This window comes from Phyllopteryx taeniolatus, chromosome 3, assembly GCF_024500385.1.
Source record: "Phyllopteryx taeniolatus isolate TA_2022b chromosome 3, UOR_Ptae_1.2, whole genome shotgun sequence".
Classification (NCBI taxonomy): Eukaryota; Metazoa; Chordata; class Actinopteri; order Syngnathiformes; family Syngnathidae; genus Phyllopteryx; species Phyllopteryx taeniolatus.
The window spans coordinates 19,170,662-19,659,732 of NC_084504.1; the positions used below are offsets into that span (position 1 = coordinate 19,170,662).

General features: G+C 41.2%; 13 protein-coding genes, 8 long non-coding RNA genes and 1 other non-coding gene across 62 annotated transcripts in view; 12 read left to right on the forward strand and 10 right to left on the reverse strand.

Moving 5' to 3' along the window:
* Positions 1-1,424: 1,424 nt before the first annotated feature.
* Positions 1,425-45,903, reverse strand: bmp1a (bone morphogenetic protein 1a). 2 transcript variants are annotated; one of them, XM_061767347.1, is made up of 21 exons: positions 45,658-45,903; positions 34,315-34,428; positions 33,193-33,318; positions 32,761-32,878; positions 31,296-31,427; positions 27,893-28,071; positions 27,259-27,364; positions 19,100-19,224; positions 16,338-16,453; positions 16,081-16,183; positions 14,955-15,071; positions 14,430-14,575; positions 14,142-14,337; positions 13,122-13,247; positions 10,886-11,046; positions 10,555-10,735; positions 8,108-8,233; positions 7,875-8,002; positions 7,421-7,634; positions 4,594-4,844; positions 1,425-2,581 (listed from the first exon to the last, which is right to left on the reverse strand). In XM_061767347.1, exons 1-21 carry the CDS (start codon positions 45,800-45,802, stop codon positions 2,447-2,449), a joined length of 3,045 nt encoding a protein of 1,014 aa, XP_061623331.1. In that variant the 5' UTR covers positions 45,803-45,903; the 3' UTR covers positions 1,425-2,446. The 2 variants fall into 2 exon arrangements, with proteins under 2 accessions (XP_061623331.1, XP_061623332.1); XM_061767348.1 differs by lacking the exon at positions 31,296-31,427 and having other exon boundaries at positions 45,658-45,901.
* On the forward strand, positions 14,617-43,534 carry LOC133475041 (uncharacterized). Its single transcript, XR_009787702.1, has 3 exons — positions 14,617-15,082; positions 31,339-31,455; positions 43,231-43,534. It is a non-coding gene; the product is annotated as an uncharacterized LOC133475041 (long non-coding RNA).
* Positions 45,904-49,392: 3,489 nt separating the features above from the next.
* Positions 49,393-75,980, reverse strand: kansl3 (KAT8 regulatory NSL complex subunit 3). Of its 7 annotated transcripts, none has more exons than XM_061767350.1 (22): positions 75,753-75,980; positions 73,329-73,603; positions 72,683-72,853; positions 72,510-72,600; positions 70,552-70,737; positions 70,338-70,466; positions 70,128-70,244; positions 69,950-70,048; positions 67,342-67,413; positions 67,185-67,259; positions 66,935-67,092; positions 66,789-66,852; positions 66,493-66,681; positions 65,982-66,135; positions 65,592-65,669; positions 64,126-64,299; positions 55,783-55,870; positions 55,438-55,565; positions 55,008-55,114; positions 51,754-51,958; positions 50,961-51,065; positions 49,393-49,642 (listed from the first exon to the last, which is right to left on the reverse strand). In XM_061767350.1, exons 2-22 carry the CDS (start codon positions 73,538-73,540, stop codon positions 49,536-49,538), a joined length of 2,709 nt encoding a protein of 902 aa, XP_061623334.1. In that variant the 5' UTR covers positions 73,541-73,603; positions 75,753-75,980; the 3' UTR covers positions 49,393-49,535. The 7 variants fall into 7 exon arrangements, with proteins under 7 accessions (XP_061623334.1, XP_061623333.1, XP_061623336.1 ...); XM_061767349.1 differs by having other exon boundaries at positions 75,273-75,980; XM_061767352.1 differs by having other exon boundaries at positions 49,393-49,604; positions 75,273-75,979.
* Positions 75,981-78,163: 2,183 nt separating this feature from the next.
* On the forward strand, positions 78,164-78,761 carry LOC133475044 (uncharacterized). Its single transcript, XR_009787703.1, has 2 exons — positions 78,164-78,341; positions 78,477-78,761. It is a non-coding gene; the product is annotated as an uncharacterized LOC133475044 (long non-coding RNA).
* Positions 78,762-80,308: 1,547 nt separating this feature from the next.
* On the forward strand, positions 80,309-81,282 carry LOC133475043 (beta-microseminoprotein-like). The gene is made up of 4 exons (XM_061767357.1): positions 80,309-80,466; positions 80,586-80,670; positions 80,777-80,882; positions 80,956-81,282. The coding sequence occupies exons 1-4, from the start codon at positions 80,362-80,364 to the stop codon at positions 81,083-81,085; spliced, it is 426 nt and encodes a 141-aa protein (XP_061623341.1). The 5' UTR covers positions 80,309-80,361; the 3' UTR covers positions 81,086-81,282.
* A 579-nt stretch (positions 81,283-81,861) lies between these two features.
* Positions 81,862-83,213, forward strand: LOC133475046 (uncharacterized). Its single transcript, XR_009787705.1, has 2 exons — positions 81,862-82,222; positions 82,357-83,213. It is a non-coding gene; the product is annotated as an uncharacterized LOC133475046 (long non-coding RNA).
* Positions 83,214-85,535: 2,322 nt separating this feature from the next.
* Positions 85,536-87,663, forward strand: LOC133475045 (uncharacterized). The gene is made up of 2 exons (XR_009787704.1): positions 85,536-86,675; positions 86,810-87,663. It is a non-coding gene; the product is annotated as an uncharacterized LOC133475045 (long non-coding RNA).
* Positions 87,664-100,650: 12,987 nt separating this feature from the next.
* LOC133475867 (uncharacterized) lies at positions 100,651-103,595 on the forward strand. Its single transcript, XR_009787955.1, has 4 exons — positions 100,651-100,882; positions 102,470-102,554; positions 102,663-102,767; positions 102,849-103,595. It is a non-coding gene; the product is annotated as an uncharacterized LOC133475867 (long non-coding RNA).
* A 279-nt stretch (positions 103,596-103,874) lies between these two features.
* LOC133475047 (calmodulin-regulated spectrin-associated protein 1-B-like) lies at positions 103,875-130,878 on the forward strand. The gene is made up of 18 exons (XM_061767358.1): positions 103,875-104,317; positions 105,828-105,991; positions 111,116-111,378; positions 112,662-112,823; positions 117,769-117,849; positions 120,768-120,909; positions 121,140-121,279; positions 121,372-121,468; positions 121,585-121,708; positions 122,198-122,283; positions 122,356-122,440; positions 122,593-124,876; positions 125,343-125,479; positions 125,555-125,772; positions 128,389-128,491; positions 128,572-128,684; positions 128,778-128,896; positions 129,467-130,878. The coding sequence occupies exons 2-18, from the start codon at positions 105,829-105,831 to the stop codon at positions 129,761-129,763; spliced, it is 4,614 nt and encodes a 1,537-aa protein (XP_061623342.1). The 5' UTR covers positions 103,875-104,317; position 105,828; the 3' UTR covers positions 129,764-130,878.
* Positions 130,879-132,980: 2,102 nt separating this feature from the next.
* LOC133475049 (potassium channel subfamily T member 1-like) lies at positions 132,981-213,949 on the reverse strand. Of its 19 annotated transcripts, none has more exons than XM_061767369.1 (34): positions 213,635-213,948; positions 207,337-207,385; positions 206,057-206,227; positions 169,688-169,767; positions 168,795-168,900; positions 168,554-168,613; positions 166,932-166,980; positions 166,341-166,400; positions 165,219-165,293; positions 164,961-165,044; positions 163,755-163,849; positions 162,485-162,665; positions 162,240-162,404; positions 161,023-161,159; positions 160,259-160,322; positions 159,924-160,032; positions 159,055-159,163; positions 158,109-158,258; positions 155,879-156,114; positions 155,695-155,715; positions 153,265-153,478; positions 151,486-151,591; positions 151,244-151,416; positions 149,845-149,916; positions 149,131-149,265; positions 148,750-149,047; positions 147,791-147,874; positions 147,581-147,709; positions 146,202-146,222; positions 145,790-146,090; positions 142,367-142,429; positions 142,130-142,180; positions 137,555-137,639; positions 132,981-136,559 (listed from the first exon to the last, which is right to left on the reverse strand). In XM_061767369.1, the coding sequence occupies exons 1-34, from the start codon at positions 213,699-213,701 to the stop codon at positions 136,439-136,441; spliced, it is 3,921 nt and encodes a 1,306-aa protein (XP_061623353.1). In that variant the 5' UTR covers positions 213,702-213,948; the 3' UTR covers positions 132,981-136,438. The 19 variants fall into 19 exon arrangements, with proteins under 19 accessions (XP_061623353.1, XP_061623350.1, XP_061623358.1 ...); XM_061767366.1 differs by having other exon boundaries at positions 145,790-146,222; positions 148,750-148,851; positions 148,936-149,047; positions 213,635-213,947; XM_061767374.1 differs by lacking the exon at positions 146,202-146,222 and having other exon boundaries at positions 148,750-148,851; positions 148,936-149,047; positions 213,635-213,946.
* A 13-nt stretch (positions 213,950-213,962) lies between these two features.
* si:ch73-29c22.1 (kelch-like protein 20) lies at positions 213,963-255,134 on the reverse strand. 5 transcript variants are annotated; one of them, XM_061767384.1, is made up of 9 exons: positions 254,994-255,134; positions 240,553-240,987; positions 223,599-223,753; positions 222,567-222,750; positions 219,789-219,932; positions 219,422-219,555; positions 217,513-217,724; positions 217,303-217,409; positions 213,963-216,313 (listed from the first exon to the last, which is right to left on the reverse strand). In XM_061767384.1, exons 3-9 carry the CDS (start codon positions 223,720-223,722, stop codon positions 216,256-216,258), a joined length of 963 nt encoding a protein of 320 aa, XP_061623368.1. In that variant the 5' UTR covers positions 223,723-223,753; positions 240,553-240,987; positions 254,994-255,134; the 3' UTR covers positions 213,963-216,255. The 5 variants fall into 5 exon arrangements, with proteins under 5 accessions (XP_061623368.1, XP_061623369.1, XP_061623371.1 ...); XM_061767385.1 differs by lacking the exon at positions 254,994-255,134 and having other exon boundaries at positions 240,553-241,425; XM_061767387.1 differs by lacking the exons at positions 240,553-240,987; positions 254,994-255,134 and adding an exon at positions 226,152-226,284.
* On the forward strand, positions 239,242-244,046 carry LOC133474859 (uncharacterized). Its single transcript, XM_061766954.1, has 7 exons — positions 239,242-239,246; positions 239,326-239,423; positions 239,610-239,981; positions 240,090-240,260; positions 240,877-241,070; positions 242,222-242,445; positions 243,452-244,046. The coding sequence occupies exons 1-7, from the start codon at positions 239,242-239,244 to the stop codon at positions 244,044-244,046; spliced, it is 1,659 nt and encodes a 552-aa protein (XP_061622938.1).
* On the forward strand, positions 251,506-255,204 carry LOC133475055 (uncharacterized). 2 transcript variants are annotated; one of them, XR_009787708.1, is made up of 3 exons: positions 251,506-251,700; positions 252,517-252,977; positions 255,082-255,204. It is a non-coding gene; the product is annotated as an uncharacterized LOC133475055 (long non-coding RNA). The 2 variants fall into 2 exon arrangements; XR_009787709.1 differs by lacking the exon at positions 255,082-255,204 and adding an exon at positions 253,550-254,201.
* trnag-ucc (transfer RNA glycine (anticodon UCC)) lies at positions 253,676-253,748 on the forward strand. Its single transcript has one exon. It is a non-coding gene; the product is annotated as a tRNA-Gly (tRNA).
* A 6,451-nt stretch (positions 255,205-261,655) lies between the features above and the next one.
* On the forward strand, positions 261,656-331,433 carry LOC133475048 (collagen alpha-1(XXVII) chain B-like). Of its 3 annotated transcripts, XM_061767359.1 has the most exons (62): positions 261,656-262,915; positions 264,422-264,501; positions 267,270-268,543; positions 274,334-274,387; positions 278,766-278,819; positions 280,705-280,758; positions 282,414-282,467; positions 290,554-290,598; positions 293,070-293,123; positions 295,924-295,968; positions 297,913-297,966; positions 299,506-299,550; positions 300,980-301,033; positions 302,550-302,594; positions 302,695-302,748; positions 302,841-302,885; positions 304,587-304,640; positions 304,770-304,823; positions 305,040-305,093; positions 305,206-305,259; positions 305,335-305,388; positions 305,472-305,516; positions 306,266-306,319; positions 306,463-306,507; positions 306,625-306,678; positions 307,801-307,854; positions 308,030-308,083; positions 308,962-309,015; positions 310,893-310,946; positions 311,337-311,381; positions 311,677-311,721; positions 311,799-311,852; positions 312,473-312,526; positions 312,601-312,654; positions 315,587-315,640; positions 315,719-315,772; positions 317,400-317,507; positions 317,582-317,635; positions 317,819-317,926; positions 318,012-318,065; positions 319,214-319,267; positions 320,113-320,169; positions 321,023-321,076; positions 321,185-321,238; positions 321,316-321,369; positions 321,484-321,537; positions 323,459-323,566; positions 323,638-323,745; positions 323,874-323,981; positions 324,072-324,125; positions 324,940-325,050; positions 325,171-325,233; positions 325,890-325,943; positions 326,020-326,055; positions 326,452-326,469; positions 326,575-326,610; positions 326,700-326,726; positions 326,823-326,888; positions 328,809-328,980; positions 329,063-329,172; positions 329,352-329,570; positions 330,672-331,433. In XM_061767359.1, exons 1-62 carry the CDS (start codon positions 262,800-262,802, stop codon positions 330,816-330,818), a joined length of 5,259 nt encoding a protein of 1,752 aa, XP_061623343.1. In that variant the 5' UTR covers positions 261,656-262,799; the 3' UTR covers positions 330,819-331,433. The 3 variants fall into 3 exon arrangements, with proteins under 3 accessions (XP_061623343.1, XP_061623345.1, XP_061623344.1); XM_061767361.1 differs by lacking the exon at positions 264,422-264,501; XM_061767360.1 differs by lacking the exon at positions 324,940-325,050 and having other exon boundaries at positions 261,658-262,915.
* On the reverse strand, positions 296,091-338,154 carry zgc:101858 (uncharacterized protein LOC449555 homolog). 2 transcript variants are annotated; one of them, XR_009787707.1, is made up of 15 exons: positions 338,020-338,154; positions 336,303-336,476; positions 336,050-336,228; positions 335,885-335,978; positions 334,823-334,892; positions 334,701-334,737; positions 334,556-334,619; positions 331,907-332,074; positions 312,459-312,643; positions 311,318-311,370; positions 300,955-301,031; positions 300,555-300,646; positions 299,485-299,588; positions 297,866-297,952; positions 296,091-296,538 (listed from the first exon to the last, which is right to left on the reverse strand). XR_009787707.1 is itself a non-coding variant. In XM_061767388.1 (9 exons), the coding sequence occupies exons 1-8, from the start codon at positions 338,134-338,136 to the stop codon at positions 331,916-331,918; spliced, it is 894 nt and encodes a 297-aa protein (XP_061623372.1). In that variant the 5' UTR covers positions 338,137-338,154; the 3' UTR covers positions 331,260-331,395; positions 331,907-331,915. The 2 variants fall into 2 exon arrangements, 1 of the variants encoding a protein (XP_061623372.1); XM_061767388.1 differs by lacking the exons at positions 296,091-296,538; positions 297,866-297,952; positions 299,485-299,588; ... (2 more) ...; positions 311,318-311,370; positions 312,459-312,643 and adding an exon at positions 331,260-331,395.
* A 6,139-nt stretch (positions 338,155-344,293) lies between these two features.
* LOC133475868 (3-oxoacyl-[acyl-carrier-protein] reductase FabG-like) lies at positions 344,294-354,672 on the reverse strand. 2 transcript variants are annotated; one of them, XM_061769296.1, is made up of 9 exons: positions 354,588-354,672; positions 354,183-354,320; positions 349,439-349,612; positions 349,179-349,357; positions 349,009-349,102; positions 347,720-347,789; positions 347,591-347,627; positions 347,459-347,522; positions 344,294-344,685 (listed from the first exon to the last, which is right to left on the reverse strand). In XM_061769296.1, exons 2-9 carry the CDS (start codon positions 354,210-354,212, stop codon positions 344,512-344,514), a joined length of 822 nt encoding a protein of 273 aa, XP_061625280.1. In that variant the 5' UTR covers positions 354,213-354,320; positions 354,588-354,672; the 3' UTR covers positions 344,294-344,511. The 2 variants fall into 2 exon arrangements, with proteins under 2 accessions (XP_061625280.1, XP_061625281.1); XM_061769297.1 differs by lacking the exon at positions 354,183-354,320 and having other exon boundaries at positions 344,297-344,685; positions 354,588-354,660.
* Positions 354,673-358,798: 4,126 nt separating this feature from the next.
* ppil3 (peptidylprolyl isomerase (cyclophilin)-like 3) lies at positions 358,799-382,482 on the reverse strand. 2 transcript variants are annotated; one of them, XM_061767395.1, is made up of 6 exons: positions 382,443-382,482; positions 360,559-360,633; positions 359,651-359,744; positions 359,482-359,549; positions 359,141-359,259; positions 358,799-359,054 (listed from the first exon to the last, which is right to left on the reverse strand). In XM_061767395.1, exons 1-6 carry the CDS (start codon positions 382,458-382,460, stop codon positions 358,928-358,930), a joined length of 501 nt encoding a protein of 166 aa, XP_061623379.1. In that variant the 5' UTR covers positions 382,461-382,482; the 3' UTR covers positions 358,799-358,927. The 2 variants fall into 2 exon arrangements, with proteins under 2 accessions (XP_061623379.1, XP_061623378.1); XM_061767394.1 differs by lacking the exon at positions 382,443-382,482 and adding an exon at positions 360,790-361,071.
* On the reverse strand, positions 366,034-379,736 carry lrrc8ab (leucine rich repeat containing 8 VRAC subunit Ab). Its single transcript, XM_061767389.1, has 4 exons — positions 379,596-379,736; positions 379,021-379,146; positions 370,315-372,433; positions 366,034-367,354 (listed from the first exon to the last, which is right to left on the reverse strand). The coding sequence occupies exons 3-4, from the start codon at positions 372,424-372,426 to the stop codon at positions 367,079-367,081; spliced, it is 2,388 nt and encodes a 795-aa protein (XP_061623373.1). The 5' UTR covers positions 372,427-372,433; positions 379,021-379,146; positions 379,596-379,736; the 3' UTR covers positions 366,034-367,078.
* hscb (HscB mitochondrial iron-sulfur cluster cochaperone) lies at positions 379,730-392,263 on the forward strand. 3 transcript variants are annotated; one of them, XM_061767393.1, is made up of 7 exons: positions 380,051-380,229; positions 380,545-380,641; positions 382,478-382,565; positions 383,611-383,700; positions 383,795-383,939; positions 384,508-384,555; positions 384,727-392,263. In XM_061767393.1, the coding sequence occupies exons 1-7, from the start codon at positions 380,196-380,198 to the stop codon at positions 384,819-384,821; spliced, it is 597 nt and encodes a 198-aa protein (XP_061623377.1). In that variant the 5' UTR covers positions 380,051-380,195; the 3' UTR covers positions 384,822-392,263. The 3 variants fall into 3 exon arrangements, with proteins under 3 accessions (XP_061623374.1, XP_061623376.1, XP_061623377.1); XM_061767390.1 differs by lacking the exon at positions 382,478-382,565 and having other exon boundaries at positions 379,730-380,229; XM_061767392.1 differs by lacking the exon at positions 382,478-382,565 and having other exon boundaries at positions 379,730-380,229; positions 384,508-384,554; positions 384,722-392,263.
* Positions 392,264-399,305: 7,042 nt separating this feature from the next.
* The window catches only part of LOC133475869 (uncharacterized), a 103,615-nt gene continuing 13,849 nt past the window's right edge, over positions 399,306-489,071 (reverse strand). The window contains exons 2-5 of one of the 4 annotated variants that reach the window (XR_009787956.1): positions 460,459-460,575; positions 460,197-460,376; positions 447,139-447,184; positions 446,566-447,047 (exon numbers count right to left, since the gene is read on the reverse strand). This is a non-coding gene — a long non-coding RNA (uncharacterized LOC133475869). Of the gene's footprint in view, positions 399,415-412,075; positions 412,300-446,565; positions 447,048-447,138; positions 447,185-460,196; positions 460,377-460,458; positions 460,576-489,071 lie in introns of those variants that run through there. The other 3 variants (XR_009787958.1, XR_009787959.1, XR_009787957.1) reach the window with 3 other exon arrangements.
* Positions 449,106-450,104, reverse strand: LOC133474562 (uncharacterized). The gene is made up of 3 exons (XR_009787553.1): positions 449,977-450,104; positions 449,783-449,876; positions 449,106-449,656 (listed from the first exon to the last, which is right to left on the reverse strand). It is a non-coding gene; the product is annotated as an uncharacterized LOC133474562 (long non-coding RNA).

Below are 489,071 nucleotides of genomic sequence, written 5' to 3' on the forward strand. Positions count from 1 at the left end.
AAACAACCAAGTGAAGTGGTTACATTCAAGTCTTGCCAGCAGTTTTAAAACTGTGAACTCCCCCTTTTAATGTTAATGTTCAGAAATAGGATGTTCATAACAGTTTAAATGCCTATATAGTGTAGTAATGATGACAAAATGATAAGACATTAAAATGTCTTTTTATTCATCACGGAATAAATAGTAATAATGAAGTGATTAATAAGAGCAGCAGGATGAAGAGCTGCACTCGGCAACCAAGCAGATTCATGCCAAAATATTCTAAAAAAATATACCGAAAAATTAAATAAATGAACTCCCCCCCCCCCCCCCCCCACTGTTTACTCAGTCTTCATCACACATTCCATCCATGTTAGGTTGATTGAAGACAAAATTGGCCCGAAGTGTGAGTGTGAATGTTTAATGTGCTCTGTGATTGCAGGGTGTATGTACCTCGCCTCTGTTGGCTGGGATAGGCTCCAGCTCACCTGCGCAACCCTACAAAGGACAAGCGCTATAGAAAATGGATTGATGCTATGATACCTTTTTTGGGGAGATTTTAACTAAGATTAACAAGAAGACAAAAAATATATATATTTTTTAAAAGACATATCAATGCTTTTTACCATATATGATCATATCTAATATTGATTAAATGATCAATTTTGATAAATTGTCGATGAAATTAAATAAGTGATTCAATGATAATATGGCTTGAGGTGTGTTTAGTTATCCCATGTTTTTCCTCGTTATTTATGAATGCAACAATTATTGACAGAGTTAAATGACGAGTATTAAAATGATTAGGTTTTTTTAAATATATATACTTATTTCTAATGGTTTTCATTAAATCCGCTTTTTTTTTATTTTATTATTCCTTCTTAACGTGCCATACGCATTGGCAATGTCTCTAAATTAGAATATGGTGTATAACACAAAACGTTCATTTACAGAGAGAAATATTTCATGCTATTTCTTTTTTATAATTTGGATTTTAATTGCAGCTAACAAAAACCCAAATTCACATTTTAAAAAAACTATTACATAAAATACTTTTAATATAGAAACTAGGTAGGGATCGCCCTTCTGAAGTTTTATTTATAATCCATCTATATAATGTAGGAGTTTCACTTTTTATTGAACATTTGAAATAAGTGAATTTTAATTTATTGAGATGCACCTGTAAATCTTTGCAGGTTTTGTAATAAAAATTAAATGGAGAAGAGAACAGCTTGAGCAACATAATATATTCAACAAAGACCAACAGCTATTACATTAGAAGGCAATTATAGCGCTATAGTATAGTGTTCCCCATGTACATTATTTATGTAACTGTTATGACAATAAATAAGCAGGCTCATTTGGTTGTTGAGAAATACTTCATTGGAGCAAGAAAAAAGGCATTTTTCTTTTTCTTTTTGCTGGAAAAGTGTAAAACACAGACACATAAGTCATATCTTTATTACCCCACGTCACAGGGCACACACAATGTTCAAGTATGCCCGAGGAACTAAAATGGAGCGACTGGAAAACAATTCAAAATAAAAATAAAAACAGTTTTCGAATAAGAGATAAAATGCATTTAAAAATAAGTGAACTGGCATTGCATTTCACAAAAATCCATAGAAGCTCAATGATTTTGGAACAATTCACTGTAAAGTGCTAACTGGTTCAAGCTGAGGAAAAAAAAAAAGAAAAAAAAAAAGCACGTTCCCTTTTGAAGGATCACACACCCACACGCGCATGCACACACACACTTGACACATCATGGAGGTACAGTAATGACCAACCAGAAGACCATAGACCACATTTCATTGATTAGTCCTTTAATGAGCTTCCTTATGTTCCTTTGTTAATGCTAACAGTGAGAGTGCGGCCGTCGCGTCGCTCGTTACAAATAACGCTGCTGTTGATCCCCGTGTACACTTTTTGCTCTCCCACGACATGGCCAACACCTCACGTCAAGTCCTTCGTGTGATGATGATGATGATGATGATGATGAGGGTGCGGCGTGACAAGAGCAGGAATCGATCCGGCTGATGCCTGCCTTTTCCTACGGGTCCTGAGAATCCACTGGTTTCCTTGTGCCATTTGTTAGGAGGCACCTTTTTAAAAAAAAAAAAAAAAAAAAAAACTATAGAAAAAAAAAAAAAAAAAAAAACTGAGTGAACCGGGGTGGGAGGGGGTTAAGTCAATAAACTCCCCCCCCAGCCGCCGCTGTCCGCCAAAGCCCAAGCGTAAAAAGGTAAAAACAAGGTGTACTGCAGAATGGCTTTACTCCTCACAGTCTGCGGGTGGAGCTGGAGCCCCTGGGAGCTGAGGTGCGCTTGGTGGTGGTCTTGCGGCTGATCTGTCGCGTCTGATTGCCGTGGGTGGCCGAAGGTTTCCGAGCGCTAGGCGGGAGCCTCCCCTTGGGGCCCCTCCGGGTGGCCCTTTGCCCCGCGCGGCCCCTTGCGGCCCCCGCTCGTCACTTACGCGAGTGCAGCGTGTCCTGGAACTTGGTGCTGGTGTAGCGCACGTGGAATCCTTTCTTGTTGATGGTGTCGTCCGAGCGGAACTTGATTACAATGGAATCGCCGGCGGAGTAGATCTCCTCAGGAGGCTTTGGGGGACACACAGAGAAAAACAGTGAATTTGCGGCTTCTTTGACTGCATTTCTAGTAAAAGCTAAACCATAGCTTTTGGTAATCCCTTTGACCAAATTTTGTCAATTTCATATTTTTCTGCAAATACTATTTGTCAGTTTCCACATGCTCAGTTATTTTTACTCATTAAGTAATTTGCTCAAATGCCTCCACCCCGAAAATGCATTTGTATTTTTATGGGAAAATGCGGACATTGTTCACAGTGGCGGTCGAAACGTTTCTGAGAACTGCGTGCGTTCCCACCACATATGCACCTGCCGATCTTTTGAAATGTCATGAAATCGCAAAACAGTAAAAAAAAAAAAAGAGTCCCTGTACTATTCAGTCATTCATGCTAAAGCTAATCCGCTACTCTCCAGTGTATAGTTTGCCATTATTCTAAATAATCAGAGTTCTAATTGCCACATGCTCTATATACATTTCTTTGGGGGAATAAGAAGGTCATCGCCCGAAGTCAGTTGGGATAGGCTCCAGCTCACCTGCGATCCTAATGAGGACAAGTGCCGTACAAAAATGAATGGATATCACTATAATGAGTTTTCACTCTACTTGGCACTGAACTGTGTCAGTTTATTTTGACAACGTTTTATAAAAGGAAGCTCCATTGAGGCGCAGCTCGAACCCCTCGGGTCCTGGCGGGCGTGAGCAGCCTATTACTTAACTTTGTAAATGACATCTTCTCGCTCCGCACTGGCCTCATTGTTCCGGGCACCTGGACGATTACGTCTCACTTAAGACGTGAATGCCAAAGAGATTTGTAGGTTATGACAGAATCATGGGTGACACTCCCAAACCCACAGGAGCACTTTGAACAATACTTGGAATTGTGTAATAAGGAAGTATTATTACATTAAAATGGGTTTACAGTGACACTCCCGGTACAATGTCGTTCACCTTTCGCGCCCCTGCTTTATTGGTAAATGGAGTGCGCTTATTGTATTTAAAAAAAAAAAAAGCTACTTTGTTTACTTCAATGATGTAAATTGGGAGATGCCTAACTGATTTTCATTTGTTTCTGTGACAGTGACAATAAAGCTCTATTTTATTCTATTCTATTACATCGTCCTATGAGGGCGCACTGCCAAAATAATGACAGAGCTAGAAAGCATTCGTCGCCAGCTTTAATTTGACATATGATTCAATTGGGTTTATCACAAAAATATTTTTGACCTCATCACTGGTGAACTTTAACCTTAGGTGATATTCTTAAGGTCAAGATCAATCATCACAATAAACTCAACGGGGGGAGTGGCAATCTACCACCAGGTTTGCGGACGATGTGATAAAAATTGGGGAAACCTTTTGCCTTTTTCAGTTTCGCATTTTTGACCTTGCTGTGACCTTGAACTTTCACCTAGTCACTGATGCTTTGTTATGTAAAAAGATCAGAAACCAAAGAACCTGTGTGGTGAATATCAAATGTTTTGGTGCTGAATTGTATGTGTGGGAGAGTGAAAAGTAAGTCTCAGAAAAACGTTTGATACAGTGATATAAAAAGTCTACACACCCCTGTTCAAGCGGCAGGTTTTCAGAATAACAAAAAAAAAGAAAAGAAAGAGTGAGCTAAATAATTTCAAAACCTTTACCGCCATTAAGATGACCTATAACCTTGTACAACTCAATTGAAAATAAGAAAATGAAATAGAACATCTGAACTTTATTCGGGGTAAAACAGAGGCACTTGAAAAATGGTGGCAGGTGTGTGCCGACTCTCATTTTACATGCAATTGTTTGTGACTGGTTAATTCTGAACCACACTTGTGGTACCATATTATCTCAGTTTAATTTTACTTCCCCTCGCTAAAATATTTCTTTTTTTTCCCAATTGGGTTGCACATGTTATAAGTCACAGTGGTGGAAAATGTTTTGAAATGATTTACTGTATCTTGGTGTAGTCAGATTTTTTTTTTTTTTTTATATCCACTGTGAATGAATGATGTACTGTCTAGAAAAGAGTTGTTCTCCTCACCCCTGAGCCACAGTAACGACCCAGCCGCGGAGACTTGGTGTCAGCGCCGTCAAAGAGTTCCATGTAGTCGTAGCCGCAGTCGGCCTCCTCCTCGATCTCGAAGGTCTGGAAGATGAGCTCCACGCCGTAGCCTTTCTCGGCCGAGATGACCCACTGACAGTCAGAGGCTCCGGGGTAGTTGTTGTCCCCGAATTGGGCGTGGGAGAACAGGTCCTTGGTCTTCACCTCAGCCTTCAGGCGACCGCCGCACTCTGTGCATAGAATGGTCAAGGTGAACTAACAAACAGTCAAGTAGAGAACTCAACTTTTCTGTATACAAAGAGGCCATTTTGTAGTTATATTTAAGTCTGAATCCCTGGCAAGTGTAGTACATTACAGAGATACCTTGATGTACGAGTACGATTCAGACACTCTGCCACTAGATGGTAGCAGCAAATTTCACAACATCCGGCCACTATCAGTTCATGTGGTTACCGCACTGTGACTACACTACACTAGACTTTACACCGATTGGATCGGTTTGATCGGTATCGGACGATAATTAGCATTTTATGCTGACCGGCTTTCACGTCATAATTTGCCGATCCAAAAGCTAGTTTATTTCTAGCCTTGTCACATGTCTTGTGGCGTAGTACTTTAACTATCTGATGGCCAATAAAGTTTTTTTGTAATCTTGTCGGTGAAAAAAATAAGTCGTCCCTCCGGGACTATTTTGCGGTGTGTCAGACAAACAACACGTAACTTATTTGCAGTGTGTGCACAACTGAAGTACGTCGTGGGGAATGTCCTCTAAATGCTTCAACACAACAAATATGATCGGCACCTGAAGAATGTACACAAGGGGGAGCATGCTGCATTCAAGCACCGCAGCGTGGGGAAAAACAAAAAAAAAAGGAAAAGCCAAACGGGGCACAAACTCTGGACAACACACACATAGTGAGAAAGTTAGAGTAAGCATGTCATTAACAGTATTTGTTAAAGTAATTTAATTGCAATAAAGTAATTTAATTACAGTAAGTTATCACCCATTATTTCTGTCATGTTGATTTGACCGAATGTCAGTGGCAAATCCTTGAACGCTCCCAAGAAGTCACTGATATTTAACTTTTGTCGAAAATGCTAGAGAATACTTGAAGATACTCAGTATACAGTACACAAGTTTATACAATAAATGAACGAGTCCTGTAAATAGACACATTGCTCCATCTTGTGATCGGATCGGTGACCGGTTATCGTTTTTTTAAACTTGCTGATCGTGTAAAGCTTAGAAAGCACAGGTTGTGTTTTTTTGCTTGCCCTTTCTTTTTTTATGCAAGTATTTTGCCAGATTTCTTTGTTCTAACCATGGGTCCTAAAAGTTATTGCTGAGAAGAAGAAGGGGATAATGTCCATTGACAAAGCTCAAAATCAAAAAGCGTAGTCAACTTGCCGGCGCAGTAAAAGCATAGTACTTCTACGATAAGCACTGAAGCAGATGGAATTGATAAAGGCTATAATTGTTAAATTATGTGAAAGTTATTATTATTATTATTTTTTTTTTTTAGCAATCAAGAAAAAAAAAAAGTTCATTTCTTTACATTCTATTTTATTATGTTCTAACTATGTTTTTATACAGACCAGTATTGTATAGTTCTATTTTTCTTCTAATTTTCTTAGTGTTTTTTTGGGGGTGGAACAGATTAATGGCAATTAATTCATTTCAATAGGGAATGTTGATTTGAGATATGAGTGCTTTGAGTTACAAGCATGGTCACGGAACAAATTACAGTTATTAGTCAGGATACCACAGTATTGGGAAAATGCAAAGAGTTTTTATGGTGTTGACATTACACAAGGCGGCACGGTGGTGACTGGTTAGAGTGTCTGTCTCACAGTTCTGAGGACCGGGGTTCAATCCCCGGCCCCGCCTGTGTGGAGTTTGTATGTTCTCCCTGTGCCTGCGTGGGTTTTCTCCGGGCACTCCGGTTTCCTCCCACATCCCAAAAACATGTATGGTAGGTTGATTGACAACTAAATTGCCCGTAGGTGTGACTGTGAGTGCGAATGGTTGTTTGTTTGTATGTGCCCTGCGATTGGCTGGCAACCAGTTCAGGGTGTACCCCGCCTCCTGCCCGATGACAGTTGGGATAGGCTCCAGCACGCCTGAGAAGCGGCTCAGAAAATGGATGGACGGACTTTACACAATGAAGTCATAATAAAACATTCAATGTGTAGTTTATGTGTGGACTTTCAGCTTTAATTGTAAGATGTTTTACAAATATATGTCATCTACCATGTATAATTCACATCCATTTTATGCAGAGTACCTCCATTTTCAGGAGTTGACAAGTATGTTGAGCAGTGTATTGTTTTAATGATTGAATAAAGTCCATGGACATCACCAAATTTTCTGTAATTCCTAAATGACAAATTCCACATTTGTGTGTAACTTGTTAAACTAGAAAGTGCATTTCTGGAGCAATTGTGTGTGAATGCTTAAGAGCTGACGCTGAACTGAAATGCTTTGCAATTATTAATGTCGGTAGGATGTGAAACTTGGGGGGGGGGGGGGGGGAAGCAGAAAGCTAAATAGGGGTAAACTTGCTGTACTGTTGATCAATTTGTAATTAGAATGATTTGAATGAGTTGAAAAATGGTTAATTTGAGCTTAATTTGTTCAATTTCTCCATTGATTTGAATGTTTGTCTTCTTGTGGAAAAGGTAGAATTATGTGAAAAGTGAGAACTATAGAAGAGTCAACACCTCAATCACATATCGATCATATACGTATAAAGACCAAATAATAAAAACAATCAAATTCCACGTGTGACAGGATACATATCGGTACCTGCAGAGTGGGACGCCTCAAAGCCTTTCTTCTGCACGGAGTTGTCCGAGAAAAAGCGGATGAAGAGCTTATTGCCGCTGGAGGTGATGGGCTGCGGCTTCTTGGTGCCGCAGAAGCGGCCGAGACTTTGAGCTTTGCCGTCTTTCCCGTCGTAGATCTCGATGTGGTCGTAAGCGCACTCCAGATGAGCCTCCATGTCGAGCTCATTGAAAGCCTACGACAGAGGAAGAATGATGACACAACGCAGTGACTTATTATAATATTCTGACAGGACACAATTAGGGACTGTCACATACATTTATCCATGCTTAGTCTAGAATATTTTGGCTTTGAAAACTTTTTTTCCCCCAATGCAATTATAATAGCCTTCGATTAACCACAGATTATCGCTATTCACGGTCCGGCCCGGTCCCGCTCCCCTGTAACAGAGTAAAACAGATGACGTGTAACGTACTATTTTGATGCGGTGGCCTGGCGTGGTGGTGAGCGACCAGGTGCACGCCTTCTTGCTCGGATATTTATCCGGCCAGTTGGGGCTCGTGATGGTACCGCTCACACTGGTTACTGTGTGATCACAGCCAGCTGCAAAAAATTAAAAATCAGTTAACGACCAAATGCAAGGAATATGGATCTTTGTACTGGAATTAAATCATCAGATCGAGGAGACAGACATTGTTGGCGGTATACCCTCTTTGCAGTCATGCTTGTTCTCGTGCAGCACAAAGCCGCTCCTGCACTGGCAGCTGTAGCTTCCGAAAGTGTTGACACATTCGTGCTGACAGCCACCGTTCTCCTTGGAGCACTCGTCTTTGTCTGAGGACGCACACACGGGACAATGACAACACGGGTGACGTAGAGCAGGGATAGGCAACTTAAATGATGGAGGGGGCCACAGTTTTTCGTCATTACCAGGGCGCCACATCAGACCACGCACTTCCTAACCCAGACATGTAAACACCAAAGGCATGAAAAAGGTGACCAAAAAAAAAAAACATTGTAGGGGGCGTTTGGGGGGATCCCCCTGGCCCCCGCAGAGAATCTTTTTTATTTTCAGATAAATTAAGCAATCTGGAAGACTACAGTACGATAAGGCAAAATAAACAAATTTTCTTCACACAGAAAAACATTTATTTACATCGCTCAAGTACATATTGATGTACAAATTTAAGATTAAAATTAAATTTGCCTCATTTCTTTGCCTTTTTGTTTTGGCCTCCAACTTGAGGCTGGCCTATCTCCATCTGCACCTGATGCCTGCTTCAAGCTGTGCCACATGAACAGCATCCTCCTCTTTAAGCACTCTCATTCTGGAAAAGAATTGACTAAAATCATTCTCTGTTTCACTTCATTTTTCACTATTACCAACTTCAAAGGCTAAGCCCAAATGCATCATCCAGTAAAATACTCTATTCAATACAACATTTTCCAGTTTTCATTGGCCATTTCTGAATTTGAGGTCAGTTCATTCTGTGTTGTGACATAATCCCTAACATCGCTCCGTCGCTTAATGCATTGAACATTAACATCCGTAAACTAATTAGATAATTGTAGGCCCGTTTCCTAATTAATACAAGATGTACTAGCGGATCAACTCTTGTCGCCAATGTTATGTTTGCTTCGCGGTTCCGCTGGGACCGCAACCACGGCCACAACCCGCAGCACCTCAACGCGAAAATACAAAAGACCAGTGCAACAAATACGACACAGGCTGATCTGATGAGCAAAAATGTTGCTTAAAAGAGTAGCAATAGAGGATGTCCGCTCCAGAGGTGGGTAGAGTAGCCATATATTGTACTCAAGTAAGAGTACTGTTACCTGACAATAATGTGACTCAAGTAAAAGTCAAAAGTAGTCCTCCAAAAGAATTACTTGAGTAAGAGTAAAAAGTACACAGTGAAATAATTACTCAAGTACCGAGTAAATATTAACTTCTCATTTTTTTACCCACAGCATGATTAATAAAAAAAAAAGAATTCCAAAATAAAATGTGAATGTTCAAATTCTGATATTGCTGTGCGTGTATGTGTGTGCGCACAGTCAAAACTACAACAAAACATCTGCAATTTACTGCAAGGTCTTTTCTCAAGTTATATGCGGGTTGAAAAATCCACGTTTGGGCAGACAGTACAAGACCAATACTACAATACATGAAAGCTGTTGTTTTTGTTCGTCTAAATGTAAACACGAGTAGCGCGCCATTGCCTTCATGGTAATGACGACCTTCCCAACATGGCCGCCACGGAGGCACGACAATCAGCCAGGCTGGATTATCTAGTGCTAATACCTAAATATGTGCATCTGTTTTTTTTTTGTTTTGTTTTTTTTTTAAATCGAACCAATGTACATCACAGTATCTTAATATATTTCATACTGAAATGCATGTAGAAAAAAAATGCTGTTGTATAATTCTGATTTGAGATTGCCATGAGAGCAGCCCTTGGCAGCATCAGTATACTTCTCGCCTTTAACTTTGGTTCCCAGCATGCATTGCACCATTAAATGCTGAATGTTTGCCATCATAAGGACATTAATCATTGTCATTTGTGTGTTTATGGTACCCATAGTTTGTTGAATGTGTCTTACTTAACGGTCGGGTTGCATATCGTTGCCCTTTGTTTTTTCATAAAAACCCTGACTGTAAGTTTTGTGCAATACAGTGAGCTCGTGGTCAGTTCTATTGTATACTAAACAAAGCTAGGCTAACCGTTACCTGATGTCTCACCAGAAATGTAAGATGCTAGCATGCTTTTTCTGTTAATTGCACAAGAGTCTCCTTCTCAAAGTTATCAGGGCCTCCGTCTGTCTTGTGCAACTCATTAGCACCACAAAATCAATCATGACTGACAGCATCGTTAAGCAAACTAACTACATAGTTTTGTCTTAAATTTGCTGAACATATAAACTGCTTCCAATTCTTCTTCTCTAATGGAGAAGACCTGGTGGAAGCGCTACTAAATGATGTCTGCCATCTCGTGGTGAATGGTGTTATTACATCTTAACTGATCAGGTATTGTATAGGAAACATTTTTAGGATTTTCAAAAATTAATTGAAGGGCCACTGCGTACCTGTTGCCTCTCCCTGACCCAGAGGATTGACAGATTATAGCTCCAAGGGGCTAGAATGGTGAACTCACCTGAGAAGAACTGTGCTTTAAATCCCTTTTTGGACACCGTATTGTCAGACTTGAACTCAATGCGCATGTTGTTGTACTGAGAGGTGATGGCTTCGGGTTTCTCGGTGCCACAGAACTTCCCGTGCAGCCTTGAATCTGCTGAAAGTCCACTGCGCACCTCCACGTAGTCATACTTGCAAACCTGTGCACCGATATGAAGCGAGGTAAAGTAGCCACAATGTCTTCGTCAGTGACGAGTGATTACAAATGATTACAGTAAAACGTGTGTGGGGGCAAAAGGAAAAAAGAACAAACCCACCCAATGCCGATACATAATAACCCCAGTGCTCACGTCATTGCCCTCAGTCTCGAAGACGTCAAAGAGCAGAGTGATGCGGTACTGCGTGGGGGCGACCAGCTGCCAGATGCAGTTCTTGTTGGGGGGGTACTCTCTGGGCCAACCAGGGCTGGTGATGGAGCCATTCAGTTTGGTGATAAAGCCTCCGCAGGCAGCTGCACACGACAGACAAAAATGGGATGAATTAGATACAATACATGCTGCAAAGAGGAAAACATATCCATTTAGCATTCATCTATTGACTGTACGGCCTGCCAAGGGTGGTTTTAGGAACGCTCTGGATGAATTATGTAATGTAGTATACTGCTACAACAACAGCTGCTACGCACTAAATTGGCTATTCTTAGTTAAAAGGAATGTTCAGCAACGACTTTCAAAGTAAACATTGAAAAGAGCCACGTAGCTATTTTGTGTGCAGTTTGATTGTGAGGCAGCACTTATAATGAACTAAGAGCAATGCAGTTGTTTGTTTACATTCAAACTTCATCTTGCAGTCAACGCGTGTGAAATCATGCAAACTGTGAGAGATTACAATTTCAGCACCCCGGCCGGGGCCCTCATGCTAGTCATTGGTGACTTCAATCGTGTTACTCTCTCTCATCAACGAACAACTTCAGACATTTACATTTACAAATAATTTATTATTATTATATTTATTGAGTTTCTGTTTGATCTTATGGACTACACTTTGTTACAGCTGCAGTTGTTTTTTAAAGTGCTCTGTAAATAAAGTTGAGATGATGAGTTGAGTTACAACTTCTTCCATTATCTTTTGATTAGTCCTCACAATGCCCGTAAAAGCGGCTTTTCTCGCTTTTCTGTACAAATGGCAGAAACACGTAATGGACGGACAAAGACAATCCAGCAATTTTCTGACTTCTGATGTGATATTTGAACAGAATATATAAGGCTCGGTTTACGCTGCACGGTTCAAGTGACACAATTCAAAATCTTTGCTCTCAAGGGGCACAATTTCGATGTGCATCAAGGAAGTTTAAAAAAAAAAAAAAAAACATGGAATGGGAATTAGATATCTTCAGATCGGAATCAGAATGCTTCCAAATGTGAATTAAAAATCAAATATGTATCGGATATCTGCCACATTGGATATACCCCATTAACGAGAGTTTGACGCCATCGAAATACACCAATTAGTGATGTATGAAAACCCGCCACGTCTGCAGAAACAACACAAATACATTTGAAAACAGCTGCTGTAAATCTAAAATACAGTGAAATCGTGGAACATTAAATATTGTCTAAATATGCTACACAAAGCTGTTTCCATTATTAAACAATCAAAAGATTGGTGGTGGTGGCCAGTGGAGTAATGTGGAGGTTTCCCCTCATTTAAATCAATAGGGAAGAAGTGTCAGCCCAGGCCCAACAAAAGTGTGTAACGTTCAATATTTGTATTATAGTTTACTTCCGTGTTGTCACAGACCAGTGTTAATGCTTGGGGAGTTATTTATCATTTGTTGTAAATATATATTTTTATTATTTTATTTTCTACACATATGTACGTGTTTGCACTTGAGAAGGAGCTGCTTTCCATCTCGTTGTACATGTGTAGAGTGACAATAAAAGGCATTCTAAACTATTCTGTTCATTCTATTCTATTTACGTGCCATTTGGGCATCTCCATATGTGCGTTGTTTCATGTGTTCCGTCAGCCATTTTGGATATATGTCACTTGAAATGTACATGTAAATAGTCAAAAGAAATCAGATACAGGCATTAAATAGGAATTGGGCACTTGGGCCTGCAGTGTAAATCCAGCGTAATACTTTTTTAAGCCCACTTTGATCATTTAAAACCTCTTAATCACGACATAAGACCATTAGGAGAAAACAATAAGGGTGCAATAGTATATCAAAATATACATTTTTGAATGCTGGCTTTAAGGATAATCTTTATTTTGGAACATTTCTTTAAAATCTCACACAACCTGTTGAACGCAATTTACGTGATCTGTGTGAAAGCACACATATTTGTTGCAAAATTCTGCTTTACTGGCTAAAAAAAAAAAAAATGAAAGATTTTAATATGTAAAATGTTGAACCAAACAAAGTCAAATTCTGGATCTGATGACGACTTAAACCTGGTTACATGATTCGACACGCATATTTCTGTCAAGATGAGTGTGTTCCCAGGGTGAGGCATGGTTTTGGCAGCATTGCAAAGGTGAAAATGTAATAGTTCCGTCCTAAGAAAACACCATCCAACTTACCCTCGCAGCTGCGCTTGTCAGCAGCCAGCTCATAGCCCGGGTCACAGGCACACTTGTAGCTGCCCAGCGTGTTGACACAGCGTTGCTCACAGCGACCGTTGTCCGGCTTGGAGCACTCATCCATCTCTGAAACACAAAGATATGTTAGGACCCTTTTAACTGGGCCCCCTGCTTCCATGGGGCTGTACGAGACGTCCTCCAAACAAGGCGTTTCACACAGAACCCAATGGCGCAATCAAACCAATGATGTACAGTGGAACGCCCCAAAGGTTGTACATATTCGTGTATCAAATAACATTTTCCCACTGAAATGAAATGCCAATTAGCCCCCAAAAGGCACCAATTTCGTTTTTAAGAAAGAAAAATAACATTGCATTCTATGAAAACATAATAAAAGTGAAGGTAAATAAATAAACTGTTGTTATTAAGTGTAGTTACTGTACATACTGTAGTATTCATGTGTTGGATGTGTGCCTTTAAGGGACGTGGCCTAGTGAGTGACATCAGGAGCGGGAGTCGGTTAGTCTGCGTGAGTTGTGTGTGGCCTAGAGCAGCTCCTGGCGACTGTTCTCATTTTCTATTGCTGTGTTGGACTGTCCAGTTCAATAAATGGCTGAAAGTCCGTTGGCAACTGTTTCTAGAGAAATTGCCCAAATGAGCCCAATCGCAAGCAGGTATGCAAGACAGGTGGGCAACGCTAAAGTGCCATGCTTTGTTGCCTAAGCCATCTAATGTGTGGAGAACGTGGTGTCAAACTTTGATCTTGTTCAGGATTTGTCATGAAAAGGTGCTGTGAAGGACAATTGATAGTTGTTTATTTTAGTCGTGTTCTGCTTGGACAGGAAATAAAGGTTTCACAAATGCAACGTGGAATGGATTAATCCAACTTTCAATATTTCCTATTAGAAAAAATTGCTTGGCCTTTAACGTTCCGCTGTGATTTTGAATGGTAATGACATTTTACTTCTTAGATACACATGCTGAAATTCCCTCCAGCGTTCACAACCTTTAAACTCTGACCTTTGAAGAAGTTGGCTGCAAATCCGGCTTTGTTGACGGAGCCATCTGAAACAAATTTCATCCATAGCTGGTTGGAGCTGGTTTTGATGTCATCTGGTTTGTCATAGCCACAGAAGCGGCCCAGCAAGGGGCTGTTCTCGGAGTTTCCGTCACGCACCTCCAGATAGTCGTATGCGCAACTGTCATGTCTCTCGATCTACGTAACAGAAGATTTGTTTTTGGGCCGGGGGGCTGTGGACCAAATTTTGGAGAAAGCATGCATTACGGCCTGCCAGCGTGGGGCCTTACTTCAAAGGACTGGAAGGTAAGGCCTACGTGGTAGCCCTGAGCTACAGTAACCTTCCATACACATCCTTTGTTAGGCCTGTAGTCATCAGGGTAGTTGGGGGACTGGATCTGGCCGCTGTCCTTCTTCACCTCCCCACCACAGATGGCTGCACGTGACAGGAAGAAAAGAATAAAAAGTCGCTTAATAGCAAAATGATTAACGCGTGCCTTAAGAAAATAAAAACGTGTGCATACCGATCGGCTTTTCGCAATGTGGATTAGCTGAACTGCCTCACACACACACACACTGACACGTACATAACTCTGTGACAAACACACACAAGCTTCTGCATGGCCTGGAAACAATAGAGCCGATTCTGAGGGCTGGCCAAAATCTGATTAATGCAGCATGAAGTGGCTGACACATCAGCAGTATGGGTGCCAGAAAAGGAGGATATTACTGCAGCTTTGAGGCGGATGTGTGAGTTCACTCAGCTAAGCGACATCGCGGACGCTACGGCATGGAGGTCGAGAATAAGCGCTTACCCTCGTAAACGGCAGAGAAACCTTTTCCCACCCAGTTGCTGCTGCTGCGGAACTCAATCCACAACCGACTGTCGGTGGAGATGATTGGCTCGGGCAGTTTGTCGCCACAAAATCGGCCTGGATCAAAGGTGGGGGACGCACACACAAGATTTCAAGTTTCATACATACAATTTGAGGGACATTATGAACTTTAAGGGGGGAAATGTAGGTACTTTTGCCTCAAACGTTCTCACCAAAACCACTACTAAATTAAGCACTACTATTACTAGTAGGGCGGCACGGTGGCCGACTGGTTAGAGCGTCAGCCTCACAGTTCTGAGGACCCGGGTTCAATCCCCGGTCCCGCCTGTGTGGAGTTTGCATGTTCTCCCCATGCCTGCGTGGGTTTTCTCCGGGCACTCCGGTTTCCTCCCAAAACATGCATTAATTGGAGACTCTAACTTGCCTGTAGGTGTGAATGTGAGTGCGAATGGTTGTTTGTTTGTATGTGCCCTGCAATTGGCTGGCAACCAGTTCAGGGTGTACCCCGCCTCCTGCCCGATGACAGCTGGGATAGGCTCCAGCACGCCCGCGACTCTAGTGAGGAGAAGCGGCTCAGAAAATGGATGGATGGATATTATTAATAGTGGCAGAAGTAGAAAACACAGTCATGCTGTTCCTCACTGTATCACACTGATGGAAGGCTACAACCATGAATTTATACAGTATACGACTATTACCAATGTTGATACAATGTGTGCTTTGTCACATTGCATACTTTCCATTGTCTCTCTCTCTTTCTCTCAACCAAATGAGTCCAATCAAAACCGTTCCCATTCCAGAGCCATTTTTTCCATTGCTTGTGTTGCCAAAGTGCATGCTCATGTGGGCATATGTTCACTGTATAGGAAGCTTGTTCCTAAAATTTCAGATGGAAAGTGCCTTGAGATAAATTTGGTTCTGATGTGATGCCAAATAATTGACATCATATTTAGTTGGACGAAAGTCTCGTCAAGACGCAATTATAGTTGGACTATAAAAAAAAAATAATCAACTTGTCTGTCTCATGAAAGAAAAAAGTAATGCAATCATTAATCAGTTAAAACACAGATGTTGATTAATGAAGTTATTAATGAATAGAAATTACCTTTGAGTGGTGCCTTCCTCCAATATCCATCCCTGATTTCCACATGGTCATACCAACACAGGTGACTCCTGTATAGATCCATGGAGGTGAAGTTCAGAATGATCTTTAAAAACCAAGAGAGAGGTGATTATTGACACTAAACATGAGAAAGGTCACACTGCGATAAAAGCTTGGAAGAGAGTCTGTAACTGTACATGGACAGAGACCAGCATTTGTTTTCAAGCGTCACGTGGATTTGGCATTTTCCATCTGCTCACCTTTTCTCCCGGTGTGACGGATATTCTCCAGATGCAGTGCATGTAGGCGGAGTACCCATTGGGGAAACCTGGAGAGGAAAAATTCCCGCTGCTATCCTGAAGACTGTCCCCACATCCTGTCCACAGAGACAAACACAAAAGGACCCGCTTGTTAAGGCCGGAGCTGTGACCATGTGTTTCAGCATGAAACACCTCGGGCCACGACTTCAAACTAGACAGGCAAACACCTGCGCGGGAACCACACTGCGGACATGTTTAAATTATAATACTAAAGAGCGATGAGCGGTGAGATTCATGGCTGGTGAGGCCCTGACAAGCCGATTTACAAATGTACATGCCAAACAGAGTGACATATTTGCAAATGAATTAGCAGCCTGACATAAAAAGTTATAAAGATAAAAGAGAACTGACTAAACAGAACAGACTTCATCAGGAATTACTGTAGTTTTACATACACCGTGTGAAATAAATAAAAATAATTCATGAAGTGGCATATTCAACAATGCAAGCTTTTATTGACAATTTAAGGCAATAACAACCTTCTTAATCTGCCCGGCAACACTGGGGCAAGTTGCAGCAACATCGGCGTAACACATTCCAGCAAAAGCCAGGTCTTCAAAATAAAAGCACGGCAGTGTAATACCAGTTTCACCACACTTAATTTGGCCCCATGGTGGCTTATTTAGCAGTCCACTCAAACAATGTTGTGCTTGTTTATTGGCGTGACGGATAAAATAAGCTAATATGGAGCCAAAGATTGTGTAGTGAAACTGTTATTACACTGCTGTGCTTTTATTTTGAAGGCCCGACTTTTAACAGGACGAGTTACCCCAGTGTTGCCGAGCAGACCGGTAGAGTTGTTATTGCCTTGAATTGGTAATAAAAGCTCGCATCATGGAATACGCCTTGCAGTTTGTTGAACCCTTTTTACACAACTTGCGAAATCATTTACATGAACACACGGAATGATACTCACTCAACGAGAAACAGAGGCAGACTGAGTCACATGCACGTGGCATGGCAGGCAATTAATGGTTGAGTCACGTAGTTTCTTTGTTTTTGTATGAAAACCAAGCGCATTTACAAATAATGGGACAAAATTCAGCTGGAAAAAAAAGCCATTGAAAACTGAATCATCTGAAAACCAGGACATTTAAAAACTGTTTTTCCACTGTAATTGCTTTAAATCGAAGAAAACCTGTGAGTGTTTGGTGGGCCCTGGGAATCTCGAGGCCCCAGGCAATTGCCTGTGTTTGTCTAATGGAAAGTCCGCCTTTGTGTGGCAGAGTACCGTACGCCTCACCTCACGCTTTTTTATCTGCGGTTTTATGCGATCATCAAAACTAAATTTGCAACACATACACACCAATATTAAATACACTAACTAGCCTTACTATGGAAAACTGCAGTGTATATTACAAGTGACTGAAATCATTGTTGGAGATGTGAAGAGAGACAGAAACAGCCACTTGTCAATTACAAACCTCCACAACCCAGTTAGTGACGGCTTGCAGAATCTGACGTGCGGCTCTGCCTCCCCTGCCCGCACGTCCCTGATACCAAACGATAGGTAAAATGATATGTAAATGATCGGTAAAAAGGCAACTCTTTTACATTGATGCACCCAGTCCAGATGATGAGCTCACAAAGGACTATAACAAAGTAAGATCCTCTCTAAGCATGCTATGAAAATAAACCTGGCCCTCTATAAATAACCAAGCTCCCTGGAGGATGTGATACATTATGTACGTGATGCTCTTCCTTAACTGGCAAAATGAAGTATGCAAAGACTTGATGTTAATGCAGGCAACCAGAAGGCAAAAGGGGGGAGGCTCAAGATGCATTTATTTAGGTGAAATTATAGATAGTTTTGTATCTTGTGTTGTGAGACCCCTTGATTATTGCCCTCTTGTTATTTTAACACTCTTTCACTTAGCAAGCGAAATGAAAACATCTCCCCAAGTGTTTACGTTAGTGCCTTTGTTCAATAGTGTGTAAGCAGTAAAACAAGGAACCCCTTAGCAATGAGGTGTGGGCAATAAGGCGAAACCATTAAAAAGCACTTGGGGGCGCGCATAGGGGATGACAAACATTTCCAGGAATGTGGCATGAATGGGAGATCCATGGCTGTGGAAGGTTTTTGTTGGTTTCCAGGAACACATCACTGCTGCCACATCAAACAGGAGTTTCTTCTTCGAAGACTGTCATTGAGGAAGATGATGTAGAGCAAACACAGATGTATATACATTCATCTGTATATAGGACCATTTAAGGTTAAAACCGCCAGATCGAGCCTTGACTGCAAAGTCGAACCATCTGGTGAGGCTTTGCTGTGTTTGATAGCTCAGCTATCCTGACCTGACCTATAATTAACTGCATGACATCAAATCTGCTCCTAATGGACGAACTTTCAGCTTTCAATTCTGTTTACTTCAGGCAATGTAAACAAAATGTTTCACAAAGACGGCAAGCTTATGTAACCCTCGTCGGGGTTTACTTTGTTAGCCATTGTCCTCTCATGACCAGAATCTGTCTGTGATGACTTCCTGTCGCCGGGTATGGTTTACACTCCTCTCCACTTGGGAGTCTGGGTTGTTGTAGCCAAGCAGCCGCACCACATCAATAAGTAGAAGACTGGCTATTCCCACCCAGTAGGAGATGCACTGAGAGAAAGCAGGACAACTGCAGATCTCTCACACATGTGCAAAAATAGATGAGGAAAAAAAGCCCACAGCAGACAGGATCTGCCATTTTGGTCTTACTGGAGCATTTGTAGAGTTTGCGTGCCTGTGCGATATCCCCTTTGCTAAGTCTGGTTCTCTGGCCAATGGGTGGTCGCACACCGTTCACATCGTAGCGCGGCAGGATGGTGTCCAAGAAGATGCCCCTGTGATGCAGATGGGAGATGGAAGTTAGTGCCACATGACCCCTGAGAACCCGCTCTCCCAAGAATGTAGGATTTTGAATGAAAAGTAACACACAATTGCACATGGTGGTTTATGAATGACTGAAAACATATAAAAACATACGGAAATAAGTAACAAACAGAATGTAAAGCATTAAACAGTGTGTGCATGATGATTAATTCATTGCTGCGCCTTCCGTTGTGCATAACTTGGCCACAGGGGGACAGTTTAATACAGTCATGATGACACAAACAGGTAAGAGTTTGAGAACTAGTAAGCTGCTGTAATATTCATTGCTTTTCACAGAGGTTAAACAATATATGTATGCCTGTGACTAAGTATTGTTATATTTTCTGTCTACATGTGTTGATGCCCTGTTTGTGTTCAAATATGGCTTTGAGGCTTTGTAACACTGTCACATAGATGCTATTCGTTAACTCATCTATGGCATTTCCCATTATGTGTTAGCATGAAGCTAGGTGACTTTAAGGCAAAGTTATTTGGTTGTTTTAAATACACAACGTGTAATTGACTTTGTTTTATGTTTGGTTTGACAGTACTTCAACTGGGATTGGCATTAAACTGCTTGAATAATTTATTATCTGCCAAACTGCTGCTTGTTGTGAAATAAGTTGAGTTCACTGCCAGCATACAGCACTCGTATATAAAATTTTTACTCGCAAGTCAGAGCAAAAAAATAAAAAATTAAATTAAATAGATAAATAAATAATCACGTCGTATCTTGAAAAACTCCTAAGTCGGGTGACTCTTATCCCAAGACACCAATGTATTTGCGAAAGTATTCACATTATACACAAAATAATTTCACCAGAGACTCCATAAAATCTAATGGCAGAAAGAGAAACTATTGCCAAACGTGATACACCATTTCTCTCACCTCACTCATTTGTACATGACAAAAATTCATTCCTGGCTTACACATCATAACTCATTATTGACCTGAATCAACACGCACAGCCACACCTATCATCATTAATCACACAAACGTAAAGTGGGTCAAATTGCACACTGCTGAGAGACTTTCCTCATATAAAGCCTTTTAATTGCACATGGGACCATTCTGCATATTATCCTTATTTTGGCAGGTGTGCGTGACCTCTTATAGCAGTAGAGTAGTAGACATATGTCATATATCAAAGTCTAAAATGACAGAAATCGTTACCAAAAGGTATGGTGCAGCATATTCGGTTTTACAAACGGCCAGGAGAAAACAGTGAGTCCTGAAAGACTCTTTTCACACTTCGGTCTCTCTTGACACCTTGCTAGTTTCTCATCTCCATTTTTCTTCGAGTACTGGCGAGCAGCGGCCTGGTTCCCTGGTCGTTCCCATGGTGACGTACCCATCAATGCCAGGCATGTGCAAACACTGCAGCTTGAGCTAACAGCTTAGGCTCTTCCTGCTTGCTTATCTTTCTTTGAGCCTCCACAAGCCCGTATGCTGGTTCTCTGTTAAAAACTCCACTCTAGCCAGTGTCAGAGGAGACAAAAGGCACACTGGCAGGTCTCTATTTGAGTTGGCAGTGCTCCACGGGCTGATCCGGAAAAAAAACCCATTTTGGAGTAAAGAACTCCATCTTGGGGTAAGGCGGCCCAGACAAAACCATGGCGCGGAGCCCTACTTGTTCCAAGAAGACAGCAAAACATTAAGAGGAACCATGAAATCTTCAAACAATGTTCAGAATAAAAGCCCTGGCTTCCCACGGTGATTTACTGTACAACAGAGTGCAGACACGCAAGCTAACAATGGACTAACAAATACAGACACTGGCACAGGTGAATCAGCCAATCAGTACTCAGGGAAATGTGCTTGGAATGACTCATGAAAAGCTAACAGTCTTCAAATAGAGCTTTGTGAAACATTCCTTAGCAGTGGCACCCATTCCTCTCTTGTCTTTACTGATCAACACAAATCGAGACAGAAACAGTGCTGGAGTGAAAACAGACAAAGGGAGATTATCAGCCTAACATACTTTGCCACAGAACTTTGGAGATCATGAGGTTAAATCCAAATCTTGACCCATAGTGACTGCAGGCCAATGGAGGATCAAGAATTCTGACGAAAGTCTGACCAACTTATCAATTGCAGAGGGTTTTTGTCAGGTCAACAAAAGGTCCCACAGCCCTAAAGGCCAACTGGGTGTTTTGTTACCTCTGCCAAGGAGTTTATGTTTTCATCACGGCGTGTTATTGCGACATTACACAAAAACTGTGTAAGGCCAAGAAAAACCTCACTGTTTCCAATTATGTGTAATATTTTCCTTTTAACCTTATTTTCCCCCATATTTCCTATTCTTACGCAACAGCACTTTGAAACAGTAATCCATCCATGCGTTGATCACATCTCAGCTGAATTACAGTAATGCACTTTACTTTGGAGTCGGCCAGCCCTCCCTCAAACTTCTCCAGTTGGTTCAAAATGCTCCTCCTCACCTCTTAACTGGAACACACAAGAGGGAGCCGATAATTCTGGCCTTCCTCCACTGGCTGCCTGTGCACTTTAGCGTTCATTTCAAGATTCTGCTATTTGTTTTTAAATCTCAAAATGGTCTTGCACCGCCTTACCTCAATGAGCTGCTCCAACCTTACCAACCTTTTTCTATCGCTGGTCCCAAACTACGAATGACCTTCCAGTGCACACTAGACAAGCATCGTCACTGTCAATCTTTGAAACCCACATTAAAACCCATTTTTATTTTTATTGTTTTTAAATTATGTTGTGTTCAATTGTCTTGTTTTATGTTAAATTTCTATTTGTGTACAGCACTTTGTTTCAACAATTCATTTTCAAAGTGGTCTATCAATAAAATTGTGCTAATTTCTGCTTAATATTGCCTACGTTGTAATGATAACATGACGCCTATCGAGGAGGTGTGCGTCTATGAAGTTGTTATTTACCAATTTGGATTGCTTTGAACTTGTTTGAGGTTTAGCTGTTTAATTTATTAGGTGCGCTGTGGCACAGACAGTCTAAAAGACTGGGCATGCTCCACGGCTTTACACTGTCAGTTTGCTGAATGGGAGTCGGATATTTTGGCTGTCATCTTTTGTGGAGAGTCTGGAGATGAGTGAGAGGGGGGGTCAGACAAAGACAGGACGGTTCATCGTTCACATACCAGCCAGGCTGAAAGCCAATACTGGTTTACTATTTCACTGCAACTATAAAGAATTGCAATTCAAAAGATGCAATTTAAAAAAAGGTCTAAATGAGAAGATCATTTTGTCAATGTAAATATGGACCATCATACGCACTTAATACATCTAATCAAAGCATACAAAACAGGGTTTTAGGCACAAAGAAGTCTGTCAATAGTATGCACCAAATGCTCCTCAATGCCATACTATTTTCCTATAAGTGGAGACAAGAAAAACAAATGCAACTAAAATGCATTTCACCTCCATACCAAGTGAAGCGCATTCCTGACCTATACACACGGACACATTGGCTTGCACCCAGCCGCACAGTGTGTTTAGACAAAGATTCTCTCTCTGCTTCCTGGAATCTGGTAGCTTACAAAGAGCAGAGCAGCTGATTTGAGAGGAGGCGCGTACATGCACCGGGAAGGCACTGGAGAGACATTGTGGCTCTTGGAGAACAAAAGACCGGCTAACAGCTGGTTCTCATATCAGACTGGGGTAGTGATGATCATAGTCCAGACTCACTCATTTTGTTATTTTGAGTTGCGTGTGACCAGATATCAAATTACACCCACTCTGGGTGCACAATGTCAAACCTTTTTTTTTTTGCTTTAGGTAGAAGCAGAATCGTTTGGAACGATTGTTAACCGCAGCTGCGGCCCCATTTCCTTCATTTATCTATAGAATAAAGGCTCACAGTGTTGCTTTAATGTAGAGTGGATATAAAAAGTATACACACCTCTGTTCAAGTGCTAGGCTTTTGTGGGATTAAAAAAAGGTGACCAAGAAAATTTATTTCAAAACTGTCTCCACCATCAATGTGACTTATAACCTATTAAAACGCAATTTAAAAACAAATCTTTTTGAGAGGGTAAGTAAAATTAAACAACCAAGATAATTTGGTTGCACAAGTGTACACACCCACTTATAACTTGGATGTGACTGCTCAGAATTAACCAAAAACATTGAAAGTCCTGTTAATTGGGAGTCAGCACACACCTGCCACCATTTAAAGTGCATCGGATTGACCCCAAATAAGGTTTTGCTGTTCTCGTAAACTTCTCACACTGGAGCTACATCCTGCATGCTACAGCACAGACTATAAATTATTTGAAACTCTTACAAAACAATGACATGGAAAAATGTCACTTTGTGGTGAGCTGGGCGGCACGGTGGACGACTGGTTAGAGCGTCAGCCTCACAGTTCTGAGGTGCGGGGTTCAATCCCCGTCCCCGCCTGTGTGGAGTTTGCATGTTCTCCCCGTGCCTGCGTGGGTTTTCTCCGGGCACTCCGGTTTCCTCCCACATCCCAAAAACATGCATTAATTGGAGACTCTAAATTGCCCGTAGGTGTGAATGTGAGTGCGGATGGTTGTTTGTTTGTATGTGCCCTGTGATTGGCTGGCAACCAGTTCAGGGTGTACCCCGCCTCCTGCCCGATGACAGCTGGGATAGGCTCCAGCACGCCCGCGACCCTAGTGAGGAGAAGCGGCTCAGAAAATGGATGGATGGATGGATGTGGTGAGCTGCTTTTCTGAATACAATTGATGACTAAAAAGCTAGACGGACTCATCTTCTTCCAACAGGGCTATTTTGGCTTTACAATCAGTCATCTAAATGAAGAATAACTTAAATAACAAGGCAGAAATGTTTCTACACCAACTAGTTAAGCAAGGTGCAACTACTCGACAGTCGACACTGCATTAGATACAAATGGCAATTTGATTAGATCCAGTGAGGAAGACAAGACAATTAGGATTAAAATTGTCAAAGTGGTTTTAATGGTTATGTTTGAAGTGGTGGAGAGTATTGTGTATTTTGGTTGGCTTACAGTATGTAGTTGCATGAGAGGTAAGATATTGGAAAAACCTGTCACTATGACGCATGGTGGTTCTATGTATCACAAATCTGAGATCTCATAGATTAGGGGTCGTCAGCTCAAAATTAAAAAGGTTCACATCAGTAAAACTTAAAATGGAAAAAGAGGCAATTCCATTGTATTAAAACAATAATTATTTGTGATTTTCACACTGAACTGGAAGAATGTACTTTACGTTAAATTGAGTTTGCGGTAAAAAATTTACTGTAAAAAGTGCTTTTCAACAAGCACCTCGGAATGAAAAAATAAACAGTAAATATTAAAGAAAAGGGTTTAAGGTGAACATTTTTAGTTGCTACTTTCCATCTCGATAAACAAAACCTACAAAAAATAAGACAAAAACAATCAACCAATATTAACGACTAAACAGCTTTAACCCCTTTTTTCCACTTTAGTGTTTTAAACCATGGTATCCCGTCTTCGTTTCGCCGTTTGCCTGCCTCATACGCAACCACTTGCTTCACTCGCAAAGCTGCTCTTGATTGGCTGTTGAGTTACTATGCATACATCTAAATTACTGTAGTGACTAAAATATTTTTACATAGTGAAATAAGATTATCGTGACTTCCAAAAATGCTGCACAGGTTAAATTACAAGCCTTCATGAAATTAATCTGGGTCTGTATAGAAAGGCGTTTGGACCACTGTCATAAAGAAGAAGAAGAAGAAGAATCACCTTTTATTGTCATGAACATGCATGCATGTACACGAAATTTGTTCTTTGCATTTAACCCATCACAGTGAACACATACACATGTTAGTGGAACACACTGGAGCAGGGGGCAGCTGAAGTGTTAAATTGTGGAATTGTAACTAATGTTATGAATGTTCTTACAATAATTGTATAAATCAGTGATTCTGGTGGTCGGAGTACCAGTCGTGGTACACGGGCTCCATCTGGTAGTTAAATAATCAAACTGTGCATAATGTGACAGTGACATAAATATATTTTTTAATCCTGTACAGTACATTTGTGAAGTAGAGTGTAGTTGTATTTAATTTTTAAGTAAAACACTTAAATTTAATCTTTCAGAGCTGTTTGTTTCAAAACATTATTTTAGGTAATTTTTTAATGATTTTTTAATCATAATCATCGTATGTAACTTTGGGCGCCCCCCTAAGATCGAATTCTACATTACAACAAAATAACAGCGCTTCAATATGACGTAGGCAATGTATGTTATGCCCCTTATATGTGATTCTACAACATTTTATTATTTTGAAGGACAAGCGTCATTTCCATGCTGTCATTTGCTGTGTGCCACCAACAGAGGCCAGTGCGCAAAATGAATCAGGAATTCACTAAATATAAAAAATAATATACTGACAAATACAGCAAGATGTTAGAGGCGCTGAATGGTGTAAACAGCATTGTGTCATCTCCTCTAGTTGTGGCTTGGGTGGAAATTACTTTTTTTTTTTTTTTTTAAACAATGAAGTTGTGGATTATAGTACAGCATTTCATTTTGCTATATTCAAACACAGTGTTGTTAACTGTTAGTGTTAAATGTGCATAACACAGTTGACCCCCCCATAGTTGCAATTTGGCAACCGCGGATTCACCTAGAAGCAGATTTTTTTTTAAAATGTTTTTCTTTTTTGTGGGGGGGGGGCGGCCTTTGGTTGCCAACCTTTAAAACGCTTATTGGTGTTATTAGCAGGGGTCCACTATATTTCAGTGGCTTACAATAATATTATATTACTTTTTATGACAGTAGTACTTAGAGCTAAGTATTTTTAAGGTGTTTTTTTGAGGTGGTGTAAAAAGTGTGAGAACCACTGGTCTCAAGATTCCCTATCATTTTGATGGGATAGGTAAGGGCGTTAAAAAGAACTTGAAAATGAGTCTACAGTCATAGCCTCTGAATTGTGTTACTGATTATTAAAAACACTTCAAAAAGCCTTTCACCGAATAATGAGGTAGAAGCACAACTTTTACGAGAGATTTCATGTAGCCCAGAAAGTGGTGACCAGACATTTTGCTGTGATAAAGCTGGGCCACTGTTGATACGTGGGGCTGATGCTGCTTTACGAGGTCTGCCGCCGCTAAAGCAGCAGTAAAGCGGGAGAGCCGCTTTAATTTCAACAAGCTGTGGAAAGTGACCTGCACATCCCAAATACTTAATATATAGCTACGAAAACTTGGCTTTTAGTTGAAAGGGAAATATTGTTCATCCAGATTTTTAGCTCCATAATGTGGGCACAAAATGGAAATGATGGTTGAGAAAGTTTGACTTTACTCAGAGCTCCACATGGTTTCACTGACAATAGTCATCTGGCTAGAGGACACATTTCGCTGGCTTTTGTTCAAAATGTCAAGCTCTTTACCGCTCTCATTCCAAAAACAGCCTGTACCCCATGTGGTACAATAATGACAGTGTTTTGTCACTAACACAGCAGTGCTACAACTGCCTGGGGTGCCAGACTAGGAGCCATTGCATTCTAATTGAGTGTTTTATCTTTTCAGTAAAAAGAAAAAAGAAAAAAAACATTGAATTTGTTCTTCAAATAAAGATGATGTATTACTAGTATTGGAATCTCTGTAAAGGACCAGGTGTCCAAATATTACACAAATCACATTAGTTAAGTGCTGTGATAAAATTAAATAACAAAAAGAGGAGAGGGGAACAATTTCAGAGAAGATTCCTATGCTAATTCAAAAGCACTAGGAAAATAATCTACGTGCAGGACGAGTTAGTGGGAATTTTTAAAACTTGATACCTCCAGGCTGGATATTATTTTTTTAGTGTGTGGTAAAACTGGAAACATTCAAATCTGCTTTCAATCTCAAAGATACTGCCACGTAGAACTGAGAGGATACCAACGCATTTACAGACATACTGTATACAGCCATAAAACACGATGGGCAAGAATGGAAAATAAGATGATGGGTTAAAGGATTGCTGAGGGCACAGCATGACTTGACCAAAGACTAGTTTTCATGTGAGGTGGAACAGAGTTCAACATGGTTTGGCTCATACCTGGAGAATGTATTGCGGGCGTAGTGCATGATACTGTCAAAATCGTAGACTTCTCCCAAAGAATCCACCTCCCCAGGCTCCATTTTCAAAAAGTTGTACTCCTGTCCTGTGAACGGCCAAAAGAAACAGTGTTGAACTTTGCAATGTGCACTCACTGGCCACAACATTAGGTACACCTGCCCAATGCAATAGAGCGCTCCAATACCAGTACCTTGTAGATAATCCATCCATCCATCCATCCATCCATCCATTTTCTGAGCCACTTCTCCTCACTAGGGTCGCGGGCGTGCTGGAGCCTATCCCAGCTATCAACGGGCAGGAGGCCGGGTACACCCTGAACTGGTTGCCAGCCAATCGCAGGGCTCATACAAACAAACAACATTCGCATTCACATTCACACCTACGGGCTATTTAAAGTCCCCAATTAATGCATGTTTTTGGGATGTGGGAGGCGGGACACAGGCGGGACCGGGGATTGAACCCCGCTCCTCAGAACTGTATTCATTTATCATTTGGTTAATTAGTATACTTACAGTTTGCATTGATGCAGAACTGATAGATTTAGATACATGACAATATAAAAGAAACACTACTCAGCTCATGAGTCAGTCGTTGCCAGTGTTATGATGTGTACCTGGCTGAATGTTGTCTCTGATAATGCTGACGTGTTCGTCTCGATCGGGCCGGGTGTGTTCGTGCCAAAACCCGATCACATGACCCAGCTCGTGCACTACAATGCCAAACTTGTCACAGTTCTTTCCAATTGATATAGCCTGGGGGCCTCCTCCACGGCGGCCCACGTAGGAGCAGCACCTGCCAATCAAGAGACATACACATAAAGGCAGTGTTAGCCGGATGAGAATATTGTGCCTGGACTGCACGGCTTTGCAAACTAAATTACAATTAGTGAACAAGTTCCGAGTTCCTGGATCCTCTCCTCAAACTTACAGGGGAGCCATATGAGGATAATCCACACATAGAGCAGTAACATTCATTCATTCATTGGTTTGCCATTGCAGATGTGGAGGGGACAGCGCTTCCTCTCTGCGTGACATTAAAAGGTTGTATGGAGGACGGGCACACTCATCGTGGCCCTGTGCGCCAGACGCTGCTCTCTAATTACCACAAGCCCAACAAGGCTCTCCTGAGACACGCCTTGAACTTTGCAAAGGACAGAGGGGGGCCTGCTCAATATGCGTCAGTCAGGCATTCCCACTGCTAACCGCTGCCGCCCGCGTGGATAATGCCATCCCTGTTGCCCCCAAGTTATAAATGGCTAGCAACGGTTGGCTAGGAAAAGTTCTGTCTAATGAACTAAGTCATCTTTTGTGTTTAGTGCTCTGTGCTCAATGATATACATCAGATGAGCATGTCTAACAGTCCAAATGTAGTTCTTGTGTTGTAGTGCAAAATACAGTGAGGGCTGTCACTATCAAATCTTTTTAAAATGGATTATCCTATAGATATTGTCGAATACAAGTAATTGCTGCCCTCCTCCCCAGCCCCATTTTTTTTTTTTAACAACTAACATATTCTCACTGGCTGGACTTCTACCCTCAAATTGCATATGTTGGTATTGTGTGTATGGTATAAACGCTGTACAGAATTCGAGACAACAAAATTAGCCTTCCCCTCCTTGAGCCGCCACCTCGTGGTGGAGGGATTTGTGTGACCCAATGATCAATGATGATATAGTCGGGCTCGCCTCCACACACGGCTTGGGCTCTGGTACCAGTCCTCTTGAGAGGGGTTGGTCACCCCCCCGGCTCGGCGTCTGTACGTTGGGGTTCACCCCAGTGAACGAGAGGGTAGCCTCCCTCCGCCTTCAGGTGGGGGGGATGGGTCCTGACTGCTGTTTGTGCCTATGCACCAAATAACAGTTCAGAGTACCCACCCTGTTTGGAGTCCTTGGAGGGGGTGCTGGAGAGCGTTCCCGCTGGGGACTCCATCGTTCTGCTGGGGGAGTTCAATGCTCCCGTGGGCAATGACAGTGAGACCTGGAAGTGCGTGATTGGGCGGAACGGCCCCCCTGATCAGAACCCGAGTGGTGTTCTGTTATTGGACTTCTGTGCTCACCACGGATTGTCCATAACGAACACCATGTTCAAGCATAAGGGTGTCGACACGTATACTTGGCACCAGAACACCCTAGTTCGCTGTTCGATGATCGACTTTGTGGTCGTGTCATCGGACTGGCGGCCGCATGTCTTGGACACTCAGGTGAAGAGAAGGGCGGAGCTGTCAACTGATCACCACCTGGTAGTGAGTTGGCTCTGATGGTGGGGGAAGATAACGGTCCGACCTGGCAGGCCCAAACGTATTGTGAGGGTCTGCGGGGACCGTCTGGTAGTATCCCCTGTCAGAAGGAGTTTACAACCGAGGCGGCCGACCGGAGCTGTGGCCGTAAGGTAGTCGGTGCCTGTCGTGGCGGCAATCCCCAAACTCGTTGGTGGACACCAGTGGTGAAGGATGCCGCCAAGCTGAAGAAGGAGTCCTATCTGGCCTTTTGCGCTTGCGGGACTCCTGAGGCAGCTGGCCAAGCGGAAAGCAGCTTTGGTGGTCGCTGAGGCAAAAACTCGGACGTGGGAGGAGTTCGGTGGGGCCATGGAGAACGACTTCCGGACAGCTTCGAGGAAATTCTGGCCCACCATCCAGCATCTCAGGAGAGGGAAGCAGTGCTCCATCAACACTGTGTATACTGGGGATGGGGCACTGCTGACCTTGACTTGGGACGTTGTGAGTCGGTGGAGAGAATACTTCGAAGACCTCCTCAATTCCACCAAAACGCCTTCCCATGAGATTTGCTCGGAGTTCCGAAAGGCTCTGGATGTTGTAGGGCTGTCCTGGTTGACACGCCTCTGCAACATCGCGTGGACATCGGGGACAGTGCCTCTGGATTGGCAGACTGGGGTGGTGGACCGGAGGGTGTGTTCCAACTACAGGGGTATCACACTCCTCAGCCTCCCTGGTAAGGTCTATTCAGGGGTGCTGGAGAGGAGGGTTCGTTGGGAAGTTGAATCTCAGATTCAGGAGGAGCAGTGTGGTTTTCGTCCTGGCCATGGAACAGTGGACCGGCTCTTCACCCTTGGCAGGGTCCTCGAGGATGCATGGGAGTCCGCCCAATCAGTCTACATGTGTTTTGTGGACTTGGAGAAGGCGTTCGACCGTGTCCCTCAGGGAGTCCTGTTGGGGGTGCTTCGCGAGTATGGGGTACCGAATCCCCTGATACGGGCTGTTGGGTCCCTGTACGACCGGTGTCAGAGTTTGGTCCGCATTGCCGTAAGTCGGACTCGTTTTCGGTGAGGCTTGGACTCCGCCAAGGCTCCCCTTTGTCACCGATTCTGTTCATAACTTTTAGGGACAGAATTTCTAGGCGCAGCTGAGGCATAGAGGGGGTCCGGTTTGGTGGCCCCAGTATTGCATCTCTGCTTTTTGCAGATGATGTGGTTCCGTTGGCTTCATCAGGCCATGATCTCCAACTCTCACTAGAACAGTTCAGTGTGAAGCGGCTAGAATGAGAATCAGCACCTCCAAATCTGAGACCATGGTCCTCGGTTGGAAAAGGGTGGAGTGCCCTCTCCAGGTCGGGAATGAGATCCTTCCCCAAGTGGAAGAGTTCAAATATCTTGGGGTATTGTTTACGAGTGAGGGAAGAATAGAACGGGAGCTCGACAGGCAGATCGGTGCAGCGTCTGCAGTAAGCGCCCAATGGTTCCGACCAGCGCAAAATGGTTCCGGGTGGCAAAAATATGCTTTTATTTATTTTATTTATTGACATTTTTGCATCGACCAATTTTTGTTGCTTACTTAGCCAAGTTAGTTATTTCTTTTCCCACAGCCCTAAGTGGTACCTTGACGAGTTTAATTCGTTCCGTGACCAAGTATATAAAATAGATTTTCTCCATTGAAATGAATTGAAATGCCATTAATCCGTTCCAGCCTCCCAAAAACCACTACAACTTTAGATTGAATTTTAAAACAAAATAGCACTGTCTTTTATTAAAACATAAAAGAGAAGTTTTATAAAGTGTAATTACTGGATGTAATGAAGTACTGGATTTCTGTGTTGGATGTGTTCAGTGGCGGTTTCTGATATGGACCATATGGGCAGCCGTCCAGGGCGGCATCCTGTGGGGGGGGGGGTGGCACACTGTGGATCTCCTTGCCCACTTGCGAGGGCATTACAGTAACATAAAGGTTTGGCAATTTTTTCAAACACACACACACACACACAAATAAATAAATTTAAAAAACATTTTAAAAATCAGCCTCTATCTATTATGGTAACACTCCATTCCGAATAAGTCTTGCTACCAACGTAGCAGCCGTGGCTAACGTCGGCTTGTTTACAGTGCACGTATCATGCATGAACATTAAATTTTATTTTTAAGAAACCACTGCGCCTGAGGAAAAACAACAATTCAGAGACAGAAGGTGAGACTGAAGAGTGGGCCCACTCATAGTGGACACACCCCCACGGCCTTGCGCTGTAATTTTTACCTTAGGCTTCAGAAGATTTGCTGAAACTCTCCACCTCCATAAAATACAAAAAATTCCCATAGCTTCGTTTTACAAACAACTGGGCATAAGACTAGCAAACACACACAGAGCAAAGGGACCTCAGGCAGTTGAGAGGATTCAGAAGCAATGCAGAATTAGCAACATTTCTGCCAGAGAGGTATGTTTATCACCTCTTTTTGATTTTTAATTGGTTCTATATTCAAAAAAATTAAAACCTCAAACCGATAACATTTTGTGTTATGGTAACACTCCATTGGGAATAAGTCATGCTACCAATGTAGCAGCGGTGGCAGTGTACGTATCATGCATGAAAATGAGGGACAATGGCTTTAGTCAGACTCAAGAGGTCGAGGGATTAGTGAAGTAAGGCTACATTTAAATCTTGCCAGCAGTTTTGACACAGCAAAGTTCCTTTTTAATTGCTCCTTTTTTACTCCCCACTTGCTCAAATTTTGTCTCGCAATACAAACCAAATAATATATATAATTAAATAAATAAAAAGACTAATAGATGTAACTTGAAAAACACAAAAGGTACCAATGTAGTCTTAAAATGAAAGGTCCAGTCCTATGTGCTTGTGAATGGTCTCTTAGCAACAACAAACTTCCCCGCTCGGTTTAAAAGGGAAACGCTGACTGGACACTGTGAAGGTCAATAAAATGGAGTAAACAGGGCTGAGCGGAGGCTGCGGAAGTCTCCCTGCTGGGTGTAGTGGTGTGCAACATGCATGACACAAGAGCTCAGTGACTGATGCACTGTGATGAAGAGATACAGGAAGCTTTCCTGGCCACTGAATGGGAAGTCTCTCCGAGGACTGGTAGGAATCTGAAATAACAGCTCACGCAGAGACCGGGAAGAGAGGAACAATGGTGAAAGGCTGCCGAGGAGGGAGCAAGGAAAAGCACATAGGCGTTAAATCATTAGTTGGAGCTGAAGAAGGCCGAGCAAAGCTTTGCAGAACAACGAACCCCACTGACTCACCCACATGGTCGGTAGGTGAAGACAATGTAGCTCTCCTCCTGTGTCCTCTCAATGAAGGTCACACAGGTGTGCTTCTCCCAGTGCCGCATGGCTTGGCGGAATATAGCTCGCTGACTGCCTGAATAGGACCAGACAGAGGGTGAGATCATGCGAGTTGGACACACACATTGAGAAGGGGAGGGGGGGGGGGTGTCAAAGAAAAATGCAGCATGCGTTGTCACTAAATCTTCAGATGCTTGGTCAGTTATGGTTATCTAAACTGGTTTCATCTGTTACAAAACATACCTTCTGCATACTTGGTGTTGTTTTTTCACATTACGTTTCTGACATTCCCTTTGATCAAGTTGAAATGAAATGCCATATTCAGATATAGAAACATCTGTACCACATTAAAAGCATGTGCGATTATTTTCATAAGAAGGCATAACTTACCACTAAAATTACCACTGATGACATATGGAATAACACCTTCAGGCCAAACACGCTCGGGTCTGGACGTGGCAGCCCGTTTCCTGCGGCGAGAGCCTTGTCTGTTTTGGCTATTCTGATTGCTTGATCCTGAAAAAGGAAAATTGAGATTGAAAGAGAAATTTAACAAATGAATTCACCACAAAAATTCTATCACTATGAAAGGAAAGAATGTATTGTGCATGACCTATTATAATAATACTGACAATACAAAAAGCATCTGATGTGATACCATAAAATCTAAATTTAATTGATTTGGACCACGGCATTTACATATTTTTATTCAAATGTTCTGATCTGAATCAGCACTATTTTTCCCCATCTCACATTTTACCATCCATCCATCCATCCATCCATCCATTTTCTGAGCCGCTTCTCCTCACTAGGGTCGCAGGCGTGCTGGAGCCTATCCCAGCTGTCATCGGGCAGGAGGCGGGGTACACCCTGAACTGGTTGCCAGCCAATCGCAGGGCACATAGGAACAAACAACCATTCGCACTCACAGTCATGCCTACGGGCAATTTAGAGTCTCCAATTCATGCATGTTTTTGGGATGTGGGAGGAAACCGGAGTACCCGGAGAAAACCCACGCAGGCACGGGGAGAACATGCAAACTCCACACAGGCGGGGCCGGGGATTGAACCCGGGTCCTCAGAACTGTGAGGCTGACGCTCTAACCAGTCGGCCACCGTGCCGCCTCACATTTTACCCCAGGAAAAAAATACAAAATAAAAAAAAACATTCACATGCAGGCCACAACATGAATGTGCTTGTTGGGACATGCACTACTGTAGTTTATAGAATTGGGAATCTCCCAGCTGTTGTCTAAGCACCAGTTTTCCATTCAAGAACACTATTCACCGAACAATACCCAGTAATTACTCCTGCACATGATTGTACATTTGTAATGATGTTTATGGGTTTAAAACTTCAAAACCTCCAATGACAGTTTATGTTAGGCACTGCAGTGAATCACCTGAGAAACTGATGCTGTGATGATATTTTTAATCTATCTAGAGGAATAATAGGAAATGCAATGCCAGAGCCATTGCGCTGAAATTCCATCTTGGTTTGCATTGTTTTTACCTGTGTTTGTGCGATTGACAGTCTGGACCGTTCTGGTGGCCAAATCTATTATTCTGTCTACTTTAAATGATCGTAAGTCCTCCTCATCTAGGGCTATGTCTCCCAGAAAGGCAGCTGAAAGAGACAAAAGAAAAATGGCACAGGTCAGATGACTGTTAAGTAGAAGTCCACATTTTGAAGCGCCACTCGCCTGAGGCTTTTCCTGCTGCTCAGACTGAGTTGGTTGCATGGATGGCTTGTCAACATATAAAAATAAAAAAAACTTCATTGACTCCTTACTTACCGTGACACAGAAAGAGAGACATGAATGTTTGGTTAGCAAGAAGGCCGGCTTGTCTGGGCTCCAAATTATAGGATAGAAATGTCAGCAATGTATTGGTGAGTTGGGGGAGGGGTCAGATTCAGCTTCTTGAAATGAAAATAAAGTATGAAACCTGGCTGTCCGCACAATTAATCGTGACAAGTTCAGACCGGATTTACTAGACGACTACATACTGCGTGCTTGGACAGTTAATGAGAGCCATCAAATATGATATGACACACTGACACTGCCTCCATGAAGTAATATGGGGCACCTTGATTGTATTAGCTTTTTAATGAGGCCAAGGAGAGGGGAAAAAATAACCAAACAGTCCCACTTTATGAGGAATGCGCTTTATGGGATTCCTTACTAAATGCCCCATTTCTATGCAGGAAGGGCTCAGGGTTCTCTCCACAGGGACAAGGCGCTCACTTTAACAAGCTTTTAACACCAGCACGTTTCCACAATTTATGGCCTGACTTGTATGCAGGCACCGGTGGGGGGAGGTGGCGTTTTTTGGGGGGTTTAAGCAGAGGGGGTGAGAAGCCAAAGTAGTGCCTCTGAAATCCGTTACTGAACAGGAGATAAATACGAGAGCGGAAGGCAAGAAAGATGGCATAGTACCCGCACTGCTGCTGTGAATAGAGAAGGCAGATGTGAAGCGTAGAGAAAATGACAACCCTCTGCATGTGCGTTTCCAGGCTTGTGAAGTGGACCAGAGAGCAATTAAATCGAGAACGTAATGCCAGTTATTTTTTGTGGTTGTATTTTTAACTTCAATGTGTCATCCCTGATAAAAACTATATTTACTGAGATGCAAGCCAGAACCGTCAGATCTGTAGATAAGTGTGGTTTCTCTTTTGCACAGAAAGAAAAGGGATGTAAAGCAAAAAAAAAAAAAACGGCACGCGCTTCTCTAGGGAAAACAAGAACAGCTTGAAATTTCTTGCAGGCAGTGTGAAGTCCACAGAATACAATTACTAATTAGATGAGAGTTGAAACAGACACCAGAAGACAATGACAAAATTATGTATTAAAATTTACTTGAATCCCCACTAGTACCTTTGACCAGCTATCGTGCAGTCATAGCGGGAAGAGAAAAATAATTCCTGATTGTTGGAAAGATTGACTGAGAGCTACATTTAGTTTTAGCTAATTTGGCCATCTTTGTTTCAATACTACAAGACTCGAAATTTTTTTTTTTTTTCTTTGAGGAGCGGTTTTGCTAATTAATACTTCATTTAAGGAGCAACTTTCTAATTTTGTGTTTTATGAGGCACAAAATGCGAATTATGACCCAAATAGTGATGCGAGACTAATTTGAGCCTTGATACTAATAGGGCTACTTAGGGTCTCTTTGGAAAGTCAAATCTCAAGGCGACATGGAAAGGTGCTTTCTTTTGAACTTTGGAAAAGACAGCACTGTATAAAATTATTTCGACTCCACTTTTACTAACAGACATCATTGCGTGACAGTGAGTATTGCTGTTGTAAGTCTCGATGTTGAAACTACTACTTTCCAAAAATGGACTACTTACTACTTTTCAATCCATGAGTGCTTGTCATATATATTTTAATCAGGTTGTCGCAAACAGTGAGGATAACTTAAGTAGCTATATTTATGTTGATGTGGAATTCCCTGCCCCAGTAGTGTTTCTTAAATGTGAAGGTGACATTTTATTTTTTTCAATTGTGTAAATTATTGGCTGTGAAAAAAACTATTATTTTGTCTAATATTACCATCATAAATTGCTTTGTAGCATAACGGTAACTCATTCACAATTTGTTACTTATTTTGCTTCTGTACTTTCAACCGTCCTAAGCAAAAATCAGAATCCAAAGAAGCCTAATACGGTAATACGCTAATATGGATTGTTTTTCTCACACAGAAGGCTAATGATTGAATTCGCACTAAATTGCCCATAGCTACGTGGGCCGACCTGTGGTACATATGCTTCAAGTATTTCCAGTATGTTTTTGGGAGATCGGTTTAGACTTCATTAAGACTGATATAGATGGACAATGAAGTTTTAAGGATGTCTGTTAAAAATTATGACTGATCGAGCCCTGTGTTTCCATCAAGTGATACAGCTCATTTAGCTTGGAATACTCCTTCCACCGTATTCTACTTACCATTTGTTTCATTTACTGTATTACAGCGGAACAACAACACAGAACGCAACATTCTCCATCGACCAATCAAAGACTGAATCAAAGACTGAAAACTGTTCAGACAGGATATATAGAGTGGATTACAATGGCTACACAACAATGCGCTACTTGGCGGACACCGGGTTTACAGAACACTCACTGATTTGGTCATTTTGCACCACATTGAAAATTAAATGGGTTGTCATTTACTTGTAGAACAATATCTGATGGCTTTCACAAAATTGGGACCTGTAGGAAGCAGAAAAGAAAGCCAGCGGTGGCCCAGGTGGAGGGGACAGGGGTTAGTCTTACGCGCTCCGCTGGCTTTGTGAGGATGACAATACTCTGCAGGACGAAGAGGATGCACGTGGCTGAATGACAGTGTTTGGGATGAGATGTTAATGACAGCAATAAGCAGAGGTGTACAGGCTGACGACAAGACAGGGCATGCATAGGGCAGGCTTGAATTTCAGAGGTGAGAAAGGATTCTCTCATTTGAGTTTACACAAAAAAAAAAAAACATACCACTCACAATCAGTACTTATAGTGACTGATTGCCTAATGACAACATTGACAAGGGAAAGCTACCATGGTGTTTTATCTTCATTTTTATTTGATTCTCAGAAATGAGTGCTAAAAAGAAGAAGCTGTACTTGAGCGTTTCATTCCAAATGAAAAACAGAACAAAGACAAAACAGAACAATCTGCTGGCGTTTTGTCACTGTACTGAATATAAAGCACGACTGACATCCTGTCACTGATCAATTTGCACCATGTCAGGCGAGCTGCATGCAGGCAAAGGGCAGGCGGCAAAGTCCACAAGGTTCACGTCGGGCTGTGCACTCTGCCCATGGCCGAGGACCAACTAACCACCACAGCGCCGGGGACGGGCTCCCTAATCCTTATTTAGTCTTTGTTCTCAGACAACAGTGGAAATTGAAGTGAGCAAATGAACGGCCAGGTGGCATTAGAACTCATATCCCCCAGGCGTAGCAGTCGTCCTGGAAACGCAGTTGCAGGTTTATGGAAAGACTCGCTGGAATTGTAAATTAATCCCCATGTCTCCTCACTTTAATTATCCACAGACAAATGATTTTAGGAATCTTTTGTACACCACTCTGGGCTGGGATTGAGGGCAGGCTATGGAGAAAGGTGATAAACCCATCTCGATACAAAGCCTTCTAATGATGGCAAGTGTAAACACAGAAGAGTCGTGTGTGACACTGTGGATTATAGCTCTGCACAGATGGCTTCCCAAACATTACTCATTACCTAAATGACAACAGATGTAGTTATGATACTAATAGCTATACAGATTGGCAGTATGTTGGCGGGTTATTTGGTCCTGCTCCAGTTCAGACATCAATTTTTAAGTAAAGACATTAGTACATTTATTTTCATGCTATTTAATTCAACTGAAGTAATTGATTTTGGAAAGCACCAATTTCATGTTTCTCCGTGATTTTTTCCCCCCAGTTAATCTAGACCGTCATAATCCTTCTCATCTCAGACCCCCCGCCCCCTCCCTTCAGTTTTCATCATATTCAGTCAGATTATACGACAGATCTCAATCAAATTAATCCCATTGATTCATGTAATGCCCAAGCCGCGACCTCCGCGGTGTCAAACACGCCAGGATTCCAAATAAATCCCCTTCCTTGAATACCAGGCCGTGACATCTGCCACTGAAACCTGCACAAACATCAATACTAAGCCTATACAGACACCAGTAGCAGCCTATATTTAGAAGGACTGTTAAACTGCTCCGTGCTCTTACTTGGAGTCTTTCCGCATGCAAGACCGACTGATGAAGGATGAAAAAGCCAGGCCAATATGTAAGCCAGGAATGCATCACAATACCCTGGCACCACCTTTCACAGCCTGTGTTTGGTAACAAACGCTGCATTTGAATCCCAATGGAAGCCAGCTGTGTATTGCGTTAAGGTGATTACCATTTGATGACAGTGTAAGTATCACTTTTCAGGTTCCATTCTGTGGCAACCCTCTCTGATCATTCCTTGCGAGTGGAAACAATGTCGCCCTACACACTGGAGATTTAAAGATCAAATATAAGTGTAGTGACACGCGGCATCTCAGGAGACAGCAAATCTAGTGGGGATTCAGCTTTCTAAGCATCGAAAAGATAAAATCGACTCGAGGTGTGTTTTGCGATTTCTATATTTTGTTTTTGTTTTTGTGATGCTATCACAGAATAATGAGTGATGGCAAAAAGTCTAATGATAATCATAGAGCCTGAAATGTGACTGTAATTGTCACATCTTTGCTGGATTACTGTAATTAAATTTATGTTGGCGTCAACCAGTCCTACGTCAAACATGCTGCTTTTGGCTTCTTAACTGGAACACCTAAGAGGGAGCACATAACTCAGATTCTGGTCTCCCGCCACTGGCTACCTGTGAATGCTGAAGTTATTTTTGAGATTTTTTTAAATTTGTTTTTAAATCTTTAAATGGTTTGGACTCAACTTACCTCTTTGAGCTGATCCAGCCCTACGCTCCTGCCCGGTACCTCAAGTCAGATGACCTGCTGCTTTTGTAGGTAAAGAGACCTAATCAGAAGCTCAGAGGGGATGGGATAGAGCTTTTTCTGTTGCTGGTCCCACACTTTGGAATGACCTCCTGGTGCACATTTTGACAAGCGCCTTCTCTGTCAGTTTTTAAAACTCGTCTTAAAATTGATTTGTATTCTTTGCAACCCGGCATTGTCTTAAACTTGTTTTGTTTTACATTGTGTTATGTTTAATTGCTTTATATTGTATGTTTGATTTTTGTGTACAGCACTTTTACAGCTGTTGTTGTTTTTAAAGTGCTCTATAAATAAAGATGAGCTGGGATGGATGAGTTGAGAATAATGTAAATGTGTCACTCTACTTTTAAAGCCAGCAGCTGGGATTTTCTCTGCAACTGCTCTGCTTGACATTTTCTAACAAGGCAATTTCAGCGCAAGGTGGGAGAAGGGAGCCAATTTGCTTATCTGCTCATTTGAGAAAGGTACATAAGGTATAATTAGAAAAGAAGCTCTGGCTGGAGTCTCATCTACCAAAGTCAGAGATTCAAGTAATTATCTTCGTAAAAGCCTGAAGTCTAATTCAGCCGAGATGAAGGCTGTCACCGTAACTGCAGCTTCGAGCTTAATGACTAAATTGAGCGTGACCGAGGCTGCAAAGGGCAAGCAGCAAGCGCCTACGTTCCCTTCAACATTTCACACTACATCGAGCCCATTAGCAGATTGGATTTCACAGCTCATCCCCGCCACTGATTACTGATGAATCTCAGAACCTGAGCAACCCCCTTTAATGACGTATCAGCTGCTTATTTGGGGTTTTTAATGTTGAAAAAATGCAGCACTCAAATTGAGAAGAAGATAGATTGCAGGAATTTTACATTTTTATTTGTAAAATGGTTTTAGATTAATTGATTTGACAGCTCTCTGTTCTTATCGCCTCATGGTTACCGAAAACAGCATCGCAGCACCAGTGAATAGTTTGAAAGAAAACAACAGTAAATAATGAAGAAGTTACTGTTAAGCTCCTCATTACAGTAAGATAATTATGCATCCATTGAGCCATTTAAATGACCCCCCACTTCCACCAAAACCATCCAAAGCATTTGTTGTTGCTTAGGCTCCGCACTTGGTACAAATGTGATCCAAGATTAGTTATTACTTAGCTCTGACGACAAACACATTGTTCCAACTAATGCACCGAGATCATGCCAATAGATCGGGCGCCTAATCACCTGAACCCTGCCGAGAGAAAAGTGGCAGGGGTCCTGTCGTGTAAAAAAAAATAAAAAAACACCCATCATGGGGCCTGCATTCCATGATAAAAGAAAAAGCATCTGCTTCAGTGTTGCTTAGAGGCCCCATCATGAAGTTCAGAAGACAGCACAATCACATTTTCAGAGCACCACCAAGGAATGGAGCTGTATTGTCATCTGCTTGGAAAGCTGCCTTCTTTCCACATTTGCAATTGAAGTAGCTCCAAATATATAGAGCAAGTTTTTAAAATCTTAAATCATAACAGCTTAAAAATGTTCTCTTTTTTTTTTTTTTTTTTTTTTAATTAGCAAAAAAATTACAGGCTACATTTAAGGGACGTGGTAGACTATAAGAAAAACATGCAGTTGGATGTTAAAATGTCAGTAATTACAAATGGTTACTCTAAAAAGTCTTATATTTGAATGACATATATGCCATGTTAAACAAAAGTTTGTGGTCTGTGTTTTTGAACAATATTTGACTAAAATGAAAAAAAAAATGGTATTGGTGCATTCCTAGTAAGCACATTAGAAGGTCTTGCCTTCTAATACTATACCACTTTGTACTCTGTTCACGACATGTGATAGTCAAAGTGACACAAAAGGAGCTGCTGCCTTCTCACAGGAACACCTGGTGACCTGGTGGGTTTGGGCTAGGGGGCAGTCTAATAATATCTACAGGTTTGGATACGGGCAGTATATAAAGCAGTGGATCCAGTAAAAATATTTTGATTACTGTTTACGTCTGCATGTGCGGAAAGATATATACTAGCAAGAAAGTATATTGACGCAGTGTATGATGTCATATATCTAGACATGATACAATAAAGGCTTATGGAGTCACTGAGAGGAAGTTTTTAATGGGGAACATTAAACATAGTCTGACTCAAAATAACGGATTTTATTTTTAATACACCCGAAGGGGGAAAAACGCAGCTGTTGTATTTCAAAAAGACCAAACCAGGTTGAGTGCTGACCGCAAGAGGAATGACATAAGTCACTGTTTGTCTGGCCTACACCGTCCAGCCCTGCTTTCCTTTGGCAGAAGGTGAATGACCTACAGTCAGCGCCGGCTAGTCCGAGGAGGAGGAGGAGATGAGAGCTGGGGGTTCAGAGAGTTGAGAAAACCAAATTTTATAAAAGAGGAAAAAGAGGTGGAGGGCTCCAGTTTAGCCTGTCTGCAGCCAAGATTAAAAGCACGCAGGAGCCAAAAGCATTTGTCAAAATCAACTCATAAATACTGACAAGAAGGTGTCTTCAGTGGATTAAGGGGTCACTGATGGAAAAATGTATTTCTAAATTTTTATGTTTCTGGTGCTTGAAAATGGAAATATTTGAAAACGGGCCTCAAAGTGTGAGTTCTTGAAAATGATAATATGGTGTCTGTCTAAATAAAACTGGAAATGATTGTCCCCAAAAATGGATGACATGGTATTGTGGGAATGGTCTAGTATCTTAAAATTGTGTCTATTGATGGAAGCAGTATAAGGCACACACGCTAAATGATAATAAAAAAAAAATCTTTTATCTTTTCTCACACAAGCTGTTTTACACATTTTACACATACGAATACGAGAGGAAACAAACATTTTAATCAATGAATTTACTCAATGCGCATGAGCAAATCTTAATATCAACCTGAATGCTTCAATGTGTGCAGATTTGATTTTTTAAAAAAGGAACAGATAACGCGTCAAAATAGAGATCATGGAAAAACTCGAAGCGTAAACACAATTTTGATCAGTTACCCTAAACCCTAAAAATAGACCATTCCTGTGATGGGGAAAATCTGCAAATGCATCACATTAATGTTTAGGTCGCAGGGAGAAAATGTTATGTTTATATAAAGTCCCGAACTTCACAATACAGTGGTGCATTGAGATAAGAGTTGAATTTGTTCAGTGACAACACTCGTAAAACAAATCACTCTTATCTCAAATCATCTTTTCCTATTGAAATGAATGGAAATGCAATTAATTAGTTCCAGCCCCCCCCCCCCCCCCCCAATGTTTTAATGTGTATTTTATGAGTGACAAAATAGCAGTCCATAATATTGTACTTTATAAAAACATACAGTAATCACATAATTAAATAGTATTAAAAATAAAGAGTTTTTGTCACACTTTCACACTCAATTCAAAGGCCATTGTGCTGCTCTTTCTCATGTGCCCGCTTTGGCCAGTTGGGTACAGTATAAGACAGAGGGATATACTGTACTTTTCATTGAAACGTCTCCACTCCTCTTAGATAATCAGTATGGCACTAATACTAGTCATTCTTTGCAGAGGATAAAGAATATGACTGTACAGTACTGTTATATTCTCTGTTTACATGTGTTGCTGCACAGTTTGTGTTCAATCTATTGCTTAAATGATTATATATAAAATCAGCCAAACGACAGCTCATATCTCAAAAAACTCAAGTCAAGTCACTCTTATCTCAAGGCACCACTGTATGTCAAAATAACAAAGGTGGACCACAGCTTTGTACTGGCATCACTGATAATGCTTCTCCAGCAAATCATTTAGCACATCCCTAATCGTAGCCAATGGAGTCGCATTACTTACCAGTCTTCACATACAGCACACATATGTTCACAAAAGTTATTCAAAAGTTGTTTTTGACCTGGAAGGGGTTGGTGTGCAAAGTGACATCACAGCATTTTCTACTTTTTTTTTTTTCCAGGTCGCTTTGACAAAAATATTTTTACATCATCATTGTTGTTTAAACGTAAGTCTGCTCGGTCTGCTTCATGAACCAGTGCCACCAGACACGTTCAAGTCACCACCGCCGCTGTCATGACTATCACCAAGCAGGGCATGACTGCTTCTCCTCTATTTTTCATTTTGAAAAGAAGTGGATCTAATCTCTGTCGTGTCTCAAATGTCTCCCTGGGATCCTGCCAAGTCGGACTTCCACGGGTTGGCTTCACAAAGAGATGGTGTTACTTCAGAGTTGTTGCACTACGTTTGGCCAATAAATGCCTCTTTGCATCATGTCATCTTGTCATTTAATTCTTCATGAGAGGCACACTCAAATTTTTTCTGAACATGTATTGTAGTTGACTAAAATCTAAATAACAGGGTTTGTGGGATGTCAGTTTTTTACTGGGATGCTGATTGTAAAATGCTGTAAACTAATTTGCATCATCAAGAAGAAGACAAAGTCTATTGGCTTTTTCTTTGTAGGAAAGTACAAAAATGTCTTTACTTTTATTATGAATGATTTTAACCTCTTAGGTGCGGTTTTCTCTGGCCCTATGCTTATCTGTGGGGTCAAATACAAGAATGAAAACAAATTTAAGTGCCACCTCTTGCATTTTTATTTATTTATTTTATTTATTTATTTCTTTATTTTTTTAAATGGAGGAAGCCAAGATGTCTATTTATAAACAGTCGAAGAGGAAATTGCACTCTAGCCCTAACTTGAACGCTGTGGCCTTCTTGAAGTGGAGCATGAAGGCAAGAGTGGTACTGGTCACAGGGAACTTGAATATTTTTTGGGAGATATGGAGTTATGAAGGAAACTGGACAGCTGCGGGGGGGGGGGGGGGGGGGGGGAAATACAGTCAGCGACTCTTCACTGCACACCAAGCGATTGCATGTCACAAATCTACTGAATTCAAAAACTGTGACCCTATATCAGGTTTTGAGGCTCCACATCCAATATTCTGTACAGTGTTATTTTTTCATTGTGCAAAACACAGGAAATGGGCAAGAATAAAGGAGAGATATTTTGAGAGACTATTGGCAATGATCAATTGATTCACTGACTGTACCTGTGCAGTCTGGTGACAGAGACTCTCCAAGCTTTTCCTTCTAGCCACAGGTACATATGAAATTATAAATATAGTTGAGTATTATTGTAAACCACTGTATATATTGTGTTGGTAGGGCTTGGCAGTGCCATGGTGGTTGACGGTTGGCCACTTGTGAAAAGTCGGTGCCAAACCTCACACACGACAGTTCAGTCAATTTCCGCCGTGTTGCTCGGTGACCATTAATGCTAGTCTTAATAAACCCACGCCTGTTGTTTTCTTGGACTTTGAGCTGAAAAACTTTGGGATGAGCTAAATTTAGTAACACAAGACACGTAGATGGTAAAGACAACAGGATTGTTCCACTTGAGCAGGTAAAAAACATGCAAGGAAAAAAAAGTCAGCAAGGACAACCTTACAGAGGTCAAGTGATGAGGAAATAATTCCAGCAGGTGGGTGCCATGACCATCTTCCACCTCTGAACACATTCTCATGAGGTGTCACTCAGATTACCAATTACAATAACATCCTCCCATGACACATATGCAGCATCACTGACTCCCCAGAACAGGACGTCATGTCCCGTAAATCGATATTTGTGCGCAATCAAAAAATTCAAACAGTGCTGCAATAACAGGAAGTAGCCTCTTCGCCGGCTGCAGACATCTGCAGCCAACCTTGGTTGTGTTTATACAAACCTACAATACAGCCCTTTTTCTTGGGTGTGTGGGGTTGTGGGGGACAGAGATGAACACATCAGATTGGTGGTTTGGTGAAAGTTGTGCTTTCAAGCCAGCTGCCACATCAGAAATGGTCACAGGCATAATAGGTAAGCACTTTGGGGACGTCGGAGGTCAGTGGAACAGGAATACTTTCAGCAGATGGGGGGAAAAAAAAAATCCCCCAGAGGGATTTGGCAAGACGTGGGAGTTCAGAGTGCAGGAAAAAGATTATCATGACAACTCAGATGTGTCTAAGCAGGCCCCAAAAAATTATTTGCTCACTGACACCATCCAGAAGGGGAGCACACATTGTTAAATAAAGTTTTCCCCATTATTCACAGCATGCTGGTCATAATCACATTTCGATTAGTGAAAAGTGACCCAAAATTGTAGGCGGAAACTTTTTAAACAACAGAAACTTTTTGGGGGGAGAAATGCAGTCAATCGTTTACTAAACTATGTCTCTCAACCCCAAATAAATCCACAAAATGTCCCTTGGAGCCTTTTCCCCAACTCCGTCAAGCACTGTCATCTCCGATCTCCCCCACAAACAAACACAATCGTGGCACGTCCACATAAACGAGGCCAATTTCAGCAGACATTAAAAAAAATGTAGGTGAAAATCTCACTCACCAGCTTTGCAGGGATCCTTGTAGTCGATCACATCTGATGTGGCAACGGGCTCCACGAAGTAGCTCGGGTCGATCGCTTCCAAATCGAGGGCCAGTATCACGCCGAAGCAGGGTAGGAGAAGCAAACATCTCGCCGCGAGATCCATGATTGTGGTGGGGGAGACGGCCAAATGCGAGGGATAAAGGTAAAGGAAGAGAGGGCACAGACAGACAGACGTAGAGAGAGAGAGAGGGAGAGAGAGAGATAGAGAGAGAGAGAGAGAGAGAGAGAGAGAGAGAGAGAGAGAAATGGGAGGTTTTGGGGGAAACGAGATTCCTCCGGAGGGCGGGTTTAAATCCAACCTCTCTCCGGTGTCTTCTTGAGGTGGGGGGGCGGTTTAAGTGCTTGCTGTCCTCCAGCTGGAGCTCCGGGCGAGTGCCGAGAACTGCTTGAGAAACTTTGATGCTATGTCAGCAGCTCCTCGGGGGCGGCGAAAAGAAAGCCCACCTTTATTTTTTTTTTTAAAACCTGGGTGCATTTTTTTATTGCTCTTTTATGGTCCACTGTTAATAATATTATGTAGCGAGCCACCCCCCAACCCAACAACAACAACAAAAAACAATTAACCATTGTTATAGCTAGCTTCCTTAAAATAGTCCCACTTTTAACTCGTAGCTACTTTTAGGATTTTAAAAAAAAAGCCAACATTTTAAAACGGCGAAGAAATTTAACAGCACATACAAGTAGAATTTAGGTTTTCATTTAAAGTTAATTTAAAATACATACGAGTAAATAAGGGGTGTTAGTTACTTTTACCATATTTACTAGGCGTACACGAGATTAACGAGGAACGTTGACGTGCACGTGTACACAAACGAACCCACGAACAGGCAAATAACAACAAACAGGATTTGAGGGGCAAACAAGAGTTTTTTACCGCCACCTGTCGGCAATATACAACCTCGGCAGGAAGAAAAAAAAGTACAGTCCAATATAGTCCTATACACTGTTTAAATTAACTTATTTAAGGAAGGAAGGAAACAAGGATGGCATGAAGGGAAGGAAGGAAAGGAGGGAGGGCCTTCCCCCCACTTTTAGGGTCTCTACCAGGTCATGGCTTGAAATCGTGTTTTGAAATCCTACTCCAGCCTAGATACCCACACTTGAAAACATAACTGTGTATTCAAACTGTCATTTGAAATAATAAACTAAAAACCCTAGTCCAGGCTAGAACACCTAATATGAAACCATAATCACGACTTAAAACTGTGATTTGAATCCCACTTCTATCTTTCGATCGATAGATAGATATACAACCCCAATTCCAATGAAGTTGGGACGTTGTGTTAAACATAAATAAAAAGAGAATACAATGATTTGCGAATTATGTTCAACCTATATTTAATTGAATACACTACAAATATAAGATATATGTTCAAACTGATGGACTTTATTGTTTTTAGCAAATAATCATTCACTTAGAATTTTACGGCTGCAACACGTTCCAAAAAAGCTGGGACAGGGTCATGTTTACCACTGTGTTCCATCACCTTTTCTTTTAACAACATTCAATAAACGTTTGGGAACTGAAGACACTAATTGTTGAAGCTTTGTAGGTGGAATTCCTTCCCATTCTTGCTTGATGTACAACATCAGCTGTTCAACAGTCCGGGGTCTCCGTTAACGTATTTTACACTTCATAATGCGCCACACATTTTCAATGGGAGACTGGTCTGGACTGCAGGCAGGTCAGTCTAGTACATGCACTCTTTTACTACGAAGCCACACTGTTGTAACACGTGCAGAATGGGGTTTGACATTGTCTTGCTGAAATAAGCAGGGGCGTCCATGAAAAAGACGTTGCTTGGATGGCTGCATATGTTTCTCCAAAACCTGTATGCACTTTTCAGCATTAATGGTGCCTTCTCAGATGTGTAAGTTACCCATGCCATTGGCATTAACACAGCCCCATACCATCACAGCTGCCGGAATTTGAACATTGAGGCCATAACAGTCCGGATGGTTCTTTTCCTCTTTGGCCCAGAGTACATGACCTCCACAATTTCCAAAAACAATTTGAAATGTGGACTCGTCGGACCACAGAACACTTTTCCACTTTGCATCAGTCCATCTTAGATGAGCTTGGGCCCAGAGAAGCCGGCGGCGTTTCTGGGTGTTGTTGATAAATGGCTTTTGCTTTGCATAGTACAGTTTCAAGTTGCACTTACGGATGTAGCGCCAAACTGCATTTACTGACATTGGTTTTCTAAAGTGTTCCTCAGCCCATGTGGTGACATTCTTGACACTTTGTCGGTTTTTGATGCAGTGCCGCCTAAGGGATCGAAGTTCACGGGCATTCAATGTTGGTTTTACATGCAGTGATTTCTCCAGATTCTCTGAACCTTTTGATGATATCATGGACCGTAGATGATGAAATCCCTAAATTCCTTGCAATTGTATGTTGAGGCACATTGTCCTTAAACTGTTCGACTATTTTCTCACACACTTGTTCACAAAGAGGTGAACCTCGCCCCATTTTTGCTTGTGAATGACCCAATCATGACACCCACCTGTTCCCAATTAGCCTGTTCACCTGTGGGACGTTCCAAACAGGTGTTTGATGAGCATTCCTCAACTTTCTCTGTCTTTTTTGCCACCTGTCCCAACTTTTTGGGGACGTGTTGCAGCCATAAAATTCGAAGTTAATGATTATTTGCTAAAAACGATAAAGTTGATCAGTTTGAACATTAAATATCTTGTCTTTGTAGTGTATTCAATTAAATATAGGTTGAACATGATTTGCAAATCATTGTATTGCTTTGTAAAACCACAGCACGCTCACCAATACAGTATATTGTTGTGTCGAGGCCTCTATTGACTACAACAGAAACAGAAAACAATGACGCTTTCAGTTATAGCAAGAGGAGAGGCTTCAGCAACAGCCTGCAGGTTTGCCAGCAGTGACAAACAAGGCTCGCCTTATATAAGAGGGAAGGCACACAATCTTCATCGTCTTATCTGCGTGCAGAATTTAAGACAGGATGTCTGTTCAGATGAGTAGGCTGTGTTTACGCTGCTGCTGTAAACACACCACTTGAGCATTAGATTGGGTTTTGGAAGAGCTTTAGGGGAAAACACACAGGATTGAGTATGTAGATTGCCAAGTAAAGGGGTCATTTCTTTTTTCTTTTTTTACTGACATTAAAACAAAAAAAAACAGAATGGTGTAATTACGGGACATACATTGGATTTTAAATACATACTGTATACCCACCCCTACATTAAAGCTATTTAACATATTTACAGCCTATTATGCCATGCAAGCATGAGGAGAACATGCAAACTCCGCACAGATGTGAGACAGACATGCTAACCACTACTTCACTTTGTTGCTGCCATGAGAATCCAACCATCCATCCATCCTCTGTACCGCTTATCCTCACCAGGGTCGCGGGCGTGCTGGAGCCTATCTCTGGGTGAGAGGCGGGGTACACCCTAAACTGGTCGCCAGCCAATCACAGGGCACATATAAACAAACAACCATACGCACTCACATTCCCACCTACGGGCAATTTAGAGTCGCCAATTAACATACCATGCCGGGATTTGAACACCGGTCCTCAGAACTGTGAGGCAGATGTGCTAACCAGTCGGGCACCGTGCCGCCGCCATGAGAATCATTAAGATACAAATATAATGTCACATAAAAAATGCTCTGCACTCAAGCATAGCAAAAATAATACCACACCAAATTGCTGTAGATGTAACAGGTTTTAATTGTAATCTAGATTAACATTTCAATCAGTGTAAATGTCCACTTGTACAGTCATGTTGTTCCTGGAAGCTCAAGCAAAGCTATTGTACGCTATATGCAGACGATAGCTTGTTGAAAGAACATTTCAGAAAGGGCCTCTCAAGTATGCAGGTCCCATGTGAACTGTGGGGTCACCGTAGGGAGCATCAGCAGTCTGGGCCAATGTAAACCAGAAGAAAAAAAACGTGATTACTGCAAGAAAAGAGTAAGAGAGACTGAATGAACAGAGACTTTTACTGAATGCAAAACATTAAAATATGATGCAGCAGCAGACCTTTTCATAATGACGTTCTTCCGGGTGCACTCACTTTTCTGCCACCGGGAAGTATCCTGGCGCCTATTGTTTACATTATGAAAAGGTCTATATAGTGTGAGCATTTTGGCTTTTTATAACCGTTTTTCTGAGGTTTTATTGGTATTTAGAATTGAATGCAGAGTCAAAGGTACAGCACGCAACATCCAATTTAGATGGACATGGATAAGAATTAGCGGAAGCCATTATTTCACTTATTATAATTACGTTATTTTTTCACACATCATAATTGCACAGTTAGACATTGAAAAAGGACGACAACATTAGCGCTTATCTGGATGCTGTAAAGCACACATTTTCTCTTATTGTCAGTTAAAAATAGTAACACTCACATTGTCATCTATAGAGGTCCTCATTTTGCATTTGTCTACATACGACTCATCCATGCATTTCTTGTCAATAGCACTCATCCTCATTAGGTTCTAAGGAGAGCTGGAGCCTAGCCCAGCTGAATTTGGGCAAGAGGCGGGTTAGACCCTGGACTGGTTGCCAACCGACCACAAGACACACAGACAACCATCCACACCAATGGACAATTTAGTCTTCAATAAACCTATCATGGAAAGAAGCCTGGGTAACCGGAAAAAACCCAAAGACGCACGGGTAGAACATACAACATACGGGTATCATTTAGACAGATGTAAGGCCAACAGTAGTTGACAGCTTAGGCTTCACAGTTTTTGCCTATTGACATTGGAGGAGCAGTGCTAAATTGCCACCTGGCAAGAGGTTTTCCATCCCCGACGGCAGTGGAGCGGCAGTTTGAGAAGCTTGATGGCCGACACACTGCTTCAACGAGTAGTACAATTTATGCGAATCATGGCAAGTTTCTCGAAACAGGATCTGCTCTTGACAAACTATGCAGAGGAAGATCTGCTACGACCAGCACTGCTGAAAACACTGAACTTCTAGAGCAGGCCTTCCCGCAAGCCCAGGTAAAGTCTATCTGGATGGCTGCACTGGAACTCGGCATCAATAAAAGCTTGATTCATTGGCTGCTTCAGAGAGTCATAAATCTTTACCCGTACGAACTTCAGGTTGTTTAAAGGTTTCAAGCCAAGATTATGATGCTCACAGAATAGCGGTTTAACGAGCACAGATTTTCCAATTCCAAATGTGCCTTTGCTCAATTAGGTTGGGAAACACCAATTTGTACCTTTTAAGGCATCCAATAAGAGAGACGCACCTTAGACTCACTGTTTTGATCTGGCATCATCTCACCAGCTTGGCTGAGCGATCCCGCTCTGTTCGCAGGTTGTGCTCCTCGAAGCATCACTGTTATGGCTGTGGGGGCTTTCTGCCCTAATGACGACACAAAATAAAAAATGCTCAGCACTAAATGCAATAGAAATGTCACTGTAAATCAGAATGACCTTACTGTTCCGTTCAAGTCAAAGTGGTAGCTTGACAAAAAAAAAAAAGAGAATTAAAGCAAATGGGTAGGATTTTGTTTGGGGCGGTGGTGAATACAGTTGAACTGAAGACAAAAGGGGAAAAAACAAACAATTTGCAGTATGATGACAGTTTTTATTGCAACAGGGACAGAGGTTGTCATATCAATACATGTCAGCATTTGTATTGATGGATATTACATGCAAATGACTGGAGTGTTTATAAAACAATATGGCATGATGCGGCACATGAACAAAAATAAAATGACAGCTTTAACAACAAAATCAAGTCATCCAGACACCAAAAATACCAAACCAACCTCATACAATTATTCTCTGTCATACAGCTTTACATATTTATACTATGTATGCAAAAATGGCACATAAAACAAAAGCTGCAAGGTAAAAAAAATAAAAATAAAAAAATAAATCCCCCTGACTTTTGAAACATGAATTACAACACAATTTATATTGTACACAGCTAGTCTTTCCCCAGATGCTGTCTTGCCCTCTTACACTAGCATCCTCGCTCAGCTAGTGTTGGATGAACACCGCTGCCATTCAGCGTGGCCGTCGCACTTTGGCAGTTCGAGACATACCGGTGTTCTGGTTGGTGATGTGGGCCAAGCCTGGCAAACTGCTGGCGAGCTTGGCCAGTCCGCCATTTGTGAGCAGTTGGTGGATAGTGTTGGTTTTGGCCACGCCCCCCGCGGTGACCACAGGCACTGCTCGGAGCAGAGTGCTGCTGTTGGTGGTGGTGGAGATGGCGCTCAGGACCTGACCCTGGGGCTTGCCACAGAATGCCTCGAGAAAAAGCAGACAATATTGATAAGTCTCATTGTGTTAATGTACACATACATCCACCCATCCATTTTCTGAGCCGCTTATCTTCACAAGGGTCGCGGGAGCGCTGGAGCCTATCCCAGCTATCATCAGGCAAGAGGCGGGGTACACCCTGAACTGGTTGCCAGCCAATCGCAGGGCACATATAAACAAACAACCAATCAACCTCACATTCACACCTACGGGCAATTTAGAGTCGCCAATTAACATACCATGCATGTTTTTGGGATGTGGGAGGAAACCGGAGTGCCCGGAGAAAACCCACGCAGGCACGGGGAGAACATGCAAACTCCACACAGGCGGGGACGGGGATTGAACCCCGGACCTCAGAACTGTGAGGCAGACGCTCTAAAAAGTCGACCACCGTGCTGCCTGTACACATACACATACAAGCCCCTCCAAGTGTTGGAACGACAAGGTCAATTCCTTTGTTTTTGTTGTAAAGAGATTTGGGTTTCAGAACAAATGATGAATATGAGACAAAAGTTCAGAATTCAAACAAAAGGTGCTCTGTGTTGTTTAAAACATCTAGATGTAAATGCCATGAAATAAAATCTGTAATTCTGAAATTTTGTCTCATATTCATCTCCTGATCTGAAACCCAAACGTCTTTAGTATACAACAAAAACAAAGGAATTTACCTTGCCGTTCCAATACTTTTGGAGTGGACTGTATTCAGATAGAGCCAGAGCAGTGATTCTCTAAGTGTGGGACGCAAGCTCCCTCTTGTGTTATGTATGGAGTCACAGAATTAAATGAAACTGTGCTGTGCATAATGTTGCAATGGCTTAAACCTCTTCTTTTTTTTTTTGTCCAAAAAATGCAGAGGAAACTCCACCTTGTGGTGTCCTAGCCAATACTAGCCGTAGCAACACCCCCGACTTGGAGGTGGAACTGCAGTACATTTTCAAAACTGCGCACGTGGGTTGCGCTCGAGTATAAAGGCAAACTGCGAGCGGGAAAGCGGCAGTGACGTCAGCGTGGTTGCCGCCTGCGCAAGTATAAAGAAGCCTTTACTCGATTGAGTTGGTCTGTCTGTGACGTCGCAGGGGATCATGGGAGTATCAGCGTTGTTCTTTTTCTGGCGCTATTGAGTGGGCCTCTTTGAGAAGCGAAAACGTCTCCCGTGATTAGCTGGAACGTCCTGTGAAGCTTCATTCAGAAGTATGGACGTGTTTTGGTTTCGTAGTAATCAAAAACGATCACGGAGAAAACGTGACGGACATGCAAAAAACTGTTTCCAGACCGCAGTCATCTACAAGTCAGGGAATACAAGTAATATGAGAAGCTACTAGATGAACCATCATCCGGAAAAGATTCTTGACATTAAACCAAGAAGCAAGCGAGGACAAACGTCAATTTGTGAGGCATCAGGTTTTCTTCATGACTGTACTAGAGCTTTAACTAATCTCAAGGTGTATCGGAGAATTCATTGCCAAAGGCCTGCAGCTGTTTTCAGAGGTGGACAATGAGGGATTTAAAAGGTTGGTGAACACGCTTGAGCCAAGGTACAAAATTCCATCATGTAAGTACTTCAACAAGTACTTTACTAAAAGACAAAGACCAAAACAAAAGAGAACAAGCAGGCATAGAGGGTCTCACTCACAACAGATAGTTGGACATCACAAATTACTCAGAGCTACGTAACCACTACAACACACATGACAGGTGAGTGGATAGAAATAAATATGATTAGAATACTTGAGCATTATGTATTTTGTGTTTCATGATTGGAGGAGAGTTGAGACCTTTTCACCCTACACTTAGCAGGGTGCAGCGCATTGTTGCCGAACACATTCATTGTGTATATGGCACGAGGGTGTGACGACAATGCGACGCGCGAGGTGCGCAACTTGCCGTTGCGATAAACTTTAAATATTAGATGTAGTCGTAGATGTAAACTATTACTACAGTGAACCCTTGCTACTTTGCGGTTCGACTATCGCGGATTCACGTCTTTGCGGATTTTTTTACAGTGCAATTTTGCATGCTGTATTTTACAGCGTACAAACCCGCATTGTGTCCTAATTGACTTTGCATATATTTTACAGTGCAATTCGCATGCTGTTTTTAACAGCGTACAAACCCGCATTGTATTCTGCGTCCTGATTGGCTACGGTACTGTAGACCAATTTGAATCCATCTCCTCCGTGCCATGTCTCCTGTACAGCACAGAATGCATTCGGCTTGCTAAATTTAAATTAGTGTTCGACTGCTAGCAGTGTGACTCCAAAGTGCCTCCTGTTTGCAAGTTTTCTCCCAGACATAACCAACGTCGACGAGCCGTGCTACACCAACAAGGGCACTTGCAGTCGCACCCAAAAGGAAAATGAAGGTGCTAACTATCGATGGTGGCATGTCTGTTTATAAGAATCTTCTCGCCCAGAAGAAAAAACAGAGCGGCAATAACTACCTATAACTATGTTATCTCGGAAAAAGACAGTGGAAAAGGACACTACAGCGGAGCGGCGTCAGGACGAAGAGGGACCATCAGAGGAAGCGTGAAATACGCGCGAGTCACAATTAATAATTTATGTTTCCAACCTCATACATTGTTCATTAAAATTAAATTCGTTATTTCTAAAAATTGTCCTCATTATTTGTCAGAAAATGTTTACGTTTTTATTTCTTAAACAAATGTTTGGGCCTTAAAACAGGTTTTGACCTTTGTTTCGTTATACACTAATATTAACAATAATAAGTACAACAACAAGAACAATAATAATAATAATAATAATAATGCACTTATTTTTCTTACAAATGTATGAACTTTGAGCATGTTTAAACAAGAGAGAAATGTGACAATGTTAATGGTGAGGTTTACAGCCTTAAAACACAGTATAATAATTAGAAAAAATAAAGTTTCCCACTTTGCGCATTTCACCTATCGCGGGTTATTTTTGGAACGTATGTTTTCTTATAATGTTCAAAAAAGACTTGGGCAATTACACTGTTAGGCTAACGAAATGCTCGGTGGACCTGATTAAATACAAGAGCAAGCCATATATACCTGTGTGCTTCCAGTGCAGGCTTCCACAGAGGGCAAGCTAGGTGCTTTGGTGACGATCTCCTGAAGACTGAAACTTAGGCCTTGTAGCAGACTGCTGGCGGAAGGTGCTAAACACACAAACACAATTATTACTATCCATTTTAAAACCTATCCCCGTTCCAACCCATGCGGCCCCTGTGGCTACCTCAAACTGTGTGGACACACACAACACACACCACATGTCCAAAGGGGTAAATTCAGGACAAGTGACAAACAGTGATGGTGTAAGTAGTGATCGATGACATTTGCCTAAATATTCTCTCACACAGATCAATTTCACTCCGAAATGGACAGAGGCGCTCTTTGCGGTGGTGAGGCTATAGCACCGCATGGCGGCGGCTATAGCAGCACAGTTGAGAGTACCATCAAGTGTGCGGGGCAGGGCAGATACCTTGGGCAGTAGCTGGAGCTTGCGCCTGGATTGGTGCGGACGACCCTGACACCATGCAAGGCTGCACGCTGTTGAAGGAGCTGGAGCCTGGGGACAGGGTACCAGACACCTCTGAGAGACTACCAGACCTGCAGTGACACACATAACCACCAGTCTACTCAAGAGCCACCTCAGAAAGTGCTCTGTGGTCAAAACCCTCGGTTTTCTCGGTACGGAACAGTCCCTCTGCACCAGACACACTTATTTTTTTTTGTCAGACTAGGTGGGATTTGGGCATGGGTGTGGTTAGGGGTTCAGTACTATCCCTCTTATTATGGCCATGTACAGCTGGGCAGACTAGCTTACCGCTGGCCTGTGAGAAGTCCAGAGAGCTCCATGGCTCCGGCCACAGTCTGTCCCATTGTCACTGCTAGAGGCTTTCCAGAAACACCCACTGCACAAAAAACAACATCCAATATATATATTCTGGTCGCTCGGTTGACCACATACAAAGTCCATCATTGAATCCTAACCACTAATGCGCCGCAAGAGATCATCAAAGCAACCAATTTCACTTAATTGCTCCAAAGATTATTTCAAATAATGTATCTTTGTTGAGCTTATGCCAGCGATGTCTAGTGACAGGTGAAACATTTAAATGTTAAAAGTGTTAAGAGAGATACCAACCCCTGTCATCACCTCGTGAAAATTCTGGATATTTTGAATTTGTCAGTAACATTTGCTTCTCAGCCAAAACAAACACAACCACCAGAAAAACTCAGAACAAAGCTTGTATTTTCTTTATATTTTTATTATACGGGGTGATTGAAAAGTAACTCCCTATTTTAAAATACGTATATTTTATTCATATGTTGTAATATTTTTCTCAATTAGTTTGTGTATGTTCGATGATTAAAGGCGCAAGTCTATTCTACCAAACCAATGACTTTGGAAGAACTTAAAGGGTGAATACGAGAAGTTATGTCTATCCCACAAGAGTTCCTTGTGAAATCAGTTAATACGGTTTCCAGGCGGCTTGAGAAACTGGTGGCTAATGCTGGCGCCCATTTGGAATTTAAAATAAAACTCCATGCAATACACTTTCTTCTCATGTTCATTTCTTGTAAAAATTATAGTTCAGAAAAATAGGGAGTTACTGGTATCGAATCCACCTCACTCTTCAGGCAGTTCCTTTGACCTCATGATTCTCATTTGCTCTGACATGCACTGTGAGCTGTAAGGTCTTATATAGACAGGGGTGTGACTTTCCTAATCAAGTCCAATCAGTATAGTAAAACACAGCTGGACTCCAATGAAAGTGTAGAACCATCTCAAGGATGATCAGAAGAAATGGTCAGCACCCAAGTTAAATATATGAGTGTCACAGCAAATGGTCTGAATACTTAAGGCTGTGTGATATTTCAGTTTTTCATTTTGAATAAATCTGCAAAAATTTCAACAATAAAAAAAATTTCTGTCAATATGGGGTGCTGTGTGTACATTAATGAGCAAAAAAATTAACAAATGATTTTAACAAATGGCTGCAATATAACAGAGTGAAAAATTTAAGGGGGTCTGAAAACTTTCCGTACTCACTGTAATCCAAGTGAACTTAAAATGCTGCTTTTAAAGGGTGATTTCATTTATTAAGGAAAAAAAATATTCAGTTTCCTGGCCCTGTGTGAACAAGTAATTACCCCCGTTGTGAAAATCATGAATTAATTGTGGCTAATCACAATTTTGGTTTATTTTCACTGATCACACCCAAGCCTGATTACCTCCAGACCCTTTCAATCAAGAAATCACTGAAACAGAATCCGTCCTGACAAAATCAAGTCGGACAAAAGATCTAAAAAAGCTGCAACAAAAAGACACGATCCAAAGAAATTTTAGAACAGTTGAGAAATAAAGTGATTGACATCTATCAGTCTGGAAATTACAGAGGACATTTTTAATGCTTTAGGATTCCAGCGAACCATAGGGAAAGCCATTATCCTCACATGGAGAACACATGGAACAGTGGTGAACCTTCCCAGGAGTGGCCAGCCTACAACGATTACCCCAAGAGAACAGCAATGACTCATCCAAGAGGCCACAAAGGAACTCAGGATAACTTCTAACGAACTGCAGGCCTCCCTTGCGTCAGTTAAGGTGTTCATGACAACAATAAGGAAGAGACTGGGCAAAAATGGCATCCATGGCAAATTCCAAGGCAAAAACCACTGCTAACCAAAAAAAAACAAAAAACAAAGGCTTGTCTTACTTTTGCAAAAAAAATAAAAAAATAAAAATCTGAATGATTCCCAAGACTTTTGGGACACTATTATATAGACTGACGAAATGAAATGAAATGCTTTTTGGAAGGTGTCTGTCTAGTTACATCTGGCATAATTGTAGCACAGCATTTCAGGAAAAGGATCATACCAACAGTCAAACATGGTTGTGGTTGCATGATGGTCTTGGACAACTTGGTGTGATTTAAGGAACCATGAATTTTGCTCTTTAACAGAAAATCCTGAAGGAGAATGTTCAGTCATTAGTTTGTGACGTCAAGCTGCAGCACACTTCGGTTCTGCAGCAGGATAACGATCCAAAACACACCAGGAAGTCAACTTCTGAATGGCTTAAAAAAAACGAAGGTTTTGGTGTGGTTCAGTCAAAGTCAAAACCTGAATTCGATTGAAATGCAGTGGCATGACCTTATAAAGGCCATTCATGCGTGAAGACCCTCAATTTTGACTGAATTCAAACAATTCTGCAAGGAAGAGTGTGCCAAAATATCTCTCCAGAGATGTGAAAGACTCATTGCCAGTTATAGAAAACGCCTGACTTCAGTTGTTGCTGCTAAGGCTGGCCCAAACAGTTTTAGGGGCCATTACTTTGTCACACAGGGCCACGTAACTTTGAAGTTTTTTTCGTTAATAAATTAAATCACCATTTAAAAATAACAAGATAAGTTCACTTGGGTTATATTTGTCTGATATTTAGATTTGTTTGATGATATTAAACAAAGTGGGGAAACTATAACTAAGAATTTTAGAAGGGGGACCAATACCTTTTCACGGCACTGTGTGTGTATGTGTATTATATATATATTCGTTGAATTGTTTTGAGTGACAAAATAAAACAGATTTTTTATTTCATTTTTTATTTATTCAGTATAATGTATTGGCACTAAATTGCCAAATATAAAATCATGTAGGGACAGTTTTATTTACAGAATGACATTACAATAAACATCAGGTTGTATGATTCTTTAGCAAAGCCAAAAAAAAAAAGAAAAAGTAAAATAAGATAATGTAATTTTGAGAACATTTATTATGCAGATCTCAAAAGTCAAAATCAAAACTCAGTACTCGGAACGCATAGAATTGTCAAATATGTATTCATGTACATAGTAGTTGTGATTATGTGGGTTTAAGATGTGTGTGTATATGTGTGGGCATGCATATGTATTTAAATACATATATACATGGTTACACGAGTGATCATGTAGATGCTTATTGAGGTGAATACATGTACTTATGTCTAGGGATGTAAATGTGTAGGGCTGCACGATATTGGAACAAAATGATTTTTTTTTTTAACCTGCGATATATATTGCCATGTGAAATAATACAGGATCAGTGTTAGGAAAGTTCATTTTCTACACGAACTAGTTCAAAGTTTAGTTGATCGTTCAAAAAAATGAACAAGTGCATTTCATAATTCAAAATTTTGAACTAAGTTCACTGGTCCAAAAACGAACTATTTCATTCATACTCTCTCTCTCTCTCTCTCTCTCTCTCTCTCTCTCTCTCTCTCTCTCTCTCTCTCTCTATATATATATATATAAAATGTATATTTTGCTGACAGGCTATTACCTCTCTCTCTATGCATATATATATATATAATTCATTTGCAAAGGGTCTGAATACTATGGCTCTGTGATATTTCAGTATTTCTTTTTTAATAAATCTGAAAATTTCAACAATTGCCTTTTATTTTCTGTCAATATGGGGTGCTGTGTGTACATTAATGTGGAAAAAATTAACTTACCGTATTTTCACGACCATAAGGCACACCCGTATTAAAAGGCGCAGTCTCAGTTACGGGGTCTATTTCTGTATTTAACACATACCGTATTTTCACGACCATAAGGCGCACTTAAAAGTCTTAAATTTTCTCCCAAATGGACGGGGCGCCGTATAATGCGGCACGCCTTATGTGCGCACCGAGTTCCAAAATCTGTAAATGCTGTTGTGTGACTTTAATGAGCGCTCCGCTTGACTGACTGGGAGCATTTCCTGCCGACACGCTGCTTATATAGAGGAAGGCGGACGTGACTGAGGACAGCATGCCGACGTTAAAGGGGGAAGGGTACGCGGGACAGAGGACGCTAAAGGCATGCCCCAAGTAGGTATATAGCACCGGTATGTGCATCGGTTTGGCTAAGGACCCCCGAAAATGGCACCTATGAAGAGACACGCTTATGAAGCACAGTTTAAACTGCAAGCTATCAGTTACACGGAGGAACATGGAAATCGAGCAGCCGCAACAGAATTCAAGATCAACGAATCCATGGTTCGCAAGTGGAGGAAGCAGGAAAACGAGCTGCGCCAAGTCAAGAAGACGAAGCTGAGTTTCCGCAGAAACAAGGCGAGCTGGCCCGAGTTGGAATACCAACTTGAGCAATGGATTAATGAGTAAAGAACAGCAGGGAGAATCGTCTCTACAGTCACCATTCGACTGAGTGCAATAACTCTGAGCTTGCCATCATACCGGGAGGCTTGACGAAGAAACTCCAACCACTGGACATCGGTGTAAACAGGGCGTTCAAAGTGAAGTTGCGAGCGGCATGAGAGTGATGGATGACAGATGGCGAACACAGCTTTACTAAGACTAGGAGGCAGCGCCGGGCGAGTTATGCCACAATTTGTGAATGGATTGTGGATGCTTGGGCTAACGTGTCTGCTTGCACTGTTGTTCGAGCTTTCGTAAAAGCCGGCATCATTTCTGAGGAGCCGAACAGCAACAAGACTGACTCCGAAAATGATGAGGATTGATAAAAAAATAACATGAGTACATTGTTAAATACTTCAATATAGTACAACCGAACTCAGTTTTGGTCCCGCTTCCTTTTTAAAAACATTGTTTTAGCGTGCACATGCCTGCGCCCAATAATACGGTGCGCCTTATGTATGTGTTAAATACAGAAATAAACCCCGTAACTGAGACTGCGCCTTTTAATACGGTGCACCTTATGGACGTGAAAATACGGTACATAAGGCATAAGGTATTATTGGGCGCAGGCATGGTAAAACATACGGCAGCATGCACGCACGCTAAAACAATGATTTTAAAAAGGCAGCGGAAGCAAAACTGAGTTTGGTTGTACTTTATTGAAGTATTTAACAATGTACTGGGCTCGTTGCCGGGGGGCTGTTCAGCAATGATGCCGCCGTTTTCCTGCTTCCTCCACTTGCGAACCATGGATTCGTTGATCTTGTAATCTCTCGCGGCTGTTCGATTCCCATGTTCCTCCGCGTAACTTATAACTTGCTGTTTAAACTGTGCTTCGTAAGCGTGTCTCTTCGTAGGTGCCATTTTCGGGGGTCCTAAGCCAAACCGATGTTGTTTTGCACAATGCACATACTGCCGCTATATACCTACTGGGGGGCGTGCCTTTAGCGTCCTCTATCACGCGCACCCTCTCCCCTTTAACGTCCACATGCTGTCCTCAGTCATGTCCGCCTTTCCTCTATATAAGCAGCATGTCGGCAGGAAATGCTCCCAGTCAGTCAAGCGGAGTCCTCATTATAAGGGGCCCCGTCCATTTTGGAGAAAATCTAAGACTTTTAAGTACACCTTATTGTCGTGAAAATACGGTAAATAATTTTAGCAAATGGCTGCAATATAACAAAGCGTGAAAAATTTAAGGGCATCTGAATACTTTCCGTACCCACTGTGTGTGTGTATATATATATATATATATATATATATATATATATATGTGTGTGTGTTGCTGACAGGCTATTACCCTCAAAATACTGGTATTTCATTTTCCTATTGTCGCTACACATTCAGTCCACACTAGTAGCCAGTTGCAGCTTTTTTGAGATTCTAGGGTGCTACAATTTTAAAAACATGAGGAAAAACTTGAATGGCGTTTTTAAAAATTAGGTATTAAAACAAAAGGACAAGATTTTTGTCCTTAATGTGCAAACAAAAACACGCAACACATTAAGAAAGGAACGATGGTGAAAGGACATTGATAACTTTGCATTCCTCGCAGCTCTGGCTGACTATTGAGAAAATTTACCTATTCTTATATTGGAAAACAAAATAAATTCCATATTAACACAGTGTGATTGACACAGTGTGATTGAACTGTTTCACATAAAGCATTCTGATACAAATAATTTTCCTAGTAATCCATTTTTACAATTATGTACTGTATTACAAAAGAACACATTCACTCCCATTTACACAGTATCCCTGAACGCACCTCGTGCACTAGCTGCCGCGTGTCTGCCTAGTTTCATTCTAAAGAGAGAAATAGGAAATGCAGCAGGGGTACATTGTTTCCCGCATCCACTTTCATAGTCATCATGCAAGGAGATATGTATACAACACTCTGGGCTGCTCCGTGTGTTGGTTGACGTGTGATAATTTAATGTAACATGGGTGCTAATTTTATGAGCATGTCCAAAGAAGTCACTCAGCACGTCACTTTAAATATTGTAGTTGATTCACTGTATATTGCAGTACACCAACATCGCAGCAGACCCTGCGATGTGATTATAGTGCACACGTACATCGGGATGACAATGCTAAAAAAAAATATCGTGCAGCCCTAACATACAGTATGTTGTATTATACAACAATGTGCTAAAAAAAAATGACAAAATTAAAAAATAAAACAACCAATAAAAACTCAGCACTGCTTTGTGCAAACCAATAAATAGCATTGCTGTTGTACCACATTTAATATACTAAAGATTAACATACTTATAATCTTAGAGGCACCTCCTCTCGGCTGACATATGCTATACCTTAATTCATTTCCGGTTTTGGGACTGTTCTGTGGGTGGCTGTGTATTCTCTAGACATACTCTTATTTGCTTTTCATAGCTGGTTACTCTCAGCTGTAATGAATGCGGTTCCAGCAAGACGAGTGAAAATTTTATTGTAGCACCAATCAATTATTCCGGTGTTAGCATCATGCTGGTTTAGCAGTCTTCGCCCGTTAATTACTCCTTGTCCTCCTTTCGTGATAACAATTCTTGTCAGAACTGTAGCTCATTCGCCACTATAAAAGCAATGATTAGTGACTTTTAGAGGAGTAGCGTGTTAGCCACACTAGCTAGCCAGCCGCAACCGCGGAGCTGCAACTGGTTGGTAGAGTCCAAATCTTACGTAGGCCAACCCCTTGCCGCGGTACTTAGACGCCAAGCACGTGATAGTCGTTCGCTCGCTCACTCACTCACTGGCAAACTTCAAGTTAACCGCCGCACGTCATTTCGAGAGACCAGAACATTTTGGATATCTCCGTAACATCAGAACACATGGCAACTGCTCAGAACAAAATACAGCCAAACCAGAACACTTAGGATATCTGTGTTAATACAGTTCATTCTGCTGCCAGTCATACAACAGGATAGAAGCTTTATGTTCAACTTAACAGGACCAGATTTCACACTGGCTAAGTATATTTGTGAGAAAATTGAAACAAGATCATCATTATTTCAGTATCTATACTTGTGATATTTTTGTTTGGTGGTGTGCCGTGAGACTCCGGTTACCTCCGACATCCCAAAAACATGCATGGTAGGTTATAATTGGCGACTCTAAATTTCCCGTAGGTGTGAATGTGACTGCGAATGGTTCTTTGTTTCTATGTGCCCTGCGATTGGCTGGTGACCGGTTCAGGGTGTACCCCGCCTCCCGCCCGAAGATAGCTGGGATAGGCTCCAGCAGTCTGCGACCCTAATGAGGATAAGCGGTATAGAAAATGGATAGATGGATGGAAGATACTGTATGTGCCTCGGCTAGGGCTGGGTACCTAACTTTTAAAGCACCGATTGAAATGCATCGGTAGTTCAGAGTATCAAAATATGCTGCATTTCGGTCCTTTGTGATCAAGAGCTGATGTTACCGGTGATTGGCAGTAACGTTACACGTGGTTGCAGCATCTGGCAAAAATACATACAGAGTATGCCCATACACAGGCTTCATGTGTTGTGAACTTCATATTTGCTGTAGTTGCGCGTCATTTAATCGGTAAGAAAATAAAAGGCCACAGGTCAAAATTGTAGCTCTACTTTTGCTAAAATCGATACTAATAGTGCACGCTGCAATATATGCAACAAAAAACCATTGGTGCTTTGGTTTTTCGTAAAAATCTGCAATCAGTCAGATTTTGTGACCGAAGAGGGCAATGTGGAAAAATGTCAAAGCTGGGAGGGGGGTGCAGCGGAGAAATAAAAATTGAACAAAATGAAAATTAAAAAAAAATAAAGGCGTCTACCGTAACGTGCAATGTAATTTTCTTAGTTTTGTTCAGGAACCGGTATTGGAGTGGAGGTATCGGTATTGGTGCCGGTATCGAAACTTTTTGATTGATACCCAGCCCTAGCCTCGGCTCAATAAAGGTTGGGAAACATTGATCTATGGGGAAAGTTTCTCTATTTATGGTGTCGTAAATAAAAAGATAATGTTATTTTGTACCTTCCTGTGCAGCTGGGCTGATGGTGGCCCCTGCCGACTCGCTTTGGGAAACAATTGTGACCTTGATCTTGGCCCGCTTAGAGGCTTTGCTCGGGGTGGGACTCGGGGTTAGCCGTCTCTTGCCGCGAGCCCTCAGTTCATCTCTATCCAATGCCTCCATCTGATCACTTGTCACTAAAGAACAGGACATGGTGGGTTTATGACGGGATAGCACTGTATATATTGTATGTATTAAATTTACAAAGCACTATATTGAGATTTTGGAGTAAGGCTGCTGGGGAAGGCAAGGCAGAACTGATGTATAAACCACTTGTGGCCTTTTAAGTATAATATATAATTATAATACTTACATATATTGCAGCATAATGTGGAATTATACTGTGACACTGTATACTGTTATGTTGTATTACAGTATTAGAATCACAATATACACTATATTGTCAAAAGTATTCGCTTACCTGCCTCAGATATGAATTTAAGTGATATCCCATTCTTAATCCATAGGGTTTAATATGCGATCAGTACACCCTCTGCAGTTATAACATCTTAAACTCTTCTGGAAAGGTTTTCCACAAGGTTTAAAAGTGTATTTATGACAATTTATGAACATTTTTCCAAAAGCGTATTTGAGAGGTTACATGCTGATGTTGGACGAGAAGGCCTGGCTCTCAGTCTCCGCTCTAATTCATCTAAAAGTGTTCTATAGGTTTGAGGTCAGGATTGTGCAGGCCAGTCAAGTTCATCCCCATCAAACTCTCTCATCCATGTCCTTATGAACCTTGATTTGTGCAATGATGTACATTCATGTTGGAACAGGAAGGGGCCATCGCTAAACGGTTCCTACAAAGTTGGAAATGCCCAAAATAGCTCCTGAGCTCCAGTGAAAAGAGATCTGAAATGCTTCAGCAAACAAAGAGATTTTGGACAGTTTGGGGATTACCCCTTCCTGTTCCAAAATGTCTGTGCAACAGTGCACAAAGTAAAGTCCATAAAGACATGGATGAGAGAATTTCGTATTGATGAACTTGACTGGGCAACACAGTGTCTGAATACTTACGGCTGTGTGATATTTCAGTTTTTCTTTTTTATTAAATCTGCAAAAATTTCAACAATTCCATTTTTTTCCCCCGGTCATTATGGGGTGCTGTGTGAACATTAATGAGGGGAACAAAAAAGAACTTAAATGATTTTAGCAAATGGCTGCAATATAACAGAGTGAAACATTTAAGGGGGTCTGAATACTTTCCGTACCCACTGTATATGCTAATATGCTAGTGATGAATAGAGGAATGGGGTCTATTAGAACAGAGGACAGTGAATTCCCTGACATTCCATGAATAGAGTTGATTTTCATTGACATGTTCTTGTCATTGTGGATACAGTGGGGCCCTGAGGGCAGTGGAAGCCAAGGGGGGGGGGGGGGGGGGGGGGAGAGGCCAAAGAAAGGAGGAGGGATAGCCACTTACCAAAGATACAAGGAGGAGTACCAGAAGGAAGGTTTTTCCTCACAAGCATGTTTTGTTTCATAAAAGCAGCAAACTGAGCTGTGAATGAATTGGGACAAGGAAAGGAAGGAGGCCAGAGAGGAAGGTTGTAGAAAAGGGGAGAGAGTATTTCAGTCACGTTCCATCTTGCCCCATCAAGATGTTGTGACGTGAATATTTATCTACAAACCACTTTTTCATTGCTCCTGCTTTGACAACACCATGTTTCCTCAGCCGTCAGTCATACGCATTTTTCTTTTCAGCCATTTACCACAAGTCATAGTTTATATTAAGAATGTGACTTCATGTGGGAGCAGATCCTCTGCACATGTATGAGAATGTGTTTTTTTTCACTGCGGTCTCTCTTCTAACCTTGAGCCTGCTTGTGTGAGAGCACTGTGCCAGAGCGTTGCATGTGGGTCTTCAGGAGCTGTGTAGCTGTAATTAGACTGGACTTCTGCGCAGGAGACAGCCCGATCTTGGGTTTAGGACTTGAAGTGGGACTGCTGCAGACACTGGACAAATCCTGTAGAACACAAGTAAGAGGACATTTACTGTGAGGTATTATTCATATGGTAACTATTCATCTATTTTCTATAGCCCTTGTCCTCATTTGCGTGAGCTTGAGTCAATCCCAGCTGACTTTGGGATAGAGATGGGGCATCCTCCGAGGCAGATGTGCTAACTACTAGGCCACTGCGCTGACCCATGAAGTAACACATTTTTGGAATTGTAAATGCATCTAGACAAATGGTCACTGTCTGACATGAAGCCCAAACTTCCATTATTATCTAACAGTTGAGCTTTTTTGTCCTTTTTTGAAAATCCTCTCCACAAATAACCCTTGGATGAACACTTATGCCACATGCTGTCATTACCTTACCTCTGAGCCTGATGGAGAGATAGGGAGTCTGAGTGCGGGGGAGGAAGGCCGTCCTCTCTCCACGTCAAAGGGGAGCTCTCGTCGAGGCCTCCTTTTCTTCTCAGTGTCCAGGTCCCTCGTCTCACCTGAGCCATGGCTGTGGCTCTCTGCCCGTGTGAGGACACCCGACAAGAAGTCTGCAATCTCATCCTGTGGACCAGTGAAGCAACAACAAAAGACATTTGCCATTTGGGTTTGAATGGCTCTGTAAAGCACCAAAACACAGAAAAAAATAGATTATTAGAGAATAGACCAACCTGAATGCAGCGGTCGACCATCGTCTGCGTTAGTCCATCTGATTTCATTTTTGCAGAACTGATTCTGTCAAGTATATTTATTGCACTGACTCCAATGATTGCATATGTAAATGTTTTTGGAGCACATGTCAGACACGATGACTCACCTGAGGTTATCATCCGCTCCTCCCACCACCACCATGCTGTTATCAGTCCTTAGTTTCTCTCGGAATTCCTCCATTCCTTCGACGCTGCACTGTAGAGCGTTCTGACCAACCACAAACAACACTGGGGTCTTCATGTCCAGCAGTGGGTCATCCACATCCTGTGAGTCACACAAATATCATATTAACTCTTGACTACAAGCTATAGAAAGAAAAAAAAATGAATTGTTGAATAAATGCCTTGATGGCTTACCCCTCTTGGACCGCTGACTGTAAGCAGAGGGAAGCTGAGACAAACGACGGCGGTCAGGTACACCATGAGGGATACCTGTTGAGCATTCTCTGTTAAACCAGCTGTCAAGGCCTCCATCAATACTCACAAAAGAAAAACACTAGAAATACGATCTTACATGACAAGCTATGAGAGCTCCAGCATTCCAACCAACCAAGATAATAGGTTTGTGGGGAAAGTGCCTGTGAACCTGTGAGTGACATTGAGAGGCACAGTCAACCCTCAGTAGGAACATGAGAATTCTACACCTACTTTTTTCTATGTTGGCAACACAGCAAAGTCTGATTTGCTGAGGAACTACAATTATCTGCGTAATTTACATCCAGAAACTTGAGGTGGGATGATGCACCCTGTGTACAGCTGCATCTCAATTACATTATCATAAAAGTTATTTATTTCAGACATTTTATACAGTAGTACCTTGACTTACAACTCGCAATGTTAGGAGTAAATAATAACATGTAATGGGATTACATAATTTAATTACAAATGTAATTTAAATCCATTACATTAGTCTGACTTCTGTGCTCACCATGGTCACCGAGGTGGTTAAAAAGCTCCTCTGTGGCAAGGCTCCCGTGATGTTGTAGGGCTGTCCTGGTTGACACGCCTCTGCAACATCGCGTGGACATCGGGGACAGTGCCTCTGGATTGGCAGACTGGGGTGGTGGACCCCCTTTTTAAGAAGGGGGGGCCAGAGGGTGCATGGGAGTTCGCCCAACCAGTCTCCATGTGTTTTGTGGACTTGGAGAAGGCGTTCGAACGTGTCCCTCATGGAGTCCTGTGGGGGGTGCTTCGGGAGCATGGGGTACCGAACCCCCTGATGCGGGCTGTTCGGTCCCTGTACAACCGGTGTCAGAGTTTGGTTTGCATTGCCGGCAAAAAAGTCTGACTCATCTCCGGTGAGGGCCAAGCCTGCCCTTTGTCACCGATCCTGTTCATAACTTTTATGGACAGAATTCTGAGGCGTAGAGGGGGTCCAGTTTGGTGGCATCAGTATTGCATCTTTGCTTTTTGCAGATGATGTGGTTCTGTTAGCTTCATCAGGCCGTGATCTCCAACTCTCACTGGAGCGGTTCGCAACAGAGTGTGAAGCGGCTGCGATGAGAATCAGCACCTCTAAATCTGAGACCATTGTCCTCAGACAAAAAAGGGTGGAGTGCCCTCTCCAGGTCGGGAATGAAATCCTCCCCCAAGTGGAGGAGTTCAAATATCTTGGGGTCTTGTTCACGTGTGAGTGAAGAATGGAACGGGAGATGGACAGACCGATCGGTGCAGCGTCTGCAGTGATGCGGACTTTGTATCGGTCCGTTGTGGTGAAGAAGGAGCTAAGCCGAAAGGCGAAGCTCTCTATTTACCAGTCGATCTACGTTCCTATCCTCACCTATGGTCACGAGCTGTGGGTCGTGACTGAAAGAACAAGATCCCGGATCCAAGCGGGCGAAATGAGTTTCCTCCGCAGGGTGTCCGGGCTCTCCCTTAGAGATAGGGTGAGAAGCTTGGTCATCTGGGAGGGGTTCATAGTAGAGCCGCAGCTCCTCCACATTGAGAGGAGCCAGATGAGGTGGCTCGGGCATCTTTTTAGGATGCCTCCAGGATGCCTCCCTGGTGAGGTGTTCGGGCACGTCCCACCAGGAGGAGACCCCGGGAACGACCCAGGATACGCTGGAGAAACTATGTCTTGCCTGGGAACGCCTCGGGATCCCCTCGGAAGAGCTGGAGGAAGTGGCTGTGGAGAGGTAAGTCTGGGGTTCCCTGCTAAAGCTACTGCCCCTGCGACCCGACCTCGGATAAGCAAAAGAAAATGGATGGATGGACAATACAGTGCTAAGCGGCACGGTGCTGCCTCACAGTTCTGAGGACCCGGGTTCAAATCCGGCCTGGCCTGTGTGCCGTTTGCATGTTCTCCCCATGCCTGCGTGGGTTTTCTCCAGGTTTCCTCCCACATCCCAAAAACATGTATGGTAGGTGTGAGTGTGAGTGGTTGTTTGTTTATATGTGACCTGCGACTGGCTGCAGTTCAGGGTGTACCACGCCCCTCGCGCGAAAATAGCTGGAGAGGCTCCAGCGTGCCGGCCCTAGTGAGGATAATGGTACGGAAAATGGATGGACAATACAGTGCTATTTTGTTTTATTGAAAGCCTGCAATAAAAAAAATAATTGTGGTGGTTTTTGGGTGCTGGAAGAGATTATTGGCATTTCAATTCATTTCAAAGGGGACAAATTTGTTTGATATAAAATTCATTTGATCACAGAACTAATTAAACTTGTAAGTCAAGGTATGACTGTATTATACATATTAAACAGAAAATACTTTCCAGAAGGTTAATTCCCACCTAATTTCTACATATTCTATACCAATATATATGTTACTGTTTATGTAATGTTCTAATTTCTTGAAATTAACTTTTGTTTTAGTTTTTTAATAAATGCACTGTGCATATACATAGTAGAGCTGCAAAATTACATTGACTCCCTTTTAACAAGCCAGTAGCATTTCATATGGATGTCAAATAATTTTATTTATTTTATAAAATAAATTTTATTGAATTTTTTTAATTGAGGTAAGGCAATTGAGAACAGATTTTCATTTAGAATGCTGACCTGGCTGGAGACAACAAGAGTAAAACAAAGCAACACAGAATGTTTTGAAAACTGTGTACAGTATAAGAAAAATACCATAGATGATGTAAAACAAAAAAATAGAGAAACAAAATGCCCCTTACCTCAGTAACCTTTGCACGAACAATTCCCAGCATGTGCTCCAGACACTGAGTGATGCTAATATTGGCGCCACTGCTGATGGGAGTGTGTATGGGGATGACCTGACATACAAACAACTGTATCAATACTTTTGTGAGACAACAAGAGTTGAATTGCTGAGTTAAAATGTGCATGTGACACCTTGCCCAAACAGGAGAGCTGTGACTGCCAGAATCTCATTCGACGCGATGTCGACACAGCTGGATTGGTCGGGCTTGATGGTGCTATTAGGATGAGTGGGGATCTGGGGAGCTTGCTCTGAAACATTGAATAAGCAGGGATTTTATTTTAGCTGTAATCCACTACAAGATGAAGTTTTGTAAGTTTAGTGTTTGTCGTGTTGAATCGTACTGGTTTGTTTTGAGACAGCACTCCGACAGCTGGATCCCACGGACGCTTCAGTAGCAGTGAGAGGGCCTCTGCACTTGGAGAACCCGTCTTTGCCGCCGGAAGCAACATTCTGTCGATCAGCGATGGTACCTTCCGAGACAAAAAGTAAAATAGCAAGTCATCACAAATCCCATAGATGCACAGAGAGTAGTGCCATCATCTGACATGAACCAACTTTGCTTTTGAGAGTTTGAAGAACATCCAAGTAGGTGGCAAGCATGGCGAGACTCAGCGAGTCAATCAGAGTGGTGTGTAACCACTGCGTCAGCTTGGTCTCCCAGTTCACACTGGCTAAGGCATGCCGCACCTTTCTGGCACATTTGTCCACTGCTATCCTGCGTAATATTGGTTCATTGGATGCCTATGGGAGATGGGATCGATCGAGGGAGGAAAAACACACACACACCAGTGCTCAACATAAATGAGCTTTTTAGATATTTACAATTGTTACAACAACAATTAGCAGCTTTTAATGAATTTGTTAGAAAGAAAATACATTTTGCTGTGTGAACAATCACTTGAATATACCGGACTTATTTTTTAACAAATACAATTTTAGAAAATGTGTCAAACTGACCCTATTGACCATACACAAAGGCCACAACATTGGGTACCTAAAAGATCCAGTGCTGTAAAAATGAATCACACATGAGCTGACATACAGTCTCCTCCAAAAGCATTGGAACGGCAAGGTCAATTCCTTTGTTTTTATTGTATACTGAAGACATTTAGGTTTCAGATCAAAAGATGAATATGAGACAAAAGTTCAGCTTTTATTTCATGGTATTTACATCTCGATGTGTTAAGTCAGGACAGAGCACCATTTGTTTGAAGCCACACACTTTTCAAGTGAGCAAAGGTATTGGAACAGACATTACTAAATTAACAAAGTGAATAACTTAATATTTGGTGGCATAACCCTTACTTGCAATAACTGCATCAAGCCTGCGACTCATTGACTTCAGACTGTTGCATTCTTCATTTGAAATGCTTTTCCAGGCCTTTACTGCAGCCTCTTAAGGTTCTTTTTTGTTTCTGGGGGTTTCTCCGTTCAGTCACCTACCTATTCAGGAGGTAAAATGCATGCGCTATTGGGTTAATGTCCGGTGATTGACTTGGCCAGTCTAATACCTTTACACTTTTTCCCCCTGATGAAGTCCTTTGTTGTGTTGGCAGTGTGTTTTGGGTCATTTTCTTGTTGCATAATGAAGCTTCGCCGGTTAGTTTGGATGCATTTTTCTGTAAATTGCCAGACAAAATGGTTTCCTCAGAATTCATTCTGCTGCTACCATCATGAGTTACATCATCAATAAAGACTAGTGAGCCCGTTCCAGAAGCAGCCATGCAAGATGCAAACCACTCATCAGCAAAAGAATCGGAAGTCCAGATTGGATTTTTCAAAGAAGTACAGAGATGAGCCACAAAGTTTTAGAACAAAGTTTTATGGACTGATGAGACCAAGACTAACTTCGACCAAAGTGATAAAAAGGCCAAAGTATGGAGAAAGAAATGATCCGCTTATGATCCAAAACAAAAACACACAAGCTCATGTGTGAAGCATGGTGAAGGTAATGTCATGGCTTGATCTTGTATGGCTGCTTCTGGAAGGGGCTCACTAGTCTTTATTGATTACGTAACTCATGATGGTAGCAGCAGAATGAATTCTGAAGTCTACAAAACCATTTTGTCCGGAAATTTACAGAAAACTGCATCCAAACTAATCGGGAAAAGCTTCATCATGCAATGAGACAATGACCCAAAACACACTAACAACACAACAAAAGACTTCATCAGGGAGAAAAAGTGGAAGGTTTTAGACTGGCCAAGTCAATCACCAGACCTTAACCCAATAGAGCATGCATTTTACCTCCTGAAGAGGTGACTGAAGGGACAAACCACCAGAAACCAAAAAAACAAAAAAGAAAGAACTGAAAGAGGCTGCAGTAAAGGCCTGGAAAAACATTTCAAATAAAGAATCAATATATTTCAGAAAGGATGACTCGGAATTACTTTTGCACTGGATATCACAGTATGCCACTATCTTTTATAATACAGTACAGTATGTGATTTGTGCATGTAACAAAGAGCGTTGTCTGACTTAATACAAACATACAAAAAAGAAGCAGAACTTACATGTTCATTGGCCAAGCGGGCTAATCTCTCAGCCTGAAGAGCTTTCAGGACTTTATTGAACAGTTTGGTCTGAGCGACTGACCACATAGCCCTGAAAGAACAATGATTATGTCAAAAACACAATGTGAAAGAGTATCTTTAATATGTTGACTTGCTCTATGCCGTTGGCTGACTTGTTTATATGTTCCTCCCAGTCATCAGGAGGAGGTGGACTGTCCGCAACAGTGCGAGCAAACAGGACATGCCGCTCGCATTCCTTCATCACACACTGAGCTTTGTGGTTGTCATACAGAGGAACTGGTGTGGGTGTGACTGTTTCCACATCTATTAAAGCTTCTGACTCTCTGCAATAGAAGACACAATTGATCACAGTGGAGGTTCTGTACAGCCTCTATGGATATTTTGTTAAGAACTAGGGCTGCAGTTAAATATTTTTCACTGCAAAGCCTCGTGGCAGAGATTTTGCTTGACTTTTTTTGTAATCGAATTATTTGAGCGCAGTGGGCAACTGGTGAGCACATCCGCCTGAGAATTATGAGGTCCCAGGTTCAAAACCGGCCTTCCTGTGTGAAGTTTCTATGTTCTCCCAGTGCCTGTGTGGGTTTTTCTCCGGGTAGTCCGGTTTCCTCCTCCTCCAAAAACATGCACGATAGGTTAGATGAAGACTAAATTGTCCGTAGGTGTGAATGTGAGTGCGAATGGTTGCTAGTTTATTTGTGCCGTGCGATAAGTGAGGATAAGCAGTTCAGAGAATAGATGGATGGATTATTTGAGTTATTCGATTAATCGTTCCTGCCCAATAAAAATAATCTAACTCACGGAGAAACTTCTGGTTGGCGTCGGGGGGTGACAAACAGTGTTCTTGCGGGACGCGCGCTGCTGGCGTCTGGGTGAGCATTCCAAGGTTTGGCATAGCTGTGGTCGAGACACACCAAGTCCAGCTCCCGATCGTGAGCCGACAGCTGGAAGAGCAAGGAGGTTCCCATCTTCCGTGCTGAAATCTGATACTCCTTATCCCCGCCGCGATGCATCCTACTCCTGGGCCCAAACGGACCCTGGGAAGGCCTCCAGAACCTCTTAGGCTTGACACACAGCTACGAGAGAGTGACAAAACATAAAATACTTTACACGGGGGTCCTAAGTTTATGAAGTTCCTGACATATGATGTTTTGAGGTGATGAACGCCGCACGATGAACTAGTTTTGCTCAGCCTTGTAAGAATGTCGTCATGCATCACAAGAAAGCACGCTCAGTTACTGCCAAACTAGGGCTGGGCGATTAATCAATTTTATTGATTATCGGTAAGGTTGCAAAGGGCTTAAAAATTCCCAGAAAGATTCTGGTAAATTTCCAGGGGAATTTAAGATGGGGAAAATATTTGGAAAAATATATTGGAAAATCTAATTATAGTTATTAACTGGATATTGCAAAGGTACCATGTTCATGTATAAATATAAAATGTTGTCATAAGCAGACATCCTTGCTAGCCCCTTGCCTACATACGTGCGAGGGCATTACAGTACTCCATTTTCAAGCAGCGGTGGACCATAATTTTGGGCACGAAGTCAAGATAGAAGTGTAACTGCAGAAAATCTTATTTAAATCAGGATTATGCAGAAATAGGTGAAATGATTAATCGACAACTCATCGATTATCAAATTAATCGATACTTCAAATTGTCCAAATCCTCAAAATTTCAGCCTCTCAACAGTAAATATTCTCAGATTTCTATAGTCCTCGATGAAAGCACACTATCTTTGGTTCATCACAATATGACATTTGCAAATGTCTTTTACTTTGGAAAACAATTATCAACATTTTTGCTAATTTTCTGATCTGTTACAGACCAAACCAGTAACTGAATCAAAATTTATGTTTGTGCTTTTTCTGCACTGTCAAATTTGAAATAATGTCCTGTTTTTTAATGAAGGGATGGAAATTTAAAAACGTTTGCTTATTAAGATTCATTGATTAATAATAAAAAAAATAGACAAATTAATAGATAAAATAATCGTTAGTTGCAGCACTAGGAAATATCCATCCATCCATCCTGAGCCGCTTCTCCTCACTAGGGGTCGCGGGCGTGCTGGAGCCTATCCCAGCTATCATCGGGCAGGAGGCGGGGTACACCCTGAACTGGTTGCCAGCCAATCGCAGGGCACATACAAACAAACAACCATTCGCACTCACATTCACACCTACGGGCAATTTAGGGTCTCCAATTAATGCATGTTTTTGGGATGCGGGAGGAAACCGGAGTGCCCGGAGAAAACCCACGCAGGCACGGGGAGAACATGCAAACTCCACACAGGCGGGGCCCGGGATAGAACCCCAGTCCTCAGAACTGTGAGGCTGACGCTCGAGCCAGTCGACCACCGTGCCGCCCACTAGGAAATATATTTTCCCCAAATATATTTGTGTTGCCTATTAAGAGCCAACCTTTGAGTTTGGTTTATTCCTATTAATTCCGATGGAAAGTTACCAAAGTGGACCATTTCTGGAATTTTGCAACACAATGTGGAATTATTTACCTCAATATAGGAATATTTTTTGTGGTTTCCAAAGTGCAAAGCACATCCCTGCTGGTGCAGACTGCTTCCACTAACAGCAGCACTTACTTTCACATGATCGGACGTGATATAGCTAAAGACATCCTTGACTTACACACATAAAATTGAAATTAATAATTAAAATTAATTTAACTGCATTAAAGAAAATGCATTATTGATATTGGGAAGAATTTGTAATAATTACTGTACTTACCATCATTTATCTGTGAACGTGACGCTGTTGTCTGTGCATAAATACCTTACTAAAAGGCAATACGGTACAATACTGGCTATGTATAAAACTGCTCCACACAATTGCATTCGTATAGTCTGTTTCTATGATCCAATTAATCCTCTATGGGGAACTCTCTCACGTTTGTGAGCTATGATCATCAGATATCCATCTTCAGAAGCTTTGCAGATGCTTTGTCTTCATCACTGAGCAGCACCCATGACACTAATCAATAGAACGCCATTGTAACCGAGAGGTTTAGAGAACTGCGTACGGGCTTGAATGCGCCAATGATGTATATCACAAGGCACTACTAAACCAGATAGCTGCTATATGTTGCTAAACAGCCAATATGCGCCATAAAGGGCGACTCGTTGAGGAGTAACTGACTGTTGTGGGTGGGCTGGCCTAGCATGCTAAAGTTAGCATAGCTGGCTAAGAGAACCAGTTTATGTCGCTCACCTTTGCCTCTAGCGATCCATTTAGGGTCGCAATGGTTCAAAGTCTTCTTGCGTGCCCGGTAACACAAACATGTACATATTTAGTTGTTATTAAAAGACATTACATAAACGACACTGACAATACGCGTGAGCTTGCTTTCTTTTTTGTTGTGTGGGGTGTTGCCATGAACAGCGTCAAAGTCCCCTTCAAGGCTTTGTATGAAAGCCTCGTTAGCTAAAGGGCTGATTTCCGACGGAACTGGCAACACGGTTGTTGGCGCGTTTTGGGCTACCGCAGAACAAGGACTGGATTTTACTGTGTTGGAATGGATTTTGTTCGCCAGCCCTCACCCAAATACATGTTATTTGAGCCAAGTTATTCGGAAATTAGGTAAAAATGAAAAAGTACACTAAAGATACTGGATGTAAAATAGTTTTTTTTAAAAACAACTATTTGTTCTCATTTGAATTATCTACCCATCCATTTGGAATACTGCTTTTCCAGTTCAGCATCATCAGGTGTTTAGGGCCTGTCCCAGATGACTCAGGTGAAAGGCACACTCGACCCTGAACTGGTTGCCAGTTAGTCACAGGGCACATACTGAGATGGACAACCATTCACACTAAGCAGAGCCACTGAACCCACACTGCCTGTACCGAAGTCAGGCAAATGTACCACAACACCATCAGTGACTAATTTGAATTATCCATCCATTTTCTGAGCCGCTTCTCCTCAGTAGGGTCGCGGGGGTGCTGGAGCCTATCCCAGCTATCATCGGGCAGGAGGCGGGGTACACCCTGAACTGGTTGCCAGCCAATCGCAGGGCACATACAAACAAACAACTTTTCGCACTCACAGTCACACCTACGGGCAATTTAGTTGTCAATCAACCTACCATACATGTTTTTGGGATGTGGGAGGAAACCGGAGAGCCCGGCGAAAACCCACGCAGGCACGGGGAGAACATGCAAACGCCACACAGGCGGGGCCGGGGATTGAACCCCGGACCTCAGAACCGTGAGGCACACGCTCTAACCAGTCGTCCACCGTGCGACTCATTTGAATTATATAATTCTTATTCTCTAAATGTATTATAATTTAATAAAATTTAAAAGCAATTGTTGAATGTATTCATAGAATTGTTTCTTTTACATTTGGTCCAAGACACAGGGAGGCACTGCAGGCATAAATTATAAGAAGTATATTTTAATCAAAATAATTTATTTATTTAAAATTCAATTAATTTATTGATTATAAATTTATTTATTTATTTGACATTAATTTATCTATCTATTTATTTCAAACGTATTTATTTATTTGTTTGTGTTATCATTTTTATTTATTATGTTTTATGTTTGATGTTCGACATTTATTATGTACAGGGCTTTGTTACAGTGGTGGTTTTTTTTTTTTTTTAGTTAAGTTGAGTTTTATTATTTACAATAAATCTAATATTTTATAGAAAATGTATGGAGGGATGGTAAATGTATACTGTACATAGACTTGTTTATTTTACTTTTGGTCCAAGACACAGAGGGGCCGCTGCAAGTGTGTGTTTTTTTTAGGTAGTAAATCTTATTTATTTTTTCCAGAAAAATAATATTTTATGTATTAATTTATTATTTGATGTATACCTTTATTAGTTTGTTAAATAGATATAATATCTGTTATGTTATATATAGGCGGCACGGTGGCCGACTGGTTAGAGCGTCAGCCTCACAGTTCTGAGGTGCGGGGTTCAATCCCCGTCCCCGCCTGTGTGGAGTTTGCATGTTCTCCCCGTGCCTGCGTGGGTTTTCTCCGGGCACTCCGGTTTCCTCCCACATCCCAAAAACATGCATTAATTGGAGACTCTAAATTGCCCGTAGGCATGACTGTGAGTGCGAATGGTTGTTAGTTTCTATGTGCCCTGCGATTGGCTGGCAACCAGTTCAGGGTGTAACCCGCCTCCTGCCCGATGACAGCTGGGATAGGCTCCAGCACGCCCGCGACCCTAGTGAGGAGAAGCGGCTCAGAAAATGGATGGATGGATGTTATATATACATGTATCATAAATATATATAATGCCTGGGTGGGTTTTCTCCGGGCACGCCGGTTTCCTCCCACATCCCAAAAACATGCGTGGTAGGTGTGAATGTGAGTGTGGATGGGTGTTTGTTTCTATGTGCCCTGTGATTGGCTGGCGACGGGTTCAGGGTGTACCCCGCCTCCCGCCCGGAGATAGCTGGGATAGGCTCCAGCAGCCCGCGACCCTGGTGAGGATAAGCGGTAAAGAAAATGGATGGATGGATGGATTATTTTATAAATTTGGTACCTTTCGCCCCCAGTTGCAAAATCGCATCTGTGCCCCTGCCAATATTGACAAATATCATATGGAATTAATTATGTACCAAAGGAACTTAGTTTTTTGTTTTTTTTTGTCTTGTGTTGTGTGATAATATTACTGCCAAAAATACGGTATAATGTGTGATGTTTTCTAGTATTTATTGACATAAAGAGGTTGCGATGACCTTTATCCTATTTATTTCCAAAGGTTCTTCAACTGTCCTTCACTTTAATCCTTTGAGACCCAGGCCTCTTTTCAGTTTGATAAGACTTATTGCAACAATGGTAAGTTTAAGCTGTTTTTTTTTGTTTTAATTTTTATGTAGTATACCTCACTTTGAATGGCAAAAATGCTATGTTTGCTTCTGTAAAAAAAACAAAAAAAAGAACTGATTATAAATTGTTTTCCCATGTCCTCAGAGAGCATACCTGTCTCTGGCTTTGCTGTTATGTGCAATGCTATACAGAATGTATAACAGGGTTGACCCATCTATTGAATGTGAAGATTTTTTTGCAGTTGGAAAGTGATGGAGCAATAACATCCCTCACTGACCACTTGCGAAGAAACAAAGCTACTTATTTAATACAATATAGTTGTAGTGCACTTGCAATGCAGGAGGTTAAGCTGATGGAAGAAGAAAATGTAATGTAATTAAACATTTGAGATCAAATGTGACAAATGAATAAAAAAAATCTGCAATCCCATATTGACGCTTTGTTTTTTTCCCCTATTGCATCCATCAATCCATCTATTTTCTATGCTGCTTGTTTTTATTAGGTCGTGGGTGAACTGGAGCCTATTCCCAGCTGACGTTGGGTCAGAGGAGGGCTACACCCTGGACTGGTCGCCAGCCAATCACACCATTTTTTTTATATTCCAGGAGACGTAAATCAGAACCATAATACAAACCTTCAGATCGTAGATTTATTTATGTTTAAAATTTTAAATGATGCATGAACATTGCAGTGGAACTACTGTCATTCTTGTATGATGGTTAAGAATGTTAAACTGTTATTTCAAACTGTGCAGTTAACACAACTTTTATGATTGCAACAGTTTTGGCCCTGAAACAAAATATTTCACATTACAGTACTATAGCTGCATTTTTGTCTTGGAACTTGGAAGTGTAAAATTAATTTGTGTACGTAAGTGATGTTTAATTAATTGTCTTGCTTATATTGTACTGAGCAGCCAGATCCTTTCCTGACTATATGCTATAGTAAACTATTATCCACTCTAAAATACGCATTAACAAAAATAGTCATTTAAAAAAAAACACACACACACAAACAAATAGAACCTTGCAGACATCAGGACTCAGAACTTTGTGCTTTTTCTCATCATCGGCTCCGTGCTTCAGGTATCTTTGTTTTTTGCCTAAAATGGCAACCACATCCCACAATGCCACACATCGACCATTTAGCAATGTGGATAGCAATAACCACAGTGAACGTAAACATTACTGTACACGAAAGGCTAAGACACCGCAATGATTTGCAAGCGAACCCAATGTTATTTCATCATCAGACATTCTGTTTACAGCTATTTCTATATTGCACAGTATATATTTTTAACCACACAACGATCAGAATAAGGTAAATATAATGTTCTGGGACTGGAACGGATGAAATGCATTTCCATCCATTTCAATTGGAAACATTACCTCGGTTTACAAACGTTTCAGTTTGAGAACAGGGTTATGAAACAAAATAAATTCGCAACCTGACGTTCCACTGAATATTATCTGGAGCAGTGTTTCCCAGCCTGTATTGAGCCAAAGCACATACTTTATTATACTTTAGCAAATTTTCACAGCACACCACCAAACAAACGTCATAAAAAGTCTACATCCTTAAATAATGATCAGCCCAGCTCTGGTCTGTTTAACTGAACACAAAGCTATTATTCTGTTGTATGACTGGTAACAGGTTAATAATATCTTCTGTCATCTTGTGGTGAGCATTTACTCTTCTACCTGTCACTATATGTCATTGGCATAAATAGATGAGCAAAGACATTATTTGTAGTAAAAATAAATAAATCTTAGCGACAGCTTTTCGCACAGCACACCTGATGATCTTTCACAGCACACGAATTTGCCGCAGCACAGTGGTTGGTAAACAGCGTATTAGAAGATAACATGTTAATGTTCTACTACATGATTGTTTATATTGACAAGTATTGCATGCAGAATGAATTTTGTACCAAAGGAACTTTTATTCTTTTTTGCAGTCAAGTGATATATTATTGCCAAACAGGCAAGTCCAATGTGTGATGCTTTATTGACATAACGAGCGAGTGACCATGAACACTCCCGACTTTGCCCTATTTAATTCTTCCGCTGTCCTCCACTGTAATTCTTTGGGACCCAAGCCTCTCTTTGGTCTGTTGAGACTTACTGCAACAATGGTAAGTTTAATTATTTTAAAAAAATCGAGTTATTTCTTTTACTTTTTAAAGAAATGCTATGTTTGCTTCTGAAAAATGTTAACAGATGAAATGATTTAATTTTTTCCTGTTTCCCGTAGAGAACATACTTGTGTGTGGCTTCACTGATATGTGCTGTGCTGTCACTGGCAAATGGCCATTGCTTTCTTAAGCAAGTGGAACCAGGTAAAAATAAATCTTTGTTGCTCTGTGTTCATGAAGTCATGTTTATCGTGTCTTCTGAATGAAAAAAATGCAACACGCAAAATGTTATTCTTCTTCTTTACCGTAGGTGCAACAGATTGCTTTGATGAAGCCGATAATAAACGATACCCTGTTGGATCATCTTGGAGAAACAGTGAATGCATGGATTGTACATGCAGCAGTTGTTGCGCTGCGTACGTTCAAGGATTTTTGTGTTATTGAGTGAAATATGTAGTTGTTAACTGTATGTTTACTGCTTATTTGCAGGTATGGCACTCCCACACGATTCCCTGATGATTGCGTATCCGTGTTTGACAAAGCGGCATGTAAATACAGAGTGCACAAGATAGATGACCCATCTGTTGAATGTCCAATTTTTGGTGCAGTAGGAAAGTGACAACACAACGACATTCCTCGCTGACTCCTCACAAAAAAAATATAATAATAATGCCACTTATCTACTACTAACATAGCACATAGCATAGTAGTATATTTGCAATGTATGGAGTCACACTTATGGAAGAAGAAAATGTGATGTATTTGCACATTTAAGGTCATAAGTAAAAATGAATAAATCATGGAATAATTTTTTTACTCTTTGTATTCATTTTCCATCACAAGAAGTGTAAATTCTAAACTTTCAAATATCTGCTTCATTCAAGTTTATTATTTGGTAAAATTTTACCAGAACATTTATATAATTTTTATTGTAATTGAACTATTGTCATACTTGTATGACAGGTAATAATGTTCAAATGTGTGTCTGTACAGGTAATAAATATTTTAAGACAATGCCTTGGGATACCCCCTGGAAAAGCTGGAGAAGGAAGTCTGGGCTGGATGGCAATATATGCAATACAAAACCATTATACCACCCTACAGCCACTCTGAAATAGTGAACATATTCTTTGTTTCTAGAGCCCATCAATAGAACCGTGCAGACATCTGCTCAATGTGCTTATTTAGGCAGTTAAAGTGAAAAGTGAATTTCTAATGAAATATACTTCTCACTGCAACCCCCCCCCCCCCCCCCCCAAAAAAAAAATTAAAAATAAAACTTGGCCGACTGGTTAGCACATCTGCCTCACAGTTCTGGGGACTGCGGTTCAATCCCGGCCCCGCCTGTGTGGAGTTTGCATGTTCTCCCCGTGCTGCGTGGGTTTTCGCCGGGCAGTCCGGTTTCTTCCCACATCCCCAAAACATGCGTGGTAGGTTGATTGAAGACTCTGAATTGCCCATAGGTCTGAATGTGTGTGCGAATGGTTGTTTGTTTCTATGTACCCTGCGATTGGCTGGCGACCAGTTCAGTGTGTACCCCGCCTCTCGCCTGAAGATAGCTGGGATAGGCTCCAGCAGCCTGTGACCCAAGTGAGGATAAACGGTAAAGAAAATGGATGGATGGATGTTATTTTCTGTTTACTGTTTACAGGCCCCTGATTTCACCCTATTTGGTTCCAAAGGTTCTTCCACTGTCCTTGACTATATAATCCTTTGCGAGACAAGCCTCTCTTTGATAAAACTTACTGCAACAATGGTAAGTTTAATTATTATTTTTTTTTTTATTTATTTTTTTTTTTTAGGTCAGGCTGTTTTTTATTTTCCTTTTCACAACTGAATAAGGTTCCATTTAAAATACACAAAATACAAATTATTTTCTGTTGCCCTTAGAGAACATACCTGTTTCTGGCTTTGTAGCTCTGTGCCCTGCTGCCACTGTCAAATCGCCAATATTCTGTCATGGTGCTCGAACCAGGTGAAAAATAAATATTTGTTGTTCTCTGTTCGGCGGACAAATGGTTGGAGCGTCCGCCTCACAGTTCTGAGGACCGGGGTTCAATCCCCGGCCCCGCCTGTGTGGAGTTTCATATGGAATTAATTATGTACCAAAGGAACTTCGTTTTTAGTTTTTTTTGGTGTTGTGTTGTGTGATAATATTACTGCCAAAAATACGGTATAATGTGTGATGTTTTCTAGTATTTATTGACATAAAGAGGTTGCGATGACCTTTATCCTATTTATTTCCAAAGGTTCTTCAACTGTCCTTCACTTTAATCCTTTGAGACCCAGGCCTCTTTTCAGTTTGATAAGACTTATTGCAACAATGGTAAGTTTAAGCTGTTTTTTTTTGTTTTAATTTTTATGTAGTATACCTCACTTTGAATGGCAAAAATGCTATGTTTGCTTCTGTAAAAAAAAACAAAAAAAAGAACTGATTATAAATTGTTTTCCCATGTCCTCAGAGAGCATACCTGTCTCTGGCTTTGCTGTTATGTGCAATGCTATACAGAATGTATAACAGGGTTGACCCATCTATTGAATGTGAAGATTTTTTTGCAGTTGGAAAGTGATGGAGCAATAACATCCCTCACTGACCACTTGCGAAGAAACAAAGCTACTTATTTAATACAATATAGTTGTAGTGCACTTGCAATGCAGGAGGTTAAGCTGATGGAAGAAGAAAATGTAATGTAATTAAACATTTGAGATCAAATGTGACAAATGAATAAAAAAAATCTGCAATCCCATATTGACGCTTTGTTTTTTTTCCCTATTGCATCCGTCAATCCATCTATTTTCTATGCTGCTTGTTTTTATTAGGTCGTGGGTGAACTGGAGCCTATTCCCAGCTGACGTTGGGTCAGAGGAGGGCTACACCCTGGACTGGTCGCCAGCCAATCACACCATTTTTTTTATATTCCAGGAGACGTAAATCAGAACCATAATACAAACCTTCAGATCGTAGATTTATTTATGTTTAAAATTTTAAATGATGCATGAACATTGCAGTGGAACTACTGTCATTCTTGTATGATGGTTAAGAATGTTAAACTGTTATTTCAAACTGTGCAGTTAACACAACTTTTATGATTGCAACAGTTTTGGCCCTGAAACAAAATATTTCACATTACAGTACTATAGCTGCATTTTTGTCTTGGAACTTGGAAGTGTAAAATTAATTTGTGTACGAAAGTGATGTTTAATTAATTGTCTTGCTTATATTGTACTGAGCAGCCAGATCCTTTCCTGACTATATGCTATAGTAAACTATTATCCACTCTAAAATACGCATTAACAAAAATAGTCATTTAAAAAAAAACACACACACACAAACAAATAGAACCTTGCAGACATCAGGACTCAGAACTTTGTGCTTTTTCTCATCATCGGCTCCGTGCTTCAGGTATCTTTGTTTTTTGCCTAAAATGGCAACCACATCCCACAATGCCACACATCGACCATTTAGCAATGTGGATAGCAATAACCACAGTGAACGTAAACATTACTGTACACGAAAGGCTAAGACACTGCAATGATTTGCAAGCGAACCCAATGTTATTTCATCATCAGACATTCTGTTTACAGCTATTTCTATATTGCACAGTATATATTTTTAACCACACAACGATCAGAATAAGGTAAATATAATGTTCTGGGACTGGAACGGATGAAATGCATTTCCATCCATTTCAATTGGAAACATTACCTCGGTTTACAAACGTTTCAGTTTGAGAACAGGGTTATGAAACAAAATAAATTCGCAACCTGACGTTCCACTGAATATTATCTGGAGCAGTGTTTCCCAGCCTGTATTGAGCCAAAGCACATACTTTATTATACTTTAGCAAATTTTCACAGCACACCACCAAACAAACGTCATAAAAAGTCTATATCCTTAAATAATGATCAGCCCAGCTCTGGTCTGTTTAACTGAACACAAAGCTATTATTCTGTTGTATGACTGGTAACAGGTTAATAATATCTTCTGTCATCTTGTGGTGAGCATTTACTCTTCTACCTGTCACTATATGTCATTGGCATAAATAGATGAGCAAAGACATTATTTGTAGTAAAAATAAATAAATCTTAGCGACAGCTTTTCGCACAGCACACCTGATGATCTTTCACAGCACACGAATTTGCCGCAGCACAGTGGTTGGTAAACAGCGTATTAGAAGATAACATGTTAATGTTCTACTACATGATTGTTTATATTGACAAGTATTGCATGCAGAATGAATTTTGTACCAAAGGAACTTTTATTCTTTTTTGCAGTCAAGTGATATATTATTGCCAAACAGGCAAGTCCAATGTGTGATGCTTTATTGACATAACGAGCGAGTGACCATGAACACTCCCGACTTTGCCCTATTTAATTCTTCCGCTGTCCTCCACTGTAATTCTTTGGGACCCAAGCCTCTCTTTGGTCTGTTGAGACTTACTGCAACAATGGTAAGTTTAATTATTTAAAACAAATCGAGTTATTTCTTTTACTTTTTAAAGAAATGCTATGTTTGCTTCTGAAAAATGTTAACACATGAAATGATTTAATTTTTTCCTGTTTCCCGTAGAGAACATACTTGTGTGTGGCTTCATTGATATGTGCTGTGCTGTCACTGGCAAATGGCCATTGCTTTCTTAAGCAAGTGGAACCAGGTAAAAATAAATCTTTGTTGCTCTGTGTTCATGAAGTCATGTTTATCGTGTCTTCTGAATGAAAAAAATGCAACACGCAAAATGTTATTCTTCTTCTTTACCGTAGGTGCAACAGATTGCTTTGATGAAGCCGATAATAAACGATACCCTGTTGGATCATCTTGGAGAAACAGTGAATGCATGGATTGTACATGCAGCAGTTGTTGCGCTGCGTACGTTCAAGGATTTTTGTGTTATTGAGTGAAATATGTAGTTGTTAACTGTATGTTTACTGCTTATTTGCAGGTATGGCACTCCCACACGATTCCCTGATGATTGCGTATCCGTGTTTGACAAAGCGGCATGTAAATACAGAGTGCACAAGATAGATGACCCATCTGTTGAATGTCCAATTTTTGGTGCAGTAGGAAAGTGACAACACAACGGCCTTCCTCGCTGACTCCTCACAAAAAAATAAAAATAAATAATGCCACTTATCTACTACTAACATAGCACATAGCATAGTAGTATATTTGCAATGTATGGAGTCACACTTATGGAAGAAGAAAATGTGATGTATTTGCACATTTAAGGTCATAAGTAAAAATGAATAAATCATGGAATAATTTTTTTACTCTTTGTATTCATTTTCCATCACAAGAAGTGTAAATTCTAAACTTTCAAATATCTGCTTCATTCAAGTTTATTATTTGGTAAAATTTTACCAGAACATTTATATAATTTTTATTGTAATTGAACTATTGTCATACTTGTATGACAGGTAATAATGTTCAAATGTGTGTCTGTACAGGTAATAAATATTTTAAGACAATGCCTTGGGATACCCCCTGGAAAAGCTGGAGAAGGAAGTCTGGGCTGGATGGCAATATATGCAATACAAAACCATTATACCACCCTACAGCCACTCTGAAATAGTGAACATATTCTTTGTTTCTAGAGCCCATCAATAGAACCGTGCAGACATCTGCTCAATGTGCTTATTTAGGCAGTTAAAGTGAAAAGTGAATTTCTAATGAAATATACTTCTCACTGCAACCCCCCCCCCCCCCCCCCAAAAAAAAATTAAAAATAAAACTTGGCCGACTGGTTAGCACATCTGCCTCACAGTTCTGGGGACTGCGGTTCAAATCCCGGCCCCGCCTGTGTGGAGTTTGCATGTTCTCCCCGTGCTTGCGTGGGTTTTCTCCGGGCAGTCCGGTTTCTTCCCACATCCCCAAAACATGCGTGGTAGGTTGATTGAAGACTCTGAATTGCCCATAGGTCTGAATGTGTGTGCGAATGGTTGTTTGTTTCTATGTACCCTGCGATTGGCTGGCGACCAGTTCAGTGTGTACCCCGCCTCTCGCCTGAAGATAGCTGGGATAGGCTCCAGCAGCCTGTGACCCAAGTGAGGATAAACGGTAAAGAAAATGGATGGATGGATGTTATTTTCTGTTTACTGTTTACAGGCCCCTGATTTCACCCTATTTGGTTCCAAAGGTTCTTCCACTGTCCTTGACTATATAATCCTTTGCGAGACAAGCCTCTCTTTGATAAAACTTACTGCAACAATGGTAAGTTTAATTTTTTTTTTTTTTTTAATTATTATTTTTTTTTTAGGTCAGGCTGTTTTTTATTTTCCTTTTCACAACTGAATAAGGTTCCATTTAAAATACACAAAATACAAATTATTTTCTGTTGCCCTTAGAGAACATACCTGTTTCTGGCTTTGTAGCTCTGTGCCCTGCTGCCACTGTCAAATCGCCATTCTGTCATGGTGCTCGAACCAGGTGAAAAATAAATATTTGTTGTTCTCTGTTCGGCGGACAAATGGTTGGAGCGTCCGCCTCACAGTTCTGAGGACCGGGGTTCAATCCCCGGCCCCGCCTGTGTGGAGTTTCATATGGAATTAATTATGTACCAAAGGAACTTCGTTTTTTGTTTTTTTTGGTGTTGTGTTGTGTGATAATATTACTGCCAAAAATACGGTATAATGTGTGATGTTTTCTAGTATTTATTGACATAAAGAGGTTGCGATGACCTTTATCCTATTTATTTCCAAAGGTTCTTCAACTGTCCTTCACTTTAATCCTTTGAGACCCAGGCCTCTTTTCAGTTTGATAAGACTTATTGCAACAATGGTAAGTTTAAGCTGTTTTTTTTTGTTTTAATTTTTATGTAGTATACCTCACTTTGAATGGCAAAAATGCTATGTTTGCTTCTGTAAAAAAAAACAAAAAAAAGAACTGATTATAAATTGTTTTCCCATGTCCTCAGAGAGCATACCTGTCTCTGGCTTTGCTGTTATGTGCAATGCTATACAGAATGTATAACAGGGTTGACCCATCTATTGAATGTGAAGATTTTTTTGCAGTTGGAAAGTGATGGAGCAATAACATCCCTCACTGACCACTTGCGAAGAAACAAAGCTACTTATTTAATACAATATAGTTGTAGTGCACTTGCAATGCAGGAGGTTAAGCTGATGGAAGAAGAAAATGTAATGTAATTAAACATTTGAGATCAAATGTGACAAATGAATAAAAAAAATCTGCAATCCCATATTGACGCTTTGTTTTTTTCCCCTATTGCATCCATCAATCCATCTATTTTCTATGCTGCTTGTTTTTATTAGGTCGTGGGTGAACTGGAGCCTATTCCCAGCTGACGTTGGGTCAGAGGAGGGCTACACACTGGACTGGTCGCCAGCCAATCACACCATTTTTTTTATATTACAGGAGACGTAAATCAGAACCATAATACAAACCTTCAGATCGTAGATTTATTTATGTTTAAAATTTTAAATGATGCATGAACATTGCAGTGGAACTACTGTCATTCTTGTATGATGGTTAAGAATGTTAAACTGTTATTTCAAACTGTGCAGTTAACACAACTTTTATGATTGCAACAGTTTTGGCCCTGAAACAAAATATTTCACATTACAGTACTATAGCTGCATTTTTGTCTTGGAACTTGGAAGTGTAAAATTAATTTGTGTACGTAAGTGATGTTTAATTAATTGTCTTGCTTATATTGTACTGAGCAGCCAGATCCTTTCCTGACTATATGCTATAGTAAACTATTATCCACTCTAAAATACGCATTAACAAAAATAGTCATTTAAAAAAAAACACACACACACAAACAAATAGAACCTTGCAGACATCAGGACTCAGAACTTTGTGCTTTTTCTCATCATCGGCTCCGTGCTTCAGGTATCTTTGTTTTTTGCCTAAAATGGCAACCACATCCCACAATGCCACACATCGACCATTTAGCAATGTGGATAGCAATAACCACAGTGAACGTAAACATTACTGTACACGAAAGGCTAAGACACTGCAATGATTTGCAAGCGAACCCAATGTTATTTCATCATCAGACATTCTGTTTACAGCTATTTCTATATTGCACAGTATATATTTTTAACCACACAACGATCAGAATAAGGTAAATATAATGTTCTGGGACTGGAACGGATGAAATGCATTTCCATCCATTTCAATTGGAAACATTACCTCGGTTTACAAACGTTTCAGTTTGAGAACAGGGTTATGAAACAAAATAAATTCGCAACCTGACGTTCCACTGAATATTATCTGGAGCAGTGTTTCCCAGCCTGTATTGAGCCAAAGCACATACTTTATTATACTTTAGCAAATTTTCACAGCACACCACCAAACAAACGTCATAAAAAGTCTATATCCTTAAATAATGATCAGCCCAGCTCTGGTCTGTTTAACTGAACACAAAGCTATTATTCTGTTGTATGACTGGTAACAGGTTAATAATATCTTCTGTCATCTTGTGGTGAGCATTTACTCTTCTACCTGTCACTATATGTCATTGGCATAAATAGATGAGCAAAGACATTATTTGTAGTAAAAATAAATAAATCTTAGCGACAGCTTTTCGCACAGCACACCTGATGATCTTTCACAGCACACGAATTTGCCGCAGCACAGTGGTTGGTAAACAGCGTATTAGAAGATAACATGTTAATGTTCTACTACATGATTGTTTATATTGACAAGTATTGCATGCAGAATGAATTTTGTACCAAAGGAACTTTTATTCTTTTTTGCAGTCAAGTGATATATTATTGCCAAACAGGCAAGTCCAATGTGTGATGCTTTATTGACATAACGAGCGAGTGACCATGAACACTCCCGACTTTGCCCTATTTAATTCTTCCGCTGTCCTCCACTGTAATTCTTTGGGACCCAAGCCTCTCTTTGGTCTGTTGAGACTTACTGCAACAATGGTAAGTTTAATTATTTAAAACAAATCGAGTTATTTCTTTTACTTTTTAAAGAAATGCTATGTTTGCTTCTGAAAAATGTTAACACATGAAATGATTTAATTTTTTCCTGTTTCCCGTAGAGAACATACTTGTGTGTGGCTTCACTGATATGTGCTGTGCTGTCACTGGCAAATGGCCATTGCTTTCTTAAGCAAGTGGAACCAGGTAAAAATAAATCTTTGTTGCTCTGTGTTCATGAAGTCATGTTTATCGTGTCTTCTGAATGAAAAAAATGCAACACGCAAAATGTTATTCTTCTTCTTTACCGTAGGTGCAACAGATTGCTTTGATGAAGCCGATAATAAACGATACCCTGTTGGATCATCTTGGAGAAACAGTGAATGCATGGATTGTACATGCAGCAGTTGTTGCGCTGCGTACGTTCAAGGATTTTTGTGTTATTGAGTGAAATATGTAGTTGTTAACTGTATGTTTACTGCTTATTTGCAGGTATGGCACTCCCACACGATTCCCTGATGATTGCGTATCCGTGTTTGACAAAGCGGCATGTAAATACAGAGTGCACAAGATAGATGACCCATCTGTTGAATGTCCAATTTTTGGTGCAGTAGGAAAGTGACAACACAACGGACATTCCTCGCTGACTCCTCACAAAAAAAATATAATAATAATGCCACTTATCTACTACTAACATAGCACATAGCATAGTAGTATATTTGCAATGTATGGAGTCACACTTATGGAAGAAGAAAATGTGATGTATTTGCACATTTAAGGTCATAAGTAAAAATGAATAAATCATGGAATAATTTTTTTACTCTTTGTATTCATTTTCCATCACAAGAAGTGTAAATTCTAAACTTTCAAATATCTGCTTCATTCAAGTTTATTATTTGGTAAAATTTTACCAGAACATTTATATAATTTTTATTGTAATTGAACTATTGTCATACTTGTATGACAGGTAATAATGTTCAAATGTGTGTCTGTACAGGTAATAAATATTTTAAGACAATGCCTTGGGATACCCCCTGGAAAAGCTGGAGAAGGAAGTCTGGGCTGGATGGCAATATATGCAATACAAAACCATTATACCACCCTACAGCCACTCTGAAATAGTGAACATATTCTTTGTTTCTAGAGCCCATCAATAGAACCGTGCAGACATCTGCTCAATGTGCTTATTTAGGCAGTTAAAGTGAAAAGTGAATTTCTAATGAAATATACTTCTCACTGCAACCCCCCCCCCCCCAAAAAAAAATTAAAAATAAAACTTGGCCGACTGGTTAGCACATCTGCCTCACAGTTCTGGGGACTGCGGTTCAATCCCCGGCCCCGCCTGTGTGGAGTTTGCATGTTCTCCCCGTGCCTGCGTGGGTTTTCGCCGGGCACTCCGGTTTCCTCCCACATCCCAAAAACATGCATGCTAGGTAAATTGAAGACTCTAAATTGCCCGTAGGTGTGAATGTGAGTGTGAATGGTTGTTTGTTTCTATGTGCCCTGCGATTGGCTGGCAACCAGTTCAGGGTGTACCCCGCCTCCTGCCCGATGATAGCTGGGATTGGCTCCAGCACGCCCGCGACCCTAGTGAGGAGAAGCGGCTCAGAAAATGGATGGATGGATGGATCTCTTCATGAAATAATGCTTACAGTTTCACATGCCATTATCAATGAAAAATCCTTTGCATATTCTGTAAAATGGCGGCACGGTGGCCGACTGGTTAGAGCGTCAGCCTCACAGTTCTGAGGTGCAGGGTTCAATCCCCGTCCCCGCCTGTGTGGAGTTTGCATGTTCTCCCTGTGCCTGCGTGGGTTTTCTCCGGGCACTCCGGTTTCCTCCCACATCCCAAAATCATGCATTAATTGGAGACTCTAAATTGCCTGTAGGCATGACTGTGAGTGCGAATGGTTGTTTGTTTCTATGTGCCCTGCGATTGGCTGGCAACCAGTTCAGGGTGTACCCCGCCTCCTGCCCGATGACAGCTGGGATAGGCTCCAGCATGCCCGCGACCCTAGTGAGGAGAAGCGGCTCAGAAAACGGATGGATGGATGGATATTCTGTAAAATGTTGCCATTGTTTGTACCGATGTAGGTGCAACACAATGCCTGGATGAGGTTGATAACAAATGGTATCCACTTGGATCATCTTGAAGAAACAGCGAATGCAGGGATTGTTCCTGCAGCGGTTGCTGCTCTGTGTAAGATCAAGGATCACGTTTTTTTTCGAGCGTTATTTTCTAGCGTTATGCAATTGTTGACTGTGCGTTTGTTGCTTATTTACAGGTATAGCACTCCCACAGATTTCCCTGCGTATCTGTGTTTGACAAAGCTGCATGTAAATACAGAGTGCATAAGATGGATGACCCATCTGTTGAATGTCCAGTTTTTGTTCAAGTATTGAAGTAATGAAGCAATGACATCCCTCTCGGAATCCTCGCAAAAAAAGCCATCCAATACACACGGTAGTGTATTTGCAATGCAGGGAGCGGAACGTATCGAGGATGTGAAATATATATACATTTAAGGTAAAAAGTGGAAATTAATAAAGCTGTGAGGGATGCCATCAAGCTGAAGAAGGAGTCCTATCGGGCCTTTTTGGCGTGTGGGACTCCTGAGGCAGCTGATGGGTACCGGCTGGCAGCTTTGGTGGTTGCTGAGGCAAAAACTCAGACGTGGGAGGAGTTCGGTGAGGCCATGGAGAATGATTTCCGAACGGCTTCGAGGAAATTGTGGTCCACCATCCGGCGTCTCAGGAGGGGGAAGCAGTGCACCATCAACACTGTGTATAGTGGGGATGGGGCGCTGCTGACCTCGACTCGGGACGTTGTGAGTCGGTGGGGAGAATACTTCGAAGACCTCCTCAATTCCACCGACACGCCTTCCCATGAAGAAGCAGAGTCTGGGGTCTCTGAGGCGGGCTCTCCTATCTCTGGGGTTGAGGTCACCGAGGTTGTTAAAAAGCTCCTCGGTGGCAAGGCCCTGGGGGTGGATGATATTCGCCCGCAGTTCGTAAAGGCTCTGGATTTTGTGGGGTTGTTCGGTCCCTGTACGACCAGTGTCAGAGTTTGGTCCGCATTGCCGGCAGTAAGTCAGACTCGTTTCCAGTGAGGGTTGGACTCCGCCAAGGCTGCCCTTTGTCACCGGTTCTGTTCATAACTTTTATGGACAGAATTTTTAGGTGCAGCTGAGGCGTAGAGGGGGGCCGGTTTGGTGGCCTCAGTATTGCATCTCTGCTTTTTGCAGATGATGTGCTTCTGTTGGTTTAATCAAGCCGTGATCTCCAACTCTCACTGCAGCGGTTCACAGTCGAGTGTGAAGCGGCTAGGATGAGAATCAGCACCTCCAAATCTGAGACCATGGTCCTCAGTCGGAAAAGGGTGGACTGCCCTCTCCGTGTCGGGAATGAGAGGAGCCAGATGAGGTGGCTCGGGCATCTGTTTAGGATGCCTCCCGGACGCCTCCCTGGTGAGGTGTTCCGGGAACGTCCCACCGGGAGGAGACCCCGGGGATGACCCAGGACACGCTGGAGAGACTATGTCTGTAGTGGCTGTAGGGTGGTATAATGGTTAAGAATGTTAAACTGTTATTTCAAACTGTGCAGTTAACACAACTTTTATGATTGCAACAGTTTTGGCCCTGAAACAAAATATTTCACATTACAGTACTATAGCTGCATTTTTGTCTTGGAACTTGGAAGTGTAAAATTAATTTGTGTACGTAAGTGATGTTTAATTAATTGTCTTGCTTATATTGTACTGAGCAGCCAGATCCTTTCCTGACTATATGCTATAGTAAACTATTATCCACTCTAAAATACGCATTAACAAAAATAGTCATTTAAAAAAAAACACACACACACAAACAAATAGAACCTTGCAGACATCAGGACTCAGAACTTTGTGCTTTTTCTCATCATCGGCTCCGTGCTTCAGGTATCTTTGTTTTTTGCCTAAAATGGCAACCACATCCCACAATGCCACACATCGACCATTTAGCAATGTGGATAGCAATAACCACAGTGAACGTAAACATTACTGTACACGAAAGGCTAAGACACCGCAATGATTTGCAAGCGAACCCAATGTTATTTCATCATCAGACATTCTGTTTACAGCTATTTCTATATTGCACAGTATATATTTTTAACCACACAACGATCAGAATAAGGTAAATATAATGTTCTGGGACTGGAACGGATGAAATGCATTTCCATCCATTTCAATTGGAAACATTACCTCGGTTTACAAACGTTTCAGTTTGAGAACAGGGTTATGAAACAAAATAAATTCGCAACCTGACGTTCCACTGAATATTATCTGGAGCAGTGTTTCCCAGCCTGTATTGAGCCAAAGCACATACTTTATTATACTTTAGCAAATTTTCACAGCACACCACCAAACAAACGTCATAAAAAGTCTATATCCTTAAATAATGATCAGCCCAGCTCTGGTCTGTTTAACTGAACACAAAGCTATTATTCTGTTGTATGACTGGTAACAGGTTAATAATATCTTCTGTCATCTTGTGGTGAGCATTTACTCTTCTACCTGTCACTATATGTCATTGGCATAAATAGATGAGCAAAGACATTATTTGTAGTAAAAATAAATAAATCTTAGCGACAGCTTTTCGCACAGCACACCTGATGATCTTTCACAGCACACGAATTTGCCGCAGCACAGTGGTTGGTAAACAGCGTATTAGAAGATAACATGTTAATGTTCTACTACATGATTGTTTATATTGACAAGTATTGCATGCAGAATGAATTTTGTACCAAAGGAACTTTTATTCTTTTTTGCAGTCAAGTGATATATTATTGCCAAACAGGCAAGTCCAATGTGTGATGCTTTATTGACATAACGAGCGAGTGACCATGAACACTCCCGACTTTGCCCTATTTAATTCTTCCGCTGTCCTCCACTGTAATTCTTTGGGACCCAAGCCTCTCTTTGGTCTGTTGAGACTTACTGCAACAATGGTAAGTTTAATTATTTAAAACAAATCGAGTTATTTCTTTTACTTTTTAAAGAAATGCTATGTTTGCTTCTGAAAAATGTTAACACATGAAATGATTTAATTTTTTCCTGTTTCCCGTAGAGAACATACTTGTGTGTGGCTTCACTGATATGTGCTGTGCTGTCACTGGCAAATGGCCATTGCTTTCTTAAGCAAGTGGAACCAGGTAAAAATAAATCTTTGTTGCTCTGTGTTCATGAAGTCATGTTTATCGTGTCTTCTGAATGAAAAAAATGCAACACGCAAAATGTTATTCTTCTTCTTTACCGTAGGTGCAACAGATTGCTTTGATGAAGCCGATAATAAACGATACCCTGTTGGATCATCTTGGAGAAACAGTGAATGCATGGATTGTACATGCAGCAGTTGTTGCGCTGCGTACGTTCAAGGATTTTTGTGTTATTGAGTGAAATATGTAGTTGTTAACTGTATGTTTACTGCTTATTTGCAGGTATGGCACTCCCACACGATTCCCTGATGATTGCGTATCCGTGTTTGACAAAGCGGCATGCAAATACAGAGTGCACAAGATAGATGACCCATCTGTTGAATGTCCAATTTTTGGTGCAGTAGGAAAGTGACAACACAACGACATTCCTCGCTGACTCCTCACAAAAAAAATATAATAATAATGCCACTTATCTACTACTAACATAGCACATAGCATAGTAGTATATTTGCAATGTATGGAGTCACACTTATGGAAGAAGAAAATGTGATGTATTTGCACATTTAAGGTCATAAGTAAAAATGAATAAATCATGGAATAATTTTTTTACTCTTTGTATTCATTTTCCATCACAAGAAGTGTAAATTCTAAACTTTCAAATATCTGCTTCATTCAAGTTTATTATTTGGTAAAATTTTACCAGAACATTTATATAATTTTTATTGTAATTGAACTATTGTCATACTTGTATGACAGGTAATAATGTTCAAATGTGTGTCTGTACAGGTAATAAATATTTTAAGACAATGCCTTGGGATACCCCCTGGAAAAGCTGGAGAAGGAAGTCTGGGCTGGATGGCAATATATGCAATACAAAACCATTATACCACCCTACAGCCACTCTGAAATAGTGAACATATTCTTTGTTTCTAGAGCCCATCAATAGAACCGTGCAGACATCTGCTCAATGTGCTTATTTAGGCAGTTAAAGTGAAAAGTGAATTTCTAATGAAATATACTTCTCACTGCAACCCCCCCCCCTGATTTCACCCTATTTGGTTCCAAAGGTTCTTCCACTGTCCTTGACTATATAATCCTTTGCGAGACAAGCCTCTCTTTGATAAAACTTACTGCAACAATGGTAAGTTTAATTATTATTGTTTTTTTTTTTTTTTTTTTTTTTTTTTAGGTCGGGCTGTTTTTTATTTTCCTTTTCACAACTGAATAAGGTTCCATTTAAAATACACAAAATACAAATTATTTTCTGTTGCCCTTAGAGAACATACCTGTTTCTGGCTTTGTAGCTCTGTGCCCTGCTGCCACTGTCAAATCGCCAATATTCTGTCATGGTGCTCGAACCAGGTGAAAAATAAATATTTGTTGTTCTCTGTTCGGCGGACAAATGGTTGGAGCGTCCGCCTCACAGTTCTGAGGACCGGGGTTCAATCCCCGGCCCCGCCTGTGTGGAGTTTGCATGTTCTCCCCGTGCCTGCGTGGGTTTTCGCCGGGCACTCCGGTTTCCTCCCACATCCCAAAAACATGCATGCTAGGTAAATTGAAGACTCTAAATTGCCCGTAGGTGTGAATGTGAGTGTGAATGGTTGTTTGTTTCTATGTGCCCTGCGATTGGCTGGCAACCAGTTCAGGGTGTACCCCGCCTCCTGCCCGATGATAGCTGGGATTGGCTCCAGCACGCCCGCGACCCTAGTGAGGAGAAGCGGCTCAGAAAATGGATGGATGGATGGATCTCTTCATGAAATAATGCTTACAGTTTCACATGCCATTGTCAATGAAAAATCCTTTGCATATTCTGTAAAATGGCGGCACGGTGGGCGACTGGTTAGAGCGTCAGCCTCACAGTTCTGAGGTGCGGGGTTCAATCCCCGTCCCCGCCTGTGTGGAGTTTGCATGTTCTCCCTGTGCCTGCGTGGGTTTTCTCCGGGCACTCCGGTTTCCTCCCACATCCCAAAATCATGCATTAATTGGAGACTCTAAATTGCCTGTAGGCATGACTGTGAGTGCGAATGGTTGTTAGTTTCTATGTACCCTGCGATTGGCTGGCAACCAGTTCAGGGTGTACCCCGCCTCCTGCCCGATGACAGCTGGGATAGGCTCCAGCATGCCCGCGACCCTAGTGAGGAGAAGCGGCTCAGAAAATGGATGGATGGATGGATATTCTGTAAAATGTTGCCATTGTTTGTACCGATGTAGGTGCAACACAATGCCTGGATGAGGTTGATAACAAATGGTATCCACTTGGATCATCTTGAAGAAACAGCGAATGCAGGGATTGTTCCTGCAGCGGTTGCTGCTCTGTGTAAGATCAAGGATCACGTTTTTTTTCGAGCGTTATTTTCTAGCGTTATGCAATTGTTGACTGTGCGTTTGTTGCTTATTTACAGGTATAGCACTCCCACAGATTTCCCTGCCTATCTGTGTTTGACAAAGCTGCATGTAAATACAGAGTGCATAAGATGGATGACCCATCTGTTGAATGTCCAGTTTTTGTTCAAGTATTGAAGTAATGAAGCAATGACATCCCTCTCGGAATCCTCGCAAAAAAAGCCATCCAATACACACGGTAGTGTATTTGCAATGCAGGGAGCGGAACGTATCGAGGATGTGAAATATATATACATTTAAGGTAAAAAGTGGAAATTAATAAAGCTGTGAGGGATGCCATCAAGCTGAAGAAGGAGTCCTATCGGGCCTTTTTGGCCTGTGGGACTCCTGAGGCAGCTGATGGGTACCGGCTGGCAGCTTTGGTGGTTGCTGAGGCAAAAACTCAGACGTGGGAGGAGTTCGGTGAGGCCATGGAGAATGATTTCCGAACGGCTTCGAGGAAATTGTGGTCCACCATCCGGCGTCTCAGGAGGGGGAAGCAGTGCACCATCAACACTGTGTATAGTGGGGATGGGGCGCTGCTGACCTCGACTCGGGACGTTGTGAGTCGGTGGGGAGAATACTTCGAAGACCTCCTCAATTCCACCGACACGCCTTCCCATGAAGAAGCAGAGTCTGGGGTCTCTGAGGCGGGCTCTCCTATCTCTGGGGTTGAGGTCACCGAGGTTGTTAAAAAGCTCCTCGGTGGCAAGGCCCTGGGGGTGGATGATATTCGCCCGCAGTTCGTAAAGGCTCTGGATTTTGTGGGGTTGTTCGGTCCCTGTACGACCAGTGTCAGAGTTTGGTCCGCATTGCCGGCAGTAAGTCAGACTCGTTTCCAGTGAGGGTTGGACTCCGCCAAGGCTGCCCTTTGTCACCGGTTCTGTTCATAACTTTTATGGACAGAATTTTTAGGTGCAGCTGAGGCGTAGAGGGGGGCCGGTTTGGTGGCCTCAGTATTGCATCTCTGCTTTTTGCAGATGATGTGCTTCTGTTGGTTTAATCAAGCCGTGATCTCCAACTCTCACTGCAGCGGTTCACAGTCGAGTGTGAAGCGGCTAGGATGAGAATCAGCACCTCCAAATCTGAGACCATGGTCCTCAGTCGGAAAAGGGTGGACTGCCCTCTCCGTGTCGGGAATGAGAGGAGCCAGATGAGGTGGCTCGGGCATCTGTTTAGGATGCCTCCCGGACGCCTCCCTGGTGAGGTGTTCCGGGAACGTCCCACCGGGAGGAGACCCCGGGGATGACCCAGGACACGCTGGAGAGACTATGTCTCTCGGCTGGCCTGAGAACGCCTCAGGATCCCCTCGGAAGAGCTGGAGGAAGTGGCTGGGGAGAGGGAAGTCTGGGCTTCCCTGGTGAGGCTGTTGCCCCTGCGACCTGACCTTGGATAAGCGGAGGAAAATGGATGGATAACTTATTATTTTTATTATTATTTATTAATTAGAAATTAATAGAAAATTTATTTGTGCATCTATTCTTGCTACATATCGTGATGCAATGACAAACAGAACAATTAAATAGTCTCTAGAAGGCAGAATGTACAATAAACCTTGTAAGGGATTTGAGGTTGAAAAAGGGGTGCAGGGCAGTGTCACGTCTAGACTGAAATTATGAAATAAATGTAATTAATCTGCACAAAATCAAGAAAATACCATTCGCAATGAACGAAAAGCAGCACAAATAACCTTCTTTTCAAAGTAAATTCACACAAAAAGGGAAACAAACTACAATACATCCATCCATCCATTTTCAATGCCCCCTATCCTGGTTAGGGTCGCGGGGCGCTGGAGCCTATCTCAGCTGACTTTCGGCAGTCAGTCGCAGGGCACATATAGACATACTTGGCAAGTAAAGATGATTCTGATTCTGATTTACACCGTCACTGAGTGGGAACTGAACCCACGCTTTCCGCACCAAAGTCAGGCGAGTGTACCGCTACATCATCATTGACGAAACTACAATACACTCAAGTAAAAATATTGTGCTCATTTAAGAGTACTGTGAGTAATATGACAAGTAAAAGTAAAAAGTAGTTGTCCAAATTATTACTTGAGAAAGACTAAGAAAGTGAAAAAAAACTACTAAAGTACAGATTAACCAGTGAGTAACCTCTGGTTTATTTTTCAAATCAGAGCATGAGCGTCAATCAAATTAAAAAACAACATAAAATTAAAATATTGCTGAACAATATCACTTTATCTAAAACATAATAAATAAAATCTTTATCAAATAAAATCTTTGTTAAATAACAAGTTAAGGCAAATTCAGCTCCAAGAAATGGTCTTATACTATACCGTTTCCACTTGTTAAACAGCACAGTACTGTAGGCTCACCAGGCAGACTACAAAAACAGGAACAAGGCTGCTGTTGATATAAATGCCAAATGTCAGGTTTTTGTGCTGTAAAATAATTTTGACCAAGATCAATCATTTTAAACTTTTTCCACCATTAATGTGACCTATAATTTGTAAAATGTAACTGACTTACCAATAGGACCTTGCAGAAATGTGCTATTAGTTCAAGGTTTAAATGGATTTTACTACAAGTGCTAAATGGATGAAGTGTTAATTTTATACTGTAAACCAGAAAGCCATACTGACAAGTACCACACAAAAATAATGTTGTGCCCAAGGAAGAAGTTTAGTCATATTACTGCCAAAAATCTGTGAAGGTTTCTGTTTATGTACATAAAGAGGTCACGACCACCAAGTGACCGACCCTCACTTCAGCCTATTTAACGCCAAAGGTTCTTCCACTGTTCTTCACTATAATCCTTTGTGACACTTTTTGTAACAATGGTAAGCTTAATTTGTTGTTTGTTTTTGTGATATAACTGAATGCAACATTTGCTTCTGTAAAATGTTAACTATTGACTAACATTCATGCATGTTCTGTCAAAATAAACCCGTTAAATTGTTTTCTGTTGCCCTTAGAGAACCTGCCTGTCTCTGGCATTGCTGCTATATGCAGTGCTGTCACGGGCAAATGGGTATTGTTATGTTAAGTTGCTGGATGAAGGTAAACACAATAATTTGTTTGGCTGTGTTCATGAAGTATTTTTTTCATAGTTTTCACATGCTGTATCGTGAACGAAAAAAATACTATAGAAAAATGTCATACCCATGTAGGTGCAACACACTGCATGGATGAGACTGATAATAAATGGTATGCAGTTGGATCATCTTGGAGAAACAGCAACTGCATGGATTGTACTTGCACTAGTTGCTGCTCTGCGTAAGTTGAAGGATCGTTTTCATTGCTGTAAATTATGTCGTTGTTGACTGTGTATTTACTGCTTAATTACAGGTTTAGCATTCCCAGGCAATTCCCTGGTGACTGCATATCCGTGTTTGACAAAGCGGTATGTGAATACAGAGTGCATAAGAGGGATGACCCGTCTATTGAATGTCCAATTTTTGTTGCAGTAGGAAAGTGACACAATGACATTCCTCGCAGACTCTTCACAAAAATAAATAAATAATAATTTTAAAAAAGGGATAAATAAACAAACAAACAAATAAATAAATAGCTTTCGAGTCTTTGTATTTATTTATTTATTTTACAAGAACTGCGATTGGCTGGCAACCAGTTCAGGGTGTACCCCGCCTCCTGCCCGATGATAGCTGGGATAGGCTCCAGCACGCCCGCGACCCTAGTGAGGAGAAGCGGCTCAGAAAATGGATGGATGGATGGATTTTACAAGAAGCGTAAATCAGAAACATAACATAAACACCTCTTAGATCTTAGCTTATATTTGGTAAAACTATTCTTCTTGGCCAGGAACTGACAGATACTATAAGGGCATTGTGAGGGGGCACATTGCCATGATGAAGCAGCCAGGAGTAGTCCTGCCACAACTCTCATCGCTTTTCCTGCACTGAATGAAGGAAACGCAGCAGGATCTCTTTGGAAATGTGCTGCTTGATCGTCTGGTGCTGTGGTAAGAACTCGCGGTGGACGATTTCACTCACATCGAAGACTGGGATCACAATGACTTTGACTACCTTGCTTATTTTGGCCTTGGCATCGTAGGACTCTTTCACTGAGGGCTCTAGCATTTGGTGTCGGGGGCATACTCGAAGATCCACAATCAAGCAATTTAGTCACAATCAAGCAATTCTGGTCTTATCTCATTAGTCTCATTGTTACTCATTCTGCTCATTGCTTGATGACCTGACACAGAGGCTATGTTTATAAAATACACGTGGAAAAACTTGTAAAATTAAATAAAAGAATTAGACAGAATTTGCTGGAAACCTCATGTAAAACACATACAATCTAGATTAGAAGCATTTCAGTTCTGTCCAAAGCCAAGTGCTTCCTGAATAATGAATCACGCCATATTCTTTATAATTCATTAATACTACTACATTTGAGTTAGTTCCGAGATCTGTGGAAACATGCAAAAGTTCTTTACAACTGTTGTGCATTCTTCAGAAACGGGCCATAATTGACTTCAAAACTACCCAAACAATGTCTGCTCTGTTTTATTTCAAGCTACCTTTTTTAGTTTAGTTTTGTTTAATGTTATCATTTTATTGGTTACATGTTTGAAATAGGCAGGACGGTGGAGGACTGGTCTGCCTCACAGTTCTGAGGACCCTGGTTCAAATCCGGCCTCGCCTTGAGTGGAGTTTGCATGTTCTCCCCGTGCCTGCGTGGGTTTTCTCCGGGTACTTCGGTTTCCTCCTACATCCCAAAAACATGCATTGTAGGTTAATTGACAACTCTAAAATGCCCGTAGGTGTGAATGTGAGTGCGAATGGTTGTTTGTTTATATGTGCCCTGCAATTGGCTGGTGACCAGTTCAGGGTCTACCCTGCCTCTTGCCCGAAGTTAGCTGGGATAGGCTCCAGCACGCCTGTGACTCTAGTGAGGGTAAGCGGTACAGAAAATTGATGGATGTATAGCTGTTTGGAGTAAAGACAATCAATCAATCAATAGTTTGATGGTGTTATATATATCTAGGTGATTTTACTCAAGGACAAAACTCGTTGTTCGGGTTTGAAATATACTGTATCTTTTGTGATGTGAGTCCTGGAACATTTCTGACACATCTTGTATGTTAATATTCAACTACCAGAGTGCTAGTATTGAACATACAGAATTAATTTTGCGTCAAAGGAACTTTTAGTCTTTTAATTTCCAAGTCTAGTAATATCATACTATCCAATGTGTGATACTTTTGGCTAATTGACATGAAGGGGCGGTGACCACCAGGCGAACACCTGGCACTTTGCCGTATTTACTTCAGTAGTTTTTCCACTGACATTCAATTTAATACTTTGCAACCCAACCAAGCCTCTTCTCAGTCTCATGACACTTTTTGTAACAATGGTAAGTTTAACTTTTGCATGTTTTTTTTTGTTTTTTTTGTATTTGGTTTTGGTTTCTTTTCATTTATGTGGCATAACTAACTTTGAATGGCAAAAATGGTATTTATTTATGAAATGTCCTAACAATTGAATAACTTTCACTGAGGTTCTCTAAAAATATACTAATTTTATTGTTTTCTGCTTCACCGTAGAAAACATATCTGCCTCTAGCTATGCTGATATGCGCAGTGCTGTCACTGGCAAATGGTCAATGCCATCCTAAAGTGCTGGAACCAGGTAAAGACAATACTTTCAATTTTTGCTGCTCTGTGTATTTTTTCACATGCTGTATTGTGAATGAATAAATACTTGCCATGTTGTCATCATTCTTTGTATCCATGTAAGTGCAAAATATTGTCTGGATAAGGTCGATAATAAATGGTTCCCGGTTGGATCATGTTGGAGAAACAGTGACTGCATGGATTGTACCTGCACCAGATGCTGCTATGCGTAAGTTGGAAGATCACATTTTTTCCATGCATTTTTATCTCATCCATGCAGTTGTTGATTGTGTGTTTACTCCTAATGTAGGCATGGCATTCCCCAAGAATCCCTGATGATTGCGTGTCTGTATTCAACAAACCGGCATGTAAATACATAGTGCACAAGAGGGATGACCTATCTAAAGAGTGTCCAGTTTCTGGTTTAGTTGGAAAGTGATGAAGCAATGACATCCCTCACCGACTCCACACTTTTAGTGGCTTTTCTGGTCGATTAGCACACTTTCATGAAATATATTAGACAGTCTGTTATACATCAGTAAGTGCAGTACATGTGTGATAAAACGTATACTATTGGCGATGTAATGAGGAAACACCAATGTCTCTTGTGTGAAGCCACAGACCAATCACAGCCTGGCTGAATGGATGTGTGCGTGGTCTCTTGAAGCATCATGGGAGCGATGACTCAACGTGACTCGTAGCTGCGCTTCCTATGCATTTGAACAGGAAGTATGAAAATTCAGCTATTTTAATGATGAAATCACTGAAATGATGAAATCATTGAAATTATTGGATTGAAAAATAAAATCAACGTAAAGCACGGACCATAGAACTCATATGGAACAATTTAATGTAATCATAAGGTTTTTTTTTTACTTTTCACACGCAGTGGAAAGGAAAGACCACCAGGGGGTAGTGCGGCTCTTGCCTCACTACCCTGACCGCACGTCACTGCCACAAACATGCATATTAAACATTTACAGAACAAGACAGATAATGTATATCAATATATATTTTTGTGATATTTAATTTTGTCATATTTGGTGTTGGAGTAGGCCGAAGGTAAAGGAAAGTTTTCAAGTTACATGACTCAAATATTGTGGTGTGTCTTTTATCATATGTTCTATTTGTATTTATGTACAGCAACTTCGGCTGAGCTTGTTTTAAAAGGGCTCTATAAATAAAATTCTTCTTTTCTTTATCACAAAAAAAAACAAAGTCTCAACTGACGAAATGAAAACCGGTAAACAACACGAGCACAAGCCCATGCAACTGAATGTTCATGTAATTGTGACGGATGAGCCTGTGTCCCGAGTCATTGAAGTCATCACGCATGTGCAGTAGCAAGTATGATAACACGTTTTTTTTTTGGTAGCAGAGCGCGAACGCCCAGTGTGCTGCTTGTGCTTTGCTTTGCCCCAGTCTTCAAGTTAGGTGAATACAAATTGTCTAGCATGCGGCGTTACTTACATAGGTAGATTTCCAACACCGAGAACCCATTGTTAGTGGTGTTTTACCTGGTTTGCATTTTTTTTTTAAATCGTATTTTGTTTTTAAACCACGGAGTCGTTGTCAATAAGGCCGCGAATGGGGTGTTGTTGCTGGGAGACCATTCTGACTCTCCTCCCCTGCTAGCACCATTAGCTGGGGTCTGGCTACGATGTGCGGCAGGCGGCGGAGTGTTTTCTACGCAGAGGCCCACTGGGAAGCGAGGCGGGTTCTCGGTTGATTATTTACTCCGCTTGGATCGAAGGGCGACTTGGATATACACGTTTTAAGGTAAAGCGATCTTATATTTTGATGTATGGTATACGCTACCGAGACAGCGTTCTCGTTAACTGGCCGTACATTTGCATGCCTGTTTAGCTTACTACGGTGTTAGCTAATTGCTGTATCGCGTCGGTAAACGATCCTCACCCGCGTTTCAGAATTCACCTAAAATGTAAATGCTTATAGGTGTAGTTGAATTAGTTCTGGAGCAATGCCAGTCTGCTCTTTAAGCTAGCAGTGGGCCGTTAATGGTAACACATACAGTACGTTGGGTTGAATTCACGCTACAGGTAATGGAACTTGGTTAAGGACAACTGTGGGACAAAGGTATAATCCTAAATTAGTTTTGGGCCGGTGTACCTGTTCAATAGGAAAAACTGCACTGCATCATGCCATTTCTAATGATTTGTACTGTACTCACTTACATTGTAAGTAGATTTATAAATTTAGGGACTACAACAGTGGTCCTCAAACCTTTTACACAAAGTGCAACCTAAAAGAATGCTTGGCTGTCCAATGAAGACATGAAAAGTAGATTTGATATTGTCAGCCACTGTTACATGCACAGTTAGAACATTAACACTACACTCAAATATAGGAAAATGAAAACAAATGTACTAAAATAATTATTCAATTACAATATATTGCACATAAAAGTTACATGAAAATTGTATTGAATACGTTTAAAAACAAACAGTTCTTAAAGGTTACAGTTGTTGATCGAAAGGGTAACGTTCCAACCCGAATATTTGCGTAAGTATATGTTTATATATTTTAAAGCTTTATGCATAATACCAATAGAAAATGCCTATCAGAGGTGCAGGTATTATTTTTGTCCACATTGGTCATGTGGTAAAATGATCACTTCAAAATCCTGTGATACAGTGAAAAATTCACAATATACAGCTAGATATGTATGATTTAAAAACCCGCAATACAGAGAGTAAAATGTTAAACCAAAATATGGTGAGGGACTACAGTAAATGAAAATGTATTGTACAAAAAAGTTAAATACAACTGAACTATACTTAATCAGAAATTCTTTCGCATACCACTAGCGCGAGCCCGTGTACCGATTAGTGCTACATGTATCACACTTTGAGAATCACCGCTCTACAGTATTTAAGATAACTGGAAGCTAGTAGCACCGTTATCCCGACCTGGTGAACAGAATAATCATTCACCTAGCACCAGATGACAATACCGATTTATTAATTAATTGAAGTGGCCACTGACAGTCTAGTAGTTGTCTCCTGACTTCCAGGCAGTCAGTTTGGGTTCATTTCCAGTTAACTCAGTGGTGATGTGAATATGAGTGAATGGTTGTCTGTCTCTATATGTGCCCTGCGATTGACTGGCTACCAGTCTAGAGTGTAGTCTGCCTTTTGGCCAAAGTCAGCTTTTATAAGCTCCAAGATAAGCAGTATAAAAATGGATGGCCATTCACAAACCACTTTAACTTTTGCATATATTGAAGTATGTTTGACATAATCATAATACTTGATTTTCTTTCCCAAAGGATGGATGTTGATTTGTGTGCGGGGGACAGTATGAGGAGGAAAGTGGACTTGACCGGGTCCACGGAAGGCAGTATGGATGTCATACCCTTGGAGATGTATGACTCTGCGAGAGCCAAAATAGCTGCCAACTTGCAGTGGCTATTTGCTAAAGCCTACGGCATTGGTGAGTGATTAAATTTACCTCCATGCATACTGTAATTGGCACATGGATTTTTTTGTCACTTGGCTGCATGTTTCATTAGTGAAGCATCGGTCTGTCCTCACAGGCTTAGAACTGTAGTTTAATAGAACAAAGGACTGAGATGACTTTCACAACATTTGGTAGAGGAGCGTCGGCATTAGTTTAGGAAATGAGGTATGATAGCAGTTTAGTTCATTGTGATAAATTTTTTTAATGCTGGTGTGTTGGTCTTGTACCAATGGGAACACCCTTTTCAAGACACTTGCCGTCAGCAGAATATGTTAAGCTTCAGTGGTAAAACATTGACAGCAAGAGTCCAAGGGAAAGAAGTATTCGTTGACTCAAGCCAACACTAATTCCCTCTTAAAAATTCCCTGCCTGGCTTCACATACTTGTTCGGTGGCCTGTGGAATTTCACCTCGATCGGGTTCAGGATTAAGTAACAGTAGGCCTTATGTACGAGTTAATTAAGTTGAAAATATCTATGTGCAAAATGATCTGCTCCACCATTCTGTCTGACACAAATATCACTACAGTGCAGTTACTGCCGTAACACAATTTTCTCTTACAGAGTGGCAAGGTGCCATTCTTTGCAGCCTGCACCTACATTCCAATAATAATGGAAAATAAACCTATTGTGAGAATGGGTTGTCCCACTTTTCCTGAGGTGTTGCTGTCATAACACATTCACCCATTAACCAATTTATTTTTTTACTGCTTGGCAGATTTTTCAATCAACAGCAGCCAGCGTAGCTGCAGGATTAACATCATACTGTCTAACCATTGTTCCACTCCAGTAATACGTCCCCTCTTGTCCTACTTGGTGTTTTTCTTATCACAGACACCTGGTCTGACCGATCCGATGACAAGATGGAGGAATGTGTCTATTTAAATGACCTGTTCATTTACTGGATATACTTGTGTGCTTAATTGCTCAAAAAGTTATATATTTCCAACAAATAATGTATCTTTGTTCCTCTATTCATGCCAGTGAGGCATAGTGACAGACAGAACAAATGAATGGTCTTCTATTAGATGGCAGGAAGTAAATACAGTAATTACTGTATCCACTTTTTGTGACATTTTTGTTTGTTGGTGTGCGGTGAGATTTTTCAATTGTAAAATATGTTCCTTGGCTCCATAAAAGTTGGAAATCACTGCTCTAGTCAGATCATGTATTCTAATCAGTCAGTCATTCCATGACAGAAATAATGGGTGCTAATTTACTGTAATTATGTCTTCCCTCACGACATCCATCAACCTTCTCTTTGGTCTTCCTCTAGCTCTCTTGCCTGGCAGCTCCATCGTCATCATCCTTCTACCAATATACTCACTCTCTCTCCTCTGGACGTGTCCAAACCATTGAAGTCTGCTCTCTCTAACTTTGTCTCCAAAACATCGAACCTTGGCTGTCCCTCTGATGAGCTCATTTCTAATTTTATCCAACCTGGTCACTCCGAGAGCGAACCTCAACATCTTCATTTCCGCCACCTCCAGCTCTGCTTCCTGTTTTCTCTTCAGTGCCACTGTCTCTAATCCATACATCATGGCTGGCCTCACCAGTGTTAATTTACTGTAATTAAATTGCTTTATTTTTAATTAAATTACTTCACCCACACCGAAACTTCAGAGCATGATTCGACAGAACGGCGCCATGTTTACATCCAACCGTTTGTGCTACCGCTAGCTTGCTAGGCTACATAACATTTTATTACCTGTTTGTCAGCCGTATCGTATTAAAAGTACGTGAACATACCTCAAGCAAGCCTTAAACGAACGTCCTCTCCTGTCCCGAGCACCGGTGACCACCAACACAAGTAGTTCATTGTGTGAAGTTCATTATCTTGAAATTATGTATTTTGGAGCCATCATAAACCAAGGATGAGGGAGGCAGATAGTGCCGAGTCTGTTCATTAGTACGGTACTCGTAAAAATACACAGATACTACACACACATACAACTTTACCAGCCTGACTTATACCTTTCGGTTAGGAGCCATGTCAGCCATGTGGAAATAGTTTCAGGTAAACATGGGTGATAAAACTTTTAGGTGACTGCAAATTAGGTTCTGCTCAGGTGGTCGTTCCTTGAGCTGTCCAGCAAGCGCAGAGTTTCGAAGCTTGTTGTCCTCGCCGCTGCTCGGCTCTAGCGGAGCCAACTGCGACTCCCATCTCTTGCTGCGTGGCACGTTGAGTTATGAGAGGAAGTAAGAAGTTAATAAAGTATCACTTCTGTTGTTCTGTCACAGTTTCATTTATAACTTGTGGTATTCTCAAGAACCAGTCTTATATTTCTTTTTAATCATTTTGTAGGTAATGCACAGCAGAAACATGACATCCATATTATTTCTACTTTTTATTTATTTATTTATTTTTTAACATCCACTTGCCTCTGTGTTCTTCATCTGTTATTCCCTGTATGTTCTCCTTTTACATAGTGACATAACTGAAATACTTTGTGTTAAAGGTTACATTTAAGTGACATTTGTGTCAAGACTTAGAAAACATGCAGTTGGATATTAAAGTGTCAGAGGTTGTTACTCTAACAAGTGTTATTTGAGTGAAACTTTCTTCATGAATTCTTTTTTTTAACATTAGGTTTAAAAAAAAAAAAAAAAAGTCCCTTCTTGTAGGCATACTTGGTCTAAAAAAGAAAAAAGTTACATTGGTCTAGCCCTATTCAAAAACCCCTTGTGATTGTTGAAGTTATAAAAAAAAAGCCACTTTTTAGGACTATTTGACTCATTGCTATATGCTAAACCTTCCTGTTTACATTCTTGCAAGAAAATAGGAGATGAGCGCAAACTTGGGTGGTTCGTTCTGAGGCATTATACCACGTTGACAAACTAATTCGGGCCATAGACAGCAAACTATAAGTGATTTATTTCCTCATGAGATGAGTAAAGTATCCATCTATCCATCAATTAGCTTATCTTTTTATCGTAAGCCATGGCTAATGATGCAGACAGGGATTCTGCTCAGATCCAGTGTAGTACCCCTTGAAGCTTTAGTGCTCCAGTGGGAAGTTGGTCTCAAGTGTACCTGCCGTTTTTGGTCTCCTTGGGGAACTTACGATACAAGGCTCATTTACTTTTCACCTGGTGGTTCATATGGTGTTTGTTATTATTTACATTATATGTGGTTGTTTTCTTTAGATAGCTGAGCAGCATCACATTCAGCAAAAATGCTCTCTTTTGTAGATTTTAGTGGCCTGTGATGGTGGAGGTCGTGTGGCGTACAAGAACAAACAATGTGCCACTACTATTTGAGTGTATGTGTACTCATACCGCATGCTGTATGACTGGCCCTCAGGCTCCCACAGCTGCTCCCAAGCCTGAGTGGCATACAGCCAGACATGGTGTCAGGGACAGTGTGCACCTGTCATGGTTAAAGCTTTGTTACTTGTACCCTGCTTGTGCTTCTTAATACGGTTGGCTAACTCTCATGTCGCTCATCTTGTGCCCCACCCCAACCCAGTTAGTGCTACACTTTCAGCTCAGCACCTACCTAATGGGATCAGAAAGGGGTGGGTGCAGCTGCCACACAATGTTGTCATCTGTGGAATTAAGTCAAATGTGAAGCTTTTGTTCTCGTTGACATTTGATTTATTTCAACATCAGTTCAATCAAGCCCACCTCTTGTGTGATCACTGGGAAACTATTGTCCAGATTAATCAATATTTTTATGAAATCATGTATTCCAGTCGTAGCCCTGGTTGCATAGACATGCTGAAATGACAGTTGCATTAAATCTCCATTTCACTGCATACTTGATGCATTGATAGCTTGTGAGGAGGAAGGTTCAGTGCTTCCAAGCAAAAGCGCTTTATTGATTCTCGCGGCGCATTAGCAAAGAAGTGTGATGCTCAACTTCAGCAGTATGCATTTGTCGATCATTTAATCCAAACAGATTCAGTTGTTTTTATTCCGAAGTAGAATTTGGGCTGAATGTTGTTTTTATTTATTTATTTATTTATTTATTTTAAGAGATCATAGGTCTCATGGTAATTCTGCATTCAATCTTCACTTTTTTACACCCTTCTGTATCATCCTCACTGAACCAAATTGCTTTTGGGGACCTACAGGAAGAAGCTACCTGTCTGTTTTTGTGAATTTGAGACTGCTGACGGCTGGCTTCCTTTATCCCATCCGAACAGAACACGTCGCACACACTCCACTAATGTTGCTCGAGGGGCACTCACGCTTCGTGCAAAAGCAGATTTAGTGGAACAAAGTTATTTCTCTCCCCACTTTTCTGTTGGAAAACACAATTTTGTGAGAGTTTTTCAGACTTATTTTGAGGTTCCCTATTGAGTTTACGCATTTGGTTTTGGCATACCTAAGTCCAGTGTGCTTTGTTCCACTTCCTTATATGGTTGTGATGTTGGGATTTTGGGTGACTTCACATCCACAGAAACAGAATCTCTTGTTAAGGTCATTGTGGGTTTTTATTTATTTATTATTATTTTCTTTTTAGTTTGAGTAACTCCAGTTCCTCAGATCTCTAGCAAATCTCAAACCACGTCACTTGTGTTGTAGCTTGCACTTGGAAGTGTTTGCTGGGAGTAAACTAAAGTGGGATGTGAACAAATATTACACAGAAAGTCCATAGCTTGCTGCATTCCTGTAGCTGGTTGACACAAGTTAGTCGAGTTAAGGTTGGCTTAGTGGAGAAGTATTTTTCCACTTGCACTGGTAACTGCTTTAATGTTTATTATGTTATCTAACGCCGACTGGTTAGCACATCTGCCTCACAGTTCTGAGGACCGGTGTTCAAATCCCGGCCCCGCCTGTATGGAGTTTGCATGTTCTCCCCGTGCCTGTGTGGGTTTTCTCCGGGTACTCTGGTTTCCTCCCTCATCCCAAAAACATGCGTGGTAGGTAAATTGAAAACTCTGAATTGCCCCTAGGTGTGGATGTGAGTGCAAATGGTTGTTTGTTTCGATGTGCTCTGCGATTGGCTGGCGACCAGTTCAGGGTGTACCCCACCTCTCCCCCGAGGATAGCTGGGATAGGATCCAGCACGCCCGCGACCCTAGTGAGGATAAGCGGTACAGAAAATGGATGGATGCTATCTAACATATCTGATCTAACATTGTTAATTTCAGACCATATACCTGAGGACTTAAGGGACCCCTTCTACACAGACCAGTATGACCAGGAACACATCAAACCACCAGTCATCCGGCTGCTGCTGTCCTCTGAGCTTTACTGCCGAGTCTGCGCCCTCATCCTCAAGACTGAGCAGGCCGCATCCCTCCAATCACACCACTCTGTCATTCAGTCTCTGGACAGGAAGGGCATTTATGTAGTGGAGAGCGACAACACAGCTGTCACAGAGGAGGACCTGGCTGGTATGCCCATTAAAATGGTGAGTCGGGAAAGAGCTTGTCAGAAGGCAAGAGTGTGTGAATATGTGTGTGTGTGTGTGTGTGTGTGCCATGAAAATACATTTAACCTTTATAAGAAGCAGCTGAAGATAGCTGTCTATCTGCATTGATGACACAGTCGTGTCAGTCTCTACTGCCAAAAACGTCGACTCCACCCTTTATTATTGGACAATTAAATCAAGAAGTGGATTTTCACTCTTATGAGTTAGGACTGCCATTCAAGATTGTCGTACTTTTCATGATGCACGAAAGCATATAAATAAAGTGATGTTGAGATGCAGTCAACGCCCCCAAATTCTACATCAAAAGGCAAACAGCTGTTATGAAATCTCCAGACACTTCAGCTTCGTGAGTATCTCAAGGGTTAAATTCAGTTTTGTTTGGGTGTGGCTTTTTTATTTTTTTGTGATGCCACCACAGAATATATCAGTGATGGCAAAGGAGAAAGGTGTAATCATAAACAGTATGGGAAAAGAAACTTACTGCGGCCTAGAAAATTATCTGGATGCTCAGTACTTTATCAGCAATACAGTTGAAACCAGATCTTTACATGCGTTATATTAAAAGACACGTGCACTATTCTTTTTCTCGCTGTTTGACATGAAATCAAACTAAACTTTAACTGTTTTCGATAAATCAGGATTACCCAAATTATTTCTATTTGCTAAATGCCGGAATAATGAAAGGATTTTTTTTTAGACTATTTTTGAAAATTATCTTAGCTGAACTTTAAAGTCAACTAATGTCTCCAAACTAGTGTCCTCACCCAGTGGAATTCAACACAGAACAGAATGAACATTGACCACCAGCTCAGTTGTTTTCATCGGTCTTCCTTCCTGTTTGTTACCATGGAGACTAGCTGTGCTGCTGTAGAGCAGGCCTCCTCGCTAGCCAGTTGGGGATCATGGGTCTGCTTTTCCTGCTTGTGGCATGATGTAATAATCCACATACAGCCAGACACAAAGCCCAGTGAGGGGAGGGAAAATCCTGTGCAGGACAGCACTTGTCCCATGTCTGCTTAAAAGCCCCTCCCACTTTGCTGACTTGACAAAGCAGGTTGATAGAAACCTGAAAGACACTGAGGTTCTCCTGCAGACAGTCCCTCAGTCAGTGCCATGTTAGTGCAACAGCAGACATTTATAAGCCATTTGCTTTGCTTCCGTGTGTGTGTGTGTCGCTTATTTTGTCATCCTGCCCACAACATAACACAATGCACGTGTCCAGTACCACTGATGTATCATCCGATCATCTTTTCCTCTTCCAGAGTGCCCACATACCCATGATTGATGCCCTTATGATGGCCTACACAGTGGAGATGATCAGCATTGAGAAAGTAGTAGCCTCTGTGGAGCGCTTCTCTACCTTTAATCCTTCCAAGGAGCTTCCCTTTGACTTGGAGGACGCCATGGTTTTCTGGATCAACAAGGTAGAAACAAATCTGTAAAGCACAAGAAAGAACGTTAACAGTACATGTTTAATTGTTCTGTTTTCTTTTTTCTCAAGTGACATTATAATAAAACACAAAATAAAAATACAGGAGCTCTGTTAATTTTTTCCCAAGATAGTCCCTTAACAATACTACAATTAAATAACCAAATTAACATTCAAACCATGAAAATAACCACAGGCCAAGCACTTTCTTAAGTAAACAACGGGTTCATAGCTTGTGTGGTGTGAAACCTTTTTGGCTGCACCTTCACGAAGTACTGTTCTTGTTCCCTCATTGCCTTGAAAATTTCGTGCTTAGCTCTCAAAAGCCGAAAACAGGGTGTGCCGTGAAACGAACTCCCTATCCCCAGCGGATAGCAAACATCTGTAAATCTTCTAAAAGGGGTTTGACATTGCTTATAGATGCCACAAGATGACGGCAAACCACTTCAAAAGAAGATGATCATACAGCACTAACGCCATGCATCTAGCATGTACACAATCATGAGCCCATGTTACATAAGAAACTGTATTCTGTAGTTTATTCGAGAAAAAAACAACTGCGCATGAGGCTCAGAAATAGTATTAGCTAGCATACTAGCCTAAATAACACGCTGGCACAAACTGATGTGGCATCACATGGGCAAGCAAATATGCACTTTACACAAATTATATAAATTCCTTAAATTTGCCCGTTGGCATTTACACACAGTGATAAATGGTTGGAAATACAGGTGTAATACAAATACAAAGTGTAACATCAAAGTAGACTACATGGGCTATTTGTAGCTGTGTCGGGAAAGAAGCAGAAACTTACTTTCAGTCTCACTTTTAACGGTGCAAGAGGACTGCCAAAAAACAGCACATGTCAAATGCAGACCAAAAAAACCCCCAACAATATCCATGAATTAAACCTAACACTCCAACTGTTTCTGACTGGCGCTGTTTTGTCGGTAGGGTTGGGCATCGAGAATCGAAAACAGATCGGAACCGGGTCTAATGTTCTAGTTCTTCCAGAATCGTTCAAATTTAAAAATTTCAGTTCCTAGTTTCGATGCCAAGTCCGCTGACCCCTAAGAAGAAGTGGCAAAAACCAACGAAGAACACGCACTAAGATGTGCTTGTGCCCAACGGCGGCAAACAAAAGTGTCTTAACTTTGTTAGAATTAATGACCAGTCGCCTCAATGCAACACTTGGAATAAGATTATATTGTGCTAAGGAGGCTTTCACGATGTGTAGCGTCTGACGCGCTCCCAGTCAACTTTCAGTCAATTGGGTGGGTGAAACAATAAAATGTCTACGCCGACATTGAGACAGCTAACAAGGGAAACGGTTGGTTGCACTTTTGCACTTATGGTTTTTAGCATTTATTTTAGTCTTCAAACCAACGTAAGAGCCGATGACAGGAAAAAAAAAAGCTTGAAGGTCAGAGGACAGAGATGTTAAACATTTTCTTGATAAATCTAGAACCCCTTTACAAACCACATCTGCCATTTCGAAGTGATTACATAGCAGATATACAACAGTTAAATTGATAAATATGATGCAGAATGCGCTTTCTACTTTTTGCATCTAGCGCCTTCCGGTCTTTGGCTCTATCCGGCGCTGTGACGTCACACGAGCCAAACCGCCTGTTCATTTGGCGTTGTGTGCTGTTGTTCCATGCTGTTGTTCCCGTCCTTGTGTATTTGTTGTCGTATGATTTAACGATGTCACGATGGTTTATTGTGTGGCATTTGGTTGTACAAATGGTTCAGGCAGTGGCAAGAGGTTTTTTTGGCTTTCCAAGTGATAAAGGAATACGTGACCAGTGGATAGGGAAAGTAAATCGAGGGGAAGAAACATGGTCAGCTAGGGGTGCCTAGCAAGCATTCCAAACTCTGTGCTGATCACTTCGAACCGGCGTGTTTTGAGAAAGATTGAGCAGAAAGCATTGGATACACAGGTGTAGTGAGGCAGAGGCTGAAACGAGCTGCAGTGCCAACTATTTTTCCTATGGCCATCGGGACCGCAACTGCCAGCAATAGAACGAAATCTTGCAGCCGCCACGGTGAAGTGGCGCAGACAAGAGGTGAGGGTTTCCTTGTGTATATACCTACGACTCTATTTTGGTTATTATTATGCACTGGGCAGTAGGAAAAAAAGAACCATGCAGTACTTTTCAGGACTGTTGTCTGTACTTTTGACATATATGACAAGCCAACAGACACGGCAAAGACTTTCTGTGCGGCGTGTTATAACGCTACTTGAGCGAGGGGCACACAATATATAGGAATACTCCAATATACAATACAATATACAATACCATGTCACTGAAAATGAATATTTGAATATATACACTGAAAAATATAAACACACTTTTGGTTTTGCTCCCATTTTTCATGAGCTGGACTCAAAAGATCTACAATTTTTTCAACATACACAAAAGGCCATTTACCTCAAATGTTGTTCACAAATCTGTCTAAATCTGTGTTAGTGAGCATTTCTCCTTTGTCGATAATCCATCCGACCTCACGGGTGTGGCATATCAAGATGCTGATTAGACAGCAAGATTATTGCACAGGTGTGCCTTAGTCTGGCCACAATAAAAGGCCACTCTGAAATGTGCCGTTTTGCTTTATTGTGGGGGTCTGGGGGATCAGAAAACCAGTCAATATCTGGTGTGACCACCATTTGCCTCACGCAGTGCAGCACATCTCCTTCGCATAGAGTTGATCAGGTTGTTGATTGTGGCCTGTGGAATGTTAGTCCACTCCTCTTCAATGGCTGTCCGAAGTTGCTGGATATTGTCAGGAACTGGAACACGCTGTCGTACTGTATACGGCGATCCAGAGCATCCCAAACATGCTCAATGGGTGTCCGGAGGTGTATGCTTGCTATGCAAGAACTGGGATATTTTCAGCTTCCAGGAATTGTTTATCATGCTGCAACATGAGGTGATGGTCGTGAATGAATGGCACAACTATGGCCCTCAGGATCACGGTATGTCTGTGCATTAAAAATGCCATCAATAAAATGCACCTCTGTTCGTTGCCCATAACATATGCCTGCCCATACCATGGTTTGACGATGCCAAGTTCAGTTGGGTGCTTCTGTACGTCGAAATCCTCCTTGTCTTCATATTCCAACACGTTGCTCGCCATAGAGTGTAGCGTGTTGTTTGTCAATTGCAACATCACTTCTGTTAGCCCTTGCGGTGGATAGAGTAACCACACCCCGGTGTTTTGAGCTTCGGTATGTTCGGGGAGGGCTCAATATGCGTAATAAAAAGCTTATTTTTAGCTAAACTATAGTTGAAAACTTGCTGGAAGTTACGTGCATGTATCACATAACATATAAACAATGCAAATATGAATTTTAACTGACCCCATATCATCTTTGTCATCTGACCTTTAACATTGAGCTAAACCTTTACCATAGCAACTTTCTGACAAAATTCACAAACGTTGTCTCACAGTATCACAAACACTAACCTTGTGCCTCATCGGCGGGTAAGGAAAGGAATCAACCTCTTATAGCATTTGGTTACATCCATTAAAAAAAAAAAATTAAATTTTTTTTTTTACCGGTGCCGTGTTAAGTTACTTTTTGTGCCAAAATGCTGAGTTCTGGTGCATACCCTTCAAAATAAAAGGCTACAAGCTTAAAACTGGAAGTCAGGTTAAAACCTGCACATATAAACCATTTGACATGATAAAAGAGTCCCAAATAACCATTTTAACAATGCTATATATATTTAACTTTTAGCTGAAACATGAATTAATAAATATTAAATCAATTGGGTTAGTTCCACACACATTGCCTTTTAGTTCCTAGGTTTGATATTGATACTGGTTATAAAGAACCCCGAGTCAAATCTTCATTTTAGTCTACGCTGCAGGCTGCTAAGAAAATGGATGTTCATAATTTGGACACCCTTAATTTAAACCATGCAAACTTTTTTTGACCCAGCCCCCTGAAAAGAATCAGAATCGAGAATTGTTTGGAACCGGAATCAGGACTGGAATCGCTCAAATTCAAACGATGCCCAACCCTACCTGTCGGCGTAATGCCACAATCGCAGTTAAAAATGGCACCCAGCTCGTACAACACCGGTCAGATAAGTTTTCATGATCTCTGGTTTAAGCAAAAAGACGGTCTGAAAATAGGCAAAGGCTGCCACCTCCAAGTTTTTTTTTTTTTTATAGGAAAACTTTGGTCAATGAACAACCACCTCACGCTACTGAAAAAATGAAAGTGCATGTAAAGGGATAAAAAAAACATCTTTTAAATTTGAGTGTTTTTGAAAAGCCTGCCAAATTTTAATGGATAAAAATGATCACCATGTATGTTAAATAAAAAAAATAAAGCCCGCCATCGAGCTGAATGCACTGGAGATGGGCCCTTCACCTGTCAGGTGAATACTTTCACTCTTACACTATGTGCTCAAGTGTCTGTAGTCAGCTACTGGCTGAATAATGTGTGCCGCTGTGTTTAATTAACAGTTAACTTTCCCGTGTCTCTGTTACTGTATGTGGGGACCCACACAGAACGAGGCGCTGATGTATTTGACGCCCGCCACGATCGAGGGACCGCCTTAGCTCGCTAGCTCGTTAACCTGCGGGCTAGAGAACCTAATAAACAATTCTGTTTCCCTTAGGTGTCTCTGTTGTGTGGATCGACACATGGCATGTAGCCTGGCTGTGGAGTATTGGGCGTTCCGAACGCCGGTCCATGAGCCCACTTGCGGCTAATAACTACTAGCTGCTAGTAGCAGGCCACTTTGCATATGTTTTCAGAACTTACCTTCAAACATATTTCATATATTTAGAAAAAAAACCCACAAATGGCTTTACTTTCTTGAGAGCAGGGCTCTTGTTTTTTTTAGGTATGATAAACATAATTTGGTGTACCAATACTGCCTGGGCAAAAAAATGTTAATCGCTAATTATCATGTCTGCAGGTGAACACGAAGATGAGGGATATTAGCGAAAAGGAGCACAAAGTCAAGCACCATCTTCTGGAATCGCCCAGTCACCAAAAGGTAAACGACATCTCCTAAAGAGGAGTTACTATTCATGAATCTCCTTAACTATGCTTTTGTGTTGCACTGACCCTTTTCTGTGTTTTTCCGTTTAAATTGGATGCAGCTATTACCGTTGACCTATAAATATATCTGCTCCTGTTCCCCATCTATACCTCCTTTCCCTCTCTTATCCTTGCAAACTGGATAGTCTCCCTCCAAATGGTATTGGAAGCTTGTCCCTGTAAGTTGGAAGTCAGCCCCCCTCCACCACAAACCCTCCCTCTCTCCCATGCACGCATAGTTTTGTGTTGATGTGTGCGCACACCTCACCGAGGCTTGTTCAAACTCATTCTATGCTACTCTTAGCCAAGTGGTACAAAGCTGATGAAACCTTATTTTGCTTTTTATACAAAATCAACTTTGGAACACTTTTTATGACATTTGAAGTAGTGATGCACCGTAAGGAAATTCTTGACTAAAACCGAAACTGGGGAGCCCAAAACTGAAAGCGGAAACACATTAAGATATTTGAAAACAAACTTTTCATACAAAAAAAACGCGCTTCGCTTTACATTAATTAAAATATAAAAATAAATCTAACCTGCCAATTATTAATTATAAAACTATGCAAATCATTAGTAAAATAGCATTTATGACTGCAGATTTGCCAACCTGTAGAAATTCACTTCCAGAACAATTAGTTGGAATGTCCATATTTTTAAATTTATGTCAGGAACATTACAGTGGGACAGTTATTGCAGCATGTTATGTAGTAAAATAAAAATAATTCTCCTTACTGTTCCTTTTCACAACATAATCATTACTCTATAATTGTAACTGTTAATAAATTATGGCTTCAATATTTATTTTACTGTATTTATTGCATCAACCTTGTAATAGAACCTTGTCTGCTCTTTTTGTATTTCCTGTATCCACGATTGCTGCTGCAATTATGCAAATTCCCAATTGTGGGACAAATAAAAGTTGTTTAATACTCTTAATATTTATTATATTAATGTACTTTTAAATTTATAGGCCATTTCTCTCAAGTGACGTAGCACCCGTGACATATTAATTCATTTCTGGTTTGCGGTGCCTGTGTTTATGTAGCTATCTAGTGTTATCATATATCTCAGTAGTTTCCTCTATAAACGCGTACTAATTTGCCTATTTTTTGCTCTTCAAACTTGGCTAATCGCCGCTATAACGCGGTTCGAGCTCGACCTATATGATAAGTGTACTGCAGTACACAATCACTGATTTTGGAGTAATGCTGTCACAATACCTTTGTGACTGGCTTCCCCGCCATCTGTCTCCCGTCTTATCCTCCTCCTGTCCTTTGTGATTACCATACTTGATGCGATGATTAGTGACTTATGCTGCGTTGACAACGAAAGTGATACACGCGTTCGCCTCCGTAGCTTGGCATCGTATTTAGCAACATTAGCTGTAGCTTCTAGGTAGCTGGGGCAGCGCAAATACATAGCACGCAACAAACATTCCACCGAACAGCGGAACGCAGCAAGGTTGGGCGACAATACGGACGCTGCAGTTTGGACTAGCCGGTAGCATAATTCATTCCAACATTCATTCATTCGTTCTTCTACCGTTCCGCTTATCCTTACTAGCGTCGCGGGCGTGCTGGACCCTATCCCAGCAATTTTCGGGCGAGAGGCGGGCGTTAGCAGCAAAAAACAAAATGTTATTTCGGTCGTTTTATTTTAGTGACAAAAGTCTTTTGGTCCGAAACCAAAATGACACCTTTGGGCTAATTTCGGCTGCAACAAGTCGGCTGTCAAAATTCCGGTGCAGCACTAATTTGAAGTATTTCCACTTTTTTGTTCGTTGTGCTTTAGTATTTGCTTTAGTAGAATCAGATGAAACTGGCCCATATACTTTCTTTGCAGTAAACCCCACCCTCACCCATGAACGCGCACACACACACACACACACACACACACACTGCCCTGCTTTGTAATCACCCCTCTGCTCAAAACACTTTGTTTGATCATCAGTCATCTATTTTGACACATCTCTGCTCGAGATGGGCATGCTACTTGTTCAGAATCACAGGCCTGGATTAATCTTAACATTAATTTATTCATTTAATTTAAGGTTGTGTAGCGTAGTAGGCTATGTCTTGAAGCAAAACAATATAGGCCTAATGGATTTGGATAGGTTTTAAGTCCCATTCCCTCATGGTTTGTGGTAGAGATGGAAGACAAAGAAAAATAGTAAGGGGAATTTTAAGATTATTTCCTTTAGAGCAGGTTTCATTGGGTGGTTTGTGTTTTTTTTTTTTTTTTTTTTTTTGTCCCACCACTTAGTGTATTTATTTTTGCAAAAATAACAAGTAGGCTAGAGTGGTTTGTATTTATTTTTTTCGATTGGCTTTGTGAGTGCAGTTAATACCTAATGGCAGTTAATGGCATATCAACTGTTATCTTAATAATAATATATATAATAATGATTTTCGTCTTGAAACTGTGCACTCACCTATTTTCCACCCCCCACCCCTCGATGCCCTATGCTGCTGCTTGCATCCATCACTGGCCACCCTCTCTCAAAGGCTTAAGGCTCTTTGTTGTTCACTGCTTTAACAACTCCATCTCACTCACCATCAGCAACATGCTCTCTTCAAGGTTCTCCCTCAACTGATGCCACAGGGCCGTTTTCATTTAACTGCATCCTAGAAGTCCACATCAATACAGCTAAAACCTTGGTACAGCTCTGAAAGGGAGAACCTTGGTTGGATGTTTAAACGGAAATCTTCGAGCAAAACTCACATTGAACATCCTTGAGTCAAATGTGCTTTGAATTGCTCAGATGTGCATCCCAGTGCAAAGGATTTGCACTTTGCAGCTGTAGTCATATTTCTGTTGAAAGTATTTTGATAGTATTTGTCTCTGATTATATTTTGTCCATTTTATGTTCAGGTACGGTATCGACGGGAGCATGCGTCTGGCCGCCATCTGCCTTTCTTTCCCCTGCTGGAAGATTTGATGAGAGATGTCTGTGATGGAGCTGCTTTGCTCGCGGTTGTCCACTACTACTGCCCAGACCTCATGAAGCTGGAGGGTATGGCCTTCTTACATGTATACATGAACACAAACACAAAAGCACATACAGTAGCTAAACTCAGACAAACCTACATCAGTATTCTCAGTTCCCATTAGGAATGAGTGTGTTTAAAAACAAGATTTTGTTTTGTATATTCCACACAATTGCCTTTCTCCATTAGACATAAGCTCCCAATAGACCAATCAGTTGAGTCCTTATCTGATTTGCTTTTTTCCCTGTCTGATCAGATATTTGCCTGAAGGAAGTTCCCTCCATGGCCGATAGCCTGTACAACATCCAGCTGCTCAGAGAGTTTGCTAATGAGTATCTAAATAAAAGTTTCTATCTGACAACAGAAGACATACTCTACTCACCTCTTGTGCTTAAGGTAGAATCTCTTGTTGGTTTGACATAAATACAGAAAAATATTAAACTTGAAAAAGTATAGCCACCAACAGTAAACATTACTTCTTTACACAGCACAATGTGATTGTTTTCATTGCTGAACTCTTCTGGTGGTTTGAGACTGTCAAGCCAGAATTTGTCCTGCCCAGGGATCTACAAGAGTCGAAGGATGGTACGTTTTTGTACCCAAATGATACAAGTGAAAGTTTTAGTAATAAAAAGTAACATTAACCTTGAACTTTACCCAATAAATAAAGTCCACCAATATGTCAATATGCATTCATGTAGCTCGAGCCATTGCTCAGCCAAAGAGTTCTCGTCCATCAGTGCCCATCTCCAACGCCACCAAGCGGAGCTTCCTGGCCAGTCCTGGTGTGTCGGAAAACCAGAGCGGCCCAGAAATCTGTAGCAGGTAACTTCATCATACCATATTATATAAATCTGCAACATTGACTATGTGAAGTGAATGGGGTGAGGTATCCATAGCTGGTTAAGTTTTAAGTGGATAGCATCTTTGGGTGTTTTCTTGACTGACTTGCTGAACTGACTGACTGTCACTGTGTGTTGTTTGTATTAGACATGACCATATTTCGTAACAAGAATCAGATTGGTTTAGTTCATTTTGTTGCAGTTGTCTTGTAAAAGACAAAATACAATTGAAACAAAAATGACTTTCAGTTGTATTATGTTAGACAATTGAAAGTAAAGAAATTAGCTCAGGACCTCAGGCTCCTGTGCCCTTTTTTGTTCAGGTTTTCTGCTGTTCTTTTGTCGAAACAAGGTGGATAATGCTTGCTTAGGGAATTGTTGGGCTATACTTTCTTGGGAATTAATTTTCATTGTGAAAAATGCACTGTAATATATTGCTACCTAAAATGAAAAATAATTTATATATTTTTAGTCGAGGCGGTCCATCATTCAGTCCTTCCCACCCACTCTTGCCTTTACGCCAAAGGCAACAGAAGCCTCAAGGAGATGATTGTGCAGGTAAGAGCATCATAATATAGCATTGTTAAGCACCATAATCCTCTTTGTAACATTTGCGATCATTCCTTCAAGGTCTAAGGAACCGCTCGAACTCCTTGACCCAGATGGACAGACAGGCCCGAGGTTCTGTTGTCGCTTGGCCCGACAAGAGACAGAGGTAAAGAAAAATAATAATTCAGTTGGAATTTACACATTTCTGCTGACATATAGTAGTGTACTCAGTAAATGGAATAAAAAAACTCATAAGTGGTGTATTAAACTGTCAGAAGATTTTCCGAAATGCTTCTAACAATTGACAATTTTTTCTAGGCCTGTGTCCACGCTGAGCCCCTTCATGTGCCATTCAGCTGCAGACAGTGACGCAGATGTTGCTTCCGGCGACAGTGTCAGCCTGGCCCGCTCAATAAGTAAAGACAGCCTGGCGTCCAATGTCATCAACGTAACTCCGAAACACCAGACTTCAGTTCACCAACCCACGCTAACCCAGATGCGCAGAGTCAATGGTCATGGCCTCTTGGCAAAAGTCAACCTGGATTACGAGGAAGAATCTCTGGTGGCAGTGGCCAAGACAGAGCTTGCTGCCGTCTGCAAACATGATGGGAGTCAAGCGTCTGCCGCTGTGGAACCAGAGTCAAAGTCCAAACCTGCACCCGATGGCTTTTACTTAGAACCGCTGATGCCTGCTGTGCTGAAACCAGCTAAAGAGAAGTCTGTATGCCTGAACAAGGAGGAGGAGAGTGGAGAGGCGCTCCGGTCCTCTGGAAGTGGCTTCTTACGCAGGGGAGATGGATCATCTCCTGCTGTTCATAAGAAAGCCCCCATCAGCCTGAACAAAACATTTATCTGTGCGGGTGAGGAGCCTGACTCATCAGACAAGCCTCTTCAGGCTCAGGCAGGTTTCAGACCCGTTGCCACCACCAGTGTAGACCCCTCATCAAAAGAGCCCAGTGGAGGGTTCTACCTGCATTCAGATTCCGAGGAGACAAAGCCTTGCCCAAGCTTTGATGCAGACCTTGATGACGAGGACGATGATTTGGATGAGGCTGTTACCACAAAAGAGCTAGCTTGGCCTAGGAAAAGCTTTATTGAGGATGATGAAGAGGAATCAGCTAAACTCCAGGAGGACATGAATGTCAAAGAGCACGAGGACAAAGACATTAACGGCTGCAGCGGTCGCTCCAGCCCCTGCCTTAGCGCTTACTCGCAAGCCAGCAGCATGGCCAGCGGAAGTGTGCGTATGACCTCGTTTGCTGAGCGTAAAGCCCAGCAGCAGCGCTTCGGTAGTAACCACGACCTGCGCTCCAGTGCTTCCAGCTCGCAAAGGACCACTCCAGATGGATCAGAGAGCAGTGGGCCCCTGGCCTCCTCCTGGAGGCTCAAAAGAGACCAGAGTCCCTCATCACCCTTGGGAGGTTGCAATCGTGCTGGTGATGGGAGCGGCGGTGCCAATGTTCTTGCATCCGAAATTGTACAGCTGCGCATGCAGCTAGAGGAAAAGCGCCGTGCCATCGAGCATCAGAAGAAGAAGATGGAAGTGCTGTCAGCCCGGCAGCGGCAGAAGCTGGGTAAAGCTGCCTTCCTGCATATAGTGAAGAAAGGTGGCGGCAAGGGTGCCACGTTGCCCAATCCACTTAAAGCCGACCCCTCCAAAGACGAGCTCAATGGAGAAAAAGTCACATCATCGGCTAAAGACGATATGTGTGTTGATACCCTGAGAGGCAACATTGAGCTGAAGGGACCCACCCCCTCAGGTGCCTTAGAAGCAGACAAGAAGGGAAACAATGGCAGCTTCTACCAAGAAGAAGAGTTGGACCTCAATGAGTGCAACCGGTCCATCGAGCTGCTGCATGAAGCCATTGGCAGCATCCAGCAGCAGATGATGCAACTGTCCCTTCAGCAAGAGATGATGATGAAGCAGAATGTACTCTCCCCTCCCGGTGCTACTCGTCAGGCCCTCACAACTGACAAAAACAGTGAGTCTAAAGCCGAAGCCACTTCTAACTACGTGGAGCACCACTCCACAGGCACCGCCCCCACGAGGAAACCTCCCAAACTGAGCTCAGGCCGAAGCGCCAGATCCAAACCGTCAGACCTAAAGACGAGCAAGGAGCAAAGTCGGCACGCCTCCAGGACCCTGACCCCCTCCCAGGGTGGAACAGACACACAAACGCATCCAAGGCAATCAGCTGGGGGCAGGTCCCCCAGGAACGAGCATCCCGACCCACACGGCCTCAGAAACCCTCCAGCAGGAGAAACCACAAACAAAACGGCCTCTAGCCTAGCTCAAAACACCACCTTTAGGCTTCATGACGATGCAAACGTGCGACTACCGACCAGAGTGGACCTGAATGCGGTGTCTGCTCCTGAAGTGTCTTTTGACGACTGCCTGTCCAGCACCCTGCGAGACTCACAGCTCAACTCCTCAGATTCGGGCAAAGAGAACATGCCATCGGAGGAAGCGCAGCGCAGCAAAGTTCACCTGATCGAGGTCGATATGTCAGCGCTGAAGGACCCCGAGGAGGAGGAGGCTTCTGACAGAACCGCAGATGAAGGAGATGCAGAGCAGAAGTCAGTCATGGGCTTCTTCTTCAAGGTATTGATCTACAAAAACAGGGATATTTATGAAAACATGTATTTATATCACACCAGTGTAGCCTGGGAGATGATTCAATGTCAACCGCTGCATATATTTTAATTTACATGTTTTAAGGCAGTACTAGCGATATCAACATTGACCAGAAATACCGTTTGAAAACGTTATGACGCAAAGACAACCTCATAAGAGCTAACCTTATTGGAACCTGATTGTTTTGTTCAACATCTTTTATGGTACATACAGTCACAGTATCATCAATAAAATGTTGCTTCTGTTAGGCCTATATGTAATAGGAATGGTTAGGGGTAATGGCCTGAGTGTGGAAAAGAACATTTATAAAAATAGAAAATGTGTTGATAAAATCGGGAAAAGAGAATTTCAAAATGTGTAGTTCTCATTGATTTTTGATTAGCTGTAGTTCACCCACATTGATGTGTTAATCCTGTCGCGTATTCTGTTACAGGACGAGCAGAAAGCAGAGGACGAGCTTGCCAAGAAGAGAGCGGCCTTCTTGCTGAAGCAGCAGAAGAAAGCGGAGGAGGCTCGTCTCCGCAAGCAGCAGCTTGAAGCAGAATCCGAGCACAAGCGGGACGAGGCCAGGTAAAATTCCTCAGAATTCAGAATATTTGCGTCGGCCCTTGAAACACCGGCCGATATGTGCTTGATCAACACCAGGCGGAAGGCTGAAGAGGATCGTCTGCGCAAGGAGGATGAGAAGACGCGGCGGGAGCTGATAAAGCAGGAATACCTGCGGAGGAAGCAGCAGGAGATCTTTGAGGAGCAGGGTCTCGTGAAGCCCAAGACTCCCAAACCCAAGCAGAAACACAGACCCAAGACCATCCTCAGGGAGGAGTCGTCCACCGACAACGTTTCAAAGTGCTCTTCTTCAACACGTAAGGCTGACTCATGTTTCACCTCAGTACATTCCAATGAAGGGTTTTGGTCATCTTTTCCTTCTTCTTGGTGTCTTACCAACCATCACGTGTAGACATTGACGCTACACCATATTGCGCATGTGGATGAAGATGCGCACAACCTTCCACAACATATACGAGGGGTGGGAAAACTATGCCCCGTGGGCCACAGCTGGCCCGTTATTCATTTCAATCCGCCTTGCTAAATATAGGTACAGAATCGCCCAAATCATCAAAATCATGACTACATTCATTTGACCTTGTCTTGTAATGCCCAGTGGTTCCACCAGGTGGCGGAGTAGGCACAGTGATACATTGACTTGACTTTGGCTGCTCAGTTTTTACGCTGCTAGTGCTCTGAACCCATCATCAAACATGAATGTGTCAAATAAAAGAAGTCAACAGTGAATGCCAAGTGTTTAATAGAGAATACTAATATAGTATAGTAGTTTAATACTAGAATACTACTAAATACTTTTTCACTTTTTCAAACTCATGTTTTCAAAGGCTTTATGTCTTATGTGCTAAGAAACCATTGTGCTTTTAAAGGAATACATCATCAGCCGTGACTTTTCTACCAAGCATGTTAATTATGCTAATAACCAATCAACACAGGAATGGACGGCTATGGCTCAGTGGTTCAAATCCATCTTACAGGCTCAGCAAAACACAAGCTACAATCCAAGATTCAGGCAGAAAGGTTAGTTTTTTGCTGGCATTCAAACTAGCGAAGAGCAGCAAGCCTCTTTCCCAAGGGGAGTTTCTGGAAGAATGCATGGTAGAGACCGCGAGTATCTTGTGTCCTGAGAGCAAGAACAAATTTGAAAACATTAGCTTAACACGCAGGACAGTGACTGGCCGTGTTGAGTTAATTGATGAAGACTTAGTTTACAAGCTAAACAAAAAAGTAGTCATTTATATTGTATTCCTTGGCACTGGACAAAAGTAATGACATAAAGGATACCGCTCAGCTTTTAATTTTTATTATGACTGATTAATTATTAGTTGTTATTATTATTATTATTAATGACAATTTTGAGATAACAGAGGCCATGGATTTGTATGATAGCGTGTCAGGGGGTCATCAAGAGGCACCAACTATCTTGGAGTACACTCGCCAATATTACCACAGATGGATCGCCAAATCTGACTGGAAAAAACATCGGCCTGCTAAAAAGAATCCAAGAAAGAGTGAAAGAGGGCAACCTTCAGCAGGAGGTAATTTTTCTACCCTGCATAATCCACCAGGAAGCGTTGTGTAAATTTGTACTGTAGCTTGACCATGTAGTAAAGCCAGTTGTAAAACTTTGGCATCGTCAGTTTATTAAGTTTCTCGAAGAAACTGATTCTGATCACCAGAACTTGCTTTACCACCCAAATGTCCGCTGGTTAAGTTTGGATAAAGTGTCAAGTCTCATTTTTGGCGCAACTTGAGAAAGCTGATGATTTTCCTGAGGTGAGTGACACAGATTGGCTTTGTGATTTAGCTTTTTCTGTGGACATGGTGACACACATGAATGAGCTGTTTGTGAAGCTACAAGGAGAAGACCAGTTTGTGCATGAACTGTATACAAAGATCAGAGTCTTCAAAACCAAGCTAGCTTTACTCTCAAAGCAAATACACACTGGTTATTCTGAAAGAGCCCCCTTGAGATGTGAAAAAATACAAGAAATCACTGGACGACCTGCACGGAGAATTCTGCCATCGATTCTCTGATTTTGTAAAAAATTGCAAGTCACTTCAGCTGGTGTCATGTCCCTGACACAAGACCCTGAAACAGCACCACAGGAGCTGCAGTTAGACCTGATTGACTTCCAATGTGATACTGTGTTAAAAGAGAAGTTCAACTCTCTTAAACTGGATGAGTTTTATGCTTCATTAAGCGGGGACAATTTTCTCCAAATCTGGAAGATGGCACAGAGGATGCTGATGTTATTTGGCTCTATCTATGTGTGTGAACAAACTTGTAGTGTGATGAACACCAACAAAGCATCCTACAGATCCCAGCTGAGTGATGAACACCTCAGATTTGTTCTTGAGAATTGCCACAACAAAACTAACACCATATTTTGATGCACTGGCAAAAACAAGGTGATCAACAACACTGTTCCCATTAAAAGTAAATGTAAGTATTAACACTACAATGCCTTTTTTTTTTTTTTTTAAATAAATATGAAAGCATCTGGTCCTGGCTTAACCCACCTGACAAATTTGAAAAGCCAATGTGGCCCCTGAGCCAAACATTTTGCCCTTCCCTGACCTATACTAAATCTTGCCATCTAAACCTACCTAACTGGATATTTCATTGATGACACCAAAACAATTGATCAACATTCCCTCGCCTATTGCCATTTTTGCCATGGAATTTAATAGTCCCATCAGCAAGTTGTAGCAGAGATACAGAGACTGGAAGAGTCACAGAAAGGCATACAGGTAGAAGTAGATGTACTTGGAAATTTATTTGGATCATGGATCAAATAATGGTAGTGCATTTTCTTGTTCAACTCCTAGTTAGAGACCATAAGTCGTGTAAAAATTACTGAAACCTATCCAATCACCCCAGAAGCTAAGTTTTCAGTTTTCTCTCTCATTAGCCGACAACCTGAGCACGGCTCAGTCAGGATCCAGTCTGTCGCTGGCCTCCGCTGCCACCAACGAGGCTGACAGCGTCAACTCCGGGGGCGCAGGCTCCAACCGGTAAGACGCTCACACCTTATTTACATTTGTCACATTTGTTCGCGTCGCCCAGCTGCAGTCAGTCATGTCGTGCGTTTCAGCTGCGACTCGGTGGAGTCGTTCCCCGGAAGTCGTAGCCACACTCGGGCCGCAGAAAGGGACTGGGACAACGGCTCCACCGCGTCGTCCATCGCGTCCCTGGCTGAGTACACTGGTTAGTTGATTCTATTCAGCCTCTTGCCAACTATCTTTCTCATATGTTGTGTAATAATAGCATTGAAATTCCTTCTCAAATGTCTTCCTTCAGGCCCGAAACTTTTCAAGGAGCCAAGTGCCAAATCAAACAAGCCAATCATCCACAACGCCATCTCACACTGCTGTCTGGCCGGAAAAGTCAACGAGCCGCAGAAGAATCAGATCCTTGAGGTCAGTTCACTTCCATCTCATATCAAGTGAATTCACTTTAAACCAGCTTCATTCCGTCACCAGCATGAGACCTTTATTAACTATATAATCTAGTATCACAGCTGCCGTACATGTAAAGGGTAAAGTTAACTGCAAAATCAAACTAAATGAATTACTCACACTTGTGAAGCCTTACAAACAAAGGAGGTGTTTACAAAGTGGTGTTTTCTAGGTATTGCGAGAATAAATAAGTGTACGTCTACCAGTTTAAGCCCGCTACTGTTGCAGGTCTAATAAATACATTTAAAAAAATGTACAGTATTAAAAAGAGAGAGAGAGGATGGACTTTTTTTTTTGTCTTACATTTAAAACATTCTTAACTATATAATTTACGTACTGATGAGTGCCTGGACGGTAGTTGTGACCATAGCTACCCGCGTACGAATGTGTTTATGACGTGTCTCTTTTACGTACATTTTGCTTTGACTTATTCTGTCATCGAATTAATGTAGTTTTTCGATTAATCGTTTTAGCCCTACTTGACACCTTATTGCTTCCGTCCGTCTTTGTTACCGAGCTCTCTCTCCGCAGGAGCTGGAGAGGTGCGAGTCCAATCACATGATGATCCTGTTCCGCGACGGCGGCTGTCAGTTCCGGGCGCTCTACTCTTACTTCCCGGACACGGAGGAGATCCACAAGCTGACGGGCACGGGGCCCAAGAATATCAGCAAGAAGATGATCGACAAGCTGTACAAGTACAGCTCGGACCGCAAGCAGTTCACCGTCATCCCCGCCAAGACCGTGTCGGTCAGCGTGGACGCTCTGACTATCCACAACCACCTGTGGCAGGCCAAGAGGAGCGCGGCGGCCAAGAAAAGCGCAAAATAGCAGGCGGGGTTGACTGGACCTCCCCTCGCTCACCCTCCCCTAATCATCTAGCGCCATCTTGCTTTGTTTGCCACATTTGATGCTCGCCGGCGTGCACGGTTTTGCTAGGGTCGGGTCACGGGAACAAGTCGCTTGCAGAACAAGAAAAATGCCGCCTGGATCGGCTTCTTTGCTACGTGCGACACGTTCAGGCGCGTGGCTGGTTTACACTACGTATTCACGGCGAGCTCAGCCGCAGCACTGAAGGAAGAAGGGTCACGGAGGCTTTTTGACACAATCGCTTCCGGTTTCATGGTATCACGGTGGCACTTCTGTCCCACCGGGAAGTACTTACAAAGAACTTGCTGCTTAGCCTTGTTAACAGGATCTAGGGAAATGTTTGGCCTTGAAAACATCGTGGTACTTCTTGTCCAACTGCCTTTTAAAATGCCCGCAGATTGTGTGCGTGTGTATAGCAAAGGAAAGACATGAACGGTGGTAATTTTAACTTTTATTTATCCAAGCGCCCCTTTTGTTTATCAGGGGTGTCTAATGAGGGAGATTACTGATCTTTGGTGCAGACTTTTTTTGTTATAATTATTTTGGTTGAATTTTTCTCCTGCAAAGTGGCGTGTTGTCCAGTTTGAGCTAATGTTGTGTGTTTTGTCATGACAACAGACCACCTCTGATGTGTAGAGCGTAGTTGTGTTGGCTCTCCAGCGGGCCACGCGCAGACAAAAAGGTTCACATGAACACACACACACACACGTCATGCAATGTAAACCACCGAGCGCCGCCATTAAAGAACATTCCTCCAAGGTTTTGACACACACTGCCCACGTGGTCTCGTCTATGTCTACAAGTGCTTCTTCACTCGACGGCAAACCACCACCAGCACTTTACTTTTGTACCAAGCACTAGAGAGGCGAAGAGGTCTCGTACTACTGCGAGTGTTTGTCTTCATCAAAAAGCATTGTATGGGCATCGGGTCACCATTTGAGTTACACTGGTCTCCTTTTATTTTCATCCTGCTTTTTCTATGTTTATTTTTATCCTTTTGAGCTCATGCCATCTATTTATTTTGATACAGTAGCACGCTGAAATTGAATTAAAGTCACGTTTTTATTTGTATTCTTCTCATGGCTTGCTTTGTCTGTTTGCTTTTGGCACACACACTCTTCAGCCACACTTTGGAGCAGCGGTGCGGAACCATGCAAGTCTCAAAACTATTTAGTATGGCCATCTGGCATGACTTAACCTTTTAAGTCTTGACTTAACGGTTGTACACCCTTGCTTTACTAGCACACCTTTACTTTTTTTTGGTCTTCTCCTCAGCTTCTCTCCTTCCACCAGTCAACTACAACAGCGGCTTGCCTGCCGCCTCCTGTAACCATGGTTACCAATACTCAGACAGGGCAGCTGCGTTTCTATTTCACACCTGATAACATCCACCCAGATAGTTGACCTGCATTTGATCTGCCACGAAAGGTAAGTTTAATCCCCCCCATGAGTTATTATTAAGCGTACGTCTTTGGGTTCCCTGAAAGTTGCTATATAAATCCAAGTTATTCTTAGTAGTAGCACAGTATTTCCGCAGTATCGAGGATTTGCTATCAACCAGGACTTTATTGTCCTTTACCAACTATTTCATTTCAGCATCCACATTTTCTATATACTAGTTTACATCATTACATCATAATCCAAAAGTTTACAATTAACTTTAAAGGAGACATGCATTCCCCCCACCCCACAATTACACTTTACACCCCATTGGTTGTCTTGCTGAAATTCGCCAGTTTAACAGGCTGAGCAATGGTGGAGCCTGGGCTCGAGAGGCTTCTACTTACGGAAACGTAGCCTAAAGTGTGTGAGAGCCCATAAAGAAAATAACAAAATTTCACTCGTGGAGGCAGCACTTCATACACTACACTGTGTGTATGTGGCGAAGCGGACACTTCAAACCCAAACAACTTCAGCAGTCGAACTCTAATCTATGAATCCAACAAATCTCAGTGCGGCTCTTGCTTACCTTTTAGCTCTGACAATTGCTTGAAAGGAGCTCTGGCTCTTTGTCCGTAAGTCCTGGCAGAGAAACTGCGTGGGTGTAGGTTTTTATGTAAATGATTTAAACTCAATCTGAGAACAAGATCACAAGGGTTCATCCCAACCTGACCCAGTGGGACCTTTCTGGAAACAGGGTTGCTCGACTCCCTCCTCAACTCTTGGTGTCGCTCAGGTCCACGAAGCTCAGACTGGACCAGAACCTTTGGCACTGCTCGTGTGAGGTGCAACACTTTGTTGGCCTCAATACAGGTTGGTGAAATTATTCATTGACGCTCGAAGCTGAGCATGTGACTGCTTTAATTCAGTGATGGTCATCTGATCAGAGTTAGCAAAACTGCGACTACCACTACTGCTAGTTCAACTAGAGGAGGAAACATGGCTAGCACTAACAGAATAACCCTGAATCAAAGTGTTGCTCAGAAATTGAGATCTTTGGTGTGATGTTACAGGCCTAGTTTCAGTCTTCTAAGAACTGGGGGTTCCCGGTTCTCAACAGTCCCCCGAACGGCATGCAATAACACGTTATTAACACACCTGGGAACTGTTTTAAACCATGGAAGAAAAAAAAAAAGCATAATTTTGATTAGTCTGTAGTCTGCTTTAAATTACAACCACTATTTAATCTACCACAGTGGTGCGCAAACTTTGTACACAAAGTACCACAACCAAAAAATACTTCACCATAATGTTTGACATTAAAATACATTAGCAGAGTAGTAAATATGCACAGTTTGACCATTAACACTGTGCTTGAACGTTGGAAAATACAAAAAAAACACCTAAATATGATTCAATTCAAATGTATTTCACATTGAAGTTAATTGTACCTAATGTTTAAAAGCAAAATATTTGTCAAGATTAAATGCAACTCAACTCTGTTAACAAATGCACTGCACTGGGTTAAAAAAAAAAAGGTTTAAAATACTGTAACTTTGTGCAGTGTTTGAACATTAAATTCAGTAATTCTTTCACAGAACACAGAAAGCCAGAGCTGCGATTTGAACACTGAACCTCAGAACTGTGAGGCAGACGTGTTAACCATTAGTACACCATACTACTTGTTTAGAACGTTTCTTAAAATGTGCTCCTTAAACAATGTGACACGAGAGACAACTAAAGGAATGACCAATTTGAATGGTGAATTTGTGTGTGAAATAAAAACGTCTCGATTGGACACGGCTGCATGCAGCTTTTATTTGTTGTTCACCTTCAAAGTTGACCTTCCCATTATAGGAAAAATAGTACAAAATGGATGTGGTTGAACACAAACGTGGCAGACATGACACGCAGGCTGCTGACACGTAAACAACATGCATGTTCCATTTCCATTTCAAGAAAGACTGCGTATCAAATGGCAGATTTGACATTGGCTAATGGGTACACTTATTTTGTTCTTGGCAAGCTTGTATATTAAAAAAAACAACATGCTGTTTGTTTAAAATCCCTTGAACATGCCCTTTGACAGTGGAGAAAAGTACATGTGATGTGGACCACCGTGGAATGTTTGGAGGATTTCAACTCCTCGGCTACCTCAACTTAAAAGGGCCCAATGATAAAGTTGGGCCTTTTTTAAAATACAAAAAAAAAAAAAAAAAATACAAATCAAGTGTGTTTGGTGTTCACATTTGCCTGCGATGAAAGCAAAACGTGCGAAATGTTCCCGAAGAACAACGGTACTGATGAGTTTGGAGTTTAAAGGGTCATGCCGTAAATATTCTTTTAGTGCAAAAATAGTCGTCTTTCGCCTCTCATTGTAGGGGAAACGAGCGCACATATAAAGTTATGTACACCGATGAAGGAAACAATCATATCTGAGACCTTGAGAGTGGATCATCACGATAAATAAACAAACCTTATGTCCTCAGTCAGTCATAATTCAAGTTGAATAAAGGAATTAAGAGCCTGACCGGACTAACAACACTGGTATTTTTGACAGGCAAGATTAATGCAAAGACAAGGCGGACAATTTTCTTTTAAACATTTGACATTTACAAGTCACACGAATGGCAGGCTGGATCTGCAAACGAACAAGCTACATGGGTGTTTTACCAGGGGAAATAAACAGCAATTTTGGGATTTGTGTTTAAGACTGATAAATATGTTTGACTTTTTTTTTTTTTTTTTTTTTTTTAATTATGGTGGAACCTCAAAAGCCAGAAATTTTCCTATCCCCGACTGCAGTTCAGCTCCAGTTTGAGAAGCTTTACGGCCTTCGCACTGCTCCAGCGTGTAGCGTCATTTGCGCTCTCTACTGTATGGCGAGTTTCTTGAAACAGCATCTGTTGTTTACAAACCCCGCAGCAGAAAGCGGTGCTACTATCACCACGGATTCAAACTCAAAACTCTTAGAGCAGGCGTTTGCGCAAAGCATGGGAAAGTTGTTGGTCACCATATTCTGCTTGAAGCCTGCAATCAACCTGAAGTCAGTCTATGTAAAGTTTGATCTCATCTGCTGAATGGAGCTTTTGTTGATGTCGAGCTCCAGTGCAGCCCCTCCGGATACTCTCCCTGGCTCTGCGCGAGCGCCTGCTCGAAGAGTTCAGTGTTTTCCAAAACTGATCCTGTTCAGAGAAACTTGGCATTAATAGCGTAACCTGTACTAAGAGTCACATCATAAAGCTTCTAAAACTGGCACTTTCCAATGTTTATGACTGACATGTCATGTATGATAAGAAAAAAAATGATGCCAAAAAGTTGGCCAGGCTCTGATATCCCCAAAACTGCATGACAAATGGCACATAGTGTACAAAAAAGTATTTACATTTATAAATAATGGCACAAACAGCAGATCATTTGAGGACACTTAAAAAGAAACATAATACCGTTCTCAGCAGAGCAAAAAATATGTTTAGAAACACTTAAAAAAAACACACACACACACACACGATGGCTGATAAGCGCCACTTAGTAAAAAGTCTTTCCCTCAGACGTGTGTGCATTCTGATCGCCAGCGGGGGCGCTGAGAGAGTCCCGTAAACATTTCCAGTGATTCAACGCCGCTCCCGTCGGGGGTCCGATACAGCGGGTTGTTGCCAAGGTGACCGCTCAGTCACCATTTAACCAAGTCATGGGGACAGCCCACCACCCTGCCATGATGACCACTTTTTTGACAGTCAATTGCGCCCCCTACAGAGAGGAGGTGTAAGACGCTTGTGCTCCTAAATGAAAATGTTTACTACTAAGCAATGTAATACAAGGAGTTCTAATACAAAGATTCGTAGGAACCACATGAGTGTTGCGATCTTGTGAATTAAAATGTCGGCTGCCCCACAAACACAAGGCCACAAAGTGTGCGTGTGCACTCTAAATCTATTATATAATGCTGACATTTAACTTCATGTCAGCAATATTGGGCTTTTGGGGAAAATTTTACGATAAACTGTATTAACTGTAACCTTTACAGGTGATTTGACCATCTTCAAACTTTTGTGTTGCCAGCAAAATTGCACTTTAGACATTCCGCCACTCGGCGGTGGCAGAAAAGTTCAACATCGGGCCGCCATCAGTTCGCACAGTTACCGCCAGTGACAGAAGAGAGATGTTGTTTTCTGTGCTCGCATTTTCCGTTTGTTTTGTACAGGTACTTTACCAGATGTCTTTTTTCAATACCTGGGCCCAAAGAAAAGGGAGTGCTCAGAAGAAGTGGATGAGACCCATTGAATCAAAGCTTGAAGTCATCGGAAATCGTTTAATTTGTTCAGTGACCAAGTTCATAATTTAACTCACTCTTATCTCAAATCACCTTTCTCCATTGAAATGAATGAAAATGCCATTATTTTTTTCCAGCCTCCCCAAAACACAGCAACAATAGAATGTAAATAAATTTGAACAGTTTTTTTGACTGTTTTGCTTCAATTCAATGGACATTGTGCCGCTCCTTATGGTGTGCATTCCTTGGCTACAAGGGTACAGTATAATACAGACATACCAATATACTGTACATGGAGACGGTCTCAGCACCTCAGAAAGTTGCAGCAATAGATGTTCTTCGCAGAGGATAAAGAATACATGCATGTGAGTATTGTTATCTCTGTGTCTTGCTTCACAGTTTCAGGTGGTTGCTTTAAATACAGGTAATGTAATTTTCTTTGTTTAGTTTGACAGTATACCTCAATTGGGAGTGGATTAAAAAGTTTGAAGTCTTGAAGAAGAATTGTTCACTATCTGCCAAACTGCTGCTTGTGTTGTTGTATCTCGAAAAACTCCTAACTCAGTCAGGGAACTCTTATCTCAAGGCACCACTGTATTTCAGTTACGAGCATGGTCACAGAAAAAATTGAACTCATAGGTCAAGATATCACTAGTGCATTTTAGGTTCATCCTAAAATTGAAGAAAGTCCAATATCCCTAACTTTTTGTGAGTTATTGTATGTAAGGAACATTTTATAACAGTTCCGCTGAGGTTTTACTTGTTTTTAATAATAGCACGGTGGGCCAGATTAAATGCCGTACCCATTTCCCACAAGCCCTCGGTTGCCCACCGCTGCTATCCTCCAGTGTTAGTCAGCTATGTGAGGTGTGTTATTGACGCGTGACGATGATGAGGCACTCTTCATGCATCCTCTCGCAGCGGCGGCTCAGTGGAAACGCACAGCAAACGTCAGGCTGCTTTGTGTGTGTTTGTCGGGGGGCTTATAGGTGCGTCTCATCTCTGGTTTCTGTGACAAAGTGCGTCTGGTTCCGAGTGCTCAGACTCTGAGCCACTTGGGACTCCTCGGGCATGTGCGCCAGCGGGTCAGACCGGATGATGTACCTGAAAGAAAGCAGTTTGGCATGGGTTCATAAAGCTAAATGAAGACACACTGAGCTGAGATTCAAACCCAGAACCTCTGAACTGTGAGGCAGATGTGCTAACTACTAGTCCAAAGTGCTGCGGGACAAGTGTTTATCCTGGTGAAAGTGGAACCGCTAATTTTTGGGGGAAATTCAGCCCCCAAAGACATACATTATATGATTACAAAAAGAAAAAAAAAAAACTCAAAAATCAACCATTGTGGTCGACTTCCTGAGACCTTTTGTCCTTCAAAACAATTTTTTTTCTGATCGTGACCAAATTTGAACCATGTATAGCAGACAGAAGGATGACGCGTAATTGTAAGAATTTTTAGGTTTTCCTCACTTACATGGCAGCCAAATTTGATGAGTCACCACAAAACATGCATCAATCTATAGTCTCTAATGTAGCAGTGATTCTCAAAGTATGGTACACAGGCTTCCTCTAATAGGACGCGAAAGAATTGGCAAAACTAAATGTTTGAACTTTGCTGAAATGTACAGTGGCTCTAACTTTTTTTTATCCACTACATTCAGTTATATTTAACTTTTAAGTTACATAGATTAGCATCAATAAATGAAAAAAAACCATTCAAATAAAGTGCTTACATTCAGAATAAGTCTGAAAAAAACTAACAAAATACCGATAATACTTAATGTTTTGATCATATGTGTAGAAGCAAAATCATGCATTGTAAAAATGCATTATACATAGGTAGAAGGGTTTTTCCGAATTTTGAGGGCAACTTTGGGGGGTGCGTATTATACATGGGTGCGCATTATACATGAGCAATTACGGTATTTATACTTTGTTACTTCCTACCACTGCTAATTAATAGCCAACCTGTACGTAACCTAATGTCAGAGGTTTGTTCAAGAACATCAGTGAACAAACAGCAATACCAAGTCAAAGCAAGACATCATCCTTTCACCCAAATGAAGTGTAAAAGTCAAAAGCACTTGTTGCTTTCTTACACGATGTCGTTGAGCTCCAGCATGGTGTCCGGAGGAGGGTTGATGAGGACGTAGGACAGCGTGTTCTGGTGGTCGTTCATCTCGTCTGTGAAGAGACACCCGGGAGAGATTTCAGCGTGGCTCCGGAGGGGGGCCCTTTGCCCCGGCCTTGTCCCCTCACGACAACGGTACTGCTCATTTGCAACCAGTCACACGACAGGAAAGAAATCCGCGTGCCAACATAGTGAGTTAATGCTCTGCCATTGACATCTAAGGAATATTCTCTAAGAATTGTTATACTTTACAGTATCACAAAAAAATTCAACATATTTTAAGTATTTGTTATTTATTTTAAGTACTTTTATTAATATTAGAGCAGAAAATTACAGCATGTAAGAAAATTATAGATATCATTTTCCGATGTATGTTTACAGTCGGTCAGGCCATTCGGAATTGGGAAAGACGGCCTTTTGCCTCGATTATGTAAAATTCTATGACGAATTAATTTCTATTAATTTCCTAAAGATGTATTATTCATTTTTCCAACAGGTTTATTGCATTGTATTAATTTTGTATTGGGCTTATTCTTACACAGTATGAAAATTGTGCATGTTTTTTAATTGCTTTACTGGAGTGGAAGGAGTTTTGCCATTTTGACATGTGTCAAGTGGGTTCCACGTGTCTCCATGACAACCCACCTGCGTGTGGCTCTTAACAAAGAAAAAGGGGGAGGGGATTGAGGGGCCAGGAGGGAGAAAAGGGCCAAGCGTTACTGACGGACACTGTTACGCGGATTGGAGGGGAGGGGATGGGGGAGAGGGTACCAGAGGCGCATGCGCAGCTTCAAACATGCAGATAGCATCTGTAGCCGCACATCATCACCATCATCATCATCTTTATTCCACGCTGGACCCGACTCCAGCTGGTGAGGCAGGAGGTTGCCATGCCGACAGACACTCAGACCCACGACCGACACAAACACACGCTCGCACGCACGCACATGGAGAGGACATGCTCCAGCATCCGTCAAGACTGAACCAAACGTGTAGAGCGGCTCAAACCACAAGCTAGCGGAGCAGAACGCATCTTGAGTGCAAGCGTGGAAGACGCCGTCCGTCTTGGACACGAGTGTTTCACCTTACTGAGACTGACACGCGCCACCAGCCACAACATTAGGTACATTTGTAAAATATACTGCACTGGAACTTCTACATTTGAGTCAAATAAAAAAAAGGACCCAAATTCCGACCCCAAAATCGTGTGCGTCGCTGAAAAGTGTGGGTGTCATAAAGTGACACCCACAGGTCCGATGAGTGCGACCCCCCTGGCGACAACTACTAATACAGTCATGCCTTAAAATACAGGTTTCATTTGTTCCATGACCCCGCTCTTAACTCAAAACACTTGCATCTCAAATCATCTTTCCCCACTGAATTGAATGGAAATGAAATTTATCTGTTCCAGCCTCCCCAAAAAAAAGCCAGTATTTTTTTTTGTAATGTGTTGTTTTTAAAGAAAATAGCACTCTAGAATATTTACTTTATAAAACATTTAAATAGGATATTTATTACATAGGATATTTGAAAGGAGTCTCGCTGACTCTATTTATTTGAACATACCCATTTTGTTTCACAAGCTTCGCTTTTTCGTCCACAGACACATTATAAATTATGAATATAGTTAAGTATTGATGTAAAACCCAATATTTGATGCTTTATAAACGGCAGTTATTTGGCTTGGGTCGGTGTGTCGCTTGCATGAAAAAATGGGAAAGCTTGTGTGGATTTTGATTGACTGTAAGCTGCGACGTTGCGATGGGGTGCGCCGGCGATTAAAATTTTGTATTGCGGCAAAAACAGTGACCGACTGATCGGCCACTCGTGAAGACAGTTGCCAAACTATGCACATTGCGCGACACTTTAGTCGGGTTCGGCCCTATCGCTCGGTGTGCGGCCGCCTTTAAAGAATTATAACCAGGGCTTGACAGTAACTTCTTTGGTCACCAGTTACTAGTTACTAGCTAGCTACTCAGCATTTTAACAAGCCACAACTCAATATTTATTCCCAGGGGTGCTAATCAAACTTTTTCCCAATTGAAATACATTTGTCAATGTGGGGGTGGGCGGTGCGGATTGCTGACATAAATTTTTCCCGACCAGCCCCACCCGCATTTGGCAGGTGTTAAGCCCTGTCAAGCCCTGGTTGTAACATAGCGACTGTCGATGGTATTCGTATGTTGTTTTGCATTGTCTGTTAGCATTAAGCTAGCAAAATGCAAAGTTGTGTGGTTGTTTTAAACGCACAATGTCTAACTCTCCTTGTTTTATGTTTAGTGTGACAGTAAACTTATTAATAAGTTAATAATATAATTTAAAGAGATTGAAATTGTTCAGTACCTGTCCAACTGCTGCTTGTTGTGAGGTGAGTTGAGTGTATTTTCCATATAGTGATCGAATCTTGACTTTTTACTTGCAAGTCAAACCCCCCCAAAAAAATATATGATCCGAACAACATCTCGTGTCATCTGAGCAGCAGCTCGTATCTCAGAAACTCTTTTTCTTTTCCAGTTAAAATGTGTCAACTTAATACAGGTCACTCTTGTTTTGGTTCTGAATAAGGAGATGGGATTTGGCTGTTGCTCGCTGCAGTGGCGGATCTATTCTAGTAGGATAGAGGACCACCCAAAAATCCTAAAATATTGGATTCATCACCTTTAACGGAAAGCTATGACCGCACCTTTTTCAAAATAGTCATAACATATACTGTATAATTGTTCAAAGGATTGTTTTACCCACCCTCTTGCCCGAAGTCAGCTGGGACAGGCTCCAGCTCACCTGTGACCCTAACGAGGACAAGTGCTATAGAAAATAGAAGGATGGTACATTGACTACATTGCAAGCTGTATGACGTGTAAGTGATGTATGTCTGCGGTCAGTGTGTGTGTGTGTGTGTGTGTGTGTGTGAGAGAGAGAGATCCAAGATGGGCGCCTCCATTCACAGACAATCATGCGTTCTGCTCCTGTCGAGAAGCCAAACAGACGCCCTGCGGGACTCCAGCTTTTTCTTTTCTTTTTTTTGGGATGCCACCTCACTTACGTGTGCACGATGCAGAGAAGGCCAGAGAGAGAGAGAGAGAGAGAGAAAACGAGAGAGTGACAGGAGAGCGAGAGACTGGTTGCTGATCTAACTATGAGGAGCAGTCAAGGACATGTCAGGATTAGTTATCCAACACACCACCGCTTTCACACGCACTACTGAAACATGTTTTTTTTTAGTATATTAGGAGGGCAATTCCATATTATGTGTGTGATGTGTTTCAGTGGTATTTGAGAGAGAATATCAATGTGTGTGAGTAAAAAAATAAAAATTGTGCGTGCGTGAGCAAATTTTCTTCCAGTAGTGCATGTGAGAGCATTTCAGAAGTGTGTGTCAGTGTAAAACATGTGAGTGTTTCATTAGTGTGCATGTTTTAGTAATGTGAGTGAGGAAAAAAAAAATGGGTGTGAGAGTGTTTTAGTAGTGCATCTGAACAAAATGTTTTTAAAAGTAGTATGTGTGAGAGCATTTCAGTAGTGGCTGTAAGAGCGTGTGAGTGTATATGTATTTGAGGGCTTATCAGTAGTGTGTCAGCGAAAAAGTCATTTGCATATGTGAGAACACTGTGAGACGATTTTACTGTAGTAGTGTCAGAACATTTTAGTAGTCTGTGTACTGCAAGCATTTTTTCAGTAGTGAGTGATAAGTGTTTCTGTAGTGACTGAGACTGTTTCAGTAGTGTGTTTGAGAGACAACAAACTCAGTAACAGAAGTGTTTTAGTAGTTAACGTGAGTGAAAAAAAGAATAGGAGTGTGTGTGTGAGTTTTTCAGTAAAGTGTGTCATGGCTTTTTGGTAACGTGTGTTTGTGTGTGTGTGTGTGTATGTGAGCGAAAAAATGTCCAGTAGTATGTGTGAGAGTGTATGTGAGCATAACAAAAATTCTGTAGTGCATGTGAGAGCATTTCAGTAGTGTGTGCCAGCAAAAAGATGTCAGTATTGTGTGTGAGAACATTTTACTAGTGTGTGCGTCAGTGTAAAAAAAATGTATTGTCTAGAATGTTGCAGTAGTAAGTGTGAGAGTGTTTCAGTAGCATGTCTGGTTAAAAAAAAAATATATATATTTTTTTAAATCAGTCGTGTATGAGAGCATTACAGGTTAGTGCGAGGGTGTTTTAAAAAAAAATTCAACAGTGAGTCTGAGTGAAAAACATTTTCAGTATTTGTGAGAGCGATTCAGAAGTGGATTTGAGTTTTCCAGGTGTGTCCCAGCAAAAAAAAAAAAAAAAAAAAAAAAAAAAGTCAGTACTGTGAGTGGAGAGTGTATTGGTAGTGTGTGCCAGTGGGAAAAAAAAACAAAAAAAACCTGCAGTGTGCATGTGAGCCTTTCAGCAGTGTATGAAAGCATTTTGGTGGTTCATGTGAGAGCCTTTCAGTAGTGTGACCCTGTAACCATGTCCCTGCTGGTCCCTCATTTTTAAACACTCATCCTCACTGGACACACAAACCCACACGTACACTCTCACACATGCAGTACAATAGAGTGGATGGACCCGCTAACCTGACGGCCGGGTCCCGTCTGTATACGGCTGCTCTGATATGTCCTGCAACTCTGAGCAACGGTATTCACGGTTAACTTCACCACACTGTGTGAAGGTGAAACACACACATCTCGTAGAAAGGAGGATGCTGGTGAAAGGAGGAGGCTCCTTTCGCCCACATGTCACCACTCACACACTGCACACACCAGTTGGACAAATGCGCGCGCGCACACACACAACACACACACACACATTACCTTGCAAATATCCTAGATTTACTCGATTCATGACATCGCTTGCAGTGAGATTAGAAACATCCTCTACAAGCCAAAAGGGGGGGGGGGGGGGGGGGGAGAGAAGAATCAGAGAGAAAGAGAAGGAGGAGGAGAGGAAATAGAAAGAAAAATCAGGCAGGCAGCGAATGCATTTGCACTTTGATCAAAAGAAATGTTCAAAAGGTGAGAAGATGCAAGAAAAAAATAAGTGAGAAGAAGCCATGCGTTAGTGTGCACAGAATCACTTCCAAATGAATCATCTGTCGTCGATGCTCACTCAGAAGGTCTGGAGCGTTTGGGCTTGTCCCTGGAAGCAGTGTGATTGACACAGTACACAAGATTCAGCCAGCGCAATACATCTGGACCATGTTTCTGTTTTTTCTTTTTCTTTTCTTTTCTTTTCTTTTTTCCAACCTTCTTTTTGTTTTGGAAGCATGACTTGACAACAAGTGAAAATGGATGCAGCAGAGGTCAAGTGAATAGAGAGGCGTGATGCATTCACATGTTGCAGGGTTTCTGCAGGTAACAGCAACTATGAACCATTTATTCTACATACGAGGTTAGTTCTCAAATGTGTTATTTGCGCGTCAAATTGACCCATATGAAATTTCTTACGTTAAAAAAATGGTTACGTTCACATATTTGCAATGAAATTGTTATTAATGGAGTTAATGACATGATTTCTCAGTTTCTGACACTTTTGGATAATTAAACATGCCCTGGATCAAAGTGACTATATTGACAAAAGTATTCGCTCACCTGCCTTGACTCACATATTATTTTAAGTTTATAACCTAGTAACCTACTTACCGCAAATCAGTTTAAAGACTTGTGTTAAAAATAGTTTTCATTAACATTTTATAAGATTTTGTTCAAAAAAATGTAACAATAAATAAAAATACAGACAATATTTTTATTTCATACTTATTTAATACTTAATATTTTTAGGTGTCTTGGTTACTTTAAATTAACCTGGTTAGTTTTTATTGGCTTTTATTGTAAATTATTCTGTTGATAAAAAGGTTATAATTAGTAGAATAATTTTGGTTTGCTAAAAGTTTTTTTCCCCCATTCGCGTAAATGGCAATAAATGTATGCCTCTCGAGTTCGTTATCATTTAATATGTACAGCAAATGTCAATCTTATGGCATGTAATACAGTGTTGCCTTGCTATTGGTGATGAGGACTAAGCTCTGCCGAGAAAAGTGAAAACTGTGACTAACAGATACCCACAGGATAGTGGCAAAGCACTGTTTTTTCTTTATGACTAGTTTTTGGCCTGACTAAATGAAGCTCCTCTCCTCACTTCAACCTGGATGGACCCGTGGAAACCCTGAGTAGGCATGATCTTGATGATGTGTGGCATATGACTGCATACGTTTTTTTTTTTTTTTGTAGTAAATGGTGGTTGATAGGATTGATGCGGGACTGCATGGGCTTAATGTTGATGCGTATAATGACCATCTGCGTGTTGTGTACCATGAAGACACGTGGCGGCATGTCCCAAAAGGTCATGAGGTGAGACAAATGACACAAATACAGATTGGAGTTCATTGAAAATAGACAAAAATAAGGATATTGGTTAATGCTACTGTGGGTGGAGCCAACGTTTACTCTTCACCACGTTTATTAATAATTAATTAATACGTATGTTCCTGCTTCAGTGGCTTTTTTACTTTAGGGTGTAATAGGATTTCCATAGCTCCTGATGTGACAAATCTAAATGAGATGAGTTACTCAACATACAGTAAGCAGTTTACTCTGTCAGTTTTACTGTGTATCTTAAGGAAGCAACATTTAATACTTTTTTTTTTAAAGGCAACTTCCATTAAATTTAAGACCTCTCCTTCACTAAATTTGACAGCTAGGTGCAGGTGATCTGGGCTCAGTGTTATATCACAATACGGTCGTCCCTTGCTATATCGCGTTCCACTTCGTGCAGGTTCAGTCCATCACAGATTATTTTTATTGTACAGTACAGTAAAGTTACTGAACTGCACATGTCAGGTAAAGTAAACATTGTGAGCCAATTGAAATTAGCATAGCACTGCTAGTTAGAAAGAATGGTAATCCATAACAGGTGGTATAGACAGGGGAGTATGGTAAACAGCCGCTGGTGCGCTTTCAATTTCTTTACTAAAATAAAGTCAAAATCACATTCTCATCACACCTGCCGGTAGCCTCAGCTGACACCGTCACTGTACACCACAGGGGCTAAAAACTTTAAGGCAGGAAATTGCCAGCCAATAGTAAATTCTCATATGTCCACATTCACAGTCATATTTACTATGGGGAAGAATGTGTAGACGGTGATTCCAAGGGGATATATAAAATATTACCTGCACCTCAAATGGATATACTGTATTATTTATTGATAATGAAGAGTATGCATGAAACTTAATATATAAATAAAACCATAAATTCTTGGTTGCTACTTTGCAGATTTTGTCTGCCTGCAGGGGGTGGTTTGGAACGTAACCCCCACGATAATTGAGGGATTACTGTATTTTAGGACATTTTGCAATACTGCATCCATTTTCTATAGCGGTTGTCCTTACGAGGGTTGCGGGTGGGCTTGAGCCTATCCCATCTGACTTTGGCAAGAGGCAGCATACACTCTGGACTGGTTCGCCAGCCAATGGCAGGGCACATATAGACAACCATTCACTTTCACATTCACATCTATGGGCAAATTAGATTATTCAGTGCACCTAACAAGCATTCTTTTTATTTCAGAGAAAACCCATGCAAGTATGGGGAGAACATGCAAACTCCACACAGGAAGGCCCAGATTAAAGCGCTGAACTTCAGAAATATGTGCAGAAGCGCTACCCAGTCGTCACCATCCTGGCCCTATTATTATTCTATTATCCTAATTTATTTGTGGGGAAAATAAAAATATTATATTATTTCATATTATGTTAATTTAACTAGCTTGTACAAATAAAGGCCTCTCTCTAAATGAATGCATTACCCTGACAGGCCTCTAATACTCAATTGGGTAAGTAAACATCCCAAGGACTACCGTTGATATTATATTTTTGATTATTGAGAATAATTTCAAATGAAAGCTTTCATTTTGTAAAGTCAAATATGAGACTTTTTAAGTTTTCTCTGGATTCCTATTTACAGACTCAACCTCACAATATCAATAATTTCCTTCAATTTGAGCTGTTTTGACTCCACCCTCTGAGATCAAACTCAGTTTTCTCCCGAACTAAAACTCCAATCTGGTAAGAAAATCTGTGCATTTTCCTGATTGAGAATTATGATGAAATGGTGAATAATTTAGTAGTCGGAAACAAAATCAACACCATGCAGTAAATAGTGCATGTTTGCAGAACGAACGACATTAGATCAAATAACGTGAAGTATTCCTACAGTGCAAGCGGTGGTTTCACTGACCGTATCCAACGGTGGGCAGGCCCAGGTGCTTCATGCGGTTCTTGACCAGCTCGGACAGCTCCTGGCGCTCGGAGCGGCGGTACAGGTTGAGGCGCTGCTGCGAGATGCGCTCGGCCCGGCTGGATGGCTTGTTGGTGTTCTTTCGGCTCAGGCGCCGCGCCCATTGCATGCTCTTCTTCCTCAGCAGCGGGTGCTCCGACTGCTCGCTGGCGCTGGAGTTCCGGTGCGCTGTCTTCTCCTTCCACGATTCCTTGCGGTCGCGGTGCTCCTCATCCTGCTCCACGTTGATGGACACCTGAGACTGGGATGGAAAAGAACCTCTTCGAACGCTACTATGGGATCCAGCTAATGGCCATGTTGCATTTCTTGTACACTTCGAGCAGGGTGGGACGGGCTGACAGGCCAATCTTACCTGAACGTAACTGTCCTTGCACTGAACCAAGAGGACAAACACACATCCAAACAAAAGGAAAGATGGGTGCATTCAAAGCAAAGCAAAATCATTCAAGGAAATGAAATAAAACAATACCTGTGAATAATAAATACACAACTCCCAAAAGGTTAGGGATAGGGGGCTTGAAATTTCAGCATGTACCTAAAATGCATTATAACTTTTACAAGTTAACTTAATTTAAGCGGCACGGTGAGCCACTGGTTAGAGCGTCTGCCTCACAGTTCTGGGGACGCGGGTTCAATCCCCGGCCTCGCCTGTGTGGAGTTTGCATGTTCTCCCCGTGCCTGTGTGGGTTTTCTCTGGGCACAGCGGTTTCCTCCCACATCCCAAAAACATGCATTAATTGGAGACTCTAAATTACCCGTAGGTGTGAAGGGGAGTGCGAATGATTGTTTGTTTGTATGTGCCCTGCGATTGGCTGGCAACCAGTTCAGGGTGTACCCCGCCTCCTGCCCGATGATAGCTGGAATAGGCTCCAACACGCCCGCGACCCTAGTGAGGAGAAGTGGCTCAGAAAATGGATGGATGGATGGAACTTAATTTAACTCATTGCACATGCACTAACAAAGCTGAACAGCAAAATTCACAACAGGTGTTTGATCCATGCACATTTCCAAGGGTGTCTATTTGTATTCCTTTCTGTGACTCTTCCAGTCTCTCTGTTTGTCTAAGTTAAGAGAAAATCAATTTAAATTCACCTGCAAATGTTATAATGAAGATGCCACAAGATGGCGGCAAATCACTTCAAATGAAGAGGCTCATAAAGCATCACTTCTTTTAGAATGTACACAATCATGAGCCCATGTTACATAAATGACTGTTTTCAATATTTAAATTTTTTTAACGCATACAAACCACCTACACGCGACTCATTAACAGTATTAGCTCGGATACCAGCCTAAGTAACACACTAGCACAAAGTGACTTCACATCACACATGGGGAAACAAATATGTGCACCACACAAATGGTATTAAGTAATTGAACTCCCTTTTTGACGTACATAAAATAATAAATGATTGGGAATTCAGGCAAAATGTAACAGCAAAGTTACAGGCTGTTCGTGGCTGCATCAGAAGAGAAGCAGGTGCTAAAAAAAAACACTGCGAAAATGCAAATTTGCAAATGGCGAACAGCAGTGTAGTGCATTTTAGGTTCACCTTAAAATTTCCCTAACTTTTTGTGAGCAGAGTATGTTGTATTTACTGTATTGGATTTGGCAAGCAATATTGCGTTGACTTTGTATATTTTTGGACAGAAATTAATTTTCTTTTTTGCAAGGGATGACAGCCAAAGCAAAAAAAACAGCAATCGGGTATCGTATCGTAGCCAACTTGCCTCGGATGTGGAGAACATGTGGGACTCGGTGCGGTAGATCCCGATGGGGATCTCGGCGCTGGAGGAACAGAGTTTTTGGAAGAGTCTGCCGTACGTTCTGATCCACAGGTCCTCCTCTGTGATCTTCATCTGAAGGTGTTTGGAGAGAGCAGAGTCACCGCAGGGTACCCATAAATCATCATTTTAGGAGTTTGTGGTAGTTGTACGTACAACGCACAGATACCCGGAACCCGGTGTCGTGTCCAGACCAAGAAGAAGTCTGGCGATCGCTATCATGTAGTCCTTCACAAATGACTGTCAAAGCAGAGGCAAAGGAATAGAAAATAAATATAGAAATAGTATACATAGTATATAACATTGACATAGGACGTAGGAAGCTGAACTGTCCGCCAGCCAGTTCGCCGGACAAACAAACATTCACACGTTTGACAATTTAGAGCAGGTTTGTCCAAAACCTTTATTCTAAGGGCTGCCTAAAAAAAACATAATGGGATGCAAGGACCACTTTGACATTCTTCACCTTTAATTTATTTAACATGCTTTTTTTGTCTTGAGTTTGTTGTCACATTTCTGTCGGGCCAACTATACATCCCTCGTGCACTCACTGTAGTAGTCTCGCCACGCTGCTGTCTGTTGTTGACTCATGTGCCTGAGTAGCATCTGCAACATTTGCACAATCGACGTTGTCCCAGATTACCGCACTACTAGTCACTTTAAACTGCATACATTTCTTGAAGTCTCAGCGCCCTTTGCACAATGGTCATTGCACCGGACTATTGTTCTATTAGTCATTTCAAATGCTCTAATTGCTACAGGACTCTGCATCTTTTTGCACAACTGTCAAAAAAACCACAAATATTTTGTACCGGCATTACCAGATTACCAGTGGCTGTAAATTTCAAAATAAGAGCAATTAAATAATAAAGTATTACATGTCCAGATAAAGTGCTTAACCTCAGAATAATTCTTTGAAAAAATACTTCATGTTTTGATTATATGGGTAGAAGCAAAATCATGCATTGTAAAAATGCATTATACCTAGGTAGAAGGGTTTTCCAGAATTTTGAGATCACCTTTGGGAGTGCGTATTATACATGGGTGCGCATTTTACTTGAGGAATTACGGTAACATGCAGTGGAAAAGGGGCAGGCGTTGTATTGTTGTCCCACCTGGTAAAGCAGCGTATCCAGCATGCTGATACTGAACACTCTGCCTGCTGCAAATGGCAACCGGAACATGAAGGCCAGATTGGAGCCCTTATCTCGTTCTATCTGGAAAAATAAAGGCCAAAATGAGATTATACTAAAGTGTGTCTGGATTTTTTTTGTAGTCCTGTTACTATTTGGCTTGCTCACCTTCTCCAGTTTGGACAGAGCGAGCGAGTAGCAGTCCTTGGCTCTGAACTGCATGAACCTCATATTGGATGGATGCGTGAGCTCAGTGATGATGCTGAGGCTCGGAAACAGTCTGACAACAGCGGATCACATAAATGAAGCGAGGCAGTGTGGAATAAAATTGATATATTGAACATTTCTTTCCTTTTCTGCTACCTGAACATAGTCTGGACATTGACTATGGTCTTGGCATCAGCCATGTAGTCCTCCTCGGCACTCATGGTGCTCTCCTTGTCCACAACCACCAAGTTGTCAGCGTAGATGATTCCACACTGCAGCAGATTGTCCAGGCTGGTCCATTAAAACAACAGAGAAACACATTTTCCACAGAACTTTACTATAAGAGTGAAGTCTTAACCGTATGAGAAAGAGTAATAATTTTGAAGAAAATCCGCTGTTCTTTGAATGTGACTTTTTTCCCCTCATCATTTTACAACCTTTTTTTTCAGAAAAATTACCACGCAGTTCTCGCAATATTACAAATTTATTCTTGTAATTATACAACATAAATGATTCTTGTACTATTAACCCCCCCCAGTAATATTACAATTTTATTATCCTACTATTATGACTATATTTTCATTAGTTACAGCCTTACTTTTTATGTAGCGTTTTGACTTAATTATCAATTGTATTTTAATTGTATTTTAATTTGAGATGAATAGTCTAATAAAGTCGAATTGTAAGGTGTAAAAAGTTAGCATTGCCCTATCTCACAAAGTGTGTTTGAATGTCACGGTTGAAAAAGTCAGTGATTTATGGTCATCATTAGCTAATGTGAGGATGGAGATTTTGCCTAAAAGGATGAAACACACCCTACTTTTGTCGACATCATGGTCGAATGAGTGTGACCGTGACTCCACCACATACTTATCGATGGTGCCGGCCATGAAGTAGACCATCGGGAAGCAGCAAATGGCCTCTAAGAAGTGGTTGTCTGGCCTGTGGGAAACAGGAAACATCACTGTTTAGCAAGCCGCATAGATCATGGCTCACTTCTGGAGAAGGCCAGGGAGAGATCATTATAGGAGTAACTTCCTGAAATATAGTTGGTGGGATGGGAGTAGCTCATTTGTTGGCAACCTATACATGCATTTTATTTATTACAGTGAACTTGATGGATATTCGCAGTGGATAGGATAGAACAGCAAACAATTGTTTATAATTGCCTATAGATGCCACAAAATAGTGCTAAAATACTACTTTTGACAAAATTAAGCTCCTCAATTCACTTCAACATACAGTAGTTCCTTGGGACCAAGATGCTGGCAAAGCACTAATTTTGTCTAAATGAAGATCTTCAACTCACTTAAACATTGTTCCTTGGCACTAAGATGCCGGCAAAGCCCTATCCATCCATCCATCCATTTTCTACCGCTTATCCGAGGTCGGGTCGCGGGGGCAGTAGCTTTAGCAGGGACGCCCAGACTTCCCTCTTCCCAGCCACTTCATCCAGCTCTTCCTGGGGGATCCCAAGGCGTTCCCAGGCCAGCCGAAGGATGTAGTCTCTCCAGGGTGTCCTGGGTCGTCCCCGGGGTCTCCTCCCGGTGGGACGTGCCCGGAACACCTCACCAGGGAGGCGTCCGGGAGGCATCCGAATCAGATGCCCCAGCCACCACATCTGGCTCCTCTCGATCTGGAGGAGCAGCGGCTCTACTCTGAGATCCTCCCGGATGACCGAGCTTCTCACCCTATCTTTAAGGGAGAGCCCGGACACCCTGCGGAGGAAACTCGTTTCGGCCGCTTGTATCCGGGATCTTGTTCTTTCAGTCCCACAGCTCGTGACCATAGGTGAGGGTAGGAACGTAGATTGACCGGTAAATCGAGAGCTTCGCCCTTCGGCTTAGCTCCTTCTTTACCACAATGGATCGATACAAAGTCTGCATCACTGCAGACGCTGCACCGATCCGCCTGTCGATCTCCGGTTCCATTCTTCCCTCACTCGTGAACAAGACCCCAAGATACTTGAACACAGTTCCTTGGTACTAAGATGCCGGTAAAGCCCTACTTTTGTCTAAATGAAGCTCCTCTACTCACTTCAACATAGTTCCTGGAAGCCAAGATCCTGGCTAAGCACTACTTTTGTCAAAATAAAACTTACTTGAACATAGTTCCTTGGCACCAAGATGCCACAAGATGGCAATAAAGCACTACGTTAGTCTAAATGAAGCTCCTGAACTCACTGCAACAGAGTCCCTTGGCACCAAGACGCCAGTGATCACTATTTATGAGGCGGAGTACACTTTGGACTGGTCGCCAGTCAACTTACTGGTAGTCCAGCAGAAGCACAATGGGGTTGAGCTCCTTTCGGGGTCGATAGTACGCTCGCAGGGGCACGATGAAGTTGTATAAACCGTTTCCCGCCGTCTCAGCAGACACGATAATCAGCTTATTCTTGAACCCATACGCTTTGGCGTCTTCAAAGCTGTTGTGTGTACAGCCCTGTGAGGGATCATTACAGGTAAAATCTAAATTTTAATCATATAAGTATGTGTGTGAGAAGTCACTTACCTTGTCGAGGCGCAGGCAGCAAAATGGAGCTTTTTGCGGAAGGAGGTGGCACAACGTTGGAGAGCTGCCAATATAGGGAGAGTTGGGAGGGTAGCCCTTCACAAAACTGCCAAGGAGAAGGGAAGATGATTAATGATATAATAGTATATACAGTAATCTGGAACTCAGTGAGCATTGAAAGGATGAACTCCACAAGTTTTTGCTTTTTCTTTTTTTGTGATGCTACTTCAAAAGGGAAAACAGTGATGGCAAGAGTAAATGTGAGCAATAGGGTTTATTAAATAATTATTATATACACACATTAATTTAACCAGACAGATGTACAGTTTTGCATTTTTATATTTATTATACCCCATAAAACATTTATTAATTCCATCAATATCTATAAAATGTTACTTGTTGACACCGTCCTTCCTTCTTATTATGTGTCTTCCATTGGGGAATAGTTTTGCTTTAGTTTAGTTTTTGTTTTCAGTGTTCAACTAATCTTCACACTTCTATTACTGGTAATGTTAAAATGTTACTTCAAACATTACCTGTACAGTAATAAAGATTGAGACTCAAACTAATTAATTTTTATGATTTACTGTGAGAAATATTGTTTTGAAATTCTAACAACATGGAGGTCGACCAAAAATCATAAAATGGATTGTTGTTAGTTTGAACGTTCCATTGTAATACCAACAATACAAAATTTTATACTATACAACCATTTACATAATCCATCCATCCATTTTCTGAGCCGCTTCTCCTCACTAGGGTCGCGGGCGTGCTGGAGCCTATCCCAGCTTTCATCGGGGAGGAGGCGGGGTACACCCTGAACTGGTTGCCAGCCAATCGCAGGGCACATACAAACAAACGGCCATTCGCACTCACAGTCACACCTACGGGAAATTTAGAGTCCCAAATTAATGCATTTTTTTGGGATGTGGGAGGAAACCGGAGTGCCCGGAGAAAACCCATGCAGGCACGGGGAGAACATGCAAACTCCACACAGGCGGGGCCGGGGATTGAACCCGGGTCCTCAGAACTGTGAGGCTGACGCTCTAACCAGTCGGCCACCGTGCCACTCATTTACATAATGTTCTGTAGTATTGGGAGACTTTATTTACTCCCTGATCAACACATGATGGCACTGTGGTGCTTTCAGGCATTGCATACAGAAAAACCCATGAAGATGAATAACTACCCAGCCACTAAGTAAATAAACAACCAAGGAAGCCATTTCTTATACTTAAATTCATCAATGTAATGAAGTGATGTGGTTTTACAGTCTATGTGGAACATTTAATTGGATGTATGACCAACCAAAGAGCTGAGAGCTGTTTCTAAATAATTGGCCCCGGACAAATACAAGTACTGGGTATCTAATGTTCTGGTCAGTGGCTTTGTATGATAATATTAGCTTGGGTGACCTCAGCAAGGATGAGCATGGAGAGTGGTGGTCTTTGTGTTTGCTCGGCTGATAAACGACCACTGAGAGGGAAAGTGTACCGTGTGTGGTGAGCTTGTGAACGAGCTGCATACATGATAAAAAGTGCTGACCTCCCTTTCATGCCACACGTGTTCATCATTGTCATGTCGGCACCTTTCATCATCATGACACACTGATTACACCCCGAGCTCATCTCTCTCAGCCCCCCTGACACTTGAAGAGGTGGGGGACATCAATCATTTGGAGTGTCTATTATGTTAGGGTGAGGCCTATTCGGACTGACTGGACAGATGTAGTGGGTTTGGATCACAGCAGCAGAATTTATTACCAACCGCGTCACTTACTCGGACCCGACAGAGCCCTCCTCGTCCGATTGGTTGGTCTCGTCCTCGGACTGGTCGCTAAGGAGGTCGCATGGCAGAATAGTGGAGGAGTCCGCGATCTCGAGGACGGGCGCGATGCTCGGCCTGCGGCTTCCGGCGCCGTTCTCCGTCGGTAAGGTTAGCTTGCTGGTTTCTTCGGGGGGATCCGAGTTCTGGAGGTCGATGGCTACGGTTCCTGGACACAACACACACGTCGTTCACTCCTCAGTCACATTCCAAAGTCTGCTTGACTATCTGTCAATAACATTATGAAAAGGGTACTGTAGAGCATGTAATGTTGCTTAGCATGGGGAAGTCTCAAGATATCCCGATCAAATTTTGACGACGTCATAAACCTTTTCAAAATGTCAGCAGTCACTATCTTTTATTGTGGCTGAAAATCGTCTCATTCGCTTTAGGCCCAGGTTTATTAACCTTTTCAGAAGAAAAGGAACTTTTTAAGACCCAGGTAAGTCATTTTCGTGTGCCTTTTTCTTGACACATTAAATATGTTTGAAGGTAAGTGTTGATAACGTGCAAAGACTGAAATCAATATAGTACGGAATTGATGAGATATCGATTAAAACTCACCATCTCAGCTAGCCGGATTTTTTTGGGGCAGGGCTAAAAACTAGCCCCATGACAAAAGTGTGCTGGGGTGTATACTATCTGGCAGGGGCTTCACCAGGTTTAATGGATTTTTTGTGTGTGGGACTGTTGGCTCGTAAGCCGTGAGAGGAAACACATATTTGATTGACTGCTAAAATTTTTAAGAAACGGGGTTTCCAGAGCATTCAGCGAAATAGAAGCTGAAAGAACATCTCAATTCTTGACTATTTTGAAGCCTGATTTTACATACTAATGGCATTTTTTTATTCATATTTGGCAGGCTTGTGATGTGTCAAATTCACAAGACATTTTTTTTGCAACTTAGTTGGGCCTTGCACTGAGACAATGGTGCCTTAACTTATAGTTTAATTAATTCCATGACCGTGCTCTTAACTTAAAACAATTATATCAAATCATCTTTTTCCAGTGAAATGAGTGGAAATGCGACCAGAGTTACTTCCTTCTTTGCCTTAGTAAAAAAAAAAATAAAGTAAATAAATCAGTCTATTCACAAATAACTCACACACATTTAATCCCTTTTGAACTTTGTTTGTCGACCTCAATTCTCTACTGATTTTGGAATTCTTGGAACAAACTCAGGAACAGCGAAGTAGCATGCAAACCACATTGACTTGTATTTGTCAATAAATATGCCACGGAGATATTACTAAAACCAGCCATCTGTAGAATGATGCATGATCTATGCCCATCCCATACCGTTTACCACACATCAGGTACCGTATATCAGATACACAACATCATTAATGCCGTTTGCATTACATTAATTAATTCCACTTTTTCACTGCACACGACCAGCTAGCTTTGTACATCGGAAAACAGAGAAACCCAGTGGTCGGAACGAGACGCATAAAAATGACAACAATGGAGGACAACATGGGACTGGCCAGGTACTAGTAACATAGTGGTGCCTTAACGTACAAGTTTAATTCATTCCACTCTTGTAACTCAAAACACTGATCTCAAATCATCAAACAGAAAAGCCATTAATGAGTTCTAGTGTCCCAAAAGAGACCAACAAAACATTTTAGAATGTGTTTTATTTAAATAAGGGAAATAGCAATATACAGTATTGTATTTTAATAATAGTAATAACAATCAAATAGAATTTAAAAAGTTTGTGCATGATGATAATTCAATGGGCATTGTTCTGCTCATTCTAGTGTACGTGCCTTGGCCGCCAGAAGACAGTATAATACATACTACACGACATGTACAACAGATTTGATGATGGAACACAGAAGGAGACTATAATCATATTAGTGGTTTTTCCATGTGGTTTTACCGCTAGTGTTTTAATATAGTACATTGTTGAGCAGGTATAATATATTGCGCGCACACACACACACACACACACACACACACACACACACACACTGCCTGTCCTCATCAGCTGACTTAGGGCGAGAGAAGCAGGGTACACCCAAGACTGGTCAGTGGTCACCAGTTTATCGCAGTGCACAAACAACCATTCACACTCACATTAATACCTAGGTGTAATTTAAGTCTGCAGTGAACCCAACGTGCATTTTTTTACGAAAATGGAAGCTGGAGTACCCGGAGAAAACCCACACAAGCACAAGGATAACATGCAAATTCAACACAAGAAGGCAGAGCAAAGAGTTCGACCCACAACCTCTCCTCTATGAGGGAGATGTACTAACCACTAGGACACTGTGCTACCCATGATTTGGTACCATGCAGTAAAAAAGTAGTATTGATTACATTTATGGCCTGCAAACTGTGCTATAGCAGTAGAAGGTGATGTGTCATGCACAAACTTACCATATGAAGTGGCCTGATCAACTTTTACAGGTCAAAGAAAACAAAGCACAACACAGTGAAGTCAGCCAGGAAAGTAAAAAAGCAGGTAAGGAAAACAATCATGCATGACTGAGCGAAAGCATCACCGCTTGCGGGCGCCATTCAATAACACAATTCAAGCTTCAATGTATCATGCTTGTCTCACCCATGCTGGCAATGATGCTGTGCACGGGCAGCCTGGTGGGGGCGTCGTAAAGACCAGAGACGGACAGGCTCTTGTTGTGCTTCTCCTCCTGTTTGAAGATAAAGGCAGAGTTCTCCTCCTTGGTGATGTTGATGTAGTAGCAGGTGTCGGTGGCAGCCATGATGTGGCGCGGGCCGGGGTTCAACAGGATGCTCTTGTTGTCCTCCCGCTTGACGCCGATCAGGCACACGCCATACCTCAAATGAGAGCCAAGAGAGCGAAGCTTAACCCTACACAACTGAAAACTACAATCACAATTGATTCAGGTGACGGGAGGTTTTCATGGAAAGTTTTCAAAATAATCATCAAACTTCTTCTACGCAATGCTCCGCCCATGTAACATGTGAAAATGTGTAATTTTTTCGAATGTACAGTAATCCCTCGTTTATCACGAGGATTACCTTCCAGAAAACCCCTGCAATTGACGAAATCTGCCAAGTAGCGACCGGTTATTTATTTAATCCATCCATCCATCCATTTTCTGAGTCGCTTCTCCTCACTAGGGTCGCGGGCGTGCCGGAGCCTATCCCAGCTGTCATCGGGCAGAAGGCGGGATACACCCTGAACTGGTTGCCAGCCAATCGCAGGGCACATAGAAACAAACAAACCATTCGCACTCACATTCACACCTTTAGAGTCTCCAATTAATGCATGTTTTTGGGATGTGGGAGGAAACCGGAGTGCCCGGAGAAAACCCACGCAGGCACGGGGAGAACATGCAAACTCCACACAGGCGGGGCTGGGGATTGAACCCGGGTCCTCAGAACTGTGAGGCTGACGCTCTAACCAGTGGTCCACCGTGCCGCCATTTATTTAATTATTTAGACAATTAATCCCGCGACCCTTGTGAGGATAAGTGGCTCAAAAAATGGATGGATGGATAGACAATTAATTATCCATCCATCCATCTATTTTCTGAGCCGCTTCTCCTCATTAGGGTCGCGGGCGTGCTGGAGCCTATCCCAGCTATCATCAGGCAGGAGGCGGGTTACACCCTGAACTGGTTGCCAGCCAATCGCAGGGCTCATAGTAACAAACAACCGTCCGGGATGTGGGAGGAAACTGGAGTGCCCGGAGAAAACCCACGCAGGCACGGGGAGAACATGCAAACTCCACACATGCGGGGCCGGGGATTGAACCCCGGTCCTCAGACCTGTGAGGCAGACGCTCTAACCAGTGGTCCACCATGCCGCCACAATCAATTCTTCTTCTTCTTCTCATTATTAATATATTTTTTTGTGTTTCATGCAATTCACTGTAAATATGTCATACTTTAGAGTGGTGCAGGTATTCTATTTGTCCACTTTAGGTCACCATGAACAAAATACACAAGCGAATGCCTTTAAAGAACGTGTGTGCTCTGCTTTCAACATGAACATCAACCCATGCAGACGTGCGAAAGATGGGCAATTTCCTGGCTAAAGCATTAGGCACTATCTATCACAGTGACAGTCTCAGCGTTGTAGGCAACACAAAGCATCATGGCCAGCAGATCCTGTTGCTTCCTAGAAATCTTTGCAGTGCTCTTTTTAACTATGGTTTGTAGAAAATCAAGCTAAACATTGCTCTTTACTTGCATTTGTTCATGTCCGTATTAATATAAGTGTGTGCAGTAGTGATACATCAGGCTAGGTTGGTATTTGTGACTTCATTTCATCTAGCTCTGACTGTGGCTTGTGTGTTAAACAGTGACATTCTGGTCATATTCACTGCATCACTAAACAAATTGGTGACTTACCAAATGTATGAACTGAAATTGCTCAGTACGGTTTCTTTTTCTGAAAAGTAAAAAAAAAGCCCATTTGTCCTTATGGGAGTCAATGCTGCCACATTACTATAAAGTCAAATAGCCAATAATGCTAACTATGCCAGAGATGTGTACGTGAGTCACTGCATTACACTGATCAATTAAAAAATAAATAAAATAAATAAATAAAATTCTGTGATGTACTGAATCTGCAATAATTTTACCCAAAATGGCAGTTTAAAACCAAAATGGACGACTTCCTGTTCAAGTTCAGGCATGGGTCTTTGAGACTTTTTTTTGTACACTCTGTCATGATAAAAAAAAAAAAAAAAAAAAAAAAGGTGTCTAGAGATGTATATATTTTTTTGGGGTTGTATTTTGATTGTACAATCAGAACAGCATGGTATATAGTGTACAAATTAACCCAAGAGACATTTTGCTTACTTCTTATGAGCATGGAAGGAGGCGTAAGTGAAGCTCTTTCCATCATACTCCCCGAAAAACTTGCTGTCACACAATCGGATGTGGTAGACCTCATTGCCGGAGCAGCGCCCGTACATCCTTTGCCACTGCTCTGGTGACAACTGCCCTTCCCTGCAGAAGAGTTAGCAGAAAAATAACTCAAGCGTCTCATTCACAGCTGATCGATTTGTAAACCATTTTGAAGGTAAAAGGTGAGATTAAGTGTCATCGTGAAGTCAGCACAAATTAAATGGATCTCTTTTCTGTGGACGACAGATTAGATATATATTTCAGTTTCAGCATGAAATGCAGTTTGCTTCAGAGTTTAACAGCTGTAGATTTACAGTCATAAGATGCTAATAAGAAATCGTTTCAGCAAAGACAATAACTTGAATAATGTAAGTATTCTGCTGCTGTAATGAATAGCAGTCATTGATCTCTCATGGATGTCACTGAACAGTAACAAATGTGTCTACTGAAACAATAAATCAAACACTAGCAATATGGCTCTGTTATAACATATCACACTCATCTTAATAGTCGAGGCACAATAGTCAGATTAGCTGACTCTGCACTTTGAAGCTTGTTCCAATTGTGTGATATATGTTAGAGATGGGGCAGCACGGTGAATAGTGGTTAGCACATCTGCCTCAAGGTTGAGAAATTATGGTCAGATCTTCCTATGTGGAGTTTGCATGTTCTCCCCGTGCCTGTGTGGGTTTTGCAGATTGAACAACCTGTTCGTATGTTTGACAACACTGATCTATATTGTCCATAAGTGTATGTTTGCAACAAGTCGTGGATGTATTGAACCTACTGCCCAAACCCAGCTGAGCTAAAGCTCACCCTAACCCGAATGAGGACAAGTACTATAGAACACTGATGGATGGATGGATGGATGGTGTCGGAGAGGTGTATGCGCACTCACTGTCCTCTTGAGGTGTGAACGAGGAGCGTGACTAAGGTGGACATGGCTGGACACACGCAGTTCAGTGCAAGCATGGCGTACTTGAATTCCTCTTCACATACAACATGATCTGCAAATACATACGGTGGGTAAATAATTGGCAGGCATAAAAATGGATAGCAGTCTTGGAATGCCTTGTCATTCGAACAATAACAGTGCTAAAAATGTAAGAAAATATATTCAAGTTTTCATATTTTTGCTTGAGTTTTTTTTACTTTGCTCTGGTAGCAGTCATGTTTTAAAAAATGTCTATTAAATATGGCTGCAAAATTTAGGGAATTTTCAAAGCTGGAAACTTTCCATGGGAAATAACAAGAATTTATGGGAATTGCAAAATTGAAGGTTGACTCTTAATTGGGAACTTATAAATATGGTACATTTAGGGAAAATACATTTTAGCATAATCCTCACTAAAACCATACAAGTACAGTTGAATCTATTCTATTCCTTATATGCAAAGCTGCTTTCTAGAACTCAACAATTATTGTCTTTGTTCTTCAATGAAAGAATTGATATTTTAACAAAAATTATATATATCGATGAAGCTCTACTTACAAATACATCTTTTGAAAGGTCATGGCTTTTTTTTTGTCGTGCTTTTAGTATTATTTCCCATGGACGCCTGCTTATGACAAAACTAAATGTTTATATTTATGATTGAATATTATACATTTACAAAATTCCCCCAGCTAAATTTCTTCTGGAAATTTATCAGAAACATTCTGCAAATTTAACTGAAAATTTCAACCCCTTTGTAACAGTGCTATTAATTAACTGATTGCTAAGTGATTTGTCCCAAATCGTTTGTCCAGAAAGTGTAATGCACTTACCAGCAAATTTAACATGGAATTTGTTTTCTGGTTTGAGAATCTGTACATAGAGCGGACAGTTAGGAGCAAAGTCCTTGGCAGCCCAAGCCCTCAAAATAGTCTGATGATCCTGTGGAGGATAATTTTATAGATGCACAGTTATTGAGTTAAGCAGCAACGGGTAATAAATCATACTGTAATTGCATCGACAATTGCTTTCCTTTGAGGTGCGACTGTACTCTTCACCGGCGATTTCAACACAGTTACAACATTCGAGGAAGTGCAGTCTGATATTAAAAATGCTCAATTGTGTGATGTGTTACAGCTTGAGTCTGACAAATGGTCGTGTGACTTACTGCAGCGGTTCGGTCACCCTCGTTTCTGCTGCTGAGAATGAAACACGCCTCGGCATCGTCCATTCTGAAGCAGATGAAGACAGTGTCAGAGGTGACTGTATCTGAGATGGGTGAAATCACTAAAGGCTATAAAATATGTATCACTAAAATTAGATTAAAGTGGAGCCTTGAGTTTAATTCATTCCATGACCATGCTCAAAACTCAGAACACTTGAATGTCAAATCGTATTTCTCCATTGACATATGTGGAAATGTCATTAATCTGTTCCAGTGCCCCGTAAAATACCACCAGAAAATTTTATAACATGCTTTTTTAATATGAAAAATGACATTTTGACTTATTATAATATTTGTATCTCCCAAATTCCCATTAAATTCTAAATCACCATGTTCCAAATTTCTCAGCTAAACTTGACATGGAAAATCTTTTCAAAGAAATGTACCAAAAATATTCTGCCTTTTTGTAACCAGCAAAACTAATACAGTTTTAAAAAATGACATAATGGCCATGTAGCAAACGCTAGGCTATACAGTATGGAAACAAATAACACAGGAAAAATCTTTCCTAATTTAAAAATGTTTACAAATTACTTTAGATGACAATATGTTTTGGAATTCATGATTTTATATTGTTATAAGGATGTAATATTTTGTCAATACGACAACATTCAGTATGATGGATGTGTTTCATTTGATATTCTAAAATATAAGCAAAACATGAGCTGTTGTTAAAGTGGCATGCTTATAAGAGTGCAGTCACTCACTTGGCCCTCATCAGGTCCTGGTCTTTGAGGGCGGACCCTTGAAGATAGATGACCCTCTGGGACCATAAAGGTATCTGGAGGATGCGGCGAACCTGAATGTCTATATCAGTTGGGCATAGGATCACCACATAATAATCCTGCAAGACAGAGGAAAGTGAAGACGCTGTAAAAAATAAACTATCATACTGTGTGTGGATCGTTCCAGAATTGGAGGACAATTTAGGTGTCAACATTTTAATAAAGAAATCATTTATTTGACACTTTTTAAGTTATGTTTGAGGTATTTTATTTGTCAAATCATATTTTGCTGTGGTTGGCACAACCCTTTTACAGAAACTCAGGCACCTGAAAAACATATTTTAAAACTATTGCTCAATAAATCTTTGCAAAATTAAATTAAGAAAGTTACATTTTATGTGAATACTAATTTTATTTTAGTGTTACTCTGATTACAGTAACAGGGTTGAAAATCAATGCTAATGTTAAGAGTTTTTACCCAAGAGCTTTGTTAGCTGCTATACGGCCTTGCCAAGAACAAAGTTAGCTATTTAATGAAAAACGGAAAAACCTTGATATTAGTATGTCTTTGTCTGATAATACGGATAACAGAGTTGCATTGATTTGAGTGACACACTCCATTAGGAGCTGAAAACATTGAAAAATATTCCGACTTAACCTTATGCCAACCATGGTCAGAGCAATTAGCTTGATGATGTAATTTCTGCTGAATCATGGAGCTCATTTTCTTTTCTCTTCTTCTGGACAGCTAAAAAGGTTTGAGTAAGAGGGTTGCATGTATGTTGCAAGACGACTTCAGAACCTAATTACTGCTAATTAAAAATTTCGTTTGCGATAAAACAAAATTACAAGGAAGACATCAACAAAAACACACCAAAAAAAAGTGCATCTGGTATATTTGAGACGTAAGTCAGTCATCAAAAGAGATGGACAAGAGGGGAAAAAAGCAATTTCAAGGGGTGCTTAAGAGCTATTTGGTATTTTAAATTATGTTTAGGAATCACTTTTAGTATACCTAATGTTACATTTTGTCTCTGGTCATCTATAAATTATACAACATGTACATTTTTCAATATTTTCTGCATTGATTATTTTACATTTTATAGAACGGAAAGAAACTGTCCAACTCTGGAATGACCCATGTGCAAGAAGGCAATGCGCTCTCTCTCTCGCTCTCTCTCTCTCTCTCTCAAATATACCTGTAACCTGGGGTGGGCATAGAACTCATTGAGGAAATCCATCAGCAGGTCTATCTTCAACGAGCTGACACACAAGACCACGTGCTTCTCCGTCTGTGCTCGGTGGCGACTGTAGTTCCCGCCTAATTTCTGGCTCTCCATCCACAGGTATGCAAGCTCTTCAAACTGAAACACAAAAGCGATTTGAGGCCAAAAGCCACGGAACCCCTTAATACACTTTTTGTTGTCTTTCTGCTTTTTTTTACCTGTAGCGGGAGCACCACCAGGGCCACACAGATGAGGATGACCACCAGTAGCTGCGAGGGCCAAATCTGTGGCGTCACATCTCCGTAGCCCACGGTGGAGAAGGTCACGATGCAGAAGTAAAAGGAGTCAAACAGGGTCAGGTTCTTTCCAGCTCTCTCCAGGTGCTGGATGCCACAAGCTCTGAAGACAAATGGAATAACACAAATGTATATCAGATAAAGCGTCGTACAGTATGAAGGCAGTCTTGTTTCAGTGAATAAAAACATATTTTATCCCAAATCAATGGCCACCAAAGTCATAATGATTGCGGCAACAATGCCATTTAAAATGTCACTTACCTGGTGTTACTGCCAAAAGTAGTATTTTATTATTTGTGTATTTTTATTGACACAGTATGGTAGAGATTTAATGTGTGTAAGCATGATATGGTTAAATTAGCCAGTAATGGACTTTGTGCAAACTCCATTCATTTGCAGTCTGAATGAGGAGGGGTAAAACACTACATGAAAGCTTCAAGGTAAGCAGACTTTTGTTGTATGCACAGATTAGTGCACAGATTAGTGTTAGCAAACAGCGTTAGCTTTCGATAAGCAGCACATACCTGTACATCATTGTTCAGTGGAGTTGTTGACTTGGTGGGGGAGGGGCGTATTTGCTGCTCATACACACAGTGTATTTTGGAGGTAAAACTGAATCCATGCTGTCTTGTATGGGCTGTTTTTGTTTCACACTTCTGCTTTTTAGATTTGGGGCTCTTAGTGGAGCCACATTTTAGTGAATGTGCAGAGTCAGTTTTCGATTACGTTAGTCTGGAGGGACAGTATATTCATTCCCCCAACTTTTCAACAGAAGGTGTAAAAAGTTTAAGACACAGGTGTCAAACTCAAGGCCTCATTTTATGTGGACCGTGAAAGCGAATCTTGTGCGTCAACTTTCATGATTCATATGTAATAAATGTTAAGCTATTGTAAAATCATTTTTTTGGGTTACTAAACCCCTTTTTACAGTAAGTTGGATAGTTAAATTATTATCCTTGACTTCTGATTTCAAAAGTAGTTATCCATCAATTTGTTGTGTATATCTGTAATATGATAATGCAATTAAACAATTATAATTGTTATAATACATACATAACTACATATTATACACTACTACCACTACTACTACATTATAACTGCAATGTGGCCCGTGACAAAAATGAGTATGACACACGTGGTTTAAGACATGCATACCATTGACTATGTTGTTCTTGAGTAGACGTGCACTCACCCGGTGAAAACCAGACACAGTAAAGTGCAGATGAGGATAAACACCTGGTTGAACATGGCCGAGTGTGTCCTCTGGATAGCGCGGTGGAAGTCATTCTGAGAACATGACAGAAGTTAGTGCACACCGGACATCTGGTCTGATGTATGCTTTTTTGTTGTAGTTGTTCCGTTACATGAATGATTGTTGTAAACAGTTGTTCCGTGTTAGTATGCTCCGCATGTCACCACCTGTGACGTGGCCTTGCTCTGCCGGTCTGCTTGGCGGAAGATTACGCCATCTGGTCGACTACCTCTTTGGCAGGACGCGCTTCCTCTGAGTCTCACGCGACTATCTACCTAACATCCTGGGTGGTTCTCTAGCACACATTTCTCAATGTTTCAAGCTTTTACAACACCTTGATAATCAATTCACAAAGCATTCTGCAAGAATTCTATTAAATGTGTCAAATAGATTTTTGACTAATCACAACTCAAAGAAGCTGAGGCCAAAGGAGTGCAATACTTGATTCAATCTCAACTGGGTTGCTGTCTAAAAATCAATCAATTTTTTATTTTTTTTCTAACTTTGACAATCAGAGTTTTCAACAATTCTTATCATTTGTCTTTACACTGCATTTATTCATTTGGATTCAAGATCCCCATCATTTGGCTTGATTTAACACACACTGGTAAATCTAAAATCTATACCAGGAGGCCTGGTCAAATTTGATTTGGGACAGCCTCAGTGTACATAAACTTTGCAGCACAAAAGAATGTCATTCCTAACTATTTTGATTTTTGTGTATTTTGGGTCACTTTTGCAAAAGTCATTACATTTCAGGGTGAAAGAATGACATTCGGAGTATTTATTGTTTGTTACTGTTGAATGTCAAAGTGGGTCAAATTTGACCCTACAAGTATGTAAGGTTTAATAATGAAGCTAGATGAATGTCTAACCTTCATCGAGGACATACTGTATATCAGCAAAACAGGGCTGCAGCAGTATAAACAGAGAGTTCTTTTCCAAACGCTGAGACAGATTCTTTTAAAATGCAAGACAAATGTGAACACACGTCTTGTTTCTTTCACTGATCTTTTTAATCCCTATTCCAAACGAGACTTAGCTAACCTGAACAAATGGCGTTCGCTGTGATAAGCCGACACATTTGCTGACAGCATTAGATAACAGCTGTGAGGATGTGTCTTCACGTCTCGAACAGATACTTACAATCATGTTTTCCAGCGCCCCTTTGGCTAGCCAGCAGTTAAGAAAAACGGGAACAAATATGTTTCGTAAAGGAGGCCAGAAGATCTGCAGGAAAAAGGATAGGGATATAATGAGTCAATGCTCATGCTCAACATCAGCAGACATTTGAGCCAGGTCAGCCAGTCAATCGTGGGGTGTTTTCATCCACTCATTGCGTGCAACGATTAGATAAAAAAATGATTTAGAGCAGCTAGGAAGGGGCCCACGCGAATTACTTACTGTGATAATAAATGGCACCGTGTTGATCATCTCCAATATGAAGGATATCTGGAATATCTGCTCCCAAATGTTGCCCTAGGGTAAAAATTGATGATCAGTGAATACAACTATAACTTTCATTCATACAAAAGTACAAAGAAATGCAGACTATTGTTGTTTGAACAAAAAAATAAATAAATGTAAGTTTATTATAAGGAAGAGCTTAAAAAAGTAGCACCAATTTCTATTACTGCTATTTCCCAGTGACTTTCATAATATTCATTATAGTCATCCATATACTGTACAGTGGTATACGGCTTATGAGTGACCCATAAGATATGAGCCATTCCTCGGGCGATTTCTTTGTCTTTGATTGCATGCAAAAATTCGAGTTACAAGTGCTAGAAGTTCAGAACAAGCAGAATTCTGGCAGATAGTGAACAATTCTTAAAAAAAGAGGCCAAATACTTGCTTTAAGGTGTTTATTGCCACTCCTTGTTGAAGTTTACTAATGCCAACACATAATGTAAAACACTGCAGATGGGCTAACGAAACTAGCATCGATGTTGAGGTGGCTATAGCCCTTTAAGAAACGGATATTTGAATACAAATGATACAGCAACACATATACAGACTAAAGAACAATACTCACAGGCATATATTCTTTTATCCAGTGCGAAAAACGATAAATATTACTGCACCTTAATGAGCTGTTGTGACCCTCCTCCTGGTGGCGAATGGGCCACACCAGAAGGAGCAGCACAATGCCCATTGAATTAGGATATGATATATGATTATGATATTATGATAGACATACCGTTTGATTTTTTTACATGCTATTTAATTGTTATTACTAATTTTTCTAATTAGAATGTTACAAACTATTGTGTTGAGTCCGGTTATGAAATGAATCAAACATAAGTCAAGGTACCACTATACGTATTTAAATGAGGATAGCAAGAGTGAAGATCACAAGTCATTGAATAAACTTGCAATGTACAAATCTGAATCTGAAATAATAACAATAATTATTGGTGTGCCATCTAAAACTGTTGCTGTGGTAACAGCTCTTGAGAATAACTTAAAAGGCAGACGTGAAGAAGACGCGTAAGGAAGCCGCGGACTATGACCCAGGTTCTTTACCTTGTAGCTGAGATATGTGATCAGCATGGTCTCCAGAAAACTGATTAAAGCCACTGTCACCTAAAGTGGAGCAAAAAAAAAAAAAAAAAACATGGTTGGCCATGGATGTGTAACAAAACTTGTTTCGTACTTAGGGGCGACAGTAACTGGGAATACATTTGAACGTTTGTGAATTGAAAATGTGAGTGTGTGTGAAATTCGTGCAACACAAGTAAAGCATCCAAGCAGTAAATGTATCCATCCATCTTTTATTTTTTTTTGTGCTTGTCTCCATTCGGGTCACAGGTGAGCAGGAGCCGATCCCAGCTGACTTTGGGTGAGAGGCGAGGTGCACCTTGGACTGGTTGCCAGCCAATCGCAGGGCACATATAGACAAACAAGCATTCACACTCACATTCACACCTATGGGCAATTTAGAGTCTAAAATTAACCCAACATGTAAGTTTTCGAATGTGGGAGGGAACCGGAGTACCTGGGGAGCAAGCACAGGGAGAACCCGAACCTCAAAACTCTGAGGCAGATATGTCAACCACTTGCCCCCTGTGCTGCCCATGACAAATTAGATAATAATAATAATAATAATATGCTCACCTGTATTGCCCACAATGGATCAGGTCTGGTCACCCAGAAAATCAACTTCCTTTTAAAAAGCACAAGGACATAAGTACAAGCCATATACGGCACATATTGTTGCTGACCAATGACAACCACTTTATGACAATTTGAACATAATGGGAGTCTTCGTGTTCCCCCGACACATACAGTTACGTGTGTAGCTAATCAACCAAAAAAAAAAAAAGATGTTAAAATTCTGTGTTTTCAAACAATTCTCTCCATTTGGGTCATGTCAGAACATGTAATTCTATGCGAAAGACTTTGCTCTAAAACATTTTTTCTGGCTCTTGACATAAATGATAATGTGACATATAGTACTGTACATGGTTGTCGTTGGACGGTGCAAATATCCATCCATCCATCCATTTTCTGAGCCGCTTCTCCTCACTAGGGTCGCGGGCATGCTGGAGCCTATCCCAGCTGTCATCGGGCAGGAGGCGGGGTACACCCTGAACTGGTTGCCAGCCAATTGCAGGGCACATAGAAACAAACAACCATTCGCACTCACAGTCATGCCTACGGGCAATTTAGAGTCTCCAATTAATGCATGTTTTTGGGATGTGGGAGGAAACCGGAGTGCCCGGAGAAAACCCACGCAGGCACAGGGAGAACATGCAAACTCCACACAGGTGGGGCCGGGGATTGAACAGTCTTTACAGTGGAACCTCGATAAAACGGACCCCGATATAATGGATATCGGATAAAACGGACCGTGAAGATTGAACAATGTGTCAAAAATAGTTTCCATTTGTCACTTAAAATTAGTTCCAGAATTGGCCGCTGCTGTTTACAGGTGCAGTGGTCCAATGTAAGCAGAGAATGGGACTAACATATATCTGGGTCACAGATGACTAGATCCAATTCCAAAAGACGTGCCTCCCGTGCTTACATGGTGGCCATGTTGAATGTGGGGCATTGACGTGGCAGCCATGTGATGATGGTTCTATCTATTGTCTTTTTTTGCGTAGCACTGGCAGAGAGAGAGCGGGATTGATGTGGTGTTTAAGTCTGAGGAAGACTAAACTAAGTCTTTGGAGTTTGGAACATGCTATTTTTAGTTCAGCAACAGTTTTGTTTTTTGTCAGACAGTTCACCTTCGGCAACCGATTTGGAACTAGGAACCACACTAATTCCTTGCAGCTCATGAAAGCGACTCGCCGATGATGAGTACTATACGTCAACAATGTCACCATGACTAAGCAAACCAGCGTGGTATGTTGAATTTTTAAAAAATATTTATTTATAATAACTTAGCGTTTCAGGCCACAAACAAAAACCTATAAAACAATAATTTTGTACTGTACAATAATATGGGTGCATATGGCCTCAAATAAAAAAAGTGCTTCAATGTAACGGACAATCGGCTATTCCGGAAGTATTGTATTTTATTGTATATATTAAACTGCCCCTTGGTGGCCAAGGGATGTAACCAAAACATGCAATGCCCGTTGGGTGGCTCGTTGCGGATTATTGGCATTTCTATTCATTTCTAAGTTGATTTGAAATACGAGTGATATAAGTTGTGCGCAAGGACACAGAATGATTTAAACTTCTATATCAAGGGACAGCTGTATGTTGTAGGTCAGAAGAGAACATACCAGTTGATTTCTGGTGACTCTGCTGCTGAATTTGGCCAGCTGGAGTTGCGAATGATTGCACTGTAATTTTAGGAAAAAAAACAAACAAGAAAAGCATGAATGCTTGCCTTATGGCAAATATGACTGTCAGTTCTTGTGTGCTTCATATTAAGCTGCTGTTATTACAAATGTTCCTTTTGTACAGGTAAATCCATCAGTATAAAAAAGTGATAAATGAAGTGGTGGATTAAAGGACTCTGACCATGGGTTTCCATTGGTCTCCTTGAGGTCGTCCAGGCTGACTCTCACTATGTAGAGGGCGCAGGTGAGGATCTTCAAGGAAAAGTTGAACAGCCGGATCCTCAAGCCTGTGGAATGACAAAAACCCTTGACTGTGCTCAGTATTTGTCCTGGTTTAAGCAAGCGTCAGCTGGATTTCCGGCTCTTCAGATTGGGCGCACACTGTTATTTTGTCACGAGGCATGAATAATGGAGCTCGACCCTGCTCTCGCACTCTATCACCACTAATTCCCCCCGGAAGAGTAGCTTTCCAATCCCTACAGAATAACACAAAATAAATCCAGAGCTTTCATGGTGAGGTTGTTCCAGTGATTGATGATGATTAAGCAGAACCTTGGCTGCAGTGGCTCTTGCTGACCAGATGGAGGTGCCAGCTGTGTTGCCCGACTCTTGAGGCAAGTCTGGCATCAATGTTAAAATAATTTGGTACCAACTGAGCATCGATCCCAGCAATGTGGCCCTGCAGCAAACGGTGACATTTTCATTCAATTCTGCTGCCTTTTGTCAAAGGGCTGTATTGATGGAGCAACACTGACTGGACTTAAGGACAGCAGATCCCAAGAGTTTTACAGAAGAACACCAGTGTTTCCCGCAGTGATGTTTTGATTGTCTTTGTTTGTTGTATTTCCTTGTCAGAGCAAAGTGCTGCCCTTCCTCCCAATAAAAGACCCTCAGTCTTCAATATGAGGCTTAATAAAGGCCTAATGTAATTATCAAAATCCCAAGTGAGCCTGAGATTGGATGCATCATCAGTGAGTGTGCTTTCCTACACAATGCATGCGTTTGCTCATTTGCACCGAGCCTCTTACAATTTGCTCTGTTGGATATTGGCGTTGTGGTGTCGGTTTTACTTACTTGACCTTTGATTTTTAATGAAGAAAAGTTTCAGCCTCTCCTTGAAGGTGTTTTCGTTCACGTAGAACTCCACCTGTACCCTGTGTGGGAGAAGAGTCACATCCTGGCTGAAGTGTTCACATTCACAGGCAAAGTCACATACAGTACATTAGTCTTCAAAAAGCAAAGCAATTATGCCTTTGGTTTGGTTTCGCACACAAGTCTGCTGTTTCTAAGGACACGCTTCAGGCATTATTGCATCCTGCCCTCTCCAAACAGCCTGAAAATGACACAAAGGTGGTTTCCACACCCACACCCGCACAATTTGACAGAGATGGGGCACAAGTTTGTAATCCTAACAATTAAAAATATCAGTCGAATATAGTCAACTGGTCTACAACAATTATTTAAATCTACCTCTTTTTAAAATGCCGCTCTGTTAACTATACTAACCCCAACTAGATTCTAAAATACAAACAGGGTGTCCCACAAAACTGACATAATATTAATTTAGTTGTCTCAAAAGTCTAATTATAATCAATAGATCTTAAATTCTAAGGAGGTGTGTCAAAACTAAGTTTATCTTAAGTTAGTTTTAGTTTAATGTTTTTGTTTTTAGGGTGAAGAATGACTAGCAATAACAATGAAAAGGCCTTTTCCGGGTTAGAATATGCTTGAACAGTCAAATAAGAATGTGGATGGTGCATTTTCGAGGAAATTCTAAAAGAAAATACATAAACTGGAAAGCAGATTTTTGCACACGGCTCCAAAAAATTCAAAGAGGAAGGCGTGTCACGTCACAGGTGGCGCATCATTTTCTGTATGACACTTTATGAATCTACTGTATAGCAGTTTCAATATGTTGTTGGAATTTTGCTGAATAAACACTTTTAAATATTTTTCAACATGAAGCATAATTAATTCAATTTCCCTATGACATGCAGTTACTCACAAATTCAGATTTCAAATCATTTTTTGAGGGTACACCTTGTATACATTATATCAGTGGTGTGCATTTGACTACATTTTTTAATGGACCAATCGCAAGATTAACAATCAATTAATTTAATAATATTTATATTTTAGATATTATTTTTAAAATAATTGGAGTAGCTATTTTTCAGAATTTTCTGAACTCCTGCTTCAATGGTAGTCTTAGATCGAGCAGAATAATGCTTCCGGAGGAGTTGTGTAAGAGAGTGGTAGCTCAACTCACCAAAGATGATGTCATATTGTTTTTGTTTAGAACACAAACTTTAGCTAAGAGTGAATCAACAGCCTCTTTGATGATTGCCGCCAAATTGCGCACTCCATTTTGCCTCAATTGCTTCGAGACATGTTAAATCAACACTCCCCTCCCCAAAAAAACAACAATAGTCATTTAACAATCAATTAAATGATTAGAATGCCTATCCCTGAAACATATGGGGGGGAAGGGGGTAGGGCATTTTTTAAATGTTTCTACTATATATAAAACAGCATCCAGGCATCCAGTGGTTTAAAATGCATTATTTTTACTTTGACAATCTGCTTCTCAACTCTAGATTCTGTACTTTGAATCAGACATCTGTGTTTTCAGTCATTAACAATGGAAATTAAAGGGAAGCAGATACAACACATTTGAACATCCCTGGTGGAGCAAATGATCACTTAAGCAGTGATGATGATGTCGAGGGGAGCGCCGATAAATGCAGGTTCTGTAATGCAGTGAGGCTCATTGTTGCTAATGAACACAGAGGGAGTTATTAAAGGAATACGGAGCTGACAAGATGAATAAGGGACACAAAAGGGAGGAGACATAAGAGCAGTAGGGCAATTGCCACCTCCGATATGAGTAGGAAGAAGATAAGAAATACAGCATTCCCCACGCCAATTCCCCCATCGTATCCAATTGGCTCTGTCGCCATGGATACAGCTTCCAGGGCAGGAAACGCTCACTCACGTGTCTGTGCGCTTTCAGAACAAGGAATTAACTGCGAGCTGACATGCTGAAACCCACAGGCACTCCCATCTCAGAGACTCTGTGGCACCCAAACACGCACAGCTGTGGGTAAAGCATGTATCATCTGTATGGACTTGTGCTTGATTACATGACGAAACGTCATGCAGTGATTTTGCTGTGATTCAGATGATCAATAATCTATGCGGTCCAGGTGTTCTCTACTGACAACAGCTGTCAGGTTGGACATATGCTGCAGCGATAAAGGCTGAGAGTTTATCCAGCTTTGCATACAGCAACGTTAAAGTCTATGCAGTTACACACGAGAACACACTCCAACTTTAAATCTGACTCCAAAATAAACTCGCCTCTAATAATAATTGCTGTGATGTCACGCTTTGTTTGAACTGGCTTGAACATGGCTTGTTTGTCTGCGTCTCCGTGTGGGCGGGTGAGATGAGAGTAGTAGCACAATGCCTTGGATGGGAAAAAAGTGCTTGTTGTTGTATTATGTTTCAAATGGGAAAAAAACATTGTGATCCATCCACTCTTCTAGACTGCTTTTCCTGCCCAGGATGACGGAAGGGGCTGGAGCTTACGCCAGCTAGAACTACACCTTGAACTGCTCACCAGTCGGCCATAGGACAACGAGCGGGATTTGCTATAGTGAGGTGCATGAACCACACAGTGGACCACCGCTATTCGCCGGCGATAGGGACCGGGCCTGACCGCGAACAGCGACAATTCACAAATAATTGACGTCTCTTATAATTGGATTTACATTTTTTTTTTTTTTTTTTTACCCCAATAAAACTTGAATTAGTGGGGATATAGCGCCAACTGTGTTTTCAGGGTTGGTCCCCCCCCCAAAAAAAAAGACTTAAAAAAAAATAAATAAATCAATTAAAAAAAATTGATAACAAAATTGAAAACAAATCGGGGGAAAAAAAAATCCTCGAATAGGTGAATCAGGTGCCGAAGCATAGATATGCAGGGGTCCACTGTACTACGCATGGAGCATGGGATTCATTTGTTCCCTACAGCGCTTATCCTCATTGGCATCACAGGTGAGCTGGAGCCTATCCCAGCTGACTTTGGCCAAGAGACGGGGTACACTCTGAACTGGTGACTAGCAAATCGCAGGGCACATATAGACAAACAATCATTCACACTCATATTCCCAGCTATGGACAATCCAATGACTTGAATGTGCATTTTTTTTGGAATGTAGGAAGAAGCCAGCGTGCAAATCCAGAAGCTTGTTCACCACTCGAACACCATGCTGTCGTGACCTGTTATATACAGTGCACTGCTGCATATGTTCAATTGAGCATTAGCCAATTTGCAGATTTTTTTAGGGCACCTATCTTCGGTTATTTGCTGAAAATCTCGTGTGTCGCTGTTTCTAAAGGCTACCTCACGACGAGCGATGCGACCGAACCCGACTGAACTCTCGCACAGTGTGTGGAGTTCCGCAACTGTTTTCAAGAGCGGTCGACCAGTCGGCCACTACTTTCAAAGTTAAAAATCAACCGTCTTCTTCCTTTAATTATTACTCTCTTTTAATGGTTTAATAAATGTGATAAAGTACAATACACTGTATGTGCATCATCAAAAGCCTATACAGGCTCAATGTTTAGGGAATCCATATATACATTCGCTCAATATGCGGGTGTGAGTTGCCAACTGTTATTTTTTTGGGTCCAATCAGGTTCCACCGATTTGCGCAGTGTGCGGCGGGCCTAATGTAGAGGGGAAAGCAATACAAATATTAGTTTGGTGAGCTCTTGGTGTTGCTGTTATGCTTAATTCATTGATATATTTTTTTTCTGCTGTATTTGAGATGCCCTGTTTTGTTGGTGGTCCTTGAAAGCACCTCTTGTAAAGTCAAGGGTGAAACTGATAGTATGTAGTATACTCCCCACCATTTATTCTTGTGTGTAAATGCCAAAAGGTAAGTTTAATGACTTAATATTGTTTGTTTAAAGTGCTAGTGCACATATTTTTGGGCCTAATTGTGATGGCACGTGAGTATGTGCTAGCTTTATTTTAGGCTAGTATGCTAGCTAATGGGCGGGTTGGCCGTATCGTCACCAAATGGTCACGTGGTGTCTCGGTTGACAGAAAGCCAATGGTAGTCAATAGCTGACCACGAGTTATCGGGTTATTCACGCTTATTACCGTTAATTAATAAATGGTAGTTTCGTGTTGTGTTATGTGCTGTACATACAGATTGTCAACGAAGCATTCGTAGAGCTTTTACAGCATCCCAGACACATGAAGCTCATTGAAAGCTTACATGCAGCCACATCACGTGACACAACTGGAACCATACTGACCAACCATGTTTGCTTTCGGCTTATATAGTAATGGTAAGACACTTAACGTTGTAATAACTTGTTTTGCAATATAATATTAGACTGTTCATATTTAATGACGCGGCACAAACAAACAAAAGATAAATCTTACATTAGCTGAATAACTTGCATCTCACTCTTAAATTCTTGATGTCTCCCTTACTTTTGGTGATATTTTACTTCTTAAGTAGGCCTACTATCGTATGCAAATTACAAATGAATATGAGCCTTATAATATGCAAATACACGTCACATATGCAGATGTTTCGCCGTCTGAACATTTTCCAATCAACAATTGAATGATTGACACTTACTTCTATGCGTCAAGAGAATTGTAGACTTTCATTTAATCTTTTGTGTAGGCCGAAATTAAAAAGTTGTCAATCAAATAAATCCCCTCAGTCAGGCCAGATGGATGCATTTGGGACACATATGTGCAAAACGTATTGAAGGCAAATTCTGGTTGCCGCTGTTGCATCGGCTGGCCCAAACCTGTATATTGCGATAAAAAGCCACGAAAACAAGGTTTCTTATCCCAAATTATATGGAGATGAATGGTACTTTTACCAACCAATGTTAATGCACATACGCCAGAATTACGTCACGATGACGTTTCGCAAACACTCCCATCCTATTGATGAGCCTCATGTAAAGGTGGTTTATTTGTGTTGAATAATTTAACTACCCGGTTCATGATTGTGTACATGCTAAAGCAAAGCATGGTGCTGATGATCATCTCTGTTTTAAGTGCTTTGGCACCATCTTGTGGAAGCCACATTATTATTTTGGGATGGCAACTGCAATGTTGTTACGAGATATGCTAACAGCCAACCTCGCTTCATCTATTCTTTTACAACAACTCTTTCTTCTTTTTTGTGTTTCGCAGTCTGGATGCCCTATGGCCCCATGCTGCCTCTCACAGGTCAGTCTTGGTACTATGACAGACATCCGGCTTGAGGAAAGAGAGGATTATTAGTGGAGATATTGTTATGTCTGGCGGCACGGTGGACGACTGGATTAGCACATCTGCCTCACAGTTCTGTGTGGAGTTTGCATGTTCTCCCTGTGTCTGCGTGGGTTTTCTCCGGGTACTCCAGTTTCCTCCCACATTCCAAAAACATGCATAGTAGGTTAACTGAAGACTCTAAATTGCCCGTAGATGTGAACGTGAGTGTGAATGGTTGTTTGTGTTATATGTGCTCTGCGATTGGCTGGCGACCAGTTCCGGGTGTACCCCGCCTCTCGTCCGAAGACAGGTGGGATAGGCTCCAGCACGCCCGCGACCCTAGTGAGGATAAGAGGTACAGAAAATGGATGGATGGATGGATCGTTATGTGTGTGTGGTGTGCTGCGTTGGTTATCTCAAGTACAACACACTGCAAAATGTTTCTCATCATGTGAGTGGTCTCAAGTTTTAAAATCAGTGAAGATGTTAAAAATCTGTATGTGTGTGCCCCAATTGACTCAAGACATGAATCAATCAAATTTAATGCCCGTCCCTATTCTACACTTTGATTTGCATGTCCGAATCTTGCGCAGTATTTTATGGTCATTTGTTTGTAGTTATTTTTTAGTGTTATTCTTCTATCAAAAATGCAATTAAACTATAAGTGCCTTGATCGAGGTCAATATCTCACTGTGAAGACACTTCCAGACCACCAGTGCTTGTGAGTGTATTTCTATTCCATCAGCCTGTAAAGCTAGTGGAACAAATAGTTCCTGCTGAGAACAAATCATCTTTATTACTTTTATTTATGTTGCACAAGTGCCGCCGCATAAACAGTAACTGATGAAAACTCAGCAGTGCATTATTTCCAATTAGGGCACGAAAAGAGCACCTCTTCTTCTGTTAGCAAACATTATGCTAGAGCCTGGTGTCACCGCTTACTGTATACCATGACAGTTTCCAGTGGTGTGGTGACATTTAATTTGCTTAGGTTGCCTTGTAAGGAGTATGACTGCACAGAATCAGTCTTTCTTCTTCACAGCTTGAATACAGTTTGCTGTATTTATTCTCGATAAGAAATAGGTTGGCACCATACCTCTGATGTGATAAAAAGGCTGCAGCCACACTAAAAATATACCTCACTGTCCTGAATATTCAAAAGGCTCTATTGTCTTTTTTCATATCCTCCTCCTTCATCTTATAAGAAGATATTCTGTAACTGGACTAAGTCCAGACTACTTTGAGGGAAGTACATAGGTTTGCTATAAAAAGGAACCTTATTGGCCAGCGGCCCAAAAAGATCAAGAGGAAAGTGCAAGTATCAGTCAGTTTTGATCCTCCGAGTCATCATTACCTGCTGTAAGAGAGATATACAAACATGTTACAAGCACTAATATGAACGCAGACAAAATGGTGAAGCGCCAGGAAAAACCCGCGGAGTTGTAGTTTAATACTCTTTCCAGTGGTTTCCTGATGAGTGTGCATTTCAAATTAGCTGATATAAGTTGTCAAAAGTATTTCAAGATCTATCACACCGTTTGGACTCAAATGTGCCGACGTAGCAGGAAAACTGTTTATCAATGTCACAGTTTTGAGAAGCCTATTTTATTTATAAAAGGTTGATATAGAAAACTACGGCGGCACGGTGGACGTCTGGTTAGAGCGTCAGCCTCACAGTTCTGAGGACGTGGGTTCAATCCCCGGCCCCGCCTGTGTGGAGTTTGCATGTTCTCTGTGTGCCTGCGTGGGTTTTCTCCGGGCACTCCGGTTTCCTCCCACATTCTAAAAACATGCATGAATTGGAGACTCTAAATTGCCCATAGGTGTGTGAATGTGAGTGCGAATGGTTGTTTGTTTGTATGTGCCCTGCGATTGGCTGGCAACCAGTTTGGGGTGTACCCCGCCTCCTGCCCGATGATAGCTGGGATAGGCTCCAGCATGCCCGCGACCCTAGTGAGGAGAAGCGGTTCAGAAAATGGATGGATGGATAACTTTTTGATAAACCCCAAATAAATTCAGATTTTCCAGTAGACCTTTCATGACCTTTTATTTGCATTCTAGCAGAAGCCTTTTTGTGCTAACACAGACTGCTATTTGGAAATGTTCATAATACATGCTTCACTGTAAATACTGTGTAGTGTTCTTTTGGTGATAAGCAGTACTATGTTTGTGCCAAACATACCTTTTGGAATGATGGCCAAAAGGTTCCACCTTGGTTTCATTGGACCATAACACAATTTCCCACATGTTTGGGAGAGTTCACGTGTGTTTTTGCAAAATGTAGCCGGGCTTGGACGTATTTCTTTGTAAGATCATGGTTCTGTCCTGCCACCCCGTTTCTTCTTTTAGAATACGTCTTTCACAAATGCCACACTCAAAGCCAAAATAAAAGATAAAAACACACTTACAGTATATGAACATTAAACATAGCTTGAGAGGTATACGAACATATCGTGTGATGTCTTAAATTTTTCTGAAAATTTTGATCCAATTTCGGCTTGTCAGTCATCCAGAGCATCCGACTTCAGAGGTGTCTTTGTATTAAGATGCTTCACAACCATGAGCTAGATAGTGAGCTACCTGCTGCCAATGCTCTTAGAGCAACAATTTATTGAGATAATATGATGGCAAACCTAATTGGCTACCACAGGAAATACTTGAATGTGATATCAGGTGTTTGGGGGTGCACTTCAATCCATCCATCCATTTTCTGAGCCGCTTCTCCTCACTAGGGTTGCGGGCGTGCTGGAGCCTATCCCAGCTATCATCGGGCAGGAGGCGGGGTACACCCTGAACTGGTTGCCAGCCAATCGCAGGGCACATACAAACAAACAAACAAACAAACAAACATTCGCACTCACATTCACACCTACGGGCAATTTAGAGTTGTCAATTAACCTACCATGCATGTGATGGTAGGTTACCGGAAACCGGAGTGCCCAGAGAAAACCCACGCAGGCACGGGGAGAACATGCAAACTCCACACAGGTGGGACCGGGGATTGAACCCCGGTCCTCAGAACCGTGAGGCTGACACTCTAACCAGTCGGGTCACCGTGCCGCCGGGGGTGCACTTGTTACAAGAAAATACTGACCACAGCAATGTTTAAATATTTATGAGACTTGTTCAAATTGTTTCTGAGATTCCTTTCACTAAGAAAAGCAGGTGCCAATAATGTCTCTCAGCCATTTGAAAGAAGCAGCACCGAGAGGCAAGAGATGAAGGTAAAGAGTGTATGTCAACATGCTTACAGCTCACCACTTAGTGTGTCCCCAGGGGATAAAAATCCATTTTCTAACAGTAGTAGGGTATCGTAAAAGCATGAATAGTCAGTGGGTAATGCACAACAAGGAAAAGGTCATTGGTGTGAATACAACGTAAGAGGAATCAACCACTCCCAAACACTTTATTGTAAGTATGATTGGGGAGTTGTAGCATGCAAAGTGCACACAACTATTAATCTTATCAATCGATCAATGCTGGGTCATATTGAAAACTGTGATGTGAGGATCCAATGACAGACAATTCAAAAGAAGTTGGGCATTGACACACAAGCTGCCTTTTCACCATAGTGTGGTGTGATTGAAAGAAAAGCAAATCAATGCAATTTTTCTTTCTTTTTCTCAGAGGTTTTATCGCCACAGCAACTGTTGAAAAGGTAGCTATAAATGATAGGGTCATTCTCAGCATTGTGTAGCAATATCATTGCTCAGGCATGAATCGTAAAACTGCCAAACATGGTCAAGCTGTTATGTTCGTACAACCGTTGTACTTAAATAAACAGTGCCACGTGTGCCTCTGTGATGTTTTCCCAGTCCGTCCTTTGTGCCGTAAGGCCTATGAAAACTTAATCCATGCCATGCAAGCATGATGCTGCCAGAGACTTACTGGGCATTGGTTGAGTCCATACTGTACTCCTCCTGATACCTGGATGCAGCACACATGGACACAGACAGGTACCGGTTAGGAAAGCAAGGGGAAGGCAAGGACATGATGGGACAGAGAGAAAAGGATTCCACTGCAGATCGCTTTGGCGCTTGCATCACGTATCAACAAATGCTGATGGTATGTGTACTTAAGGAGCAAAAAACACAATGCAAACCATGGGTAACCAGTGAACATGCCCTCTCTGGACATTGTCATACGGATGGCCAGGAAGAAAGTGGGAGTGCTCAACGCTGACATGCCAGGATAGAGGCCAATTTTACTGTCAAAACAGATTTGAAAGCAGAAGAAATTGATTTACCTTGAGGCCACTATGGTTAAACCCTGATCGTTTTCCAGTTAAGGCTACGCAGTTTAAAGGTTTTTGACAAGGAGTCATCACATTTACGCCTTCTAAATGGGCTAATGGAGTATCCATTAAACCCAGGAAGCAGCTAGGTCACAAGAGAGGACCTGCACATCCCATTAATCTGAAACATCTAGCCATATCAACTAGGCTGTCACTTACTCATTCCCAATGACTACATCGAATGTCCAATTGTGGCTGTTTGCGACCAACAGGTGCTTTTGGTGGCTTTTCTACAACATCAAAATGTACACAGCGCTCCTTCATTTCTTAAATGTTCAATCAATTCACTTCAGTCCCTTTCAGTTTGACATTGACAGCCTTGTGTATGTACATTTGTAACATGCACATTGATAACATTATAATTCAATTCAACTGATCTAATTAAGTAACAAAAACAAAAAAACAAAAAAAAACACTAACATTTTATAACTGATATAATTACAGTGTTCATTTCCATGCCCTTCATGAACAATAAAGCGAATAGTAGATGGTTAGACAGACTGTCAGGAATACAGTACATAGCAACAACAAGGTCTATGAGCTTACTGATGGCAATAAAGATCCTGTCTGTTTGCAAACAGCATTACCATGGCACAAGCAAAAAAAAAAAGAACAACCTCAGAAGTGATACAGTTTATCCTTACAGAAGCCTTTTTAGCAAAAACAATATACATCCATATTCATGCAATTTGCATCTCTGTGCCCTGTAGATATCGTCCCTTCGATTTGAGACATTTAGCAAAGCATACCACGCTCACCTCTGTACGGCAAATTTAAAATCCCAAGCCGGATCTGAGCTAGCAAGACAAGTGGAAAGCAGCACTTTGGAAGCATGCTTTCGACCACATTCCCTGCAAACGACTGACGGGAGGGAGGGCCTCACACATGGGCATTATCTCTGCAGCAATTTCAAGGGCAAATGGGATTTGTAGTTTCACTCACGGGAAGGATGCCACTTGTGCAAGAACATTTGAGCGGTCAATTTATTGCATATTTAAAAAGTAAGTTGGTAATCGTATTTATATACTTCCATGTAATAACATGTAATTCCTTAAGAGGCGATAGTGAGTCACTGAGTGTCTCTACTCGCTTCAGTTTAGGTTAGTCGGTTTTCCATGGGAAAATACAACAACAACAAAAAATAAACTTTGAACAAGACTAACAAAGAACATCGAAAGAAAACAAGGGTCTCTGTTTAATTCACAGTGTGTGATAGTTTTACCTGAGAGGGGGCTAAGGGCAGCACTGAATGGGACTGCTGCAGTAGAGTGGAAATTGTGGAGTAATTTTTTTTTGCCATTGTATCCTCAAACTCATGCCCAAATGACAAATCCGCTCGACCAAAATGCTCGCAACCCCATGATCGGGAACAAGAAAAGTATCTAAAGTAACATAACACCTGCTACTACATCTCCTTTTGCTAATGGAAACTGTCAATAGCGAGTAGAGTAAGTCGCCTGCAGTGGAAAAGGCGCACAAGTTTAAGCTTCAGCACAAGACTTAAAGACACAGAGGAGGCGCTGCAGGAGTGTCCCTATGTCACGTCAGGTTTTTAAAGATTATACAGAATTTTCATATTTATATTAAAAATAAATATTTTATTTATTTGAGCGGTAAAGAAAATGGATGGATGGATGGATGTTTGTTTCTTGTTATTATTGTTATTTTTATTTGCATTTAATGTTTGGTTTAATTTATGTACAGCACTTAGTTTCAGCTGCGGTTGTTTTTCAAGTGCTCTCTAAATATAGTTGAGGTGAGTTAGGAATAGATTTTTTTAAAATTTAATTTGATTGATTTCTCTTTCTTCTTGTATTATCTTGTAAAATGTTTTCATTCTGAATTGTATTCATGTATGACTGTAATTTAACAATGTGAGTCCTCTCTGTGGAAAGTGTTATACAAATAATTTTTTTTTACTTACAGGTTCTTTAGATTAACACTAACTTGCATCTCTAAATGATTTTTGAGGCTCCATTCTTAGACATCAAGTCACCCAAAGGTGGCAAATTTGGAGACAGAAGCAAATCATGAGCTTCATGCCTGACGCATTACGGCTGCCCACCAAATAGAACATTCGTTCAGCCCTTAGCGTCACTTTTAAATTCAATAACATTTCGAATTAAATCTTCTTCTTCCTATTCGAAATGGTCTGTGATTTCTAGATGAGTCAGAGGTAAAATGGAATAAAAACATTCAGCTAAAATAACCCCTCATTCTCACTTTCCTCAAGCCTCCTAAATGAATCCATGTAACATATTGATCTCAAGAGCGCAAAGTGATGCTTTTTGTTGAAACGCACTTATGCATGACAATGATTTGAGACTCACAAAGCTCACTGTCACATTTGTATTTGTAGATTAATGCTCTCATTACTTTTTTTATTAGATCATTTTAAGGCACAGTAACAATGGGATTTTTTGTTGCTGACTTTATTAATGATAAAGACAATGCTGGACACCACATAATATAATCAGAGGACCACTTAAGAACAGCTCATTAATACCCAGGGATGAGATCAAATGAAAGTGTAATTGTTCTGTGATGGGGTTGGGGGGCACAAATGATTATTAAGGCAAAAGAAAGAGGATGTATGACTTTGTAGTGCAAAAACAGTGGAATCAATAGTCAAGAAGCAATGACTATGACTTGTTTTAATAACTGTGCAAAGTGAGCGTTAAACATTTGGACGAATATAGGAACTGAACACCCAAAGTGATCTCCAATTTAAGTATATATCCTTTTTTGTACTAGCTCATTCATGATTATCAATGAAATTTCCCTCCGGATCCAAACCGTTCTAAAATACGTACACAAAAAATGTAAAATGACTCAATCAATCCATCAAAACGTGACCGCATGATGAAATGTGGTTGCCAGGGACTTGAAAACAAACCGTGCAGCAAGAAATATAAGTTGATAAATGGCAAAAGTGTTTCAAAGTGGAAGCCACGGCTGCTCTGCGGAAAGATCAGCAGATGAGAGGGAGGTGGTGCTGACTTTCTGTCAATCAACAGCTCTGCTCTGCTCTTTATCAGATTGCGTCCGTGCTGCCGGCTAACTCTTCAGTAAATCGCTCCAATCAGTTTGTGGAATACACAGACTGACCATTCAAATTCAAATCTTTTGCGAGCAGAAGATCCCAAATAGATTCTTCACAGTGAGGCAATAAGATGGGGAGGTAAATCTTTCTGTTTCGACGACATTCAGTTGTTGAAGATCCTCCAAGAGTCATGAAGCATCAACAATACCAAGCAGTAATATACTGCTCCAGCTTTTGTTTTTTTCCACGCAGAAACTATAACAGGGTAAATAAATTACCCCAAAACAAATACATTCTGCTGCTGCAAAGGATCAGTTTATTGATCTTCCTCCCATTATTTTTGCTAACACAAATCCAATGGTGACTGTTTTTCACAAGCAAAAGATCGCTGGATGCTGTCGATATCCTGCGGCAGGGCTTTCTAAGGAAAATACTGAAAGCTCAAGCTAAGGTAAAGCCTTCATTGAAAATGACGTGAACAACAGAATCGGGCAATTGAATCAACCCTACGGTAATCTCCATTAAAAATGCTTGTAACCCTACATCCTTTTCTCATATACATTTTGGAGGGTATTTTCTATAGTGCGTGTCCTTCCTAGGATTGCAGGTCACCTGAGGTCCACTAGCTTCTTATTATAGCAAAATAAGGAAATTTACAGAAAAACTGTCTTCAAATAATTGCAGCACGTTTATAAGGCAGTGATGCTCTTGTTCCTCTGGCTAGAACACAATGAAAGACGTCTGACCCACGGGTTTAACAACCGTTTTTAAACTGAAAGCTACTTCTTGGGTACTGATTAATGCAAACGGTTTAAACATACATACTTGTGAAATAACACATTTTCTCAAATTACCTTTAATTATATGATATTCATGATAATGATATCCATCTATGTGTAGACACTGATCATGATTTCTCACAATAACCATTAACAAAGATTTAACAAGGTAGGGACATAAATATCAAGATGCAACACTATTTTTATAAATCTCTGCAAGTGTTTACATTTTCAAAGATCACTTCTACAGCATACCTGGGAAATCACAATGTCCCGTCACTTTTAACCTATTTTTTAGAACAGTCACGCAGGCTCCTCGTGGCCCTTGGGGGCTACCTGGTGCCCCCAAGCTCCATGTTGGCCCTGCTCTAAGCGACAGTATGTCATCCAAAACTTACAAGTAAACAGACCTCCTACCAGCCGCTACTAAGCAAAACTTTCTGTGACTGATTTACCGCAATCACTAAAGTCACAGCACACCAAAACCACAACGTCTCTTTGACACAAAATGTCACATACATCTCTTGCATAAGCAATGCCAGTTCTGTTACAGGTTGACAATAAAGGAAGCTAAGTGAGAGACACGTTTACTCTGTTTGTCGGTCTGGCCCCTGGGACTAAAGTTGTACACCTGTGCCTTAGGGTAAACATTGGCAGATGCAACATACTGATGAAAGGGCCATAGCCAATGGTGCTTATTGTTGGTGCAAATGAACCAGGACAACTGCGATTGACTAGCAACCAGTCCAGGGTGTACCCCGCCTCTCACCCAAAGTCAGCTGGCATAGGCTCCAGCCCATCCGTGACCCTAAATAGGACAAGCGCGATAGAAAATGGATAACTCGATGGATGAAACAGAACTAAGGTATTCATAATATTAGGGTTAAGTCAGTGAATCATTGCAGCACGTATGCCTGCATATATAATGAGACAACAGCATTGAACTCAGTTCTATTAAACAGTAAATGCGATGCTGCAAATATTCCCGACTCCCCACTGCAGCACCGGGATTGTGAAGCGCTCTCTGAAACACAGCCAAACCAAAACAAAAAAACAAAACAAAAAGCACATTTGTGTTTTGTGCAGCCAAACTCTCTTTAAATAACCTGCAGTGTTTGAGTGCAAAGACGATTGCATCAAGCTATGTTGCATTTTTTTTTGGATAGCTGTCAATCAAATGGTACATGAGTGTCCTCAATCATAAACGGCATTGGTTGGCACGTCACCATAATCCCCCATGGTTTGCATTTGACACTCTATAAATGTAATTGCATTATGGGGGGGAAAGTCACTTGGAGAGTCATTGAATTGTAGTGGGGATGCAGCATCTATGGAATTATGTAACCACTGAAGTCAGCCTTTATATGGGAGCTCTTGTGATGAGAGGTGGAAAAAAAATATAATAAAAAAGAATGACAGCAGGTGCCTTTGGAATCTGTCATGAAATGGTCTCACAGGGAGGCTGTGAGGGCGTTTTAACGAGCCCATGAGCCTCCGGGCGTAACCAACACGCTACCGCACTTGCTTAAGGGGTGGACGGGGAAATACACATTTAACGGTAAATTCAATATCGATCGGCAATTGAAGTTTCGCCGCGGGATATTGACGAGAAAAGACGTAGGCATGTATGCATGTATACTGCTGCAGCTCTTCTACCTTTGGCCGACATCGCTCCCAAACGAGTCCATGCTCCTCAGAGGATTGGACGAGTGCACCCAGGTGGGCTCGGGAGTTTTCCGCACCTCGGTCTTCACGTCTGGGTCGATCTCCGAGGGCGAGGGTGTCAGCTTGGCGCCCGCCATGGTTCGCTAACGAAACGCCCCCCTCCTCTTGCAGGCACGCAGTCGGCTTCCTCGACTCGGTCAGCGCATCTTCGTCTCACTCGACCAGCACGGAGGAGGGCGAGAGGCTACCTCCCTCGACGCATCGGTGGATGTTCTTCGGAGAGAGGCTGTGATGAGCTCCGGCTCGCCTCCTGGTTGTTCTCCATTCCTGATGGAAACGAGCGCAGTCTCCCTGCGTCGTCACGATGTAACGTCAAAGCTCTCTCGGCCAACGAGTCTCTCTAAGCTTACATAACTTGGGAGTTGTTTTCACCTAAGTTTTCATATTATGATTGATGCGCAGCACACATCCAAATTAAGATGTTTAAGATCCCCACGCATAACATCCACCTACAGTAAATCCTCAATTTTACACACTCAAAGCTTGTTGTTGTGCCAGTGTAACCCGGTTAGAAAAATGGTATGGTACATCGAAAGAAAATATTGCAGTATATTCAAGTAAAGAGTTAAATAAGTTTCTAGCTTAATAAATAGAAATTAAGTTAAAGTTCAAATTAATTGAGCAGCAATGAAGTTATGGGTTTTCTTCATATAAAAAGGAGGACTATTGGTTAATGTTATTAAGGTATGCTGAATTTATTTTATTGTGTAAGAATTTATATTGAAATGTATTTTGCTTAATAATCTGTGAAAAGGAAAAAGAAATACCTTTGTTTTGTGAATTTATTGTAACCCGTGTAAATGAACGAATCACATCTGAGGTCAAAGGACAGGAAGAGACGTATGGAGAGGTGGTGGAGTGAGATCGCGAGTGAGAATGACGTTGGAGGTAATGATGGGCACGGCAGTTCTTTTGAGTGCACTGAATCATTCGAATCAATTCATTAAAAAGATTCGTTCAGTTCTTTTTCACAAAATCATTCAAAAATCATTCAAGTGCTTCCTCATTCAGTTAATGATCCATCCCTGAGGTTCACGTTCACTCAACACGTTCACCAAAGGACTATGGGTTGTTGTTGTCATGTATTATAATCTAGGAAAGGCGGGGAGATTAAAAAAAAATAACTTAATTTATCACCAACCTATCTCTCACTTTCAGCAAGCTCTCAAACACCCGGCTTTGGTTGTGAGTCGTTAACATGAGTGCACAGAGCTCAGCTAGCGAACATCCTTCCGCGTCCCCTGACGTCCAGCTAGGCTCTCGCCAGCCGGCGTAACTTTTCTGCATTCCACCGCGGTGGACAGCGTCGCTGACACCAGCCCCCGCCAGCTGGGCTTCCTGCTCACTCACCTTACTGTTATTGTCATCTGATTAGTGGAAAGTGTCTTTGAGTGTCTTGAGAAGCGCGATATGTTTATTGTATTATTATTATTATTATGAAATAAAAAGCTTTAATCATCGCATTAGAGACACAGAGGGAATGATATGTATGTATATGTATATACATTTATTATTAATTTGCATTTATTTTAAATATGTGTGCTTGTTTTCATGTGCTTGACTGACTCAAAAATTAGCCATTAGCTTGAAGCTGCTAGTGAAAGCTATCTCCGCGAGGACATCAAGACTTGCGGTTAAAATCACTCAGGAGTAAGTTCACTGCGTAGTACGGCGTTCCTTGCGCAAACGAATCACTCATCGTACTAGTGCATTGCTCCTTAGCAGGTCACAAACGAAGTTCAACGAACGAATCACTCGTGTCTAATGGATCACAAACGATAAGTTAGACGAACAAATCACCCTTCAGTTTTTCAGTTCCTCAGCACACCAGTTCACTGAACGAATCACTCAGTTCACTTAAGTACCTTCCCTAAATGAATCATCTTCAGTTCTTCAGTTCCTCAGTACACCAGTTCACTGAACGAATTAAGTCCCTCGCCCGCCTGCACGCCACTGTCTGACGCTGGCTTCTCATTGGTCATTCGCCGAAATGAGTGACAACGCTGGCGAATCGCAAATCACATGGCAGTACGTTTAATGAAGTCCCTCCGCTGCCTGCAACGCTGGCTGCTCATTGGTCATTAACCAAAGATTCAGAAGTGAGAAAGAGAACACTTCAGCAGTTCTGTTTCCGCTCCCAGCCGACTCGCTCGACTCACGACGGCGGCCAAGCTAAAGAACGAATAATTACATGATCTGATTCAGTTCAGTTTGTTCACTAAAAAGATTCTCTTTTTTGAACGCAAAGTTCGCGAACGTAACAACATGAGTTGGAAGTTTGAGAAAGAACAAAAGAAAGAGCGAGGGAAAAAGTTTTGAAGTGATTTATCTAGGTCTAAATTTTTATAGGACAAAAACCTGACATGAACAGGGATGTGTCGACTTTTTTTATATCCACTCTATAAATGTTTAATTGCCTCATCCTATTATTATACATACTGTACACAACAAATCAATAGATAACGAGTTTTGAAATCCGAAGTCAAAGGAAAGAATTTGTTCAACTATTATTCAATTCAATCAGAATCAGAATCAGAATCATCTTTATTTGCCAAGTATGTCCAAAACACACAAGGAATTTGTCTCCGGTAGTTGGAGCCGCTCTAGTACAACAGACAGTCAATTTACAGAACACTTTGGAGACATAAAGACATTGACATTAAACAATTGTGCAAAAAGATGCAGAGTCCTCTAGCACTTAGAGCAGTTCGAATGACTAATATCGCAATAGTCCGGTGCAATGACCATTGTGCAAAGGGCGCTGAGACTTCAAGGAGTGTATGCGGTTTAAAGTGACGAGTAGTGCGATAATCTGGGACAATGGTTGTGCAAATGTTACGGATACTCCTCAATCAGTGTGCAAATGGAGCAGATGCTACTTTGGCATGAGTGGCCAGTATATGCAAATAGTGCAGCATGGCGAGACAACTACAGCGAGTGGACGAGTAATACATAATTGGCCCCACAGAAATGTGACAACGAACTCAAGTCAAAAAATTGCCAGCTTGTTGTAATGGAATTATAGGTTAGCTGTTTAAGAAGTTGATTGCAAGAGGGAAGAAGCTGTTGGAACGTCTACTAGTTCTAGTTTGCATTGATCGGTAGCGCCTACCTGAGGGAAGGAGCTGGAAGAGCTGGTGACCGGGGTGGGGAGGGTCCGAGAGGATTTTGCACGCCCTTGTCTTAGTTCTGGCAGCGTGCAAGTCCTCAAGGGTGGGTAGGGGGGTACCGACAATCCTTTCAGCAGTTTTGATTGTCCGTTGCAGTCGGAGTTTGTCCTTTTTTGTAACAGCACCAAACCAGACTGTGATGGAAGAACACAGGACTGATTCGATGACCGCTGTGTAGAACTGTCTCAGCAGCTCCGGTGGCAGGCCGTGCTTTCTCAGAAGCCGCAGGAAGTACATCCTCTGCTGGGCCTTTTTGAGGACGGAGTTGATGTTGGTCGTCCACTTCAGGTCCTGGGAGATTGTAATTCCCAGGAACTTGAAGGTCTCGACGGTTGACACAAGGCAGCTGGACAACGTGAGGGGCAGCTGTGGCGAAGGATGCCTCCTGAAGTCCACGATCATCTCTACAATCTTGAGCGTGTTCAGCTCCAGGTTGTGTCGGCCGCACCACAGCTCCAGCCGCTCCGCTTCCTGTCGATATGCAGACTCGTCACCGTCCTTGATGAGGCAGATGACAGTGGTATCATCTGCAAACTTCAGGAGTTTGACAGTCGGGTTCGCTGAGGTGCAGTCGTTCGTGTAGAGAGAGAAGAGCAGCGGAGAGAGGACACAACCTTGGGGCGCCCCAGTGCTGATGCTGCGTGTGGATGAGGTGGCCTCCCCCAGCCTGACCTGCTGTGTCCTGCCCGTCAGAAAGCTGTAAATCCACTGGCAGATGGCAGGTGAGACGCTGAGCTGGAGAAGCTTGGATGAAAGGAGTTCAGGGATGATGGTGTTGAACGCTGAGCTGAAGTCCACGAACAGGATCCTCGCGTAGGTCCCTGCACTGTCGAGGTGTTCTAGGATGAAGTGCAGTCCCATGTTGACTGCATCATCCGCAGATCTGTTCGCTTGGTAGGCAAACTGCAGGGGGTCCAGCAGGGGACCTGTGACACTCTTGAGGTGGTCCAGCACGAGACGATCAAAGGACTTCATGACCACAGATGTCAAAGCGACAGGCCTGTAGTCATTCAGACCCGAGATTGCAGGTTTCTTGGGGACTGGAATGATGGTGGACCGTTTGAAACAGGATGGAACTTCGCACATTTCCAGAGATCTGTTGAAGATCTGAGTGAAGACTGGAGCGAGCTGGTCCGCGCAGACTTTGAGGCAGGATGGGGACACGTGGTCCGGGCCTGCCGCTTTGTTAATCTTTTGTTGTTTGAAGATGCGTCTCACATCCTGTTCATGGATGGTTAACGCAGAGGTCAGAAGTGTGATTGTGGTCGCGGGTGCGGCCGGGTGGGTGTGTGGTGTGAAACTGTCTTTTTCAAATCTGCAGTAGAAGGTATTCAAGTCGTTGGCTAGTGTGCTATTGTTCTCAGCTTGGGGGGATCGTCGCTTGTAATTAGTCAGCGATTGGAATGCATGCCAGACTGATTTAGAGTTGTTTGCGCTAAACTTATTTTCCAACTTTTCTGTATAGATCCTCTTTGCAATGTTAATTTCTTTAGTCAGCTGGTTTCTAGCTCGATTATACAGGGCCCTGTCCCCGCTCTGATATGCGTCCTCCTTAGCTTTGCGAAGCTGCTTAAGTTTAGCAGTGAACCACGGCTTATTGTTGTTGAATGTGCGAAATGATTTTGTTGGTACACAGACCTCTTCACAGAAACTGATATAGGATGTCACAGTGTCCGTATATTCATCTAGGCTGCCAGCTGAATTTTCAAAGACACTCCAGTCTGTGCAGTCTAAACAGCTTTGAAGTTCCATCTTGGCTTCATTTGTCCACTTTTTGACTGTTTTCACTGTAGGCTTCGCACATTTAAGTTCTTGCCTGTACGTCGGTATTAAGTGAATTAAGCAGTGATCAGACGAGCCCAGGGCTGCACGAGGCATAGCACGGTATGCGTTTTTTACCGTAGTGTAGCAGTGGTCTAAAGTATTATTTTCCCTGGTCGGACAGTCGATGTGCTGCTTGTATTTAGGGAGCTCGTGGTTGAGTTTAGCTTTGTTAAAGTCCCCAAGAATAATGAGGGGTGAGTCGGGGTGTTTATTTTCAATTTCGTTGACTTGATCGGCGAGCGTTAGCAATGCGGCGTTCGTGTTAGCTTGAGGCGTTATATAGACTCCAGCCAGTATGAATGATGCGAACTCACGTGGCGAGTAGAATGGTTTACAGTTTAAGAATAGCGACTCCAAATGCGGGCTGCAGTGTGTGCTGAGCACCGTGACGTCCGTACACGATTTTTCGTTGATATAGAGGCATATCCCGCCGCCCTTTGTTTTCCCCGATGATTCCATGTCGCGGTCCACTCGATGAATGTGGAAGTCGGGGAGCATGACGCTGCCATCGGGTACAGCGTCGCAAAGCCAGGTCTCCGTGAAGCACATGGCCGCGGAACGTCCGAAGTCTTTCCTGGTCTTTAACAGAAGATGAAGCTCGTCCATTTTGTTGGGTAGGGAGCGTACATTCGCGAGGTGGATCGACGGGAACGCCAATCTGTGTCCTCTCTTGCGGAGTTTCACCTGAATGCCGGCTCGCTTCCCTCTGTGGCGCCGCTTCCGTCTGCATGCGCCGAAAACCGCGGACGCCGCTCCGGTGAGTAACTCGGGGAAAAAACTGAGCGGATATTCTAAAGTTGGTGACAGAAAGTCCGGAGTAGACTCCTTGATGGTTAGCAGGTCTCCCCTTGTGTAAGTGAGTCGTGTAAGAGAGACATTTAGTGGCGTGATGGGGAACTGCAGATAGAGAGGCACTCAAGTGTGTCTGATTAAAAAGACACTGTTCAAAAGACATTAATGCATTCTACAGCTAATGACACAGGTGGCAGTAGAGCCTGCGTTTTTGCACTACAAAGGCAATAAGAGGAAACTGTCTTAATGAAGCACCACATAAAAAGATCCACACTGAAAATGCTTGTTAGAGTCAGTGAACAATTAATTCAGAAACAATCGCAAAATGTATCAGGGAATCTTAAGTGCAGTTTGCAGGCACTGGTGAATACACCGTGCAATGCTTGATGCAAAACGTAGAGGAAATGTTACATTGTACGATTTAACAACACACACAATGTGACACAAGTCGATGAATGAAGGGACACAAGATATTTGTGCCACTGTGCTCACATTTCAACTTGTCACACTTATTGAGGGATGGCATAGGGGCCTTGACATCATATTGTATTTACGTAAACAGGTTACACACATAGGGTTGCAAAACTGGCGTTTTCAAGTTGGAAATGTTCCACAGGAATTAACATGAATTTATGGTAATTCACTGGAATTTACAGGTATTAACCAGGAATTTACTAAATTTACAGTTGGCTCTTAATAAGAAACCTTAAAATAGTTGGGGAAAATATCCATCTGTCCATTTTCTATACCACAGCTGACTTTGGGTGAGGGTGCACCTTGGACCGGTCACTAGCCAATCACAGCGCACATATAGTCAAACAAGCATTCTCACTCAATAAAGCTAATCTACATGTTAACCATCGGGGAGTAAAATACAAACTCCAAATAGGAGCCCGGATTCAAACCCCTAACCCAGATGTGCTAACCACTTCTGCCAGGGAAAGATATATTTTAGCATAATTCTAGCTAAAACAAACAACCAGATTTTCTGGGCGGTGCTAAAACAGCCACGTGACATCACGGGACTGGGGCGTATATTTTCCCACGCAAGTTCCCTACCTCACTACATAATAAAAGTGACGTCATGTTGTTTTGCTGCGCTCAGTTGTGAGTTAGCGGTGCTTAGCTTCCATAACAAGGCCCATTTACCACTCCGGCTAGCAGTTAGCATGCTAACTGCTAGCTAACGACACCCCAAAAATGCGTCTTCGTTGGATGCCCCAATTTACAGAACAGCTCGGTGACCTTTTTTTTAAGCTCCCCAATAATAAATAAATAAATCGATCAATTGACTTTTTAAAGACACACATAGATGGCGAGGTGAAGATCAAACACCACCTGCCAACTTTGCAGTGCACATTTTATGACGGATAGTTTTGTAAATTTTCACCAGAGACAACATAGCTGCTTAGTGGTACTTTTAAGTCATTCAGCATTTACAATTGCAAATCCTTATGTGCAGTCAATACATAGTTTGGGCGAGCCACAGACTTTCTGATTGTGAAGTGAAACGGAATGATAGCCGATTAGGAAGCTCACTGAAGCTCACGCTGTTGTGGCTGCTTGTGTCAAGTGTTTGCATAATGTCTCACAATTCCATCCATCCATCCATCCATTTTCTGAGCCACTTCTCCTCACTAGGGTCGCGGGCATGGTGGAGCCTATCCCAGCCATCATCGGGCAGGAGGTGGGGTACACCCTGAACTGGTTGCCAGCCAATCGCAGGGCACATACAAACAAACAACCATTCGCACTCACATTCACACCTACGGGCAATTTAGAGTTGTCAATTAACCGACCATGCATGTTTTTGGGATGTGGGAGGAAACCCCCGCAGGCACGGGGATAACATGCAAACTCACCACGCCGGGGCCGGGGATTGAACCCCGGTCCTCAGAACTGGTCTCACAATTCATTCACTAAAAAAAATAAAAAATAGAAAAAGGAAAAGAGTTTGCAACTGCAATGTAGTTACCAAACAAGCTAGCAGTCAGTGTTAGCGTCTTCTATTTCTTCTTTTTATTTTCTGGCATTCTGGATGCCCTGTGGCACCATGCAAGTCAGTCTTGTAACTATGACAGACCTCTGGTTTGGAGGAGACTCGCAATTGACGGTGGAGATATCGGTACGTGTGTGGTGCACTTCAGCGCAGAAACTATAAGAGTATCAAGAAATTATGATTTGATTTCTTTTTCTCCGTCATGGTGGAGTCTCTCACATTTTAAGAATTGGTTAGGAATTTAGTATGTGTGTAATCCACTTAAGAGAACAAAACTATCCACTGCATTGTACACATTATTATTCAGCTAGTTTATTTAGAAGCAGCATGTCTCCCTTGATAAAGCTGGAATGGGGCAAATAACACGATCAGGGCTCCCCGCAAAGCTCCGCATTCATGCTGAAGCTACATGCACCGTGCAGCAGATGGACACTGAGAGCTGCGGTGTTGCATCTTCTGTCAAAACATATTAAGGCAGCAAGCTGGCGCTGCTTTAGGCAAGCAGCAGAAGTCTCCCCAGTGCCACTGGCTACAGCTTGCACACGACAGACAACTCCCTTCCACAGCGTGCACATGCGACTCGACTGCTGTTTCGCTATTACCCGTTCTGTTAAAAAAAAAAAGGTCCCGCTAGCCAATTATTGCTAGCCAATTAGTGGTTGCAACCTTATGTTCTCTTCTGAAATGGAAAACGCTGGAAGGAATGTTCACTATAGGTTCCTCAACCATCATCCAAAATAAATACACAATTGAGACCAGAGTTCCCAAGTGCATGTGAGTTTTCATCTGTGTCCCCCCCAAAAACTCCTGAGCTTCATGCTTGACATGCTTGCTCATACCTGGTAGAGTACATTTACTAAAAACATAAAAACAAAGAAGAACCTAAATGTGTCTTAAGTCCCTTTTACATTCCCAATTCATCCCCCTTTTTTTCGAATCACTGCTCTCTCCAAGGGCAGCACGGTGAAGTGGTGGGTCATATGTTTAAACCTTTCTGTACGCTGTTTGCATGTTCTCACCACATTTGCGTATCTATCTTATCTATCTAGTAGCTAGCTAACTAGCTTACAAGCTCGCTGGATCTTGAGTGTAAATCAAAGGCAGCTAATCACTGGACCTTCAGCTGTGCCTCTGACACTGCAATTTTTTAGGATCTCTGTGTAATTTGGCTACTTCCAAATATTAGTTGGGACAGATGAACCCAAATTAGCTGGTGTCATATTGAACCGGTTTTATAGTAGTTCAAAGCAATAGGTGCACCTCCCCTTGGGCCAGAGGAAGCAGCAGCTAGCTAGAGATAAATTAAGAGAATTTTCTTAAGGCCAACCAATATCAGTGAAAAGTTAAAAAAGTTGATTTTCATTTCCCATGGTGAGAGAAGTCTGCAGAGCAAAAGAGCTCCAGAAAAATAGTTTTATTGAGGGCAGATTTAAAAAATTATCATATGTTGAGACAGTAAGCACACATTCCACTACAGATTATAATAGTGACAGACCATAAGATGATTCCATTTGAGATAATTATCTGTCATGAGTTTCTAAATTGTTGCTTATTTTAGAAGGGTTGTTTTGAAATTTGCTTGAATTAAATGGGTTGCCTGAGATTCACTGTCGCACGGTTTTGTTTTACTTTAAAATCTAAATACATTTATGGTGTAACGGACAAAAGAAGATTTATTAATTATAGACTATTTTCCTGATTATTTTTTCTTGGCAAAACGATGATTGAAAATGTGCAGATTTTAACCAGCATTACCAAACGCACACACATGCTACAATGCAGCTTCACTCTTCAACATTAGTCTCATACCCGTTATTCCTGCGTAATCCTCCAAGTGACGCTACGCTCAAACAACACTGGAAGCCCCCCTCCCCCCATGGCCTCATTCAAATGCCTGCATCATCACAGCTGCTTATCAAAATGTAAGAAGAACCCAACACCCCCGATGCTAATTAGGCAGGCTAGACAAAGCATGGAGGCTTGAGAATGAACACAGGAGGGGTACTCTGAGCATCCATCTAATCATTGTCGCTGTAGCCTACCTTTAATTGTCTGCCCTGTTTGAGTCCTGTGTGTGTAGTCACAATAATGTTCCAGATAATTTCCAGCAATAAAAGTGCTGTAAGAGAGCTGATGGATTCAGAGTATGGCTGAGTTTAAGGAAGTTGTGTCACATACACTAATAGCTGGATGTAAGACGGGATTGATCCTTGTTGTAATGCCTCACTCTTCTCACTATATTCCGACATTTTGTGATTACACGTAGCCCCATGAAATGTGATAAAACACTGTGAAAATGTTTGGTGCTTGTACTTTGCCATGCCAATAACAATAATCAACGAGCTTGAGAGCACATCACAGACAAACAGCCTCTCTCAAGTCGAGTGGCCCCCAAGTGTCGCCCACCCACTTGGTGCCGATGCTGGTGACTAATGCCATCAGCGGTCCAAAGTGCAAACTCGGTTAAGCGGAACTGTGCATGTCCCTGAGAAAAACACTCGGCCTGTCAAACACGTCAGAAGATGATTTTGGGAAACTCTATCAACACGAGATGAGGAAATGTGTCATTTGAGTGCAGGTCCATTCTAAAGAAACCAAAGATTATTTTAACAAGTTTCTGCAGACTGGTTACAAACAGTACATGATGTTCGGCTAGCATGCTTCATTCAATGGCAAATGTGACTGATCTCTCTTGCCTTTCATTTGGTCTTGCATTTTCTGTTTTTCTCTTCGTTTTTAAAATTGTTTTTTTTTATTAGGCTATTTATGACTTCTGAAACTCGCTCAGGTGAAACCATCTAGGGGTCAATCCCCAAAGCTCATTGCTGCCATGACCAAGCAAAACCCAGAGGTATTATTTCCATTGTTTGGCTCTGTGCGACAGGTAGCTGGCATGGGTTTCACATTCTATGATTTCCTGGTATAATGAGATACTGTAAATGTTAAGGAAAATGAGAGCGAAACTGTAGATGTCAGAATCCGCTCGAGTGTGACGCAAAACACCAGAAGACAACTTGATCCGACATTAAAGTAATCCTGTGCCCACTCAGTGATGCTATAACCTTCCATAAATTGAATAAAGTGTGTTTGGCTCATTTGGACCTCATCCCACACCATACACTTGACCGGTGATGTCCTTTCGCAAGTGTACGCAGTATGGCGTGTTCTTTCGGGATACAGCAGCCAATCATAGTGCAGCGGCGCATGTCCTGGAGCCAGTAATATTGGGATAACGCGTACGCGGAAGACATGCCCGGACTTCCTCGACACTGTCAGTAACCATGTACCGGCCGCCTTAGAAAAGTGAAATATGACCTGTAAGTAATATTAATAATCAACCGAGAACAATATGGCCTTTGCAAAGAAGCGTAAGGTGGACCAGGAGAACCGTCAGTTCAAGTGGCAATGGACAGACCAGTTTTGTTTCATATTACCGGAACACGCCAATGCAAAACCGACATGTTTAATCTGCACACAGACTGTTGCTGTCTGCAAAGCTGAAAATCTAAAGTGGCACTTTAACACCACGCATGCTACAAGCTTTAATGCCAATTACCCAACAAAATCGGATCAGCGTAAAAAGAAAATAGCAAGAATGTTGACGGCATATAAGCAGTCTGTTTCTACTTTAAACAGATCTACATCAGCACAAGAGAGCGCAAAAGCCGCATCACTGCAAGTTTCATGGACCTTTACGAAAGCTAAGAAGCCATTTGCTGATGCCGAGTTCATTAAAAAGTGTGCAATTGAAATGGTAGGGGAAGTTTTAAAGTCATGATCAGAAAAAGAAGAAAGAAGCTGTGGAGCTGTTAAAGCAGGTGCCACTGTCGACTAACACAGCAACAAGAGGAGTAGAAGATTTAGCAGAGGATTGTTTTTCCTGTCTACTCACCAATTTGAAGAAAGCAGAAGCCATTTCACTTGCCATAGATACATCCTGTGACCGAAGCGATATGGAACAGCTGGCTGTGTTTGCATGATTTTTTTGATCGGAAGACATTTCGGGAAGAGCTGCTTGCTTTGTTTCCTCTACCGGGGTGCACAACCGGCGAAATAGTCTTGAACGAGTTGACGCATTTCTTCGAGAAGAATGGGTTGGATTTGACAAAAATTGTGTCAGTTGTGACGGACGGAGCTCCATCGATGGTGGGACACTTCAAGGCCTTGGTGAGCCAGCTTTTTGCCGTTAACCTGGCACTGCTGATATTTCACTGCATCATACACAAAACACTGCTCTGCGCTAAACTAAGTAGAGAAATGCGACAAGTGATGGATACTGTGACACGAATTGTTAACTTTGTTCGTGAACGCTCCAGTCTGCAACGTCATCTTTTCAGAGCATTACTGGAAGAAATGTCAGCTGAGCACAAGGATCTTTTGCTGAATAACAATGTTCGCTGGTTGAGCAAAGGTTGTGTTGGAGCGGGTGTCTGACCTGCAGGATGAGCTTGCATAATTTTTTTCTCTTCAGATGGAGGTTTTGGACATGGCAAAATCTGATTTGCTCAAAGCACAGCACAAGGATATTGGGGTGAGTGACTCTTGGATCAACATGGTTCCACAATCTCGATTCAAATACACCAGAGCTGTTGCAATGCTCTTACTCACAATGTTCCCGTCCATATATATATATATATATATATATATATATATATATATATATATATATATATATATATATGCGAGTCATCATTTTCTTCAATGAACACTATCAAAAGTCAGGACAGAAACAGACTCTCCAATACGCATGTTGGTCGCAAGTGAACTGGAGCCTAAGGGTTTTATGATGGTGACAGTTTGGACTTTTGAACCTATTTCTAAATATAAATGACTTCAATGGGAAATTTTGTTCTCAAAGACCACCCAATCTATGTTCAATCGGGCCACTGCATTAGATCGTCACTAAACAAGTGCAGCAAATGGGCTGTTTGTAGCTCCACCGGAGATAAAGATTCTCACTACATTACACTACGCAGATGCTCTCCACAGTAGCGAATGTTTCACTGCTGGGTCAACCCTTCTGGACATGACTTTTTGACTCATACGGAAGTATTAAGAGGTGATTTAGTTGCCATTCTGTCTACATCTCTTCTTTCTGTATGCCGTCTCAATGATAGTGAGAAAAAACAACAACCCGGCAAGATTGAACACGGCGAGGAAAAGATTGATGGAGCCAATTTTCCGCCTGCAGTTCTTTGTGGTTTTGTTTTGCCTCTGGATCGACAAGAGGCTCGCTGCTATTTCTGACGGTGGCTGAGACAAGCCCCCTTTCGCTGGCTGACATGCTGAGAAATAAACCCACACACTCTCCAAGGTATAATCATAGCCACACAGGTGCGCGCGTGCACACACACACACACACTAACCTGTCAAAACACACAAAATCACTTGTTCGCAGCTCACAGTCGCAGTCATTACAGTCCTAAAACATTAGAGATAATGACATCTGTGGAGGGAGACACCCCCCTACACCCCTACGTCCACAGCATAACACACATTCAATCTCTCCTCCACTTTGCAGAAGTGGATGAAACAAGGGCTTCCCAACTTGAAACACCCACAATTATGCTCAATTAACGCACTGCACTTTCACTGTAGGACTCCACTTGATTTCATATTTACAATATCCTTCATTCTCTGGCATCACAGTTCATCTCCTGGCTGCTATTTTAGCACCTATTTCATTAAGCCCCCACACTCATCACTAGATTTCCCCCCACCCCTTCCTCAGATTAGGCGACTGCTGAAAGGTTGCGTTTCGTGGGTGTGCTGGGCATCAAGCCGATGACTGTATAGACATCCGTGACAAGCTGACTTATATATATATATATATATATATATAAAGAGCAGTCTGAAACTTTTTTCATGAGTCAACCTAATGATTATGAATGAATATTTGACAAAGTGACTTAATACACGAAAAAAAAGGGAACACATAATCGTTCTATAATTAATAATAATTATTTTTAAGAACCCAGTAATTTGATTTCAAGGAATCATTTGTTTGCTTGCCTTCCCATTGCGCTTATCGGTAAAACAACAACACTTGCTTTATCTATTACGACATTTTTGTGCCTCACTCTCCAGGCATGACCAATCAACCCATGCTTCACCCAACTGTTACATGTAAAAGTGGGGGTTGGATTGATCATAAATCCATTTTAAATCTTGCCTGGAGAGTGTGGCGCGGGGATGACGTGCTAGGGCTGTGTTAGCGTTTCGAATCCTGTTACACTAAAGAGTCGGTTACAGCACTGCTAGAGAAGCATGGATTAACAACATTGAATATTACATGACATTTCAATGTACACAACAACACTGCATATTTCTTGAAAACTGGATGTGAACCCAGATATTGTATTTTTTCCACTGGATATTTGTGTTTCATTGTATTTTCATCTCTTATCCATTTAATATTTTTCCTTTATAAAGTGTGTTTTATAAATAAATGGAGAACAGATCAGAGCAAATTGCTATTCATTTCTAGACTTTACACCGATCTGATAATTAGCATTTTATGCTGATCGGCTTTAATGTCACAATTCACACAAGTCTTTTGCGGAGCCGATCAATGACGTCATTGATCGGCTCCGCAAAAGACATTTACTCCACGTCGCCGTCGTGTACAGTATATTCAAATCCAAAAGCTAGTTTATTTTTAGCCTTGACGCATGTCTTTTGACGTAGTACTATAAATATCTGACCACCAATAAAGTTATTTAAAAAAAACATGATGGCAGTGTGGGACAGACAACACGTAATGCTCGGATCAGACTACAAGACAAACTTGGTCTTTCACGATTGCACTATTTCAGACTGCAGCAATAAAATCTTGCATTCCGATACCACTGCATCCCGTTTTATACGATCACTGGGCTTCATCTTGTTAACTCAAACGCGACCGGATACACTCGTTACCATGGCGAGGACAACAATAATGGATCGCACTGTGTGTTTATAAGAACAAAATGGGGAAAAACATATGTTGGGTGGTCACCGGTGCTCGGGAGAGGATATTTGTTTAAGGCTTGCTCGAGGTATGTTCATGTACTTTTAATACGATACGGCTCGGAAGCAAGCAACAAAACGTTATGTAGCCTCGCAAGTTATCTAACCTAACATGCATGTTTTTAAAATGTGGGAGGAAGCTGGAGAAAACCTATTCAAGTGAGGGGAGAACAAGCAAAGTCCACACAGGAAGGCTGGAGTAGAGATTCAAACCCTAAACTTCACTTTGAGGTAGACATGCTAACCACCAGTCCAACGGGCTGCTCTATTCACATACTGTACGGCTATACGCATTTCTTACAAACAGCTGTCTTAGACATTTTCCTGATATCACCTTCTGCTGAACACGTAACAGAATGCATTGCATGACTAAAACTGCCTCTTAGCTGGACACTTACCTATAAAGGAATTTTAAGTAAATTATCTTTACTGCTAGTCACTGACGGTGTAGTGGTACACTCGCCAGACTTTGGTGCGGGCAGCGTGGGTTCACTTCCCACTCAGTGACGGTATGAATATGAGTGTGCATGGTTGTCCGTGTCTATATGTGCCCTGTGACTGACTGGCGACCAGTTCAGGGTGTAGTCTGCCTTTCGCCCGAAGTCAGCTGGGATATGCTCCAGCGCCCCGCAACCCTAACCAGGATAAGCGGTGTTGAAAATGGAATGCTGGATGGATCTTTACTGCTTCAGTACTTCAATCTACGGCTGTTGATTGTTACAGCCCGCTGTATGACAAATGTAAGCAAGCAGACGCTAAAGGCCATCAAGACAGCGAGGGGAGGGGTTGTGCAGCTCCCTCTGTGGGCTAATTTGTTTTCAGTCTTTTCACTCGATGAGGCTTCAGCATAGGAAATAATCAAAGCATGAGGATGAGCCAGATCAACGAATGGCATGTCCCCAAAGCCCAGTGACATCATCTGCTTCTACTTTGTAATTAGGAATTACAGGACAGCGCCAGGCTGCGCCATCAATAACGGCGTCTACCACTACTCTAACATCTTCATTTTCATCAGCATTTCACAATGTGGAATGTGCATTACACATTGCAATGTGCAGAGGGAGAGAGCGTGTGGGTGCATTACAGAATGTTATTTGTGTTTGAAACATTACACCTGCGATGTGTATGCATACACATTACTTAGGGATGGCGTTACACCGGTGCTAGGGGGTACTATAGCCCCATCAGAAAGCACCAGTTAAGCCCCTCTAGCATTTTTTAATACTATTGTTATGTATACATTTAAATTAAAATGAAACATTTTAAAAAGCTCACAAGTAGCCAAGTCTGTTCCAATCCAATTCCCGGTTGCGTGTTTGTGCTGCGCCTGTAACACCTGTGCATGAGGGGCGGGGGGAGTCTTTCATTTACTCCTGTGTAAGGTTAAGGCTAGCTAACCTACTGTCCGTTGCAGCAATGGATTGTTTTGTGATAAAGAAAAACACTTTTTTTTTTTCGAAAAATTAAAATAAAAGTGCAGGTAGAAAATAAAAAAGGAAAAGCCAGGCTCCCAGGGGGGACAGAAGAGTAAGAATTAAAAAAAAAAAAAAGAGCCAGGTCCTGAAGGAGCACCAGAGCAGTCCATCGCTGTTAGCTGCTCTACAGCTCACATTACTTTCACTTCTGACACAGATGACTGGCCCTCTGATTTAAGCCAGTCACCCATTGATGAACCAAGGCGGCCTCTTCTTTGGCGTTATCCAGCCACGAAAGTTGGACAGCAGGATCGCTACTCAATCATAGATGGTATGAGGATTACATATGGCTGGAATATTCTGTTATAAATTAACTGAAGTCATGAAAATCTATTACTTTCTCAGACCCCCCTCACCCCCTTAGCACTGGGAAAGAAATGGCTGGACTGTGAGTTTTTGAGTCGCCAGCCCCAAATCAGTACTTGATGAGAAACACTGACGACTCAATAGTATTGTATTTTCACGACCATAAGGCACACTTAAAAGTCTTAAATTTTCTCCAAAATGGATAGGGCGCCTTATAATGCGGCGCACCTTATGTCTGCACCGAGTTCCAAAATCTGTAAATGTTGTTGTGTGACCTTAATGAGCGCTCCGCTTGACTGACTGGGAGCATTTCCTGCCGACACGCTGCTTATATAGAGGAAGGCGGACGTGACTGAGGACAGCATGCGGACGTAAAGGGGGAAGGGTTGCCCGTGAAAGAGGAGCCTAAAGACACGCCCCCAGTAGGTATATAGTTCCGGTATGTGCATCGGTTTGGCTATGGACCCCCGAAAATGGCACCTACGAAGAGACATGCTTACGAAGCACAGTTTAAACTGCAAGCTATTAGTTACGCGGAGGAACATGGGAATCGAGCAGCCGCAGCCGCGAGAGAATTCAAGATCAACGAATCCATGGTTCGGAAGTGAAGGAAGCAGGAAAACAAGCTTCGCCAAGTCAAGAAGAAAAAAAAGAAAAACAAAACACGGAAACAAGGCGAGGTGGCCCGAGTTGGAAGACCAACTCGAGCAATGGATTAATGAGCAAAGAACAGCCGGGAGAAGCGTCTCTACAGTCACCATTCGACTGAGTGCAATAACTCGGAGCTTGCCATCATTCCGGGAGGCTTGACGAACCACCGGACATCCGTGTAACCAGGGCGTTCAAAGGGAAGTTGCGAAGTGGGAGTCTTGGATGACTGATGGCAAACACAGCTTTACTAAGACTAGGAGGCAGCACCGGGCGAGTTACGCCACAATTTGTGAATGGATTGTGGATGCTTGGGCTAACGTGTCTGCTTGCACTGTTGTTCGAGCTTTCGTAAAAGCCGGCATCATTTCTGAGGAGCCGCACGGCAACGAGACTGACTCCGACAATGACGAGCGGGAACCTGGCGTGTTTGATGGAGAACTTGCCCAGCTGTTCATTTTGGATACAGAAGATGAGGACTTTGATGGATTTGTGGATGAGGATTGATCAAAAAATAACGTGACTGCATTGTTAAATACTTCAATAAAGTACAACCGAACTCAGTTTTGCTCCCGCTGCCTTTTTAAAAACATTGTTTTAGCGTGCATGCATGCTGCCGTATGTTTTAAACCAGCGTATGTTTTACCATGCCTGCGCCCAATAATACGGTGCGCCTTATGCATGTGTTAAATACAGAAATAGACCCCGTAACCGAGACTGCGCCTTTTAATACGGTCCGCCTTATGGTCATGAAAATACGGTAACTATTGTGGGTTTTCAAGTCACCAGCCACAAATCAGTACTTGATGAGAAACACTGATAAGTCAAAAGTAACTATTGCTGGTTAGAAAAAGTAACTAATCTGATTAATCTCCTCAGGAGAGCAACATGCTATTTTGCTCGTTACTCAAAATGGCGGAATTTTGCATTATTACTTACATACTTACAATATATGTACAGCAAGTTGTAAACACACACAAATATTAAAGGCATTCACATTCCTAAATAGCTTTTGTATAAGAATCAGCAAGTCCTATGGCACAAATGTGGAAAAGATGCATAGAATCATAAAATGAGTCTATTGCCCTTCTCTGCTTTATTTCCGTTTGGTGAAGAACTTTATCCCAGCAGTCTGGATTAAAAAAAAGCAGTTTCATGAATAAAAGAAAACACTCCAGTCCAATACATCCTGGGACTCCTAGGGAAAATGCAGCAAATAGCGTGTTCATGTGGGGGGTAAAATATTGGACTGCTACTTTAAATGTTATGTGCAGACAAAAGAATTCCCCTTGATGTAAATCTCAGTGACAACAGTGCACAGCAAGGAGCTTCTGAAACCGACTGCGAGCGCAACCGGAACCGACAGAGCAGAGTCCAAGCAGAACGGTGAATGATGGTGACAAAGCAGAACGTCTTATTTACAGTCATGTCGCACGAGACTCGTCACCCACGTCAACTCTTGATAAGAGGCAGCGGGAATAATCTTCCCGGTCACACAGGCAATGGCCCAATAAGCTAATTGCGAAGCACAATAGTCGTCCAAACGATGGTATTGATTTATTTCTGAGATATTGCTGCAACCACAGGCAACCGGAGGCCTGAGGTGGGGAAGATAACATAGGCAATGCGCTGCATGTTGGATATAGTGATTCAATTATAAATCTCCCTGGTTGCTCTAGAAAGGTGATGCATAGTGATGCAACACTGCTACATTACCCAACCTCTCACATAATTGTGTGACAGGGCATTAAGAAAATGTGAGCTCAACATTTGCTGAGTTTCTCAGTGGCTCCGTATTCCAAATATATTGTTAACCTAATAGCATAATTGCCAAAGTCATTTTTTGAAAATTTTCAGAAAACAAGGAAAAAGAGTCCAGTTGCCTTCATTCAACCTTTGCGGAATACCATGACCTGGATGACCGAGAATTTACTCGACATTTTTTGCAGGCACGTTGGTATTTTTTATTGATATTGTGACAGTAAGTTAAAACTGACTGGCAGTTATGGTATTAGTGTAACATAATGTCATTAAAGATCAAACCAGCAAACCAAACCCAAACTCTGTCTCTTAGTGATGTTATGGGTTGTGCAGTCTTCGAGGCGTGTGTTGAGTAATGAAGGGGCGTGTCCGCGAAGCGCGTATCGAGGCTTGCTTCATTTGGGGGAGGGGCCGGAAATGATGACGTCCGAATTAATAATTAATTACTATCATTTTAGAAACAGTTACGCACACAGAATACGTTCAAACAATATTCTATTATTTCATGTCGACAATATTTTGTCAAACCTTTTATTATGTCATTCATAGTTATTTTCAGGTGCCACAACAACCACCATATTGCAATGCCTCACACATTATGTGGCCTAAGATACAGTTGTCTGTGATTATACACATGGCCAGCAGGTGGTTTCGTGTGCACATGAAGCATCAAGAAATGGACCATTACTCGAACCAATGGCCCAAGTGTTACCATGCTTCATGAATCTTCATCTCACCATCACTACTGTCTCTCCTGTCATAATATTCCCAGTGGAAAGGCCCAACCAGTGAGGAGACTAACGCATTACTCTAAAATTCCACCATTTTGAGTAACAAGCAAAGGAACACATTACTTTCCCCAGGAGAGTAATCAGACTACATCTTCTCATCAGTAATAGTTACTTTTGAGTCATCCGTGTTTCTCATCAAGTACTGATTTGTGACTGGTGACTTGAAAGCCAACAATCCAACCCTTCACAGAATTAATCTGTTCAAAAACACTGCTGATTTCTAAACAGGGGAAGAAAGGGATTGGGAGGTGATTGTTGATTCTACAATTCAGAGTGACGGTGCAGTACCATAAAAGTGCAAAGAAATGCACATTTAAACTATCGCCACACTATTTCTGTTATTTTCCTTTGTAAAAAGTGTATTTGATTGTTGTTACTTATTTATTTACACAAAGAATACAGTTTTACTGACGTGTTAAGTGCGCAATGCATTGTGGGTCATACCGAAGTGCACGGTCATGGAGGTTAAGGACTGTCTCACTGAAGGACTTACAATACTTATCTTAAATAATATTTACAATGAAAAGTGAAAGCTTTCAACTTCATTGTAGTCGGGATTGTGAGCTGGTTTGACGCGCTGCATGGCTGACGTCACGTATGTAAGTCCTTCTCCCACCCGTCAATCACCCAGAGTTATGCTAGTTGAACAGTGGCGTAATCTTGTCACCTTTTCTTGCTCATCGCATCAAAATTCCGTTGGTGGGAGCAATGGTGTGTGTGTGTGTGTGTGTGTGTGTGTGTGTGTTTGTTTGTTTACATTTAGGTACTTAGGTACTATGTTGTCATGTCAAGTCTGCACTAAGTTGCTGATTTAATGTGGCTTCAACTACACTAATATTTAAGTAGTGGATGCACAGGTTAATAGCCACCTTGTGGAAGAACATTAAATTGTTCTGTGTCTCACTATAAGTCGCTGGCATAGATAGAGGAACAAAGACATTATTTGTAGTAAATAACTTTTGGACCAATTAAGTGAAATTGGACACTTTTCTATTGCACACCTAATAATCTCTGATGGCACAATAAAGTGCAGCGGCACACTGGGAATCACTGTCCTAAATCACACACATGGAATAGGCTGCTAGGCAACAGGCTGATATACATGAACTGCATAAGATTAAAGATTCCCCCGATGCTTAAAAAGTTAAAATATTGTGATAATTAACCTCATGGTGGCTTTAGTTTTAATGCTGCTGGCAAAAGCAATGGAAAGCCTACAGTCCATTCGCTCTGCGGCAGCACTGAAATTATCCGGGAAGCTTTATTTCAGCACCACGGAGAGAGCCTCATACGCTCGGCTAGTTCTTTGCACTCCCGGGCCTCCGACAGCATCTGCTGGTCGTCCTCTCAAACCATAAAAATAATTAAATCCTTAGGAGACTCCCAAAAGCACATGCCCCTGCAGCAAGTCCACGACACGGGATAGTAAATGTATTTATGTACAAACAAACAAACACACACACACACACACACAGACACATATAGGAGCTGCAAGAACAAGCATCTCTTACGGTATAAGAGCTTTTACACTACCTGTCATCATTCTGAAATGTCTGGTCACCCAGCAGGAGGTCTCTGAAGCGGTAGCGAGGTGGAAGGGGAGGCACCTCGGTATCCACTTCAGCCATCTTAAGAGTCGATATGTCCAAAATAACTCCAGAGTTGCTGCTGTTGTTCCTCTGCAAGGTCTCGGTAGAGGGCCTGCTGGTTGACCCAAAGAGAGACTCATTAGAATGCTCATGTGCTGCAGAAAAATGTGTTTTCTTTCCACAATACAGCACGGAGATTTTTCAGGGAGAGAATGTTTCATAGTGAATGCAATAGAAAAAGAGAAATTTTATGTCAGGTACAATCTGACAATCTGGCAACAAAAAATTATGGGCGCAAAAAAACGTGATACTCAGGGAGAGGGCTATGATCATCAATCTATGATAAACAGATGATATTTTAACTGTCTGGGAGGAGAAAAAGAAAAGAAAAAAAATTAACGTGTATATGAGTCACCTAAAAAGACAAAAATATTAAGGAAAGTCATACAATTATGAAAATCAAAGTACTAAATTATCGTAATTTTTCAGAGAAGATTTTTTATTTTACTAGATTGTATATTAGGAGAAAAAAGTAAATTTGTATGAAAAAAATGTAATCTAAAATCTAGTAGAACGTTATTTCACCGCAAAAAAATTATAACGTTATTGTATATGAAATAAAGTCAGAATTTTAGGCGCATGAAGATGTCATTTACAAGAAAAAAAATCTATATATCATCCCTAGCCAGAACGTCCAGCTCAGGCCCAGACTGGCAAACATGCACAGCGAGCCTTTCGCTTAGACTAAAATCAGAATCCCTCAGCATTTGCACTCCACCGCAGATGCGCTGTCCATAAAAATAGAGCCCTAAATGTTTCAATGCTTGGAAACTCCCAGTAAGAGCTCAACAAAAAGGACAATTCGTGTCGGGAAAAAAAACAAAACATCAAAATGAAATGAATTTATTCATAATATTGCTTGAATACATTGAACATACAAACAAGGAAGAAAAAACACATGAAACGCTGGTTTCTTCTGTCATGGTTGTAAGATACCGAACAGCAAATATGGAGTCATATACAGACTCTGATGTGATGTACCAAGCCTATTTACATTTGGTACGTGTTGTTATTAAAATTAATGAAATGGACACACTGGAGATTCTAAAGATGCATGGGCACACCAGAATGCATGAATGTATGTAGTACACCTCTAGTGGTGGCCACACAGTGCGTGTTGTTTGTGGTCACATGAATGTGGATGAAGTGCTTCGGTGAAATTACCTGTCACCATGGGAAATCGATGATCGGCGTGGAGGGCTCATGGCTGCCTCTTGTGGACAAATCGCGTGCAAGAAAGAGACATGAGTTCTTTTGAGGAATAATTTACAGACGCTGTAATGCGATTCATTCATGCGTTGTCTGTCTACTTGAGTCAATCCTTGTTGATCTTATTTTACAAATGGCTTTAGATGCCCAGCTGTGTGATTGATGCATCTGGGCACCCTGTTTGGATTCCTCACTGAAGCCCCAACAGTGGGAACAATAGGTTGGGTAGTACATTTCAACCTTGCGTTATGAGTGGTCGCCACAGCACGACGTGGGCAGCTTTGAGTGGGTGTAATAGTACCCGTGGACAGGTGAAGAGGGGTGGGTCGACATTGAGAATGGAATGGGGTAGGTTGCATGCTTCCTTTAGGGGGAACACAATTACAGGATTAAGTCCTGGAAGGATACCAGTGAACTGAGCAGTGACCCTTATACTGTATGTTTTCAAAAGAAATAATAGATGAGCACAACTGGTAATAACTGCTTAATGGAAGGAGCGAGGAGTGCAGATTCAGGGCAGAAGGGAAAATGGAGCAAGGGGGAAAATACGCATGTGAAACTAGCACTGGTTTCTAGATTAATTTAAAAAAGTATAAAATATTGTTAATCAAATATAATTCATTAGAGTTCAAATGGGTATTCTTGTGTTCTGTCCAAAACCGGAAGTTGCCCATTGTGGAACTATCAATTCATCCATCCATTTTCTACAGCACTTGTCCTCATTAGTGTCACAGGTCAGGTGGAGCCTATCCCCACTTACTATCTCCATTTACACCCTGGACTGGTTAACAGTCAATTGCAAGCCATACAATGTCCAGACAAGCAGACATTTAACTTTACATTCACATGTATGGACAATATTTAAAGAATGTGGGAGGAAGACGGAGTACCCCGAGAAATTCTATTCCACGGTACTGTCCATTGGGGGACTAATAAAACCTTAATGTACTCTAGGGTTGCACAAGGAATCCATACATACTTTTCATTTATTTCATTTACATACATTTTCTTTACCACTTATCCTCACTAGGGTCACGGGCTGCTGGAACCTATCCCAGCTATCTCCGGGCAGGAGGCGGGGTACACCCTGAACCGGGCACCAGCCAATCGCAGGGCACATATAAACAAACAACCATTCACACCTACGGGCAATTTAGAGTCTTCAATCAACCTACCACGCATGTTTTGGGATGTGGGAAGAAAACGGAGTTCCCGGAGAAAACCCACGAAGGCACGGGGAGAACATGCAAACTCCACACAGGCGGGGCCGGGATTTGAACCCCGGTCCCCAGAACTGTGAGGCAGACGCGCTAACCAGGCGTCCGCCGTGCCGGATCATCTGCGATTTTTTACATTTAAAATGCGGGCACTGCTGCAGATGAAAAGTGCTTCATTTGTAGCTATGCCCACAGCCTAGTCAGTCAGCCACCAGCGGGCAAACGTATGGTGAAGGCTTTATTAAGGGCCAGCACCGGACTCAGTGGCCAACTTCAAAATTAAAGCTTAACATGCCGTTGATGTCCAATGTAGTAATACATTGCATACAGACTTGTATTTTGAAGTTGGCCCTCTTAACATGTTGGCGGAGAGGTGGCGTGTTACGGTAAGACACTTTGCGGCTGCCTTGACTTCAACATTTCAGCTGGCCTGAAAAAAAACACCAGAAGTAAATAGAGAGGGAAACCACAACCGTCAAGTTCTTTGCAGTTTGTGACCGTGCATGACTGACTAAAGGTCAAGCAGAAGAATGGAGACGTACACGTCCTTGACAATTCACTATATTGACGACGGGGAAAGGCCGAATGTCTTTTATACATAATCTGCATTTGCTTCCATTAAGTTGCCATTTGTGATTGCATTTTGTAAAAACATATTTATTCAGTTAGCCTTTAGTAAAGTAGACTTTTTTTTAGGGTACATTTATTTGTATTATCATCTATCATTTATTCTTATTTAAAGATTCCTTTTGCAATGTAAACCTTTACATATTGTTTGTTGAAAAGTAGTCCAATAAAAATAAAGGTTTTTCCCTAACGTGGAATAATTGTGATTAATCATGATTACAATATTGATCATAATAATCGTGATTACTTATTTTGCCCATAATCGTGCAGCCCTAATATACCCTATCTCCTTCTCTGGAGGGAGTTTCAGAGTCTCCAGAAGTCTCGCAAAACTACATTTATTGCTCAAAAGTTGGTAATTTGGAATACCTGCTCGCTTCGTCACACCTCAGCTCTGCTCGGTCGTCAGGGTAATGAAAGCCATACTAGAAATTTGCAAGAGACAGGACTGCTGCCCCAAGACGGTGTGATTTGAACCAAAGTGTGACAAGTGTGCTGTAATTCTTCATACTTTGTATACTTTGACCAAAGCGAGAGATTTGAACGCTCTTCACAAAACTAGTAGCAGTCTGTGTTTCAGTCATGAAAACTAGTTGAAGAACCCCACACACTGCACCATAGTTCAGTCCCGTTCGACAACGGCGCTCGGTGTGCTGCAGGCCTAAAACCGTACCGTGGCCCACCTCAATCTCTGCTGGTTAATGTGTACCATCCATCCATCCATTTTCTGAGCCGCTTCTCCTCACTAGGGTCACGGGCGTGCTGGAGCCTATCCCAGCTATCATCGGGCAGGAGGTGGGGTACACACTGAACTGGTTGCCAGCCAATCGCAGGGCACATAGAAACAAACAACCATTCGCACTCACAGTCATGCCTACGGGCAATTTAGAGTCTCCAATTAATGCATGTTTTGAGATGTGGGAGGAAACCGGAGTGCCCGGAGAAAACCCACGCAGGCACGGGGAGAACATGCAAACTCCACACAGGCGGGGCCGGGGATTGAAACCGGGTCCTCAGAACTGTGAGGCTGACGCTCTAACCAATCGGCCACCGTGCCGCCAAATGTGTACCAACCATGTATAAATTATTTTGTTTAAATGTATGCAATGTTTGTGGAATTGTTTAAATGTAGGCAATGTTTGCTGACTAGCTAAACAATAAATAAACAAAATAAACAAACGTGACATCATGGTGAATGGTCTATAAATGGGTGCACATAACAATTTCAGAGGATTTGTTGTTTGGTGCTCATTTTTACCCCTACCCACTAACCTCATGGATTAATTTAAAGACTTACACTGCAGTATGGGACTGTACAATCAGCTGATTTGGCGCAGTTCTCTGGGGCAGTGGTCTTCAATCTTTTTTTCACCATGAAACAGTTTCACGTAAAGACCCATCCATTTCCAACACCGCTTATCCTGGTTAGGGTCGCGGGGCGCTGGAGCCTATCCCAGCTGACTTCGGGCGAAAGGCAGACTACACCCTGAACTGGTCGTTTGCAAATGTCACTACTACTTGAGCCCTGTCCACCTCTCTGGTTCCTGCGCCCAAAACGCTAAATGCTTAGTACGCAAATGCGCAGTTACACACTTGAATCTGGGGACTTTCAGTGCACATGCGCACCTGCGCACCACTTATGTGCACCCCTCTCTATAAATCAATGCAATTTGACACTATAAAATTTTTTAATAAAATCACCTGGGACCCTGAGTCGAAGTTTGGAAAACCCTGATTCAGAATAATTTTTACAGTGATTTATTACTCCCACAGTTCTACCATAACTTAGCACAGAGTTCAGAATAGCATAAATTGAATAACTACATCTGGAAATACAAAACTGCCTCCTCAACTTTGTATCATTATGACAATAACACTATTAAAGAACATCTGTTAAACAAAGTAACATGTCAAAGTTCTTTCTCCATTTACCTGCCTGCGTCCCCGTCCCTAATCGCGGTCCCATCATCGTAAACTTGCTCTCCAGCGTTGCTTGCGTGGCATTGGGTCTGCCCCACCACCTTTTACATGACAAAGCCGTGCCATCCCCCCCCTAAATAAACGTTGTCGAGAATGCACGGACTCGAGGTCACGAAGGTCCGACGGAGTTTTCGTGACGTGAACGCAGCACGTCTCGGTCAAGCTAGCCGTCCGCTTGTAGCCGTCATTCGTCCGAGGTGGCTTCGAAGGTGTGTTGTGGCATCCCCAAAAAAGTAGTCCGTCTTCTTCAGCTCTGATTGGTTGACGCGCTATTTCGAAAAGATTTACAGCACACCTGACGACTTATTTGAATATCAATCCGCCAGCCCAACCCTTCACGCCGTTGCGGATTGACTCGCGTGTCCCTTAGCAACAACTTTGTTAGCTACTTGACGAACTACATTACCCCGCTTCGCCTCTTCAATTCACTCGAATTCCACCCCGTTTTGTCCCTTAACAAGCTCCCGCACCAAACGACGCCTCTTATTGTCGACTAGCTAAACACAGGCTGGCGAGAAAATGCTGTTGTCAGCCTCAGCATCTTTTCCTCTGGAGGGTACCAGATGAGGAAGAGGCGGAGGGTGGAGGGAGGAAGGCTCTCATGCCTCAACCTGGAGGCACCTACGGGCGCCACGCCATCTACCGACCGAGCAGGGAGCTAATTTTGTGGAGGGAAAGTTGTCATTAAAGGGCTATTTCGGTCAGTAAATACACTCATCACTCACTGTGTCGTGATTGTGCAAAGAAAATAAATGCAAGTCATCTCCCCTCACCTATGAGAATGCTTACAAATTAAGGGCGAAAAAAAACATGCAAAAACATCTATATCACTATAAAGTGCATGATTCGGTGTCTTCATCAGAATGACTTAGTCATCATGAAAATGTTGCAGATTCTGAGGTCTTATTTTAAGTGACCAAACATTTGTCTCTTAAAATGTGTTTCCTTAATTTTATTAAAAAAAAATTTCATTCGATGCAGGATGCATGTCCCACAAACTGCTCTGCTAACTACAGTGTGTATGTGGTTAAATGATATGAAATCACTTTTATTGTGATTTGTTCAAACTAGCAACGTGACAAGATTTCTCCCAAAAAATGACAGTCTGTCAAAATGCTTGGAATGGATATTTCAAGCTGAGTACAACGCACCAAGAATTTTGAAAATCAGTTGATAGATTCTACTGAAATTTTGTTTTTGTACGGGATAAAAAGGACCTTTTTGGGGAATGCTTTTGTGTGGTAACGGCTATAGAAAATCTGTTTAATTTTTTTTTTTTTTAAATCGCCTTCTAGTTAGAGTAAAGGAGTAGAACTTGATTATGTCTCAACTAGCTCCTCAAAATTTTCATTTTGTCTGCTCCTCAGGGAACGCCTTCTCCGCTTCGCTGACCAGTTTCAGTTCAAAATATCCACCAACAGGCTCGTACAGGCCAAAATTCCGAGGGGTTCTCCAAGTCGAAATTACCATGATTTTTCAAACTGTCACATGCCCTAGAAAGTCCACTTAAATAGCGCAAATGGAACATTATTCATAAAAAGAAGAATAGTGTGGCCCATACAATAGGTACTTCAGTAATAGTAATTTTAAAAAATGTGTTAATGTATTCGTTACAGAGGATTTTAGAGGCATTTGAAGTGTTCATCCCATGTGTTTTTTTAAAAAGAACATTCCACAAAGATGGTGGCCACTTGTCACGAAAACGAATCGTTTTGATCATATATATTCTATTTTCATAATCATATTGAACATTTTGCATTTTGTCTCTGCCACCCTGTAACCAAGCTGACATGTTTTGCTGTTCGTGTGTACATTGTCTACTTCCATCTAATTTATTACACACACAAAAGTGTGGGAGCTTGACCAATGTGCATTTCTAACAGCATAGCATCTGCTTATTACAGTAAAGATGAAGATCAATTGAAAATCTCAACTCATCTTGTGGTGTTGACTCAATAATACCACATGTGGTTAACAATGATCCTTCATACCTTCCACAATGGAACAATAGCAGACAAAAAATAAAAATTAAAAATACCATTGCCAGCATGTACTGTTTATGAGTGGTTAACTCGACTGCTTCACAGTTTTTAGGTTCAAATGTGATCTTTCCTGTGCGGAGCTTACATGTTCTCCCCAAGCTTGAGTTGGTTTCCTCCGTGTACTTCACATGCCCAAAACATACATGTTAAGTTTACTGAAAACTTTAAAATTTCCATAGGTGTGAAAGTGAGTGATTGTTTGTCAATATGTGCCCTGCAATTGACCTGCCTCTTGCCCAAAGGCTGATGGGATACGCTCCAGCTCACCAGCGACCATAATGAAGACTAGCTTTGTAGAAAAAGGATGGATGGACAAACATGCAAACTCCATCTAGGGAACTTCTAAAGACAGTAAGCACCCAGAGTAATTTCCCATTTCCTACATACCTGGAGCTGGTCTGTCCTCCACCATCTGTCTCACAATGGACCCTCTCAAGTTGAAGAAAACATTCATTCTGCACACACCAAGGAGGATTGGAGCTAGATGGCCAACATCTCCAGGAAAGCTGTTTGCGGCTCGGTGTGCGTATTCCTTTTGCTCAGCCAGCCTCACCACGTTTCAGCCCATTATCCTCGAGGGGAAAGAGCACTCGGAGCGTCATCGTTTTTAAAGCCCACACAGCCACTTATGGTGTGGCATAAAGCTGGCGCATCTCACTCACTCTCTCGCCTCACTCTGGGAGCTTGATTTCCTCCAGATTTGACCGAAACTTGATCTGTATAAGCTTTGTCTTTATTTTTCCACATGGAAAACTGTGAATTGTGTCATAAATATCATAGACAAGCACTAATGAAAGACTCACATTGCAGTATGATTGTATTACACTGTATTACAGTATAATATAATAATACACTTTCATAATATTCTGTTTCATTCAAAAACATGTTTTACTCCAAACTTTGCATGTACGGAAATTTTGTGATCATGACATGTCTTGTACACATACAAAAGATCACAAACTCCATCGGGACAGTGGTCACTTTCAATTACATCCCCTCCCCATAAGAAATAATGGGAGTAGAAATAATCTTTCCAGGGTCAAACAATCATACAACACCATACACATTTAAAAATAGGTTAACCAATGTAATATTAATACACTAAACCCTCATTTATTACTTACTCACGTTCGTGCATAAATTCTCACTCATTTAACTTTAATGTTGATTGCGAGGCAGAATAAAAGCCTTGATGCTCGATAAACTGAGCTCCAGTAAGGTACGCCGACGTTACACTGTTTTTTGTTTTATGATTTTACTGTACAGTAGTCCCTTGTTTATCATGGGGGTTACATTCCAGAACCGCCCATGAAAGACAAAAATCCGCAAAGTAACAAACATAGATCTACTTTATTATGTGTATATATTTTAACGCTTTATGCATAAGACCAATACAAAATATGCGTGTGAGGTGCAGGTACTATTATTCTCCACTTGGGGTCACCATCCTCACATTCCACACTGGAGTATCTGTGACAGGCCTGGCCTGTTGAGTGTCGTGGGAGTCAAAGAATGAGAGTTTAGAGTTGCGTGGCTGTTCACGGGCTAAAATATGTAAAATATGTGCCTTGGCTCAATAAAGGTTGGGAATTACTGGTGTAGATGAACCGCTATATATGTAAGTGTACGCCATTTCCATTTACCAATAAAGCAATTGAAAGTGCACGGATGGCTGTGTCGATCTTTGACCACCTTATTACAATTAGTTCTAACGGCTTCTAGGGCTATATTACATTATGTTTACTTAACTGTACACATGCAGTTGTGTAACCAGTTCTGCTTTGCAGTAGACACATTGCACCTGTGTGAAATGATCTCTAATGTCCCTGTCTTTTACCCATTCTTCCCTTATGGCTGTTATTGCTACGTGAGTCTGTAATAACATAGTCCGTGTGGACAAACTATCCTAGCAAAATCAGCAGAAAGTCCGTGATATAAAATTAGATATGTACAATTTAAAAAATCTGAGATATAGTGAAAAAAGTGCAAAAAGTGAACCGGAATATGGTGAGGGATGACTGTACTATGCTTTATTTTGCTGAAATCTCCACAGTGGGGCTAGTAAAGTATTAGACCAGCGATTATCAAAGTGCTACTGGGGCTCCCTGTGATGGTATGTGAAAGAATCATTGCATAAGTAAAGTCCAGTTGTCTTTAACTTTTCAGGACTGTGGACCCCCAGAATAGAGACTGCGTCCAACCGCAAACAGTGAAAATCTGTAAATAATTGAAGCCCATTATAATTGAACTGAGAAATAAAAAACAAATTCCCCCCCAAATTATTCAATAAGCTGTGATATACCACCAATAAGTGTTTTCCACAAAAAATGGGGGGTTCGGTGCCTCCATAAAAAAAATAATTTAAACAAAAAAAAATAAAATAATCTGTGAGTAGGTGAATCCTCAGGTGCCGAACCTCTAGTATGCAGGGATCCACTGTGTATATTTCGCAAAATGTGACCCTAATGAAGATAAAAGGTATAGAAGATTGATGGATGGTGTTTGTACCATTGTAAATTGAGGACCCCCTGTCCTTCCTATTAAGACAGTGGGTGTTTTTTTTTTTTGGGGGGTCACTGTTTTCTCTTCTTAACATTAGTTAACTTCTTTATAAACTCCTTCCTAAACTCTATTTCCATTATTTCCTGTTGGAAATATCGCTTGAATTTATTGTACATGAGAGGTTACACAATCAACACAACGCTTAGTAATCTCCTCTTATTGTGTATGGATGCATAGACTACCTCTAAAAGATCTATTGATGACAAAAATAGCAGTAAGGTAACCTTTCAGCCTATAATGTACTTCAATTCAATGCGTGGAGTTGTTTTGTACCAGCGGTTTACTAATGCTCATTTTTGAGTGAACTGTTCAATTATTCAGTCATTATGCTGCCAGGGCTTGAAGCTTATCACAGCATGTCCTGAAGCGTGGCACGGGCATCCATTAGCCTATCTTCTCTCTATCAGTTCTGTCCCGCCCTTGTAATAACACTACATTGTTGGGTCTCAGTAAAGCACAGCCACTCTGCCTCCTGGATGCTTGCTCTTCATACTTCCAAAGTGTCTAAAAACAGACAAGAGAAGGGAAACCGTCAGACAGCGACGCACTCAGATGCGAGATGCAGCCTCAAGGCTTATATAGAAGCCTCGAATGAATCATCAAGTTACTCTGTCTTGACACGAGTCTCTGTCCATTTTTATTTAAATGTCATTGAAAGTAGCGGCAAATTTAGCCGCATCACAGTGCAAGTATTTGATAGAGTTATCTGTCAACATTTGACATACAGTAAAAGTGTATATTTCTAACAATTTGTTCCTTTATGCCAAATTGTATGTGATGTCCTTGTATGATACAGTATCATTCATCTATTTCTGCTCCCCACCTTGCATCTCTTCTACAGAGGGCGACTCCACACAGGGGCGCAAATTTCACATAGCATTTTTAAAATGTTTTGGATGTGCGTTGCCCTCCCCCTGCAATGCTGCCACTGTGCGGCCAGCCGTACATAATACACAGCCCAGAAACCACCACTACCTGTCACAATTGACATTTTAATGCATTTACAGCCTCTGGATGGCTGTGTACTCAGTAAACCTAACAATAAGAATTACTCGAAGTGAATGTAGTTGGTTCGTTAAAGAACATACTCAATATTCACTGCTTTTCAAAAATTCAGTTTTGATTGACACCATCAGAGTGTTTTTTAATTTTATTAAACATTTTTATTTTATTGAAATGTATTTAAAATCTTTCACTTATTTATAAATATTCCAGTTTTCTATAATCATTAAAAATCACAACTTAAAATGTTTTAACTTCCCACTCATGGTTCTTTTCCAATTAGGTTTTATTTTATAACCCTCCCTCCCTTTTTAATGTTTTGTTTATTCATGTAGCGCGTCCTTGCTCTCTTCATCTTCAATGGTCCTTTTGAAATACCCTTTCCCCCCCTGAAGGTATAAAGTAATGAAAACACATCTGATCAACAACATTTTGGGCACACTAAATGGAATGAATGTGCAAGGTTGTTAATGATAAGCTTCTCCTCTTACCTCCATGTGTTGCTTTCACTATTGTAAACTTCTATTGTTTTCAAATCCGAGACTCCATCAGTGCCCCCCACAGCCAGCAAAGCACCGTTGAACACGACAAGAGACACCTGAAACAGAACCATGTAGTTTTATACACTAAGTCACCTGTTAAGCAAAATGTTACTAACATTTCAGAGGGCCCGACCTCAACTCCCACATACGTCTACTCACATTGTCCCTCTTGCTTCTCATGCGTTTGACAGGAGTCCACCTTGTGGTGTCCGGGTCGAGGCGCTCCACTGAGCACAGACTCAAACCGAGATCATCTCTGCCCCCAGCCACGTAGATGTGTCCCAGGTACACTGCGCAGCCTGCGTTCTCTCTGGGGGTCGACATGTGGGCACATATCGACCAGGTGCCGTCTTCAGGGTTGTATTTCTCCACTGTGGGACATTAACGAGTAGCAGAAGGCTCCATTTACTATTTAGTACACTGCTACACATGCATTCTACAATACAATTATCCAGCTACTGTACCTAAAGTGTCCTCATAAGCCCTATAATATAGCTTCATCTTTAAATGAGTCCAAATAATTAGTAGTATAGTGAAAAATGCAGACCTTGAACTTGACCAAAATAAGTTGTGGGAATTTCACAAGCATGCACTTCTCACAGACGGAAATAGTCAAAACGGTTGACAGCACGACATAACCGTTGTTTATCTTTGGTAAGGTCAGACTGTATTCATGTGTGTGTGTGTTTGTGTATGAGAGAGACTATGCGTGTGTGTGTGAGTGTGTGGTCATGTCCAATCGACTTAAAAGTAAGCAGATTTAAAGTACTAAATAACATTGCGGAAGTCATAATTCATGTTTTGGGCTTTTGTTGTTGATTCAACAAACCTGTGTAAATGGTGGCTGTTTTTAAAGACTAAAACAAGTGGGGAAAAAAATCCTCAAGTCATGTTTTACACGTTCCACTACTGGAGTAAGGGGTTGCTTTTGGCCTAAATTAAGAAAACAACTTAATATTTACAAGTTATGTAGGTACCGGTATTTATCCATCCATTTTCTATAGCGCTTGTCCTCATTAGTGTTGTTGGTGAGCTTGAGCCTATCCCATCTGACTTTGGGCTACATGCAGGGTACAACAACCATTCACACAGGGGCAATATGTAGAGCCCTATTTTTGTGACCAGCATAAATCCAACGTGGCAGGCAGCGCAACTGTGGGCCAGTGGCAGGTTAGACCGGTATTGGTAATTTCACCCTGGTGGATCCGAGATTGGGCGGGCTGCGCTGTTTCCAACCGACTTCATTCAACGGCAATCAAAGCGGCTCCTGTCATTCCCTTTAAATGTGACGCATCTGACAGTCTCGACGGAGACATCTCTGTATGAACGAGGAAAATGCTTAATCGCAGCGATCCGTGCGCGACTGGAGCATCGTCACTGCTCTTGGGTAGTGTGGCAACAGATAATGTGAGGGGTACCCTTATTAAATACAGAATGAGCCTTATGTGCCGGTGCCTTATGCTTGTACAAAAATCAGGACATGCCAGCATCCTGTACCATCGACGAAAAGGTACTCTAGACCTCTCGCCTGTGAAGCAGATTTTCTAATCACGACTCCACAAGTATAGAGTGGTAACTGTGAGGCTGAACGGAATATGTTCAGAGACTGTTTGTTTGAATTTCGAGCAATTTTCCCATAGGAAATAACAGCAAGGGTCAAACTGTCTCTTAATAATAAAACCTTTATTAAATGCGATGTTTTAAGTATCATATAACCTCCTTAACTCCAAAAAGGTAATTCCGAATTGTACAACTTCAGGGGAATTCGAATTCGTTGTAGGAGTAAAGAGCAATTAGGTTTGTGTTTGTTTTGTTTCCTTGCTACAGGGCTCCCTCCAATGCTGTGAAGTACTGTCTACTTTTAAGACAATAATAAATAGATATTGACAACTACAAATATGCATTTTTTAACTGAGAAAACCTTTTCCAAAATATGTCAGCGCCATTAAGTCACTGAAAAGCACTTTTTGTGCTTAATATCATGGCCGAATTTGTAGTATGAACAGTAATTCACTCGGTTTCTGTTTTGCTCATTACAATCAATTAAACCATCATAATGCCTGAGTACCTGAGTTGAGGGCCAAGACTCCATCATTGCCTCCAATCACATACAAGTGGTCACCCAACACAGCAGCCACAGTTCTGGTACGTCTTGTCAGCATGGGCGCCTGCTTGCTCCATGCATTCATCTTTGGATCGTACCTGCAGAAACCAAACAAAGAATAACAACACCTATTTAACACCTACTTTGTTAGTCATCAGCATATGTGCTTTGGTGTCTTCAACTCTGTTATATAAGATGCTTTTAAGGAACGTCAGAAAAAACATTCTGACAACAACTCCAACCACAAAGCATACAAGACAGTGTTTCAATATCATTTACCACAGTGTTCAATAATGCTTTGAGCTTTAGTATAGAAAGACTGCCGCAGTACCTCTCCACAGTATTTATGGCTGCAATACCATCGTGTCCTCCAATAGCGTACAAGTATCCGTCCATGGTCACCACGCACACTCCACTGCGGGGGCTGCTCAAGGGTGCTACATCCGTACTCCAGCTGTCTGTGTCTGGGTCGTACCTGCCACAGTGGGGGGTCCGGGTGTCAGAGTGTGCGAATGAAGGCAAAATAAAGTGCTCCATTCCAATTACTCTTCCAACAATAATGTTGTAAACAACGCGTGCGGAATTCATTATAGACGTTACAACTGACAATGGACATTATTATTTAGGCCAATTTTTTCTTGTCAGATCTCATATTTGTGCAGACACTTGTTGCCAGGCAGAATATTTAACGCACACTCAATCGCGTCCAATGAAAAAATTGCCTGATGCTACTCACACTCACTTGGCTGTTTAAATGGGAAACAAAGGGACAATGGTGCTGTGTTGAACAAGTCAAACAGGCATTATGGAAATGACTCCCAAAACGGCATAATGCAGATGACAAGACATTTAATCATACATTATAACTTTGCAACTAAAAGACTACTCTGTATAAAATATAGTATAAAATCAGAATCTGGGAGACACTACTTTCCTATGCTGAGCCCCACTTCCATGACTTCCAATTTTAGATGGAGAATCTGCAACTGAGCTATTGGTAGTGTCAAAGATCACATAGCTGACGCTTTGCTGTTTTTGCCATTCCATAGACTTGGCTCAGCTCTACTTGGCCTTGAATGGTGTGGTTTTGGGAAACAGCAGAAAACCACAACGGGCTAAATTCATTAGCCTGAACAAGACAGGACAAAAAAAAAAAAAACAATGGAGTTACAAGGAGGGTCTCATTCATGCATTTGCATATCGGCCTGTGGCTGTTGGCCACAGACTGAGGCCAGCCAAGAAACGGACCAGTGCAGCAGAGTGGAGACTATGGAGTACTGTATAATACTGCAGCGTTCAGCACTAAGACACAGCAACAGGGTAAGCTATTGATACCAAATATAAGTAGCAAAGTAAAGTACAGATTGGTGAAAATTTAATTCAAATACAAAGTATTTGTGGTCTGTTACATTATAAGGCTTACCATATGTGTCCTCAAATGTTACAATGACGCAGCAATGACAAGCCTGCTCAACCAATGAGTGACCAACAGTGATTGACAGTATGCGTGCATATGGTATCCGCTTGGCATGCTTGGCTCACCTGCTACTAGGAATAGTACCTTGAGGTACCTGAGCGATTTTGCCAATGATACAGTTTCAATAGCATGTACCGAGCTAAGTAGTGGGAAAAGGGAACTTTTGTGTAATTGATATGAGATCGATTCCTACGCACCACTTCATCTACTATCACCCTGTGACTGCTGGCAAGTTGTCCGCCCTTCGTCCCAAGTTAATTGAACTGATAGGCTCCAGAAAACGTTACACACTTGACCCTCTTCTTCATTACACTTCTACTCAATTGGTGTTTTGGGTTGTGAGAGGGACAAATACAAGCCTTTAAAATCCCACAACAACACTGTAACCAGCCTTCGGGGATTGCCTACACTCGATGGAAGGCTGGAGTGGATGTTTCCCTCCTCTGGCTCATCATTAAGGCTCATTTTGTCAAGAAGTTGCCTCTCTGTGGGGACTGGAGAGTAGCCAACTGCTTCAAGCTAGTGTGAGAGCCAAGCATATAGTGTACGTGTGTGCGTGTCCTTGCGCAAATGTCCCAAATGACTCATGTTGTCTGCAAGGCCACCAATAAAATCTGCCTTAATGCTGACCTCTGCTGTTCAGTGACATGTCCAGCAATACACGTCTGAAATTGAGGTGCATTGAACTGAACTCAACAATTAGACCCTTTTGTCTGTGGTGACGAAGGAAAACAATATGAAGAGGTAGTGATTAAGGGGTATGCTTAAAACATATGCATACTTGAAAGTCACTTTATCGATACCGTATATTCTATCCTATAAAATGTGTCTTTTGCTTCATCTACCAAGGCTCATATCAAACTAGAGATAGACAGATGTGAGAATATCAATTATTATCATAATGTACACCAAAGATATGTTTTCATCACAATTTGTATGTTTTGTATAAGTTATCAGGATTACACACAAACTACTTAAACTATTGGTTTTTTTTTTTTCTTTCAAAATTTCCCGTGAATTCTCAATAAATAAGGCATGAACTGTAACGGCAGACTATTTATATACTATTAGTCAACTTTGAGAAATGGGAACAATGGTGCAGATTCAGAAAAAGGTGTTGAGCCGTGATAGAAGGTATAATTAAATTTAAGTGAATAATGCATAGATCTTAATACAAAACTCAGCCATATGAAGGAGGTGGATAGCTACAAAATGTAGGTTATTTTATTATTGCTAACTTTTGTCATGCTTGTGCAACATGTGGATGAGACCCACCATAAACCCAAACATTAGATGTCTACATTTGAGAACAATTGAACAATTAATCAATTCTGATGGTGTGGAATTGACAGTATATTATTAATAATGAATGTCTTGAAGCAAACTTCAAATGTACCAATTGCCGCATTAAAGGTTGTTATTGTATCTTATCTTATCATTTCTGAACCAATTAAGGCGACAATTTGACGGAATTGAAAAAGGAGTTCAGAACATTCAAACAAATTCTCCCATCACATTAATAATATTATATAAGATATTTATAAATCTTAATTGACCATTAATTCTACCCAAAGTTGAAATGTATCCCTATTTATATATAAAGAGGAACGCTCCCACCACACAGCAACTCACCTCTCCACATTACTGCAACATCGGATGTTGTCTTCCCCACCCACTGTGTACATCTTGTCGTCCAGGGTGCCCACGGCCACTTTGCCCCGCTGCTTGACCATGCGAGCTGCTGTCTTCCACTCATTATACTCAGGACAGAATTGCTCGACCAGACAGGAGGGGTCGTCCTTGGTCCATCCGCCCACTGTGAAAAGAAAACCGCAAATGGTCCTTTACATTTGTCATTAAGGCTACGCCGTCCTGGCCTGACCTACCAAATATAGGAATAATTAATCTCACAAAACAAACTGGTGTGAATGAGGGTGTGTCCTTGGAGATGCGCCTGGCCAAGTGACAATTTTGAGGCAGAAAGTCAGTCTAAACTTATGCCTGCTCAGACCACGTCTAACTGCCAGCTGGTCTAATGCGATTTTGATGATTATGGATTTGGACACAGACAGACACTGAGCTCCACGGGCATACAGTATATAAATCGCCAGCGGTTATCAACAGCTCATTAAGCATACCTGCTCAAATTCCCTGCTGCCACATCATGTCAGAGAAGTTACAATGCTCCACTCATGCACAGATTGCTGCGAGTACGCATCGTCGTCCTCTTCTGCACAGAGATGTCGCCGTCAAGAATGTCACTTGCACCACATTTAAAGGGAATGAGACGAGCCGATTTGATTGGCGGCGAAGGAAGTCGGCTGTAAACACACTCACAGTGGCGCAGCCTGCTCACTATTTGATCCGCCGGGCTGCCCTCATCCACAAAATAACGAACACATCCTCTGATGCACAGCTGCACCACCCACTGCACCGGATTTACGCAATTTGCTTTGTTTTTATTAAGGTCTATGATGGCGTAGTCTGGCACAATGTGTCGCCAGGGTCTCTCATAGAGATGAAGTTGAATGTCTCCCTCAATATAGACAGCTGGCGCCATCATGGCGACATGAACACCTACTGAACGTTCTCCTATACGTCTGTGGCTGTCTGGATTCAATATTATCTTACACAAGCCGTTCCACTACGTGAGCAGACACTGACCCATAAACATCATGTCAGTGACGACATCTTTGGGGGGATGTTTGCTCTGTCGGGTGCTACTGCAGTCGGACGTCGACATGCGGCGGTGGGGGGCGGAGCTCCCTTTGTTGTCCTCAACTACCATGTGCTGAGGCTGTGAATCCTCAACGGATGCCCTGCAAAGACAAAAATAAAGATATAAATACATAAAGCACCCATATGGAGGTGCTGGACACTTCATATACAGTACCTGTACAATGCAATGAGGGCTAATGGAAGAGTTGTGTTTTATGAAGATAATAATGCTCAGTTATGGTCGCTGTACAGAGTATATATATATATATATATATATATATATATATATATATATATATATAGTTTTTAAAAACAGAGCATTATTATCTCTGCAAAGGAACAATTCATGGTATACTGTAGCTCTTGCTTTGGCTCTCATTAGATTGTGTTTATGTTGTGCCAATTCATATTTAGGGACTTGGCTTGAAGATTTAATTTTTAAAAAGAAAAGCTGTAAATTATAATTCTAGATTAAAAATCAAATAACTTTCTCAGTGCTAAGCAGGCGATAACTGTTTGCCAACCAATTAACTCCATGGGTCATTGCAGTTCGATGAAAAACTATTAACACTTTTTTTTATTTTTATCTGAAAAAAAATTTCATGTGTTTCAGATTTAAAAAAAAAAGACTATGACAGTACATGCTTTTAATTAGACAGGAACAACGAGCTGCCTGTAGAAATGCAGTGACCTCAAAATAAGAATTTGTTTTCTATTCTATTGATATACAGTAATAGCAGTTGATCACAAAGTAGAGCCCCTTACCCTTGGTTATTGCACACGCCCATGTTTTATCTCCTTAATATGTATCTTAGCGTTTCTACCTGCACCGGGGCCGCCTGTAGTCTGCCATTAAACAACCAGCCCCTCCACTTTTGTACTCTTAGCAACCTCGGTCACTTCAAGGAGAAATTTCACCCTTCCTTATAAACTGTGCCCACCCACCCCGCTTAACGATGCAACCCCCCCCGAGTGATTCACCCCCCATCACTGTATGTAGCTTGAAACCCAAGACTCCTCTGAAACATTTTATCTGTCATCTGTCACGCTGGCGAAATTGTTGACAGGCTCTCACTTTAAGATGAGACTGCATCAGTTGTTACTTTGACGCTGGCATGTGTTTAGACCTGGAGTGGGTCACATGCCCTTTGAAGGTCTTGTTTAGGTTAGGTTATACAAAGTTTCATGCGAAGGAATATCAGGAGTAGACTGAAATGAGAAGAAAACTACAAATCACAGAATTACAAGAATAGCGTTGTAATTTTATGAGAAATTGTACACACACGTAACGAAAATGGTACGACCATCAAGTATCAGCCCATCATGGCAGGTCAGTCAGTATAAGGTGAACTCACTTTATTTGTGTAGGGTAGCGAAAATATAAGAGTATTTTTATACCCCCTTTTAAAAGGTTTATACTTTTAACGACTATTGCCTTTAGAGCCCACAAGTTGGGGGCTGTTGACTAATTTTGTCTTAGTGATGCGCCTCAACTCACTTCGACATCAAGATACCACAAGGTGGCGCCAAAGCAATACTGTTATTGCTTTGGTCTGAGTGGCAAAAACAGCAAATAGGTGAGTTTTTCTGAAAATATCTTTGCATATTTGTTCTGTCCAAATAGTTTTTTCTTCCCAAGTTATGCGATGAATATCATCAGATCATGTACTGCAGACTTAGAAAGATACCCTTCACATGCAGCCCCATAGATGGAACCGATTTTTGCAGCAACACCTTGCAGCATTAGGTGGAAGAATAACGACACATGGCATTAACGCCTGCCTGCCAGATTAATTATGTCATCCGTAGATACCTACCTCCTGCATAATGCTGAATTTTGACATTTGAAGCGTTACAAAAAAATCTTACAGTGCACCGAAATGTAAAGGGTTCTTCAGTGGACCATGCTGCAACCACAAAATAATTACCCAAACTTGGAAAAAACATGCATGCACATATATTCTCACTGGTGGAGGGGACGATTGAGGAAAATTTGAACCTCACTCACAAATTTTACATTGAGGGATGCAGTTAAAGGTCTGTGATATGATGAAATAAAATAAACTAAATTCTTCCTCAGACTTCCTAGTTCTTAGAGTTGGATCTCTCCGTCAGTCATGGATGAATGACAGCAATGACAACTGAGTCACACTGAAGGCGTAAAAAAAAAAAAAAAAAAAAAAAAAGGGAAGCTTATAATGTCATTTTTATAAATTGTGCAAAATGACCTCACATCACCGATCTATTTTATTGACTCATTTTGCGAGAATACTTTATCATTTTCGTTAAAAGCATTTTCTCAACTGTTAATTTAGTCTGGGGCCAAGAGTCTGGTTACCCAAGTCCGTCCATCTGTCACCTTGGTCATGTCTCCGAAGTTCAAAATGACTCATTTCCTGGCTTATTCCATTTAAATAAATGCATAGCCTTTATCTTCAACATGCCACAGAAGCAACCAATGTGTGTAAAGTAACCAAACAACCCCCAAGTAAAACTGACCAGAATGCACCAGGCGAAGCGAAGATAGATCCCTCTGATTATCTAGCTAGAAGTGGCCGAGATTTCCCCGGAGGCCCGCTAAGATGATCCACGTTTGCCCTCCCAGAATACACACCAAAACACTTTGGCTGGCAGCTTTCATTTGGTCACTTTATGAACTTGGCAGCTTTTACGCTCCCGCCCGGAGGCATTCAGTTGTAAAAGCCGTAATTTTCATGAGGTCAAGGGGTTTATTGAAGCCTGGGAGGGTGACAAAAAAAGACTGCTGCTTCACATCAGGTGAATTTGTTTATCAACACTCACTGATGCAGAAAAATTTAAACAGTAAAATAACATATCTGTTGTCCTCCACTTAGTCAAATATCGTTTGTTTCTTACACCCAAAAATATAACTTGATCTTTTTTTAAAGAAGCAGTATACTGTACATTTAAAGCACACATGGAGATCAAGGCAAGCTGTTGATCATGCACAGGAGCTAGTGTGAAGTAGCTGATAGATATTTTACATGAACAGGTGGATGCTCCATTTTTATCCCTGCAACTGCCTCACGAAGTCATCATGGTAGATGATGCCATCTCATAATCAAGCTGACAAGCCATCTACCAACCTAAATGCTCCTGACATTGTACAATTTGGAATCTTACCCAGTTTTTGAGGAAAAACATACCTCTAAAATAGCAAATGATTTTTACCCAAGTACCAAGTTTAACGAATATTAACAAGATTACCTCTGTGTCTTTTGGTTTTTCTTTGGCTTGGGCCTTATTCAAAAGAAGACACAGACACAATTAGGGCCGTTAAGAGAAGAAGAATGTAAGAAGAGAAGAAAATAAACAAAAACTACATGAAGAAATGAGCAAAACACTACCATGCACATCACAGCGCTACCACACGTATCACAGAATTAAAGGTGAGTGTTGTTACACGGGTTAAGTTTTTTTTTTTTTACACTTGCAAGTCAATTGAAAAAGTAAAAGAAAGCAAGTTGTAACTTCAGTGGCATATGTAGTAGCACTTATTGTTATTATCTATTAATCTAAATCTACCATATCTCTACTCATTGCAAAGTTTTTTTTCCTGGTCAGCTGGTTTGATACTATTGGTCAACAATGTTTTTTTTTTGTTTTTTTGTTTTAAATTGCATTTACGTTACAATTACACTTTAAAAACGTTACATACCGGTAAGTGAGTTAACAGTTTTATGATGGCAACAGTTTAATCCTGAAAATAATGCTATTCCTTAATGTATAATATACAGTATTTGAAATTATTATAGGGTATACATCTAAATGTTCCTCCTCCTGGAACAGATTGTGTCCAAGGGTCCTCCGTAATGTGAAATCTTGTCAGGTAAACGTTAATGTAATGGTCTTTGTATTACCGATGGTGACCGTCAGTGACACATTTTATAAGTGTGACTTAAATGGCTGCCATCCATTAACGTGAAAGTTCATTCTTGGAGCGCTTGTTATGTGTTAAAAATGGAAGACCTCCCAGTAAGTCATGAATGCTGGATCTTTTTATATGTGTGTTAATGCATGAGAGGTTGTTAACATTTAGTTGGGGTGAAGGGAAAGTCCTTACGTTGGGACAAGAAAATGTTTTTAAGACTCTCTTTTGTTATATCCATCTCAAAAAGCTCAGCCCTCATCACTCCCGAGAGGAAGCAGTGATGTTGTGCCCCTTACAGTAAGGTCTTCATGTGAATGAATTTTGGAATGTCTCGCATACCAGGGAGCTGCCAGCGGGCTGGTCAGCCAATGAAACGCTAAACTTCCTACAGCTGTCTCCCGGGCATGCTCGCCACATGGATTTCATAATAAAAAAGCATGGCGCCATCGTAAGTGATCTTCAACTTTAACTTGTCATGAAGAACTTATTCCCCGGAATGTGTCAGGTGGTGGCGGACCGCAAATGCTGCTTTAGTATTTTTGGTTGCTGGGGGATTTTGGCAGGCCCGTTTTGGACGGGAGGGAACTAGGAAGACAATAAAGTTGACTTAAAGAACCCCTACATTAAAAGTTTATTAATATTAAGTTTATTGAAAATAAAATGTTGACGCTTATTCATTCAGTGAATGTATAGTGGTCTCTTGAGATATAAGTGAACCGACTTAGAATTTTATAAAAGTTCAGCAGTTTTTGCTTTGACTTACAGCAAATTGAGATATGAGTGCTGTATAGTGGCAGTCAACTCAACCCAGCTCACTTCACAACAAGCAGCAGTTTGGCTGATACTAAGCAAATATTTTTAAAAAGAGTGTTTAAGCTGTTTAATTCCACTCCTAGTTAAAGTTTATTCTCAAACTAAACAAAACAGAGAGAATTACACATTGTGTAATTTTGAAAAATGACCCAACTTTGCTATGAATAGCATCAATTTGACCATGTTGTAATACCTTAAGTAAATGGTATTTGAACACAAACGGTGCAGCAACAATATAGACAGAAAATATAACAATACTCACATGCATATATTCTTTATCCTCTGTGAAAAATGACTAATATTATTGCAGATTACCGAGTCCTTATAGCCAATTCATATCTGTGTCTGCGCGTCCGCAGGTTGCGTGTTGGTCCGTCTGACATAAATATTATCGTGAACCCCTGTGCACAACCCTGACCCCTCGGTGGTCAACCACACGCATCCAATTTTTGTGACCGCGTGAAGTGAATTTATATGAAGCGTACCGACCACGCATGCACCAGCACAATGAAAAACAATAACATCGGCGCCTGCTTCGCCTTGTGGGAAGAGATCTGCCCATATCGCCATCTTTATATTTCAAATTTTAAGAAACATAAAGATAGCCAGATGGCTCGAAAGCCCTGACATCGACTATCCCAAACATTATAAGAAACACAGGAGCTGTTTGCGCTTTTAGGCGACAGGATTTGGATTATTCATGTGCATGCACGCAGCGAGTGTGGTGGACTTGCATGTGTGGAACGCGTACCGACTTGAACCCCAAAATTTAGTATGAATGAAACCACGTTCGAAGCAAGGCGGAAAGTATGAAGTGGCCTTTACAGTAGTTGAGTGAAACGCTTCTTCCTTGTGACTGTCTTATACTGCTGCACAGTGGCCAAGTCATGCACAGCAGAAACAACAGCAATGAATTAATCATGATGCACAAACTGTTTAATTCTTTAGGTTCTGTTTAATTGTTGTGATGTCATGTTTTTATAAAGTGAAATATTATTGGGTACTTTTTTGCTTGTTAAAATTTGCATTACAAAATTGGTTGTTGTTTTTCTTGGGGGGGAGCTGCAATGGATTAGTGGCATTTCTGTTCAATTCAATTGGGAAATATTACTTGAGATAAAAGTGCTTTCAATTGTGAGTGAAGTCACAGAATGAAATACACGCGTATCTTAAGGCACCACTGCATTAGTTTTGCAAACGGTGAACTGGAAATATTCACAACACGGAATAGCAGCACATTGAAGAGGCCAGACACAGTCATTGACACTACTGAATAATTGAAAGACCTTAATGTAGAAAAAAGGACCAAAACAACAGGAAAAACAATGTTCCACAAAAAAAGATCCAAGCAATGCAATATTTTTTCTACCACTGTAAATGTGACAATGTGCACGGCTGTCTATATCACAGTGTTGCTTCATCGTGAGATCCCGTGTGCAAATCAAAGATATTAATGTAGATGGCCTTTAACAACCTTTTATGACACCCACACACCATGCACTGCACATTTGAAAGGTAAGGAAAGTGCTGATGGATACATTCTCAAATGTAAACTGTGAGAAGAATCAACACAGAAGAAGACGTGACCAATGACGAGTGGTGTCATTGTAAATCCCACAGACAACACAAACCCTTTGGGATTCATTCTAAAACTTCTCAATTCAACTATAATGTAGTTGTAATGTAGCATTGCTGGATTCTTTTCCTAGCCTTGTCATTAACACGTGTTGCTAGGCAGAATTTATAGGGCTCAGACATAACTAACCCAAAGGCCATAGCCAAAAAAGATACAGTATACCAAGCCCACATAGCATAGTGCCCCTGGATAAAGAGCCATATAGTATATAAGATATAAAAAATAATAAACAAAATATCCTTGTAATTTTGAGTCAGCTGAGATGAAGTTAGTAGTTGTGCGACTCACATTGCAAGTGAGAGCTTTTACGATTGCAAAGTTTATCAGTTTTTCAGTTTATTTTTGAAAGGGGACAATGCAATTTCATAAAACACATGAAGTACACATGGTTTAAAAAGCCAGAATTAGCCAAAAGGCTAGTTTTCATCTGTAGTCCCCTGGCCATGATGTAAAAAAGCAGTAAAATACATCTACAAGACAATATAATACAGGATACATAATCAAACTATACTATTAAGAGAGAATAAAACCATAATGTCACTTGACCGATGCTGTAGTAAACGAAAAGTGCTGCCGTTGACACAAAAAACTCAATTAAGAGTGAAGTGATATTGAGGTCAAGTTAAAGAAAAAGGAACCCAGGCACTGTAATATTGCAAGTTCTCTGCCTTCACTTGATTAATGATTTTGACAGATGATCCAGGATGAACACAAAACACATTATACCTTTTATCACTAGGCCTATGCATTATTCCCTTTTGGTATCGCATTTAATATGATTTAGTCTTAACAAATGTATTCCCCCTCCAAATAAAAGCTGAATGAAGAACCTAATGTCATACAGTTGGAGCATCTCTTAATGTAGGTCAATGTGATTAAATGACACCACAAGCCTAAAATGTCCATCCATTTTCTACATTACTTACCAGTCAGGGGCTGGAGCCTATTCCAGCTGACGTATGGAAGTCTACACCATGTATCAGTGGCCACTAAATCACAGGGTGATTGTAAAGAACGTAGAGTATTTAGTGGGGATTGGTCCCAGTGCCAATGACTCATTTGTCTTAAATGTTTTTAAACAAAAATTCTGGGAGGTATTTGGGGTACAGGATCATTACCAGTTCCATTTTGGGACAAAATAGAAGTTTTCGATTTCCCCGAGAAACCTCGCTCCAACGAGAAAGTTTTCTTGGTCTCACAAGAAAACTTTCTTGTTGGGATGAGAAATTTTCTCTTCCTACTGCTCTAGTCATTTGATGAAAGTTTACTTTCATCGTCACCTTATCTTCTTTTAGTTAGTCGATTACACTGTCATATATATTCCTTGTTTTAAGGAACGAGAGCAAGTTCTCTTCTGCTGCCATTCTCTCAGCTGACATAGACTGGAAACAAGTTGTAAATAAGCTACGGTTCCCAGGAAGCTACGGCTCCCCGAATGCAGGAAGCTACCGCTAGCAGCGCTCACAGGTAGACGTTTCTCGTCCTAATGAGTGAACAAGAAACCCCCCCCCCCCAAAAAAAAATGTTTTAAATGAAAAACCTGAAACATTTTTTTATATATATTAACAAATAGTGGGTGACATGGTGGAGAATTGTTCCCACAGCCGCCTCACAGTTTTGAGGTTGGGGATTTGAATCCGAGCTCTGGCCTTTTTGTCAGGAGTTTTCTCCAGGTACTCCGGCTACCTTCCACGCTAAACTACTTTATTTTAATGTTTTCATGAACGGTGGTATTTGGAGAGTTAAATATTTATTTAGGTACTTGGTGTAAAAAGTTTATCGGACAAGCAACCACATTGACATAGCGTTGACGTAACCATAATACAGGTAGTGACGTAAAACAACAATTTGTATATAAGTCGGAACACAGGAAAGTCTATCATTATCCTACGCTGACGCAGGAGTCAATTCATAATCACTGATCAGTACATAGTTGTGTGAAATCCGATTCTAGGCCATACATTGAAGCAATGAAATGAGGAACAATAACTGATGGCAACTGAGCGTGCCATCTCGCCCGGCGTGATGACGTAGTTTTACATTTGTAACCTCAAAATATGTATGTCTAAACTGTATTTTTCACTGTAGTGGAAAATAATTAGATTGATAAAACAAATGATGTTACAGCAGAAACATAAAGTCTTGTAGGTATTGCAAGGGTGTAAATTGTCTCGGATACATCTTTTTTTTTTTAAAAGTGCCCAATGACGTTTACAACTAATGTATTCCACCAGCAATCTGTGAAGAACTACATTAGAACTCTTCAAATTTCCACAGCCGTTTACAGGAATTTACTAAATTGAAGGTTGGCTCTTAATAGGTAACTTAAATACAGTTGTGGAAAATATTTTTGATTATAATCTTGATTTAAACAACTATATTTCATGGAAGTTAACAAAAATGTAGAGGCTAGGCTTGAGAATTGTTAGGGAAGATGTTTTTTAATTAGCCTTTTGAAAGGTACGTCACAGGCGTTATAGGAACGGAACGCCGTCGAGGACCCCCTGCACTCTTAAAAGCATTTTATGAAACTTGATATTAATATCACTGTGCAGAATAATACAAAACATTCGTCAATTACTTTATTTTTTTTGGTCCAGTAACTTACTGTATTAATAATACTATAATTATGGGTTTTCCAGATGTACAATCATGCATTGCCACAGTGGATTAGTTTCTTGGCCACCCAGAGGGAAGAAGGGTAGAGGTCGACTGTCAGCAAAATGACTATTAATGTGACAAAAATTTAATGTGACATAGTGCCACACAGGAAATACTTACTGACAAGTGCGTGTGTGTGTGTGTGTGTGTGTGTGTGTGTGTGTGTGTGAGCCAATGATTAATTACTTAAAATTGATGTGAAATGACTGTTGCTTTGTCCATCTGCCACTTTCCAGCTCTCACAAAATTTACTGTACATTAATGCTCTCATATTATGTTTTCATACTTTTGGAAATAAATTCATTTAACCATGAACTGGAAGGTAATTGACTAAAGTATGTGTGACTGGTGGTTCCATGCATGCCATCTTGGTCCAGAATTTGGGTAAAACAACAGATATAGTTTGAGGTGGACATTGGACACAATGAGTGGTATGAATGTATCCACAGTATCACTATTTTACCAATAAAGGTTTGACTGCCCTGATAAAGCTCATCAGTACAGTACGGCATTGGTGCTTGGTAGCACATTGGTGCGATGAACTGCTCGGTCTTCTTGCACCCTCTAGTGCCGGAATCAAATCCAACACTCCATTTGTGTCCATGTTACCCGGTAACTTCCTGTGTGTGTGTGTCTGTGTGTGTATACGTGTGTGTTTAATTCAAATTCTTATACTGTAATTTTGCACCAAAGTAAACATAAAATTCACACCCAAGCCTGATTATCTCCAGACCTGTTCGATCAACAAATCACTTAAATAGAACCTGTTTGACAAACTCAAGTCAGCCATAACATCTCAAAAAGCTGCAACAAAATGCTACGATCCCAAAAAATTTAAGACGAGAACAGACATAAAGTAATTGACATCTCTCAGTCTGGAAAGGGTTAAAAATATTTAGGACTCCGGTAAACCATGGTGAGGGCTATTATTCTCAAATGGAAAAAAAAAAACATGGAACAGTGGTGAACCCCCCCCCAGGAGTGACCAGCCTACAAAAATGTCCCCAAGAGCATAGCAATGAGTGACGACTCATCCAGGAGGTCACAAAGGAACCCAGGAAAGCATCTAAGGAACTGCAGGCCTCACTTGTCTTAGTTCAGGTCAGTCTGCATGATTCTACAATAAAGAAGCGAATGGGCAAAATGGCAAAAGAACATTAAGAATCATCTTACGCATCATCTTAAAAAAAAAAAAAAGATTATTATTTTTTTTTTGGAAGATTTTAGGGATCTTTTTGGAAGGTGTGTGTCTCGTTACACATGGCATAAATGTAACAAAGCATTTCAGAAAAAGAACATCATACAGTCACTGTTTGACATAACCGTCAAACATGGCAATGGTAGTGTGATTCTCTTCTGCTGCATTTCTCCTTCACAACCTGGATGACTTGCTGTGATTGAATACTGAAGGAGAATGTTCAGCTATCAGTTCATAACCTCAAGCTGAAGTGCACTTGGGTTCTGCAGTAGAACAACAATCCAAAACATACTAGCAAGGCAATTTCTGAATGGATTAAAAAAATCTAATAAAATTAAGGCTTTGCCGTGACCTAGTCAAGGTTTGGATCCATTAAAAACTCTATTCATGCTCGAAACCCCTCCATTGTTGCTGAATTAAAACAATTCTGCAAGGAAGAGTAGGCCAAAATACCTCCAGAGATGTGAAAGACTCAAGGGAAAATGGTGTCGAATAATGTTGTTCTACCAGGGGCATAAAGCTCTTGAAAACTGAGCTCCTAGGGTTATTAGGACATACAAACCCCGTCCACCACAATTGAGTGACGGCTCAAGAAAAACAATATGTATATGTGTGTATTTTAAAATACTTCTCCCTTTAAACTTCAGCTTTCCATACGCCAGGCAGTGTGTCTCATGGGAAGGAATCTACTGCGACCCCTAGTGGTACCAGTCAATGAAAAGGTAATTACAGTTATTTATTTTCCCTGAGAGCAAAAAAAATGTGTTTACTAGAGCTGAGACACATATCTGAGGTATTTTTACTGCATCTCTGTTTCCAGTATTTGAGTTAGCTTACTGGCTACATGAAGGTGGCAAATATAGAGTCAAAATATTAGAATCAGATCTCTGAATGATCATGTTATTACATACAGTATTATGACATGACAGTTCCAGTCAAAATTGACCATTATACATAAAGGCGAAATAATGTATTTATTTTATCTCATGAGACTGTCCAGAGGTGCAAGTAAAGTATACACGGGGCAACAGCACAACAGTACCAGGTGAAGGTTAAAGGTCAGGGTTGATCAAATGAGGAGGTGTCAGCTTCTCGGGTGTCACTTGGTGAAAAACGAGAGAAGCCTAAGTATCGCATCACGACGTGGGACAACCTGACAAGACAACAGGTAGGATCTCTGTCCAGTTTTTTTGCTTTTTAATGGATAACAGATTAAAGAGGTGCTGAAACTCTCTTATGGAGTGTTCTTGTGTAGTAATAAAAAAAAAAGGCTACTTGGACCTACTATCAAAAATGATGCTACTGAGTTTGATGATGAGATGTAAAGCTTAAACGTAGATCCGAATTACAAAATAATGATAGTATGTTAAGTCATGCTTGATTGCCGGCAATAAGGAAACATGTTTCACAGATTGAGCTGCCTTCATTTACTCTACCACGTCTGCTCCAAAACACATAATTACCGCTGGATCTTACCCAGTCACTGAAATGTGTAACAACACTGATACTGAGGAGAAAATGGGTTTCAGGGAATGATGGCAACCTTCATTGACTGCAAAGGAAATTATGACTTATCCCGCTTTTCCTGCCATCTATTGGCCATCTGAAGTGCACTCATGCATTCAGTTGACACTAATCTCTGTAAGATGACTCGTATTGTAGAGGCAATCAGCCAAGCAGATGACAGCGATTGGGTAACATTGTAATTCACCAGCGGGCCTCTGTTGGAAACAATGGAGGTGTGTTGGTATGTGGTGGGGTGTGGGTGGTGGGGGGTTGGGGAGAAAAAAAAAAAAAAAAAAAATCAAAGATCATATTAACCTCCTTTCCTCGGGCTACAATTCATTTTCTTCTTATTATCATGTTTGAGTGAGAGGCAGTCTCTCTCGTCATCTGAGCAACACAGACTCAAATATGAGGAGGTCACAGTTCAGTCTCAGAATTGTGTGCATGTTTATACATTAAATTGTGTCACCTCTGTCTAGTTTCAGCACAGTTTCTTCTTGCTAATCAGATATTAACCTAAATCTACATTTTTGATGGTCTACCAACAGAAGGAGTGAAGTGGAAAAAGTCTCTACAATCTACTTTTTTTTTCTGAGTAGTGACTCAATTTCGGTGACATCAATGGTGGAAAAAGTTTTGAAATGATTTATTTTGGTCTCATTTTTTGTAAATCCAAAAAATCCTGGCTTTTGAACAGATTTGTGTTAACTTTTAATATCTACTGTTTGTTGCTGGCAGAGATAGATGAACAAATCAACAAATAGATGAACAAATGGACTTGCACGCTGCCAGAACTAAGACAAGAGCGTGCAAAATCCTCTCGGACCCTCCACATCCCGGTCACCGGCTTCCGACTCCTTCCCTCCGGTAGGCGCTACCGAGCAATGCAAACTAGAACTAGCAGACATTCCAACAGCTTCTTCCCTCTTGCAATCAACTTCTTAAACAGCTAACCTACAATTCCATTACAACATGCTGGCAATTTTTTGACTTGAGTTTGTTGTCACATTTCTGTGGGGCCAATTATACATTACCCGTGCTCTCACTGTAGTAGTCTCGCCACGCTACACTATTTGCATATCTGTTGTTGACCAATACTGGCCACTCATGCTAGAGTAGCATCTGCTCCGTTTGCACACTGATTGAGGAGTATCTGCAACATTTGCACAATCAACATTGTCCCAGATTATCGCACTACTTGCTTGAAGTCTCGGCGCCCTTTGCACAATAGTCATTGCACCGGACTACTGCAATATTAGTCTTTCGAACTGCTCTAAGTGCTAGAGGACTCTGCATCTTTTTGCACAATTGTCAAAAAAAATAAAATAAAATAAAATACCGGCATTACCAGATAACTAGCAACCCTTCATTGCGCAGTGACTGTTTGTTGTCAATGTCTTTATGTGTCAAAAGTGTTCTCTGTCAATTGACTGTCTGTTGTCGTGCTAGAGCGGCTCCAACTACCGGAGACAAATTCCTTGTGTGTTTTTTGGACATACTTGGCAAATAAAGATGATCTGAAAGATACATTACTTGTGGTAAATAAACAATTTTCAGACCAATTAAGTGAAATTGGATAACATCTCATAATCTCTCATGCTAAACTAATGTACCAAGACACAGATGTTGGGGTTCGACATTTTAAAGCAATTGTCAGTGTGTGACTTTGTAACAAATTTTATAGGCCACACTAGATACCGGCGCTGACATTATCATTCATCACAGATATCATAGTTAAAGGTCTGTGTTTAGTAGCCTGTTACGGTTTCTAAATACTTCTCTCCTGAGATCCTTGAACTTATCACCTCTATGCTTGTATCAGTTGACCTGATGTAATGGAGTCGTACCAGAAGGAATCATTGAGAGGAATCAGACGAAACAGCCAAATACTCCTGCGGGATCTTTTTTCATTCCAAAGAGGAGGCAGAGTAAGTGTTTTTCACATACTGTCAGTTGTCAGCTCACCAAGAAAGAATGTTGACAGTACTTTTCAGCTGATCTCAGTTTAGTCAGGTCGAGACTTTAAAATGACACGCTCCGTTGCCAGTTTACTCAGAGCAAAAAACAGACTCCTCCTCCTGGAGAGTCCTTTCAAAGTGGAGATGTGCAAAGTAATCTTTCTAATCTTAACACCTTATTACAGTGTGGGCTATTTTAGCACTGCTCAATAGATCATATTTAAGAGTCCCGAGGGTCCATGACGATGCAATATACTTTCATTTCTAACACGAACCCTCTCAGCAAAGGATATATTTGCAGAAGTTATTTATTTTGAGTAACTGAACAAATAAACATGTTTATAGCTGGAACATCTAAAGTTGGAGATTGCAAAAATGTTGACAGTTGTTGTTCTGGGGACCGATAGCAAATATTTATCTTGATTTCAGAATTAATCAATTTGGTAACTCCTCAGTCCCAATGAGCACATTAGTCTGACAAAACCCTCATCTGTGCTGTATGGCTCTGCATGTGTACCCACAGTTGGATGATACAACAGTTCGCTCTCGCAGTGCTAACAAAGATGACATTCACCTACGAGCCATCACCAGGAAGGGCTCAAGTCTCGCGTCAACCAGAGGAAGTCTTAGTCAGTCCTGCCCTTATCTCAACCATAGAAGAAGGGGATCTTTATCTTCACTCAGCCTGCAGAAGACTGGAGGTTGCAGCAACAAACAAGTGTGTGTAGTCTTTGTAATATCCAGTGAAAACGAAGCTTCCACTGAACTAACTTCCATTGTACTTTTAGAGCTATCTCAATGCGCAGAGAGAGGCAAAGAAATCCAACGTCACCGTGACCATGATGTACCTAGGACAAGGCCACCGGTGTTCACGGGTGAGGTCGAGTCAAGATGAACTTAAAGTGCTCCAGCAAGTCAACGGAGGGGAGAACATTTGTGTCTTCAAGGGCTTGCTGACTCCAGGAGGTACCTTATGTTTGATCTGATTGGACGGAATGGATATGATTCGACGTAATGTTTATCCGATTACACTTCAAGTTCTTTATGAAACTCTTTGGAGAAAACAACATCACCTACTTGGTATTTTTAAAAGGCATATCAGTGTTTTATTGACATTGGATGGTACCTATCGACACATTGCTCGGGGTATCTTCCTGACTCATCCCAATACGCTTGTTTTCCCACATACGAGTTCAACCGCAATCTGTTCCTTGACGCTGGTCGATTTGGTTGTCTTTCAAAACATAATTTCCCAAGGTTATCAATTAGACTTGGCTAGTGGTGATCATCTCCAAGTATCATAACACTGTCTTGACTGTCTGAAGTCATTTCTGCATAGAAGACAAGTCCAGTTACTTCACCGTAAATTGTGGTAGAGTTTTCTTCTTTTTTTTCATGTGTTGCAAAAAGCCAAAGGAAAAGGCTGCAGCACACAAGCTGTTAATCATTTGGTGCTGGATGAAATTAGGTTGACCGACATGCTTATTTTTTTCAAACTCATCGTAATTGAAGACTACAAACAGCAACAGACATCAGCTTACAACACTGAACTTGTCTGTTTTCACCGATATTTTGGTCATATTGTACAAACTGTATGGTAAAATTGGGCATTCGTAACTTTCAACTTTCAGAACAGTTCCACTTCGTCTCTCAAAGACACAGAGGATTCCCCTTCAGTGCTTCCTTGTATGTTAATGGCATCAAGGTGGCTCGAATCAGCTCCTGCTGCGAGTACCGCTATGCGCCCGGCTTCCAACAAGGCAAGAAGAGTTGCTTCCGGCTGTCCTGGCTCACTGGTGGGATACCTTGTCACAGGAGGTCTGATTTCAGCACACTCCTGGCTAACAATGGCAAGTTACTGTACTGTCGTAGCGGTGACAATACATTGGGCCAACCTTTCCCTCTGCAGACATAATGCACTGTGAATGGTGTAATGGGATGCACATTGCATGACATAAGGGGCTAATGTATGAGCCACTGTGAAACTTTTTTTTTTTTTTTTTTTCCAGATGCACAAGTCTTCGAAGCAAATACAGCTCTTGCCAGCAACTGAACGACAGCACAAAGGAAAGCTTATTTCTCCCTCTAGTGCACAGCTCTGGCAATGGTACAAAGCCTGAAAAAAAACAAAAAACAAAAAAACGAGTGCTTCCATTTCTTCCTAAAGCTTATTCATCTGCTGTTCTTTTATATTAGGCCCAGTCGTTAATTTCTATTTGATAGCTAAGACAAAATGTACAGCAAAGCATGATTTTCTCTTGATGTTGTCTCAAAGTCACTAATGCTGTTGCAGTGGAATCGTGTCCATCATCCCCTCTGTTTATCCCAACGAAACTGGAGAATAAGTCAGCAGGGAGGACAGGAAGACACGTCAAGGACAAGGACGGTGGGTCCACAGACAGCGAGGAGCCCCCGGCAGCTGCTATTAAAGAGACCTCCCAAAAGAGGAGACGCAAGAGTCAAACCAATCAGAGCACGAGCAAAGACAAGACGGCTACAAGCACCAGACGGGACAGTGACATCTCCCGGCGGTTGACCTCGTCCCAAAAATATGAGGGCCAAGCTTCATCTGCCAGACAGGAGCTGGAGCACAAAGAAACAACTGGCAGTAGTGAAGCACAACAGATTCAGGAGCTTAACATCAACAAGACAGGCAACGTGCTTGGTGAGACCTAATTCGGTGAACCCTTCTTGCATCCGTATTTGCTTTCTACATTTAACTGCCTTTTGGGGGATAAGATACCTTAGAACAACAGTGGTTTTGTTTTTCAAGACTTGTTACAGGATGAGGAAGTACTGACTAAGCAGAAGCGGGAGAAACCGAAGGAGTCAAATGGGAAAAGCAGAGATGGGGATGAACAGACGGACTTCTGTGAACAATGTGTGCAGATGAGCGTGGAGCTGGAGAAGAGCCCAAGCAAGCACAATTGGTTCCAAGCAAACAGTGAGCAAGGAAACTGCAGCCAAGTGGAAAAAGCTGGAACATGACACCAGTGTGATTTACATAATAGGCAGAGAAGGTTAAAGCGTAACAAAACGCAATAGAAGCCATTGAATTACACTACCAGTCAAACGTTTGAACACATGCTCGAGCACAGTTGAATGAGAAACTGTGTCCAACACTCTGACTCTAATGTCATTTATAGATTTGAAATTAATTAGAGTGGAAGGTTAAACAATTCAATCAACATTTTGGAACATAAATCATTGACGGTGGATTGTGGTGGTACGCTCACCTGACTTTGGTGCAGGCAGCGTGGGTTCAGTTCCCACTCAGCGACGGTGTGAATGTGAGTGCAAATGGTTGTCTGTGTTGCCCTGTGACTGACTGGCGACCAGTTCAGGGTGTAGTCCACCTTTTGCCTGAAGTCAGCTAGGATAGGCTCCAGCATGCCCGCGACCCTAGTGAGGATAAACGGCTCAGGAAATGGATGGATGGATGGAACATAGTTCAAAAGTTGCACCTTTTTTTTTCTCTCAATAGATTATCGTGGAATCACTGTAGCAAGATACTCTTGGTATTGGTATCCTTAGGTCATACTTTGCATTCTTTGTGAAAGTGCTACAGAGGTGTGGGCTCCAGAAGAGACTGCCGTTGAGCCCCAAAGCGCCAAACTCAGATGTGGAGCAGAGCGAAGAGAGCGACACTGTCTTACAACCAGATGGAGAGCCTGAAAAAGATGAACAGGACAAGGGAGAAGAGGAGAAGGAAGATGAAGTAAAGCCTGTTCAAGTACAAGACCTGCAAGCTCAGGTGTGTTTACAACACATGTTACTGTCTTTTTGGCAGTCAGCCATTTGGAGACTTGTAATTAGTGGTGGAGCTGGAATTGCTAGAAGAAATGTCGTCCTGAGTCCCAATGGAATATATTTTTTGTTGTTGTTGTTTTTAATCTATCTTGAGGTTGTTTGAAACTTGCAGATTGCAACCTAAGATTGTAAACAATCCCATCCTGTTGTTGTGGAAATTAAGTTTCACAATTCTTGTTTTAACATTAAACCAAGATGAAATGTAGGTGTGTGTTCACTGATTTTCTAATTATAGGATTCTACATAAAACCCATTTTGTTTGTTTCATAAGAAATCAATGCAACTGGTATTAAAAAGGTGATCTAAACAAGTACTCAACATTTCCTGCATCAATAGGGGGCAGTATATTAACAGGGAAAGAATGACCACAAACTGCAGTCAATGCAGTCTGCAGGGCAGGTTTTAGTGTACGTTTACATGAAGAGCAAAATGACTTTGCCACTTTTTGGTTATCTAATTGTTTATTATGCATTTGGAAAGAGAATTATGTGCTGATAGGTTATTAATTTATTGGCTGGAAAATTAATGAGAAATTCCTCTCAAGATTTTGGGCCACCTGAAAACCCTCAAAAGGCAATTGCAAATGCCTTGCATAAGATATCCATCCATCCATTTTCAACACCGCTTATCCTGGTTAGGGTCACGGGACGCTGGAGCCTATCCCAGCTGACTTCGGGCGAAAGGCGGACTACACCCTGAACTGGTCGCCAGTCAGTCACAGGGCACATATAGACACAGACAACCATTCACACTCACATTCACACCGTCACTGAGTGGGAACTGAACCCACGCTGCCTGCACCAAAGTCAGGCGAGTGTACCGCTACACCATCAGTGACTTGCATAAGATAGATAATGATATTTCACCCTGCGGTAAATTGATCGGAACTAGGATTTAGATTACAGCTCTCGTCTTCCTGCATGCTCACAGGGAAGTACGCCCCGCATTGTGACATTCTTCTAGCTCACTTTTAATTCCCTCATGACCTTATGTAAGCATCAGTACCCATCATATACGCTGCTTCCAACCCAGACCAATAAAAACATGACACTGTTCACATGTCCCTGTGGCTTTCTTTTGGGTTTGTTGCCCTAGCTGGAAGCCATGATCACAGTGCTGAGCACATCGGATGAGGTGGAGCAGCTGGTTCTGAGGAACACCGACCTGACGGACGACCTGCTGCTGACTGTGGCGGGCGCCCTGAAGAGCAGCGCGTCCAAGGTCGCGCTGCTCAACCTCAACCTCAACCTCATCGGCCCATATGGCGCTCACATCCTGCTGGACGTCATGAGGGTGAAGCCTCAGGTCAAAGGTTTACAGTAAGCGCTGCCACTCCAAAGTGAAATTAAATATGAGGATGGTCTGGATCAGAAATACACCGATTGAGATGATTTTGACTGCATTTCAATTAAATAACTCAGTACCTTGACAGGACTTATGGGGATATGGACGTGCAACCAGTTATGAGCCCACCACGCTACTTTATCCAAGCCACCTTTGCAATCAAAATGCAATTGTGGGGGGGTTAATTAGATGATTTCCATGCATCCATTTTGGGGCACTTTGGTATGGTGTTGTATGGTATGGTAGTATTTATAGTCAGTCCTCAATACTGTATATGTGGAACATAAAGATGGCAGGAATTGCTTTTCCAAGAGACCTCTGTCACCCCAAAAAAACAATACAAATTCACACCTATGGATAATATAGTGTCCCTAGAATGAGGGAGGAAGTTGGAGTACCTGGAGAAAACCCACGCAAGCATGATGAGAACACAGAAACTCCACACAGGAAGGAGCTGAGATTTGAACCCCAAATCTCAGAATTGCGAGGCAGATGTGCTAATCACTAGTGCTGCCCAATTACTGTGATTTATGTGTTCCTAATGTTGCGGCTGTGTATAGATCTGTTGATCTGTCCATCAAATACATGTATATAATGACATTACCAAAATGCAAGCGGGACTCGGTTGCCCAGCAACAGGCAGGGACTCAAGGATGTCACAAACAGACTCAGTTTACTATTATAATTCAATAAGTAGTGTATTTCCTTATATAATGGCTGAGTAGGAGTGTGGGAGCTTTCTCTTTAAACTACACCATAAATGACAGCCTTACAGATGCCCTGTCTGCTCTGCACACACTGTATGTGTGGTGAAGATCCACCAGCGACATGTGGCGGAATCAGTGTTACAGCAATACCAACAGTTATTTTGGAAAAATAAGGCGTCTATTTGAAGTGCAGTAGACTAATTGGAATAAGGTGACTCCTATTACTACTCCTATCAGCTAATACTGTATGTCCTATTTATTTTCTCTCGTCTAGCTTGTTCGGAAACCGACTCCGTGACCATGGCGCATTGGCCCTCCTTAGTGGGATAGCAGAGCTGCAGGAGCAAACATCAAGAGCCGCCGCCATCCAACAGCAGCAGTTGCTCCTACAGCAGGCAGTTCCCAGCCTCACCGTTGGCTGGAGCTCTTTCAAGGTGTTTTCACTTTTAGAACTGGACATTGGGGGTAACAACCTGAGCGGGGATGGGATGAAGGTGCTGGCGTCCTACATGAGGCACCACTCACACCTGCAGTATTTAGGTCTGGCTCAGACGGGCGGCGCTGACCTGGCGGCGTGGAAAGAACTTTTTGACAGTCTCAAAAGAAACAGCTCACTAACGCAGATCATTCTAGATGAGAATAATCTGGGCGACGCTGGGGTCAGACTACTCGCAGACGTGTTGAAAGCGAACACCTATCTGCGGATGGTTGATCTGGACAGGAACAGCATCGGTGATGTGGGAGGAAACGACCTCGTAGGGGCTTTGCTTTGCAGGGGCCAGTTTCCGATGAGGCATCGGAGTCTTGCCGAGAACAACATCAGCTCTGGACTCATGAGAAGGATACAGGAAGAGGTGAAATGCAAATGAAATCAGGTGCTTGCATCCCACCAAGACTTATTTAAGGCTTTCTCGAATGGTGTCACCCTAGAGCTCAATCTCACATGATTAAGACACCACCCACCCACACATCCATCTATTATCTATATTGCAGAACATAAAAACTCCACTAACTCCAACAAAGATGCAATTCCAGATCGTATTGAAGTCAAACCAATCCAATTTATTTTTCAGAAATATGAAAAAACATCTTATTTTTTAAAAACCCTGGTGATATGAAACTTGTAGGAAATAAATAAATAAAAATAATCAATGAAAAAAATAAATAATAAAAGGCTAACATCGAATGTGCCTTCAAACTTTTTTTCAAATATATTTTTGACTAGCTGTCTGCGGCCCATCCAGAACAGATCCACAACCCTCTTTTGAGATTTGAGAATCACTGCACTAGACCATAATTTTTACTTACAGGAGAAAAAGGTGAAGGCAGGTGGCAAAAAAAAGCATCACCAGGGAGGAAACACAAAATTAGATCATGTCCATGGAGTCTAGACCTTTTGCAATTAGTTGCAACTACATTACAATTTGGGATGCACCGAATCCACTTTTTTTTTTTCCAGACAGAGTAGGAGTACAAGTACAATTAAATATTATTCAAAACACAAACTTTTACTGGACATGCTATAACTTCAAATATAAGTTCTTCTCCACACAATCAAATATTGTTCAAAAACACACCAAAAAACATTTATTGAAAATGGAATAAATTTCACTCAAATGTAACAGTTTTTATACACAAGGAGTAATCCTTTTCCATTTGCCCGGGAGGTACAGTATTTGCTGCTTTGTAGATTTGATTCTAGAGACACAAAGAAGGATGTTGCAGCAAAACTACAGTAATATACTGTAATTTCGTAGAGCAGAAAGAATATAAGCCTGTGAGAATTGTAATATCATACTTCTGGATACGTTGCTGCGCTGTTTGTGTTCGAATTTTCATTTTTCAAAGGTTTATACTGCAAAATTGATGCTACTTGTTAGCTCGTCTATAGCGTTTCACATTATATGCATTAAGCCAGCAGCTCTTTGCAAGACCAAACTGCGTGTTCGCTTAATTCTATGTGTAATTCTATGTATTTTGTCTTAGTTTTACTGTCAAATTCATCTGGGAGTGTCAATAAAAAAAACTGAGCTGTCCGGTATCTGCTAAACTGCACACCGCACGCTCCGGGAGGACAGAATTAAGACTAAAATGCATCGGTGCCGTAGTATCGAAGCGTTTATATCAGTACGAGTACAGACGTACAGTAACAGAAATGCATCCCTAATTACAATTATGTCACCACATGTTTCCACATACTTTTGAGACCCTGAAAATGTAGGTATTCTGTATTAAATGCCTGTAAAGTAATTCCTAAATGGTAAAAAAAAAAAAAAATTATCTTTCTACATTACGGCGGTGAATAAAGGCAAAGGCTTGTCACCGTCCAAATTCTTCTCTACCTAAGTGTACAGTAAGCAAACAGCCAACACTTCTGAAAGAGACATGTTCACCTTTAGAGGTCAGAATGGAAAATCGACTCATGTGACCTTCAAAACATGCACACAAAGGTTAACTCCATTTTATAACTGGATGGACCTTTGAGCAAATGTTGCCTCTTTATGTAGTCCAAAGAAGAAGTGTAGGAGTTAGTGAATGCTGCAAAGAGATCACCTTGTTTACTTCTTTCCGTCAGTGGACCCTTGTGACTCCACACTTTGAACCCTGTCATAAACTCTAGAATAATCTGCTGCTTGTGACAAAAAAAAAAAAGACCACAACCACAACCCACAGTGACTCATTCCACCCACTGCAATCACCAAAATCACAAATGACTAACCGACAACTTTTCCCCTTCCTCTCCTCAAAGTAGCCGTCATCAGATCCTTGTTATGGACAGCCAAGGCGAGCGCACTCACTTTGGCCTTCTGGTCTCTTCATGACAGTGCTTCTATTCAGAATACAAAGGGGTTATTAAAAACAAAATAAATACAAAAAGAAAGTAGGCAAAATGTCTTCATTTTGGGGGTTGTCAATTCACTGTTCTTTCAACTCTGGGAGGAGAAGAGCCATGATCAAAGCTTGTCAAGGTGCTAATTATCTCCTCGCTTCGACAGTGAGTCTGCTGAAATCAATCCTTTTAGTTTTGATCTGATGGTCCCTGAGGGTTCCCCGCTGTGGAACGCTGATAAAGAGGTTCTCCGAGGATGACAGATAAATGAAGCGGGCTTACCTGACGATAACATCTGTAGTTATCCTCATCTGGCGCATTTTGATGAACATTTAAAACTCAGCGCATCTGCTTACGTTTTGTAAAGTGCATTTTGCCATCAGCACAATGCAGCGAGGTGTTTATTGCCTTGTTGACTGTTGATCTACGATGATCCCAAGAGGTCCATTTGTGCACCACAAAGCGGTGGCTTAGCTGTAATTCGCATTCTCCTCTGATAAAACCGTCTCTGTTACATATAAATACATCAGGATCAGTGACCCCCCACCCCCATTGTCCGCCCATTAGTGTAATCTTGAGCTGGCTGGAAACAAATACCGCTCCTTTGCTTCTAGCCTGTTAGGTACAAAAAAAGAAAAACAAGGCCTTCAGTGTGGACTTCCATTTGAGAGGAATTTACAGATTTGCAGGAGAGTTTCACCTTTCAGACCTTGTAGCCTGCTGTGTTGCATCTTATTTGTTCTTTAACAGAACACTCGCATGATACCCTCGCTATAGTTGTGCACCTTTAAAAATAGCTAATTGAAAAGCCATCCATCCACATCTCACGACAGTGGTTCTCGAACGTTTTACACCAAGTACCACCTAAAAAAAAGAAAAACCTTGTCTCTCCAAGTACTATCATAATGACCAACAATACAATAAATGAAAAAATGCACAATAAAAAGTATGTTTAATATTACTCTAAGCCACTTAGCAAAGGTAATAGTTAAATACAACTGAACTGTACTTAAAAAAAATGACTATACTACATTAAAAAATCTAAAGTTTAAGCCACTGCAACAATATACACAGTTTAAATATTTAATTCAGTGATCCTTTTGCATAACACTAGAGGGCGCCCACATACCACTAGTGGAGAATCACTCTTATGACATCTTCAAGAACAAACAAATATTTGTGTTATTTTCCAACAAAGCACACCAATGCTAAATGTGTAGCAAACAGCTTTAATCATATAAGAATGATTGTTTTACTGTAACTACGTCATACTGATTAATGTTAAAATGGTAACATTGTCTGTACAGTTAGTTAATGAAGGGACATTTTGAACCTGGAACGCATTTCAATATTTCCTATGGGAAAAATTGTTTTAGAATCTAAACAATAGATTGATTGTGTTGAAGCTTTGATGTTCTACTGTATTCATTTAACAATAGAGTTTAATAATAGTTTTCTGGGGGAGGCATCATAAATTGTCCATAGGGGTGAATGTGGGTGTGAATGGTTGTTATTGTTTCTATATGTGCCCTTTGATTGGCTGGGCGACCAGTCCAGGGTACACCATGTTATTTTGCTTTGGTTTTGTTGTTGTTTTGTCTTTGTCTCGCCCCTCTTACAAACGGCTGCATTTCAAACTCCTCTGTTGCACCCAAAAACTGTTCAAGCATAAAAAGGCATACAGATCCAGCGTTCTGCATGACCATGCAGCTGAACAGCAACAACAACAAAAAAAAGCTGAGGAACATATGGTTTATTTGACCACTAAACCATCCCATGCCAAACACAACTTCAGTAGCTCTCACAGGCTTGTGTAGAGCGCTCCCTAAATTAGCACCAAAGAGAGCCGACACCGAGGATGTGAACGAAGGCCCGGTCAACATGTAACACTCACAAATAGATAATAGTGCAGTAGACCTGTTCCCACCCACATTTTGGAGCTGACGTGGTGTGTTTGAGGGAGGCCAGGTGGGAACAGCACACCTTCTCTTTGGTCCATTTGCAGGAGCATTTGTTTTGTTTACTCCAGTATGTTGTGCACCATAACCAATGAAGCCTGTTTATGCAAAATGTGAAAAAAAAGGGTGGAGATACGAATGTGTTTTGTGCTGTATAATTAGAATTATCGGGTGCTGCTTTGAAGGAAAAAAGCCTATCGGGTTAAATTTGAAGCCTTTGTTGTGAGATTTGGATCAGTAAACAGTGAAGAACGGTAGGATGGAAAAGCCTGGCGCTGCATGAAAATGTGGCTTAGTTTCCAGATGTGCGAGATGTAGCACTGCACTGGGATCTCGACAAAACAGATCCGCATTTCTTCGCCTGTGCACGAGAGCAATTTATAGATGAGGTTAGACATGATGCATTCACAAAGTTCCAAATGAGAATATTGGGGTTGCTGGTGAGCTAGAGCCTATCCCATATGACTTTGGGCGAGAGCGGGGTACACCTTGGACTGATCGCCAGCAAATATAGATATGGATATTTCTCCTACACTGCTGGACTTTCAATATAATCATTTTTATGGAACTATTTTTGGTTACTGGTTTCTTGGTCGCCAATCAATCGCAGGTTGACTTACAGTATATATGATAAGGTGAAATGTGCTACAGAAGTTTTTGAGGCAAGGGTGCTGCCATGGATTTGGGCCTCAGCATTTCAATGCCGCAAATTCATAATGGGCCATTCCACTGAATCGGTGCTATTTGCTTGTTGTAAACTTATATTTCTGTCTTTTTTTTTTTTTTTTTTTTTTTTACTTGCAATTTGATAATACATATATTGAACTACTGAAAATGTGCATTAGTCCAGCTCACACAACTTTTTTAAAATTTTCCATTTTTTAAATGTCATTGTTTTACTGTACTGAAGTGAAACTTCTCATTTCAGTAACAGGAGTGAGTTTTTGTGAGCATAGAATTAGCATTCATGCTAATAGCATGTTGACACTAAGTAAGCACATTACAGTGATCCAACAAAAAAATTGTATAAAAAAATAACATCGAAAAAATAATTTAGGGGAACAAGACAAATACGTATTTTTCCCATTGTTGCTTTTCTTTTTTTAAAGGCAGCAACATCAGACGATGTGCCCGCTTGCAAAAATATGCAAATTGGCAAAGCCCTTAGTTAGTGCAAATATGGAATTAAAAATGCAATCAAAAACATTACATAAGGTTTAGTTATTAAAGCACATTGGATATGCTGTTTAAAAAAAAAAAATAAGACCAATTCCCAAACTTTGGGATTGTAAACACGGATGTGTTGATTGCGCACCACATGGCCACATATGTGACACGCCATTGTGATGACGGTGAATGAAGACTCGAGAGTTGGCTCCGCTAACAATGGCCCCCGCTGCTGTTTGACATTTGGCAGGACGGTGAGCTTTTCAATATGGATTATTCATCAGCGGTTTGATCCCCCGCACAAATGTCAGCGCAACAATGCTTCTGACTTGGCAGAAGCTTCCGTCTCCCCGCAGCTCGGCGGGGGTGTGAGCGTTTGACAATAATAGCCTCTTTAGACTTATGCTTTCCAATTTATTAGAACGAAACATTATCGCTACTGTTTTCATAGTGAATAGAAATTAGAAGAGTAAGTCATACAGGCCCAATGCAGGAAATGTATTACACAAACAGACCAACAAAAGTTCATTTTAGTGTGCAGCTTCACGCACACTAAATTGACCGATAGATAAACACAAATGCCATTTAAAAAAATAAAAAATAAAAAATAAAAAAGACTAATTTCTTCATTGCCACCTTTCCTTTTTGGGGCCACACTATCAAGTATAACTTCCTGTAAAGTAAAGCTTAGTCTTCCAATTATTTTAGGTCATAGAATCCTTCTTCTGGCAGCACGGTGGGTGACAGGTTAGCACATCTGCCTCACAGTTCTGACGATGGGGGTTCAAATCCCGGCCCTGCCTGTGTGGAGTTTGCATGTTCTCCCCGTGCCTGCGTGGGTTTTCTCCGGGTACTCCGGTTTGCTCCCACATCCCCAAAACATGCAGGGTAAGTTGATTGAAGACTCTAAATTGCCCGGAGGTGTGAATTTGAGTGTGAATCGTTGTTTGTTTATGTGTGTCCTGCGATTGGCTGGCAACCAGTTCAGGGTGTACCCCGCCTCCTGCCCGAAAATAGCTGGGATAGGCTCCAGCATACCCATGGCCCTAGTGAGGATAAGCGGTGTAGAAAATGGATGGGATATTGTAAAAGCCTCTTGATGACCCGCTGGGATATATTCTAGCCACCGGAGTCGTGACTCAAACATTTAGTTATCTGTAGGCATAAAATCTGAATGCTGCCATGGTACAATGAAGAGCAGTGACACATTATTGCAACATACAACCACAGTAATAAACATATTGTTAAATGAATGCATCTCTTAAAACTGATCATTTTTACTGTATCTCTGTAAAGGTAGTTCTTGTAATGGATGTGCAGTTATACCTAATGGTTTGACTGGTCTGGCTGTGTTCATTCACAATAAAATATTCAACAATTTCAAATTTTTTTATAACAAATAAATGGTAATATCCATCATTCACTGGACTAACATCATATTTTCTCTTCATTTTGACATCATATCAGATCAGTACAGAGGTTTTTCAGTTCATTACTGCTAATCAGTGCTCGCTCCACGGGACTAAACTACAGTGTGTAATTAGGGACTGTTAACGAACCATTAAAAGCAATTAAAACATTTCATCTGGATGCAGCAGCCCTTTTAAGCAAAGCCGGCTATTAAACGTCATCATAGCGGAGTCCGTTTGCTGATGTTAAATTTCCTGTTGTAACATATGGAATGAGTAAACAGAGCACTGTGGGGGGGGGGGGGGCACGCGCTTATTAGAGCCAGCTGTTTTTTTTTTTTTTCAGATGAAGCTCAATGCAATCAGATGGCCTCAATTCCCCGAGACAGACAAAAGACTGTGTTTATAAGACGAGAGTTTCCATCAGCACCAGGCCAGAACACCAGAAGATTCCTCTTCTCTTAATTTGAGTGGTAGACTAAAAACAGACAGGAACTACAAAAGGCTCTCGGCAGAGTGCAGACCTCTGCCTAGGTGGAAATATTGTGGTCTGCGTATCAACACAAAAGATTCTTGGCAAAGAACAGTTTGAAACCAGTCATTGTATTCACATTGATACAAGTCTAGACAGTGTATTCGTTTAGAAAAATGATATAAAAGTGCTCTAACAACTCTCAAAGGGGGGGTTATGAAATAAGCAAACACTATCATGCATCTATTTTCTATAGTGTTTGTTCTATTTAGTGTTGACAAAGTCAACTGGGATTGTCTCCAGTTCACCCTGTCCTCTAATGAGGACAACCACCAAAAATGTTGCAGTATGTTTGGGGCAATTCCTGCTCTAGAGTAAAACAACAACACAAGCAGAATAGAAGGATACTACAATAAAAAAAAAAAAAAGAAAAAGAAAAAAGCTTTACAGCAGGAAGCCATGCTTGTGATAGTGTGCTCTAAGAAAGGAATGCTGATGAAAAAACAGGGTCAGTGCAAAAAAAACAAAAGAAAAAAAGTTCTCCTCGACAAGTAGCTCCATAAGGTTTTGTGAAGGCGCAGGTTGTGTGCTGTCTAGTGTGGTAGAATGCGAATTAGACTGTATAACCTTTGTGTTCTGGGATGGATTCCTCTAAATCACTTTTTTTATCCCAATGTACACAAAAAGGTAAGGGGTTCTTGCTAACTATTCACAAAGTTTCTTGGAAATAAGTGGTGTTCTTTTCGTATATTCCGGTAATATACTGTTGATCGGGCCTAATTTAACCTATTTCCGAACTAAGGATCAAAGTCAGCAAAGGCCTGATTATCAGATATTTCGAAAAGCTGATTCTGAGTGATTATCCAGTGCTGTGAAATGTGTTAAGAAGGATTTTTACTCCCCAAACGGTCTTGGCTCAATCGTAAATGTCCACTATTTAAAATTGTAAATCCAATTGGTCGGCCAAGCCGCGGACTCCGAGATTGTGATGTGAAACGGAACGATTACCAATTGGGAAGCGACCTGAAGGTCGTGCTGTTGCCAGACAAAAATAGAGGAGCAACTGGTTGTGATTTTTAAAACGTGTTGACCAAGACAATCACTAAAACAATAATACAAAAAAATATAATAATAATAATAATAATCTTTCTCAACTTTTTTGGTCATGTGTTGGGTGTCTCACATTTAAGATTTTCGAATCAGTTAAGATTTTCTAATGCCAACGAACCAAAATTCGATTGGATGAATGTCACCTAAAGAAAAGTTGATGTTATAAATTCTTCTTGCAACACTACAAAAAGTCTGAGAGATTTTACCATAAATTAAGTATGGCCCTCAGAGGACTTTTTATCAAAACTGTCAGAAAAAAATGTTTCTTCACCCGTGGAAGTGGCTATGATGCATGTAGTAATTGTGAGCAGGGGAACCCGCTCGTCCAGACTTCTGAAATGCATTATAACGTCTGCAGTATGCTAACAGCTGACTTCAATTACCCTGCAACAGTTTGGAGTCCAAAGAGCCACAGGACATCTCCCCACCTGTCAATTGTTATGGACAAGGAGGACAGGATGGCGCTCAGGTGTGACGTGTGAGAGACAATCAACTTGTATATCAAACAAACTTACTCATATTGGATATCTGTTAAATGTTTCTACCCTCTAGAGTTTCTGGTTACAGTCAATGGTTTTTCGCTTGGTTTAGACCAAAGATTGCCCCACGGGCCAACATGTAAAGAGATGTCAAGGACGAACCGTGATGATGCGCATGAGACCACAACCTCCCCCTACCAGTGACAGCAGGAAACATATGTTAACAACATTTCGTAACCTGCTCGTCAAACGGGGAAGAGACTGACTGTGTTGTGTATTTGAGGTCAACCCACATTTTAGTAATGAACAACTTGTCCATGTATGCAGAGCAGCTGTGAGTGCGCTTGCCAGTCGAGCGGCGGTAAAATTAACCTTGTAAGTATGTTTTTTTTACTCTGTTTACTGACACCCTTGTTTGTATTCAAGGCACGGGGGGACAATACAATGCAGTGCTTGAAAATCACATTCATTCTGAACATATGATTGTACTAGAGCACAGGTGTCAAACTCAAGGCCCGGGGCCCAAATCCGGCCCGCCACATCATTTTATGTGGCCCGCGAAAGCAAATCTGGTGCAACTTCCATGATTTTAAAATCTGCACCAAAATTTCAAGCATTTTTTTGTTACCAAACCCCTCTTTTACAGTAACTTGAACAATAGCTGAACAAACAATTATCCTTGAATTGTGATTTCAAAACTAGTTATCCATCAATTTGCTGTGTCTATGTAATAATATGAGGAAGCGATGAAACATTTAGATGGTTTCATAGTCATAATGGTCCTCTGAGAGAAACCGTAACAACAATGTGGCCCGCAATAAAAAATTACTTTGACACCCCTGCACTAGAGTGTCTCCACAAGGGGCCGCAAATCCCCGAAAGAATCATTGCATATCAGGTCATGCCATTATGCGATAGAAAACCATTTCTGGTTGACTTTTATACAGGTGGAGTGTGTTGCTGCTCCCCAGGCAAAGCTGCACTGGACGGCTACACGTTGCACATGCCAGGAAGTGCCGCTATATTTTCCATACATTTGGTTTAGCTCTCTAAGGATAACTTTTGGCTCTCAGGCATTGGTGGTATAGTGGTTAGCATAGCTACCTTCCAAGCAGTTGACCTGGGTTCGATTCCCGGGCCAATGCAAGCATTTTTGTCTGCGGAAGTAACTCATCTGCATAGAAAGACAGAATAAATTGTACTAAGTTGTCTAAGAGACTACGATCAAGGTGCTCTTGAGCAAGGCAACGAACCCTCTTTCCCCTGGATACTGGGCTCAGCATACAGTCCTTCTTTGTTCACCCCATCAGTCTCTTACACAACCCTGCTGCAGAGGAACTACTATGGAAAGTCAAGGAACAGCTTTTGGGATCTGTTTATAATATTTTGGACATTTGTAGGCGCTGTGAAATGTTTTCAAGATGAGCTGAACTGCTGAATCTTCGGTTCACAAACTTCATTCATCATGATATTCTGTTCATGAACAGAAACGAGTGCAAAAGAAAGCATTTTTTCCCATCAAACCAAGAAATACAGTACAGTATCGAAATAAATCAAGAAACACATTATTTGTTCAGCACTGCATTTTAGCTTTGTCTAGTCGTGGATAATTGCTGACACAGATCATTTGAGGTATTTACTTAACTTACTTAAAACAGAAGAATAGCTTATGGTGTATGTGTGTGTCTATATATATATATATATATATATATATATATATATATATATATATATATATATATATATATATATATATAGACACACACACGTGCCTGCGTGGGTTTTCTCCGGGCACTCCGGTTTCCTCCCACATCCCAAAAACATGCATTAATTGGAGACTCTAAATTGCCCGTAGGCATGACTGTGAGTGCGAATGGTTGTTTGTTTCGATGTGCCCTGCGATTGGCTGGCAACCAGTTCAGGGTGTACCCCGCCTCCTGCCCGATGACAGCTGGGATAGGCTCCAGCACGCCCGCGACCCTAGTGAGGAGAAGCGGCTCAGAAAATGGATGGATATATATCTTTTGTTCAACAGTAATCAATTAGACTTCCTAATACCTCAATCATTTGTAGTTTTCAGTTTCTTTACAGCCATACTGAAGGTTCGATACGTGTATGTGAATAATGTTTACGCTGTCAGAGAAAGCACAACAGAGTGTTCCGCATGGGTGATGTAACTGTTGGCAAATTGAAGTCTAGTTTATAAACCACAGTCCATCACTGTGTCCATCACTGTGTTCCACTGTACTCAGAGATTTGAGGCCACATGAAAAAATATCACTTTTGGCCCCACTGCATGAAAATACCATTTTCTGGGATCCCTGTCATTCATGGGCCACTAGAATTGACATCATTCTTCTCCCCGTTTGGTGCCATAGCATATATACATACCTCTCCTTGCGACCTCCACAAACAGAACCACAGCTGAGACAGGTACATGGGAGGGATTCTTTCATTGGTCCTCCTTCCTGGGTCATAGGAGCAGCATCGCGAGGGAAGGAGACGGGCCCTCTGTGCGAAGAGGCGGGATCCAGTTGCAGGCAGCTGAATCGGCGCTCTGTTGGGTTTCCCCTCAGACGCTGTCACGGCGGGTCAATGAGGACTTTCTCCTGCGGGGGAATTTCACAGCATACGACCGGGGCCACGCTGGACTGCAACACATCTCTGTCACTGCGGCAAGAACAGACAGTGTTCTGGAAAGAAATTTGCCATAAATAGGCAGTCCATGTGTTGACACGTCACGATGCCATTTTTGAAACGGTGGTGCAAGATGAATATTTGACAGAAGTGGACCTGATCTCAAACTAAGTGTCAACATACCCATTCATCTGTCCAATAGATCATGATTACAAATGGTGTGTCCAACTACAAGAAAACAATCTTTCAGGTGATAATATTCTATACATACTGTATAAGTGGGTTGCAATAAAAAAATGTGCATACAGTAAAAGCTCACCTGTGGTGTTTCTTGTAAATTGCACTTTTACTCTCCAGAGAGCACTGATTTCTACTACCTTAGGTCAAATAAATCAGTGATTCCCAACCACTAGTGTGCGGTGAGAGATCATCAGGTGTGCTCTAATTCTTTAATTTCCTGAGTTAGATAAAGTCCTTAAAATCCTTGTTGGGGATTATTATCATTTCGATGCTTTTGCTGTAATTGACAAGAACATGAATCAACATTTAATCCAGTTTAACAGTTCGACTGTTTTAAAACTCAAATATTAATGATGAAAAGGGTCAGTCGTGTCACTCTCCACTTCATCTCTACTGCATCCTCCTTGGTTGACACTGACAGCAGTGCGACTACAACTAGCAAGATTGTGTCTGGCTCATGTTGTTGTTGGTTACGCACATTCAGAGTCACAGTGAAAAAGGTTGAACACTTTGGTAATTTTGATAAAAACTGTTTCTTTTCCTCACACGTTCTTTTCTCTGCTCTACAGGGAAAACTGCTTAATTTTACTCACAACGAACCAACAAGTTTGTGTTGCTAATTGCTATCTTCCTGAATCAAGTCTGCACATGTGCAGTAAGAAGATGGAATAGTCCATTACACGAGAAGGAAGGGGAGCACTTGGAATGGTAGATTAAGCATTTGATGTGCTTTAAGCATGTGCATTAAAAGTAAAACAATAATGTGGAACCCATTGTAATAATGTTGTTGGACAATGTTGGTTTTGTAAGTTAATTAATAACATCCATGCCTCCTACCCATATATACTTTTCTCTTTTTTAATTTTGTGCAGATACTAAGCACCCAGCTGTCAAACTCCTGAAGTTTGCAGATGACACCACTGTCTGCATATCGACAGGGAGTGGAGCGGCTTGAGCTGTGGTGCGGCCGACACAACCTGGAGCTGAACACGCACAAGACTGTAGAGATGATCGTGGACTTCAGGAGGCATCCTTCGCCAAAGCTGCCCCTCACGCTGTCCAGCTGCCTTGTGTCAACCGTCGAGACCTTCAAGTACCTGGGAATTACAGTCTCTCAGGACCTGAAGTGGGCGATCAACATCAATTCCGTCCTCAAAAAGGCCCAACAGAGGATGTACTTCCTGCGGCTTCTGAGAAAGCACGCCCTCCCACGGGAGCTGCTGAGGCAGTTCTACACAGCGGTCATCGAATCAGTCCTGTGTTCTTCCATCACAGTCTGGTTTGGTGCTGCTACAAAAAAGGACAAACTCAGACTGCAACGGACAATCAAAACTGCTGAAAAGATTTTCGGTACCGCCCTACCCACCCTTGAGGACTTGCACGCTGCCAGGACAAATACAAGATACTTTCGGACCCTCCACATCGCGGTCACCGGCTCTTCCAGCCCCTTCCCTCAGGTAGGCGCTACCGATCAATGCAAACTAGAACTAGCAGACATCAACTTCTTAAACAGCTAACCTACAATTCCATTGCAACATGCTGCCAATTTCTTTTTGTCTTGAGTTTATTGTCACATTTCTGTCGGGCCAATTATATAACCAAAATTCCAATGAAGTTGGGATGTTATATTAAACGTAAATAAGAACAGAATACAATGATTTGCAAATCATGTTGGCCTATATTTAATTGAACACACTACATGTTCAAACTGATAAACATTTTTTTTTAGCAAATAATCATTAACTTAGAATTTTATGGCTGCAACACGTTCCAAAAAAGCTGGGACAGGGTCATGTTTACCACTGTGTTACATCACCTGTTATTTTATCAACATTCAATAAACATTTGGGAACTGAGGACACTAATTGTTGAAGCTTTGTAGGTGGAATTCTTTCCCATTCTTGCTTGATGTACAGCTTCAGCTGTTCAACAATCCGGGGTCGCCGTTGTTGTATTTAACGCTTCATACTGCGCCACACGTTTTCAATGGGAGACAGGTCTGGACTGCAGGCAGGCCAGTCTCGTACCCGCACTCTTTTACTACGAAGCCACGCTGTTGTAACACGTGCAGAATGTGGTTTGGCATTGTCTTGCTGAAATAAGCAGGGGCGTCCATGAAAAAGACAATGCTTGGATGGCAGCATATGTTTCTCCAAAACCTGTATGTACCTTTCAGCATTAATGGTGCCTTCACAGATGTGTAAGTTACCCATGCCATTGGCACTAACACAGCCCCATACCATCACAGATGCTGGCTTTTGAACTTTGCGTCCATAACAGTCCGGATGGTTCTTTTCCTCTTTGGCCCAGAGGACACGCCGTCCACAATTTCCAAAAACAATTTGAAATGTGGACTCGTCGGACCACAGAACACTTTTCCACTTTTCATCAGTCCATCTTAGATGAGCTCGGGCCCAGAGAAGCTGGCGGCGTTTCTGGGTGTTGTTGATAAATGGCTTTTGCTTTGCATAGTAGAGTTTCAAGTTGCACTTAACGGATGTAGCGCCGAACTGTATTTACTGACATTGGTTGTCTGAAGTGTTCCTGAGCCCATGTGGTGATATCCTTTACACATTGATATCGGCATTCAATGTTGGTTTTCGGCCTTGCCGCTTACATGCAGTGATTTCTCCCGATTCTCTGAACCTTTTGATGATATTATGGACCGTAGATGATGAAATCCCTAAATTCCTTGCAATTGTCCGTTGAGGAACATTCTCCTTAAACTGTTTGACTATTTTCTGACGCACTTGTTCACAAAGACGTGAACCACACCCCATCTTTTCTTGTGAATGACTGAGCAATTCAGGGAAGCTCCTTTTATACCCAATCATGGCACCCACCTGTTCCCAATTACCCTGTTCACCTGTGGAATGTTCCAAACAGGTGTTTGATGAGCATTCCTCAACTTTCTGTCTTTTTTGCCACCTGTCCCAGCTTTTTTGGAACGTGTTGTAGCCATAAAATTCTAAGTGAATGATTATTTGCTAAAAGCAATAAAGTTTGTCAGTTTGAACATTAAATATCTTGTCTTTGTAGTGTATTCAATTAAATATAGGTTGAACATGATTTGCAAATCATTGTATTCTGTTTTTATTTATGCTTATCACAATGTCCCAACTTCATTGGAATTGGGGTTGTACATTACTCGTGCACTCACTGTAGTAGTCTCGCCACGCTGCACTATTTGCATATCTGTTGTTGACCAATGCTGGCCACTCATGCCAGAGTAGCATCTGCTCCATTTGCACACTGATTGAGGAGTATCTGCAACATATGCACAATCAACATTGTCCCAGATTATCGCACTACTAGTCACTTTAAACTGCATACATTCCTTGAAGTCTCGGCGCCCTTTGCACAATGGTCATTGCACCGGACTATTGCTATATTAGTCATTCAAACTGCTCTAAGTGCTAGAGGACTGAATCTTTTTGCACAATGGTCAAAAACAAACAAAAACAAAAAACATTGTACCGGCATTACCAGATAACTAGCAACCCTCTATTGCTCAGTGACTGTTTTTTGTCAATGTCTCGATGTCTCCAAAGTGTTCTCTGTCAATTGACTGTCTGTTGTCGTCCTAGAGCGGCTCCAACTACCGGAGACAAATTCCTTGTGGTTTTTTTGGACATACTTGGCAAATAAAGATGATTCTGATTCTGATAGAAACGAGTTGTTGTGGCTCTTGGGCAGTTGAGACAGCTAAGGGGTCCTTTGAACCCAGAAAAGGGGTCCTGTAACCTTCAGTAGGCAATGTCCAGGCGCCAGTTTTTGTCATCACATGTGGCTGATGTACTGTGTGTTGCAGGTGAGTAAGAGCGCCAAAGTGAGTTTATAACTTTGCAATACTGTTGTAGACGAGTCTGTGTGTCCATGAGTCATGGTAATATAATGCAGGATTTAGGTTACGGGCACATTTGTGAACATTTTTAAGTACAAAATGTTGACACGATAATTACTAAATGAGTCCTATATATACAGTATATAGCGTCTATTTAATTATGTACAATTTGCCATTCATGTGTGCATATATTTTATTTATTCTGCATGTATTGTCCAGTTGCCACATACTTGTACAATGCTGCTCTCATTATGTTTCATCGAATTGCCTGATGTTGTAAATATGTACAAAATATTTATGGATATTTTATTCGTTGATATCATTCTTGTGTGCTGCTACTGTCCACTAAACTGTTGCATAACCCCAATTTTCCCATTATGGCACTTTAAAAAAAAGTCTATTTTGTTCTATTATATTCCACCTGTGTGGAGTTTGCATGTTCTCCCTGTGCCTGCGTGGGTTTTCTCCGGGCACTCCGGTTTCCTCCCACATCCCAAAAACATGCATGGTAGGTTGATTGAAGACTTTAAATTGCCCGTAGGTGTGAATGTGAGTGCAAATGGTTGTTTGTTTGTATGTACCCGCCTCCTGCCCGAAGATAGCTGGGATAGGCTCCAGCACTCCCGCGACCCTGGTGAGGATAAGCGGCTCGGAAAATGGATGGATGGATGGATTATATTCTACAAGTGAATTTCAATAATATGGATTCAAGGTTTTGTTTAAAATATAAACATTTCAGCTGAACATATTGGGGAAGCTGTGGTTTTGTGGTACAGGATGTAGAATGTGTGAAGGAGGTTTGTACAGAAAATACAGCCGCGGTCAACCCACTCTAAAGTTGGAAGAATTGCTCTTAACCTCAACCACTAACATCGCCCGGAAAAGCCATGACAACATATGACAGATGTAATACATAATACTGTACTGTATGTGTATTTGGCCCTTCGTCTCGCTTTGCTGACAATTACAGTGTGTACCCAGAAGACCGAACTTTGAATGAACCTTCAGTGTTAAGTCTTAATTGTCATACAAGTGTAAAAAGAAATTAGCTAAGTTGAAAATGATTTTTATTTTCTCGCGTTCTTCGTTGAACATCACTGGTTGAGGCTGGTCATTTGTTTGGAATAAGCCACAAAAAGCAGAAGAAACATTTAATGGCAAAGTTAATCCTCCAATGTTTACTGAACTGAGGCTATCCTGATGTCCCAACATCCATGACGGTATATTCATTCATTCATTTTCCATACCGCTTATCTTCCCAGCTGACTTTGGGCGAGAGGCGGGATACACCCTGAACTGGTCGCCAGCCAATCACAAGGCACATATAAACAAACAACCCTTTGCACTCACATACACACCTACGGGCAACTAACCTACCGTGCACGTTTTTGGGATGTTTGAGGAAACCGGAGCACCCGGAGAAAACCCACGAAGGCACGGGGAGAACATGCAAAGTCCTCACAGGAGAGGCCGGGATTTGAACCCGGTCCTCAGAACTGTGAGGTGGAATTGCTAACCAGTCGTCCACAGTGCCGCCTGACAGTATATTTGGAGGGGTGGGGGTCTCTTCAAGATATTTTGGAGAAAAAAAAAATCTTTTTGTAATCAATAAAGTCTTAATATTATGCAAATAAAGTTGATGTTATGTTTACGAGGTGATGTGAAGAATGATAGCAGAAGAGTCAAATAATGCAATACTGAGTATTTGGGCACATCAATATCTGCCGTTGTTAACCAGTTAATTGGAAAAAACGAATAGAATAATAGAAAATATATTACTTCATTTTCTTAACATTTCCACTTTTAAAATATGCTATTTTCTCAGAATATTTTATTTTATTCCAAAACTTTATTCCTATTACTATTTTTTATCTAAATAGGGTACAACCTTTTGTCCCGAAAACGTACTACTTCTTTGTCGAAAATAAAAATAAAATTACTACTTTAGTCTTGTAAATATATGACTTAATTGAAAATTTGACTTTTTATCTAATAAAAATAATATTTTATTCCTATTAAGATTAAGACTTTAATTTTGTAGTCTATTTTTTTACCCTTCCTTTTAAGCCTGGCCAGTAGTCCTTTCTAGAATTACGATTTCAGGATCATTTAACGTTAAAGGTTGGACTGTATCAACTTTCCTTTTTTTCCCCCAGGTTGCAATTATAAAGAACTCATAGCTGCATCCTGAAAAAAAATATCAGTTATAGAAATCGCCATTGTATGTTTTCTACAAACATCGCTGGGGCAGGCATGGCTCACGTGGTAAAGTGGTCGTCTGCTAACCCAAAGGTTATGAGTTTGATCCTGAGTCTAACCAAAGGGTCCTTGAGCAATATACTTAACCCCCAGTTGCCCCTGATGCTGTGTCATCAGTAGGTGAACGAGGAGACAGTGTTAAAGTGCTTAGAGTGCCTTGAAGGTGGAAAAGCGCTATACAAGTGAAAGCCCATTTACCATGATTGCACTGTTGTTGTATAGCAAAAACATGATCATTTTTCATTATCAGATTCCCACCTCCATTATGAACATGATCTGAGCTTTAAACTCAACTCGACTTGGGTTTATCCAAGGTCAGACCAATTAGCTTGATGTCATTTATGCTGAGTTTTGTAGCTCACATTTTTTCTTTTCCTCTTCCCCAACAGGGTCACGTGTATGTTGAGGTACACAACTTCAGTGCATAATTCCTACTATTTATAATAGTGTACTTCTTTTGTGTTGTTTTAACAATCACAAGGAAGACATCAACAAGAGCTATTTGGTGCTAAAAAATAATATTTAGGAATCACATTTACTACAGCTACATTGAAATTTTCTCCCAGGACAACTAGCTATAAATTACACAACAAGTGCATGTTTCTGTTTTGTGCATGGATTATTTGAAAATGCCCTCCAATTCTGGAATGACCCAATCCCTTAAATCTTAAAGGTCATTGGTGGGTTTATTTCATTTGAAAACTAATGTTTACCTTCACTTTAACTTGATGAAGATGTGTTACCAGAGGTCCTGTGGTGTTTTGGGTTTTTGATTCATTGCCACATTCCCTTTGTTGAGATCCTGGGAGGTCTCCAGAGACACTTAAATCTCCAATCTCCACTCACTCATGCAAGAGGAGCTCGGCCAAGCAGCCCCCGGCAGCAGTTTGAGGGGCTGCACACAGCCTGCATGAGGGAGGAGGACACACCTTCAAGTCCCTGCTGCTGCAGCTCCACAGCGCGACAGAGGGAGGCATCCCCCCCACCCCTCCCTCACTCCTCACACAAGAAACTTTCATTTTTGGGAAGTCTGCACACTCGCAACACACACAAACACGCGCAATGCCGGCGTGAACGTGATCCAAGAGTGGCGCACGGATCACGCGCGCAGGTGGAAGACCATGACAGACGGCATCGATTGCGCTCCTTTCTCTTGCAAACTTGACTAAGTTTTTTTGTTGTTGTTGTTTTTTAAATAACCACAATGGCAACCCGGGATGGAAAGAGCTCCTCTGCCTCATCCGGACAGGAGTGAAGCCCCCCCAAGAAAGAATGAAGTAACCGCTATGGAGCCGGACAATGCCCCGCACTCCGAACTCAAAGGAGCCGGGGGGTGAGTCGGCTTTTTTCTTCTTTTTATCACTTTTGCATCACATTTCTGCGTGCAAGGATTAATATAAACGTGACTTCATTCATGCACCATCACTTCTATAAACTTTAAAACCTATGCAAGCACGTGGAGCTGCACAAACTCCTCACATAAACGACAAATATGAGAAAGTTTCGTTGGAAAGTTGCAGGGCAGTTTTTATCGTCCCGTTTTGGCATCTGAACTGGGATTTTGTGTCCAAAAAATAAAAAATAAATAAAATAATAAATAAAAGCTATATGAGAGGAGGAGACAAGTCCTCCCCTCCCACGCTGTGCATCATCTTCTGTTTATTGGATGCTTAGCCCAAAAAGGAGGAGAAAAAGAAGAAGAAAAAAGCAGTGTTGCATCATATCTCTCATTGGTAGTCTACAGTACTGTACATACAGTGTGAGTGGAGTGCACACCCACTTTTCTTTTTGGTTTAACATCGAAGAGAAAGAGAGAGAGTGAGATTGAGAGAGAGAGAGAGAGTGAGAGAAAGAGAGAGAGAGAGAGAGAGAGAGAGAGAGAGAGAGAGAGTCCTGAATGGGATCTAATGGCAGTGGAGTGGTTTGACCGCTGGTTTTCAGCAGCTCTCTGGGAAAAACCACAAATGTAATAAACTTCCTGTATTACAAGCGCTGTTACCGAGCCACACACAACCACAATATCAGCTACAGGAGTGTAAAAGAAGTAAAAAAAAAAACACCGCCGTTATCACCTAGCCTGGGAAATAACTAGCATACTGTTTACTCCTATAATAATAAAAGGCGATGGAACTATTTAATAAATGTTAATTTGGAGGTTGCAGTCTGTCAATAGGAGCACACCTATTGCTCGGACTAAGCAAGATGAATGTGTTCACATTTGTCCACAATTTGATTCTTAGATCCAAACCGCAATCCAAAAATGGTGCATTTTGTAAGGCATTGTAGTGTAGTTGTTCATATACAGTAGCTGACTTTGATGCAGCTGGCACGAGATGAATTCTCACTCAGTCTGTCTTTAAGTCCGTTAGGAAACGCTTCAACCCCCTTAGACTCTCTTTCACTTAACGTTGGCATCTTTAATATTGAACCAAAAATTGGGCGGTGCAAAGCACATGGATGCCCGTGAAAACAGTATTGTCATGATCCAGGTCATTGTATTCTCAGGGCATTGAATTGATCTTCTGGTTTTCTTTGAAGAACTATGGGACAGTGCCTCTGGTGGATCTGCTCCAAGAATCAGTTCCACACCTTCAAGTGGTTTAGGTCTGATTGTCTGGGTTGGGGGTTTAAAACTACGTCAGCTCACCTTACCGTGTGGAGTTTGTGTAGTTTCTCTTCTATTATTCTGACTTATATACAGTGTATACGTGTATATATATATATATATATATACAGTATGCATACAGGTGTGAGCCATGTGCTTGAAGGTGACCAGTTTTGAATAGATAGATGAATGGATGTTTTGTCTTTAAAATGTCTTTTTTTTAATGTGCCCTAGGAGAGTCCTGATTCTTTGGACCATTCTCTGTTGCACCTGCTCTCTCACACTGGCTCAAAGTATTTCCAGCACAAAGACAAGTATGCTTTAACTTTGTTTTTGAATGGAAAGAAACATACAGACACGTGGCGGCAACACACCAGATGCTATGTCTGCAGGGGAGAATTAATATACTAGATTTACACAGATTTTCATGATATGTGCCCTGGGACTGAGTGGCGACCAGTCCAAAGTGTAATCTGCCTTTTGCCCAAACTGGGATAGACCCCCAGCTGCCCGTGACCCTGAACAGGATAAGCGATATAGATAATGTATGGATGGATTTACACAGGGAGTCACAATTTTCTGACTACTTCGATCCCAATTGGGGCTCCAGATTACTGTATAAGGAATATGTTGACATGTCGAGGGCCACAGTACACTCGTCTTCTAGAGCAGTCGTCCCAGATGAGCAGAAGCCTAACCCAGCGGATTTTGGGCGAGAGGTGGGGTACACCCTGGACTGGTCGCCAGCCAGTCACAGACAGCCCATATACTAAAATGTTTATTCGAAATTCATTGTAGTGTAAATTAAACAGGTAAGGTTAAAAAACAAAAACAAAGATAATGATAAGGGAAGAGCAATGAGACTATAACAGTTATGAAAATAACAATGGCAGAAAGAAGCGCTATGGATGATTGTTTTTAGTAAAATTGGGTTTGTACTTGATTTGTTTTGCAGGCGTTTTCAATTCTTGTTCTTCAGCAGGAGGTGGAAGATAGCCTCAGGCAGTCCCTCTCCAGTATGCAAGCAAAGCTGTGAAAGTAGATCAGGGATCATTTGATAAAAGACCAAATTTACTTGAATATTAACAATCAAAATGCATACTCAGTTGGAAATATGCAAGACTTTTCTTCTCAGTTTCTGTTATTGTATTTTTAATGTGGGATGATTCTTCTGGCCTCCTTGCTGTCTGCACACGGTGACTGTGCAGGGTTTCCTTCTCATCCTGTGTCTACATTTATTTCTCCTCTGCTCAACTCCGAATTGATTGTTAAAGCAACATCCCCCTTGCACTTTCTGTAGAGAAAACACGTGCATATTTGAGATCTTTATATAAGCTGGGAATTCCGCCACCACACGTACTTAGCGGATTAACGTACAGTATCCAAGAAGAGCTGATTGGCCCTGGATGATTTTCCGACCTCTTGAAGCGAAACACAGCGCCTTTGTTTGACAGCACCAAACCAGAGGTTGCAGCTCCATAGTGGAGACTTTCCAACTTTTTTATGTCAGACTTTTGAATAGAGTACTGATTGATGCTTCAGCATTGAAACTAAAATTGAAATTTCACTTTTTCTCATTATGATGTGAATAGTATTTATACTAATAATTGTTTAAAGTGAACGTTGAGATGTTGGAAATGAAACTACTAGAGATTCATTCAACTGGAGCCAAACACAATCTACACAGCGTGTTTCTATGTGATGAAATATGGATTTGATCAAATTCTACAAAGCTGTGGACCACTATACAGCGCCATAAAAATGGCCAAATATGTGACAACTACCTCGATCTCCCTCCCGTGAGACGCAAGCGGTACTACAACCAGAAAATTGCCTGCAGTATTTTCATGGGATTCTTGTTCTGGCTATCATCTTTATTTATCGCTACACTAATGCATCTCTTAAAATACCACAGCTGTCCTCTCTGGGGACCTGTTCAGCTATAATTTGGTCACTGATGTAACAACTACAAAGTGTGCTTGATTTGTAGCCGTGAACTGAAAATCTAATTCATTAATTTGTTTACTTATGACATTTGTGAAAAGCATGCTTTTTATCCTGACATCTTGAGAAGAAGGTCACTGCACAAATAACTGTACAGTGGAAGATTGAAGTTGAATGCCAATGAGGTCTTACAATATACAAAGGGTCCTCAGTTTACAATGGCGTTCCATTCTTACGATGGTGACGTAACCTGAATTTGTACTTCGGACGTAGGAACGCGGTGTTATCAATAACATAAGTCGATACAGTAGTCAAGCCATAATTACAGGAAATATTTGTAGGAAAAAAAGAATTTGAGGCCATAAATATAAAACAAAGAAAGGGAAAGCACAGCAACTACCATGCTAACTAAGCTTACCTTCTTGTGACGGATTGCACGTCGTTCATAACATTGAATAAAACTGATGAAAACCCTGTATGTATTAATGACATACAGTGCAGTATCTAGTGAAAGTAGCTTCTAAAAACTGCCGTCATGCATGACATCACACAGTAATGCTGCATATTGCGACTATGGAACTGGATGTCAAGTGTCTCATGCCTGAGATTAAATTAAAAAAAAAAAAAAAAAAAAGTAATACAATGAGGAATATATTACCGAAGTTAAGCAACATTATCTGCCAATAGAACAGGAAAATTTGACCTGGCAAGATTTCTTAAAAACAGGTAAAACATAGCTAGCCTCAACACCTCCCCTACATAGAAAATTATAGTATAGTTAATGTAGTTATAATACTGGCACCTACAGAATTCTGGTATTTCTTAATTTAAATGAAACTCATAACTAGTAAACAAATTGTAATATGTTATTAAGATTTTTAAGTGAAATGCTCTTCCACAAAACTGCGTGGTAAAAAGAAACATCTTGGCAGACAAAGATCAAGCATATTTTGCCTTGTTTTGAGCTATTTAATCTAGGTTAGATAGTATCCGCTGACATCCATTTGTGTTGGGGGAACTGCGCGTCTGGACAGGAAAGATGCAAATGGCTGGCCATACAGAATTATAAAGTTGTCTGAATTGAACGAAACTCAAAATGTTGCAAAATGCTGACTTCTCCCCTCTGTATCTTTTGAAGATGTAGATATTCTGCAGCAGTTGGGTCTCTCTGGGCAAAGGGCAGGCGGGTCGACATCTTGGAGCGCTCGACCCATCCCGAATGGCGTCATCCCGTTCAAGTCTGGTGTTATTCTCACCCCGAGAGCGCGCGTCCGTGTGCCTCTGCGCGCTGTCATCCCAGCTTCATACACCACTACCAATCTCTCCCTTATTCTCAGCCTGTCGGTTCACCGCATCAACAGTGCCTTTCTATTCTCGATTGTGTCCAAGAGGGGAAAAGTCCAGCTCGGTGTGCAGTTCACACTGGGCAAGGTCCTTCTTTACGTGGGCCACAGAAACTCTGTTGCATTCGACTATGATGTTTATGATGGTCAGTGGCACAGTCTGGCCTTGGAAATCCGCGGCCATCAGGTGTTCTTGCACACATTGTGCGGGAACAAAAACCTGCATGCAGATTTGCGTGCCAAAAAAGTGAATACGTTTGATCCGGAGGGCTCGTTCCTACTCGGGAATACAAACCGCAACGCGGTGCCATTTGAAGGCGCCATCTGCCAGTTCGAAATCTATCCGTCATCAGTGGCGGCTCATAACTATTGTAATTACATTAAGAAACATTGCAGAGAAGCCGACACGTATCGGCCCGTTTTTGCACCCCTGCTACCTCTAATTTCCATAGATCCAAACATGACTCACACAACTGCACTGGCATTAACTCAGTTATCCCAGGAGACCCCAAAACCTACTTCATTCTCAGCGGAGGAATCTTTTTTTGTTCCAAGTGATCATTTGCTGATTGAGAAAGGCCCATCTATGTATTGGACTCCTAAACCTACTGTTGCTGCTGCATCTGTCAGTCAAGTGGACCATCCAGTGTTGGAGAGACCAACTCAAACTGTGACCACATCTTTCTGGACAAGTGCGACACCACCAACAAGGGAGCTACCTTTGCAAACAGGTGACAACACAAAGCAAAGTGATGTCAACTCCCTTGTTGGGCATGGAATTACGGATTTACCAACCTCTACAAGACCGCCAGAGACCCGACTTCAGACCACGAGCGATTACACACGGGCATCCCACTCAAGGTCGTTCTTTCTACAGAACGAACAACTGTCCACCGTTGCACCAAAGAAACCTGAGCCCAAAGTAACCCGTGTAGAGGATGTCAAAACCATGCCAGTTATTCCTGTCACTCCTGCTGCCTTAGATGACTTCCAAACATTCAACCTGGAACCGACCCTCGTTTCGCTGTTGGCAGGACCACCTGGACTTAAGGGAGAACCAGGACCTCCGGTGAGTGTGTGGAGAATAAGACACTTCTTTCAAACCTATGTGCAAGAGTTCCTGGTCCAGTTCTGTCAGCATAGTGTTTATTTTACAAATGATTATGATTAATTAGACCATTTCACAACTCTTGGCTGCCGTATGCATGTGGGCTAATCCCTAATACGACATTCGTATGCAAGACCGAGCTGGTGGCCTCAATCCTGCTGACGTGGATATTGAACACGTCCCTAAGGTTTGAGCTTTTGTAAACCTGGAGCACTCTGTGTTGATATGTCCAAATTAGAACGTCTGCTTTCCCTGACTAACGTTTATTGTTCTTAAATGACATCTCAACTTGTCAAACCAGAGTGGAATCCCCTTTTAGCCGTGCTAGAAATAGGCACTCTTATAAACAGCCTTGGTCTATTATCTTAGTCAGTTACTGCCACTATTACTTTAACTAACTCCATGACGAAAGCACACTATCAGGAGGCAGAATTAACGAGTTAAACTGAAAAAGACCTTACATTTTGAATTAAGTCCATTTAGAGGAGGTGCAGAGAGAAATGAATCCCCTTCAACCACACTGGCAGCATTGCTCGAGGCATGCTAATTGGTGCACACTATACAAAGAGATTTTGACTTCTGTACAGAAATACCTCAACTATTATTTCAATGGGCGGCACGGTGACCAACTGGTTAGCACATCTGCCTCACAGTTCTAAGGACCCGGGATCAAATCTGGCCTCGCCTGTGTAGAGTTTGCATGTTCTCCCCGTGCCTGCGTGGGTTTTCTCCGGGTACTACGTTTTCCTTCTACATTCCAAAAACATGCACGGTAAGTTAACTGAAAACTCTAAATTGCCTGTAGGTGTGAATTTGAGTGTGAATGGTTGTTTGTTTATATGTGCCCTGCGATTCGCTGGCGACCAGTTCAGGGTGTACCCCGCCTCCTGCCCGCAGTTAGCTGGGATAGGCTCCAGCATACCCATGGCCCTAGTGAGGATAAGCGGTGTAGAAAATGGATGGGATATTATTTGAATGGTGAAATAAATGTGCGCCATTCTGGAGTCGCTTAGTCCTTCCATTTTCTATAACGCTTATAGCACCATTGCAGCTGATTTAACACAAAAGATGGAATACGTCCTGGCCTGATCACCAGTCAATCACAGTGTGATTGTACATAGTGTAGTCAGTGGGAATTCAACCCATGCATGCTGCTTGAAGGTCAGCAATGTCAATTCTATCAATGACTCTTCTCTAGCACTTTACCTTTTTAAGAAAGAACCCTTACTTCATCCCTGAGACCCAAACTTGTGAAAATGCATCATACAGGCATCATCATGTTTTGCCACAACATATACATATACACCATGTGTATCTATTACAGCAAACATGCAACATAAGACCATTTGACAGAAAAGTGTCTGTTTGCTTGATTATCAGTAAAGTAGCTTAGAGTAGGACAGCACGATGGATAGTGGTTTTAACATCTGCTTCACAGTTCTAAGGGTTGAGTTTTGAATCCCGGCCTCATCGTAATCACTAGTTATCCATGCTCCATCAATCAACCTTTTTTCATATAGAAATTTTCATACGAAGATTGTAACTCAACTGTATTTCACTATAGTCTATGTCTAATAGCTGAAAGAAATTATGACAGACAAAGTTGTTGATCAAAAATAACTGCCAGGAAACGCTATAAGACTTAATAGGGGAACTGGAGTCTGAGTAAAAGTATCTTAAAGTGAAGTAGTGATAGGTTTTAAAACCAGTGGTGACTTCGCATACAGGTAGTAAGAAATGGTCATAATGTAGTGCTGAGTTATTTACTGTGACTGATATTTATCTGGTTAGAGCGTCAGCCTCACAGTTCTGAGGACCCGGGTTCAATCCCCGGCCCCGCCTGTGTGGAGTTTGCATGTTCTCCCCGTGCCTGCGTGGGTTTTCTCCGGGCACTCTGGTTTCCTCCCACATCCCAAAAACATGCATTAATTGGAGACTCTAAATTGTCCGTAGGTGTGACTGTGAGTGCAAATGGTTGTTTGTTTCTATGTGTCCTGCGATTGACTGGCAACCAGTTCAGGGTCTACCCCGCCTCCTGCCCGATGATAGCTGGGATAGGCTCCAGCACGCCCGCGATCCGAGTGAGGAGAAGCGGCTCAGAAAATGGATGGATGGATGGATGATTTTTTATCTGTTTTATAATCATTTAGTGACCAAAAAGTAGTTGGTGTGTTTTTAGTTCTACGCCGCCATCCCAGCCCTTGATTCATGTTTAGCTAGCTTTAGCATATACGTAAAACATTGATTTAGCCTCCAGTGCTCACATTTTTGTAACTACAGACTCTATGGACATTTTTCAGTCACAGGTTTGATATTAAACAATATTACTTAGCATATTAAGTTGAATAAATATAAGTATCCTTTAATACTGACTTTCCTTTCTGCATAGCTTTGCAGTGTTAGCAGTTAGCCGCGTCAGCATGTTTCCCCTTGACGTTAATAAGATCACTGCAGTCTTGTTCGCTGTCTCTCCGCGGAACACAAAATGCTTACACACATTTTCCATTGTTGAAAAGACTGACCATGCATTAGCACATGTGACCCAACCAAAAAAAAGTTCTGAAATAAATCTTTCCTGCTGTGGTTATGAAGGAAACCGCAACTCTGTGAGCCACTCAGACAATCTCTACGAGAGCAGAAATTGCTGCCAATCACTTGGGTGGTGAAGGTCATGTTCCCGATAATTCGCATGACTGCGTAACTTGCTTATGTCTGCTTTTACATCTTTTACACAGATTTCCATGGCAACTGTACTACTTTCTTCACTAAGTCTATTAAAGACATGGTATCTATTTCACAGGTTGCAAATTAAAAAAAAGAAAATAATTTACATGCGTTTCAGCTTTTCCACAAATTCTTCAGCTTTCACCAGTCTAGCTGGAGTAGCACTGCTATGCTCCATTCATTCATTTTTTAGTTATCAATATTCTACAGTAAATAGTTGCAATCCTGTCAAGATAAGAGGAGAAATTCAAGAGTACTAAGTGAAAATAACTTGGAAAGTCACTGTTAACCAATTTTGATTTTCTAACCGTGATTACATAATCAGCACCTAGTGGTTAGTATGTCTGCCTCACAGTTTTGAAGTTGGGTTTGAATCAGTTTGCATGCTCTCCCCCCATGTTTACGTGGATTTTTTGATAGACTGGTGAAAAGTCCAGCGTGTACTCGCCTCTCGCCCAGTCAGCTAGGATAGGCATTATTTTTTTTAGAGCCTTAAAATACAAACATTTGAATACGGGGTTCAAAGTGGAAGTTTTTTAAAAACAACGCCTCCACTGCTGATTTTAATTATAATTACATTTCTTACTAAGTCTTTGCCTACAAATCACATGTATGGAGAAAAAGTGTATTTAAAATTAAAAGATGTCAAACAGATGCTATGGGTACTTTTTCCTTTACAAAGTGACATCACCACCTCATGGCCTGGCATGCTGATTACAGAATTTTCAGTCATTTTTGTCTGCTGTAGCGAAACAGCAAAAACGCAAAGAAAAAAAAAACTTTCCCTCTTTACATTTGTCATGTAAATGTATTCCAAGTTTACAGAAGAGCATGAGCCATGACTCTTAGAAGTCACAGTTTTTACATTTGCATTCGCTATTTCGTTGACACGAATCTTAGCAAGATTAAACCAATTATATGTAATTTCACCCATGACCTTGGGCCTTAATGAGTCTCACTGGAAGCCTTTACATAACTTATTCAGATGGAAAAAAATCTGAGGTGGGTAGTATTGCGCTACATTTACTCCGTTACATTTACTCAAGCCAAATTTTGGATAAATTGTACTTGTGAGAGTAGTTTGAATGAACCATACTTTTTACTTTTACTTGAGTATTTATGTGAAGAAGAATTGATACTTTTACTCCATTACAATGATCGACATGCTGCTCACTACTTTTATTTATCCATTATTATGCATGCAATCTATTTTTAGACTTCATCATCGACTTCCACATAGGGCGCTGTTGCGTCAATCCAACATGATCCCTCGTGTCATTTGTCTCCAATTTACCATCTGACGGCACAAGGTAGTCACATGACCGCACACGAACCCTTCGTGGGCCAAAGTCACTCATTTTAGGGAAAAAAATAAACACCCGCACAAGTGTTTACTTTACAGACTCTGAAAAACAACAGCTTTGTCATGGAGCTCTTACACCTCGGGTTAAGTTGTAGATGTTTCTCTCTCTCGCTCTCTTTCTCACACACACACACAGGCACACACAGACACACACACACACAGGCACACACAGACACACACACACTCTTTCAAGTGTGGTCAGCAAGCAGCTTATTCATGAAGTAATTTAAGCGAATAAAGCAAATAATGTTTCTGTAGGGCCCAATGCATGTGTTGTTGGTTTTTGGGCAGTTAAAAACTGAAATAGTGGCAAGTGTGTGGGGATTCCCATGCTTTAATATTTTTTCATTTTATTTGACGTTCGTGCTCTGATTTTTTTAATAATTATTTTTTTAATAAATAAAAAGTTGCTCACAAGTTACTCTTTACTTGAGTAGGTTTTTGACTGAATACTTTTTTACTCTTACTCAAGTAAACATTTGGGGGGCTACTTTTTACTTTTACTTGAGTCATCTTATTCTAAAGTAACAGTATTCTTACTTGAGTACAATATTTGGCTACTCTACCCACTTCTGTAAAAAGTGCAGCTGTACGCGACCTGTAAGGGCTTTGAATGACTAATAATTACAATAAGTTGATTTCAAATGGACAAACTCAAACTGTTATACCTCTATTTATTAAGAGGTTCTCTGGTAGGACAGCACGGTCGGAGAGTGGTTAGCATGTCCAATTTACAGTTCTAGGCCTCCTTCCTATTTGGACTTTGCATGTGCTTGCGTGGGTTTTCTGTGGGTATTCCGGCATTCCAAAAACATGCATTTGAGGTTAATTGAAGACTCAATCATCCATAGGTATGAATGTGAGTGTAAATGGTTGTTTGTCTGTGCTCTATGTAGCGTGTGATTGACTGGCTACCAGTGCAGGGTGTCATCAGGCTCCAAGACAGCTGGGATAGGCTCCAGCTCACTCATGACCAAATGAGGACAAGAGATATACTGTAGAAAATTAATGGATGCAACTAAACACTAAGCTGTTCTTAAATACATTCATTTCATAGCGGGTGGTTATGAAGATAATATTATTTCCATAAAATCCCTTTTCCCACATCAGCACTTTTAAACAACACAACAAATGTTTCTGCTTTTCCACTAAGTGTATTATTACATTAAGTACAAATTCCTACTACCGTATATTCTCGTGAGAACAAGCTTGATCTTGTTTTTGCTGGCACCATGGGGAAACTAACCAACACTGCTAACATCTCTAGTGAGCTCATGTACCTCAGATCCCTCATTAGTTTTGACCTTTCCGAGCCTTGCTAATCCATGTATGAAATTGTTTTAAAGCTCGGCAATGGCCTTCATTAAAGCGTGTCGCCTTGCCCGTTCTCTATGTCACAAGTGACTTTACTAGCTTGAGGAATATTGGCTTTGCAAGGGTCACTTGCACCCTTAATAAGACATTTTCTGGCCTGCCAGTATTTCACTCACCCAAGGTTTTACCGTCTGGTACGTAATAGCATTTCAATAGCTGTTAATATCTTATGTGACCTTCATTAAAAATCTGACATGAATATACACCTGTTGTTACATCATTTTACATGTGCATTTATAGACTCATAAAGATGAAATATACTGTATATAATCTGACATCATTCTTTCCAGGGCTTTCAAGGACTTCCAGGATTACCAGGAAAACCAGGGAAGCGAGGTCCATTGGTGAGTGAATTGTCCTCACTCACTTTTCCTCACTTTTTTCTCTCAAGACTCTCAAGAACCTTAGGAGTAGTAGAAGCTGATGGGTTAGCAGCCCGGGCTCTTAGCCTGGTTAGCGCACTCATTCTCAACCCGGGGGTCAGTGATAATGTGTGTTCAAGCCTTGGGTAGGACAACGCTGGATGTTGTGCTGCAAGATAAAATGAGTTTGGGAGTATTTTTGATTTATCTTTTATCCATGTAATTGTTTTTCTAAATAAAATATGTATTTTATACTGTAAATAAATTGAGAAAAGAGCTGAGAATATTGCCATTAATTTCATGTAAATGTAGGGGGAAAATACTATATCGATTAGGATATACTGTGCATCATTAACTGGATATAAAATTACTTATATCAGTTTTTAATATGTTTTCCATATCGCACAGCACTGTGCAGTAACATCTTTTGTATGATCATATCATACAATGAAATGATGAGAATATGACCAAATCGAAAAGAAATCTTACCGATATGCAATATCGATAATGGAATCGGTATCGTTAAATTCCCTAGTCAAGATCAAGGTGGTCCGGGAAGAACATAAATATTTGGCTTGGAACCCCAGAGGAGTGTTGGTACCGCAATTTATAGTCGTACTTTGAGTCACTCCAGTATGTCATCAATGGAACCACACTGGTTTCCAGGATACAAACTGGCAACTGTTTGTTCACGGCCTGCTAACTAATAAAACAATGGGCAAATGAGTAACTACATCTGATCTCATTATACCAGAAAGAAATGGTGCAATGGTCTTTTACAGAGCTGCTGTATAACCTTTGAGTCCTTCTTGTGGTATTGGATGAGGGCTGGGGGGTCGGGGGGTGTACTCCACCTGCCCATGAGACTGTGCTATGTTGGACGTCAGAGGAGCTGGCTTGTTGCAGCCCAATCCCTTTAAACAGCAAAGAAAGAAGTCTTTGTCCCCATCATATTAAAAGCATTTAAAGACCCTGGCTGGAGCTCAGCGGGTCTTTGCAGTAGCACACCAACCACTTTGAGGTTCATTCATCAGTCAGCACCGGAGACCCAAATGTAGGCCACTGACACTTGGAGTATTACTGACTGTTTTCATGAACTGGCAGAAATTTCCCCAGATACTTTGCGGGATTAGAGAGAAATAGGCAAGATTAGAATTAATTACCTTGCAGTAACACAAAAAGTCTACTCATGGGGGGAAAAAAAAAAATCATCATCAGTAACACTAAAATTACACATTTATTGGAATGGAAACTGTGTGTAATTACATTTAACACATTTGCAAACATCCATCCAACCATTTTTCTTTCTTTTAGCTCTGAGAAATCCCTTGCAATCGGACCCCTCCGAATTTTTATTGAAGATCCCTGGTTTAGCCTATCCCAACAGACTTCGGGTGAAAGGCGGACTACACCGTGCTCTGGTCGCCAGTCAATCACAGAGCACGCTTGAAAACATCAAAGTGAGCAAAACAAAACATTTTAAACTATTGTCATCCTATAGCCACTTTGTATAACTTAAATATCTTTTTTTTTAATTACTGTGAATTGCCCCGTGTACTCCGCCTCTCTCTCAAAGTCAACTGGGAACAGCTCCATATCATCTGTTACTCTAATGTGGAAACACACTATACAAAATGAATGGATGATTGCAAATTCTCATTGCAGCAGTAAAAAGCGAAATATGAACCCAAGTATGAAGGAAGGAATGTCAATATTAACAATTCATACCGTGACAAAACTATTCAACACCCTTTGCAAATTACGTTTGGAACATGTACACATTTTCAATAGATTTGCAATGAACCGATAAAACGACTTGAAAAGGCTCTTTCAATGGTGCTTGCTTGGAATAATAGCTTGTGTTGAACATTTTAAATTGTCTTGTTTTGTTAGTTCATCGCAAACTGTTTACTACTTACCATAGGGTTTCAAATGATTTTGAGTGTAGTTCTCTGCAGAAAGATAATATGCGATGATGGAAAAATATCTGTATGTTGTAAATTATACAGTATTATGCTGCCAGAAGAAAACAGTTATATATGAATTATCACCAAATTAGCAGTGTAGGTCTGTAGGAATATTTTTTTTTTCCTTTTACATGAATTAGAATCATCAGAGTAAAAGCACGGTGAAGGTGTTAGTGGGTCTGTTGTGTACTAAAAACAGTAGTCTCTCCTGTAAAAGTCATTGACACATAATATAGTAAATGTGCTTGCCTCCGTCTGAAGGTGTCAGGTGTGCGTGTGTTTGGTTACCTGTGGACATTTGTGCTTAATGTCTCTCCATTGCAAGCTCAAGTTTTAGTCATCACAAGAGGCTGCAGCAAAATCATTAATTTGTACCGCCCTTTCTTCGCTCCATATCTGACAATAATGACTTCCATACGTTTTAATCTGGAGCATAAAAACGGGGGAATTCACTGAAATGAAAATCTATGGATGAGCTTCTGTTAAGTGTCTCCATATGTCCAGCGCCTGCAAGGGGGAAGAAGGGTGGGGGTCCTTTTTTCTGAAGAGGGGGCTGGAGGGGCGGAGGTGGGGGTCCTTTTTTTCTGGAGGGCGGGCTGGAGAGGGGGTGGGGGGCAGGAGGCTCTTTGACTTCTCCCCCACAAGCTGACAAGTGAAGTCAGATAAAAAACAGAGATGTGGAAAGGATCACCCAGGTGGAATCTGATCCCTTTCTTTCACTTCCGGTGCGGAGGGCTTCACAACCTCTGGGAGTCCTGAATAAGTCAAAGAATGGGCAGAAGATACAGTGGCTTCCTGTTCAGGCGTTTGAACATATTTTAATGCTCAAGATTATGCCTTCTCAGCACTTCTTGAACACTAGGATCCCTCATGTTGCTTTACTTTTCCTAGCAGCCCCTCTTTGTACTTTGCCTTAATTTATGATCCCGTCAACGGTAACGTATATTTCCACTTCTGCCCACCTGGTCTGACTTGCTTTCGTAAAATAAATAAATAATAAATACTAAAAAAAATTATAATAAAAAAAAAAATTGGCATGGATTTGCTCAAAGAATTACAACTGAGAAGGTTTTAAATCACATGCCTACAGTTTATGGCACAAAGCAACTAGAGGAGGGGGCGATATGATGTGATGGATGAGCGGCCTTCACATCATGAGACCCCATTTACCAGTGGAAAAGTGCAGGGGAAAGGAAAATAACCCACATTACGTGCGGAGGCAGGAGACACATGTAGGAGACTCATGAGGGCTCACAGAGCACCTAAACACAGAGGGACCCAGGGGCCGTGCCCCGGACATCAGACAGCCGGTGGAAAGGAAGGAACATGTGTGCACGTGTTAATAGTCAGACTGTATATAGTGGAACTTTAAGGGCCATTTTGGGATACTGGACAATACGGATGATTTGTTGTAACCGTTTTCCCCACACGGAATAATGCAGAAGATAATAGAAACAGTCAAACTGTTGTGATCATCAAACCTGTATTAACTATACAAGTAATGTATTATGTAAAATTTGACAGTCATACAGTTGCAAAAATAAATGAACCACTGTTTTTTTAACATTCTTTTTTTTTTTGTTGCACAAAATAATAGATCGTGTGTGTGACTGTGACCTTTTATTGCTCCGTATTTTTCTCATTGTCTTTATGTCTCAAAAGTATTCTCTGTCAATTGACTGTCTCTTGTCATACTAGAGTGGCTCCAACTACCAGAGACACATTCCTTGTGTGTTTTTTGGACATACTTGGCAAAATAAAGATGATTCTGATAATAACAGTGGCCTCTCTTTTGTGCAACTTTATTAGCATATTTCCCCCCGCCCTTTTTTTTTTGTCCTGTTCGGCTGTTTGGTCAAGCAGAATGGAGGATCTGTATCCCTTTTATGCCGGAACAGTTTTACTGTGTCACAGTGGAGTTTTTAAGTTGTGGTTTCTTAGTATTATAATTTATATTTATTGAGAATCAGTCGATCAGTCGAACAGAACAAAGTTTCTAGAGGGGAGTGAGAAACAATGACAAAAGAAAAGTGTACTAATAGTAAACAAGATGAGAAAAGTAAATCATTACATACCTAGAACAATCACACATTAGATATGAGTGTTGTATGGGGCAGTAGTGCTACACCCTGTGAGGGAAGGACAGGACAAGATAGACATGGACAGGAGAAGAAGCATGCAGGACAAGGGTCATGAACCCGGCTTTACAACTGAAGTTTGGTGGGAGCAAGACGTGCAGTGTCCATAACCTCAAAACCGTGTATGTCGGGAGCATCGTAAACCTAGGACACCCTGTATACAGCGTCTTCCACTTTCCCCTCTCTGCAGAGTCCTGCTCATTTATGAATTATGACCTCTACTTGTCATTCCTAATTACATGTTTCTGGTTTCAGGGACCAATTGGCCCACACGGAAACCCGGGTCGACCCGGACCACCTGGATTGAAGGTATAGCATAGTGTTTTACATATTTTATTAAAAAAGGCCAAAGACCAAAAAGTACACAGTCATTGGTAGTACTGTAATGTGGTTCGTATGGCTGATTTTCATGCGGGCGGCTTGGGATAGATTCTTTTCAGTTGCCACGTGATTAAGTGGGAATTGACCAGTCCAGTCAGCTGGGATATACTCCAGATTCCCCATAACTCTGAACAGAAAAATCAGTGTAGGAATTGGATGGATGGTGCTTCGGGTGCTAATCAATACTATCACTTAAGGATTCTAAACACAACATTATGACCTTGTTGCCGGTGTCTATCAGCATAGATGGTTGGAGACCAGTAAGTAAACATTGACCTTATCGACCCACGCCTACTTGTAATGCGTATTTTAGAAAGACTACAAATCTTCCTGTTATTCCCCACCAAACAGCAAAACAACAACAGGAACAAGCCATTTGATGCATGTTGGGCATGGGATCCTTGAACGATCTGGAAGCTCAGTTGTCGATTCAATTAAAGTCGTTGGAAAATGTGCTAATACCAGAATTTTACAGTGGAGCAAAGCCTTTCAGCATTTACGGGATGTGAACCAAAAAGACGCCTCACAATCACTTATAGGTACTGTTTTGGTGAGAGTACGATCACACGTGTATTTTTTTACAGTACTTGTTGAGTTCACCTTTTCTTACTGAGGTCAAATCCTCAACAATGAGCAACTCTTCTCACCTCTTAAAAAGCCTCTTGTTTCCTTTCGGGTGAAGCAAGCAGTGTCAAGTGCGCCCAGACTAATTTACAATTGCTTGACATCAGCATGTGTTGCAGCTTTGATATGTTGAGAGCTGCTTGCTAAGAATAATATGTCAAGCTGATGTCACGGGGGACTTGTGTATGTTATACTTTCCTTGAATGATAGGTGTTTGTATGTCAGGTAAACCCATTAAAATACATTCATTTTCCACCGCATATTCCACCATGGTCATCAACGCTTGCCATCACGCCAGTAGAACCAAACCCGCTTACTTCCAACCGAAGAGCGTATTGTGAGTTAGTTGAGGTTTGTTTTGCATGTGTTATCTGATCTGGTTTTAATGATGATAAATTGCGACAAGACCATGTTCAGTCACTCACTACTGAGAACTGTCTGACCATTTCATTTGACATGGAGAACAAAATTGAGATAAATAACGCCTGGAGGGTACAGTTGCATTAAGCGTTTAAAAAGAAGTCACCACATTTTGCGCTGAAATCTTTGATGATCCAGTGGAAATAAAAACCACTCTATCATGTATGTATGTTGTTTCTCTTGGCTCAAGATCTGCTCCTCCAACTGTTAAGCAATAATCAGGCTGGAGAAAATTCCCACAAAGACTTTTCATGGCCAAGTCTAGGCTGACATAGAAATGCAAAGGAAGCGATACAGTGCCGGGGTCAAATTGTTCCACTTTTGATTGAACTGCTCGGGACAAAGATGCCACATGTACTCCTGAAAGAGAAGTTGACGAAATGCAATACCCCACCCCCACCCCCGCAACCAAGCCAGTGATGTCACTTTTTCCCCATGGATCTTCTACAGTAAAAATGTGCAGGCTTCTTGCTGGTGTGATTAGACATAACATGCTGACCCAGAATGCACCGAGTAGTCCCACTGCCCGAAAAGGGAAAGGAATGTTCTCCAGTCACTCCTTGACGTCTTGGTGTAAACAGAGTTCCTGGAGGGCATAAATGGCTCGCGCGCTCATGTAAATACACCAACAAGAAGGATGATCTCATTACTTGCTGATAGCGTAAATGCAAACAAAGTGTCTCTGGGCCTTGGGAGTGAGTGAGTGCTTTCCCGATGTAGAGAAATTGCAGTGTAGTGTATAAAACGACTAAATGTTTTTCTCTTGCAGGGAGAAAAGGGTGATCCTGGTCTGTCTCTTGGCCAAGCCCCACAAGGACAAAAAGTATGTACCTCCTTCGAAAGTGACTGGTCAGTTGCTGACATTAAGATACGTTGTTGTATATAGACACTTCTTGATTCACTCATTGACTCATTAACCAATCAGCATTTGGACTAGACCCCTTGGAATCATAATTTTGCATCTTACTAAGACATTTTGGACAATTGTATGCTTGCAACAGGCCCTTTTCTGTAACAAGCATGACTAAAATCAAGACATGCTTAGATGAGTTTGGTGTGGCAGAACTTTCATTAAACCCTGACCTGAACCCCATCAAACACCTTGGGGTTGAATGGACTGGACTAGTCGCCAACCAACAGCTGTGCACATACAGACAAACAAGCATTCACACTTACATTAACTTAATAACATGTTTTTGTAATGTGTGAGGAAGATGGCGTATCCGAAGAAAACCCATGCAAGTGAACACCACAGGAAGGCCAGAGACGAGATCAGTCAGCAGTTGGACTATAGATCTCTTATCGTTCATCTTTCTTAGACAGTTTAGACAATTGTATGCTTGCAACTTTGTGGGCAAGACCCTTTTATGTTCCAGCATGACCAAAAGCAAGGTCCACCAAGGCACACTTGGATGTACAGTACTTCAACCCCAACAAACACCTTTCGGATGAAAGGACAAAACTTCCCATAGACACACTTCAAAATCTCAGAGAAAGTCTTCTCAAACGAGTAGAAGCTTTTGTAAGGGGGAAGCTCCGTAAAGTTGTGCTTTAAGATTTAAGTGACCCGACTTACGGGTTTTCGAGATACGAACCGCTGTTCGGAGGATTTATTTATTTTTTGCTTTGGCTTACAGGTAAAAATCTGACATACGAGTGCTGAATGGGGGCAGTGAAATCAACTAATTTCTCAATGAGCAGCAGTTTGGCAGATAGATAGTCAACAATTCTTCTTCTGTTTCACCCCCGAGTTGACGTTTTCTGTCAAACTAAACACAAAACAAAGATAATTAGATGTTGTGTAATTAAAACAACCACATAACTATTGCCTTAGTAACGCTTAGAAAGGCGAACAAACAATGCAAAATGCCATACACAGGCTAACAAATAGGATCAGTGCCATGGTGTTATAAACCTCTCATGCAACAGATATTTGAAAACAAACCTTAGAGCAAAATGCAGACATAAAATATCAATACCCACAGGCATATATTCTTTATCCTCTGTGAAGAACGACTAATATTATTGCAGCTAATTGAGAAGCTGTGACCACCTCCATAAATATCTGGATGTTTGTATTATACTGCCCCCAGGTGGTCAAGGCGCTTACCCCAGAAGGAGCAGCACAATGTCCATTGAATTGAAGCAAAACATGTACTTTACATTGTATTTAATTGTCTTTGTAAAATATTATTGAGTGTTATTCCTCTTGTTAAAAATCCCATTACTAAACGTTTTCTTTTTTTATTCGGGTGGCTGGAACAGATTAATACCGTTTCTAGTCATTGCAATGAGGACAGATGACTTGTGATACAAGTGTTTTGTGTTATGAGGGTGATCACGGAACCAATTCAACTCGTATCAAAAGGCACCACTGTATAACTATATATTCTACCATTTTCAATTCCTGTTGGTACAGTGCTAAATACTTTTGCCTAACACAGCTTACATTGAATGTGACCCACTTTGTCCTTCTAGGGAGAACCTGGTGTCAAAGGCCCTGCTGGACCACCTGGACAACATGGGCGAGAGGTAGGATGCATCTGTTTTGTCTCACGATCTGTTTATGTTTGTACATGTAGTTAAGTCTGGCACGAAGGCATCTGTAACATGTTACAGGACCATGTGTGTGATATTGTGTGTCTTTTGAGCAGACATTTGAATATCAAGCCTTCTCCCTGCTCCTCCTCCTCCTCGTCCTCCTCCACCCCCTCCCTGCCCTGATGTGAAATCAATATTTCAAAGCCAAAAAGTGGATGTTAGGCTGTTGCTTGGAATGGAACGCAGGCATACCAGGAGCACACCTGTGTTCTGGATTCACTGTAGTTTGTACATCTGCAAGTCAGATTTGAAGCTGACGGAGTGAAGCGTTCCATTTGACTTGGTGACATTAGCGCACGCTCTCTCAAAAGAGGTTACCAGTTCAGTTTTAGTGCCGTCCTGCACGCTTTTGCTCATGTGTGTGATTCTTTACATGCTACATGTCAACCTGTCACATTGATGATGATGAGCAGTGAACCCTTCCCCTTACGACCTTGTTCTTTGCATTATAGCCTTGGCACTCTTCCCTAAACCCTGATATTCCGCTTTCTGGAATCACACAGCCCAAGCGATTTCCAACACTAACCTTTCCCACAGGTTATCCATTCATTTGTTTCCCAAATGGATAGTAAAGGAAGTTCTAAACACTGACACCTGCTTTGAGGCACTTCGTGCAATATGGGACATACTGTACATCAGAAAGCATTGAGCTATGCTACACTATCTTACTATAAGCGTTAAATTGACTGGTTGAAGATTAAAATCAACACTGTTGTGGCAATGTTCTATAATACTGCAATAATCATTGGGAAACACCAGGAGTCTTCTTTTTTTGTTGTACAGTATTACTGCAGGAAGATTATACATGGAATGCAGTATAAAAGCTACTGTCACAATAAACATGACTCCAAACATTTGAGTAGCCAGTTACATGAAACAGAAAGTACAAAAACAACATTGGGCAATAGGCGAAAGAAAAGTTGAAAGAAAAACAGCTTATTACTGTATGTGATCACATGTAGTAGTTTGTCCTGGGTCATTTCTATTGCAACATAATACAGGACTGTGTGTATTGTGTTATCATTGAGCGTCTTCAATGAACCTAACATGCATGTTTTTGGAATGTGGAAGGGGAGCCAGAGCACTCGAAGAAAACCCACAACAGCACAGGGAGAACGTAGGATGGCCGGAGCCCAGATTCAAACCCAGAACCTCAGGACTGTGATGCAGATGTGCTTTGACAAATAGCTTGAAATGCCAATAAAACTATGGTGTACTGTAAGGAGAGACAAAACCACACAAGTGCCCTTCTAAAATTGGTCAATTTCACTGTAACAACTATATAACCATCTTAATAAAAGGCTCTCTACGTATGCAGTGCCAAATCATATAAATGGGGCTCATTTAGCTAGCTAAATTACCTCTGGATCCATTGGTGGCCAACTCAAAGAAAGTAATGTTCTTAGCCTTGGGCCCCAAGAGTCCCATTTGAACCCCAGAGGCTCCAGGTTGAAATTCACCTCCAAATAAATCTATCCATCCATCCATTTTCTGAGCCGCTTCTCCTCACTAGGGTCGCGGGCGTGCTGAAGCCAATCCCAGCTATCATCTGGCAGGAGGCGGGGTACAACCTGAACTGGTTGCCAGCCAATCGCAGGGCACATACAAACAAACAACCATTCGCATTCACATTCCCACCTACGGGCAATTTAGAGTCTCCAATTCATGCATGTTTTTGGGATGTGGGAGGAAACCGGAGTGCCCGGAGAAAACCCACGCAGGCACGGGGAGAACATGCAAACTCCACACAGGCGGGGCCGGGGATTGAACCCCGGTCCTCAGAACTGTGAGGCAAACGCTCTAACCAGTCGTCCACCGTGCCGCCTCCAAATAAATCGAATTTAAAAAACATTTCACAGATGTTTTTAATAAAGATTCTTAACAACAGCAAGAAAACCATATTGTGACGCCGAATGCCAAAATTGTTGACATTCATCTGGCGGAATCCGCTTTCCAAGGAGGAACCCACCCTAAATTGACTTAGTCGTGGAGCAAGAGTATCTCCTGAGATCTACAGCAAATGGGGGAAACTATATTATTTTTGCTTTGATGTGCTATTACGTGCACAGCTTCATTCTCCTTGAGGCTAAAGATTCCTTATCAATATACTAAAAGGTCACAGCAAGGTAAGGGAGTCTGCGGGAAAAGCACACACACTCACATGGCGTTAATCAAAAAAGCGCATATCTAAAATAATGTGTTATGCAATCATTTAATGCAGACTGAAATCTCATCTCTCAGCATCTTTCCTCATGAGTCATAGAACATGTAGTCATGGGAAAACACTGATCTACTTCCTGATCATTTATGGTAATCTCTCGCTGGGCGTTGTCTGACAGTCTGGCTCAAATCCGGACACATCTGGGTTAAACCTTTTCACGCGCACTAATACTGCGACTGCAAATAGCGTATTAAAATTCACTTTTGCATCCAGTGAATTAAAGAGATGCGATCCCCTTGGCTCAGCTCAAGGCCACTCGACACTTCATTCCATCCAGCTGCACGCAACTAACTCCTTTACAAATCATCTGGGTCATATTCCTGCCCCGGGAGCCAAAAAGACAACCTTACTCAGCACTTTTTATTCAAATGTCACAAAAATTCCATCACTTGCCAGGGGTGGGGGGAAAAAGTAGTCCGGGAATCATGGACAGACTGGCCCAGTTAATGCGCACCGTGGGGAGCCAGCCAGCCAGCAGCACATATTTCATGTAACCCAAAGATTAAAAAATAATAGTAATAAATGAATTTGGTGCTCTTTAGGACAATAATTCATGGAATAGTTAAAAATCTCGAAGACCTAAAACTAAAAATATAAACAGAAATGCTTAACAGGCAATATACTGCCAATCAAGTTTACTGTTGATTAGAAAGATAGCTGGGATAGGCTCCAGCACGCCCGCGACCCTAGTGAGGATAAGCGGTGCAAAAAATGGATGGATGGCTGGATAGAAAAAGTGCCAAGTAGCAACATTAATGACAACACAGGTAGATCAAAACTACCTGTTTTTATTGAAGATGTGTAATACATTTTAAAAGTCTGGAGCGTTTCTTTAAATGCTGCTTTGTCAACATGTTCAATAGCTACCGTAATTTCTCGTGTATAATGCGCACCCATGTATAATTGGCACCCACAAAGTTGACCTAAAAATTCTGGAAAACCATTCTACCCATGTATAATGTATTTTTACAATGCATGATTTTGCTTATACCCATATGATGAAAACGAAGTATTATCTGGATTTTGTTAGTTTTTTCAAATAATTATTCTGAAGTTAAGCAATTTATATTGTAACACGTAATAATTGATTTTTATTTATTTTGAAATTCACAACCCTACTTTTATTTAGTAAATGAGAAAACACACAGTGTTACTCATATGTTTAATTACCCAGACAGAATTTGCAAGATGGGAACAATTCTTTAAAGAAAACATGAAGGGCCAGGCAAATTAAACACATTTATCGACACATTTATTTATCATCAACTGTGCAGCTTATCCTCACTAGGAACGCGGGCGTGCCAGAGCCTATTCCAGCTATCTTCGGGCGAGAGGTGGGGTACACCCTGAACTGGTCGGCAACCAGTCGCAGGGCACACATAAACAAACAAGCACTTGCACTCACATTCACACCTACGGGCAATTTAGAGTCTTCAATTAACCTACCACGCATGGTTTTGGGATGTGGGAGGAAACATTAGAACCTGGAGAAAACCCACGCAGGCACGGGGAGAACATGCAAACTTCACACAGGCTTGGGCCGGGATTTGAACCCCGGTCCTCAGAAGTGTGAGGCGGATGTGCTAACCAGTCGTCTACCGTGGCACCAGAAAAGCATCATGAAACAAAACATAACCCTAAAGAAATTAATGATGGTTCAGTCATCACTCGTATTTAAAAACACAATATTTCACAAATTCTGCCAGGGTATGTAAACTTATGAGCACAACTGTACAAATGTGCAGTCATACGTACCCCTGTCATATTGGAATGAAAGTGTTGGCTCCACCTTTTTCAGCTTTTTCATAACCTCTAGATGGTGGCATATATTGATAAAATGTGGAAGTGTTTTCCATTTCCCCTATATCTATGTATAATGTCCACTATTGACTTTTGACAATTTTTTGGGGGAAAAAATGTTCATTATACATGAAAAATTACAGTACATCTAATTACAATTAATGCTATACTGTATATAATGTGAGCATACATGCGCCATATTCACATTTGTATTTGCATTGTTGTGCAAAGGGTTCCATAATTGCAAGCTGACGGGAAACATGACATGTCCCACCATGTTTTTTTGCTCCCAGCTGAAGAAATTGGGTGGGATGGCTGTGTTTAAAATGGATCTTGTCACGTTGAGGTTTTAAGTTGAGTTGTCTTTGTTGCGACTTCATACGAATTCAATCATACATACATACAAGCTCGTTGGTGTTAGCAGGATGGCCGCGTTCATCTGGCTTGAATCTAAAATGTTTCCACATCGTCGCGGTAGCATTAGGCTTTGGAACTGATTCTATTTATTTTTCGATCAATTTTCTGTTACTGCAGCTACTGGCTTGCCATCAGAAAATTTAGCTTCGTGTACGCTAGCGCCCGCATTTAATACACGGGTGCGCACACACACACTCTTCACTACCTTTGATTGGTTTAAAGACCATGATGATACCCCTTTCAGTTTCATTTGCTTTGCCAGTGGTTCTCTTTTAGTACCACCTCAAAAAATACTTAGCTCTCTAGTACCACCATAATGGCAAACATTTAAATACAGTAAAGCACAGGGCCGCAGCCAGAAATTGTTGGGTGGGGTGGCCGTGGTTTGATTCCTAAAAGGTATATCTGTATTATTGAAAGCCACTGTCACATTATTCACAGTTTGAACATTAACAATGCGCTTCAATATAGGAAAATAAAAGTATGTACTTATTTAATGATACCAAAATGTAAAATGTATTGCAGAAATAAACTCAATACAACAAACAGTACTTGAAGAATAAGTCAAATATATTGTACTGTATTAATACGTTCAGTACAATTTAATTGTATTTCTAAAAAGTACTGTACTAGTACTTAAAGTAAAAAGAATGTACTGCGCATTAAAAGTCAAAGTCTTTATGCATAGCTACAAACACCATTCTCATACATTTGATTGTATTGCATGTTTTAAATGTTTTACATTGTATTTAAAAACACTAAAAGGAGGCGTTTGTGCAATTAGAACGAAATGTCACTGAATGCCCTCTGTCCTGCTAATAGTCAACGCTTTTCATTGAAACACATACAAACATAAGTCAACATAAACAACAAGCCTAACTCAATAACCGGCCGACTGGTTAGAGCGTCTGCCTCACAGTTGTGAGGACCGGGGTTCAATCCCCGGCCCCGCCTGTGTGGAGTTTGCATGTTCTCCCCGTGCCTGCGTGGGTTTTCTCCGGGCACTCCGGTTTCCTCCCACATCCCAAAAACATGCATGGTAGGTTAATTCACAACTCTAAATTGCCCGTAGGTGTGAATGTGAGTGCGAACGGTTGTTTGTTTGTATGTGCCCTGTGATTGGCTGGCAACCAGTTCAGAGTGTACCCTGCCTCCTGCCCGATGATAGCGGGGATAGGGTCCAGCACGCCCGCGACCCTACGGAGGAGAAGCGGCTCAGAAAATGGATGGATGGATGGATGGATGGAAAATGTTTGGACTGTACTATTTTTGATTGTTGCGATTGCTTCCATTGTGACTTAAAAGACAAAAAGAAAAAATCAATCTCTAATAAAAGTGAAGAAACAAATGGTGGTGTGCCATGTTTTAGTTAATTTTTTTGGTCTGTATGTTAGCTATTTATTACTTAATAGGCATCTAGGAAATCATACTTTTTAGTGTCTGCTTTTGCCGAACTAAATAACGGGGTAATGAATGAACCAGCAATAATCAAAGCGATAGCTCTTTCCCTTGTGTTTTTGCCCTCGGTGGAGGTAATAACAATCAGTGTATGCTAAACATTTACAGAACAGCTCAAACACAATAGAATAGAATACTTTTTACCGTCACTATACACATATACAATGAGATTTATTTCTTGTATGCATTCTAGTTTTACACTGTTTTTTTTCCCTCCTGTTTGCATTTTGCATGAAAAAGGCCATGATCCATACATAATCAAGAATTCTGTCAGTATTGTTGATAACATACAGTAAAATGCCAGGAATGTAATTGTTTTTTTTCCCTAATTTATGAATCCCAAATAAGTGTGTGTTCGTATACTGTATTGCATTACTGTATGTTATTACACTCAAATACAATGTGACTTTGTGTAACTTTGAATAGGGAAATCCCCAAAACTCCTTATGCAACATAAATGACACTAAAATTCCATCACTTGGCAGGCTGTGTAAAATGATGACCGACCGCAGTTTGCCTGACACTTTTTTGCCAATATTGTTTTTATTGTAATCTGTGGCCGACTGGCTGTCTCAGTGCCAGATAAAGCCCCTCAGTCTCTCCAGAGAATGCGAAGGTTGCCTTGGAGTCAGTCAGCCCTGTTAAGTGACACTTGATTAGAGTATTCGCAGCTCTGATTTTTCTTTCTACAGCCAGCTCTGAAGATGGTGAAGCACTGGAAAAGAAAGTCTTAAGGGTTCTTTCTTTGTGGTGAAATAACATGCTCACCATTTTTATTTGCTGAGTACGCTTTCCCTGTGAAGGGGGAAGTGCTTCACCAAGAGGGAATACATTCTTCTTGAATGGGGGGGGGGAGGGAAAACCCATGGAAAGAACTTTTTTTTGGTCTGGCTAGCAAACTGTGTTACTTGTTGTGGCCTGGTTGTGTGGTCTATATCCTCTTTGAAAGGACAAAAAAAACTCTTTTTTTTCCCCCCAAAGGCTTCTTATTCTACTTGTACTATGGTCTACTGACTAATCTTAATTGTGGTTATTTGGCTTCCTCTGAAGACTCATTCTTTCCCTGATTTTTGAGCCACTTATTTCTAACGCAAAGCACATGGGAATAAAAAAAAAAACATCACGCCAATGACTTTGAAAGTCTTGATTGTGAACTACCAATACTTTTAGAATAAAGCGTGTGACGAGTGATTAGTTACTCACTAATTGGTATGCAGCATCAGTGGGTGTCAAGGTGGTAACTAAAGCTGAGCATTATTATCACTTAATTGATAAATTAAGTGTTACGAATTAGGTTGAATGTGCCGAATTTACTGTTGATGAATGGGGTCTTGAAGCAGCTGAAGGCAAAAAATAATTAATTACTGTTGATTTACTGTAAAGAAGAGCATGAGATCAGCAACATGAAGTTGACAGACGTCCGCAATAACACCTCTGAAAACTCTAAAAACTAAAAATAAAACTCTAAAGTGTAATGTGTGAGTACAACAACAACAAAACACTTCTGATGTAGATTTAAAAAATAAATTGGACATTTGGAGTTTTGTGGATTCTTTGCATTCTCATGGCGAGTGCTGCCGCCCTTTGATGATTGGCTGCCTCCTGCCAACGCATGTACAACTTGTACTTTCAACGTGTAGTTGAATTAATTGTTTTTTTTGGGCGTGGAAATGCACCGACAGACTCCCCCCACCTCCCCACTGATGACCGCTGATCGAGATAGTCCACTTCAGTTGTGTTTGGCCGCATTGCTCTGTGTGCGGCAGGCCTGAGACAGATGGAACCAGAGGGCATTACAATTCCCCAGATAAGAGGGCACAAATACTTGACTTTGCCCGGTTGTGACAACCCTCGCTACCAGAGGCTGCTCTTCTTCAGACTTTTGGGTCATGACTGTTCTGTAACAAACCTAGAAGCCTATTGGTTTTAAAGGCTGTCCAACTCCAAAAAGGCTGACTGAACCAAGGGTCAAAGTCATATCAGTGTGTATTTTATTGTCAGTGCTCTGCTCATTTTATCAGCAAATAGCAACATTGGGAAATTCCAAAGAGCTTAGGTCACGTACTGTACATATCGTTAAATTTCTCAACAAATTCTAAATGGTTGTTTCTTGGTCAACAGGGACAAAAAGGCCATCTCGGTCCTGCTGGTCTGCCTGGTGAACCTGTGAGTATTTTATTTTTTTAAAGTAGGGAACACAAATAGGTATTTGTAACATCTTAACTGTTTTAAGAATGTGAGCAATCCCAGACGTGACAAACAAACAATCAGCAACTGTGTACTTACTTCCCTTCTGGGGCTGGATTTACCAAAGGTTTGTATGTGCTGTACAAAATTGGGGCACAAATTTGATTACGCATGCAAACAGATATGGAAGCTGGTCTACTACCGGGATCACATCTGCCAAGCGTACTAAACTGCCGTCAAGTTCATTCCGTGCATTGTGGAAGGGGTATATGCAAATGTGATTTATCAAACATAAGACGAATTGCGCTGGCTGATTTTACGCCATTGAGTCTGACGGGTAGGTGCAAACCAGCGAGCAAAGTGATGCCAGCGTAAGTGCAGGCAAAATGAGAGGTCTTTAAAGAAGACTCTACAGCAAGGGTTCCCCGTATGTCTTTTATTTATATATACAATACAAGACACAGAAGAGGATATTAACCTAGAAACATCAGCTATCAGTCGTTCAGGAATCTTGGCGCGAAAGAGAGACGCTGCTGGCAAGCGCACAAGTGGGCTAAATGCTTTGGACACCGGAGGCTATTTGCAGCACTCCCCTACTCCCAAATCTTGTGGACTCTCTCTGCTAATTAACTTCCTGTCTCATCCAGCTTCGGATGCAAATATCACATACCACACGCCTTTATATTTATTACATGCATATTACACTTTTTGCAGTTAATTTGCTAGTTCTCAAATTTCGTAACAGTATTGTGCATGAGTTAAAATCCCATTCAAGAGTACGCCAGCCATTACAAATGGAGGCAATGCTGCTTTAAAATCCATCTTTTCCTCATAAAACATGTGAATCAAATCTTATGAGTTACCAGAATGACATCATTGCCTTCCACAAACACCACTACATTCTTTAATTTGATGTCAGCATGTTTGTATAATAAATTTTAAATAGCTTAAATTTGGACTCTACTGACTATTATAACATTCCTTACTTTTATTGTAGCTTCCATAATGAACTGGGCTGATACGTTGACTACTGTTAGTTTTGGTCTCCACAAATGGATTCAATTTGTATATTCAATTAATATAATAGATTAGCATTGGGCTCTTTTTATTGTAAATCAATTATTCCGTTCTTACTGCAGTTGTGGCCATTTAATGAGAACACCTGAATTGAGTGAACAGCACAAATAGCCTGTGACGCATTCTTCATTTCAACTGCTTTATTAGGTAATCTTCTTTGGAAGTTTGCATTTAGTTTAAAAAGAGTCCCTGTGTGTGCTTTTGTTGGGATTCTTAGTGATTTATTAGAGCCCAAAAGTAATTTATGCGATATATTTGAACTTTTATTGCTCATCATGTATAATCTTGATGAATTCCAAATTATATCTCATCTTAAAGATCCAATATTGTATGTCTGCAGCACATTTGAATGTCTCTTCACATAATGTATCTGGTTCCATATCTGTGTCCCACAAAAAAAAAATAACCGATGATTTCTGACATCTTATCCTCACAAGGGTCACGGGAGTGCTGGAGCCTATCCCAGCTATTATCGGGCAGGAGGCGGGGTACAACCTGAACTGGTCCCCAGCCAATCGCAGGGCACATACAAACAAACAACCATTCACACTCACATTCACGCCTACGGGCAATTTAGAGTCTTCAATTAACCTACCACGCATGTTTTGGGAATGTGGGCGGAAACCGGAGTGCCCGGAGAAAACCCACGCAGGCACAGGGAGAACATGCAAACTCTACACAGGCGGGGCCGGGGATTGAACCCGAGTCCTCAGAACTGTGAGGCTGACGCTCTAACCAGTCGCCCACCGTGCCGCTGGGCAAACCATGCTAAGGCCAATATGTTTTGAAAATGATGTCGTCGCAAACAATCAAATAAGAATGAAGCATACATATACTACGGGAGGAAGTTTATATCATTTCCAAAGATAGAAGATGTGAAGAAGGCATCACATATCCACTAGGAAGAAAAACTAGCATGGTTATCTTTGTAAAGGCAGAATATTTGAAACAGGTCTTGTTATGTGTACCTCATGAAATATCAGGTGAGTATATCTGTTCATATTGCGATAAACAGAGTGTGTTATTTTATTTGCAGTAATCAAGAGCAAATGCCAAATTATAGTGCAGTAGCTCTCCACTGAGTGTTTAAAGTGTGATGCTGCTTGCTTGCCTCAAGCAACACTCACTCGACTAAACGCCACTTCTTTCATGATGCCATTTGCTTGTTTATCCATAACCGCTGCATTTCTTTTATTATTACAACACTTTTTCCATCCCATTACTCAGAGGAGTGCGCATCCAACATAAAAACATATGTGCATTAAATAAGATGAGACTTCCTTCCTTACTGTTTTACCTCCTTCCCGTGCCTGTTTTGGTGTTTTAGTGTTTCGCTTTTGCGCTGATCTCCGTTTCATTCCTTCTCTCCAAAGGGCCAACGGGGAGTAGACGGAAGCCCCGGGGTCAAAGGTTATCCCGGCAGGCAGGTGCAGTAAATCTAGTCTTGCAGTGTTGTTTGAGCAGTTTTTTTTGTTGTTTTTTTTAAATTTGGGGCGTGGGGGTGATTGATACCTCCCCCTTTAAAGTAGGTTGTGACTTAATGACAATGACAAAATGTGGGAACACTAATCGAAACAATACATGCAATTATCATTAAACAATATGTACTAAGGCAAAAACAATTGAAAAAAAGAAATTCTCAACAATGGAATGAAACTAACCATTGCCAATGCTTGTATGTGTCATCCTATTTTAATATGTCAAAATGACTACAGTATTGTGAAAAACAAAAAACAAAAAAGCTTGTGGTGACTTGTCTATTTTTAAAACTTGTCTTAAAACCCATTTTGGCTTTCTACTCAGCCTGAAACTCAGCACTGTTTTAGTATTTTATTGTTTTTAAAGTTACATTTAATCTATTTGTTTGAATTTGCCATATGTTTAATTGTTTTTACGTTTTATTTTTATAAAATGTATAGTACTTTGTGTGGAGCTGTGATTTTTTTTTCAAGAACTCTAGAAAAGCTGCGTTTAGTCTGGCCAAAATAATAACTGAGATATGAATAATGGAGAAAAAATGTCTTTTGTGCTTAGAATCCACATAGTAAATGCATACAATGAAAACATTTTTTGTAAACACTGAATAAAAGTGAAATGCCCAAGAAAGTAAAGTGATAAAGAAGTAGCTGAGAAGGTGTCTGTCTGATGAGGAATTTAAAAATCAATAGGTCAAAGAGTCCAGACTGATCCAAAAGTCAAAGATATGGAAGTGCGTCTCGCCTTTTAAATTTTACTTAACCTTTTGCAAAACACAGACGAATGTTTCCCCCGTCTGTATGTTTAGGATATCTTTGGGTTCATGCACGGGTCTCGCTGGTGCTGAAGAGCACTTATTATGTCAAAAGTCTGATGCCTGCGGGTGGTTGCTTACTGTGTGGTGATGGATGAGATTTTAGCACCTCCTACCACGTGCAGGCTGGGAATCGGCCACACTGCAGAATGAAGCGGCCACGTCTTCTAAAATGGCACTTGAGCTTTATCGTCGCAGTGATGCATCCACTGGGATTGAGTCTAAATACTGAACGTAAAGCCTGCTGAACGCCACCCAAAAAATTTCATCAAGCTACTTAATGTATCCCAACAGGATAGAGTGGATTTACAGTCTGCCACATCTGCGAAGTATTTTATGTGGATAATACATGTCACATGCACGTTATGTGTGTCTAAAAGTACTTGAGATCATAACGTGCCAAAGGTGTTGTGGTTCCTTCAGGTTTGACACATTTACGACAATACAGTCAGAATTTGGATCTGCGCTGGCTGCATGACCAGCAGCGATGTTTACTTCTACACTACCAAGACCAAGTTCAAATACAGTCGATTCCCCAAAGACCAGTCACGAGCACTACAGTACTAATTTTTACCCAATGTCTTTTTAGAAAACCCACACTGTGGTTGCCAATGATGAATTTTAGTACGAAGTTACTACCAAGTTCCAATAGAGTGTTCCCCCACTATATCACAGTTCATCATTCGCGTCCTCGCTATGTCACGTTTTGTTAGGGAATCGCTTTTAATCGGAATTTACAGTGGTAGTGGCAGAGGCCTACCACGAATAGCGCAAATCCACCAGTAATTGTGTTTGTAAAGGGTTTGTAATTGCTGATAGATGATGCAAGATGGCGGAAAATAAATAAATGAGGCTCTCAACTCACTTCCAGTTGTTTCCTTGGCACCAAAGGGCCATCAGATGGAAATATCGTTATTGCTTTGACCAAAGCACAAAAACGGCCAATAGGTGAGTTTGTCAACAAATGAAAGAGAATCAGTTCCAGAATAAAATCCGCAAATGGGTGAATTCAAGAATGTCATATACTGTACCCCTGTTATTTGCTGAAAATCTCATCTATTGGCTGTTTTTGTGCTCAGGCCAAACCAGCAAATGCATTTTTTTGGCCCATCTGGGGAAATATCGTTGCTGTTGTTTGGTTTAATTTGGTTAATAGTATTTTTTCATGTGTTTGAAATGTAATGTTTTTTTGTTGACAGTCCTTGAGTGTACCTCATGCACCATCCTATGTAAAACAGGATGTTTCTGCTAGTCTCTCGCTGCATGCAATAATAGCCTGTATAATCTACCTTACCATTACAGTGTGCCTTTATTCCCTAACATTTAGTATTGTGTGTAAATGCCAAAAGGTGAGGCTACTGACTTAATATGGTTTTTGTAAATTGCTACGGTGCATATTTGTTTGCCAATGTGTGATATCACCGCAGTGGTACTACTACTCAATATAGACGTTTATGTAACATGGGCTCATGATTGGGTACATGCAAGATGCATGGTGTTGGTGATTTATGGTACTTTCTCTTTTAAGCACTTTGTCAATTACAAATCACTATTGTTGGTGGGGTGTCAATTATTCACAGATATTCACTATTAAAAAGACAACTCACGCTGAAGCTGCTTTCGAAGAAACTCACACTCAGACTAACCGACGTCACATGCCACCCCATCGGCCCCGCCTCTTGACGGCACATACATGTACACAGATGCTACAATACACACAGTATTGTTTATACATTTCATACTTGCAATTAGTTTTTTGTGTTCAAATACATTTGAACATTAGACCAAACGGTGCCCCGTTTCGTCCACTTAAATATTGGATTCCTTGAGAAATTTCAGAGGATGACTGGTCGGATACATTTTGCTTGTTATTATTTTATGATCAATGTTGCTGATTGTAACTATAAATACACATTATATATATTTTTTCCATTCAGGGTTTACCTGGACCTATAGGTGATATGGGGCCAAACGGAGTCAAGGTGAGTTAAATGTCAGGATAAGATTAAGACTCCTTTTGTTTTCATATACAGTACGATGAAAAAACTTTAAAATCATCAAACAAATCTAATATCTGACAAAGATAATTCAAGTAAACATAAAATGCAGTTTTTAAATGGTGATTTTATTTATTAAGGAAAAGAAAACTATTCAAAGCTACTTAACCCTGTGTGAAAAAGTAAAGGCCCTAAACTAACTAACTGGTTAGGCCACCCTCAGCAGCAACAACTGGCAATTACTGGCAATGAGTCTTTCACATCTCTGTGGAGATATTTGGTCCCACTCTTCCTTGCAGAATTGCTGTAATTCTGCAACAACGGAGGGTTTTCGAGCATGAACGACCTTTTTAAGGTCATGCCATGCCAGAGCATTTCGATCGGCTTCAAGTCTTGACTTTGACCAGGCCACTCCAGAACCTTCATTTAGTTTTTTTGAAGCCGTTAAGAAATTTACTTGCTGGTGTGTTTTGGGTCTTTTTCCTGCTCCAGAACCGAACTGCGCTTCAGCTTGAGGTCATGGACTGAAGGCCGAACATTCTCCTTCAGTATTTTCTGGAAAAGAGCAGAATTCATGGTTCCATCAGTCACAGCAAGTCGTCCAGGTCCTGAGTGGGAAAGCAGCCCCGTCACACTACCACCATGTTTGACTGTTGGTATGATGTTCTTTTTCTGAAATGCTGGGTTACATTTATGCCAGATGTAACGAGACACACACACCTTCCAAAAAGTTTCACTTTTGTCTTGTCAGTCCATAGAATATTCTCCCCAAAGTTTTCGGTATCATTCAGATGTTTTTTGTTTGTTTGTTTGTTTTTTGCAAAAGTAAGCCGATCCTTTATGTTCTTTTTTGGTCAGCTGTGGTTTTCACCTTGTAACTCTGCCATGGATATCATTTTTGCCCAGTCTCTTCCTAATTGCCGAGTCATGAACACTGACTTTAACTGAGGCAAGGGAGATATGCAGTTCTTTAGATGTTGTTGTCCTGAGTTCCTTTGTGACCTCCTGAATGAATCGCTGCTGTGCTCCTGGGGTAATTACTGTAGACCGGCCACTCCTAGGAAGGTTCACCACTGTTCCATGTTTTCTCCATTTGAGGATAATGGTTCTCATTGTGGTTCGCTGGAATCCTAAATCTTTAGAAATGTCTTTATGACACTTTTCAGACTGATAGATGTCAATTGCTTAATTTCTCATCTGTTCTTGAATTTCTTTGAATCGTGGCTTTTTTTTTTTTTTTTTTTTTTTTTTACAGCTTCTTGAGAATTCATTTTACCAAACAGGTTTGTTCTATTTGAGTGATTTCTTTATTAAACAGGTGTGGAGGTAATCAGGCTTGGCTGTGGTCTGTGTAAATTAACCAAAAAAATGTGATTGTTTGTGATTGTTTTTGATTGATTGGGGCCATTACTTTTTCACACATGGCCAGGTGGCTTTAAATAGTTTTCCGCAATAAATAGAATCACCATTTCCAAAGAGTATTTTATGTTTACTTTGGTTATCTTTGTCTGATATTTACATTTGTGTGATGACCTTAAATATTAAAGGGTACATTGCATGGTTATAGAATTGAATCTGTGGGTTCTTTAGTGACCGGTTTTACAGCAGCAATTTACTCTTTTATGAATTTGTTGACCATGATGTTACCCCAATATCATTTAGCTGTACTCTTGAATTCTCTTGTAATGTATGTTTTTCCACCGAGCAGGTCGGGCAGAAAGTCTTCAGAGATTCTTGACGCGAGGGTATGTGCCCTTGGACTACATCGTGGAAGCCAGCACCATGCAGTCCATGGGCATATACACTGGCCTCAAGGGCTGGCTCCACTTTATCAAAGTCTAAGAATCACATCTGGTGTCTTTGCAAAGATGTTTTTCCTTACTTGTGATGTCGGTGTCTTCATCTACCTTCCTCTCCTAATCTCTTTAGGGGCACATTGGCATCCCCGGGCTCTTTGGCCTTCCCGGTCCTGATGGCGAGAGAGTGAGTGTCAGTGGTCAGCCAAGTGATTAAATTCGCACATTCACACATTTCAAATTTATTAAATTGTAGTGGCAAGGTCCAAAGGTGCAAATTAGCACAGTCCCTGTTGGCATATTGGAATTACTGTGATCTAAATGTTTTAAACCCTTTCTCAAGTTCAGTGTGTGTGTGTCCCATATTTCATAACAACCCTAAAAATGGTTTTACAGTGAAACAGTTTATGATAAAAACACAGCGCCTAGAACTATTTTTTGACATATTTGTAATTGTAAAGCTCAATTGTTCAACTGTACGTTTGCTGTTTTTTCATGTTAGGTGGACTTACAAGAACATCGTATCTAAACAATGAGATACAGTACATTGGCCAATTTTATTATGGCTTACTACGAAAGCCGGATCCCTCGTTTATGTGTTCAGTTTTTAAGGATGGTAGTAAGATAAAACGAAAACTTTACTTAAAGCTCACAATGTTATTGAGCATTAATTGCATTGAAATTGACATCATCTTAAATCAGTTTAATTTGCTTTAAAAATATTACACTTGATACCCAAGGTCGTCTGCACTTGTTTTGTCATTATGAAATACTGCCAATTGCTTCTTACTTTCATCACGTAGTCGTGGTTTGAAGTGGAAGTGCATGTACAGATTAGGACACTTGGAGATACTGTAGCTGATGTGATAAAACGTTTTCGTTTGCTGTTCACTATACTTTTAACAGTACATACGAGAATCTCATGAAGTCAAAATCATCATAAAAGTGGAGATACAGGCATCGTTATTATTTATTAATATTTTCATTATTATTACTTTAGTTATTTTTTGTTAGCCACCATATCAATGTAAAGTTAACATTTATTTTCCTATATTCCTATATTTCATTACATTAACACTGTACTTAAATATAGGAACATTTAAAAAATTACTTAATGATTCAATTAAAATGTATTGCACATTTAAATACAATTGTAAAAAAAAAAAAAGAGAAATGTAAACATACATTTCTAAATGATCAAATGCAAATGTATTGTTTTCGCTTAAAAGAAAGTTAAATACAACTGAACTGTACTGATCAAACGTACTGTACTGGATAACAAAATAGTTGAAGCCACTATAATATTCATCCATCCATCCATTATCTGAGCCGCTTCTCCTCACTAGGGTCGCGGGCGTGCTGGAGCCTATCCCAGCTGTCATCGGGCAGGAGGCGGGGTACACCCTGAACTGGTTGCCAGCCAATCGCAGGGCACATTGAAACAAACAACCATTCGCACTCACAGTCATGCCTACGGGCAATTTAGAGTCTCCAATTAATGCATGTTTTTGGTACTGTATTTAATTCAACATTTAATTCAGAGATTCTTTCATGCACCACTAGAGGGAGTCCGTGGACCACCAGTAGTAGTAATACCACACTTTAAGAATCACTGTACTAGAGCTCTAATTACATAATATTTACCATAAACAATACTTCATAAGCGGTATGTTAAACCTGCTTGATGAAATGTAATTTTGCTCACTTGTTTGTTTTTTTGCTGCAGGGAATTCCGGGCGTTCATGGGAAGAAGGGCGAGATGGGTAGGCCGGTAAAGTTTTCTCTCAACACACTTTTCATCATCCTCATCTTAATAACACAGCAATTAAAAATATCATGCAAAGACAAAAAACGTCTCATTAATAAAAAGACAATGAATATGAATGTTTTTTATTGTTTTGTTCATTGTTTTTTTTAAAGTTCAAACATGCTTTTCCTGCAATTTGAAGGCACTTAAGGAAACGAAAGACATCGTACTTGTTTTTCATTAGCATACTTTGCTAATACAAAGTGTCAGTTGTGGTTTTGGCCCTATGACGCAGTGAGCCACACATCAGGCAAAGTCTATCGGCAGTGGCGCCTGGAAGTCAGCCTTCCATCTGTGAGGGCTTACATGGAAAATGGTGATACTGCTCAAGAGCACTCGTGTCGATGTGATGGGTCCCAGCAGGGGATTCAGTCAGGTCCTACATTTTGACATGAACACGGCGGCCAAAAGTAGGCCTCATCGTAGCCTTGTCATGAGTTATTTCTCTCTCAGTGAGCTCATTTGCTTTGCGTAATGTATTTTGTTTTCTTCTCTGAGTCAGCAGAAGTGAACGGCCTGCACAGATGCGAGAGTATACAGTACATACTGTAAATGTGCCATTCTAAAACAATCAGAGGTGTTTTATGCTCAGATGTCTGCAGTTAATTGAATTAAGTTTATGACTAAGAGACTGGCTAAAGGTTCTTAGACGAATCCTCTCATTAAAAAAAAAATGTATATATATTATTTTTTTTTTTTAAAGTCTCGCCAATTTGTTAAAGACTTGCATGTGTTTCTGATCAAACCAAGACATTTATTGGCATTTCTGGAAAGAGGCAACACTTTCCACATTTCCTGTGGGCTTCATGTTGCACCAATTACTGCTTATTGCTTTATACACATCAGCCAATTGTTCCAAATCAAATGCACAAAGGAAAAAAACTAAACTAAAAAAAAAAACTGTCTTTTGGTATTTTGAAATTAATTGGACCTCAGTCATCAAACAGAACACAACAGTTTTTTCTTACCCATCATGTTCGTCTTCCATAGGCGTGTGCAGTGCTTTTCAGTATATATGACTTATGTGGGGCCTCGCGGCTGCGTCACGTTTTTGTTCTGTCTTCATAATGAAATCAGCAGGATTCCATACACCAGTCGCAATTTATAAAAAAAAAAAAGAAAGAAAAAGCCTGCAGTAAGCATTTCTTGGGTTTATGTTCCAAGCAGCTTTATTCAACCATGTGGGCAAGCCCTGGCGGTTTCTGACGCTCACAGTATTGGAATTTCCTGCCAGTCGCTCAGGAATGAGCGCATGGGGGAGCACATCTGTTGGGAACTGCTGAGATTTCTTCTTAACACTTAGCGTGCAATTGAATGAAATCGTAATAGTAAGACTGTAAAAAAGCCACTCAGTTCCCCTCTACTTACATAACTACCTTGTCCATCTGTTTAGGGATTTCCTGGCGACTTTGGAGAGAGAGGACCCCCTGGTCCCGATGGCAACCCTGTAAGTACATGATACAGTAACCTTAGACTACACGCACAGAGAGAACATGTAAATGCCACACGGATAGCCTGAGCTGATACTCAAACCCAGAATCTCTCGATTGCAAAGCAGATGTTCTAACCTACCAATATGGCAAAAAAGTAAACAAAGAAAAAAATAAATAAATTGTAATTTCATTGCATATGATGGCTCTGGAATCTTACAAAGCCAGTCTTTTACGGTGTATATTGTTCTTTTTCATCTTCTCTTGACATTCCTTTTTGATAGAGTTTATTTTTTTGCAATAGGCTTTGCAATAAAGCTACAAATAGCCAGAGAAGAAACAAAACACATGCAGAGCTTATTCTTTGATGCTCGCTGATCTGAGATCTTCTGAAGTATGCTGATAGCTGAAGTTTTGTGCGAGTTAAGAGGAATCTTGCACGACCTCAGGGGATTTCTACCTTAGAGATTCCACTGTACTTGAAAAACAGCACTGACCTTGTTTTGACATAAAGCAATAATCTTTAAAAGTTAGAAAGGACAACACTGTTGTGTTGATATAATTCCCAACAGACAGGGTTCCTGCTCAGGGCAATGAAAATGTAGGATACTAATCGGAGGAATTGTTTGTCCATTAAGACCAATGACCCCCATGAAGGCTCTATGGGTCGTCTACCTGATGCAGTGCTTTAATGTCACTTGGGTTGTGTATGTGATCTGGCTCCTATACGAGTCTTTGGTGTTCTACTAAATGGTTGATACAATTCTGGTTGAAATTTGTGTTGGTGAGATTGACCTCTTGGTTAGGCCGTCTGGTGTCCAGTGAGAAGGACCCTTGTTGACCACAGAGATGAATAAGGCATAACAACGATTTTGGAATGGAGCATCTGTGTAGGACTTGGGCTCTACTCTGGAATGGGGAGTTACTTGACTATGCAATCCAGCTAAAATGTCAAAGAGCCTTGTTAAGTGTCATGGTCAACGGGTCTGATTTTCCAACCCAAAAGACCTGGGTTGATGGCACAACTTTTTCATTCCATAAATGGTAATGGACATGGTGGATCGGACCTGGAACCAAATTCCCTACGGCCGTTCTAATGGAGTATAGATGCAACAACTCTCTCGTTGATCCAAACTTGAAGGCATTATCATGAGTTCCAGTTCCCATGATGGACTGCTATCGTCTGACCTCTGAGATTTGCCCCCGAGGCCACATTTCCGGTCTGGTGTAGGAAGTAGGTCACATTTGGCTGCCTTCATCTCCTGTCGTCCTGTGGAGAACCAGAGGAGGTGACAGGAAGCCCACGCTGGGCAGCTTGTCATCTATCCCTCTGCTGGCCGTATAGCTGGGAGAAGATGTGGCCATGGCAGGCGGCTGCCGGCTTGATAACTCGGACAACAGAAGTCTCTGTGTGTTAAGCGCCAAGTGCTCAGTCAGCGGGCTAAACTGAAACAAAAAACCTGCACAGAAATACACTGGATTAACTGACGTATCTTTGGGTCTAATTTCTTCACTCCCTTTTCTCTCTCTAAGGGTGACCTTGGAGCTCCTGGCCCACACGGAGTTCGTGGTCTTTTTGTAAGTATTGCAATTGGTCCATCAGCCAGTTTAACACTAGATATTTGGACTTTACATGCATGATTTCCTAATCTGCCTTTTGTGTGTGTTGTTCATAAAGGGTGAGATGGGTCCTGCTGGCATTATGGGTTTACCAGGACCTCCAGGACTCAAGGTAAACACTGGAACTATTTTCCATGGTGAATGATATAAAAACAGCACACTTTGGCCTGTTATTGCTTAGGCATTTGTCTTTTTGCTTCCAAGGGTGTGTCAGGAAATACCGGTGAACCAGGACTGAAAGGTGATAAGGTGATCTGCACATGTATTTCTCAGATTATTAGTCCTTAAACAGCATTAGAGTAGTCTAGTCTCCCAAACTACCATATGTACATGATGACCACCAGCTATTCAATAATTATTTACTGCCTGTATTATTTGGGTGGTGGAAGGGGTTTAGGGGGTGGCACTGGGTCCTTGTGGCCTTCTCCGGATGGCCGGTGTTCGGGGCAGCTCGGTGGGGCCAGTGGACTACCCTGGGTCCCTCGGTGTGGGACGTGTCCTGTCCACCGGGCTGCTCTTGTGTGGACTCCTGGGCCCGACCACGCCTCTCAATAGATTGGGTGGGGTCCTCAGCCTCCGCAGTGCAGGGATAGCAATTACAGGACACTTCTGTCAGTCATTGTGCATGGGAAACGGTGTCAATTCACTTGCATGTGTCCGCAGACACACACCCGTGGGGGTTAGTTGGTTGGTGTGGGGCCACTCACTTATTGCAACAAATAACTTATGAATATGCGAACTGCTTGGGTATACCCTCACTCACACTCTGGTCCTATAGACGTTTATAATTTACATAGCCACTCCCACCAAACTTCAGTTGTACAGCCGGGTTCACGACCCTTGTCCTGCGTACTTCTCCTGTCCTTGTCCTGTCCTATCTTGTCGTGTTCTTCGCTCACAGGGTGTAGCACTACTGCCCCATACAACACTCATATCTAATGTGTGATTGTTCTAGGTATATAATGATTTACTTTCCTCATCTTGTTTACAGTTAGTTCTTTGTCTTTTGTTGTCTTCTTTTCTCACTCCCCTCTAGAAACCTTGTTCTGTTCAACTCTCACTCTCAATAAATATCCATTAAAACACTAAGAAACCACAGCGGCAGCTTAAAAGGTCCACTGTGACACAGTGAAACTGTTGAGGCATAAAAGGGATATGGATCCTCCTTTCTATTTGACCTAAGAGTCGAACAGGACAGACAAAAAAAAAATAATTTAAAAAAATATATTATTTGGTGTGGTGGACACTGTATTGTATCTCCTGTGCCATAAAAATGGTTTTCGTAATAATAGTTTTCCATGCCGCAGCTAATATTTTTAATAGGTATATAATATTAAATTGAACCAGGCTTTAGCTATTTTACTTGACAATCTTTTTTAAAAGCAAAGCTGTTTGATGGATATTGCGTTTGACATTTTTGATGACTTGCGCAGACTTTTAGTACAGTATGTCACTCATATTGCTTTTCAGCCACAAAATTATAATGTGGTATATGAAGTGTAGTTGAAGCACTGTTATTGTAACTGCTTGCAACTAGTTTTACAGTGGTTATAATTTATGGTATACTGTATATATTTGGCTGTGATTAATTATGAGGGTATGCAGTGGTGAGACACTGCCCTTGATGCGGTAGTTGTGGCAAGTTGTCATCTAAGGTCACTTTGACAGATTTTGACAAACCCATCCATCCATCCATTTTCTGAGCCGCTTCTCCTCACTAGGGTCGCGGGCGTGCTGGAGCCTATCCCAGCTAACATCGGGCAGGCACTGAAGTTAAAGCATGGTTCCCATTGGATATTTTGGCAGGCTGTAAAGAAATCACGCGTGAAACCTTAGTCTTAATCAAACCCTGCACTTAGCAATTAGTTGGATTAATAATACAAAGCGTATGTTGTACTGTTATTGTTTAATTGTTGCTGTTGTGTGTGTCGTGTATATTCCGCCTCTTAGGGGGACGTTGGCTTGCCAGGAGAACCAGGAGAGGGGGGCTTCAAAGGGGACAAGGTAAATTTACAGAATGCGAACTTCACTAAGTCAATGGTTCAATCTGCCAGATCTTTTTCTTAGTCTCAAACTAGTTAGTTTGTTAGTGTTATTGGTTGACCTATGTACACTAAAGTTGTACTTTCACAGGGCATCCAGGGGTCACCTGGTACACCAGGACTGACTGGAAGTCCAGGACCACAGGTAAATCCCCCCATAATTTGGTAGTTTTGATCACCCTTATTGAACCAGCTGCCAAAAAAAAACATCATCTACAAAGTGTTTGAAGCATTGAGTGTATACTGTGCGCTTTTATTGAAATACATACTGTTTTATGAGTCAGATCCAATTGTTTTGCAGTCGATGGCACATTTGTCTTTAGCTATAAAATGTGGGTTTAGTGATCATCATACATTTCAGGGTCAACCTGGTGATAAAGGCCTCGATGGTTCAGCCAGCCCTCCTGGCCCAGAGGTAGGACATGTTCCCATCATTTTTTTAACAAAGCAACATCAACGTATCATTGAAAAAAAATCATCAATAACAATATAACAGTGTAGAAAACGCTTCATGTGGATCTTTACAGGGTTTCCCAGGTGACATCGGCCCGCCGGGTCAAAATGGGCCAGAAGGACCAAAGGTTGGGAGTCTGTAAATATAAATAAATGGTGGATAAATTGTGGTAAAAGTTGATTTTCAGTGTTGTCATTCCCAGGGGAGACAAGGCACACGAGGGTTTCCTGGTTCACAGGGAGCACCTGGACTCAATGTGAGAAACCCCTATCCTTATTCTATTGATCAAGAATAGATGATTGTGTCTTCCACTCAGTTTTGAAACTTTATTCTCAATAGGGTGATGAGGGGCCAGTCGGGCCAGCTGGGCCGGCAGGAATTGAGGTGAGTGCCGATTGGACAAAAACAATAACAATCCACTGACCCACTTTTTAAATTGCTTATCCTGTTAAGGATCTTGTAAGTCCTGATCAGGCTTGCATCGCCACAGACGGATATAGCCAGAATTGAGCTGTGTACTGACATTATCCACAAACAAGTGATACAGAACACTGTAAATTCTTCTCTCTGTGGTAATGAAATTTTCTGTCGCCCAATCAGTCGACAATAGTCTATTACAGAACTGTACTACTACTACACCTGCTAACCCCTACAAAAGCATGTCTGCGAAAGTTTGTTGGTATGAGTCACATTTTTCTGAGAGCATTTACGATGGTAGCGCTGAAAAACGCGGGCCGTACTGAACCGAACCAAACTGGACTGCGTGGTGAAAACATTATTTTTTTTTGACTGGGAAAACATGCAAACTGGACACAAAAAGATGAGATTTTAACATAGAGCCAAAATTGCTATACAAACCAACTGTGCTGTCTATATAGTTTCACCAAAACAAGGCACAGGTGATGAAGGCCAGCGTCGTAGAGATAAAATAACTTACAAATATGGACTTCGCATTTACTTGAAGCAACTACAAATGTCCAAGGCTCTGAGGTTCTTTTAGATTCAAGATATTGATTTATTTTGCCGCTCAATGGTAACCGTAACCAACCTACAACTTCACTTTAAACAGGACTTATGTTGAGTGTTTCTCATTCCGCAGCACATTCTCTGTGTCACTTTGACTTTGTGTTCAGGGTAGGCCTGGGAGGCAAGGATTCCCTGGACTTACAGGCCTGGAGGGACTCAAGGTCAGAGGGACAGAGCGTACCCTAACCTAACATTTTCTCCTGGGTTTCTTTTACAGTAATGTCTCGTGATTATAATATGTATAGATTAGATGGTAATTGTTCTTTTCCTCATCCACAAATGAGACGTACCTCCTTCTCTGTAGGGTGAGACTGGGCTAACCGGAGAGGTCGGGAATCTTGGCGAGAGGGTAAAACTGCTTTTCTCCTTGTGAATCTCAGCACGTCTCTGTTTAGTTTGCAAAGCAGTGAGATTCTTGTGAGAAACAAAAGAGGTAATACAAAGTGTTCTTTTCTTAATGCGTCAGGGTTTGCCTGGCTTCATCGGGACTGCTGGGGAGACGGGACTTGCGGGAGAAATGGTTACTACCTTTACTTATCACACATTTTGTTTGCCAATGTTAATTTTGTTCAGTTTTCTGTCCGTGATTTCCACATCATCGTTAGATTTTGAAAAGTTTCAAGTTTAACAATACAATCCCGAAAAACTATGCAGAAGCCCCAATTCAGATAGTCAAAGGTCTTAAAAAGGACAAATTTATGATTTGTGTTTTGAATTTGAGCATAACAGCGATCAGAATGAGCGGAGCCACCAACAATCATATCAAAAGTAAAATATCCAAAATATTATGGCAACATTTTCTTAACATTTCTAAACATAATATGTATTATAATATTGAGACTATATTGGGCACTCCTTGGGGTCTTGTGAGAGAATGAGATTTTTTTAAATTTGATCGACTCGGCCTTAAAAAAAAAAGGTCTTGAGTATTAAATTCCTTCCTTAAACCTGCTAACACCCTATAATTTGTAAATTTTGTGTGTGTAAAGTAATCCCCCCTCCATCGCTGGGGGAGCGATATAGTAATACCCTGTTACCCTATGCATGTTTTTATAGCATTTACAGCACTTCAAACTTTTTTTAAGGTATTTAAACACACCGTTCAAACAATAAAAATCCATTCACACATATATATTGAGAGAAGGTAAGAGAAAAAAAATGGACTAACTACTGTAATAACACTTATCCACTGGAGTTTGCATCTTCTCCCCGTGCCTGTGTGGGTTTCTTCCCACATTCCAAAACAACATGCATGGTAGGTTAATTGAAGACTCTAAATTGTCCGTAGGTGTGATTGTAAGTGTGAACGGATGTTTGTTTATACAGTATGTGCCCTGCGATTTGCTGGCGGCCAGTTCAGGCTGTACCCAGCTTCTCGCTCAAAGTCAGTGACCCTCGTGGGGATAAGCGGTTTACAGAATGGATAGATAGATTTGTGTTTTGTGGCCCTGCCAACTCTCGCTGTTCTTTCCTCTGTTGTGTGGCACGCATTCAATGCTGCCTAGCAACAAGTAACCAGGAAACTGTTACTGTATTTGCATTAACTTTTTTGGCAATGTTTTAGAATGAGTCGTGAAGTATTTGTCTGTCTATAAGGTATACAGTACTCTATATGTTGTAATTCTGACGTGCACTTCCACAGGGTGATCGTGGGAAAACAGGCACTCCTGGACCTCCAGGGGAATCGGGGCCAATGGTAAGGCGCAAGTCTGGAGACCGTCTTTTGTCCCGAGGGAACTCAGTGCTTTGTTCACTACGTGGAGCTGAAAGGGAGCGCGACAATGTTCATTCAGCTCGGCTGATGGAGCCAGTCTAATACTGATGTCCAACATGTTGTTATTGAATCACTACAGTTTTGTTTGTTCTTTCAGGGTCACACCGGAATACCTGGAGAGAGAGGACCTCCTGGGACCGAAGGAATCCCAGTAAGTCTACATAAACCCTATAAGTGCAAGGAAACGTATGAGGTGTGGCAGAAACGTTCCAGGACTGGTGTCAAAGCATCCAAACTGCAAGTTTTCCTTTTTGAAGAAACCCCACTGAGTCGAATGTGCTTAGACTTCTCCGCCATGCCTTTATATAAAGACTCCTCTGGGATCCTATGCAGCTCTGTCATCAAGGCCATCTTGATGCCGTCCAAGTCTTCAAAACATGTCACCATGATGATCCCCTTGAGCTTGGGAAAGATGGAAAAAAATAAATAAATCACACAGAGCCAGGTCGGGTGAGTCGGGAGGTTGCTCCAGCACGACTATGTTCTTCTCGTAGAGGAACTGTCAGATGCTCACAGCGCTGTGAGCAGGTGCGTCGTTATGGTGAAGCAGCCACGAGTTGTCCTGCCACAGCTGCCAACTATTCTTGCCCACTGAATGAAGCAACCGCCACAGGATCTCTTTGTAGGCATGCTGGTTGATCGTGTGATTCACAATGAAAATGAAAACTCATAGTTTGTAGTTTGGGTTTGAAAAAAATATACAGTATATTGTGACACCAGTCCTGGTCTTTTCTGACACATCGTATACTTTGTTTTTTTTATACAGCAGTATACATGGAGGATGGAAGACCAGAGACAACACTAACCATCTAAGAGCTTTAATACTTAGCCCGCAAACAAATTGATAGCTTCAAGAAGTTTTGCAGTATTTGGATGTGGTTTTTTTCATCATGGAGCAACATGTGCCACATGTTACATGTTTTTTAAGTCATGAGCTGGGTCCTATCCCAGCTGACTTTGGGCATGGGGTGCACCCTGGACTGGTAGCCAATCAATTGCAGTATTTATAGTATATATTTGTATTTTAAGGGACCTCCCGGCTTGAGGGGATCGCGTGGCATGAGAGGACCCAAAGGCGTGAAGGTAAGTAACTTAAATTTGGCTTAAAAATGAAGTAATTTCAGTTTTGTTTTTCTTTTTGCAGATAAAATGCAAATTCTCAATGATTTCAAGGATACGTTGCATTGTACATTGACATCATGTACCTGCTGAAATGTACTAATGAATCTCCTTTATGAAATTGTGTAATTGATACGTTGTAGGAAAAATATGTAGTGTGGAAAGGAGAGAAGGTTAAGAGCAATGTTCATTGACTTTGCCATAATTCAGCTGATCTAATTGAGATGCCGCACCGAGAGAAGGGTGGACTGAATAAACGATGGAACACAAGCATGCATAATGAAAGCATTTCATTTTGTAAATTAGTTTCACAAGCCTCCCTTGATATCACAAATGTAATATCTAATAACCATAATAGCTGAAAATTACATCCACTCCTTGGAAAATAGAATTAAAACACCCATCTCCTTAATACGCCACCTGATGAAAATCCTCATTAACGGTTTCAACACTGCAAGGGCTTACCAGCTATGTAAGAAGCTTCGAGAAGGGGGATTTAAACAGGCCAATGGTTATCTGTATGGGCCTCTTCTAATACTTAACTTGTAGGTGGATATGGATAATGACTTTTCCATAGTATCCTGCAACGGATTGTATTCAACTTCAGAGGTTCCAATGTACAACAATCCCCATTACGGAAATATAGATTTATACAGTATACACAGGGTGTCCCAAAAGTCACGATACACTTCTTTTTTTTTTTTTGTCTCAGGTGTCATTTGGACGGACGTGAGGCCATCAGTATTTGACAGCTTAGGCTTTGTTTTTTGTAAGTTGCCCATGGCTGGCCAACTGACATTGGAGTAGTGTTGCAAAATTGCCACCTGGCAAGAGGTTTTCTGTCCTCAGCACCAGTTTTAGAAGCTTTACGGCCATCACACTGCTCCAACATGTGGTACAATAGTTTCTTTGTTCAAGCGGAAGATTATGATGCTCAACAACCTCAAGTCGATTCAGGTGAAGCGTTATCACTCTCCAAAGCATCCGCTGAATCAAACTTTGGTGATATTAGTTCCAGTGCAGTGCTCCAGATAAGACTTTCCCTGGTTTTGCAGGAATGTCTGCTCTCAGAGTTCAGTATTATCATCAGTGTTGATAGTAGCAGGCCTTTCTTATGCGTGGTTGTCAAGAACAGATCCTGCTTCGAGATACTTGCCAGGGTTAGCGTAAATTGTACTAAGCAGTATGACGGTATAAAGCTTCTCAGAAGTGGCACTGAACTGCAGTCGGGGACAGAAATACTTCTCGCCAGGCGGTAGTTTAACAATGCTGCGCCAATGTCAATGGGCGAGCCATGTGCAAAGGAATGATACGCTTACAAAAGCCAAAGCCCAAGCTGTCAAATGCAGATGGCCTCACATCTGTCCAAATGATACCTGAAACAAAACAAAAAAAGGAAGCGTACAGTGACTTTTTGTACATCCTGTATATTTGGAAAATATTCACAGTCTTGAATTGAGTATCTCCATTGCATGCTTATAGGCGTGTATGGGCAGTGACATTTCATAACATCCTGGAACAAATTGGGTCGAACCTCTGGGTTTCCAATGTACAACAATCCCCATCATGGAAAGATGACGTTATACAGTATATTATGTATTTACAAAATAACCACATTCCTCAATTGAGTGTCCCCAATATGAGACAAATTATAATAAATAAAAATAAAAACTGTCTCCCGGGCTCAACTTAATGGGGATGTCCAAAATGAAGATAAATTGCTCTCACTCAATGACTTAATGTTTGATATCACGTCAGTCAGGGAAGGTGAAAGTCCTCATTTTCTTGACAACGCATCAGTGAAAGCATTATTTATGTTTTGTTTTTTTTCTTTTCTTGAGTGTGCGAGGGGTCCAGATGGTGTCGTGGGGGAAGACGGCGCTGCTGGACTTAAGGTGAGCACCATAAACGTTGTCAGACATTCTTAAAATGTTCTCTCATGTTAAGTCTAGTGTTTGATTATTTGCTGATGCTATTATTTTACATTTCAAACTCCATTTGGGGAGTGCAGCTCTCTAATTTGACACATCAGATCTGAGCCGCTGTGGAAAGCTTGGATAAACATCTTGTCAATAAAGACAAAGTAACTATTGCAAAAGTAATAATTAATAGCTCTTTTCATAAGTTTGTTCTGTCAGTGATTATTTTTAACATCTGAAGAACTTTATTTGAGGATGCTCTTTGTTAGATGAATACAACGCAAGTTGTTAGTTAGAGCTTGGCTGTCTGCAACGTTTTAACTGTGGGGGATTTTTGGGGAACTCACTTGAATCTATTCTTTGCAGGGCCCTGATGGTCCGCCAGGAAAGTCAGGCCTCCCTGGTGATGAGGTACATAAAAATAAAAAAAGATACATAAAAGGTGCTGTTGATACTTCTATTTTTTATGTAACTTAAAAAACAAAACGAAGCAAAACAAAACAAAAAAACAAATGGTTCCTTTTTTATGGTAGACAAGGTCATGACACACATATGGGAATTAGCTATTTTCAGACTGAATTATGCAAAATAAATATCAGCAAACTTATCATTTATTATTACAGTATACATACAACAACGACATCATACATTACATACATGACTAAAAACTGGTAACTTGGCACTTATTTGCCTCATTGTGTCGCAGGGAAAGCTTGGTGAGTCTGGTGAAGCTGGGCTGAATGGATTTCCCGTAAGCAGCCATTTTTACCTCGTTATAGTTAATAAAAGCTCTAATAATTTAGTTCATAATATGTCATCTCATCTTAGGGGGTACAAGGACACTCTGGCCCTCCAGGGGACAAAGGACTTGCTGGGGACACGGTGAGTCATATTTTCTTTTTTGTACTACATTTCACCATTACAAAGAAAGAACCCTATGGATTTGTAACACCATACTGTACAATTAGACTGAGGGTAGCTGGTCATAGTCTTTCTGTTGTCGTCATAAAATCTTTGTTAACTTTACAGACATTGTATAAGGTAAAATGAGTCCATTTTTAAGAGTCACACAATCTTCTGAATTGTTTTAAAACTGGACAAAAACCTCCTACCACTGACATAAAATTTTGAAATTACACTTTTTCCTCTGCTCTGGAAACATACTGTATAGTGTTGTGATAGAAAAACACTGAGCAGACTAATCCATTTCTTCCTACCTAAGTCTCATAGACACCACTAAGACAAATAGTGAGACATATTATACATGGAGAGGCAGCTTTACAGTAGGCCTGAGTGTGTTCCCATAGCAACAGGCTCATCTCCATTGCTTACAAAGGCTCTGGTGTATGGTTTTGAAAGCACTTCCCATTGCAGATTAATTTGGCACCTCAATCCCACACACACGTCATCTTATTCATTTTCACGCATTTATTTGCCTCCTTCGTTGTCACTTTTAGAGGTTATGAAACACTGATATTCATACCTTACCTTTGTGTCTGTAGGGAGCAGCGGGGCCTCCAGGAATGGGCGGGCCGATAGGAGAGATGGGACCCTTGGTGAGTCTGATTGCACATCTGGTTGGAGAACAACAGAGTGTTCGTGATTGAAGGTGGTCTGTGTTTCTGTACAGGGCCCACCAGGGAAAGCTGGAGATGGAGGACTGTCTGGTGAGCCTGGAGAAAAGGTACATATAGGCCACTTTACTAGATACACCTACACAGTATTAGGACATCCAAATACAAGAGCTGTATCAAGAGGAGGGCTTTATGAATATAATGATTCTCAGAGGTGTCAAAATAACAGCACGTTTATTATTTTGGTTGTAATTTGCAGTGAAAGCAGCGCAGTGTTCTAGTGGTTCGCACGTATGCCTCACAGTTCTGAGGTTCGGGGTTTGAATTTCAACCACAGCCCTCCTGTGTGGTGTTTTCTTGTTCTGCCTGAGCTCGCTTGGGTCTTCTGCAGGTCGTCCGGCTTCCACTCACATTCCAAAAACCTGTGTTAGGTTCATTGAAGACTTTAGATTGTCCATCGGTGTGTACTTGTACCGAGAGAATCAATGTTCATTCATCTATATGTCCCCCGCGATTGGCTAGCGACCAGTCCACGGAAGGGGTTGAATGACTTCAGATGTTTTTGTAGGAGACACTACGGTGATAACAGTCGATAACTGATGGCGTCATTGATATTTTTTCAGTTGTCCACTAGCTGCCAGCGCAACTGTTTGCCTTCTGCCTTCAAATCAAGTTCAATCCCCCGCCGTCCCCGGGTGCACTCACCCCACACCCCAATTCACTCATTTAATTACATCCAGAAACCTTCACAACCTTGCGGGCAGTTGAAACTTTTATAACTTTAACACCAATTTATGAAACATAACTCCAGGGTCGCTACTCGCTACCATCATTTTAAAAAGTCACAGGAGAAGGAAATGCATTCGCAATGTATTGCAGCAACCCTGCAGTTATGTTCTCTTTTTTGTTACAAGAGTTCTATAAATATTAACTGCTGTGTCTTCATATGGGCATGCATAGCACTTGTGCTTTTGTTATATTTGAGGATAGCCTTGCATATTTTGCAAGTGACCATGCTACCACTCTCATTTTAACTCAATTATTTTCACACATTTCAGCCACCACTGCGAGGACCCACCACCTGTTGTTGGCATCCGTGTTGTTAATGCTAAAACACATTATTGGAGACTTCAAGCTCTGTCATTGCGGAGTGGTCGACGCGTCGACTAGTTAGTTAAACCCCTCGTCCACAGTAGGGGTTGCAAGACTTCAGATTTTTTATTTTTTTTTTAAATTGACACTAATGTGAGGAAAGTTGAGTCGACGTGACTGAAAGCTGATGACGTCATTGTTATTTTTACTGTATAGTACAATAATTTGGATCGGCTTGATCGGTATCGGCCGAAAATGAGCATTTTATCCTCATCGGCTTTAATGTCATAATTCGCCACTCCGATCGATGACGTAATTGATCGGCTTTGCAAACGACATTTACTCCGCATCGTCTTCGTGTACAGTATATTTGAATCCAAAAGCTAGTTTATTTTTACCCTTGATGTGTGTCTTTTGACATAGTACTGTAAATACCTGACCGCCAATAAAGTTATTTAAAAAAAATAAAAAAAACACGTCGGCGGTGTGGGACATACAACACGTCTGAGACAGACAACACGTTTGACACATTTGGTCATTCACGATTGCACTATGTCAGACTACTGCAATAAAACCATCATATTCCGATACCGATTGTACAATCACTGGGCTTTAGCTTGTCAACTCAAACACGACCGGATACACTCGTTACCACATCGTGCATGTATTGTGTTGGTCAAAAAAGAACAAAATGGGGAAAAACGTGTGGTGGTGGTGGTGGTCACCGGTGCTCGGGAGGAGACGTTTTCCTAAGGATTGCTTGAGGTATGTGCACGTACTTTTAATACGATACGGCTCACAAGCAGCCAACAAAACGTTGTGTAGCCTCGCAAGCTAGTGCTGGCACTAACGGTTGTACGTAAACAAGTTTCGGCGTGTGTTAAGTAATTTAATTACAATAAAGTCATTTAATTACAGTAAGTTAGCACCCATTATTTATGTCATGTTGTAATGCTGGTTTGACCTGACTGATTAGAATACATGACCTGACAAGAGAATATTTTTGAAGATACTCAGTATACAGCACACAAGTATATACAGTAAATGAACAAGTCATTGAAATAGACACATTGCTCCATCTTGTGATCGGATCGGTGATTGGTTATCGTTTTTTTTTCCAACTCGCTGATCGGTCCCCAAAATCCTGATCGTGTAAAGCCTACTATAAAAAAATTTTTAAATCAGGAGGCAATGCTTTGCAATAATATACAGTACATTCACCAACAACGGACAACTCATACCCCAAATTTATGCAGAACATACGTATGTGTCAGAACAGACAAGCATTAATGTGGGCTGGGTGAAGTCTTGCCCGCTGTTGCTTGATGGTAAAATAAATTAATTAACCCGTCTTCCTTCTAAGCGCAACATAGCAGTGGGTTCGGCATGGTTGGCATTTGAGGTGTTTGCAAATCATCATGGCCCTCTTTGTGTGCAGTAGAATAATTCCTCACTCTCCTTCCACTTTGATAGTGAAGGCTAAAAAGTTGTTTCAAAATCCTGCTCGAGCCTGGCTTTTTTTTTAAAAAATTCCACCTTTACTAGTTCTCCCTCACTTACTAAAATTGCATATTCAGAAATAGAAGATAATTTAAATAAAGTGCAGTATGGTGACAGACTAATTTCATTTAATGCACACATCTGCTGAAAGCGGCTCTGCCTCCTCCTCAAGCCAAAACCACGTGATTAGCAACTCGTCAACCATGTTCAAAACGTCATTGTGGAGTTATAAAGTCAACAAATCGATTAGTCAACTCGTCAGTACAACCCCCAGTTATATGCTGATTTGCTGACTTGTGTCTTATTACCATATATTATTATAACAGTTCAATAATATTTATCAGTGACATGTTGCATTAGAATCCATAGCCATGTATTACAACCTATATTCAACACTAAAAGTGTAATTAAAAGTTGTTACTTTGCTGAAGGATGGCCATTCATTCGCAGGGTGACATTGGTCCACTTGGCAACATTGGAGAGCAGGGCTTGATTGGCCAGAGAGTGAGTATTGTGTACACAACTGACTGAAAATAAAAGTGTTCATAATTTAACTTGTTACATTAATAAATATTTTATAAGGGTGAGCAAGGCATCGATGGTGAAGCTGGACCAAGTGGACCTGATGGCGTTAAGGTAAAGCACAAAGGGAATAATGGAACATACAGTAACTTACATAAGATTCCTATAATGATATTCATCCTACAAGCTAACTAAACAGTTTCAGCATGGGTTCATTCAGTCCAAGAAATATGTGAATCAAGAACTAAATGAACCCAAATCCAGTTGAATCTTACAGCTTATTGTCATTAGAGCGAGACAGACTGTATGTGTGAGCTATTGGAACTGCACTGTGGCAGAAACAGACAATGAGATTCTTTTAAAAGCTATCATGGCTGGAAAGCAATACAACAACAACAAAAAAGATGGAACACTTAATAATAATAAAAGATAGCCAAATTAAACCAAGTGAAACAAACAGAATTAAGAGATATTCATTTTGGCAGGATGGTGTACACAACTTATTTTTGTCAACCAAGAAAGTTAAATAGTGTACATGAAATCCTCTGTGTAGATTTTGGACAGAAAACAGCAGCTCACCAGGGATTTGCAGCATTAGCTGATCATTGTTGGGAGGAATTAAATCAGCTCCTTTTATCACTACATTCTTCCACTCGCCGCTGAAAGACAAATGGAAAGTCGACAAGTTTCTTTTTGCAGCCATGTGTAGCTCCATCAACCCCTGCAAAAGGTATTAAAAGACTATTAAGTAGGTGTCGCACAATTAATAAAGTAACTAGAATATTCTGAATAGTGCAGACAACAAAAGTTAGAAAATAAACATGGAGGGTTGTAATTGTTGACCACATTGGGGCGAGCAGGACTTTCTGTATTCAGCAGTGTGTGCTCTGACAAGAATGAAGCATTATCCTGGATGTCAAAGAACAGCTCAAGAAGAAGACAATGTAAATCAAAAAACAAAGCATGTCAACATAACCACAAGCAATAATGGAAATAATGAAGTGTGGGACAGAGAAGATGGAAGATAACTTGACCGTTCTGGACTGACCATTCCATCGATTCGAGTCGGACAAAATAGAAAATAAATTGGTGCTGAGCTGGAGCCCAAGCTGCTCGCCATCGCCAGCCAATCGCAGGGCACATATAGACAAAGAAAAAACATTTACGCTCACATTCACACCTACTACAGACAATTTAGTCTTTAATGAACCTACCTAGCAACTATTTTTCAAAAAAGCAACTAATCTAGACTTGTGTCGAAACTAACAACCAACTTAAACTGGCTAGCGCACTAACTTGCTATTTTTGCAGAAGTTAAATACAGTTTAAAATGCAATTAAGAATTTTTTTTTTTTTTTAAGTGATTAGCTACAAACCTAGCGACTTGTGTTACAACTATGAACCAACTGACTATCTAGCTAGCAAACTAACAAATTCAGTAATTAACTAAGTAAATGGTAAATAGCTAACTAACCAACCAGCCAACCAACTTGAACTTTCACTCTACTTTATTAAATTTGAGTATATTAAAAGAAGGTAAACAATTATATCCAGGAGAATTAAAAATGAATGAAAAATAATAATAATAATAATAATGTTTATTTGCTGTTTATTGTCATTTTTGTTTGTGTTATTACATGTGTTTTCATCTCTGCTTGTTTTGACATTATCAAGTATTTTTATCCTCCTCTGTCACATAAATCTATATAATTCTTCCACTTTTACGATGATGTCTTTTCAGGGCGAGAAAGGGGATGCCGGCGTAGAGGGTGCCAAAGGAGACATGAGTGAAATCGGCCATAAAGGAGAGGAAGGACCCTGTGGGCCTCCTGGGATGTCGGGCGTGAGGGTGAGTGTGCGTGGATTCTCTTGATAAATAAAATATCTTGTTTGCGTCCACTTAAACTCTTTCTACTTTAAAAGGGTCAAGAGGGTAAACCGGGCAAAATTGGAGAAAGAGGAAAAGCAGGAGGAAAGGTTTGTTCACCCATCACTTTCCCATTCAAGTCGATTAGCTTTCCTTGTAGGAGTGATTGAGCACTTCTAAATAAAGAGGTTACTTGCTGGAGATGCTCACTGACAGTAAATTGGAGAATGCCCTTCAAGTCATTGCAGTTTACACACCCACTACATACCTGCTTATTGACTGCCTCTCGCCAGGGGACCAAAGGACACCAAGGTCACCTGGGTGAGACTGGGCCAATAGGCGAGCAGGGAGCGCCAGGATTTGTTGGACTGAAGGGAGCGAGAGGAACGATAGGCCCAGTGGTAAAACATCAGTTAGCTTCTTTCAGACTGACAGACTTAATTGGTTTTTGGTAAACGTGGCCGAAATCTGGATTTATTTCCCCAGGGTGCTCCCGGAAGAATGGGCCAGCTGGGAGACCCGGGAATACCAGGCTATGAGGTGTGGAATAATAGCGTTGGTTTTTTCCCCTTTTTTTTTTTTCCACAGAAAGCCCTTCCATTAAGACGATAAAAACAATTACCCCATGAGTGTGATTGTGTTAGATTTCTATTATTGCTGGTAACCATTGACAAAAAAAAAAAAACAATGTTCTGCTTTGTGGATGTCACAGTCTCTACACTCTCATGTAAGAATCATTCCGAGCCTACAATTTGTGACCATACAGAATTACCTTTTACCGATTAAATCATAAAGTTATTACCATACCATCAAAGCCCTTTCGACATATTAACCTGGCTTTTGGATAATCAGTGGGTATTCTTCACTTCAATTTTGATAAGGAATCCCATGTTGATGATCATGGGGGGAAAAAAAGCAAAATCTTAGTAATAGTGGTTTATAATGGGTGAAATACTTATGCAGAGTATCTGTAGATTTAAGGAATCCAATTTAAAGACAAGGCCAAAATAACAAAATGAAATATTAATATTGTTATGTTGTTAATTATGTCCAGCACATTTCAAACCTTTGAATGGCAGGTTCACAGATTAAGATTCAAGACAGAGTGCAAAATCCAATTTAAGACTTTTAAAGACTTTATTAGGATCCACGGACAAAATAGTGTGTTTATCATAAAGGATAAAGCTAAATTTAATCTGATCTAGACTGTGTACTTTATATCTAAATTAGAACCACAATTTTTTTTTTAAATTAACCCTTTATAGGGCACCTTTATAAAGATTATAACCCAAGAAAAGTACATACAAAAAATATTTAATTTATTTGAGTAACATTAGTGTTAGGGATATACCAGTGCAATATAATTGTATTTCATTAATGTAATCTTTGCTGCTTGGCTGGGAGAAACTACACGGTTGGGCAGTCCTTTGGAGAGGTGTTTGCTATCAATTGCAACTAAGTAGAACTGACCAAATATGTTTTTTTGGGGCTATATTCTCATCACATCTCCCCTGATTAGGTTTTACTTTGTTGTGTTGATGTTGGATTTGACTACAATTTCCATAGGGACCAGAGCAAATACCAGATCTGGATTATTTGTTTTCACTCACTGATTTCATGGCAATAGAGGATTAAATGGTAGTAAAGGCTAGCTTTGTCTGAGTAATAAAATGTTCTTCTTGTCGTAGGGTCACAAAGGACTGCAAGGCTCACAAGGGCCACCTGGACCAAAAGGTGAAAAGGTACATTGGGACACGATTTATTCCTCACCCATTCAAGTAACTAATTGTTGTTGGGTAAGGAAGCCATTCGAGATGATTGGTAGGAAGTAAGGCTAATTCACTTTGTACTGTTTAACCGTGCAATCAGCAGAATAACTGGACTCTTTTAGTCCACGATTGAAGGAATACAAACGGTTTCTTGGACAGGATGCAGCACAATAGAATAAACCAGATAAGATTTGTTTTATTTATACGGGTGCGGGTTTGAGCCATTTGGATGTGCATAGTTATTGTTTAAAATAATATAATAATAATATATTGTATTATTGTTTTAAATAATAGCAACGCTTGTTTACTAATCAAAATAATTTTTTTACATATGTGAACTGCAAACTAAAACATGCAGCTGATCAGATGTACGTATACATGCACCATGATATGTCACGTTCAATCTTCGCACGTGTCACTTTTCCCTGACCGCTCGCTCACCGTTCCAAATTATGCTCTTGATTTTATAATCATGTTCTTGACGTTGTTTAATCCTTTCATTTTACACATGCAGAACAGATGAGTGCTAAAATCCTTCACACAGCTCTTATTGTTCAATTAGTGTCAAAGTCCCCCACAGAGAGAGAGAGAGAGACAGAGAGAGACAGAGAGAGACAGAGAGAGAGAGAGAGAGAGAGAGAGAGAGAGACATTGACTCATCGCGGTCTATTTTAGCACTTGGAAGGATGGAACAACCCGTTCCATGAAATGGACGAAGATTACTGCATTCTTTGGAATAAACTTGCTCTTTTAAATGTTTGCCTAAGCGGTAATTCTTGATCTATTTATGTTTTGATTGTTTTCATGTTCCTTTTTAGGGCGAACAAGGGGAAGACAGCAAAGGAGAAGGCCCACCAGGTCGCCAAGGTGACAGAGTAAGTTTTAATTATTTGGTTATTTTAATTCCGATACTGGCCAAATTGGGGAAAAAAATAAAATAAAAATAAGAAAAAAGTACATTTATATTTGCTGAATGTTTATCCAAGGTTGCTAATGAGAATGAGACCTTGTGTTAAGCAATATTAATAAAAATAAAATAGCTATTTTCATTATCTTTAAACTAAAAAAAAACAACGTTTAAATGTTTTCTCAATACAATCATATCCAATGTAAATTTAGGGGTCATTATCATCTAATTTGATCAATCACAGTAAGGATATACCCCACTGAATTTCATTCATTAGAAAAATGTGTCTTTAGCATTAATCCAATCCAATCCAATGATCCTTATAGTTGATTAGAATGCATTTGTCGGCATGTATGGCGAACTAGTGGTTAACACATCGGCCTTACAGTTGTGAGGTTGGGGGTTCGAATCCGGGCTCCTGCCTTGCTGTGTGGAGTGAGCATGTTTTCCATGTTCTTGCCTTGGTTTTCTCTGCGTATTCCATCTTCATCCCACACTCCACAAACATAAAAAAAACAAGGCAGCTTGAGAAAAATAGAGAAATATTTGTTTTAAACCTGCTAAAATTGATAAATTTTTAGTGCCTTCGGTGAGCCAGGTGATAAAGTCTGGAGTGAGTTGAAAACGCCAGACAATCGCATTGTGAAAGAGGGTATGACTTTCAGACCGTGTGCACCAATGAATATTTTAGTGTCAGACCCACTGCGATATGTTGGTGGTTTGCTTGGGGAGTAGTGGAGGCCACATCTGTTTTATGTTCTCTGAGGGGGAGTTCTCTGTCCCGCTTTTTATGTTGTTTTTATCTTTTTGCTCCATGGCAGGGTCCTCCTGGTAACAGCGGTGATAGAGGAGAAGCAGGTGACCCTGGACACATTGTAAGTGAATTCAAGATGACAAAATTACCCGTGTTGCTGAACAGTTACAGAACCAAAAACCTTAAGCAAAGTTCTGCATAGTGTAATGTAGAAAATGACATTTTGCAGGGTCCAGTAGGTGTTGATGGAGGGCGAGGTCAAGCCGGTGCCCCAGGACTTCCTGTGAGTATTCCATTGGTTTGATTTAAAGCCACACAAAGTTTTGACATTTCTTTTTCAAACTGTAATGGTTATTTCAGGGAAATCCTGGGCCCAGAGGACAACAAGGGCCAAAAGGATCCAAAGGTGAACAAGTAAGGACTTAATTCAATGTACTTTAGAATAGTGTAGGCGAGGTGCTGCTGAATTCTAAACGTTTAACATATAATCACGTTTGAGTTATGCAACATTAACTCGCTGTGCTCCAGGGTCAAAAAGGAAAATCTGGGGCGAGAGGAACATCTGGGACCAAAGGACCACCGGTGAGTTTAACAAATGCTTATACTACAGTGGTATCGTGAAGTTCCACCACAATCCGTTCCATGACGCTGGTCGAACTGGAATTTGGTTGTCTCTCAAAATCTAATTTTTCTTTGAGATCAATTGTATCTCTAATATATTTGTTTCACACCTCAAACTGTCAACATTATAAAACCTTCATTAACTGTACAGACGATGATTTAAGTTAGTTGAAGTAGCCAAATATTGGTCCATTAGAAACAATAAAACACACTTTAAACACAAACTTCAATGGTGACAGGGCAGGGGTAACAAATATCACAAGTATGAAATGGACTCTATGGAGATCCAGACATTACATGGGAAAAACATGGCCACAATGTAGCTCTAACATGCCCAGGGACGGCTTTACTATTAGGCAAACACAGGCAAATGCCTGTGGCCCCCAAAAGTCTCATGAAAAACGATTAACAAAGTTTTCCTCAATTTAAATCAATTATTATTGTTTAATTCTTAATTCACACGCTTAGGAACAAATCAAAATCCTTCATCTATCATGATCGTTTCAAGTTGTCCCACTCCCTTTTCATGCAATGGACTATTTCATAGTCCATAGACAAACATAGTCACCCCACCCCTGCTCCCTTATGTAGTTTAGACCACTTTGTCCTGCTTTTGAAATTTGAAATTATTAATCAATAAATAATATAAATATCTTATTTGACAGCTAACCTCAGCCTACTAATATTTACCACGAAAGATTTAGAATGTTAATGTTTATCTTCAACTAAAAAGTTTGTATTTGAGAAAATTCTGTATAGTCCTTAAAATCATTCTTGAGGATTATCAAATAAGTGATTCCATTTAACACTTACTGTAATTGATAAGAACATTAATCAACATTTAATATCATTTACCATTTCAACTGCTTTTATATTCACATCTTGGTGATGAAAAGCTCTGCACTTTATCTCTATCTACGGCTGACACTGACAGCAATGCTACTGCTACTGCTACTGGCAAGGGCATCATTACACAGTATTACATTTTGACAAGACGAAGTTAAACACAAGTCAGTATTAAATTGTGATTGAAGATTTTTTCCTTTTAAAAGATTTGTTCTTCATATCAATTCATCATAACATTTCATCCTGGACTACAGGAAAGAGTTGTTCATTTGTTGGATATATCCAATGTTGTGTAGATAGAACAATTAATAGAATAATTTATTTCTTATGTTTAGTGAATAATGCTGAAGATAAACTTCGTCCCGAAAAATCGAATGCTAAGTCACAATTGCAATATTTGTTTAAAACAAATAAAAACTCACTAAGAGTACTTTCCCAAACAGTTCAGCCCTAGTCCTGATTGATGACTAGGTAGTTTTAATTGGGCCCACATCTTAAGGTTTATCGGCTTCCCTCCCAGTGACGAGGACTGGCTAAGTGTGGCTATAGGTTTACCCTCATAAACACACGTAATGCTATGGCTAAGTACATTCAAGTGTGGCGAGGAGATTTTTATTTGGTTTAGCCACATTGGCTAAGAGGTTTCATGACCCAGTGCCAAGCCCAAGTACGGTAGTCAAATGCACATCACCAGTCACAGAAAATCTAAATCAGAGTCCAAGCAAGCCAACAGGAATGGGGGACGAAGAGAGGAAGTACATACCCACCAAAATAAAACCAGTAACAGCGCTAGAAGTAACACGTCGGCTCAGTCATCCACACAACTACCACCGATAATATCTGACAATAATGATACTGAAACTCTTACTGCACAAAAGTACAAGTAGGTCTTGCGAGATTTGCATAAGTCCGGTGACGTCACGTATAATGTTTGATAACCACGGCTCTCTTATAGAGAATATCAAACATACTGGCTTCATGTTGTTATTCATAAGAAATAGTGGTGTTGATGTTAATATTTCTTGTTTTTGACAAGGCTCCAGAAGGCCCCCCTGGCCCACGAGGTGTAACAGGAAGGGAGGGTCTCGAGGGACTTCATGGACTGGATGGACTGCCTGGTATAGATGGAAGCAAAGGCACCAAGGTAAGGCAAACTGTTTGATCAATAGATGAATAACTTTGACTATAGTTCACCAATCATATTTTTGCATTTAGGGGGAGCAGGGAGAAGATGGAGAATCAGGCCTCATGGGGAAACCTGGGCCGCAGGGAAAAAGTGGTGAGACAGGTCTCCCTGGATCTCAAGGTTCTTTTGGACCAAAAGTAAGACTGACTTTAATATTAGCTATAAATTTAATATCTTATCGCCGGAACCATTGTGTCTATGTATCTTATTTGATGGCTTGTGCGACAAAATTGTAACCGTTTAAGTGTTTTTGTTTCTGCTTCAGGGTGAAAAAGGTTTCCCGGGACAAACCGGACCCACAGGAATGAGAGGGACCCTTGGTGGCATGGCGTTAATGGGAAACCAAGGAGTGAAGGGCTCCAAAGGGCAACCAGTAAGCGCAAATACTGTAGTTGTCATTGAACAAAAAAGCTCAGTGAAATACTGTTTGAATAATTGTACAATCCATCCTGTAATATTTCAGGGGTCCACTGGCGAACAAGGATTTCCAGGGTTTTTAGGTCTGTTTGGACCAAAGGTAGGATGCCACCAGGTCTATCCAGCTTTTTTAAAAGTCTCAAAAGTTGACATTACACTGTTGTCTTTGGATGATTTGGTAAACATTTAACCACAGTAGTTTGTTAGGAATTATAGACATGGAAAATATTTCACCATCATCAAACTTGACTTGGTAATTGTCTTAAGTAATTATAAGATCATTAACTGGGTTGTTGGTGCAACAAAAGCAAAGATTGGAAATAGCAGCGTGTCGAAACAATAAAATGAGTACCAACTCTTCTGTTGAGTACCACAACGTTTTGCTTTTTCTTTGGCTTTTTATTTAGCCACCGCCACAGATATTTACTGGTGATAAAAAAGTGGAAAAACATGATGCCGACCACAGAACCGGATATGGAACTTATTGTTAACATAGAAAAGCAGTACACGTCTTGGCTAAATTAACAATAATAACAGAAAAATAACAATATGTACTCTGAAAGGTGAGTTGCATCAAGTCATTGTTAAACGACTTACCTATTCCACCACTTGTTGTTAACAACAATAAACCTCTTTATGCTTGTATGAATGTCAATAAAATGTTACTCAAAGCTTTGCCTGCACAGTTAAGAAAGGCCTTCAGTTTACAACAGAGTTTTGTTGCATGTAACCCGAATTTGTATGCAAGTCGTAACGCGCCATAGTCTATTACTGACCTTTGCTGTCACCGTAGTAAAGTCATAATTAGAGTAAATATTTGAATGAAACACTTTCTAGGCCATGAATATAAACCAATCAAATGAAAAACAGTAAGTACGGCGGTAACAAGGCGTGTTTTCTTGTGCCACGTACAGTATTCCTACGTCACTGTCCAAAGTAGTTCATTGCGTGTCATTCGCAACCTCGAAACTTCGTATGTCGAGACTGTCGTAAACAGCAGACTCCCTTGTACAAGCAAAGAGAAGGTGAGCGCCACAGATTGTGTTCTTTGTCCTAAGAGGTTCCGCAGTGGTATCTCGTCAATTAGTTTTTTGCTTTTATTTATGATGAATAACTCAATGAATGTAAATCCTGGGTCTTTCTAGGGACCCCAAGGAGACATGGGCCCAGCGGGGATACAGGGACCAAAAGGACCAAGAGGATTGGTGGTAAGTAACAGTTCTTTGGTTCACTCAATTTTCACCATGTTGTCTTTGGGTGCACCATCAACTGTGCCCTCTAAAGTCGCAACACAATATTTTGAAGGACCGGCACACACAAAAATTATTTTTAAAAAAGATTAAAAATACAACTCGCCGCTTCACAAAGACAGGATGCTGGAAATGGAAGCAAGCAATTCAGTGCTTTTTTCGGAGGGCAATCTCTGGAAGTTTTGGTTTGATTTTGCACATATGATGCAGAGCAGGTTTGGTGCACGAGAATCACCTGTAGCGATAAACCCGTAATTTGAAGCAGGACTGCTGATATTGTCTCTTAAATGCACCTTTCTTTTTCCTGGAAGTTTGAGGCTCTTCTGTGTAATCCTTTGGACTGTTGTCTTTTCCAAAGAGGGTCCCCAAAGACGTTGGTTTCTTACTGTTTTTGCTAGCTTGTAAGGTTAATTTTTATATTAATTGTGCCACTTGACGTCTACAGAAGGAGAAGCCGGTGCACCTGATTAAAAAAAAAAAAAAAATTCTTTCATATCATATTTTTTTTAATCAGTCTATGTGCGGCCCGGTACTAAATAACCCGGCGAACTGTACTGGTCCATGGCTCTGTAGTTGCGTACCACTGCTCTAAATGACAAAAACTTGCTTTCCAGGGTATGGACGGAGCTTTGGGCCCCGTTGGCATCATCGGCCCCAGCGGCCATCCTGTATGTACCTGTATAACAAATTCTGTCTGACAGTTTTATGATCCTTGGAGTAACCCTCTGCTTTCTCTCTTGTCAGGGACTACAAGGTGACAAAGGAAGTCGGGGGGACATGGTGCGTGACAAACCTTTGACAAACCCCTTTTCTGTCTGAACTGTGAGTGCTAGATAGCATGCTTAGTGGGGAGGCTCCGCATGGATTAGTCTCTCACGCCCTTTGGCACTTTTCTATTGTGTACCACTTTTGCAATACCACAGTGACCCTTGCATTCAATGGCATTTTTTGTCTCCATACCAACCCATTTAAACGCTTTATTGATATGCTTCACATTCAAACCTAAAATGCAGCTACTGTATGTTGAGAAGGGAGTCGTAATATTACGGCGCTGGTTTGCAAATGGTGGAGCAGATGTTTATTAAAAAGGCAGCACCAAAAGTTTCCGTCTTCATCGTCATTGTATTATTCCGGAATGGTCTGCAATCAAGTGTTAATCTATTTCATCCTTAACAGGGCTTGCCAGGACCAAGGGTAAATCATAATGCATCTTCTCTCACTTTTTGTCCAAGAAATGCCTGAGTCATACATTTTTAACATAAATGTTTGAAAATCTAATGTGTTAATGGAATTTTTCAGGGATCTCCCGGTCCACGTGGACCACCGGGACCTCCAGTAAGTTCTTCTTTTTGTGTGCTTTACATAAATAACTTATTGGATGTTATGAAATTCAGTAATATGATAACATTTTTTGTTTTCCCCAGGGTCACACCAGTTCCATCCTTTCTCTTGTATGTATATTTCTTTTTAAAGTGAATTTGATTATGGTCCAAACAATGTGCAGTTATCTGATTTCTAAGTTTCTTTTTTTTATTATTATTTTTAAGAAAAACGAGGCGCTCGGTGCTTCGTTTCAAGTCACCATTGATTCTTATGCTCCACTCAGGCCAGAGGTGAGTTCTGACTAACACCAAGCCTTTTATGGAGCACTCATTGAAATAAATATTATATAGTGTTCGACATTTGAAACCCCATAAAATTTTCAGAGTACACTGTAGTTTATTTTAGTATCTTTTTCAAACATCATTACCATTACATTTATGTTATACATTTAATTTTAACAATTCCATTATACTCATTACTTTTCTTTCCTGATTGGTTGGTATGAATTACATGGTTCAACAACCTTATAGTGAAGTGTGTGTCTACCCAAATTGCAGTGGAAGTTGTACACCAAAAGGTCCTTTGAATTGACTTAATCCGAACATGCACCTCTGTTACAATTGATTAAAATGCGTTAAACTAACATACTATTTGATCATTTTCAAGGAAAAGAGGGGGAAATTATGTCAGTTTACCACATTTTATTCATGTGCAACCAAAAATTAAGTAGCCTACTTTTTTGTCAGTGTACTGTACAGGGTCACAATCTCAAACTACCTCTCTGCACAATTTGCAACAGAAGAAACACCCGAAATTTAGATAACAAGCATGACGTTAGATCAGTGATGCAGGGTGACACACTAGTGTGCCATGAGAGACTTTCGGGGTGTCTCAGAAATGATCAAAATTCACTTAATTTTGCCAAAGATTATTACTTTTGTTTTTTTTATTACAAATACTGTATATATATGTGTTCATCTCTCTATGCCAGTGACATATAGTGACAGGAAGAACTTGGTGTTCAATTAAACAGTGCCAGTTATCATTAGTTTAGTATTTAGACATTTTGTGACATTTTTGTTTGGTGGACTACCGTGAGATTTTTATTATGTAAAATGGGCTCCTTGGCTCAAATAGGTTGGGAAAAACTGATTTAGATGACAAAAACCTGTAGGCGAGCATGCTTTTCAGACAAAAAACATTTTGGGGGGTTATTCATCTGTAACTCCATCTGTCTCAGGTCTTTTAAAACCATTTGATCATCAAAGCTAGGTAACTAACAATAAATTGAAGATACAATGAAACACTAAACAGTGAGGCAAATAATTACTAATCAGACCAATAACACAATCAGAAATTGTGCAATGGAGTACATTAAGTTATTGACACATTTGCAAAGTTTTCATGTGTTTTGTCTCTGAACTATTTTTCCACAGTTATTCACGCATGCACATCATGGCTCGGATTTAATTTTGTACGCAGTTTGGATAACCACAGGGCACATGAGGTCCATTTCAACTCAACTTATCAAATATGTGACCTTCCTTGCCTTATAAAGTACTGCAAACATGATCTGGAAAGATTTGGCCGAGCTAACATTGAAATTTTGAATTTAGGAGGTGATGTTATTCTGCAATCTGGAATGAGGCAGGTGAGCCACTAGGTTTATGTTCGAACCCCCACACTTGTTTGTTTTGGAGTGTGACACCCCATCCATCCATTTTCTACACCACTTATCGTCACTAGGGTCAGGGTATGCGGGAGCCTATACCAGCTAACTGCGGGCGAGAGGCGGGGTACAACCTGAACTGGTCCCCAGCCAATCGCAGGGCACATATAAACAAACAAACATTCCCAATCACATTCACGCCTATGGACAATTTAGACTCTTCAATCAACCTATCATGCATGTTTTTGGGATGTGGGAGGAAACCGGAGTGCCCGGAGAAAACCCACGCAGGCACGGGGAGAACATGCAAACTCCACACAGGTGAGGCCAAATTTGAACCCCGGTCCTCAGAACTGTGAGGCACATGTGCTAACCAGTTGGCTACGTGCCACCGGAGTGTGACATATGGATCAATGTTCTGTTGCGTCTTTTTGTAAATGAGTGTATCAATGTCAACAAATCCATTCTGGATTTCCTAAAACATGATCTCAAACTCCACACTAAAAGAATGAACTAAAATAACGATGTCCTCTGTTCAAAGCTGAATTACCACAATGTGGACCTTCCCATGCTGGAGCAGGACACAGAGATCTTCAGGACTTTGGAGCGTCTCAGCTCTCTAATCCACAGTCTAAAGAACCCACTGGGGAAGCGCAACAATCCAGCCCGCATCTGCAGAGATCTCTACAACTGTGAGCAAAGGATGCATGATGGTAGGGTAACAAGTAGCTAGAAAGACGGTTACATTGGTGCTGAGCTTTTCTTATTAATAACATGCTGTTGCTGCTTTTCCAGGCACTTACTGGATCGACCCAAACCTGGGCTGCGATGCTGACACCATCGAGGTGACATGCAACTTCACTGCTGGAGGACAGACATGCTTGAAACCCGTCAGCATCTCCAAGGTTGTATCTGCTTGTATGCCAATGTCTGCTTGTATGCTATTGTCTGAACAAATGTCTCTACAAGTCCTTGCATAGCAAGCTTTTTCTTGCCTCAAATTGAGGCAGATGCAGAACCAACCAATGACCAGAGAACCGAGAATATTGGAAAACAATCACCGGAATGCTGACTTACCTTCCAGGTGGAGATGGGGGTTGGTCGCATCCAGATGAACTTCCTTCACCTTTTGAGCACTGAGGCTGTGCAACACATCACGGTCCATTGCCTTAACACGCCTGTGTGGGCAGCGGGACCCTCTTTTCAGCTCTATAGCCAGGCTGTGAGCTTCACGACCTGGACAGGAGAGAAGATCCGAGCAGGCGATCTTCTGGAACCACTTGTACCCAGAGACGACTGCTGGGTACGCTCACACACCACTCCTGTCCTTACGGCAACAATTGAATTCATACAAAACTCTTACTTTTCGGTTGTGTGGCTCAAACGATGCTTATTATCATGATAGCTGATAGTCAAGTGAATCTTATTTATTTATTTATTCATAAAGTGCTTCAAAATCATGAAAAATCAAACAATTCTCTGTTCGCTAACTGCACTGAAACCCCGCCCCACTCAAAATTCAATCAAATACCACTGCGATGACCTGGAAAAACCGATGCTACTTTAGCTACATCTTTCTTATGCCGACAGATAACTACATGCTTGAGGCATGAAAATATATACGCTTTAAGCCTCTTGTAGCTGGAATACATCCCACCGCGTCGTCGAAGGGCTTTTCCACGCCATGACAATGAGGTGGTCTAAAGTGGCAACGCCAGCACGAAGCTCTTGTACACACGCTAGCTATCAAATTGGGCTTATTTTCCCCCCTTTGCTCTTCCGCTTTTTCGCCATGACGTGCGTGCGATCAAGGCCGACAACGATGCACTCTGAGGCGGCCACGTCAGCGGAAGGGAAGATGCATTTTTGGGATGTAGGCACAACTACAGTAGCGAGCTCACTGCACTGTCACAATTTACTATATTTACTATATCGACCTGCGATTGGCTGGCGACCAGTTCAGGGTGTACCCCGCCTCTCGCCCGAAGATAGCTTGGATAGGCTACAGCACGCCCACTCTCCTGGTGAGGAGAGGCAGTACAGAAAATTGATTGATGAATGGATCCTATATCCACTTGCTTTGCCGAATGCGGAAGTAGGTTGCTATATACAGAAGCTATATAAAGAAGTTATTATTATTATTATTATAGTGAAAAACTGTTTAATGCTATAACTCCACAATTCACCACATAGTTCTCAGTCTTTGCACGTTTTCAGCAATTACCTTCAAACATCTATATTTCGAAACAAATCTCTGAATTCACTTTCGAGGGTCTTTAAATAATATTTTTTTTTTTCCCTGACAACATTTTTAGATCAAACTAAAAGCTTTGTAGAAATGTGAAGGTGAATGCTTTTTTTACTGGCTAGTGACAGTATCTATTTTTTGACACAATGTTCCCAGATCAAAGATGGCCGCTGGCGTCAGACCCAGTTTGTGTTTCAGACTCAGGAGCCAAATTTACTCCCCATAGTGGATGTATCCAACCTACCAACCACAGAAACAGGATCCCGTTATCACCTCGAGGTTGGACCTGTCTGCTTCTTATAGAGCTCAGTAAAGCGGAGCCCTGACCTCCTGAGTGGGATAACTTCATGGACAGTCCTAGACTGCCAGGAACCCCAATTACTCTCCAGAAACTATGCTTGGACTGCAGGGACAGAGGCGGGAACATTTCAGACTTCTGGCACTGATCCGCCTTTGGAATAAAATGACTATGTTTCCTCTCCAGTGACTTGATGCAAGCTTTGAATTGCCGAATGGAAGGAAATGATATGAACATTTCATTGTTTTGGCTTTCTCAAACTCTCTGGTTGTACAGAAATAATGAAGGTACATTTATAAATGCGATAATGTCTTATTTATAACTGTATATGTACTGTATATTGTAATATAAAGTGCAATAGCTGTTAACATATATATCATATCAGTCATGTGTCTCCAGTGCAAAGTCATTCAGATGTCTTCACACAAGCATGCGTGAAGATACTACCTCGTACAGCACCTCTGAGTGGGTGGCTGAGTTAGGTACACTCACTGGTCACAACATTAGGTACACTCTAATGAGATGACCAAAATTCTGCCTGTAGAAGCTGCTCTCAGGACGACATACCGAAGTTCAACATCACTGCAAAATACAACCACAATAATAAACATATTGTTCAAGTTGGTGTCCAACTGAATATTATCTGTGTAAAAGGGAAATGTTTCATATTGTTTGATCAGCGCATTTAATATTTGTCGAATTCCCAATAATTACATTGTTTTTCTAAATTGCTAAATCAAAATGTACATATTAAAATAAACTAATTGACATATACATTTTTATTGTATAATTGGTTAATTATACTTACATTGATTTTAAATAATACAATAAAAATGGGAATTAATTCATTTATGACCTGCAAGAGATTTTGCAGTTGTACCTAACCTGGTGTTGCAAGTGTTCTGTACTCAATGGGGAATACTACACAATATATCCACGCTCGCCACACTCTCTTCAATTCATTAAAATTTTTAAAGCTACAGTAATCATTGCTGTATTTAGTAAAATTAAATTGTACTTCTACATATGGAATAACTCAGCCATTTAAGCTTGTAAAATATATTTGAAGTACTTTATTATCTAGTAATTATACCGTAAAGGTTTATCGTGGACACATAGCATGGCGTCCACCGTCGATGGGAAGGTTGACTCCGGTAATGAAACTAGCAGCGTCCGATGCCAGGAAGGCGATGCTGTGGGCCACCTCATCCACTTCGCCCGGTCGGCCAAGCGCGTGAGTCTGCTTGCACTTTTCTAGGAACTGAAAGGATTTTTTTTTTAAATAATAAAATGACTGAACAACTCCTAGAGATTTTGTTTAACAAATGTATATAGCATTGTACATTGGTTCTCAAACCTAGTACCTCCTATTAAAAAAAGAATACTTAGCTCTCAAAGTACCACCATCATGACTGACATTAAAATACAGTACTGTAACATTATGCAGTTTGAAAAATAATGCTGTGTTTAAATATAGGAAAATAAAAAAATAAGGATAATAAGGAGTCGATTACTATGCGTTGCACATAAAAGTTAAAAATTACTGGAATAAATGCTAAAAATCAAACGGGTATTAAAGATGAAATGAAAATGTACTGAATTTAAAAGTAAAATACAATTGAACGGTACTCAGAAGAAGAAGAAGAAGAAGAATCATCTTTTATTGTCATGAACATGCATGCATGCACACGAAATTTGTGATTGACGGCACGGTGATTGACTGGTTAGCACATCTGCCTCACAGTTCTGAAGACCGGGGTTCAAATCCTGGCCCCGCCTATGTGGAGTTTGCATGTTCTCTGTGCCTATGTGGGTTTTCTCCGGGTACTCCGGTTTCCTCCCACATCCCCAAAAAAAACGTGTGGAAGGTTGATTGAAGACTCTAAATTCCCCGTAGGTGTGAATGGTTGTTTGTTTATTTGTGCCCTACGATCGGCTGACGACCAGTTCAGGGTGTACCCCGCCCAAGGATAGCTGGGATAGGCTCCAGGACGCCCGCGACCCTAGTGAGGATAGCGGTACAGAAAATGGATCGATGTACTCAGGCAGTTATTCTTTCCCGTACCACTAGAGGGCCCCCACAAGAATCACTTTCATAGTAGATTAATGGCCACTATGTCAATTTAGAATACAACGAAGCTTCCAATTTGTTCTAATTTCGAAACCCCATATTTACCATAGGTAAAAATGTAAAGTGAATTAATCCAGATTGTAGGCTAAAACTGTTGCCATCATAAATCATTGATTAACTGTCGTTTAAAAAAAATAAAAATAAATGGTCCATCCATCCATTTTCTATACTGCTTATCCTCACCAGGGTTGCAAGTCAGTTGCAGCCTAACTCAGCTGACTTCGGGTGAGAGGTCACCAGGACACCCAAGACTGACCAATCGTAGGGCATCTTAACTGCCATATTCGTGGAAGAATACATTGACCACAATATAATTAAACTAAATAAATCTGGGTGATTTTGTTGTTTAATTCGAGTATATTGCTCAGGACATTGGGGGGGGGGGATTTGTATATTTTTTCTGTTTATGCCCCAATTATGTCTGTGGAAGTTGATGTAATATAATGCTTGGGAAAACAACTTTCTGGAAAAACTGTTTCAAAGATTGTTTGGTATCAGGAGAAATAAAGCAAATCTCAGAAGGGAAAAAAGCAAGAAACAAAATTTTTTTAAATCATGTCATTTTCATTTGCCTCTTCTTCTCTCTGAGATTTCATTTTAAGGCTGTGTCGCCAAGTAAGCCCTTCTACAACTAGTAAAACTACTCACCTTGTGAAGAGAGCTGACATTGGAAGTGGCTTTTCACATTAGCATCTTTGCAGTGTACTAATTAATCATATGTATTGTATATTGTATTGAGCCAGACCCTCCAGACCCTTTTCTATGTCCCATAAGTTCCTGTTATGTTTTTTATGGCTGGTACCTTCTGGCAACACCAAAAAAAAAAAAAAAAACATACTTATGAAGTTAATTTGGGGGGGGATTCTCACTAAGTTGATGATTTTCAACAATGTATTTTTATAGTAATATATTTCTAAACTGCACAGGTTGTGCTTCGAGCAGAAGTAGTGACTGGTTTCAAGGGGAATGACAACCACACAAGATCCCATTCACTGCCAACAGAAGAATAAAATCTAGATGTGGATAAAACTTTGCTAGATTTTATGCACAAGGTAATAAAAACCTGGATTATTGAGCAAACGGTAGAGGCGGAGAATTTGGAGGAAAAAAGTGCAAGTGTGGGAGGCCCATTTGTTCATGCATTTTTGTCTAATGTAAATTTTGTACATAGTTATACTTATAAATAAATTACTTTTCTGTCAAAAGTGCTTTCTCAGTGTTGTTTTATTTTCAGATGTTTGAGATTTTCACTAAAGAAAAAAAATATTGGTGTCAAAGTCATTGTCCTGCTTGATGTGTCTGCTTCCACAAAAAGGCTGTTTTCTCAGTTTTTTTCTTCCAGAAACAGATTTGGCCGAAAGTAGCCTATATTTGACTGCTGATTAGTAAAGAACGGTATAAGCTCGAGACAAACTTTTTTTTCTGATGAAAGAAGAGAGTCTGATCTTTCATTTGATAGTTTTGGTGTTTACATCGAAATAGTACATAATATTCTGTGGGGCTTGAAAAATCCGTGAAATTGCTTGAAAATGCCTGGCAGTCTAGGGGTTCCCTGCTCAGGAAACTGCTGGCAGTGAATGAGTTAAAAGAGACATACAAGTGCCAATGTACCTTAGCATATTGCTCCTCATCCAGTCCGGCTCTCTTGTGCACGTCTGTGACGATCACGCCAGGACTGTGGAATGAAAACACAGTGGATAAAAAAATGTGTTTCCTGTGCAGCTAGAAAGAAAGAACACAAGGTCATTCAACATACCACACGGAGTTGACTCTAACTTGCTTCGACGCCAGTTCTGAAATGTAAAGCATTTCCATGATTCCTCTTTTTTTTGTGTGTGTGTGTGAATAGAGCATTGTTCGATAAAACTGCTGACTCACCCAAAGCGACACAGCGAGTGAATTGGTCAATGGCAGACTTGGACATACAATAGGCCAAAACACCAGGGAACTACAATGACAATAGACTGCAACCATTGGCCCAGATGCTTCACAACTTGAATAGTTATTTTAACGCTCGGGGGACACTTCATTAGGAACGCCAGTTCATAAGCTTTGCATTAAACAAAGTCTTTACAAAGATAATAATGCTTTTACTGACACCACCAGGTAGTTATTAATTTAACAGTATGTTTATCATTGGGCTTGTGCAGATGCAGTACAATTATATCACTGTAAACCACATTAGCTACCCTGGAACAGATTATTTCTATAACTTCCTTTGGGAAAAAAATCCAAACAAAATGGTGGTTTACCTGCATACGGAATTGTGATGTCACAAAATTTATATAACTACCCAACACCAAATTTGTCCACCCATAACCCATAACTAGGGTCAGTGAAGATCCACAGCCACTTTCAAGCCAAGGTAGGACTGCACAGTCTGAAACAAAGACTGAAGGTAAGCAGAGCTGCATTGAGTTTTGCTGGACGCACAGATTAGCATTAGCTTCTAAAAAGTAGCACTTATTTGATTGCTCAGTGAAATTGAACATGCTCGGATCTGCACAGTGATTACCAAGTGCATTAAGTACTGTATAGTGCAGTGTATATAGTGCTGCCTACACACTTTAATTGACTTCACAGGCACTCGCTTTATTTCCCACGCTGTGGGCTTGCCTTTTCAATCACGAACTGCATTCCAAGTCGTCATGGCTATGAAAGCCGTACTTGCCATTGGCCCAGAGAATTTTAGCAAGACAAAAAATACGGTGTGTAAAGTGTACAGCAATTTTTTATTCCCTTGGTTATTTTGACAAAAGTCACAGACCTGTTTTAAATTGTTCAAAAAATGCACAGTGTCCCCTTTTGATGTGATGTGTAGGTTGTTCAGGATGAACCAAGTCCAATTTTTGATGATAATACAAAATTGTCTCATTAAATTGTGTCACTAATGAAGTGGCCAGTGAGCTTGTAAAGAAGACGCTTTATGAATATCTGTACCGATCTCTGTCCATTGACGCTGGATACGTTGACGATGGAGCCTTTGGTCTCGACTAGATGGGGCACACAGAGTTGGGTCAGGTGGTACACAGATCTAGAAAGCGAGTACCAGTTAAAACAAACTCAGTGTGAACCATATGAACACGTTTCCATGACGACGCTCACCTGACATTGATGTTCATGACCCTGTCGTACGTTGCCAGGTCTGACGTCTCGATGCCACCCATGGCCAGGATGCCAGCGCTGTTCACCAGGACGTCCAGTCGGCCGAAGCGCGCAATAACTTCCTCCACCGTCCTCTTTACCGTGTCCTTGTCTGTCAGGTCGCCGGGCACAAGCAAGGGCTGCACAAAACATAAGTAGCTACTCTGAAAGACCTTAATAACAGGCATCTAGCTATAGCTGTACACATTAATACCTCAGCTCCTCCACCACACCCTTTGCACTCCTTGGCCACTTTCTTCAGACTCTCCACATCTCTGCCATTGAGAGCCAACAGAGCTCCCAGTTTAGCAAACAGGACCGACGTACCTGCACCGATACCTGAGCTGGCACCTGTGATCAGGGTCACTTTTCCCTTCAAAGAAGACACCTAAAACAGACAAGACAGTTCTAAATTACATTTTATTTCTTTCGGAGTCTCCAAAAACAGAAGCTATGCATGGTGATTCTGAAGTTATTTGGTGCATACATATAGGTTTTACTATATTGTCTAAGTAATAAATAAATGGAGAACGATTTATTTAAATCAATCTGTTGTTTATATTTTGACTTGTCTACAAGTCAAAAAAATTTTGGGAAGTGACCCTAACTCAACAACTAACCCAGAATTAGTGTAACACTTGACAGAGGCAGTCATATTGCAACAGAACTAATTTATTAACTTTCAAATATGAGTAACAAGTACTATATATTACTCTAGGGGAGGGGGGGCGTAGCTCACTTTTACCACTATGCTGCTGTATGAGAACTTTCTAGACCTGAATAATACTCGGTAACAAAACTGTGTTGGTTAGTTATTTTGTCATATTTACATTTTTATGTTATCAGAAAATAATCGTATTATATTATATCATCCTATAGCCCAGGGTTGTCACACTCAAATTCACAGTGGGCCAAAATAAAAAATTGGGACAACGTCGCGAGCCAAACTCAATATTTAATGAAAAATCACTGCGATGTGCATGTTTCCCTTCTCTACAGAAATGTAGCGTTAAACTTTATCATATGACAACAAATAAATGAAACTTCAATTTTGCTTGAACACTGAATCTGGAAAAAACAAACTTTAATATTATAAACATGCCATAAAAGACATGTGGTATGTTTGTTGTTTTGTATGTAAACTCCATCTTCTATTTATCTATCTCCATCTACCTTTCTTTTTTCATGTAAATCTTTTTTCAACGGCCAACAACAAAACAACCCAAAAAAATAAGAATGTTTTTCAATAAAAATCCAAACCTCAAACTATTAACAGTCCCTGCCAAGGAGTTAATAAAGGGCATTAAAAAAAACAATGTAATTATTTTATATTCTTTGTTGCTCTGCACACAACAAACGGGTCTGTGTTTTACTTTAGTAAACAGACAATCTGCCTCCCACCTGTCTTGGAAGTTAAGTGTTTTCCATCTTTCATTTAGCCATTTTTGGGAAGGGGAAGTGTTAATTTGCTCGAGGAGACTGGTGGCACAGTTGCTAACGACTGCAACAGAAAGGGAAGGGGCTTCGCCGGTCTAGACTGATGGGCCAACACACTAGCAAAGCATTCTTGGATTTGTAATATTAGTGGCGCATGTGCTATATATTGGCGGGCCAGCTCTAATACACATTTAATATGGTCTTGCCGGCCAAATATAATTACATCGTGGACCAAATTTGGCACCCTGGCCTGAGTTTGACATATATGCTATAGCCTATCGAATACACAATATTTTGAGTTATTACTTTCCTACTATACCATGCTGCTAAATATTTTCTGCTGAGCTGCATTTCACAGTTTTTATTTTGCAACCATGACAGTAAAATCTGTTCTATTCTATGCTCACGTGTAGCCCCCCACAAAAACAACCCATTTCGAGTAAAAACCATGCCCCTTTGATTACAACAAGGCATAGAAGCGAGGAGAAACTTACTTTATCAGCGTCGTCTGAGGCCATTTGCGTGCTTTCGTCAAACAGGTACAAACACTGACGTGACTCACTTAACTCAACAACCGGAGTCACAAACAAACACTTCCGGGTGGGGCTCATGATCGAGCTGTGATTAGTTTAGGAGGAGTTACGTAAATGATGCTCTGAAAAGTCCTTGTCATGAGCTTCAATTATTGTGCATTCCTGTTTAGTGATAATTATAAAATTATTAATAACAACGATGACTTAAATAATATTGAAATATATACAAAGGGGCATTTTTATTTGCATTATTTTATATTAGATGATAAAAAAAATTATGAATAAAAATGCACAAATAATAAGCGTTTTGGTTACTGGTAATAGTTCTTTTTAGGTTAAAGCTAAATGTGAGGCAGACATGCTAATGCTCACCACTCCTACATAATAATTTAATTTTCAATAATAAAATGTTTATTGTGTTATATAATTATTATATTAACATTGATATATAATTAATATGACAAGGAAAAAGGTTAGCTAAGAAGAAGTGGGACACTGAGGTGAAAGGAATACATTGAGATGCGACACAGGGCAAAGGTAGAGGTGGCCAAAGCCAAACAAGAGGCATATGATGACATGTATGCCAGGTTGGACACGAAAGAAGGAGAAAATGATCTATACAGGTTGGCCAGACAGAGGGATAGAGATGGGAAGGATGTGCAGCAGGTTAGGGTGATTAAGGATAGAGGTGGAAATATGTTGACTGGTGCCAGCAGTGTGCTAGCTAGTTAGAAAGAATACTTTGAGGAGTTGATGAATGAGGAAAATGAGAGAGAAGGGAGAGTAGAAGAGGCAAGTGTGGTGGACCAGGAAGTGGCAATGATTAGTAAGGGGGAAGTTAGAAAGACATTTAAAGAGGATGAAAAATGGAAAGGGAGTTGGTCCTGATGACATTCCTGTGGACGTATGGAAGCATCTAGGAGAGGTGGCTGTGGAGGTTTTGACCAGCTTGTTCAATAGAATTCTAGCGTGTGAGAAGATGCCTGAGGAATGGAGAAAAAGTGTGCTGGTGCCCATTTTTAAGAACAAGGGTGATGTGCAGAGCTGTGGGAACTATAGAGGAATAAAATTGATGAGCCACACAATGAAGTTATGGGAAAGAGTAGTGGAGGCTAGACTCAGGACAGAAGTGAGTATTTGCGAGCAACAGTATGGTTTCATGCCTAGAAAGAGTACCACAGATGCATTATTTGCCTTGAGGATGTTGATGGAAAAGTATAAAGAAGGTCAGAAGGAGCTACATTGTGTCTTTGTAGATCTAGAGAAAGCCTATGACAGAGTACCCAGAGAGGAACTGTGGTACTGCATGCGGAAGTCTGGTGTGGCAGAAAAGTATGTTAGAATAATACAGGATGTGTACGAGGGCAGCAGAACAGGGGTGAGGTGTGCTGTAGGTGTGACAGATGAATTTAAGGTGGAGGTGGGACTGCATCAGGTATCAGCCCTGAGCCCCTTCCTGTTTGCAGTGGCGATGTACAGGCTGACAGATAAAGTTAGACTGGAATCCCCGTGGACCATAATGTTTGCAGATGACATTGTGATCTGCAGTGAAAGCAGGGAGCAGGTGGAGGAACGGAGAGTGGAGGGAGGAGAGTGAGGCTACAGGGAGAAGAGATAGCAAATACTTTAAATACTTGGGGTCAACCGTCCAGAGCAATGGTGAGTGTGGTCAGGAAGTGAAGAAACGGGTACAAGCATGTTGGAACGGATGGAGGAAGGTGTCAGGTGTGTTATGTGACAGAAGAGTCTCTGCTAGGAGGAAGGGCAAAGTTTATAAAACGGTGGTGAGGCCAGCCATGATGTACGGATTAGAAACAGTGGCACTGACCAGACAACAGGAAGCAGAGCTGGAGGTGGCGGAAATGAAGATGTTGAGTTTCGCTCTCGGAGCGACCAGGTTGGATAAAATTAGAAATGAGCTCATCAGAGGGACAGCCAAGGTTCGGTGTTTTGGAGACAAAGTTAGAGAGAGCAGACTTCGATGGTTTGGACACCTCCAGAGGAGAAATAGTGAGTATATTGGTAGAAGGATGATGAGGATGGTGCTGCCAGGCAAGAGAGCTAGAGGAAGACCAAAGAGAAGGTTGATGGATGTCGTGAGGGAAGACATGAGGGCAGTTGGTGTTCGAGAGGAGGATGCAGGTGATCGGCTTACATGGAAAAGGATGACGCGCTGTGGCGACCCCTAACGGGACAAGCCAAATGGAAAATAAGTTAAAAGAAAATGTGATGTAACACAGTGGTAAACATGACCCTGTCCCAGCTTTTTATTGAATGTGTTGCAGCCATAAAATTCTAAGTTAATGACTATTTGCTAAAAACAATAAAGTTTATCAGTTTGAACATCCATCCATCCATTATCTGAGCCATTTATCCTCACAAGGGTCACGGGAGCGCTATAGCCTATCCCAGCTATCATCGGGCAAGACCCGGGGTACACCCTGAACTGGTTGCCAGCCAATCGCAGGGCACGTAGAAACAAACAACCATTCACACTCACATTCACACCTACGGGCAATTTAGAGTCTTCAATTAACCTACCATGCTTGTTTTTGGGATGTGGGAGGAAACCGGAGTGCCCGGAGAAAACCCACGCAGCCACGGGGAGAACATGGGGGGAGCTGGGTTTGAACCCCGGTCCTCAGAACTGTGAGGCAGACGCTCTAACCAGACGTCCACCGTGCCGCCCAGTTTGAACATAAAATATCTTGTCTTTGTAGTGTATTCAATTAAATATAGGTTGAACATGATTTGTAAATCATTGTATTCTGTTTTTATTTATGTTTAACACAACGTCCCAACTTCATTGGAACTAAGTCATAAAGTTTAGTCCTGTGACTGATTAGCTTGTCTGATTTCCTGTACTGTGAGGTTCCACCACCAAGTCTCCTTCTCTCCTTTCCTGCCAGAAGGTACACCAAGTACTCTCCTGCCTGCCTCTCTGATCACCTTGGCTGCAGTGGTCCAGTCTTCTGGAAGCTCCTCCTGTCCACCGAGAGCCTGTCTCACTTCTTCCCGAAAAGCTGCCCAACACTCGTCCTGTCTCAGCTTCCACCACATGGTTCTCTGCTCTGCCTTTGTCTTCCTAATCTTCCTCCCCACCACCAGAGTCATCTTACACAGCACCATCCTATGCTGTCTAGCCACACTCTCCCCTACCACAACCTTACAGTCCGTAACCTCCTTCAGATTACATCGTCTGCACAAGATGTAATGCACCCGCATGCTTCTACCTCCGCTCTTGTAGGTCTCCCGATGTTCCTGCTTCTTCTGGTCAAAAGTGTTCACGACAGCCATTTGCATCCTTTTTGCAAAGTCTACCACCATCTGTCCCTCCAAGTTCCTTCCCTGGATGCCGTACGTACCCATTACTTCTTCATCACCCCTATTTCCTTCACCAAAATGTCCATTATAATCTGCACCAATCACGACTCTCTCTCTGTCTGGGATGCTCAGAACTACTTTGTCTAGCTCCTTCCAGAATTTTGCTTTCACCTCGAGGTCACATCCTACCTGTGGGGCATAGCCACTAATCACATTAGACATAACACCCTCAATTTCAAGTTTCAGCCTCATCACTCGATCTGATACTCTTTTCACCTCCAAGACATTCTTAGCCAACTCTTCTTTTAAAATAACCCCGACTCCATTTATCTTCCCATCTACACCATGGTAAAATCATTTAAACCCTGCCCCTAAACTTCTAGCCTTACTGCCTTTGCACCTGGCCTCCTGGACACACAATTTATCAACCTTTCTCCTAATCATCATGTCGACCAACTCCCGAGATTTTCCTTTCATAGTCCCAACATTCAAAGTCCCCACATTCAGTTCTAGGCTCTGTGCGGTCCTCTTCTCTTTCTGCCGAAGAACCAGCTTTCCACGTCTTCTTCTTCTTTGACGTCGACCCACAGTAGCTGAATTACCAACGGCGCCCTGCAGGTTGACGGTGCCGCTGGCGGATGTTGTTAACCCGGGCCATGACCGATCCGGTATGGAATTCTTTGGATGAACGCTCATGCCCTTCCTGACGCAACCCTCTGCATTTATCCGGGCTTGGGACCGGCCTACAGTTTGCACAGGCTTGTGCCCCCCATAGGGCTGCATTGTCTTTGTAGTGAATTCAATTAAATATAGGTTGAACATGATTCCTCTACTCTACCTCTACTTGCAAAGCAAAAACCCTTTATCAACAACACCCAGAAACGCCGCCAGCTTCTCTGGGCCCGAGCTCATCTAAGATGGACTGATAAAAAGTGGAAACGTGTTCTGTGGTCCGACGAGTCCACATTTCAAATTGTTTTTGGAAATTGTGGACGTCGTGTCCTCCGGGCCAAAGAGGAAAAGAACTATCTGGACTGTTATGGACGCAAAGTTCAAAAGCCAGCATCTGTGATAGTATGGGGCTGTGTTAGTGCCAATGGCACTGGTAACTTACACATCTGTGAAGGTACCATTAATGCTGAAAGGTACATACAGGTTTTGGAGAAACATATGCTGCCATCCAAGCAACGTCTTTTTCATGGACGCCCCTGCTTATTTCAGCTAGACAATGGCAAACCACATTCTGCATGTGTTACAACAGCGTGGCTTCATAGTAAAAAAGTGTGGGTACTAGACTGGCCTGCCTGCAGTCCAGACCTGTCTCCCATTGAAAGTGTGTGGCGCATTATGAAGCGTAAAATACGACAACAGAGACCCCGGACTGTTGAACAGCTGAAGCTGTACATCAAGTAAGAATGGGAAAGAATTCTACCTACAAAGCTTCAACAAATTGTTTCCTCAGTTCCCAAATGTTTATTAAATGTTGTTAAAAGAAAAGGTGATGTAACACAGTGATAAACATGACCTTGTCCCAGCTGGAACGTGTTGCAGCCATAAAATTCTAAGTTAGTGATTATTTGCTAAAAAGTTTACTGCGACCCTAGTTAGGAGAAGCGGCTCAGAAAATGGATGGGTGGCTGGACAATAAAGTTTATCAGTTTGAACATTAAATATCTTGTCTTTGTAGTGTATTCAATTAAATATAGGTTGAACATGATTTGCGAATCATGGTATTCTGTTTTTATTTATGTTTAACACAACGTCCCAACTTCATTGGAATTGTAGGTAGGTAGGTAGGTAGGTAGGTAGGTAGGTAGGTAGGTAGGTAGGTAGGTAGGTAGGTAGGTAGGTAGGTAGGTAGGTAGGTAGGTAGGTAGGTAGGTAGGTAGGTAGGTAGGTAGGTAGGTAGGTAGGTAGGTAGGTAGGTAGGTAGGTAGGTAGGTAGGTAGGTAGGTAGGTAGGTAGGTAGGTAGGTAGGTAGGTAGGTAGGTAGGTAGGTAGGTAGGTAGGTAGGTAGGTAGGTAGGTAGGTAGGTAGGTAGGTAGGTAGGTAGGTAGGTAGGTAGGTAGGTAGGTAGGTAGGTAGGTAGGTAGGTAGGTAGGTAGGTAGGTAGGTAGGTAGGTAGGTAGGTAGGTAGGTAGGTAGGTAGGTAGGTAGGTAGGTAGGTAGGTAGGTAGGTAGGTAGGTAGGTAGGTAGGTAGGTAGGTAGGTAGGTAGGTAGGTAGGTAGGTAGGTAGGTAGGTAGGTAGGTAGGTAGGTAGGTAGGTAGGTAGGTAGGTAGGTAGGTAGGTAGGTAGGTAGGTAGGTAGGTAGGTAGGTAGGTAGGTAGGTAGGTAGGTAGGTAGGTAGGTAGGTAGGTAAGGTAGGTAGGTAGGTAGGTAGGTAGGTAGGTAGGTAGGTAGGTAGGTAGGTAGGTAGGTAGGTAGGTAGGTAGGTAGGTAGGTAGGTAGGTAGGTAGGTAGGTAGGTAGGTAGGTAGGTAGGTAGGTAGGTAGGTAGGTAGGTAGGTAGGTAGGTAGGTAGGTAGGTAGGTAGGTAGGTAGGTAGGTAGGTAGGTAGGTAGGTAGGTAGGTAGGTAGGTAGGTAGGTAGGTAGGTAGGTAGGTAGGTAGGTAGGTAGGTAGGTAGGTAGGTAGGTAGGTAGGTAGGTAGGTAGGTAGGTAGGTAGGTAGGTAGGTAGGTAGGTAGGTAGGTAGGTAGGTAGGTAGGTAGGTAGGTAGGTAGGTAGGTAGGTAGGTAGGTAGGTAGGTAGGTAGGTAGGTAGGTAGGTAGGTAGGTAGGTAGGTAGGTAGGTAGGTAGGTAGGTAGGTAGGTAGGTAGGTAGGTAGGTAGGTAGGTAGGTAGGTAGGTAGGTAGGTAGGTAGGTAGGTAGGTAGGTAGGTAGGTAGGTAGGTAGGTAGGTAGGTAGAAAACTTTATTCATCCCATGAGGGAAATTTGGATAGGTACACCGGTCTAATTTAACGACATCCAATACAAGAGCTTTGTTCCCAAAAATATGGCTTTACAAAGATAGTAATGATAGAAACCCTTCTTTGACAGTGTCAGACATTTTACCCGAGTCATATTGCATGTGCTTTATGATTGATCATTTGCACTGCAAAACCACAGATGCACTTTATTATATAATTATTACACAGTTAAGGTTTCTTTTGGAATCATGGCATGGTGGCCTCCGTCAATGGGGAGGTTGACTGCAGTAATGAAACTAGCGGTGTCTGATGCCAGGAAGGCGATGCTGTTGGCCACCTCATCCACTTCGCCCGGTCGGCCAAGTGCATTAGTCAGCTTGCACTGTTCAAGGACCTGATATATAAAAAAATAATAATAATAAAATTAAAATAAAACATAATATATAGCATACTACAATAAGGCGACAACTGAGCCCAGACAGTTATACCACATTTTCTAGGCCGAGTACTACCATTTGAGTGCTTGCAAAAATCAAGAACCGATAACTTGATGATGCCATTATATCTTACAATTGTGTTGAAAATGTTTCATTTTAATCAAATAATGGTCAAAAACACAAACTTTTCTTGAACATGGCATGAGTTTTAATCAAATATATAACTTTTTAGAGAAGGAAACATCACTGACATTTCAACATCTAACTCAATGTTTTTCTAATAGCCTAGCCACATATTTCACTTAAAATGTAGCCTGTAACACAATGATTCTCAAAGTATGGTACATGTACTAATGGTAGCACCCTCTAGTGTTATGCAAAAGATTCACTGCCCAAGTACAGTTCAGTTGTATTTAACATTTTTTTCAACATTTAGGTACAGTTTTTATCTAACCTATGTGCAATACATTGCAATTGAGTCATTATTTAAGTACAGTTCTTTTTTAGATTCCTTTAAGTGTTGTGTTGATGTTCAAACTGTGTATAATGCTACAGTGGTTTACACGTAATATAAAATAAACTTATTAGGATAAAAACCTCAGTTTTATTTGTTTGGAAGAACACTTAAGCCTACCTTGCTATTGTATTTTAATGTTGGTCATGATGGTGCTTCTTGAAGGGCTTACCTTAAAGTACCTCCACACAGTGGTAACAGTGCTGTAGTGTAGGAGCATTTTTACACGTACGAGTACCAATGTAGTTTATCGGAACCAATACCAGTGTTTAAATTTTTCAAGCATACTTTTCACAAACCCCCTCCTTGAGCCGTCACCTTATTGTGGTGGAGGGGTTTGTGTGTCCCAATGATCCTAGGAGCTAGCTAAGTTGTCTGGGGCTTTATGCCCCTGGCAGGGTCACCCATGGCAAACAGGTCCGAGGTGAAGGACCAGACAAAGCACGGCTCAAAGACCCCTTATGAAGAGGACAAATTATGGACTCAGGTTTCCCTTGCCCGGACGCGGGTCACCGGGGCCCCCCTCTGGAGCCAGGCCTGGAGTTGGGGCTTGAAGGAGAACACCTGGTGGCCGGGCTTGCACCCATGGGGCCTGGCCGGGCACAGCCTGAAAGGGTAACGTGGGTCCCCTCTGTCCACGCCTCTGCAACATCGCGTGGACATCGGGGACAGTGCCTCTGGATTGGCAGACTGGGGTGGTGGTCCCCCTTTTTAAGAAGGGGGACCGGAGGGTGTGTTCCAACTACAGGGGGATCACACTCCTCAGCCTCCATGGTAAGGTCTATTCAGGGGTTCTGGAGAGGAGGGTCAGTCGGGAAGTTGAATCCCAGATTCAGGAGGAGTAGTGTGGTTTTTGTCCTGGCCGTGGAACAGTGGACCAGCTCTACACCCTCGGCAGGGTCCTCGAGGGTGCATGGGAGTTCGCCCAACCAGTCTACATGTGTTTTGTGGACTTGGAGAAGGCGTTCAACCGTGTCCCTCGTGTGGTCCTGTGGGGGGTGCTTTGGGAGTATGGGGTACCGAACCCCCTGATACGGGCTGTTCGGTCCCTGTACGACCGGAGTCAGAGTTTGGTCCGCATAGCCGGCAGTAAGTCGGACTCATTTCCGTTGAGGATTGGACTCCGCCAAGGCTGCCCTTTGTCACCGATTCTGTTCATAACTTTTATGGACAGAATTTCTAGGCGCAGCCGAGGCGTAGAGGGGGTCCGGTTTGGTGGCCTCAGTATTGCTTCTCTGCTTTTTGCAGATGATGTGGTTCTGTTGGCTTCATTAAACCGTGACCTCCGACTCTCATTGGAGCAGTTCGCAGCCGAGTGTGAAGCGGCTGGGATGAGAATCAGCACCTCCAAATCTGAGACCATGGTCCTCAGTCGGAAAACGGTGGCGTGCCCTCTCCAGGTCGGGGATGAGATCCTGCCCCAAGTGGAGGAGTTCAAGTATTTTGGGATCTTGTTCACGAGTGAGGGAAGAATGGAACGGGAGATCGACAGGCAGATCGGTGCAGCGTCTGCAGTGATGCGGACTTTGTATCGATCCGTTGTGGTAAAGAAGGAGCTAAGCCGAAAGGTGAAGCTCTCGATTTACCGGTCGATCTACATTCCTACCCTCACCTATGGTCACGAGCTGTGGGTCGTGACTGAAAGAACAAGATCCCGAATACAAGCGGCCGAAATGAGTTTCCTCCGCAGGGTGTCCGGGCTCTCCCTTAGAGATAGGGTGAGACGCTCGGTCATCCGGGAGGATCTCAGAGTAGAGCCGTTGCTCCTTCACATCGAGAGGAGCCAGTTGAGGTGGCTGGGGTATCTTATTCCGATGCCTCCCGGTCGCCTCCCTGGTGAGGTGTTCCGGGCATGTCCCACCGGGAGGAGACCCCGGGGACGACCCAGGACACACTGGAGAGACGACATCCTTCGGCTGGCCTGGGAACGCCTCGGGATCCCCCCGGAAGAGATGGATGAAGTGGCTGGGGAAAGGGAAGTCTGGGCGTCCCTTCTAAAGCTACTGCCCCTGCGACCCAACCTCATATAAGCGGTAGAAGATGGATGGATGGATGGACTTCTCACAAACATTTTCATTCAACTCAAAAGTGTTTGAGTTCAGAGGTTCCTCTGGACTGTTAAAACAACTTGTTATAATTTATTATAATATGACCGTAGTTCATATGTGCTTCTAAAAGCAACATACAAGTGCAACATACTGTAAAAGTGTCTTTACCTTAGCATTCGCCTTCTCGTCCATTCCTGCTCTCTTGAACACATTCGTGGCGACTACACCAGGACTGTGGAATTAAAACACACAATGGATCAAAAAGGTGTCTTCCGCAGGCATTTGGATCATTAAGCATACCTTACAGAGTTGACTCTAACTTGTTTCGAAGCCAGTTCTGAAACGAAAGTTATATATTTTACAGTAAAATAGTTGTCTTTTTTTTCCACTTATGCATGGAGAGATTTTTAGAGTAAACTATTGACTCACCCAGAGCGACACAGCGAGTGAATTGGTCAATGACAGACTTGGACATACAATAGGCCAGGATACCAGGGACCTACAATTACAACAGACTGTAAAAAAAAAATCAAGTACAGTGCAGCATGTGCAGAAAATTGGCACCCCTTCCCTAATATTTGGTTGCACACCTTTTGGCAGCGATGACGGCCTCCAAACATTTCTTGTACCCATCTACTGTGTAAGCTTGTTGAACCTCTCAGGTTGTATTTCCTCCCACTCTTCCCTTGCAATTTGTTCAAGCTCTTGAACATTTGCAGGGTTATTTTCCCCAATGGCAGATTTTAGCTCCCCCCCAAAGATTTTCAATTGGAATAAGATGAGGACTCATTGCTGGCCATTTTAAAAGTATTTTTTTCTTTTCAACCATTCCTGTGTGCTTTTGAACGTGTGGTTTGGGTCTTTGTCTTGCTGGAGGACTCATGATCTTGGCCTCAAACCAAGCTTCCTTACACTGGGTAAGACATTTTCTCACTTTCTCTCTTGATAACTTTCTGATTTGATGATACCTGTGATACTATCAAGGCCTCCAGTAACAGATATAAGAAAGCAGCCCCACAGCATTAGGGATCCTCCACCATGCTTGAGTATTGGCAGGGTGTTCAGGCTACATTCCGCCGTCTGTAAACATACGGTGTGTGTGCATTGCCAAAAAGCTGTATTTTTGTTTCATGTTCATAAAATGTTTTTTTTTTAGTTTTTTTATCATTTGCTCTTTTGTATCAAACAAGTTCACTATAGAACAATGTCGTTTCACTTTATTAATTTTCTCCAGGACATTTTCCACATTTAGTACTTAAACTTCTTGGGTGCCAATAATAGTGAGCAGGACTGCATGTTCGTCCTCAGTTTCTTATGGTTTTCGAAAGGCACTTTAAACATGTAAGCATACGTGGTTACTGTATGTTGAAAAATATGCTATTCATATGTTTTCAAAGGCTATTTTTTAACTATACATGTTTTTGTTATTGTTCCTAACGTCTGTAAAAGTGGCTCAGGACTACTGACAATAGAGGAATGGAGGTCCCAGTGTGACAGCAGTTGAGAACCAATGTTCTAATAGACTGTATTTAACTGCTTAGTTACCATATCTGTAAGGGGGTAGGTGCATCAATTATCACAGTTTTTCTCTATTCGTGGTGGGTACGGAACAAGCCATACCTGAATAGTGGGGAATTACTACAATCGGTAATCAAATTGCCTCATAGCCCTATGAATCCTAATCCAATCTAATCATTACGTAGTGGTAATATCCGTACCGGTCTCATTCCGGTGATGCTGGAAACGTTGACGATGGAGCCTTTAGTCTTGATCAAGTGAGGCACACAGACTTGGGTCAGGTGGTACACAGATCTAGCAATAAAGTATTGATTGGATCTAACTCAAACAGTGTAACAAGCACAAAGTACACCTCCATAACGATGCCCACCTGACATTGATGTTCATGACTCTGTCGTACGTTGCCAGGTCTGACGTCTCGATGCCGCCCATGGCCAGGATACCAGCATTGTTCACCAGGACGTCCAGTCGGCCGAACCGCGCCATGACTTCTGGCACAATCCTCTTCACCGTGTCCTCGTCTGTCAGGTCACCAGGCACAAGCAAGGGCTGCAGTGTACACAAAACATAATCAATTTAACTAGGCTTAAAGACCTGAATAACAGGCATCGTAGCTGTACACATCAATACCTCAGCTCCTCCACCACACTCTTTGCACTCCTTGGCCACTTTCTGCAGATTCTCCACGTCTCTGCCATTGAGAGCCAGCACAGCTCCCAGCTTAGCAAACAGGACCGACGTACCTGCACCGATACCTGAGCTGGCACCTGTGATCAGGGTCACTTTTCCCTTCAGGGAAGACACCTGAAACAGATGTAGAACTTGGAAGCAATACATAACTTTCAAACTGCAAATTGACTTAACCGCTCCTTTAGCGCCTATTGTTCAAAAAGACTGTTACCTGTTGAAGTTTCCTGATGACAAAGTTCTCCTGTCCCTCCTGTCCAGCTGCACTCAGCACCATGGACCAGCAGTTTATTGAGTAGAGTGAACACTGGGCTGGAACTGAACAACAGCAAGACCAAGTGGGTGTTGGTGACCTTGTCCAGAATACAGAACGCGAACTGGAACTCTCTTTACCACTATTCACAGGTCACCATTTGAGACAGTGATGGAGTACAAAAGTGTGGGCTGGGGACATTCTTTGATGACCACCTGATGCTTCCCCTCCTCCATAGAGGCAATCTTGATGAAGTGCCACCATAAGATGTACAGGTACCTGCCGAAGAAGCTAAACTCCAACTCTTTAGCAACAACATCCTAGTGAAATTCTTACACACCTTCATCAAGCCTGTCATGCCATTCCCAATGATCTGTTGCTCCCCACCACACCTTGACTATGCTGTGCAGGCTGTCCCTCTCTTGCAGGTTGGTGGAATAGTACCAGCTGACCATCGACAAGGACATGAGAGGCTCGATGGGGTGAAAGAATTTCAGTATGATCTTGTTGCTGACAGATGTACCTGCTGAGGAAGCATCTCCTTTGTCTTGCTGAGCTTCAGTTCCAGCCCGGAGGAGAAAGAAACTGCTGCAGAGCAGGTCCATGGTGCCGAGTGGGGCCGGAAAGGCGGGTCAAGAGAACTGTGTTGTCACCAATTTCACCAGGTGATAGATTATTTTGAGAGTGGTGAGAGTACACAGCCCTCTGGGGAGCCTGTAAAAGTGGTACGGAGCTCTGACAGGTTGTTGTTGATCCGTATTTTCAGTGTTCTGTAAATGAGGAGGTCCACGATCCAGAGAATAACCTGGTTGTCCAGATTGACGTATACAGATTTCAAAGGACATTCATTTTGAAATGCAACATTTCTATCTTTTCCGGGGCGGAAGGCTGGGATAGTCTAGCTTCTCCCAAAGGGGCACTGGTTGTGTGTTAACTAAGAGATGATTTGTAATATCTGTATTTGTTTGAATCAGGGGCGGCACGGTGGCCGACTGGTTAGCACATCTGCCTCACTGTTCTGAGGATCGGGGTTCAAATCCCGGCACCGCCTCTTTGGAGTTTGTATGTTCTCCCCGTGCCTGTGTGAGTTTTCTCCGGGTACTCCGGTTTCCTTCCACATCCCAAAAACATGCAGGGTAGGTTAATTGAAGACTCTAAATGGCCCGTAGGTGTGAATGTGAGTGCGAATGGTTGTTTGTTTATATGTGCCCTGTGATTGGCTGGTAACCAGTTCAGGGTGTACCCCGCCTCTCGCCCGAAGATAGCTGGGATAGGCTCCAGCACGCCCGCGACCCTATGAGGATAAGCGGAACGGAAGATTAATTAATTAATTAGTTTGAATCAGGCATAATTACAGTAAAATATGATGATATCAGAGGATCTTTGTTTTGAAATGCAACATAAGATCTGCAGGAAACCTCCAGGATGGAAGCCTGGGATAGTGTTCCATCCATCCATCCATTTTCAGCTTATCCTGGTTAGGATCGCGGGACGCTGGAGCCTATCCCAGCTGACTTCGGGCGAAAGGCGGACTACACCATGAACTGGTTGCCAGTCAGTCGCAAGCCACATATAGACACGGACAACCATTCGCACTCACATTCACACCGTCACTGAGTGGGAACCCACGCTGCCTGCACCAAAGTCAGGTGAGTGTACCACTACACCATCAGTGACTGGGATAGTGTTGTTTCTCCCAAATGTGGACAGGTGCTGTGATAATTTAGGCATTCAAAAAACAAATAATAATAATTTTGTATGAGTTGTCCATCCATCCATCCATTTTCTGAGCCGCTTCTCCTCACTAGGGTCGCGGGCGTGCTGGAGCATATCCCAGCTGTCATCGGGCAGGAGGCGGGGTACACCCTGAACTGGTTACCAGGCAATCGCAGGGCACATAGGAACAAACAACCATTCACACTCACAGTCATGCCTACGGGCAATTTAGAGTCTCCAATTCATGCATGTTTTTGGGATGTGGGAGGAAACCGGAATGCCCGGAGAAAACCCACGCAGGCACGGGGAGAACATGCAAACTCCACACAGGCGGGGCCGGGGATTGAACCCGGGTCCTCAGAACTGTGAGGCTGACGCTCTAACCAGTCTTCCGCCGTGCCACTGTAAGAGTTCTAAATATAGTTAAGTATGGAGATTTAAAAAAGACTTATTTTGAAATGCGACCCAAGATCTGAATAATACTTCTTGGGTGCAGTCCTAGAATAGTTGAGTTTTTTCCCAGATGTGAAATGACTGTGTGATAATAAAGGGATTATTTTATATAATTACAACCCCAATTCCAATGAAGTTGGGATGTAAACATAAATAAAAACAGAATACAATGATTTGCAAATCATGTTCAAACCTATATTTAATTGAATACACTACAAAGACACGATATTTAATGTTCAAACTGGCAAACTTTATTGTTTTTAGCAAATAATCATTAACTTAGAATTTTATGGCTGCAACACGTTCCAAAAAAGCTGGGACAGGGTCATGTTTACCACTGTGTTACATCACCTTTTCTTTTAACTTATTTTCCTTTCGGCTTGTCCCTTTCGGGGTCGCTGCATCGTCCTCTCGAACACCAACTGCCCTCATGTCTTTCCTCACAAGATCCATCAACCGTCTCTTTGGTCTTCCTTTAGCTCTCTTGCCTGGCAGCTCCATCCTCATCATCCTTCTACCAATATACTCACTATTTCTCCTCTGGACGTGTCCAAACCATCCAAGTCTGCTCTATCTCTCTCTCTCTCTCTCTCTCTCTCTCTCTCTATCTCTCTCCGAGAGCGAACTTCATTAATTTCCGCTACCTCCAGCTCTCCTTACTGTCGTCTCTTCAGTGCCACTGTCTCTAATCCGTACATCATAGCTGGCCTCACCACTGTTTTATAAACTTTGCCCTTCATCCTAGCAGAGACTCTTCTGTCACATAATAGACTCTTGTGTCACCTTTTCTTTTAACAACATTCAATAAACATTTGGGAACTGAGGACACTAATTGTTCAAGCTTTGTAGGTAGAATTCTTTCCCATTCTTGCTTGATGTACAGCTTCAACTGTTCAATAGTCCGGGGTTTCCGTTATCATATTTTACACTTCATAATACACCACACATTTTCAATGGGAGACGGGTCTGGACTGCAGGCAGGCCAGTCTAGTACCCACACTCTTTTACTACGAAGCCACGCTGTTGTAACACATGCAAAATGTGGTTTGGCATTGTCTTGCTGAAATAAGCAGGGGCGTCCATGAAAAAGACGTTGCTTGGATGGCAGCATATGTTTCTCCAAAACCTGTATGTACCTTTCAGCATTAATGGTGCCTTCACAGATGTGTAAGTTACCAGTGCCATTGGCACTAACACAGCCCCATACCATCACAGATGCTGGCTTTTGAACTTTGCGTCCATAACAGTCCGGATGGTTCTTTTCCTCTTTGGCCCGGAGAATACGGCGTCCACAATTTCCAAAAACAATTTGAAATGTGGACTTGTCGGACCACTTTTCCACTTTGCATCAGTCCATCTTAGATGAGCTCGCGCCCAGAGAAGCCGGCGGCGTTTCTGGGTGTTGTTGATAAATGGCTTTTGCTTTGCATAGTAGAGTTTCAAGTTGCACTTACGGATGTAGCGCCGAACTGTATTTACTGACATTGGTTTTCTGAAGTGTTCCTGAGCCCCTGTGGTGATATCCTTTACACATTGATGCCAGTTTTTGAGGCAGTGCCGCCTGAGGGATCGAAGGTCACAGGCATTCAATGTGGGTTTTCAGCCTTGCCACTTACATGCAGCGATTTATCCAGAATCTCTGAACCTTTTGATGATACTATGGACCGTAGATGATGAAATCCCTAAATTCCTTGCAATTGTACGTTGAGGAACATTGTCCTTAAACTGTTCGACTATTTTCTCCCGCACTTGTTCACTAAGAGGTGAATCACGCCCCATCTTTCCATGTGAATGACTGAGCAATTCAGGGAAGCTCCTTTATACCCAATCATGGCACCCACCTGTTCCCAATTAGCCTGTTCACCTGTGGGATGTTCCAAACAGGTGTTTGATGAGCATTCCTCAATTTTCTCAGTCTTTTTTGCCACCTGTCCCAGCTTTTTTGGAACGTGTTGCAGCCATAAAATTCCAAGTTAATGATTATTTGCTAAAAACAATCAAGTTTATCAGTTTGAACATTAACTATCTTGTCTTTGTAGTGTATTCAATTAAATATAGGTTGAACATGATTTGCAAATCATTGTATTTTGTTTTTATTTATGTTTAACACAACGTCCCAACTTCATTGGAATTGGGGTTGTATTTAAAATCAAAAGCATTCATTTAAAATGGTTCATTTATTTATGCAAGGTTGCTACTTTAAAATTGCCTGTAATATATAAACACATATTGATGATTTTTGTGAATTTTATTTTTTTGCCTCACTCTAGCCAAGTAGCGGGCCAATCCCCACATGCTGCCAGATCTCGTCCGATCTTGGAAACTAAGCAGGGTCGGTCCTGGTTAGTACTTGGAGACTGCTTAGGAATACCAGGTGCTGGGGTTGGGCAGTTGGCCAATCACCTGCTCCCGTAAAAACAAACACATAAAAAAGCAAAAAAAATAAAAATAAAAATAAAAAAAATAAATAAAATTACAGACACCTTAATTGCGGCCTAAATGTACCTCATGGCATTGAGAGCTCTAACTAACTAACTAGCCACAAGTATGTGCTCAGTCTACTTCGCCCAATACACCATTAGGAAAAAACATCTGCAAAGTGGAGCTGAAGATGAGGAAAAAAAATACAAAATAAAAAAATCATGTATTGAATTCAGAGAAGAAACTTACTTTATAAGCATCACCCGAGGCCGACATTTTGGTATTTAACTTGCGTCAAATGTCCGTCTGTCAGAGTGAGTTCAGACAAATGCTGATATAAGCGCGACACACACACATGGAGACACACGCACGCGCTGGGTGGAGCCCAGTGCAAATTCAGTGTCTTGTTTTTTTTTTTTAGAAAACACAAACCTTTGCTGAAGATTGTAACAAAGTGCATGAATGACAGACATCAGCCAATGTGATAGATTACAAAAATATGTGCATAACAGCACAATCGAATGGAATGGATTATTAAGTATCTTGTTTTTTCACCAGTTTATATAATGTTATTGTGAACTCCAAAAGAACTTTCCTCTGGGGGAATTGATGAGGCTAAGTACATTTCACCTGAGGTTTCTGAAAGCTCCCAAGGAACTGGTCATACAGGTATTTTTTTTTTTATTTTTTTTTTTTTTTTTAAAAGTACTATTTGTATTTGTGAGGTACTTCAGGGTTGATTAGGGAATTTTTTTAATAAATATTGAAGTTGTTTGCTTTCTTGGAACTTGAGCCAACATTCAAACCCCGAACCTGAGCTGTGATGCAGACACGTACTAACCACTGTAAGTGGAGCGGGGAGTGAGTCAAAAAATGCAATCCCAGTGTTGCTATAAACCATAAATCTATTTATAAGCATTTGTTGGAAGTTGACCATGTGTACGCTTTGGTACACAGATTCATATATCCCCTTGTGTGTAAAAGGTGACTCCTAATAGTCGAGGAAAGTTTAAAACCTGATGTTCAGGTAGACCTTGAAGTGGGTCTGTCTGTAGCGTCGTCTGCACCTGTTACGATGACAGTTTTTATATAAACAGTATATCTATGTAAAAGACACCTTTAGGTTTGTGTGATCCATAAACAAATAAATAATACAACTCAAGACTGTCCATCTTTAAAAGTAAAATGATCCATCAGCTTGGGCTCTGGTACCAATCCTCTTGAGAGGGGTTGGACACTCTTCCACTCTGGAGTTGCCCACGGTGAGAGGTGCTGAGCAGGTGTGGGTATACTTATTCCCCCCCGGCTCGGCGCCTGTACGGTGGGGTTCACCCCGGTGGACGAGAGGGTAGCCTCCCTCCGCCTTCGGGTGGGGGGGATGGGTCCTGACTGTTGTTTGTTCCTATGCACCAAACAGCAGTTCGGAGTACCCACCCTTTTTGGCAGGCAGCTGATGGGTACTGGCTGGCCAAGCGGAATGCAGCTTTGGTGGTCGCTGAAGCAAAAACTTGAGTATGGGAGGAGTTCGGTGAGGCCATGGAGAAAGACTTCTGGATGGCTTCGAGGAAATTGTGGTCCACCATCCGGCATCTCAAGAGGAGGAAGCAGTGCACTGTCTATAGTGGGGATGGGGCGCTGCTGACCACGACTCAGGACGTTGTGAGTCGGTGGGGAGAATACTTCGAAGACCTCCTCAATTCCACCGACACGCCTTCCCATGAGGAAGCAGAGTCTGGGTTCTCTGAGGCGGGCTCTCCTATCTCTGGGGTTGAGGTCATCGAGGTGGTTAAAAAGCTCCTCGGTGGCAAGGCCCCAGGGGTGGATGAGATTCGCCCGGAGTTCCTAAAGGCTCTGGATGTTGTGGGGCTGTCCTGTTTGACACGCCTCTGCAACATCGCGTGGACATCGGGGACAGTGCCTCTGGATTGGCAGACTGGGGTGGTGGTCCCCCTTTTTAAGAAGGCGGTGTGTTCCAACTACAGGGGGATTGCACTCCTCAGCCTCCCTGGTAAGGTCTATTCAGGGGTGCTGGAGAGGAGGGTCCGTCGGGAAGTTGAATCTCAGATTCAGGAGGAGCAGTGTGGTTTTCGTCCTGGCCGTGGAACAGTGGACCAGCTCTACATGCTCGGCAGGGTCTTTGAGGGTGCATGGGAGTTCTACGTGTGTTTCGTGGACTTGGCGAAGGCGTTCGACTGTGTCTCTCGGGGAGTCCTGTGGGGGTTGCTTCGGGAGTATGGGGTACCGAACCCCCTGATACGGGCTGTTCGGTCCCTGTACGACCGGAGTCAGAGTTTGGTCCGCATATCCGGCAGTAAGTCGGACTCGTTTCCGGTGAGGGTTGGACTCTGCCAAGGCTGCCCTTTGTCAACGATTCTGTTCATAACGTTTATGGACAGAATTTCTAGGCGCAGCTGAGGCGCAGAGGGTGTCCGGTTTGGTGGACTCAGTATTGCATCTCTGCTTTTTGCAGATGATGTGTTTCTGTTGGCTTCTCAAGCCGTGATCTCCAACTCTCACTGGAGTGGTTCTCAGCCGAGTGTGAAGCGGCTGGGATGAGAATCAGCACCTCCAAATCTGAGACCGTGGTTCTCAGTTGGAAAAGGGTGACGTGGTTGGGGATGAGATCCTGCCCTAAGTGGAGGAGTTCAAGTATCTTGGGATCTTGTTCACGAGTGAGGGAAAAATGGAATCGGAGATCGACAGGCGGATCGGTGCAGCGTCTGCAGTCATGCGGACTTTGTATCGGTCCGTTGTGGTAAAGAAGGAGCTAAGCCGAAAGGCGAAGCTCTCAATTTACCGGTCGATCTATGTTACTACCCTCACCTATGGTCACGAGCTGTGGGTCGTGACCGAAAGAACAAGATCCCGGATACAAGCGGCCAAAATGAGTTTTCTCCACAGGGTGTCCGGACTCTCCCTTAGAGATAGGGTGAGAAGCTTGGTCATCCGGGAGGGGTTCATAGTAGAGCCGCTGCTCCTCCACATCGAGAGGAGCCAGATGAGGTGGCTGGGGCATCTGATTCGGATGCCTCCCGGACGCCTCCCCGGTGAGGTGTTACGGGGACGCCCCACAGGGAGGAGACCCCGGGGACAACCCAGGAGACGCTGGAGAGACTACGGCTTTCGGCTGGCCTGGGAACGCCTCGGGATCCCCCCGGAAGAGCTGGATGAAGTGGCTGGGGAGAGGGAAGTCTGGGCATCCCTGCTGAAGCTACTGCCCCCATGACCTGACCTTGGATAAGCGGTAGAATATGGATGGATGAATGGATGGATCCATCGGCCTTCCACTGAAGTTTTTGATAGGATGACATCAGATACCTGAACAAACAACTACTACAACCCCAATGAAGTTGGGACGTTGTGTTAAGAAGAAGAAGAATAATCACCTTTTATTGTCATGAACATGCATGCATGTACACACAATTTGTTCTCTGCATTTAACCCGTCACAGTGAAAACATACACGTGGGGGCAGCTGAAGCGCCTGGGGAGCATTTAGGGGTATCAGTGTCTTGCTCAAGGACACCACAGCCGTGAGTCCGGGGGATGTTGGCGGATGGTCCAGTCGGGGTCTTGAACCTCGGTCCCCCACGGTGGCAGGCGACCTACAACCTATATTTAATTAAATACACAACAAAGACAAGATATTTTTCCAATTTGCATCAGTCCATCTTAGATGAGCTCGGGCCCAGAGAAGCCGGCGGCGCTTGCATAGTAGAGTTTCAAGTTGCATTTACGGATGTAGCGCCGAACTGTATTTACTGACATTGGTTTTCTGAAGTGTTCCTGAGCCCCTGTGGTGATATCCTTTACACATTGATGCCAGTTTTTGGGCAGTGCCGCCTGAGGGATTGAAGGTCACGGGCATTCATGTTGGTTTTCAGCCTTGCCACCGCTTACATGCAGTGATTGCTCCAGATTCTCTGAACCTTTTAATGATATTATGGACCATAGATGATGAAATCCCTAAATTCCTTGCAATTGTGCGTTGAGGAGCATTGTCCTTTAACTGTTCGACTATTTTCTCACGCACTTGTTCACAAAGAGGTGAACCTCGCCCGATCTTTGCTTTTCAGGGAAGCTCCTTTTCTACCCAATCATGGCACCCACCTGTTCCCAGTTAGCCTGTTCACCTGTGGGATGTTTCAAGCAGGTGTTTGATGAGTATTCCTCAACCTTCTCAGTCGTTTTTGCCAACTGTCCCAGCTTTTTTGGAACATGTTGCAGCCATAAAATTCAAAGTGAATGATTATTTGCTAAAAAGTATATAGTTTATCAGTTTGAACATTAAATATCTTGTCGTTGTAGTGTATTCAATTAAATATAGGTTGAACATGATTTGCAAATCATTGTATTCTGTTTTTATGTTTAACACAACGTCCCAACTTCATTTGAATTGGGGTGTAAGTACAGTAACAAAGACTTCATGACTTTCTACCACAATGATGACAGAAAAACATGACCCTTTGATTACATTTTATTCAGTACAAAAAAAAATTCAAATGTACAATTTATGAATTACATAGTAATCTGGAGACTTTTCCCATATTAATACACTAACAACAGCTTTTTGGCAAAATGTGAAGCTTTCTAACCAGCAAAAGGGTTGGCGTGAATGGTTACATCCTTAATCCGAGTTTCAGTCAACGGTCGAAACGTTTTTTCATGCACGGGGAGTTTCTCCAGCTCATCCACTGCTTCCAAGCCATCGATAATCCTAGAAATGGAGCATTTTGCATAAAGATATAATATATTTCACAGCACAATTCACATTTGGACATTTGGCACCGGTACAGTACGTACTTTCCAAACACAGTATACTTCATGTCCAGATGAGGCTGTTTGGCATAGGTGAAGAAGAACTGGGAGCCATTTGTGTTTGGACCATTATTTGCCATGGAGACCACTCCTCGAACATTATGCTGAAACAAAAATGAGGATTTTATACAATACTGCTCATCACCAAAAGGACACCAATCCTACAGTGAAGCATGGTGGTGGCAGCATCACGTTTTAGGGCTGTTTTTTGTTTTAGCTGGAACTGGGGCCTTTGTCAAGGTGGAGGAAATTCTGAACAGTTCAAAATACCAGTCAGTGTAGCACAAAGTACATTTCAGTTACAAATTACATCGAGGCCCACTCACTTTTAAATGTTCGCTGAACTCATCTTCAAACTTGCGGCCCCATATGCTAGTTCCTCCTTTGCCAGTGCCTGTGGGATTTTGAATCCGATTGGACGGAAGAAACAAATCACACAAAGGTGGGTGAGAATTTTGACATTTTAAACAATCGCTTCATGTAGTCTTCTCCTACCTGTTGGGTCTCCAGTTTGCACCATGAAGCCTTTAATGTTTCGGTGGAATATACATCCTTTGTAGAAGCCGCTGGCACACAGGGCGAGGAAGTTCTGGAATCAAACAATGTACAGTAGGAGTTTAAAATAAATAAATAGAACCTACTGCAATTAACACCAACTCTAACACTCAAAAATATTGCTGCAAAATATGTCGATTTTCTATTGCACTTATCCTCACTGGCTGGAGCCTATCTAATCCCAGCTGACTTTGGACGAGAGGCTGGGCACACACTGGACTGTTCGCCAGCCAATCGGCAATCATTCGTTAGCTTCGTGAATCTAATTTGGTTTTAAATAAACGGACATTGTAATTGCTTATGCAAGTCTCATGCTGATTGCAATATGAAAAATGTTGGTGTGTTAGTGTGGTCTAACACATTGTCCTTCATGATTTAACTGAAGACCAGACTGTACAATAAGTAACATTTAGTTTCTATACAAATGTGTTCTAACCCACATACACATTCTATGGGCAATTTAGAGTCTCAGGAAAGATTTTGGAATGTGGGTGGATGTCCGTGTAGCCGGACAAAACATGCACATTTCACACAACAATCGGGAACCTGGAAGCGCCAAACTGGGAGGCAGACGGGCTACACACGCCACCATTGTGCTGCCACCACTTCAAACTTCCGTAGAACCACGCTAATACTGTCACACTACTAAATGATGTCCATTAAACCTGCTTTATATATATATATATATATATATATATACACACACACACACACAACTGTAATTTCACTGGAGCAATGTAAAAATTGCTTTTAAAAACATAACAAAAGCAGTTCAATGTCGTCGTAAAAGACGGAAGGGAAATGCGACGTGAAGAAAAATCTCGAAGTGAAAAAGATATTTTACTTACCTCGCAAGCTTTCGGTGCGCGTTCACAGAATATTTCAATTTTGATGTCCCCTAAATCTGTGTGAAGAGTAACAGCCTGTACACATACAACAGAAGAAAACATTTGACAGTCAGTTAGTGCGGCGCAATAGTTCAAAACAAACCAAAGTCGCTTGTAAACACAAATTAAGAAATATCCTCTGTGCTGTTTTGTTATTTATGGCTGCAGATACATAAATTTACAACAAATTACCATGTTAAACGTTGCGACTTGCACCAGTAAATGTGTGTCGACAAAACAGGTCCGTCTGGATATATCTACTCGTCTGATGATTTGTTCCGGGGACATTCGAGGTTACAAACCGCGCGCGGTGGAAGAGAAGCAACGCTACGTTAATGTTTTATGTTCTTTACATTCATAGCCTAAAAGTGGTTTTCGTACAAATATGTGTTGTAATTATGAAATTACTTCTGCGTTAGACTAGTGTGGGTAAGTGATAGACTACAGCGCGTTCCGACGTACGTACGTATGAACGGAACTGTCGTAAACCGAAGACCCTCTGTCGTTTACAATGTTTTATCCTGAAATCCTTTTAACGGTTTAAAATGAACTTTAACGATCGTGGTAGTAACATTTCATTTTACCATTAATTTTGGTATATATATATATATATATATATTCAAACATTCTAAGAATATACAACTCATAAAGTCTGTCCAGAGTCATAATGTTAAACGGACACACATTGTTAGGTGAAAACAAAAACTTTGAGATATTTTGTTACCCAAAAACCTTTATTTTTACCATACTAAATAATTTTTTTTATCGATGACACATGTAAACAATGTTAACTGATGAATCAATCAACATTAATTACATACTCTTAGTAATATACGCTGTTTTCGTTGTATGCTACAATCAGCAAAATGTCCATCAGCGGGTGACTCATTAAAAAACACCTTTTACTCAACGTTCAAATTTAGTTGATACATAGCAAGTACTAATAAAAATGTATTCACTAATTAAATACCTAATGTAAAGTCAATGGTAAATAAGGCAATCAACATAAAAAAAAGTTATACGTTGTAAATGGATTCCTGGGAAATATAGTTGGACAAGTTTTCTATAGTGTATATTGAAAATAAGGGAAAACCAAAAAAATGTTTGGCATACATTAAAAACCTGATAACAATGGACTACAAAAATAGAATAACATTTGAAATATATATTTTTTTTTAATTGTGTCTGTCTGTTCTGGATGCTTTGGGGTTTTTGAATTCTATAAAGATTATCATGACAACAAATGTTTTTAAACATTCATACAAAGTAACTGAACAGTGTGCAATTAGCGTACATGAGAGCGATCACAGCGCTTGAGAATTTTATTTTATTTAATTTTTTAAAATCTTACTCTGGGTTTTATGTGGAAAAAGGTCAAACCAAAATATTTGTATTTAATTGATTTTTCATTTCACACACCCATGACTCATAACTTTGTGCCATGTTGTGACCCCCACCAGCATGGCGCTTCAACACGTCCCTATTGAAGGACCCGGATTTTGATTCTTTTGTGAGGAAGGAATGGGATGAGTTTCTGAAATTCAACGACTCCCTAACCATATCCCCATCTCTGTTGTGGGAAGCCGGGAAAGCTGTTTTGAGAGGTCGAATCATATCATATTGTTCTTATAAGAAAAAACAAGAAAAAAAATTGGAAAATGGAATTGAGTAAAAAATTAAACACCTCACAGAAGAATATGCAATTAATCCAACAGATACGCTTAGAAACCAACTTCAAAAGGCAAAACATCAATTAAATGTTATCTTATCAAAAATAACAGATTTTCTACAACTGTTAAGATACACTAACTTTGAGTACAATAATAAATCTGGAAAATTCCTTGCGAACCAACTTCAGCGCAATAAAGACAAGTCATTAATTAATGCCATTCAAGATTCAAATGGCAACTGTACACAGTCACCAATAGAAATAAATGAAAATTGTAATTTTTTTTATAGCAGCTTATACGCATCTTCGAACAACCCAGACCAAAAACAAAATTAAACTTTTATTAAGGTTGAAACATCCCTCAATGAAATACACAAATTAAAGACAGCCTTGATGTTCCTTTAACCATCGCAGAATTACATAACCTATTAAAAAATATGCAATCGGGACGGGTGCCTGGCCCGGACGGAATCCCCGTTGAATTCATTAAACATTTTTGGCCAATACTAGCGCCTCTATTTTTCAGAATAGTCAAGGAGATAAAGGTAGAATTAGTAGCCATATGAAAACAGCTTTAATTAAGTTATTACTAAAGTCAGATAAAGACTTTACTCTCCCGGCTAATTATTGGCCCTTATCACTGATTAATGTAGATATCAAGATTATCTCGAAAACCCTTGCAGCGAGACTTGAAAAGGTACTCCCGTCAATAATCCACTTTGACTAGACAGGCTTCATTAAAGCTAGAAGTTCCACAAATAATGTCAGACTTCTGTTAAATTTAATAACCATGCCACAGCGTGAAAATCTAAACGCAATCATCATGTCACTTGACGCAGAGAAAGATTTCGATAAAGTTAACTGGGCTTTCCTGTTTGCAGAACTTCGCAAATTTGGCTTTGGAGATTCATTTATACATTGGATAGCAACATTATACAATTCGCCGAAAGCGAAAGTCAATACAAATAGGATTACTTCAAGTTTTACATTACAAAGAGGAACCAGACAAGGATGTCCACACTCACCAATGCTATTTGCAATATTTATCGAACCTCTTGCTACCGCTACACGTCAGAATGCTAATATGAAAAGGTATCTGCTCACAAGTGACAGAACACAAAATCAATCTATATGCTGATGATATTCTTCTTTACAGGAACCCAAGTATTCTCTTCAGGTAGTGTTCAATCTCATTAAAACATTTTCACAAATATCAGACTACTCTATTAACTGGACAAAATCAACAATACTCCCAATAACAGCAAACTCAAGGACTCCTGCAGATCAAATCCCAGATTACCCTATTCCTGTAGGAAACATTAAGTATTTAGGTATCAATATTTTGTCAAAACTCATAGAGCTAACCAATCTAAACTACACACCACTTCTGGAAAAAATCTCCTCTGATTTAAGACGCTGGAATATCTTGCCTATATCATTACTGGGAAGAATAGCTACAATAAAAATGAAAACCTTACCTCAAATAAATTATTTATTTTCAATGATTCCATTTAAATCCACATTTAAATGGTTTCCAACCTTAGAATCTGTTACAATAAATTTTTATTCAAAAAATAAAAATAGAATCAGTCTATCCACTCTTCAGAAAAGTAAACAGGAGGGACGACTAAATGCTCCCAACTTTAAACATTAGCTAACCAATTACAATACCTCACGAAATGGTTGCACCACAATGAGGACAGTGATTCTTGGCTAGAATTGGAACAAATAGACTGCAACATCAAACTGCCAAAACTCCCATTTATTTCTACTAGTCCTAAACGCTATAAATGCTTCAAGAATCCAATAATCGCATCCACCTTAACGGCTTGGTGGCAAAGTTTAGAATCTACAGGATCTCAATTAGCTCCCAGTATGTTCTCCCCAATCTAGTATAATCCAGATTTCGAAATTAATAATATACCCCTTCATTTTAGTACATGGGAACAACATGGAAGTAACCACCTACAATTATTTAACAGTGATGTTTTTAGGACATGTGATGAACTCTTCCAATAATTCCAAATAACAGGCGGAAACTTTCTTCAATAGATTAAATTAAAAGCAGCAATTAAAAAAAGAATACCAACACTCTAAGCACCCTCGAACTGCCGCAGTTTGTCAAGCAAATAGTGAAGCTTCTCCCGCAAAGTAAAAGAAATCTGAATGGCATTGGGTCCCCGTGGCCCCCACTGGGTGGCCAGTTGTCGGGGCGCCTTGGTGGGGCCGGCGGGCCGACCTGGGTCCCTCAGTGTGGGACGTGTCCCATCCACCGGGCTGCTCTCGGGTTGACCCCTGGGCCCGATCCAGTCCCTCGATTGGTCCTCAGCCTCCGCGGTGCGGGCACAGCAATTACAGGACACTTCTTTCAGTCTTTGTGCGTGTAAAACGGTGTCAATTCACTTGCATGTGTCCGCAGGCACACACCCCTGGGACTCTTTCACTGGGTGTGGGGCCACGCACTTATTGCGACAAATAACTCATGAATCTGCAAATCGCTTGTGTATCCCCTCATTTATACTCTCGTCCTGTAGACTTTTATAATTTACATAATTAATCCCCCCACACTTCAGTTGTACAGCCGGGTTCACGACCCTTGTCCTGCATGCTTCTTCTCCTGTCCTTGTCCTGTTCAAGCTTGTCCTGTCCTTCCCTCACAGGGTGTAGCACTAGAGCCCCATGCAACATTCATATTTAATGTTTCTTTATTGTAGATAATGTAATGACTTCTCTCATCTTGTTTACAATTAGTGCTTTGTCTTTTGTCTTTGTTTCTCTCTCCCCTCTAGAAACTTTGTTCTGTTCGACTGATCAACTCTGATTCTCAATAAACTTTAATTATAATACTACGAAACCGCAGCAGAAGCTTAAAAACTCCACTGTGACACAGTAAAACTGTTCCGGCATAAAAGGGATACAGATCTTCCATTCTGCTTGACCTAACAGCCGAACAGGACAAAAAATAAAACATCTAAGAATGACAATGTCAATTGAATATTTTAATAATAAAACAGGTCACAATGTGTTTTTATTTGTAAAAGATTTGTATTTAATTGATTTTTCATTTCACACATCCATGACTCACTCTCATTACCAGAACAATGTAATATCTCAAGATAACTTTGCAAAGGAATAAGTTAGGGTAATAAGCTACTATTTAATCGTAAAAAGGAGCATAGCCAACATCACAATGATTCTTTCATTCATCAACTAATCCTTCCAGTTCGCTCCGACCAATCAATGTATTACAAAACAATTAAAATAAAATACAAATTTTGTTTTAGCCATGATTATTTGGGGATAAGTAGTCTTGCGCATGAGCTTCCATGGGTCAAGTGTACAACCTATTACACTCCAAAAAATCCCCCCAAAAACAACAACAGTACATAAAAACAGGAGTGAACTATAGTTAAGGCAAGTGGCCACAGAGCTGTTATAATACAAACACACGTCATCTTTTTTTCTCTCTGGGAGATGATTTATCATGATCTCAATGTCACAACATTTATTTTTTAATAATTGAAAAAAGTCTACTTGCTCCACTTTCTTCAAAGTAATTGTGCGTATCGGACGAACACCTCCAACCAAATATACATGACAGTAACAAAATGTCTCTAAAATGTGTTCATTCGGATGAAATAGACTGACCTTGGTAAGTAAGCTTGTTCTGTGTTACTTTGTAAAATTGATATTTATTATATTACCATAACCCAAAAAACCTCATGTACTTCTACAAGAGTGGGGAACCTTTTTCTTTTTTTAATTCCTTCAAATTATTGGGCATTTCATTTGTGGGAAAATATAATACAATAATGCACCAAAAAGTGAGCAGTTGAAGCTTTTTATTACTGTTCCTCAGAGGTTTGTTTTTAGAATTGCATTGTGGGCTGGATCAAACAATCATGGGCCAGGTTCCCCACCCAGACCGAGCAACAAGCTATAACTGCACATGCACTCACACACATTTTCTCATATATTAATTGCTTTAGATCAAACCTTTCACTCACATTTCTTTCTAAATATTTTTACAGTATATGCTTACAAGCCTGGAATTCAGTACTGGAAGGTTTCCTCAAATTGGGGGGGGGGTACAAGCAAATGGAGGTTACATGGAGCTGGCACATTATTTTTGAGTCAAACGTAAATGATTGTCAACTTGACAGCGTACATGATATAATGAGCTTAATGGTCACATACCTTTGACCTGCTTAATAATGTCCTTCAAATGAATCAACTTGTTGTCCATTGGTATTCCAACACTAAGTCCGCTGGATACAATGACTTAATGTGTTTGGACATACTTGGCAAATAAAGATGATTCTGAATACAAAACAAAGACCATGCAGGGTCACCTTGGCATCTCAGTGGCTCCCTGATATGACAAGTCCAAGAATACAGAACAATGTCCTCTTCAGTTGTTGTGAATTGTAAAAAAAATAAAATAAAATTAAAAAAAAACCTAAAACAATAACACTCAGTCTAGTTGCCCTATCACTTTGCATACTTAAAATTCTCCACCAACATTGAGATGCATAAAATGTAAACAAACATCACAATGGCACTGAATCTCCAATTTCCCTTTGGGATCAATAAAGTATTCTCTTATTATTGCTAAAAAGCCTCATTAGTGAGTCAGAGTCTATGTCCAAAATCATCTGGGAAGCTAAGCACTACAAGAACAAAAACTGTGCCACACTGGTGAATCTTTGCCCTTTCTTATTGGCTCTTCATGACACCATACCATCTGTGGGTTGGGGCGGTTGCTTCTGTGACTGGCCTCCCAGGTTAGTAACTATCAACTCATGGCTACGTTCAGATCTGCTCTTTGTCCGTCCTCCACAACTGTTCTTTGACCTCCGTTGGTAGGGTGTTAAAAAGGTCTTCCTCCACAACGAGACCAGTTCTCTTGAGCTGACGGCACTCGGCCAGCTCCACGGGCAGACACTCCAGACGGTTGCCTCTCAGCTCGAGTTGTGTCAGTCCGGTCAGCTCGCCGAAGCGTGACGGCAGAGACTGCAAGCAGTTGTTGCCCAGGTTCAAAGTGCGCAGTTTCTTGCACTGGAACAGCTCATTGGGCAGGCTCTCAATCTTCATGACAAGGTGGTGGATGGGGTGGGGAGAGAAAAAGGGGGTAACATTACAATTTGATAGTAAAACTAGAAAGGCACAGTTGTAGATGACCAGTGTCCCAATTGTTTATGATAAAATTAAGCCATTCAACAGAGCAATCGCATTACTTTAACAATGATTATAAAATTCAAAAACAGAACAAAAAGAAAACTTGTTTGGTAATTAATTTCTTTGTTTGAAAAATGCTTCATAGCAATACATCTTATGCCGTTGAAAGGTTTATGACCCTTTTAAATGGTCCCACAGTCGTAGGGAACATGCATTTGTGGGATGAGAGATGAGTTTGTGGGTTTCACCCATGAAAAACTTGCTTATCTTGCTATTGACTCTTGTTTTATGTTTGGTGGATTGGATCATTGAAATTTTAAGAACCAAGCCATAGTGGCAATTGAAGAATATTCGTTAAGCAATCAGCAACCTCAGTAGCAAGTGAAAGAACCATACACAGCCACAACAGCCTCGCAGGAATTCTTCATACTGGTCACCAGTCTGGTCACACACTGCTGTCTTCCTGTTTTTTTAACCAGCATTTGTCACTAGTCAGGAAACGAGGTTGTTGGTCACTCTGGCACAAACAGCTCACCCAAGCTCATCCCAGAAGTGTTTAATGGGGTTGAGGACAGGCCATTCCATCCTTTCCACTCCCAAATTCTGGAGTTAGTCTCTGATAAACCCTGCAATGTGAGGTCTAGCATTGTCATCTTGGCAAACAGAGTTCACTGGTTACATAATCTCATCTCAATCTCTCTATACTTTGAGATTTCTTCCAATCATGACAAACCTCTTTTTTCCCAGTAAGGGAGATACCTTTAACACGCCATCACACTGCCTCCACCAAAGATGTTACTCTCTCAGTGGAGCAATCAGCATAGCATTCTCTGTGCCTTCTCTAGACTTTGACCTAACCAACCAACTGCCGTAGGCAGAATCTGAACCCATCACTGAACACAATGTTCCACCACATGTTCAGGTTCCAGTGCACGTGTTGCTAAAACCAGGGCAAACGGGTCTGAGCGTGAAGGCAGTAATGGCAGTACTCCTGTCAACCCTATGAGACCAGAGATTGTCCGTTCCGGATTATCTGGACAGAGAGCCGTTGGCCATATTGTCCTGCAAACCTTGACTGCCAATCTGTGGAAGACAGCCTAGGATTCCTTAGTGCTGAAAGGGTGAGGAAACAGTCTTGTAGGGTGGTCTTCTTGGGATGCCCACTTGGCGGTCTGTCTCTGCCAACTTGCCCCTTAGTTTAGTGATGGTACTATGGCTGACTCCAAACAATCGCACAACTTGGTTTTGTGGAACACCATCTTGAAGTTGCACTCTCGCACGGTCCTCATCCAGATCAATCCAATGCGGCATGGCGATTCTTTGCGGCAGACACCTACTGACCACTGTAGCAGGGTCCATGCTCACACTCGGTGGTACCAGAAGCTCAAAATAAGGGTCAATGGTAAGAGCAAAAAAAGATGTTCGGCAATGGCAGAGAAGATTTGGCAAATTTTTCAAGGGTGCAACCCACATACTCAGCTCAGCTGATCATCCCACAAAAGCATGTTTCTTACAAATGTAGCATTAGCACCATTTAAAAGGTAAACAAACAGGCATTCAAACCGTATTAGATTTATTACCAAGCACTGGTCACAAACACAAATTTCCTTACTTTTTGCGCTATGGTTATGTGACCAATACAGTCACGGTTCCACTGTGCTACAAATTGCAGTTCATGGACCGGTAAATGTTGACCATAGTTGTGTTCTCATCGCAGGTAAAGGTCGGCTGTATTTGGATTTGCTATTTAAATAGTGTTGCATATTAATAATGCTGACATCTGTAAATCAGTGATACGAGGGGAAGTTAAAATGTAATGAGCCCAATTTAATTTAAGTACTAATAATAAAAATAAATTTCAGAGATTTTCACAGCGGTTGTTTACTTGTTTATATTTCAAAAGTTTAGTTTTTTAGCCTGTTTTCTGCTTGTTAGCCATTTTGAAAATTATTGTTGGGTGCCCGTCAGAAGCAGAGAAGTGTGACTGAATTTCTGTCTTTGGAAGGGGAACCACCACTAAACATTTTCAAAACGCTGACAAAATGTCTACAGGGTTAGGGTTATATCATCAATGATGACACATAATGGTGATGTCCTCAATGGTGACTACAATCTTCTCTGATCAGTGCCTTGACCAAAGCATTATTCCTAGAATTAACCGCTGAAGATGGTCTGCCGCTCACTTGCTTGTCACGGAGGTCACTCAAAGCAGACTCTTGTTCATCGTCTTTCATCCTGGACACCCACTCTTTGACTGTACTTTAGCCTATTGAAGCTTCCCCATATACATTCTGCAAGAATTTTTTGTGGTGGTTCCCCTTTCACAGCAAAACATTTAATCACATCTGCCTCTGACAGGCATCCAACAATTACCTCTTTCCAAAATGGGTGACAGGAAGAGGAGACAGACTTAAAACTTTTTTATAAGTAAACATTCAAATAAGTATTTCCACTACAAACTGTGAAATTTTCAGACAAAAAATTAGTTAAATTAAATTGGGCTCATTAGTTTGTAACTCCCCCTCAAATTCACACCTTCCCTAAGTGGTAATCCAGCCGGTTTTAAAATTGCACTTCTTATTCTATTAAGAAAAAGTACCAAAGAAGCTCTCTAATTTTTTTCCAATTACCAATGTTTTCTCAACATTCAGCCTTTCGTTCCAATTTTACTGATAAAATCCCAATTTAACACCCAAGTGACTGCACTGTGTCTAAACCCATCCTACAGCATAGCACGGGACAGGCACTCCAATGAAAGGCTACTGAAAAGTAGACCTGTTCACATTATTTTGGGACCCTTTTCAATTAAAATAAGAATACTGAACTGAATGGTGTAAATGGGGAGGTTCAATGACAGGTCATATACTCACTCTATTGGCAGTCACAGCAAGGTACTGAAGGTTCTGCAAGGAGCCAATGTCAGGTGGGATATTGGTTAAGTTGTTATGGCTCAGGTCCAGAAAGCGAAGCTTACGGCAATAAAACAACTGGCTTGGAATCTTCTCAATCTTGTTTCTGTTCAGGTACAGTTTCTCCAAGTTGATCAGAGTGCCAATCTGAATGGGAATATAGGCAATCTGATTATACCAGAGTTTAAGGCAAACCAGCCTGTGCAGGTGCTGGAAACTGATGATCTCCTCGATGGTCTTCAGGTTGTTGTCTTTCAAATCGATCTCCTGCAAATTGTGCAAGCTGAAGATGGAGTGTGGTATGCGCTCGAGATCGCACCGGATCAGCTCTAGTTCGGTCAGATTGACCATTTTCTTCAGGCTGTTGAGCACCATTAGCTTGGTGCCTTCGTTATTGACGGACAGCTTCTGGAGGTGCATGCCTACGTCGGTCACCACCTGAGGCAGCTTGGTGAGATTGCTCTTTAGACGGAGAACCTTGAGCCTTTTGAGCTCCCTCAGTCCATCGATGACAATGTAGCGGTTGTTCTCAGCGCTCAGATTCCCGGTTAGATGAAGCTCACTAAGATTCTTCAAACTGTAAATCCATAAAGGAATCTCTTTGATATCTGTGAATTTGATGTGCAGTGACTTCAAATTCTCCCGCAAAAAAGCCAACGCCGGAGCTTCAATTTTGGCTGGGGTGTGGTAAAGCCACATCTCTCTCAGATTGACGAGCTGAGCGATTATCGGCGGGATAGTCACATCTGGTATAAGCTCCAGTTTGAGAACCTCCAGCTCCATTAGGTCAAATACTGTGTCTGGAATGCCACTTAGCATGAAAAGGTGCAGCTCCAGCTTCTCTTGAGAGTTCTTGGTTATCCTCTGCCTGAGCTTGTCTAGCGTCCACTCGTTGTTGAGGTTGAGCTGCCTCAGTTTGTTTTCGCTCACTTCTGAGAGGAACACGGCGAAGCGTTTGGAGTACAGTGGGTCATACTGATCTATCATATGCAACATGAATGCAAAGTCGTTCTTAACATCAGGTATGTCACTGTAGCTGCTCTCTTCTCGTATTGACTCAAATGAATACTTCTTGAGAGAGCGTCGCAGCATCCAGCACAGTGTATACATGCAGATGAAGCCATACACCACAACTAAGCTAATGTAAAAACAGGCCAAGATTTTAAAAAGTGTAGCCAATGGATGAGCACAGCGATACACGCTGTAACCAGTCAGACTCTCTATATCAACATTGCAGTCCACGCTGAACTTGATATCATTCACATAATACCCTGTATAGCAAATTATCAAAATGAATTTGATGACCTTGATAATAGTCTGACGGATGTACAGCCTGTATACGATGTCTCCTTCTTCTACGTGTATTCGGAACTTCTTGACTTTTTCAAAGAGTGCTTTCGCCTGTTCGCCTTCCTTCTTATCCAAAACCCCTGTCTCTGTTCGATCGACAATGCCCTGCTCAAGGCGCGTCTTTGTCCTCTGGAGCATAGGAACACTGGCTTCCACGTCTTCGCTGATCACAGACTCCTTGTGCTCCATTGAGCCGTTCATTTTCATTGGTTTTGGATCACTTTCTTCCACCACCGTTTCTGACAGAGCCCTAGTGGTCCACGGTGAGTCGAAGCACTTCAGTAAGATGGAAACAAAATGCTCTAGTTTGGAGCTAGTGCGGGGAAACTTGAACCAAAAGTTGCTACAGGCTAGGAAAATAAGGGTATGGAGTAACACCAGGTATGGGAAATACTTGGCAAACCAGTGCAATCTAGTTTCATAGCACACAGCGTCTACATAGTTGTACTGGTGCCGGTCCAAATCATACTGGATTCCTTTGGGCTCCCATGAAAAAGGTGTAGTTAATGTGGAATTTAAGTTCTTCTTGCAGGTCTGATCGACCACCCACTTGCAGGGCAAGCAGATCATCTTGTCTTGGGTGACCTGCAGAGTCCCTCCGAACACCGAGATCATGAGCATAACGATGGAGATATAGTCCGTGAACACGTCCCACCATGGTTTCAGGATGCGGTAGGCCGGCTGAGTGTCCACAAAGTACCGCAGTTCAGTGATGGGGATCATGGTTTATCTGTGAGGAAAAAGCACAGATTGAGGAAACAAGTACAATGAGATGCTAAGCCACAAACACCTTGCTTTCGGAGTAATTGATCATTCCAAACTAACAAGGTCAAATATCTGAATACTCCCGATCATTAACTGTCAATTGGTGTGTCGTGATATGTTCAATGACAAAATAAAAAATGGGCCTTGTTTTGTGGAATTTTTATATATATTTTACTTCCTAAACATATAAATATATAATAATTATTTTCTACACATTCCGTATGTATATTCTAAGTTCCGTATTTAGGTTTTCTGAAATGAACAGAGGACATGCGATATTTCTATAAAACTTTGATAAAATTACATCAATTTAAACCACTGCTCGATTTGAAGGCTGTATGAAAAGGAGCTTCTTGGTTTTTCTGAAAACATGTTCCTTCATAGACTTTACAATAATCGATGTCATGCTTTTGTTTTAACAGGTCCAATTAATTGCTGAAACGGGGTGCCATACTCAATGGGGGCTTTCGAGCCAAACTCATCAGTCAATTAAATATGAAGCTCAATTTTCTGCATCTTATATCTTTTTTCCATCGCTTAGATTTGAATCACAGAAAATTATCCCCTTTTCACAGTTTAGGTGCTGGCACATATCCACATATTCCTGAGATGGATTACCAAGTAATCTGATGCTGTAAAATCAGGGCATTTATAATATCTATTACATAATTTTCCTTGATTGACTATGGAGAAAAACTACAATCAATTAAATAATTATTGTTACGTCTAAAAATACAAAATTAGAATGGTATGAGGAAATCTAAATCCTCTCAAGTATTGTTTCCATGCCATTGTCACATTTATGGAACATGCAGATTTGAGGAAGCCAAGCTTGGGACTTTTTAAGACCCCCTTTTTAAGGCCCATTATATGAAATTTAAGATGTCTCAATATAACACCACAGTATGTGAAATTTTTAAGACATTTTTGATACACCACATATGTAAGTGTGAAACATTTTACAGTGAATGTAGCTAGCAAAAACCAATCTAAACTCAAGCAAACAAATTTGTATTTTCCTTGTCAGCTGGTTCAACTTAATTGCATCTTGAGTGGCAAACATGCAAATATGTTCCTGTCATGAAATAAAATGAAGCCCCGCCTAGTTGTGGTATGCCATTCACAATTTAATCGATTCCACGATTATTATTTTTTTCCAGTGGAACCTATCCTTAACTATTCACTCAAAAACTCTACTGCCGGAATCTCAGCAGACTTTGGGGCTTTCTGTAACACTCCAAGATGCCACAATATGGTGCCAAATTCTTGGCTAACAGGAAAGCAGTAATTGGAGTCAAGGAAGTATGTTGAAGTGATACATGGTGACTATTCTAACATTTTTGTATGTCAGGGAGGAGCTAAGTTTAGTCTAGTTTGTGAAAGTTAGTCTTCTGCGCTTGTGTATGTGTTTGCTCTGCATCACAAGATGCCATTAAAAATGGACTTTAGTCAGCAGCAGAATGAGCTCCTATGTGTCATAAAACTTTTAACCTCCATCCATCCATCTTCTACCGCTTATCAGAGGTCGGGTCGCGGGGGCAGTAGCTTTAGGAGGGACGCCCAGACTTCCCTTTCCCCAGCCACTTAATCCATCTTTTCCGGGGGGATCCCGAGGCGTTCCCAGGCCAGCCGAAGGATGTAGTCTCTCCAGCGTGTCCTGGGTCGTCCCTGGGGTCTCCTCCCAGTGGGACGTGCCCGGAACACCTCACCAGGGAGGCGTCCGGGAGGCATCCGAATCAGATGCCCTAGCCACCTCATCTGGCTCCTCTCGATGTGAAGGAGCAACGGCTCTACTCTGAGATCCTCCCGGATAACCGAGTTTCTCACCCTATCTCTAAGGGAGAGCCCGGACACCCTGCGGAGGAAACTCATTTCGGCCGCTTGTATCCGGGATCTCGTTCTTTCGGTCACGACCCAAGGTTGGATTATATATAATCTTTAATGATAAGACATTTTGGAAAATCTAATTTAAGAGCATTGGTTGACAATTACGCCTGTGGGTGTTGTGCCATAGAACAGTGTTTTCCAACCTTTATTTAGCAAAGGCACATTTTACATTTCAAAAATGTCACGGCCCTCTACCCAAAACAAATTTCACAAAAAGTACTGTACTATACTCACAACTTAGTGTGAAATCTGGGACTGATTAGTTGAACACAAAGCTGATATTCTGTTGTATGAATGACTACAGGTGGATGCACAGGTTAATTGTCTCTTCAGCCATCTATTGGAAGAGCACTGAATTGTTCTACCTCTTACTGCAGTGAATACCTGCTAATACAGTGAAACCCCCAATATTTACGATTCGGCACACACAAATTTACCGAGTCACGGATTTTCTTTTGGGACCTATCCACAGTTATTCGTGGAATAACTGGCCTAGTCATGATTTTCTGTAACAGGGCATTAAAAACAAAAAACAAAAATTTTTCGTGGCAAAATAAAGCTTGCATGATATTTATTGTATTTTAGCATTTCTTTATTTGCGACAACAAATGGGTACTGTCGGCCGTAACCATGCCAAACACACACACACACACAAACTAGTTGTCCATTCAACCAAACTTGAGTGGCTACACACTCGCTCATCCAGTCACAAATCTGACAACAGCCGTGCTAGATTTGTGATTGACAGTCAGCGGGAGAGGGATACTGTAATACAAGACTGAATCAACAGTGGCGAGAAGTGCACTCCATTTTGCCTCAACTAATCAATAATCCATTTCACACAACCGACTGAATTTTTAGCGAACATTTGATTGTTGTGACCTGAAATGGTAAATTGACTAACGTTTATAGATACAGAAAAGCCACACCAAATGTCACGCAATTTGAACCCAACCAGTTTTCAGGCAAAAGTAGACCTCGATTGTTACACAAAGAAATGGTCATTGTGGGTGACATCACCCGAGGTGTTAGCTTTTTACACAAGACGTTGTGCGTAAAAATAAAGTAAAATGTTTTATTGAATTTACAGTGGTTGACCTTTACAGGTGTGCATGTACAATGTGACTACTGCACCCTAGTCGTAATAAAAGTTAAGTGTTTAAAGAGTGTTTTATTAACAAATGGCTCTGGAAGACTTAAAATGTTACTAAAATAACTGCCTACACAGAAAAGATTTTATGATGGTGACCGTTTGACTGTGGAGCAGATTCATTCAATTTCAATTGATTCAAAAGAGAAAATAATTTTGAAAAAAATTGTATATTGACCAGCATCACAGAACCGATCTTTGAGGTTTAACTTTGCATAAAATGAGATGTACAGTGGGTACGGAAAGTATTCAGACCCCCTTAAATTTTTCACTTTTTTTATATTGCAGCCATTTGCTAAAATAATTTAAGTTCATTTTTTTCTACATTAATGTACACACAGCACCCCATATTGACAGAAAAAACAGAATTGTTGAATTTTTTGCAGATTTATTAAAAAAGAAAAACTGAAATATCACACAGCCATAAGTATTCAGACCCTTTGCTCAGTATTTAGTAGAAGCACCCTTTTGAGCTAATACAGCCATGAGTCTTTTTGGTAATGATGCAACAAGTTTTTCACACCAGGAATTGGGAATCATTTGCCATTCCTCCTTGGAGATCCTCTCCGGTTCTGTCAGGTTGCATGGTGAATGTTGGTGGGCAGCCATTTTTCAGGTCTTTCCAGAGATGCTCAATTGGGTTTAAGTTAGGGCTCTGTCTGGGCCATTCAGAAGTCGTCACAGAGTTCTTCTGAAGCCACTCCTTCAGTATTTTAGCTGTGTGCTCAGGGTCATTCTCTTGTTGGAAGGTGAACTTTCGGCCCAGTCTGAGGTTCCGAGCACTCTGGAGAAGGTTTTCGTACAGGATATCTCTGTACTTGGCCGCATTAATCTTTTCTTCAATTGCAACCAGTCTCACTGTCCCTGCAGCTGAAAAACAGACTCACAGTATGATGCTGCCACCACTATGCTTCACTGTTGGGACTGTATTGGACAGGTGATGAGCAGTGCCTGGTTTTCTCCACACATGCCACTTAGAATAAAGGCCAACAATTTCTATCTTGGTCTCATCAGACCAGATAATCTTATTTCTCACAATGTTGGAGTCCTTCAGGTGTTTTGTAGCAAACTCCACACGGGCTTTCATGTATCTTGCACTGAGAAGAGGCTTCCGTCGAGCTACTCTGCCATAAAGCCCCAACTGGTGGAGGGCCGCAGTGATGGTTGACTTTCGAGAACTTTCGCCCATCTCCCGACTGCATCTCTGGAGCTCAGCCACAGTGATCTTTGGGTTCTTCTTTACCTCTCACACAAAGGCTCTGCACCCCCAGTTGCTCAGTTTGGCTGGACGACCGGCTCTAGGAAGGGCTCTGATCGTCCCAAACGTCTTCCATTTCAGGATTATGGAGGCCACTGTACTATTAGGAACCTTAAGTGCAGCAGAATTTTTTTGTAACCATGGCCAGTTCTTTGCCTTGCCACAATTATGTCTCTGAGCTCTTCAGGCAGTTCCTCTTACCTCATGATTCTCATTTGCTCTGACATGCACTGTGAGCTGTAAGGTCTTATATAGACAGGGGTGTGGCTTTCCTAATCAAGTCCAATCAGTATAATCAAACACAGCTTGACTTCAATGAAGGTGTAGAACCATCTTAAGGATGATCAGAAGAAATGGACAGCACCCAAGTTAAATATATGAGTGTCACAGAAAAGGGTCTGAGTACTTATGGCTGTGTGATATTTCAGTTTTTCTTTTTGAATAAATCAGCAAGATTTCAACAATTAAGTTTTTTTCTGTCAATATGGGGTGCTGTGTGTACATTAATGAGGAAAAAATGAACTTAAATGATTTTAACAAATGGCTGTTGGACATGGATGTATTTTTCATCACAGGGATCTTTTTGCCGTGGTTTGTCTGGTCCCTCACCTGGGACCTGTTTGCCATGGGTGACCCTACCAGAGGCGCGAAGCCAAAGACAACTTAGCTCCTAGGATCACTGGGACACACAAACCCCTCCACCACGATAAGGTGACGGCTCCAGAGGGAGCCTTTCCCCCCCCCCCCAAAAAAAGTAAAATTTTCAGATAGGAGGTTTTGCATTTCAGCCATCAATAAACCACTGAAATATTATGCACAGTTGGAAGACACTGTGCTTAAATATCGGAAGACAAAAAAAGTGTACTTGAATAACACTGGGTTGCAAAAAAAATGTTTTGGTAAATTGTTTTTTCAACTGATTTAGGACAACTTTGCATCACTGACTTCCGCTTTTCTTGTTCGAGACCGGTTTTTATGTTGTTAAGAGTTTATTAATCAAATGTTACGAACTTTGCTTACTGGAAACTGAATAGTAGATATTGATAAAAAGAAGTACCTGTAAATGGAATGTTACGTCATCATTGTTTAAAATTCAGGGAATAAACCTCTTTTTATTTGAAACTCTAAGGCAAAAATACCGGTACATTTAAAAACATGGCCATACTTCAGAGAGTTGGCCTGATTGAGCAAAACCTGTGATATTTGGATTCAGCACATCAAAATCGCCATAAATCAGCTAAAAAAAGAAAAGAAAAAAGATCTTCGACACATTTGTTGTTGACCAGTGCAATGAATCAAAATGTATTACATAAGTTAAATAAATGACTTACATAATTGTTTAAAAACAAACAGTTTTGTACCATTACTGTACTTAAAAGTTAAACAACTAAACTGTAGTTGAAAAGTAAAACATATTTTATGCAAGAAAAGTACCGGTAAAAGTACTGCACTAGATTAAAAATAAGCATGAACAGAATGTACTATATGCATAGCTCCAAGAAACGTTCTACTATGTTTGATTGCATTGCATGTTTTAATTGTAAATTTCATTCGTATCCAACTAAGTCATTCTTTCACATACCACACTTTGAGAATCACTGCAATTAATAATTATTAAATTAACATGCAATTATTCACGAGGATTGGAAGCAGAAAATGTCTTCTACTTACACATCTGTAAAGGGCAATAAATCCACCCGTTCGCAGTGAACACATTCCTCGTCAGCTCTTTTGCTGATGTTGTCCATCAGCGTCTCCATTTATCCCCTGGCTTGGCGTGTGTGCGGCACACCCAGCATGTAAACTCGAGAAGGGACTCCTCTCAAGATGATGTTCCGTTTTGGCATGTTTAACCCAAACAACGCGATGGCCAGAGGAGCCACCTCGCTATTCTTAGCCATTTCCGTTAATAATACCCACAGTATTGTCTGTGGGGGCCTTGAGAAGCACCTCCCTCGACCTTCAGGAGGAGAGATCCTGTTTACCTTATAGAAAGTGTTGTCTCTGAACAGTTGCCTCTCCGGGACACTATACTGTCACCTTTTCCCTCACCTCTCCAACACACCTACACTTAGACAATAAGAGGCAGGCGCCGGCAGTCGTCGCGGGCGTCTACTTTGTTCGGAAACGATAAAGTTGGGGACACCAAGTCTGCTCCAGGGGCCAAAAAGCAGATTTACACTGGCCCAACTTCAGAGCTCCTTTTTTGATGATTTATTTATCATCACATGGCCAGTGTTACAATCATGTAACTTACCGGTTTCACTGTGTTATCTGGGCTCCAGTGCCTGTTGCTGCTGGTGATGGACGAGTCGCTTTCTGTGTGTCCATGAGCGTTCATGGACCATCGCCCCTCTGATTGCCATGGGCTTGTGTGAGAAATCTGTATTTATTTAGAAAAAATAAAAACCGTGATTTGCCTCGTTTGACATTTGTAGACGTGGTATGAAATGTTGAAAGTCAAATTTACGTAGTGTGAGTGAGAACATGTAATTAACCTCAAAATGAGAAGTTGGATTCAGTCATTCTACAGCGGTAATATTAGCATGGACGGGCTTTGTCAAAAATATATTAATACAATGTTTGGATGAAAAACATAATTAATATAATTTTTTTACAGATTCCACATCACGTGTATCTAACATACTTAGCACGAACATCTTTGCAGACTAGCTTTGGGTGCTGTTAGCCAGCGAGCTAACAAGCTACATGTTTACCACCCGGCTCTTTGTGTTATCTGGGGTTCAACTTGAATTGTGGAGAAACGCCGCGGATAATATGTCTGCGGGGCGACCACAATATGTGTGAAAACAGCTTGAAGCGTCGACTTACTGTGTTTGAAGGCGTGTTTTTAAATCCGGCGCCACTGGAAGAAGCGTATATTTGCTTTTTCGCGGCTAGGCAGCTAAAGCTAATAGCAATAGCCGCTGGTTTCCGAGCACAATCGAGAGACTTCAGCCATCGGCCGTCACCGCCAACCGGTAGGTGGCAGTATGCCTCTTTTTACTAAACGTAGAAAAAGACGCCACTTCCTGGAGATGCTTATGTATTTGTTTTGGGTTGCAAAACAACTTCAAATAGCGTGTTTTAAAAATTCCCAAATGGCGCCACTGAAGTTTTTGCGAACGGTGGGCTCATTCCGGACAACGCCGCACACAAGCCAGCTCGTGACCCGTCGACCGGTCGCTTTCAAAGTTGTTACATGTCCAGCACACTGTATGGTTGTGGTTTTGGCAAAGGACACATGGAGCAGCAAGATGGCCCTCAGAACCATTGGGATGGGACGATGGTTGAGTTGCTATTTCAGTAACGTCACATCAGTCCGAAGTTACAGCACAGACAATGTCCTAATGAACTGCTGGAAATGTAAAGAACCTTTTGACAAAAGCCCTACATTCTTCTGCTCGTCTTGTAAAGTACTACAGCCTCCTGATGAAGGTGTATCCTTCTTCAACATCATGGATTGGTGAGCATCTTACTACTTTCATCCCATACATAATCAGTCAGCTTTAGTTACAGACTCGAGGTCCAGGGAAAGACAAAAGGATTTCATCAAATTCACGAGAACAATGTTTCTCAATGTAGAGTCTGGGGATACCCGGCGGTCCGCAAGCTATAATTTCAGAGTCAGCAAAATAATTTGCAATTAATTATGTTGTTTCATTGAAAGTTAAAGCAAATTCACTAGAACAGTGTTTCTTAAAGTGGAGTCACCAAAAGAAAAAATTCTCATAAGCAAATAAATACATGATAATATGTATTACCTTTTTTCCCTTCATAGTGAAGATACATTTGCGCTGGACATGCACAAACTTCAGAAAAGATACTTGCAGCTCCAACGCTCCCTCCATCCAGACAACTTCAGCCAGAAATCTGCGGTAAGCTGGGTTTTATAAGTGGAAAACAGCCCAGGAGCATGGTCTGTGAGTGGTCTGCCGCTTCCCAATCTGTTAGTGTGTTTTGTAGTACGGTACAAAGCTCAGCATACATGACTAAACCCCACTGAAAAGTAAGCTCATCCATTTCTCACTGAACACAAAAGCACATTTCTGAAATATTATGATGATTACTCTCTCAAATTAGCTATTTTTTGAATAAAAGGCTACATGCTTAAAACAGGAAGTCAAGTTAAAACTTGCACATGTAAACCATTTGACGTGATAAAACAGTCGCAAATAATTTTAACAATGCTGTATTAAACTTTTAGCTGAAAAATTAATTATTGAATATTAAGTCAATTGGGTTAGTTCCACACACACGCCTTTTAGTTCATAGTTTTGATATTGACACTGGTTATAAAGAACGCAGAGTCAAATGTTCATTTTAGTTTATGCTGCATAATATGTACAGTTGTGCTCATAAGTTTACATACCCTGACAGAATTTGTGAAATATTGTTTTTTTTAAATACGAATGATGACTGAACAACAACCATCATTAATTTCTTTATGGTTATGTTTTGTTTGATGATAATGTTTTTCTGAACTGCTTAACAGTTTAATTTGAATTAAAATAAAATTAAATGTGTTTCGCCTGGCCCTTCATGTTTTCTTTAAACAATTTTACCCATCTTACAAATTCTGCCAATCAAACATATGAGCACAACTGTGTGTTTTCTCATTTACTAAATAAAAGGCCTGTGAATTTTGAAAATAAGAGCAAGTAAATTTAAAAAGGTATTAAGTGTTCAAATAAAGTGGTTAACTTCAGAATAATTGAAAAAAAAACCTAACAAAATAAAGATAACACTTCATGTTTTGATCATGTGTAGAAGCAAAATCATGAATTATAAAAATGCATTATACATAGGTATAAGGGTTTTCCAGAAATTTGAGGTCAACTTTGGGGGTGCGTATTATACATGGTTGCACATTATACACGAGAATTTAGGGTAATATGTTGAAATGTGTTGATAGGCTTATTATTCTTTTTTTTTTTTTTTTTTTTTTTTGAAAAATGGTAAATCCAAGCTTGATTGGAGACTGTACATTGTCCGTAGGTGTGAATTTGAGTGTGAATGGTTGTTTGTTTATATGTGCCCTGCGAGTGGCTGGCGACCTGTTCACGGTGTACCCCGCCTCCCGCCCGAAGATAGCTGGGATAGGCTCCAGCTCACTCGTGACTCTAGTGAGTATAAGCTGTATTTAAACAAAAAAAATGAATGGCTAGATGGTAAACAGATGATCAAATGTGCCCTTGTGGATCATTAAAAGAACATTGCTTGACTGTTGCGAATAGGCATTTTGAGCAAGGAGTGTGTGAGGAGTGTGTTGCTTTGCACATCATTTATTTTGTGTACACTCCGATAGAAAAGCGCAACGCACCCTGAAGTCACAATCTGCAAAGACGAGAAGCAGCAATGGTTTCTTGACGCAGAGCCTGTGTTTGGGCTATTTTATTCATACGCACTTCCGGTCATTTTTTTTAATTAGACATCATCCAGCCTCGGGGGTCTGCATTACATATAGAAAACCCTTTACTTATACATTACTTAACTGGCCCAACGGTGAGACTATTGATTTTGACAGACCCCATATACCTTCAAAATACACTTACACCTATCAACAACATATTTTCCATTCCATCTTGTCTTCAGAAATACCCATTAATAGCTTGATCAGTGCATTTCAAAAGATTGTCAGGTGTAATAAAAAGTGAGTGAACAAGTTGAACCACTTACTATAAGTCTAAAATCCATTCATCCGCTTTCCGCAGCACTTCGTCCTCATCAGTGTCACGAATGAACGAGAACTCATCCCAGCTGACTGTATTTGTTTACAGTAAACTAGTGGCTAGAGAACAAGTAAGTGACATTTCTTGTCACTTTCCTATGTTCCGTGTGGGAACTTGGAATGCCTCTGTACTGTACCGGCAAAATCAGAATATAATTTTTTTTTTTACTTGCTGTTCGCGTGACCCAACCAAAGTTGGTCTGCCACCCACTTTTGGGTCCCCCCACCAGTTGAGAATTGCACTAGAACATCATCTTGCACCAATCAACATATTTAGGAAAAAAATGCCTTAAAGTGAAACAAAAAACAGAAACGAGGGGAAGGAAACATTTAACACATTCACTGCCGTTGACAGCTTTAGAAGTCAAATATCCATGTTAACTGGGAGGGCTGGCAGTGAATGATAATCCTAGAATCGGAAAAGAGGGCACAACACGGCAAATCGTATTGCGACTAGGCATGGGCCAGTTACCAGTTTCAAGGTATACCTCTGTTTTAAAACGCCATGGTCTGCGTCTGAACGTTTGCGGCCAGTTCTGAGACTTAGCATTTTCACAATTGGTGAAATAATTACTAAGGGCTTGCTACCGAGGCAGATAACAGCTAACTAGCATTGCTAACATCAGCTCAGTTCTCTTCTGATTTTACTTCACAAAGTGGAGAAGAGCAGAGAATTTGCTACTTATTTTCTGAGTAGTTTCACTGTTGTACTCCTTTTTGAATGTTTTTGGAATAATTGAATTGTTAATTTTGTTTTTACATTTACTAATAAAGTCAATATTGTCTATGCTTTTTGAAAAATAAAATAGATTGTGTTCAATGGAAAAAAAAGTCATTTCGCCAAACATTTGGATTTCATCATCCTTATCTTATCATACTGTCACAATCTGATACAAGTCCATGCCTAATTGTGGCCAACCCCTTTCCTATCCCACAAGTTCCTTTTCCGGTTCACTGGTTATCATCAGACTTTGCCGTCACTTGCACCCTTGTGTGGCGACATCATGAAGAACACACTTGTGGAGTTAATCTACAAAATGGACTTAAACCACTGTATATGTAAATGGTTATGGACAAAAATAAGAGGAAAATCTAGCAGAAAACGTTCTTTTTCAGGAAGAACGTGAGTATTCAGAGCATCAGTCAGCGCTTGTCAACAAAGCCTACAGGACTCTGCTGAAGCCTTTGAGTCGCGGCCTTTATATGGTGAGTTCAAACTCGCAGACTACTTTCTGTGTGAAAGATGCGACACGTCGCCATGTCATTAGTAACGGTGCGCCCTCGTCATTTCGCGTTGCAGCTGGAGCTGAAGGGGATGCGCTTTGATGAAGGTACAGAGTCCGGGGTGGATGCTGAATTTCTGATGGAGCTGATGGAGATCAATGAAGCCCTCGAACAGGCACAGACTCCAGAAGAAGCAGATAAGATCAGCCAAGACACAAAAGGTAAACAAATTACTTCATGTCTGCTCAGTTTGAGTTTCTCACATCAACATACTGCGTAACATATCTACACTTCATTACAATAATGTAATACAATAATTCTTGTGTGCATTTCCTTGTTAACTGCCAGGCCGGAAACGTGTGTCGCACACTTGACTTCTCTTCATCACAAAAAAGGCACACTCACCATCTGCCAGCTCGTCAGTGCTTTGGCGCTTTTACACCATCAGTTCATTGTACAGCACTGCATCACCTTATTGTCTTTTTTTTTTTAAACCCCCAAATCTTGGTCAACATTTCTCTAACCTCTGGGGGATTAGGTAATCTGCTGACTTCTATGGGTGTAAAGTAGAAATTTGAGGCAGTAGTTTGCAGATATGCCCAACAAATTGCACTTCCCTTTGAAGCTCAGAATTTCTTTTGTTTTTTTCTTTCTCGTCAAAATTCACTTCGTTGTACTTTCTGCATTCACAGACACCCACTGACGCAACATTAGGTTCCCAATGAAAGAGCTGGTCCTTTTTATGAAAATGTGCAATCGTTGAACTTGTCGCATCCTCCTCGCTTGCAGGGAAACTGAAAGGCTTGACAGAGAAGATAGACGGCGCCCTGCGTGCAGGTGAGAAATCAAGAAGTCCCTTTGAAACGTCTTCGACATTCCTCCTACTCATTGTGCGCTAGTTTTGTAATCTATGATGAAGCTCTATGTCGCTGAATGAGTCATCAGTTGAACCTCCTTTTGTGCTCTGTCTTCTTGTCTTTATTATATATTTTTTTTGTTTCCTGGCAGGAGAGCTTCAAGCTGCCAAGGCACTGCTTGCCCAAATGAAATACTTCTCAAACATTGAAGAGAAAGTCAAGGAAAAACTTTCTGGATTCATGTAATTTTGCTCCCCCCTGACACACTCTTATTATTGTGATACAAAAGTTTTGTACTGGGGCATCATGATGACTTTGCATTGCTGTACATGCAGTGTTCATAAATATGGATGAACCTTAAACAGAATTGCTTTTTAAATTAGCATCACTTAATTTATTTGTTTAGTTTTTAGTGTTGATGTTCTTTAATCATTCCCTGGTCGTCCACAACTTTGTCAGAGTTAGAAAAACACAAGAAGCTCCTCTTGGTTTTATTCCGGTTTATTCCAAAATAAAAATTTGAATTGAATTGAACAGATAGATATTGGAAAGCCACAACATATTGTATTCTCTCCAATATTCATAAGATATATGAAATGTTGCACCTTTTCGATTATCCACACACACACCCACACACATTTGAAGTGCAACGACATTTTAATCACTAAATAATGTAAATAAAAAATAAAAAAAAATCAGAATAAACGTAAATCACTTTTTATCCGAACACTATCCATCCATCCATCCATTTTCTGAGCCGCTTCTGGAGCGTGCTGGAGCCTATCCCAGCTGTCATCGGGCAGGAGGCGGGGTACACCCTGAACTGGTTGCCAGCCAATCGCAGGGCACAAACAAACAAACAACCATTTGCACTCACAGTCACACCTACGGGCAATTTAGAGTCTCCCATTAATGCATGTTTTTGGGATGTGGGAGGAAACTGGAGTGCCTGGAGAAAACCCACGCAGGCACGGGGAGAACATGCAAACTCCACACAGGCGGGGCCAGGGATTGAACCCGGGTCCTCAGAACTGTGAGGCTGACGCACTAACCAGTCGGCCACCGTGCTGCCATCCGAACACTAATGAACTTAAATTTTATTTACATACATATACATTCCAAATTCACTTGCACCTAATCTCTCATCAAGTATGAAAGGCATTTGTAATTGCATCTTACTGTACTGCTACTAGGAGTCTTCATATGGTTATCAATAGCCGGACAGTGTATTCAGTTCTTCAGGTTTCCTTTAGGTGGAGACATAACACCTGTGCAGCCACAGCTCTGGCATCGTACATGTTGTACAGACTTGATGTGAGCCTAGTAGGAAGTCCGTTATTGCGGCAGACAAGCTCTTCAATAATTCACGGCGGCCTCCTATGTAGCGTTAACACTATGATAATCGGGAAGAGTCGCCAAATGACGATTACCGGTTGAGCCAAAGATCCGTGATCTGTGTGATTTGTACCTTATAAAATGTGCATCATAATGAAACTGGATAAGGTTTTGCAGCAGAATGTCCATAACCCATAATTACTTTGCAAATTGGGTTCCAAATTGCCTCAAACTGGCTGATCGAAGGGGTGCCCCCTAATCTGATAAAGGAACTCAAACTGTGATATCAGGTGCTGTTTGTGACACACTGACATGAGCAACACAGCATTTTACACGCATTTGTTGTTTCATTCATGTTTGCACGCAGTCCAGTGCGCATCCTGACTGGATGATTTAGTCTGCAACAACAATGTCATGTGTTGAGCTTCTTCCACTAGCGAGACCCCTCAACATACACGTGGATTTAATAGGGAAGCTCGTCCACCAGGAGCCATTACTATTTATGTGATAATCAGAAGTCATGCACGGCGTCTTTAAATTAATGAGAAAATGTGATTGACCAACACTAAGGCCGCTGCCATCTCCCGGAATTCTTTTGAAATTGAGTTTGAAAGACACATAAGTGGAGAAATCACCCCATAGACAGCATGAGAAATTGACTTGGATGAGGAGCTTGGCAAAAATGACTGGATATATGTGATTACCATACAACTTCAAGGCTCAGTATCACCATTTACTTTTTTTGGTCTGTTTATTTAGATTCAAAGGTCTGGGTGCGCTAGAATATTATTTTTCTAAATATAATTGAATGTGTATTATTAAGAAAAGTAAATATTGTTACTGTCAGTGGAAATCTGATTGACTGGTGAGAAGTCTGAGGTACAGTCTGCTTTTTGAAATGTATAGAAAATGGATAGATGGGGAAAAAAATATTGTTGTCCAATGAAAATTGTGTATCTCCAGAATTTGTGAGTTTTTTTTTGTTTTGATCTAAAGCATGCCACACAGACAAATGCCGTATGTTCTTTGGATAAAAACAGAAAACTCAAAAAATGCACTGTACAGAAAGGATCTTCATAATACACAAATAAGTGACGGGGATGCACCACCAAGCACACCTTTGGCCAAATGAATTTGTTTGATTCTAGTCAGATACTCCAGATGGGTCGTGTCGCAATGTAGTTTGTTTCACAAATCCATCTGGGAAGGAGATTAAAAAAGTTTGGAAAATAGAAGGCACTTTAAAACAAAATGAAAACAATTGGCATGCATTGGGTGTAAGAATGGGAATGTGACTAAATGTCCTTGACTGCCTATATCGCTCCTCTGTTTATATGCTAGCTCCTTCCACCAGAAATTCGATCGAGGAGACGAGAAGGTTGACAGAGGAGCTAGGCGGGAGGAGGTAGCAATGTTTGAGGGAAATGAGACAATTGTTCCTTGGTGTCATCATTTCATGGCGACGTCCACTAAAGATCATGCCACATCATTGATGTGTGTCTCAAATGAACCATCTGAATGGCTGCATTCCTACCTTCTATCTTCTTCTGTCACCACACGTGTCCAGTTTTTCCACTTAAGTGGGATTACATTAAAGTCAAATAGAATCAATACTGTTACTCTTATCAACTTTGCAGATGCAGAGATGATCGTGATTGGTCTATTTGGTCTGACAAAAAATTGGTCAGGATCAGGTGTGACCACTATTTGGCTTACACGGTGCACCACATAGAGTTGATGAGGTTGTTGATTCTGGCTTGTGGAATGTTGTTCTACTCCTCTTCAATCAATATCATATACTGAAAAAAAATAGGCCTCGTGTACAGGGAAAAAGTCTTAAATGTTTTAAGTTCAGCTCATGAAAAAGGTGTGCACAAACAGGTGTTATATTGATATTTTTGTTCAGTGTAGTACAGTTTCCCCTATCTTAGCTTTTGTTAATCATCTTTAGACAGCAAACTAGCAGGTCAAACTTTGCCGGGCCCTAATTGTGCCAACATGTCTTCCATCAGTGCTTTTCCACGCACTTCTTGAGTTAACAAATGTCATCCTGCAGCTCTGATGTAACTGCTGCTCCTACAACATAAGTTTAATAATTTTTCAGAGTTGCAAATATTTACAAGCATGCTGCCATTTTGTATTTGGTGCATCCATTCCTCTAATAGCTGTTGGGTATTTGTCCTTAAAAGATGCTGATTGGTGTGATTGTTTCTCTTTTTTTAGGGACTGGGCCACAATTGTATCATCTTAAATTGAATCATTTCTTCATTGCCGATTGAAAATCTAGAGCCTTGGTCTAAATAAAAAGAGCAATAAGTTAAAATGAATACTGAATCAGGACATGCATAGTGGAGTGGGGAAATTAACTTATTTGTGTTAAATGGAGCAAAGCATTTGATAATTGCGGCACAACAATGTTCACATTCTTTGAAGTGCTTAGATTGCCCTTGAGTAGTTTTCCTAATGGTGCGTGCCATAGCAGTAGTGTGAACAATATGGACTTAATGTGTTCCTTTGTCAAACAGGCTGACCGTAACGTTCACATAATAACATTAAGCCTGGCAGTGAACCACTCGTAGACTGCAGCAATTCTTCTGACAGCAACTGATCAATTATTCCTCTTTTTCTGGAGCCCTTAGAATTCTATCAGGACCTTCGTCAATGGATACACTGCACCCATTGACACATTATTAAAGTCATTACGCGTTTGTGCTGTGATGTCCCACCATCCGCCATTATCGGTTTTACCTTCACATTCCGAATCTGTGTTTTTATGTTCCTCTCATCCCTAAGGAGCCGGGTCTTTGCCCCTCCGCAGAGCCGTAGCCTCAGCTGGAAGCTGGAGCTCCACAGCGATGAATGTTTTTACTCCGTTTGGTCTTTTGATACAGTTTGATATTGGATGTGCTTCATGCGCTGTCAAATACCAAAAACTTAAAGGCTTTGCAAAAGGGTCTCCTCACACAGAGCATCCACTTTATGAGTGATAAGGCTGAGTGCACTAGTTCCTAACAGAGAAAGAACACTTTGGGGTATTTCTCATGACCAGTTGGGTCATTCTGTTTTTTGTTGTTGTTTTTTAAAAAAATTTATTCTTTTATGTGAGCCAGTGGCGACTCTGCTCTAAGGACAGTTTGAAGGACCGTGCCGCCCAGTTTGAATGTGTTGATGGAAATAAATCAATCAATCAATCAATCATAATAATATTTACATTGTCCCCTGTTTCAAGGTTTGTCTTGTCTCGTTATTCTCAGAAATAAAAAAAATACTACAGTCTAAATTCTAACAAAGATTAAACATCTCAAATCAAGGCAAAATATGCTTCTTCTTCTCAGTTGTTTTAAGAAATATTTCCAAGGGAAACTTTACTGGTCTATTGCAGATAATATTGGTTAAATTGAGTAATATATTGCTTGTTTCATTACTTTTTTACTGAACAGGCCATTTTTCTAATTGACTACGGGGGGTTAATGAGTGATCTTTTTTAAAATTCTGCCTGGGAACAGGTAGCAAATTGAATGTGACATGATCAGGAAAAGAATCTGGTCTTTTTCCGTGTACAGTATATTGCAAGAGTTTTCATATAAAGTTCTAGCGAGGCTGAATCGAGGCATCTTAGGAGGGAATGACATTTAGCTTGTCTGACTTGATTTTAATGCAAACACACATTTGATATAAAATTATAATCTTTATGAATCCCAAATATGGAGTCTTTTGGCCGCAAGTATGTGGTCAAGTCTCCACCAGAGTGGCTAACGTGTCCAAGTGGCAGACTTCAAGGCCTCGTGTGCAAAGCAAGGCGAGCAAGTGAGTGGCTGTGTGGGTTACTAATCCACTCTCTGCCAGCCAGCGCTGAAAAGCATCCATTATCATATTTATTACTCTGAGCACACGCACTTTGATGAAGCCTAGGGTTCTTTTATTTGAATTTTTTGTGCTTTGTTGAGTATTTAGGTCATATTTAGCACGGGGAAAATACCCCTTTGAAACATGCAGTGCTTTTTGTTGAATATAATATTTGCATGCTCATTTAATAAGTTGGCTTTTTCACACCATTTAAAGTGTTGGAAGTAGTGTTGCAGGGATCTCGTTTGACGTGTGTTCCGTGTCTGAGACCAGGGACGCATAAAACATGGTGAATCTGCGTCCGCAGACGAATATCATTGCTTACCCACGTATGTCTGTGTTGCTGAAGTACTTCAGCGAATCATTATGCACTAAAAGTATGAGTCTTTTCTTGGTGCGAGCCAATCAGAGGCAATGGAGGCCGGGTCATCCTTCCATAAATACAATGGATGTGATACTTTCTTCCAGACTCGATAATTTTGTCATTGTTGTGGTAACACCCTGGGGGAACGGCTTTGGCTCCGTAGGTACACATACTTGGGACACTTTAGGGAACGTTAACTATTAAGTTCGCTAGTCCTTGAGCTACTTAGCTAGTGAGCTGCGGCGCTAAACGGCTCGCTCTGGCTTGGTCAATCATGGCGACATACAGAGGACAATAATTGGCGGACCGCGTATGGACCCATAAGCAGTCCCATATGTACCCACACCATAGCCAAAATAGAAAAGTTATGATTCAAGACATACGGGACGCCAGACAGACTTTACGGTAGTGTTAAACCGTACAGACCATGCGAGTTCAGCAACCCCCTTCAGCCAATCAAATCTGCATCTCAGACCGTAATCACTGATTGCGTCCAGCCCAGACAGAGACGAGGAGAAACGTAGCAGGGGAGCGAGAAAGAGACTCAGCGTGGAAGTTGAGTTAAAGAAAAGGTTAAAATGGAACGGTCTGTCATTTTTGTTTAAACTTCTCAATGGGAAGTTCTCACTCGGAGCACTTATTAAAAGTGCATGTGTGTGAAACGCCATTATGAAACAAACAAAACCTCTAACATTTTTCAGTTGTTTGTTAAATTAAAATATGTAAAATTGTTTGAGACTTCATTGTTGTGTCAAGATGCCAAAGAGAAAAGGGGAGATTCAAACTTTATTTTTCTTAAGTTGAGCACTTTATTTGAACATGGATAACTTTCTCTTTTTTATTTACTTGCTCTTATTGTGAAATGTAGCCCTACTTAAATTTAGTAAATGAGAGAACATTACAGTTGTGCTCTTATATTTTATTAACAGGGCTCTAATATCATTATATCAGTAGCATTGAAAAAAACCTTCGATACTTTTGTTTATCGTCAAAGTTTTTGAGAGAGTGCAACAGCAATGCATAACAAAAATATTGTGCAAACAGTATAAAAGATAGAGTTACAAATGTAATAAAAATCTGCTATATAGCAGGACCACGACGCAAGAACCGTGACGTAGGGGAGGATTACTGTATCTGTATTGCATGATGATAAATTGCAGAGACTCATTGTTTCTATGACATGTGTATCCCGGAACTCACATAGTCTCAAGTGTAAAATGATCTGTGTTGCACCAAGTTCCAAAACCAGTACCGTACCGAGGTCCATCCATCCATCCATCTTCTATCGCTTATCTGAGCTCAGAGCGCGGGGGCAGTAGCTTTAGCACTGACACCCAAATTTCCCTCTCCCCAGCCACTTCATCCAGCTCTCATCCTTGTACCGAGGTATTTTGATGTATGATTTTTATTTTTATTTTTAAGTAACGGTAGTTGAATACTAAACAAAACAAAAGAACTATGCGACAGCGCTCAGTTCATACGGTGTCCTCAAGGCCAGTATCCAGTGACTACCTGTATTCTGACAAGTTGTGTGTGCGTGACTTTGTGGGAGCTGGGAGAATGAAATGGCTTCAAACTACAGACTAGCTTCTACAGACAAGTTAGCCCACGCTTACAGAAAAATGCATCCAAACCAATAGGGAGAAGCTTCATCATGCAACAAGACAATGACCCAAAACACACTGCCAACCCAACAAAGAATTTGAACAAGGGGAAAAAGTCGAAGGTCTTAGACTGGCCAAGGCAATCACCGGACCACCGGACCTTAACCTAATAGAGCATGCATTTGACCTCCTGAAGAGGAGACTGAATAAAGAAACCCCCAGAAACAAACAAAAACTGAAAGAGGCTGAAGTAAAGGCTTGGAAAAGCATTTCAATTGAAGAATGCAACAGTCTGTTGAAGTCAATGGGTCACAATAACTGCTTGATGCAGTTATTGCAAGTAAGGGTTCTGCTACCAAATATTAAATGTTATTCATCCATCCATCCATTTTCTGTACCCTTTAAGTTAATTTAATAATGTCTGTTCCAATACATATGCTCACTTGAAACGTGGGTGGGTTCAAACAAAAGGTGCTCTGTCCTGAGTTGTTTCACACATCTAGATGTAAATACCATGAAATAAAAGCTGGAATTCTGAACTTTTGTCTCATATTCATCTTTTGATCTGAAACCCAAATGTCTTCAGTATATAACAAAAACAAAGGATTTGACTTTGCTGATCCAATACTTTTGGAGGGGACTGCAGTGTCAAAGTCAGAATTTTGGTACTAGTTGGAAGAACATTTTCTGGACACAAACACATATTATGTAATCCTGTGGTGCACTTTTAGCACATCTAAAATCATATAAAGGGATGCTTACCCTCTCAATATTGTAAAATTATGGCTATTGTTTGTTTTATACGATTTTTAAGTGGTAAGTGGCAGCAGTAAACCAATTTAGTTTCAGTATTTTAACATTTTGTTGTGTAAAATAATCTATTACACAAACCACTTGCGTAATTTAAAGGCAATTCAAGAGCATGATCATAAAATGTGCCTTTCCAAAAGGAATAATCAGTCTTTATTGACACAGCCAGAGAGGTGTTAATCTAAATATATGTTTATTAGTGTGCCTTATGCTGTCCTCTCACACAGCTAAATAATGTTTTAGAAACACCTCTTAGTATAAAAAAGTCAAATCTATTGTAATTCCGAAGGTGACAGTTAAAACTGAGCGTTATTATCTTTGTAATGACAGAATTCTTGTTAAAGGATACGAAAGTATTGATATGATTGTTTGTTGAGCCAAATTACCACATAATATCTGCATTATTTAATTAGCATACATTCAATATTGAAAGATATGCCATCTGAAATTAATTCAATATTTATTGCACTGTTTTAAAATGTTACTGAAGATGAAAAAGCGCTAGAAAGGATGAGCACAGATTGGAGGCAATCTCCTCAGACCAGTGTAGGAATGGCGGAAAAAAAGGGTTTGTAGCTCCTGTTTTTAATTTCCTATTATGCACCGCATTGTATCCTTCCAGCAGCTGAAATACTGTATATGGCACACACCAGGTGTCAGTATAAATAAAACATTCCTCGCGTGATGTTACCTGTTGTGCAGAAAGAAGCCTCGAAAAACTTTGGTTACATGCTGTTTTTGCTTTACATTTTGACCAGTGCCATCATATAACGACTACATATAGCTTCGCTTGCTCTCAAAACATTGATCTGGGGCGATAGCAACCCCACTCGCATTTCCCACTTTAACAGTTGCCCCAACTACAGAAAAAGAAGAACAAAAAAAGAGATCTCTAAGACAAACTGTTCCATTGTTTGTGTAGTTTAAAAGGGATGACACGCTGAGACACACAAACATGCAGAAGAGCTTTATCTGATTACCTCGGTGAACACTGGGGCACATGGGAGGTTAGAGAGTCATGGAAGTCATTTGGAGCAAGCAAGGCCGGTGAGTGCTTTAACGGTAATGGAAAGAATTAAAAGAACAAAACAAACAAAATCAATGAGGAACATAATTAGTAGTTGTGGTGCACCACACCACTACATGTGATTGATGCTGGCTGAAAAGAAAAATAGATGCAAAATGTTAAATACATCACATTATGACACCCTTTAATGCAGGGTTCACCAACATTGTGCCTCTAGCCCTGTTTTAAAAATAGCTCACCAGTGATGGGACATTGTGATTTCTTAGGAATGGTGTAGAAGTGATCATTTGAATATGTAAACACTGATAGAATAAAAGTGTTGCATATTTATCTGTTTCCTACCATGTTAAATCAGTTTATAATTATTGTGAAAACTCAATAAAATGTTCAGTCTTCACATATTATATATATATATATATATATATATATATATAATGTATATATACATATGTGTATATATATATATATATATATGTGTATATATATGTATACTTGCATTTCCAATCATTTTAATGGAGAAATTAGATATGTGTTTTGCGATATGTATGTGCTTGCAGAACAAATTAAACTCGTACCTCAAGGCACCACTCTACAGTATTTGAAAATTTGTCTTTGTGAATTTCTGAGATCGCTGCAAAGGTTTCTCCTGATGAGATCGTTTACGGGTGGCCGAAATACAACTTTATGTATGACTGCAAGCCTTTGCATGATCCTGCATCGAGAGGTCCTTGGGACTCTAGCTTTTACAGTCAAATCGTGTAAGCCACATCGTTAATGTTCAATAAACCCTGGTGTGAATATTAATGTGATGCTGCTGGAAAGCCACACAAGAAGGTGGGACTGTAGTGCCTCTAACAACCAGCTCTAAAAGTAACATCCTTTGGTTGAGTTTTATTATCACACACAAATACAACAAAGATAGCCTGGATATTACCTCCACTTTGCTTACCTGTGATTTTTTTTCCTAGTGTTTTTCCTGCAGCAGTCTGCAAGCCACACTAATGAGTCTGCCTCACAAACAAAAGCAGCAAACGGTCGCCTCGCTTGCACCACCCATATCTCACATCACGACCCCTCTCATTACTCTGTGCATCTCACCCAAGTTCAGCAACAATCCAAGCCTTTTTTTGGTTTTTTTCCACTCCTGCCGCAGTTGTTTCTATGACAACATGGGCCTGGCTCCTGCTTCAACTTTCATAGCGAGATAAACACAGAAGCCGGATAATGGATTTGATTGATCTGACTTCTCTCCACGGTATAGTCATATCAGGAGTGAACATTGGCGCTTTAAGCTGACAAGATTCCAAAGTCTATCTATACTGTATTAAATATGTTTTAAAGGTAAGGGCTCAATCATCCAGGAGAATAAATAAATTGGGATGCCCCCCATATACTGAGAATGTATTTCATTTTACCTTTTATATTTTATGTTTATCGCGTTTTAACATGTAAGTAGTGAGAAACGATAAATACTATTATATAGAAAAGTACAATCTAAGTCTTTTTCTTTTTTACATATACAAAAACTGCTCCAGAGCAACGATTCTCAACTGGTGAGTCGGGACCCAAAAGTGGGTCATGGAGCAAATTTGGATGGTTCAAGGACAGGTAGTAAAAAGGTTTATAGCATACTACAGATTGTTAAAATTGTTACAGATCCTTTGCTCTGCAGCTTTGATTTCCTATAAAAACAACAACAACAAAAAAACTATTGATGTTGCACTTTATTAAAAAGAAGAGATCTGTTCCATGATATTACATTTTGTACATGCATTTATGTTCATATGTAAGTATGAGTAGTTACGTTTAGAAATACGATATTCATGTTTTTGAAAGAATCTTTTTGAACAGTACATGTTTTTATTCTTCCTAACTTTTGTAATATTGGGTTGCGACTTAACAAAAATAGAAAAATGTGGGTACAGTTGAGAACCAACACTCCAGCGAGTTGATTTATTTGTTGACTTTTGAGGTGTGAGGAGCTTTGCTTAGCATGGCTGTAGTCCACGACACGATTGTGCTTGAGTAGTAAAACGTCCACCTTTGGTGCTAGCTATTTTGAATTGCCACCTTTTAATTCCATACATTCTGATTAGAAAATTGTGCTTTATCATATTACAATATTACGTCACCTGCGATTGGCTGGCGACCAGACCAAGATGTACCCTGCCTCTAACCCAAAGTCAGTTGGAATAGGATTCAGTTTACCAGCAGCTCTGCTGAGGAGACAAAAAGCGCTATAGAAAATAGATGAATGAATATTATGGCATGCAATTGTTCTTTCCTGCTATAACAGAAGTGTGTATAACATTCAAGAACAATATACATGTAAATCACTTGTCCAAGGAAGGGGTACAGACCTGCTTTATTCGTTTATGAAAACATAAGTGCCTTATTGTCTGCAGCAGGTATTGGATGTGTGCCTTTTATGAAACTTGGGTCAGAATCAACTAAGCCTCGGCCCATTCTTTACCTCTCTATCCTTATTGCAGTCGACAGGAAGGTGACTATATAATTCAACCCTGTCACCAGATCAAATTGGGGCCCTCGAGAAAGCGCGGCGCCGCTGACCCTCGGGCTCCACTCGCCAAGATTCTGTCAGCCAGCCACCTCGCTGTAGCCTCATCCTGGAAATGAAATGTTTCGGTAATCCAAATTCTTGGGAATAAGCAATGCGTGGTGATGCATGCCATGATGATGATGCTCCGTCCTCTCGAAATTAATCACTCTGCTGTTTGGCATCAGTCGGGAAACATTTGTCTTTGAGCCCATGTCTGTAATTTGGCAATGACAGTTGCTCTCATTAATTCACTGCTTGCATGTCTGCCAGGAGAGCGGCATGGTTCAGACACATTGACAGATTGATGGTGCTCGAATGCCGTAATTCCATGGCCTTCAAACTTGACAATAATTAGGGATGCGTGACAAAAGTCAATACCGATAAATGGCACGCTCCAAAATGTGATGATATATCTATATGAATCATTGTTTGGACACTGGCACTGAAACGCGATACAAAAGCCTGCGTGTGTTTTTTGAGAAGTTTAATGCGATCGCGGGCTAGTTATTTGAGGATGACGTGCTTCTGTCCTCACATCTGCTTCAGTCAGGCCGCTCAAGCTATCGACATGCATCAAGCTAACAAACTTCTTCTTAGCAAATATCCAGAAACCATTTTTATTGAATTTTCTTTTATTAACAGACAAGTAATATTCGAAGGAAAATAAAACTCGAGTTTGACTCCTTTTCACTTGACAGCTCTGCGCACTCTCAAAGAACCAAATAGTAATTAATGATTGTTATTTTCCACACAGTTCCATCTAATAGGCTGACACGAAACAATGGAATCCTATTATGGGTGGTGTTATCATTATCATTTCAATACACAGAAACGTCAAGATGAAAAATGACCTCCGTTACCTTATTCAATTGGTATTCTGTATTTGACATGAGTGTTTCCCAGCCCCTGCCTGTTTTGTCTTGATTAAAATGTCTACTTTTTGAACAGGCAGATTGATGACTGTTAGATGTGCAAATGTACACTGACTTTAAAGGCCCTGTAAAGGGAATTCAGAGATTTGTTTCTAAATTCATTATACATGTTTGAAGATATCCATCCATTTTCCGAGCCGCTTCTCCTCATTAGGGTCGCGGGCGTGCTGGAGCCTATCCCAGCTGTCATCGGGCAGGAGGCGGGGTACACCCTGAACTGGTTGCCAGCCAATCGCAGGGCACATACAAACAAACAACCATTCGCACTTACAGTCACACCTACGGGCAATTTAGAGTCTCCAATTTATGCATGTTTGCACCGGATAACCACTGAAATTGTGTACCCTTCAAAATTTTATTCTAAATGCTTAAAAGAGGAAGTCAAGTTAAAACTCGCACACATAAAGCATTTGATGTGATAAAACAGTCGCAAGTAACTATTTTAACAAAGCTATGTTGTTAATTAATGACTATTAAGTCAATTAGGTGAGTTCCACACACATTGTCTTTTATTCCATTCGTTTGATATTGATACTGGTTATAAAGAACCCCGTGTCAAATGTTCATTTTAGTCATGCTGCTGGCTGCTACTAAAATGGATGTTGATAATTTGGACGCCCTTTATTTAAACCATGCAAACTTTTTTGATCCAGCCCCCTAAAAGAATCGGAATAGAGAATCGTTTGGAACTGGAATCGAAATGAGGGACGGGAATCGCTCAAATTCAAATGATGCCCAACCCTACTCATTACTGACTTGCTCTACTACCAATTATACCACTATTACTACAACTATTACAGCGAATACTGTTACTACAACCACTATAATTACTTCAGCGACAACCAACTAGGTACAGTAGTAGGTGAAAAGCGACTAGGCATTCTACCAAATATGAGCCAATCACAGGGTGATGAGCAGCTCATAGACTGTGCATGAAATGCAGCTATGTCAAGCACTGACTACTGAAGAACTTTCACATTTTGGTCAAATTCTTAAGATTAATAAATTGTGGTCTGTGCAAAAAAAAAGAGAAGCAGCAGCATCTTTGATTTGGAAATGGAGCTGTTTTTTTCCCCCTCAGATTCAGGCATCTGGCTGTTTTTCAGTGTGTTTCTGTTGAATCCTGCAGTGTTTTTGACAGAGTGGCTCATGGGAAATATGATTTTTCTAGCAGATGGTCTCATCGGCTTATCAGAGTTTCCCCCCGTCAGTTTCCTTTTCTTGTGTTATCTGCTTCCCTGCGTGAGTAAACTTCTTTTTTCAATTTTTTTACCTGCTCATTTCGAGCCTTTTTAGACCAATATCATGCTGCACGATCCATCAATAACATCAAGCCATCATGAAGTTTGCCTTTTGTGACTCGTGTTTTCACTGCATGACGAGTACTTCCCAGGTGATGTGAGTGAAGGAGGATATTCCATTAAGTCTTGAGTTTGTGTGGGGTGCATGTGGATATTATTTTCCACTTTATCTTCCATTTAATTGAGGGGTTTCTGACTGTAACCAAGGTAACCCCGTTGCATCGTGACCCCCCACTCCTCGCCCGTGATAATACCTTATTAAAGGGAAACATTGTAATTTCATGTAACAGAATAGCTGTAATTGGATTAGTCGTGGCATTACAGCTATTAGCCTTATCGTCAATTCTCTAAGTGTTATACTTGACTTCACTGGATGGCCCCCACTGGCCCCACCCTGGCAGAGCGTGGCAGATGAATCGCTCTATCAAATCACTGAAAGACTTTTTGAGATCGTGGAAAAGATTTCAAGAGGCCAGATTTGTCCACATCAAATGATGTAGTTTCTAGCAGCCCGTTGATGGAATGATGAGATTAGGTGAGTGTGGGTAAATGTAACAGCCTAGATGACATTAGTCTGAGTGTTGCTCACCTCATATCCACTCACCATTTCTGTGTCCTGGTGGGTGGGAGACTTAAAGATGCTGCCTGCTTCATTTAGACTGCCTTGAACTGCCAAAGTGTATTTTCCACTGACTCCCCACATATTTTAAAGCTTTGTGGATAGAGTAAGTTGGTGCAGGTGTGAAAACCTACTAGAGCTGCAACATTGGATTAGTTGGCTTGACGTCACCTAATCAAAATAGTCTGAAGCCTTGGTCTCAACTTGGTTTTAATATAAAAAAAACATCCTCGAAACGAGGTTAAAAAAAAACTGCACAGGATGCAGTAAAATTGAGAAATCAGAGTCAGCAAACATTTCCACATTTTTGACCAACAAAAATGGTCCTTCCCTCCTTCCAGCTTTTCAGTCCTTGTTTATGCAGTTATTGGGCGTTCTACATGTCAATCGTTGTACGTAGCACCAGTGAGTGGTCATGATGTCCCCCGTCTGAAGGTCTGCCTGCAAATATATCTCACTTGGAATGTTTTTTTTGTTGTGTTCTGAACAGCATTCTGTAAATCTATGAAACAAACAGCCTAGAACGAACGTGCACTAATTTGACCAAATCTCTGCTGTTTTGGCCATCGGATTATGTTGATTTTTTTTACTATATTGTTTATTTAGATATGTCGGGTTGTTGCACTTACAATGGGAAAAGTTTGAAGAGGATCGGTTGAATATTGTGACTGATAAAAAGGAAAGAACAAACACACTGATTTAAATGTTAAAATCATATATATTTTGTGTCATGTACAGTATCATTCAATATCCTATATCTTTTTTTGCTTATATATTCATTAATAGTCACTGATTGTTTAAGGAAGATTGGGGTTCAATCCCCGACCCCGCCTGTGTGGAATTTGTATGCTCTTCCCGTGCCTGCGTGGGTTTTCTCCGGGCACTCCGGTTTCCTCCCACATCCCCAAAACATGCATGGTAGGTTAATTTAAGACTCTAAATTGCCTGTAGGTGTGAATGTGAGTGCGAATGGTTATTTGTTTATATGTGCCCTGGCTGGCAACCAGTTCAGGGTGTACCCCGCCTCCTGCCCGATGATAGCTGGATAGGCTCCAGCACTCCCGCGACCCTAGTGAGGATAAGCGGCTCAGAAAATGGATGGATGAGAGGTATTCTGATACAATAGCTCCCTGACCAACTGGAGCTATCTATTAATCTGACCTCTCTGTTTGCCGAGTGTTGACGCTGTCATAATGGCATCCTTTCTGTCTTCTGAATAAACACAACCTAAGTCAGCTGACCCTGTAAGAACCTTTTTTATTAGTCTCACAGCAAACAGATATTTCTACGATAAAATTGGTGTCAAATGTGCGATCCATTGGTTTATTGAATCGGCAGACCAAGACGGAATGACCGAGACATACTTCCTTGTAAACAGTCTCATTGTCCCTTATGGTTAGATGAACACCTATTTCTGTTTTGTTTTGTTTTTTTTCCTCAAATATTCTGAAGTTGTCCTCGTGATCAACTGTCATTCTGGGCTGAGTGGGCGCTTGTCTGGTGACAAGTTATACTGAACAAAAATATAAACGCAACACTTTTGTTTTTGCTCCCATTTTGGCGACACTTAGAGATGATGCTGGGAAACTGTTATAATAAATCTGCACATCAGAGACACATGAACAATTACCACTGATGAACAATTAATACCCAGCCACGTTTGATTTCAACAATGTAAAAGAGGCAAGGACTCAGAATTTATTTGTTAACTTGTGTATTTAATGAATCACTTATATTTCTCAGGACACCCATTAATTGTGTAATTAACTGTTGCACTCACAATCGCAATCGAAAAAAAAAAAAAAAAAAGAATCAGTGAAAAAAAAAAGTCCTTTGAATTTACTTAATGTGAACATATACATCAGTTACACATGATTAAAATGTGTTAAAATGACATTTAGGGGAAAAGGGGTAAATTATGTCACATTTTAATAACGTGCAACCGATGTACATGTGCACATTAAGTAAATTCAAAGAACTCTTTATCAGTGTGCACGGGTGTGGACATGGCCAGTTGGGCGGGCAGCAGCAGCCGGTTATTGGAGCGTCGGAGACGCTGGGGATGCCGGAGGAGACGGGAAGAACGGTGGACGAATACTCCATGTCTGTGACACTATAGAGACACCGGGGAATCTTGACGAATCCCTTGAACATGTAGCACGTGGTTGCGACCGCGTGACCTCTCCTGTGTATTCAAATAATAAATCGATTAATCAAACAGGAGTCAAAGTTTTTGATATCCTCTTTCGCCTGTTGTTAACGTTGGAGGACAGCGTGCCAAAGAGGATTTTCTTGTGCACCTCCTCTTCATTGAGCAACTTCACATTCAGAAAAAAATATTTTTATTCATTACTTTGCTAATTTTCTTTTTTTCTGATCATGCAGAGATCAGAATCTCAGGTGCAGTGTTCATTTAAATATGATTTGCATATTTAAATGTGGGCGTGGAGAGGGAGGGGTCGGCTACTCCAACATGTGCGGTCAATTCTACGTTGATTGGGATGTACGAAGTAAATGTGCTTGGATTCATGCGTATGCACAGATTCATACATCTGGATATTTTGGTGCGTTTTCTGGATATGAGTGTACGCCATGTTTCAGTAGGAAATCATGCAAGTCTTTGTACATGAGGTTCCAGGTCCTTGGAAATCCTGACCTTCGTTTGACTGCTTTTACTGATTGTAGCGGAAGACAGCCTGAAAATAGGTCAGACCCGACAACAGTTCCAGATCAAATTAAGTAAATTCAAAGGACTCTTTTTATCAGTCTGCACGGGTGCAGCAGCAGCCGGTTGCTGGAGCGTAATTGCGTCGGAGACCCTGGGGATGCTGGAGGAGACGACAGGGACGGTACGCGTCCCCCGAACATGTAGCGTGTGGCTGCGACTGCACATGAAAATAGTCCTTTGAATTTCATTAATTTGAACATGTACATCGGTTGCACATGATTAAAATGTGTTGAAATGACATAATTTACCTCTCTTTTTTCAGTGTGCGTGTCCTCTCCTGTGTATTAAAATACTAAATTGAGTCATCAAAAAGGACTTAAAGCTTTTGATATCCTCTTTGATATGCTGATGTGCTTCTATTTGAATTTAAAAGATTGATTACAAATACCATACATACAACATTTACGCATGAACCTTTATCTCACAGGGCTGAGTGTAGGTTACTGTATGAACACATTTGCTATGAGTTATACAAAATACATGGTATTAACCTTGTGGGGTTATCAGAGTCAGCCACGTGCTCCCAGCACCCGAAAGAGTAGTGTCACCCATGATCGCAGCGATTCTCTCCTCGAACGGGGTGAGGCCCTCCGCGCCGGTTCTTCCGGATTTTTTTGGCCACACTTTTGCGGTGGGAAGCTGTCCTCCGCTTCACATCCACCTTAATGTCTGACCACTTCTTTTTTAGTTCAGCGTGTGTGCGCTGTTCCGACCCCACAGCATCGACAGCCACACACGCGGTGTCCCATTCGCTACTCTTTCGCGTGTTGTTCACGCCATAGGACAGCGAGCCAAAGAGGACTTTCTTGTGCACCTCCACTTCATTGAGCAACTTCACATTCAAAAAACTCATTTTTCTTCATTACTTTGCTCATTGTCCTTTTTTCTTGATCATGCAGAGATCGGGCTCTCGGGTGCAGGGTTCATTTAAATATGATTTGCATATTTAAATGTGGGCGTGGACAGGGAGGAGTCTGCTACTCCAACATGTGCGCTCATTTCCACGTTGATTGGAATGTACGAAGGAAATGTGCTTGGATTCATGCGTACGCACAGATTCATACATCTGGATATTTTTGTGCGTCCGAAGTTTTCTGGATTTGAGCGTACGCCATGTTTCAGTAGGAAATCCATGCAAGTCTTTGTACATGAGGCCCCTGGACAATCTATTAATGTTTTTTTCCCCAGTGTATCAGCCATTCTCACTTTTTATGGAAGGAAGACCCTGATCAATTTCTTATCTATTAGACAACGTTTACATAATAATGAACAAAACAACTTGAAACTCTACATTCCTTGCAAATCCCTTTGTGTGAATTAATGTAATAAATAGTTTCCCCCCCTCCCCCAGTTAAAAATTCCCCCATTATGAAATATTTAGCATTTTTTAAGAACATGCAAATTGAGGCTACAAGTTTGATAATATAACTGAATGGAGTGTTAAATAATCAAGCATGCTGTGCTAATCTTAAAACTGCATTATGTTACAGTGTCTTAAAATAACTTAAAATTTACTTTTGAGGAATAAAACCACTTTTTCATTTTTGATTAACACTTAGGCCTACTACAGTATGCTACAATTTTAATGTATGTATGTATTATTATTATTTTTTTTAGGTGGTATTTGGTGTGCGTCACGGTGGACGACTGGTTATAGTGTCTGCCTCACAGTTCTGAGGTCCGGGGTTCAATCCCCGGCCCCGCCTGTGTGGAGTTTGCATGTTCTCCCGTGCCTGTGTGGGTTTTCTCTGGGCACTCCGGTTTCCTCCCACATCCCAAAGACATGCGTGGTAGGTTAATTGACGACTCTAAATTGCCCGTAGATGTGAATGTGAGTGCGAATGGTTGTTTGTTTATATGTGCCCTGCGATTGGCTGGGAACCAGTTCAGTCCTCCTGCCCCTAGATAGATGGGATGGGCTCCAGCACTCCCGCAACCCTTGTGAGGATAAGTGGCCCGGAAAATGGATGGTACTTGGTGTAATAAGTTTGAGAACCACTTTTTTAGAGGATAAAGGTGTATTTTTTTCCTAAATAAAAGACATAATATTAACAGAATAAAGTTGTATTTTTTAAATTTACTTTATAATGACTATTTCCCTTGTTGAACTTTGACTTTAATATCATAATATTATGACTTTATCTTGGAAAGATAAAACTGTATTCTCATAAGATTAAGACAAGGGCGTGCAAAATCCTCTCTGACCCTCCGCACCCCGGTCACCAGCTCTTCCAGTTCCTTCCCTCAGGTAGGCACTACCGATCAATGCAAACTAGAACTAGTAGACATTCCAACAGCTTCCTCCCTCTTGCGATCAACTTCTTAAACAGCTAACCTATAATTCCATTACAACAAGCTGGCAATTTTTTGACTTGAGTTCGTTGTCACATTTCTGTGGGGCCAATTATGTATTACTCGGGCACTCGCTGTAGTTGTCTCGCCATGCTGCACTATTTGCATAAACTGGCCACTCATGCCAGAGTAGCATCTGCTCCATTTGCACACTGATTGAGGAGTATCCGTAACATTTGCACAACCATTGTCCCAGATTATCGCACTACTCGTCACTTTAAACCGCATACACTCCTTGAAGTCTCAGCGCCCTTAGCACGATGGTCATTGCACCGGACTATTGCGATATTAGTCATTCGAACTGCTCTAAGTGCTAGAGGACTCGGCATCTTTTTGCACAATTGTTTTTTGTCAATGTCTGTATGTCTCCAAAGTGTTCTGTAAATTGACTGTCTGTTGTACTAGAGCGGCTCCAACTACCGGAGACAAATTCCTTGTGTGTTTTGGACATACTTGGCAAATAAAGATGATTCTGATTCTGATTATGACTTCTCATCCCAAAAAATACATCTTTGTTCTTGTAAATATTACTTTTTTTCTTAAAAAAAATATTACTTGAAAATATACATTTCAATAGCCTTCTTTACTCCAATAATTTTCTACAATTAACAGAACACACTGCCGCAATTGTGTTCGCAATGCGGCAGCCCCGCAAGCGCTGTCGAAATGTCTTTAGCCTATGTAGTGGTGATTCACACGAGTGGGCCATTAGAAAATGGATGTTTCGTGCCCCTGCGAGGCAGAGAGCGAGTGGGTTGAAAGTCAAAGTTGCTCCTGCAAGGCTGGTGGTCTTCCGTACACCCACCAGTGGGTGTCAAACGCATATCACGCACCAAGACTGGGATGGATCATTTCTTTAGTTTAATCTCGTTTGCAACTGGAATGTTTGCCTTCGGTGTGACTTAATAAATAAAGAAATAAGACATTTATTTATAATAAATGAGACAACACGAGCTGCTTCAAGGCTGTTGATGATTCTCTTTACATGGATAAACCCACTGACAGGGTTTTCATTTTCTGCTTCGCTTGTTTGGACACTGCTGTTAGGCTTTCAGCCTGTTAAGAGCTCAGAGAAAACACTTAGACCTTGTGAGGAAGGATGTGTTGTTTACAAAATGCCTCTGCTTTTTAAGGATTTTTAGGGCGCTTGGAGCACCACTCTGATCTTTTACACTGAAATGCTTTGAAAGGGGATTTTTAGCTTGTGTGTTTAATTCATTGGGACATCTCTTTGTCTGACTTTAACACTATTTTCTGCCTCTTGCCTGGCGGCGATGACGAGCTGCACCGCGTCTGCGAGCATGTATCCACATACACCCCCCCCCCAAAAAAGGAACACTTGGGGCCTCATGTACAAAGACTTGCGTGGATTTTCTCCTAAAACATGGCGTACACTCAAATTCAGAAAACGTCGTACGCACAAAAATATGCAGATGTATGAAACTCTGCGTACTCATGAATCCAAGCACATTTCCTTCGTACATTCCAATCAACGTGGAAATGAGCGCACATGTTGGAGTAGCAGACTCCTCCCTGTCCACGCCCACATTTGAATATCCAAATCATATTTAAATGAACCCTGCACCTGAGATGCCGATCTCTGCATGATCAGAAAAAAAGGAAAATGAGCAAGGTAATGAAGAAAAATAATTTTTCTGAATGTGATGTTGCGGAGAGAATCACTGCGATCATGGGTGACGCTGCTCTCTCAGGCGTGATGGGAGGACGTGGCTGACTATGATCACCCCACAAGGTTAATACCATGTATTTTTAGAACGCATAACAAATGTGTTCATACAGTAACCTACACTCAGCCCTGTGAGATAAATGTTGTATGTGTGGTATTTGTAATCAATCTTTTGAATTCAAATTGAAGCACATCAGCATATCAAAGAGGATATAAAAAACTTTGACTCCTTTTTGATGACTCAATTTATTATTTTAATACACAGGAGAGGACACTGTTTTTTTTAGAAGAGGGGTAAATTATGTCAATTTAAACACATTTTAATCTTGTGCAACTGATGTAAATGTTTAAATGAAGTAAATTCAAAGGACTCTTTTTTTCAGTGCATGTGCTGGAGTCACGAAGCGATTGTGAGGGCAATAGGCGGCATAAATGATCGCCATGATCAATTAATAGGTGTCCTCACAAATATTAGTCGTTCATTAAATACACTGGTTAACAAATGAATTCCCCCTTGCCTCAATTGCATTGTTGAAATCAAATGTTGCCGGGCATGAATTGTTCATCAGTGCTAATTATTCATGTGTCTCTGGTGTGCAGATTTATGAGAAAAGTTTCCCAGCATCACCTCTAAATGTCGCCAAAGCACCAAAAACTGCAGAAACGTGCGTACGCTAGCCATGCAGTTGGCGTGACGCACCGCACATTTCCACGCTCATGTCACTCTTGATACATCTGAACTTTTCCGTGAAAAAGATCGGACGCCACGTTTTTGTGCGTACGCACCTTTTGTACATGAGGCCCCAGGACACTACCTCAGGGATCCATTGGCATTCTATGAAGCCGATTGCTAAGGAGACTGGGTGTAATTTCAGGGGCTGTTAACAGTGAGAATTCACGTGTGCATCTAGAGTTGACACCTGAAGCAAAAGCTCATCTGCAGCAAAGTCCCCTTTTGGGGGCTCCATTACAAGTCTTTACTATGTGAGAGATATTATCTGATTGAAAAATGGACTAACAATAAACTACAACTTCTGCTTCAGAGTGAAAGCCCAAGGTAACGAGCATCTGATACGGTAATTCATGATTACAGTTGTAAATGTCAGTGGTATTCGCGCACGGTCTCACGAGAAGTGTGACAACAACATCATTGTCTCAGGGAAGACACATATGTGTTCTATACACAGAAACCTGAGGGCAGCTTTTTGAGATTTATCCACTCTGGGACCTGGTTTAAAAAGTTATTGTTTTCTGGCTCCCAAAACGCCAGCTCCGTATGGATGACAGATTGAAACGATAAAAAACCTTTGCAAATACACTGAAACCTGTTTCCCTGCATTGAGCAGAGCCATAGATTGTTCTTTGAAATTTTGCACATACCTACATTTTTTCACCTAGGGCGACCACCCAATAGGTGCTGCAAATTGTACACCCCAACACTAAATCACTGCATCGAGTGTCAATCCAATTTTACTGATGGATTCCTCCGATTGTCCCACTTCCCACACTAGACTCAAAGGTAAAAGACAGTTCCAAAAAACACTCTGTTTAATAAACAGGTTGGGTTCAGTTGGGTCCGAGAAGTATCCAAAAACGTGAGGCAAAAATGACAAGGTCAATAATCAAACAGGGTCAAAGCTCATTATGTGTCAGTGGCAAGAACAAGGAATGGTGGAACGTGACGACAAGGTACAATGAACTGGCGACGAGACAGAATAAGACACAAGATTAAATGCATGAGATAATCGGGGATAACGAAGACACAATCAGGAGCAGGTGAGCACAAAACGAAGCGGGAGGGACATGACGCACACATAGACATGACAGTGATCCTACGTTACTGATTTTTCTTTTAAATGTTGTGCTCACCTAAATATTTCCCCTAACGAAACCCGACACAATTGTATCTAGTGTTGATCTTAGCCTACTGATCCTGTTATCGTAGATTTTTCTTTGATATGTTGCTCCCACCCTTCATATTTTGCACAATTTAACCATTATTTTTTACCTTTGTTTTGTCTGTATGCACCTGCGGGTTGTTTCAGGTTGAATGTCAGCAAAGTGATAGCAGGTATGGATCACCTGAAAGTCAGATATAGGCACTTAATCTGAATTGGGTCCCGCAGTCTAACAGAATGAAAGAGTGTGTGCAGCCAATGATAGAGAGAGATGTTCCAGAGCAGCCGGAATCGATATTTATACAGCGGCGCAAGACGATCCTGATGCAGTAATTAAATTGGGGTGTCATATTTCATTCCATTACTCTCCTAAGATCCCATGCAAATAAGCCAAAAGGCATCCTTTCTCCCCCGCATTTCATTGCTTTCTTGACAAGTCAAGAGAATGGCGCTTGGAAGGGATTTCTTCAGTATTCATGAGCTTATTGTCAGGAACTTGGGAAGAATTACAGTGTAATTCAGAAGTGTGTGTGTCTGGGTATGAGTGTGTGAGATACAGATAGTGCATCTCAGAGGCGCTGCAGCTCTTTGACAGTTCGACTGAGTGCAGAGGAGAGGGGAACAAATCAATCTAATTTGAATAATTAGCTGAGAAATGAGACGAGCCTATTGCCGCAACGCGACATTGTCCCGCCCACTCACTAGTTTGTGTTCCAGTGATTGAATAACACACATCAAGGATAAATGTTGCATCGGTACACTTTGGGTCAGACTCATTCAAACACAGAAATCCTTTACAGAAATATGATTTACATGTTGAACAATCGCTGGGCTGGGTTAATTGGGACTTGAGAGGATACCTTTGGAAGCTTGTAAATTCTGCTACCCTCAGTGTTTACTGTAAATCGCTATTGCAGTGCTCTGGCAAATGAAAGTTGGTAATGGAACAACAAAACACATCTGTCCTCCGCATAGCCAATTAAAAGTTTCCCTTCCATATATTTTGCCTGTCAGTGCGGCCTCTCCTTTATCCGTTTTTAATCTTCGCAGCAGTAAAAATAATGAATGTAGAGTTAGACAAGAGCGTCAAAAGCAAAACATCTTTTTCTTCTCTTGGCCAGTACATTCAATCCCTAGTTGGGGTAAGATGATCCTGACCATGGAGCACAGCCTCAGTCTCCAAATGGCAAACAAGGGGATGGAAGGGCTCTGGAATGTCGCCATGCCAAGGGCACCGAGCTCTGCCAGTGGCATGTGAAGAGCAGCCAGTGGGAATAACAACATTAACGACTATAACAGCGGAAAGAACAACAGCTGGCCTCTGTGTGTTGTGTTCCAGTGCCAGTGCCCGACGGGAAATAAAGATGTGGGTTTGTGGAAGTTCCCGTTGGCATTAGAGTCAGGTCCAATTGACACGCACAATAGTAGAAAGATGCAGTCAACCTCAAAGATGTATGAAGATACTTTTGTTACTCCAACGACATCCAAATATATAGTATATTGTATATACTCGTACCGTATGTATGAGAGAATTCAGCAGCAAACATAGATTACTGTTCAAGTCTCTTATGGCAACCAGTTCTGAGTGTACCCCGCCTCCTGCCGGCAGTTAGCTGGGATAGATGTTCACCGAACTACATGCCAATAAATTCTAAATTACTGCAAAGACTTCAACTGGGCGGCACGGTGGACGACTGGTTAGAGCGTCTGCCTTACAGTTCCGAGGACCGGGGTTTAAATCCTGGCCCCGCCTGTATGGAGTTTGCCTGTTATCCCCGCGCCTGCGTGGGTCTTCTCCGGGCACTACGGTTTCCTCCCACATCCAAAAAACATGCATGGTAGGTTAATTGAAGACTCTAAACTGCCCGTAGGTGTGAATGTGAGTGTGAATGGTTGTTTGTATATATGTGCTCTGCGATTAGCTGGCAACCAGTTCAGGGTTGAAGATAGCTGGGATAGGCTCCAGCACCCCCGCGACCCTTGTGAGGATAAGCGGCTCGGACAATGGATGGATGGATGGATGGACTTCAACTGTTCACAGAATTAAATGAAAAGTCAAGCAATTGATAAAATCCTCTAGGCCTCTAGGGACGTGGAATGTCACCTCTCTAGCAGGGAAGGAGCACGAGCTGGTGTGGGAGGTCGAGAAGTTCCGACTAGATATAGTCGGGCTCGCCCCTACACACGGCTTGGGCTCTGGTACCAGTCCTCTTGAGAGGGGTTGGACTCTCTTCCAGTCTGGAATTGCCCACGGTGAGAGGCGCCGAGCAGGTGTGGGTATACTTATTCCCCCCCGGCTCAGCGCCTGTAGATTGGGGTTCACCCTGATGGACGAAAGGGTAACCTCCCTCCGCCTTTGGGTGGGGGAACGGGTCATGACTGTTGTTTGTGCCTATGCACCAAACAGCAGTTCAAAGTACCCACCCTTTTTGGAGTCCTTGGAGGGGGTGCTGGAGAGCACTCCCATTGGGGACTCCATCGTTCTGCTGGGGGACTTCAATGCTCACGTGGGCATGGACTTGGAAGGGCATGATTGGGAGGAACTGCCCCCCCCTGATCAGAACCCGAGTGGTGTTCTGTTATTGGACTTCCGTGCTCACCACGGATTGTGCATAATGAACACCATGTTCAAGAATAAGGGTGTCCACATGTGCACTTGGCACCAGGAAACCCTAGGTCGCAGTTCTATGATCGACTTTGTGGTCGTGTCATCGGACTTGCGGCCGCATGTCTTAGACACTTGGGTGAAGAGAGGGAAGGAGCTGTCAACTGATCACCACCTGGTGGTGAGTTGGCTCCGATGGTGGGGGAAGATGCCGGTCCGACCTGGCAGGCCCAAACGTATAGAGAGGGTCTGCTGGTAACGTCTGGCAGAATCCCCTGTCAGAACGAATTTCAACTCCCACCTCCGGCAGAACTTCACCCACGTCGGGGGAGGCAGGGGAAATTGAATCCGAGTGGACCATGTTCCACGCCTCCATTGCCGAGGCGGCTGACCAGAGCTGTGGCAGTAAGGTAGTCGGTGCCTGTCGTCAAATATCTTGGGATCTTGTTCACGAGTGAGTGAAGCATGGAACAGGAGATCGACAGGATGCTCGCTGCAGCGTCTGCAGTGATGCGGACTTTGTATTGGTCCGTTGTGGTGAAGTAGGAGCTAAGCCGAAAGGCGAAGCTCTCTAATTACAGGTCGAGCTACGTTCCTACCCACACCTAGAAGAAGATCCCGGATACAAACGGACGAAATGAGTTTCTTCCACAGGGAGTCCGGGCTTTCCCTTAGAGATAGGGTCAGAAGCTCGGTCATCCGGGAGCGGCTCAGAGTAGAGCCGCTGCTCCTCCGCATTGAGAGGAGCCAGATGAGGTGGCTCGGGCATCTGATTAGGGTGCCTCTTGAACGCCTCCCTGGTAAGGTGTTCCGGACACGTCCCACCGGGAGGAGACCCCGGGGACGACCCAGGACATGCTAGAGAGACTACGTCTCTCGGCTTTCCTGCAAACGCCTCGGGATCCCCTCAGAAGAGCCGGAGGAAGTGGAGTCAGCTGGGTTAGACTTCAGCTTCTCATGACCCTGAACAGGATAAGTGATATGGAAATGGATGGATAAACAGAAAGGCTACCACAACAACAACTGCAAATTACTTAATAACTGCATAATCAAATGGAAACAATTCATTATTATGTTCTTGAACAACGAGTGGAAACACTACACACAAACAGACACTTAACATGTTCAAATCCCACTATTCCACTATAAAAAAGACCCTAAAAGCATAATTCCACTACATGTTGTGCATGTTTCTGCAGACCATCCCTAGATGGCACTGGTGACACAGTGGTGTTTTTCCCCAGTGTATGTGTGTGTGTGCATGTGTGTGTGTGTGATGCCTCACAAATTCAATTATTCATCATTTCCAGTGCAAATATGGTTAGGCTTCTTTTAACGTCATCTTCCTCTTTTTCACGGTTTTGTTTATTATTTATTGTGCCACGACTCACAATGTTTGGGTGGACTAGAAGGCCGGCTTGCAATAATGTCACTGCGTGGGTGTTGTAATTATGTAGTGATGCAAAAACACAGACAAATGTATTGGTTGTGTGTGGTGGCTTTGCTTGTATGCACCTGATGTCTTGGCAGTGATAGTCAGGGTGTGCAGATGGTATTATTTCACCTCTGACTGACATGAATCTCAAATGTTGCATCTTTTTCCTCCCCTTCCTTTGAATATATTCCATATATAATATCCTATATGTCCCCAGTAAAATAATTATTCATTATAACATATTGACACCTTTTATTCATAAGTCGCCCATACTAAATATTTGTATTGTTCATCTGGCTGTATGCGCAGCTTTAGAAATGATTATTTTTACTATTATGGTGGTTATTTCGGACAGGGTCAGTTCCTCATCATAAAAATAAACATGATTATACGAATGTAAAAAATTATTTAACCACTGTTTTTACTAAAATGTAAAAACAATAAAATGATCCTTAACTTTTAATGACTGAATGACGACATCGTAATGTGCTTAACAATCATACAAGTGTAAAAAAAATGTTAACCACTAATAAGTGACGACATATATGATGCTGGAGTCCACTTATTTCATGTAACTTCTGATGTATAGTCATCTTCTAAAATCCCTTCTTGAGGCTGCTCCTGTTGGAAGAAGTGTTGCAAAAAAAGCCATTAAAAGCCATAGAAGGATAAAATTCTTCTTCTCCATGACATATGCTTGGAATTTTGAGGTTTTATGAGACTTTAGAGGAGTATTTTTTTTCTTCTTTTTTTAAATCTGTAAATATACCCCAAACCATGATCCTGAGACACTTATCATTACAAATTCGTCTTACATTATCCTTAAAAATATATAGCAAAAATAAATAAATAAATAAATAAATAAAATAAAAACAATGGCTTAAAGATAGTGATCGCTCCTGGCATGTGCGAAATGTGCTTTGACACAGGATGATGACGTGTGTAAAATATGTATTTGTAAATGCATATAATGAGAGCCGAATGAGCATGCTGCGCTCTACCTGCACACTCACACTACGGCAAACTAGGGGGGACACTCTTGGAAAAGGAAAGAAAAGATGAATGAAAGAATGAAACTTTGCAATGTCAATCATTGGTGTTTGTATGGGAATATTGTTCCCCCCTGGTGGAGTTGCCCTCTGGACTGGTCTTAGAGTTGCTCTCACTCTTCCCGTCACTGTGGATCAATGTTTATTTTAAGTTTCACGTCTTATCGTTGTCCTGTGATTGGTTGGTGGCCAGTTCAGGGTGTACCCTGTCCCTGGTACAGAGAATGGATGGATGGATGTTTTATCATACCTCTGCAATTTTGAAGGTAAGTTTGCTAACATTGGTTGGTGAAGTTAGCACCTGCTGCTGGCGACCTCGTAGCTCTGTCAGACAATCTTGTTTACTCCATTGAGGGTTCTCATCAGCTAGCACATGCACATGCGGTGAAGACTCCGTAACTTCCACTAACAACCCAGGCTAAACTTAGCTCCTCCCTGACATACTTTCAGTCAAGCTGTATCACTTCAACAATACTTACTTGACACCAATAACTACTTTTCTATTAGACAGGCCGTTAGCGCCTTCTTGTGGCATTTTAGTGCATTACAAGAACACTAAAACAATATGCAAATTGGTGAATTTTGAGAATAGGTTTCACTGATTCGTTTATTTTTATTTTTATAATGAATGAATAATCGGGCATTGTGAAGGCCTCGTGTTCCAAATATGTTTGGAGGAGGGCCGTGAAAGAAATAGCCACCGTTTATTTGTAATTTTTGTTATTAAAACAAATGAAAAAAAAGCTTCTTCTTCTTATTATTATTATTATTATTATTATTACTATTATTAGTAGAAGTAGTCTATAGTAGAATATGGGTCCTTATGCTATGCTGTCAAAGACAATCATGTTTTCGGTTTTATCACTATCTCCCATTTTTAGGTTGGAATTCTCTGTGAAATGTATCATGAATAGCTAATGATGAAAGGAAAAAGGCACCATAAAAAGGGGCTGCTAATTAAAAAAAGATCAACTGTTGTTGATGCAAATACAGTATGTCCTGTCAATGACCCCGCTATTAAGCTGTACTGGCTTGGATCCTACTTACATTATGGTCAAAGGGAGGCACTAATAAAAGTCTAGAAGCGACCTGATTACTTTCATATTAAGTCTAACTAACACTAGCAGATAGCTGTAACTTCCTGTTTTTGCCAAGCTTTCATATTTCACCTCTGCTTCTTGAGGACATTTAAGAAAAATCATCATAGCAAGCGCTGTAAGTAAGCACAGTGAGTAATCATTCTCCTCCCTATGCTTAACGTTTTTCCACCTCAACCGCCATCATTCAGCACTAAGAGGCTTTGTGCTCGCTTAGTCTTTTTTGGGGATTTATTCTTATTTTTCACGCGAGCCTCTTCAAGTCTTACACAAGACTCTAATTGACCAATGGAGATGAAAATCTTAAATAATAACTGCCTGTTCCAATTTTGAGCCGTTTTTTTTTTTTTTTTTTTTTTTTTAAAGAGAAATTCATATAATACTTAAATCTGTCAGTCAGGGGGGCGTCAGAAAGTCTTCTTAATCACTAAAATTCATAGCACAGAAGGGGTTATTTTGGGAATGTTGAGTTCTAAAGTAACATTTATAATATTTGAAATTCAAGGAGTAGTTTGACACAGTCCTGCTGTGTTGGCCAGGTTTAAAACATTTCGGTCCAGAAGTTTTCAGGCAATAACAGAGTTGTAAGAGTTTGCTTTATTCACCACCACAATGGTACAATGGTTTTACTTTCTGCTCTATTTTGAGGGTCTCCATTTGGACAGTTTCGCTTTGGGGTGGACTCACTTTTGTTGCCAGTAGTTTAGACATTAATGGCTGTTGGTTATTTTATGGGTATAGTATTTTTGCACTTTTATACAAGTTGTAAACCAACTGCTAACATTTTTTTGAATTCAACTACAGAAATAAATGAACTTCTCTATGATATTACCATTTATTGAGATGCACAGTGGATATAAAAAGTCTACACATCCCTGTTCAAATGCCGGGTTTTTGTGATATAATAAAACATGAGACCATGATAAATCATTTCAAAACGTTTGCAACATTAATGTGACCTATAACCTATACAACTCAATTGGGATCTTTTTGAGAGGGGCAGTATAAACAACTGATGTGTTTGCACAATTTGGGATGTTGCTGCTCAGAATTAACCAATCACTTTTAAACTCATGTTAAATGGGAGTGACCACACACTTGCCACCATATAAAGTGCCTCTGATGAACCCCAAATAAAGTTCAGATGTTCTAGTTGGCTTTTCCTGACATGTTATTTTGCTTTCTAGAAGAAGCCTGAAGGTATTGTGCTAACACCGACTGTTATTTCAAACTGTTCATAATTTCCTCTTTCACAATAATAGTGAAAAAAAGTTTTGAAATGATTTATCTTGGTCTCAATTTGTTATATCACAAAAACCTTAAACAGGGGTGTGTAGACCTTTTACATCCACTGTACATGCCCTGTAATTGACTGGCGACCAGTCCAAGGTGTAGTCCGTCTGAAGTAGGTCCTATTACTTTGTCCGAGTACTTTTGAGCCCCTGTAAATTCAAGTACACCTTGGAATGGCAAGTAGCAGTACACAATGAGAACCATTGTACTGTACTGAGTTTCTAACCCATTCGGTCTTGTAGTCTCACATTAAAGCACGACTGTGTATTAGTTATAAAGTAGAAACAAAGAAAAACAGTGATGGATTTGAAGCCATGTTGCCCCAAATCACTGCAAATGGTCATCAAAATCATGCTTAACACCGCATACAAATTCTGTCTCACACCAAGTAATCAACAAAAATGTGAACAAAGATGGCGATGTTCTCCACTGAAAAAATAAGGCTGGCTAATCGCCCAAATTCTGTGTCCTTCGTCACAGCTCCCCCACTTGCTAGCATTTAAATACCCGAGTGCGACAAAACTGTGAAGGAGAAGAAGAAAAAGAGATTGGCCACCATCCAGTGGGATGGTGCTCCGTCTTGGTGTCGCTATGTGGAGGGTGTAGATAAGATCCAGGTAGGATGGAGACAGATTGGAGAGGAAGAAGGGAGGAGATGGAGGATGATTTGCGAAGAGAGAAATACAAAGAAGATGGGGAAGAGAATCAAACCAGGAGAGATTTAGCAGGATACATATTTACTGACAAGCATGTTGAAACACAGTCACATATTCCTCTTGGGAGGGAAGCAACTTTCACTGTTGCTGAGTGCTGATGTATAACATGTTCTCTTATGACCTTTGTCCAAACATCTTAGTTTATAATAATTTTTTTTTTAATCTGTAGTACAGAGAAAACAAGTTTCATTGAAAGCTCTAAATTGTATTTACAGTGAATATAAAGTCTACACACCGCTGTTCAAATGCCAGGTTTTTGTCATATAAAAAGTGACCAAAATAAATAATTTAAAAACGTTTTTCCACCATTAAAGTGACCTATAACCTGAACAGGGCAATTGAATTAAAACAATTATATTTTTATTGTTTTTTATTGTGGTTGCACACCCTTTATAACTGTGGATGTGGCTGTTTTCAGAATTAACCAATCCCATTCAAAGTCATCTCAAATGCGAGTCAGCACACACCTGCCACCATTTAAAGTGACTCTTATTAAACCCAATTCAATTTTGTTCTGTTTTAGTAGGTTTTCCTGACATTTTTTCACTTTTGAGCAGAAGCCTGCAGGTTTTATGCTAACACTGACTGCAGTGTTGTGTTAGCTCCATATATACATTTTGGAATTATGGCCAAAATGTTCCACTTTGGTTTCTGTGGACAATAAATTTTTCCATGTGTTTAAGATATTTTGTTATGGTCCAATGAAACCAAGGTGAAACTTTTTAGCATCATGCTTTGAGCTGTTTTTCTTTACCTGGAACTGGGGTCTTAGTCAAGGTGGAAAGAAATATAAACAATTTGAAATAGCAGTTAGTGTTCACACAAAACCGCCAGGCTTCAGCAAGGAAAAGTCTACTACAACAGCTGAAATTTATTTGGGGTAATCAGAGACACTTAAACGGTGGCCGGTGTGTGGTGATTCCATTTAACATAAGTTTGAATGTAATTGGTTAATTCTAAACATATGATGCTTAGAATATTTGGATTTTGGTGAAATTGTGATTTTATTTTTTTTCTTGCACTGAAATCATGACGGCGGCACGGTGTAAGACTGGTTAGCGCGTCAGCCTCACAGTTCTGAGGAACCGGGTACCTGCGTGGGTTTTCTCCGGGCACTCCGGTTTCCTCCCACATCCCAAAAACATGCATTAATTGAAGAAGACTCTAAATTGCCTATAGGTGTGACTGTGAGTGTGAATGGTTGTTTGTTTGTTTGTGCCCTGTGATTGGCTGGCAACCAGTTCAGGGTGTACCCCGCCTCCTGCCCGATGATAGCTGGGATTGGCTCCAGCAAGCCCGCGACCTTTGTGAGGAGAAGCGGCTCAGAAAATGGATGGATGGATGGATGGATGGATGAAATTATGACTTTTTTCTCATAAAATTAGTATTTCAATTATGATTTCTCTTCTCATAAAATTTAAGTTGTAGTAAGTAACTTTTTAAGTAACGTTTTGACTTTATTCTTATAAAATGACTAAAATTACAACTTTGTGTACATCATTTCAACTTTATTCTTATAATTTAGACTATTAATACAGTATAATGGTGTCTTGAGGTACAACTTTTTGAAGATATGAGCTGTCATTTCGCAAAATTTTTTGCTTTGACTTGTGAACAAAATTAGTACGATACGAACGCTGTATGGTGGTACTGAACTCAACTCAACCCACTTCACAACAAGCAAGAGTTTAGCAGATAGTGAACAAATTTTCAAAAAAGATGCTTCAAGCTGTTACTGCCCCTCCCACTTAGTTTAATGTCAAATGAAACATAAAACCAAGAGAATTACACATTGTGCATTTGAAACGACCACATAACTTTGCCTTAAAGTCCACTAGCTTAATGCTAACACATCATGGGAAATGCCATAGACGGGCTAATGAATAGCGTCTACAGTATGTGGATATATATAACACTAAAGCAACGGATAGTTGAACACAAGTGGTGTGACACCGCATGTAGAAAGAAAACCTAACAATACTCACAGGCATATATTCTTTATCCACAGTGAAGAATGACTGAGATTACTGCCTTTTACTGAGTCACTTACAGTAGTTGTGAAACTCTTCTTCATTTGTGTCTGCATGACTGTATTATACGACACCCCGTAGGCCAAGCCGCACACACCAGAAGGAGCCGCAATGAATTTTAATCCTGATACACTAACTATTTAATTCTTTGCGTTCAATTTAATTATGTCATTACTATATGTTTTTATAAAATACAATAATATACACAGGGTACTATTTTCATTCTTAAAAAGCATGTCACACAACCTTTTTGAGGAGGATGCAACAGATTAATGGCATTTACATTAATTTCAATGGGGAAATATGATTAGAGATGTAGCAGCATGGTGAACGACTGGTTAGCACATCTGCCTCACAGTTCTGAGAACTGGGGTTGAAATCCCGGCCCCGCCTGTGTGGAGTTTGCATGTATCCCCGTGCCTGCGTGGGTTTTCTCTGGTTTCCTCCTACATCCCAAAAACATGCATGGTAGGTTGATTGAAACACTAAATTGCCCGTAGGTGTGAATGTGAGTGCGAATGGTTATATGTGTGTGTGTGTGTGCCCTGCTATTGCCTGGCGACCAGTTCAGGGTTTACCCCGCCTCTCGCCTGAAGATAGCTGGGATAGGCTCCAGCACGCCCGCATCTCTAGTGAGGATAAGTGGTACAGAAAATGGATGGATGGATTTGAGATGTTTTGAGTTACGAGTGTGGTCACGGAATGAATTAAACTCATATTTTAAGGCACCACTGTACAAGATTGCTACTTTATTTTCGTAGTTTTTTTAATTTTAGTCACGTATCATACATTTTTTCTTGAAAATAACAAACCATTCATATATTCATATGTATGGACAATTTAGAGTCTTTAATCCACCTAACATGCATGTTTTTGGAATGTGGGAGGAAGCTACCTGGAGAAAACCAACGAGAGCACAGGGAGACCAGACAAGATTCAAACCTTTGCAGCAGACGTGCTAACCACCAGGCAAGCAGTCCAGGAGAAGCCCATTATTTTAAAAAATGGGGGTGGAGACACTGATATCCCACGATGCTATGTGACGTTTTTCCAAAATGCTCTCTCAGAGGCAGCTCTGACTAACACTGAGCTTCTGGAATGACAGCAGGCTCAAGAAAAACAGGAGACAACTTAAGCTGAGAGTTGAGCAAAAGGTTGCCTGGCTGAGTCATCGTCTCTAAGGAGCCACAGCAACCATGAAGATTAGATTCAAGATGTGACGGGATAAACTGCCGGCGAGGTTCTCTGGACAGGAGCGTTTACTTTGCGTTTTAAGAATCACAGTGGCAAATCTCAAGTAGTAGCTGGGATGTTATCTGTTAGAATTGGTGCTTGGTGTAAAAACCTGAAAGTGTCACCAACTTCCTTCTTCCAAAATGGAAGTACTAAGTGAAAGTATTGAGTGTCGTAATAAGTAATTTTTTTAGTCTCGCATTGCCGCCAACCAATCGTGGAGCACATAAAGAGACAGGCAACCATTCACATTCACGCCGTCACTGAGTGGGAATTTAACCTGTGCTGCCTGAATAAAAATCAAGCAAGGCAATCACGACATTATGAGTAAATATTTCAATTGTATTCTCTCGGGATTAAGAGATTAAATTTAAGGGATTACGTTTTCTCATAATACTTTCCTCTCACAAATTACGACTTTATTCTTGAGTTTTTCAACTTTATTCCTTTAGGATTAGGGCTTTTTCTCCTAGTATTATAAATTCATTTTCATAATATTGGTACTTTTTGCAAGTTAAACTATGACTTTATCAATGTAATATTTTATATTATAACAATAAAATATTTCAACCTTATTCATCCTGAATTGCTAATTTTTGGGTGTGAAGCCTGCATATTCACACATTCACAGATTTGTTATTTTTAGGAACCTATCCTCCATTATTCCCCGATAAATTAATCTATTTGCTGTTTTGTGCTCAAACCAAAGCCCAGTATAAGAATACTTGATGCCATCTTGTGGCATCTTGGAACTACATTTAAGTGAGTTGAGACGCTTCATGTAGTGCCTTTCCGCCATCTTGTGGCATCTATAGGGAATTATAAACCTTTTTAGTGGGTGTCAATAATTCTACTAATATTAAGACTTCTAAGACTTTTTTCGTGACTTCTTTCTACAAACAAATTTTGTTTTGTAGAACTTCTTGTTATATTAAGACTTCCATTTCTCACAAAACTATGACCATTCTCTTAACATTAATACAGCCATCCAACCAGCCACCCATTGTTGTTATACTGTAGCTGTGATGTATTAATCTGTGTTAGTCTTCAGATTGGTTACAGCATTACTCAGCATTGACATACATTTTCTTTCAGGGAATTAAGAATCTCAAACTCACTGTTAATGTTAACATTTGTGTATGCTATAGTCATAGTTCAATTGACCAAAACAATAGAGGTGTTTAAAACACATTTCGAGAAGACTTTATGATATTTGAATTTCCACCGGCACTCATCAGTGCAGGTTTAGAATTAAGCATTGTTGTTGACTGTGTGCAGTGACATTGTGATACTGTGTGAGTTATACCGCTGACAGGAAAAGTCATTTGTTCGTGTGTGTCCTCTGTGGGGGTCCATGCATCAGCAGCCTCTATGAACCCCAGCAGCCGCACTGCAGTGACCAAAATATGCAAGAGATGTATGATTTTCTTCTCCATGTGCATGCGCTGGTTTGAAAGGTTTAGGAGTATTTTCATTAATGATCACTTCGGGGCATTTTGAGTCAATATCTCCTATGTGCAGCTGGATCAGTGTGTGGTCATCATCATGTGATGCAGATTCAGGGTCATTCTGTACAGCATCTCACCGGTAACAGCAGCTCAAGGTACTTGAAAATAAGAAAATCTTAAATGCAATCATGTCCATTTCTTGAAATCTCCCAACTTTCCATCTAATTTCTATTATTTATATATCTAATGCATACAAGTCAGGTGGTAGTGCGCAATCTGTGGACAAAAAAACTTCAAATGTATTTTCTTTATTTTGATCTATCGTCTTTTTTATTTCAAGAAATGCCGTAGCTCTGCATTTTGACTTTTAATTTGAATGTGTAAAAACAGCAAAAGGGCAGTACAATGAGTAAGGATTAACACATCTGCCTCAAAGTGGAGTGGTCCAGGGTTTGAATCTCCCACTTTGCAAAAACATATAGGTCATGTTAACTGTAGACTCAAAATTATCCAGATCAATTATCAAAATTATTGGTGAGTGTGGATGGTTGTTTGTCTATATAGGTGCATCTCAATAAATAACAATATCGTAGAAAACAATGTGGAAAAAGTATTTGCCCCCTTCTTGAATTCTTATTGTTTTCCCCACTTAAATGTTTAAGATAATCAAACAAATTCAGTTTTTTTATAAGGGAAAAAAAACAATTCAAAGCTACCTGGCCTTTTGGGAAAAATTAATTGCCACCTTCACTTAATAACGGGTTGAGACACCAGGCTGAAATCAAGCATTTTCTATAACTGGCAATGAGTCATTCACATCTCTTCTGAGATATTTTTGGCCCACTCTTCCTTGCAGAATTGTCTTAATTCAGCAAGACTGGAGGTATTCTGAGCATAACAGCCTTTTTAAGCATTTCTATCAGATTCAAGTCTAGACTGACTAGGCCATGCCAAAAACTTGATTGTTTTTTAAGCCATTCAAAAGTTGACTTGCTGGTATGGTCGGGATCATTGCCTTGCTGCAGAATCCCATTATGCTTCAGTTTGAGGTCACAAAATGATACCCGAATAATCTTCCTCAGTATTGTGTCGTAAAGAGCAGAATTCATGTTTCCATCAATCACAGCAAGTCGTCTAGGCCCTGAAGAAGAAAAGCAGGCCCAGACGATCACACTACCATCACCATATTCTACTGTTGGTATGATGTTCTTTTTTTTAAATCCTGTGTTACTTTTATACCTGATGTAACAAGACACACACCTTCCAAAAAGTACAACATTCAGTCCATAGAATATTATCCCAAAAGTCTTAGGGATCATACAGATGTTTATTCGCAAAATTAACAGCAATAATGAGCAAAATTGTTGTTTAATGATGTTAAAAATAGAAGCATCAAACTTTATTACTGCAAATTGAATGATGAAGAACTTCATTTCACACTTAAAGCTAGTTTTATGGAGTAAATTTTTCATTTCTCAATTTTGTGCGATGTGTTTTAATGGCACCTCGAACATAATGTTGTTGTCAGTGAGAGAGATTAAATCTCCAACCTGATTGGTTTTCATGTTTGTGGAACAGTGCGCGGACAAATTAATAATTTAATTGATCATTGGCTGCAATTAAATGCTCGCAGTGATTGTTGTGATCCACCTTGCATGCAAAGCTTTTAATATGACGAAGCTTCACAGCTTTAATGATCCTGTGTATATATATATATGAGATTTAGATTAGCATCTGGGGAGACAGCTGTGGGAGGCATCCATCCATCCATTTTCTATAGTACTGATGCTCATTAGGGTTATGGGTGAGCTGGAGCATACACCAGCTGACTTTGAGTGAGAGGGGGTTACACTAGCCAATAGCAGGGCACATACTGTATAAGAAACATTCATATTCATATGGACTTTTAGAGTTTTCAGTTTACCTAACATGCATTTTGGGGAGAATGAAGGAGAAGCCAGAGTAACACGTAAAACATGTAAACAGGACATGACAAATGGACATTACAGTGATCCAATATATGAGGTGTATAAAAAAAAGCCTTTACAAAAATAATGCTCTGTTTTGATTGACACTAATCGGAGAGGTAGCTACGTAAGGGTGAAATGTGAAACTATGTATTTGTCCCAAAATGTTAATTTTTTTGTCCATCATCCTGGCTCTTTTTTGATTGTTTGTTATGTACACTTGTCCAAATACACAGCATGACAGTTGTGTTTCGCAGCATCTGTAATGCCAGCCAAGTGATTCCAACATCTGTGCCAAGCAGCCATGCTTGTTAAGGACATCTGTGCTGTATTTGCAAACCAAAGTGGGAACCCCAGAATGTGAAGTACTTTGGAGTTTGAGATGACTCAACAACTCTCACTCTTATGTTGACAATGTGAAGTTATAACAAAACATATACATATTCTTATGTCATGGCATTGGAGGTCAACCAAGTCTCAATGGGCCCAATTGTAAATAGTTGTTCAATACCCTGGGAAGTCCAGTAGGACAACACAGCTTTGTGTGTAATGTATGTTATTGAGCTTTTTTTTTTTTTTTTTTGGCATTGAAAAGGAGGCAGTGTAGAACAATATCCAGTAGATGGCACTGTTTTGAAAAATAACAATGTTTTAAAATTGTGTATAGGCAAACACTTTTCGTAAAGCTTATAGTGCTTTTTTTTGGGAGTAATTTCCTTCCTTAGTGTATGTCAGACTTTAGGTGTGTTCCTGCCGCTTATCCCTGTCCTTTTTCTGTTGTGTGGAATAGCAGAGCCCTTTGCTCCAAGTTGCCAGAGAAGCAGTATACTGTAGACAGTTTTCCCTTGACGTCACACCCGCAGCCACCATGTTGGAAGTGCTTTCTGAGTGAATTACTGTAACAATATGGGAGGGACAAAGTCTCAGTTCACTGTCTACTGGCACCAATTTGGAATCAGGGCAAAAAGACAAGACATTTGTGAAGGAAAATACAGAGATTGCGGCTTCCACAAATTTCAATCCTCTTCAGTAAGTTTGAAAACATTTCCTTTTCCCCCTCATATGGAGAGAACCATGTTGACTGGGCACCAAATCTTAACCTGAACAATGTTTCCTGATTATCGCTGGCATCTGCTACTGGTTAAGATATGACTGTCCTGCTACCACAAGTATTTTCCAGCCAACTTCCTTCCTCTCTCATTTTGTTCATGTGATACCCTTATTGGGAATTGTTAAAAATTAAAATTATTACGTCGTGTGTCGCAACTGAACGAGTCTGTTTGAGTTTTTCTGTGGGGAAGGGTGCTCGCTGTTGCTTAGCTTTAATAGTATTAGCAAGATAGTGCAACAATCTTTAGCCCAACAACGAAACGGGATACGTCAATTTTGTATGCTTGCGTACAAAAATGAAGTAAATTAAGTTGTTAAAAAGTTGACCACGTCCTGTTCTTAATCAATCAATATTAGACCAAATACTATTGATGTATAACTATTATGTGTACCAGGAGAAAACCCACGCAGGAACGGGGGTAACATGCAAACTCCACACGGGCGAGGCCCGATTTGAACCCGGGTCCTCAGAACTGTGAGGCAGATGTGCTAACCAGTCATCCACCGTGCTGCCATGAACTTTTCTATGATATTAAAATTTATTGAGATGCACCTGTTTTTATATGTACCTTTAAAGTTGTTTAAAAACAATCATGGTCCAGAAATAATCTATGAGAAAAATTATCATATTACAATTATCTATGAAAAAATCTCACAACAAAATTTAATACATAGATGTTTGCACCAGAGTGGGATCTCAAAATACTGTTTTGAATTGTGTCAGCATGCTTGTAGCAGCGATCAAAGACACCAAGAGGACATCTGTGAAAACTAAATTGCAGATCAGTGACTTTACAATGATGTATTGACAAAGAGGCAATAGCAATAGTGATGCAGCATCAAACTCAATCAGCTTCCACACGCAGCAGAAGGGAAGGTGCCTTTGAGTAAATATGCTCTGAGATTAATATGAGGTGCTTTCGCAAGTCATTAAGACAAGTTTTAGGAGAGCGTCAATTATTCACGGAAATTCTTAACTCATGGTCGGGCTCCGCGCCTATCTCTTGCAAATAGCGGGGGTCCAGTGTAATGCCAAAATTCCGACAGGACCGCGACCGCAAGATTCTGTGACCAGCAGTCTCTCTCTCTTTCTCTCTCTGTCTCTCTCTCTCTCTCTCTCTGCCATATACTGTATTAGTCGGGCAGTGTCATTAAATATTTGTACAATCACATTAAACTGAGCGTAATGTTGATGTTTGCCAAACTTGTCCTGAAGTCTAACTAAACTTATTTGAACATAGTATGCTTTCACAGTTTTTCTTCTCTTTTTGTCTTGCAATGTTATGATTTCATTCTCATCATAGTACAGTTTTTCTCAATTGCTAAAACATATAATATATATATAAAAACATATAATATATATATTATATGCATGCTGGAGCCTATCCCAGCTGTCATCGGGCAGGAGGTGGGGTACATGCTGAACTGGTTGCTAGCCAATCGCAGGGCACATAGAAACAAACAACCATTCGCACTCACAGTCATGCCTACGGGTAATTTAGAGTCTCCAATTAATGCATGTTTTTGGGATGTGGGAGGAAACCCACGCAGAGAACATGCAAACTCCACACAGGTGGGGGCAGGGATTGAACCTGGGTCCTCAGAACTGTGAGGCTGACGCTCTAACCAGTCGGCCACCGTGCCGCCGACAAACTAACATTCACACCTAATTTAGAGTCTTCGGTGAACCTAACAAACATCTTTTTTGGAATGTGGGAGAAAGTACGAGTACCTGGAGAAAACCCACACAGGCATGCAACTCCACACTGAGTCAAGATTTGAACCTGAGACCTCTTGGCCGCTAACAGACATGCAAAAAAATGACATCACTGTTGGATAATCATTGATTTAACAGTATGTGGTGTACAAGTGCACTGCATCATACTGAGCTGTTTCTGATATTTCTCTCATGCAGCTTAAAAACAAACCAAAATATTAAGAGATTCGTCTCTCAGTGCAATGTAGTACTTTTCAAAAACACCCTGCTGGTTATCTGCAGTGTAAACAAACTAAAAGAAGCCATGATGGGGTTCATTACAGACCATTTGGCTGGAACAACACTGGGACCAGCACATTACCAAAAAGGGAGGGATATTTCCGAGGGCCTTTTTTTCTTCTTCTTACAGCCGTAGCTGAAATTGCTCATCGGGATGATGAGTCCTCATATTGTATTTGTGTGCATTGCTGTGTGATGAGCTTCTGCTTGCCCCTGAAGCCTCCAACCCACAGCCCCTGTTATATTTCGATTGGGATGAAGTGGCTGTCATTCTTCTCGGAAATTTGTTTTCAGAGGCTTTGTGTTGCACACCAGAATCAGAGTTGCTGGATGCGAAAATGAGCAAGTACTTGAGTTTTTTTAATTCTATTTTGCCCCAACGGCCTTCGTAAACACAAACTATATTTTCATGTTTATCCCTATTGATATGGTCATTTAAAAATAAATTCATGCAGAGGTTGTAAAGCAGTGCTTCTCATGCTTTTTACACCAGGTATCACGTAAAAAAATACTTCTGCTGTCCAAGTACCACCATTATGACCAACAAGAAAATACAGTAGCGAGGTGTTATTCTTAAAAAGTACAGTGGAACCTTGGTTTTTGTATGCCCCATTTTTCACAAGATACAGTTTCCAATTTATTTTATTTTAAAAATGTGTTTTTTTTTGGCCGTAATTCATTTTCGTCCAGGTGAAAATGGTATGTACCAAACTCATCCGCCTGCTCGCATTGCAGCCTGGACATTATCCAGTCTGTTTACTCCTCTGATGCAGCCTGTCATGGAATTTGCTCTGTATTAATGTTAATGTCATATTTTGTCAGACGAATTAAGTATGGGCGACTGGTGCATTAATTGGAGACTCTAAATTGCCCATAGGTGTGACTGTGAGTGCGAATGGTTGTTTCTTTGTATGTGCCCCGCGATTGGCTGGCAACCAGTTCAGGGTGCACCCCGCCTCCTGCCCGATGATAGGTGGGATAGGCTCCAGCACGCCCGCGACCCTAGTGAGGAGAAGCGGCTCAGAAAATAAATGGATGGATGGATATATTTACTGCACATTGTTTTCTGTATGTTAAACTATAGTTTAACATAAAATGTATTTTTTTTAATAATATATTTGGGTGTCTGAAACTGAATAATTGGATTTAAATTGCATCATGTGGGAAATGTTGCTTTGGTTTTCATACAATTTGTTTTTCGTCAGACTTTTTGGAATGGTTTCATTATAAAAATCAAGGTTCCACTGTATATTTTATATTTATTGTAAGCCACTATAACATTAACAACAACATAGTTTCAACATTACACTGTGCGGGAAAATAACAATAATAATGATGCAATTAATAATATAGTTAAATAATGATGAAATTACAATGTATTGCACATAAAAGTTAAATGAAAATTGTACAAATGTAAATGTTAAAAAACAAACAGTTCTTGAAGATTTAATGCTAAAATATTGAAAGTTAAATACAACTGAACTTTACTTATGCAGTGATTCTTTTGCATAACACTAGAGGTGGCGACACTCTGATAATCACTGTTGTAAAGTGTTTGCAAAATTGTATTTGTGAATAATACTGCAATTTATTTTAGTGAATATCAAGCAATTATAATACATCTTCAAGCGACAGCTGTCCATTAAAAGGAGATAAAGGTACTTCTAGGATATTTGTCACACAGAGTGATAGGTCCAAGACAAAACAACTTTTCAAGGCAGATGAAATGACACTCGACCGTGTCACTGCATCTTATCGGAGTGTCACATTTTGAGAAAACATACAGCAAAGGAAGAGTGATGCTGTAAGAGCATGTGCTTGTAAATAGACACGCCGCGGTTGTCCTTCAGACCAGACTTTTCTCGCCCGGCCTAATTCATCCACGCCGTCGCCTGATTTACGAAGTGCCGCCGGCGGGTAATCAGGGTCCCCCCTTTATCTCCACCTTGTCTGGCTAAATGAATTCCAAATGGCACGCTGCCCAGTTGTTTGTCAGTGCATTTGTTATCCCAGACAACCACGTAGCCCATTTTAAACATATAAATCCATGGAAAACAATCGCGTGAACATAATGCAGTGTAACCTTTTGAAATATCACGCAGGCCTTCGCAATGCGAAGCAGATGATTTCCCCCCCTGCACTTGAAATGTAAAAAGCAGATGGCTGTGTTAGTCATCTTGCAATGTACTCTTGTAATGTCACTAACTTGAAATACGGCAGGCATACTGTACATAAGCAAGTGTCTTTATGTTTTCACAGTGGTCCACTAATATGAACTGTGACGAAAGTACTACAGAACAGAACACAGACACTCCCGGGAAATGAAGGAGTTAAGGGTAAGGTTACGATTTTGGATTTTATTAGATAACAGGAGATTTCTTCTGGAGGGTATAAAATGTAATAAGATACTACATAAGCACAGCGACTTACAATCCATTATGACAGAGGGGTAGGAATGGGAACTATTTAAATGGCATTTTATATGTCAAATTGAATTGCTGCCTAATGGGAAATCAAATTAAACATTTACATGACAGCTTCTGATCCTGCATACATGAACACGAATGTCAATACACTGGTTTATTAAATTTGTGTGTTCAACACATTCAGACACTCACACTCACTTAATATGATCACCTCATATTAATAACAAATTGATGGATAACTAATTTTGAAAATCAGTTAATAAACACTGTTCAAGTATTCTTCATTTTATTTTAAAAGGGGGACAGGTAACAAAAAAATGCTTGCAATTCTCAATCGATTTTTGGTATTTTAACAAGCCTGAATTCGACACACATGATTTACTTTCGCGGACCAATTTAAATGATGTGGCGGGCCGGATCTGGCTCGCCACATCATTTGACACCTATGATGTAACACATCCACAGGGCTGCTACTAACTACAATATATTGTCTGCCTTTTCACTGTTGCAGGAGGGCGTTTGGTGAATTCGCTGACGGCTGATGTCAGGATTTAGGCTGTTCGTCAGCTAGCGTTAGCGGGTGCCTTTTCAGATGGGCGTTCATAACACTTGTGCTTTTCTTCTATTTGAGGATAGACTCATATATTTTGCAAGTGACCGTGCTACCAGTCTCATTTTTTGTCAAATATTTCCAGGCAGGCGGCACGGTGACGACTGGTTAGAGCGTCAGCCTCACAGTTCTGAGGACCCGGGTTCAATCCCCGGCCCCGCCTGTGTGGAGTTTGCATGTTCTCCCCGTGCCTGCGTGGGTTTTCTCCGGGCACTCCGGTTTCCTCTCACATCCCAAAAACATGCATTAATTGGAGACTCTAAATTGCCCGTAGGTGTGAATGTGAGTGCGGATGGTTGTTTGTTTGTATGTGCCCTGCGATTGGCTGGCAACCAGTTCAGGGTGTACCCCGCCTCCTGCCCGATGACAGCTGGGATAGGCTCCAGCATGCCCGCGACCCTAGTGAGGAGAAGCGGCTCAGAAAATGGATGGATGGATGGATATTTCCAGGCACCACGTGAGGCGTCCGTGTTGTTAATGCCAAAACATGTAATTGGCGATTATTCAACTTCAAGCTACAATTGTCACTGCGATTTAAAGTCGACGTGTCCACTAGTCGATTCAACCCCTAGTTTGAATGGTTTTCTGCATCTGTGATAGAGTGGTGCCCAGTCCGCAACTGGCATAGTCTGCCTTTCACTGAAAGTCAGCTGGGATAGGCTCCAGCTCCCTGTGACCCTGAACAGGATAAGTGTTGAAGAAAATGGATGGATAGAGTAGTGAGAGCTTATGGCAGCCATTTGCAATATATTGTGAATATTCCCTCCACTGGTAGCTTAGCACAGTTTGACTCATGTGACCCCACAATAGTTCACTGTCACACCACAGACTTAAACCACCAAGAAAGAGATTAAACGCTGCTAACTCCCCACTTGCAGTTTAGAACTCTAGAGGACTTTCGGGGAGTTCACACAGGGAGGAATCTTCCAGTACAGGGTAGGTCAGCAAAACAGCGTGTATTTTACAGCAGGCAGTCATGTTCCATACTGTTGCCTGCTGTGAGTCAAGACAGTCGTTGCAGCAGGATGTTGTTTTTTTTCCCAGACACTACTGCTGGCATCACTTTTAAAACAAAGTACTGCAGTTTCCAACGCATTTGGGACTTGTTGGATCCAAAAGGAGATCTGACTTCTGACCTTAGTTACCGCAGAAATTCAGTGTCAAGTAGTACTCTATGAATAATGAATCCCTTAATCCCGTAAGTGCCACACAAGGGGAAATTCAATTTACACTCTGAGAAGAAACATTAGAGGGCAGGAACTGTGGCATAGTGGTACTAAAGAGCAGTCGGGGGTTAGTGCTGTCTCTCCACGAGCCAACCCTAATTTATAGATTTTTGCCCACAGAAATTAAACCGACAACGGTCCTAAGCATCCAAGTCCTTAGAGAATGCCCTATCCATCCATTTTTTTTTATAGGTCGCTTATCCTGTTCAGGGTTACGGAGGGCTGTAGCCTATTCCAGATGACTTCAGGCGAAAGGCAGCTTACACCCTGCACTGGTCAACAGTTATTCACAGGGCACATATAGGGACAGAAAGGCATTCACACTCACATGCACACCGTCACCAAGTGGGAACGGAAGCCACCCTGCCTGCACCGAAGTCAGGCACTACACCATCAGTGGCGCCAGACTGAGCTTCTACGGTACAATACTGTAAATAAATGAATAAATACCCCAAAAAAACATGCATGTTGGGTATATTAAAGACACCAGTTAAAATTGCCCATAGGTGTGAATGTGTCTGCAAATGATTTTTAAACTATACATGTCCTGACAACCAGTCCAGGGTATACCCTGCCTCTCGCCCAAAGTCAGCTGGGATAGCTTCTGGTTTACCTGCAACCTGGATGAGAAAAATATCCATGCATGGAAAAAAAGGCTTGCTTCCACCCAGTTTCTGGCGATGGACCTTTATCCTGTGAGGTGAATGTGATAACCACTAAAAAATACAAAATACAGTGGAACTTCTAAGGTTGAATCTGCTCTGGGACCGAACCGATGTAATAAGACCTACCATAAAAAATTGTGGAAATAATCTTTTATTGAATTTACAGGCAATATTTGATATACTCATAACTGCCATACAATTGTAAAAATAAGTTAATCACTGGTAATATTAAGCGACAAAAAAAACTAGTTTAAACTTTAATGATGACAGCGTAATGTGAAGATAATTTGCACTTCTGATGCGCCTCAGTCACCTACCGGTAAGTGTAAAAAGAACTGTTAATAGTAAACAAACAAAACGCTTTACCTTAACTTTCATAACATAGGACAATTTGTGTGGTGATGCTGGATTGCATGTCAGTCCACCTACTTCACGTAATTTCTTCTGTATTCTTCTGTAATTTCTTTTTTTCTCAAATTTTTCTTGATTTCATGCCCCTTACTGAGGCAGCTCCATCTTAACCCTAACCCATAATGCTCCCAAAAACAGAACAAACACACAGTCAATCCTTTGATGTTCATTGAACTGAGGTCTTTTGAGGTATGCTAAGGTCTCACAGAATCGTTTGAAAGGAAATGTTTTGTGCAGCATTAGAGACGTTTTTTTCACCCAAAACGTAAAATTTCAAATTATCCATTAAGAAGCTCCACCGTAGAAATTATCTTCATTCAAGGATGGTATGGTCTTAAAATGTTTAAGAAGTTGCTTCAAAAACTTGGGCATGACAAAAAATATTTTAAGTGCATGGAGCATTAATCCTATGTTGTCCCATCGCTTTATGGGGTTTATAGTTAAGATGATTTACCCATCAGACTGTATACTCAGATGTAATACATCACTATCCCATCAACCACCATCCAAGTTAAAAGTATTAGGCTTCCATCCATCCATCCATCCATTTTCTGAGCCGTTTATCCTCACAATGGTCGTGGGCGTGCTGGAGCATATCCCAGCTATCTTCAGGCGAGAGGCGGGGTACACCCTGAACTAGTCGCCAGCCAATCGCAGGTCACATACAAACAAACAATCATCCGCACTCACATTCACACCTACGGGCAATTTAGAGTCCTCAATTAACCTACCATGCATGTTTTTGGGATGTGGGAGGAAACCGGAGTGCCCGGAGAAAACCCACGCAGGCACGGGGAGAACATGCAAACTCCACACAGGCGGGGCCGGGGATTGAACCCCGGTCCGCAAAACTGTGAGGCAGACACTCTAACCAGTTGTTCACCGTGCCGGTATTAGGCTTGGTTTTTATTAAAAAAAAAAAAAAAAAAACAAGCATGTTGAGTCATGATAGGGGATGACCATACGCTGGAGCTCCTGGAAATGAACACATGCGGCATTTCTTGATTTGCATCAATGGGTCAGTGCATGCCAGGGCTTTTGTGCATCTCAGCCCTTTTGAAGTGGCCCCGGAGGTTGTGAGAGGAGGTGGAACTAATCTCATGACAGCAAACAGGGTCTCAGTCCTGAGGGCGCCATCAGTCACCGGTGCATGCAGATGACACAAAAGGCTCGTGGAGAGCACACAAGCTGTGTAACAAGTCTGGAGGGCAGGCGGCGTGACATTTTACCCAGGCGGCGCGTCACTCTCGGAGCGTGATGCGCTTTCACCGCGGTTGCATCACGCAGAATTCGTGATCACTCGCCGGCGAGCGATCAAACCAGCCGACGTCAACGTGGGCAAACTTCCCCCAAAGCGACGCCTTGATATGTTAAACGTGGTGGCTGTCGTTGTTCTCTTCCGCTCTCGTTGTTATCAAAGAATGGAGATTCCATCTGTTTAGAGTCATTAAGTGACTTAAAATAGCTCGGCTTGAATGAATGGACCACACTCTAACAGATACATCTATCCATCCATCCATTTTCCGTACCGCTCTATCCTCACAAGGGTCGCAGGCGTGCTGGAGCCTATCGCAGCCATCTTCGGGCGAGAGGCTGGGTACACTCTGAACTGGTCGCCAGGCAATCGCAGGGCACATTCACACCTCTAACAGATACAATCCGGTATAATTAAATCTTCGTAAGCTTCTACATTTTGCCAATTCCTCGCTTGCAGACGATTCTGTTTGCTGAGTAGCTTTAGTGACGCTGTGCAAAATAAGTCAGGCAATAGAAACGCGTAATCCTCTTCTGAATTTGTGAACTGTGAATTCCATCCACAGCTTGAACAATCTGTTCAAGCATTCTTAAGCAAAAACATACAGTTGAACCCCTAAAGTTGAACGCCCCTGACATCGTAATGAACATATTTGGAAAAAAATCTGCGAGGCAGCAGGGTGGAAGAGTGGGAGGAGCACATCTGCTTCTCAGTTTTGAGGTTCGATGTTCAAATCAAACACTTCCTGTGTTGAGTTTGCATTTCTACCTGTGCTTGTAAGTTTTGTTTTTCTTCGGCTGACTCAACCAATGAAATACTGTATTACGATTAAGATCAGTCATGTGGCCTGTTTTTCAATTTTATGTTTTTGATGTGAGCCCAAAATTTTAATATAAAATAAAATCTGTGATTTATTTCAGTCTTAGATTTAAAAACACAACAATGAATTATTATTATTTTTTTAATTTGGCATTAAAAGTTTTTTTGTCTTGCGATTGTCAATTGAAAATGGAAAGAATGAATGATACACAGATTCTTTATGATGGCGACAGTTTCTATTATTTCCTATTAGAAAAATTAATGTCAAATTCAAATCAGTCAACCAGCGTCCAAGATTAGGTTCCTCTGTAAAAATAAATAAATAAATAAATAAATAAATAAATTAAAATATATATATATATATATATATATATATATATATATATATATAAAGATGGGAATGAATCTGTGATAAGGTTATGAATAATTCATTTTGGGCAGCCGTTTATCAATATGTGAGCTATTTTTCATGTGCACAGTTTTTGCAACTCACCTAATCTCACCGGGCGGCTCTTTAATCTGTTTTGCTGCGAGGTGTTGGCCATTCAAGCTTGCATATGCGTAGGAGCCAAAAAGCTCAGAAAGAATGTGAGAACGACTCCATGCTGTGAACACAGCGTCGGCTCAGGTTCACGAAGGGCGAGTAAACAAGCGAACAGAAACAGCCATTGAGATGAGAGCCTCTTCTAAGCAAACAACGGGGAACCATAGCTCGAGTTTAGCCTGGGTCCATATCAATAAATCATAATTGGTGCAGCACAGTAAGTGTTCCGGTATGATCCCAATTATGAACTACAATGGTACACAGAGTTACAAACTGCGAGTATTTCCCTTCAATGTGGACAAGACGATCAACCAGCACAGCTACAAAGAGATCCTGTGTCAGAAAAGGCAAGATTCACCATGACAAAACACCTGCTCACAATGCCCTGAGCATCCGACAGTTCCTGGCTGAGAAGAACATTGCCGTGCTGGAGCAACCTCCCAACTCACCAGATTTGATGATGATTTTATTCCACTCCACATACTGTCGTCCCTCACTATATTGTGGTTTCCTTTTCGTAGACTCACTGTATTGCTGATTTTTCAAGGATAGACACAGCCGCTGGTGCACTTTTAATCGGTTTATTGAAATAAAAGGTAACACATAACAAGCACATTTATACAGAAACTGCATGTCCACAACTGACGCCCAGATGCACTCGCAAGCAGCGTGGCTAACATTTAGCCAGGTAACAGCCAGCCATATGAGCCAACAAAATATTTCAGTGTTCCATCTCGGCCCAGGACTCCCTGGAAGAAGAGATCTTGTATAAGTGGACAGGGACCACCTCTTGCCACCCTCCAAGGTTCCAATAATAGTGAGACACGTTTAATTTCTTTGACGCCATGAAGCGCTGTTTTTACCACTAACTGCATGGTGATGGAACAATGGCATTGATTGTATAACACGTCTTCATTGCACGTCAGGCATACAGTGTGCTCCTGTATACGGAAGTGTACTGCGGGCTTTGACTTTGTGCATTATTTTGAGTTGTGCTTTTTATTTATGTCATGCAAGGTGGCAGGTATCAGTAACAACTGGCAGCAGGATTATACAACACATCCAGGTAGGGTGTACACACCAATCAAACAAACCATATTGTAGTTGCCAGATGGGCCCATGTTTATGTGGGTTTTCTTTGGGTACTCTGGCTTCCTGCCACATTCCAAAATGCATGTTAGATTGATTGAAGATTCTAAATTGCCATAGGTGTGAATGTGAATGGTTGTTTTTCTGTGTTCTCTGATTGGCCGATGAACATCCACAAAGTTTGAACCAGGACACTCAAACACACACTCCAAAGTGGTAACAGTTTGTCCTTGGCAGAGGTCTTTGCTCTACTGATTGCATTCTAGCGATATATATATATATATATACTAAATTTTCTATTGGAAAAGTGCTGCAATTTTAACAAGCAGGAAGCTACAAATGTTAAAATGATAATATGACCAAATTAAAATTCACTAGAAGCCAGATCAGGCCATAGGACTGAGATTGAATGCTTGCAGCAGTGGCCATAATGTTCTGTGAGATGGCACTAAAAAACGATCGTTAAATAAACCTGAGCTCTAGGCATTCTATTTTTCCTTTCAGTTTTAGGAAGAAAGGAGAAAAATCAACTAACAATAGCTCACCAAAGCTAGCTCTTGCTCATTGGTTAATCGAAATTTTTTGGGGGGGGGGGGGCTTAAGAAAATTTTTAGGGGGGGATGAAGCACTCATAAAATAGGACTAACGACAAATAAATTATTTTGGGGTGGGCCTTGAGAACATTTTAGAAGCCTAACTAAATTAGGCCTAACCACACCACTGCTGTAAGCCATCATTTATTTGTCTTACCGTAAAGACTACTTAAGAATCTGCATTACTGGAGAAGATTAAAAGCTTTTTTTTTCGATTAAGACTCATAAATGGTATGTTTTCTCCAACTTAATCAAAATGGAGGAGAAACTCCTTTTGGTGACACACCATCACTCTACTTGACTGCAAAAGAGCCAAGCAGTAACAAATTTACTGTTTGCCCTCCTATGCAACATATCTTTGATTAGTAATTAGGAGACCCTGCTTGCCGTTTTAAATGCTTTCTTCGCCGTGGTCAGTATCTTGACAAGGCAGAACAAGTCGGCAAGTCCTCCATGTCGGCAAGTCCCCTGCAGTTTGCCTACCGAGCAAACAGGTCTACGGATGATGCAGTCAACATGGGACTGCACTTCGATGGTGCAGGGACCTACGCGAGGATCCTGTTCGTGGACTTCAGCTCTGCGTTCAACACCATCATCCCCAAACTCCTCTCCTCCAAGCTTCTCCAGCTCAGTGTCTCGCCTGTCATCTGCCAGTAGATTGACAGCTTCCTGACGAGCAGGACACAGCAAGTGAGGCTGGGAGAGTCCACCTCATCTGCACACACCACCAGCACCGGGGCGCCCCAAGGTTGTCCCCTCTCTCCACTGCTCTTCTCTCTCTCTACACGAATGATTGCAACTCAATGCACCCGGCTGTCAAACTTGTGAAGTTTGCAGATGACACCACAGTCATCGGCCTCATCAAAGACGGTGACGAGTCTGCGTATTGACAGGAAGGGAGTGGCTGGAGCTGTGGTGCGGCCGACACAACCTGGAGCTAAACACACTCTGAGATGATTGTGGACTTCAGGAGGCATCCTTCCACACAGCTGCCCTTCCCACTGTCCAACTGCCTAGTGTCAACCGTCAAGACCTTCAGGTTCCTGGGAATTACAGTCTCTCAGGACCTGAAGTGGGAGATCAACATTAACTCCATCCTCAAAAATGCCCCACAGAGGATGTACTTCCTGTGGCTTCTGAGAAAGTACGGCCTGCCACAGAAGCTGTTGAGGCAGTTCTAGACAGCGGTCATTGAATCAGTCCTGTGTTCTTCCATCACAGTCTGGTTTGGTGCTGCTACAAAAAAGGACAAACTCCAACTGCCACAGACAATCAAAACTGCTGAAAAGATTGTCGGTACTCCCCTACCTACCCTTGAAGACTTGCACACTGCCAGAACTAAGACAAGAGTATGCAAAATCCTCTTGGACCCTCCACATCCTGGTCACCAGCTCTTCCACCTACCGAACAATGCAAACTAAAGCTAGCAGACATTCCAACAGCTTCTTCCCTCTTGCCATTAACTTCTTAAACAGTTAACTCACAATTCTATTGCAACATGCTGCCAATTTTATGTCTTCAGTTTATTGTCACATTTCTGTCGGGCCAATTATACATTACTCGTGCACTCACTGTAGTAGTCTCGCCACGCTGCACTTTTTGCATATCTGTTGTTGACCAATACTGGCCACTCATGTGCCTGAGTAGCATCTGCAACATTTGCACAATCGACATTGTCCCAGATTATCGCACTACTAGTCACGTTAAACTGCATCAATTTCTTGAAGTCTGTGCCCTTTGCACAATGGTCTTTGCACCGGACTATTGTTGTATTAGTCATTTCAAACTGCCATAATTGCTAGAGGACTGCATCTTTTTGCACAACTGTCAAAAGAATAAATAAATAAATACAAAACTGTACCGGCATTACCAGATTACTAGCAACCTTTTATTGCTCAGTGAGTGGTTTTTTTTTTTTTCAATGTCTTTATGTCTCAAAAGTATACTCTGTCAATTGACTGTCTGTTGTCGTACTAGAGCGGCTCCAATTACCAGAGACAAATTCCTTGTGTGTTTTTGACATACTTGGCAAATAAAGATGATTCTGATTATGATTATAATCAAGCATCATTACTAATTTGTGGGGGAAAAAAGTGTTAAAAATAAAAGTCTTATGCCTAACAGTCACCTGTTCCTCTGCAGTTAAGTAAATGAATGCCCTCTGGCACTAAATGAGGATATACTGTATGTAATTTACATATTTTATAGGCCAACATTAATTACTTAACTCAATATACAGTGTTTGTTATTTGCTGACAGTCTTGCTTTCTTTCTAAAGTCGCTGAAACAAACATGCAACTCATCAACACAAGATTGAACAAGAAGCTTTTAAAATTGTTGTATTTGCATGTTTGTTTTTGAGCCAGTTCAATCATTAAATACTCAGCAGCATGTGAACAAAAATGGGGAAAAAATATATAGACTTGCTAATTGTTTTGTTTTTTTCTCATTTGGATTGAGCTTTGTACTAAGGTCGAATCAAGTTTATATAAATGGACTACCACTGGTTGATTCCTTTGTTTAATAACCTTGTTTGTGAAATACTGACTTACAGTCAGGCCCCTTTACTTAACCTAACATGCATGATTTTGGAATGTGGGAGGAGTATACCCACAGAAAGGCCATGCAAGCATGGGGAGAGCATACACACTGAAAGTCCTGATCCAAGTTTAAATTTATATATATATATATATATATATATATATATATAAAATATTGGCTGGCGACCAGTTCAGGGTGTACACCGCCTCTCGCCCGAAGATAGCTGGGATAGCTTCCAGCATGCCCGCGACCCTTGTGAGGATAAAGCGGTACAGAAAATGGATGGATGGATATAAAATAATATGTATAATATTAGTGTTGGTCAGTCAGTTGGTCTTGGAGGTGGATATTTTGGGATATTTTATCGATAGGAAAGACATGGCCTGTTAATAATGGAATTTGTAAAACAACTTTTAATTGTGTCATTATACCTGTACATTTGAACATTTGTTCTTTTGCCATGAAATGACTTGATTACTTGCATTTGTATTACAAAGTGTAGTTTATGAAATTAGGTATTTTTTAACTACTAAACGGTTACCCACAAGGCTCCTTCCTCCACATTCCCATATATTTCCATAAACCCTACATAACCCAGTGCATAATTTTGGAAAATAACGTATCTTGTAGGGATTGACAACACTTTGGGTTTAAGAAAGATGCGCACATGCTTTACTTAAAAAGGACTTAATGTATCCCGGGGATGACATATCCTCTTCGTGGAAGTTGAAGAAAACCTTCACTTTATTCAGCTGGCAACCTCAAGGTGGAACATTGTGTTTTGTCACTGTGACATTAGAGGAAATATTTACCAGTTCTGCTCACACGTCCACAGCTTCCTCCCTGCTCAGTACATTATATTAGGCTTGATGAAAGAGAGGGGGAAGGAATTACCTGCCACTTTTCTTCTCTCATTATGAGGGCCCAATCAGTGGCAATGGTCAGTGAGCGCTACGTGCCGTTCAGAGCGTCTGACTCATTCAAATGAGTTTGTAGCTCAGGTGGTTATTGCTGCAGGTGTGCTGCAAATTAACTGCCTCCTGTAGTGTGTAGTCTCACCAAATCAGAGGCTATTGTGCATTAGGACACGTCCTCGGTCATCTCTCCTGTGGGGCTGCTTTTTATGTGTAACTCACACTTAGACTCTTCTTTTGTATTTACTGACATTTATCAGGCCAATCTGTGAAGAAAAGTAATGTATAATGTAGGGCTGGGGGGGGAAAAAATCTAATATCTCGTCTAAATTGACTTCAGAAATAGGTCGACGCAAAATTATGCCTCCAAGCCCTGTCTGGATCAAAAAAAAAAAAAAAAAAAAAAAAAACACCCAAACCAAAACACAGACCATGACACTCATGGACATATCATTCAAAGTGTGCTTATTATTGTTTGGATTCTTTTGCTTAAAATATACAGATATTCTCCAACGGCTTGCTCTGTGTGCAGGGTCAATGTCTGGTCTGTTATAAGAGCCATGGTGATGTCAATTTGCATGCGTTTGAGTCCTCAGAGATGAAGAATTTGTTCTTTCACCTTCGGGCAACATTTTCATTAGCGTCAGAAGTAGTTCGCCTCGGAGTTAAAAAAATGAACTCTCTCCTTCACATCACTAAGCTGAGAGGGTGGCACGACACGCTGGACTGCAGTTGTGCATCCCTTGAAGCAAACTTTGTACTCAACTCATCTCATGCACGCTTGAAGAGGCACCTTACAACCAGATTCATTAGGACAGGTTGGTTTTGCAGTAGTGATACATCCAGAAGTGAATCTTCCCATTAACGGATACCTGTTTTGTTACCATACCCGCTGCATCGCGAGGTTATCATTATGCAGCATCCTTTTTTGAATGGTTTGCAAAGAAAGGTGTCTTAACCTTGTTCCTTTAGGCTAACTGGAGCAGTATTGTTTTGCCACCATGGTAACAAGATTCTCTTCAGTTCTCAGGGAATTCTCAGGGGAGCAAAGAGACTTGTGAATCTGATGTAGCACTGCAGAATACCTACATTTTTCTTTGATGGGCATGACTTAGTGAAATTGCACAAGAGCAACCTCTGCAATGCCTGTCAACCATGTATCTGGGTCACGGTGATAAGGCCAATATGCTTTTTAGCCAATGTAAGGGGAAATTTGTCATGAGGATATTTCTCAAGGAATTCTACATGTGCTTTCTTAAAAAAAAAAAGAACAATTGAGGTCATAAATTCATTTGCTCATTTACAAAGCTAGTTTCAAAGACTTTAAACCAAATTAATTAAAACATACACCTCATAAGCAGAGGACACAGATACCAATTTTTTAACAACTTAATAGTTTGTAAAATGTGAGTGACTCACATGATGAGGAAAAACTCAGCATGTATGTTCTCACTGCTAGTTTATGGTTTGCGGGCATAAACTATGCGGGACATCACGTGACCAAACCGGAAAACAGGTTGGTTTCTTCCTGTATATGCTCCGATGACTACTGTATGATAACTGCGTGCTGATGACATGATGGTTTGAACTTGTACCGTCTTGTAATGAACTAAACCTAAATTTTAGATAACTAAATAACAAATTACAAGGCTCTGAAGTCTTTGTTTTATTCTAGTGACGTGACAGTGTGACTGTATATGTGCCATACCAAGAAATAAAGTGATGAATTTTCAATCTGCTGTAATGAGATAAAGTTATCGTTAGCTTGGACAAATATAACGTTAGAGGAGAGTAATGTTTTCCATCCAATCAAATAAAATTCGCTGCTTGTTGTTGGCTATCTCGACATACAACATTCACACTACTGCTTTTAAGTGACAGTGTTTTGTTCTTTATTATAAATAAAAGTTACAAAGCTAATGTTAGAGTATAGACGAATTACATACCTTCGTACTCACATATGTAAGATGAAGCGTAATTGTTAAAACCGTCCATTTTCATGACAGGATTTTTAGATGTTGCCTTGCAAATGGGTTGGACTTCATATTTGAATCATCGTTGGTAGCTCTTGAAGACATCTCGTGTAAAACAAAGACATCGGAAACGTTTAATATTTCTACAGGTGCTTTCTCCCATCTTAAATATTCCCTGTTACTCTCAACTTTTTGTTTTAAAAATTTCTTTTCTGTCAAAAGTTGAACATGACAAGGAATTTCCGCACGTCTTGCAATCAATTTTCTATACTGTTCACAGGTCACGGGTATCCTGGAGTTCATCCCAGCTGACATTGGGTGAGAGCCTGCACACCCTGCACTGGTCGCCCAGTAAATCGGATAGACCAATAACCATTCACACTCAGATTCCCCTCCAAAGTTGAAATGTCCCAACTGCACATTTTTCACCACGTTCATGTCTATCAGAGGGTGAGATCAGAATTTATTGTTTCAATGATGGACTGCAAACCCATCCATCCATCCATTTTCTGAGCCGCTTCTCCTCACTAGGGTCGCGGGCGTGCTGGAACCTATCCCAGCTATCATCGGGCAGGAGGCGGGGTACACCCTGAACTGGTTGCCAGCCAATCGCAGTGGACTGCAAACCAAATGATGTAAGTCATAGTACATGAAATTATGCGAAGACACTCATCTTCAGCGATGCTCCTTCTTCACTTCATTTCCCGTCACACGTCATCAAAGGCTTGGTACACAATATATTGTTTTATTGAAGTTTTACTACACATCCGTTAAATTATTAATACACCTGTGACCCTCAGTTAATACAGATGAACTTTAATGTGACACACCATAAAGGTGGTAATAAAATTTGAACTTTAAATTTTCTGGGAAAAAATGCCTTAAAAGTCAAATAAAAACCTGGAAGTTAACCAGTTATCATTGCTTCCTGTTCCCTCTCCGTTACATGTCGGTCAGACCGGAGGCATCGCAGCAGGGCAGGCGAACCAGGCAACTGCCTGGGGCCCTTAGAGATGGCTGACATTGGCCCATGTTATCCATGCCCCTCACCCAAATATGCACATCCCCACCACCCAACACCCCCCCCCCCCCCACCCTAACGCACCTTTACAGCCATTAAAACAATTAAATTACTTTTTAACATGCATTTCTGAGCTACTTTTGAAGGCATCTTGAAATATCAGCACGCAGTGTGCACACATAAGCGTAAGCGCAGATGTTTGGATGTACACTTGCTGGCCAAGTGGCCGTAGTGACAGAGCTGATCAAATGTTCAACAAACAAGCCATGTAAATTGAGACAAACTGTTACATGTGGATAATGTGAACAATTAATTTCTAACCATTAGGTTACAAAAACATAATACTAATGTCTGTCATTATTGTGGAAAGTCCACCGACAAGGCGCTGTCTGACTCTGAGGTCCTACCGTTGCAGATCAAAAGTTAGGAGCATTTTGATACACAATGTGTCATAAAATCAAATCAGATTCCTGATGCTCAGATATTTTTACATATAATATGTTAAATTGCTTGCTAGCTATTTTAATCCAAGAAACAAAGCCTCTCCTTAGTGTCTGCTTGGAATTTGTGCTCACTGATTTGTACATCTACAGTATATGAACATTTCATAACCACCTGTTTTCTTAACCAAATGAATATGGTTATAAAAACTAGCTACAATGTTTGGGAATAATGGATTGTAGTCTCATGTGTTGATCAGAGTTGTGATTTGAGGTTTTGGTGGGCCACAGAGGATTTCAAATAGGGTCCTGGGACTCTTAACTTTGGGAATGACTGGGTTAGTGTTTGATTCAATACATCTCAGAGGAAAAAATTGTTGATCATTTTTCAAGTCAGCTGATCTCCATGAATGTCTAGTTTGCCTGATAATTTGTTTGGATTGTTATGGGAAAAAATGGTTTGGAACCAGCATCACAGAATGGATTTTTGTTGAGTTTGGAGGTTCGGCTACAAATTAGATTAGAGCATGGGTCGCCAACCTTTTTGAAATGGAGTGCTAATTCTTGGGTACTTATTAATGCGAAGGGCTACCAGTTTGATACACATTTCTGAAATAACACATTTTCTAAAATTACCTATAATGATTTGTTTTTATTAATAAGTAATGCTGCAACCCTAGTGATGATAAGCAGTACAGCAAATGGATGGATACTCATTTATGTGAAGACACTAATCGTGTTAATGACTTCTCACAATTATCAACAATGATTAAACAAGGTAGCAAATAGACAAATATCAGTACACAACACTTTATTTCACCCCTGACCTATCCATCCATCCATTTTCTGAGCCGCTTCGCCTCACTAGGGTCGCGGGCGTGCTGGAGCCTATCCCAGCTATCATCGGGCAAGAGGCGGGGTACACCCTGAACTGGTTGCCAGCCAATCGCAGGGCACATACAAACAAACAACCATTCGGTCTCACAGTCACAGCTATGGGCAATTTAGAGTTGTCAATTAACCTACCATGCATGTTTTTGGGATGTGGGAGGAAAACGGCACGGGGAGAACATGCAAACTCCACACAGGCGGGGGCGGGCATTGAACCCAAGTCCTCAGAACTGTGAGGCAGACGCTCTAACCAGTCATCCACCGTGCCGCACCCCTGAACTAATGAACCCTAAATTAGACGAATGGTTCAGCTTGAAAGTAATTAAAACTGTGTGCTGTGTACACTAGCCTCTTACTCAAAATCTCATTAACGCATTGTGTTAAAATGAGTCATGGCAAAAGTGTGTTTACCTGAAACGACTCTGGTTCACTTTCAATGTGGGAGCCAAGCACTGGGGAATAATCAGAGACAATACAGGACGCTGCAGGCACTAATGTGTATGATTAACACGTGCACTGTGAAGGTTACTGTATGCAATAACATTATATATACTGATGAGATGGGCAAGTTTCAGCTAGGTCATCAGTATTTGATGAATACAGGCAGGAATGATGTTCAAGAAAGAGCCAGTGGGGGGAGAGAACAAACACCAGGCCAGAGGCTGCAGCATAAGCTAGTCCTTGGGGAGCCACAGAGATGGGGTGGAAGACAAATCAGAGCCCACCTCGGTGATCGTACAGCTCAAGTACCCCCCCAGCCACCTAATATGCTGCTTATTTACAGGATAACTTCCCACTGTAAACCCCAAGCTACGCCATAACATTATCCCTGCCTGTCTTGATGAAGACCAGAAGCTGTCGACCTTGGCGGATCCCTCGCCGAGATGATCGAACAATGGCCTCAAGCTTTGCTGGATAAATTGGAATCCTACTGAGTACAAGCTGCAAAGAAGCTCACAGTCAGGCTAGTTAGGCTACGCCCCTCGCAGCCTGGTTTGGGATCAATGTTTGGTTGCAGCTGAGCGAAAAATAAACACATGGGCACCTCTGGGAATCAAACATGTGGCAATTTGATTTTAAGAATTAACATCAACGTAAAGGCTGTTGGGAATTGACAAAGTATAGATTAGTTAATTTATCTCAGAGGCATTGAGGGAGCAATGGGGTTGTTCTCTCCTACTCTAGCTGTCATTCATCACAACTGAACAAAATCCATCCATTGATACATTTTCTGTAAACACTACAGCACTAACTCACAGCGGATGAGGGTAGCTGCCTTTCTGATCATTAAAGGCAGGGGTGTCAAACTCATTGTAGTTCAGGGGCCACAAAAAGCCTAATTTGATGTCAAAGGGTCCAGACCACTAACATCATACCATACTTAATAAAATAATAAATAACAATATGTTTTCCCTTTGTTTTAATGCAAAACAAAACAGGTACATGAGGAAAATCTTTAGAATTAATGACATTTTAACCTCAGGTTTCTCAAGAAAGTCACAGTGTTGTATTGTATTTTAAGGGACAAAACTTTAAGTCACAGGCATTTGGAACTGAAAAATATAGTATTGCATTTTAAAATTTAATCAACTTTTGAAGTCATAGGAATTATTACCATTCCATTTTCTACATGAGCATCATAATTATCAAAATTATCCTTATGAACACATTTACTCAACTTCCATTGGCTACCATGTAACTCAACCCCTGAATACAGCTTTCAGTCAGCTTTCATCTTGTAATGTATGGAACATAATCAAGTCACCACGACCACATTTCCATCGAGTGTGAGCCATTGCTTACTTCACCAAGTCAGAAAATTGCATCATTTAAAAGCAGAAGGAGATAAGGTCTGATCATGTGTGCTGAGCAATGTTCCCTGGGGGGGAAAAAGGGCCCTCAGATGCATGTTAAAAGAGCAGGAACGCAAGGGGTTGAGGGTTTGTGGGCGGGGGGAGCGTTTCGAAGATGTTCTCGCTGGTGCAGCATGGGGAAGGATACTGGCCAGTACAGGGAGTTGTGTTGGTGCCGCCATGACATATTTAGGGCAGCTGTGACACTTAACAGAATAGCAGATGTTAGCCATTATTCTCTTGAAAATGAAATAAACCAAAAAAAATTGTTAAATAAAAGAAGTCATAGATGGTGCTATCCAGGAGCATACAACTATATAAGATTTTGAGTGAAACCATCCTGCTCTATAGGTTCCTGTTTCATTTTATGGACTATACTTACATTTTAAACAAATATTCCCCTTATGAAAACTATTTTGTGTGCCACCCCACCCATCCCCCCTCACTATTTTGGAGCCTAGTTATTCTGCATGAATAAATAAGTGAGGTGAATGTGCAAACATTTTCTTTGGACCCTTCTGGTGCAGGTTTGCAAACCAATTCGAAACCAGGCGGCGGGCTGTCTTGTTTATGCTCGTTCACCCACAAAGGTCAACAACACATTGCCGCCTTTGCCACTTGTGCCTGTGTGTGAGATAGTTGTTATTTTGCCTCGGTCTAACATGTAATATGATAATCAGCTTTCAACCATCATGTCATGACTGCAGTCAAGGAGACTTTTTTTTTAATGCCTCTTAGTGCTTGGCAATGAGTCATGGCTGTCACAATCATTGTATGTTTAGCAAGCAAAATGTGTTGTGGTATATACCATCAGGACAAACATATTCGGAAACATACATATACAGGAGTTTTTATGATAACCACTTTGCAGCGAAACAGCTTGTACTCTTCTCGGCAGGTGTTTTAAAGGATTGCGCAGTTTTTCTCTGAGAATTACTATATTATCCATTCATTCTGATGAACATTGGTGTGATCAGAGGTCACAAATGTAGGACCCAAGTCTCTAGTTCTTGTTCATCCCAAAGGTGTGGGTGATGGGAGTGAGGTCAGTAGTCTCGTCTTCTCAATGTGATGCTCAGCATTGTGCTTGGGGTTTTGGGTCATTACCTTGTATTTCCAAACCGATACTAATTTTTGAAAGTTAACACTCAAGGGCGGTCTGTAGACATGTCAGAATCCAAATGTATGTCACAGAGAAAATAAAACTTGGATATGTAAAAATCGATATCCACCTAAAGAAAATCTATCAGAATTCCAATCTATGAGCTTGAGTCATGCCAGGTTTAAAGCTTGTAGTGTATAATACCAGGTCCACCTACTAGAAATAGTACGTAGTAGTCGTGCTAAGGTTAGCTTCAAGATTAGCTGCTGTATTATACGCCACAGTCTTCTATTTGCTGCAGCGGTCTTCCTTCGAATTTCCATCAGCTAAATGCAGAGAAGTGAAGACAGGTGACCCTGGTTCTCTTCCATTGTTGTTGTTTATTAGCCAGGTTTTTGCATTTTGCACTGTAATATTTCAAATTGGAAAACAAATTGACCCAGAACAGCTGAGCCTGTAGAGTGAAAGAGTGGCCGGGATTGGCTACAGCTTCCTGGAGACTCTGCACAGGAGAAGCAGTATAGATATTGAATGGAATTTTTTATTTTTGTTATGTTTACATTCCCTCTGGATACTTGAGTAAGGGTGGTCCCTGTGAGCTGCTCGTCCAAAACCCTGCGGGAGAAGACTATTACTTTCATTGACTGCACCGAGCAGTGCGCAAACTTTGGTGCAGTTGCTGTGCAATGAGGCATTCTTGAAGGACGATGCGTGTCAACTTCATCGACTCTCAGACCTCTTGTCGGTCGCCCAAAAAAGACGATGGACAGTTTTAATACGGCAGCACGTGCCCTCTGGGAAGGCGCGTGGAAGCCCCTGCAGATATTATGGGTGGCAAAATGAAGCACATCCATTTCTTGCAGCCTGAAGGATGACGTAACGACTGAGGCTTCTGAAGAGGTTTGTTGTTGTCTTGTCTTTCACACGGCTCCCAACAAATTACACAATGCTTGAATACCCAATCTCAGCATAAGCGTGAGTGAGCAGCATTGATTTCATCCTTTTAGTCTTCCTGACTTTGATTATTTTTACTTACAGCAAGCATACAATCTGACAACTGTGCAGGAGAGAGAAAGCTGGAGTTAAAATGAAATAATGGTTGCTGTGGAGTAGATTATCCGACTGCCACTGTATGACATCACACTCACCCGCTGTGTTTACACACTGAAGTGCGAACTTGAGCTGGACAGGTGACTGATTAGAGGAGAGGCAGAGAGCACAATATCATAATGAGCCATTTTACCTCTCAGTCCTCAGGTTGAACCCTCAGGGTTTTAAAGCAAAATCACTCAAGTTGGCATGCACACTGTCAAAAAGACCTCTTCTTTAAAGACAAAGGGTTCCTGCTGCAGGCATTAGATGAAATTATGTATTATCAAGGTCTTATAGCCACTCTTGTGGCGACGGATAGGACATTTTCTTTTTTTTCCTAATGATTTATATTGAATTCAGAGTTTGTCAGAATTCCCTTTCCTGGTGGCTAACTAATGTTAGGCAGCGCAGTGGCTGGAAATTACTGCCTGGGAAAATCCAAAATATAGGTGTCATAACACTCAAAAATGTCATTTTTTTCTGTACTTAATTATTGGTTGCACATGATTACAATTTGGTAAACTGACATATAATAATTTCCTTATATTTTCCTCGAATATAGTCAAATAATAGCTGTTCTTTTAAAACATTTTAATTATCCATCCATCCATCCATTTTCTGAGCCGCTTCTCCTCACTAGGGTCGCGGGGCGTGCTGGAGCCTATCCCAGCTGTCATCGGGCAGGAGGCGGGGTACACCCTGAACTGGTTGCCAGCCAATCGCAGGGCACATAGAAACAAACAACCATTCGCACTCACAGTCATGCCTAGGGGCAATTTAGAGTCTCCAATTAATGCATGTTTTTGGGATGTGGGAGGAAACCGGAGTGCCCGGAGAAAACCCATGCAGGCACGGGGAGAACATGCAAACTCCACACAGGCGGGGCCAGGGATGGAACCCGGGTCCTCAGAACTGTGAGGCCGACGCTCTAACCAGTCGGCCACCGTGCCGCCCATTTTAATTATGTACCACCGAATTAAGTAAATTCAAATGATTTTTTTTCAGTGGACATTAAGAAGGACAAACATCTTTTAGTGTGTTCTAAATTCAGGGTTGAGCATATTGCTGACAGTTTCTTTTCCCCTTTACCATGAAGGAGCCTCAGGTGAACTGACACGCTCTAAATGTGATGCAGGGTGTGCACCCAATTTAGGAAACATTTGCATCACATTGAGTCTCATGTGCGCTGCAGCGATTCTTTCACCAAGAGTAAAGTGTTTCGAGCATTATGCAACAGCACGATAGGTGATCTTAATGAGGAAAACGTGCTCCAGTGTTTGTTGCTGTTGTTTAATCTGCACACAACAGACTCCAAAACAAATCATGTCAGATTATTACACGTCTGGTTAAAAGTGAGTGGAAGATTAAACTGCTTGGTGAAAGCCATCACAACATGTTAATAAAATGTCAAGGTTGTTGCAGATGATGAAAAGTAATTATGATTTAGTTGGCAAAGTTAGTAAAAAAATAAGCGGGGTACGCACAAACAGAGAGAGTTATACTGAATCCCACGTTGTTGCCAAACACAAATGGAGAAACAACTGGATGTTCAAAAAATACATCTCACAAGCAGTGGTTTGCAGAGGTCCTGTGAAGACCGGGGACAACTACGAGGGGGGAGTTTCCTGATCGTAATCTATCCATCAACGGTGGTGGGGACGTTCAGATGTGGAAACTTTGAAATCACTATCTTCATTCACACTCAGATTGAATGCCCACCCCCTGATTTAGATGCCCACCCCCCTGATGCCTGCTACACCCCCACCCCGCACCCAACTGCAACAATGTACAGTGGATTTCTTAAAAATCAAAGTACAGGTACTAGACAGGGCCATAGAGGGCAGATTTTTTACAGATCACTCTACATGTGTACTAAAGTCAGGTCATACTGACAAGTAAAAAAAATATTTTAAAATAAAATACAAAAAAAGACCAAAAAGTGCTTTGTTTTGTTTTTCTTAAATTGCAAACTTAACCTTTAATCATGTATTTTGACCAATATTAACTAATGATTTGGCCACAACATGTAATTGCATTATTGCTTTCTAAACATAATGGCTGCTGTCCCCTCCTGCTGCTTTTCAATTAGCAGCCAGCAATGACTCGTCCTCCAATCCCAAACTGAATATGCCCAGTCGATACCTTCATTGTAAATCAGCGCGTCTATTCTGAGGACAGCACTGGTCTCTTGTGTTTTATCGCTCAGATCTTCAAATCCCTTGTTTAGCCAAAGTGGCCCCCTCGGGACTGTGGCGAGAGGAGGGGGAAGCAAACTGGAGGAACGTGTGCTTGCAGGCGATAGATGAGAGGCAAGGAGGGGGAAGCAGTAGGAGGACAGAAAACCGCCGCTCCCTCCGTGGTTCATCAGGTATTCACAAAGCCGGCTCACTAACGCCCACCTCTTCAGGACGCTCCGTGGTGCGCAAGATGAAGGGGATCACTATCACTGTCATATTCCCCCTGCTTTGTAGATGATTGGAATCCACTAAGAGAAGAATGTGGTTTTGATGCTTGTTTGCCCCTCCTGTTAACGCATGTTTTTGTTGGCTGGAAGTAAGCTCAATAAACTCCTGCCTGTTAGTGATGTGGGCAACAAGGATAGAAGGATTACTGGGTGCGGTTACATTCACAGCATATCACTTTGTGTATTTCATGAATAAATACAGATAGTTTTTTTAATGCACACACCTACCTACCTACCATTTGTTATTTCTTTGCTGACTCTGTAGTGGCAGCACCTGCACATCATTTCCACTACTGAGTGAATAGCGATAAAGATCATGCACAGATGCAGCTGCAGCAGAAGTGGAAGAAGAGAAGCAATCAATAAGCTTCTAATGAGGAGTGGGAACAAAATGGTCAAGTGTGGGGAAATGATGTGTGAAGGATCGTACGGAGATGAAGAAGATCAGTGAACGTGGCGGGGAAAATATCTCAGCAGTCGCATGTGTGCATGCAGCCGTCCAGTGATGCATAACCAAGGCTTTATTGATTGTAGTTTTCACTGTGGCCCATCCTCCCTAGAGAACTGGGGAGTCACGACACTTGTAGTGCACAACACAGCTGTTACCGCTCCACCGTGCCCTGAAGGCACCGCAACAGCTTCAACAGCTACACACTGAAGCCTTATGGGCCTTTTGAAACAGTACCAGCTTCTGTGCAGACCACAGTAAATGAAATAATGATGATGATAAGAATAATTGAAAGAAGACTTTTATGAGAAATTTTATTAAGTATACTTAATAGATAGATAGATTTTTAATCACGTTATTTGTATTTGTTTGTTTGTCAAGATCGGGAGGATAAGCTATGCTTGAAAAGGAAATACTGGTAGACCGACTCGTGTTTGTTCATTTTTCATTTTTAGGTATAATGCGAATCAGTTAATATCAGCTATGCAATCTCTGTAGATGTGTTAAGATGAGGGCTAAAAAGTTGACAACAGTTTTGCGAAACTGTATGCAGTGGCAAAAAAATGACAAAGTGGCTGCCATAAACAGCTACGATCTACACAATTTGAACATATCTCACCGCCTAACTGTGTGCAAAGATAAGCGGAAATAAAACAAGATTGTTTCACTTAATGACCTGGAACAATTACCAACTTGACTTACTTGAGCCTGATTTAGCTAAAGTAAGTCACGTTAACTTAGCTTTGCCTCACATTAGATCTTAAGGCTAGATAGCGGTTAGCATGGTGAGAGTCAGCTGTCATTCCGGTAATCAAAGCATCCTACATTTCTGACATAACTGTACGTTTAATATAATACCCAGACAACAATTGACCGATATCCCACATACTATATATATTTTGTACATCTGTGTTACTTAAGTCGGCACTATGAACGACTGGTTAGCACATCAGACTCACAGTTCTGAGGACCGGGGTTCAAATACCCCGCCTGTGTGGAGTTTGCATGTTCTCCCCGTGCCTGTGTGGGTTTTCTCCGGGCACTCCAGTTTCCTCCCACATCCCAAAAACATGCGTGGTAGGTTGATTGAAGACTCTAAATTGCCCGTAGGTGTGAATGTGTGCCCGACTGGTTGTTTGTCTATATATGCCCTACGATTGGCTGGCGACCAGTTCGGGGTGCACCCTGCCTCTCGCCCGAAGATAGCTGGGATATGCTCCACCATGCCCACAACCCTAGTGAGGATAAAGCAGTACAGACAATGGATGATGGATGGTTGCGTTCCTTAAAAGTACTGAATGTAAACATTGAAAATGTGCTATCTACCGTTTGAGCAGTATTCTGGCATTGCTAAACAAAGCTTACCTTCAATAAAGTGTTCTCAGATGCAAAAGCATAAGGGGAACATGCGACTGCCACAAGGAAAGATCAGGGTCGAGATTTGATTGGCTGCCTCTGGCTGTGGCAGACACACTAACTACGTGTCACCGTGCTGATGTAGTTTTAAGCCATCTAATACTTTAAAAGTAGTATGTAATGTAGTGTGGATTGGTTGGTCTGACCCCGGCAAAGGTGGCGAAAGTCTGGATCCGTTTTAACTCCAGTTTGGATACTAAGAGGGCACTAGGATGAGCTTCCTCTCTTATTGTTCACTGGACATCCCAGACCAAAAAAATCTTCTTCTCGTCAGCGAGTGCGTCTGACCTGCTTTATCAGAATGAAGGATTGATGTGCTAAGTAAACAGACTCCTATTAATGTGGTCCGCCTTTAAGAAATAAGATAATTTTCTCTGTTTTTTCTTTTCTTTTTTTTAATTGGGTGGTACTGTTAGGTAAATTTAAAGTATCAGATTGTCCATCCATCCATTTTCTGTACCGCTTCTCCTCATGCGGGTCGCAGACGTGCTGGAGCCTATCCAGCTATCTTCAGGTGAGAGGCGGGGTACACCCTGAACTGGTCTCCAGCCAATCGCAGGGCACATATAAACAAACAACCATTCGCACTCATATTCACACCTACGGGCAATTTAGAGTCTTCAATCAACCTACCATGCATGTTTTGGGATGTGGGAGGAAACTGGAGCACCCGGAGAAAACCCACACAGGCACGGGGAGAACATGCAAACTCCGAGGCCGGATTTGAACCCGGGTCCTCAGAACTGTGCACCAAATGTGCTAACCAGTCGGACCCCGTGCCGCCGTATCATATTGTGAAGATTATTTAAATTGTTAGATCAAATGTAGAGTGCTGGCATTCTGCTGCAAAGTAAGTAATCTTATGCTAATCAACAACCGCTTTACTCTACTGTAGTATGTACTGTATGTACAGCTTTTACATGTGGTAGGTTTTACATTTTAAACGTGTGTATTATGTGTTGTGTTCCTTGTTATCCTATTTTTTCAAGGCGACGGTCTAATTTGTGTGTATATGTGAATGGTAAAGACCCTCATCCAAAACTCAGTTTAAAACTCAAACCCTGTTCAGAGGATTTGCAGCTATGCAGCAAAACTATACAAAAAGACACAGTTGAGTTGTGTGTTGTAATCACTTCTCAATCAGTTAAAGCAAATTGGATTCAGGCACTAATTAGGGTGTTGTGTCACTGGACTCTGGGACACAAAGGAGTTGATGACGTACACCGCAGTGTGGTGGTGTGGTGGTTACGATGTCTCATAAATAAAAGAAGTCCCCCAAATGTAAATGAGAAGAAAGCTACTTTAATTTGCCTGACTCACAGGCAGGAACACTGACTACCAGCGCCTGATGGTTTGGAGAGGTACTACTTCTCACAGAAACTCACAGTCGAGAGGTCCTCAGGCCCTCCATTGTGGGGTTTGCATGTTCTCTTTGTGTTTGATTTGGTTTTCTCTAGGTACTCAGGCTTCCTCCCACATTCCAAAAACATACATGTCAGTTTAACTGAAGACTAAATTCTACATAAAACAAGAATGAAAATGGTGTTTTGGCTGTAGGTGACCTGCGATCAGAGGTGGGTAGTAATGCACTAAATTTACTGCATTACAGTTACTCAATGTAACCTTCTGGATAAACTGTACTTGTCAGAGTAGTTTTAATGCATCATATTTTTTACTTTTACTCTGTTACACTGAGCTACATGCCGCTCGCTACATATATTTTTTTAACAGCTTGTGCGATGTTTTTGGTTCCCCAGCGAGACTTCCTCATCAGGTGCTGTTTCTCCAATTCAGCGCAACTACTGACTTTTGACTCCAGTTGACGAATCACACAAAGGGCTCTATTTTCGTGACTGGCGTAAATCCAGCGTGTGACATAATTGTGCAAGGAGGGCTGATAGACCCGGTGTTGGTAATTTCATGGACTCACCCAATGTCACCTGGGATAGGCTCCAATTCACCTGTGACCCTAATGAGCGCAATAGAAAATGGATTGGTGGATGGCAAACATGAAGATGTCATGAAGTGAACATTTTGCTTCACAAAAGATAATAAGTCACTTTGATAACTTCAAGTGACCACGGACACTTCAATTATTGGGATTTGTCTTCAATGATTCTAAAAAGTAAGATATATATATACCAAGGGAGATAAATGTAATTTACTGATGCAAGTCTTTTTGTGCTTCTCAGTGCCAGTTTGCTTATGAGGGAAATAATGTCTTGAGCATTTCTTTAAAGTGCGACTGTGCATCTCTGGAGACAATGTAAAGCATCAATCACTTGCCTTCTCCCTTCCAGGCAACTCTGTCTTATAAAAAAATACATTCTATACAATGAAACTGCTTTCACAATTAAGTTTCTAGAAACGTGTATTTTTTAAATCCCTAGGGCGTCCATGGTATTTTGACATTTTCTACAATGAAGCTCCACTAGCAGGGCAAACATGGAACATTGCACTGCACTTTCACAACAAATATGCATGCATTTTGCCAAAAGTAGTAAAGTTAGCACACGTTATTATACTGTAAGTGCCTTGAAGAGTCTCACTGTCGGTGAGCAGTTTCCTATGAATAGTTTGCAGCAAATTTCATATTAGTGTCCACAATTTATCCATGTACTTTTAAATGGACAAAGTGAGACATTAGTAAGCGTGAACCGTGGGTAGACAGAAATCCACCCTGTTCTGGTTCAGCTAATGTTTGTTTTTCTTCTCCCTCGTAAATGGATTTTTCTTTCCCTCTCCATTGTCGCCTCTCTAAACACATTAGGAGTATGCGTCTAAACCTGCTCTGTACAAAAAGTGCCCTGAGGTAACTTGTGTTATGGCTTGCTGCTGAATTAAATAAGGCAAAGTGAATTGTTTAGGTGACATATCCTGGCGTGTGGCACGTGTGTAAGCAGCCACAGCCACTGAGCTGAATGTATGCTGACAATTCTCTCATGCACAATGCGAAGAAATGTTATTGATTAGAATGATTTTTTTTTTAAATGTCATGTTGTAGGAGAAAGGCTGTATGCAATTAGTAGCATGATAAAGGATGAACAGCATGGACACATTCTCTATGCTCTATCCTCTAATAAGTAATTAACTCCAACTCCTATTTCTTACCGATCCCATTTACTGCAAATCTGATTATTGTGCACCCGCTGATGTCATACCAGTGATGTTTTGGTAATGTTCCCACGTAAGATGCAGATGGAAAACCACATAGATGCCATTTAGTGGTGATTTGTATAATGCTGACTTCGTCAAAATACTGGGGCTCAGTTTGTAATAGAATGCTGTGGAATTAAGAGCTTTTCCCAGCCAGATGTGTCAAATATTCTAGTGAATATTGATTGCTTGATCATCTACTCTACACATTAGGATTGGTTTACATCCAGCCACTGGAGACCTCCAGTATATCTAGATAGCTTATGCGTGAAAGCTGTTTTTCGGCAGCAAAAATTTTGATCAGCCCCCTAATTTTCTTATAAGGGTTCAATGCATTTGTTTATCAAACTTGTTTGGATATAGAAATATGAATTTTAAAATATTAAAGGCATAAATGCAGTATATAATATCCATCCATCCATCCATCCATTTTCTGAGCCGCTTCTCCTCACTCGGGTCGCGGGCTTGCTGGAGCCTATCCCAGCTATCTTCGGGCAGCAGGCGGGGTACACCCTGAACTGGTTGCCAGCCAATTGCAGGGCCAGTATATAATATATACATATTAATTAAATATACAGTAAATATATATGAAAATATAGTTTTATTTTGTTGGTAAAATGACTCGAAAGGACTTGAAACTCAAAGTGTAAGACTTGCAACTTCACTCGGGACTTGCATTTCTCGACTTGGGACTTGACTCTTGACTTGAGGGCAAAGACTTGAGACTTACTTGTGACTTGCAAAGCAATGACTTGTTCCCACCGCTGATACACACACATACACATGCTATTGTATACAGTACAGTATGTGCATGTTCACACATGTAGATAAAATGCAAGACAGTAAGAGGAAATGAATAGGTAGAAAAAGGAAGTTAAATAAAGAAACACTACCTTACTATAAGCTCTTTGTACATCACTGTCAGCTACACATTGTCTCTATTGTGAATGTGCATGGCTGTATTGTGTTCTTGGTTCGAGATCATTCTTCCCACATTTCATTATTACAAGGAAGGTTTCTTCACAAAACGACATCATAGTTAACGATTTGCAACTGCAAAGTAACCAAAGCAGGTACAGAATGTTGTTGAAGGTTTTCATTGAACAATGAAACAAATAAACAAGAAAATCAGTCCAACGGAAAGTGATGGAAGTGAAGGGGAAAAAACGAGTAATTAAAACAAAATGTGCTAGTAAGTAGGAAAAAAAACTTGAAACATTTATTAGCAGATGCCTCCGACAACTCCTACACATCAGATAATTTGAGAAAATTACTAATGAAGAATCTTGGAAGAAAATATAAGATCTTGTGGAAAGTCAAATCAAGAGACAAACGTGGGGATGGAAAGGACACACACTTAGAGAACTAACTACAAACAAAGCACGTCTGGCACAAAAGTGGAATTCAGATAGACAACTAGAGAAATAGATTGAAAAGTAACAAGACGTAGGCAGCCACTGTGATACAAATAAAAATTTTGGTCATGTTGGTCAATGGAATGTTTTTAAGTTATGGAAGAATCTGGAGCACTCAGACAAAACTGCTGAACATTAAAGTCAGCAAGACAAAATTTGAAACATAGAGGCAATTTATTTTCTATTTTTTTATAATCGTACCTCATGCAGAGGTTGGAAACAAATAGTCAATTGACCATGTTACTCATAAAAAATCCAAAATGCTGGTGCCATCTAGTCACGGTCTGAAACACCCATCCATCCATTTTCCTCAGTAGGGTCGCGGGCGTGCTGGAGCCTATCCCAGCTATTATCGGGCAGGAGGCAGGGTACACCCTGAACTGGGTGCCAGCCAATCGCAGGGCACATACAAACAGACAACCATTCACACTCACATTCAGACCTACGGGCAATTTAGAGTTGTCAATTAACCTAACATGCATGTTTTTGGGATGTGGGAGGAAACCGGAGTGGCCGGAGAAAACCCACGCAGGCACGGGGAGAACATGCTAACTCCACACAGGCGGGGCCGGGAATTGAACCCTGGTCCTCAGAACTGTGAGGCAGATGCTCTAACCACTCATACACTGTGCCTCCGGTCTGAAACACATATTTGAAAAATATATTATTAAAAATGAATTGTTTGCAGGAAAGACGAACCCATTGCTGATCTCGCTTGGAAGCTTAATAGCAATGCCTATTGACTTTTTATTCGCACCCTGCTGCCTGTAGCTTCAATGAGATGAGTCGTATCAATTCACATTGTCCCAATAAGGGAATGGAGGTGTTGCGAGCGAGAAGCTTTACGGTCAGCAACGTATTACTGCTTTTGTGTCATTATTCTCGCTCCCTAGCTGGCAGTTTTCTTCAGAGTCCAACAAAGAGGTGTCAGCGAGGGTCATTCAATCACGAGAAGCAAACATGTCTGATGATTCAGGCCATTGTGAAGTGTTTGGATATGAGCCAAGCTCCTGTTCAAGTCTTGTTATGCATCACATAAGTGTTGCAAGACTTCAGGCATCAAACCATTATTTTCCATTATGAGAAATTGTTCGTAAAAAAGAAGTACCTAAAAGAAACTTTCCCTGGGAAGTGGGCTGCTGATAAACATACCATCCTCCATGCAAATGATGCCAATTCCCTGTGGACAATTTAATATGCAATACATTTATGTTTTAATTTCCTTTTAATCATTTTGGGGTTGTAGCAGTATTACATGATTTTTCATTTTGGGATTGTAGCAGGAGAATAAATGACTGTGTAGTTAAACCACAAAGTATTGATTTGCCATTTGTAAGCTTGCCGAATTTAGCGACCAGGAGAAAGGAGTGATTCAAGTCTTGACATGATTACCATACGCGAGTTGTAAACAACAAATTGACGAGACATTTGTTACTTGTTAAAGCGAGGGAATGGACCGTAGCTCTTTCTCGGGAAGAGTTTTGCATGGCCACTGTGAGGAAACAGTCGTATACAGAGCGTGACCCAAACGGTGCCTGTTTTCCAGTGAATGCAATGGGCAAGGAGGTTTGGGCAGCTGTAAGTTTAATAAGAACCATTCATTAGGAGTCACTTTTTGGGACTCAGTTTTTTACTTTGCTAGTGTGTTATATTTTGCTAGGTTCCCACTCTCCTTATAGTATAACAACCCAGGATATAATTTAATTTGGATCTTAATTATGTTGTTTAATCATAAACAGGAGCCCTTCAAATATTTCAAAGTGCAGTTTTTATACACAGCTCGTGTCTTGCACCTGGTCACCAGAATTGACATGGGCACAATAAATGTCCAACAAAACCACATTCAAGAATTATTCGTTCATGTACATAACCATCATAAGGACTTTTAACAATGTAATTTTGAGAAGGCTGTGGTGGCAGAGTGTCATAATCTTGGGACATATAACAGCTCTCGCTAATTGAAACAATGCATCAATGACTGACATATTTTTACTGCACTGTAGCACAGCAGAAATGTGTTGTTAAAAAATGACTCTATTGGACTACTACCACACACACACACTTGCTCATATCTGCCCATGTCAGGTGGCCACATTCAGAGAACACAGCAGGACAAATGTGACAGCCTTCCAGCATTTGTACTGGGTTGTGATGGACAAAAGACATTAAAGCACACCAAGGACAAAGTCAGTGGAGTGCTTCCATTACCTCATAAAAAAATAGAAATTGTACCACATGAGAGTGTGCAATAACAAATGAGCAGATAGGATTGCAAGCTTTGATTTCTTGGCTTTGAATAATTCTTATTTTGAGACTGTAAATTGCCAAGTCAAACCTGGCAACACCATGTTTTACAGAATGTGCAGCAAGCGGTGGACAGGTTTCTCACTAGCCACGTTTCCATCAAAATGCTTCCAGTGCTAAAACTAGCAGCAGATATTTGCTTTTTCAACTGCCAATCACAAAGCATACTCAATCGTATTCAGGAAAACTAATGTTGTGACCTGCCTTGATGGGCCTTTTCCTATACTGATCCAAGGCAAAACGTTCGCCTCATTGCTTGGCGATACATAGCCCCCTTCACATAGTCAAGAGCTTCTCACAATCAAATTTAGATGTGTGGAGGTGAGTGGACTTGGATGGGGCTTTCTGGCAGTTCCTTGGGGCCTGCCTAGTGCCCACCCGGCACCCGAGCCGAGTGTGCCTGAGCGCTTTGGCTAGGAAATATGTTGAACATCTAATTGTTTCCAACAAGGAGGAGGAAGTGAGTTTTGGCTAGTAAACTACTCACCCTGGTTCCTGGTTTTCACAATTCCCTTTCACACAGCTAACCTCCCACTTCTGTTTACACGTGATACTACCTCCGAACCCGTGAAGGTGGACTTCGGCGTCTACATTTCACACAGAACACCGACATGGGAAAAGCACTCTTCACTAGCTATACAGTTGCCAGTCATCTCAAGGCTGGGACACACCAAGTTGATGTACGGCCCAAAAAGTGACACACCGCAAGGACTATACCGGACACCCAATTAGCACGTAACTTCTGCACATGCGTGAGAAGTAGTACCTCTCCAAACCATCAGGCGCTGGTAGTCAGTGTTCCTGACAAAGGTACCGGGAAGCTCTACGACCGCTGACATCCATCCATCCATTGTCAACACCGCTTATCCTGGTTAGGGTCGCGGGAGCCTATCCCAGCCGACTTCGGGCGAAAGGCGGTCTACACCCTGAACTGGTCGCCAGTCAGTCGCAGGGCACATATAGACACTGAAAACCATTCGCACTCACATTCACACCGTCACTGAGTGAGAATTGCTTAGAATTAGAAAACAGTGCTTGAAATTGCTCGAGATGTGGGTTAGTAGTAGTATATATGATGGAGTCTACTTCAATCAATGAACTCTTTGAAATCTCTTCATTTGCTTGTTATTTTTCTCACCAATTTCTGTCCTGATTACCTTTTCTTTGTTCTCCTTCTGTGAAGCACTTGGTAACGTAATTGTTTTTATATATTTATAATTAATAATTAACTAAATTATCCATCCATCCATCCATTTTCAAGACCGCTTATCCTGGTTAGGGTCGCGGGACGCTGGATCCTATCCCAGCTGACTTCGGGCGAAAGGCGGACTACACCCTGAACTGGTCGCCAGTCAGTCTCAGGGCACATATGGACACGGACAACCATTCGCACTCACATTCACACCGTCACTGAGTGGGAACTGAACCCACGCTGCCTGCACCAAAGTCAGGCGAGTGTACCACTACACCATCAGTGACTTAACTAAATTAACTAAACGATTAACAAACGTGACTCATTTTGAAATATGATTACTGGTAATGTGCTTATTAATATTTACAGAGGATAGCTTCAAGAGCCTTACCAGTTTCCAGTGATTCAACAATTCCTTCCTAAAACCTGTGCACCAATATGCCAGGTTTTAAAAGAGAAATACTTAAGGGTATGTGTGATATATGTAATATGTTGTAAAAATGTTGGCATCTTTGTTTTGGTATTTGTTTGACTCCACATAGGAACGACTGAACCAACGAACCGTATTTCCTTCCAGGGATAAATGAAGTATTCCTGACTCTGATTCTGAAATTAGCCCTCATGTTTTTTTACATTGTATTTTCTTGTTTTCCAGTGCCCAGACATGGCAGTAGAGTGGCAATATGTTGCTGATGGATTAGAGGCTGAGTGGAACTTACTTGGAGTACATGATAGGCTGCAGGCGATAAGCGAAGGTTCTTATCCATCTTCTGAGGATGATGTCTCCCTGTCATACATGGTGGATTCTGCCAGGGCAGTACCAGACCTTTGGTCAGCCTCAATGAAGCAGGGCTCCTCTAGAGTAGTGGCACAGATTCAACTGCAGCCACTGAAGATTCCTAAAAAACAGATTCATAAGAAGGGGGATTTGTAAAACTATCATTTGCATTGTAGAGTCTCGTCTCCAGCAGTGGTTTTCACCTGTTGAAAATAGTCCATTTACGCTGTTTAGACAATAGACATGGCCACCTTCCTTTTGCTATGGGGCTCTAGAAATTGCAGCCGTGTCAGTATCCACTAAGTGCTGCTTTTCGCTTTCTGTGGAAGACAGAGATACATTTTATGCTTTGTGCCTTGTTAGCTGGTCCAATTCATCTCTATATGCAGTGTTAACAAGTATTACTTTGCTCGTCTTGTTGCAAAAGGACAGATTTAACATGCCAGTTAGCTGGCTAATGTTAGCTAGATTTAGACGAGCAACAAGCACTAGCAAACAATACCACAAACAATTACGGTCAGTTTCTTTAAAAAAAAAATACTCAAGGGAAAAAAAATCTCATCTAAAATAAAGTTGTGCCGAAGTTTTGCTTTCATCATGTGTCAACGTTGCATTTCTCTGTAATGTCGTACAGGGGTGGCCTCTCCTGAATCATGCTCATGAATCGCTCTTTACATTTTTTCTTTCCAGGTGGCCATGACAGCAGTATGCATGATGAAATGTAGGTACATCATCCGGCGTAAAAACTGTGCCAAACAAATCATGTGAGTGAGTCGCTGTGGCGACCCCTGACAGGAAAAACTGAAAGTCACTTTAAACTAAAGTAGTGTACAGTAGCTATATTGAAAATTCTTAATGCAAATCAGGGTCTGACTTGGAGCTGTGGGGGAGTTTTAAGTAAGTAAATGTTGCCATTTGATTTGTAAAGTTTTAATGCACATGAATTTAAAGCGTCGAATGTTTTCAAAGCTAGCTAAACTGAGTTTTCTTTTCCCACATTGACAGATTAAATGACCCGATCCTGGAGGTTTACTCTGCTTGGAGTCTTTTTCTTTTCTCTGCATGTGATCCCATGCTTTTATCTGCAATTGGTAAATATATATTTTTAATTTAGATTCAGCAGAAGATTGTTCCGCCTATATGGAATTATACTGTATCTGATCCAATATAAGTGAAGCAGTCGGGATACAATTCCAAAAGACTTTCTCTACTGGTTGCAACTTCTAACAGATTTTTTTTTGACGCCTTCACCGGGATGTCACACAGTGATCTACCTTAGTTTTCTAGCTGAAACGCTGATCTTGTTATCATACTGTCTTCTGTTTCATATAAATGGCAAAAATGCAAAACTATAATTTCAGAAATACTGGGTTTATAGCAGTATTTCAAAAGTCTCCACACATCTGAATATTTTAAATCGTAGATGTTTCTATATTTTGGGGGGGGGGGGGGGGGGGGGGGGTGGCGCTGAGGTGTAACTTTCAGAGGTTGTCAGGACAAAAGTGCAGCAGCTGCATGATGTTGTGAGCTTTCACTTTTCATTGAGCCATTCCCCTTAAACAACTGCTGTTCTCAGCGGGCGGAAAGTAACAGCTCTCAGTGTCGTATTTACGCCTTGCAAACAGTCCCACGTGTATGAAGGGTGACATTTGCACGCCACAGAGGTGCATATGAGGGGAAAATGAGTCCTGTGTTGACCCCTCGGTTATAGTCCATTGATCCTGTTGTCATTTACAACTAGCTTTTTAGAGAGCTGCAGGGGCATCAACGGTGAGTTAATGTTTAATTAACTAGAACGCTTTCGAAGCTATTTGTAAAAAAATACTGTCATCACTACATTAAATGAATCTTTCATTTAGCATTTTGTAAGACTTCCACTCTTAATTATATAGCTTGCTTGTTTTTGTTGTTTTTGCAGAGTCATATCTTTTGGGAAAATGTGACTCTAATGTTAGGAGGAGCTAATTATCCCTGTCAAAAAGTCTATTAAAATAAAGAAAAACCCAAAATGACCCCTTTGCTTCGCTAAAACTCCTGACGTTGCTAAATCCAAGCAGATGCAGTTCCACAGCGTGACACAATTGCTGTATAGCGTTGTTACTTCTGCCCCAGCTGCTTAACTCTGACACCAAGGCCTTTTACAAAAGGAACACCACATCTTAATCCTGATGGTTGTTTACAGCGGCACCTCAAGTGTTTAAAAACTACAAAGAAAAGGCAGCAGTCCATCCACATCCACACAACTGTCATCACGCTACAGGGTGAAACGAGAACCAGAGTCGGAGGTTAGCAAACAGCAAGGTCTAAATGAGTTTGTTTCAAAATAAATGTAGCGTCGTGGCGTTTCGTGCCCTGAGCACGGAAATGTGTCACCACAAATGGGAGGGAAGCACTTGAAGCACCACAATCCTCACAGTGGTGAGCTCCAACTCTGCAAAATCAAATGTCAACATGGTTTTATTTTTGTGTGTGTTTATGTGTGTGTGTGTGTGTGGGGGTGTTGTGTGTGTTGATAAATCCCATAACCACTTTGTCTGGTTTTTAGCAATTTTGGATGTGTGAAACACTTTGCCATTAAAAGTGGCCAGAATTTATTTGGGGCTTCTTCCACCATCTCTTTAGAAATTAAAGATGGAATTATTGAAATATCGAACATCAGGAGCAGTGCAAATGTTATTCAAACAGATTCCACCCCAAATTGGCTAAAATCAAGTGTCATTTCGAAATAAGTCAGTGTTTTTATTTGTTGTTGATTTGGCATGTTGCAGCAAAATCATTTTATCATTGACATCTTGGCAGTTCTACTGAATATACTGCACCAGTAATATAATTCATGTTATTAATGAGTCTGTGTTGGTCATCGTCCTCCAAACTATGTCACAAAAATAAATTTTACTTTTGCCATATAGGAGCATACTGTATTCATTTCATTCTTATAGAAATAAATTATAAACAAAGCATTGAGATTGTACATTGCACCTAGATTTGAACAGTTGTCTGGTGGGTTGAGAAACCTGCAGAGGACACCAACAGCGCTTTGGCATAGTGGCCACTAGCCAGTAGTGACAGCAAGTCCAATCGAACTACCTCCGAGGCCCATGATCCACAAAGATCATTCCAATTTGCCAAGTGTCTGACCCATTTCCAGGGTCAGTTGCACAGGGGTCCTTCCAAATGGCATGCCACAGACTTTCTAATTTCTTAGCATTCCATTTCCACTGGGTCAAAACCCCCAACACTAAAGAGCCAAGCTTTTTTTCATATTATAGCTGCTTGATTGAATGTGAACCTGTAGTGACTGTACACTATGGTCAGTAGAGCTACAAGTGAGCGCTTCGTGAGTAGAGTCCATTTGCAAGTAAAAAAAAAAAAAAAAAAAAAAAAAAAAAAAGAACAGTCAAGAGTCATGAGTCAATGTATGTGTGTGTATATATATATATATATATATATATATATATATATATACACATATATACACACACACACACACACACATATACACGCTTGCCTCGCTTCTGCTTCCTCATTCGCCTTTTTTTTGTTTTCTGTGGTGTAATATTTATTTTCTCCCTCCTTCCCCTTAAAAAGCAATTTTTGTGCACCTTTGTCAAACTGAGGCTTCCTCATCTACAAATGCTGCTGCCACAACCAAAATGTAACACATGCATAAAATTGTAAGCCTCCTTTCGGCTAATGACACACCAGTTTACCATCCACCCGAAATGCTGGTTTCCTCAGACATGAGCAGTTCGCTTTGTATAATTGCCTTTTCTTTTGTGGAACTCTTCAATCACACCCGGCTTCAGACGACAATAATGCAGGTGGTCCACCTGGGGAGAAAACCCATGTGTGATTCTATCTATTTGCCATGGAGACTGTGACAGGAGAAAGAAGGAAAATATCCCAGAGAAACACCAGAGTTAGAGGTGGTCCAGGAAGTTGATTTACTACACAGGGAAACTTTTGGGTGATTGGTGCTGAGCCAAATGGTGCGTTCCCAGGGATGTGTGGTTTAGGAGCACCACTCATCCATTAAATTGAGACTTGTGAATTACATCAAATTGAGGACATGCACAGGAATAACTGACTAGCACTTTGGATGCTATGTACACCGACAGCCAAACTTAAGTGTCTCGCTATCTGCAAAACACAGTTGATTGCCCCTACGTGCGCTCACATTGCGGCCCTGACATCAATGATGGTCGCTTTCTGGTGATGTCGCGTTGAATCTAACAAGAGCTGACCAGGTGAAAAATGAGGTCAAAATATCAAGCCTTACCTGCACATGCAGATTCAATAACGCAGACTGATGAAGAGGGCGTAGAATTAGTTTAACTACTGTACACATAGGGTTTACCAAATTTTGGTTTCCCAATAGGGTGGGGGAAGGGGGATTCTAATAGGGTGGTGAGGGGCTTTACATTTCCCTTTAGCTGTACTGCATTAAAGTAAAATTTAGTAAAGACCTCAATGGGAAAACACAAAGTTACAAAGTAGAGTCTTAATAGGAGTACTTCAACTGTACTTTTCCCCACCAAAACGAACAATAACTACAGTGTTTCTTTTTAACAGCCACAAATTAGAATAGAATTCAAGTATTTCAGTCCTTGCCAAAGCTTCCTTCTGGAAGAGAAATGCAATTATTTGCGGCCAACGTTTAGGTGCCAGAAAAACCAACTATCAAGGTACAGCTAAATTACTGAAAAAACTATTTCCCTGATACCTTAGTTATCCTTTCTATACTCTGACTTGATTTGAGCAAAGAGCAACGCCTTAGTTAAATCACAGAATTTTCATAAAAATAATCCTGATCTGATGCTTTTGAAAGGTCTCAAAAAGTGGATGTGTCTTTGGAAAAATGGACATCTGGTCACCCTAATTCAAAGTATGTTTTTTATTTAACCTTAATTTGTGTTCAGCAATTGAGAGCAGATTCTCATCTGTAATGTCGACCTGGCAGCTGACAGCCGAATAAAACAAATAAAAAAAATAAAATACATAAATAACAAACTGTACAGTGTGATATAGTTACATCATAGCACATGGTGAATATGAGGTTAAAAGAGGCTAAAAACAGATGCATCAATGATGTACAGTTTCCCTCGTTAACTTTTTTAATGATGATATTGGAATAAATTAGGTGTGTTCTATCATTTGTTGGAGAGAGTTCTAGTCATTTGGGGCAGAAAATTGAAAAGAAGATGGACCAAAAGTACTTTGAAGAGAATGAAGAGGTTATAATTGCTGGAACAGAGACTGCGGGTGGTGGTATGCATGGTGAGCAGAGAGCAAAGATCAGGTGGGGTCTTGCCAATGAGTGTTTTATTGATAAACATGGACCAGTGAATTTGTCTGCGTGAGTAAAGAGAGGGCCAATTAACTAGGTAATACAGTTCACAGAGGTGGGTTTTAAAGAGCGCCCCGGTGACAAAGTGGATGGCAGCGTGGTATATGGTGTCTAGCTCGTGGAGGAGTTTTTTAAGATGATCTATATAGTACTTCTCAATAATTGAAGAATGGGATTTAACGAATTTCGCAGAATGTGTTAATGATGATTTATTCTGGTAGAGGGAACCTAATGTGGTTTTGACTTTAGAGGGAAGAGTGTTGATGTGTGTTTCAAATGTAAGTGAATTGACAAACCAGATTACTAGGTACAGTATTTGTAGCAAGTGACGAACTGAACAACAGAACCATTAAGATTTAGTAGCAGAGTAACAGAACAGTCTAACCCAGGGGTGGGCAAACTACGGCCCGCGGGCCACATCCAGCCCGTTGATCATTTCATTCCAGCCCCCCAAAGATTGGTACAGAATCACCCAAATCATATCAAAATCATGACTGCATTCATTTGACCTTGTCCTGTAATGCCGAGTGGTTCCACCAGGTTGTGCTGTAATGCCCCGTGGCTCCACCAGGTTGTTCTGTAATGCCCAATGGTTCCACCAGGTAGCACAGTAGGTACAGTGATACATTGACTTGACTTTGGCTGCTCTGTTTTTACTCTGCTACTGCTCTGAACCCTTCTTCAAACATGAATTGGCCAAAGAAAAGAAAAGTCGACAGTGAATGCCGAGTGTTTAATATAGAATGGACTACTAAATACTTTTTCACTGAAGTCCGGTCAAAGGCTGTATGTCTAATTTGTTAAGAAACCATTGCAGTTTTAGAGGAATATAATATCATCCGTCACTTTTCTACCAAGCATGCTGATTATGCTCACAGACAATCAACGTAGGAACTGATGGCTACGGCTCAGCGCTTAAAATCAAGCTTGCAGGCTCAGCAAAACACTTTTATCTGACAAAACTGCCATCCAAGAGTCAGTCACACAAGACCCTGAAACAGCGCCACAGGAGCTGCAGATGGAACTGATTGATCTCCAATGTGATACTGTCTTAAAAGAGAAGTTCAAGTCTCAAACTGGATGAATTTTATGCTTCATTAAGCGCAGACAAATTTCCAAAAATCTAGAAGATGGCACAGAGGATGCTGGTGATGTTTGGCTCTACATATGTGTGTGAAAGGACTTTTAGTGTGATAAACACCAACAAAACATCCTACAGATCCAAGCTGAGTGATGACCTCAGATGTGTTCTGAGAATTGCTACAACAAAACTAACACCAGACTTTGATGCAATGGCAAAAAAAGGTGATCAACAAAACAACACTGTTCCAATTAAAAGTAAATCTAAGTATTAACAATACAATGCCTTTTGTTTATTTTTGTAAGGATCTGGTCCTGGCTTGGCCCTCCTGTCAAATTTTAAAAGTCAATGTGGCCCCTGAGCCAAAACGTTTGCCCCCCCCTGGTCTAACCAATAGTAATTGAAAGGTTGCCTTAGAGAGAACATTTCAGTGGAGAGAATAACACATGCTGACCATAACCCGATGTGGAAAAAAACAGTCGCAAATAACACGGAAAATTATCAGTCTTTCCTGGAAAAACATCATTGTCCATGGCTATATGTATTGCCATGAAGATAAAAACACTCGGGATTGAACTATTGTTTTGGTTTGTTTTTTTTCCTCCCCATATGGACCATTGCATTACTGATTCAGAATGCCACTGGGAATACACTAGTTTATGGGAAGGCCTAAAAAAGACGTGCAGTCTCTCAGTCCCCTCAACAAAAGCGTAAACTTTCCGTAACTCCTTTTAAGCTTGTTGTTGCTCTACATGTCCTCCAATATGTTTAAACAGCAAGTGGAGATGGAGGGAAAGAGAGCAAGAGGACAGGGTAATCCGCCTCAGCGACTTTGGGACCAGCTTGCTTCTCCTTCAGGGGTGGTGAACATGGCTGAACGCTGCCAGCCAGCCAGCCAACCAGCGTGCACAAAGACGGAATGTTTCCACATGAGCAGGGGAGGAGGAGAACAGTGACAGCGACAATTCCCAATGTCACAATCGGAAGGTCATTTTGAGCCGTGTAGGTCTGGTTGTGTACTCGTCCTGCAAAAACGACATGGCTGCAAATGGATTTCCCTCCCTTCAATACAAAATATGTTTTTTTCTCCCTGCTTCTCCCTGTTTATACCATGTGAACAGGAAGAAAAACCTCATATAGTAACTAACCTGGATCATGACTTATCACTCGTACTTCTATTTTTCAGCTGTATTGTGAGGAATTGCAAACTTTGTGAGCTAATCTACATAAAGACACATGAATGATTTGGAACATACGGACAGAACTTTATAGGCTCTTCAGTGCAACTGCTACTTCAATTCATTCTTATTTTGCCGGATCAACAAAGTTTTCCGAGGGATCCCATGCCACGTACTGTATGTAATACAGGCATTCAGGTGTAAAGAACACAGGCTACAGTATTTGCGACTAAACCGATGATTACAGCACTTCTAGCCATTCAGAATTTAGAGGATAGTAAAAAGTAAACAATAAATATATTTTTTTAATCAATCATCGCTGTCCTTACCTCTGAAATTCATTTTATGCCAATTTTAACTTCTTGTTCTTTTGCATGTACCTTTTTTAAACTGTGTAGCTAAAAAAAAACCTATGTGGTAGGTTGATTGAAGACTCTAATGTGAGTAGTGTGAATGTGAGTACGAATGGTTGTTTGTATATGTGCCCTGCGATTGGCTGTCGACCAGCTCAGGGTGTCTCACCCGATGATAGTTGGGATATATATATATATATATATATATATATATATATATATATATGTATATAGATATAGATGTTTTTATATCAAAATACCCCAACAGTTGAGAATTATACCACATTCAGCAGCAGTTCATCCAGTTGCTCAGTTACACTTGCCAATTTACTGTGTAAGTGGCGCATGCAACGAACACATTTTGCTACCCATTATTATAGTAAGCTGCCATATGTTTGTTTTCGGAAAACAATTGTACATTTACTCATGTACTCATTAGACACATCCAATCAAACATTAAATGTTGCACAACTCATAAAACTGCGGTCGCTAACATTAGCAGGAATACAACCGAAGCAACCACCTGCCCATGAAACGACTTTGGATTCTTCTACAAGTTCTCTATTTCGGACAAATAGAATGAGAATGTCATTTGTTTAGCTAAAGCCCTTGCCTCTCTTGTCAATCAACTCTGTTTTGTCACTTTTGAAATCTCATAATAATCTGTTAATAGCAGAGGTGGGAGTAAGTCACATATGTGCAAGTCTCGAGCAAGTCCCAAGTCACTGCGGGGAAAGAAAATCAAGCAAGTCGAGTCGCCACTAAATTTTAAGCAAGTCAAATCAAGTCATTACTTGGTTTAAGCTAGTCGCAAGTCAAAAGTCATACAATCTTGCTCCAGTCGCAACATATATTGGAGTTGTAATAAAATGTTTTTTCCACAAATCATAACACTCAAAAAAGTATTCAAACCTTATAAAAGTTAAATGAACAAGCACTGAATTTATTGCACTCAATTGTTTTAAAGTTGTATTTTAAACTCAATTGTGGTGACAGCTTTGTAACTCCTACAGTTCCTAAGAGAACACCATTAAACAAAAGCCATATTCATAAAAAAAAAAATTCACAAAGTTTTTCACCTTTAATGTGACACATAACCTGTACAACTCTTGAAGAAAATGGCTTTTGTCATTCCCGCAAACGCCTTTGCACCTTTGTTTTTTTTGTTTTTAAATCTCCACAACTGATTGCTAGCATTATGTTTTGGACGCTACTTTCTGCTCTACTCTCGCCCTCATTAGTAAATGAAAAAAAGAAAAATGTGAGAGTTTTGTGTGCTCATGAACCGAAACGAAAGGTTCGGACAATTATCATAAACCGTCCCACCCCTACTGATGTTACTTAGCTGTACTAAAACATTTACAATCACATCATTTGTGAAACTTGATGTTTGACCAGGTAGCTAAACTGTTAAACTAGCTTACCTTTCTTTGTAAGTTTTGTAGTGAGAGATGAAGTTCGACGTTGTTGTGTCTTCAAAGCGTGAGTTGCAAGCCATGCAGGTTGCTATCCTATTTTTGTAGACTTCATCGACATAATCCTTGAATCCAAATTTTATTATCGTTGGAGCTCCTTCCTTCGCTGTTCATGCAGATGGCTACGTCACACTGACAAGTGCACAACACTGCAGACTGTGTCGCTAGGTTGGCGTGAATGACACCCCCCAACCCCCAAAAGGTTTCTTTCTTTCTTTCTTTTTTTTTTTTTTTTTAAATGGCAAACTGTCTTAGTTAAAAATCCAGATTTCCAACTCTAAACGAGATGACTTGTCAAGTCATGTACTTCAAGTCAAAGTCAGGTCAAGTCTCTTGGCTACCAAATCAAGTCTTTTGGCAAGCAAGTCGCAAGTCATAGAACTGGCAAATCGAGTCGACTCGAGACAACTCAATTGACTCGAGTCCCCCCATCTGTGGTTAATACTGTCAAGATGATGCGTTTTAAACTCTATAATGTACAGTATGATAAATATTGTTGGAGGTGGCATTTATTTCAAATTCTGTGATGAATAGTTGGCTCACATTTGATTGCACGTGCATGTGTGTGTTCATTCATGCAGGCGGACTCCTGCCATCTGTTTAGGCAAGATACACCACCTTGTCCCTATCCTGTGTGTCAACGAATATCAGCTCTGTGCCCAGCCACAGCTAATCGCTGACTGATGTGGTCGAGCGGAGCTATCTTAATCAACTAAATCCTAATTGCCAGTCTTATCTCATTTCAAAAGTCACGTCAAGGATAACTCATTCGTTTTCCATACTGAAATTATTGTAGGAATCAGCAGTGAATTATGTATTCCTTTGTCACCAGTCAAAAACAAATAACAATAACTTGTGTGCTGCTGCTGTTGGATAACTGTGTATTTGTATTTTGTCCAGTTCTTCATCTTGCCACAGTTCTCCCATATGTTCTCCAAGGGTTGTTGATGTCAGCAACTTGCATCCTTGCCTTTTCCTGACTGTGACCTGTCCACCATGAAATGTCCATCAATCTACGTCTCAATTAGGATGTACAGTGGCTACCATGCAAAGCACTGCACTGTAAAAGTTGGACTAATGAGTCACGAGGTGGTGAGTTCTCAGTAATTGGATGTGTTTCAGCACTAACATGGTATACAAAGTCTGTACTGAATAACAACATGTTAAAATCTTCTTTCTTTATCCTACCGTTGCATGCTGAAACAAGGGTATTAGTCTGCTATCATTTATTCTAATCTGTCTTCAGACACTGTTGTACAGCAACGAACAAATGAGGTTGATTTCGAATGACATTGAAATATGTGGCGCATGATGGCCATAAAGCAAAAAAAAAAAAAATAATAATAATAGGCTCCTGTCTTTAGAAAGGGGAATTGTCTTCTCTCCTCTCATTCCTCTTGTCTTCCTGTGCTGCCAGTGTCAGTGTTCTGGATCAGTGAACAGGCCAGATGGCTGCAAAACACGGTCCGCTCTCTCCCTTTGCTCTTTTCTCCTCCCACCACCTTTCACAAAAGTTATACGTCTCCCCCTTCTCTGGCTATACCCTTGGTGTTTTGTTTCTCTCATGGTGCTACAGCAGGAGAGACAATCCTCACGCTTGCCCAAGGCTCTGCTGCCAAGCCTTTGCCGAGCTTGACTTTCCCAGCCTGACGGCGATGCGTCTCCTGCGTCTTCTCCCTGAGAAATGAAAACCCTGATTTATTTCTCTGCGGACTCACTTCTATTCTACCTCACTTCTCTTCTTCCATACAGAGCAGAGTGACATTGACTCTTTTCGTGTGATTACAGTTATCCACACACGATTTTGTTGTTTTAAATTCGAATGTACGCTGCATCACTTGCGACAAAGCTATCAATGGAAGCGTTCACACTGTACCGAATAACGAGCAGCCACGACTTGACTGCTAGGACATGTACTTTATGTGCTGTTCTACAGTCCTGAAGATGCTGGTAATGTATGTTTCAAATGCTTTAGCCATCTATGGATTGTGACAGCTTTCTATTTACATTGTGCTTTGATCTGTGCTAAAAACACATGTGACACAGGTGCATAAAGACATGCTATTACATCGCTCAAATCATAACTTATGTATGCCATTGAGGGTGGGAAGGCTACAAGTATGTGAGATCTTGTCAGACCGCTACATCAATTAGGCATGCACCAATACCGATAAAACTATAGCTGCCGGTACTGTACGTCTGTACTTGAAAAGTGCACGGATCCTCCAATGCCAAATCCACTCTACCTGCCTGACATATGCTACTCTGCTCTCCCTGAGCGTGCGATGTGCTGTTTGGCAGATAGCGAACACCTATTCAAAAAAAAAGTCCATGTGTGTTTGTTTCAAGCTGTTTATTGACACTCCCAGTTCAAGTGTATTGTAAACTAACAAAAAATAAAGAGAATTACACGATGTATAATTTAACAAAACACATTGCTTCGGTTTACAAAAGTCCGTTCGCTTAAAGTAAACACAGAATGCAGCCATAGACAGGCTACAAAATTAGCATTCAAGTCGTGATACAAACATTTAATTAACAAATATTCAAGCAAAGGGAAAAGCAACATATACAGAAAGAAGCTATAAAAACAATCATGGGCATATATTATTTCTAACTTGAGAAAAATGAGTTATATTACTGCAGTTTAGTTACGACAGTCTTCATTGTGTCTTTTCATCAAATCTATGTACAACCCCTATTCCAATGAAGTTGTGACATTGTGTTAAACATAAATAAAAACAGAATACAATGATTTGCAAATCATGTTCAACCTATATTTAATTGAATACACTACAAAGACAAGATATTTAATGTTCAAACTGATAAACTTTATTATTTTTAGCAAACTTGATTGTTTTTAACAAATAATCATTAACTTAGAATTTTATGGCTGCAACATGTTCCGAAAAAGCTGGGACAGGTGGCAAAAAAGACAGAGAAAGTTGAGGAATGCTCATCAAATACGTATTTGGAACATCCCACAGGTGAACAGGCTAATTGGGAACAGGTGGGTGCCATGATTGGGTATAAAAGGAGCTTCCCTGAATTGCTCACTCATTCACAAGCAAAGATGGGGCGAGGTTCACCTCTTTGTGAAAAAGTGCATAAGAAAATAGTCAAACAGTTTAAGTACAATGTTCCTCAACGTACAATTGCAAGGAATTTAGGGATTTCATCATCTATGGTCCATAATATCATCAAAAGGGTCAGAGAATCTGGAGAAATCACTGCATGTAAGCGGGAAGGCCGAAAACCAACATTGAATGCCTCAGGCGGCACTGCATCAAAAACCGACATCAATGTGTAAACGATATCACCACATGGGCTCAGGAACACTTCAGAAAACCAATGTCAGTAAATACAGTACGGCGCTACATCCGTAAGTGCAACTTAAAACTCTACTATGCAAAGCAAAACCGATTTATCAACACCCAGAAACGCCGCCGGCTTCTCTGGGCCCGAGCTCATCTAAGATGGACTGATGCAAAGTGGAAAAGTGATCTGTGGTCCGACGAGTCCACATTTCAAATTGTTTTGGGAAATTGTGGAGGTCGTGTCCTCCGGGCCAAAGAGGAAAAGAACCATCCGGACTGTTATGGACGCAAACTTCAAAAGCCAGCATCTGTGATGTTATGGGGCTGTGTTAGTGCCAATGGCATGGGTAACTTACACATCTGTGCAGGCACCATTAATCCTGAAAGGTACATACAGGTACTGGAGAAACATATGCTGCCATCCAAGCAACGTCTTTTTCATGGACGCCCCTGCTTATTTCAGCAAGACAATGCCAAACCACATTCTGCATGTTTTACAACACCGTGGCATCGTAGTAAAAGTGTGTGGGTACTAGACTAGCCTGCCTGCACTCCAGACCTGTCTCCCATTGAAAATGTGTGGCGCATTATGAAGTGTAAAATATGACAACGGAGACCCCGGACTGTTGAACAGCTGTACATCAAGCAAGAATGGGAAATAATTCCACCTGCAAAGCTTCAAGAATTAGTGTCCTCAGTTCTCAACCGTTTATTGAATGTTGTTTAAAGAAAAGGTGATGTAACACAGTGGTAAACATGACCCTGTCCCAGCTTTTTTGGAAAGTGTTGCAGCTATAAAATTCTAATTTAATGATTATTTGTTAAAAACAATCAAGTTTATCAGTTTGAACATTAAATATCTTGTCTTTGTAGTGTATTCAATTAAATATAGGTTGAACATGATTTGCAAATCATTGTATTCAGTTTTTATTTATGTTTAACAAAACGTCCCAACTTCATTGGAATTGGGGTTGTATTATCTGCATGCATGCAACACACTGCCCTCTGGACGCCAAGGCATACACAACAGAAGCAGCACATACATACACCTTCAGGGCAGATGGAGTAAGGATCCATGTCTGCGGTGTGGCGATACTAAAAGCTTTATTTTATTTTAGTTTTGATTTTTGTAAATGTTTTTTATTTGAGTGAAACTGGTGCCATTTTCAAAAAAGGTTTGTGTTGGGTGTTTTTGAACAACAATGGATTAAAATAAAATATGTTTTCATCACAATTCCAGGATGTAATGGTATTATTGATTATTGGTAATTTGTATTGAGAAATACTCAAGTATAAGCACTTGTACTCATACTCTGTGTGAAAAAAAGTAGTAGCGGTGCAACCCTAACATCAGTTGTGTAAGATCACACTCACAATAGGTCATAAATTCACCCAACTGTCAAATGTTCCAGTCTGTACACAACAATGGCCGCAGTCAAAAGTCAAACTACTTGAAGTCGAGTTGAAACAGCCTTAAATTACACATTGGCTCCTCATCTTAAAAGATTGTAAGAAAATTTTACCAAATCAGACTGCTAAATGTGTTCAGATTATCCATCCATCCATTTTCTGAGCCGCTTATCCTAACAAGGGCCGCGGGCGTGCTGGAGCCTATCCCAGCTATCATTGGGCAGGAGGCGGGGTACACCCTGAACTGGTTGCCAGCCAATCGCAGGGCACATAGAAACAAACAACCATTCGCACTCACATTCACACCTACGGGCAATTTAGAATCTTCAATCAACCTACCATGCATGTTTTGGGGATGTGGGAGGAAACCGGAGTGCCCGGAGAAAACCCACGCAGGCACGGGGAGAACATGCAAACTCCACAAAGGCGGGGCCGGGGATTGAACCCCAGTCCTTTGAACTGTGAGGCAGACGCTCTAACCAATCACCGTGCCGCCATGATCAGATTATAATATACCTTATTTATTTTTAGACTTGATGAAGCAGCATGTGGCTCATCCACCAAGGTTATTTTTAAACAGTGTTCCTAAAGAACTGTATGTTTATGATCACGAGGTAGCTCGAGCCTAGTACACACAATGTGGGATGGCAGCTGCTATGTCAGTCAGAAGACTTTGCATACAGCACTCTTGTGTTATTGCTATGAGTTCTTATTTTGCAGGATTAAAATTAAAAAGACAAGATTTGTTGTTTCCCAGTTTTCATTACAGTAATATAAAATAAATATTGCCACAAAGCTGCGAAGAAACACCAGGAATCAATACTAACAAACCCCGATCCACTGTAGAAATTCTTTATGGCACTTTTCTTTTAAGAACAACATTGTCTGTGTTTGGAAATGAGCTCCCTAACTCTTTCAAGAATGCCTCTGTGGAGTTTGCATGTTCTCCCCGTACCTGCGTGGCTTTTCTCCGGGTACTCCGGTTTCCTCCCACATCCCAAAAACATGCGGGGTGGGTTGATTGAAGAATCTAAATTGCACATAGGTGTGAATGTGAGTGCGATTGCATCACATGGGCAAGCCGAAGAGTTTGGTAATGACCATTTTTAACTGTATGAAAACAGAGCGGCTGTATGACAATTGGGACAAAGTTTAGGGCTATTAGGAAGACCTGGAAAGTGTGGCCACGCACGAAGACAACTTGGTTCTAGGGCTAGGATGGATTAATTCTATTTCCATTTTAATGTGAAAATTGCTTTTCATTTCAGCTCGAAGAGAGAGCTTGACCGGTTCAGGGTGTACCCTGCCTCTCGCCCGAAGATAGATGGGATAGGTTCCAGCATGCCCGCGACCCTAGTGAGGATAAGTGGTACAAAAAATGGATGGATGGATCACCTAGTTGGACTCTCTGACACAGCGTGAACCTCATTCTCTCTAGTCGTCACGTATTTGACATTTAGATATGTATCTTTTATTTTTTATTTTTTGCTCAAAATTAACCTCTGTCATGGCTACCAAGAAATTTAAGTTTTAGTATTGAAGTGGAACCTCGGCTTTCCTGATTCATCCGTTCCAAAGTCTAAAACTGAATCGTACGAAAACTGAAGCAATGTTTCCCAAAGGAAATAATCTAAATCCATTTAACACGTTCCAGACACCCAAAAATATTAACAAAACACATTTTATCCAGAATGACTAGTTTAACATACAAAAAACATTGTAAAATAAATATTAATGATGATTGAAATGAAAAAAATATCCATCCATCCATCCATTTTCTGAGCCGCTTCTCCTCACTAGGGTCGCAGGCGTGCTGGAGCCTATCCCAGCTGTCATCGGGCAGGAGGCGGGGTACACCCTGAACTGGTTGCCAGCCAATCGCAGGGCACATAGAAACTAACAACCATTCACACTCACAGTCATGCCTACGGGCAATTTAGAGTCTCCAATTAATGCATGTTTTTGGGATGTGGGAGGAAACCGGAGTGCCCGGAGAAAACCCACGCAGGCACGGGGAGAACATGCAAACTCCACACAGGCGGGGACGGGGATTGAACCCCGCACCTCAGAACTGTGAGGCTAACGCTCTAACCAGTCGGCCACCGTGCCGCCTGAAAAAAATATAATGAACATTAAACACCACTTTTACCTTTATTGAAGACTTGATGGCATATAAAGACGACTTTACAAACAACATTTTCGAAGGGCAAAGAGGGGAAAGGAGGGGGGGAGGTTAATGTTTTGAAGGGAAATTCGCTATTTTCGTACTTAGTTCTTTCATGATTTCTATGGTGTTTCTCTTTTTTTTTTTGTTAGTCAGAACTTTCTGTGGCCCAATGGTGGCTTATTGAGCAGTCACACTGCACTGAACGTGTGGGGCGATGCTCAGTGTTGCTCACGCAAAAAGAAAACAATAAAGTTGTGCATGCACATGGAATGCTTCGTGTGGGCGGTCTATTCCATCACGTGGGCAAGCCGAAGAGTTTGGCAATGACCATTTTTAACTGTATGAAAACAGAGCGGATGTATGAAAAGTGGGACAAAGTTTAGGGCTATTTGGAAGACCTGGAAAGTGTGGCCGTGCAGGAAGACAACTTGGTTCTAGGGCTAGGATGGATTAATTCTATTTCCATTCATTTTAATGTGAAAATTGCTTTTCATTTCAGTTCACAAATAGAGAGAACGAATTAAATTCATGAACTGTGGTTCCACTGTATCATCAAGTCAGAACAACAACTGCTGCTGCTTGAGAGCCCACAAACTCCTCCTCAATTCTTTATCTCACAACACTTGTGCAGCCCTGTCAAAATGTTTTATTAGACCTGCTCTATGTAAAGCAATAAAAAGCAATTGCATTACACATTACAAGAAGGCTGATCAATAAATCATACCCGATTATGTGGTACATTCTACGGCACAATGATTTCTCCCTCACTCTGCAACGAAGCAACGTGATGCATGCAATGTGTGTTTTGGCTTATGCTTGCCTGTAATTATCTCAATTATTACCCTACTTGTTCACACTGACCTCTACACCAGATTGCCAGATTGTACCACAGTAATATTCCTCCGATGGTCCTCTGGGAATTTACTATCCCGGGCACAGCGCAGTTAATGCAACATAAAGCGTCAAATCAATACTCATCATTTAGTGCAACACATATGTGAAAGGTGAAAATGTAATTTGCGCCTCCATTTGGCCACTGCAATGTAAACAGCCTTGAGTGTGGCCGCAACACGTAGCGTGTGAGCATTAAAGTCATATGTTCTCATGACCCTCTGAGAATTGGGTAAATATGAAATGTGGATTGCTTTCTTTTCATATCTCTGCCATTTCCCCTTTGCAATTTTTGTTTTGGTGAGAGTGTGTGCGCAGTAAATACAAATAGCGTCGTGTTTTGAGAGGATGTGGGTGTACTAAAGAGAGCCGAACCATAGCGTTTCATCTTTGACATGAAAGTCAGTTTTCTTTTCAAAATTTTTATCCAGATCAATACCTTCTGAAGCCGAACCGGCATATGAATAAATGATGGACTATACATGTTCATTTAACAATTGAGGGGAGTATATCCCTGAGGCAAGGCTCTCTAGCGTTAATTACAACATAACCATTAGGCACAAAGCATGCTGGTCTCAGCTGGAATCTGTTTTTAATTGGACCACCGTAATTGGTTGATTGCACACAGAGGTAGATATTAAACTGGTTACTAAGTCTTGCTGTGAAGTGGCACATACAGATGTGAAACACTACAGCAACTGAGCAGCTCTGGAGGATTTCAGTGCCAGTTATCCTAGTAAGGCATTATGCATTATTAATTATGCTAGCTTCTTTGGATTTCCTATTACACTCACTCTGTGCCTCGTTGTCCTTTTTTCCACAAACATTAGCGTTTTAAAAAGCAAACCCCCATGCTCCAATGCTGAGACTCGACGGAAGTACTATATGTGCAAAGCGCTGAAGCTGCGAGATGTTAAACAGAGTCTAATAGTGGGGGTGTGGTGCCTTCTGACTGGGTTCACACAAAAGTTAAGTGGGTAATTTGAAGAATTTCCACAGATCGCAATGGTTAACAAGGTATTATAAACCCAGATGCTCTACCCGCAGCGACTTCTGACCTTTTCATTATTTATCACAATCAGCCTTGTGACAAAATAATCTCCTCCTGTCTCCTCCTTCACCTGCTGCAGTATCAGTATGCAATATCAGCAACTGGACACACTACAGTGTAGTATTTTAGTTCACAGTGGTAGGCTGTATACACGAAAAGGCACTTCACATATTCAGTGAGGGATTTTGGCCTGGGCAACATTGGCGGCCTGACCATAACTTGTTAAAAATTGGCATTTGCATAAGGAATCCAGCCGTTGCAATTAATCTCATAAAATAAATGACATTGCACGTTAAATTTATTTGCTTAGATTCTTCCCAGAACACGCAAAATGAACTGCGAGGCAATATTACTTGTTTGGCAGACACTGTCATGGGTGTGCCCAGTTAGTAGATCAGCTTCCACATCTATATGTGTGAGCAATCAAATTTGTTCCCCATTTTTGCACATTTAAAACTTGAGTAAATCAGTCCCTTCTGTTTTTTTATGAAATATGTTTATTCATCAAGACAAGTATCTCTTAAGGCAGAGTCATTTTTGTGACACTTGCTCACATGCTGTGTTGTAGTTTTTAAACTGCCTCTGTCGCCACCTCGGCTTCTGCATTACAACACCAAGTCTTTGCTTTGAAATGACGTAGGCTGTTTTGGCCATAAAGGTGTTTTGATGTAGAAGTGTGGAGGTGGTACAATTGGGATTCACCTCATATTGGATTGATTTCTCAAGTGCAAAAGATTCATTTGACAAAGTCCAGCAGGGCAAGGTTGTCATGGCAGCTGTAAGGCCTCCTGATAAATATTTCTACTTATTGCAGTGTCCTCTACTGCTCAAATTACAAACTTTTTGTTCACAAGTTTCTGTTTGCCTTGAATACATGGAGACATTTCTTTACCTCATACCTCCTCTCAGTTTTAAAAGGGAACTCAGTGATATTATTGTTTTGAGTCATTTTTACCAAATCGCACCATGGGAAATGTTTCTGGCATGTGAAAAAATAAACAAAGACAATAATAAAAAAGTAGTTTTAAAATTAATCCTAAGTGCATAATTACCAAGATATCAAATAATCTTAAGCATAAAGAGCAACGCTTAACCCTGAAGCACCAGATGTTCAAACATAATTTTGCAATTAACTGTGGTTTTTGTTTGAGTATTATGTTCATTATTGCTGATTCCTCACCTGATTGAAATGGCAGCGCAATGCAAATTCATAACAACCGCTCTCAGTGCACAGGCTTGTTTCTTTTTGTATGCAGGCAGAATGTTGTTAGGAATCAAATGAAAACATTAGCAGACCAGTCAGAGATATATCTGCTGGCACGAAGTACTCCTGGGGAACACTGCAGCCACTGGGCAAGATTTTTTTTTCCTCATTTTGCTTGCAACAGGAAAACATTATGCTGTGAAAACCTTTGTTTTTAATGTTTTCTACTCACTGTTTGTGTTTTTGTAAAACACTGCTTAATGTAGGAATCCAAAATTCATTCTGAGAATAGTTGAAAAATGACTATCGAAAGTAGAAAATGCAGCCAGTGTGTACATCAAAAGGAGAATTACACAACAACTGATCATGTTCACACTGTGCGTGTGTATATATATATATATATATATATATATATATATATATATAGTATTACTGTGCAAAAATCTGATGTACGTAATTGGGATTGATGTGGCATAATGGATTGCACTTCTTAGACAATAACTTGATCAAATAAATGTTTTTTTTATGAAAAGAATTTGTGATTTTCAAAAACATCACTTTTGGTCGTATTTGGTAAAACTGTCATTATGACGTGACATTCTTGCCTTAGTAAAATGATTTGTGAAAAAGAGTCAGCCTGCTCTGGCCCCAATTCATTTTTTAAGAAACCACCACACCCAATTAAAAACAAACAATCAGAGACAGACGGCGTGACCGACGAGTTGTGAATCATTTGCTCAAAAACATACGTTAGGTTCATTAAAGACTCAAAATTTTCGATCGGTATGAATTGTTGTCTGTCTATATGTGCTGCTAGCAAACAGTACAAGGAGTCTCTTCCCTCTTGACCAGTCATCTGGGAAAGGCTCAAGCTCACCTGTGACCCATAAAAAGTGGATGGATGGATTGATGGATGGATGGATGGACAGCCGTACATTTAAACATTCAGATACTGGTTGCAATAGATCCGATTGTGACGCATGCTTTGAGAATGTTTATTAAATGTTCCAAATAAAATCTATTTTCCTCTCAAAATCTCATAATCCATCATATTGAGATTTATTCATGGTATCAGTGGTGTGACAAAGGCTCTTAGTGCTAATTAAGCTGCCCCAATTTTCTCCTTAACAAAAACAGTCACAATATGCAAAGAGGATGTAATGTCTCACTTAATGACCTGATGGGATTTAAGAGGTAATTGTGTGAACACTTTCCTTAATGAGCATCAGAATTACTCATTGTGATGCTCATTAAGGAAATTAACTGGCACCACAACAAGCATTCAGGAAATTGCAGGCAACTGCAAGCCTATATTGTATTGACCCTGCCCTTTCATTTTAGAGTATTTTAGTAACTTTTGGCACTGTCGGTGCAGTAGCACAAGCTGCTGCCTTTCATGCAGATGGCGCGGGTTTGATTCCAGGCCAGTGACCCAATACCAACCATGGTTTTTCCTAATCCTCTAAAAAAATGGGGAGGTTGTGTCAAAATGGGCATTGCATGCAAAAACTGTGTAACAAATAATATAAGTGACTCACTTTGGCGACCCCTGATGGGACAAGCCGAACATGGCAATAAGAAAACAATGTTGCCTTTGTTATGATCTGCAAAATGTAGTAACGTGGAAGGGAGTATACACATATACTCTTCATTTAAAACAAATATGTTTTATGTTTAAACTTGAAAGTGCAACTGCTAGCGGTATTGTTTAGACAGCTGTTTCCTGATTAGTTAGCAGCATTATAGCAACTGATTTCCATAAGACCTTGTAGAGGGGTGGCACATGTGCCAAGCAAGAACCCTGGCATTTTTTAGGAGGACCAGTGATGCCATTTTTTTCAGTAATCTGAAATCTAACAGATTACTCCTTCCATACTGATTACCAGATGAAAATTACTTATCCTAGTCAGTGTGCTTTGACAAGGATGAGTCATCTAAGAAAAGTCAGACATTAGCTCGCTGAAACAGAATGCTTTAACAAGCAATCGGCAGAAAGGCACACTCAAAAACTCACACCTGGGAGCTCACTACAACAAACACACCTTCCAGTCAGAGTTCAACGAAAATAAAATAAACATGCAACACAAATACAACCCGACAGAACAGGTAAGTTACACACACACAAACAAACAAATAAACAATGATGATTAATGTAATTTACAAAGGACTCTTGTTTATGTTTTTTCGACAGGCGAATTTTGCGGGGGGCTGTTTTCGTAGGTCCTCAATAGCTTGAATGACATCATGGTAGAAGAGTGGTAAATTATGATATTGAGAGTCTTCTTTTCCTTTCAGCTTGTCCCGTTAGGGGTCGCCACAGTGTGTCATCCTTAAGTTACGATATTGAGAGTGACAAAGTTATTTAAGTTATGGAGCTTGCACTATTTCATGTAGTGTATTACCAAAGATTCGAAGTTATCTTCTCCCAGCATGTGTGTCCATGAGAAACACAAGTTCATGCTGCCATTTTGTGTGTGTACAATTGTTAGTAAAGTAATGTTGGTGTCGTACCTACCTGTTATGTGCTAAGCTAGCACGTTATGCTATGTTGGATCCTACATTTATTTGTTTAGAGAGTGCTACAATTTATGTCCATAAATAGGGCTCATATTGTGTTGTGTCCACCTTTAAGTTGCGTCTGAAGACATGTAGCCTGTGTATGATGGTTAATATGCCTTATGCAGCTGTTGAATGTAACTAATAAAGTAACTTGTAATGTAAATAAGTTACTCATGAAATCAAGTATTCATTTACAGTAAGTACAGTGCACCCCCCCCCCCCCCCCCACTATTCATGGGGGATGTGGACCAGGACGGGCCGCAAATAGCTAAAATCTGCAGATAATTGACGTCAATTATAAATGCATTGAAAAATAATTTAATTTTAATGTTTTTTTAAACCCCTAAAATTCTAGAAAAAGCTGAGATAAACTGACAATAAGTGTTTTGGGGATTGGTTCCCCCTCAAACCCCCCCCCCAAAAAATAGAAAATAAAATAAAATAAAACAAATTTAAAAATTTGGAAAAAAACAATTGGAAATATCAGAAGGTGCCGAACTGCGAATTACTATGGAAAGGAGTAAACATCTGATTACTTTTTCCAAGATAATTGTAGCAACACTGGTGAGGATCCAAATAAAGGTACAGATATAAAAGTTTAATTTTTACTTTTAAACCAGTCTGCATGCATTGGGGTCAGGTGAGGGCGCGACTAGTCAGATTCAGCAAATGTATACAGAATATAATCAAACATTATGGTTGTGATTTTTCAGTCAAATACATCCATCCATCCACCCATTTTCTGAGCCGCTTCTCCTCACTAGGGTCGGGGGCATGCTGGAGCCTATCCCAGCTATCATCGGGCAGGAGGCGGGGTACACGCTGAACTGTTTGCCAGCCAATCGCAGGGCACATACAAACAAACAACCATTCGCACTCACATTCACACCTACGGGCAATTTAGAGTCTCCAATTCATGCATGTTTTTGGGATGTGGGAGGAAACCGGAGTGCCCGGAGAAAACCCACGCAGGCACGAGGAGAACATGCAAACTCCACACAGCCGGGGCCGGGGATTGAACCCCGTTCCTCAGAACTGTGAGGCTGACTCTCTAACCAGTCGGTCACTGTGCCACCAGTCAAATACAGTCGGACATATTTATGATCTTTTGTTTTTTTTGTTTTTTTGGGGGTTCTCCACAATAGTTCAAAAAGCAGCATAATTCCTACCAACGCTTTAAAAGCAGTAGCCTTTGAACCCTGTGCATATTGAGAATCAAGCCACATTCGTTCTGTCTATGCTCTACTTTTGGTTTGAGAAAACTTCACCAGGTGAATTTAAGACTCCACGGCAAGGGGATTGCAATGTCAAGGCGTATTGACCAGGCAATGCATTATACTGTCGCTTTCCCTCTGAGCTGCAACTTTGAAATATATAAATGTCACACACTTCTTTTTGAAGGAAATACTGTGGAAGAAATGCGTTTTCAGACACACTCCTCTTGACAGTAAGAAATAGGCACTATTCTAGGCACAGGGACAACAATATTGTACTCGTTAATGGTTGTGTCGAATTTTCATCACTCTTTATGTACATAACGTCACAGTTACACATTGTGACGCTGTGTATGTTGGCAGATTTTGATCAATGACAATGGGTTCAAGACATTTGATAACCCTCCTCAGTGTGTCCCTCCGACCCTGATGTCTTATAGTAAGGGAATGAACACTGTGTCACATCAAGATTGCCATTCCAGTGAAATAACAGGATTACCGTATTTTCACGACCATAAGGCGCACTTAAAAGTCTTACATTTTCTCCAAAATTGACGGGGCGCCTTGTAATGGGGTGCGCCTTATGTGTGCACCGAGTTCCAAAATCTGTAAATGTTGTTGTGTGATGAGCACTCCGCTTGACTGACTGGGGGCATTTCCTGCCGACACGCTGCTTATACAGGAAGTCCTCGAGTTACGACGTACTCGACCTATGACGTTTTCGACTTTAGCTAGTGCATAGTGCTTGTCTGTGTTTGTGCGCCGGGAGTATCTTTGCCTTTTTTGCCCTCCTTTTTTCACGCTCTCAGCAGTAATGGTAAGTACAGCATCTTATTTTTTATTTTAATGTATTTTAGGTTCTTCTTAGGAAGTGTTAACCTTTCCTGCTACGGTCACCTGACCGTGATCGGGAGACGCGTTCTCCAGGGGCGAGGTTGTCCTCCTCGGGGTTAACTCCCTTCTCTCATTGCACAGCTGAGCTGGGTGGCGGCAACAATAAAGGCACGAGGCACCGATTTGCTGCTTTAATGGTTTTATTAGCTTCTCTGCACATTCAATGTCAACTGGTCCTCCGGTAATCACTAATCTTCCCCGGTCGCCGTCACTACACTTGCCACTGTACACGTTTGCAATTGCGTGCACTCCTTCCTCCTTCACAGTCCCGCCGGACGACGCCTGCGCAGTCCCGTCACACTCACACATCGACGCACACGCCCACACACACTGAGCTTGCTGTCACAATCACGTGGAACAATACCCGTAACAGAAATATTTCGACGTAAATTTCGACTTTAACGGTGAAATCCGACTTACACGGAAATTCGGGTTACGTCGCCAGAGTAGGAGTAGGAACGAGGACTTCCTGTATAGAGGAAGGCGGACGTGACTGAGGACAGCATGCGGACGTAAAGGGGGAAGGGTGCGCGTGACAGAGGACGCTAAAGACGCCCCCAGTAGGTACATAGTTCCAGTATGTGCATCGGTTTGGCTAAGGACCCCCGAAAATGGCACCTACGAAGAGACACGCTTATGAAGCACAGTTTAAACTGCAAGCTATGAGTTACGCAGAAGAACATAGGAATCGAGCAGCCGCGAGAGAATTCAAGATCAACGAATCCATGGTTTGCAAGTGGAGGAAGCAGGAAAACGAGCTTTGCCAAGTCAACAAGACAAAGCTGAGTTTCCGTGGAAACAAGGCGAGGTGGCCCGAGTTGGAAGACCAACTCGAGCAATGGATTAATGAAAGAACAAAGAACAGCCGGGAGAAGCGTCTCTACAGTCACCATTCGACTGAGGGCGTCTGGGTGCTTTCGTTTTATGAAACGGCGGCAACTATGCATCCGGGCAAGGACTACCGTGCCGCAGCAACCTCCGGCGGATTACAAGGAAAAGCTGGCCATCTTCCGCTCCTACTGCAGGAAAAAGATTGCCGACAAACACATCCAGCCCAACCACATCCACAACATGGACGAGGTGCCGCTCACTTTCGCTCACTTTCGACATCCACACTGTAGAGAAGAAGGGGACCACCACGGTAGCGATACGCACAACGGGCCACGAGAAGTCGGCTTTTACTGTTGTGCTTGGTTGCCATGGTAATGGACAGAAACTGCCACCTATGGTGATTTTTAAGAGGAAGACGCTGCCTAAAGAAAGGTTTCCAGCCGAAGTCATCGTTAAGGCCAATCAAAAGGGCTGGATGGACGAGGAGAAAATGAGAGAGTGGCTGAGTGAGGTTTACGTAAAGAGATCGGATGGTTGTTTTTCCACGCGTCACCGTCCCTGTTGATCTGTGACTCTCACAGCCACTGTGAAAAACCAAGTGCAACTAAGACTGGGAGGCAACGCCGGGCGAGTTACGCCACCATATGTGAATGGATTGTGGATGCTTAGGCTAAGGTATCGGCTTTGACTGTTGTCCGAGCTTTCGCGAAAGCCAACATCATTGCTGAACAGCCCCCCGGCAACGAGACTGACTCTGACAATGACGAGAGGGAACCCAGCGTGTTTGTTGGAGAACTTGCCCAGCTGTTCATTTCGGATACAGAAGATGACGGCTTTGATGGATTTGTGGATGAGGATTGATAAAAAAATAACGTGAGTACATTGTTAAATACTTCAATGAAGTACAACTGAACTCAGTTTTGGTCCCGCTGCCTTTTTAAAAACATTGTTTTAGTGTGCATGCATGCTACCGTATGTTTTAAGCTAGCGTATACCATGCCTGCGCCCAATAATACGGTGCGCCTTATGTATATGTTAAATACAGAAATTGACTCCGTAACTGGCGGCACGGTGGCCGACTGGTTAGAGCGTCAGCCTCACAGTTCTGAGGTGCGGGGTTCAATCCCCGTCCCCGCCTGTGTGGAGTTTGCATGTTCTCCCCGTGCCTGCGTGGGTTTTCTCCGGGCACTCCGGTTTCCTCCCACATCCCAAAAAACATGCATGAATTGGAGACTCTAAATTGCCCGTAGGCATGACTGTGAGTGCGAATGGTTGTTTGTTTCTATGTGCCCTGCGATTGGCTGGCAACCAGTTCAGGGTGTACCCCGCCTCCTGTCCGATGACAGCTGGGATAGGCTCCAGCACCCCCGCGACCCTAGTGAGGAGAAGCGGCTCAGAAAATGGATGGATGGATGGACTCCGTAACTGAGACTCCGCCTTTTAATACGGTGCACTCTATGGTCGTGAAAATACGGTACATAGAATTTGCCATATGACTTGTAATCTTTAATGATTTATGTTTTGGTTTACTGGTCAAAGGATATGTGACCCAAGTAGTCTGGTAGGCTCAGATTCATGTTAGACTTTTCAGCCAAATTGTTTCTCTATGTCGGAACAAGGGAGGACCGGCAATAATTTTAAAAACAGCCACTGTAAGATTCTCAAGGTAAGTGGCAGCAACAATGGGGTGGCCATCCTCATAAATCCAGTGTTAGTAGCATCCCACACAAAATTTGTATATATTAGTGCGTGCCATTAACACTGAATCCAATATGTATGTTCATCATGACAGGGTGCACGAAAATCAATCAAAAACCAATGCTGCGAAACACACAGGTAGTTGGCCATTTTGTTTTTGCTGGAATATGGAGTTTTTCCAGGGGTCGTACCTGAGCCAACTCCTTGAGAATCATTTACTCTATGTATACTAGACAGATTGGTATACATCATAAGGTGTGGGAAGCTTGGTGGCAAAGTTGAATGAACAGCCATGAAACATGAAACTCTCATAATTAGTTTTTATTGTTCTGTCATCATTGTCATCGGTCTACTGGTAATTTTCAAAGATTTGCAGTCGTTAATGAACTGAAGCGGAGCAATAATTTTAAAGGATGCATGACACAGGACAGCGGTGCCAGCTGGTGTCAAACGGTCGAAACTTCCACCTGGTTTCTTCATTGCTAATAAGTGATTCATTCATCTTCCGTACCGCTTATCCTCACTACCTTGCAAAATCTCACCTCTGACAGTTTTGTAGAGACACAAGAGCGAGAAAAGACCTTTTTCGGGGTGATTTAAGGCAGTGTCTTAGAAATGTGAAAGTGGATATACGGTGTCGATTACTCTGACCGACCTTTTTATGTCACCCTCATGCTGCCAATGAGGCATCAGTTTATCAGAGAGCAGCACGCACGGCGACAGACAATGGACGTCTCTGCCATCTAATTTAAATGCCGCCTTTGCCCCAGTGTGCTTGTCTCTCAAGTATCCCCACTCCATTGTGCGGATACTTGAGTGACAAGCATTCACACTAGTTCAAGTTATTTAAGTTTCCTTTTTAACAAGTTTTATTATTCAATCATCTTGTGTAGTCGTAATTGAGGATACACGTCTCTCCTGGAATAAAATCAGTTTCCTTACCAGCCCAGGCCGAGAAGTAAATGCAGGAAACCTATATTCTCTTCCAGTGTGTTGTTTATTAGCGTTATCTCGTTCTGTCTGATACATTCAATGCTGGTTGGTTTTTGCTGTTTCCCACTATAGATCCTGTACAGTACATACTGTACAGTATAGTACTCATGTTCCCCAGCAGACACTGTGACCCAAATCCAACCGCATCTACCTGACACAGCCATTAACTTCCCACCATGTTTTGAGCCTCCAATTGTCAAATGTTAATTAATGTGACTGGAGCTTCAGAAATTTACTAATAAGAAAGTGCTTTAAAAGGTCTGAAAACAAAATTCTGGCTCAATATTTCAACACAAGAAGATATTTCTATTTTATGATTTTCTGGTTCTTTCCCCACAGGGGATTTTCCTCAGTTTTATGCTCACCAATTATTTATGAAGCTTGATTCATAATGCATTCCAAGTGACAGTTGGATTCCCACAGAGAGATGGATGCGTTAGTTTTATGGTCACATTCACCAAGTAAAAGTTTCAACGTTGACAGGCTTGGACGAGCTGGGTGAGTAGTAGAAGTTGACTGCATAATTTTGTCTATCAGTGCAGCTTATGGCTTTTTCTGCATAATATCCACAGATTTATTGCACAATGTGCAGTAAAGAAAAAAACTTCAAGATGATTTACATGGATAGAAAGTTGTGTGAATTTACTTTATGTGAAGGATTGAGAATCCATTGACCAGGTTCCAGAAACCATCAGCATCATCTTTTCATCCAAAAGGGGATTTTCTCTTCATGTATTTCTTCGGTGTGTTTGTGTGTATGTTAGGACAAGAGATAAGAGTTACTAATATTATAAATGTCTAGACTCTTGTGACAACGCATCAGAAGCCCGTTATGCAGAACTTGTTTGTTGGACGTTTACAGAGTTTTTCTTCAGTTTTTTATGTAACAGACCTTGTGCCACTGTCAGAAGAATAAATGCATTAGATAAAGTGGAAATTACAATTTCTGAAGAGTGCCTCCATTACTTTGACAGCTTTGATTTTAAAAATAAATGTTTGACAGCTCAATGGGGTGAGTGAAATGTATATGACTAATAACACATTGTGCCCCCCCACCCCCAGGCACCCACTTTCAAACACTGGGTGATAATCTATTCTAAATCCAGTTATTTCTGATCACGTTGGCCTATCCAAGAGCAGTTTTTCGAATGTG

Bases quoted from the DNA above. Each gene is read 5' to 3' on its own strand.
- bmp1a (XM_061767347.1), bottom strand. From the start codon at position 45,802: ATGGATCTCGCGGCGAGATGTTTGCTTCTCCTACCCTGCTTCGGCGTG. The intron at 8,003-8,107 runs GTATACCGCCAA...AATTTTTTGCAG, and splicing joins CAAGCATGACTGCAAAGAGG to CTGGCTGTGATCACACAGTA. The intron at 2,582-4,593 runs GTGAGGAGAACA...TGTCCCCCAAAG, and splicing joins GTCGTTACTGTGGCTCAGGG to CCTCCTGAGGAGATCTACTC.
- kansl3 (XM_061767349.1), bottom strand. The intron at 70,245-70,337 runs GTACGATTCAAC...TCAATGTTTCAG, and splicing joins TGCTGTCTCAAAACAAACCA to AGCAAGCTCCCCAGATCCCC. The intron at 49,643-50,960 runs GTGAGTCTAAGG...CTTTTCTTGCAG, and splicing joins GATGATGCCAGATCAAAACA to TAATCACGTTTTTTTTCTTC.
- LOC133475043 (XM_061767357.1), top strand. From the start codon at position 80,362: ATGAACACTCCCGACTTTGCCCTATTTAATTCTTCCGCTGTCCTCCAC. The intron at 80,671-80,776 runs GTAAAAATAAAT...TCTTTACCGTAG, and splicing joins TCTTAAGCAAGTGGAACCAG to GTGCAACAGATTGCTTTGAT. The intron at 80,883-80,955 runs GTACGTTCAAGG...GCTTATTTGCAG, and splicing joins TGCAGCAGTTGTTGCGCTGC to GTATGGCACTCCCACACGAT.
- LOC133475047 (XM_061767358.1), top strand. From the start codon at position 105,829: ATGGATGTTGATTTGTGTGCGGGGGACAGTATGAGGAGGAAAGTGGAC. The intron at 128,685-128,777 runs GTTAGTTGATTC...GTCTTCCTTCAG, and splicing joins GTCCCTGGCTGAGTACACTG to GCCCGAAACTTTTCAAGGAG. The intron at 128,897-129,466 runs GTCAGTTCACTT...CTCTCTCCGCAG, and splicing joins AGAAGAATCAGATCCTTGAG to GAGCTGGAGAGGTGCGAGTC.
- LOC133475049 (XM_061767362.1), bottom strand. From the start codon at position 213,701: ATGAATGTTTTCTTCAACTTGAGAGGGTCCATTGTGAGACAGATGGTG. The intron at 161,160-162,239 runs GTATATTTGAGA...TCTGTCTTGCAG, and splicing joins ATGCCCACCCCAGGTTACAG to GATTATTATGTGGTGATCCT. The intron at 149,266-149,844 runs GTATGTGGTGGA...TTAATGGACCAG, and splicing joins ATGGCCGGCACCATCGATAA to CCTGGACAATCTGCTGCAGT.
- si:ch73-29c22.1 (XM_061767382.1), bottom strand. From the start codon at position 224,505: ATGGCAGACTACAGGCGGCCCCGGTGCAG. The intron at 222,751-223,598 runs GTCAGTGTCTGC...TTCTTTTCACAG, and splicing joins CACTGACATGATGTTTATGG to TGGGCGGATGGACCAAGGAC. The intron at 219,933-222,566 runs GTGAGTTGCTGT...CCACTGTGGCAG, and splicing joins TGTTGCAGTAATGTGGAGAG to GTACGACCCAGACACAGACA.
- LOC133474859 (XM_061766954.1), top strand. The intron at 239,424-239,609 runs GTACAAAGCCTG...ATGCTGTTGCAG, and splicing joins AGTGCACAGCTCTGGCAATG to TGGAATCGTGTCCATCATCC. The intron at 240,261-240,876 runs GTGAGCAAGGAA...TCTTTGTGAAAG, and splicing joins CAATTGGTTCCAAGCAAACA to TGCTACAGAGGTGTGGGCTC.
- LOC133475048 (XM_061767359.1), top strand. From the start codon at position 262,800: ATGGAAAGAGCTCCTCTGCCTCATCCGGACAGGAGTGAAGCCCCCCCA. The intron at 293,124-295,923 runs GTGCAGTAAATC...TTTTCCATTCAG, and splicing joins AAGGTTATCCCGGCAGGCAG to GGTTTACCTGGACCTATAGG. The intron at 304,641-304,769 runs GTAAATTTACAG...GTACTTTCACAG, and splicing joins GGGGCTTCAAAGGGGACAAG to GGCATCCAGGGGTCACCTGG.
- zgc:101858 (XM_061767388.1), bottom strand. From the start codon at position 338,136: ATGAGCCCCACCCGGAAGTGTTTGTTTGTGACTCCGGTTGTTGAGTTA. The intron at 336,477-338,019 runs GTAAGTTTCTCC...TGTCTGTTTTAG, and splicing joins CCTCAGACGACGCTGATAAA to GTGTCTTCTTTGAAGGGAAA. The intron at 332,075-334,555 runs GTACATTGGCAC...AAATCCTTTCAG, and splicing joins ATGAGGAGCAATATGCTAAG to TTCCTAGAAAAGTGCAAGCA.
- LOC133475868 (XM_061769296.1), bottom strand. From the start codon at position 354,212: ATGTGGGGATTGGCCCGCTACTTGGCTAGA. The intron at 349,103-349,178 runs GTGGGCATCGTT...CTTTATTGCTAG, and splicing joins GTCATGAACATCAATGTCAG to ATCTGTGTACCACCTGACCC. The intron at 344,686-347,458 runs GTAAAGACACTT...TTTATATATCAG, and splicing joins ACGAGAAGGCGAATGCTAAG to GTCCTTGAACAGTGCAAGCT.
- ppil3 (XM_061767394.1), bottom strand. From the start codon at position 360,885: ATGTCCCCGGAACAAATCATCAGACGAGTAGATATATCCAGACGGACC. The intron at 360,634-360,789 runs GTAATTTGTTGT...GTATGTGTACAG, and splicing joins AAGTCGCAACGTTTAACATG to GCTGTTACTCTTCACACAGA. The intron at 359,745-360,558 runs GTAAGTAAAATA...GTTTGATTCCAG, and splicing joins GCGCACCGAAAGCTTGCGAG to AACTTCCTCGCCCTGTGTGC.
- lrrc8ab (XM_061767389.1), bottom strand. From the start codon at position 372,426: ATGATCCCCATCACTGAACTGCGGTACTTTGTGGACACTCAGCCGGCC. The intron at 367,355-370,314 runs GTGAGTATATGA...CTTGTCATGAAG, and splicing joins TTGCTGTGACTGCCAATAGA to ATTGAGAGCCTGCCCAATGA.
- hscb (XM_061767390.1), top strand. From the start codon at position 379,757: ATGCCTCTTTTTACTAAACGTAGAAAAAGACGCCACTTCCTGGAGATG. The intron at 380,230-380,544 runs GTGAGCATCTTA...TTCCCTTCATAG, and splicing joins TTCTTCAACATCATGGATTG to TGAAGATACATTTGCGCTGG. The intron at 383,701-383,794 runs GTGAGTTCAAAC...TTCGCGTTGCAG, and splicing joins TGAGTCGCGGCCTTTATATG to CTGGAGCTGAAGGGGATGCG.